Source organism: Myotis myotis, unplaced genomic scaffold (assembly GCF_014108235.1).
Source record: "Myotis myotis isolate mMyoMyo1 unplaced genomic scaffold, mMyoMyo1.p scaffold_m19_p_15, whole genome shotgun sequence".
Classification (NCBI taxonomy): domain Eukaryota; kingdom Metazoa; phylum Chordata; class Mammalia; order Chiroptera; family Vespertilionidae; genus Myotis; species Myotis myotis.
In genome coordinates this window covers 14,808,579-15,304,557 of record NW_023416319.1, presented here as the reverse complement: position 1 = coordinate 15,304,557, position 495,979 = coordinate 14,808,579, and the positions used below count along the sequence as shown (strand labels likewise).

The following is a 495,979-nucleotide window of genomic DNA, read 5'->3' as shown; positions in this document are numbered from 1 at the left end:
CAGGCTCTGCGTCTTGGAGCGGATTTTTGTCTTTTTGTCCCTACCTTTCCTTGCCCCTCTCACTCCTATCCCCCAGATCTCTTTAGTGAAAAGTAGTTTATGACCCTGCTGTTACTGCCCAGGCCCCCCAGGGAGAAACGGGAATGGGAAAGGGGCCGGCGTTAAATCCTTCAAGCCTGAGCCTCTTTTGATAAACCACCTGCCCCCCTGCGGATCACAAAAGATGAATTCTCCCCGGAAATGGGATCGATCCGCTGCCTAAGTCGCCCATCGATCTGGGCCTCTGTAACTAACCTGTGACATCATTTTCCAGGGTGGTTACAAGACTCTGCATAACACCACGGCCTGAAGCCCTGGGCTCCCCTGAGACCCTCCACCCGGCGGGGGAGGCGGGACGGGAGCACACAATGGTGGGAAATTTCACTGGGTTGGGGGCCACTCTTCATTGGCCCCAGGCTCTGGCTTTCTCACCACCTCTCCCTCTTGCACGGAAAACTGACTTTCCACGCCACTTGTCTGTCCCTGGACCTAGAGCGCCATTACTATTTAATTACCCTACCTCGAGTAGTTCAACATTTTTTTCCCATCCTAGTTTCAAATATATTTAAAGATGTCGTGTTTTCACAATGAAGCTTACTGCTTTACTATCACAAAAAGCTTTGTGACTATGGACCAAGGTGAAACATCTGAAATGGAGATGAAATGTTTTATGACTTTATTGTATTCATATTTTCTTCTTTGCCCTGTCAGAACCCATGTACCAATCTAAGACTTTACTCACACATGTGCCTGGGTCAGAGTACCCCACTATTCCTCCAATCTTCTTTGGGAAGGATGCTAGAACCCCGAGCGATGCCACTATCTAAATATTTGACCTAGAGTAAATATTAAAAGACATCTTAATGTTCTCATTTGTAAAATGTGGGCGCCGAACAAGATGGTCTTTTATTTTATTTTTATTTTTTAAATATTTTTTGTATTGATTTCAGAGGAAGGGAAAGGGAGAGGGAGAAATATCAATGATGAGAGAGAATCATTGATCAGCTGCCTCCTGCATGCCCCACACTGGGGATCAAGCCCACAACCTGGGTATATACCCTGACTGGGAATCGACTGTGACCTCCTGGTTCATAGGTCGTCACTCAACCACTGAGCCACATGGATCGGGTGTAGATGGTCTTTTAAAATTCCTTCCTACATACACTCCAAGTCCTTAGCAATAGTTAATTGTATGGAGATACTTTGAGTTCTTTGTTTTTCCTAATTAGCATGCATAGATTTTGACACTCTAAAAATAAGTTTTTTTAATTTATTCTCTAAAATTCTAGAATTTTAGGATTGATTGAGACACTTGTACTATGCTCCTTTACAAGGCGTATAGGGACAGAAGATCGTGAGAGAATTCAATTAATGTTTGTGGAACTGAAAACTGAATCCCATTGACAGATGCTTATCCCTTCCCTCAAAGGGAGTCCAATTGAGAAACCAGGACAGCAGAGGAGCAGGGTCCTCTCTCCTCCAGATCTTTTGTGCATAGGGTCATGTTCAGGTCCCCATCAGAAGCAGGAGGGTGAGTGGGAGACCACTGATGCGCTCTGGGGAGGGACAGGCAGTGCCCCTTATTAGACTCTATTTAATAAAATATGCCTCAGGACTCAGGGAAATGGAGGCCTGAAGGAATCCAGGAGAGCTGCATGGAGCATGCTGTCCCTGCGCTGGAGCCTGGGGGATGGGCAGAGTTTGGAGCACCTTGGAATACTCCGCCTCCTCTGAACGCTCCAGGCCAGCAGCACTTGCCTTGAGCTGCTTGGACATGTGCAGATTTGTCCGTGACACACTTCGTTTCCTCTGAAAGCACCTCATGCAGAAGGACTGGCTTTAAGTGATCTTACACTTCTTTGTACTCCTCATGTAGCCATGCACACTAACTCATACACAGTAATAGTCACTCTAGAATAATCTGTTAAATGAGTGATCAGTGGAAGAGGGAAAGCTGGAGCGAGGAGACATGACATGTGTAACCTGAAGCCTGAACCAGCTGGCGACAGGCAGAGGGCCAGGAGGACGGTGTCCACCGGGGGGAAAGGTCAGGGAAGAGGGTGAGGCACAGAGAAGGAAGCAAGGAGAAGGATGGGCATGGGGGTTCCAGACTATAAGGGATCTTGACATTAGATACAGCTTCTCTATCAGAGAAGATGATAAAAAATAACCATTGTAGCCCTACCCGGTTTGGCTCAGTGGACAGAGCGTCAGCCTGCGGACCAAAGGGTCCCGGGTTTGATTCCAGTCAAGGGCACATACCTTGGTTGCAGGCTCCTCCCTGGCCCGGGCCCTGGTCAGGTCTTGTGCAGGAGGCAACCAATCAATGTGTTTCTCTCGCATCGAATTTTCTCTCTGTCGTTCCCTCTCTCCTCCATTCTCCCTAAAAACCAGTGGAAAAAATATCCTCAGGTGAGGATTAACAAGAAAAAACAAACAAAAAAACCCATTGTAGATACTGGAGCAGGAGTCCTGGTAGAAGGTGATCAGGCAACGATGCTCAGTGATGACAAAAGAGAAGTCAAGGCATCAAGCCCACAGCAAGGCCTGTTTGCAGGTCCAGGCTAGACCCAGGATAGGCCCTCAGCACTGAGCTCCCCTTACAGGAAGGGCTTCTGAGGATGAATCAAGACAGCCTGTGGGTTCATGGTAAAGGGATTCATAATGGCACTCAGGGACTCTTGCTCTGTGGACCACAAAGCATCCTGAAAATGAGAATTAAGCCTGAGAAGCTCCTGATGAGGGGAGTTCGTGTTCAACTGTTAGAGGGAAGGAAGAGAGGAGGCTTGGCTTGGGAGTCAGAGCAGTCAGCTCACTGAATAGGCATCAGTGGTTTCCCACTCACCCTCTTGCTTCTGATGGGGACCTGAATGTGACCCTACACACAAGACATCTGGAGGAGAGAGGAAGTTCCATGCTACCCTGCTGTCCAGTGACTCGGTACTCGCCTACAAGGTGATGGCCTTCTTTCAGCCTAAGAAACCCCAGACTACCTGACATCTCCTAAATTCAGGGTCTTTTTATTTATTTTTTATTTTTTTAATATATTTTATTGATTTTTTACAGAGAGGAAGGGAGAGAGATAGAGAGTTAGAAACATCAATGAGAGAGAAACATCGATCAGCCGCCTCCTGCACATCTCCTACTGGGGATGTGCCTGCAACCCAGGTACATGCCCTTGACCGGAATCAAACCTGGGACCTTTCAGTCCGCAGGCCGACACTCTATCCACTGAGCCAAACCGGTTTCGGCCAGGGTCTTTTTAAAAAAAATATTTTTAAATTGATTTCAAAGGAGAAGGAAGAGAGATATAGAAACATCAGTGATGAAAATTATTGATCAGCTGCCTCCTGCATGCTTCCCACTGGGGATCAAGCCTGCAATGAGGGCATGTGCCCTGACAGGGAATTGAACTGTGACCTCCTGATTCTTAGGTCGATGCTCAACCACTGAGCCACACAAGACAGGCTAAATTCAGGGTCTTGAAGCACAACTGGAGTGCTTCCAACTCTCCCTGAGCTCCCAAATTACCTCAATTGCAAGGAGCAACTGAGTGCCAGCCCTCACCCTAACCCCATGGTGCCAAGGTCTCTGGGGATTCATTGGGCAGAAGTTATTTATACCTGTGGGAAGAAATCTCTTTTCCCTCCTGGAGCTGTATTCCCAAGAGGGTTTAAGCATAAAATGGTACAGGCTCTCCCTTCTTTCTGGTTACATTTCAACCTCTTTCCCCTCACCCCCACAGTGCCTTAAGCATTCCTTGCTGTTCTACACACATGTACTGAGTGCCTGCCTCACATGTGCCTGGTGTGCCCCAGAAATGATTGAGACCTGCTGAAGGCTCCTTGAAGAGCAGATTTTGTTTCATTCGTTCAATACACCAGCATGCCTGGCACATAATAGGTGGTCTGCGTTGAAAACATCTGCTCAAGGAGCTAGTGGTGCTGGAGAGGACTGGGTAAACCCCTATTTTGCTATCCCCAACTATGAACTGGGGATGATGCCCATCTAAGGACCATGTGTGAATTCAAGTGACAAAATGCTATTATAATCATAAAAATACCAACAAAACAAAACAAAAAAAAAAAGGAAAAAGGGAAAGAGGACTCAAAATAAAGATGCATATGGACTGATACATAAAAATCTAATTTTTTAAAAAACATAATTGTAAGATGCTTAAAACCAAAGAATTTTCCAACTTGAAGGAACCAAAGAAGTGATTTCTTCCCCTAATTTTACAGAGAAGCACACTGAGGCCAAGGGAAACTAAGCAAGTTGCCCTATGCCAGACAGAGCAGTATCCCAGACCAGTCATCCTTCCCCAACACCATACTTATGAGCCTAGTCACAGGCAAGAAGAGTTCATTTAAAGAGCACGCTTTGCACACTTACGAAAACCTGCAGACCCAGACATTGCTCTTCCTTGACCTCGGGGTCTCTCGTTCCAATTCTCCATTTACACAAGCATCACACACTCCCTGGATCTCCATCGAGGTTGAACAGTCCTCGAGGGCAGGGACTGTATGTGTCTCCAGGGAAGCCTGTGCACAAGCAAATCCTATCAGCTCCTCATATGCAGGGACCACCTGCCTCCTCTCCCATGTAGTTCCCATGACCGCCCCAAAGAAGATACACAGGAAAGCACTGAATGCTTAACAGAGGCACAGTATAATTCTTTCTTCCTCCTCAGAAAATGTATGGCAATTGCAATTCATTCATTTGGTAACTAACCGTACATTGCCTTAGCTCAGCCTCTAGTGTAGTAAACCCTTATTTACATCTTTTATTATTCTTTAACTTTGCTATGCTTAGGCTGTACCTTCTTAACTGGTAAGAAGCCAGTGAGGGTCTTGAGGACTGTGAATTGGACTCTGGCACCACCTTTTCCCTCCCCACCCCCACAACCAAAGCACCTTGGCCACCTACCACACACACCCCACTCAGCACACCCTTTACAAGACTTTATATATAAAAAGACTCAATAAATGGTTGTCTTTTTTAAATTTCTGGGATCTCAACAGACATTGGTAGATGCTGCTGATGAAAGTGATGTCTATGAAGATTTGAACAGAGTTTGGGAGAAGGACTTGCCCAGCCTAGGTTTCAGTCCTGCTCAACAATAACCCAGCCTTGTGACCTTAAAGCCACTTCTCATATCTGGGTCTCTGGTGATCTTTCTGGTCCCTTCCATGCCCTAGCATGGTGGATAACTATTATGTAAAGTGAAGTCTAACTGGACTATTTATTATCCAGTGATGTGCAAATTTGAGTGAAATTTGGGGCCCCCTCCTGGCCAAAGTGGTTTTAGGATCTTTAACTCCAGCAAGTGGCCCAGGCTATATCCCTGGCTGACCTCTGGCAGAGACAAGCAGGAGGGCCTGGCACAGATAACCTGCCAACCTACAGACTATAAGCAGTCCAGGGCCGCCTTCTTCTCCTCTTCCTCCTCCTCCTCCTCCTCCTCTTCCTCCTTCTCCTCCTCCTCCTTTTCTCTCTCTCTCTCTCTCTCTCTCTCTCTCTCTCTCTCTCTCTCTCTCTCTCTCTCTCTCTCTCCTCTCTCTCTCTCTCTCTCTCTCTCTCTCTCTCTCTCTCTCTCTCTCATCAGCCCCAATAGACATATGAATGGGAGGTGTTCTGAGGATGGTCCCTCCTGGATTTGGGGTAGACACTGAGGCCAACTTCCATTCCCTCCTGAAGGGAGTAAATTACTAGCCAGACTTCTCTCCTTGGTTGCTGGGGAATGGGATCAGAATGAGGCTCCAGAAATGCCTTGTCTGCTGAGCCCCACTATTCACTGACTGCAGCCATAATAACAGTCCCCTTCCACCACTTGCCAAACCATCTGGTGGTAGATACTACCTTTCTCTGACTCCCAAAATGGCAAGTTCATCAGCAAAATCTCAACACGTTTCTTTACATGGTACCATTGAGTCTGTCTCCTCTGTTAGCCTTGACTCTGGTGAGGGTCATTATACAACAGATTTTTTAAATAGAACCACTTGAAGTTTCAGCCTTAGCAAATGACTATGCCCTGGAATACCAGAGGAAAATCTGGTTAACATGCATGGCCAAAGGACACAATTATATTTACTGAGGAAAAAATATTATTACATAACTCTAGCCTGCATCCCTAACACTGACCAGACATCTAGTCCCCAAACTGTGTTTCAAGACCTTCAGGGATGAGAGTGAGAATGGTTTCATACCATCTTTCTCAACTACTTAACACACCTTCAAGTGAATTCCTACCTGGTAGGGGGTTACCAGCATCACCATACTATAAAAGATCAGTCTGCATAGTTCCATTGTAACCAAAAGCCACCCTAGATTTTCTTTTGCAAAATCCCCTAGATTTTCCCAACTGGCATAGCTCAGTGGTTGAGCGTCGACCTATGAACCAGGAAGTCATGGTTCGATTCCTGTTCAGGGCATCTGCCCACGTTGTGGGCTCAATCCCCAGTGTGGAGCATGCTGGAGGCTGCCGATCAATGATTCCCTCTAACCACTGATGTTTTTATCTCTCTCTTCCTCTCCCTTCTTCTCTGAAATCAATAAAATTATATATATATATATATATATATATATATATATATATATATATATATATATTTAAATCCCCTAGATTTTCCAGAAACCAGCAAACCCTGAGTTGGCCACTGAATAACAAAAACTACAGGGGAAAAAGTCCCTTGGGGAATTCAAAGGCAGTTCCTTTAAATAGCCTGAAGCCACAACCCAAAATATGAGTCTGGTTTTAGCTTGACCCCCTCTTTTTTTTTGTTTCTAGTTCCCTATTCAAAAATGTCATAGGAATTACTGTTCTTTGTCCTGTTTGAAGCTATATGTCTATTTCAGGTGAAAGATTCAAGACTCTCAAAGTCAAGTCTGGCCCCAGCTCACAGCCTGTTCTCTCTGTGTCAGGCAGAAGATATCCCCTCAGTTGGTTCATTTTCTACCCAATAGGCTAGAGAAAGCCTCAGTAGGATGGGTTTTCCCATCTAGGTGAACCTGGCTGGGATTTGGACTGTCATCAAAAAGGTGTTGCCCTAGGCAAATTACTATCATCACTTGGATGAATCTTACCAACTAATATATGAATAGCATGTCCTAGTTGAAACGCTTTGGTTTACACATGCTGGAAACTGAGCCGAGCCAGCTAAAGGAGTGGGCTTTATTTCCAATATACAGTGGTGTCTCATTACCCACAGATATCTGGACTTCTTGGAGTAGAACCAAGAAGAAGCACATCTTTGAGAGCATGATCATTTTCTCCATCTCTTATCTCTGCTTAGTATTGTGTGTCTGTTTTATTCTTCTCTATCTGTAGACTGACTTTCTCTCTTCTTCACCCGTGTAGAAGGAGTCCCCAACCACCCATGTGTCTACCAGTCCCTTAATTCCAACACAGCTGATACTCACTGGAGTCCAGATCCCAGTTCCCAGGAAAAACAATCTGATTGGCCCAGCTTGGGTCATGTGTGCGCCCAAACCCAATTAATTATCAGGGATAGAATCATGTTGTACAAATGTGACTATCATGAACCAACTCATTGGGTTGTAAAATTAATTCTAAGAAAGAAGGCTGGCCTGGCTGGCATGGCTCAATGGTTGAGCATCGACCTATAACCAGGAAGTCATAGTTTGATTCCCGTTCAGGGCACATGCCCAGGTTGTGGGCTAGATCCCCAATAGGGGGCATGCAGGAGACAGCCAGTCAATGATTTTCTCTCACGATTGATGTTTCTGTCTCTCTCCCTCTCCCTTCCTTTTTGAAATCAATAAAAATATTTTTTTTTAAAAAAGGAAATAAGGCTGGTGTGAGTGGCCCACACACCCCAAAATACATCTACTAAATTATTGCTTACTCCTTCTTTTTTTGTTTGTTTACTTTTTCAAGGACTTAACTTGTTTATTTATTTACTCGATGAATATTTTTTAAGTTGCCAACATGTGTTATCCACAATGCTAGAAACTTGGGGCTATACTTGGGGTAAACCAGCCAAGGTCCTTGTCCTCAGGGAGTTTTATCACGTTTGAGAAAGATACATACTGTTTTAAAAATTATACGAATAAATATAAAATTATAATTGTGACAATTAGAAGTTCTGCAGTGGAATGCAAGAGGTGACAACAGGTTGGACTAGCATGATGGTCTTGGGTGGAATGAAGGGAACTATAGAAGGTAGAGTGGCCTCTGTTTGGTAATGTTTGTCAGGGATAAGGGAAATGGAGGTGCAAAGAACAATTGTAGGTTCTTAGTCTGCATAACTGGGGGAGGGGGGATGCTACTCAGTTTTCCAACTTATTTTTTAGTCTGCAATATATAGGGGCAAATCTAGTTAGTATCAAAAGTTCCCTTTAGCTATAATAAAGACCATATAATGATAATAGTGACAATAGCTGTTATTGTTACTATTAGTACAACTCTATTACAACAAGCAATATCAACAATTTTTTATTAAGCCCCTTCTGTGTGCTGTGCCAGGAAGTGAGCTGAGTAAGCACTTGCTCATGTATCTATTCCACAAATGGGAAGTTACTCACAAACACAAATGTCCTCTCTTGTGGAGCTCAACAGTCTAGGTAGAGGAAACAAGAATTGGTCAAGGGAAAACCAAGACTTTTGGGCCCCTTCAAATCTCTATTTTAAAAATATTTGTTCAGCATTTATTTCATGAGGGCTGGAAGAAAAGAATTTTCTATTAAGTGTGCACTTCTTTCTCTACATTCAAAAGAAAGCCTTTACTACATGGACTGAAGGCAATGTGTTTTTTTCTAAATTGTCTTTTATTTCATGGTTTTTCATACCTGGATAATGTCACTCACATGCTTGCTATGTACCCACAGTAACTTACGTGGGTACAGCTTTAAGAGTTTAAAAGATATTTTATGAATTTTATTTGTTTTTTGCTTGTTTTTACTTTTATGGAAGTCAGATATTACCTATTTTTCTGGAGCTCTTGTTTTTTTTCTTTAATTTGGGGTGGGGCTGAAGAGGAATTTTTCTGAATGGTTAACTTATTGGGAAGCATATTAAAAGACCTGAACTTAAAACAAATCATTCATTCTAAGGAAATAGCACTAGGCCATGCACTGTTGCACAGCAACCTTGCAAGCTGGGGGTGACTACTGTGGACGTCAGGGCAGTCTGACGGCAGGGGTCAGAGCTGGCTCAGCCCAGTCTACAAATGCAAAGCGTTCTGCACAGGCACAGTGCAATAATACTCCACGGAGACGGACGGTGCTAGTGAGAAGGGATTCTGAATTTCTATTTGAGGATGCTATTTACTGTGGTAGGAGCTGGACTGTTTATGCCGGGAGATCCTTGGAAAATCCCACTGTTTCAGGCCAAAACTCTTAGCCATTTGTCTACCCTGCTTGCCACATGAGGGGTGGCTGCTGCTCAGACTTTTAAAATAACATAGAAAAATCTCACCAATAGATAGCCAAAACAATAGGTAGATAATGTCTGGTTATTAATTCATGACATTACTGCAACATTCGAATGAAGTTTTATAACTATTGGGGATGTTGGCCTGTTTTCTAACACACCCCAGCGCTGAGAACAAAGTCTGGCACATAAGTTTTCACTAAATGTTTGTTAAACCAATAATAGTAAATATTTTCAACTTTTTGGGCCATATGATCTCTGTTTTAATTATTCAACTCTGTCCATATACTATGACCCTCAATTTCATTCCTAGATATAGAGCCCAGAGAAATTAGTGCCTCTGTTCACCAAAAAAATTGTACAAAAATATTTCCAGCAGCATTATTCATAACTCAAAACTGAAAAGCACTCAAAAGTCCACTAATGCTGAGTGGATCAATCAATGATGTGACATTCCTACAATAGAATACTATAAACCAGCGGTTCTCAACCTGTGGGTCGAGACCCCTTTGGGGGTCAAATGACCCTTTCACAGGGGTCACCTAAGACCATCGAAAAACACATATATAATTACACATTGTTTTTGTGATTAATCACTATGCTTTAATTATGTTCAATTTGTAACAATGAAAATACATCCTGCATATCAGATATTTACATTACGATTCATAATAGTAGCAAAATTACAGTTATGAAGTAACAACGAAAATAATTTTATGGTTGGAGGGTCACCACAACATGAGGAACTGTATTAAAGGGTCGCAGCATTAGGAAGGTTGAGAACCACTGCTATAAACCAATGATCAAGAACCAACAACTGTTATGGACAACAAACCAGATGAAGCCCACAGACAATGTTGAATAAAAAAAAAAAGACAGACCATTAGGGCACTTAACGTGAGATTTCACTTACATGAAGTTCAAAACAGCCAAAAGTGCCCTGGCTGGTTTTGCTCAGTGGATAGAGCATCGGCCTGCAGACCAAAGAGTCCCAGGTTCAATTCTGGTCAAGGGCACAAACCTTGGTCGCAGGCTCCTCCCTGGCCCAGGATCTCTCTCCCTCCTCTCTGTCAAAAATCAATAAAATATAAAAAAAAAAAAAAAAAAGACTTGTATGCATGCTTAGAAGCATAACCAGTGGACATAAGACATTGGGGGATAGGGGAGGCTAGGGGACTGTCTAGGGTGGGGGGATAAAATGGACACATATGTAATACCCTTTGTAATACTTTAAGCAATAAAAAAAAAAAAATCAGTGGAAAAATATCCTCAGGTGAGGATTAATAAAAAACAACCAACCAAACAAACAAAAACCAGCCAAAAGTAATTTATGTGGTAGAGGTCATAATAGTAGTTGCCTCTGAGAAAGGTGCACTGGGAGAGGGCACAAAGAGCTGTGGGGTGCGGGCAATGGCCTCACCTTGATCTGGGTGGGGGTGTTAGGCTATGGACTAGAGTTGTGCACTTCAGTGTAGGTATGCTATACCTCGTTAGGGACTGAATGTTTGTGTCCCCCAAAAAGTTCATGTGTTGATAACCTAATCCTCAATATGAAGGTATTTGGAAATGGAGACTTTGGGTGGTAATTATGTCATGAAGGTGGAGCCCTCATGATGGCATGAGTGCCCATATAAGAAGAGACACAAGAGAGCCTGTTTCCTCTCCCACCCCCTACTATCCTCCCCGCCACCACCCCCCAGAAAAGAGGACCCTCGTCGGAACCCAACCATGCTGGCACCCTGGCCTCGAGACCGGTGAGAAGTAATGTCTGTTGTTTAAGCCACCCACTCTATGATATTCTTGTTATAGTGACCAGAATTGAGTAAGACATACGTAAAGAAAGAAAATGAATGAAATAAAACTAAACAAATCAGCCCAGAGAAAGCTCCATAAGAGTCTGATGAGTGAAAACAATGCAAGTGTGTAGGAACTCACTTTAGAGATTTAATATGACTCCAGCACTAAAGGCATCTGGGAAATGTTGGCTCTCTGTTTAACCTTCGGTGACTGTTTAACTCTCTGTAGCCTCAGGTTTGGCTGACTACCCAGAAAGATAAATGTCAGGCGCCAGGAAGGAGGTTAATGAATGTATAAAGTGTGGATAACTGCCTAATGTTATCTGCTAACTTAGGAATGCATTGTTCTTCCTGGGGGTCTACCTGACCACCCACCACATGGTTTTACTATTAACCCCTATAAAAAGGAGGCCCTGTCCTGGGAGGGAGGTGGGTTTATTCCCTGCCGGCCACCACAGAGAGCGGCACCTGCTTTGCCTGTGTATGTAAGTTTCTCCTAGTAAAGCTCTTATGAATTTGAATAAGGCTATGTGTCAGTTCTTTGGAACTGATACGGAATTTGGACTTTTGGGGTTTTCCCCCAACAACTATGTGCAGTATACCATTTCTGTAAATGTTAAAAATAAAAATAAAATTTGAGCCAGAACCGGTTTGGCTCAGTGGATAAAGCTTCGGCCTGCGGACTCAAGGGTCCCGGGTTCGATTCTGGTCAAGGGCATGTGCCTTGGTTGCAGGCGCATCCCCAGTGGGGGGCATGCAGGAGGCGGCTGATCAGTGTTTCTCTCTCATGGATGTTTCTGGCTCTCTATCCTTCTCCCTTCCTCTCTGTAAGAAATCAATAAAATATATTAAAAAAAAATAAAAATTTGAGAACCAGTGCTCTAGGTCCTTCTACACCCACAGTGTATTCCATAACAAGGCTTCCTTTTTAATAGTAAAACTATCCCTCATTGAAAAAAAAATCACAGAAAATAATACTATATATCTGGATAGATACATCTGTGATAAAAGTATTAAAATGATGGGCAGGAAGGATCAACTTTGGGATAGTGGTTACCTCTGGTAAGAGGGGAACCAAAAGATTCTATGAATTATAGTAATACTTTTTAAAAAGAATTGAATGTGGTAAAATGCTAATTTTGTTATAATTGGATGGTGACAACTTACTTTTCATATTGTTCTCGGTCACGTGAAGTATGTTTGAAATATTCATGACATTTAAATAATCTATTGTAAATAAAAATGTAATAAAGGAAAAAAACTAATATGTTCAAAAAATATATATAATATTCAGTGGGGACAATGAAAGTGCTTTGATAAGCACAGAACTCAGAAGTCGGTGGTGTGTATGTCAGTTCCAATTTTATATGAGTGTCAGTAACCAATTTCTATATTTTGTTATTATTGTGCAGCATCAAGTAATTCTTTTTTAAAAAATATATTTTATTGATTTTTTTTTTACAGAGAGGAAGGGAGAGGGATAGAGAGTTAGAAACATTGATGAGAGAGAAACATCGATCAGCTGCCTCCTGCCCACCCCCAACTGGGGATGTGCCTGCAACCAAGGTACATGCCCTTGATCGGAATCGAACCTGGGACCCTTCAGTCCGCAGGCTGATGCTCTATCCACTGAGCCAAACTGGTCAGGGTAAGTAATTCTTGATTCACAGGAAGACAGTCCTTGCAAATAATAACAGTCTTTAAGCAACTTGTCTTACAGTCTTCTGACACTCTGCAATGGAACTGATCCTGAAGCTTGGGAAGGGGGTAATGAGACTTTTCTGTTTCAAAGTTATATTACTAATATTAGTATTATTAATATCACTATTAATAATATATACAGTTATATTAATAATATCTAACAACTGCTCACATTCTTAAATTGATTCCATTTCAAGGGGGTCAATGAAGGATTCCTCTGCTAGTTTTAACCTTAATTACTGAGGAAAAAAATAAACTTTTTCAGATATAATTTGTAACATGTTTAATGGTGCCATTTTAAAAATCTGATACCTTGAAGTCTAAATGTGTCAGATATCTTGCAATTTTTCAAATCAGAATTACTTTTTAATATAGAGCCCCGTGACTCCGTTATTTTGTTGCTAACACTTTATCTTGCGTTATGAACACAACAGAATCTCAAGACTGAGATGCAACTTAAGCCCACTCAGGTAAAATACAAGCTAGAGCATTCAATTTTAAATTTAACTCATTTAAATAGGAGGGGTTAGCTAATAATAGGTTTCTTTAACCAAATGGAAAGTAATTTCTTTTCTCCCTTGAAATCATCAGACAAGCATCTTGCTTTGGCCTGAAAAGTAAAAAGTAAATCCTGGATCTCACTACCCTTGTTATTACAATAAACCAAAAAGGTCTTAAAAGTCTTCAAAGTGGAAACTGTACCTTGTCAGTAAAATGCTGTGTACAATGCATTTTAAGATGCTGTCTTCTTGATAAAGGCAAATGGTTATCGCATGATGATGGCTTAACCTGGCACAGGCACAGGTGAACTTCTTGTCTATAAAACGGAGATAATAATAATGCTTCTCTTATGGGGTCATTGTCAGATGAACATGAGATAATTCATATAAAATGTCCAGCACAGTGTGAGCACACAGTAAATCCTCAGTAAACAGTAGCCATCATTATTTACTAAAATAAGCATCATTTGTTCACAGGTCCTTGTGGTTGTAAAGATGTCCATAACTTTAATCTTCAAGAGTCCCTCAGACCTATGAAGTGCTTACTCTGTGAATATACTTGCCCTTGGGAAACTTGCATTTCTAGTGCGATTTGTTCATTTGCAAATTTGTCTCTGAGCAGAATGATTAGGCAAAGATTCCTGTTGCCTTTTCACAGCAGTCTGCTTTTTCAATGTTCTTGTAGCCCGAATGTTAATAAGCCTTATTTATAATAGCTTAAGGTTTCCTAAGCAGTTCCTTAACACTGTGTTCTCCTTCACATGCAATGTATTCTTCATCACCAGACTTCTTTGCATGTTTGTTTTTTTCAAAAACATTAAGCTGTTCATTTTCCATGGGATGAAATGGAAAGCCTTGTGTTCTGCTCCACTGTGTTTAGTCTCCAAATGACATTGCAACTTGGCAGGGTCTATACAACTAATTTGCAAAATTTACTACACAAAACATATTTAGGACTTGGGTCCATTTTTATTGCCATAAAAGGTGACTCCTCAAAACAACTAAGTACCATCATGCTCTCATGTCTTGAGAGGCTTTGCAGAAGCATTTTCGGCGTATTGTTTTCATAAACAGTGAGACTGATGCTTTGAAGAATTGGTCTAAGGTGGGATGTTTGCTATCTCGGTCCTGAACAAACTCATCACACCCATCATCAAGTTTTCTTCTTAAATATCCTGCTTTTCACCAGCGCAATCCATTGTTAGTTTTAAGGGGTAACTATAAATCCTCTTGAAGAAAATATGCATGAGCTAATCAGGCACTCTTATGGAATAGCTATAGTTGGGCAGTGTCTGAATGAGAAGTGTAACACATAAACCAGTTATTGCAGGGCTATTGGACTATAATGAGTGTTTTAACCTTGTGGTCACCAGTGTATTCCTATTTGGAATTACAACACATTTGGATGTGGATATTATTATTTGAGTTTTAAACATAGTTAAAACAGTTTTGAATAATTATTACAGAATGTGTAACAGGATCCCTTTTATGTAAAGAAATTTATAGGTTTATATCAGCCTCTGTCAGTGCCCTACCCGTTTCTCCTCAGGCCACCCCAGAGACCTTACACAACTGCAGCCCCTCCTTCAAGCACCTGTTTCTCTCTGTTTGGGGGTTTTCTCTGGCTGTTAGGTCCCTAGAAGCAGCCTACAACCAATGAGGGAGTGCAGTTGGTGAATAAATCCCCAACTTCCTTGTCCCTTGGACAATTCTGAGGTGTGTTCTACACTGTCTCTCAAGGTCACCTTGGAATTAAGCCCCAGCTGTCTGAAATGCTAACCTGTTCATTAACACACCATCACTGGCTTTCTTCCTTTCCTGTCTCACTTCCCCATTCACTCCCTTACCAAGCTTCTTTGGATCATGTCCCTCCAAAATTACTTGTATTCAGATTATTACATGGGTACTGCTTTTGAGGGGGGCCCACAGTGAGACACTATGTAATACACATTAAATGATATGAAAGGATTCACACCTAGCTGATAAGGATATAAATCAAAGTGGATCTCCAACTCACAATAGTCCTCCCACTTATCACATATATGCTACCTCTTTCCTTTTGAAGAACTGTTTCCCTCCCAAAAGGAACTGCCTTCCAGGCCGAAGTGATGGGTTGGGGTGGGACATCTGATCCAAGCCATTAATATTACCTCACACCCTGGCGATTGTGATTGGTCTATGGAGACAATGCAACTCACACTGGACTAATCAGGGGCCTTTCCTGGGATCTTTGTAACTGGTGCTATGGGAGGAGAACCTCTTCTTTCCTCTCAGATCTATGAGGCTATTAGGCCAGCACTGACCTCCGCCATCTCTCCTACCACACAGAGAAGCTGTTCACAGTGAGAGAGTATATAGTGAATCCTCAGAGAGAGGAGAGAGAGGAGTGACAGGAGCATCTTTATGGCATTTGAATGACTAAGGCCAGTTGATCCTAAACCAGCTCCACTCTGTCCATCCCCACAGTTTGGTTATATCGGCTTCCCTCTAGCTTACCACCTTGCCATAAGCTAGCTAGAGTCAAGGCTTTCAGCTCCAAACTCTGTCTCCCTGTGATGGGCAATTGCTGAGATCTCTGCTCAGTCTCTTTCATCCATCAGCTACACTACTCCCCCTTGGACTCCTTGGAGTCGCACCTGGAAATGTACAGTTCAAGGGTCAGCCAAGGATTCGAGAAGAATTTATACACATATTTGGGGGCTTCCCGCTCTGTGGCTCTTTTCCAGAATTTTCTCAATTTCCAGCCATTCCAGTTGTGAACTCCTTCTCAGAGTCATCAGGCTTTAGTCCCTCAATGACCTCTACCCTGTGCAAGCTGACTATGGCTTTCAAAGTGCAATCCTTGGACCAATAGCACTAGCATCACGTGGAAACTGGTCAGAAATGCAACATTTTGGGTTTCAACTTAGACCTAGTGAATCAGAAACTCTGGGGGTGGAGCCCAGCAATTTATATCTTAACAAGCTTTTGAGAGATTCTAATATACACTAAAGTTTGAGAATGGCTGCCTTAAGGTAAAAGCTTTACAAATGTGGAACTCACCCAGACTTGTTCTCTTCCTTTACTGTCTACCTTCCAGTGCCATCAAACAGGGTTTTATTGGGGGCATGGGAGAGGGTATCCAGAATTTATAATTATGAATTACTAGTGACCCAGTGCACGGATTTGTGCACATTGAAAGGAAATTAATTAGAAAGTGGCCGGGGGGCAGGACTGGGCGAGACAGGCCAGACACACCCTGGAGCGAACCTCCCATGATCCCTCCCCGGGGGTCCCTCCGGTAGGTGGGGTCCCTTGGCCTAGCCTGAAGGGATCCGGCCGAAACCGGCTCTCTGATATCCCCTGAGGGGTCCTGGAGCGCGAGAGGGCACTCTACAAAGTTGCTCTTGTACAGGGTGTGGAACACAAATGCAAGTGTGCAGTAAACCAGAATTGGGGCCGACAGTGCCCCAGCAACAACATAACCCACAGCCAAGGGTGGAATCACCCAGCCCCACAAGGAATCGGGCTCCCTCCTCCCTAGCTTTGGGGTGCATCACCTGAGAACCGCTGCTGTCAAGTCACTGCAACTTGGCAGCTCCTGCGTTGAGCGTCTGCCCCTTGGTGGTCAGTGAGCATCATAATGACCGGTCCTACACCTACAGTCGGACACTTAGCATATTAGCCTTTTATACCATATATATATATGAAGGATCAGCCTTGAACTACTCTGTCAGATGAGAATTTGGACATTCACTTTTGAGTATATATTCATATTACATTCTGTTTGACTTTACCCCCCAAGTGTATTTTTTGTAACTTCAAAAATTAAATATATAATATTTTTGAGATTTGAATATTTGTGAAACCCTCAAAGCACCTTATAGTTTTATGTAACACAGCTTGAAAATCTCTATTTTAAAGCATATGATTGACAGCATGGGTTGAGATTAGCTTCATCCATGCATAGGAGTTATCTCCATGGCAACTGTCACTATAACATCAGGCCTATGACAGAGGTGGTAAATGAGCTTGTGAACACTGGGGAGGAACACAATGTGTATCTTCCTGGCCCCCATTCTGGGGTGTTCAAGAGACATATCTTGCATCTTGATAAAGGAAGCCTGCAGGTAATGACCTGATGAAAATGACCTATTTGCTAAGAGCCACATTTCAAGCATTCCAACCTGTTTTTGCACTTCTTAACTCCTGTGGGTCAGACTCATATTAGTTTGGTTAATCAGGCCTCACATGGTCACCTCACCTGCTCATACTCCCCAAAGGGCAGAGGGTCCCTACTCCTTGACTCCCCCTCAAGAGGAAATTTACCTTAAGTTTAGAGTATTCCCACCTTAACAGGCTTATGGAAGGGAGCGAAAGTTCATCCAGGGGTCCTCAAACTTTTAAACGGGGCCAGTTCACTGTCCCTCAGACCATTGGAGGGCTGGACTATAGTTTAAAATAAAACTATGAACAAATTCCTATGCACACTGCACATATCTCATTTTGAAGTAAAAAAACAAAACAGGAACAAATACAATATTTGTATTTGCATGTGGCCCGCAGGCCGTAGTTTGAGGACCCCTGAACAATCACTCAGCCTTATTCCCCTTTCCCCTGCCCCATTCCCAGACAGATCCACCGGTGTTTTATCCCCTGGAAGCAGGCACTGCTTTAATGTGCACAAGAGTCCCCTGGGAATCTTGTTAAGATCCTGATTTAGTTGGTGTTATCAGCTGAACCGTCTCCCCTCAAAATTCATATGTTGAAGTCCAACCCTTGGCACCTTAGGAATGCGACTGTATATGGAGACAGGTCTTTAAAGAGGTAATTAAGGTTAAATGAGGTCACTGAGGTGGGTCCTAACCCAACCAGACTGGGTTCATTTTAAGAAGAGAACGCAGAGGAAAGACCCTGTGAAGACACAGGGAGAGAACTGCCATCTACGGACTAAGTGCAGAGGCTTCAGAAGAAACCCATCCTGCTGACACCTTGATCTTGGACTTTAAGCCTCGAGAACTGTGATATCTTGCTTACATCATGGATTAAGTCTGAGGCCACAGCATCACTAAATTGGTAGCTTCAAAGGGAAAATATTTTCAACTGTAGTTCAAGTAGCAAAAGTGATCAAATATTGTCATGGCTGCAGGAGCAGAGGCAGTTAACACTCAACTCTCCGCCTTCAAGGAACGATCTGTTTGTGTCCTGTGTGGAAGACCCCAAACTGCTAATCTCAAGGGCAAAGACGACAGAAGCTCCAGGCTGGCTCCTGCATGGCCTGCCTCAAACCTCAGGGGTAGGGCACAGCCCCTCCCTTTGGACGGTGGTGTTGCCAGGGCAGCCTGGCTTGTTGACACGCAGGGTTGGTGTTTGGGCTGGTGCTCAAGGTAATCCTCTCAGGAACAGCACCCTGCTGGCAGCTTTGCAACCCAAAAGGGGCTTTAGTGGTGACTAATGAAGCTGTAAAGGATACACACAGGTCCAAGAAAATCCATTCCCTAAAGGAAAGGATTCCAACTACGTTTCAGTTGGTGCACAAGCCTTAAGTTTCTGTATCCAATTCCAGTTCTCCCAGGAGACCACGTTCTCTGGTAAATCACTGAGACACTGGCGGCGCCTGGGATGGGGGAGAGGAGCTAATGCCCCCAGAGGGCCGTGCCCAGGTGGGCCTCTCCTTGATGCAGGAGATGCACTCAGAGCATTTCTGCTGTCTCCGAGCGCCCCTTCCCTTCCATTAGCCTAAAACTCCTGGGGCACTTCCCTGGGTCTGCCTGACAGAACCTGGGCATTTCCCTGGCCTTTCCGTTTACCTCAGCTACCCACCTCTCAGTTCTATTTCCTTTGTGTCTGACATCTGTCTCCCTGCCACGGACGCCCTGAGGGCCCTAACGGCCCTTGCCTGGATTCCTGCAGCAGTCTGCCTGCCCCTGACCTTGCCCTCAGGCCAGCTCCTCCACTTTGCCGCCCAGACAGTCTTTCCAAAAGGTAAAGCTGATGCCAGCTCTCAGCTTAACTTCCATTCACACCACCCCTCTTCCCAAGATGTTTCCAGATGACAAGTTCCCAGGACTGCCAGAATTCTGAGTTGTCAAGAAAAGCCAGAAATCTGGAGTTTTATGTGAATTCCCACATCCTTTTTTGTTTGTTTATTTTTAGAGTTTTTACAATAGACACATTTTAAAAATTATAAAACATTGCAATAAGTCTCCCACCCATTTCTGGCCCCAACTCCCGATCTGAAGAGGCCACCCCTGTTAGCAATCTCTTCTGGAGCCTTTCAGACACAGACATACTTTCACACACACATACACTGGCACCTTTTTCTTATACCGATGGTAGCCAATTTTTTTTTTTTATCTTGGTATAAAGTTTTAAAACTCTGAGGGTCAAACAAGACACATCTGCATCCGTGGGTCATAATTCATGTAAGCATGACAGGAAGTTCCCTGAAGACAGGGCTGGTACTGTCTCAGCATGCCCCTCTATACCTGGCATGAGGCTTTGCACACAGTTGGCACTCCGTAAGTGCACTGCTCTTCCACTGACACAGCTATTAAGCACCACTCTGCGTCTACTGCTGACACAGACTTCCAGGTGGACTGTGCTGTGAGCTACCTCTGAGGAAACGCCTGGGGACAGCGAAGTTCGGTCAAGTCTCCAGCCCTGTGGAATCATAATCAGAACTCAGCTCTATTTCATTCATGTCTGACATCTGTCTCCTGTCTATAGGTTCAGAACCTGCTCACCTCCCATCTTTCCTGGTTACCTGGGTCTACAACACATGGACAGAAATAGCAGATCACTCCCTGTTCCTGGCTCGTGCTGACAGCCCAGCGCCAGGCAGAGTGCTGACACCAGCATTCCCAAGCCAGCTGTCATTCCCAGAAGCGGGGTTTCCACGTCTTGCCCTCCACCAGGTCAAGGCAAGCCTGGACGGGACAGAAACCACAGGACAGGCAGCCTGCTGACTCTTCCCCAGGCGCTGGGCTGGGCCCGCTGTTAGCTGAGTAAGGCCTTTTCAAGCTTCTTCATGTTGGAAGAAGGCTCATTGCTCAGGTGGTTCGGGGCCCTCTCCTACATTGGATTCTATTCCCTCACTCGCCTGTGTTCACAGGTTGCCTCTGGCTGGTCAGCCTGCAAGAGGGTTGTGAGACAGGATGAACTATTTAGTTCATGATAAGGCGGTCCCCACGAGGAAACATAAACTCTTATCACATATTCTCTCCCTCACCCTTTGAGGTAATGATTTCCGATAAGTTTTTGCAGACGCGGTTGGTTTTCCTAGGCAGCATGCTCCCCTGGGAAGGGCATAAGCAATTTCCCTGGAACAGTGCGGTGACGTTGCCCCTTTCTCTCCCACTCAAGAGACTATTCTGGAATACAACGGGCCCTTGTTTTAAGATTCACCTTGAATTTATTCTAACTGTAGTGTGATACGAATCTTACTTCCAAAACTCAGGTGGGAAAGACTTGTCATATTCACTTTTTTTCTCTTTAAGTTACCTTGGGCTTGGAGACCTTGTCTTCTGTGCTGGTGGGACAATAATATTGGTGGTAGTGGGTAGGGCTTGGGAATCTGCTCTGAAGCTGGGAATCCTAGACAAAGGCTCTAAGCCACTCCTCACAAGTCCTGCCAACTCCATCTGTAATATCTGGAGTCCACTAAGCTCCATTCCCTCCCAGGCTCCAGGCTTCTAGAAAGTATAAGCCAGCTTGGCAGCACAAACAACACATGCATTCGGCCCCCAAGCCAAACCTTCCTGAGGCAAGGCTGACTTCCTGCTCGAAAACAAGAAATAAGGGAAAAACAAACTTCATGCTATAATAGCTCGATAGATATTGTCCTGCCACTAATTTATAATTGAGTAATTGTTCACAAATCAGTACATCACACAGTTTAGGACTTTTCACAGTTTAACTGTGCCACTCACACATCACAGCTTATGAGACAGACATCGCTGTTGCTTTGCTCTAAGATACATGGTAACTGGCCCTGGCCAAGTAGCTCAGTTGGTTAGAGCATTGTCCTGATACTCAAAGGTTGTGGGTTTGATCCCAGGTCAGGGCACATATAAGAATCAACCAATGACTGCCTAAGTAAGTGGAACAACAAATCAATGTTTCTCTCTCTCTAACATCAATAAATAAAATTTTTTAAAGTACGTGGTAGCTCTAAAATAGCTAAAAAATATCCTCACTCCTGCTTTATTTCCTCCATTCACTGATTATCTTCAGAAAACAAAGTAAAACAACAACAAAAAAACCCACCTTCTCCCAGAGGAAGCAATTTCTAGAAGATTATCAAAAGGGGTATTGCCCAGTGCCCCAATTAACGGTACCAAACCCAGTCAATGATGAGAATGCAAGCATAGCCTTATTATAATTAGGCTATGTTGATTAAAGTGGGAACAGAATTAAGACCATTTCTGTTACTGAAACTATCTTCTCCACTTACTCAGCACTTTCTTACACGCAACTTAGTTTTCCACATTAATGACTGGGGACAGAGTGAACTATCACTGAAAGGCATCTAGCTTATGAGAGGTCTGAGTGGACAATATGGGGATTGGCTTTTAGAAGATTGTTGCCTTGCCCTAGCCGGTTTGGCTCACTGGATAGAGCGTTGGCCTGCGGACTGAAGGATCCCAGGTTCGATTCCGGTCAAGGGCATGTACCTTAGTTGCGGGCACATCCCCAGTAGGGGGTGTGCAGGAGGCAGCTGGTTGATGTTTCTCTCCCATCGATGTTTTTAACTCTCTATCCCTCTCCTTTCCTCTCTGAAAAATCAATTATATTATATATATATATATATATATATATATATATATATATATATATATATATATATATATATATGATTGTTGCCTTCATGTATTGTTATAGATAGTATTTGGGCAGGCATGTAACCACTTGAAGTAGCAAATTGGGAACCTTCAGGTTCAAGTTCTTCAGGGTGTTTATTCCAGCTGTGTATTACCTAAGACCTCAGCGGCTGGCCAACAGGCTGATTCTGTAGCTGATACCACTGCTGGAACATATGACCCTGGCTGCCCTCAGCCTCCGCCGCCAGCAATGCTTAACGCCCAGGTGAGAACCGTGTCTGTCTAAAGGTTGCCCACAATGAACTAATGCTCAACCATTTATAGGAATAAAACTTCTGTGAACATTCATGCACAATTTTTTGCATAGACATATGTTTTCAAATTTCTGAAGGTTCAAGTACTTATAAATCACCTATTAATATTAAATGATACATAATAATTAAATGACACTGAATGATACATAATTAAGGTTTCTTATTCATTAAAGAGGTTCCCTAAGAGCAGCAAACCTGTTTCCTCATGGTAATTCAGGTGTGATACAGAACACTTGGTAGGCCTAAAGAAATAAAATGGCACTATTTTAAGCCCAGAATTTCTGCTAATTTACACAAACCTTTCACCAAATCAGTCTGAATGAATGATTTTATTAATTTTACTGTCTCTATCTAAAAATAACTAGGGCCATTATGTGGTCTTCAAAATTTCTCTCTTCCTGTTCCAAAAGAAAAACCTATCATTTAAGTTCACATACAGGGAGAGACTTGGAATGTAGAATTTGACTTATAATTCTTGTGAATATAGAACCTTGGACTGTGCTGTGACTTACCTGTTTGGGTTTACCTAATAAAAGTTTAATAAAGCCCAGCAGGTGTGGCTCAGTGGTTGAGCGTCGACCTTTGAACCAGATCTCAGTTCGATTCCTGGTTAGGGCACATACCTGGTTTGTGGGCTCAATCCCTAGTGTGGAGCATGTAGGAGGCAGCCAATTGATGATTCTCTCTCATCATTGCTGTTTCTCTCTCTCTCCTTCTCCCTTCCTCTCTGGAAGTCAATAAAAAATAAAATTATATATATAAATATATGCTGCATTTAAAAAATAAATTTTGGGTTATATAAAAACTCACGTATTAAAGGGAGTTTAATACGTGAGAGTTTGGGCTCACATTTAGAGCCTCCACCAGTAGACCATCATGCAAATAACTGTTACAAGGTTCTTCACCCACCGGCACCATTCCTTCAGAATGGTCTGCTTCTCTCCCAACGCCTGCAGCTGGCTTCTCCAGCAAGCCTCATCATGGCCTTTGAATTTGCTCGTATGCTTCACAGAAATTTAATATGGAAACAAGATGCTTCTTTGGGGCAGCTGCTGAGGCCACTTGTAGAGAAGAAACCACACTAATAAGAAGTATGGTTGTTTTCACCAACGGAAAATTACAACTTTGCTTGGTTTCGATCCTTGGCACCAAGTCTTGGGTTCCTCATCACTGAATAGACTCTTCCTACTTGGCTTTCTCTCAGCCAGTGTCCTGGCACACTATCAGAGGGGGGATAATTAGAAAGAAGTGTCTTATAGGGATGAGGAGCGCTGGTAGCTTACCACATGGGGATAATTGTGGATCTTCAAACGAATCCCGGACCAGACAGCAGCGTTGTCTTCTTGCTTACATAGACTCTATCAGTGTTCACACCTCCCGAAACATGTGCACACTGAGAGCTGGAATGCTTGCTCAGCTTCCCTCCTCCTCAAGGGAACCTTTTAGTGATTCTTGGGTATAAGAGCAGTGACCCAGCTGTCGTTAGCCCCAGAGAATTTTCCATGAGTGTCCGCATCCAATCAGAGTTATGTTGCTGTGGGATATAAGGTCCATCTTATTCTTAGTTCACTCATGATTCAGGTAATGTGAGTGTGTGGTGGGGAGTAAGAAACAGCTTTATTCTTTTTGGGACTCTTGCTAATTGTAAACATATCAAAATACATACACGTAAGCATCTTACATTTCACCTTTCTGAGGCAACAAGTGTACTATTTTGGCAAGCATTTCTATTAGTCTCTCTGTTTGATGTGTAGAATTATTCATATAGCCTTTCTCAAATATATTGGTGAGCATGGTGCTAATTTGTGCTCATCCAGAAGCTGACCCTGAAACAAGGACTGGAAAGGAAGCAATTCATTTGGGAGGTGTGGCAGACAGTAATGGGGAGTGGGGAGGAAATGGAGGCGAAGGCAGCCAATGAAGGGTGGCTATCGTTAGCTGGTAGTGTGGTGAATGGAGCTTCATCCCACAGAGAAACTCTTGGATGTGGTGTAGAACATGTGCCTCAGACACAGATCATTTGAAGGGCAAGGGCAAGGGAGCTGGAGTTTTTAAGCTCAGGTCCTACTGGCTGAGGCTGCTTCCAGTGGGTGTCCCTTCTGAGCACTTCTGGCCTAAACAGCCTTCCAAGACCTTGGAGAAAGCCCCACAGGAAAGACCAGAAGATATTAACTGGTGGAGGGCAGCCACACACATACACACAAAGGTGGTATTGCTGGAAAGATGTGCCAGGCACTGTTCTAGATGCTGAAGATACAGCAGGAAACAAAACAGAGAGAGTTTTGCCCTCATGGAGTAATCCTTCTGTTGGGGAAACAGATAACAAAACAAGGCAAATAAGAAACATAAGGGGTGTGTTACAGGGTGACAAGTACTGGGGAGAAAATTAAGTGCTGAGAAATCCTGGGGAGGAAGGAGAAGCAGTTGTTTGCAATTAGCAAAAGGGAGATCAGAGCAAGCCTCACTGAGAAGGTGACACTCAAGGAAAAGACCCAAAGGAGGGGAGGAGAAGCCCAGCACGAGGTTGTCTGTGTGAGGAAATAGCAATCACAAAGGCCCTACAGCAGGAATGTCCCTGGTGTGTGTGAGGAACTGCAAGGCTAAGATGCTGATGCTGAGTGGAGTGTGTGTGTGTGTGTGTGTGTGTGTGTGTGTGCGTGCGCGCGCGCGTGTGCGTTGTGGGGGCAGGAGGGGGTGGGCGGGCAGAAGAGGCTGCAGAGCAGAAGCTTGTTGACACTAGGATGCCTTAGGCTCCTTTCTAGAATGGGACTTTAAGATCCTGGGAGAGCTGGAGCAGATGACTGAGTCTGACTTCAGTTTTCACAGAATCACTGGCTGCTCTGCTGAGAATGAACTAAAGAGGGCTAAGGGCAGAGGCAGGGGGAACAGCAAGGAGGCAACAATCCTCCAGGGGGTGGCAGTGGAGGACGGAGAAGTGTTTGATTCTAGAAATATTTTAAAGGTAGAGCCAAGGTAATTTGTGGGCAGATGGGATGGGAGAGAAAGCAAGAAGTCAATGGGCTTGGCCTGAGCAACCTGGAGAATGAAGTTGCCTTTTCCTGAATCAGGGAAAACTTCAGGAGCGTGTGTGGGGTCAGGGGTGACTGGGAACCTGGCATTGAGCATGTTAAGTTTGTGTTGTCTGCTAGACATGGGCTGATGTCAGCAGGAAGTTGAATGCAGGGGTTTTGAGTTCAGAAGAGGTCCAAACTGGAGATAAGTTGTAGAATTTCTCAGCATATAGATGGTTGGAGCCACGAGACTGGTCGAGCTCTCCAAGGGAGAAAGCTAGAGAGAAAAGTGGTCTGGGACTGACCCTGAGCAAAGGAGACTGAGAAAGAGCACACACAGTGTGGTGTCTTGAAAGCCAAGTGCAGAAAGTACTCCTAGGATTGGGGAGTGGTCAGCTGTACATACATGTGTACATTGCTACATTTATACAGATGTACATACAGAAGCACTCTCTGTTATACAGATATACATATACACACGGGTAGTTTTAGATCAGTAGTATTATACTAAGTCTATTAGGAAGCGTGCTCCGTGGTAAAAAATATCTGTCTGCGGTATTTTAATGGCTGCATAGTATTTCATTGTGTACATGTACCATAATTATTCTTTCCCTATAAATACTCTTCCCACTTATAGAATTCTAAATTATATAGCAATGGACATCTTGTGCATTCAACCTTTCACACCCATGTGATCATCCCCTAGAAGTGGGGTTGCTGTATGCAAAGTATACATGGTCTCATTCAAGACTCCTTCCTGGCAGTTCCAATAATCTGAGATACATTCAATATGGAACAGCCACTGGCCTCAAGGAAGAACCACTGGGATGTCATTCCAGATAGACCCCATTCCACAGGTCGCGAGGACACAGGGCAGCCATCCGGGGAATCACTGTTAGAATTAGGGCAGAGGTTTAGGTCAAGTCAGAAAAGTCCATAACAGAAAGCGATCTGTCAGTACCAGCCCTCAGCCTAACTAAGGAGCTGCAGCCACTCCTCAATGGAAAAGCACTCCATCTGCACACAGAGCAGAGCAACGCTACAGGCCGACAGGCTCTCGGGCAGAGCCACTAGGAGCTTATTATGTCAAGAGCAAACGCAGCAGACACAGGCAGATGTGCCTTTTGTGAAATGACTGTAATTAACTCCCTAACTTTCTCCACACTTTATTTTTGCTGGCTGGTTTTGTCATCGTGCTGTTAGAACAAGCCTACTACATGCCGCAGATTTTTCTCCTTTACCTTGTCATCCTGAGCAGAAGTGTAACTCCATCACCTGTCTGGGCAAATACTGGGTCTTTGTCTGGATGGTGTCAGAACATCCTGCACTTCAACGATAGTCTTAAAAATAACATCAACCGCAGCCAGATAATTGTGTGAAAGCCTCCTGGAAGTTCAGGACTTTAAGGTACAATGTATTTAGTCCCGTATGTCCTCAATGCAGGCAAATGCTCTGAAATACCTTTCAACTCAGAAGGAAAAGGGACACAGAGCCATGCCTTGGACCCCTTAACTGCCATCTCTGAGTGTCTGTAAAAGCATTCAACCTGGACTTATGACCCAACGCTGGTGCTTAACCCTTGGAAATCATAGCTCAGCGACACACATCCAGGGAGAGCCACTTCCTGGCACTGGTTCTTAACCATTAAAGCAGACCACAAGAATGTTTCTGATAGTCTGAACTTTTAAAAAGCTTTAGATCTGTGTGATCTGGCCACATGCTCTTCAGTTCCTGCAGTCCCTGGGCTTTACCACGCGACACCCCTTTACCATGATAGAGCCCCTCCACACACACCGACTCAGCCACCAACACCGTCTCCTCCCTCTCTGCTTCACGAAGGATGCCCAGTCCAGCCAGCAGGTCAACAGAGAGGGCTTTTTTGTGTATCGTGGCCGAGATAAAAGTCATTTTATCCCAAGGATACAGCAGGTAAAAGGCAGCCTACAGAATTTATGCCAAATTCCATTCCTCCAATGACCTTATTTCATAGCTGATTTTAAGATAATTGCCTCCTGACCCATAAGCCTCTGTATGATGTTCAAAATCAGAGCCTGGGAGTGCACGCCACTTGGTCTTTCTCCTCGGCCCGGCTCCGCGCAGGCTGTCTGCGGCCTGCCCTCAGAAGGCTATGTAGTAGTGCTCCATGGTGCTGACGATGTCGCTCTGGTCCTCCAGGAGCTCCAGTACCTGCTGCAGCACAGGCTCACTCAGGCCCGGGTTCAGGCTCAGGCGAGCACAGGCCAAGATGTGCCGGAAGTGGCAGCCCTTCTCCATGTCTGTAGGAAAAAGGCAGTTGGCTAAGCTTGGACATACCTGTCAGACCTTCTTCCCTCTCCCCTCCCTCTAAACCAAAGCCCTTCTCCATGCCTCCTGAATCAGAACTTGCATCTTAATAAGATCCCCAGATGACTCTTATGCATGTTAAAGTCAGAGATGCACTGGTCTAGATTATCAGCAAAAACAAAACAAAAAACCCTGTTCTCAAGCCCATCTATAGACCCACTGCTCAGGACTCAGGCCTTCAACTTTCAAGGATTCCCAATCAAAAATTTTATATCCATAACCTAATGGATTTTTATTGCTTGGTGATATTTTTTCTCCAATGTCATTACATGTAGAAGTGCATGTATTCTGTGCTGAACCCCCAGCTTCCCAGTGGGACCCCGCTCGAGATTAACAGCAGAGTCAGTTTACAGCAGCCTCCATGCTTCCTCATGAGTCCTGGTTGACAGGACTGCCGCGGTGAAGAAGGGACTCCTAGTTTTGGTCTGTTTCATTCCTTTCTGCACAGGCTTCCAAGGTTTGTCTGAGACAGTTGTGCTATAGTAACCTCTTACCCTCTACCCCAAACCAAGACCATTTGGTGTACAGTGATAAAAGTTCAGTGTTAGCAACCTCTTTCCTAGTTGAAATCAGTGATTTCAACTCAAGTTCTGACCACTAGAGGATCATGAAATCCATTTAGTGGATTGTGATTACCATTCTTTTTCATACAACAAACTGAAGTAGAAGATTACAGAATGTACTGCATTGTAGGTAGGATAAATCTTATTTTGTGAAACAATTTCTAAATAAACATAATTTGTATCTACCTATCTATCTATTGCACTATAATTATATAATTTATTGGGTCATAATGTAAAATGCATTTATAACTCCTGAGTTAAAGTCAAACTGCATTAACCAAACCCTCCCCAGTTTTCACTTATAGCCCCATGGCAGGGCCAGGTTTGGCCTCTCATGCTCCACACAATCACTGAATGCTTCAGATGAAAAAAATGTTTTAGGTTCCAGGAAGGCATCTGAAGAGGTATTGTGGTGTTAGGCAGAGCATGGTTTGGAAGTCAGTGCACCTGATGACTTTGGGCAAGTCATAGTACCTTCAAGTTTCAGTTTTCTCACCTATGGAGAGGGAGGCTGGGGAGGGAGTGGGGGCACTTGTGAGGTCCTTTCCAGCTCAAAGGGTCAGAGACTATCGACGGCCTAGGCTAACAAAGACTTGCTAAATTCTGACCTCTAGTGGCTCTATCAACTCATTATTCCTCCCTGTTGGGGTTACTGTTAGAAAACTTGCCACCTTCACTTACCTCCTCCACATTTGCAGCCTGTTTCTTCAACATTCATTTGATAAAGATTTCTGAACACCTACTATGTGTGTGGTGTCAGAAAAAAAGCAGCAGATAAAAGAGTGCAGATGGAGAGCTGACCCTGGAGTCCAACAGACCCAAATTCAAGTCCAGGCTCTATAACTGGGACAAAGTAGTTCACATCTCAGTCAGTTTCTTCATCTGTAAAATGGCAATAAAATCACCTACTTCACAGGTGGTTGTGTGGATGGATGAAAGGAGATCCGTGGTACGGGCTTCTTACATGGGGAATAACTATGATTCTATTGTATTCATAACCTAAGAATATGCTCATAACCTAGCCTCTGCTCTAAAGAAGCTTCAACTCTTCCCAAAGCCTTAAACTATTTCTTCAGACAGGCCACTCTGCTGTTGAAGAGCTCTGGTAAGGCTGTTCACAAAGTGACCTTTCAGTTACACAGAGAGGATTGGTGTTAGTTCTACGGTAAACGTGTGATATAATCCACCAGTGACGCATCAGGTCCAGGGCTTTCCTTTGTTGGCAGATTTTTAATTACCAGACAGATGCAATAGTTGCCTAAGTAGAGAGACAGATTCCTGGTGCTTCCTACTCTGCCATCTTCAAAATAGCTTTATAAAATGCCAATGCGTTTAATCCTCCTAACTATCATGTAGGCAATAGTATCCCCATTTTACATATAAAGAAACTGAGGTACAGACTTATCCAAGGTCACACAGCTGCAAAGTGGGATTCAAACCCAGGCAAGGTGGTCCCAGAGCCCAGCTCTTTACAACCATGCTATGCTGCCCATCTTTAGATAAATCCAGTATCAGTGCTTTAGGGACCTAAAACAAGCCTTGTATTTACAGTTCTTTTATTATTGTAGGTTTAACCTTTGCTGAGATACTCATAATGACTAAAGATTTTAAGTTCTCCCCCAATCATCCTGACAAGGAAAAACTCAATGTTATACTTTGTATGAAAGGTTAGAAACAAACAAAAGGTCCAGAGGAATCTCTCTATATAAAAGGCTAATATGCAAAGTGTCCCCTCGGGAGTTTGACCGCGAGACAGGAGTTCGATCACTCGCTATGACATGCGCTGACCACCAGAAGGTGGCGCGGAATGAAGGAAGGCCCGCAGGTAGCAGGAAGGCCCCGATCGGCTCTAATCACTAGCCAGGCCTAGGGACCCTACCGTGCACGAATTTGTGCACCAGGCCTCTAGTGGTTAAATAAATGGTCAAATATCTCTTTATACATATAATGGAATGATGTATAGCTATTAAGAAGACTGAGATACTTCTATATGTACTATTGCTGAATGACCTCTAGAAGCCAATGTTATATTTAAAATACTAGTATAAGGTGTGGAACACTGAATATTGTATGGTAACCTTTACTTGTGCTTTTAAAAAAGAATAAACTATATAAATATGTTTATAAGTGCATATAACATCTCAGGAAGGATATTCAGGAACTTAGTAACAATTACTGCCTTTGGAAGGGGGAACACAAAGCTTAGGTCTCAGTGCTGGGAGGAAGCCTGACTTTTCTGTGTGTATTTTTGCACTGTTTGACTTTTTATCATGTGCATGCATTATTCAGAATAAAGTTTGTAATGTCATAGATATTTCCTGTGAAAAGAAGTGGCCACAGTAGACATTCAGACAGTCCCTACAAGGTATTTTTGTTGGCATTCTCAGTTATTCAAGCTCCAGAATTGAGTTCCTGGGAATTTACTAGTTCTGGGGAATGGGTTTATGGCTTTTAGAGGCTCCTACTTATAGAATGAGTGACAGAGACTGTCCACCTGATACACACACTCACCAAAGCCTGTGGATTCGAAGTGGATATAAAACCTGCCACTTTACAGACCCTCAGGTCACAGATGCTATTTGGTTCTCCTAAGAGATAAAGTGAATTTCTTTCATTTGCTTTATCGGGCCCTAGGATTATTTCAAACCATTCTGTTCCTAATACAGATCAAAACTGAGAATCTGGCCAGGTGGCCTGGGACTAGGTTGAGTGAAGGATGTTACATGGGATGCAGCCTCTTGTGCCTTCTTGGTTGAGAAATCCCACATTTCACTGCTCTTAAAAGCTCCTTAAATTGTGGATAGATTGGTGGTCTCCCCCACCCAACTAAAGGATACGTGTTCTTACTGCTTTGAATGACATCCAGAAATACTGCATTCAAATAGTTGGTTGCTTTAAGTTTATTTTAAGATCTGTCATCATGCCACTCTGGGCTCTGACTTCATCGGTTCTTAAAAGCTAAATAGGGCTGCATATCAAACACCAGGGCTAGAGACCTGGTCCAGCTCTACCCAGTGACTCAGTCTGGAACAGGTCCAGGCGCCAGGCATGTGTGGGCTGAAAGGATGGGAGGTGGACTTCTCTGGAGAGAAGGAAAGCAGGATGAGGAGACCTGTGGTCATTAACAAACCTTTTCACTTTCCTTCCAGTGTCATTTGTTGACATATTCCAACATTTGTCATTCAACATAGTTCAACAGATGTCCACAAAAGACAGACTTTGAAAAGTCACCTTCAAGACGGATCAGCTTACACAGGACTTAAAGATAGGATACTGCTTTCTTCTCTTTCTAACTAGTATGAAAATGGTAATGTCTGTTGTCAGACTACCTACAGTTTGAGTTTCTAACCACTAGGGGCTGACCTAGCTCCACTAAAACCAACTATTTTCTAAACCATTTCTTTTGCAAATTATTAGGTTTCAGGATGACTGAATTACACTGTTCATAAACTGTAATGTCTAGAACCATTCCTCCCAACACTGAAGGGCTTGATGTCAGAAGAGAAGAAAATTTGAGGTTTGGGTTCAAAGACAAGGGGCAAGAGTAAACAAGAAAAACATAAACCATAGAGAACATGAGAGCCAGGACATCAAAACAGCCTAGCCCAGGCCCTGGCCGGGTAGCTCAGTTGGTTAGAGCATTGTCCCAATACACCAAGGTTTCAGGTTTGATCCCCAGTCAGGGCACATACAACAATCAATCAGTGAATGCATAAAAAAGTGGAACAACAAACTGATGTTTATCTCTTTCTTTCTCCCTCCCGACTCTCTTGCTCTAAAATAAATTAAACAACAACAGCAACAAAAGTCCTAGCCCAGTGGCTTGCCTCACTGTAGCAGGACCCCCTGAGGAGCTCACCTGTCACGTCCACTCCATCCCCTTGTGAATCAGAATCCCCAAGAGTGGGATCTGAGTACTCATATGCTCAAAAAAGTTCCAAGGTTGAATTTTATGGGTAGCCAAGGTCAGGACGACTGTGCGAGCCTAACACTCACTTTAGAGAAGAGGGACCTGAGGCTCTGAGCGGGCAGGTATCTTGATCAGTCATACTTCCAGTCTCCTGACTCTCCAGCCCTTGCTCTCTGGGAGGAAACATTCCCTTCCAACGCATCAGGACACCTGTGCGTTACACCACTTACGGTTTGGTTTCTGGCAGTCTTCTTGAATGATACGGTGGATCTTTCTGTGTAGTTCTTTGTCTTCCTTGGTTACCTAAATAGGAAAAAAAGTTCGGAGAAAAAGTGTTGTTAAGTAACACAGAGGTTGTGTCATCCAGACTCCCAAATTAGTATTTAAGATAGTTTCTAAAGATTTCATAACAATCATCATCCCTACAGCAACAACATGGTTTTCAATACTTGGCCTATTGTCAAACCAGTTCAGTCGCTCAGCAGCTTGCTGCTCTGTAGCTGACCCAGAGGTACAGTCCTTGGGGGGTGGCTCACTGAGGCCATGATGTAAAGAGAAACTGGAATTCTCTTAACGAGCAACTTTCCTCTTAAATATTCATAACGTATTCATAGAATTTATCTCATTTATTATATTTCTGAGGGGGCACAAGGGACCAAAGTCTTTGATCTCAGCCCCAGGACTCTTTCCTCTGGGCTCTGACACCTGCCTTGCGTTTCATTCGTTTTATTCCTCCTCCCAACCCAAGGAAAAACAAAAGAAATAAAACTGTAAGGAGAAGCTAGCAAGAGAACAAATCTAGCCTATCCCTTGAGACCCTTTTTGTCTTCAAAGGTCAGACTTCATCCCAGCACTGAGACCTAAGCTCTGTGTTCCCCTTTCCAAAGCCAGTAGTTGTTACTAGATTCCTGCATATCCTCCTAGAGATGTTATATGCACTTATGAGCATATTTATATAGTTTATTCTTTTACAAAAGCATGAGTAAAGGTTAGCATACAATACTCAGTGTTCCACACCTTATATTTTAAATCTAACCTAGTTCCTTTCTCAACCAGCTCAGATAAGAGGAAACCAGACAAATGCGTCTCCCTTCATGTTCAGTAGTAAATCTAACAACAAAACAAAAAAAATAGAAGGGGAAAAAGAGGAAGGAAGGAAAAGAGGAAGAACAAAACAAAAGCATGCAAACAAATACATACAGGGTGGGGCAAAAGTAGGTCTCCAGTTGTTCGTATTTTTTATATGTACAAGAATAAACTCTGTTTTGCGTACTCACAACTGTAATCCTACTTTTGTCCCACCCTGTATATCAGGAGAGCTTGTTTGATGGAAATTACAGAGTGACCTGATTTAAGAATGGGGACATTGATATTACCTGCCTTTTCACAGGTTATTGTAAAGATTAAGTTGGGGGAGCGCTGCTGAAAGCTGGAAAGCACTATACAAATAGAAGTGTCTACATTACTGTAATAATTATTTCACTGAGGCCAGGCCCTCAGGAAAACACAAACCAACAAGGCCAGGCTGTTAAGTGGAAAGGGGAGGGGTGAAGTCAGGAAAGAAGAATGGTTCTATTGAGGAAGAGAGAGCAATTATTGCTTCATCATCCAGCACATACTGATTCATAGGAGGAAATGCCCTAGTGCTGCCACACCTCAGCTATGGACCACTGCCCAGTGGTTCTGCTGCTCCTGAGAAGAGCTACTTTCTATAGACTCAGTTGGCCAGCCCTGGAGTCTCCCAGTGGCAATGTGACTGACTGGGTGTGGGTAGGTGCAGTTGGGGGCGTTATTAAGGTGAGCTGCCCATCATGAGCTTCTGCAACCAACCAACTCCTGAAAGGCCATCCCATCCCGAGAGGGAGTGGCCTGCAGTCACCCTTATACAGATTGCAATACCCTTTTCAAAAGCTACTCAAATAGTATTTAAAACATCTTTTAATGTTTAAAATTGCTCAAAAATCAGAAATCACTAGAGTAAATCAATATCAAGAAAATGTCCTATTAAGGAAGCTTCCCCTTGGGAATCATGCCTGTAAATCATTCCGTTTGGGATGCCTCAGAATTTGGATCTGTCTCCAGGACAATCACTTGTAGCTGAAGCCACATCTATGCTCCCGATATCAATGGTCATGAGGAGGCCCGATTTCAGCCTGGCTCCTCCAATACTAAAGATAGGCAGTGAGAGGTGAACTTGTATGAGACAAGCAAGCATTTATATCCCTGGTGAGAATGTCAACTGGTGCAAGTTTTGGGTGACCAATCAGACTATGTTGACAAAAAAAAGCTTAGAGGTATATGCTTTTGCTCCAGCAATTCCTCTTCTAAGAGTCAACCTTACAGAAATATTTACACAAGTTCACAAAAGCAGTTATGCAAAAATAGCAATAGCAACACTATTTGTGAGAGCAAAAGTTGGAGATACCATAAATGTCCATCAGAGAGAAGGGGTTAAAACATTTATGGCAAGTTCTCATAACATGGAATACCATGCAGATGTCAAAAAGAATGAGGTAGATTTTTAAGTAGTAACATGGAAGGATGCTGTGTGCTATTTTGGTGTCAAAAACTTGCTGAGCATTATTTAGAGCAGTGGTTCTTAACTATCCCAGGGGACACTTAGCAATGTCTGGTGACAGTGGCTGCCACAACTTGGAGGGGGGGAGGGGAGGGGCTGCTACTGGCATCTAGTGGGTGAAGGCCAGGGATGCTGCTAAATATCCCACAATGCAAAGGACAGCCCCCCATGACAAAGAATCATTTGGCCCAAATAGTGTTGAGGATGAGAAATCCTGGCTTAGAGAATGATCACTTTTTTTGTAAAAGAAAGAAAGCCACAGGAACATCTATTTATATGTGTGTATGTGTAAATGCATAAATGTCTAGAAGGATATACTGTTAAACGTGGCACCTTGGGGTTCCTTACTTTATGTGCATCTTTAATGACTGATTTTTAAAAACAGTAAATAGGTATTCTTAAGTAATAAACATATTTGCAATTGAAGCTAAGAAGGAAAAATATTAAGATGCAAGTCTCTTACATAGAAGAGGTTATCAAAACCACAATCTTTCTGGTAAATGAATCCTTTTTCCTGCAGGAGCTTTATAGCATTCTTAAATATACTATGAATTGCCTTGGATGTGGTGTCATTCTTAAAATCTGCCTGTGGAAAGAAGAAAAAGGAAAAAAAAAAAGTAAGTCCCATATTATAGCACCTGAGAGCAACTCCCTAGACCAACTGGTTTATGAATTCACCCAACAGGCTTTTTATCTGCTGAGTCAAAAAGATCCAGGTATGCACCTGCCTAGCAGGATGGGATTTAAGGAAGTTTGTTCTGACAGGATCATAACTGATAACTGTTTCACACCTTAATTATGAATTTTTGGTTAATTCAATAATATAAAATGGAAAAGTCAAAGGGACAATCTTTATTTTTTTAATTCACAACTAAAACACTGTATACATATTAGTTCTTTCTTTTTCTTTTCATTAAAATCCTGGTTATAGCCTGGCCGGTGTGGCTCAGTGATTGAGCATCAATCTATGAACCAGGAGGTCACAGTTAAATTCCAGGTAAAGGCACATGCCTGAGGTTGTGGGCTCAGTCCCCAGTAGGGCATGTACACGAGGCAGCCAATCGATGAGTCTCATCATTGATGTTTCTATTTCTCTCTCCCTCTCCCTTCCTCTCTGAAATTAATCGAAATATATTTTAAAAAATCTTGGCTATATACAATCTCTTACTAAGGACTTCAGAGAATTTTACACATACTGAAATAAGCTGGGGATTCCAGCATGTAGAAAGTATTAAATAGTCTCTTTATTTTAAATGAAGAACAATGGCAGTAAATAGCTTTGCAGAGACCTCTCCGGGGGCTAAAGGTGGACAGGGGCCCTAGAGTGAAGCAAGACCACCCACCAAATGGAAGGAACTCAGCTGCTGTCCGTTTGCTGTCTCCTCAATTTCAATGTTTCTTCCTTTCTCTAGGAGACAGATTTGTCTAGAGAGGTAATCAGGTCATCCTATTTCTTATTGCCAAGGAAGCTAGGTTTTCAGCTATGTCCCAGAGTTAACTAGACTGTGTGGTTCTTGAATTGGGGACTTTGTATTTAATCTTTTTATTTTATTTTATATTTTTTTGATTTCAGAGAGAAAGGGAGAAAGAGAGAGAGATGAGAATCATTGATTGGCTGCCTCCTGCACGCTCCCTACTGAGGATTGAGCCCACAACCCGGCCATGTGCCCTTGACTGGAATCGAACCTAGGACACTTCAATCCGCAGGCCGACACTCTATCCACTGAGCCAAACTGGCTAGGGCTGCATTTCATCTTGACCACCTACCCCCTGGCACACAGAAGTTGATCAATAAAACATTTGTGGGATCAATGAAAATATTAGAGAGGCTGTATCCTTCTGTTTATTCCATTAGGAATTTTCAGTTCATTCCTACAACAAAGCAGTGAACAACAACAATTCTCCTTCAAGGAACAGATTTTTTAAAAATGTGTGTGTGTGTGTGTGTGTGTACACACACACACACACACACACACGAGGCCCAGCACGTGAAATCGTGTGAGACCCAGACCCGCCATGCTGCCGAGAGACCCATCAATGCACCACCTGGTGACCGGTCGTTTGGTCGTTCCGGCGTTATGGCCACTGGCCTTTTATAATATATATATATATATATATATATATATATATATATATCTCAAAGAGAAGAAGGGAGAGAGAGAGAGAGAGAGAGAGAGAGAGAGAGAAACATCAATGATGAGAGAGAATCATTGATTGGCTGCCTCCTGCATGCATTGTTTTAATCTAGTAGATCTTGCCAAATGTTTGTGCTTTCCTGGGCTGAAGAGGGGAGTCTGAGGCTCTTTTTAAAATATATTTTTACTAATTTCAAAGAGGAAGGGAGAGGGAATAGAAACATCAATGATGAGAGAGAATCATGGATTGGCTGTCTCCTGCACGCTCACTACTGGGAATCGAGCCCACAACCTGGGCATTGTCCTGACCAGGAACTGAACTGTGATCTCCTGATTTATAAGTCAACACTCAACCACTGAGCCACACCGACTGAGTTAAGACTCTTAAAGTGTACTCTAAGCTTTTCCTTAACAGAACAAGCTGCAGAACCTGGTCATTAGAACATTAGGGCCTAAAGCTGACAAACATTCCACGTTATGACAGCACCCACTCTCTGAAGGGAGAATAAAGCCCAGAAATATTTGACGACTCCCACGAGCAGAAAAGCTATCGGGATGTGCTTAGAATAAACACTTTACCAATCCTCAGCCACATATCTTTTTACTCAGGAGGGCTCCAGACAAAGCAATTTTTAATTACATACATGAGTCCTCTTACTTAGGGAAAACACAACCTAATATAGGCTCCCCCACAAAACTTTATAACTACTTAATCTTCATACTTCTAAGGAGATTCGTTTTATTGAGTCAATTTAATATAAGGATTCTTAAGGGTAGAGTTAATATTACATCTTTATCAAGACAGAACTAAATTGGAAACTAACTAGAAATGTTGTTATATAATTATTCCTGTCATTAAAAAAGACTCTTGGTTATCCCCAGATCATACATAAAGCCTGCTTCCTCCTCCCGACTTCAGTAAGACCAAGCAGCAGGAAGACAGGGTGCCAGGCCTGCGAGCTCAAAAGCAGTTTCAGCTGTGAATAAGGCGGACCCAACAGAAAAGGCTCTCTGTAAATATAAACAACATGTGAAGCTTCCTTTCCAAAAACATTTGCCTCAGCTGACCTCGGGACATATCTCCCTGCTGCTTGTAAAGACACAGTCTCCAGAGTAGAACCTCCAATCATCTCTTCTAGCCAGTAGCTCTTCCTGGCCTGAGATTTGTGTCTTTCTTGTCTTTTTCTAAAGAGCAAGAGCAGACTCATCCGATTCAGGAAACCGAAGCTGCTCAGAGGAAAAAAACTGACTGGCTGAACATGCTGATCCTTAGCAGGCCTCTCCTCATTGCAGGTCAGGAACTGGGTGGATCTCTGAAATATATATATAGTCTTCATTTCCAAACAAACTCAACATTTATCCAGCTGTCAAAGAAACAATGGATTTGCAAGGCCTGCTTATCAGGTTTCTGGACTTGCTAAGAAGAGCCACCATGAAAAACAAAGAAAGGGGAAAGCATTCAAACCCACTCTCCCTATCCCTATCAACTATAACACTATCACAATGATTTTTTTGTGTAGCTTTCATCTGTATGACAACACAAAGTACCAAAAGATCTAGGGTTTCACCATCGCTATAAAGCATCCCTAGTTTCTCATGCTCAATTAAACTGGATTCGATTGAATGACACTGACCTCCCCAAGCAGAGCCATGTGAGGGCACAATTCATAATTGATGGAAAAATAGTTTCCAAAGACAAAACAAATAAAATGCCATATGCATTTCTTTTTAAACATACAGCACTGGGCAGACAAAGTTTCTTCTCTAAGCATTTCAAAAAGATATCAGGGCAATACTTCTGCTTTGAATGGAGGGGCCTTTTAGTCCTCAAGGACCTCAAGTCTCTCTACCTAATGAGAGCCTTTGCAGAAGAGCTGGTTCACAGGAAGAATGTGGTCTTCGCTAAGCTTCAAAGTTTCCTTCCAAACAAGCCAGCAGAATGGTCAGAAGTCCTTGGAGGCCAACTTGGCATTGAGCCCCCTCTAAATGATTAAATGGAAGAAGGTCAATCTTGCTGTCAGGGCACAGCTGGAGAGCTGCAACTGTTTAGAAGTGATGATGGCACAGGACAAAGCGGCCAGTCATGACCCTCTCCGCCTTGGTGTTTCCTGAAACAATATCCCTCATCTCTGTGTACAAAATCATGGGTCATTGGACACACAGCCTGGTGTCAGGAAGAGATAATTAGGTTCATGAATGAAACTGAGAAGCAGTGGTTGTGCCTAGGAAGTTGGATGGGGACCTGATATCTGTTCTGCCAGAGACCGGAAGAATAACTTAAGTTACCTAACAAGGGAATTCAGAGCAGCCCTGTTGGTAATGGCAAAAGATCAGAAAACATCTAAACAATCCAGGAATGGTGATTATCTAAATTATGGGACATGTAACAGAAGATTATTCTATAGTGGCAAATCTATATACGGCTAGGAAAGGATCTATAAGACATACTGTTCAATGAAAAGCTAAGGATAGACTAGTGTTTAACATGATACCATTTGTGTAAAAAAAGGGGGATACAACTACTTCTAGTTTACATATGCAAACTATCTCCAGATGGATATTCGTGACACTAGTAACACTAGTGCTTGTCTCTGTAGAAAGGAGGAAGGATGGGAAAGAAACTTACTTTTAAGTAACTACTTTCAGGGACTATTTGAATTTTTAAAAACCATTTATTCTTCAATTAACTGATATTATTGAAAACCTACTTTCTGACAGACCTGTCCTAGGCCCTGGTTCTAGAGGACAGAGAATAAGTCCGATGAGACATCTGCTCATAGAGAACTTAAATTCTGGTGGAGGAACAGGCAGGTGAACAAATAAGGAGAGATATGAACACAGGTGAGAACCTAGTGAGGAAGTAGGTGGCCCTCAGAGCAGACGGCCAAGGAGGGCAAGAAGGTGACATTTAAGCAGAGATCATCCACTGGTGGAATCAATGAAATAATAAACACAAGTCATGTTACAACAACAACAAATCCAAGAGTTGAAATAAAAGGTAAAGCCTAACACCAAAGTCTCAAATAATTCTTAATTCCAAGCAAATATGGAAGCACCAAACAACTAAAGTTCACCTATAACACTAGGGATGAAAAAATGGGGACAGCTCTTACCAGGAGAAATAAAAATGACTTAAAGCATTTGCTGAAATTTCTACATAAAAACCAGGATGAATACAACTTGGCCTTCATTCAAACTTCTAAAATGCAACAGGTTAACCTTATTCTGAAGAAGAAACAGCAAGTCAGTAAAAGCCTTGGTTCAAGTTCAATAATCTTGGAAGGATAATTACCTCTTCTCATTTATTTCCCCAACATTTGACTCCTGCTGAAATTAAATACCCATCTCAGTACTAAGAACTAAGTGTTATGACGTTTAGACTATTTTTTTTTTCTACCCAATGATCAAGCTTAATGAGATTGAGAGGAAAAGAGCAGGTCCATTCTCATTCGAAATTCTTAAGAGGTCAGTAACCTTCCCAGAATAGAAAGGACATGTGATTGAACCATAGCCTCTATTCCCTGGTCCACCCTGTGAATCTTAATACCACAGTCATGTTCACTCACACCCTACAGCTGCCGATTTGGGGCAGTGGACTCGAATTCTCCCATGGGCAACCTGCACTTACTTGCTTGGAGCAGGCACTATGAATCACAGGCTGATTGGCAAGGGACAGCAGAGACTCCACCATTTCCAACTCCTGCTGGTAAAAGGTCTGCACTCTGTTCTTCATGAGGAATTCTTTGGCTTTTTCACTCAGCAAACATGTGAGATTGGTAAGGTCCAGGACACCTGGATTTTTGCTGGGGAAAGTTATAAAAAGCTATGTAGAAAATTATCAACTCTGTTCCTTTCTGGTGTGTTGAAAACAGAAACTTGGCTAGGAAAAGCAACACTATATTGATGCTTCTGTTGACATAAAGGACAACTCATACTATGGACAATGTGTGGTTTCTTAAAAGGATGAGGCAGGACTACAAGAATTAAGATATCAGAAAAAAAGTCAGGTTGCAGAATAGTATGTAAGATATAATCCCATTTTTGTAAAAAAGCAAATGACAACCCACAAAATATATGGGTAGGTATTCTTGCTTGTGTTTGCACAGAGAAAAATGTCTAAGGGTGCATACCAACCTAGGGACAGTAGTAACCTCTAGGGCATGGCTCTGAGGCAGGAGACAGGACAACGGAGGAATTTCACTTTTTACTTTATACAGGTCTATAGTTTGGGTTGTTTTTGAATATAATTTAAAAATATGTAATATGTACACATTAAAAACAAGTGTACCCTGGCAGGTGTGCCTCAGTTGGTTGAGTGTTGTCATGTGCACCAAGAGATCGCCAGTTTGATTTCCAGTCAGGTCACATGCCCGGGTTTAGGGGGCATGCAGGAGGCAGCCGATTACTGTTTCTCTCTCTCATCAATGTTTTTCTCTCTCCCTTCCTCTCACTCTCAAAACAATAAAATCATGTATTTTTTTAAAAAATAGAAGTGTACACAGTGAAAAGTCTCCTTTCTATCCTCCTCCCAATTTCCACCTCCTTGGCAACCACTATTACCGACTCTGTCTTTTCCCAGAGTTCTTTGATGCATACATATACTAAAAAATATTCTTACTCCTCCTGTTTTTCTGCCCCCCCCCCCCAACACACACACACACACACACACACACACACACACACACACACACACGAGTAAAACCAGCCCTGGTTGAGAACGACTCAACTCCTTCAAGGACCCTAGTTACATGTATATTTTCCTCACAACAACCTTGAAACATCTGCACTGCTTTCACTTTCCCTTTACAGACGAGGACACTGAGGCACATGTAGGCTGAGCAGACGTGCCCAGAGCCTCACATAAGTAAGATGATGGTTTCAGGATTTGAACCCAGGGCCACTCCAGCATCAGGGCTCCCCTGGCATGGCCTTCCCACTGAATTCACATCTTCTGCGGTGACTGGCCATAACTTACCTTAGTGCTTCTTTTTCTAGGACTGGGCTATGGAAAGGCTGGTCATAAACTTTCCTGTAGATACTGGGCAGCTCAAGCATCCTTGCAATTTGAATGTTGCATACTGGATCGTCTACTTTATCTAAGAAGCCGCGGGGGAAAATATATCACAGAAATCACATCAAGGTCAATTCTTTCCCTTGTCCAAATTGCTGCTAAGATGACAGTAAATGAGGCACACAGAAGGTCTCCTTCCTTGTCAGTGCCCCGGAGTCACAGTCTAGATCAGCCGTGGGCAAACTACGGCCCGCGGGCCGGATTCGGCCCATTTGAAATGAATAAAACTAAAAAAAAAAAAAAAAAAGACCATACCCTTTTATGTAATGATGTTTACTTTGAATTTATATTAGTTCACACAAACACTCCACCCATGCTTTTGTTCCGGCCCTCCGGTCCAGTTTAAGAACCCATTGTGGCCCTCGAGTCAAAAAGTTTGCCCACCCCTGGAGATGCACTAAATAGTTCCCAGTTATCATACAAAAGGGAAGGCAATGCCCTAAATGTCACATGCTCGGCCAGGAGTGGACTGGGACTAGGGCGAGCACATTAGGTTATTCGTTCATCTGTTACAATGGTGGACAATAAGGGGCCCTCCTAGCAATTCCCAAGCAAACACCAGCCAGAGCAGTGCAGAGGGCATCACGCAGATGATACTGGACTGTCATACATCTGATTAGCTGTTTTCTTTCAAAGTTAATGTGCTTAATGGTACTCAAGAAATTTCCATCATTTTGAAGAATATGAACACTCTGCCCTAAATAGATTCACACTTGGAACTTCAAAGCACATTAGAAACTACTGTGCTATCCAAATAAATTTCCAGCTATACATAATAAATCATTTGTTTTCTTTCCCAATTTGTTTATAGTTACCTCTCTTTAAAATAAATTTAAGCCCTAACCGGTTTGGCTCAGTGGATGGAGTGTCGGCCTGCGGACTGAAGGGCCCCAGGTTCGATTCCGGTCAAGGGCATGTACCTTGGTTGCGGGCACATCCCCGGTGGGGGGTGTGCAGGAGGCAGCTGATCGATGTTTCTAACTCTCTATCCCTCTCCCTTCCTCTTTGTAAAAAATCAATAAAATATATAATAAATAATCAATAAAATATTTTTAAAATATATTTTTTATTGATTTTTTACAGAGAGGAAGGGAGAGAGATAGAGAGTTAGAAACATCGATGAGAGAGAAACATCAATCAGCTGCCTCCTGCACACCGCCCACCGGGGATGTGCCCACAACCAAGGTACATGCCCTTGACCGGAATCGAACGTGGGGCCCTTCAGTCCGCAGGCCGACGCTCCATCCACTGAGCCAAACCGGCTAGGGCAATAAAATATGTTTAAAAAAATATATATTAAACAAATATAAATTTAAGAAATGCTGCTTTTCCAAAGAAAGCATATTATAAAATGTAATTTCCTCCATTAAATAGTTACTCTTCTTTATTGGTCTGCGGGATCGGGTCTGCAGGAACTATTTAGAAGTTTGACTTTTAGCTAAACAAGTTTACTACTGGACACCCCCCCAAAATAACAACCATTTTGGGAAAAATATCTTTTGCTTACAATGAACAGTGGCATGAATTTCTCGCTCTTCTCTGTACGTGCGGACATAGCCTCTGACCCGGATAATGTCCCCAATTTCTATCTTTGTTCTCTGCTCAATGGTCTCTTGCAGCTTCTTAAGCTGGGAGGTTAAGCTCAGTTCTCTTGCACTTGGAGCAGCTGTAGCTGTTAGGGCCAGAAGGAAAGAGAGAAATGTATAACATAACCACTCCACCACATTTGTGAGCTACTTTGGGGGTAACACCAACACAAGACATTTATTTATTCTACTTTAAATTAGTTGCTCTACATAGGAAATCTGCATAACTTTAAAAAATCCTCTACTGAATAAAAGGCATTAAGCTGCAATTATTCAAAAGTAGGGTGAAGGGAACAGAGTCTAGAAGCCCTACATCATCAGTGCAAATGGCTCTATGTGGTCCTGAGCTGAATCCTGTATGGATTCAATGGGTTACATGGCAACAGCTCTCAACAACCCTATAAAGTGTCCTTGCAGTGAGACCGAGGTCTGGAGGAAGAGGAAAGAGGGCCCAACAGTCTGGGTTTGTGGTTCTGTGTATGGGGGAAGCAAATTCACCGTAGGCAGATTTCCTAGGTGCTCAACAGTCTAATCGCTCACCTCTCATCTTTGTTGGGTAACTAGACTAATACCTCTCTCTCTCTCTATCTCTCTCTCTCTCTCTCTCTCTCTCTCTCTCTCTCTCTCTCTGACACACACACACACACACACAGACACACTCATTCTCATACCACTTAAAACTATAAACTTAAACAACAGAGTCCACCTTAAGCATAGAGTTGTTGTGCATGATCTAAGTTAACCCTTACATTATGAGCTTAGTAAAATGCCAGATTCATAGGAAGAATTCAATAAATGTCAAATATTTGTGAAAAAAAATTAAGCCCTCTGGACAAAATCATTTTCTTTTTTTTTTTTTTGAGGCTTTTCATTGGGAATTACTGGGTAGAAAAGTACAAATCAGTTTCTAGTTCATTACATATTGTCAGAATGTTTGCCAAAAATAAATAAATAAATAAATAAAAGTATTTTCTTTCTACAAGGTGTCACCAGCCATGCATGCATGCTTGTGGTTCCCACACTGGCTTCAGTCATTTAGATTTTTAATACTGTAGAAAATAGGTAATCTATATATAAAAGGCTAACATGCAATGTGTCCCCTAGGGAGTTTGACCTGGAGACCAGGATGATTGCTTGCTATGACATGTGCTGACCACCATGGGGCGGTGCAGAACAAAGGAAGGCCCTGGCCAGGAGCCAGAAGGCCCTGATCAGCCTTGATCACCAGCCAAGCCTAGGAACCCTACCTGTGCACGAATTTTGTGCACCAGGCCTCTAGTAATTCCATAACCTTTTATTTTGCTTTTAAGTTGCCAGATAGGCTGTATGTTTTTATATAAGACTAGAGGCCCAGTGCACGAATTCGTGCACCAGTAGGGTCCCTTGGCCTGGTCTGCGGGATCAAGCCAAAACTGGCTCTCCAACATCCCCCGAGGGGGTCTCGGATTGCGAGAGGGCGCAAGCCAGGCCAAGGGACCCCATTGGTGCACAATCAAGACAGGGAGGGACATGGGAGGTTGGCCAGCCAGGGAGGGATTGTGAGAGGGCTCCAGGGCATGCCCGGCCCATCTCGCTTAGTCCCAATTGGCTGGACCTCAGCAACAAGCTAACCTACCAGTTGGAGGGTCTGCCTGCTGGTGGTCAGTGCCCAACACAGCAAGTGGTTGAGCGGCCTTAGCATATCATTAGCATATTATCCTTTGATTGGTTGAACGGACAACCAGATGATCAGACACTTAGCATATTAGGCTTTTATTATATAGGATGATCTACTCTCTGTATTCTTTATGTATAAGCCCTTCATCTCTTTTGAATACTTCGTTAATTTCTGAAAGATTTTTAGGGAAGCTTTGTCAAGTTACACGTACTACTTCCACTTTCCCCATTCCATTGTATCCTTTCTCTTTCACTTCACTTTATTACATAAAAGTTTTGGGGGAAATCTTTTAGGCTCTCTCTCGTTTGTCACTGATGATAGCTTTCAGTGCTTTAAAAGGGACTCAGGAGAGCTTAACATATATACCCTGATCTTTATTGGAATAAATATACAAGTGCACCTTCTTTGGGTTACTTTATGGAAGTTGCAAGGGAGGGAGGTTACCTCTTCTTCAATATCATTATCTACCTAAACCAACAACATTTTTAAGTGCTGGTTTACTTCCTACTATTGTATTATTATTTCTTTTTTATCGTATTATTTTTGGTTTGTCATATACTAGGGTTCCTACAAAGAACTGAATCTCTCTTTGGGTCTATTAATCAAATACTATGCTCTTTACCCTAACACAACTTAGATGAACACATCTATTATACCAAGGGAAACTGCAACCTCAGGAGCACAGAGGACTTCATGTATCCAGTAACCAACAGCTAGGAATCTAGACACAATCAGCATTAATGTCACTCAGCTTACTGGGTTTCTTCAGAAAATACCCGAGTATTACTTTTTAAAAGGTTTTCCACCCCCAAGTCCTCTCCTACTTAGGCTGAATTGTAAATGCCTTTATAAGTCTCACTGCCATTATTCAGACAGTATAGGTGATAATAAATGCTTCATATCGTACTGTTGAAATGATCTGACTGATGGCTGGTCTGAGAAAAAGGTACTGAGTTGCTTTCATTTAAAGCAGTGGTTCTCAACCTTCTGGCCCTTTAAATACAGTTCCTCATGTTGTGACCCAACCATAAAATTATTTTCATTGCTACTTCATAACTATAATGTTGTTACTGTTATGAATCGTAATGTAAATATCTGATATGCAGGATGGTCTTAGGCGACCCCTGTGAAAGGGTCGTTCGACCGCCAAAGGGATCACGACCCACAGGTTGAGAACCGCTGATTTAAAGGGTGCATGAAACTACCAATAGGGGAAAAAAAAAAAAAAAAAGCTCAAGCTGTGTGAATTAATGAATATAATGAGATGGCTAGAGCCTGACAGAATTTCATTTTAAGTGGCCTATTCCATGCTGAAAGATAAGCCCTCTTTAAAATTCTAGTATTAAGGGCCCAGCTTTCCTAACTTTCCTCATAAGCTAAGTCCAAATTCTACATTCAATGTGACATTTATAGGAGTTAATATCATATTCTTATACCTCAACTGACTGGAACATGATTTTGACTCAGATTAAAATTTGGTTTAAAAAAAAATCAGTCTTCATTGGCCACTTTCCAGTGGAAAGATTTAAAACTGAGGGCAATTAAACTAAAAGGAGAAAATGGGCTAGTCAGGAACAATTTAAAGATACCACTCCATATATAACATGATGAGAATCATTTTCAGGCTTTTTCCCTGTTCTCTTACCCTTTTTATTTTTATTCTCAAAGCAATTTTCAATTAATTTTCAGTCTGTCCACCCCAATTATTCATCTATGCATTCATCTAGATAGAGATATTTTTAAAAACCACACTCTCAGTATTAACAGAAATTTTACCTAAAAATTACTAAGTATAAGAGCTATATAATATTCCTGATTATGCCATTTCTTTAAAAAAGAGCTGACTTTGAAGATTAAAACAATGGCTAAAACAGGTCTGCAAACCATGGCCTATGGGCCAATTCCATCCACAATTTGTTTCTATAAAGTTTTATTGGAACAGAGCCATGCTGTTTGTTTCTGTATGGTCTATGGCTGTTCTGTGTTATAATGGCAGCGCTGAATAGTTGAGGGGCAGACCATGTGGCCCACAAAGCAGAAAACATTTACCATCTGGCTCTATACAGAAAAAGTGCTGATCCTTGGCATGAAACAAGTATGCATATTCAAACTATACCTTCTGAAGAAAGCACACACACACACACAAAAAACCCTATACCTTCTAAATGAAGGCTGTGACAATACAACAACCATAAATCTTCAAATGATTTTAATACGCTAGACATTTGCAAATTCAGATATCTGATTATCTCATAGGTTTATTTCCTGCCTCTGAGATAGCTGCATAAAAAACCTGTTGTCTTTCTTATTTTTTTTTTTTAATCTACAAAGCTTCCTAAGCTAACTTCCTACAGTGACATTAATTTAGATTTTTCCAAATTAGGAAAGGGGAATACGAAAGTAATGTGAAAATGATGTTCAAATTCTAAATGTAAATGCCAACAAAAAATTAGGCAAAGTAGTATCCATTAGTCCGTATAGTCAATATAGTCAAAGCAGGGGGTTGAGATTCTGACAGGAAATGGCAGAAAGGAAAGAAGAAACCACTCCAAGGGTTACACATTACCATGTATAACACGAGCTAGACACTGGATGTTAGATATGACAGCAGGCAATATATACTGAATAACCCCACTGTGCACGGTACCATGCTGTCTATGTCATAAAACAGGACAAACAAGGTCCCGCTTTCTGTAGCTTCTCTAGAACCAAAATGATCCCCAACATCGCACCATATCTTTTTAATATTATGAACTTAAGCAACTCAAAAAACCACCTATTAAATTACACTCAAGAAATTTTAAATGCTGTTTCAGTTATAGTCTATGTGTTTACTACATAATTTTGAAGTTCTTTTTCCGTTTATATTACTTAACGGCTAGCTTCAAAGGAATCCTATCTTCTCATTCTCATCAATGTTAGAATTTCTGGTACAGTTGTTGAACGTGTAGAGATTTCAGAAAAATTAGGATCTGAAGGGCAGCATAGAAGTTAGTGGCAACCACATAAGAGGAAAAGTCTTCAAAATCTTCTTTGGCCAAGTGGCATGGCCGGAGCAAGGGAATTCTGACCTGACTGGCAATTAGGCTAAAACATCTTGATTTGGGTAATGACTGGGTTAGTAAAAAGTGAAATGCTGAAATTCCTAGTAACCTAGTCCCATTCCTTAGGTTAGGAGGAAGTGAGCACCAAAGTAATGGGAGAAAAAAAAAAAAAACCCAAGTGGCTCCACTTCAGAGAAGCCAAAGATCTCTGCAGTACAGTGCTTCAAGATAGTCAATGTAATTCATCAGTGGGTAAATGTGAAAATTTAGGCCCTACAGTTGTTCTGATGAGCTGCCTTGAGTAAAATCCACTGGTCAGCTGAAAAGCAAAGGAGTGTGGCAAATGAAATTACCTGAGGAAGACTCGGTATCAGCCAAGTTTTTCCAGCAGATGCAGTTTATAACTCCAGTGCTATCATCCACTGCAAGAGAAGTGTAAAAGAGTAGAACAGCAATTTGGGCATTGCCGGTGAATTAGCACATTGTGATTGATCAGGTTATACTAAAAGATGGCCTTTTCCAATTCTCCTTCCAGCTTTAGACATAATCTTCCACCCTGCATCAGTGGAAACTGCTTGTCCGCAATGTCAAAGTGATACATGGGCCTGGTGGAATGTAGTCAACATTTCACTTACCCTACACCTCAAGGGTACTAATGATTCTTATCTAAGCCTCTCCTAAAACTGGTGTCCTTGGGAAGTTAAGAGCAAGAAATCTCAATGACTGCTAACACAGAAAATCAGCCTTGCTCTTCTACCCTGAAACAAGAGAGCGTCACGTGGTCTGTGGTCAGAGGCACTTAGGGTGCAGCCTTTTATCACCATTTGTTCTTCCACTAGCTTGCTGACTCACCTAGACAAAACATCCCAAGTCTGTGGGCCTGAGCCCAAGAAAAGCCAAGTACATCACAGAAGGGCAAAGTTTTATTTTCATAATAGAAAATGATTATATCTTGGTCACACACACAATACAGGTCTGGCTTATTTTATCCCCAATGCAAAAAAAAACAACAAAAAACCAAATTGAAGAATTCCCATTGCACTTGGATTTATAAATGTAGAGGTAGTTGGAGATGTTTACTATGGGATGATAGGTGTTTTCTCTTTGCCCTAATTTCCTTTTTATATATATATATATATATATATATATATATATATATATATATATATATTTTATTGATTTCAGACAGGGAGAGGGAGAGAGAGTGAAACATCAATGGTGAGAGAGAATCATTGATTGGTTGGCTCCTACACACTCCCTACTGGGGATCAAGCCCACAACCCAGGCATGTGCCCTTGACTGGAATCGAACCTGGGACCCTTGAGTCCACAGGCCGAGGCTCTATCCACTGAGCCAAGCACACTAGGGCATCTTTGCCTAATTTTTGACAAACTCAGAGCAGAGATTGCTAAACATGGGGTCAGTAGGGTTAATGATTTTTTAAAAATCATCAGCTAGACTGTTGTAAAAGCACCTATAATATACTAGAGGCCCAGTGCATGAAAATTCATGCACTGGAGGTGGGGGGGGGGGGGTCCCTCAGCCCAGCCTGCCCCCTCTCACAGTCCAGGAGCCCTAAGGGGAGGGAGGCAACCTGGCGATCAGGGGAAGGTGATACCCCATCACACCTCTGCTGCTGCCACTGCTGGCAGCACAAGCCTCGGCCATCCCTGGTTACCTGAGCCTCAGCCGGCCCTGGGCAGCTGGGCAGCTGCCATCTGAGGCTTGCCTGTGCCTTGGGCCGGCCCTGGGTGGCTGGGGGGCTGAGGGGACTGGGGATCTCTGGAGGCAGGCACACGGAGCGGCAGGGCCTTCCTGGGGGCAGACCTGGCCTTGCCATGCACGCCTGCTGCCCTGGAGGGGCTGAGGGGACTGGGCATCACCATCTTGTGGCTGGGGGCGCCGCCATCTTTGAGGGCGGGGCAGTCAATTAGCATATTCCCTCTTTATTAGAAGGATGAGAAACAGGCAAAAAAAATTTTTTTTAAATATATTTTATTGCTTTTTCTACAGAGAGGAAGGGAGAGGGATAGAGAGTCAGAAACATGGATCAGCTGCCTCCTGCACACTCCCCACTGGGGATGTGCCCGCAACCAAGGTACATGCCCTTGACTGAAATCGAACTTGAGACCCTTCAGTCCTCAGGGCGACGCTCTATCCACTGAACCAAACCGGTCAGGGCACACAGGCAAAAATTTTTATTGCTGGTTTAAATGTGTGGAAATCTGAAACTGAGAAGAATATTTCTTACAACTAAAATACATTCTAGATCAGCCGTGGGCAAACTACGGCCTGTGGGCCGGATCCGGCCCGTTTTAAATGAATAAAACTAAAAAAGAAAAAGACCGTATCCTTTTATGTAATGATGTTTACTTTGAATTTATATTAGTTCACACAAACACTCCATCCATGCTTTTGTTCCGGCCCTCCGGTCCATTTTAAGAACCCATTGTGGCCCTCGAGTCAAAAAGTTTGCCCACCCCTGTTCTAGATGGATTTTATTTTATTAAGTGTAATATAGATAAATTTAAGAAGAAAATTTGGGCTTATAGCTGGTAGGGAGAGACTTCTTTAAGCAGACCTGAAAATCAGAACTCATTTTTAAAAGTATGATATAGCCCTAACTGGTTTGGCTCAATGGATAGAGCATCAACCTGCAGACTCAAGGGTCCCAGGTTCGATTCAGGTCAAGGGCATATACCTTGGTTGTGAGCACATACTCTGTAGGGAGTGTGCAAGAGGCAGCTGATCGATGTTTCTCTCTCATCAATGTTTCTAACTCTCTATCTCTCTCCCTTCCTCTCTGTAAAAAAATCAATAAAATATATATTAAAAAAATAAAAAGAATGGTATATTTGTACAACTAAAAACTAATACTGCATAGCAATGTTACAAATGATGGGGTTAGTGTCTTAATATATAAAGAGCTCATACAAATGAATGAGGAAAAGACCAAGACCACATGAGAAAAAGTGGCCAAGAAAAAATATGTCATTCATGAAAGATATAAAAATGGCCAATAAACATATGTCAGCACACTAAACTCACTAGTTACAAGAAAATAAAAGAAGCAAATTTAAATAATTTCCTCAACTACTAAAATGACAAATAGTATTAAAAACACTGATATCCTCATGTGTTTACTGTTAGTGAGACTGCAAATCTGTATCAGGTTTATAAAGAGCAAGCTTGGAAATATGTACCAAATTTTAAAATGCATACAGTGGAGTCTTTGACTTAGCATTTCCTTCCAGTAATTTATCCTCAGGAGGAAAACAGAACAAATACTACAGATATTGTTTACACTACTGAAAGTTGGAAATAAACTAAATGTTTATAAATATGGAATTGACTAAGTAAATTACAATGGCATAGCATATGAGAAGTTACAATGAAGATTGTTCATTGCTGTTGAAAGATGTTCATGCTTCATTGTAAAACAGAAATTGTATATATAATCTTACTAGAGGCCTAGTGCACGAATTCATGCATGGGTGGGGTCCCTAGGCCTGGCAGGCGATCAAGGCCTATGGGGGGGGGGGAGGGGGGCTGGCTGGCCAGGGGGAGGGACTGGGGAAGGTTGGCCTGCCGGGGGGAGGGGTCATGGGAGGTTGGCTGTGGAAGCGCACTGACCACCAGGGGGCAGCTCCTGCATTGACCATCTGCCCCTGGTGGTCATCATAGCAACTGGTTGACTGGTCGTTCGGTCATAACGGTTACTTAGGCTTTTATATATAGAGATATATATAACCTAATTTATAAAAAACATTAAATAGTTTGACAGAAATTATTTTAAAACATTAAAATGCTAATAGAAGTTTCTCTTGGAATATGGGGAAGGAGTCCCATATTCAATATATTCTTGGACTGTAAGCCTAATTTCAGGGCTATTAAGAGAAAGAAATATGAATAATAGTTATGAAGAAATAGGCATATTTCTTCAATATGAGGAACATGTTAGAAATATTAGGATGCTCACTCAAACACTGACATTGTTTTTGTCTCATTTACAGATGTCACATGAGTTTTCTGTACTATTAAAAATTTCTCTAGCTTTGAATTTTCTTTTCTTTTTTTTTTTTTAAATATATTTTATTGATTTTTTACAGAGAGAAGGGGTGAGGGACAGAGAGTTAGAAACATCGATGAGAGAGAAACATCAATCAACTGCCCCCTGCATGCCCCCTACTGGGAATGTGCCCACAACCAAGGCACATGCCCTTGACCAGAATCGAACCTGGGACCCCTGAGTCCGCAGGCTGATGCTCTATCCGCTGAGCCAAACCGGCCAGGGCTAAATTTTATTTTCTAATGAGTTAAGTATCATTTTAAGAAGCAAAAAAATTAATAAGGGCGTTTTGAGTTTTAAAAAATGTGTGACAGCTTTAGGCATGCCGCTTCTCTGGCCAGTTTAAAGTCTTGATTTATAACTGAAAGTCAAAAAACGTTAGCACATGAATATCTGTTCTAGAAAATGGGAGGTCATTCTGATCTTTTTATTTTGTATTATTTAGGTCATTCTGATCTTGACTGTAGCCTCTCAGGATTCTAGGCCTCAGCTGGAGTAGCTGCCAGGTGCTCTGTGTGCTCAGGGGAATGCCACCAAACCTTTGACTTCCTGGCCAACAGACCCTCTCCCGGCGCCCTGAGGTTTAGCTGTTGGAATGCCCCCTGGAAGGTCATTTCCAGCTGGGCAGTACCATCTGCGCTGCGGCCTTTTGTTTCAGAATGGGATGGGTCAGTAGGAGCAGGAAGCGTCCTCAGCATAGGTCTTCGGTGAGTCAGGCGGAGCAGGACCCAGGACAGCACGAGTGGCTGCCTATTTTGTTAAAATAGAGCCAAGCTGGGCCCTGAGGACAGCAGGGAGAGAGCAGCTCTTCCTTGAACAGGCTCACATGACTTAAAGTCACAAAAGCATTTCTACTCTCAATTATTTCAACCTTCAGCTACCTTTTGTTTTCCCATAGCTCACAGATGTGTCATCACATCCATCTAAGAGAAATGTTTATTGGGGAAGACACAGACATAATGCCTTCATCTTTTTACAATTGGAAAAGGGGTTAAGTGAAGCCCCTTTAGGTCACAGGAATAATACCTACCCTAGTCCTCGGGCCAGGACCGATGTCCTCAAACAACCTCATTTATTTGATTTAAAAAACAGAGAATAAAATCCAGATGCCACTGATTGGGGCGGAGGGGGATGGGCGAGAGAAAAATCCAATTGGGTTACATGCTAACTATACAGCAACTAGAGTTAGTGAATACACTGGACCCATAAGTGGAACCTGGAGCAAGTAACTGAGCCTTAGTTTTCTCATCTGTAAAATGGAACTATCTGTCCTTTCTATTTCAAAAGTTGAGAGAGAGAATAACATAAAATTATGCATGTAAAAATGCTTTGTAAATTGAAAGGTACTATTATTTCATCCTTGGTATTTGAGAGAAAGTACTGTCTACTACAGATGATGCATTTGCCCACAGCTGGGTATGCTGTAGGAACTTAGTGACTGCTTGTTGAATTGTCTGAAGAAAAATAAAACCAATATCTTTGTTAAAATAAAGCAGAGATGAGATCCAATGAGGGGATCTAGTTCAGAGTTTTAAAAACATATATGCAGAAACATATATGCAGAAAAAGCAGAGGACACGAGAAATCTCATCTTTGCATGATATTTTATAAGCACAAGACAATCATCCACAGGAAAATGAATATATGTTGAAGGAATGCAATGATACTGTATCTGTAAATTATCAACCATGCACAGACTAGCAATGACATGATCTTGGTCACCTAGTTCAACTGCCTCTGTCTTTCCCCAAGTAGAGCAAGAACACAGATCCAAGGCAACACAACAAAAAGTGACAATGTCAATTACAGCAAAGATTTGGAATTCAGAGTTAGGCTTCCCACAAAATGTCTAGCTTGGCTCCTTATCTATAAAGGATCTTAGAGCTGCATGAGGCAATGTGTTAAAATACTTACATTAAACTCAATAAAAAAAAAAAATCAAGACCCTTGACACTAAAATCATATTCCAATAATCGATAATATCCAAACTATAGAAACCCTTATGTTTCCATCATCATGAGGGAAGAGAAAATTTCTGATAATACATATTTAACTCTGTAAGTAGCAAAAGGCTTTTTAAAAAAATTTTTCTGACCCAGCTGGTGTGGCTCAGTGGTTGAACATTGACCTGTGAACCAGGAGGTCACAGTTCGATTCCTGGTCAGGGAACATGCCCAAGTTGTGGGCTCGATCCCCAGTAGAGGTGGTACAGAAGGCAACCCATCAGTGTTTCTCTCTCTCCCTCTCTCTCCCTCTCTCACGAAAATCAATACAAACATATTTAAAAAAACGTTTCTGGATATAAATCTTACAACTTAATTTTTCATACCTCCTTGCCTTCTTGAAGGTCTACTTTAGCATTAATCTAGCCTCTTCTTTTTAAAGATATCAATATAAACATATCTTACCATCCTTTGCTACTTATAGCTATGTCCTCAGGTATCAGGTACCTGTCTCTGATCAACCAGTGATCCTAGACTGCCGTATTTTAATTCTTCTGCCTCTGAACTCCCCACAGCTGTCACTTGACAGTATTTACTCTGACTTGTTGCCTCATTTTACACTTAGTCCATGTCAGGGGCTCCAAGGGGCTCCCAATAGAGCAGTGGTTCTCAACCTTGGCTGCACATTAGAATCATCTGGGAATCTTTTTAAAATCCTAGTTTCTGGGCCTCATCCTCTGGAAATTCTGTTTCTTTGTTACTAGTGTTGTGGCCTCATCCCATAACAAAGGGGAATAGAGGAAAGTGTATGGGGGTCTGTGAGAGTCCCCAGCTGCTCTGAAAGGCTGGGGTTATTTCAAATTCAGCATAAAAATAAGTGGGGGTCCTTCCACATAAACTCAATGTCAGACACAATTGTTCTTACCTCCGTAACTGTAGAAAGTATTTCTTTCTCTCACTCCAATTACAGTTCCCAAGATATCTACTTGTCTTATTGGATGCCCATTGTAAAAAAATACACCTGAAATGAAAAAAAAAAAAGGCAAAGTCCATATAATGTATGATTACATTTTCTGTTTCAATCACTGTTAACTGTGGGGATGAGGGTGGGGGTGGGTGGTTGTGTCAAAAATCTGTGGCATGCTGCTTGCTGAAATTCCAGACTTAAGAATCAGCCCTTGACAAACCACAAGCCCCAAGAAATCAGATGTCTTTTCCTCAAGGGTCATAAGGAGAAAGCCTGGCTCTAAAGAAGCGCGTGCTACCCTTGGCAGGTGTGGCTCCGTTGGCTGGGCATTGACCTGTGCATCAAGAGGTCACCGGTTCAATTCTGGGGCAGGGCATATGCCAGGTTGTGGGTTCGATCCCCAGTAGGGGGCATGAAGGAGGCAGCCGATTGATGTTTTGCTCTTACATCAATGTTTCTCCCTCTTCCTTCCCATCTCTCAAAAAAAAAAAAAAAAAAAAAAAGATCAATGAAAAAAATAAGGAAGCATGTACTAGTACAGAAAAAGGAAAACCAATGTTGCCCAACTGGATTTGGTTAATCTTCCTTCCACTTGTGAAATTAAATGTACCTCCCTGTAGAACTCTCATAAAGAGCCTGAAAACAGTCATTATATTACAGAACCAAACTTAGCAATGTATTATGAGGGACTGGAAAAGGAAAAAGAGGAAACCAGGAGAAAGGCTTGACTTTTTCACTGGTGCTTTTCAAGGAAACCAGTCATCATGTCCATGAATTAGCAGTAACTTTTGGTTTTTTTTTAAGAGAATATAATTAAGTTACCAAACACTATGCTTTGGGGCCAACACATTACAACTCAAAAACTTAAAAAAAAAATATATATATATATATATAAATATATATATATATATATTTTTTTTTTCTCTCTCTCTCTCTCTCCTTAATATATCTTATTGATTTTTATAGAGAGTTAGAAACATCATGAGAGAAAAACATCAGCTGCTTCCTGCACACCCCCTACTGGGGATCGAGCCTGACCAAGGTTCATGCCCTTGACCAGAATCAAACCCAGGACCCTTTAGTCCGTAGGGTCTAATGCTCTACTTATGGAGCCAAACCAGTTAGGGCTAAAATATATTTTTATTGATTTCAGAGAGAAAGGGAGAGGGAGAGATAGAAACATCAATGATGAGAGTCATTGATTGGTTGCCTCCTGAATGCTCCCCACTGGGGATGGAGCCTAGAACCTGGGCATGTGCCCTGACCGGGAATCAAACTATGAAATGCTGGTTCACAGATTGACGCTCAACCACTGAGCCACACTGGTTGGGCTCAAAAACTTTTTGAAACTCTATTTTCAAACCTAAATGAAAGATGCCAGTAGGCAAGTTCCCTGCTGGAGACACCTGAGAGGATGAGCCCTACCCACTAATACCCAGAGGCCTTTTCTGGAGTCAGGGACTGGACTCAGACAGAGGACTCCTGGCAGTGGTGAGTGCCTGCTTCCAACCCAGGTCCCAGTGCTGCCCTGGCTCCTGCAGAGCTGGCTTCCATTCTGTGGCCCCTCGATATCCTTGCCTGAATTTTCTGGCTTAAGCTATTTGCATTGCGTTCCTGTCACCTGCAGCTAAAGAGTCCTAACTAAAATCCTCTCTTTTCTCTCCTCTGTGGATGATTTCTTTACTTTCAGAAGGCTATAAACTTTTAAATGGTGACTTCCTTAAAAAAAAAAAAAGAAAGAAAAGAATTATAAGCAGAGAACCAGTTACCACTTTGTGTTGGGGTCCAGCATTTGACCACCTCCCTGCAACCCTCAAGCCTGGTCAGAACTTTTCTTCTCCACATCCATGAGGGACCCAAGGCCTGAACCCTGACATCTTTCAGAAACCCCGGACTGGCCTCCACGAACAAATCTCTTGTTTTCCATGTGGATAAAGGGGCTGGGGGGTGAGCTGCTCACAGCAGAGTTGCAGGGGATGGACAAGGAGATTCTGAGTCCCAGCTAGCCAGAAATTCTGGAAGAGTGAGATGTGGTTTGAAGAAAAGATGGCAAATTTAGCCAAAATTTACCCTAGAGTCAGACTTCAAAAGATACTTAGTAGATTGGAGATCTGCCCAGGGCAACCGTGGGGGCCATGAGCTGAAATGGCAGGGCCACACACGGGAAAGGGCCTGGGTCAGTGTGTCATTCCTAACCACAAACACTTGAATTGAACGAGGACAAACAGGCTCCACAGAAAAGCCATTACGTTTCCAGAGCACGGCAGTTCCAACTGACTTCTCCTGAGTTCTTACCATTAAAATCCAGGTCTTAGTTAGTACCTTTAGTGAGACACTCAATCCTCTGCCATGGCAGTGCCTGCACTGACCAAACACAAAGAAAAGAGCCTATCTTAAATGACCCCCTACTCTAAAGAAAAATAAAAGTGATTTCTTTAACTTTACACTTAAAATGCTTTGTTGCTCTAATTGCTATTTCTTTTTTTTTTAAATATATTTTATTGGTTTTTTACAGACAGGAAGGGAGAGGGATAGAGAGAGTCAGAAACATCGATGAGAAACATCAATCAGCCGCCTCCTGCACACTCCTTACTGGGTATGTGCCCACAACCCAGGTACATGCCCTTGACCGGAATCGAACCTGGGACCCTTCAGTCCGCAGGCCGACGCTCTATCCACTGAGCCAAACCGGTTAGGGCTAATTACTATTTCTTGAGGGCCCACTACGTGCCAGGCACTGTCCTAAGCACTGGGAGTATATACACTGAGTGGCCAGATTATTATGAGCACCTGACGTTTGTAGGCAAATTAGCTATAATTTTGCGCTGAAGTTGCTAGAGGGCCAGACCATTATAAATAGAGAAGCAGGTTGTTTACTACGACAGTAGAAGTGATTTTTTCTGAAGATATGGGTAAACAACATGATTTAACAGCCTTTGAACGTGGGATATATACACACACACTGAGTGGCCAGATTATTATGACCACTTTCGTTGGGCCACCTTTTGCCTTCAATACTGCGGCCACTCAGTGTATGTGAACAAGGCAGATGATGCCCTTCCTTTCAGGGAGTTTATATTATTTTGACATAAATTCAAAATTTGATGTGCATTCAAAACTAAACAAAATCCCACAAGAAATCAGGTTAATCCCCATTTTTACAAAGAAGCTTTACAGGTGAGTCACATCCAGGCCAGGTTAAGTGGCACAGTTAGGAAAGGGTGCAAGGCCTAGGGATGCCTGGTCCATTGAGCTTTTCCACCAAGAGAGGCCCAGGAAAAACAACTGGGCATTTTAAAATATGGAAGACGTCAAACCTGGGTAAAAACATTCATCATTACAAAGGTTACTCCTCCAAACACCTGTTTCAAAAAAATATTTAGACAGCTCTGGCTGGTTTGGCTCACTGGATAGAGCATCGGCCTGGGGACTGAAGGGTCCCAGGTTCGATTCCGGTCAAGGGCATGTACCTTGGTTGCAGGCACATCCCCAGTAGGAGGTGTGTAGGAGGCAGCTGATCGATGCTTCTCTCTCATTGATGTTTCTAACTCTCTATCCCTCTCCCTTCCTCGCTGTAAGAAATCAATAATATATATATATATATATATATTTAAAAAGATTTAGACAGTTTTTAAGTTGCACAGAAATGACCTCTTTTGAGGATCCAGGCCAGGCCATTTGCAAAGCCTGCTGGAGGGAAGGCTTTCCTGCAAGCCCCTAAGCCCCAGGTTTCTCCAGTTTCGGGGGGGGGCGAGAGGGGTGCAGATGCAGCACAGGGCATCCACCAGGCGACCAATCACATACCTGGCACCTGGCACGACTCCTTTAAGTCCAAGATATCCCTGATGTAGAGTTTTGCAAAGGCTAGAAACACAGGGTCCAAACCCCACAGGAGGGAAGGGGTCTCCTCTTCACACTGGCTGGATTCAGACTGCATCGGGAGGCTGGGCTGTGGCTTCCAGCCAATCCTGCAAGTCTCACATCAGTGAGGCGGGAATCTAGATTGGAGACACAAAATCAGGATGAAAGGCGGTTAAAGGGTGTGAAATTGGCATGGCCCCTACGCTGATCGCGGGCGGGCATCCAGAACTCTGCAAGGGCTAAGCCAGGGGTCCGGGGCCTGCCACACTGCACGCCACGGGCCTAGCCAAAAGGCGATTCCCGCGTGAGGACATGTGAGTTCCGTATGACCCTCCCCTTGGAATCTCTTCTGCGCCACGGGAGTGGAGTGTGTCTCCTTCCCCAAAAGGTAAACACCAACTTTTCACTTTGGGGAGATCGGTCCAGACAGGCGGAGGCAGAAGCCGCTTTAATGGGCGGGGCCCAGGGAGGAATTGGCGCCCTCGTGGCCATACACTGGTGGGGCGCAGTGGTGGGTCTGTCCGTCGGTCTGGTCCTGCCTGCACTTTCCGGTTTTCCGGATGTGACTGAGAAAAGAAGGCGAGCGGAAACCAAGAGTAGACTTGATCCGTAGCCCCAATGGCCGCGCCCGCGCTGCCGCCCTCAGATGTCCGGAGCGCGCAGGCGCGGCCCTTCCGGCACTCGGGACCAGTCGCCTCTAAAGTTCCGGCGGGGCCGACACCGCCCTCGGGGCGGGACCAAGCCACGTGTCTCCGCCCAGGCCTTTCCTCCCAGCTGCCGCGGCCCCGCCCCCGCTAGAGGCCACGCCCACCAGGCCGCGGCCACGCCTCATCCCAATCAGGCCGCGCCCCCCCCGCCCGCGGCCACGCCTCTTTCTGTGCCCCGCGGCGGCGCCGCCCCACGCTCTCTTCCAGGTGGCTGTGGTTTGCGCGGTACTTGTTCTCTCGTCCCTCCACCTGCTCGGAACCCGCGAGTCTTCGTAGGAATGCTGAGCCCATATCTCCAAGACCTTGGGCGCTGACCTGGAAATTTCTGCTGCCTAAACCCGGCGCTCAAAGTCACCCTTTCACTCCCATTCTCAACCCCCCCCACTCCCCCACCGCCAACACACACACACACACCACACATACACACAAGAGAGGTTGGAATTGGTTCGGACAATTTTTTTTTTTTTTTGAGAGGTGGTTTTCCTGATATATTAACTGAAAAAGTCAATAAAGCAATACCAAAAGCAGGATTGCATTCTGACATGTTTTAAATGTTAATTTACCCTTGATAAATGATCAAACACATGCTTTCGGACTCTACAGTCCCACTTGGAGATAATGTCAGTATCTAAATTTGAGCCCTTATATAAATGTGAGGTTCTCCTCTTACTCTGTCTACACTCTGGAATGTTATACATTTAAGAATTTTAAAAAGCTGGCATTTTGGTAAATTATGACCACCTTGATGGTGCTTTTTCCCAGTAGTCCTAATTTAAAATGAGAAAAGATAGCCATGTTCCACTCCCATGAACAAATAAGTACATCATGACATTACTCTTGATTGTAATTCTTCCTAATTTACAGGGACTATAAAATGTCAGGAGTATAGGTCACTCTGGCAGGCCATTCCTGGGGTGGTAGGTGGTAGCCAAAGAGATAATTACTAAACCATTAGCAGAGAAGGAACTTCAAGAAGCTGGAATGGAAAATGTGTGTCATTAGAACGATGGCATTTAATTACATCCCTAGCCACTGAAGAAGCTAAAAAACAGAGTCCTTGGTAAAGTACAGCATTGCCCAGATTCTCCTGCGATGAACAGTTGGGTCTGTGGAATTGAAGACACTCTTTCTAGTAAGGGGAGACTCTCTTGGAGCAACAACACCCAGGAGGACACCCTGTAAGACAGTGCCTCCAGCTGACCTTCTGGGTGAGAGACAGGTTGGGTGACATTTTCCTGACTGCACACCTCTGCTCCAGGGTGGAACCCAAGAAGAAAATCAGTATGGGTGTACTCAGAGCCTGAGAAGAGTTTGGAATGACTTTCATGGCTTTCAGGGGCAGAGTGCTAAGAGTGCTAGAAACAAGGGACCTTGTGGACTCCATGATTACTGCCAGCCTTGGGGAGGGCCACACCTGGGGGGAGGGGTGGTGGTGAGCAGACCAGGAAGGTAGGACTCCTTGGACTCCAGGGATGCTTCTTTTGATCTGAGCCTAAAACCTAAAGGAGTCTGTTGCAGCTGAAACCTAAGGTGAGATGTGTAACAGCCTAAGGTGAGAGATGGGACAGAATTTACAGACTGCAGAAGATCTAGAAGAGTTTGGAAGGATCTTCTTCCCTGACATCTTTATCAGGATAGATTCCACATTCCCCAAACCACTGCCTAGAGATAGGCAAAGGGACTCCTGAAACCATTAACACTGGAGGGCTCTTCAGCTTGAGATTTCAAAACCCTGCATCCCTGGCCAGATAGCTCAGTTAGTTAGAGCGTTGTCCTGATATGCCAAGGTTGTGGCTTTGATCTTCTGTCAGAATACATAGAAGAAAGAAGCAACCAATGAATGCATAAATAAGTGGAACAATGATCTCTCTCTCTCTCTCTCTCTCTCTCTCTCTCTCTCTCTCTCTCTCTCTCTCTCTCTCTCTCTCTCTCTCTCTCTCTCTGTAAAACTTTTTAAAAAGCCTCCAAAGCAGATACTTCAAAACCAATAGTCAACAGTTAATGCTGGGAACCTTTCTTATAGCTTCTCAATGTGAAATAATTTGGTTTTGAAAGCTTTTTGACAGACTGGACAATCTCTTCTAGAAAGTTAAGAGGCTTAACTGCTCTCTTCATCTTTGCAAAGGTCATCACCCTCATCTCTGGATCCCCTTTGGTCACATCAGACCATTTGGGCAAAAATGAGGTTGAACTATCTCCAACTTCAGAGCTCAAATAAGCGGTCTTAACCATTTCTGAGATTTTTACAGGTAGAATGGTGTTTGCCCATTTGCAATTGGATTAGATTTTGTGTTCAAAGTTTATAATAAAGACAGCTTATCAACATTCTTATTATGTTAAGGTTATAACCCTGGGGGGCCACCTTTAGCAACTCAGTGTACCTTGAGCACTTTCTGTGTGCTGTGGGGGAGCATTAAGAATTTTTATTTCACTGGAGCAAAAAGAGTGATGCATGTAGTAACAAAGCAAGAGCCTAAATTGTGATGAAATACAGAATGTGTGGCCTGGATAATAATTACTGTATGGGTTACAGGAGGTAAACTGATGGGGGGGGGGCTCATTAAGTAAGGTAACATGTACCCACTGGAACAAGGTAAACACTCAGTACACATAAACTGTTATTATTATTCACTATGGAGATGGGATTTAATACTAATTTAACTTTAGAAAAATATAAAACATTTCAATATACCTCTATTTCCTTCCCCATTCTTAGTGCTGTTATTACCATTTATATTACATCTATATATGCTACAAACCCAACAAGATAATGGTATAAGTATTTGTTTATACAGTCATATGTCTTTTAAAGAAGGTAAGAAATGAGAAAAAAGATAAACATAGTCTTTATAAAAATGTTTGTATTTATTGATTTTAGAAATAGAGGAAGGGAGAGAGAGAAAAACATCTATTTGTTGTTCCACTTATTTACACATTTATTGGTCGATTCTTGAGTGTGCCCTGACTGGGAATCAAACCTGCAACTTTGGCATATCCAAATGACACTCTAACCAACTGAGCTGCCTGGCCAGGGCCCTCATAATCTTGTATATTAGCCCATATAATTATCATCTCTGGTGCTATTCATTTCTCCCCGTAGGTATAGGTGCTCCAAATTGAATAAGCCCCTTGGACTGTGACTGGAGTACTGTTGGTGCTCATGGCCTGCCCTTCCCTGCCCAAACATCTTCGTTGATCAAGCTGGGACTGGGGGTGGGGGTGGGGCATGAGACCAACCCCAGGCCAGAATGCCCAGACTCCCATTGTTCTTACCTGAAGTTCAGCTATTTTTCAAACATAGATGCTCTTCAGATTTTCATGTGCCTTTGATCTATTCTCAGAGTACTAAAATGGCTGTTTTGGTCAAATTTGTCCTGTTTTGTGGTTGCGTTTTTGGGGAGACCAGTTGCTGATTTTCTCAATCAGCTATGGCTGGAAATCCCTGATGGTAGGGTTCGTAGTTAACAGTAGGTCCTTTGGGTCAAGCATAATGTGGTAGCTCAAGAAATAAGGGGTGAAGGACTGAATTGTAGAACAAGGTCAGAAATTACCTAGCTGGAGAAAGCTGTTACTTACAGCCCATCCTTCCTCATGGAGCTTTAAGTCGATTTCTAAGTCAGCAGGAGACATGTAATTCGCTGGAGCACTTCCTGGAATGAGAAGAACCAGAAATGATGCCAAAGGATGGCTGAGTGTGAGATACCTTCTAGGTCTTTACATTTAAACTAACTCTTCTTTTTTGCCCAAATGGTCTGATGTGACCAAAGGGGATCCAGAGATGAGGGTGATGACCTTTGCAAAGATGAAGAGAGCAGGAGGTAATGGGCTGGGGTTCATCTTGGAGAGCAGAGAATAACTTTTTCATTAGGAACACTTGTGACCCAAGGGCCGGGGTTGAGTGCATGAGAAAGAATTTTGCATTTCGTGTTTTAAAAGTCTGTATCCTGAAGAAAGTAGAATGGTGGTTGCCAGGGTCTGGGAGGAGGGGAAAATGGGCAGTTATTGTTTAATGGGTACAGAGTTTCAGTTTTGCAAGATGAAAAAGTATATGGAGATGGATGGTGATGATGGTTGTACAACAATTGAATGTACTTAATACTACTATACTGTGCACTTAAACATTATTAAGATGGTAAATTTATGTATATTTTATCACAATAAGGAATGAAAAAAAGAGTTGTATCTCAGGGTGATGCTAAGTATAGTGTGGTTTGTACTATGTAAACCTATATGACAGTCACCTGTGCACCACATTATACCTGGTCTTTTAAGACACAAATCCACCCAGTGTCTTGCCAAGGGTGGAGGTTCCTGTGTGTACTGGGTAGTTTATGAGATAGGTGGACTATTTTGAATTGGACTCATGCTCATAATGAGCTGAATGGAAACAAACATACCTTGTTCTTCACCTCAAGTCTTGTATACACATTCACTTTTCTGAGAAAATCCCAGAGTGTTGCTATGACAGATGTTCTTATAGGGGCTGAGCTGGTAACACAACTGCTTCCCTAGAAACCACCATCTACCAGTGAGCACACCAGGTAGAAAATAAACTATCTGTGTCTTACTCTTATTTTTCTATTTTTATTATAAAAATGCCACAAAGAGTATATGGCACCTGGAGCTGACTAAGGATCTAGTTTTGGAGAAATGGAATGAATAGTCCTAAAATAATAATTGGGGCAGAATGCTAATATCTGTCCAAGCAGGTAATTGTCTAAGCCAGAATAAAAGAATTACTAAAAATGTCAAAAAGAGATGAGAACCTTTCTTTTTAATGCGGGACTTTTATAAAAGTTTATAATCTTGAGCAAATAAATTGTGTACAGACATGCACACAATTTTGAAACTAATGAAAAATTATGGTGTATTTTCTAATTATTAAATGTTGAGTATGTGTTACTTATTTAATAACAAAAGTCATTTAAAATCAACATCCCTTGAATCTCACAAATGTAATGCTGAGTGAAAAGCCAGACATATAAGAGAGTATATACTGTATGATTCTATTTACATAAAGAATAAAACCAGGCAAAACTATTCTATGGTGTTAGAAGTCAGGATAGTGGTTACCCTTTAGTTGGGGGTGGTGACTGAGAATAGAAGAATGAAAGGACTCTTGAGTATATTTAATGTTTCTTGATCTGTAACTATATATTTCAAGAAAATATTTTTTCAAGTTTTCATCCTATTTGAATTAGTTGCATTTAAAGTTGAGAGAAATTAGAAAGTAAAAACTTATTAAATGTATAAAACCCCACATTTTGTGTTATTGTCACTTGCATAGAAAAATAGACCATTTTAAATGTTAATGTAATTTAAGAGATGAGCTATAGCATTATCCCGTATTTTTCTTAATTATTTGACATGTATCAATAGGCTCAAGTAGCCATGGCATTTCATAAGCATTAGCATAAAGCTGGCCAATGGAATAGAATTTTGTTTTTCTTATCAATTTATCATTCTCCCCAGGGCTACTTTCAATCGAGGAAAAATTGAACTCTCCAATGATGTCAAAGACAGAGTATTGCAGAGGTTAATTAATGAGTCACCCAGAGAAGATTGAACAGCCATTGTGCTGACATGTTTAAGAGCTAATAGGTCCCGATGATGTAATTTTCAGTAGTGCTCGATGTATATTAGCTGAATGGGTGACAGCTGCTGTGGGCCCTGTAGATGAAAGTGTGAAGCATGGGGAGGTGAGTGTGCTTTCAAATGGAGAGAGACTTTTATAGAACCTGGTGAATTCAACCTGGTCACGCTGGTTGCTCTGCTTGGGAAAGCCTGCTCAACTAATACAGATTTTACAGGGCCCAACACAATCTCAACTCCAAGATCACTTCATCAACTCCAGTAAGCACTGATGCTCCCTTCGTTGAACTCCAGCAGTACTTACAGTCAGTATTACACATTTTAGCACTTATTTCTTGAATGTTTATTATGTTGCCCCAACTTGATGATAAGTTACTTAAGGACTTAATTATTTCTGCATCTCTGCAAAATGTTGATAATTGTCCAAGCAGGGAGATGGTTACATGTGGGTTTATTCTATTCTTTCTATTTTTGTGTATTTAAAAATTCCCTTGAAAGCAGGATTGGCAGATTTAGCAAGTAAAAAATGCAGGATGCCCAGTTAAATTTGAATTTCAAGTAAACAATAAATAATTTATTGCTATTAATAATTTATACTTTTTATAGTACGACAATATTGCATATCTTTTAATTTAATCATATAATTTATAATGTTATTCATATATACTATTTTATCATAGCATTATATTGATGTTATATACTTATTTTATTACATGTTCCCATGACCCATATTTATACTAAAAAGTATTGTTTATATGAAATGAAAATTTAACTGAATGTCCTGTATTTTACCTGGCAACCTGACTTGCTAGAAACTTAAAAACATGATTGGCTAAGAGAAATGCATGGTAGAGACAGTACAATGTTTCTTAGATTGTGATCTGCTGTCACTTGCATCAGAAACCCTGAGGAACCCTGTTAAAAAGGCACCTCACCCTCTAGGTGCCAAATTAGTATTTCTGCTGGTGGGGTTCTGCTTTAGCAATAAAGTCCTCAGGCGATTCTGGTGCTGTTGCTAGCTGACCTGGAATCTATGCTGTTTCTAGTTTTTCTGATATGCTCTTTTTTTTCCTTATAGTGGCCAGACTTGAGCAACTTCTACTCTGTTTTTGTGTCAGGGACCTGCCTTAAGAAATGTTACTATTCCTGTTCCATGATTCACCCACTAAAGATTACAGGTCAAATACTATCCTAATGGCCTTTTGTAGTTAAGCTACTCCTTGAAAATTCATTCAATGGCCTAGCTTCTTAACTACTGATGTATATTCTATTAATACATATTCAATGTTATCGAGAAAATGATAGTTGACAAATTTACACCTCCCTTTAGTATTTTAAGGTCAGGGTTTCTAGGGCAACCAAATCTCCTTGTTTGCTTGGGACTGCTCCAGCTTTAGCACTGATATCCCCATGTCCTGGGCTACCCTCACTCCTGGTTGCCCCTGGTCATCCTATCTGTAGTAGATGTCATAGTATGCCACCCAGATCCCCACTTCCGGACCAAGGCACTGTTTTCACCAGAGCTGGTAGTATGAGCTCACAGTTGACACCCTACTCAGGAAATTGCCTCACTCAAAATCAGGCCTTGTCCTCAGGGTCAGTAACCAATTGATGCAGCCAGCCCCAATCTTCAATTCAAGACATTTCTGATTGTCCATTTCAGCGTCAGAGCTCCCTATAGGGTCAGCTGAGGCCTCTGTTACACCTGACCTACAATTCAGCTTCTCCCTCTACCTGATTCTGCTTCCTTCACCCCCTCACAGGAGCAGCTCCTGAAAGCTCTCCCTAATATACCCCTGCAGGCAATCCTAGAGTCTAAGAGTCTGAATGAACCTGAATGAACAATAATTGGAACAAGAGTAGGGTGGTCTTAGGAGGCAGATTCTAAAATAAGATTTTGGAGTTGGGTTACCTGCTGACTGGCTGGTAACAAGAACCCCTCACTAGAGGCCCTGAGGAGGGAGCAGTGCAAACTGTAAAACTTTCAGCAGTGACAAACTAGGATGGTTTGCCAGCAGAAGAGAATGAGCTGGAGGGTGCAGCACTCTGGGCATCCAGATGTTCAGGGAAAGTAGTAATTTAAGGCCAATGGACTGGGATAGCTCCTACTGGAGAAAGACAAGAAAGGCAGAGAGTGATTAATCACCAACTGAAGAGGCCAGACCTCCTGAGGTTGAGGCACAGAACTTAAATTATAAGGTAGCAGAGCTCCAGTGAAGGCAGAATTCTCAATCATAGCAAGTTGGCTATCTCAAAGTCCTGGCCTTAATTGGGAAGGATTGAGATCTCGTGATATGGGATGGGGACAAGTGGGTTGATATTCTTGTACATCTTGACTCCCCAGATTTCCTCTGAATCCTCTGGGTTGCCGAAGGGGCCCACTCTCCAGGTTAAAAGTTTGCACTCCCCACTCTCAAGAGTTGCCTTGCAAGAAAGATTATTGCCTTTACTCAAAGAATCTTACTCACTCCACCACTCCCACTTCCTACTGCAAACCAGTAATTAGAATTAAATCACAACATAAGTGATGGTCCTGCTAAGGAGAAAAGAGACTATTCCTTGAAGGAACTGTACTGGCAGAAGCTGGAAAAGTATAGATCCTGAGTATGCATGGTTAAGGGGAGTGGGAGTGAGGGGAATGAACAATTGGATAAGGAAGAATTCATTGATAAGAGAGCATTCTCCCATGATATAGTTCACCATGGCAAGGACCCAATGAGATGGTGCTATCACACTACTACGATGACTCTTGGAAGTTTGGAGAAAATAGTACATCAAATAGGTCTGCTATATCAATGATATCATATTAATCACACTAGGTGAGCCAGCAGTGTCAGTATGTTGAAGGTCTTGGTAATACACTTGTGCTTCAGAGGGAGGGAGTTAAATCTACAGAGATTCAAGGCTCTGCTACACAGTGAATTTGCAGTAGTGAATTTTGAAGGGTGGAGAGGCTGGGCTAACCTGGGCCATCCCTTCAAAATAAAGATTGAATTGTTGCATTTCATGTCCTCCATTACTAAGAAGGAAGCACAATGCCTGGTGGGCTCTTAGGGTTCTGCAAGCAGCATTTTCCACTCTCGTGAGCACTTCTTTGGCTCGTTGGCTGGTAACTGAGATGTGTAGCTGACTGGTGCTTTGAAGCAAGGCCAGGGTGCGGTGACAGCAGCCCTGACATTTGGGCTTTTTTAACCAGCACACCTGTTCATTTAAAGTCTTTGGCATTGCCATGTAAACCCTCTCCACCACTCCCCTAAAATCTTCAGCGAAGAGGTACCTTTCTCTCACTGTAGGCGCAACAGGAGATGGAATTTGTTATCCAAACTCCTGTGCTACAAAACAGACTCTAATATAGATGTGTAAAGCCCCAGACAGCAGAGAACCTAAGTACCCTGAAAATTTCATAAAGCCATGGAAATTGAGCCAACTATGGGATGGGAAGGAAGGCCCCAGGGGACAATTGGATGGCACATCTAATTCATCATTATACAAATTGGAAAAGTGATGAGGAGTTGTTAAAAATGAGCCTAATGAGTTATACAAGGCAATAAAATATCAATGCTTTTCACATTTGTTCTCAAACAATTTGCATAGAAAATATGAAAGTGCTGCTGAAGCTTTAACCCATGTTTCCTGGTTATCCCAGAAAGGAGATATAATTGGGATCTGATATAAAGTCCTGTTTCTCTGGCTCTTCCTCCTGATACCAGGTGGCATCGCCATTTCGCTCCTCTGGCTCTGCTCCAGCTCCCCAGGATTCTGTCTGTGGCTGAGGGAGCCAGCACCTGGGACCAAAGTGCCTAATTTATCCTGCAGATGCCCTGGCTGCCCCAAAGACAGGGAAGCCGCTGTGGAGGCTACCAGTCCCCAGACTGGTATTCCTTATTTCCCCTGTTCTAAATGGAAACCCTAGTGGCCTCTAGTCTCTTTTACAATGCCCTTTATTTTTCTTTGTAACTTTTATCCATATATGAAATATTAATGGGTGTACTTGTTTGATTAATGTCTACTTCACCAACTGGACTATAAGCTCCATGAGATCAGAAACCATGTCTGTTTTGCTAAGTACTACATCCCTAACTCAAAAATGAGTGAATGAACTAGATTATGGAACTCATGGAGAAACATAGTTGTATATACAACGGGAATATTTTTTAACTACTTTGTGGAGAATATAAAGAGATAAATTTTGGAAGCAATCATTGTGTCTGTGGTCATATGCTAGGTCTTTTTAGACTCCAACTTCCACAGGTGTGAGAGTCTAAATGTTCCAATGCCTGGATGTTTCAATGAGGCATAAGACTTTGATACTAGTAAGCTGAACAATTCTCCTTTCCATTGGGAACTTGTTTCTCTCTATTCTTCTTTTGTGTAGAAGATCAAAGAACTTCTTACTTGAAGACATGAGGTTGAACAAGACAATATATATTAGTTTAGCAGCACCTCCCTAACAAGTCTGTACGGACTGATCATGAATTGGGTGGAGTTCAAAGCAAAGTTTTACTTCAGGAATTTCCTGAAATAACTCTCCACAAAAGTTTGGCTCTCATAAATGAAGATTACATAGACCTTATGAACTGTGCATGCGCATTTTAAAACTTCCTGGGATCATAAAGAAGTTTCCAGTTATTATGTTACCAGTTTATAATGATCAGGAGCACTTTGAACATACCTTTCTTCATGTTCCATTGTGATAATTGTAATATATTAAAATAATTTGTTTATGCATCTGTCTCTTCTACCTCTGGACTGTGCCCTCCTCAAGGGCAGGAATACAATAGTTTCTTAGAGAGAGACAGTTCTAATCCAATTCACCACTTGTTATCTCTGTAACACTGGATAGGTCATTTGAATTACAGAGGGTCCTTGACTTATGAGTTTAATTCCTTCAGAGACCTCCTTAACGAGCTCGTTAACTCAAATTACTCTATCAACTCAATGCAAAAAAATCCGCGAGAGACAGCTGGTATCTCAGTCGGGACACTCGTAAGTCAAGGCCCCACTGTATCTTAATTTCCCTCATTTTAAAACAATTATGACAAATTTAAACATACAGGCAAATGTAAAGAGTAATAAAAATTAATGTCTACCTACCACCAATTTTATAAAATTTTAATATTTTATCAAATGTGACAAAGAGAATAACATGTGTTCACCAAATCCTATTTCATTTTCTTCCTTCTGGGCACACAAAAGGACTACATCTCTCACCCTACTTTGCAGTTAGATTGAGCCCTGGCCCGTTTGCCTCAGTGGATGGAGTCTTGGCCCGCAGACTGAAGGGTCCGGAGGTTCAATTCCAGTCAAGGGCATATGCCCGGTTGCAGGCTCTATCCCCAGTAGGGGGCATGCAGGAGGCAGCCCATTAATGATTCTCTCTCTTTCTCTCTGAAATCAATAAAAAAATATTTTTTAAAAAAGATTGGTAGCTGAGACTAGTTGTCCCAATGGGCTGTTAAGCAGATGTGTTGTGTATTCCTTCCAAGGTAAGCATAGAAGAATGACTGAATCTGTGCTGTCTTTCTCTTTGCAGAGACTGTGGAAGCCATGCTTTGAAATGGTAGTATCAGAAGACTCTAGGACCTCCATCAGCCATATCTCTAAATCAGCGGTTCTCAACCTGTGGGTCGCGACCCCTTTGGGGGTGAACGACCCTTTCACAGGGGTCGCCTAAGACCATCGGAAAACACATATATAATGACATATTGTTTTTGTGATTAATCACTATGCTTTAATTATGTTCAATTTGTAACAATGAAATTGGGGGTCACCACAAGGAGAGGAACTGTATGAAAGGGTCGCTGCATTAGGAAGGTTGAGAACCACTGCAATGGATCAGTGTCTGAGGATCTCCCCTGATCTATCTACATCTTCATCAACACTGAGGTTTGTCAGTTTGATGATCTGCAATCATTGTTTTAATTTGTATTTTGCTTAGGATTATGAGTGTTGTTGAGCATCTTTTCAAATGCTTGTCATTTAGTTTCTTCTTCTGTGAGTGCATATTCATCCATGGTGGTGGTGGGGTTCATTGTCCTAGTGTTTTGTAGGAATACTTTATATACAGGGGTTGGCAAAAGTAGGTTTTCAGCTATTCATATGGAAAATAATATAGTAATCTATATTATAAAAGGCCTGTGGCCATAGCGCTGTAGCACCATAATGACCAACAACCAGACGGGGAACCATGGGGAACCTGGTGGGTGGCGGTGGTGGCCAGAGCAAAGCAGCCCTGGTCCTGGGTGCCTGGTGGCAGTGGCTAGAGAGAAGCAGCCTGGCCCGGGTACCGGGTGTCTGGCGGGTGGGCGCAGCAAGGTGGGCGCAGCAAGGCGCACGCAGGTGTGCAGGGCTGCATGATTTCGCACGCTGGGCTTCTAGTTAATAAATAATAAACTGTGCGTTGCATACTCACAACTGTGAACCTACTTTCCCCACCCCTGTATTTTGGACACTAATGTTTTATCAGTTACATTCACTGCAAATACTTTCTCCAAATCTACAGCCTATATTTTTACTTTGTTTAAAGTATCTTTGATGTATGAAAGTTTAAATTTATTGGTCTTGTTCTTTTACTGTATGTGAGAATTCTTTCCTATCTCAAGATCATAAAGGTATTTTCTTATATTTATTTTTGAAAAAATCTTTTTATTGACTTCAGAGAGGGAGGAAGAGGAAGAGAGAGATAGAAACATCAATAATAAGAGAGAATCACTGATCGGCTGCCTCCTGCATGTCCCACACTGGGGAGTGAGCCTGAAACCACAACCAGGGCACGTGCCCTGACTGAGAATTGAACTGTGACCTCCTGGTTCATAGGTTGATGCTCAACCACTGACCCATGCCAGCCAGGCTTAACTATTTAAAACAAAAATAAGATGAAAACACTTCCATGTTTATTGCAGCATTATTCACCATAGCCAAGATGTGAAAACAACATAAGTATCTGTCAGTGGATGAATGGATAAAGATGTAATACATACACAAACACACACACACAATGGGATCTTATTCATCCATGAGAAAGAACGACATTCTGCCGTTTGTCACAACATGGGTGGGCCTTGAGGGCATCATGCTAAATAAAATACAAAGTCAGACAAAGACAATACTGTATGGTATTATTTACACAGTATTCCAAAAAAGCCAAACTCATAGAAACAGAGACTAAAATGGTGGTACCAGGGTGGGGGCGGGGATAAGGTTGGGGGAAAAGGGAAGATATTGGTCAAAAGGTATAAACTTCCAGTTATAAGATGAATAAATTCTGGGGATCAAATGTATAACATAGTAGTTATAGTTAATAATATTGTATTGTATACTTGAAAGTTGTTAAGAGAGTAGTTTTTTTTAGCCTCACCCAAGAATATTTTTTCTACTGATTTTTAGAGAGAGTGAAAGGAGAGGGACAAGACAGGGAAAAACACTGATGTGAGAGAGACACATCGATTGGTTGCCTCCTGCATGCTCATTAAACCTGGGGCCCTTCAGTCTGCAGGCCAACGCTCCATCCACTGAGCCAAACCGGCTAGGGCAAGAAAGTAGTTCTTAAATGTTCTCACCACAAAAAAGATATGGTAATTATGTGATGTGACAGAGTAGTTAGCTAACAGCTCTATGGTGATCATCATTTTGCAATATGTAAGTGTATCAACATGTTGTACACCTCAAACTTACCCAATGTTATATTTGTTAATTATATCTTTAAACAGCTGGGGTAGGGGGAGGAAAGGGGGAGGAGATTTTGGGGAAGGCAGCTCTGAGACTGAGCTAAAATGTCCCAAAAGTTTATCTCTTGGAGAACACGGTTGGGTCTAACACCTGTGGAAAGGAAGGAGAGGAAATAGGATTGGGCAGGGAGAAGGTGGACTGTGAAATAGACTCAGCAAAGGTCTCCACTAAGCCTGTTGGGATCTCTGGAGTTGAGATGGCCTTTCAGAGTTGTCTTGCATTGGGGTAAGAGAGCCAGGCCTTGATGTACACTGGCATCAACAAGTCAATGGATGAGGAAGATGTTACCTGGGGAGAGGGGACTCTTTGGCAGGTCATTTCTGGAGAGGACTGTCTCCTATCACCCGAGGGAATAAGCCCTTCAGTCTTGAAGTGGGTAGAGGGTGACACATTTAGCACCACTCCTGTAGCAAAGCCAGTTTTCTGTCATTCTGCCCAATGACACTTCAAGTTTGTCAATAAAACCCCAGTTAGCCCTTTCAATAACAACTGATACAGCTAAGAACAGCACTGGCTTTTGGCTCTTGCTCCTCAACTCTGGCTTCTTATATTAAAACTAGTAGCCCTGCGCACAAATCGGTGCGCGAGTAGCTTGCTACTGCTTGCTTCTGCTGGCCACCCCCCACCCCCCCACCACTCATAGCTCTCCGCCTCTGGTAGCTGGCTGCCCCGCCCTCCTTAGCTCTCCACCCACTGCCCCGACCTCCTGTACCTCTCTGCCAGTTGTAGATCAGTCGTGATGTTATGGCATCCTGGCTAATTTGCATATTCTTCTATTATTATATTAGACTAGAGGCCCGGTGCACAAAAATTTGTGCACTCAGGGGGGAGGAGGGGTCCCTCAGCCTGGCCTGTGCCCTCTCGCAGTCTGGGACCCCTTGGGAGATAACGACCTGCTGGCTTAGGCCTGCTCCTGGGTGGCAGAGGGCAGGCCCAATCCCTAGGTGCAGCCCCTGGTCGGGCTCAGAGCAGGGCTGATTGGGGAGTTGGGGCGCCACCCCCTGTCATGCACAGAGCAGGGCGGATTGGGAGGTTGCGATGCCACCCTCAGTCACGCTCAGGGTAGGGCCGATTGGGAGGTTGCGGCGCCACCCCCTGTCACGCACAGAGCAGGGCCCATCAGGGGGTTGGGGAGCTCCCCCCTGTCACACACAGAGCAGGGCGGATCAGGGGGTTGGGGCGCCGCCACTGTCACATTCAGGGCAGGGCTGATGGGGAGGTTATGGCTCTACCCCATCACACACAGAGCAGGGCCTGTGGGGTGGGGGTTGGGGCACCGCCTTCTATCACCCACAGAGCAGGGCCGATCAGGGGGTTGGGGCGCCACACCCTGTCACACACAGAGCTGCAGGGCGATCAGGGGGTTGGGGAGCTCCCCCTATCAGGCACAGAGCAGGGCTGATCAGGGGGTTGGGGTGCCTTCCCCTGTCACAAACAGAGCAGGGCGGATAAGGAGGTTGTGGCCCCGCCCCCTGTCACACACAGAGCCGCAGGGTGATCAGAGGTTTGGGCGCTGCCCCCTGTCACACTGATCCCAGTGCCGGGAGGCCTCTCGGCTCTGCTGATCCCAGTGCTGGGAGGCATATTACCCTTTTACTATATAGGATAGAGGCCTGGTGCATGGGTGGGGCTGGCTGGTTTGCCCTAAAGGGTGTCCTGGATCAGAGTGGGGGTCCCCACTGGGGTGCCTGGCCAGCCTGGGTGAGGGGAAGATGGCTGTTTGTAGCTGGTCACACACCCTTCAGGGTGGGGGTCCCCACTGGGGTGCCTGGCCAGTCTGGGTGAGGGGCTGAGGGCTGTTTTCAGGCTGGCGAGTGACTGAAGCTCCCAACCGCTCCTTTTTTTTCTTTTTCTTTTTTTATTCTGGGCCAGCTTTAGCTTTGAGGCTTGACTCCAGCTCTTAGGCCTCCGCTGCTGAAAGCAGGTTTCTGGCCTTTGTTTACCTTCTGTATTTGAAACAAAGTTGCAATCCTGCTGGCTGAAGCCCGACGGACTAAAGCAGGTTTCTGGGGGTTTGTTTAGCTTCTATATTTGTAACATAGTTGCTTAGAGTTGCAGCTCAGAGGCCTGCAGTGGCAGGCGGGGAACGTTGGAGTCCTCCGTCACTGAAGCAAGCAAGCTTCATGTTCATTTTAAGCTGCCTGGCTGCCAGCCACCATCTTGGCTGGCAGTTAATTTGCATATTGCCCTGATTAGCCAATGGGAAGGGTAGTGGTCGTACGCTAATTACCATGTTTCTCTTTTATTAGATAGGATATCGACCAACATCATTTGATTGCTGTCCCTCCTGAGTGCTTAACTTCTTGTGTTAAGCAAATTGTAAAAGGTAAAATGTCTCCTATGTCAGAGACATCACTGTTCATTTATTTTTATTTTCAATATTATTTTGTATTGGTTTCAGGTGTATAGCATAGTGGTTAGACAATCATATATTTTACAAAGCGTTCCCCTCCCCCGACCTCCCATATCTCCAGTACGCACCTGGCACCAAACATAGCTATCGCAATAGTCACTTTTCTTCTTCTTCTTCTTTTTTTAAAATCCTGCTTCCACCCTCTCATTGTTTAAGACTCACTGAAGTAGTTCTAAATCTCTGGTTAATTTTCCACCTGCTCTTGGGAATTAAAGAAATACTGATTTTTTTTCTTTCTGTGTAGCACATAAGTAAGAAATCCTTTGACTATACAAAAACCATTATTCTTTAATAAAAATGGTGTTTATTGAAGCTGAAGAAGCACATCACCTACTAGTGCTTTTACATTAATAATTGAGCTAGCTTGCTTTTCCAGCTCAATCGGATAATTTGAAAATAATTCAGTTGGCCTGGTTTACAGGAGCACACCACATTGTAAACGAGTTTATCTGGAGAATCTGGATGCTATCAAAACATAATGGAACATAACCTCCCTTTGGAAAAGTAAATCATGCAGCTTGAGGAGAAGATGAAGGAAAGCCCTCTGGGAGGGAATTGGTGCTTCTGAGTTTGTTGGTTTAGCAAGATTGGTTCTGGGATTGGATGGCAGTAATACTTGGCTTTAAAGCAGCCTTGATCCTTCAATAATTCTCTAATCCTTGTTGTTATGTGAGCCAGCAAACATTTGAAAGGCAAAGCTGTAGAATAGAATTAGGATGGTCTCCTAAGTGAGACAGAAAGTCTTAATGTTGAAAAGGACTTGCAGTGTTCCACTTGAAACCTGTGCTTTGAGGATTTTCGTGAATATTGATTAGAAGCAAAATGTCCTACATATCACAGTATAAAATTATTGGTGTTAACCACAAGTATAAAAACCACCTAAGTGCTTTCATATTATAGGAAGAGTCACAAAGATGGGGAGATCTCCCCCATTTAAAGGACATGCCTGAAATTCCATGGAATAGGACAGAACCTAAGGTAACAGAGAAGGTAGAAAGGGAACATCCCAGATGTTTAAATGACAACACTGAGGTCTAAGTCAGAGGCCAGTGCCATCACTGCTTTATAAATCATCTTTGTTTAAACAAGAAGAAGGTGTCCCTTGGGTAGACAGACTCACAGGCTCTCAACCTAGTTAATAAAATGTGGACTGAATTTCAGCCTCCCCTTACCCTTTCAGGGGTGTGCTTTTGTGTGATGCACACACAAACACAAAACAACTAGTCTTTCCACAAGCCAAAGAGAAATCTAGAAACCAGAATGCCCAACTTGGTTGATTTGCGAGTGAGGTGATTAGAGTCAGCACAGTTTGAACACAAAGGTTCAAACAGAACATAACTTTTCCAGCAGTCAGGCATGGATCAGGGTAGATAAGACTGGGCAGTGTGGTCATGGGACGGAAATCAGGAGGGCACTGTTGATTTCGGTGGGGTATATCCAGAGTGGGATAAAGAAGACTGCCTGGAGAACTCTATCTCCAGGGGTCAGGCTCTAAGAGAGGATCTGAATGAAGAATGATAACGAGGGGTTCCTGGGAAAGTGGTCAGTATCCTAGTCTGTATAATGCTGTACTTTGATGCTGACGTATTTTTATTATTTATTTTTATTGATTTCAGAGAGGAAGGGAGAGAGAGAGAGAGAAACATCAATGATGAGAATCATTGATCGGCTGCCTCCTGCACGCCCCACACTGGAGATTGAGCCTGCAACCCCGGGCATGTGCCCTGACTGGGAATTGAACCATGACCTCCTGGTTCATAGGTTGACACTCAATCACTGAGCCAAGCTGGCCAGGTGATGCTGAAGTTTTTGTTTGTTTGTTTTAATATGTTTTTATTGATTTCAGAGAGGAAGGGAAAGGGAGAGAGAGAGAGAAACATCAATGATGAGAGAGAATCATTGATCAGCTGCCTCCTGCACACCCACTACTGGGGATTGAGCCTGCAACCCAGGCATATGCCCTTGACCAGAATCAAACCCGCGACCCTTCAGTCCGCAGGCCGACGCTCTATCCACTGAGCCAAGTCGGCTAGGGTGATGCTAAAGTTTTTATTCCAAAATTCCCTCATGCTGAAGTGATACATCTGAGCTGAAACATGGGGGAAATGAATGTGTGGGGAGGGATAACTGGGCACTGGTCTTTGATAAGAAAACCGAAACAAAACCTCCACTTGATTTTGGATGATTACAATAAAGAATAAACTTGAATTTCACTAGATACAAGACAGGATATCAAATGTCAATTTATCCACTTCAGTCCAATGTTTTTAAGGCCTGGACAAATAAATAGGCAACAAAATAAATTTGTATCAATATATTAGAAGTATGTTGTGTAGTTCAATTTAAGATCAAGTGAGAATTTAAGGAAATACGGGAAGCATTCTATAACATTCAATATCTAACTATACACTGCTACTATAACCTTCCAAGTAAAAGCAGAGTTAAAATTTTAACATATGTAGCCATCGATCTCAGGGACTTTGAAATAACTGCTGAGATGCCATATAAGTTTTTCTTTTTAACTGCCATTAGAATATTTCATAATTTAAAATTTTTCATTAGGCAAATTTAAGATATTTCAGCTGATTATCAGGATTGACTATACTACATATGAAATTTCCAGTTCAAACTACCCTGATATTAACTCTGCAATTTTAAGAGTTAAAATTTCAGTTTACTGAATTATTGAAAGGTCAGTCTAGTTTTCTTTATATCTGGTCCATTTAACATCAATCTTGCAAGATGGCACTTTAAAATACAGATTCTGGGGTTAAAATGTTTGAGAAATACTGGATACTCATGTGAAGAAAAATAAAACACATTAGCCCATTAAAAGTTCTGTAGTGAGCTCTGGCCGGTGTGGCTCAGTTGGTTGGAGTGTCGTCCTGTACACAGAAAGGTTAAGGCTTCGATTCCCAGTCAGGGCACATACCTAGGTTGCAGGTTCAATCCCTGGCCCCATGTGGGAGGCAATCATTGATGTTTCCTCTCTCTCTCTCTCTCTCTCTCTCTCTCTCTCTCTCTCTCTCTCTTTCTCCTATTCCCTCTCTAAAAATCAATGGAAATGTCCTCAGGTGAGGATTAAAAAAAAGTTCTGCAGTAAGACAAGCTTTAAAACTTTATTTAACCAAGAATTTCCCCAAGTGATATGGCTATAGTACTCCTTGCTGTTTATTTTTTTTTAAATCTATTTTTATTGATTTCAGAGAGGAAGGGAGAGGGAGAGAGAGATAGAAATATCAATGATAAGAGAGAATCATTGAACAACTGCCTCCTGCATGCCCCCTACTGGGGATCAAGCCCACAACCCAGGCATGTGCCCTGGGCTGGAATCGAACCCGAACCCTTCAGTCCTCAGGCCAACGCTCTATCCACTGAGCCAAACCAGCTATGGCATATAGTACTCCTTTTTAAAGTAACATTTTGATTTACTTAATATTGTTTCAGTTACATATTGTTGCTTAACAAACGTCCCTAAAACTTAGTGCCTTAAATGAACAGCAATTGCTTATTTACTTCATGAATCTGCTGGGCAGGGCTCAGTGGGGAAGGCTTGGCTCTTCTCCACTTCCTGTCAGCTGGGGTCATTTGGCTAGAAGCTGGAAGATAACTTCAAGAGGTTTTATTCACATGGCTGGCAAGTTGATGCTTGCAGTTAGGTGGGAGCTCTACTAGGACTGAGGGCCTGGGACCCATGTTCCTTTCCTCCCAGGCCTCTCTACATGGGCCTCATCATGGGTTGTTTGGACTTTCTCAGAGCATGGTGACTAGTTTTCAAGACCGAGTGTCCAAGTGACAGGAAGTAGAAACTGCCAATTTCTTAAGGAATCGGTCTGGAAACTGGCAGTGTCACTTCTGCCATATTATATTGGTTAAGCAGTCATAGCTCTGAGATTCATAGACACCCCTCTTGACAGGAGGAGTTTAAAAAATATGTAGTGGCTATATGTTAAAATTACACATACAGAAAAACATACAAATTATAAGAGCAGAGTCTAGTGAATTTTTTCATAATAAACCCACCCATGTAGTCAGCATCCAGAGGTCTCCCCTTGTGACCTCTTCTAGTCACTAACTCCTCGAGGGTAACCAACATCATGATCTCCAATACTAAAGATTAGTACAGGGTTTCTCAACCTGAGCTGGATAACTCTTTTTTGGAGGCAGGGATGGGGAGCTGTCTTGGGCATTGTAAGATGTTGAGCAGCATTTCTGATCCCTACCTACCAGTGGCCAGTAGCACCTCCTCTCCCAGTTGTGACACCTAAAAAAAGTCTGCAGAAATTGCCAAATTGCATGTGTGTGAGGCGAAAAATTGCCCTGGGTTAGAAGATAATATCTTTTATTATTTGTCTACATTCCACTTAATCATTGAGAATTAAGTTCCACCCAACTGGTGTTGCTCAATGGTTGAGACTCAACCTATGAACCAGGAGGTCACAGTTCAATTCCTGGTCAGGGCACATGCCCTGGTTGGGCTGCTGGCTTCATCCCCATTGGGGGGCGTGCAGGAAACAGCCAACCAATGATTCTCTCTCATCACTGATGTTTCTATCTCTCCCTCTGCCTTCCTCTTTGAAATCAATACAAATATACATATATTTAAAAAAAGAAATCTATTTCTTAAAAAGAAAAAAGAGAGAGAGAATACAAGTTCCAAGAGGCTGCAGGGTTTTGTTTTGTTTTGTGTGGTTTTTTTTTTTTGGTCTGTTTTGATTCTGGCTGATTCTCTAGTCATCCCTACAGGAGTATATAGTAGGATACTGCCTAGCACATAGTAGAAAATTGAGACCATCTGATGAATGAAGGAATGGATGAAAGGTGGCAATTCTAAACAGTTATTTAAAGAGTCAATTCTGAAATACATTTTTTCTCCCCCAGTGGAACCCTCAGTCACAAATAATTGGTTCATTTTTGTTAGAAATGGCCATTTTATAAAGTTCAGATGAATAAAAACTTGAAAATAGATGTGGCTCTAATCGGAATCTATATTGGTTCATTTCCTCCTGCAGCAGCACGAAACCTGAGTCACAGAAATAGAAAATTTCGTGATTTCCCAGACAAATAGGCAGTGTCTTGTGACTCTAATAAGCCACAGTCTTATTTGGTCTCTAGCTGTTGTGGCGGCTTTGTGAAACAGGAATGTGCAGTAATAAGGTTTTCATTAAAAACGTGCTGCTCTGAAAGATTAGAAGAGTTAAGGAGGAAGATTATGAAACGATAGCAAGAACTTGTTATTTCCTTAAGGGGAAAACCTGAAAATGTCTTTTGGAAGATAGCCACTGACATTACTCTGAAAACATCCCACCCAATCCTCAAAGGCATGTGGCAGGCTTTCTTATCTTACTAGGTACATTTCTGAAGGGTTATCCAAAAATAGCTTTTGGTGGAAACAGGATTCTCAATGAGTTTTGACAGATAAGCCCTTCTTTCTGAAATTCCGGACTGCATTTATTTACTCCTCAGTCACAACTGTGTCAGAAAAATGGACATAATTACTAGTATATGTATAAGGCAGCTAAAGTTAGGGACACAATGAAAACAGAATTTTTACAGTTACAAGGGCTCTTAAAGTTCATATTGAAGAAGCTACCTACTATTCAAGTCATACCTTAGCAGTTATTCTATTTTCTGGGTCTTTCTGAATTGTTTCAACTCCCTGAAGCCACCGCTGTTAAAAATGAAACTCATGTGTAAGCCTCATAGTGTCGAGTAGTGACTTGCCCACAGAGATAGTTAATGATGTGACAAACAATTCTGAGCCAGTGCTAAAAAAAAAACAAAAAAACGATCACATCCAACTTGTTTGCCTTATGAAACAAAGAAGAACTGCAGGGCATAAAAGTATGGGCAACAGAATAGCACAGAGGCTTTTATAAATCACAAAGGATTGGCTGCATGAAGGCTGCAGCTAATGTCTGAATGAGAGGAATTCCATATTGACCACTTAAGTCCTTAAAGTTCAAAAGATGTGGTATCTAAATTTTAAAACTGGAATGTGAGTGCCACTTGTAAAACAAGTATGCCTGTAGAGTTTTTATTTTTTAATTCCCCCAGATTTGAATATGTTAAGACTTGCCATTACACTGCCAAATGTTTATGATTCATTTCAGCAGAGGCAGCTAGGGATGAGGAGAGGGTGGGAGTGTGAGTGCAACAGTTCTGTATGACGCAAGAAGGGACACTAATGTAGAAGGGAGGATATTTTTAGATTCCCCTTTTGAAACAAAAATAGCTTACCAGGTGATTTGTTTACTTTTAAAGTAGGAAAAGAAGAAGAAGAAAAAGACCAAAAATCCGTTTTGGAATTTTCTGAATGACACACAATCCTATTTCAGGAGAATAACTGTCATGATTGCAGGTTACTTTTAAAAAATACCTGAGAAAATATTTCTTTCTAAAAATGTAACTCCACAAGGATAGACAAATGTATTTATACCACAGTCCTTGTACACCAAAGGAATTTGCAACTTCCATGTAACCTACACAGTAGCACTTAAAGAACTTAGTAGTAAATTTGCTGCCTAAATTAGAAATAAGGAAGGGGAAGGAATTGATGTGAAATTTGCTTTCAATAGGTATAAAGTTCATTCATTTTCATTCATTATTCAACACAAATTTATGGAATAGGAAGATATTGGGCTACCTCCGTGAGGTAGCTATTACAGACCATCTTAGTTGTTCAAAGCTAGGGAGTTTGATTTACCAAGATCTGGATTCCAGTTCAATGTGCTATTATAATCTCTGAGTAACTATCTCAGTTTTTCTTACTTTTATGGGGGCTATTCATAGGGTTGATATGAGGTTTAACTGAGATAATGCATGTAAACCACTAAGCACAGTGCTGGTATAGTAAGCACTCAATACATATTTGATTTTTAATTAAAAAATTTAAATTGATTTTCAGAGAGAGAGGGAGGAAGGGAGGAAGGGAGGGAGGAAGGGAGGAAGAGGAAGAAGGAGAGGAGAGAGGATGGGAGGGGAGAGGAGGAGAGGGGAGGAGAGGGGAGGAGAAGAGAGAAACATCAACTTGCTGCTTCACTCACTCATGCACTCATTTGTTGATTCCCACAGGTACCCTGACGGTGATCAACTCTCGACCTTGGCCCATCAGGTATACTCCAACCAACTTAGCTACCCAGGCCAGGGTTCAATTTTAATTTTAAATGATATCCTTATTATTTTCAGTGAAGGTCAGTTACCTGGCAAATTGTGAAGATAGTTCTCCCCTCACCAAGCTATTAGTGAGAATGTCTTAAACTATTTTTAAGGTGAGTGGAGCCAAAAAATTGTGTATTAAATGAATACTTTACATGGCCACTGGTTAAACTTCACTTTCAAAGGTTTAAAAATTCCAGGAAGTCAAACTATGGTTTACAAATAACACAAACATCTAGCTATCAAGGTCATTACTGGGAAAATCTGAATCTGTCTAAAATGACATCTCACTGGTATTATTAAATAATTTCTGTGGCTATAACTTCATGGAAAAAATGTATAAACTCCTATTAACTCTCTCATCATTTCACCAAAGTATGTTATACTTGATCACCTCATTTACACAATATTAACAATGCCATTTGATATTATTATTTGACATGATGAGGCAATTCATAAAATAAGATAAAGTGGCCAATATACATATGAAAAAGTGTTACATCATTAATAATCAGAATTGTAAATGAGAGGTTATTTTGAACTATCAGCTTGACAATGATTAAAAAGATGAGATAAGACCTTGGTGCTATTGAGGTGTGGTGAGACTAGCACTCTCACATATTGCTAGTAGGAGTATAAATTAGTATAATTGTTCTACTGGCCAATTTGGCAATACAGGAAAAAAATTCTGAATATGATCTTTGACTCAGTAACTCCACTTCTTGTATTTTATCTTAAGAAAATACAATCAAATACACAAAGATGCTTGTATATGCATGCTCACTGCAGTGTTGTTTATGATAACAAAAAATTGGAAACTACCTAAATGCCTACCAATAGAGAAATGTTTAAATAAAACGTGGTTGAGCTGTACCCTGGGACTCCATGCACTTGTTAAAAACTAGAAGCTCAGTGCATGAAATTTGTGCACTCGTGGGGGTCCTTCAGCCCGGCCTCTGCCCTCTTGCAGTCCGGGAGCCCTCGGGGGATGTTCGACTGCTGACTTAGGCCTGCTCCCCCGAGGGGAGCTGTGGAGGTGGGAGAGGCTCCTGCCACCGCTGCTGTGCTCACCAGCCATGAGCCCAGCTCAGGGCTTCTGGTTGAGCGGCATTCCCCCTGTGGGAGTGCACTGATCACCAGGGGGCAGCTCCTGCATTGAGCATCTGCCCCCTGGTGGTCAGTGTGCATCATAGCGACTGTTTCCACCGTTTGGTCAATTTGCATATTAGCCTTTTATTATATAGGATGATTGGATAGATCTATTTGTACTGGTATGGAAAGATATCCATGATTCATATTTGACACCATTTTTATATTTAAAAAATATATATAGCCCAGCTGGTCTGCCTCAGTGAATTGAGTGTCGTCCCATGGACCAAGAGGTCCCTGGTTAAATTCTGGGCCAGGGCAAAACCCAGTAGGGGACATGCAGGAGGCAGCCATTCTATGTTTCTCTCTCTCTCTCCCTCTCCCTTCCTCTCTATCTAAAAATCAATAAAAAAAACCCAATAAAAATAAATAAAAACATATTTTTCTAAAAAGTAAGATATATATGTAGAGAGAGAGATTTAACCAAATTCTTTTCTATGCTTACATTTTTAGAAGTATTTTTTTAAATGTACACAGTTGTGTAATCATTACTACAATATAATTTTAGAACTTTTTTTTGTTGTTGTTAACTCCCCAAAAGTTCTCTCTTGCTCATAGGCTTAACTTACACAGTAGTTAGGTTGGGATTGAAGTTGGGTACGGGGGAGGCAGAATGGGAGAATTACAGACAGGTTCCTAATTTATCATTTCTATATTATTTCAGTTAATTTACAACAAGGATTTACTATCTTTTAATTTGAGAAAACAGTAAAGGTTTTTCTATTTTGAAAATAGCAAAAAAAGGAAACAGACTTAAACCCTTTGACCCAAATTTGCTTCTGGTAATTCCCTAAGAAAATAATCAAATATGTAGAAAAGGATTTGTAGAGATATTCATCAATATTTTATCTAATGCTGAGAATCTAAATATTTCATGTTTTAAGGAAACAGTTACTAATGGAATGGGAATATGAAATATGTAGGGTGCAAACCTTTATATTCAGTATAATTTAATCCATGTAAATAAAAGCCCATCCACAGCCAAAAAGTCCTGTTTGGAAATACAATATAATCTTACCAATGTTTATATCTGGATGGTAGAATTAAAGTATGTGTTTGCTTCTTATTTTATTCTTTGTGCATTTAAAAATTTTCCACAATGAGTATGTATTTATTACCTTTACATTTAGTGCCACCTGCATAAATAATAATAGTTAAAAATAGATTAGTTTTTATCGCCACAGGTGTATACATCTGTCAAAACATGAAATCGTATATTTTAAATATGTACAGTTTGTTGCATATCAATTCTACCTTAATAAACTATGAAAAAAAAAAGAGGGATCTTGAGAAACAAAATTATTTTAACCTTCTCACTGGAAGAAGAGTTTTGGGGCTGGAGGGAAAAATGGTTGGGCCTTATATAGATAGCAATTTGGCCTCTGCTCCAGATAACTTCCATTCATTCAAGGGATCTGCCTTCTCATTATATGCCAGGAATGTTGTCAGGTTCTTGGATACAATGATGAGTAACAAGCCACTGCCCTAAAAGTGCTCCTTTCTGGTGGAGAACAGGAAGGCAGGTCACTATCTGGTAGATTCCAGCCAACGCCCACATGGCCCAAGCCTTCTCTCACTCATGCTGCCCAAGGGGCCAGAGGCAGATCAGGAAGCCGAGGTAGTAAGTCGTTCAGATGGAGTCAGGAAGGGTGGCACAGGAATACGGCTGTTGAAGCGGCCAGCAGAAGGTAGATTACCCTCAAGGAGGGTCGTGGTCATCATTCGAGAAGTGGGTTTACATGCTTCATATTATCTATGTCTATCTACCTGCACACTTAAAAAAACATTTTTTAAAAATTGATTTCAGAGAGGAGGGAGAGGGATAGAGAGATAGAAACATCAAAGATGAGAATCATTGATCGGCTGCCACCTGCACACCCTCTATTGGGGATCGAACCTGCAACCTGGGCATGTGCCCTGATGGGGAATTCAATCGTGACCTCTTGGTTCCTAAGTCCACGCTCAACCACCCTAGTCACACTATCGGGCTTACCTGCACACTTGTAACAACAGCAAGAACTAAAATTGAGCAGGGACCGCGAAAACGGCTTATGTCCATTGCCTCATTCACTCCTCTCCGTAAGAAAGGAAAGGTTACTGCCCAAGGTCACAGAGCTGCCAATCTCTAGCTCCGAAGCTCCCAGCCATCACACGTGCTCCTCTCACTGTACTCCTGGACTCATTTGAAAGCGAAAAAATCCTTTCGGGCCCCCATCGGTACAGCTCAGCTTTCAGTGTTTACAACATTTCTCAGATCCAGAATGGAGGCAACATCCGCTAGCAACGTCGACAGGGTCGTGCCCGCGGGGGCAACTCCACCCAAATCCTGGACTGAGAGGATTTTTAGGGCTTACAGGGTAAATGGGGAACAATGCGTAAGGAGCGAGGAACGCCCGAGTCCACGTCGCACCGCAGGCGGGACGCCTCCGAGCCCCTCCAGGCCGCCAGCGAGCCGAGCTCAGCGCGCGTGCGCGGGGCCAGAGGGCACGCCCCCACGCGAGCGCGCGTTGAGCGGGGCGCGCGACCTGCGGAGCGCGCGGGCGCGCTGCGGCATTGGCGTCGGCGTCGGCGTCGGCGCGCGCTCCAGAACGAGGCAGTGTGGGCTGGGAAGGGAGCGAGGAGGCGGCGGCGGCGGAACCCGGGAGCCGAGGGGACGCGCGGGCCTCGCGCCGCGGGAGCGGACAGCTGCGGAGGGGACCCCGGGGATCGAGGCCGGAGGCGGGAGAGCGCGGCCTGTGGACTGCCGGCCCCAGAGGTCGCCGGCCGCGTCCCTTGCCCGGAGTGGCCGCCGCCCCTGGAGACTCGCCGTGACACGGGCCTAAGCCGCGGCGACCGCGGGCGTCTGGACCGCTCGGACCCATCGGGCTGGGCCGGTTTGGGACAGAGTCGGGCAGGTGCCGCCCCCCTAGGGCCGACAGGGGGCAAGGCGCCCACCGCGCGGCCCGCGGGCCGGGCTCGGCCGAGGGACCGCCCGCGCAGCCTCTACCCCCCACCCCCCCGCTCCCACCCCGTGGGTCGGAGCCCGAGTCGCGCCCCGCCTTCTCCGGGACGCCCAGCCGGAGCGGCGGGAGCCGGGAGAGCCCGCGCCCGCCGCCGCCGTCGCCTGCCGGGCTCGCGCGGGAGAAGAGGGAGGAGAAACTTTGCCTTTTATTGTTGTTTTAGTCCTTAAGTGCCAGGAACTCTGTTGGGAGGAAAAATGTCCTTCTTCAATTTCCGTAAGATCTTCAAGTTGGGGAGCGAGAAGAAGAAGAAGCAGTACGAACATGTGAAGAGGGACCTGAACCCTGAGGAGTTTTGGGAAATTATAGGAGAATTGGGCGACGGAGCCTTTGGGAAAGTGTACAAGGTAAGAGGGAGAAAACGGGAAGTTGCGCTTGTGAGAGAAAACAGCCACGGTCCTGGAGCGGCGAGAGGACCCCCCCCCCCCCCCCCCCCCCCCGCGCTCCCCCTCTCCCCGCCCCTTGTCCCTTTCCTGTCTCTTGCCCATCCTTTGACTTCGGAAACGTGCATCGGAACTTTATCCAGGCTGTCATCCAAGGAGCAGCCGAGACACTGGGGTTTAAGGTTGAACTTTAAAGAGTGATTGCTAAAGGGAGGTGGGGTTATTATTCTACGGGCTGCGCTGTCAAACTTTAAAGGAAGTGGGGGGGGGGGGGAGAAGCTCTAATTTAAAGCAGGGATCAGATTGTGGCCTTCAAAGCATTTTAAATCCATACTTATTATAGGAACTCATTATACTTTTCAGTGGCTTTATATTTGTCCACTAGCTGTTTGCAATCATGTGTATGATTGCGCTAAACCAGTCTCTTTTTTAGAGTCAGGGCATAAGCTTGGTTGTGTCTATAGGGAGTACATACATAACCCACGTATTGGGGCGAGAGCACAGTGATTGCTACTCGCACACTATTCCTGAATTGGTTGCTTCACAACGAACTATAAAATGGAGTGGAATTTCTGATAGAAAATTTCCAGAAGAAAACCTGCATTTAGTACTAGTTGCAGAGGAAGCATTGACTGGAAGTCAATACGAGTGCTTAAGAAATTAAAAACAGCACACTTTATTTATTTGTTTGTTTGTTTATTTATTTATGTTTCAGTAGAAAGAGTCTCGATGTTTCAACCTGAAGGCATTAGTGTGTTAGCAGTTTACTACCCCGTAAGGGTATATGAATGATGTCATTAGAATATTTTCATCCTGAAGGGTGAGGTTTTTATGAGACACAGGTTTGGGGGAAAGATCCACGTGAAAACAAAAGAACTAATGTTGATACAGGTTTTTTGCGGTTTTTAAAGCACTTTCACATAATTTGGCCCACGAAAGTCCGGTGAGGTAGACAGGTCGGTGGTATGTACATTTCACAGATGAGGACACCGGGAGTCAGAAATTGTTCAAAGTCACACAAGTCAGATTTAGTCCGTCTCACAGTTTAGATTTGAACTCAGGTTTTCTGACCCAGTATGTACTGTTGTTTTTTACTTGGATGTCCATTGGTAAAAATGATAGAATTTCGCCCTCCTTTCTAAGCACCAGCGCACCTCTGCCTTTGCTCTGCCTCAGATGCGTCTCACAGCCCCTTGCCTTGCTCATTCTTTACTTAGGCTGAAGCATACACTCTCTGTGTGCTTTCAGAACACATTCTTCACAAGGCGACTATGGCACTGTTACATGTTATAGTTAACATGTTTATGTTTTTATGATAAAACCGGAGGCCAAAATTATGATAAACATTTGGGTTCATCAATTGCCTTAGCACATGTGTATCTCTCTGTATTTGTTGAAATGAGAGAATGTATGTTACCTCATGTGAGTGCTATTGAAGCTATTGTATGCTGTGAAAGTTGGCAAAGTAAACTTCAGAGCTAGTGTGGAGGATAGAGAATGGGTTCCAAAGGGAGTTTACAGTTCAGATGTATGTAGGAAGAAGGGCTTTTAGTGTGGTGGGAAGATCACTCTGGGGAATTGTGCTTTAGTGTTGGCTGTCACAAACCAGCTCTGGGGTCTTGGACAGAACACTTAACTTCTCTGGACTTCCATTTTCTTAGCTGGAGAATCATAGATTTCCCCAAACGTTTGTTTTGATTTCTTCACATAGCAGAATTCTGAGTATGCAGTTATCTGGGCAAGGCAAAAATAAGTTACTCAAGGCACCTGGAATCCGGTGGTTAGAAGGTGGTAGGTGATTATAGGCAGTTTTCCTGGTATAAGTGTTTTATTGAATAGAACATTGCAGTATTAAAACACTGGCCCTGGAGTTGTACTATATCTTGGCTCCCTCAATAGCAGCCTGTGAGTTTGGACAAATTACTTAATCGTTTCATGTCTCACTTTTCCTGATCAGTAAGACCTGCTCTTAAATGTGTGAAAATTAAAGGAGATAGTAAATATAAGGCACATAAAAAGGGCTCATTAAATGGTAGAAATTACTGTTATTATATTTAGAATTCAGAAGCAAACTAGGATGGGACAGGAAAAGGGACCTATGAAAATAGTGAACCATTTTCTTATTTTCCCATGGCACAGAATGATTGTGTGGACATGTTAATAATGCTCTGGGATTTAATTATTTAATGACTCTTTCTGCAAAGTGTAACATATTTTTCTGTAGTGAGATATCAATTGAAAAATTTCTGAAAAATAAGAGACTCCATATAGTTGAAACACTATAAAATTGTCAAGGATAATTTTTATGGGCTTCATGACTATTTCAGTATGATATTTGAAGAGCTTGAATCCTTTGTATCTTTTCATTTTACTGGTCTATGCTTCCAAGGCTCTGAGTTTTTTTTCTTTTAAATTTTTTATTGAAAGTATTATATATGTCCCCCTTCTCCCCCATTGTCCTCTCCCAGCCAAATACTTCTTTAAAAGAAAATTTAAACTTATCTGACCCGTTTTTTCTCTTTTTCCTGAAAGTTTCTGTTTTCCAAGATATGCTAGAAATTTTAAATTTATAAACTTCCTCCTGTGTGGGGGAAAAAGCTATTAAACCTTAGTATTGTATGAAGTAGAAAACTATTTCTAAAATTGATTGTAACCATCATTTACTTATGGAAATTAGTAACTGTTATAAAGATTAAATTATAAACAGGCAATCATCTTGAGTACTTAGTTTATTTGAAACATTTTTCCATCATATACTTGTATTCTTTCTACTCAGTTCACTACACAAATCTGTCTTTCCTATTTTTAATCTATTTTCTATTTTTTAAGTCTTTGACTTATCTATTTTCAATGTTCTCTTTTCAATGTATTATTTGACATATAAATGAAAACATATATATCTCTTAAACTTTTTACTTTATTTATTTATTATTTTTAATCCTTACCCGAGGATATTTTTCCATTGATTTTTAGAGAGAGTGGAAGAGAGAGGGAAAGACTGAGAAATATCTATGTGAGAGAAAACACATTGATTGGTTGCCTCCTGCATGAGCCCTAACCAGGACCCTGGTTGGGGAGGAGCCTGCAACCGAGGTATATGCCCTTGACCGGAATTGGACCCAAGACCCTTTGGTCCGCAGGCCCATGCTCTATCCACTGAGCCAAACAGGCTAAGGCTTATTTTTTATTATTTATTTACTAGAGGCCCGGTGCACGAAATTCGTGCACTTGGGGCGGGAGTAGAGGTCCCTCACCCCAGCCTGTGCCCTCTCGCAGTCTGGGAGCCCATGGGGGATGTCTGACTGCTGGCTTAGGAGCGGTCCTAAGCCGGCAGTTGGACATTCTTAGTACTGCCACAAGAGCAGGAGAGGCTTACGCCACCGCCACTGCGCTCACCAGCAGTGAGCCTGGCTTAGGGCTTCTGGCTGAGCGGCGCTCCCCCTGAGGGTCAGTGCACGTCATAGTGACCGGTCGTTCAGCCATTTGGTTGATTTGCATATTAGCCTTTTATTATATAGGATTTTTTTTAAAAAATATATTTTATTGATTTTTTACAGAGATGAAGGGAGAGAGATAGAGAGAGTTAGAAACATCGATGAGAGAGAAACATCGATCAGCTGCCTCTTGCACATCCTCCACTGGGGATGTGCCTGCAACCCAGGTATATGCCCTTGACCGGAATCGAACCCGGGACCTCTCAGTCCGCGGGCTGACGCTCTATCCACTGAGCCAAACTGGTTTCGGCAGGATTATTTTTTAAAATTTAAATTCCATTGTGTAGATGTACCACAGTTTTTTAATCCACTCATCTGCTGATGGGCACTTAGGCTGTTTCCAAATCTTAGCTATGGTAAATTGTGCTTCTATGAACTTAGGGGTGCATATATCTTTCTGATAGGTGTTTCTGATTTCTTGGGATATATTCCTAGAAGTGGGATTACTGGGTCAAATGGGAGTTCCATTTTTAATTTTTTGAAGAAACTCCATACTGTTTTCCACAGTGGCTGCACCAGCCTGCATTCCTACCAGCAGTGCAAGAGGGTTCCTTTTTATCCACATCCTTGCTGGCACTTGTCATTTGTTGATTTGTTGATGATAGCCATTCTGACAGATGTGAGATGGTACCTTATTGTTTTGATTTGCATGTCTTGGATTATTAGTGACTTTGAGCATGTTTTCATATGTCTCTCAGCCTTCTATATGTCCTCTTTCGAAAAGTGTCTATTTAGGTTCTTTGCCCATTTTTTGATTGATTATCTTCCTTTTGTTAAGTTGTATGAATTCCCTATAAATGTTGGAGATTAAACCCTAATCGGATATAACATTGGCAAATATGTTCTCCCATGCAGTGGGCTCTCTTGTTGTTTTGTTGGTGGTTTCTTTTGCTGTGCAGAAGCTTTTTATTTTGATGTAGTCCCATTTGTTTATTTTCTCCTTAGTTTCCATTGTCTAGGGCTTATTTTTTTAAATGTTTGGATTTCTGTTGTTGTTAATGGGAAAAAAAGGAGTAACATAAAATGATGTGTTGAATTGAAACTGACCTCCTGACTGTATACTAGATGAAAGTGATTATTTTTATGACACTGATGGGTGTACACCTTTAAAAATATAGGTAATTTGGCGTACAATTACCTAGAGCTGTAATTGTATTGAAAAGTATAAAAACACATGTACATTTATTAAATAATTATAATATGACAATATTAATCATCAGAGTCAAGGAATTCTGCCAGCACCCCAGAATTCCTCCCACCTTTCTTCTGAGTTGACCTCTCTCCCTAAAGGAAAGCACTACCCTGCTTTTAAGTTATTCATTTCTTTGCTTTTCTTTATAGCTTACTAACTAGGTATGTAACCCTAAATATTATAATTTAGTTTTTTAAAGAATATATATTTTTATTGATTTTAGAGTGGAAGGGAGGGAGGGAGGGAAATAGAAACATCAATGATGAGAGAGAATCATTGATTGGCTGCCTCCTGCACGCCCCCTACTGGGGATGGAGCCTGACTGGGAATTGAACCTTGACCTCCTGGTTCATAGGTGGACACTCAACCATTGAGCCATGCCAGCTGGGCTATAATTTGAACTTTATATGAATGGAATCATATTGAGTGTCTTGCCTCTTTCAAAATCAGCATTATATTTGTGAGGTACACCTTTGTTATCACCTAGAGCTGTAATTACTTCATTATTGCATAGAATTCCATTATATGGTTACTCTTAATGGTAAAGAATGGGTGTATCAGTTGTTTCCAGTTTTTGGCTTTTATACACAATACTGATGCATCTATGCATGAGTTTCACTAAGACAACTCAGGAGTAGTATTGCTGGGTTATAGGGTAGTGTATCTTTAATTTTACTAGATGATGCCAACGTGTATCAAGTTACACTCTTACCAGCAGCATATGAGAATTTCCTTGCTCTGCATCCTTGACAACATTTGATATTGTCAAAATTTTTCAGTTTTGACAATCTAATGATATATATATACACACACATATATATGTATATATATATAATTTTTTTTGGTGGTTTTAATTCATCTTTCTCCGCCTACTAATTACTAATAAGTAATTCTTTTCATAGCTTTATTGGCAGATTGAATTTCTTCTTTTAGGTTCAGTTCTCTTCATGTTCTTATTAGATGTCTTTCTCTTGTTTATTTGTGTATTGTGGATTTTAACCATTTTGTAAATCACTTTTATACCTTGCCAGCTACTCACTTGTAGTTTTAACGATAATGGAGCACTAGAGGAAGGCTGTAAGGAGGTGGATGAAGAAAGGACTTTCACCTTTTTCTTTTTCTGTGGGCTTCCTGTCTGTTTTGCTGTTTCTATAACCATCATCCTAGTGGAAATTCCTCACCCAGCGACAGGAGTGGAATCCAGTTTGTAGTTTTTGCAACACTCACAGAGCTAGCCTCATCATAACCTTTCATAACACCAGCTCCAGTTGGCTGGCCCCCTCTTCCTTAAAAATTCCATAAGACCCTCCTTCCAAGTTCAGAGAGGCCAGCAGCATTCTTGTTTTTATTAACATTTGTTTAGTTATTTTATTGTCTTTATGTGAAGATGAGATTGTTTCTTTTTTTTTCCCTCAGATATTTTATTGATGTTTTACAGAGAGGAAGGGAGAGGGATAGAGAGTTAGAAACATCGATCAGCTGCCTCCTGCATATCCCCTACTGGGAATGTGCCCGGAACCAAGTTACTGAGCAGTACTCTCTCTCCAGGGATCTGAGTTTCAGCGCTGCAGAACCTTTCCTCCAAGCTTCTGAGTTTTAATAATCCCAATCCCTTGGCTCCGCTGGTCCTAGGGTAATAGTCTTTTCCTGCAGTTGTTACTTCCACCTCCCAGACTCTCTTAATCTTCTTTATTTTTTAATTACTAGTTAACAACAGAATCAATAATTATTTATATCAAATTCTCTCTTTTAAAATGATCAATATGATTTCTTTCTCCTGGCTGGACCCTGATTGGTTAAATAAACTAATAAATAAGCCACAGTTGAAACAAGAGTAATGTAAAATGATGTAATTTTTACACTACTTCATTTAGATTTATAACATGAAAACAGTACAGGAAACTGAAAAATCATTATGTTTCCCTGTAGCTCCTAGTTGTTTATGTAAAGTGGCTAAGCTCTATTCATGATTTATAAAAATTAAAGCAGTGAATTTTATGTGATCATTGATCTCTGGAAACATTTTATCAATTTCAAGTACTATCTTGGTGTGTGTATCCCATTCTTGTTTTTATTAACATTTGTTTAGTTATTTTAGTAAGTCTTTATGTGAAGATGAGATTGTTTCTTTTTTTTTTCTCATATATTTTATTGATGTTTTACAGAGAGGAAGGGAGCGGGATAGAGAGTTAGAAACATCGATGAGAAACATCAGAAACATCGATCAGCTGCCTCCTGCATACCCCCTACTGGGAATGTGCCCGGAACCAAGTTGCTAGTACATGCCCTTGACTGGAATCGAACCCGGGACCCTTCAGTCCTCAGGCCAACACTCTATCCACTGAGCCAAACCGGTCAGGGCGAGATTGTTTCTTTTTAACACTAATATCCATTATATAATTTAAAATGTAGAATTACATGCTTATCAAATGTTTATTTCAGTTTTGAGTTTCAGAGTTCTTTAGAACCAGACTCTCATGAATAATAGTTATTTTAAAGCAATAAGTAGGAGGCACTATACTTTCTAATGTAACTTTTATTTATTATATTAAACCAAAAGGTTCCATTGTTGGTTTAATCAGTATCTCCAGGGGAATGGTATAATTAAATTTGTTACTATAAAGAACTTTAGAGATTATCTAGTATTATTTCCTCCCTCTTGATGCTATTCCATTCATAAGTAAAAGACATCTTTAAAATCTCTCAGGACATTAGTAGAAGCATGAAGAAGTAGAATGACTTTTAACTCCACTCACAATATCCTTAGTCTACTACCAGGGTTTATATTTTATAGTGTGCCTCTTCAAAGACAGTTCCTCTGGTCTCTTTCTTCCCAGAGTATTATCTATAATAATGAAAGGGTAATATGCTAATTAGACCAGACATCTTCTGGACGTCCTTCTGAACAAAGCCACGGTGGTGGGGGCCGAGGCAGAGGCGGTTAAGGGTGATCAGGCTGGCAGGGGAGGGCAGTTAGGGGTGATCAGGCCGGCAGGGGAGTGCAGGTAGGGGGCGATCAGGCCGGCAGGGGAGTGCAGTTAGGGGGCGATCAGGCCGGCAGGCAGAGGCAGTTAGGGGCGATCAGGCAGGCAGGCAGACGAGCAGTTAGGAGCCAGTGGTCCCGGATTGCAATAAAAATATTTTTATTGATTTCAGAGAGGAAGAGAGAGGGGAGAGAGAGATAGCATCATTTAGGATGGGGCCTAAACTGGCAGTCGGACATCCCCTGGGGGTTCCTGGATTGGAGAGGGTGCAGGCTGGGCTGAGGGATCACCCCCCTCCCCCTCCTGTGCATGAATTTTGTGCACTTGGCCTCTAGTATTAAAATGATGAGAGAAGGGCTTATGTTTCACTGGCATATTTCTTCTGACTTAGGGAGGTGGTGAGTTCTAATTATTATTGGCTCAACTGTAGTATCTTTCTTAGAGATACAACATAATGTTGTATTTGCACCAGTTATGACAGATTTCTTGATTTTTAACATCTCTGAAATTGGAATATGTCCTTTATTGATTGATGCCTTGATATTATTGTTGGCCTGGTAGGGGTCATGTTATATCTGTCATTGAACTTAGTTGTATCACTGGTGTTAGTTGCAATCCCTTGATGTTCAATTAATAAACTATTTAAGGACCTTTTGAAGAAAAAATCCTGGTTGTTACCTAAAAATCTTTTAGCACCTGTGGTAAGATAAACAAAGTAGTATCATTATAGTTGCAAAATGGGAGACAGTGACTTCAAATAAAATTTTGGAGATAGTAGTTAATTTAATGGCCAGAGAATGATATTGTGAGGACATTAGATAACTCAGTGAATAAGTGATTCAAAGAGTAAAACTTCAATATATGAAGTATTTAATTATATGTGAACCAGAATAATAGATATACAATAACAATTTTTGTCTAAATATGTCCAAAAGTTCTTTAAAAAGGCATAATATAAAAATTCTAAATGAAAAAGTGTTGATATAGTTTAATTGGAAGTTTTTCTTCCTTAGTGAAATATAAGATAAGATATCTTAAAAGACATTGGAGATTTGTTAAAATATGATAGCTGAGAATATTCTTCTAGATTGTAAATCAGTATGAAGTCTTTTTTAAAAAGAAATATTTTTATTGATTTCAGAGAGGAAGGGAGAGGGGAGAGAGAGATAGCAACATCAATGATGAAAGAGAATCATTGATTGTCTGCTTTCTGCACACCCCCACTGGGGATCGAGCTTGCAATCCCAGCATGTGCCCTTGACCGGAATCGAACCCAGGCCCCTTTAGTCCACAAGCCAGCTCTCTATCCACTGAGCCAATCCAGCTATGGCTGAGTCAAACCAGCTAGGGCTGAAGTCTTTTTTTAAAAAATATTTCCTTATTGATTTCAGAGAGAAAGGGAGAAGGAGAGAGAGAGAGAGAGAGAGACATCAATGATGAGAGAGAATCATTGATCGGCTGCCTCCTGCACCTCCCTACTGGGGATCGAGCCCGCAATCAAGGTACATGCCCTTGGCTGGAATCGAACCTGGGACCCTTCAGTCCGCAGGCTGACACTTTATCCATTGAGCCAAGCCGACTAGGGCTAGGGCTGAAGTCTTTTGTACAAAACGTATTATTTGAATCCTAAACATTAGGGTTACTTAATTAGTAATTAGTATTTTTGCCCCTATTTTTTTCTAAGGAAGTAAAACGTAGCAATAATGTACTTAGAAAATGTTAAACAAAAGAGTTCACAGCTAAAAGTTTCTTGAAAGAAAGGTTTTAATGAGCCAAGTGCTAGCCTGGAAAGGACCAGGCTTTGAGGCATGAAGTCTAAACCACCAGTAATGTGGCTAGATGGAAAAGTTAGCATGTTAGTACTGGCATTGATGGGCGCTTGTGTACATTCTGTTTTGGGGAAGAAAGATGTAAGTTGTTTTGAAAGAATATACATTGGCTACAGGTAAGGGAGGGTGGGAAAAGGTGAACTGGGGGCAATTTTGTGATAGTTACACAATCTATAAGGAAGAAATATTTACTAGTGTTGTTTAGTTACTGGCAGCAGTCCTGAAGTTCATGCATACTTGCTAGTGGTTGGCTAGTAGACTCTGGAGATTGATTTAGAGCTCCAACACATATTCAGGAGTGAGAGCACTCTTTAGTTAGTTGGCCCACAACTATTAACTGGTTAATTGTTCCAGTTTCTTTCTCTGACTCTCCTGTCTACTGTAATTTAATTTAGGACATACAGAATTTTTCTTTTGACAAAAAATTCCCATATACAGGCTGATACCTGTTTTGCTTATTCTTTTCTCCATTATTGCCAAGATTAGATAATAGATCACTAAGAAATCTCCCACATACTGATTTTAAAATGCTTTATGGCTTCTGTAAAAATAATACATGTTCATTTTTAAAAGTTCAAACAATATGGTATGAAATACAGAAAAAGTCAAAAGCACCTGAAATTCCACCATCCTCACTAATGAAGTCTTTCTAGATATTTATGAAGCTATCCATATGTGAAAATAGATGTATAGTTTCTGTAAAATTACATATCTTTCATGTTTAATAAGTTGTGTTTTTTTCCCAGTCACTGATGTCTTATGGCTACTATTCCATCTTAAGAAATATTAATTGGTTAGTCAATTCATTTTGGCTGTGTAATGTCTCATTGTAGAGTTATATTGAATAATTTAAGCAGGTTCTTGTGAATGGACATTTAGGTTGATTCATTTTTCTTATTGTAAATAGTACTTTGATGAATATTTATACACATGCATATTTTTTATTTTATAAAATTACCTCCTTATGATCAATTCTTAAAAGTGGGATTTGGACTTTTATTTATAATTTGAAACACTTATTAGTAGCTTTTAAAAGTTTGGTATTTTTTTCTGTTTTTTTTTTAAGTAATATATTTAGTTTTGCTGAAATGATAACATAATATTGAAATGTTTTTTAAAAAACCTAATTAGTATTTTAAGATCTGATTAAGATATGCACTTAGCATGGTGCATAGCATGCATTAATTAATATTTATGTTTAGGCTATCTTTCCAAAATAAGCATCCTATATAATAAAAGGCTAATATGCAAATTGACCAAACAATGGAATGACTGGTTGCTATTATGAGCACTGACCACTAGGGAGCAGATACTCAACGCAGGAGCTGCCTCTGGGTGGTCAGTGCGTTCCCACAGGGGGAGCGCCACTCAGCCAGAAGCTGGGCTCACGGCTGGCGAGCGCAGCAGTGGTGGTGGGAGCCTCTCCTACCTCTGTGGCACCTGCCCAGTGGAGAGGAGACAGGAGCTGCTGGGGCTCCTCACAGTAGGAGTCTGTCCTCTCTCCTCACGCAGAGGCAGCCCCTGCAGATGCGTGTTTCTCTATGTGCCTCCTCGCTGATTTCACCTCTACTTTTTGAATCACAGTGGATCCAGGGAAGCTCTCACCCATAGTTTGGGTTCCTTGTTCTTTTGCAAGAGTTTTTTTTATTCTAAACCTCAGAGTGAGGGCTCTCAGACTGTGAGAGGGCGCAGGCTGGGCTGAGGGACCCCCTCCACCCCCAAGAGCCTGAATTTCATGCACTGGGCCTCTAGGGTACAAATAGAGACAAGCCACTAATGGGAGAAAATATTTACAAAATACATCTGATAACCTACTATTCAAATATATAAAGAACTCTTAAAACTTAACTAGTAGAAAACCAACAATCTGATTAAAAATGGGCAAAAGATCTGGGCAGACATCTCACCAAAGATTTACAGATGGTCAGTGAATACATTAAAAGATGCTCAATACCATATGTCATTAAAACAAGTAGATACCACTATACACCCATGTTAGAATGGTGAAAATCCAAAACATTGACAACACCAAATGCTGTCAAGAATGTGGCACAGTAGGAACTCTCATTCATTGCTGGTGGGAGTGAAAAATGTGAGACAGTTTGACAGTTTCTTACACAACTAAACATATTTTTACCATATGATCCAGTAATTGTGCTCCTTGGTATTTACCCAAAGGGGTTGAAAACTTATGTCCACACAAAAACCAGCACATGTATGTTTGTAGCAGCTTTATTCATACTTGCTGAAACTTGGAAACAACCAAGATGCTTTCAGTAGGTGAATGGATAAATAAATTCGCACATCTATGTAATGAACTATTATTTAGTGCTAAAAAGAAATGAGTTGTCAGACCATGAAAAGACATGGAGGAATCTTAAACGTATGTTACTAAGTGAAAGAAGCCAATCTGAAAGGCTATATACTATGTGATTCCAACAAGATGACATTCTGGAAAAGCAAAACTATGGAGTGAAAGATCAGTGGCTGCCAGGGGTTATGAAGAAGGGAGGGATGAATAGGTAATGTATAGAGGATTTTTAAGGCAGTGAAACTATTTTGTATAATATAGTGGTGGACACATGTCATAACATTTGTCAAAATCAATTGAATGTGCACCAAATGTAAACAGTGGTCCGTGAGTGATAATGATGTGTCAAGCGGCCATTAATTGTAACAGATGTACCATTCTGGTGCAGAATCTTGATAGTGCCGGAGGCTCTGCATGTGTAGAAGCAGGGAGTATATGGAAACTTTGTACTTTCTGCTCAACTTTGTGGTGAACCTAAAACTATTCTAAAAAATGAAGTTTATTAAAAATAAACAAGTATGCATTGGGATATTTTTGATCTTACATTTTTAGGCCCAGAATAAAGAGACCAACGTTTTAGCTGCTGCAAAGGTGATTGACACCAAATCTGAAGAAGAACTTGAAGATTACATGGTTGAAATTGATATTTTAGCGTCATGTGATCACCCAAATATAGTCAAACTTCTAGATGCCTTCTATTATGAGAACAATCTTTGGGTAAGTATTTTCTGTTGATCTGTAGGAGTAGTCAAAATGAATTAATTGTCCTAAAGAGGTTTATAAGTTTTGAAAGCCTATTTTGTATATAACCTCTTTTGTTTAGTCACTTGTGTTGAGAGTTATCTGCGGATGAGAGGGTCATTGACAACACAATTACCCTTCAACAGATACAGGGGTGGGCAAAAGCAGGTTTACATTTACTCATATGGAAAAAGACATGAAAGTTATGATTATTACAATAGCTTTATTAACTCTGTGTTTTGCTACTCACAACTGTAAACCTACTTTGCCCACCCGTGTATTCAGATGTGTATTTCAGATTGTACCATATTTCATGATTGTTTGACATTGGACCCAAATGGAGAAACTTGGTTAGAATATTAAATTTCCTAAACTATGAAATTAGATAGCCTTCTCTCATTTTTTTAAATCTTAGCATTTACTTAAAAATTTTAAAAACTTCTTTTGTTTATAATTTTATTACCCTAAATTTTTTCTAAATCATGTAATAAATTATAAAATGCTTACTAGAAATGTTAAATATTTATCTTATAAAATCAGGCCCAGCTTTAGTACATGATATAAGTGGTTCAGGCTATATGTATAAATTATGTTCATTTTTAGAAAATATTACACAAATAGATGTAAAAATTAATGTTTATTATAGTAACCAGTCTCTTGCTCTGCACCAACACTAATTTAATCAAGAGGGGTTTTTGAAATGGAGTTTTTCTCCTTGAAGGAAGAAGCAAAGTGTTATGACAGAAGAGTAGGTAGTACAAGTAATACCTGACTAGGAATCAAAGGCCTATATTTTTCGATCCTGGTGTTTCTAGGAGCTTAAATAAATCAATTAACTTTTATGAGTCTGTGTACTCATTATAGGATGAGTTAATGACCTACCTCCCAAATTATTTTTTAATGATATAATGCATTTAAAAACAATTTGTAATTGGCAAGCATCTGTGAAAAATAAATTGTTATTGTTGTTATATAGAGGGAAAACAAAACAGGTATGTAATTTGTTAATATTTGTAATTTTAAAAAGTTATATTTATTATTACTGTGATATCTTTTAATGTAGCTGATCAGGTCTCTTAAAAAATGTTTCCAGAGTTTATAATAAAAATGAACTCCTAGACAATTTAATAAAGAGATAAGATATTTATTCAACACTATTATAAAATAAAAAGTTGGACGACTGTGAAGGGATAGGTTAGTGGGAGAGGTAGACATTAATTAACCAAAGCAACATAGTCAAAATTACAACTGTGATAAGGGTTAAGAAGGAAGGTATGTGTTGGTATGTACCAGGGAGGTCTGGGAAGGCATCCATCAGGAAGTGATAATTGAGCTAGGATCTGAAGGTTCTGTGTATATCGTGTGTTTTTTTTTTAACTTATTCCTATTAGTAAAGCTACAAATACTACATTTGATCACTTAAATCACAATAGTTATCTTAAAAATGAAAATAATAAAACCATTCAGTAGTGATGAAATGGATATATAATACTACCTGGCCCTGGCTGGGTTGCTCAGTTAGAGTGTTGTCCCTATACATTAAGATAGCGGGTTTGATCCCCAGTCAAGGCACACACAAAAGACAACCAATGAATGCATAAATGAGTGGGAAAGTGGGTCCATGTTTCTCTCTCTCACTCTCTCTCTCTGTCTCTGTCTCTCAAATCAATAAATTAAAAAAATACTATCCTGAAGAAAAATTCTATGCCTGGCTATTTTAGAGAAGCAGACACGCTAAAAATGGTGATTAACAAAAAAGCACATACTTCCAGAATGTGTTTTCTGTGTGCTTTCTCACCTGGTTATCATTAAGACTCAACACTTTTAACACTTTTATGGTTAGCATAATATTATTTCCATAGTCCAGTTAATTTGACAGTTATTTTTTTTATCCCTTTTGCTAAATTGAAGAAAAAATACTCAAACTCAATGCTGTATTAAACACATGCTTTTTTATTTGCCTGCAGATCCTCATTGAATTTTGTGCAGGTGGAGCAGTGGATGCTGTGATGCTTGGTAAATACCTTTTTTCCTTTACGTTCATATCTTAAATTACACTTAATAAAAATTGATGGATTTCAAACATTTATACATATATCTTATTGTTAGGTGAAGTTCAATCAGTTAAGAAATCAGCTTAATTATATTTTTATATTCTTAGACAATTGTAATAAAATTCTAAAATTAAATGATGAGTATAATATGTGAGGAAAGTAATCTTGTAGATATTCAGTTCTTCTAAAATAAATTCACTGTATAAGATCCTTGCCAATGATGGTAAAAGTAAGAGCCTGCTGACATGTTTTCACTGTGTAAAAATGCAGATTTGTTTACTTTTTCCTTACAGAACTTGAGCGACCATTAACTGAGTCCCAAATACAAGTAGTTTGTAAACAGACCTTAGAGGCATTGAACTACTTACATGATAATAAAATCATCCACAGAGATCTAAAGGCTGGCAACATTCTTTTTACCCTAGATGGAGATATTAAGTTGGGTAAGTTTATTTCCTTAAATAAGACATTTGAATTTGTGCTTTTTATCTTTTTTCATTTTTTTATTATGGTGAAATATACTTAACAAAATTTACCATTTATCCATTTTTAAGTGTACAATTCTGTACCATTAAGTTCATTCACATTGTTGTATAACTATCAGCACTATCCAAAACTTTTCATCTTCTCCAACTGAAACTCTTTAAACATTAGCTCCTCATTGCTCTCTCCCCAACAACCTCTGGCAACCACTGTTAACTTTTTCTTTCTATGAATTTGACAACTCTAGGTACCTCATATAAATGGAATCAGACAATATTTGTCCTTTCGTGTCTGGCTTATTTTACTTAGCATGTCTTCAAGGTTCATCTATTTTGTAGCGTGTGTCAATTTCCTTCCTTTAAAATCTAAATAGTATTTTCTTATATGTACTAGTATATACCACATTTGGTTTATCCTTTCATCCATTGATGGACACTTTGGTTGCTTCTACCTTTTGGCTCTTGTGAATAATGCTACTATGGACATGGGTGTACAAATACCTGTTTGAGTCCTTGATTTCAATTCTTTTGGGTATTCCCAAAGTGGAATTGCTGGATTATATGGTGATTCTGTGCTAATTTTTTTGAGGAACTACCATATAATTTTCTATAGTAGTTGCACCATTTTACGTTCATATCAGCAATGCACAAGGATTCCAATTTCTCCATGTCCTTGCTAATATTTGTTACGGGTGTGGAGTGGTAATGGGTATGAATTTGTTTATCTGCTATTGCATTCCTCTTAATTTAGTCTTTTTTTCTTTTTTTAAAATATATTTTATTGATTTTTTACAGAGAGGAAGGGAGAGAGATAGTCAGAAACATCGATGAGAGAGAAACATCGATCAGCTGCCTCCTGCACATCTACTGGGGATGTGCCCGCAACCCAGGTACATGCCCTTGACCGGAATCGAACCTGGGACCCTTCAGTCCGCAGGCCGACGCTCTATCCACTGAGCCAAACCGGTTTCGGCAGTCTTTTTTTCTAAATGATTTTTCTAATTTTCTCAAGTTTTGCCACCTCATTTCTGAGTTTTTGTAATTCTGACTTAATGTTATTCTTTTATGTTTTACCTCACTTAAGGATATATTTTATTGATTTAAAAAATATATATTTTTATTGATTTCAGAGAGGAAGGAAGAGGGAGAGAGAGAGAGATAGAAACATCCATGATGAGAGAGAATCATTGATCGGCTGCCTCCCACAAGTCCCCCACTGGAGATCAAGCCCACAACCCGGGCATGTCCCCTTGACCAGAATTGAACCTGGGACCTTTCAGTTCTCAGGCCAACGCTCTACCCACAGAGCCAAACCGTCTAGGGCAGTGATGGCAAACCTATGACACGTGTGTCAGAGGTGACACGTGAACTCATTTTTTTGGTTGATTTTTCTTTGTTAAATGGCATTTAAATATATAAAATAAATATCAAAAATATAAATCTTTGTTTACTATGGTTGCAAATATCAAAAAATTTCTATATGTGACACGGCACCAGAGTTAAGTTAGGGTTTTTCAAAATGCTGACACGCTGAGCTCAAAAGGTTTGCCATCACTGATCTAGCGCTTGATTTTTTTTTTTTTTTTAATAGAAAGGAATTGGGAGGGAAGAGAGAGAGAGAGAGAGAGAGAGAGAGAGAAAGAGAGAGAGAGAGAGAGAGAGAGAGAGAGAGAGAGAGAGAGAGAAACGTTGATGTGAAAAACATTGATTGGTTGCCTCCCACATGCTCCCCAACTAGGGACCAAATCTGTTCCCTGACTGGGAATTGAACCCACAACCTTTTGGTGTACAGGACAACGCTCCAACCAATTGAGCCACCCAGCTAGGATTGCCTTACATCCTTTTTTGAAGTCTCGTAGCTCATTTTGAACTAGTTATGTTATAATTTTGATTCATTTTTGGTGATTGTTTTTCTGTAAATATATTAAAACCTTATTTGAATATAAGAATATACTGTTGTGTAAAATAATGTATACTTTAAAAAATAAGTATGTTTTTGAAGATTTAGGAATGCCAAATAGTTTTGAGTTGGTTGACATTAAAAATAGTTTCAATTTCTGTTTAATTAATTTGAAAATATAGAGAACCTTCCATTTCTTTTATACCCTGTTCAATATATGAAGAAGTATAGAATTATACTATCCTCAAGAACTATATTACAATACCCCAATTTTTATGATCTTACTGGGTACACATAATTGCAAATGAAAATAAGTATGTAAAATGCTATTTTAACAGACTAGTGTGTATATGCCGCATCATTATAAGTAGAAATATGAAGCACATAGCAAACTTAATTTTTCCCTTTGCACAGAAAAAACAAAGATGTCTTTGGTACCTCCTGTTCATTAGAGTGCTTGGAGGGTATGAATGTTGACAGTAAACAGTTGTTGTTTAGGCCTGTTTCTGGACCCCCTTCCTCAGTTATGTTCATAGGGGAGAGAGTTAAAAAGAATAGTGTTAATAGGTTCTAGGAAAACAATGGAATAATTACTGAGCTGACTTTACCTGAGTCCAGAACCTCTTCTGGCAGAATTTCATATTGTGATCTCAACTCCTTCCTCCAGGAATATAAGAGAAGCTTATAAGTAGAGGAGGTGGGGGGTGGTAATAGGGGTGAGGAGTTCTGAATAATTCTATATTGTATCTTCTGTAAATAATATATTCCAAGTATAATATGTTCTGTTTGCTTACTCATTTATTAATTTAATTATAAAACATTAATTAAATATCTAATGTAATGAAAGATTTTGTACACTACATTAGGAAGCTTGAACTTCATTCCACAGGCAATAGGTAGCTGCTTATTTATGTCTAAGCAGGAGAACTACATGGTCAAAAAAAAAAAAAAAAAAAGAGAGAGAGAACCATATAATAAACACAAATAATTAGATTACAAAGCAGGACTTAATGAGTTTTAAGTTCTATCAACAAAATATCACAAAAATTAGAATTATAGATATCCTATATAATAAATAGGTAATATACAAATTGATCATCATGCCCTCACAAGATGGCTGCCTATGACCAGGCTGGCAGGGGGATTACTGAGAGAAGACCAAACGACTGAACAAGCAGGCTGCTTGGGGCGACCAGGCAGGCAGGCAGGTGAGCCATTAGGAGCCAGCGGTCTAGGATTGTGAGAGGGATGTCCGACTGCTGGTTTAGGCCTGATCCTGGGATTGGGCCTAAACCGGCAGTTGGACATCCCCTGAGGGGTCTGAGATTGGAGAGGGTGCAAGCTGGCTGAGGGGACCCCCCCCACCCCTGGGCATGAATTTCGTGCACTGGGCCTCTAGTGGTTAATAATAGTAGCTACCATTTACTGTGCCAGGCCTTGGGGTATAAGTACTAAATGCTGGATTTTGATATTTAATTTTGAGAATTGTGGCATGTCAAACATGAAACCTTGAAAGATAGATATATGTATGGAATGAGGTAATTTAGGCAGCAATAGCAGTTTTATGTTACTATTAATGGTTGTCTGAGCTGTAAACTTAAAAGATGGTGTTTAACAATGGCTTTATATTGTTGCTGTTCTCTAAAAATTTTTATTATTTATTTATTTATTTATTTTATTGCTTAAAGTATTACAAAGGGTATTACATATGTGTCCTTTTTTTCCCCCCCCGCCCTTGACAATCCCCTGGCCTCCCTTACCCCCCAGTATCTTATGTCCATTGGTTATGCTTATATGCATGCATACACGTCCTTTGGTTGATCTCTTACCCTCCTCCCTCCTGCCCCCCAACCCTCCCCGGCCTTCCCGCTGCAGTTTGACAATCTGTTTGAGGCAGCTCTGCCTCTGTATCTATATTTTTTATTTTTGAGTGGCTTAAAACAATATAGATTTATTCTCTTACAGTTCTGAAGGTCAGAAGTCCTAATGTTAAGGTGTTGGCAGGGCTGCATTCCTTTTAGAGACTCCAAGGGATAATCCATTTCTTTAGCAAAAGCTTCTGGAGGCCGCCTGCATTCTTTGACTCATGGTCCATCCTCTATCTTCAAACATAGCATCTTCTCTTTCTCTGATTCAGAACCTCCTTTCCTTCTTATAAGGAACCTTGGGATCTCAGTGACACACCTGGATAATTCAGGATAATTTCCCTGTCTTGATTAATCACATCTGCAAAATCCCTTATGTGAAGTGCTGTGATGTACTCAGTTTAGAGGATAAGGATTTGGACATCTTTGGGGACCATTATTTTGCCTACCACAAGGGAAGGGGCAAGCAATTTGGCAATATCTGCCAAAATTATAGATACAGCTCTGGCTGGTGTGGCTCAGTTGGTTGTGCATGTCCTGAAAGGTTGCTGGTTGGATTCCTGGTCAGGGCACATGCCTGGGTTGTTGGCTCAATACCTGTAGGGAGCGTGCAGGAGGCAGCTGATTGATGTTACACTCCCATTTCGATGTTTTTTTTTTCTTCTCTATCCCTTCCTCTCTCTCAGTCTCTATGCAGTCTCCACTTTCCATCCTTGGTTATTAGGGTTCTCTCCAGCTAGTCTTCAGTTGATTATTCAGGGGTTTTTTGTTTGTTTGTTTGTTTTTTGTATTTTAGTTGTAATTCTAGTTTGGTTCTCGGAACATGTCTGTGTAGTAGCATCCACTATTCCACCGCCATTTTTAATCTCCTCTGTGCTCTATAATTTAAATCAGAAAACATGGTTCCTAATTTTTTTCTTTGTAATATAATTTTCTGAGGAAGTTAGCAAACCATATGCTGTCATAAAGGCTGCTTTGGTATAATTTCTGTTTTTTACACTATAGAAAAATGTTTATATCTGTTGATTCAATTATAATATAGCACAAGTTGACATTTGTTTTGAAGTGGATAGACTGGTCTGTTTTAAAGTTACAATCTTGTTCTTCAATCTGGAGAATTTGTGATCTGAAGATGTATAAAGATGGCAGTATTAAGTGTGTTAATGATGGAATCTTTTCTGCATCATTTTTGGTGAGTAGGTGTGATAGGAAGAGGGTGGTCAAAATTAGGATGGTAGAGAAGTTATTTTTCTTACCCTTTAATAAGAATGGCCTTATGAAGGACTTGATTTGCTTTCCCAAACTTCATAGACTACAGGGAACTTTGCTTAAACAACTATCATTAACACTTCTGTATAATTATTTATTTCAAGCGGATTTTGGAGTATCAGCTAAAAACACAAGGACAATTCAAAGAAGAGATTCCTTTATTGGCACACCATATTGGTATGTATTCATTTTTATGGATTTACAGATTAGTTATGTCAGCAGTTATTATACTCACTAATTTGTTCACATAATTAGTGATCCTGTCTCTCTTTTATGAGGGTTGCAATCACTATTCTTAAGTTAAACATCTTAACTTTCAATTTTCTGTTTTCATAGGATGGCTCCTGAGGTAGTCATGTGTGAAACATCGAAGGACAGACCCTATGACTACAAAGCTGATGTTTGGTCCCTGGGTATCACTTTAATAGAAATGGCTGAGATAGAACCACCACATCATGAATTAAACCCAATGCGAGTGCTGCTAAAAATAGCAAAATCTGAGCCTCCTACATTAGCACAACCATCAAAATGGTAAAATATTCTAAACAAAATTTTTTAAGAAGCAAAACTTGACGCTTTATTCTTCCAACTTTCTAAGAATATTTAAATTTATGGTACAAAGACTATATGAAGTAGAAAACTGATTTTTGGTATAGTTTCAAGACTTAAGGACCATTTAAACTCTTATAACTGACTTTTCCCATAACTTTTTTTTTTAATCCTTACCTGAGGATATTTTTCCATTGATTTATTAGAGAGAGTGAAAGAGAGAGGGAAGGACAGAGAGAAATGTCATTGTCAGAGAAACACATCTATTGGTTGCCTGCACATGCCCTGAACGGGCCGGGTGGGGCGGGTGCCTGCAACAGATATGAACCCTTGACTGGAATTGAACTTGGGACCCTTTGGCTCTATCCACTGAGCAAAACTGGCTAGGGTCCCATAACTTTAAAAAAAATCAATTTTAGAGAGGGAAGGAAGATGAGAGAGAGGGAGAGAGAAAGAAAGAAACATCGATGTGAGAGAGACACATTGACAGTGGATCAAACCCACAACTTAGGTATGTGCCATGACCTAAGTTAGGAATCAAACTTATGACCTTCAGTTGCCAGGACTACTCTTCAACCAGCTGAACCACACTGGCCAGGGCTTTTCCTATAAATTGGAAGATACCAGTGACTTGAGTTCTACATGAAAATAGTATTTTCTGTACTATGTGAAAGTGAGGCATATATCTGTTTGATCTATATTTGTGGAATTTAATATAGAAGAATTTTTGTGACTTGGCATACTTGTGAATATATGGTTATATCTCATTGGTTAAAACTTTGAATCTACTTACTTACATGTCTAAATTGTATTTAAAAATAAACTAGAGGCCCAGTGCATGAAAATCATTCACGGGGTGAGGGGGTGTGTGGTTTTCCTCAGCCTGGCCTGCACCCTCTCCATTCTGGGACCCCTTGGGGGATGTCTGATCCTGTGGGCCTAAACTGGCAGTCGGACATCGCTCTCACAATCTGGGACTGCTGGCTCCTAACCGCTCGCCTGCCTGATCGCCCCTAACCACTCTGCCTGCCTCCCCGAGAGCCCCTAACCACTTGCCTGCCAGCCTGATTGTCCCTAACTGCTTTCCTGCCTGCCTGATCACCCCTAACTGCCTCGGCCTCATCCCCTGCTGATGTGGCTTCATCTGGAATGACGTCCAGAAGGTCGTTCAGCTGTCTGGTCTAATTAGCATATTATGCTTTTATTATAGATAACTAATAAAATCTTAATATTCTCATTAACTAGTTTTTTATGTTGAATACTATTGCATACATAATGAAACTTAATTTATTAGAGTTTTGTTTGATTTTAATAACACGAAAGTAAAATAGAATGCCATTAAAATTTTATTTTGAAGGTCTTCGAATTTTAAGGACTTTCTAAAGAAATGCTTGGAAAAAAATGTGGATTCCAGGTGGACAACATCTCAGCTACTACAGGTAAGATAAGATTCATTCATTGTGCTCTTTTTCCACTTGAGTTTCTTTGTGGAAACTCAAAATACATTATAGTAGTTAACATTTATTTTACCAACATATAGATGCTGCCATTGCTAAAAGGTATTTAACTTATAAGTCATTCCTTCTGTGCTTTTTTGATTGAGTTTGTGTTCTTTCATTTTGTTAGTTATTTCCGCTTTGTTAGTTGCTTCCATTTTGTTTCTCATCTCTCTTGAGGGTAAATGTTAAAATAGTGTTAAAGTGATTGGATAATTTTGATTTATAGCAGGACCTATTTATAATATTGAAATAAAACTTAGTGAAATAATTAATATTACAGGTGAACAAAAAGAATGGCAAATATTGAGGCACTTACTGTTAGGTTGAGTTATAGGAAAAGTTAGTTATAAGTATTTATGTGGTGCGAGGGGGGAAGCAATAAGAATTCCCTGGGACACACTTACTTTTATTATTTTACTACCTCCACATTTGAAAGCCTTAGTCGGTGACAGACACTGTTAAGTGCCAAGTACACAGAGATAATAAAGTGTCTTCTTACTCTTAAGAATATTAGAACCATGAGCATAACCAATAGACACAGACAGTATTGGGGTGAGGGCATGTGCTGGGGAGTGGGAGCGGCTGGGGAGAGGTCAATGGGGGAAAAAGGGGACTTTTGTAATACTTTAAACAATAAAGAATTTAAATAAATAAAAAAGAATATTAGAACCATGTAAAAAAAGCAGGTGTTTGTAGACACTTTTAACTTTAAAATTTTTGTTATTTTATTGAAGCTTATACTGGATTTATATGTATTGCTACTTTTTAAGAACTGGTATTGTACAATTAACTTGAACATACTTTAAATTTTAATTTAATTTTTATATTACAAGATTTTCAAACATACACAAAAGTATGTGTACTTACAGATATAATGTCATTATTTTTGACATATTTCCTTCAGATTCTTTAAAAAGGTACAAGTAGGGGTTGCAGGCCCCTGTTCAATCCCCTTTGCCTTCTTCTTTCCTAAATGTAATATTACTTGGTAGTGTTTGTATTTTTCCTACCTATATGTTTATATTTTTACCATATAATAATGTGTTTTATGTTTTGAAACTTATTTTATGAGCAAGCATTTCAGATGTTATTGAGCATGCTCTTTTTAATGATTTAACAGCATCCTTTTGTTACTGTGGATTCCAACAAACCAGTCCGAGAATTGATTGCAGAGGCAAAGGCTGAAGTAACAGAAGAAGTTGAAGATGGTAAAGAGGAGGAGGAGGATGAAGAAACAGAAAATTCTCTGGTCAGTATAATAGAAAGGAAATTTTATTTAGGTAATTTTTAGAGTTGGGTTTTGAGGTATGATTATACCTGTATTTAAGGATTAATTGATGAGTAGCAGTACAAACCTTTAATTTTAGAGGTGAAGATTAATAGCAAGTTTACTCTTGCTATCCATCTTTGTCATATGTGTTATGTGAAGATTAGTGAGTTCTTTAAACTACTTTTATAACTTCATCAGTTTTACTGGATAAATATACTAAATCATTATATATGAAGTAAATAACTTTAAAATATAAATACATAAAAAAAGTAAAATGTTGTTTTGGTTACCATCTTGTTTTAACACTAAAAATATATAAAATCTTTTTCAGCCAATACCTGCAAGTAAGCGTGCCTCCTCTGACCTCAGCATTGCCAGCTCTGAAGAAGATAAACTTTCACAAAATGCTTGTATTTTGGAATCTGTTTCAGAAAAAACAGAACGTAATACTCCTGAAGATAAATTTAACAGCAGAGTTCTTAATGAAAAACCCACTACTGAAGAGCCTGGAAAAGCTGTGGAGGGTATTGATGAACATTTAGGAGCTATGGATGAACTCCGTACTAGAACAATAATAATCAAGGAAAATGGGAGAGAGGAGAAGAGACCCAAGCTTGAAAATCTGCCTGACACAGAAGACCAAGAAAGAGTAGACATGAAGTCAATCAACGAAGGAAAAGAGAATAGTATGATAACTGTAGAAACAAATATTGAACAGAGTCTGAAACCTGAGGAAGAAAGGGATGAGGAAAAGCAACAGATGTTTGAAAATAAGGTTATAAAATCTGAAGAAGAAATTAAAGATACTACTATTCAAACAATGGATTTAGTTTCTCAAGAGACTGGAGAAAAAGAGGCAGATATTCAAACAATTGACAGTGAAGTTGAGCTTACCAAAGAAGACACCCAAGAGAATTTGGGAAAAGATGAGAAAATGAAAAAAGATGTGATCAGTGATACAAGTAATGCAATAGGAACAAGTGAGGTCGTAGATGTTGCTCAGAAGGCAGTTGAAAACAAAGCTAAGGACGCTCAGAGTAATGATGGGAAAGAAATGGTTGAAGCAGGTCAGGAATTAGCAAGTAGACCCATGGAGGGTCCTGAGGTTGGTGGTACTGAGGAAGTTTCTCTTAGAGAAATAGTTGAAACTAATGAGATAGATAAAAAATCTATAGAAGGCAAAGGCGAGAAACAGTTAATCAGCAGTTCCGAGAACATAGTGGAGACCACTGAGGAACCCAGGACAAATGAAGTTGAAATTACTGAGTCAAGTAGCACTGAAGAAATAGAAGTCAGAAGTGCAGTGATTCATACTGACGAAAAGGCTTCAGGAAGTGAAACACAGGATGCTCATGAAGCCACTACTCTGACAGAATCAGAGCAAAAAGAGATTCCACGTGAAGTGCCAATTAAAACAGAACCTGACTTTACTGCCACTTCACAGCCCAGTGAACCTCAGCCTGTTCCAATACCTAGTATTAATATCAACTCTGATGGTGCAGAAAATAAAGGGGAAATAGGTGCTTTATCAAAAATTGAAACCATGTTGCTACCAGAATCTGAGATTCAAAAGGAAAATGATACTGATTCAGGCACTGGTTCTGCTGATAATAGCAGCATTGACTTGAATTTATCTATTTCTAGCTTCCTAAGCAAAACTAAAGACAGTGGATCAATATCTTTACAAGTAAGTGTACATGGGTCCTTGTTTGGGTTTTTCTTTGTCATTTTGGCAGTTTTAGAGTTTATGTGAAACTGATGTCTTGAAAATAAGGCAGCACTAAATCAGTGTAGTATTTATTTCTCCTATAAAATACTTAAGGCCTACAAAGGCAATCAATTAACAGAACCAAGGAGAGAAGTTGTGGATGTGACCTTTAAGTTTTTTGGTAGTACCTACTTATTTTTGCCAACTTGATATAAGCAGTATATATTATTGCTTAGTGTGATTTGGGTTCTCTTATTGTACATAGGTAGATACTATTTTAGCAAGAATCAATAGTATATGAGAGAATTGAGAAAGAATGATCTTTTTTAAAGCACGTTTAGGGTGTAAACAGTCCTTGATTTACCACTGGCCCACACAGATGACCACTGTTGCTTCTTCCTCAGTCATAGCCATCACTACTGCCATGAAAACCATTGTGGGAAAACAAACAAAACTAAAACCCAGAACACTTGCAGCTCCTAAATATTAGTGTGCTTAAGACTTAGCAGAGGGGAGCTATGCAGGAGTATGGAGTGGGGCCCAAGAATCAGTATTTGTAACAAAAGACCCCATGGAATTTTGATGCAGGTGAACTGTGGACAAAGAGTTTGGGTTGACAGGTAGCAGAAGACAAAACTGTGAAAAGCAGAAACAACTTAGAAAAACCGACCTTAGGGACAAGACTAGGGCATGACTAGTCAGCCTGCCTATCTGCCCCAGATTATTACGCCTTGCCTAGATTGTCTTCAGTTTATTTTGTTTCACTGACTGAAATTCTATTAATCAGAAGTCCATTCACTGACTTACTGAGTAATGTAACTATGTATGGTAACTTTTTAAGTTACACTATAAAAATATACTAATTTTTTTAAAATGCAAATATTTTGAGAATTAAGGTCATGTTAATTATGGATATTTTAGGATCTGAAGAAATGGAAAGTTTGGAGGTTATGGGGATGTAGATCTGTTTTGGGGGGGCAAGCCCACTTTAGATTTTAGAGGAAGCCTGGTTAGGGTGCTTATGCGGAGGAGAGGAAACTGGAAGCCTGGAGAATAGAACAATAAAGGGATTGCAAAAAGGTGACTGGAAAGTGACAAAGACAGTTTAAAATTCTAATGCATTTTGAGTTTAGTATTTTCACATTCTACTTTTGCTCCCTCTGCTTTCTAAGCTTTCCCCCATATCAAAACCTAGTAATTATCTGCTCTCAATATTTGTATTTTTACCATGTTTATGTATTTGTAGGAGTGTTATACTTCTATTATTTGTTTACATTTAAAAAACATTTGGATATCAGTTGAGGAATCAAGAATTTGGTCTTTTTTTTTTTTAAGAGTTTGGTCTTAATAAAGAGTGGTAGGCAGTTCTCCCTCTCGGGTTTCCCTCCAGGCATGTTACCTTTCTCTGTCCCTCTCCTAAGCTCCAAGGACCCTCTGCCTCTGTAACTTGTTTCCTGAGCTTAGCAGTCCACTGGCTCACTTCTACTACCTTTGTATCTTTGTAAATAAACTTTCTCTTTTAGTTTGGAAAAAAAAAAAAGAATGCTAGGCAATAGCTAGTGGGCAAATATGGTTCTTTTGAGGTGCAGTAGAGGGTGCTATCTTGCTAGTAACTCTAAAATCACACATTCATTTCCAGCCCTGAAATGGAGAGCAGAGCTGTTGATATTGTTGCTGATGAAATAGCTTTTGATTCCTAGTCCTGGCAGGGTTTAAAAATTACCTGGGAGCCTTTTCAAAATACAAATTCCCAGCTATCCTTAACCCTATTGATTTAGAGTCTTTAAGGGCTGAGCCCCAGAAATTCAATTTTGTTTTGTCAGTGGTTCTAGAACTGAAAGCAGAGGTATCTGAGCACCTACGAGGTGAAAAGAGGAAGAAAAAATAATGGTTAACATGTAAAAGTTACACTAATTAGTCACTTAGGTAAATTGATCCTTACCACTGTAAGAATCCTTATCTGATTATGATGTGGTATCATAAAAATTATACATGCACATCATGAAGTCATACTTCCACTTGAAAAAATTTAGATTTCATCTGTAAAGTCATGTGAAAGCCAAATGAGGTATAAGATGATGTAACTGGTTCTACATGTGAGTCTTACTGCTTTATATTCTTTATATGTGTAGTCTTAATGGCTGTTCAGTTTTTTTTTTTTTAAAGAAGAAAAATGCTTTCTATCTCGTATTGCTCATATAAAGCCTAACTAAAATAAAATCTCACTCAGGAAACAAGAAGACAAAAGAAAACATTGAAGAAAACACGCAAATTTATTGTTGATGGTGTAGAAGTGAGTGTAACAACATCAAAGATAGTTACAGATAGTGATTCCAAAACTGAAGAATTGAGGTTTCTTAGGTGAGTAGAGAACAACATAATTAAAACTGGTTTTATGACTTCTTTTTAGTCTCTGCAAAGGCTGAAGACTAGAGAAGGGAATAAAGACTTGGCTAATTTTGGACCATTCTTTTATTACTTTTATGTTTGAAAAAAATTACTTTTAAAGTTTTTTTTTCTAAAAGCATTATTTCAAAGGTGTAACTTTTGCTTTCTGTCTCTATCATCACTATGACATTTTATTCAGACGCCAGGAACTTCGGGAATTAAGATTTCTTCAAAAAGAAGAGCAAAGAGCCCAACAACAGCTCAATAGCAAACTGCAGCAGCAGCGAGAGCAAATCTTCCGGCGCTTTGAGCAAGAAATGATGGTAAAGTCTTAAATACTTGTACCATTTTGTTAATTATGAAATTCGATGCTTTAAGAAAAAACCCACTAGTGGTTTTAGATCTTGTTCTCTGATGACTAGATTTTTCTGACTTTATGATGTATTTTTGCCCCAAAGGGTCCATTCTAGTCTTCCTATCACTGACTTAGAGTGTAATCGGTGTCCTCATTTTTCCTTGATTAAAATCCGTCGTGAAAACCTGGAATCATGAAGATGGTTTACAAAGTTCTTTGGTGTGCCTATTGCTGGATCATTTTTCATTGTTACAGTTTGACCTCAGATTTGGAATCCAAGATTTTAAGCCAGTCTAGAACAGTTATCTTTAAACCTTGCTGAGTATTAGAACTTCTTGGGGGCTTTTTCAAAACAAACTTACTTCTCTGGCAATTCACAGCTGCTAGATAAATTAGTGCTGATTAGTCAAGGGTAATTGTAACTGACTCTTGGTTTAACCTTGTGCCCAAAGTTACAAAAGGAATTAGTAATGTGGTAAAACATTTTGATAACTTATGTTGAACATCTAGCTTAATGTAGGTTAGAAAAAGGATAATTTGAAATGTTACAGTGTTTATGCTTTAAACATAGTTCTTTTGCTGTTTTTGTAAGTGCTAAGAATTGTTTTGTGTGAAGTGCAGTATTATTGATTACATTTGTTGGATCATAACAGAATTCCTAAGAAAATAATGAACTTTTTTTCTTACTGAGTATTTTTATAGTACTTATATTCTATTTTCCAGAACCTTATAAAAGCTGTGTTTCTTTTTCCCCCCAGATATTTTTCAGAATGTTTTGCTTTTTAATATGTTAAAGAAAACACCCTTTACAAATATTTAACTCTCTTATCCAAAATTGCAATGTTACTCAAGTTTTATATAAGCAGCAATCTTTTGTTGAAAACGTAGATTTATAATTCCAAAAGATTTGTTTCAATGATATAAGATGATTATTTTAAGAAATTAATGAAGGAGGGTAAATCTGAAAATGACAATGGTACATAATTAAAATAGACTTCAGATAAGACCTTTGATTTATCAAACATCTACACTAATGAAAGACAAACATGCAAATTGACCGTACCTTCGCTACGCCTTAGCCTCACCCACCAGCCAATCAGAGTGACTATATGCAAATTAACCCAACCAAGATGGCGGCTGGCAGCCATGGAGCTGGAGCAAGCAGGAGGCTTGGTTGCCCCAATGATGGAGGAAGCCAAGCTTTCCGGCCACGGCTGGCTCTGAGCTCCACTCAAAGCAACAAAGTTTCAATTATAGAAGATAAATAAACCCCAGTTACCTGCTTTCAGCTGGCTGTGGCCACGGAGCTGGAGCCTTGGGTTGCCCCTGGTGATGGAGGAAGCCAAGCCCTGGCCAGGCTCTGAGCTCCACTCCAGGCTACAAAGTTTCAATTATAGAAGGTAAATAAATCCCAGAAAAAAAAAAAAAGAGAGAGAGGCTGGGAGCTTCCATTGCCGGGGAGGCTTGGCCAGCCTGAAAATGGCCCTCAGCCCCTCACTCAGACTGGCCAGGCACCCCAGTGGGGACCTCCCACCCTAAAGGGGGTGTGGCCAGCCTGCAAACAGCCATTGGCCCCTCATCCAGGCTGGCCAAACCTCCATGGGGTAAGGGTCCCCACTGGGTTGGGGGCTTGACCAGCCTGTAAACAGCCATCAGCCCCTCGCCCAGGCTGGCCAGGCACCCCAGTGGGGACCCCCACGCTGAAGGGGTGTGACCAGCTGCAAACAGCCATCAGCTTTTCACCCAGGCTGGCCAGGCACCCCAGTGGCACCCTAGTGGGGACCCTCACCCTGAAGGGCAAACCAGCCGGCTCCCACCCATGCACCAGGCCTCTATCCTATATAATAAAAGGGTAAATAGCAAACTGACCCTAACAGCAGAAAGACTGGGAATAGTCACTATGACACACACTGACCACCAGGGGGCAGATGCTCAATGCAGGAGCTGCCCCTGGTGGTCAGTGTGCTCCCACGGTGGAGCTCTGCTCAGCCACAGGCCAGGCTGACGGCTGCCAGTACAGCGGTGGTGGTGGGAGCCTCTCCCGCCTCCTCAGCAGCACTAAGGATGTCCAACTGCAGCTAGGCCTGCTCCCCACTGGCAAGTGGACATCCCCCGAGGGCTCCCGGGCTGCCAGAGGGATGCCTGACTGCCAGCGTAGGCCCAGTCCCCCGGAGAGCGGGCTTAAGCCAGCAGGTGGTCATCCCCTGAGGATTCCCAGAGACTGCAAGAGGGCACAGGCCGGGCTGAGGGACCCTCCTGAGTGCACAAATTTTTGTGCACTGGGCCTCTAGTTATACTAATAAAAGGGTATTATGCTAATTAGACTGGGTCGACTGGACAGCTTCTGGACAAAGCCACAGTGGCGGAGCCAAGGCAGAGGTGGTTAGGAGTGATCAGGCTGGCAGGGGAGCATTTAGGGGGCGATCAGGCTGGCAAGCAGAGGCAGTTAAGGGTGATCAGGCAGGCAGGTAGAATGGTTAGGGGCGATCAGGCAGGCAGGCAGGCAGGTGAGCGGTTAGGAGCCAGTGGTCCCAGATTGCAAGAGGGATGTTCGACTGCCGGGATGGGGCCTAAACTGGCAGTCGGACATCCCCCAAGGGGTCCCACAATGGAGAGGTTGCAGGCCGGGCTGAGGAACACCCCCTCCTCCCCCCCCCCCCCCCGCACAAATTTCATGCACCGGGCCTCTAGTATTGTATAAATATATATTTTTTACTTTAGTACTTCATAGCAATTGGATATTCTCCTGGATTCTCTAAAAATTTGCAACATTCTACTGCTTGTATAATAGAAAAATGTACAGTTGACCCTTGAACAGTGCAGGGTTTTAGGGGCATGAACCTGCAGCCCTGCCCCTTCCCTTGTGCAGTAGAAAATCCATGTTTAACTTGTAACTTCTTAAAAACCTAACTGCAGTTGTCCCTGGGTATCTGTGGAGGATTGGTTTCAGGACCGCCCCCCCCCCCCCCCCCCATGGATACCAAAATCTGAAGATATAGAACAATGCATACAATAGGCCTTTGCATCCATGGATTCCCAACCATGGGTTGAAAATACTGTTTTCAATTTGTGATTGGTTGAATGTGCAGATGTGAAACCCAGGGATACAGAGGGCCAACTGTATATTTATTGAAAAAAAAGAATCTGTATATGAGTGGACCTGTACAATTCAAACCTACTTAGGGGTCAACTGTATTTATTTTCCATGTTAGAAGAAAAGAAATGCATGACTTTTTGAAAAATTATATATTTTAGTTCATTTGACTTGTTCAGTACTACAAAGGTTATATTCATTACATATAAATTAAAATGCTAGTTATGTCCTCTTAGTAAACATCTTCATTATAATAGTTAATATGAGTGATAGAAAAATAAAATGGTGGCCCTTATTGAAGCTGCAGCTGCTTCCACGTAGCTGCTGCGGTCAAAAAGGAGCCCAGAGTGACAGTTTTCCTTGACGGTCGCCGTTCTGTTTGCTGTAACCGATCTGCAACATTTCAGGAAAAGACAGTTCTCATGGAAAGAAAAAAAAAGAAAGAAAAATAAAATGATCTTGAGCTACATTGTTTTACAGAGCAAAAAGCGACAATATGACCAAGAAATTGAGAATCTAGAAAAACAGCAGAAACAGACTATTGAACGTCTAGAACAAGAACACACAAATCGCTTGCGAGATGAAGCCAAACGCATTAAAGGAGAACAAGAGAGAGAATTGTCCAAATTTCAGAATATATTGAAGAACCGAAAAAAGGAGGTAAGTGTAACTACTGTTTTTAATTATTCAAGCTACTTTTATTAGTTAAATAGGACTCTTTTTTTTTTGTTATCTTCCCAACAGTCATGTAGGTTAGTAGTAAGGTCAGGTGTTAACCCATTTTACTGCTCAGGAGGCTGGAGTAGAAGAGGTTTTAATGGCCTATTCAAGTTCACAATCTGCCAGTAAGTATCCAGCTACACGTTGAACCAAGTCTTCATTTTTCTTCCAAATTATCATTTCTCTTTTATTAATACAACATTTAAGGCCTATTACAGAAGTATTTTTTCAAGAAAACTTAGTGTTATGTTTGTAGGAGGCAATAATATATTTAATTCATACTTAAAATATTCTTTTTATTAAGTTAATTGCCTCTCTTTGACATTGTACCGAAACAAAAGCTAAATAATCTGAAATTCAAATTCATCAAATTGTGAGATACTTTGAAGAATCAAAGGTAGAAAACATCTGTAAAATCATTTGAATAGGATGAATTTTTTCATTTTTCCTGAAACTATTCCATATTGCGGTAGAATCTTGTTTGTGGTGTGTAAGATTGTCATTGATTGAGAAAGAAGACTTATATATTGGATTAGTATGTCTTTTTCTCCCCAGACTAAGAGAGCTTTATATATTAGCAGCTTTAAGAGATAATTTTATGATTTATTCTGTACCTTCAGTGTAGGAGGAGAAGTACCTTTTCATGATTATAAAGGACCCAGGAACAATAATTATGATATATCTATTAGGATGGAACCAAAACATCTCAACCAAACTAGTGAATGCATTTTCACTTTTGTATGTTTCAAATACCCAGCTCCATTGACTTTAACATTTAAATTATGCAGAAAATTGAACATTATATTGCTGAACTTGAGGATCTACTTTAAAAAGGAAAGAATCAAACATTAATAAATATAGTGTCTTCAATGATTTCTTTAGGTAAAGGTGAATGAAATGGTATATAATTTTATTTGATGTGGCTATCATTTCTAAAAATTACTGTTTTGTCACATATTTTACATAAAATGGCTTTGTATATCATGGTGTATGACTTTTACTGAGGCTACATGTTAATTCTCTTGAAACCGTGGGTAGTTTTCATTGAGAGGTTATTTAAAAATATATATATTTTTTCATTTCAGAGTGGAAGGGAGAGGGAGATAGAAACATCAATGATGAGAGAGAATCATTGATCAGCTGCCTCTTGCCTACTGGGGATCAAGCCCACAACCTGGGCATGTATCCTGACTAGGAATCAAACCGTGACCTCCTGGTTCATAGGTAGATGCTCAACCTCTGAGCCATACCAGCTGGGTGAGAGTTTATTTTTACTAGCAAATTAAATAAATAAAATTTTACAGGTAAATAATGTGATTTAATCCTAAATACATGAGTCTCTAGTTATTGTTACTGTTTTGGGTAAGGGAATTTTAGCCAGTGAATATGTTTGAGATCATGATAATGCATATTTTAAATAATTATATTATGTATTTTTTTTCCTTATCACTAAACTTCTTGCATTTGGGGAGTCTCTTCCTTTAATGGTGATTTGGTTTCATGAGGAATTACTGATGGGAAATTTTAAATACCCTGTTAAATCAAAATCAGTCTCTTTCACAAACCATCAACAGCATGTGGTGATTTGGAATCTGGTTGCTTTTGGTGCTTTTACTTGTGTAAATACATGATCATTTTTCATAGTTGGATTATAGGTCTGTTTTTAGGTGGAATACATAGCTAGAATTTTGAAATGATTTAAAAGAAAGAACTCTAAATTATACTTCATTTTATGATATGTTTTATTGGGTATAATAAATCATAGCAAATTAAACTTATTTTATGAGGGCTTATATTACTGATTTTAAACTTGACAATTAAGTTTGGCTTAAATTGTCAGCAAAGGAGAATGTTATTTTAATCCAACTCAAAAGTGTCAGATATATTTATTTTTATCACACCGTGTATAAAATGGTGTGTTTTATAAAAAAAAGAAAATGTAGTATCCATTTATTTCTCCTTTGTGTGTCCTAAGGCTTACTTACCCTGTTGTTCTTTTGATCTCATTTAGTGGATTTTATTTAAAATTATCAAGCTAATTATGAAATGTTTCACTTTTATAAGGGGCATTAGCTTTCCTTATGCCCAATATTTCAAACAGTGTCAATAGATATAATTTTATGATCTTTCAAGAAGGTCAGTTGAGTTAATTATCTTAGTTCAGCATCAGTACTGTAAGTAATCCTTTATTGATTGTCTTTGGGTCTTTAGAGGGAATGATACGTAGGGATAATTAAGCAACTAATTACCTTCTACATGGCATAATGTCCCTTTTCTGCACTGAGATTAAGCATGTTCTGTCCTTTTTCTTTTTCACCAAACTAATACCTATGCTAATGCATGTTCAACTTTTTAACAGCTTTAATATTTGACTTGTAGTTTGCTCACATAAATGCTTGCTGTGGAGAAAGTATTTCCCCACCTCCTGCATGCTTATACACTGTAGGTTATAAATGAAGTGGAGAGTGCACCCAAAGAGCTGAGAAAAGAGCTCATGAAACGCAGGAAAGAGGAGCTTGCACAAACCCAGCATGCTCAGGTAACAGCAGCAGCTTAATGCTACTAAAAACAGAAAGCAGCATTATTCTAACAGCTCAGTAAACCATGGTTGAAAGGGTAATTTCTAAATGTAATTATTATGTTATTGACTTTGTATGTCATACAAAGGTTCCCAGGGCATTCTTATGTAGTACTAAAGGCACACTAATGGTGACATTTAAGTTGCTAATATGCTCCATGCTGGGGATCGAGCTCGCAACCCGGGCATGTGCCCTGACCAGGAATCAAACCGTGACCTCCTGGTTCATAGGTCTGTATTCAACTACTGAGCCATATCGGCTGAGCCTAATTTTAAATATAAGTCTGTTGTTTTTCTTTTTGACTCAGAATCTAGCAGTTAAAAAAATAGACTATTTTTACCCATATAAATTTGATTCTAGGATATAAGGCTGAGCCAATTAAGATGAGTGAATTCTTTATTAAATTAGATAAATTAGTATTTTCAATATATTCTTATATAGAATTTCATGTGACTCTACAAGGAATCATTTTTCTTTTAATTAAGTTTGCACTCAGCTTGGAGGCAAAGAAAAGTGAGTTCAATTTATAGTTAATATGTCAATGAAAGGAAGAAGAGACATGGATTATATATTAACTGTTGCTTTATATTATCTTTTAAATGTGGTTTTATGTAATTTCAAAAGTGGTTCCCAGACTTTTAAACTTTATAGACCCATGAAAAGGAACACAAAATATAACCAAAAAACACTGGGGACCATGACAAATGGATTGCCATTAAAATTTTATTTTTGCCAAGTAAGGATATTTTAAAACTGTCATTTACTTGTCACCATCATTTCAAAGGAGAGACTATTTTAATACCATAAAAAAGAATAAATATCTCAGATTAAAAATTTTAATAGTAAAAAGTTTTCTTTTGACTGGTTTGGAGATCACTAAATAGCAAACATAGCATTTACTATGTATCAAGCACTGTTCTAAATGCTTTACCTGTATAAACTCATTTCTCCTCACAATATATGAAGTAGTTTCTCTTATTATCTCCATCCTACAGTGAGGAAACTAAAAGCACAGGAAAGTTGAGTGACTTTTCTAAGATCACACATCTGGTTAATGGTAGAACCAGAATACTTGTCTAGCCAAGTTTAGTTCCACATTGAACCACCATAACATACTTACTGCCTCTCATATTTAAGCTACCCTTTTTGTGCCAAATATAAAATCTTAGCAGCTTAGCTTAGTGGTTGTTGGCCATTTCTTGTTATTAGGTGGAAGGGAAGTCCTTGCTGGTTGTACGTTTTTGAGTAATTTGGATTTTAAATCAGATAATAATAATAATACAGTTTTTGCCTTGTAAAGGAATGTAAACTTTTTAAATTCCAAAGGATAATATATCAGATTATAGAGTTGAAATTGAGAATTTAGCATTGAATGAATTAGGTCATCCTATACTTTAGTAAAACTTTGTTGGTGATTATTCATATAATTTTGTGTGTTAGACTATATTTTCCGATGAAAGCTGAAAGTAATTATTTTTGTAAATTTAATGAAGAATTTAGTAAAACAAATTTCAAAAGTATTTCTCTTTAGCTACTGCTTTTAATGAAGGTGCTAAGACTTGATTACAGAGTCTATTTTAAACTTTTTTTGAGTGTTTATAAATAATAGCCATATATTCATGGAGCTAGAATGTATTTGATCATCTGGTTCAGTGGTTTTCAGACTGAGCCTCCAGTAGCTCTTGAGTTTAGAAGAAGTACCTTGAGAATCCTTCAAAAAGTGAGGACTTTGGGGCTCTCGGCCCCTGCTTCCACTTCAACTCATGCAGCACCACTTTATCTGTTTTATAAATTTTATGTATTTTTGGTGAGTTTTTTAAAAGAGGGCTTGACTGATTTTAAAAAAATGCCAGCAAGAGTTTGGAAACCATTGATCTAGTTCAAATCCTTCATTTTACAGAGGAGAAAGAGGCCCCTCTGTTTCACGCCTCAAGAAACTCAACATTTGTATAATTATTTTTTTCCATTTATAAATAGTCATTCAGCTATATTCTCACCTGGGAGGTGCATTGTATTCTGATCCACAGGGTCTTGCTCAGGCCATGATTCAGTCTTTTCAGTTGTCATCTTGTGCAGTCTTCAACGCCCAAATGCAGGACGTAAGTCCCGCGTGCCTGTAGGAGGATGCCTTCTCCTGTTTTACCTGCTTTTTCTTTGGCTCACATGTGCCTTTTCATTGTTAGCTTTATTTGTTAAAACCTTAGAAGACTGATAGATGATAATGTCAGTAATGACAATAACTAATAACTTGACATGACTTTTAGTACAGTATTCTTCAGAGTTTTCACATTTTATTCTCACTGCCACCACCCTAATGTAGGGATGGAGTGTATTCATTTTACAGATGAAGAAATCAAGGTTCAGAAGTCTAAGTGATCTGCCTAAAGTCACTAAGAGATTAGAACTAGAACACTTCTAATACAGTGTTCTTTTTCTATCTACCCCACCACAATTTTTAATTTGAGATTTTCATATTTTTAAGAAATATCTTCCCAATAGTATTTTATGAACTTTGCACATGTGAGAAGTTGAATGCTGTGGTTAGATTTTTATCTTTGTGTGAAGTGACATTTTGATTGCATATATATTTATGTAGCTGTTTTAATTATGGATATGGTCAGAAAAGACATAATTAAAAGTGGTGATTGTAGTTCCATTTAACTCTAGTTTTCACTATTCAATTTTCCATAATGAATAGTGAATTGCTATTCTTCTTGTAGTTTTAAATTAAGTCTGGAATTCTAGGCTGTATTCTTTCTCACAGTTTCTATAGGGAGTGACTAGCTCATTTAACACTCTAATTTTTGTTTGTTACGTTTGATATATACAACTGGAGTAGATAGAATACAGCTTGATTTCAACCCCCTCTTTCCCCTCTCCTGAAATTAGACTAATTTATTTTTATTGGTAGCTGTTGGACTCTATAGTTTTCTAAAAGAGTAAAAAAAACATTAATTTTTTTAACGAGAGGGAGAAATTATGAATTACGATCACTTTTCTGATCATTACCATTTTTAGCTTTTCTTTTGCGTTAAAATGATCAAATTCTGTACAAATAGCCCAATATATTATAACCCTTTCTTACAGTTTTCTAAAACACAGAGTTGTATTTTTCATGTTCATAGATATCTGATGAATATGATAAAATTAAAATTACTTACCAAATTCAAACTTGTACATTTAATGGGCACTCATTTTACAATTTATGTGTCCTTTTAAAAAGTATTTACTTCCAGTGATCAGATTGATCTCAATTTTTTTATTGGATGAATGTAATTTGTACAGTCTTTTTGGAATATAACATCAGTTTTCATTTAGAGCCTAAGAGTAATTTCTAACTAAAAAATTCCATTGTGAACATATTGTACTTGGCTTATGGAGTAAGGAAATTTAATGAAAGCTCAATAATATTAAAATTTCATTTCTTTTGAGGTAATAAAATATATTAATTAGTATGTAAAAGACCTTTCAGGTAATTTTTAGCTTTAATGTAAACAATTATCCAAGCATTATTCTTGACTGTGTAATCATTCAGACTCTGCTTAATTATTCAGGTTCATAGCTCTGTAAGGCAGCTGGTGTTTTTGCTAACTAGTTATTAGGAAGCACTGCCATATATTGCCTACCTTGACTCTTTCCTATTGGTCCTGTATTTTACCTTCTGGAGCAGAGCAATGCTAGTTCTGCCTGCTTTTTGTTGTTGTTGTTAATCCTCACCTGAGGATATTTTTCCATTGATTTTTAGCGTGAAAGGGAGGGGGAGAGACACACAGAGAGAAATATTGATGTGAGAGAGACACATCAATTGGTTGCCCCCGCATGTTTCCTGATTGGGGCCAGGGATCGAGTCTGCAACCCAGGTACATGCCCTTGACTGGAATTGAACCCGAGACCCTTCAGTTTGAGGGCTAACACTCTATCCACTGAGCCAAACTGGCTAAGGCTACTGTTGAACTTTTGAACGTGTAATACTAAGAGAAGGGGCTCACTGCTTACTTAAAGGTTTTCTTTTAATAGAATTCATATATTGTTTATCTAGACATAAATATATAATAGTAATGTGACCAAAATTGGCATTGACAAAAAATTGCGTTTGAGTGGCACTGATTTGTATATACCTTTTTAATTTTCAATATAAATGCGTATAAATAAATACGTATTTGCCCCATCTTGTATTTTTGCACTTGATATTTTTGAGCCTAAATGTAATATTTATATTTATGCTAGTTAATTTGGACCCATCACACATAAATATTTTTTTTTTGTCCTCACCTGAGGATATGTCTTTTTGTTGATTTTTAGAGAGGAAGAGAGAGAGAGAGAGAGAGAGAGAGAGAGAGAGAGAGAGAGAGAGAGAGAAGAGAGGAGAGAGAGAGAAAGAGAGACACAGAGACATTGATTGGTTGCCTCCTGGTACGGGACGTCGCTCCAACCAACTGAGCTACCTGGCCAGGATCACACACATTTTTTTAAAGTTTTTTATGCAAACCAATGACAAATAATGTTGAACAAAAGAAAACCCTTTGATATGTCTGCCAGCTAATGTAGGTTTATTTAATAAGTTTGCATATAGAAATTTTATAATGAAATTAGAGAAACAATTTAATTTTTATTACAAGTGATATTTACTGTAGGACAAAGAGAAGCTTGAACAACTTTCTTTGTTGTAACTGTTTAAAAGATAGGCTTGGAAATTTTGCATCTCTTTAAATAAAACTCAAAAGACCTTATTCTATATAGTTGAATTTAAATATTTAGTTTTATTTATTTTTTGCTGTGATAAAGTTATATAAGTATCTGTAGTCAAGTTGACAATTTTATTTATAGAGGCAATTCATTAGTCTTTTTGCTACTGTATATTTGTATTTTTGCTAAAATACAAATTATGATGCAGATGAGATAGTAGCTTTTGTGACTCCGAATTACAGGATGTCATGAATGGTAAGACCTGATCCTCACCTCCAGGGACAGTAGTAAGGCAAGGACTTGAGGAGCACTGCTAGACTTGTTCTTTGTGCATTGAAGCCAGGCTGGTTGTGATTTAGATCTATGAGACTCTGTTTGAGGCCCAAAAATTAGGGTTAGGGTTTTATCTTCTCTAGGATGTGCAAGAGGAGGAATTATAGGTGAAATGGTGCTTCAACACTAAATTTTTAAATCTACACTCATATTGATCAGAATATCCCTTGAGCTAATCACAAACTGCTCTAACTGCCAAGAGAGGGGTAGAAATCCAAACATTTCCTGGGCAAAATTTACATTCCTTCAATTTGGATATTGTTCCTTTTCTTATGTAAATGTATGTTCTAGCATAAAGATCATAATTCACTTTATCCTTTCTTACACAGTAACCAAAGGGTATTTTTAAAGCATAAATTTGGTATTTACATACATAGTATGTACTCAGTAAATATTTTTTGGATGAGTGAGTGAATCCCAAACATGTTAGAAGAGTTCTCTGATTATAAGGAATTTTGTTTATAGATTTATAAATGTAGCTTCACTTTCCTATTCCTAGTTCACATTTCTCTAGCAATGCACTTATTTCTTATTAAGTCCTCAAACTATTGTTCTTTTTAAGCACAGGCTGTTGACACAGAAACTGTCTTTCTCTGTTAGTATAGACATGGTATTTCTTCCTAACTCTTTGTTTGTCAGAAAAATCGTGTTTAAAATTCTGACATCTGTTTTATTTATCTGCTGTTCATGGCCTTTCTTTCCAAAAGGCATTTCTTGTTTGTTCTTGTTTTATCTACACCATACTGGAATGGATAGTCAGTTTTAGAAGATGTAAATTTATTATTTTCCCAAAGTTGCCAGTGTAACAGGGCATTTTAATTATGAGTGGATAATAGACTTCTTTTGTATGTGTTAGTCTTAATGATGAGTTTAGAATATTATGTATTCTAGTACTTTTTTCATAGGCTTGAATTGGGTGACTAATACATTTATACTCTATGTAATCTTGGTATTTAAAAAATTTCACTAACTTTAGAAACTTGGTTTAGAAATCTTGATAACCACTAATATATACAGTCATACAGATAAATGGATGTTTTGCTCAGTAAATACGTCTTAACTGATGGTTAACTATGTCTAATAGGAACAAGAGTTTGTTCAGAAGCAACAACAAGAATTAGATGGCTCTCTGAAAAAGATCATCCAGCAGCAGAAGGCAGAGTTAGCCAATATTGAGAGGGAGTGCCTGAATAACAAGCAGCAACTCATGAGAGGTATATGAAATTATGCAGCATATGTGTACCTATAAAATGATATCTCAAAAACATTGCGGAGCTATACCTTGAAAATTATTTGAATGCTTTCCTTTGCTAGAGTGGTATAGGGATAGATAAAGTTGAGGTAAATAAGAGGAAAAAATTTATAAAATACTGTGAGTTATAGAATTCCGTTATGACAGTTCAAGTGAAAATAAATATATTCCTTAAAACATCTTTTTGTCCAGATGATGCTAGAAATGTACCTGAATAATTTTACATACTCATTATGTCTTATAATTGTTGGTATACTTAATGGCTACATGATAGAACGGGATTTTAACCACTTATTTCCCCTAAGTAATAGCTTAGATTTTTTTTTTTTAATTTCTCATGAAGATGATTAAATAGAATTTTGGTTTTGGGGGTGTGGCATTCTCTGTTATAGGACATTAGAACAGAACTGAAAGTAGTAATAGATGTTATCTTTACATTGGTAATATTTTATTTATAGCTCAGAATGTCAGCTTGTATGTAAGTGTATATAGATAACTTTTATGTAAATTTATGTAAAAAAATGAAATCCAAAGTACATTAGTAAAAAGATCAAAATGACATTTTGAAAATTGCTTTCTTCTTTCTAGCTCGAGAAGCTGCAATTTGGGAGCTTGAAGAACGACACTTACAAGAAAAACACCAGCTGCTCAAACAGCAACTTAAAGATCAGTATTTCATGCAAAGACATCAGTTACTGAAGCGCCATGAGAAGGTTAATGAAAGGAAAATTTATTTACTTTTTTGTTCATTTTAAAGTTTGCAGAATGAGGATTTCATTTTTGAAACTTATACGTCTTAGAGAATGCGTTTCAGATTTCTTTATTTTATCCTAAAATGTCTTTGATGAAGTTTGGAGTAATTAATTGTATGTCGATCATGATTGCAAACTTCTTTTCTACAAATTCCATGGAAGGTAACTAATTATAATGCCTAATGGCCTTGATAATCTTCATCTTGTTCTCTCAAAAGTAGCTATTGTGGCTCTATTTGTGGTTCATGTATCTTAAAAGTGTGGACTCCCTATACTTAGTAAAAGAGAGCTTCAACATAAGACTCTTATTACTAATAGCTTCATTTTTCCTAGAAGTTATTTTTTGGCTAATATTTTGCTGATTTTTATGCAATAAGGGAGAGAGTAATTTTGGGAAACAACAACAAAATGGCATGTTTGAACATATGCGTGGGCACTGAGTGTTAAATTATATCTACGTCAACTGGATTCTGTTTAAAACTTTCTTAGGAAACAGAACAAATGCAGCGTTACAATCAACGGCTTATTGAGGAATTGAAAAACAGACAGACTCAAGAAAGAGCAAGACTGCCTAAGATTCAACGTAGTGAAGCCAAGACTCGAATGGCCATGTTTAAGAAAAGTTTGAGAATTAACTCAACGGCTACACCAGATCAGGACCGTGAAAAAATTAAACAGGTAAATAAGCAAATTACTGTCTTCTCTTTTAGGTTAAGAATATTTGCATGACTTTTAGAAGGGTCACATGATTGTGTTGTAAACATTTATTGCACTTATTGATGTTCACTTTGGCTCTGTGGGTTGGGGGTAGATATATGGCATGTACCAACTTAGTTTTTCTAGGGTGATGGCCACAGAGGGCAGAGCCTTCTCTCCTATGCCCCACACCAGGTCCTGGATTATAGTGGTCCTAAAATTAGCCTTGGGAATGAGATGACTTGGACAACTTTTAAAGTAAAAACATAAGGCTTCACTATATTTCAGAAGTCACACACACAAATTAACTGAGGTCAGTCACTAAGCTGATGGGAGGAACAAGGTTGTAATCAGAAGTCCTCCCCTCCCCATAAAATAGACTCCAGCTTGAGTCACAATATATTATTACAAGCATCTTTAATTTATTGTACTTTAAGCTTTAGTAAATTTCTTAATTATACCTTTGGAAGATAAAGAAATTGCATTGCTTGTTAACCATATTTGCTTTTATTTTTCTTATTTACAGTTTGCTGCTCAAGAAGAAAAGAGGCAGAAAAATGAGAGGATGGCTCAGCATCAAAAACATGAAAATCAAATGCGGGATCTTCAGTTGCAGTGTGAAGCCAATGTCCGAGAGCTGCATCAGCTGCAGGTTAGATATGGAAGCTCTAAGACAAAGCTGGTAATAGATGAGCATCACCGGGTTTGGGAAAATAATAGCTAACCAAAGTAAGCTTCACTTTACTCATGAAAATGCTGGAATCTGTTTCCTATTACAGACCGAAAGTAAGATCACTTTAGTATCATAGGCACTTGTTTGTATTATATGTAACTATAATATAGCATGAAGCTAAATTATAAATAACCTAAGAAGTTGAGTCTTTCAAAAGTAGTATTGAGTATTTTTAGTATATTTTGCAAAGAAGATGAACAAAGTTTTCAGAATGATCTAAGCAGTTTCATTACCAGATTCTGAATTTGAAATTTCATTTAGGGAGAAATAGCTTATTTTCTTCTAGGTTCATGAAAAAGGTGATAAACTAAATATATGAGAATTTTTCCCTAAGAAATTTAAAGATTACTTTAGAGAGGACTGTTTTTGAACCTTACCTGGAATACGCAACCCAATCTAGTAGATAGCCTAAAATGTTTAGAATTTCAGAGTAGTGTATGCATTTTGGATACGCTACATATTTGCTTAATTTACCAGAATGGAAGATTTCTGAATCCTATATTTTGGTAACAACGGGTAAAATGTATACAAGCTGCCTTCTGAAGTGTCAGTTTTATGAGTAAACCTTAGAAAGGAAAAGCAGGATCAAACTAATCTACCTAGTTAAGTTCTTTTCATATGGTAATAGACCTAGCTTCTAAACTTGCAAAGATGAAGCTATGACTCATTTCCTAATTCTTGGCTCTTGGTTTTTAGAGGAGAATTTGAACCTCAGTAGTAGCCTAGTGTTTGATGAATAATTTATTATTTTGGAAGATAATGTATTTGTGAAAAGTTACTTTGTTGATCTGAAGTTTTTTAACCCAAACTTTATTTCCAGAATGAAAAATGCCATCTATTGGTTGAGCATGAGACTCAGAAACTAAAGGAGTTAGATGAGGAGCACAGCCAGGAATTAAAGGAATGGAGAGAGAAATTGAGGCCTAGGAAAAAGGTAATTTTAAAAGTTTTAATTAAAATGTTTGCATCCGTCTGTCCGTCCATCCATCCATCCACTCATCCTCCCAGCTATTGGCTCTTTACCTAATGAGTGTCAGATGCAGGAGATACAGGGGAGAGGAGACAAAATCTCTGTTCCCCAAAGGTTCAGAATCTGGTGACAAGCAATTACAGATTAGTAGGATCATTGCTGTAGTGAAGGAGTTAAGTTCAAAATACAGGGGAGAGGAGCACAGTGTGCAAGCCAAGGAGGAGGAGTGCTTAGGTTTTCGTGGGGGACTCAGGGAAGCTTCTGAGAGGAGATGCCTTGTAAGCCAAGAGGGGCTTGAAGGATGAGTAAGAGCTTACTGGGTGAACAGACAGATTGGGGTGGGACGAGGCAATTTAGGCACAGAGAAGAAAATGACTGAAGGTAATGTGTACAGAAATTATAAGTAGCTCCCCATAAGGGGAGTGTGTTCATATGTGTAGGCATTAGAGAAGGGGAGAAGGAAGTAATGACAGCTTGGTCTAGACAGATTGACAGGGAGCCAGATTGCAAGGCCATGGGGTGTTATGTAAATTGACAATTTAATAAAATAGGAATGGCTTCCCTGCCTTTATCTAACCACCTACCCATTTTCCTTATTTGCACTTGGCTGTCTGATAGTCTGGTCCAGTTGGTCAACCATTCAGTTCTTGTTATCACTATGTGATCCTCTCCCTTTGTTAACTCTAAACTTAAAGCTTTATTTTCTCTTGGGCTTCTTGCCTGCTGTACATTTCAACCATTCCTTTCTTCTATTCATCCAATCACTGAATTACAGTAATATGAATTTAGCACCTATTATGTGTTAACATTTCTAGAGGAAGTGAAATGACCAAGTCAGTTGATAGTGTGGCTTTTTAACTTAAATTTTATTTTTAAATTCTTGAATAGGTTATACAGTCATATGGTTCAGAATTCAAAAGACATGGAAGGGTAAACAGTGAGAATTCTCTTTCTCTAGTTTCTTTTAACTCTTTGCAGTCTAGCTTTCACTTCAAACTCCCAAATTGAACTTTAACTGGTCACAAGTGAGTTGGTAATAACCAGGTCCTATGACATTATCTAATTGTTCTGATTATAAATCTTGTTTCTTAAAATTCTCTTCTTGCCTGACTTTTGTGATACACTCTCTTCTTTGTGCTCTTTATCACCTTTTCTTTGTCATCCAGGCACCTGAAGTGTAAACATTTCCCAGTTTTACATCCTTAGTTCTGTCCTCATAGCTAGTCATGGCTTCAACTGTTGCATATTTAAGGACAATCCCAAAACTTGTATAGTAGGGGTTGTATAGAGCACAAATTCTAAAGTCATGCAGATCTGGATTACAATATCATTGTTGACACTGATTAATTTTGTTATTTAACATTTCTAACTCTAGTTCTCCTTATTTGTAAAATTTATCTTAGTGGGGTTAAGACAGTTAAAGTAAGTGCTGCATGCACAGCAGTGGTCCCAGTACTTGAGCGTGGTCAGGGTTCAATGAATGGTTATTATTGCTATTACCAGAGGCCCGGTGCACAAAAATTTGTGCACTCGGGAGGGTCCCTCAGCCCGGCCTGTGCCCTCTCACAGTCTGGGACCCCTCGGGGGATGACCACCTGCTGGCTTCGGCCTGCTCCCTAGGGGATTGGGCCTAAGCTGGCAGTCAGACATCCCTCTGGCAGCCCGGGAGCCCTCGGGGGATGTCCACTTGCCATTGGGGAGCAGGCCTAGCTGCAGTTGGACATCCTTAGTGCTGCTGAGGAGGCGGGAGAGGCTCCCACCACCACCGCTGTACTGGCAGCCGTCAGCCTGGCTTGTGGCTGAGCAGAGCTCCCCCATGGGAGCACACTGACCACCAGTGTGCCCCCTGGTGGTCAGTGTGTGTCATAGTGAACAGTGATTCCAAGTCCCTCTGCTGTTAGGGTCAATTTGCATGTTACCCTTTTATTATACAGGATAGAGGCCTGGTGCATGGGTGGGGGCCAGCTGGTTTGCCCTGAATGGTGTCCCGGATCAGGGTGGGGATCCCGCTGGGGTGCCTGGCCAGCCTGGGTGAGGGGCTGAGGGCCGTTTTCAGACTGGCCACACCCTCTTCAGGGTGGGGGTCCCCGCTGAGGTGCCTGGTCAGCCTGGGTGAGGGGCTGAGGGCCGTTTTCAGGCTGGGTGCCTGGCCAGCCTGGGTGAGTGGCTGATGGCTGTTTGCAGGCTGGCCACAGCCCTTTCAGGGTGGGGGTCCCCGCTGGGGTGCCTGGCCAGTCTAGGTGAGGGGCTGAGGGCTGTTTGCAGGTTGGTCACAGCCCCTTCAGGGTGGGGGGGGGGGGGTCCTGCTGGGGTGCCTGGCCAGCCTGGGTGAGTGGCTGATGGCTCTTTGCAGGCTGGCTACAGCTCCTTCAGGGTGGAGGTCCCCACTGGGGTGCCTGGCCAGCCTGGGTGAGGGGCAGAGGGCCGTTTTCAGTCTGGCCACACCCCCTTCAGGGTGGGGGGGTCCTGCTGGGGTGCCTGGCCAGTCTGGGTGAGGGGCTGATGGCTGTTTGCAGACTGGCCACAGCCCCCAGCCACCCAAGCTCCCAGTGGAGGCTGGCTAGAAGCAGGTATCTGGGATTTATTTAGCTTCTATAATTGAAACTTTGTTGCCTTTTGCGGAGGCCACAGCCGCAGGCAGTAAGCTTGGCTTCCTCCATCGCTGGGGCAACCAAGCCTCCTACATGCTTCAGCTCTGTGGCTGCCGGCTGCCATCTTGGTTGGGTTAATTTGCATATATTTGCTCTGATTGGCTGGTGGGCGTGGCTTGGGCATAGCAAAGGTACAGTCAATTAGCATCTTTGTCTTTTATTAGTGTAGATTGTTTATTGTTTTATCGGTTCATTCTCAGAGCTCCCATTTTCCACCTGAATGTTCCATTCCTCATTTCATTCAGGCCTCTGTTCCAATATCATTTCATCAAAGGTTCTTTTTTTGGATCGCTATATATAAAATAGACTCCATACCCACCTCAAACACTCTCTATACCCTCACCTTTCTTTGTTTTTCCTCATAGCATTCATCACCACAAGATACATTTGTTTATTGTTTGTCTTCTCTCACAAGAATGTAGGCTCCTTGAAAGCAGGGACATTATCGCTTGGTCACCGGTACATCCCTAACTTTTAGAATAGTTCCTGCACATTATAATGGTCATTATACACCTGTTGAATGTTGACTAAAGATTTTAAACTCAGGGGAGATAAAACTAAACTTAACATCCTTTTTTCTTCATCTATGTCTCACCTTTTCCCTCTCTCCATAGTCCCTTCACCAACAGATGTTCTTCCCACATTCCTGTTCTCTTGACATCTAGGCTAGAAACCTGAATTATTTTTTATTTCCATGATACCCCACATTCAATCATAATATTTCTTTTTTTCATATTATCATCTTACTACTTGCTTAACATTGTTCAATAATGTCCTAATGGCCTTCCGGTCTCTAGCTTCTTTTCTTTTTTCCTACTTGCCTACCATCACCAGAATATTTACCCTCAAGAACATTTCTGATACTGTCATAGTGGTACTGATAAATCTTTAGTTCTTTCAGAAAAAAATGTAAATACCTCAATCTGACTTTTTTAAAAAAAATCCTCACCTGAGGATATTTCTTCCATTGATTTTTCAATGTAAGGGAGGGTGAAGGGGAGAAGAGAGAGAGAGACAAATATCCACGTGAGAGAGAAACATCAATGTGAGAGAGAAACATCAACGTGAGAGAGACCCATCAATTGGTTGCCTTCCTCACGTTCCCGAACCTGGGGTCAGGGATCAAACCTGTGACCCTTTGATCCACAGACAGATGCTCTAACCATTGAGAAAACTGGCCAGGGCTCAGTCTGACTTTTAAGCCTTCATAGTGCCATACATTGGCCACAGTCAACCTTTCTAGCTTCATCTTCCTCTAACCACTTTGATCCCAGGTTACGTTTCAGTATCCTCCTTCCTATATAATAAAAGCCTAATATGCTAAGTGTCCAGTCATCTGGTCATCCGTTCAACCAATCAAAGCGTAATATGCTAATGATATGCTAAGGCTGCTCAACAGCTCGCTATGACATGCACTGACCACCGGGGGCAGATAGTCCACTGGTCAGCCAGTCACTATGATGTGCACTGACCACCAGATGCTCCGACCGGTAGGTTAGCTTGCTGCTGGACTGATCTTGACTGAGGGAGATAGGCTGGACATGCCCTGGAGCCTTCCTGCGGTCCCTCCCTGTCTGGCCAACCTCTTGCGTCCTTCCCTGGCCCTGATCGTGCACTGGTGGGGTCCCTCGGCCTGGCCTGTGCCCTCTCACAATCCGGTACATCTTGGGGGATTGCGGTTGGAGAGCTGGTTTTGGCCCGATCCCGCAGGCCAGGCCAAGGGACCCCACTGGTGCACGAATTTGTGCACTAGGCCTCTAATAGGGTATAATCACTGTTATTCAAACCAGTTTTGCAGTTTCCTGCCTCTGCATTGTTTCAGCTCTTTGTCTGGCATGCCTTCCCCATCCCGTCTATTAATTTCTTATCTTGACTTCAAGACTAAATTCATGTTTCATTTCTTCTGAGAAACCTTCTTGTATCCTTCCATCTTCTTCTATACTTTGTACCTCTGTAGCAGCACTTTATCCCTGAATCACTTTTCTGCAAAGTCATTGATACCTCAGATATTTAGCAAGCACTTCAATTTGCTCTGTATTATGGGGATATAATGTTGAATCTGATTTAGGTTTTAACTTTAAACAATTTATAGTCCAGTGTGGTAGAAAAAACATGCACATCAATAATCAAAATAAAAAATAGACAATAGTAAGTCACATGGGAGTGACAGATAATAGTAGGTGCCATCTACTGAGTACCAAGTATGTGTTAAGTACATCATCATCACATTTAATCCTCACACAGCAGCCCAGTGAGGTGGGTGGTGTTTTCCCTATTTATAGCAGAAGAATGAAATGATTCTGTAAGATAGAGAAGTTAAGTAATTGACCCAAGTTAGCCATTAGTATGGCTGAGCCAAGACTTGAATTGAACCTAGGGCTGTACACAGCCTTTGATCCTAACTATTGCGCAGTCTGGTCTTCCGTAGGATAACATACAGAGAATGGGTTTGGGGCAAATAGTTTTATCTTGGCCACCAAAGTAAATTCTGTTTGAAATACCAGTGCCTAATTTCCTTTTCCCTTCCTTTTTAAGACACTGGAAGAAGAATTTGCCAGGAAACTGCAGGAACAGGAAGTGTTCTTTAAAATGACTGGGGAGTCTGAATGCCTTAACCCATCAACACAGAGCCGAATTTCCAAATTCTATCCTATCCCTAGCTTGCATTCCACTGGATCGTAACAATGGGAAGTATTCTGTGGTCTAGTTTGGCTTTTGAAATATGTAATTTTGTTCTCTTCATCTTCTGCCACAGTCTACATTAGAGAGTGCATGAAGACAATCATCTGCCTCACCTTCTAGGAGTTTTTTTGTTTGTTTTGTTTATTTAGCAAAGATGAAGGGAAAGGAACTAAGACAGATGCTGGGCCATGTTGGCATAGAAGCATTTTGCAGTAATTCCCTAAGGTGATTTTGTATATTAATCTTAAAGATTGTGTTCTTTAGACGCTGTTACCTAAAAAACTCTTAGAAATATAATGTTTAAAGTTATTTTAAAAAACCTGTTATTTCACTGAGTATTAGTAAATATCGTTTTCTCATTGATGCCTGAATTCTGTAGTTGGAACTCTGCTGTAGAGAGTTGGAATAATTTTCTTTTGGTGAATCAGCTCTCATGAAAAACCTATGAATTGCTCAAAATATAATACTGATTCATTAAATAAATCAATTTTATCTTTAAATATCAACAAACCCTTTTACAAGAGAAAAAATATTTCAGTAATCTAATATAATTACCTGTTTAGGCCTGAGCTAGTATTCAAGGGTGCTAGTTTTATTAAAATAGTGCCTAAAACACTAAATTTCAATTGAGTCTAAAATGGGATTTCCTTTTTTGATTCAACAGGGACAAAACATCCTTAGCATTAAGCATTATAATTTTTAAAATCTTGGTTCTTTTACCATTTGATAAAAATTTTCATCCTAAACGTGGTGTACAAGGTTGAAAACATGAAAAAAAGAGAGAATTTTTAGATGTCCAAATTGGAAATGTATTATTCACCAAATTAAAAAAATAAAAAAGATTTAGCTCTCCCAGCTTATTTTTTAAAATAATACATGAGCTAGTTAAATGACTTTTCCCATCTCAGCAAATTCTGTTCATTGAAAACTGTCAGAGGCCTTCTGGCTGAGTTATATTTATAAATGTATTTTCTGAAATTGATTTTAAAAGAGGCATTTATTCAGAATACTTTTTAAAAAAATTAAGTAAAATATTTAGGCAAATGTTGGAAATGACTTAGTTGTTTTGAAATAGTCATTTATATTTTGGTTTTATTTTGTTCCATGCTTAAATTATTTGAGTGGGAAAGCCTGAAACCTTTATCCATGTGGTTGCTGATATGTGTAATTATTAATGAAATGATCACTCCTAGTCCCTCTAGAGGCTTAAAATTTCAAGCATGTGTCAGGTCAAACAGTATTATGAACTGTACTGTGCTGTGTGAGACAGTAAGTGATGCTGCCTGCCATTTGCAACCTTTTCTCTTTTAAAAGTACCAGGTACCAAATTGTACAAGTTTCAGTTTTTGTTACATTACATTTGATGCTGATGAAAATTTAAATGTAACTGTGGGAACACTTATTAAGGAAATGTAAATATCTGTAGCACTTTCTTGCAGTTAATTTGAAAACTTTGAATGCTGAACCTTATTTTGTTAGTGGTTTAGAGGATTTAAATGCATGTATGATTTTCATTTTGTAATTATTTTGACAAGCATAATTTACTTTGACAACTTTGTAGGTAGCCTTAACTTCTGGCCAAGTTTGTTTTTATATATATATATAAAATATACATATATATACATATATATTATGTATGGTTGTAAATTCATACACTTATCACATGAATGTGTTACTGTATACAAAACTCCTTTAATGCTTTATTCTCAAATGCTGGGTTGAAAAATGTTTTGAAAGCCTTTTAAAATATATATCTTTATAAAGTAATATTCAGGATGATGGAAATTGTTTATATTATGATAAAAATGACAGTATAAAGTTACTCAGTGTATTTAATGATTTATTTTAAGAGGGAAAGAGGAAGAATGCTCTCCTTTGAAATTTTCAGTGGACATTTTTTCAGTATCATTTAAATTATATTCTGTATGCTAAATAGTTTATGGCACATAATTCATTTTGGTCTGAATATTTGATTCTTTTTATTCCTTTCAACTTGACATTCAGGGTATTGAGTAAAGGAAAGAGGTTCAGAGTAGAACGGTTGACACTCTGGTAAGTTTATTTGCAACTGTTGGTATCTCCCTTAAAACTGCCCTTTGGATTCAGTATTTATGCTTGAGTCTTCTTTCAAATATGACCATATTCATGTGTCCGAAGGACTACAGAGTGATACATATATAGAGCTGAAACATTCATTTTAATACTTAAAGTTACATAAATCTTTTCAAAAAGTGTTTTGTTACAGAATATGCTGTTTGTACCCATCCATGCCCATTTCTTCTTAGGCCCTGTATTCAAATAAATAATAGTGATCTTTCTTTCTTGCATGTAGTATAGATGGGCAGTGGGGGAGGGGCACAGACTTCTTTGAAATCAAAGAATACAGTCAAATCCATTCCTGATTTGGTTGTTGTTGCTGTGGCAGAATGTGCTGTGAAATGCATAAAAGAAATTGTTCATATGTGTACCCTAATTGCTCACCCTTCCCTCTTCTCCCTGTGTGCTGTAGACACACCAGACTGTCACACTTCTGCAGGTCTAGCTCTTAGAGCTCGTTGCACCAGGTTGCCTTTCCTAGTCCTGTCAATCCATAGTTGAGTGAATTGCTGAATTAGCTGCTATATTATGTGGAGTCACAATTAAGCTTTTTCTTACCCTTTTCTATGGGGAAGCTATAGGGTGGGTCAGGAGGAAATTGAGTGCTTATACTTTGCTGAAAATATTAGAACTTTCCTCTAACAGGATACAGCAAACTGTAATTAAATATAAACCAGAACCAGAGCTACCTCTAAGTAGTGTTTCCTCAAGCACAAAGCTCTCAGGCATATGAGACCCACTTTAATGGAGGGTCTCTGATTTCTCAAGCATCAGCGAGTTTCAGAAGCAACTGTCTTTTGTACTCCTCTAAGTTCCCTTGTAACTACACACTTTTCCCATTCCACACTGCGCTTAAATGACAGTCTCTTCTGAGAAGCCAAATTCTGTCAAATGATTAGCTAGAGATAGTATTAAAGGAAACCTAGAACTGAGGTGAAAGGGGAGAGTTAGTTCTAGTGCTAATAGCCTTCTGATTAAATAAATCAGTTCTTTTCTGGGAAATGTTCTTTTATGGGAAATGGGATATTTTAAATGCTTAAGTTTAAGGCACAACAGTTAATGCCTCTGTTGCTTTTCTGTGGCTGACATGGTTTTGATATAGCTTTACACTTTCTGCTACTAAGCTTTGGGTAGAATGTTATACCAGTTTTAAATGTTGGCTGCAGCTTTTTGTGATCCTTTGATTTGCAGTGTAATAACTTCACAAACTAAATTTTCAAAATTTTGTTCCAGATTATGCCTCTTGTCTACTTGGGAGCAATGTGTCTTTTCAATCATGGGGTTGACAAATGAAAAATAAAGTTGTTTCTTAATCTATGTTGAGAAAGCAGTCTTTTATTGAGAACCATTGAAACAGGATTGTCATACGTGAGAACAGTATGCAGCTTCTTTTGGGCCTACATTTTTAACACTTGCAGTCCTCTAGGTCTTCTGGCCTTTCAGACTTATTAGAGGTGCTTACAATATTTCCATCAACATATGTATATATATATATATATATATATTTTTTATTTCCCTTTTCCCCCTTGGGATGGATTCTTTTTCTCACCAAATATTTCACAAGCCATATGACCTCACTTTTGCTAAAAATAACCTCTTTTTGTCATTGATATGTTCATGCAAGATTCAGTAGACACTAGGCAGCATCATTTGGTAAGTGTTCAGCTTGGCTGGAGGGAGGCAAAGCATGTCATTTTCTAATCCAGGAGTATCGTACACTATTGAGTTCATTCTTAACTTTTGTGTGTGTTTTTAAATAGAAACAAAAAGGCTCAGAGTTGTAGGCATCCAGCTGAGGACATATCTGCCTGTTTTTTTCTGGGTCCTGTCCAGAGAAGGTAAGCACGTTTAGACTTTCACCTAATTCACATGGTCTTAGGATTCTGTGAAGACCTTGGATATCTTAGAAAGGTAAATCTATTAAGTAGGGGAAAAACTCATATGTCTGAGTAATCAAGATAAGAATCATTAAAGGGGATATAATACCCTTAAAACTGCTATTACAAAACTAAATGGACTAAGACTTTAGGTAAGACTTTTTAGGTAAAACTAAAATATTAAAAAGGTACAATGTAGTCATTTATTATACACAATAAGTTTTCATTAGGAAGTAAAAAGTTTGAAATTCTGAAGGCCTCATGAACTCATTATTTTAGAATTCCTATATTGATTCACATCAGGTAACTATCAGGATATGAAAAAGGAGGCAAACAAGACCATATAAAATGTTTGGTGCTTGAATAGTGGTTGCTGCTAGCAGTTGTTTGATATAGTGGAATTAAGTGTCATGTTTTCCCCCAGGATAATATAGGAGATACTCAGTAGAGGCCACATAAAAAATAAATGGTTCAGTCTTTTAGAAGAATAGAGGTGTAGAAGTAGATTTCACTTAACCCCACTTTAAATTATCCAGTAATTGAGCATCACAGTTTGCAACAAATTTAAAAGTGGGCCAATGGTAGCCTCTTCTGAATTTGCATGTCTGAGTTTACTATGCATTTCTGTGGGGCATTTGATGTTTGTGTATTTTTCCTTAATAGGTGTTTTGATATTCCATACTACTTGCTCTGCCATTATAATTCCTTTGCCCCAGGATAAATCACTACATTAGCTGAAAGTAATCTTGTTGCTCATCTGTTGCATGTGTTTAATTCAAGTAATTTATGCATAGAGAAACTCTTCAAATGCTTTCTAATTGCCCAAATTGAGTTATTAATTCCAGATGAAGGTCTGCCTTTAATGATCTCAATGATTAGATACCAGAAACTGTGTCCCAGAATATTGCATTTGCAATAGTGTTAGAGTCAAACCCAAACCCAAAATATTTTTTTTTCTTAACTTTGGTTAGATGGATCACATTATTAAAAAAGGAAAAAAATCCTTTAATTGGAAATTTTACTTTTGAAATGACTTTTCATCTAATAGACCACATTAACATTTTTAGACATTGAAAAGTGCTTAAAACCAACTGCACCCAGTACCCAATGCCATTTGCTAAGTGCAGAACAGGTGACATCCTGCCCTAGCAGTAGATAGTCTATTTTCCCTCCCTCTTTCTCTTCTTGCCCCTTGCCCTTCTTTTTCTATTTCCTGCAGTCCAGTTCAGTACAACGAATCTATAAACTCTAGCACGGACCTATGGATATAGATTATAGCTACCATCAAACTTTCTAAGCAAGTAGGACTATATGTAGCGAGAAATAACTATTAGAAACCCCGTAGCCACCTTCAGGAGAAGTGAATTTCTTAACTTTTTCAGTTGCAAGAGTGGCTCCTTAGCCAACTGTGTTCTGTGACTAGAGAATGCGGAGTGAACAGGGGAGGAAGGATCTGACAGCACAGCTTTATAGCATTAATCAGAATGCACCCCCATTAAGTGTGGCCCACAGGAAGATGCCCCCTACCATCCCCATCTTCCATTTTCTGGGCTCATTTACAGGCAGAGCTCAAGGACTCCTGAGCCAACTTGTATGAAATTGGCTTCCTAGGTTAGGGCTTGAACTAGTGTTAATGAGGCCAAGAAGCTCACATCTAGATAGTAGAGCAGTGTGTCTGCTGCCATAGCACTGCAGCTACTCAAGTCTACCCAATGAAGCTGTTGCAGATGGTGTGTCTTTGAATTATTTATATATGTATATATTTTTTCAGACTAAAATAAGTGTGTAGTTGACTGGCTGTGCTGTATCAGTAGGCATTGAGACTCCAGCTTTCATCCTTTGGAGAGATTTTGATCTAAGCACCATAAGCCATTGCAAGAACTGGTCTGGGGGCTGTTCCACCAAAGGTAGCTCATGGCTTGGTGGCGATGCTTCTCCTTCTCCGCCCAACATAGACTTGGTCACCTGAAAGTTAGAAGATGAAAGTTAGAAGATGAGTAGGAAGTTAAAAAATATCTTGTGGCCTGTGGGGGCTTTAACTTGGGCAATTATGGCAACTGTGACTACTTGCAAAACTGGCTTGGAAGATAAACTCTTTCGGAAGACTATCAATTTATTTAGATTGTTTACCCTCTTTCATTACCAGATTGGTTCTCCTTTTCCTCCCTGCATTGGCACTCTCTTTCCTTTCTCCCCTGCTGGCTGTTTGATTGTTGTGCAGATTACATTGTTGGTAGGGTCTGCCTTTAGTAATTCACATTTGCCTTAATTTTCCAGGCATGCTGTGGAACAAATCTCTGTGGCAGTGGAGGCTTACCTTTGTCTCCTTTTTCTCCCTTGGGCCCTCGAGTGCCAGGTGGCCCAGGCCGGCCAGGTGGCCCAGCAGGGCCCCTCTCGCCTAGGAGGAGAGAGAGATGCTAAGTAAAGCAGTAGTGTGAGGCCTGGAGGAGCGGCAGAGCCCAGCATAGCGTTGGCAAGGGAGCTGCTTTACAGCATGAGGTTGTTACACAGGATCCTGGTGGCCATTTCCTGCCACCACTTACCTCTGGGTCCTGAGCTGCCCACTTCTCCCTTTTGCCCAGGGGGTCCTGGAATGGCTCCATGAGCTGCAAGGAGAAAAACAGGCCTTAGACTAGCAGTCACCATGAAGCTGAGGAGCTAAAGGAATTTGTTCACACATAGGTAGTGGCACAGTTTGAGCTTGTAAGAGGAAAACAAAGTTTAGAATTTGTCAGATTTTTAGCATCTCATGGTTAATAATGGGGTTTTCCAGGAGACTGGTTTCTGTGGAGCAGACTCCATGTGAGACTGTGCAGCAAGGTGTGTGTTGGGAAAACCATCGGGGAGGCCCTTACTTCGGAAGAAGTCCATGAGGTCCTCAGTCACATTGCTGTAGGCAGAGAAGACCTTGCTGATGCCCGGGGGGCCCTGGGGCCCAGGCCGGCCTGGTGGGCCTTGAACAGTGTGGGCCAGCCCTCGCAGCAGGCCCTGACCTGTAAAGCATGAAAGTGTGGGCACACTCTTCACCGTGGGAGCACAGCACCCCTGACTGTCCAGCTCCCAACACAATTAGAGGAGGTTAAGTGACAGGAGGGAAAAGTGCTGCGGCTTCCTTGTCTTCTCTGTGCTGTGGCTTTTCATCAGAAGCCTTTTAGCCAACAACCTCCCCTCAGCCCCAGCAGAAACCATCATAGTCGTAAAGACTTCTGAGACCCACACAAGTTAGTGGGAAAGCGAAGCACAAAGACCCCAATATTCTCCCTTCCCTGCAGCAGAGGTTCTGGTCTTGTCTGGGGCCCCTTGAACTAAGCAGTCCCTGTCCTTCTGACTCCAGAATTGCTGGCCTCACAACCTGGGTGCTCCAAAATGAGAGGGTGAGTTTCTGCAGCCTAGATGGGGAACGGCTCACACGCTCCCGCTCCCTCCACAGCACAGAGGCCTAAGTGCCCCAACTTACGCTGCAAGCTCTCGGACACCCGGACAGCCAGCTCGTTGTAATCCAGACCTCCAGCAAAGCCAGCCCCGAACAGTCCGCTGTCACTGCCATACACGCCCCCTTCCGAGCCAAAGGCTCCCCCTTCACCCAGGGAGCCTCCACTGGTTCCTCCTATGCCCATGGAAGAGCTGTAGGAGGTGCTCCTGCTGGCCGATGAGCTGCCGCCCTGACTGTAGGAGCCCTCCATGGACCCCAGGCGGCCGTCTCCAGGTGGTCCCTGGGGCCCCGGAGGGCCTGGGGGACCCACGATGAAGCTGCGCACATCAGGACCTGTGGGGAGGAAGCTGCATGAGTGGGAGCTCAGGTCTGGGTGGAGAGAAAGAGCGGGAGTTAAGGGGGGTCTCTCAGAGTCTCAACACTCCTGAGCAGGATATGAACTTCAAGGCACTGGGCTTTCTCTGACTAGTGCCTGTCATGTATTTGGCCTCCCAGGGTCCTTTGCCTTCTGCTCCGCTGACAGGGAGAAGCAAGGTCTGGGAAGGGGGCATAGAGGACAGCAGCATTAGGGGCACGCACTTGTCAGGTAGCTAATCAGTTCACTCCGGAAGCTGTCGCTGTTTTCAGTTGCGTAGGTTGCCAGTGCTCCTGAGACACCCGGAGGGCCTCGAGGGCCTGGGGGACCCGGAGGGCCTGGTGGGCCTGGGATGGAGGACAAGCCAGCAGCTGAGCAGGAGGCAAGAGAAAAAAAGGTCAGGCGTTGCTCTGTGAGAATGCTGAATTCCCAGCTCAGGGGCCCCTCTTGGGAAGGAGAGGGCAAGGAGGGAACAACTCACACCCAGGGCACCACCAGGGAATGACCTCCCCTGACTGGCCCTCCCTCTCCCAATCCTAAGTTGCATTCAACCCACCCCTTAGCCCTCCTGCCCCTAAGGGTTGAACTCTGTCTGGCTCCTGATCATGGATGACACACTGGCTCGTGAGCTGCCCTGAGGGCAGTGCTGCGCCTGGGAGCAATGTCCCTCCCCAATTTGCCTGCTGATGGGACGGACTGAGCACCTCAAAGCTCATACGTCCCTCTGTAGGCCCCCAGGGCCCAGCCCTGTACGTGCTGCAGGAGGACTTGGTAACTGTAGGTGGATTTAACTCCACAGCTGCCCTTATAAAAACAATGCAGCCCTCTGCCCTCCTCACCCCTGCTCCCCACGCCTTACTGTGCAAGTAAGATGAGAGGTCCTCCATGCTGATGCTGGACCACGCATTGCCTGGGAGCCCTGGTGGCCCAGGGGGACCTGGTGGCCCAACAATGCCTCTGAATTCAGATCCTGAGATAACAAGGAAAAGCAAGGAGTTGGTCATGGCTGGGGCCAGGCAGCTCTGCCTTCCATCCCAAACCACTTGGACAGATGTCCCCTGCTCAGCCTTACCTTGCAACAAGGAGAGGAGCTCCTCATAGGATGTTCCCGGCAAGCCAGGGGGTCCCGGGGGGCCAGGAAGTCCAATGCTAATTCCAGAACCTGAGGAACAAAATCTCAAGTTGTGATGGATTCACATCAGATAGGGAAGGCAGATAGAAACACCTGTGAGAGGAAGCCAGACAAGCAATGTAACCAGAAGTGGGGGCAAGACAGGGAAGAGGCAGTAGGAAGGGACAGGCAGAAAGAGGAACGCAGAGATACAACCCAGGATAATGATGCCAAGGAGGGGGCCCCAGTCCTGGGAACAGCATAGGTTACAAAGGGCTCATATCCATCCTACCAGTGTGTGTATAGAGAGATGTGTGTATGGAGGTGTATGTGTATGTATGCAGGAGTGTGTGTGATTATATGTATAGATGTGTGTCTGTAAATGTACATGTGAGTTGTGTTTGTATAGAGAATGTGTACTGAGAAGTTTGTGTGTGTGTGTGTGGAGAAGTGTGTATATAGAGAACTGTGTGTCTATAGAGAAGTGTGGGAGTCATGTGCAAATTCCATGCAGGACGGTGCCCAACACTCATTTTGGCTTCCCTCACCAGGCTCTTTGACCTGTTCTGAGGCCTCGGGTTTGAATAGCTCTGAATGCCGCTCCCTCTGGGTCTATGCAGGAGAGGGTCATGGGACAGTTTAAGGAAGGTCAGCCTGAACTGACCACCCTGGCCTGCAAAGGACAGATACTCACTCGACATGTAGCTGAGAATGCGGCTGCTCAGCTCTGCATAGTCCAAAGACTGGAGAGACCAATCTCCACCGGCTCCTGGTGGCCCTGGAGGGCCCCGAGGGCCCATCAGGTACTGACGTAGATACTGACGCACGTCATCCCCTGAGAGGAAAGGATGTGGTAGCATCACCTGGGCCACTGGACAGTCTGGTCTCCCCGCACAGACTGGCTGCTAAGTGACATGTGAGCTCTGGTTCTCAGGCCCGGGGGCGGGGGGGAGAAGGGGGGATGGAGGGGGGATCTGCAAGCTTCCAGGTATCTGAGGGGCAGCTGCCCGTTGCCTGGCTCTGGAAGCAAGGAGATTTGCTGCCTCCTTTCCATCAGCGGTTGGGAGCAGTGAGGGAGTGGCTCCTTGTCCTGAAGGACCACCTCCCCTATCCCTATGCAGCCCTCACAAGGCTCAGAGGGACAAGATGTGCCTGACAAGGGAGGTCAGGAGAAGGCAAAGGGGCTCCCACATCTAGCCCCTGCAAGAGACTCACGCTGCAGTGCAGCCAGGATGTCTTCAGAAGTGATGGAGGCAGCCGACAATGAGCTGATGCTGTACCCGGAAGCTGTCGGGAAGGGAAGCTGGGGTTACCTGCGTATCTGCACTGAAGCAATACCCCCATTACTCCAGAATCAGACTGGTCAACGGGCTGTTTCCACTTGGGGGAGATGAACCAAGAGGGGGGCATTAGGAGGTTGTTTTTAAAGCATGGAAAGGTGGAAGGTTATTCTTTTGATTTTGTTGGGTAAATGCAGTTTGTTATCTAGGTACTTTAGCCTAAGGCCTACCAGATCCCGCCAGCCCGTAGGATCCCATTTCACATATTTAGGACACAGCCCTCAGCCGCAAGAAGGCTCACAGAACATGGCTATGCAGCATTTCTTCATCTGACAAAGTCTTTTTGAAGCCAGCTCCAGGGGGGCCTGATTACCATGGGTTCAGATTTGAATGTCATGTTCAGAAGAAAGGCAAAGCCAACAGCAAATTAAGAGACAGTGAGCCCTCAGGGAAGGGCCATTTCAGGGGTGGGAGAGGCTTACTCCGTAAGTAGCTCACGACGAGGCTTGCCAGCTCTGAGTAGTCGAACGTCTCACCAGTGATGGTGGTGACAGGCCCGGGGGGACCAGGTGGGCCTGGGGGACCCTGAACTCCAGACAGGTAAGACCTAACACTGTCACCTGCCAACAAACAAAGCAAAGTCAAGGCTGTGCCCAGGTGGGCATGTGCTTCCCATGGAGGTGACCTGAAGCACTGGATGAAATGCCTACCACACCCCACACTCGGGCCCAAGGCAGAGCAAGCAGGGAGCCTAGATGTCTCCTTACAGATAAAGAAACTTGAGGCAGTGGCCTCGGCTGGTCAGGGGGTGCTCGGGGGCTGTGGACCAACAAGACTACTCAGCCGCCCATTTTTTAGCAAAGCTCTGTTGCCCACATTTGTGGAAATCACATCCATGGGGAGTACAGGGATGTGGTCGGGAATAAACGCATGTGAAAGTGAGTGTGTAGCTATGTATGCATGTGGACAAGTGTGTAGGTATGCGAGTGTCTGCTGGGGTGAGGCTGAGGTCGTGTGTGTGGGCAGCTAGCAGGCAGGAGCTCATGGCTCCGCTGTCTCGGATGCAGGGGTGGAAGACCTGGGCCTGGCCATACAGACTGCTGACCAACACAAATGTGCATGCAGTTGTGCTTGCGCGCGCGCGCGCGCACACACACACACACACACACACACACACACACACACCCCGACTGGCCCGGCACTCACTCTGCATGTACTCAGAGAGGTACTGCTGAATCTCTAGGCCAGAGCTGCTGATGGAGCCCGGAGGCCCAGGCGGTCCCGGGGGGCCTGGAGGGCCCTGCATAAACATGGTGCCAGATGATGATCCCCCTGGAAGAAAGAAAGCCTGAGCTGATTTCTCCACCTTAGGGGCAAAGGGGCCCAGGCACTGCTCCCACCCTCTGGAGAGAGGGTCTTTCTCAGTAGAAGAAAGGACAGTGGCAAAGAGAAGGCTCCCCAAAAGGAGAGGATAGGAGTGCCTGCAGCAGCCACTGTCTGCAAGGGGCACAGAGACGGGAGCTCTCCAGGCCAAACCCTCACTCCTCTCTGGGCAGCTTGCTCACCACCCCACAGTCTCCCTCATCTCTGAACACCCCCAGCTCCCAGGGCCTGTTCTATCTCCATCTCGTATCATTGGCATTGTTAGTCACCTTTACACACAGAGGTTCTTCCCTTCTGCCCCACTAACATGTAACCTTAAGGCAGCTCAGAGATCCTAGCATATGGAGAAAGTGCCTAATCAACACTGAGTCATAGCTGAATAAATGAATGAATCCATGTCCTCATTGGCAATGATCAGCCTTGAAGAAGGGGAAAGGAACTTCGGTCACCTTTGGTTCTTACCTTGAGAGGAAACACCAGGAACTCCAGGATCACCTGGAATCCAAAATGAGAAGCCCTTTTTACATCACCTCCTCCAGGAAGCCTTCCTTGGTTAAGCCCAACCACACCTATCAGCATGTGGCTCAACAGTTGTCTCATATCTCTGTTTCCTCAATGATACCACAAACTCCCTTTGGGCAGAGACTGTGTGTGTCCCCACATCCTCATCCCTTCCTCCCTTCAGCCTCTCCTTTCTTCCCCTCAAGGCTTTAGCACCAATACATATATGCTGGTCACTCTCTGTGCTCTGGGAGCCAGCCTTACTCCTGCTCCTCGCTGCCTTCTTGGCTGCTCCCTTACTGACCTTTGTCACCTTTGGGTCCTGGTGGGCCTGGTGGTCCCTGCAGGTTGAATCCCAGAGAACTGGAACCTGGAAGCCAACACCATACACAGTGCAGTCAGCCAGGGCTGGGAGTGGCTTTAGCCAGAGCCTGCATTGTGGGTGGGGGTGGGGGTGGCGATGGGGTGGGGGTGAAGGCTGAGCACTTACCTGAGGTTGAGGCCCCTGGGATGCCTTGCTCGCCCGAGGAAGACAGAATAGACAGTCAGTACCGGGAGTAGTACACACATGCACACACACACACACACCCATACCCACGAGCACAGTACCTAGAGTAGTACCCCCCCCCCCCCCCCAACACACACCCACGAGCCCGTAAGTTCTCAGTCACTCATGGAGACACACTCTGATCTCTGGCCAAAGGCTCTTGGACCACCAGCTTTTGCCACCCCCACCCCAGGTTTTGTTTGGTGCCAGCTCTGCTCTACCTTGGTGTCCTCAGGAGCCTGGGGGGCCCGAGGGAAGGAGGCTCAGAGTTGTGAGATACACATGAGCCAGACATTGTGAATTCAAGGGGCCCATGGGGAGGGGATGGGGCTCCAGGGCTGGGACAGACATGGCTTGGGGGGGCTCCTGCCTCTCCTCCCACCCGGCCAATGCAGAGGCAGGAATCCTGTGTACAGCTTCTGACATCACGCCTCCCCCACCCCATGCTCCAGGGATATGGCAAGAGAATGAAGAAATGCTCCAGCTCATCAAGCCTCATCCAAACTCTCCTGGCCACCAGCTGGGCATGCTGGGCACATGCAGGCTCCTGTACTCCCTACGACACGGCTCTCACCTCGGTCTCCTTTGGGGCCTCGGGGGCCTGGAATAGAAGGTCTTGCAGGAGAGAGTGAGGAAAAGGCAACGCTGAACTTACAGAGCTGATCCTGCACCTGGGAGCAGGGCCTGCTTCCTCACTAAGTGCCTATATTCCCCGGTGCCCCATGATTCCCCACCTTCCAAAGATCCCTGAGATGCTCACCTGGAGGCCCAGGTGGTCCAGGTGGGCCTGGGGGACCTCGTAAATCAAGACCCTCTGTAGGGAGAAGAAAACGGAAATGAGCAAAAGCTGACAAGGGTGCTTCCCACCAGCTTCTCCCCTTACCAGGATCATCAGTGCCAGACCCTGGGCTCCATGCATACCCACACATCAGACCCCCTCTGCTGTGGTGCCCTTGCTCAGAGGCAGGGCAGGGCTACAACCAAACTCCCTGATAGCTCATATGAGTGCAGCAAGTGCTAGGCAGGAACATGGCTTCAATGTCGGAGAGCCTGAGTTCAAATCTCTGCTCCGAACTTCTAGTTGGTGACTTGGGGCATGTTCTCAACATTTTCCAGCAACAGCTTCCTCCTCTGTAAGCCAGAGGCACATGGCCTATAGCACGGGGCCCCGTGAGGACAGATGCCACGGCACAGGGGCCCTGGGAGGACTCGGTGGATGTCATGGCACAATGTCTGGTACACGTGACTGCTGGACCAGGGTCGGCTGTGTAGACGCTCAGGTGCTGAGGTGGAGGCCCAGCAGCATCTCCACCTGGGCTCCTTAGCGGACTTTGGGACCAGGAGGACCAGGAGTCCACCCTCCCAGGCCAGGCCTGAGGCTGAGAACCCTGGTCACTGGTCCCCGTGAGAGGAGCTGCAGTACTGCTGCCAGCGACACTGGCCAGTGTCTGGCTCACTCGGAGGCCCTGTGTGACCCTGAAATCTGAGACCCTTTCTGACAGCTGCCCCATCCCGTGAATCACCCCCCACGCTGACAAAGCCCCTGCTGCCGGGCACTGCATTCCAGAGGACTGTCATCCTCACCGAATCTGGGGCCCCGAGGACTCACTGGTGCAGCTGCCACAGGCCCATGTCCTGACCTCGCTGCCACTGCCCCCCGCCCCCCGCACCTGCCCAGGGCACTCACGGGCAGAGAGGACTTCAGAGATGGAGCTGCTGCTGCTAATGAATGATTCACCAGCAAGTCCTTGCTCCCCTCGCGGGCCTGTGGGAGAGACAGAGTCAGGGTGGATGCCTCCCGCAGAAATCCCTCCGGTGACTGCTGCAGCCAGGTGCCTGGGGCACGGCAGGCCAGAGCGTTGACTGCAAACAGGAGGAAGTGGACTGGCTTTCCCCGAGCCCTACTGTGTGTGTTTTGGTATTTGGAGAAGTCTCTGGACACCATAATCAGGGTCTGGTCACAAGAGGCCCGAGGCCAGTGAAAACAGCTGAGCTTGACCAGGTGGCCACAGAGCCTCAACGCCCTGTCCGGCAGATCCCTGCCTTGCAGCGGAGGCTTTGCAAGACCTTGGTGAAGAACCATGTCACCCTCCACCCCCTTTCTCCAATTGCATGTCTCGCTTTATTTACAGACCGGGGTTCACGTCCAGCCTGGGAAGGAAGCCCTCCCGACTGAGACCACCAGGTGTGTGCTCTCTCAGGTGTGGCATACCTTGCTGTCCTGGGAGACCAGCTGGGCCAGCAGGGCCTGGAAATGAGGAAGAAAAGGGGAAGAAAAGGCTTTGTCACATCTCTAGGGTCCCAGTTCTAGAAAGAACTGAAGACAAGGTGGTTCCTGGGTACACACCTAGCTTCCTCACAAGGCATGGGACAGTCACCCAAAGAGGTCAGCTTGCACTGGGCCCCTGGGATGGGCAGGACCACCCTCTCAGACACTGTTCTTCAACAACGAGGGACTTCCACGTGCCCCAGTGCCCCCTCCCTCACTGGAGCTTATCAGGAGGGAAGGCTGGTCCATACCTGCATTGGTCATGTTAAATCATGTACTTCATTTACATGTGAACATTTTTAGATAATGAAAAAATAGAGTTGACCCTTGAACAACATGGGGGTTAGGGGTGCTGACTCTGTGCAGTTGAAAATTCGCATATAACTTTTGATTTTACAAAAACTGTGACTACTAATAGCACACTGTTGACTGGAAGCCTTACCAATAAGTCAATTAACACTATTTTATATGTTATATATATTATATACTATATTCTTACAATAAAGTAAGCCAGAGACAAGAAAATGTTATTAAGAAAGTCATAAAGTTTGTTTGCAAGTTTTTTTCAAGTTGTCACAAATCTCCAAAAAAAAAAAAAGTTTGTGTATAAGCGAACCTGCACAGTTCAAACCCATCTATATATCAAAATAACAGGCTTTTTGGAAAAAATAGAAAATATCACCTATACTTTTTTTTTTTTTGCATCTTGTAAAAATATTGTTGCAATCACAGAGCACACTTTATCGAGCATTCTGCTGTTTTCAATAATACTTTTATCCCCTAGCAACTTTCTTTTAAGTCCTCGTATTTTTGTAGCAATTTCATTATGGTTGAACAATTTGGGGAAATTTTCTCCAAATAGATTCCTAGCATTTTTGTTGCCCTTGATGCATATTATCAAATTGTTTTCTAAGAGGAAACTTCTTAGCTGCGCGACCTTGGGAAAGCGGTTGACGCGTGCTGTAGGGTCTGGTGAAGCAAGGCCTGTGCAGGGCGTGGGATACTTTCGGGTGTGTGACGAGGCCTCGCTAGGCTGCCTGAGGGGCTTCCTCAGCTCCTCCTCACACTCCTCCCTCGGTTCCTTTCCTGGATTTCAGGTACTGAAACGCGGGTACTGCCAAACGCTACCTAGGCCTGCTGCTGATTTGGGAGCAAAGCAAGAAAACAGACTGACCTGGAGCACCTGGTGGTCCTGGGGGTCCCATGGCTCCAGGAGGGCCTGGTGGGCCTGGGACAGTGAGAGTCGATGACCCCTCTGAAAACAGAAGACACAGGCAACACTGAGCCCACTGTCCTGGCTCCGAGGTGCTGGACCCAGGCCAGGCTGTGAGCGGGCTGGGCCCTCCTCTCTTGTTCTCATTACGTCGAAGCTCCGCCCACGGCCTCGCTGCTGACCCGAAGAGCCCAGCCCTGCATCCTGCCCAAGCACTGTGTCCTCAGACCGGTGCTTCTCGGGGGGCATTAGGGCAGAGCCCGGGCAGATGCTGGCACATGGGAATGCGCAGTCCAGGGCCTGCCTACCTGCTGTCACGATACTGCCCGGAGCTCCTGGTTCACCTGGGAGGGGAAGAAGAGGAGAGCGTTGTTTCCAGGATCAATTAGTGACCCAGTCACTCATTTGCAAGGCCTCTGGTTGCATTTGAGACCCACTCCTGGGCCTCTAACCTGCAGGCTAATGGCATTTTAATGAACTAAGGGGAGTGTGCAGGATGCATTAAGCACCAGTCTCTGCACGGACACCCTGGAGGCCGGAGCATTGATCGCTTTTGGAAGAAGCTGGGACTCCCTGAAGGGGCAGAGTTTGTCTTTCAGTGACGCCGAAATGAGGCTGACTTGAGAGTCACTCCCACTCCCTCGTCTCCCACAGTGGTGTCGCAGGATCTCACTGGGAATGGGCTTGGGTAGGAAAAGTACTGAGAGGTCGAAGGACAGAGGCTTCAGGATTCAGGGCCTCACTGAGCAGAGCAGATCCCTGGCTCCCAGCCTCATAGCCACTAGATGCCACTGTTGATCCGGGCTCAGCCCAGACAGGGCTTCACTCCTGCCAACACCTCCCCTCCCACAAACATGATGAGTGAAAAGAAAGAAAATCTAGTTTGGAAAGTCACTTGCCTCTAGCGCCTGGTCGGCCAGCGGTTCCAGGAAGTCCTGATGTGATTGAAAACAAGTCAGTCAGGATAATGAAGGCCCAGCAATTTCCCACACCCTCTGGTTGGCCAGCGCCCTGTCACTCAGCATGGCCACAATCGCTGACCGCTACCTGCAGACCTCCCTGGCTTTGCCTTGTGCTCCTGCCTCGCGTCTCCTGAACTCCACGAGGGAGCAGGGAGCGTCTGCAGGGCGTCCCTGTGTGCTCAGCTTTTGGGGGACCTGCTGCTTGACTTCTTTTTGCATCTTTGCTCAGTTCCCTTTAGGTTGGGCCTGGTGTGGTGCCAGCGCACATGGCCCGACTATAGGATGGGCTTGGACGCCGAGGCTGCCTCAGAGAAACTGGGCCCCGCGCACGGTGAGCTCCCACTCCTCCACGCCAGGGGACGTGGGCTGCCGCAGGGTCAGCCAACTCCTGGGCCTGAGCCGGAGGGGAGCAGGGCACAGGCAGGCAGAACGGGCACACGAGCTAACTCCATTTCTACCAGGATGCCGTTCTAGATTGCTCGGTGCATGTTTTTCCTTCCTAAGGTGCTTCTCAAGATGCACACCAAAGGGATCCACGCCCATTTTCGCTGGGAGAGTGAGGGCAGGAGAGGAGACTCAAGGGCACTGAGGAGAGGCATTGCTGGACGCTGGAAGGCTGGAATGGGAGTGACCCAGTGACTCACCCTGAGGTCCCTGGGGTCCTGTGAGACCTACGGAAAAGAAACACATGAGGGAGAGTTGAAGGGCTGAGGAGCCACACCCTCGAATGCAGGAGCCGGTGGGGTTGGTGGGGCAGGAGGACAAGCCCTGGGTTTGGGGCAGCCAGACTCGGGGGTCCTCCCAGCACTGGACTTGGCAGCGGTTCTCAGTCTGTTTGGGGTCAGAGACCTCTGGCATCTGAGAGCCACGAACCCAGAAAGCACACCCTCATTGACCCCCTCATGCTGCCCCCAGGCTCTCTCCTTGGTGTTCCCAACAGAGGAGCCAGGAGGCCTCCTGCTTGTCCCACCACTGGTGCATGTCTGGCCCCCACAGCTTTCTCGGTGCGTTTTGGTTCGTTTCTCCTGCAGCCCCGAGCATCTTGCTTCTGGGGGCCTCCGTGGAGATGGCCTCTCTCCTCAGACGGGTGGGCATTAGTGAGGGTCCAGGTATGGCCCGAGGGGAGGGGGGCCAGAGGGAAGGCTCCGAGGAGCAAGGTGCTGAGGTGGCGGGAAACTCTGCCCCTTGTTTTCAACCGTTCCACTTTCTCTTCCCAGTTGCCAGACTTGGTGACTCAGAGGGTCAGGACACACAGCCGCCGCACAAAGCCAAGCCCGCAGTTGTGTCAGTTACCTGCTGAGCTGCTGGAGGAAAATTGGACGAGACAGGCGCGCGCATACACACACACACACACACTCAGCAGGTGTGGCTCCCTCTTCCCGGTTACCTGGCTTTCCTGGGTCTCCAGAAGGTCCTGGCGGGCCTCGCAACCCAGGCATCCCGGTGAGACCTTGTTCACCTGGAGAGAGTATGACCAACGCACCAACGTCTTCCTCTGGGAGCGCTGGACTGGCCAGCAGACCCGAGCTGATGCTTTCTTAGGGTTTTACCGAGTGGCTTGCAGGCAGGGGGGGAGGAGAAAGCAATAAACCCGGCTTTGTCTGTCTCTACGTGGCGCGTGCCTCGTAGCTATGATTAGAAGGCGTGGGCAGGGCAGGGAGTGGGGGCGGGGGAGGCGGTGACAGCGAGGGGAGCCGATCAGTGACCTACCTCTTGGGCCTTGGTGTCCGTCGGGGCCAGCAGGTCCTGGGAAAGCAGAACCACAGCGCATCAGGGACTCTGGGAGCTGCTTCTGGGACCCCCTCCCTATGCTGCCCATCAAGCTCAGGCCAAGTTGGCCCCTTCCATGGCCGCCAAAGGTGGAACAGCCCAGCCTCTGTCACGGCTTTCTCCCTGTCCTCTTCCCCACACCAGTAACTCCTCTCTTCCCGTTAAAACTGCTCGGTGACTCCCATTGCATCGCCAGTGCCCTGGGCAGGACTCGGCCCACACCAGATGCTCAGTAAAGGAGATGCCGGCCTCGTTTCCTCCAGGTCCTGGAAGTCGAGCTCTTCCGAGCTCTTGTCTCCTCCGCTCCAGTGAGGCCAACCTCCCTGAGGTCCTTCTGGGACCACGTCTGGCTTTTCCCATCTCTGTCTTTCCTGACTATGTTATCGTTCCTGCATGGAATTTTCCAAGTTGACCATGATCAAAATCTTCTTGTACTTTTTAGGACAATCTGAAATGCTGCCTCCTCCACCTTTCTGGGTGCAAGCTTTCCTCCTCACACTCTGTACCTCTCACAGCACTTGTCACCTCGTACAGGCTTTATCTCCCCTCGAGGGAGGGGAAGCATCTTATTTGCCCAGCAAAGGGTCCTGCATAGAATTGCACTTCCTAACAATTTCATTACATATATTTCAGAAGGGAAGTGAGAGATAGAAACATCAATGATGAGAGAGAATCATTGATCTGCTGCCTCCTGCATGCCCCCTACTAGGGATCAAGCCCACAACCCAGGCATGTGCCCTGACTGGGAATCGAACTGTGACCTCCTGGTTCATAGGTCAATGCTCAACCACAACACTTTCTTAAATGATTGAGAAGGTAAATCACATCCCCCATTGATGGGGTTTAATCCTTCCTGGGACTTGGTGCTAAACACGTGGCCCTTGGTCAGCTCCATGCCCCTGGATCTGGTTGTGAGACGAGCCCTGGGATGTCAAGGTGATGTCTGGAATATAGAGGGTTCCAGAGGACCCTGGCATTGCCTATCCTCTCCAGGGGCCCGAGTGGCTTGGGGACAGGGTGGTGGCCATGTCTTGCCCAGCCCCCCCCCCCCCCCCCCCCACGCCAGAGCAGTGAGAAACCCACGGAGACTGCTCTGCTCTGAGCCCCAGGAGGGATGTGCAGGCCCAGAAACGGCCTGGAAACAGATCCTCTACCAGGCGGTGGGCGGGTCAGAGGACAGGAGAGATGGTTCTAGAAGGAGCTCAACTCCAGAGCCATGATGACGACCGGCAGGGGACAGACTTGCTGCATTCACTCCTCTGGACACTCACCTATTGCTCCTTTAGCTCCAGGCTCCCCAGCAGCACCAGGCAGACCTCTGGAGCCTGGCTCGCCTGCAAAGGGAAGGGCCTAGCTGGTTAGAGGCTTTCAAGCTTGGCATCCTTGACCAGGGTAGAATGCTGTTCCCTCCCTGCCCACCTCCAAGCCTGTCACTTCCCCAACCAGATGAGCTTCGGGTACCAGAGAGGTTGGGGACACAGTGTCCACTTGGATTCTATGGTCAGGGCCACCCAGGCAGCAGGCATGAGCCTGGTCTGCAGCTGAGTGTGTCTGAATCTTATTTCCTTGGCAAAAGAGAGCAGCCGCTGGTCGCTGAAGTATCATTATTATTAACTAGAGGCCCGGTGCATGAAATTCGTGCACGGGTAGGGTCCCTAGTCCTGGCTGGCGATCAGGGCCAATCAGGGCCTTCTGGCTGCCGGCTGGGGCCTTCCTTTGTTTCGCACCGCCCCCTGGTGGTCAGCGCATGTCATAGAGAGTGATCAGTCTCTCGGCAAACTCCCATGGGGACAATTTGCATAGTAGGCTTTTATATATATATATAAATTTCTTTTTTAATCATGCGAGTTGGCAGTAGGTAAGTGGATGGGGAGGACAAGTGGTACTTTGGGAAGAGCTTAATTTTCTCAACTGGATTTCCCAAAAGAACCAGTGATAATCCCAATTCCCTTTTCTGCCCCAGATGTTTACTGTCTGGCAAGCCTGATGCTGGCTTGTCTCCAGCCAGCGCTTCATGCCATTCGTCTGTGTTTTGTAGATTGCAAGTTCCCTGAAGTAGACAGAGATTCTGTCTCATCCTCTGTATTCTTTCCCACCTCCCGTGCCCAGTAGATTTATAAAATGTCTTTCAATGATCAAAGTGGATTCCCATGTAGGACTGACCTGTGAGGCCTCGGGGTCCTTTCTCACCCTGGTCACCTAAAACAAACATGGGGCGGGGTCAGGAAGCGTCAGTCAGGAGCAAGGAAAGCATTCTCACCCCGTTAGAGGGACCCTGCTGCAGAACAGTTCTCACTGTGCCTGCAAGTGCCGCCAGCAGAATCTGGGCGAGAGCTCGTCATTTATGAACTCAAAGGGGCACATTTGATTCCACCCACAAGCTGCCCCCGGCCCTGTCATACAGTGGGTGCTGTGGGCACGGGACGGCCAGAGCAGGAGGACCTCAATACTGCATCCTCGCCACCCCAAGGATTACCCACCCACAGTGCTGCAATGTGGGTGCTTTGTGACTCCTCTTTGTGCCTCAGTTTCCCTATAGGAGAGGCACGTCCCTCCCAGCCCCAGGGTCCGGGAGCCAGAGTCATCTGTGTTCTTGGATGCCGGGGCACAAGTCACATTTGGGTTCCCAGGAGTCAGGCAGGCTCTAGTGATGTCTGAGCAGCAGGGGGAGCAACATACCTTTAGGTCCTGGTGGTCCCATAGAACCTCTGTCACCTGAAAAGGTAATGGCCAACCTGACATAAAGAGCCTTGGCAAGGAAGGCAGGAAGGGCAGTGTCTGTGTCTGAAGACGGGCATCCTGCCCACCATCCTGACTTCCCCTCTCCTTGTGTGCCTGTCAGCCTGCACAGGCTGTTGGTTATGTCCATCTGACCCCCTCTGTCCCCCCAAGACCTCTTCTTGAGTGACTGGCACCTACAGGGTGACATCTCCCCCTACCCAGCTCCTTCCCACCAGCTTACCTTTGATGCCAGGGAGTCCCACTTCACCTCGGGGCCCTTGGAGACCTATAGGGCCTGTGAGCAGAGGAAACCATGCAGGTGGGTGAATGCCCCAGCTTTGGAACGGACGGACATGGACACAGACACATGCATGCAGGCAGACGGGACATAACCATGTGCACACGCATGTGTGCACACACCCAGGCACTTGCACACATACTTTGGAGTGAAAATCATGAGCTCCTCTCTGCGGATACCTCCCCACCTCCCTCCACGAAGTCCTGGTCCAGGTTCTCTGCCCCTGTGACTACCAGGCCCTGGTCACAGGGCACCTCGTGGGACACTGACAGAGACACTGGCCTGCACTACATTGTGGGCTGTGGCTGGAGATTCCCAGGACAGCAGGACGAGGTCTGGCCAGGAGACATGAGGTAGAGGCAGCACTTGCTCAGAGGTGAGGCAGGATGGGAGCTGCCTGCTGCTGAAGCCGCCAGAGGGCCCAGGCCCCAAGCCATCTCACAGGGCTCCCTGGCACCTGACCTCAGCCGCAGGGGGCAGTGTGGACCTGAATTCTGTACCTCCAGGTGCTCTTTAAATTCGCTTCTTTTGCTTAAATAATGTTTGCTTTCCCTTTGGCAGCCCTTTCTTTGCCCCAGAAATAACATCTGTTATAAGCAGCGTACTGACCTGGGGGACCCTGTGGGCCTGGAGAACCACTGGCACCTGGAAGGACGACAGAACAACAGTGATCAGAGGGTCAGACACGGGCCGGGCAGCTGACCCCACGGTGAAGGCCAGGGGGAGGGGTGGGGCTCACTTCCCAGCGAGGGCTGTGTGTGCTTGCCACCCACACGGTCTGGGTTCTTGCCAGGACCCCAGAGCCAGTGGGTCTAAGACAGTGGTTCTCAACCTTCTGGCCCTTTAAATACAGTTCCTCATGTTGTGACCCAACCATAAAATTATTTTCGTTGCTACTTCATAACTGTCATGTTGCTACTGTTATGACTCGTAATGTAAATATCTGATATGCAGGATGGTCTTACACGACCCCTGTGAAAGGGTCGTTCGACCACCAAAGGGGTCGCGACCCACAGGTTGAGAACCGCTGGTCTAAGATGACCCAAGTCCAGTGCAAAGTCATCCTCAGGGAGGGAGCTGAAGCTGGTGGGATCAAGAGAGCCCTGCTCCTTCCCAGTCAGAGTAAAATGTTTGGGCTGGGGCAGAGGAGGGAGGAGCGATGAGCAGTGGGCATCAAATCAAGAAGGCCCACTCTCCCGGGTGGTTCAGACACGTTGCATTTTGAATGTGTGTACCTGGGCCCAGACAGGTGAGGAGATTGTCTGACTTCTGATTTCCTGACCCATCCACCCACTTAGGGGCCACATAATGGGGCCATTGAAAACAGATGGAAATACGGCCTCAAATCCTCCATGCAGCCCAAACCAGCCCCAACCCTGACCCCCACTCCTTTGTAGGGGACCCTCTGTGGGCCCATCGCCCCTGCACAGGCCTGGAGCAGAGGGTTAAGGCTGTCTGGGATCCTAGCACCTGTTACCTATCCAGGACATGGCGAACTTGGGTACCATCCTGGGCACCTGACTTACCTTTGGGACCCATAGAACCCGGGACGCCAGGTAGGCCAGGAACACCCGGTTCACCAGATCCTGGGGAGAAATGAGCACTCTGAGAGAGTCCCCCCAGCCTGGGGGTGTCAGAGGGGGGTGGTCCCCACGCTGCCAGTGGCCTCTGAGCCATTGAGTACCTCCCCAAGGCCATGAATCAGCAAAACACCTTCAGTGTCTACCCTCAGAGCCTTTATGCTCCATGAAGTCTGGCACCCTAGATACTCGATACACGTTTGTTGCCTTATTGAGCAATATTTTTAAGAGAAAGGGAAGTTAAAAATTATGCTTCTTGGCATTGAGAGGATTTCTGGGGCCTATGCTTGGTTTTTCTTGAAAACACACACACACACAAACAGACTCATGGTTAGGAATCTAATTGCAAAATCTTCCCGGACCTCTCCAGGGCTGGGCCTGTGTCTGGGGCTTTCCATGCCTCCTTCCTGGCTAGTTCCAGCCAAGAGAGGCCTGAGGATCTGAACCGCACTCCGCCTTCCGCCAGGCCTGCTCCGAGCTCATCAGCTCAGCCCTGACTCCTCGCCACCCGACATGGGAAGGCCCTTTCTCCCCGTGACCATGTTCTCCTTGCATTCTGAGCTCTGCAAGGTTCTCGGCCTGAGGCCGGGACCTATGGCCTTGCCCACACCCTCCACCAGGCCTGGCCAAGACCTGGCTCACGATGCCCCGCAAATGCTCGTGAGAAAAATGGATGTAACTAACCCTCCTGGTGAAGGAATCGCCTCTTACCTCTTTCCCCTTTCTCTCCAAACCCAGGTGGTCCCGGTTCACCACGAGGACCCATGGGGCCTTCACGCCCTCTCTGGCCCACAGGTCCCTCCATGCCAGGCTCTCCTAAAAATAGAAATGGCCATATGAGAGTTAGGACCCTGAGGGCTCCGTGAGCAGCATCTCGCTGGTAGGACGCCTGCCTGGAGTCTCTGCACTGGTCCCCTGGGCCTCCCCTGGCCCCCTGAAGTCCAGGCTCAACCCAGAATCCAGAGCGACCCTTGAAAATGCATGAGAATCATGTCCCACCTCTGCCCCAAACCTGCAAGTGGCTTTTCTCCTCGCTGGAAAAGTCTTCACGAGGCCCCCCGAGCCCCACGTGGTCAGCCTCGCTCACTACCCTCTCTCTGGACTCTCTGGCTCCCTTCTGGGTTCTAGCTGAGGCCCCTACGATCTCCTCTATCTCCTCCTCCTCCTCCTCCTCCTCCTCCTCATCATCATCATCACTCCTTGACCAGCGGGTACACCTGTGCCGAGGCCTGTGGCTGCTCCCTCTGCCTGGAATGTTGCTCCAAGTTCTCCACATGCCCGGCTCCCTCATCCCCTCAAATTTTGGCTCACATGGCACCTTCTCAGGGAGGCCTTTCCTGAGGGCTCCCTCAGGACTCCCCATGTCCCACCAGCCTCTGCCTTTCCCATTCCCAACCACCTCTTACCCTGCTATGAACTTCACATATTTATCTATTATCTTTCTTCCCCACCCCAACGTAAGCAGGAGTTTCTGTTTTACTCACTGATGTCTCCCCAACACCTAAAATGTCCTGGCACACAGTGGGCACTTTAATAAATGTCTACTGAGAGAGGGAGGGAGGGAGGAAGGAGTGGGTAGAGAAGCAGTTCTTACCAATGCTGCCCTTTTGTCCCTTTGGTCCTTCTGGACCTGGTTGTCCCAAGAGCCCAGGGATACCTGTAGATACAAGAAAATACCTCCTAGAACCTGGGATCCAGGGCCCAGCAGCCCACTACCAGCCGCACCATCGGAGACTACGCACCTGGAGTCCCAGGGAGGCCCCGATCTCCTGCGGGACAGAGATAAGAAAGAGAAGTCAGCTCCAAGACTTGGGCCATTACCTAAAGGAGCCACCAGGTGGATTCAGCCATGATTGCCAAATACAGCAAATACAAATACAGGGTGCCTAGGAAGTCTGAATTGCAGATAAACATTGAATAAACTTTTAGTATAAGTATGTTTCATGTAATATTTGGGACATCCTTATAGTGAAAGATTATCTGTACTTCGAATTTAACTGGACAGCCCACATTTCCTGGCAACTGCAGGCTCAGGGACTCCAGGACCTTCAGTCCCCATGCCCAGCAAGATCAGGAGGTGTGACCTCCACACTGGAGTCCTGGGGAAGGGGAGCTGGGGCGGTGACCCAGGCGTGTGCATGGAGACAGGCAACCCTGAAGAGAAGAAGAGGACCACCAAGTGCAGGAACCCCAACTCTGGCATAGGGATCTCTTGGGGAGAAAGATGGAGCCCAGAGAGGTGACCCTGTCACCTTCAACAGTGATTCTCAGAATAAACTGGGGTGATCAGGATTGCAGACTCCTGTCCCACCCACCTGTACCACCAGGACTGCTGACTCAGAGGCTCTGGAAGTGGGACCCAGAATCTCCTGCCCATGCTCACGCACACTGAAGTGTGTGAACCCCACTCGGCTGGATCAAGGGGCGCTGCTGTGGTCCCGGGATTGGAAACCGCTTCCTCCCACCCATGGGCCCAACCCATTGACCGTCAAACCACTTCTCGGAGGAAATACATCAGTTTCTTACAGCACATACGTGTGTGCCACACACGGTAGCACGTGGTTGTCCCCAACTGACTAGCACTGTGGGCACCTGCTCCTGTGACTACATCCTGCAAACCCCTGGGGGCAGGTGCTGGTGCTCCTGCTGGGCCCCCACAGGAGGCTCAGTTCCCAACGGCTGGGTTTTATCCCCGGTTTCCCTTGGCTAAGACCCCTGAGAGCAGGTGGCACACTTGGAATGGTGGTTCCTGACTTGATTCATCAGAATTAAAACCCGGGTAGAGGGTAGGTCTAGCCCCAGAGCATTTGCTCCAGGAACACCTGATTCTCAGCAGGGCCCAGGAATCTGTATTTATAGAAACCGCCAGGGGGTTGGGGAAGCTGAGAAGTAGCAGGCCTTCTGACTGCCCTGTGGAGCTGGGGGTAGATGTAGGCCCTCGACACAGGCTGCCCGAGGGCTTGGGAGTCCCTGGTGCCCGGAGAAGGGGCGAAGGCCAGTGATGCAGAGCCCTGCTCTGTCACGAAGCCCCTGCCCCACCAAAGCCCAAGGGTCTGCAGGCTGCTCTGCAATTCACGGTCCCACCACAGAGGGCGATGGCCAAGAGCATGTGAGGGCGTTCTCTGAGCTCGCTGATTGCTTTAAACCGTCAACCCTCACTAATAATTAAGGTAAAAGTTACCTTTGAGGCCTGGACTTCCCATGTCACCTAAAATAAGAAAGATAAAGCAATTGTGAATGGGGTGAGAACCCAAGGGCCTGTCTCATAGTCTGTAAGACCAGCTGACAGCAGGTGAACTGCATTTCAGGAGGAGCTGGCGTGGGGCGTGGCTTCCTCTCAGTCTCCATCTGTGTCACTTGGCACATCACCGGCCTCTCAGAGGATGCCCTAGGTCCCTTCCCGTCCTGAGATATTCTGACCGGACAGCCAATTCTCAACCCTCCCAACCGATGCTGAAAGATTTGTCTACTGCTCATCCTTCAATTTGGAAAACAGCTTTCTAATCCCAGAAAACAGGGCTCCAAGTTCAGGAAACGAGAGGGTAAGGGCTCAACCCACCACAGTACCTTTAGGGCCAGGGTTTCCTCGGAGATTGCCTACAAGAGAAAGTAAACCACGAGTTATCAGAGGTTACACATCTGCGTGACACACAGACACGAAAGGGATCTCTGTGGTGAAGTGGGGAGAAACTGAGGGTAGGACTAGCATTCAGATTCTAAAATGTGCTACTTGTGTGATATTGGGCAATTCTTTCCAGGCCTCAGTTTTCCCAACAGTAAAATGGGTTCACAGTACTGGTCCTGAGAGTGAAGGAAGTGTGAGAGTCCCCTGAGCAGGTACCACTCCACACACAGGCTGGCCCTTTGCCCTGTGATGCGCTCACCGTTTTCTTGCTCCATCATCAGCTTGTCCCTCATAAACAGCCAGAGCGCCTCCTGACTGGAAGCATCCAGCCCGGACTTGCCCATGCCTGTGCCCACATCGGGCGCCAGCCCCTGCAGCCGTTCCTTGTTGCTTCTCTCTATCTGCTCCTGCAGCAGCACACCGCTCCGCATCCGCTCCAGCTCGTCCACACGCGCTTTCAGCTTCCGCACCTCCTCCGCTGAAATGGCAGAGGGGCAGCTCAGCCGAGGGGCAGCCCGGTGCCTTCCCAGCACACACTCACTCCCCCGGAAGCCTGAACTGGGGACTCTAGGGGCTGGGGAACTTCTCCTTGCCATTGGGGACATATTAAATATACATATATATTTACTGATTTCAGAGAGGACGGGAAAGGGTGAGAGAGATAGAAACATCAATGATGAGAGAGAATTAATTGGCCACTTCCTGTCTGTCCCCACTGGTTATCTAGCCCTCAACCTGGGCCTGTGCCCTGACCAGGAATCAAACTGTAGCTTCCTGCTTCATAAGTCAATGCTCAACCACTGAGCCACACAGGCCAGGCTGTTGGGGACAATTTGATAGAATGCTTATGGCTAGCAGCCAGATGATGGCTAGCTACTCAAAACTGTCATTGACCTTTAAAGAAACCTGGTCAGGGTGGGTGGGCTCAGTCTTCTCATTTGAGAGAGTGATAGTGCTGGCCCTCACCCTCCCTGGGAGCTGTGTGAGGCCAACAGAGCTGTGGCGGGCAAAACTGCTATGAGAAGGGCTGGCCTGACTACCCTACCCAGGCAGCTGGGAGCCTAGAGCAGTGCTGCAGGGATGGGGGCCTGGGCAACGGAGCTGCACCAGAATCCCATCTCCGACATTAGGCGGCGTCCTCCCAGTGCCTGTTTCCCCACCTACAGCACAGAGCTCTGCACTGATGCCTGACACTTGGGACACAGCCAATTCCTACCCTTTGAATGGGCAGCTGGGCAGTGGGACCGGCTGCCCTGCCATCGTCACCACGTACCCAGAGCAATGAGGCCGAAGAGCAGCCCCAGGAGCAGCAGCCAGGTGAGCAGCAGGCCCAGCAGCCACTTCCACCAGCTGCAGCAGGAGCCGCAGGGGCACCAGGCGGGCGCTGCTCCCCATGGGCCTGCGCCAACACCGCCGCCAGCACCACCACCGCCGCCGCCACCTTTACCGCCACCGACACCGTTATGGTGATCGTAGCTGTAGCCGTGGATATCTGTGGGGGAGAGAGGAAGGGGAAGGTGAAGGCAGGTGGCTTTGGCTCTCTTCCCTCTAAATCCTCTGGCTGTGGGGACTTTGTGGGCCTGAGTGAATGTAAGTAAGTCTTTCAGGTTCGTGTGCGACTGTGAAGGATGAGGCTGGTGAAGAGCAGAAGTCTGACAACCCTGGGCTTGAGCTGTGTGACCCTGAGATGGTCATGTAACTACTGTTTCCCTTTTTCCCCTTTTCTTTTCTTTTAACTACAATGAGCTTAAAGGATGACTTACTTCATAGGACAGCTGCTGAGTGAGACGAGAGGCATGGAAGGCAGTTAGCCGGGGATGTAGCACAGAGGGCTCGGTTTAAAACTCTTTTTTTATTTTATTTTTTTAAAATATATTTTTATTGATTTCATAGAGAAAGGGAGAAGGGAGAGATAGAAACATCAATGATGAGAGGAAATCATTGACTGGCTGCCTCCTGCACACCCCCTACTGGGGATCGGGCCGCAACTCAAGCACGTGCCCTGACTGGAATCGAACCCGGGACCCTTTAGTCGGCAGGCTGATGCTCTAGCCACTGAGCCAAACCAGCTAGGGCTCGGTTTAAAACTCTTGATGAAGAACTTTGACCTGCCACAACCTACATTTTATTAGGCCCAAACCAAAGGTGTTCCCATCTCCATGGTGCAGTGTTCACACTCTGTGTGTAACCCCCAAGTGCCTAGAATGACGCTCAGCATTTAAGGCATGCCCCAATTTTTGTAAAAGGCTTTGCTAGTTTTTAAAATGGGGTGCTAGCCCTTGCTCTGCCTCTCTTACAAGGCAGAGGAGGAAGAGAGGAAAGTGTAAAGGGTTGGAGATGTACATGAATTACTGCCACCTTAAAGCCTCTGTGTGTATGTCTGGGGGGTGGACAACAGCAGCCCTGCTGTGCTGCTCCTGCCATAGGGGGAGCCCCTGGACCTGAGGGCAGGTAGCAGAGTGAGTGTGTGAGTGTGTGTGTGTGTGTGTGTGTGTGTGTGTGTGTGTGTGTAGGGAGGGGGGAGCTGTGAGCAAATTGCCCCTGAACTAAGCTTCTTCTGCAAACCACTCTAGCCCCGGCCTGTCCCCTCCACCCCGCTCCCTTGAGCCTTCAGAGACACTCTTTAGAGTTGGGTGGCTCAGGTGTGCACTGGCTCCAGGCTAGGGGGCCTTATCTGTTCCTCACCATCACCAGTCCCATGGGCTGCTGTCACTGCAGGACTCGCCGGGCTCACCTACCTGTGGAGGCCGCTTTGCCCTTTGTGGACACGGTCTTCACGTCTCCTGAAAGACAAGCACCGAGAAGAGGTTTTGACCTGAGCTTTTATGTATTTTTATTTTTAAAAATATATCTTTATTGATTTCAGAGAGGAAGGGAGTGGGAGAGATAGAAACATTAATGATGAGAGAGAATCATTGATTGGCTGCCTCCTGCACACCCCTCATTGGGGATCGGGCCTGCAACCGAGCCATGTGCCCTTGATTAGAATCAAACTCAGGACCCTTCAGTCCACAGGCCAACGCTCTATCCACTGAGCCAACCTGTCTAGGGCTTGACTTGAGCTTTTAAATGTGAGGAGCCCACAGACAGCCTCTGTGCAGATTTTGGGCAGGGCGTTAGGTAGATGTACCCCATGTACCCCCAGGCACCTTGAGTAATTGCATCAATGCAGACATGACTTAACAAACAATTAATGGTGGGGAAAAGCAGTGTCATAACCCTCTTGTGACCTGAAACCTGTAAAGCCCTAGACATTTTCAGAGGACCACTGAGGAGTGACCTTTGCTCTCAAACAATAAATATGCTTGAGAGAAATGACTTGATTTTTTTTGGTGAAGGGACTTTTATTTTTAATTTATCTATATTGTTGAAAGTATTACAGATGTCCTTTTTTTCCCCATTGACTCCCCATCCCCAGGTCTCCTTGGCGAAGGGACTTTGAATGCAAGTTCCTGACCTGGGGTGGAGGGACTCGGACAGCAAGGATGGGCTGGGAGGAGGGCTGTTCATGAGTTCCTGATGCTATCTGACCATGGAGTGTTTGTGGGCAGGTGTGAGATTTTCTGGGAAAGTTGTTCACAGCTTTCATCAGATTCTGAAAGGGTCTTTTGGCTTCACTGCCCCGTTTCCACCCCTACAATGTAAGGAACTGCTAACTTAGGCATTGTCAGGGCTGGGACTGATTTCATTTGCATTTATCTAAAAATGTTCTATGATGTACTTTTCCCTTCCTTTACTGACCCCGCCCTTCCCTCCCCCCTGAAACCAGTGATTTGGAGAGATGTTTCGGGACTCACAGCAGTGGAGCGATGTGTGTATCTACAAGAGGATCCAGGTATTTGAGAAGAAAAAATAAAGCTAGCAAGTGCTTTGCAAAGCATTTTTCTATTAGTTCTGAAAATTAAGGGAGGATGAGTAAGGTGAGAAAAAAAAATATTGTAGGCTTTACACATGTCATAGGAAAGCTTTTGTTTCAATATTGTACGCGCACGAATCAATTGGAATCCTGTTAAAACGCAGCCTCTGGGCTAGGGCCTGGGCGTCTGTAACAGGCTCCCAGGTGCTGCCACTGCTGCTGGTCCAGGGACCACCTGTGGAGTCGTGAGGTCTCAGGAGACAAATGCGTAAATGAAACGTGGATGGGCTGAAGGCAAGGTGGACAGAGATCGGATGTAGTCTTACCATTAGTATCCAAGATCAGCTTAGTGTCAGTGGTGTAGGCAGCTTGCTTTTCCTTTTTTAGTGTGTCCTCTGAAAAAGAAGCTGTGCACACAACTCATGACAATCTAGGCTATTCCCTACCCCCTCTCCAACCCCACTCCACATCCTGTCCACATGGGGAGGTAGAGGTAGCCGGGTAGGAAGAGGACCCCGCCTTCCTGGGGTTAATCCCCCCATCTGTGTTTGTGTTTGGGGGTCTTGCTGAGGTTGCTCTTTTCCAGAATTTTCCAGGCTTGTCTGCATTCTAGGCAGACCCCAGGAGCACCCTGTTTAGGCAGGCAGTTTTTCATTTGAATGGATGACTGTGCTCTCACTATTAAAACATCTCAAACCACCTTGCTAGGACATTGGGTCTCCTACACTGTCTGCCTTTCTTCTGACACCTGAGTCCCTTGGGCTCCCACGTACTTGCAGCGATGCTGGCGGGGGAGGCAGTAAAGACCTTCCCGCTGTCCTTGTTCATGATCAGCAGCTCCATCTCCTTCTTGGCAGGCACGTTATCTTTCTCCAGGATCAGGAACTTACAGTCCTTGTGTAAGATCTCATCATTCTGGACACTCGTGGTACAGGCTAGAGAGGAAGAGGTGGGTGAGGAGTAAGGAAAAGGTGCCAGGAGGAGGTGGAGGGAAGAAATGACCAGAAGAGGAAGGAGAGGGAAAAGGGGAGGGGGGAGGAAAAGAGAGATTAGTGGGTGTGTCCAAGGGTCTCTGGTCTCCCTGACAGTGGCTGCTAAGAAGCATCTTGGGGACCAAAGACAGCCTCCCCTGCTTCACTGGGCCTGGTCGTGAGGAGGTTGGGTCCATGTCAGAAGTACTGGGGGGCTGGCTGATGAGCCACCCACCTGGACGCTACAGGATCTCTATTGAATGGACAAAAGTCCCCTTCTCAGGCCCTTCTTTAACCTGCTGGGTTCATTTCTATCCTTCAGGTCTCAGGTGTTAGCGTCCTGGGGGTTTTCCTGGCCACCCCGTCTAATATACACACATTCCTTTTTCTACTCTTTCACCTATTTCTTTCCTTCAAATTATCTTGCCAACTTGTTTATCTGCATCCACTGCAATTGTCAGGCTGGTGGGCAGGAACCTAGCATGCCTTGTTCATTCTGTGGTCCAGGCGCTTAGAACAGCGTCCGGGAGGAAACACCCAGGATCAGAGCCATGGCGGAAGCGGCCGACCCTGTGCGGTGAGCCCAAATTGATAAAGGGTCTGCAGAAGGTAGGGAGGGTGTGGCAGCTTTGACCGGCTCCTTGGTTCTTGCCATGGGTGACAGGTAACAGGAGCAGGCCAGGGGCTTCCAGACAAAGATGGGAGCTGGGGTGTAAGTGTCTGACCCTAGGCCGGTGCGGAGGGTGAAGCTTCCTGCCTCCCTTGGACAGAAAGGTCAAGGTGAGGTCAGGGAGATGCTCATCTCTGCTCCTTTCTAGAAGTTACCGAGAGGCCTATTTGGGACCTTAGACCACCAATGGGTTATATCCACTCTTCCATATGCTAAGTGTCACCAAGGAGCAATTCTTCTGGCGCTGCAGCCTGCCCCTGGCAGCTGGGGACAGCACTCACCGGCAGAGGTGGACACGCCAGTGCTCACAACAGCAGGGCTCTGGGGTACGTTTTTCTTCATCCCGTAGGCTGCAAGAGAGGAACCACTGAGTGAGTGGGACCAGAGTGGGAGGGCAGCTCCACGCAACTTAGCAGCAGCCTGACCAGCCCTGGCAGACAGGCAGCCTCCCCACGTGAGAGGAAGATAATAATAATGAATAATAATTATGAATGAATGATGAACATGAAGAATAAGGAATAATGCAATCAACTCTCCAGCCATGGGGGCAGCAATGAGAGCTTAGATGGAACTTTCTTTGGTATAATTCTCATCCTTCTAGAACAGTTCTAAAGGTCACCTCCTCCATGAAGTCCTCTTAGATTCTCCCACATTGCCTTCCCTTCTGAACTCCTACAACCCTACCACCTGCTCTGCACAGTTTGATTCATGTTATCTTATAGAACCCCCCCAATAGTTTCATGTTTATTACACTTTTTACTCCAACTAAACAGTAAGCAAATTGAGGGCCAGGACGGAGGCTCATGCCTCTCCTGTCCACCTTCCCCCAGGTGTGCACAAGGGGCAAACCATAAAATCAGCCAGATGATTGATTTTCAATGGCAGTGGGCAGTCAGGGCCAGCAGTGAATCACAGGGCTACACAGGTGACACCCCACAGTAATATTCCCCCAGGTATTCACGTGTCTGATCCAGCAAATGATCGAGGTTGGCATCTCTAGGTTGGGGGTGGGGGCTGTTTCTTTGGTGGGAAAGGTTGATTGATTTTTAGGGACATCCTGGTCCCTCTGATTCAGTGGTTGAAAGGAATATTGTAAGTTATAGCTGCAAAGAAGCACTACTTCCCAGCCCCTAAGCTCCAAGCCTCAGCTACTGACCTGTGGAGGTGGTGGCCATGCCATGGGACAGGGCGGATGAGCTGGGGGCCAGATTGTTCTGCATGCCAAACACTGAAAGGAATTGAAGACAGGTGAGCACAGGTGCAGAGAGGAGGGTCCTCAGCTTAAGGCAGCTCCACCCCCGGCACCCCAACACCTTTCATGATAAATAAATGCCTTTGCATATGACAGAGATTCCCAAACTTTCTCAGTTCTCACATTCTAAGTGACAGCATTTTTTTTATGCCCACCTCCCCATCTTGGGCTCGAAGTTACGAAGAGTTCCATTTATTGAATACTTATGTCTACACAGCTTACAGTGGTAGTTCACACAGGGTCTGACATTTCACTGTATTCAAAAATACCCTTGGAATGTAAAAACACCCCAGAGTTCCCTGTTCCCGACAGCACCCTAGGGTGCCTTGGTGCACAGTGTGGGTACTGTGGGCATAGGATACAGACACAAGGGGGCCAGAGGCATAGACTTGGCAGAGACCTCGTTTTCCCTTGAACTCTTCCTTCTGACTCAAACACATCAAGCTCCCCTCAACCCTAGTCTGACTTCAAAGCCGAAGCTCACTCCTCCCGTTAACGCTTTCTCTTATTCCATCCTGTGTAGTGTTTGGGGTACAAGATTGTGGATTTAATATCTTCGGTCAGGACTTGGCTAAACAGAATAGCAAAGGCAGAAGAAATGAAGCCTGAACCAGGTGTCTTCTGGGTTTGGTGGGATGCTAGTCAATTGGAGGTGTTGAAATTAGAGGTATGCCGGTCAAGTAAATAAGCAGGCCCACATCATCATGTTAAATAGTCATATGCCACAAGGAGAAGGCATATTCCTTTAAAAAAAGAGGTGGCTGGTGACTTACATTCAGGCTGTTGCAATGTGTGTGGAAATAGAGTGAATACATTTGAGCTCCCAATGACCTACAGTATTTATAAAAAGACCTGAAGAAAGAGCTTTCTAACTTTATAATGTTGTGGTTTTCTTTTTTTGTTTGTTTTACCTGAAATGTCCTAAGCCAGGCCTCACCTAGCTTCCTTCCTCCCATTTCTCCACCTCTCAGAGAAAACATGTAAGTGAGGTCTCTGGCCCTCCACTCTTAGACCTCTCCCTTGGGGGTTGGGCTGTCTCTGACTCGGGCAGCCCTGGGCCACTGCCTGTGTTGGTGTATATGCAGGAGTGTCCTCATGCTCCCGGGCAGAAAGGACCTCTTCTCTGGAAACCATAGATTTTCCTCACCAGGAAGGAGCATGTATATATTAAAGCAAACCACCTGGAAAGGGCGATGGACACTGGCGAGCACTGACCTGAGGAGCAGGTGCTGATCCCGGGGTGCAGAGTAGGGGAGCAGGAAGCCATGTTGTTTGGAACTCCAAAGACTGCAGGGGAGAAGGGGGGCTGTGAGAGGGACATCCCACCCAGAACAGGGGGTGCCCCAAAAGCTCCAGAATTAACAGGTTGCATTTTTATATTTTGTTAAATTTGTTTTTAGGAAAATCGTAGGCACTTGCCTTGCCGCAGAGAACCATACATTCGTCTCTGGTTTGCACCTTAGATCACAGCCAAGGGCTGGTCAGGCCTCAAGTGGACATTAGCTCTGGCCAAAGCCCACTTGTTAGTGACCATTTTACAGAAAAGGAACTTGGCCTGGCCAGTTTTGCTCAGTGGTTGAGGATTGACCCAGGAACCAAGAGGTCACGGGTTTGATTCCCTGGTCAGGGCACATGCCTGGTTTTGGGCTCAATCCCCATTAGGGGGTGTGCAGGAGGCAACTGATCGATGTTTCTCTCTCATCCATATTTCTATCTCTCTATCCCTCTCCCTTCCTCTCTCTCTAAAAAATAAATAAAAAGAGATTAAAAAAGAAAAGAAAAGGAACTTGAAACCCAGAGACGGTAAATAACTAGCTCAGGGTCACAGTTAATGCACATGAAGTCAAACCAGGTTCCTTGCACCTGCTTTCATGTTTTTCCCACTGCGTTTTTTCTGATGCATGTGGAATATAGATCTTTTTATAGAGGACCCACCCAAAGAAACACTTTGGAGACTGAAAGGAAATGAAGTTCCAGTGGAAAAACCTTGGGATGTTTGGCCACAGAAAGCCCCTCTAGCAAGCCTTGGGGACGCTGGACACCAGCAGGGTCTCTCAGCTCCAGGTAAAGGGGAGGAGAGCTCAGGGGTGGGAGGGGACGTGCACTGCGCATCACATACCTGATCCTGAGGAATAGGCATTGGTGTTGAGGAGGGACGAGCTGTGGGTTGTCATGTTGTTGTGATAGGTCCCCATGGAGGACCCTGCCGGCAAGGTGGAGGACCACATGTGGGAGGGAAGGTTGGCATCCAGGATGGTTGCATCATAGGTGCCGGACACTGGAAACAGACAGACAGACTCCCCAGTGAGAGACAAACCAGAACTCTGTGCTGGGGTGACCCAGTTGGCCCTGTTTGCTGGGACTTTCCTGGTTTAGCCCTGAAGGTCCCACATCCCAGCAACCTCTTGGCCCAGGGCAAACTGGGGCCGTTGGTCATCCCAGTTCTGCCTGAAGCCTCGGAGCTGGTGCAACCTTATCCCTTGGGTTAGACGCTCTTGCTGGCTCTTGATGAAATTTGAAGTAGGTCTCCCGTTTCTCCTTCTAAGCCCCTCTCCCCACCTCCTCTGAGCGGTCCCCACCAATGTTCTCATTCTCTCTTTATTCCTGTCTCCACCTTCAAAGATAGCAGGGAGCAGCGAGTGAGGCCCCACAGCGAATGCCCACAGGATTCCAGGCGCACAGCCAGCACAGGCAGGGAGCCCACACTTCCAAGGCCACTCCACACGGACGACAGCCTTTTCTGGTTAAACTCGCCTTGCCACGGAGACCCAAAGGCACTCTGCCCCCAAGAAGGGGTTCTGGTGCTTCTTCAAATCTGAAGCCAATTCTGCCTATTCCTCCTACGAGAGGGAGCTAGCCCCGCAGGTCATAAAGTGCTCTGAGGTTTCGGTTGTATTAAAAAGTAAAAGGAAGATCACAATCTCAAGGTTTCTCCGCCCACCCCAGTAGCAAATGACAGGAAAGTTTCATTCAAATCCTAGCAGAACTGGCTTTTTTCCTCATCTCCCTCCAAGGGTCTCCTCATTCCTCTTTCTGCCTCCCAAAGACCCCACCTTACACGTGGTAGGCATGTGATATATGAGTTTTGAACAACCCTCATCCCATCTGACCATGATCTCTTGGTTATCTGACTGCCCCAGAGGCCCTCACCTCCACGAGGGCAATGGCTATGGCTGTCTTGTTCATTGCCTTTCCTCAGTGCCTGGTGCTTGGCATGGAGGAGGCACATAATAAACATTCACTGAATGAATAAATGAATGAATCAATAAAAGAAAACATGACAACTTCCCAGTATTCTTCATTTGGGGAACCTGGCCAACACATTCCCAGGAGATGTCGAGAAACTCCTGGAGGAAATCTCTAGGATGTAGAGCCTGACTCAGCAGGCCCCTGGGATGGCTGACCAGCCCACATTTTCATGCTGCATAAAGGGCAGTGCTTTGCCGTAGTCTGGAGGGCCTGCCAGGGTATGACTGAATTCCTGGACCAGGACTAACATACCACCTTGTTCCCTTCCCTCCGCGCAGCCCCGGGCTGTAGGGCTCACCTGACTGGGAGCTCACGGTTTTGGTCTCCACGGTGCCTTTCTTAGGGATGGGGAGCGTGTGGGAGGAATTCCGGGTGGGGCTCACGCTTGCTGATCGGCTTCCCTTGACCAGACGTTTAACTTCATCCAATTCCGTCCCTGTAGAAGAATCCCCACATTTTCCATTAGGCCCAGGATGATTTCCCAAGTCCGGCTGCAGTGAGAGTTACATTTATGGCATTCTGAACACGAGGGAGGATGGCATCTACTTTGCATGCTGGGACATTTCTGGTTAGCCTGATAATTTTTGCATTTTGTCAATTTATAGCACTTATTAACCTGGCACTTTGTAATATTAATGGCCTCATAAATATAGTGCCTCTACAAGGAGGTCAAAATCATTGGTAGATATTTCCTAATTATACCTCATCAGACACCACAGGGATGACTCTGTGGCTGAAAGACAATGTCATCCTGGGTCAAGGGAAATTTATACCCAGGGCAGTTAGAGAACCAGGCCCCTTGAGACAAATGGTTCAGTAGTGATTTCAACCCCAGGGCAGGACCCCTCAGGTGTCGGGTCCCTGACCTTGTATGCTCTGCAGTGTCAGAGGGATTTGTGGCCCACAACTCCTAAACATTATGCTGCTTTTGTGTGAGTTAGTTTTAAGCCCGTCTGGCTGGTATTATTTGCAGCAAGGCGATCTAGTGGAGCAGGCTCCCTGTGCTCCCCACATGGCAAATAGCAGAGGAGGGAGAAGGGGGAGGCATGGTGCAAGGGCAATGCATAAAAGGAGACAGATTTGGAGACAACACTTGCTGGAGGACCACCCAGGACCCCCTCCCCTGATATCCTCCTCCTATGGACTCAGCACCCTTAAGCCTAGAAGGGCACAGGTGGGACAGCATCAGGCCTAGAGTCAGATTCCTGGACCTCAGGCACTGAGCTCTTTGGGCAAGTGCCCATCTCTGATTCCCGAGCCACCCACTCAGCTCCTGTCCTAATAGTTGGGCTCATTTCAAAATGTCAAATAACCTCTAACAAGAACAAAAGAAGTCTAACACAGTCAGCAGACAGAGAGAGGGAATCCCTAACATTTGAGATTGCTGCTTTTCCTTCAGCCACACTGAAGCTTTCTCCAAAGTCTCATCATATGGTCCTCAAATGTCTGCCAACTCATCCCATGGAGCCTAATTGACCCACCCTTCAGTCTTTCTTCAAGTGACACTAACCCAGGAAGGCTTCCCAGGACTCCTGCTCCCTCCTCTCCCTGAGCTGTCATAGTTGGTTGTTGACTGCCTCCCTATTAGTCTGTGAACAATGGAACAGCAGGGACTGTGACTTACTCAGCTCCTTTCCCCCTCCCTGCTGCCCCTAGCACAGGATCTCTCTCACAGAAGGCCTTCAGAGACATTTAATGATTGAGTGACTGCACACACACACACACACACACACACAGCCCTGGATTCTTGGGCTCTTTCTTTTCAGCAAGACAGTGACCACTTACATCGAGTAGATGGGGATGCACTCTGCAGTCGCACTCGGATTTCACTCTCTGCAGGAGGAAAGGGAAGGAGACGGCTGTGAGTGAAGGAACTTGGGTCACAGAGTCTGACACTGAGCTCTGAGCAGTGGATAAATCTTTGGGCTGTTTTGAGATCTGTGTCCTGGGAACAGGACACCCAGGTATACTCAGGACGAGTGCTGCTCAAAAAGAAATGTCCTCTCCCTACACCCCAGCCTGCCCACTGCACACCTCCAGCCGCCTGGAGACGTTCTGATGAAACCCCAGGCTGAAGAGGCGGCTCCATCACAGTCACCAATGACCCGCCTCTTTCCAGTCACTCGTTTCCCAGTTGCCAGGACCACGCTGCTCTCCCGCCTCCAGGGTCTCTCAGGCAGTAGCGAGAGGATTCTAAAACCTGTAATGTTTACTTAGCCATTTTGGCTTCTTCAGAAATGCAGAGGGCAGAAAGTGGGTAGTTTAACATTATTAGTTTCAGGTGGAAGACTGCCATCTTTCCACTATCAGCCTAAAGCTGTGGTTGGTTGGTATGTTCCTAACTTTTCAAGTCTAGGCTGGCCATCAAGAACTCCCAAAGCCTACGAAGAATTCTGCCTTCTGCGTGGCCCTGACAACTGCTCCTCACCAGGTTCAATAAGGGCAGCTTGCCCGGGACCATGTTTTCCGACTATAGCCTTATCCATGGGCAGATGTGGAGAGTGCCAAACTGTCACAGAGCCCTTTGTCCCCAGGGATAATTGGAAAAAGAAGGGCTTTTGCTTAGTTTTGATGCATAAAGGCATTCACAGCACCGCTTGTTAAAGTCAACCAGGAGATTAGAAGTGAAACAAGATGTAGCGCCAGCATCTTCAGACAATCCACAGCAGAACCAACTGCTGCCCAGGTGGTTACCGTGCGTTTTTATTCCTGTCTCCACGTGCTTATTAGTTTACAGTCATATCTACCCTTCCCATCCTGGTGGAGCCAGCAGAAGATTCCCAGGATGCTGTAGGCCCCTTGAGGGTAGAACCAGGCCTCATTTATTCTTCTGCACTCCTCCCATTTCCCGGCTCAAGGCTGGACACGTTAAATGCTCAGAAAATACTTCTTGATTGAACTGAATTGAACCCAGAGATAGAGCTCACCTCGTGTTTGGCTACGTCCTCTGGTTGTAGAAGATGCTGAGAAACAAACAAACAAAAAAGTTATCTTAAGCATAGATAAGAGGTGGTGTGCTAAATATTTTTGATGTGGGGGTAGAACTATTTGGGTTGGGGGAGGAGCTGGTTTTCACAGTATGTGTTTTCCAGATAGGTGTCCTTATGGATAGTGGATGTTCAATAAATGATGACCATGTAGCCAAAAGGCAGAGAAAGTTTTGCAAGGCCCCCAGTGCATTTAAGGTGTTAAGGTAGCTAAATGAATGTTAAGTTAGCTCACACTTAGAGTGTTAAATTAGCTGAGGTAATCCGCTTAGGAGCATGATCCATTTGGACTAGCTCCCTACCCACTGATCAAATGTTATCAAAAGGCTGCCAGATCTTTTCTTTAGTTTTTTTGTTGAAAGCAAACAAATAAAATTATAACCACTATATAATCAATGATCATATCAATTCATATGCACAGTGAGAATCCAAGAATGTGGATGAAAGACTTAAGGCCAGAAGATACTTGGGTTTCACTTGTCCCACCATGTGCCTCTTAGAAGCCTGCTACGGTGGAAGTGCTGGGCTGTTTGGCATGTGTGTGTTCTGACCAGCACTCCTCTTTGCTGGAGGTCTCTATGGAAGGAAATAAATCCTACAATTGTTGCTTGGCCTTAGGGCTTATCTGTCCACGCCTTTGTATGAATAGTTTGCTATTTTGGTAGCCTCACGAGCAAAGGCTGCAACGATCCCCATAAATGTTTCAGGATGAAAAGCAAGAGAAAAACAGGTCAGCAGAGGTTAAACTCTTTTAGGAGAATCCATTTAACTCACGACGTTCCTCCCCCTACCCCCCCCCCCCCCCCCCCCCCCCAGCCCCCGGCCCTTTTCCAGTGCCTCATTTGACCATTTCTTCAGGAAATAAGCAGGGGACATACCAAATTCCTTCCGAGGGTACTCTGGAGAAGAGTTGCCACTGGAGCTCCCTGGAGAGAGGACAAAACACTCAGTACAGGCACACCTCGCTTTATTGCTCTTCACAGGTGTTGGTGTTTTCTACAAATTGAAGGCAAGATCCTCCACCAGCAAAAAGACTACGACTTGCTTCACTGCAATACTTGTTTCATTGAGGTGGCCTGGCCTGGCACCAAACTCGCAATATCTCTGAGGTCTGCCTGTACCAATGAGCACTTGAACCCAAACCGCTCCCGAGAGGGTGCTGCCGGGTACCCCTTTATGAACCTTGCGGCCTGCGTGTTCAGGAGGACAACAGGTGCTCTTCAGCGAGCTCCTGACTTACACCCGCTTTGCCTATCGGACATGGTTGCGGCCCTTAAGTCTGGTTCCTGGGCTACTTCAGTTGGGCAAAGATTGAACAAAGGAAGGTAAGAGCCTTTTTTGTTTTCACTTCCTCAACTGTTTGCCCCATGCCAGTGCTGGCGAAGGTGGCCTGGCCTGTAGATGTGCTGTTATCTAGGGTGTCTCTGACCTTGTGAAGGTCATCCTGAGTGTGGACCCTGTAAAAATGAAGGTACTAGCCCCTGTGTAGGCCCAACACCAGAAAGCACTGTGGTGACACCATGCTCTTAGCCTGGATTTGTGGCTCCCCAAGACTCCCTGGCAGTTCTGGTCTTAAGTCAGTTACTGGGGGTACCCATCCCTAATCCTGCTTCTCCAGTCACTATTAGACCCATTTGCTGCCTGGCTTGTCTGTTTTCCACTAAACCTGCTTCTGCAGATCACCAGACCTCCAAGTAACCTCCTCCTGCCTTCTCCTTCTTGACCCTGAGCACTCTCTTGTACTGACTTCAATGACGCCGCCTGTACCTAGTCTCCTGCTCCCCTCAAAGTATCTTCTTCCTCTGCATCCCCAGCTCTTTTTCTCTTACTTCCCCAAACTTTACCTTTCTTTGCTCTCTTCTGCTTTTTATACTCTCTTCCTCAGCCACCTCCTTCAGTTTTCCACCTTCTACTAACATCTCTTGGTGAATGACTCCAAATGGGGCGTTTGGCCTTGACTTCTTCCATGAGCTGAAGTCCTATGAGTCCCTCTCCCTGCTTGGTAACCCCACCTGAGAGCCCTGCCAGTAGTTCTATTTAAGGACCCAATAACTGAACTCATCTGTGTGAACTCCCTGCTGTAATTGTTGGCACCAACATGAACCCAACCACCCGTGTTCCTAATTTCAGTAGAATCACTAACTCCTTCTTCTTCCGTTAAAATAAAAAACAAAGGGAGACCAGCCTTAAAAATCCCCTGAACAGACAAAACTAGATGAATCATTCAAGCAAAGCGTAATTTAGCTAATTTTAAAAGCTGAACTAAGTCACCTCTTGCTTATGCCTCTGAAAATCATAAGCAAAACTGAAACTGCTTCCCAAGGTTAATATGAGGTAACCACTGACCAATTCCCTACCACTTAAGGAAATTCTAACAGTATAATCAGTCACCATGGAAAATAAACTACATAAAGCTGCTTTGTAACAGCACAACCTGGAGCCTCATTCCAGGTTTGGTTTGAGTGCTCTCAGCCTGCAAACTGTCTTTTTGGTGTGCACACAATACACTGTTACTAACTAGTATTTTAGTGATTCATTGGTTTTACTTCCGTAATTTCTGAACTTTTGACACTCCCCTTTTCCCAACATTTAATCAACTGTCAAACTGGCCAATTCCCCTTCTGCAATACCTCTCCCCTCCAGCTCCTCCTCTCCTCTCCTCTCCCACGGCTACCACCCTGGTCTCAGCCAAGTTTTCCCTTCCCTGGACTATTGAGCACAGTCTAACATGTCACCATGTTCAGCCCCTTTGCTCCCTATTTTTCCTGCACGTGGCTTTCAGAGTGCTAGTCCTGGACCTCAAATATGATCAACTCTTTTGCTCAAAAAATCTCTGTGGCTTCTCACTATATACAGAATAAAGTACAAACATCTTAGCCTGGCACTGATGCTGAGTCCCTCAAGCCCGCCCTCTTACCTAAGCACAAGGTCCTGACTCTACTGCCTGTCTCTGCTGTGCTGCTGCTCCCACAGCCTGGAGCACCCATCTCTCCACCTCTGGGTATCAAACTCTTCCACATCATGAAGGCCCAGCTCACAGGCACCTTCCCTAGAGACACTTTCCTGGAGACTCAGCTTGAAATGATAATTGCCTTGTACTTTGTATTATGGCTTTTATCTGTCATCTTAACTTGTCTATTGACTACAGATTCCTTGAAGACAAGATCCATTTAAGCCTCTGGTTCATTGAAGCTTCCCTCAAAGCATTCTGCATGGTGTCAAACACATGGTAGATATGTGATAAAATACCACATGAGAAAGTGACTAAATGAATGAATGAACGAAGGGGTAATGTCAGTCCTTAAAAGACATGAAGGAAGGGTGGAGAGAAAGGTGAGGGGGCAGGCCCAGGTGAATACAGGTGCCAATTCGTCAAAGGATGAGTGAGGTTACTGGGTAGAGAGTGGTTCTCTCTCTCATACCTTCGTATGTTCCATGGCGGGTGATGTGAGTTTTCCTTTCAAAGGTTGAGCCTGGTGAGTTGGGCAGAGTGGAGGCAGGTGAATGAGCCCTCCTGTAACTGGAGGTGGAGGCATTGCCTCGGGTGCTTCCACCTACAAACCAGAGAGAGTGTCAGTCCTCATAGCACTTCCGCAGATTGGCAGCCAGTGGCCTTAACCACGTACACCAGGCTGCTCCGAATGAAAGGGCCCCACGGAGCGGCCAGAGGACATCAGCACTGAAAGGCTCCACCCCACATTCCCTTGGGTGCTCAGAAATGGGGTAGCGTCATTGTCCCTACCCTTCCTCCCCAAGCTGGGGGTCCCTGATGCACATAGCTGCAGTGTATGGAAATGGAGGGGCTTTGGCAGGGTTGTTCTTGAGGACCTGGCACTAATCTGAGCTCACTGCTGGAGAGACTACATAATCCCATGTGGGAGGTTCCTCAACAGATGAGGGCAGGCGCTTCTCTTGGTCAGCCTGACCATTTGCCTGTCTTGGGTCTTTTTTTAAAAAATAATATATTTTTTATTGATTTCAGAGAAGAAGGGAGAGGGAGATAGAAACATCAATGATGAGAATCATTGATCAGCTGCCTCCTGCATGCCCCCTGCTGGGGATTGAGCACCCCAGGCATGTGCCCTGACTGGGAATCGAACTGCGACCTCCTGGTTCATAGGTTGATGCCCAATCACTGAGCTATACTGGCCAGGCTTGGGTCTTCTTCTTTAGTGTCACTCCAAGATTTTTAAAATGAATTGGTGCCCTAACCGGTTTGGCTCAGTGGATAGAGCGTCGGCCTGTGGACTGAAGGGTCCCAGGTTCGATTCCGGTCAAGGGCATGTACCTTGGTTGCGGGCACATTCCCAGTGGGGGGTGTGCAGGAGGCAGCTGATCTATGTTTCTAACTGTACCGCTCTTCCTTCCTCTCTGTGAAAAATCAGTAAAACGTATTTTAAAAACAAAATAAAATGAATTGGTGGGCTATGTGTGTGCTTGCTTTGACCCTATGCCCTGTTTTGTTTTGCTTAGTTTGAAAGCTACCATGAAAGAGTGGTTCATGGGGAACAATGGGCCGATGTTGGGTGCTTGCCCAGTGGAAACTCTCAGGGTGTGGGATCAGATTCCCTGCGCACAGTGACCCAGTCCTTCAGTTTCTTTAGTGCAGGGGTCCTCAAACTTTTTAAACAGGGCGCCAGTTCACTGACCCTCAGACCATTGGAGGGCCGGACTATAGTTTAAAAAAAAACATTCCACACATGCGCACTGCGGGCCCCGGACGAGTCGGCTGCTAAGCAACAGGCAGCGGCAGCAAAAACACCCGGCAGGCCCGATAAATGCTTTCGGTGGCCCGCATGTGGCCCGCGGGCCATAGTTTGAGGACCCCTGCTTTAGTGGTTGTTGTGAATTCAAATTGTAAACCCTCAGATGTGCACACTCTTCTCTAAAGGAGATGGCTTAAAGAGTGATTCAGGGGGGAAGGAGCCACCTCCCCGCAAAGCCTCCTTAATTAATTATTGTTATTTATATTAGGGAAATAATGAAAGTTGGCCCCATTGTAGGTCGGCATCAAATGCAGATGATGTGAAAGTCTCACTTTTTCTGGGTTCGGTGTTATTTACATGCTCTTTGGGTCATTTGGATGGATGGCAGTTTGGCCCCTCTCCTTGCAGGACTCAATCTGTCCTAGGCTGCTCTTCCCCCACCCTCAACCCCCACCAGCAGGCACTTACTTGAGTTTATGTAGCCGCTGCTGCCATGGGTCAGGCTCTGTTTCTCCAGCCGGCTTCCTCCACTGAGGGAGCCAGTTTTAGCGTAGCCATTGGTGGTCCCCCCTTCTGCAGAGACAAGGAGCAGGTGATCATTTCTGGGTGGAGTCAGCCCAGAGGGTCCTTTATCCCTTGACCCTTGGAAGCCTTCCCTCGCTTTCCAACCATGACCTTCATGGTTTGAGCTCCCTTTCCCATCTACAGTGCAAGCTGCCAGGCTCTCATTTCATTTGTTTCTGATACAAATGTGAAAAGGAAATATTCCACCCGATTTAAAAAGAATGTCTTCTGGGTGGAGCATTGCAAGTCATTTATTAGGGAAATTTAAATATTAGAAAAGGTAGCAAATGATGAAAAAGCTCCTTGAGGCCAGGGTCTGGGCTGGGCTTGCTTTTTACAAATGCCTGGTCAGTGCCCCATGCACGCAGCCCCTAGAATTGTTGGAGGGACTGGGAACAGCTCTGTGTTGCCAGTTTCCCATCCGGCAGCCCATCATACTCCAACCTCCCATGTTGATGGGCGGGATTTCCACACTCCTCCGCCTCTGGGTGCCAGCCTTCCTGGGAGGGGCAGGCGTAGCTTTAGGGCTCAGACCTCCATTACAACATCCACTACACATAAAGACCTCCCGAGGAGAATGGAGGCTCAAACAGAAACCTCACTGGTGGTTCCCTGCTCCCACCCCTGCTCAGGGGGGATAATATCTTCGATATTTCAGTTTCCAGATCAGGCGATTCTATAGAGACTGAAAGTAGATTAGTGGTTTTAGGAACTGGAGAGAGAATGGGGAGTGGCTACAAATTGCCATGAGGTTTCTTGTTGGCAGGATGAAAATGTTTTAAAATTTGTTGCAACGGCTGCAGAACTCTAAATATACTAACAACCATTGAATTATACACCCCAAACTGTGAATGTTTTGGTATAGGAATTGATGTCAATATAACTGTAAAGAAAAGAGAGATTTCAGGTATTTTGGATTTGCTCTACTGGAGCATGAGTGCCGCTGGGAAAGGTTAGGTGCAGAGTCCTTCACACATGACTCACTGAGAAGCTCTTGAGATAGTCACTTACTTGGCGGTAAGGATGTGAGTCTCGTAGTTACTGTTTCGGTGATAACTAGGAAAAGACAAGGGAAAGATCAGATCTTATGTAAGGCACTGAAATCCCTGTAGTTTGGCAAGATCTCATCTGTCATAGGCTCATTAAATTCGGTTCCACAGAGATTTTTGTATATTATGCGATAAGGTATATGATCTTTCTCACTATACATGAAAATATGTACAATAACAATGAAGTTTAGTGTACCTGGAAAATACGTTTATATCCCTTTGGAACCAAAAGGAGGTAGCTATCCATTGATTTGAAAAATGAGGTGTCATGGCATCAATATCACTCGTTTAACTATTACATCCAGCCCAGGCTTGGATTTGCCTTTGAAAGAGGACCAGGACTTCAAGTCACTCTCAAGTGTCTCAAGTCACACTCTTTCACTGCACTGCCCTTCCAAATGGTCACCCAATCCAGCTGGGGCACATGCAGCATCCTCGCTGAGTTCACTGTGAAGTGGATAATTACCTTGCCTTTTTAAAAATAAATTTGAGGGTGTCTCAAGGACATCATAATTCATTCTAAAATCTGCAGGACCATTCCTGGGGAGGTGTAGCCCTGCCTTATCCCATCCACACTCCAGGACTATATCCCTAAATAAGGAAATGATTAAACACACGATAGCAAATTCATTCAACAGAATATTATGAAATCATTAAAAATACTGATTATAAAATTATTCATCAAAATGGCAGTTTTCATTTTTGAAGAAAAAGCAGAACACGTTTTGATTACAAGTATGTTAAAATAAAAGTAAACAAAAGGAATCTCATGGGAAGGAGTAGTTTTTTTGTTTGTTTTTTTTTAGAAATACCTTTAAAATGAAGTTTCTTTAAAAAGCCAAAAAGAAAAAAAACACACACCCTAAATACAAAAACAAAACGAAAAAGAAAAAATAGAAAAAAATGATACAGTAGTTAATGGTGGAACTAGGGATGAATTATTTACTCTTTCCAAATTTTAATCACTTTGGTAATTATCATGCTCTTACTTCTTTCAGTGACTTCGGTGCCATCTCGCTTGCTTTTCTTGGTCACATCCATACCATAGCCACCTGTGGAAAAGCCAAAAACCATAAACAACAATGCCTCTTACTATCACTTTTTTTAAAAAAGTGTATTTTTATTGACTTCAAAGAGGAAGGAAGAGAGAGAGATAGAAACATCAATGATGAGAGGGAATAATTGATCGGCTGCCTCCTGCACACCCCCTACTAGGGATTGGGCCCGCAACCCAGGCAAGTGTCCTGTCTGGATTTCGAACTGTGACCTCCTGGTTCATAGGTCAGTGCTCAGCCATGGAGCCATGCCAGTCAGGCGTATTATCACTTTTTCTAATCACAGGTCCCTACTCTTCAAGCTGAGAACCTAAAACTTGATTCCTGGAATTCAAAGCATAATTCTTTCATGTCCACATTTTTTATGAGTCATCTCTTGTTATTCTTGTATCATTTATAATAGCAAGTAATTTAATAGTTTCAATTTTGATTCTATTCCTTGTACTGAGATCTTATTTTTCAGAATCTAAATGAACAGGCTGCCTGCCCCTTGCTGGGCATTAATACATAGATGATGTGCTGCCCTGACAGACCTCTGACTATAATACTGCCATTCTTTGTCAAAGTAACAAATGACTGAAGGATATCTATCTGTCAAAGCACTTCGTGCTTTCAGCTAACTCATTTTGATGTATCCCATAATGTTCAATCTTCTATATGGAGCTCTATGAATGTAAGACATCTATGCTTTATTATTTAGAGTTTGGGTGTGAGAATGATGTTTGATGGATTGAAATCAGGATAATAATCATGCTAATGGTCATACTTGTATGGAACTTCACACTTTTAACAATTTGAAACTTTCTCTTTATAACAAACTAGCCCTAGTGTGCTTTTTTGCAGACATAACTAGATAAATAATACGAAGAAAACATGTGTAAAATCTATTGAAAGATGTAAGAATATAAAATATTCGTACATGCTAGCTATGCTCCCCCTTTGTGATTACTCTGCTTCTGGAAAGGAAAATCATTGAGATCTAGTCCATTGTGTCCTGGAGTGTAGGTGGGATAAGGTAGGGCTGACATCAAGGGGTGGGCTGGGCTGGGGCTCAGGCCTCAACATGCATGATTATATAGCCCACCTGAGCTCTTGTGGCTGAAGATCCCAGTTTCAGGTTCTGGAAGAACTTGAAATCTGGCTTTCCCTTTGGTCTTCTTCCCCCCCAACTCCCAACCTGTCTTTCCTTCCAGATTATTTTTTGGATAAAGTTTAAATTTGATTCTAGAATTCTGGGGCAAGCCACTTCTGCCCAGGACACCCCTGGCTCAAAGATCTCTGCTTTCAAGCTTTTTTTCTTGCATGGTGACTTTAGTGCCTAATACCATCATACTTTTACATACCCCAAAAAACTATTTTAATTTATTTTCAAAATCAGAAGGAAAAATGGACACACTCCAACCTGGATTACCTTAGTCCAATGCAGTTATAAAATAAATACAATTTTTAAAGTTTGGTTGTTGTTTTTTTAACGGAGGAAGAGGTCCCAAAGGCAAAAGTGTCTAGGACAGTGGTCGACAAACTCATTAGTCAACAGAGCCAAATATCAACAGTACAACGATTGAAATTTCTTTTGAGAGCCAAATTTTTTAAACTTAAACTATATAGGTAGGTACATTGTTATTAACTTAACTAGGGTACTCCTAAGGCTTAGGAAGAGCCACACTCAAGGGGCCAAAGAGCCGCATGTGGCTCGCGAGCCGCAGTTTGCCGACCACGGGTCTAGGACCCATGAAAGTCATAATTAATCCTGAGTAACTTCCCACCTTGAAAAGCAAGACCACATACAACCACCTGGTAGAGTTAACCAAGATCGGCACAGCTAGCTTCAGGGCTGGGTTGAATGTGCCAACTTCTTGCTCATCGAAGCTTTTTAAACGCAGCTCTAGGCAAGGAATGAAGCATCATGGAAAAACTCCTAGGTGGATCTGAGAAGCCACAGAAGGCCTTTTCGTAGGTATGTGCCCCAAAGCCTAGAGGAGGAGCCCATAAACAGTTTAACAAGAGAGTCCAGCCACTCTGGAAGGCCAGACTTGGCCTGTGACTCAGTCTGCATTCCAGCAATAACCTGTATGATTTTGTCATGCAAACCTACATATAACTGAATATCCTCTTTGAAATCCTTTGTTTAAGCATTAATTGCTTTGGTACCTCTGAAGCCTCCCTCCACTTAAAAAAAAAAAAGTTAGTCATTAGCTGTGAACCATTTTGAAGATTAAACATTCAAATGCACCTGACTGCCGATGGGTGCACCTAGAATGGCACCTGAATCCATAGGAAACATTATCCTGAAAGGAACAGTTTACAACAATCCATGGAAACTTTTACTTCCCACAAATGATTGCTTATTTTGATTCTTTAATGAAAGTTGCTGCCAGCAACATTAAATTTGGGGTGGGATGGGTTTATTCCACTTGTGGCCATCAAGGCAGGCTGATGACCTTTTGGTAAGAGTTGAAGTGTCTAAGTAGCAAAGCAGGCAAGTGTTTTCTTGTTGTTTCTATACCCAGAAAAATAACAGACTTTCCTCGCCCTCTCCCTCCACCCCCATCTTTTTCTTAAATCCTAATTACGGAGCCCTGAGATCTGCAGCAAAAAGCCAAGGGTTTCCCAACTTCCAGGGGGCACAGAGAGACATCGTGCTAAGAAATCAGATGCCCTTCTTCAGAGTCTGGGGTGGGAGGGCACATGCCTACAAAAAGACCTTCTGTGGCTTCTCAGATCCACCTGGGAGTTTTCCCATGAGGCTTCATTCCTTGCCTAGAGCTGGGATAGAATGTGGCCTAGGTGGGTGCAGGATAGCCCCTTGCCTCTTTCTCAGCCTGAAGCCCTTCAAATGTGTGTCCCATGGCCAAACGGAATGATTTCTCGGGCCTGACATGTACAAGATGGAACTCTGTTGACTTTGCCAAAATTCTCCCAGACGGATAGTCTGAAGTGGCAGGAATGTGTTGGGAGATGGATTCCTTTAAACCAAATGCGAGAGGAAACTTTCTGTAAGTGGGTTATCAAATAGAAAACGAGGGGTTGAGGCACAAACCTAGACTGGGATCATCCTGTGGGATCTACAGTATTTCCACAAGACTTCCTTTTTAAACAGTTTAAGTGCCGATGGATTTAAAAAGCATAACTAACAGTAGGGAAAGGAAATTACATGCCCAAGCACAAGCCCAATCCTGTCTTTCTGAGCAGTGCACTCTCCTCCAAAAACACTACTTAATGGAAGCACAGTCGAGTAGAATAATTTTTAACTTCTTGGATGTTTGGGCCACTTCACCAGAATAAGGATGAGCAGTTCACTCAAGTTCTTAATTTCAGAAGTATGCTAATTTCCCTCCACAGTTCTAAGGGGCTGCTTCATGGTTATTTCATAGTTAATGCTCTGTTGAACTGATCCCATGCCATTTTCTGATGCAAAAAAAAAAAAAGGCAATTTCAAAATCATTTTTCTACTTCTTTGAGTTTTTTCTTTTCACTTCATTTAAATGATGCCACATCCACCTAAAACTAGTCCAATGATGATGCGGTGTAACACATACACACACAAGCAAGGACAGCAATAGAAAACCATGGCATAGACCTCATCTTATTCTAACGGCTCATTAAACACCTTGGTCTTTGATACAAAGAAAGGAATAGAGAAGCTAAATGTTTTTCTCTCTATTTTAATAATAAATGTCCCTATACTCTGCTAAGGTATCATAAGTTTTTTTTTTTGTTTGTTTTTTTTTTACAGCTCTTATTACTCCAATCTCTGTACACTTTAATACAAAACAACAACAAAATAGTCAAAGTATAAGAAAACCACCCACTAGCTATTGATTGGTAAACACAGAGGGGCCAAGCAGTTTGACAGCAAAGAAAACCAATGCCCTGGGGTTGATTGCCTCCAAGCTTTTGTCTCTACCCCAGCAATGGGTTGGCCCACTTACAATATTTGGCATCTTAGGATTTTCAGAGCTTGGGAGTGGGGAAGATTGGGCATAAGCTTTGTAATTATGCTTCTTGTTTACAGCCATGCTTGGGTAAACCCTACTGCTGTTAATAACAACAAATGAGCCAAACCAGGCAAACACAGATTTCTTTGCGTCAGGCATCATCTAAGAATGTGGTCAGTTCTCAGGTCGGATTGGTTTCACCAAAATAAGGAGTTTCTATCTAAGCTTAAATCAGAACTGTTCACTTTAGCTTTCCCCATGTAAACTCTGCCCAGATTTTTGGGGTGTTTTGAAGGTGCTGAGAGTAAAGCAGGCCCCTCTGATTCTCTGAAGGGGCTGGCCTCCTGATTTAGTTTAGTTTTGACTTAGCTCTGTGCCTTAGCTCTAAGAGGTGGGAAGGAACTATTCTGCTTTGCAAATGAAACTCTTTATAAAATCTCACTACATTTTATGGACAGAACAAATCCAACCAGTAGATTACTGATGAACTGCTTCTCAAAAGAAGTGGCGTGCCAGAGGCTTTGCTTATACTTCAGAAAGTAAAGTAGTAATTTGTCAGTTAGTAGTTAATGTGGTCCAGTGGGACTCCTAAGCTGGTAATTCTCACCCCAAAATGATTTTGGGGGCCCAAATTGGCCAGTTAAAGTATGAACACACACGATTTTTTTGTGTCTTTTTTTTTTTTTCTACATTTGACTCCAGGAAATTCCTGGATTAATTATATCATTGCAGATATTTCACGTTACTTTAGATTAGGCAAGTAGTAATTTTAGAGTGTGATAAACAACAATGTTCGCCCAGCGCCTTTAGCTTAACCAGAACCTGGCAGCACAGAGGGCTGGGCAGCACATCAGCTCTGAGTGCTCAGGGGCTGCTTCCTGAAGGCTCCCCTTACCTACACTTCACCTCTGCTGTCAGGGGAGAGGGGGAAAGAGAGGGAGTGGGGAGAACGAGAGAGAGGTTGAGAGAGAAGAAATCATGAACTCTTATCATATTTTAAATAAAACTTAACACAAGCCATTTTATAACACTGAAAATAATAAAAAAAATTCTGGCACTAGAGCCCAGTGTATCTTAATTAGCCTTTTTCTTCTCTTTACCATTGATGAATCTTTCTTATTGATCCTTTAAAAGACTTATCCTAAGCAGAATGCATAAACCGAAGTCATCACTTATGATCAATTAATCACTTCGACGAGAACACTTGAAATTCAACAACTTTATCTTATTTTCTCCAAAAAAACATTTAAGTTCTAAATGGCAAATCCCAAATCAAAGTCTCAGGCAAAGGGAGAAAAGTCAAAGTCTTTCTGTTACTTACCTCGTTTGAGATTCTGAAGGAATGGGAAACAACTTTGAATAAATCCCCCCTCTCTCTTCCCCTGATGTTTTCTTCTAGACGTTTGCAGTTCCCACTTTTTTTATCCAGACCCAGCCAAGGTGTGTTAAAGCTGAGTGATCTTTCAGAAATGTTCACTTCTTCTCCCCCCCTTGTTTCTTTCAGTCCTTTGCTCCCAGACAAGTCCTGGCAAAGGTGTGTCGTGGTTTACAGCGTTACTCCACCCTCCCAATTATCTGACACTTGCGGGATTAAAAAAAAAAAAATCTGCCTCCAGGAATCAAACTTTATAGGAGGCAGGAATTTTTTCCTACCTGTTTAGGAGGATTAACCATTTCTGGGCCCATGAGGAAATGGAACTAAGGTCAGTGTAAAGGAAATTCCCTTGTATTACTTCTTACCTTCTTTAGCCAGAGAACTGCCACAACTTGGTATTCCCCTTCCTCACTGCCATGAAATACTCAAAATCCCAATATGCATGATCCGTGGTATAGCTGGGCATGTAGTGGCCTGTGGTCAAGTCATCTGAGCCCCAGAAGAACTGTGACGTTGGCATGATTAATGTTCGAGACCTTTGACCTCTTTCCCCCATTCTGATCCAAGCTAGGTCAAGTCCACCTGGAAGAAATAGTAGGCGAACTAATTTAGAATAAGATGTTACTGATGGAAAATGTGGAGCAATTGGAATGGGCATTCATTTTTTTAAATATAAGGCAACCTGATATAGTGATGCTGACTCCAAAGAGTGACATGTTAGTCACAGGATTTCAGGCATGTAGCCACCTAAATAATGGAGAGAGATACTGTTGGGGAGGGTTAAGGATCTTCTTGTTCCTCAAATCAGCAACTGCATAATTTCCATACACCTGGGACTCCCAGAGGCTCTGCCACTTCAGGTGCATTCCTTGGAACCCTTGGACTTCCTTCGAGGGCCAATTTGTACCAATCTAGATAATTTTTATGATTACCTGAAGAGCCTCTGGCTTTCCAGGACCCTTAAAGACAAGCTGAGACTCTTGGTGTAGATAATATGGGAAGTCTGAACTTAGAACTCACTCAGGAGCTTCTTTGGGGCCATAGCATCTTCTTGGGACACAATGTCAGTTTCGGATTCCCAATTCTGAGGCCTCATTCTCAGATCTTGGAGGGGAGCCATGGAATTCCTTTAGCAAAACACCAATGCATGTTTGCACCCTGCTATGTGCAGACATACATTGAAGGGTCTGAGCACCAATTGTGGGGTTCTCACTCCAAAGCTCCCAATATTCTGCTTGGAGTCACACATTTCAGAACCCTTCCAGTGTCTCAGAATGTGACACTATTGGGTTCTTGCTTTCTGGGATGTTCCTGCTTTCCCCAAATAAATACTTACTCAACATGTCTGCTGTCAGTCTCAGAGGAGAAGAGCACTGAAAGATCTGGAAGACAGACAGAATGAAATTGACACAACCCTGCAGCATTCATTCACTTATTAATTCATAAGTTAAACAAAAATATATTCGCTCCTGCTTGGAACTAGAGGTTGAACTATATGCTGAGAGTTCAGTGGTGAAACACAGACATGTCCTTTGTCATTAGGTCGTTCACAGCCTAGTGGAGTAAGATAGTCTTTAAACAACAGAATACCCTACTAGGACTGCCATAACGAAAATTCTGGTGGCTTAAACAACAGAAATTATTTTTCTCCCTGTTCTGGAGGTGGGAAGTCCAAGATCAAAATGTCAGCAGGTCTGGTTTCTCCTGAGGCCTCTCTCCTTGGCTTGCCGATGGCTATCTTCTTGCTGGGTCCTCACACGGCCTTTTCTCTCTCTCTCTGTGTGTGTGTGTGTGCACCCCTGGTGTCTCTCTTTATATATCCTAATCTCCTCTTCTTATAAGGTCACCAGTCTGATTGGTTAAGGCCCATCTTAACAGCCTCATTTTAACTTAATTACTTCTTTAAGGGCCATGTCCCCAAATACTATCACATTCTAAGGTACTGGCGGTTGAGCTTTAATATTTGAATCTGGGGGGAAATAATTTACAACAAATTATGTACACAACAAATAATTATGGACCAATATACATTAAGAATGTGGTAGCTATTATGAAGAGAGAATTATGAGTACAATGAGAGAGCAAAAGAGGAGACATAATCTTGAGGAGGGATGTTAAGAAAAAGCCCTGCTAAGAAAGTGACATTTAAACGGATAGATGGTCGAATAGAGATTACACAGGTAAAGGAGGAATTCTAGAACCTAGATAGGGAAAAGAGTACTTGAGAAGGTTCTGAAGTGGAAGAAGCCTGGTGAGTTTGAGGAACAGTGATGACAATACATTTAAGTGCACTAAGTGAAGGGGGAATGCTATTGGAAGAGAAACTGGACAGAGTCAGGAGCTAGATCACACACAGTCTCAAAGGCCATGGTAGGAAGGTGGTTTTGGTATTTGGCAAATGTTCTTAAATTGGCATTTGGGAACTCTATATAGGCATTGTATGAATATTTGGATGATTAAGAAAGAAGAGAGCCTGACCAGTGTGGCTCAGTGGTTGAGCATCAACCTATGAACCAGGAGGTCATGGTTCCATTCCCTGTCAGGGCACATGCTCTGGTTGCAGGCTTGATCCCCAGTGTGGGGCATGCAGGAGGCAGCCAATCAAAGATTCTCATCATTGATGTTTCTACCTCTCTCCCTTCCTCTCTTAAATCAATAAAAACATATTTAAAAAAAAAAAAAGAAAGAAGAGAGGTTGGAACTAATGTTTTCTAAAGTCTATTATGTGTCAGACATTTTACATACACTATCTTATTTAATCCCTACAGCAACCCTACAGCAATACATACCCTAAGAGGTATGTATTATCTCTATGTTATAGGTGAAAAAAGTGGAATTCAGAGAAACTGAGTAACCAAGCCAAAGATCTTGCATCTAATAAGTGGCTCCAGAGAGGGAAGAGGGACTGGAAAAGGAGTTAAATGATTGATTATGCCTACATGATGAAGCCTCCATAAAAACCCCAAAAGTGTGGGGTTCAGAGAGCTCCCAGGTTGGTGAACATGTCCACGGACTGGGAGGGTGACACACCCCAACTCCATGAGGCTTGAAGCTCCTGTGCTCAGCACACTCCCAGATCTCACCCTCTGTACCTCTTCATCTGGCTGTTCATCTGTATCTTTTATTTTATCCTCTAATAAACTGGCAAATGTAAGTAAGAGTTCTCCTGAGTTCTGTGAACTGTTTGAGCAAATAACTGAATCCAAGGGAGAGCGGGTTATAGGAACCTCCAATGTATAGCCCAATAGGACAGAAGTTGTGGGTAACCTGAGGCCCTACCACTTGTGATTTGCATTTAAAGTCTCATGGGACTGAGCCTTTAACCGGAGGGATCTGACACTATCACCAGGTAGATAGTGTCTGAAAAGTTAACTGTAGTACACCTAGCTAGTGTCATGGAGAATTGCTTGGTGTCACATTGTGGGAACCCCCACCCCATCATGTCTGGTGTCAGAAGTATTGTGAGTATGGTAATAGTGTGAGAGTAAAGACAGACACAGGAGGAGGAGATGTTTTTCTATACAGTGTAGAGCCTATAGTCCACTTAACCTCTGAACCCTCATTTCCCACTGCCTGTGTATTATTAAGATTTAAGTTTGCCCCTAGCTTGAACTGAAACGAGATAGGCAATATCAAAACAGAACAGGCTGAGGGTAAATGATAACTTAAATAAGAACTAAAACCATCTGAACAATGGAGATATTTTCAATCAACAGCATTATGGTGTTGGTATACTTTATTGATGATTTTAGATAAAAATCTGTATTAGATGCTGGCAACCATAAACCAATCAATTATTCAATTCATATAACTACTACACAAAATCAACCATTGGAATCAGCATGGCTGTTTTTTTCCTCCTGTTTATTATTCCTGTAATAACTAGTATTCTAGTATATTCTATATGTTCTGATTATATTCTATACATATTATATTCTAGTTGCTCAAGTTTCATATTTTATTGTGCTTGGCAAAATTATTTCCAATAAGACATATCTTGGTGCATGAGGTGAAAGAAACCTTATGTTCATTCGACATTCATATGTTAAGTTTCTACCATATCCTGGTACTAGGTAATTGTCTTTTAAATGTTTCAAATTATCCAGAAAGCAACAAAATTCTTACTAAAATTAAGGAACAGAGTCAGATTTAGGAGAAAGCAATGACTAAGACACCGGAAAGGTGTTTCTTGTTTCTTGCTCCATTTAGACCTATGTTTAATGAGTCACATTTAATCAATTTTTGATGGAGCAGAAAGAAAATTTCCTTAAGAGGCAACCAGAAAAATATTCATCCTCCCAAAATTATCTACTGACTTTTAACTAAGTTGGGGAGAAAAGATATCTGTTTACGTGTAGCTGAGACTGACACCTGGTACCAGACTCTCATTGCTTGTTGAGCACTGTGAGTACAGATATACCCCATTTTCTGTGGCTGATGAGTTTCTGAAAAACTGGATGTGTAAATCTGGTTTTTGGTGACTAGGGTGATGTTTTTGTCAAATGACTATTCATTACCTCATTAATCTTTGTGAACACAGATTTTTCTGTATTTGTTTGGTTTAAAGGAATGTACCCTGTAGATGGATTTCTCCCTATTCCGTGACCCTCTACAATAAGATTATTATATGATAGTAATATGTTTTTATCAAACGTTCATCAGGGGATCCTAAAACTTTGAGACATATTTGCTTTGCATTCCTAAGAGACAATAAGAAGTGAAGTTCACTAAAGGAGAAAATAGTGCTTGCTTTGGCAGCACATACACTAAAATTGGAATAATACAGAAAAGATAAGCATGGCCCCTGTGCAAGTACATTCAAATTCATAAGCATTTCATTAAAAAAGGAGAAAATGATTTTATAATTAGTGAGATAATTCCACTATCTACAATAGTTGATTCAGCTTTTGTTGGACAAAAAAAAAAAAAAATTCACTGATTTAAAAAAAAACACTGAATTCCTGTATATTAAAATAAAGAGACTATGATTATTTGTTGCAGGTTGCTACAACATTTCCAAGACTAGAAGGCCATATTTCCTCCTAGCTTTCTCTTTGGTTAGCATGTGCTCGTGGATAATAAGCAATTATCACAACAATATATGTCACAATTATGAAGCGTTTGGCTTTTGGGAGGCTGCAGCTGAGAAATAGCACCAAGTCCTGCCCTTCATACATGGGTGTAAGGTCTTCATCAGCTTTTCCTGTTTATAATGGATCTTGAATTGTTTCTGCTGCCTTTATGATAATAACAATGCACTCTGGTTTCCTTTCTTCCATTTCCAAGTTCAAATCTATTCATTTATTTATCCATTCAAAACTCATACATATTTGTTGAATGAGTAAACAAATACCCATTGATGGTCTACCATGAACATGGCACTGCGTGTATATATACAATTGAGGATGAAATGCAAAACGTGCCTTCAAGGAATTACAATGTAAAAAAAAAGATAGATGGGTGTATTTACCACATATACAAAAAATTACAATATAAGGAAGAATGTAATCCGTTAGAGATTTAGGAACCATGTAAATCCACTTCCAGCTGTGGATGTCAGCCAATGCTTCATGAAAGAGGTGTCATCTGAGTTGGGCTTTAAAAGATGGGTAGTAGTAAGAAGCTGAAGATGGAGCTGGAATTTCAAGCAAGAAGTCCAGCATGAAGGCACAGGTACAGGAAAAAGTAAGGCTCAGGTGGAGAATGGTGAAAGATAGTCAAAAAAGAGGAAATGGGAGAGGCTGGAAGTATAGAACGTGCCAGTGGATGTGGGAAATCTGAAATGCCAGCCCAAGAGTGTCTATATCAGTGATGGCGAACCTATGACACGCGTGTCAGAGGTGACACGCAAACTCATTTTTTTGGTTGATTTTTCTTTGTTAAATGGCATTTAAATATGTAAAATAAATATCAAAAATATAAGTCTTTGTTTTACTATGGTTGCAAATATCAAAAAATTTCTATATGTGACAAGGCACCAGAGTTAAGTTAGGGTTTTTCAAAATGCTGACACGCCGAGCTCAAAAGGTTCGCCATCACTGGCCTAGGATGATGCTGAAATTTTCCAAGCTAACCACTGACCACACTTCCCTCTTCTTCCCTGCCAAGTTACCTTCCTCAAAAGTCCACCTGTTAAAGCTTACATTTCAGTGGAGGATTAAAAAAAATCCCTGCCCGGCTGGTATGCTCAGTGGTTGGGTGTCAACCCATGACCAAGATTCCCAGTCCAGGCACATGCTCGAGTTGCTGGCTCGATCCCCAGTGGGGTGCATGCAGGAGTCAGCCTATTGATGTTCCTCTCTCATCAATGTATCTAGCTCTCTATTCCTCTCTCTTTCTAAAAATCAATAAAAATGTATTTTAAAAATTCCCCTTGGTTTGGTCTTTTCCCTCTAGTAGGCAGTTAGACAGGCATGAACAAAGCAGGACAATAGGTCAGGTACCAATGCCACCAGAGAAGAAAATCCCAGGTACCTAGCAATGGGTAGCCAGGGAGAGCAAATACTGAAAATATATTTGGTAAGTTAGGACCTCATCCCTGAAGTATGCTTTCTTTCCCTAGCTTGTCATGCAGGTCAGACACTCCCCTGACCTTTTCTCGACTGGCATGTAGGTAGTCATGTAGGTAGAGCGCCTTAGAGAAGAAACAAGGGGCTGAAGAAAAGCCCCACATGATTTCCATACATGGACAGGAGACAGTGGGACAAGCCCCATGGGTCAACTTAAAGAAGGAAGCAGTTAGGCTTCTGCGCCCCCCCCCCCCCCCCCCCGGCCAAGGAGCCCTTGCCAATACCCCGGGGCCGCTCTTTGGCCAAAATCTTCTTTCAAGTGTACTTTTGCTTTGCTTGCTGAATAAACTTTCTTTTATAGTTTGAGTCTTAGATCTGAATTCTTTCTTAGCCAGAACTCAAGCACCAAGGTTGCTGAACCAAGATGCAGTCTGACTCCACCAGTCTAACTCCTGCTGCTGTTTCTCCGCCAACATTCCCCACTCCCATTTTGTCCTGTGTTCATTACCTAACGTATTATAAATGGGAGGTTTAAGAAATGGTTTATTATATGTCTTGAAGAATTTGGATATGAAAACAATAGGATATTAGAATATGTCATCTGTAGGTGATACATTTATTAGTTTAAAACCGCTGTGTGTTTTTTAACATGCCTTACTAAATTATCTATAATTTGTTTCTAGCAATTTAACATTTATAGTTTAGTTCTGTCATAAGACAGCAAAGAGCCAAAGAAAAATATGTGGAGTGTTAGTCTTACTAGTTGTTACTCTTTTCGTAATCAGAGAAAAGAAATAATAGTTCTGAGGTAAATCACCCTACCTTGCATGTGCATCTTTCCTAGAGGACAAATCTCAAATATTGCAACAAGTAAAACATGTAATGATTTCTTAATATTCAGTAAAGATGCTGCTGAAGAAAAACAGATCTGTATACTGAACTAGTTTCAAATGAGTTCACAGAGATTATTACTAATATCATCACCATCAATCATTTCTGCCACAGGGGTGGTAATAAAAAGGAGTCAGAATAGTTTTAAAAAAAACAACGGTCACGTGAGGGCATGCAAAACCCACTGCACCTGCTGTCAATCAAAAAGTGGGTATTCCAGCCCAGCTGGTGTGGCTCAGTGGTTGAACATCAACCCATGAACCAGGAACTCACGGTTCTATTTCTAATCAGGGCACATGCCCGGTGCCGGGGTCCAACCCCAGCAGGTCCAGGGGTTCCCCATAGGTGAGGACGGAGTCGGCGAAGAAGGAACGACACGGAGACAGCGTTCAGCTGATCAGCAGCCCATCCAGGATCTCCAGACAAGTTCTGGTCTGGATCTCCAGCGAAGTTCTGCTTAGGATCTCCAGGCAGGTTCTGTATCCATGTTGTCTTGCTAGGTTCTCCAGCCAGGTTCTCCAGGTTCTCCAGCCAGGTTCAGTCACCAGGTTCTAGTCAGGTTCTCTTGCCCATTTCTGTAGTCAGGTTCAGTCCAGGATCTTTTGCCATGTTCTCTCCAGCGAAGTTCTTCTGTCTCTAGTTCTGTGTAGGTTCTGTCTTCCTTGGTTCTGTATTCTAAGCTCTGTATTCTAAGTTCTGAGTCTTGCTGTCTTGTTACATCTGTATTTATACCAGTTGATTCAATCCTATCAATCTCTATTACAAAGGTTAGGGCGTTTCTTATCTCCATTCCAGGGAGTAAAGATTATGTAGCTTAAGCATGATTGTTTGTAGTTAAAGTGATTAACTACCCACCTGGCACTTAGTTAAGGAGTTTTATCCCCTCCCTGACTTCAGGGAAAAAATCCCTACCTGGGGAAACAACCTTTCTCAGAGAGGAGACCTTGGTTAAAACACATAGTGCCAAGAAGGTGAGCAAACATTTTAAGAACAGTATGCCATATATGCCAGGTCCTTTGAAACAGCAAGGATGGACTGGGTCCCGGCAGCCCGGGTTGCGGGTTTGACCGCCAATGAAGGGTGTGCAGGAGGCAGCTGATCCATGATTCTCTCTCATCATTGATGTTCCTATCTCTCTCTCCCTCTTCCTTCCTCTCTGAAATTAATAAAAACATATTAAAAATCTTTTAAAAGTGGGTATTCCAGAATAGCAAGGTCAATAAAGAAGAAATATATCTAGCAGAGGAATGAAACACATATGAGGCAACCCCCCGCCCCCCAAAGAATACAAATCATTACTAATGTGGTGAGTGATAATGGACCTTGGTCTTATAGAAAGAAATTGACCAAGGATTTCCAGAAGTGGGCAGTACACGTTGTTATTGCTGTGGCTCTGTGCACAGCATTCTGTGTAGACTGAGAATGTATTTTGTGCTATAGTGGTCATGGTGGTTGCCTTCCAATTCTTCCTTTGGATTCCAAAAGATTCTCCATTGATAGAAGAAATGAAAATCCTTCTGTCTAGCTGGGAAGTCATTTCTAGCCTTATGTTTGGCAATGTTTACCCGCCCACCCAGGCAGTGATAAGCCTCTCTAAGAACTGGGGCAAACCAAGCTATTTGCCCTTTATTTGCTCAGAAATGACATGGGAAGGATGTCAGAAGCATCAAGAGATGAAAAGTTCTATACTGCTCATAGAAAAAGATGTGCTCTCAAAAGTGAACTATTTAATATAAATAGACCAGTTGCTTAAAATATGTGTAAAGCTTGATCCCTACTCAGGAGCAAGAAAAAACTATTCAACTAAACAGCAGGAAACCACATGACAGATGGGATTATTACTGGATTTTAATGGTATTTAGCCTGAAGATCTGAAAAATCTGTCAGGTGATGAGCATTCTCTTGTACTATAGGCCATGATTCAGAAGACAGGTCTGATTCTCACAAAACATGTCAACACAAGGACTATCTTTATTAAGATAAAGACCACACCCTATTATCTGGTTTATGGTTACCACTATTTTCCTCATGGGTATATCGCTAATACATAGACTCACGCTGAAAATCCGGTCTTGTGGCCTGACACACTCATTGAGTCAATGTTCCACTAATGATAACTCATCCAAGCATTTCTGAACTATGCTATTCCAGTGATTCCCAGCTTATGTTTTGGAGACCCTGGTGTTTTAGCCATTTGCCAGAATCACATGTAAATTAAATAACTTAAATTCAGTAAAATTTGCCCTTTTTAGTATCCTGAGTTTTGACAAATTCATTTAGTTAAGTCACCACCACCACTTTCAAGATCTAGAACAATTTCATCACATCCCCAGATTTCTTTGTCTACCCCATCTCCAGCCCCTGGCTGTTTTTTATCCCTGTAGTTTTGCCTTTTTCTGAATGACATATAATGGAATTATACAGTAGATAGTCTTTTGGATTTGACTTCTTTGACTTAGCATTTGAGATTCATCCATGCCATTGAGGAATTACCAAAAATTTGCAGAAAAATCTATGCCACTAAAATTCTGTGCACATTTTAGCCATTTTCAATGAAACATGATGGTGATGATGAACTTAAACAGAATAACTCTACTCTTGATGATTTCTACCATCCACTCATTTCTCTTGGAAATAAGTAAGCTCGGCCATTCTACGTATTTACAAGGTGATTGAAAGGACAGAATAGTTAGTGTGGCATAATATCAAATGTTTTATAAAGTAATTTTTTGCCACATATATATATCTTATATTTATCAGATTGGGCTCATTTCATATATATTGAATAGAATAGTAATAGCAGGAAGAGTACCTAAAATGAGATACTGAAATTTAAAAGAAAATATTATCATTTCCAATGACCTCAAATCCTCCACCTCTTTGGCCTATAGCTAGAAACTTAATTAAATTTTTAATGGACAAAAAAAAATAAAATAGAGTCAATAGGCAGTCCTTCCCTTTTCCCAAAACGAACAAGAAGAAGTTTTATCTTCAATGTAAGTACTTCATAATAACCCCTTGTAACTTGCAAGAGTATCATAAATAAGGTTCAAGGTGTGATTAATTAATAATATTATCATAATCTAAATAACACTTTAATAGGTAATTTTGGAAGAAAGTCAACAATTTGAATTGAAACAAACCCAGACATCGCTGAGAAAAAATATCCAAGTTGATGGCAGCCATATTGATTTACTATATATAGAAGCCCACACCAATGTTCAAGGCTTTCTGTTTTCTTAGCGATAACTTGTGGCTAGACAGCAATGTTCTTGGTCCAGGGAAAGCACAAAGGGAGACTTTTCCTTTAAAGGGATTAAAAATGTAGCCGGTATGTGATCTTTGGGTTTCCATTTTTGGTTTCTCTGGGTTAACTCAGGTATCTGCGAAAAGATGGGGAGAGTTAAGTTGTGTATGTAAACCTTATTTATTTAATCAGCCTATGAAGATTTTTTTAGGTTAGGAGAGATAGACACTATGGGTGACTGATGGAAGAGTAGAGAGTTTTCTCTGTTGGTCTAATTAATGGGGTAGGGGAATGGGTAGGGGTAGAGTGGGAGGGAACAGCCATTGATTCTAAGATCTGATAAGTTGATAGTCAAAGAGGATTTCATCACAAAAGCTGGGAAGGGTTTCTGAAATAGAAAGCCAATTTAGTCAGATCTCACACGACAGAGATTTACCTGTGTTGCCAGGAAGTTTTTTGCAGCCCATCAGGCTGGCAGCTTTATTAAAGCCTGCACATTCATCGCAGAATACCCTTGGGCTTGTTCTAGGGCCCAGGAAGTGCATGGGAAGGAATGTGAGAGATCACTGGCGATATTTTGCAAATTCACCATTGTGTTAAGCCTGACAATCAAGCTAAAAAGTTCATTCTTCTTGTAACAACTTGGGAAGGAGCCCTGGATTTCCCCTCTCTATATAGAGATGAAGACTGTTCTGGTTCTGGGAAATCAGCATCCAGTTAGAGAAAGAAGGATACAAATCAGAAAAGCTTACATCCTATGGGTGAGACTGGCTGAAACAATTTGGTATCAATAGAGCTTCAAGAGCTAACCCCAAATTTAATGCCTACGGAGATCACCTTGGCTGACACACTTTAATGAAACTGAGGTGCTCACTTCACCCCATTGCCCTATCTGGGGTACATCTGACCACTTGTTCTTTGTATCTCTTCAGCACATGCCCCTTCTTTTACCTCTGCACCTCTAACACTTGAGTACACTTGTTTGTTTACTTAAAGCCCTTGGAGAAATGGGCTGGGTTTTTATCTTTTCATCATATGCCCAACACCAAACATAGTGCCTATAGTACAGCAGGCATTCAGTGAAACTTCCTCTCTCCCAAGCTCCCGATTCATATTCCCAACTATTACTGTTTACCTCCATCGGCATCCCACTTGCACTTTAAACTCAACATGTTCAAAACCAGACTTGTTTCTTTCCCCTGTCCCCTCCCCTCAGCCATGCCTCTGGTGCTGTGTTTATCTGTGTGTCTGCAGGGCCTGGGCTGTATCAGGCTCACTGTAAGTATTCAGAAAATATTCAAAGTGGGATGAGAAGAGAAATGAGGAAAAAGAGAACAGAAAAGAAGCAGGAGAAAAAATAGTAAAATGAAGAAGGGAATTATGTAGGCAGCAAAGAGAAAAGGGAAGAGGAGAGGAGGAGGGTGAGAAAGATATTTTAGGTTGTCGTCCCCTCCCACCCTGCTCAAAATCGGGAGGCATGGAATGCACCTAGAGCCCTTGAAAGAAGAGCTCGATCACTTTCCCATCTTCTCCACTTCCCTTCAGTGTTGTCTTCACTGCTTCCAGTTTGGGTTGGACTTTCAATGTTTACGAGTGTGATGAGAGAAGGGACTTGGAGACATGTCTCCACCTTTGCAGTCATTCCCACACACGCAGGTTATCAGTAGCTGGGCTATTTTCCACTATGAAGCATGTTTCTATATGACAGTTGGCAAAAATTAGGATTAGACTCCTAATTTTTAAACCTTATAATTCTGAAGATGAGGTTCCGAAATGCAGATGTAGGGTTGAGGTTCATTCGTTTTTCCCATGGGGAATGATTCCCAATTTTGCCTTAGGTAGGTAAGGGGACAAGATCTTGCTTGCTCTCCTGGTCCTGGAGTTTTTACAGTCTTGTAAGGTATTGTATGTTTTCTTTTTGGGTTCTGTTGCTAGATTATTTTAAGTCAGATGCTCTAAGCTCTTTGAGTGATGACATGTCATAACTGTAACCCCAAGACATTTTCAAGTAAAGACAAGATACAGGCACACCTTGATTTTATTTGTGGGAGGTACATCATAGCCCACAGGGAAATGTGTAATGGATATTCCGTCATTTTAAGGGACTTGCTAAAATCATGCTGCCATCTGGTCGTTTTCAAGGGTGCTTAGATCTATGAAAAGAGTCTTTTCCAGAGAAGTTATTTTTTTCAACACTTGTTCTAAAAAAGAGGCTTAAAGGACTCCTGTGATTTAAAAAAAAAAAAAATCAGTGAAAGTACCTGCTATTCCTAAGGTAGCTGTCCTCACATGCTGAGTATATAAATCTATGCATCCCAGATGTCTGGCATCCCTGGGAGAGGGTTTTCTATTGGAATGGAAAATTTTACTGAAATATAAATAGGAAAGAGTTTGTGAACTAACTCCTTTAGTCAGCACAGGAGGCAGGTAGTGAAGACTAACAGGAGGTCCCTTCCTGCTGAAACCCCTGGCCTAGAGACTTGAAGCATATTCTTTTTTGCAGTCTTTTAAACAAAACAGTACAAGTTCTCATAGAAATAAACTATTATTAAGAGTTTCCTATAGGTTTCTAATATAAATGAATATTGAAAACATAAGGCAGCTTGTCTTCAGGCATGGTACTCACAAAGAAATTAGGCAACAGGATAGATTAGGACTCAGTACAACCCCCATACAACTCAAAGGATTGTCCTAAAAAATTGGAGTTCACAGGCAAGAGTAATTTTCATGAAAGAAGAACACATTTGTTCCTAATAAAGCAAATGACACCCACCACACAGCAAATGAAATGAGCACAAAGCTCATTTTCAGATGAGTCCCGATTTTCCACAAATTACTAACACCGTGGATGAACTCTACACTCTACTACCTGTGTTTATATTTATGCAGCTATATTTACCTAAACACATCTGAGAACCTTGCATTTCAAAAAGCAGTTAATGGCATTTGTCAGAGGACAGACTTGGCCTCAGAATGGGGCAGCCTATTGGTGTCTTAGAGACATAAACCCACAGGTCACGATGTTTCAGTGGTAAGAATGTTATCAGAAAAAAAGACTGTCTATATATTTGCTAATTTTAAACAAGATTTAGGATCTGGTGGATGAAAATCTCTAAATAAGAATAAAGATGGTGCTAGGGAAAGAAAATATAATTCAGGCTACTTTGAGAACTCCCAAGATCTGAGGAGAAAGCATGAATTAATGAATGTAATGAATTCACTTCTCAGGTTGTAATAACTCAAAGTCAGGTAACATACTACTTTGTTGTAGCTGTTGAAGGCACTGTTTCATTGTAAGTAATTATTGTCATGATTATGGGTGTTAAAGTTTTAATAATAGTTTTATTTTCTTAGAGCTCTAAATAATTCCCCTCAATATTATTAATATTTTTCTTCCCTGGCCAGTTTGGCTCAGTGGATAGAGCATCGGCCTGTGGACTGAGGGGTCCCAGGTTCGATTCCAGTCAAGGGCATGTACCTTGGTTGCGGGCACATCCCCAGTGGGGGGTGTGCAGGAGGCAGCTGGTCGATGTTTCTCTCTCCTCGATGTTTCTAACTTTCTATCCCTCTCCCTTCCTCTCTGTAAAGAAATAAATGGCATATTTAAAAAAGAAAAAAAAAAGAAAAAAAATATTATTAATATTTTTCCATGAAGAGAAAGTTCATTAAGCCTAGGGTCATTAGATGTCAATTTAATCCTTCTGTTTTGATTTAGTAAAATTAGTATTATAATGAGGATATTTTCCCATTGATTTTTAGAGAGAGTGGAAGGTGGAGGAATAAAGAGTGAGAGAGAAACATCGATTAGGGAGACACATCACACATCAATTGGTTGGCTCCCATGTGCGCCTTAATTGGGGCTGGGGATCAAACCTGCAACCCAGGTACATGCCCTTGACCAGGAATTGAACCCATGACTCTTCAGTGCTCTGGTCGATGCTGTAACCACTTAGCAACACCAGCCAGAGCTTTGATGTTATTCTTGACTATGGATTTCATTAGTTCTATATATGGGTTGTATTTATGTGATGCGTTTTTTGGTTGTTTCTAAACACATTTGAGTATATCTGCTTTCTCTTCTTCTAATATATAATCAACACTCCCAGTATGTTGTTCTTACCAATGACTAAAAGGTGGATTTATCTTTAATCCAGTGCTCATAATTACAAATCCAACAAAGTTCATTCTAAGGCTAAAATGCAGTCATTGTATTTCCCCTGTTAGTCCTGAGTGCTTACTAGAAGCCACCACTACCTGCTTCTTCTTTGTGAACTAAGGCAGGTGAGAACAGTTATCTTCCTACCCAGTCATAATGGTAGCCATATCTGAGGGGCTGGCCTGAGGAATGCAGAGGGAGGAGCAGAGAAGAATTCTGCTGTCCAGACCCTCTCCAGGTTGAGTGTGGTCCATATTCACATTTTAAAGTATACTGGGCCTTTTAAGGGTGACTGTGCCAAGAGGAAGAACTTTCGTATCCTGTCCTGAATCTTGTGTTGATTCAGAGTGTGACTCAGTGATCCCCAGTGTGGGGATGAGGGCGAATGGCCCATGGCAAGTTCTTTCTGAAACACTATAATAGAGTCTTTTACCAGAATGTTGACACACCTTACCACCAAAGACAAGTGAAAGACAGGCTAACTCTGAAATTTTAGGCCTGGGAAGCCAATTATTTTGCCCAAACACTTGGCCCCTAAATCATTACTTGATATTTAACTTAAACCATTGGCTAATGGCACAAAAAGAAATTTACATCCTCTCTGGGAAATATCTGCAGTTATAAAGAAGACAAAATCAATCAGCAATGGGAAATAATAATCTTTATGGAAACTTTATGAATTTAAACTAAAAATGAATTTTAAGTTCATTTTTCAACCTTAATGTTCAACCTTAATGGTATATACATGTCTTTATGCATTTGTCAAAACTCATAGAATATACATTACAAAGAATGAACCCTAAAATAAACTATAGACTTTGGTTAATAATAATGTATCAATATTGGCTCACCGATTTTAACACATGAACCACACTAATGATGCAAAATGCTAGAAATATAGGAAACTATGGTATGTGGGGAGAAGATGAGAGGGTATATGGGAACTCTTTGTACTTTCTGCTTAATTTTTCTGTAAACCTAAAAGTCTATTAATAAAATATTTTAAAAAATTCAATAATGTAGCTAATCTACATTGCTGCCTCAAAACTCATGAATTAAAAAATGAAGCATGCCCAGCTGTGTGGCTCAGTGGTTTACAGTGACCTAGCATCAGCCTGTAAACCAAGAGGTCACTGGTTAGGTTCCATGACCTAGTTGTGGGCTCAATCCCCAGTGGGACATGCAGGAGGCAGCCAATTGATCTTTCTATGCTTCTATCCCTCCCTTCCTCTCTCAAAAAGCAATAAAATCATATGTTTTTAAAAAATGGAGCAAAACTTAAAGTATGAAGAGAAAGTTCTTCATTCATTGGCTGCTCATTTTTTGTTTTTATTGCTTTATTAGTTAAAAAATACACATACAGAAAGGTATACAGATCATAAATATACAGCTTAATAAATAATCACAAAGTGACTATGTCCACATAACCAACATCCAGGGCAAGAAATAGAACATCACCAGCCCCTGAGAAACAGCACTCTGCAGGAACTTTTAGTAGTATAAATTAATTTTTTCTGTTTTTGAAATTTAAAAAAAAGGAATTATAAAGTAATCTTTTGTGTCTGGCTTCTTTTGCTCAACATTATTTTCATGACATTCATCCTTACTGTTGTGTGTAATTCATTTTAATTGCTGTACAGTTTTCCATTGTGTGAATATGTTATGTTTTTTATATATTGTCCGTTGATGACATTTCAATGTTTTTAGACTTTGACTATTATGAAAAATGCTACTATAAACATTCTTGCTCATGTCTTTTGTTGAACATGTGCACAAAATTCCTGTTGGATCTATACCTAGGAATGCACTTTCTGGATAACAGGTATATACATGTTTAGTAACTAATGCCAGATATTCCACAGGAGTTACACCAATTTACATTCCCATTAGCAGTGTATAGAATTTCAGTTGCCCTATATCCACATGAAAATTTGGTATGGTCAGTCTTTTTCACTTTTACCAATTTGGTGGGGCTGTATTGGTATCTCATTGCAGCTTTAATTTGAATCTCCCTTGTCTAATGAAGTTTCCTACCATTTCATATATTAACTAGAGGCCCAGTGCACAAAATTGTGCATGGGTAGGGTCCCTAGGCCTACCCTGCTATCAGGGCCATCTTCTGCCCATTCACCAGTCTCCAGTCCCACCCTGCCACCACCCACCCCGGTTCCCTGTTGGCCATCCAGAGATCAGAGCCTGTGAGCTGGGGGGAGGGACTGAGAGGTGATCAATGCACCTCATAGTGACAGGTCGATTGGTTGTTCTGGTCATTATGCCATTATGATCGCTGGCCTTTTATTTTATAGTATGGCCATTTGGATATACCCTTTTGTAAAGTATTTGTTCAAGTTTCGTGACCATATTAAAAATTAGGATTGTTTGTCTTTTTCTTATTCATTTCCTTTGTCAGTTGTATATGTTGTAAATCCCGTCTCTCAGTCTGTGGCACCCATTTCAATGCTCTCAAATGTTTTTTGTGTTGTTGTGTTTTTTTAATAAACAGAACATTTCATTCTTTCCTCAATGGTCAGTGTGTTTTATGTCTCAGCTAAAAAACCTTTCCATTTCTCAAGGTCATGAAGACATTCTCTCCTATAAGTCTCCTAAAGTGTCATTTTTTAACCTTTCACATTTGGATCTTCACCTTTTTCAAACCGATTTTATATATATATATATTCAGAGAGGAAGGAAGACAGAGAGATAGAAACATCACTGATGAGAGAGAATTATTGATTGGCTGCCTCCTGCACACCCCACACGGGGGATCGAACTGGTAACCTGGGCATGTGTCCTGACCAGGAATTAAACGGTTACCTCCTGGTTCATAGGTTGTTGCTCAACAACTGAACCATGCCTGCTGGGCTCAAACTGATTTTGGTGGATGGTGTGAGTTAGGGGTAGTTTCATTTTCCCCCATTTGGCTACCCAATTGATCCAGCACCATTTATTAAAAAGATAATTCTTTCCACCGTTTCTCTGTATTGACATCGTATCATAAATCAAGTCTCTACCTCTGCATGGGTATATTTTTTAACTCTGTTCCACTGCATTCATCTATCCTTTTTCCAATTCCATATTAGCTAGATATCAAGTTATTTAGTAGAGAACATTGTTCCTTTTTGTTCCTCTTTTTCCACATCTTGGCTGTTCTTGGGCCTTTACATTTCCAGTTAAACTTCAGAATTAGCCTGTCACACACACACACGCACACACACTCAAACAACTACTAAGAAAATTTAAAATTGAAATTGCACAAAATCCACATATCAATTTGAGGGAAAGCAACATCTTTAAAATGTAATTTTCCAATTCATGAGCCCTGTCTACGCCTCCATTTATTTAGATCTATGCTTTCTTGAAGTGTTTTATACTTGTATGTATTTTATAGTTTATATGCTTTACAAACATACAATTTTTATGTTTTAATGTTTATGCTTTATATGCTTTTATGTTTTATGAACACATCATTTATATGGTCCATATTTTTATAGTTTATACATTTCACAAGTTTCTGTGTAGAGGTTTTATGCCTCTCATAGGTATTTGATGTTTTTTATTCTATTTAAAATGTATTTTAAAATTTCATTTTCTATTGGAAGTTTAATAAATTATTTATATATTGACCTTATATGTAGTTATCTTGCTATATTCACATATTATTTTGAGTAATTTATTTGTAGATTCTTTTGGATAATCTGTATGCTCAATTATGTCATCTGCAGATAGTGAGTTTTATTTTTTCTTTCCAATTCTTATACATTTTCTCTTTTTTGCCTTATTACATTTTGTAATATGAATTACATCATCATTCAGTACAATAATGATTAGAAGTGTTAATAGCAAGCATACATTTTAAAAATAAAGTTTTCAGCATATCACCATTGTCTTTATCATGGTTTTTAAAATTAAATTCTCTATTAGGTAAAGCAGTTCCTTTTAATACCTAATTTGCTTTTTTAGCATAAATTAATGTTGAACTTTATCAAATGCTTTTATCAGTATAGAGAAGAGTTTATAGATGCAAGGATTTGTTTATGGTATATTTAGCAATATCAGGGCTCACGTAGTTATAATAAGAACGAGTTTCCCAGGAAATTTGCCCCGGAGGGTTCTGAATTCTCCTTTTTTAAAACAAAAGCTAACCATCAAGCTTTCCTTTTAAAGCCAACTGTGGTTGGATACAGAATCCTTAGGAAGAAAGAGTGCTACTCCTAATTTTTAAAAATTTATCTTTTATTCTTCACCCAAAGATATTTCTCCATTGATTTTTAGAGAGAGTGGAAGAGAGAGGGAAAGACAGAGAGAAACATCAACGTAAGAGGAACACATTGATTGGTTGCCTCCTGCATGCACCCTGACCAGAGCCGGGGCTGAGGAGGAGCCTGCAACCAAGGTATGTGCCCTTGACCGGAATCAAACCCTGAACCCTTCGTTCCACAGGATGACACTCTATTCACTGAGCCTAACTGGTTAGGGCACTACTCCTAATTTTTGTTAGCATGTCAGATTCACTTCACAGCAATAAAGTCAACACTTGAGATAAGCAATTAACAAAAATACAAATAATTACATTTATGATTATGACAGGTCTTTGAATGTGAAACTATATTTGCAAAAATCACACTTGACACAGAAGTGTTCATCCAGCCCCCAGCAATAGGGACTACCTGGAAAAAGCTAGACTTGAATCTTCACATTCATGCTATGTTCTTTGAACCAGTTTATTTGTGTTTGGATAATGAGATTTCCAGATCCTTTTCTCCCATGCCTCTGACTAAACATAAAAGACTTACTAGAATAAACATGGATGAAGTATCTTTGAGCCACACCATGAGAGAAAGGCTGTCTAAGGCTATTCAGCAAGTTGGCTTCTTGCAGTCCTCAGGATTCAGTCATGCCAGTCAACACCTAGAAATGTGCTAGACTCAGCTACTTATCAAGAACAAGCAATAGACAAGTTGTTCTGAGCCTCTGAGGATTTCTGAGAAGATGAATCATGATTTGATCATTTGTGTTTTCCAAAACTGAGCAGCTGCCTTGTTCAATTCTTAGCTGTGAACAGCATAGTTCTCTCTTCTTGAAGATGACTGGTATTGAGCACAGGCTAAAGCAGGACATATTTCCCCTACATTTTCTAGTTATTCTAACTCCCACTCTTTGGGATATTCCGTAACTCTAGTAGGTATAGATGCACTCACTTATTCAGAGTATATAACATATATAACAAGTGTGCAGCAAACAAGGGTTGTTGTTTTTTATTTTGTATTTGTAAGGTAGTCCTCCTCTACTATAAAAGTAGATTAGGAGATGAACGGTTGGGCATTTTAGTAAAGCCTTAAGGGTGCCCTAATAACTAGGACTCTGATGCTTCAGACAATGAGATGCTGACAAAAACAGAACATGTGCTTCTGCAAGTAGTTGAGCATGGGTACGACCTGGTGCTTTTTTCAGAACAGCATGAAATAAAGCCATTTTAATTCTGCCATATGAACTAGGAACAATAATATTAGCAAGAAGAGACCAAGCTACATGCTTACAAGTCTTTATAAAAGAAAATCCCTTTTAATAAAACTTTTGTTGAGTATTGAATATTTAAAATAAATCAGTTTACTAATGTTTCCTCTTAATATTCATTTGCTACCTATTCATTATGTCATCCATTTGCAGACACTAAACTTTTAAGAAGAGTATATAGAAAAAAATTATAATAGAAAGAATTCTACTTCTTATTTTTCTCTATGAATTTAAAAATTGATGACTGACATGTTATCTCTGATTGGACCCCCTGAAAAACCTTTTGTGCAATTGCTGGGAATACAAAGATCAAAGACACAGTCCCTGCTCTCAAATAGCTCCTGGTGATACCTACAGGGTGCTGTGAAAAAGGACAGGCATCTAACTCCAGCTGGAAGACCTGGGAGAAAGAGAGAAAAAAGGAGTATAAGGGCCACTAGGTGAGGGAGTGGGAATTTCGATTCTTGATCCTAGTCTGAAGATGGGAGTAGGAATTAGGCAGATGGAGAAGGAGTGTATGTGTTGTACATGCACTTGTGCATGTGTATTCTAGGCAGAAGAAAAGGGCAAGATGATAAGAAGGAGAGGGACCTGAATTATGGGAACTCCAAGTACATAATTTGAGAAGGCTTGTATGCGGGGTGTGGGCTGGGAAATGGCAGAAGATGAAGTTGGAAAGGTATGTAGGAGTGATTTAATAAAGAATTTGGATTTTATCCTGAAAGTATTGGGTGTCACTGAACAATCTTAAGATCTTTAGAAAAATCATCTTGGCAGCCATGGAGAGAACGGATGGGCGGGGAAACGAGATGGCATAGGGAAAGTGGTGTGCAAGTCTAGAAGCCAGGAGACGAGTCAGGGGGCTCTTGCAGGCAGGCATCCAGCGAGACCTGAGTTCAGGCAGTAGCAGTGATGTTGAATTGAGAGTCAAGACTTATTTAGACAAATAAAATGAATAAATTGGGCAAAATAAAACACTAACCTTAGCTTTTCAGATAAATAAAACTTTACTTACATTTTTACATTCCCTGAAATGATTCAGGTTTCTCTACCTTTTCCAGAGGTTGTACTAATGGTTTATAGCACAGTTAGCAGAATTAATAGAGTTAGTGTTCTTTGCATGAAGCCCAACATATATTTACGTCTTGATGTACCCATCTGACTTGTTTTCCTGAAGCTGAAGTTAGAGATTGGTTTCCATAAACCTGCCTTATTTTTACTCCATTCCCTGGCTACACAGACTACAAATTATGCTGTCTCTCACAAGAGGATTGGGTAAGGGGTAGAAAAGATAAACCTGTTAAAACCCATCCCATTGTACACAAAGCAACTCAAAAGACACTGCTTCCAAGAGAGCTGGTCTTTAGTGAATATTTCTATGATTCTTTGATCCAATGACAGAAGCATCAATAAGATAAGACATGCAGCTCAAAGGTTTAGATTAGATTTAAGGAACAGCTTCTCCCTCAGAGGAGCTGTTCAGTATTGATATCAGTTATGCCAAAGAATATTCTTCACTAGAGATTTTTTTGGGGAATGGTGGTGAAATATATAAAAAATTGACCATTTTAACCATTTTAAGTACAATTCTGTAGTATTAAGTACATTTACACTGTTGTACAACAATCACCACACCACTATTCAACTCCAAAACCTTTTTATCATCCCAAACTGACACTCTGTACCCATTAAGCAAAAACTCTCTTGTCTCCTCTCCCTCCAGTACCTGATAACCGCTATTCTACTTTCTATTTTTATGAATTTAACTACTCTAAGTACCTCATATAAGTGGATTCAGACAATATTTGTCCTTTTGTGCCTAGCTTATTTCACTAACTATGATGTTGTCAAGGTTCATCCATATTGTAAGATGTATCAGAATTTATACCTTTTTAAGGCTGAATAACATTCCATTTTATTTGTACTAGTGACCCAGTGCATGGATTTGTGCACATTGAAAGGAAATTAATTAGAAGGTGGTTGTCGGGGTGCGACTGGGTGAGACACACCATGGAGCCAACCTCCCGCAGTCTCTCCCTGGCTGGCCACACCTGGGGTGGCGCTGTGGCTCGAAGGGCATCTGCAGAGTGAGCGGGGTCCCTCTGGTAGGTGGGGTCCCTTGGCCTGGCCTGCAGGGATTGGGCCGAAACTGGCTCTTCGACATCCCCTGAGGGGTCCCGAAGTGCTAGAGGGCACTCTGCAAAGTTGCTGTTGTACAGGGTGTGGAACGCAAACACAAGTTTGCAGTAAGCCAGATTCAGGGCCAACAGTGCCCCAGCAATAACATTATCCATGGCCAAAGGTGGAATCATGTGGCCCCACAAGGAATCAGGCTTCCTCCTCTCTGGTTTCGTGGTGCATCACCCGAGAACCGCCGCTGTCAAGTCACTGCAGCTCAGCCGCTCCTGCGTTGAGCGCCTGCCCCCTGGTGGTCAGTGAGCATCATAGCTACCGGTCGGACAGACACTTAGCATAGTAGCCTTTTATATATATAGACTAGGGGCCCGGTGCAGGAAATTTGTGCACTGTAGGGGGGTGTCCCTCAGCCCAGCCTGCCCCTTCTCACATACGGGAGCCCTCAGGGGATGTCCTAGTGACGGCTTAGGCCCGCTCCCTGCTCCCCTTGGGGATAGGGCCTAAGCTGCAGTCTGGCCTCCCTTTGTGGGAGGTGCCCGGGCTGATCAGGGGAAGGCACCAGCCCCATCACCCTGCTGCTGCAGCCACTGCCAGTCACCACAGCCAGCAAGGTTTTTTCATCAACACGGACTCCAGTCCCTTCACCATGAAAAAATGACAACTTTCTTTAGGCATTTTCAAGATGTGTCTTTCATATAATAATAATTTCTTTATTATTTTTTTTATCCTCACCTGAGGATATGTTTCCATTGATTTTTAGAGAATGTGGAAGAGAAAGGGAAAGAAGGAGAGAAACATCAAAGTGAGAGGAACACTTTGATTGGTTGCCTCCTGCATGAGCCCTGACCTGGGCCCTAGCCAGGGAGGAGCCTGCAACCTAGGTACATGGCCTTGGTCAGAATTGAACTCAGACCCTGCCATCGGCAGGCCAAGGAATTATCCACTAAGCCAAACCGGCTAGGGCAGGATATGACATTTCTTAGCCCTCCAGCAGCAGACCTTCATTTTTTTTTGCCAGGAATGTGGTAAAAAACCCTAGATCACCTTTTTGGATTCTTATTACCCAAGTTAATAAGAATATTACCAGTGGCATACAGGGAGTTTAACAAATGAGCGGTCAGAAAAGGTATTTCCTCTGTAGTTCACACTAATCGCTGGCTTAGGCGTCCCGTCCCTACCCCCCACCCCCGTCCCAGGCCTGACGCCTCTGGCCCAGGCGTCAGGCCTGGGCAGGGGACCTCCATCTCCCCCCGATCACCGGCTCCGCCCTCGCCCAGGCCAGAGGTGTCGACCCCCATCACCCTTCGATCACTAGATCAGCCCCTCGCCCAGGCCTGACGCCTCTGGCCCAGGCTTTAGGCCTGGGCAGGGGACTCCCATCTCCCTCCGATCGCCAGATCGGCCCCTCGCCTAGGCCTGACGCCTTGGCCAGAGGCATCAGGCCTAGGCAGGGGACCCCCAGACCCCTTCGATTGCTGGCTCCGCCCCCCGCCCAGGCCTGACGCCTCGGCCAGAGGCGTTGACCTCCATCACCCTCTGATTGCCGGATCGGCCCCTTGCCCAGGCATGACGCCTCCGGCAGAGGTGTCAGGCCTGGGCAGGGGACTCCCATCTTCCCCCGATCACCAGCTTCTGGGCTTCTGAGGCTGGCCTGCGGCCCGGGATGGTGGCTTGCGCTGGCGGCTGTGCTGTCCTGCCCTGTCTGCAGTATGCAAATTAGCCGCCATCTTTGTTGGCAGCTAATTTTCATATCATGCTGATTAGCCCATGGGAGGTGTAGCGAAGGTACGGTCAATTACCATGTTTGTCTATCATTAGATAGGATTATATATACAGATACTACATTTTGTTTATCCATGAATCTTTTGATGGATAGTTGGGGTTGTTTCCACATTTTGGTTATTGTGAATAATTTTTCTATGAGCATTGGTGTACAAATATCTGTTTGAGTCTGTTTCAATTCTTTTGGGTATATATTAAAAAGTGGAATTACTGGCTAGTGTGTATTATGAAAATACCCAGTTTTTTTTCCTGTGTGTCTTTCCTTTACTTTCACACTACTTCTGACACTTCTGGTCACCAAATGTGTTGGTTGGTTCCTCCCCGTCCCCCCCCCTCCCCCCCCCGCCCCACACCAAGAAATTCTTTGTGACATCAGCTGGGTGGCCTATAATTTAACTCAATTCTGATACTATCTACCTAGGGTAGCATCAGGTCCCACAGGTCAAGGACTCAGTCCCATTAGACTGCCCCCCTATTTTAGATACCAATCACAAGTAGTAGGCCCCCATGTTATCCACAACTTTTATCCAATTTGGCTACAAACTGGAGGTTCCCATGACCAGTTTCCCCCTTGCATTTCATTATTTGCTAGGACAGCTCACAAAACTCAACATGTTTACCAGTTGATCAAAGGATATGATAAGGGATAAAGATGAACAGCCAGATGAGGGGATATAGAGGGCGAGGTCTGGGAGGTTCGTGAGGGCAGGAGCTTCTGTCTCCATGGAGTTGAGGTGAATCACCCTCCTAGTATGTGCATGTGTTCACCAACCTGGAAGCTGTCCAATTCCCAGGCTATTGGGATTTTATGGAGGTTTCCTCAGGTAGGCATGATTAATTATTGACTGTATTTTCAGCCCCTCTCCAGAAAAGTGGTAGGAGAGGGATTCAACATTCCAAGCTTCCAATCATGGCTTGGTCTTCCTGCTGACCAGCTACCATCCAGGAGCCAGAGTCACCTCATTAGAAGCAAAGACACTCTTATCACCCAGAAAATTCCAAGGGATTTAGGAGCTGTGTCAGAAACCGAAGTCAAAGACCAAAATTTGAAATAAGGATGGTCCTAGTGCTCTTATCACCTAGGAATTTACAAGGATTTCAGGAGCACCGTACCAGGAACTGCCCTGGGGCAGCAGGGGTCGGGGGGAGGCAGAGAGGGGATATCCTTTATAATAAAAGCCTAATATGCTAAGTGTCCGACTGTTCAACCGTTCAACCAGTCGCTATGACACACACTGACCACCAGGAGGCAGATGCTCTGACCGGTAGGTTAGCTTGCTGCTGGGGTCTGGCCGATTGGGACTGGGCCAGATGGGCCAGACACTCCCTAGAGCCCTCCCATAGTCCCTCCCCAACTCCAATCGTGCAACGGTGGGGTCCCTTGGCCTGGTCTGCGCCCTCTGGCAATGTGGGACCCCTCGGGGGATGTCAGAGAGCCGGTTTCAGCCCAATCCTCGCAGGCCAGGCTGAGGGACCCCACCAGTGCATGAAACTGTGCACTGGGCCTCTAGTATATATATATCAATGCAGGAGCTGGCCCCTGGTGGAGCACCGCTCAGCCAGAAGTCGGGCTCATAGCTGGCCAGCGCAGTGGCAGTGGCGGAAGCCTCTCTCGCCTCCATGGCAGTGCTAAGGAGCAGCGAGCGGAGTGGTAAGGAGTAGTGAGCAGTTGGGTGGTAAGGAGCGAGGGGTTGTGCACTTGGGTGGGGAGGTGTCCCTCAGCCTGGCCTGGCCCTCTCACAGTCCAGGAGCCCTCGGGGAGTGGGCCTAAGCCGGCCGTCAGACATCCCTCTCGTAATCTGGGTCCCCTCACTCCTTACTGCCCGCCTGCTCACTGCTCCTTACTGCTCGGCTCGCTACTCCTTAGCATCAAATGTCAATAAAGGCCAGGGCGTGGGTCCCAGAAGATGACAGTCAACGTAACCAGATAACCAGGAGCATTTTCTGCAATGACAAGTGGTGGGAAATGGGACTTAGTCTGAAGTCCTGGGCTTGGGAGACTGGGACTCAGATGATGTGGGAGGGCTGCTGCCAGTAAGAAGAAGGGAAAGGTCTCTGAAGAAAAAAGTCCTCTATGTAAAAATCCCCCACCCCCCAGGGCTGGTGCTGATTGGATCTATGTTACAACTACCAAAGTATCCAATTTGTCTTTGTAAATTCTAAAAAATGAACTTTTATATGCTTTTTCCATTTTCAGCACCTAGCATGTCTTCCATGGTATCATCATAATGGTTATTTCTATAGGGACTTTTATCTGTAACTCCAACTAAGTAATTAATGTTGGAAACTGGTAATTTCAGGTGTACCAAAATGTACCAAAACTAAAATCAGAGAAACTCAGAGCTGGAAAAGATTATCTTTCTCTCTACAATTCATAGGTGAGAAAACTGGGACCACAGAACTTAACTGAATCTGCCAAAGTCACATAGCTAGTTAGCTGTTAGTGGCAGGATCAGTAAAGAACTCAGTTGCTCTGATTCAGTCCTAACCCCTGATGCAGCCACAGTTCCATCAGAATGAATGAATCAGAGAAAAAGACTTGTAAACATCAATTGTGTCATTTGTATTCACCTAAACTTGTATTCAAACAAAAATCCCAAATAACTTCCCCTATTTAAACTGACAACCCATGATTATATCATATTTAGTACAGATTTAAGTAACCTCACCTTCACAGTTTGTGACCACAGCCCATTTCATGCCCAATTCACTGCATAGAGCAACAAAAATCAACAAAGAAAATGTTTGGACTGCTAAAGAAAATGTAAGTAAGTAAGGTCTGTGGCTTTACAGCCTTACTCATTTAAAATTTCACCTACTGTAAATTGTGGCTTATCTAATTTACAAGATATAATCTGGCTTAACCTGACTATTATAATATTCTGTCAGTCCTATGAAAGTACACATGTATCTATAATGCATATTTACATCTTTTTTAATCATAATTTTTGCACTTCCATAATCATTTTTATTCAATTGTATCAAAAGACCTTGATAACATAAAGTATGCATTTTTCATTAAGGAAGAAATTATTTTTTTTTTCAGAATTTGGCCCAATTAAATATGCTCAGGTTTTGTGGTGTTTGATTTACTATTTGGATATTAAAACCCAGATTAAATCTATAAATAACTTATAGTATGAAATAAACAAGCCTAATAATCAATAGTCTGTTTTAACAAATAGTGTATTAAAACACAAGGGTTTTTGTTCTGGTTAAGGGCAAGAAATCCTATATAATAGAAGAGTAATATGCAAACTGACCCTAATGATGGAATGACCAGAATGACTGCTCAACCAGTCACTATGAGGGGCACTGACCACCTCTCAATCCCTATCCCCAGCCTGCAGGCTCCCATTGCCCGATGGTGAGTGGGTAACCGGGAATGGGTGGCGGGGGATGCTGCTGGCGTCAGGCCAAGGTCCCCCGCCCCACCGGTTATCCCACACACAGAGGGCGACCCGCAGCAGGGGTGGGGCTGGCAAGTGGGCAGGAATGGCCGACCTCTTGGTTCCTCCCCTTGGCTGGCAGACTCCGATCACCCAATGGCAATCGGGGAACTGGGGGTAGGTGGTGGCAGGGGGCGGGGCCGGCTGCAGGCAGCCTGGGAAGATGGCCCTGATTGCAGGCCAGGTCTAGGAACCGTACCCCGGTACAAATTTCATGTGCCGGGCCTCTAGTATTAATAAAGATGTTGCCTTCCCCTTCCTCCCCCTCCTCTCTTTCCCTTTCCACCCCACTTCCCTCTCCTCCCCTTCCTTCTCTGCCCCTCTTTTCCCTTCCTCCCTCTCCCCCAACAACATTCTTGGCATTGAATTTCAACTCTTGAGGACAGCTTCAGTTATGAATGTGATGGTCCAGGAAAGCTTCCTGTAGTCTGAGCTTAAGCAGTTATTGATTGGAAGGTGATAGGCTTACTAATTAGTACTCAAATGTTCAATTTCTGCCTCCTAAGTACTCTCATTAGTCCACATAATTCTTATCTGTGGTCTTTCAAACCTGTGATAACATGCTATTTTCACTGTTCAAAATCAAGTCACTTCAGATAGTGACTCATTGCATCTGTTTGATATCCATGAATTTCTTTTTCTGAAATGAATTTTCTTCCTAGAGCTTATTTTGGGGACTTAACCCATTCTGAGCATGGAAGAATTCTACACTGAAGGAAGCAGTAAGTATGATTCTGTCAAACTATAAAAATAGAAAGTGTTCATAGCAGACAGGGTTGTATTGGTGGGTAGAAGTGGTTGATTGATTCATCTTGAAAACTAGTGGCTGAAAATAAATCGCTATCTCCGTAGACAATTATTGGAATTAAACAAAGTCAACTTTAAATACCTTCCAAACGTGAGGAAAACAGCTCTGAGTGAAAATAATATGTACTGACAAAACTGCTTTTTAAAAAAGAGGAACATCTTGCCAAAGATCCAAGCTCATTCCTTTCAGGGCAGTTCAATTGCACAAGCTTCATGATAATTATTGTTATATTTAAGATTTGGCAGCTTCACAAAAATCTTAAACTTGTACAAACAGGTTCAAAACACCCTATTTCAGTGGCTCAGAATTAGGCTAGGAAAGCATTTCAGATAATGCAAACCTATAGTAATGCTTTTGTTGTTTCTTTTTAAAAAAACCATCTTATAATGTATAGTTTCACAAGAATTTGCTTAATAAATGTAGTTGTGATTAGTTACCTGCCCTCCAAAACCCAAACCTGTGTATGTACTTTAGTATCATGGGATATTATCTGCCAAATGACAGGCTTTTAAAAGTCTGAGGAGACCATCTTTGAAGGTGAGTGTTATTCCTGCATTTGGTATGAATTCCACTGACAGCAGATCTTCAGCAACATAAAAGCTGAGTTTTCAATATCCAGCATTCATAGAAAGGCATAGATTCACAACTTATACCAGAGTGTAAGGAAAAGAGTAAACAGTTCAATGGAGATAGACTAAGCCATCATTCTCATGTACTGAAAGTATTGGAAAACAATTAACCTTTTCTTGACTAAAAGATAATAAGAGTAAGGTTTGTAAGTGGCTGTAAGAAAAGGATAATTTGACTCAGAGCCACTTACATCAAATGAAAAATAACTGAGATGATACAGGTACTTGACATCTGCTATACTAATAATCTGAGTGGCATACAGGGGAAATTTGGGGAGGTGGGAGGGTTGGGAAGTGTTTGAGATAAAGGTGTACACTGTTGAAAGAATAGTATTATGTCTTAATCTTGTGTTAACAAAGTCTAAATAGCTGAGTAATCCTGGAAAACTGTCAGGGTGAATGTAGCTGTATCATATGCTTCTTTCTAAGAACCTATTTATGGGAAAGATATATTTTCACTATAAAAAACAGTGATATCATTTGCCATTATTAAACTTCTCTTTCTTCCTTTCTTTCTTCCTTTCTTTCTTTCTTTCTTTCTTTCTTTCTTTCTTTCTTTCTTTCTTTCTTTCTTTCTTTCTTTCTTCTTCTTCTTCCTTCCTTCCTTCCTTCCTTCCTTCCTTCCTTCCTTCCTTCCTTCCTTCCTTCCTTCCTTCCTTCCTTCCTCTCTCTCTCTCTCTCTCTCTCTCTCTCTCTCTCTCTCTCTCTCTCTCTCTTTCTTTCTTTATTTTGGTTGCTACAAAGGTGGAGAGCTGGGTAATGTTGATCTCACTGACAAGTTGTATGATTTAAACATGACATGGGGGACATGGGCACTAGGCACAATCTTGAAGGTGGAAGGGAGAGGATCAAGGAAGAGATGCCTTTGCCCAAGCCACTTCCCCCATCTTTGATCATGCCTCTCCATGGATACTACCTGGTGATTCAGATCTGGTGGTCAGGGGCTCTGTATTCAGTGGGTTTGGTGTAACTCATAAAGGTCCATTATGAAAATCTAAGACATTTTATGTTGCCTTTGGGAGTGGTGGGAAAGGGATTAAGCTTCTATCTAACTCTCAGATCTTGAACAGGGCCATGAAATTCCTGGTTCTAAATAATTCAGGTTTTCTCTACTACTACCTTTCTCTATCATCAACGTTTGCTAAGTGATAGAAGAGCAGAAACAAAAAGATCAAAAGGGTCCTAGCTCATGGTAGAATGGTCTCTTAACTCCTTATTTCCTGGTACCATTGATACCCTTGCTCCCCATCTAAAAAACATCACTGAGAATAAACCTTTTATACTCTTAAGTCTGAAACCAAAGGGAGAGCCCAGGGTAGAAAACTGAGTTGATTTTTTTTTCCTGGCACTTCAAACAGATTTAAATACTGTGAAAATATCTTGGGAGTTATCTCTCAAACTTCAGGTAGTTAAAAGTGATTATAAGACATGTTCTGTTGCTTAAGGATTTGCTGACATCTAATGCCTTTTTTTCTCCAAATAAATGCACTGATGACATTTCTGAGTTCATAAAGGATCTGAGAAAGACATGGCCCTGAGCAATACTTTTATTACCATTACTTTCCCACAATCTAACTCATCTGCCACGACCCTCCCACCCACATACACCCTTACCCCCTTCCTCACTGTTATTAATCTAACCTGAATCACTCTATTCTTCTCCAAGAGAACACACCCCAGTAATAGCAGTGAGTCAGAGACACTCTACTTCTCTGGTCTCTAATGGACTTGAAAAAATGCCAGATCTGAAAGAATAAAAGGAAAGGAACTTTTGGTGAAAAGAGCTCTTTAGGATCTTGTTCAGTATATTACCCTCAATATTAGTTACCAGATGAATTTTCTAGTTGCCTGGGGGTGGACAGGTTTTTATCATACTAATACTATTGACCATTTCCATATTTCCATACTCTCAGTAGACATCCTACTACTCAGTGAGGCAACCTCTTAGGCATGCCTATAGCTAAGTCAAGGGCTCTTTCATCTTGAGGTTAAAAATAAAACTTTTTCCTTAACTTAGCTAAAGCATATTAAACAGTTCACCCCTTTGATAACAATGTCTTCAATAGACTCTACAAGTGAATCATTACACATTATAAATGTTTATATGAGGTCTTTAGGTACTAGAGAAAAGAAATAGAAATAGTTTGTCAATTATTCTCAAAGGGAAACTTATGAGAAGACAGAGGACTAAATAAAATGCATCTTCTTTACCAATGGATAGGTCTTTAAGATGATATTTGAATTCATGGCAAGAGAAACCTAGAGGAAAGTTTTTAAAGGCAATTATATACAAATGTCATAAGAAATATTGCAAGTTGATTAAGAGAATTTAGATTTTCTTTTGAGTGTTATAAATCTGTATTAGTTTGTCTTAATAAACACTATAAATCAACTTAATCATGTGCATTCTGCATAATTCCTCACCTAAGTGGATTTAAATCTGGTCTTAAAAATGTATATTTACATTTTCAATTGTTTTAAAAAATACTTATACTAGCTATGTCTATATACTAGTAATATAATTTGTTTTTTGTTTTTTGTCAAACCCAGAAAAGTTAATGAAACGGAACTTAGGTCACCCTGAGATTACTGTTAAAATTTTTAAAATAAAGCTAAAGCCAATAATTAAAAAACTAAATACATCTTCTGAAACATAATTTTGAATTGTGGCTTAAAAGTGTGTGTGTGTTTGTATGGAGAAAGAGAAAGGGAGAGGGAAACAGCATTCACTATGCTCTTCTTGTTGTTAAAAAAAAAAAGCCTCATAAAATTTTTTTAGGTCTATGTCATCATCCTACAAACAATAATCACAGAGAAGAATGGAAGGTACATTTTACCACTCCTTAATGAATAACAAAGTGACTAATGGTAGCCCTGGGTATTGAAGAAATTTAAAAACACAATGAGAAAACCTGTCTTAGGTTGATATTAATTACTATTATCATTGAATTCCATTGCTCAAATTGTTCTCCATGGTAGGGTAAGGAGTCATTGCCTTCTGGCATATTTTTCCCTGCCTGAAAAGCTTCATAGGAAAATACAATGTCCTGTGTCAGAAACACCAAACTCCTTAAAGGTCAAAAGATTTTGGGCTTCTAAGGACATGAAAATGTTTGCTAGGCTTTATCTAAAGGTACAGTGAAAACTATAGAGGCTATATCCCAGATCCCTTACACTAGAGTGGAATGTATGTTTCCATTTTGGTATGTGATGGGAATAGGTACAACACAAACATATATGGAAGATCAGGGTTTTTTTTGTTATTTTTTAAAATATATTTTTATTGGTTTCAGAGAGGAAGGGAGAGATAGAAATATCAATGATGAGAGAACCACTGATTGACTGCCTCCTACACCCCCCTCCCCCACTGGGAATGGAGCCCACAACCCAACATGTGCCCCCGACCAGAATCGAGCCTGGGACCCTTCAGTCTGCAGGCCAATGCTCTATCCATTGAGCAAAGCCGGTTAGGGCTGAAACTAGGTTTTTCTGAGTACTTATTCTGAAAATCTTTAAAAATCTGGCCAAAACAATCTCATTTTAATATACCAGTTCACATAATAAGCAAGTCAGAACATTTCCAAGGCAAGATGTTTTCCTTTATGCAGCCAGCAAAAACAGCTCTGAGCTTAGGTTGTAATGATAAAAGGATTTTGGAGCAGCTGTCTTGAGGGAATCATAAACAGGACCCAACCTTATGCCCCAAGGTATAAAGAATATGCAGAGTCTGCATTGTGCTTCTAGTGTCAGGACAAATCATTCTGCTTTTTTCAGTGTGAGTAAACTGATGCCAATGGATGAGTAAAGGGAGAAATAAAAGTACAGACTGAGACCTGTGGCTTGGTTAGGTGAATAACACCCCTATCACAAAATCATGAGTGCTCACTCACGTTCATTTTCTAAATTCCTTGAGATTAATTTATAGCATTTTTGAAAATTTTAGGAGTGGAATACATATTAATTACTGTGGAGGCTCCAAATTTTCTGCTATTTGTGGTTTAAATTGTGAGAGAGATCACAGAGCACAACCCCCATTAAAAAAAATGTGGCCTTTTTTTGAAAGGTAAGTGCAGGGTTGAAAAAATTATGTGATGCATTCCTTTAAGTCAATTAGGGAATGATGAATATAGTTGCTATCTTCTATAATAAAAGCCTAATATGCAAGTTGTCTCCTTAGGTGGTTGTTCCACTGGGAGTTTGACTGCTTGCTATGACATGTGCTGACCACCAGGGGGCGGCCTAGACCATGGCGGGCGTCAGCAAGAAATGGTGCTGGCAACAGTGGAGGCCTGCCAGGCCCATGGGCTCCCACATGAGCAGGACTGCGGTGGGATGGTGGAGCAGATGAGTGGGCAGCGCCAGGTCAAGAGGCCCACACTGTGCCCCGGCCCGCGGCCGCGCTCACCATATGGAGCGCCACTGACTCCGGTGGAGGGGTCCGCGGGGGCCTGGGGGCCCAGGTGCTGCCCAGGGCCCAGAGGTCAGCTGGGACCTGCCCTTCCACGCCAGATGCTAGTGCTTCGATGGCCTGCCAGGCCTAGGGACTGCACCCGTTCCCGAATTTCGTGCACTGGGCCTCTAGTATAAAATAACAACTACAGACTGCTTCGGAGATACTAGCACTGTTCTCATCCGCATTGAATTCTCATTTAATCCTCTCATCCCTAGGAGGTCGAGATTATAATCCCATTTTACCCGAGAGGAAACCAAGGCAGAGACACGCCGTTACCAAGCACATACAATAATGGTGCCGGGATTCGAACCCCGGCCATCTGACGCCCACATTTGTCTTGAACCACTGCATTAGGCTCTGTGTTTCTATCCGACCGCCCAGGACTCAGGTAAATCCTCCGGGTCCTGACCACCCCAGGCCAGTCAGAAAGGTGTCAGCACAGAGACTGGGTCAGGTTTAAAAGGGCCATTCATCCCCCAGGACCGAGAACCCCGGCCCCGTAACATTCCCACCTTCCTGGTGACTCGGCAATTACTCAGCTGTCTTTGCCTAAAGCAGCACTCCACCCACCCAGTGAACTTGGTTGTTGCCCAGCCGCAGCCCATGGCCACACAGGAAACCGAGGGCGTGTGTTAGACTAAGGACGCGCTGCCCAGGATTCACAAGGGCCCGGTCTGCTCCAAACATCTGCATCCGGCAACAACATCATCTTGTTTCGGGATTCGTTCTGCTTCCTCTGTTGTACCACAACAAACGTCCTTGGACGACATTTTCTCTCAGATTTGAAGCCAAACTGAGGAAATCTAAATGTTGAGGTAGCTACAGCAAAACCTCGGGGACTGGACCGCACGGGCTAGAAACGAGCTCGACTGGATTCTCCACAGGCCATTAACCGGCGCGGCTCTTTTGTGGCCTCGGCCTCTGGAGAGTTTACGAGCTGTAAATTCAACATACGGACCTCCCTGAGGCTCTCGGTCCTGTCAAGTCCGAGGAAAGGTCTTTGCTGTGGTGAGCAAGGAGCCCAAACACAAACACAACGAAGCAGGAAGGAAAGTGTTGCACGGAGAGAAGAGGGAGGGAAAGCCGCGAAGAAAAGCACACTCCCTGGGAATCCGGTCGTGAGTTGCGACGCCCAGCCCAGCCTACCTGACGCCGGCAGCTGCGCGCGCAGTCCCGCCGCTCCAGGGCGCTGGGCGGAGCAGAGCCGCGCGCGTCTCTCAATTTGGCCAATCACGCGTCTCTGCCGCCTCTCCCGTGGCCTCGCCCCGCCCCTCCCCGCCCCGCCCTGTCCCCCTGGTGGAGACTCCTGGCCGCGCGCGCGCAGTGCCGCCGCTCTCGCGAGCTGGGTGAAGCTGAGCTGCGCGCGTCAGTCAATCCGGCCAATCGCGCGCTGTTTCCGCCTCCCGCGAGGCTCTGCCCCTGGAACCGGAGCGCCCCCGGCCGGGGCTGGGCGGGTTCCCGTCGCTGTGGGGATGGCGGAGGGAGGTAGCGTCCGGGCTCGCGAGTATCTGTGTGAAGGCTGAACGGCCTTGGGGTCCGCTGTGCAGTCAAACAGCGCTGCCTTTCCGCGGTCAGGGGACCTCTCAACTGCACTCGGGTCTGGGGCCTCCAGGGCTAGTGTGGTTTTCTGCAATGGTGGGAGGGAAGGGACGACTCCTCTGTTCCCCGCGACCCCCCGCTCTCCCTCTCCTCCCCCCACACCTCCCCCAGTAAAGTTGATGCCTTTGTTTCGGGGAAACAAACCTCAGTGGACTCTCCTTTGCAGGGTCTTTTCGCTACTTAAACGGAAATGATGCAGACAGGCGTACATTTATTTGCGGTTGTGTTCCTTATCCCTAGGTCCTGGAGAGTCATTGGTTCCAATCGCACAGCCTTTAAGGTTCAGGGTGGTGGGACAGGTCTGATCATGTTCTTTGGGGGCAAGATTTCAGTTCTATTTCCTCTCATTATGAAGCTGGCAGAACGAAATTAAGGAATTCATAACTATCCAACGTTCTTCTTCCCATATGGCAGGTTTTGAATATGAAAACAAATGGAGAGTCTTGTTTATATGAGACGCTAGCTAGTTAATTTGTCATGAAAAAACTAGTAGTCACCATGTGAACCAACACAACCTTGTTTAGGAGGGTAAATGGAAAACAACAGCAAAAAGCAGTGATGAATCACAGCTAAGTGAAAGAGGAAGATGCTGGCTTACTTGCTGATGTTACCTATAATAAAAAAATACTTTGATAAAGACGGGAGTCTATAGAAGATGGGGGTTAATTTGATTTCCGTTTTGTGATTATTTTTGTCTTTTAGAAGTAAACCACGATAACATTTTCAAGATGGAAAGTCCTTCGGACTCAGCTGTGATTTTACCTCGCACTCCACAGGGCTGTGCCAGTCTACCATCTCCCCATACAAGTAGTTCAAGAAAGCAAGTATGAAAATGTCGTTCTTCCAGTGGGCCAGTTCTATGTTTCTAGTGATTCTGGCAGTGGTGGTTTTCAGTCTACTGAAGATTGTTAATTAACATCATGTGTAGCATGAATAAGTGTATTAAATGATTTTTGATCTTCTAAGATAATGTATTTGACTTCTCCCCACCCCCAAAATTTCATTTTGAGTCAATTATTTAGTTTCAGATCAGGTTATTACAAATTGAAGAAGTTTGAATTTGCAGTGCCATGAAGGTCGTTGGTGGCAGGATCTAGGTCTGTTCCAAAATTTGTAACTGACGCACCTAGAGCAGGGTCAGGCATGTGCTAAGTTGCTGAACAGATGTTTGTGATTACTGGAATAAGTGTCTCAGCACCGTTGTAGAAGAGTGATGACTTTGCTAAAATAAAACTAATGGAGCTTCCAGGAATTAAAGACATTTTGTGATGGTTACTTAAGATCTATGGAGACAGAAAGTCATCTAGATAGTGGTGTGTGCCATAGAAATGTAAGGTCTTTAGTTCTAGTAGATTTGTTTACATCAAGAATATTTTTTATTAACATTAATGTTTTTCTGCCTTTTACAGCCTATGAGTGCAACACTTAGAGAACGGTTGAGGAAAACTAGATTTTCATTCAATTCCTGTTACAATGTGGTAAAACGTCTTAAAGTAGAGAATGAAGAAAACGATCAGACCTTTCCAGAGAAAGCATCATGTTCAACAGAAGAAAATTGTTTGGAATTTCAAGATAATTTTAAGCACATAGACAGTGAATTTGAAGAAAGTTCATATTTGAAAAATACCATCAAGAATATCAATGCATGTGAATCTAAATCACTTGATACTGGCTCTTGCAGTGATCTCCAGAATGACTTTGATGAGACTCTTCCCCAAAAAGGATTAAATGAAGAAAAGGCAAAATTGGTGAAACAGATTCACGAGAAAGAAGACCTTCTTAGGAGGCTAAAACTAGTCAAAATGTATAGATCAAAGGTGAGGATAATTTCAGAGTCATTGCATAATTACTTTTTAAATTGTTAGATTTATTTTTAGGTAAATAATAGGAAAGTCATTTCAAAAAGAGAAAATTATTTTTAGCATAACAAGCAATAAGCCAAGTATTCAGAAACCTGGTTTCTAACAACTTTTAACTCAAATATGTCAGATTTAAAGCAGAAGAGGCCTCTAAACACCAGGTTCAACTTTTTAAAAGTCCCACCCTCTATTTAATATGCAGTTGAAGTTTTTTAGCATGTGGCAATATTAGAAATATCAAATGTTAGATGCAAGTACAATGAGAACAGAAGTGACAGCTGATAGTGGATGATTTAAAAAGTTAAATATGGGCCACAGAGTATAATAAAAAGTATTTTTAGTAGTGATCTTTTATTCCTCCAAATTATTAAAAGTTACAGGCATTTTGTTTGAAAAAAACAACAAATATACTTTAGATTTCATCCCAGATAGATTGAATTAAGTAGAACTTGGGCCCTTGGAAGAAGATAACCTTTATTTACCTGGATCATTCAAATATCTGCATTTTCTCCTTCCCTAGCAATGTGGAATAAATGATGGAATAGTATATCTTATTTGCTATCTTGAATTTTTAGGATTTTTCTAAGTATAGCTACTTGAGTTTTATGAGATAGTGAATGCTGAAAAATAATTTGAATATTTCATTTTTAAAAGTACAGCTGTAATAGAAAACTATTGTTGCTTTTCTACATAGTTTTGCCCTACTTAATGCTTTGATTTTTCCCTGAGTGTTGAGGGAGGCCCAGAGCTCTCACTAAACAAAATACCCTAGAACTCAATTGGAGTGTCATTGTAACAATCACCCTATTTTTCCCTGGGTATAAGGCTCATTCATGATCAAATATCTTGGTACCCTTTAAACCTACTCCACTGATTTAACAACTTAAGTTAAAATATGATGCCTGTCTAGTTATTGCCATACATTTATATGTTTTTTTTTCCTGTTTCAGAATGACCTGTCTCAGTTACAGTTGTTAATAAAGAAGTGGAGAAGCTGTAGCCAACTGTTGCTTCATGAGTTGCAGTCAGCTATGTCTGAGGAGAACAAGAAACTTAGCCTTACTCAGTTGATAGACTACTATGGGTTAGATGATAAATTATTACACTACAACAGAAATGAAGAAGAATTTATAGGTGTTTAATTACTAATTTTTTCTCCAGAATATCTTTGAGGATGACAACTTAAAAAATACACATTTTAAAGGGAAGATATAAACCATTGGGGCTTAAAAGAAGGTATCTTGATGAACATCAACTTAGGGTACTCTGTTAGATAAATATGTAAGTTCTAAAATGAAAATTTAGTATTTTGGATAATCTGTCAAAAAATTTGACATTTAAAGATATGTGAAAAAAATTTAAATCATGTTTTAAAACATAATTTGGGCAGTTTTGGAAGTCAGTTATAATACATTGTCTTGTTTATTATAAAAAGATGTTTTATTTTAAATGTTAAAAAGTAGTTCAGTCTGGTGAATGACTAAACCTAAACTGGTCTAAAATGCCTGCCTGTCTCCTTAGTTGATGAACCTTGTTTCCATCAATTTACCACGTATTTCCATCTGTATGGCCTATTAGGTAGTTACTAGTAAACTCTTATGTCCAAAATTATATTCTTCCGATTTCTGCAAATTTGTTTCTTGTATTCCTCATCTCATTTAGTGACATGACCATCTCTCGCTAACAAAACCACATATCGTCTTCTCCTACTTTAAGACATTATGGCCTACAAGGTCTTTTGGATTCATCTCCCTTTCTAGCTTCATCTGTGAAATAGATGGGAGTGTCTAGTTCACAGTTACTTCTCAGCCAGAAACCCATCTTCATAGGATTGTGTTTCTGGCTGCCCTGTCGTACAATGTCATCCTGGCCATGTACAATAACCCAAGCTGGCCCAGTCTCTGAGAATTTAGAATTGTGCTTGGGAGAAGAAAGCTCATTTCTTTGTGGCTGAAGCTATTGTATGTAAACTTGGAAGCTGGTGCACTTTCAGTCCTTCCTGAGAACTTGCTGAATTTCTACTTTTGGGTCCTTTTAAGGGCGAAAACAGCTTTACTTACTTTTAAAAAACCTAACAAACCTAAAAAGAAAGTACTTCCCTACTTGTAGACCCCCTTCTTCTAGGTGCACCCCATTTTCAGTCCAGTTCCTCCCAATGGCCTAACAAACTGTTAATATTTGGCATAGCAGGAGACTCAAGGACTGTGCTCTTGCATCCATTCTAATTGTTAGTGCCCATGACAGTAAGCTCAGTCACCTCCCTCCTACCTATTTCCTCCCCCAATATATAAATTCCTCCCTTCTTGAAATTGCCATTGTCATTGGCTTCTGAACCAAGAGGACAGGCCTAGGCCTCACATGTGCCTCCCCTGGCCCTGGGGAGCTGTGTTCTTTTGTGCCAACCAGCCTCCATCAACTGCTGATCAGCCAGAGGGCCTAAATGTGGCAGGAGAAGCGGTTTAGCTGCTGATGGTGCTGGCATTTGACTGCAGTTGCACTGCTAACTTATCGCATTCCCTGGAGTCACTCTTACATGTTCACTTGGGAGATCTACAGCATCAGTGGAAGTCTGCTTCTAGGAGAGTTGGAGAGAGTAGGCAGCACAGTAATGGGCATTTCCGAGGCACTGGCTGGAGGCTGAGGGCTCCAGCAGCATAGTGGGTTCTCTAGTAACAGGAGGTTATGGAATATGGATCAGGCTTATGGGAGAGTTTGGGGCATAGGGATGCCCATGAGGTGGTCTCTTTTTACAAAATCTTTTCTGTTGAATTTCACCTCCATTTGATGGTATACATTACTGGCATACCTCAGAAGTATTATAAACGGCTCATTTCCAGACCACCGCAATAAAGTGAGTCATGAAGTTTTTGGTTTCCCAGTGCAACTTGGCTAACTGGTACAAAAGGTCTAATTTTTGGCCCATCTCAGCTTTCAATATGTCTTCCTTACTAAGCTTATTCATTTCTAGCTTTATTAGGGTTATTAGTTGGCCTAATTTAAATGTTGTGTCTCAGGGAGTAGGGAGGCCCAAGGAAAGGAACAGCCAGTCAGTGGAGCAGTTAGAACACACACATTTACCCATTAAATTCACCATCTTATATGGGCATGGTTTGTGGTGCCCCAAAATAATTACAATAGTAATATCAAAGTTCACTGATCACAGATCATAATACACTAGAGGCCCAGTGCATGAAAATTCATGCACTGGAGGGGGGGTCCCCTCAGCCCGGCCTGCCCCCTCTCACAGTCTGGGAGCCCTCAGGGGCAGGAGGTGACGCCACCATCACACCTCTGCTGCTGCCACTGCCGGCAGCGCAAGCCTTGGCTGGCCCTGGTTACCTGAGCCTCAGGTGGCCCTGGGCAGCTGGGCAGCTGCCATCCGAGGCTTGCCTGTGCCTCGGGCCGGCCCTGGGGGACTGGGGAACTCTGGAGGCAGGAGCACCTGCTGCCCCAGCGGTCCTGAGGGGACTGGGCGCCGCCATCTTTAAAGGTGTGGCAGTCAATTAGCATATTCCCTCCTTATTGGCTGTGGGTGCTGCCATCTTTTGAGGGTGTGACAGTCAATTAGCATATTCCCTCTTTATTAGATAGGATAATAATGAAAAAAATTTAAAATGTGATACAGAGACATGAAGTGAGCAAATGCTGTTGGAAACATGGCACCAACAGATTTGCTTGAAGCAGTGTTGCCATAAACCTTCATTTTGTTAATACTCACCCGAGGATATTTTTTCCATTGATTTTTAGACAGCGGAAGGGAGTGGGAGAGATAGAGAAGAGAGAAACATTGACATGAGAGAGACACATCAATTGGTTGCCTCCGGCACATGCCTCAACCAGGGCGGGACCAGGGATGGAGCTTGCAACTGTGCCCTTGACTGGAATCAAACCCAGAACCCTTCATTCCCCGGGCTGATGCTCTATCCACTGAGCTAAACCAGCAAGGGCCTGAATAACATTTTTATTCGGAAAAATGAAAGCTAACAGCACTTGTTTTGTGTCAGTTTAAAAAGTATGTTAACTCATTCGACATCCCAATTTTTAAGATAAGGAAATTTAAGATCAAGTAGTTATTTAAAAACCAGTTATTTAAAATTAGTGCCTGAGCCAGGATCTATAACCAGGCAACTCAGTACCAGAGCCCTATTCTTAAGTGCTATGCTTAAAGCCATGCTATGTTTGACCCAGTTCATTACACTGCTTTTAAATAATATAGATAATATTTTAAAGGGCTATAAAATATGAATATAATTGCTTAGTTCAGCAGAAGCTGAGAAGAATCAGTACCATGGACAGTATCAAAAGTAGGTTGGGGTGCATGACCCACGTGCCCTTCCACAAACAATCCTCCAAACCGGAGGATACCTCCTGTTGAAAAGTCCCGCTATTAGGCTATAGTCTGGTGCGGGGGGGGGGGGGGGGGGGGGGGGGGGGGGGGGGGAGGAGGGAGCAAGAGGTTCCTGTTAACCTCCACTCTATACATGTTTCAAAGCTGTGGCATTCAAGCAAAAAGCATTGCCAGTCACCCAGGACGGCTACTAAGAAACAGAAATCACACAGACTGGTTTGTTAGGAGCTTGGAATTCACAGAGCATTATCCAGTGAAATTTATGGCATTGACTATTAGCAAATAGAGCCTGCAGGCAGTTAATTTAGTTGACATGGAATTTGTATCACCAGTCGGGGGAGGGGGAAGACTAGTATATTCATGGTTGATTCCAACTGACAGGACAGAGAACTGTCAATCCTATTTTATGTACAAGGTATTTGTATTCTTCACACACTTATCCACACTTGGATCCATGTTCCCATGCCCCACCCCCAGAACCCCCTCGTCAGATAATTTTGAAGGACTTTATATATAGAAAATGTTACCAATGGCACTTCCCTGCTGAATCAGAAAAAACTGACTACTTCAGGAGTAATTCTATTACTAAGGAGGGAAGTCATCAAAAATGTTGGTCATATTATTTCTCTTACCATTCCCATCTAATATTGATCAGTGTATGGGTGATCAATTATGGTATTATCCTGGCAATTTCTAAATGAATGTTTAAATCTCCTAAATATTTTTTTCTAAATAGGTTTTATAGTAGCTCTCTTGCTTTACCTACACCAGTGTACATTGGACATGGCAGATTAAAATTCACAATTCACAAATTGCAGAACAATGAGACATTGACATCGCTTGAAGATTGTGGTCAGTGTTTCATATGGTAGCATCTTGGAATGTAGCAGTCCACGGGCTATGGAACAGCAAAGCAGTTTCTGACCAGTTAATCTCATTATTTCATTCTCATCTGCATGAACATAGCAATAAACTTTTCATGAAAATAAAAAAACATTTTTTTTTCTGTTTGCTAAACAATTGGGTAGGACACAAACTTGAATTCTGTTACAATGAACATAACATGCAGAAGATTATGTTATGTACAAAAAATGTCAAAATTTATGAATGATTTAGGGCTTGATAAAAGTAAATAGTTTACCATGTTCTCATTTCAAGAAGAAGGAATAATCTTAAATGTTCTGGCAATATTTTTTCTGACTATAGAATAAATGCTTATTGAGGAAAACTTACAAAATATAGGAAAGTATAAAAATCATCCATAATTTCATCATAACATCAGGTAATTTATAAAATTAGAAATGTCACTTGTGGCTAAAAATAATTTCCTGTTGTCTTTAAGACGTTCTATATGATCACTGTGAAAGTAATTTTTTGATAAAACTAAGTAAAATACCTCTTGAATACTGAGTAAAAATCTTGCTCATTCTTGAAAACAATAACTCATATTTTATACATTTATTTATGCATGACAAACATTTTTATAATTATTAAGGCTAAAATTAAATAATTTGCTACCAAACTATGCAACTGAGAAGAGGCTCTACTTAAATTTCCTGATATGAAAGAACAAAAAATCATTTTAATCAAATTAAATTATTTTAAAATGATTGATTTGGTCTTGTGTTTCCCACCAGTGTTTTTACATTGGAATAAGAGCAGGATATGTTTTCATCCTTAGTCTTTCAACTTCAGCTTGCAGTACTAAAATCTGTTCAGCTTGTTCTTTTGAAATATTTGTTAACTTTTGTTGTTCCATCATGTTTTCATATTGTACTTTGGCAATTTTTTCAAAAGTCAGTTGAGACCCTATCCCAAAAATGAAGAAGAAAAAAATTAGTTGTATTATTTTATATACTTTCAAATATAATAATAGCATACAGAATCAATTAAAAACATAGAAGAAATGCTGGTAACTTTATAACAACTGTACAGATTTCAGATATACTGGTTACTTTTAAAGAAACCAATATTGAGTAAAGAAATAAAAAAGCTTACCCATGGCATTAGAGATGTCTTTCCTCTCTGAGACAGCCACCAATTCTTCTTGCAAATTGCAGCTTAGACTGTAATTTGTTACATCTTTTTGATTGCTGAACTTTCCCAGTTTTTTCAGTAGTTTTCTACAGTTTTCCACATTCTTTTTGTGGGTCTGAAATTTTTGTTCCCATGAAGATCCACAAAAATAATTTTGAAAAAATGTATTTTATAAAGACATTATTCTTAAAATTTATTATCATCATTAAGATATCATCTGATCACCATATATTGAGTGCCTACCATAATGCCTGCACATAGTAGGTACTTAAATTATTTGTTGAAAGAAGGAATTGTACACTACCACATTTTAGAAATAGATTTAGAGATAAGATTAAAACACATAGACTTGAGATTACTTTGTTTTCATTTTCTGTGTGCTACACAATCAAAACAACATTTGAGAAGCAGTTATTTTAAAAAAGCCTTTACAATGCCAAGAAAAGTCTATCAACATTTCTATTACACAAATCATAACCTGATGTGAAATAGGAAATTCATGTACACTCAGATATGTCCCAAGGGGTTAATTCTAATATTAAAAGAAGTGCTTCGTCTACCAGACTTGTTATGGTTGCAAAGACACTATTCAGGGATCTCTAATAACATCCTGAATATCAGTAAAGGACCTCAATTTTGTTAGGTTCTGTTTGAATTCATAATTTGGAACACTATTACTTTGTTCAAATGATCACAACTATTGGCATTATAATGATTAATATCTTTGAGAGTTACCTTATCTATAACAGCAATGGTTTGCTCCATTATTCCAATCTGAATGGCAACCAAAGTCTCATAGTTTGGTTCACTTAGGTACTTTGAGAGAAGAAAAAAAACTCACAATAAATGTAAGAACATTTTTCTCTATTTTTTTCAATAGATAACTTCATGAAGATGATCTTAGTTTTCAAAGTTATTATTTTCACAAACACTATACGTCTAAGTCAAGTCATTTGACTTGTGTGCTATAATATTTACTTGTATTTAGCCACTAAAATGGTTACCTATATGCTAATGATTACAAATGCCTTGAGTTTTTTTCTCATTCATTTGTTCATTCATTCAAGTCACTAAATATTTATTATCTCATTTGAGTCCCACATTAACAGTGTTCTCATTAAAAACACTGAGGGAAATACAAAGATAAGTAACATGATCTACCATCAAGAAAGAGAGAACATGTAGAATTGATTAGTTGCCAAGAAATATATAAAATGACTGCAAACTCAAAGACTGAGTTGGGATGTGGTTTCTCTGGACTTGGGGAAATCAAAAGGCTTTATGGAAGAAGTTGCACATAAGCAAGACTTTGAAAAATAGACTTGGAATGTGAAAATAATGAGGAAAGATATTGTAGAGAGAAGAACTGGTAATAAGCAAAGGCACAGAGATTGAATCCTAGATAACAATAATCAGTTTGGTTTGAGAATACTGATGTATGATAGGATCTTGGAATGCATTGGAAAAGTAAGGTTGAATGATACCGAACACCCATCAAAGGATTTCATAATTCATTTGCCAGGTAAGAAGTGGCAGTTGAAATATGTTTGAGCAGAGTAGTAATGTTATTAAAGCTGAATATGAATATCAACCTGACAGTAGTATATGGTATAGATTAGATAAGAGAAAGAGCCAAGATAAGAGACCAGTTAGAAGATTATAGAACTAGAGGCCCAATACACAAAAATTTGTGCACTTGGGGGGGAGGGAAGGAGGTGGTCCCTCAGCCTGGCCTATGCCCTCTTGCAGTCTGGGACCCCTCAGAAGATGTCCACCTGCTGGCTTAGGCCCGCTCCCTGGGGGATTGGGCCCAAACTGGCAGTCAGACATCCCTCTGGCAGCCTGGCAGCCCTTGGGGGATGTCCACTTACCAGCAGGGAGCAGACCTAAGCTGCAGTCGGACATCCTTAGTGCTGCTGAGGAGGCGGGAGAGGCTTCCGCCACCACCGCTGTGCTGGCAGCCATCAGCCTGGCTTGTGGCTGAGCAGAGATCCCCCTGTGGGAGTGCACTGGCCACCAGGGGACAGCTCCTACATTGAGCATCTGCCCCTTGGTGGTCAGTGTGTATCATAGTGACCAGTCATTCCCAGTCGTTCTGCTGTTAGGGTCAATTTGCATATTACCCTTTTATTATATAGGATAGAGGCCTGGTGCACGGGTGGGGGCCAGCTGGTTTGCCCTGAAGCGTGTCCCAGATCAGGGTGGGGGTCCCGTTGGGGTGCCTGGCCAGCCTGGGTGAGGGGCTGATGGTTGTTTGTAGCTGGTCACACCCCCTGCAGGGTGGGGGTCCCCACTGGGGTGCCTGGCCAGTCTGGGTGAGGGGCTGAGGGCCGTTTTCAGGCTGGCCAAGCCCCCAGCGACAGAAACTCCCAGCCTCTCCTTTTTTTCTTTTTTTTTTATTCTGGGATTTATTTACCTTCTATAATTGAAACTTTGTTGCCTTTTGCGGAGGCTACAGCCAGATGCAGGAAGCTTGGCTTCCTCAATCACTAGAGCAACGAAGTCTCCTGCTCGCTCCAGCTCCGTGGCCACAGCCAGCTGAAAGCAGGTATCTGGGATTTATTTAGCTTCTATAATTGAAACTTTGTTGCCTTTTTCAGAAGCTACAGCCGGCCGCAGGAAGCTTGGCTTCCTCCATCACTGGAGCAACCAAGCCTCCTGCTCGCTCCAGCTCTGTGGCTGCCAGCCACCATCTTGGTTGGGTTAATTTGCATATAGTCGCTCTGATTGGCTGGTGGGCATGGATTAAGGCGTAGCGAAGGTATGGTCAATTTGCATGTTTGTCTTTTATTAGTGTAGAGGCCCAGGGCGCAAAGTCACATGAGACCCCAGACCTGCCGCGCCATGAGACAAGACCTGCCGCGCTGAGACCCATCAATGCACCTCCTGGTGACCGGTCATTTGGTCGTTACGGCGTTATGGTCTCCGGCCTTTTATAATATAGATTGTCTAAATCATTGAAAAGGAAGTTGTGAGCTAGGGTAAAGGCAGTGGGGATAGAGAATGAAGGAATACATAAATAAACTAGGCAAGACATGGAAGGAAAGGCAAAGCAAAGAGGGTAATCAAAGATGACTACAACTTTAAGCCTGAGTGAGTGACTGAAAAAACACTACAGAAGCAATTTAAGAAGAGATGCTATTGGGAGGTATGAAATATAGAAATAGAGCTTGAGGGAGGTCAGGGCCAGAGAGCTTGGATTGGAGTTGAACTGGAAACCAGAGAACTTGAATTAGTCTCTTAAAAGTAATCAATTAAGTTAGAACACAAGCAGAGCTAAGGGCAGAGTCTTAAAAAATAGGTATATTCAAGAGTTAGAAGCAAAAGAGAAATCAGTAAAAGGGGCAAAGTGGTTTGTCATGTTGGAAGCAAAAAAGGAGAAAATGGGGATGATAAAAGCTACAGGAATGGGCAATCAAGAGAATCAAATGCTATAGAAAGTTGAAGGATGTTGATGACTGGGAAAGTGACCACTGGATTTGACAAGTAGGAAATCCTCGGTGAACTGCAAGATAGAGCTATACAACAGAATGGATCACAAAGAACCCAAGGCAGTAAATATAAATTACTAGAAAGAAAAGACAGATTTTGTAGACAAACTATGAAATACTTCTGGCTTCGAATATGCTTGATATCACTGAGGCTTCTAATTAAGTACTAGTTGAATGAAATTAAAATTATATAGTGGGGCAGGGAGAACTTACCTTCTGACGTTCTTTTGAAAAAAACAGCATCTGAATATCCCAAGCCCTCTGATTTAGATCTTCCATTTCCATCTCCATTTTCTTATGTTCCCACTCAATCTGAAATATTCCTTTGTGGATATCTTTACTTTCCATCATGCTAGCAACTTTCTTATGCCCTTGAGTCTTAAAAAAAAAAGGTATGTTCTGATGTTCATATAATATGATTTTGCATAAAGAATAGAGAATATTTGAAGCAGTATTCTATAATTGGAAAACATGGATCACAGAAATAATTGTGTCTGTTTAAAAATATAGCAAATACTAAAAAATTACTTCTTGGGAAAAATCTGACGACTATAAAGCATGGTTATTAAACAGAGGGAATTATAGGATAAATTTGAATGGTATAGCCAATTTATATGTCAATGCTTAGACAGACCAATCACCAATCCTCCAATCTGTATGCATTTGTAGCCTGGCTCTCTGCCCTGCTTCCTGATGCAATAAACTGTTAAAAATAAAGATTAAGAGAAAGTCTCAAAGGCAGACGCATTACATTGAGCAGAACAAAGATTTTTTAAAAAAATGTAGTATGTATCATGTCAAAAACTCTGTAAGCTAGAGAAAATAAACACAGTTGTCATAAAAATGGAGGAATAAGAAATATTTAATACAGTAGGTAATATGTTGTTGTTTTCTCTTTTTTAAAAAAATATATTTTATTAATATTTTACAGAGAGGAAGGGAGGGAGAGAGTTAGAAACATCGATGAGAGAGAAACATCGATCAGCTGCCTCCTGCACACCTCCCACTGGGGATGTGCCCGCAACCAAGGTACATGCCCTTGACCGGAATCGAACCTGGGACCTTTCAGTCTGCAGGCCGACACTCTATCCACTGAGCCAAACCAGTTTCAGCTGTTTTCTCTTTAAAAAATAATAATTACCCTAATCACGGCATTCAGGTCTTCAATTATGGTCTTGTTGATGAGAATGGCATCAGGATACTCCAGCAATAACTGGAAATTCTCCAGTTCTACTTGTCCTTGTTTAAGGAGAATTTGGATGGTCAAATTCAACTGGAATTTCACTTTCTCTTCCTGTAATCTAAGTTTAAAAAGATTTCAAAGTAAGTAGTTATAATGGATTTATATTTCAAATTTCACCTATTATCGGGCAATATCCAAATTTAAATGTCCTTCAGCTGAAGGAAAACATGCTGGAAATTAATGTGGAAAATATGTTCCCAATAATGAGCTTTCCCAGAGGTCTCCAGGATACCTCTTCTTATTGATATAAACCACTCTTGGGAGGCTCAAAAAATGGTAGGGACAGAAATATATTCATAAAGTTTCAGTTTATGATTATAAAACATTAATATAATTGTGATCATAAGTTGACAAAAATAGAGATGCTACCAAATAATAAATCTATTGATGTTTTGATTATGTATTGACTTCTGATGATATATTAAGAATGTTTAATTTATCTGCTACTTATCAAATCTATTTCTAGGTAACTCATATTTCTCTTTATAACCTAGATCTTAAAATGACATGTCAATATGGCTGTAAATATAGCCAAAAGTAAAGTAGCCCCATCACTCAGCAAAATACAACAAGTTCCCCTAAAGAAAAAGATATTAGCTGGTTAGGTGACTAGATGGAAAATTCTTAAATAACTAATTAATTTTCCACACAGTTGTTTGTGTGGCTTGAGCCCAAAATTACTGATCAGCAAAAACAAATTCTTTGTGTTTTTTTGTAGAAGGAGATGAAAAAATACTAAATTTTTTCCAAAAGTTACCTATCCTGTATAATAAAAGGGTAATATGCAAATTGACCCAATGGGCGGAACAACCAGGAGTGACCGGTTGCTATGACATGCACTGACCACCAGGGGGAAGATGCTCAATGCAGGAGCTGCCCCCTGGTGGTCAGTGTGCTCCCACAGGAGGAGCTCTGCTCAGCCACAAGCTGGGCTGAGGGCTGTGAGCACAGCGGTGGCGGTGGAGTCTCTCCTGCCTCCTCAGCTGCCGGGAGCCGGTCCATGCTTGCTGTTTCAAGGGACCTGGCATATATGGCATACTGTTCTTAATATGTTTGCTCACCTTCTTGGCACTATGTGTTTTAACTGAGGTCTCTGAGAAAGGTTGTTTCCCCAGGTAGGGATTTTCCCCTGAAGTTAGGGAGGGAATAAAACCTCTTAACTAAGTGCCAGGTGGGTAATTAATCACTTTAACTACGAACAATCATGCTTAAGCTACATAATCTTTACTCCCTGGAATGGAGATAAGAAACGCCCTAACCTTTGAAATAGAGATTGATAGGATTGGAATCAACTGGTATAAATACAGATGTAAGAAGACAGAACGAGAAGACAGAACCAGGAGGCACAGAACCTACACAGAACGTTCTCTAGAGACAGAAGAACTTCGCTGGAGAGAACATGGCAAAAGATCCTGGACTAAACCTGACTACAGAAATTGGCAAGAGAACCTGACTAGAACCTGGTGACTGAACCTGGCTGGAGAACCTGGACAGAGCCTGGCTGGAGAACTTAGTGAGGGAACATGGCTACAGAACCTGGCTGGAGAACCTGGAGAACCTAGCAAGAGAACATGCACACAGACCCTGGCAGGAGATCCAAAGCAGAACTTCGCTGGAGATCCAGACCAGAACTTGGCTGGAGATCCTGGCTAGAGATCCTGGCTAGGCTGCTGATCAACTGAACACCGTCTCCGTGTCATTCCTTCTTCGCCGACTCCGTCCACACCTTTGGGGACCCCTGGACCCGCTGGGGTTGGACCCCAGCACTCAGCAGCTCTAAGCCTGTCAGTTGGACATCCCCTGAGGGCTCCCGGGCTGCCAGAGGGATGTCTGACTGCCAACTTAGGCTCGATCTCCCCGGAGTGGGCCTAAGCTGGCATGTGGACATCCGCCGAGGGGTCCCAAACTGTGAGAGGGTGCAGGCCAGGCTGAGGGACACCCTCCCCCCACCCCCCAATGCACGAATTTTTGTGTACCGGGCCTCTAGTTTGTTATAATAATAATGGAACATGTAGGCAACTTCCATTCTGAAGTAAGGTGTTATGTAACAAAATGCACTTTTTCAAAGAGAAATTCTGAAGCTCAAGGAGATATATAAGTCTCTGCCAGCTGTAAGCCAGTGAGTAGGCATTCTTCCCCCAGGATAACAGAAGCTAATTTAGCCCTAGGTTAGACTTTGAATAAATGAACATGAATGAAAGGTTGGATTTACAGAATGAGTTCATGGGACACTTTTTCAATTTCCTCTTGCACCTTCTCATCCTCATCAACTCTCTTCCGGAGGAAAGCCATCATTTCCACTAAACCAGCTGCTTTCTGCTTTACCTGAAGAAACCAAGCCACAAACATCTCAGAACATATGGAGCTTTAGAAATAAAAGCAAACAAAAATTTAAAGAATTTTAGAAAACATACATCTGTTAACTTTGTTACAAAACCTTAACAAATCCATCTTTCTAAGAGATTAATAAAAATTTAAATCCCTGCCATAAATAATACAAGATTTCTAGAACTTATATGGTATATCCCATGAATAATTTGAAAATATTACTCTTGCTGAAAATCAAATACGCAAGCAATAAAATGTTTCTATATCTTATTTTAACATTTGTTCTCATCACCTTAGGTAAAATGATAAAATCATAGATACTTTATAAAAATAGGCCAATCTGTGGCACTGAATTTATGGAATTTGGGGGAGGGGAGGAAGGAGGTGGTCAAGAAGCAACAAGAGGAAGGATTCTCTTTCCAATTAAACACATTCTCAACTTTTTACTCTTTGCTAAATTTTATATTTTATTGACTTCAGAGAGGAAGGGAGAGGGAGAGAGAGAAACATCAATGATGAGAGATCATCATTGATAGGCTGCCTCCTGCATGCTCCAAACTGGGGATCGAGCCCGCAACACAGGCATATGCCCTGACTGGGAATGGAACCGTGACCTCCTGGTTAATATCAGAGCTCAATCACTGAGCCACACTGGCTGGGTTACATTTAAAAAAATATTCTAGCAAAACTATAAAGTTGTTTCTGGTGAAATATAATTCTAATCTTTGCAAAAAAGAGGTAAGGACTACTCAAGATCAAGGCAGAGAGGAGAAGGGAAGTTATGTCTATAACTGTGGTATCCAAGAGAGATATAATATGAGCCATAAATGCAAGCCACATATGTAATTTTAAATTTTGTAGTAGCCACATTATAAAAAGTGCAATTAAACAGGTAAAAATTAATTTTACTAATATATTTTATTTAACACAATATATCCAAAATATTAACATTTCAACCTATAATAAATATAAAAATATTGAGACATTTACCATTATTTTTTTCATTATTTTAAGTTTTCTAAATCTGTGTGTATTTTCTACGTACAGCATGTCTCAATTAGGACTAGCCATATTTATTTCAGGTAAACAATAACTACATGGAGTGAGTGACCACCATTTTGGACAGTGTGGGTCTACACAGGTGTAGGCCTATACTTAGCCCTCAGTAACACTATGGTGAATATTTTATTTCATTATTATTCTTATTAATATTACTACTACTACCCTAGCAAGAAAACCTAAACAATTAGATTTTCTGGGAGTACTGACCACCATAAACTATGTATCTTATATTAGTGCACTAAATGAAAGGAAATTGAAAAGTTATATACTTTTTGTTCATTTTCCACTTTCATTCGTCTGGTCACACAGAAATGATTCCAGACCGAGGGGTCCAAGCCTTCTGGCATGTTATTAGTATTGTCCAAGTCATCCATGGCTTTCATTAACTGAGCAAAGGCATCTTTATTCAATTTCCCAGATCCTGGTCGTTCTCCAAAAGGCACAAGACTGGCCATCTCTGAGTGTGTTTTCGGTTTGTGAATCCTGGTATTATCAATAAAAGCCCATCAACCTTCCACATTCTCACACATCCAAAAAAAACCAAAACAATGTTAAATAATATGATCCTTAGCATAGGTACGACATTGCATGACACTTGCCTTTGACACTTGTAGTCAGATTATTCCAAAGAGAAAAGCACCCTCTTTGATCTGTTTCCATATTCTCTGGATCCCAGACATGACCTTGGCTAAACTATAGATGCTCCCTAACTGTTGTCAGCACTGGCAAATTACCTGGATTACAAAAGGTCTCCCTTCCTTTTTTTTTTTTTTTTTAAATATGTTTTCTTGATTTTATTTATTTATTTTTTTAAAATATATTTTATTGATTTTTTACAGAGAGGAAGGGAGAGAGAGAGAGAGTCAGAAACAACGATGAGAGAGAAACATCGATTAGCTGCCTCCTGCACATCTCCTACTGGGGATGTGCCCGAAACCCATGTACATGCCCTTGACCGGAATCGAACCTGGGACCTTTCAGTCCGCAGGCCGACGCTCCATCCACTGAGCCAAACCGGTTTTGGCAGGTCTCCCTTCTTGAAGGCGAGATCAAGAGTGGCTGGGACAAGCAAAATCCACAGGAGTTAGTTATCAGTGAACCAACTTTGTAAGAAATGTTAAATGATCTTCTTTAAGCACTAAAGGAAAGTTCATAACCAGAAATATGAAAATATAAGAATTGAAAAAATACATCCTTCTTGGTATTTTAAGCTGGCAGGTGAAGGCCCAAGAGAAGAGTGGGTGTTCCCTTGTTCTGTGCCACATCCTCTGCAGGTATCCTTTTGCAGGTGAGTAGCTTAGACTATGTTCCGATATGTACACAACTCGAGAAGAGCCTCTTTCATCTACACTAAAAGATTAGTTTTGTTTCCCTGGGCTGTGGCTGGGAAGGGAGTTCACTATCAAATGCTTTACAATACACCATGATGTGAATATTGTTATTCTGTTTCTCTAGATGAGGAACAGAATACTTTCTTCACAAGGCTTATTATAACTCATTACTTGAAAAATAGGGAAATCAAGATATGAAGCATGTTCTAAATTGAGTTCTTCAGGTTGCATGTAACCCATCAAAGATGAGAGAATGAGTTTGTATCTCATACACAAATGAGCCTATATCTTTGTGACAAACTCCTGATTTCTAGATTACATTTGAAAATTATGGAAATATGAATTTATAAAAAATTGGAAATATGAAGGACTGTAATTCTAATGATACTCTCAGTATAAAAAATATTTTAAAACTCTTTTGATAATGGTTATATTCAAGAATTTGTACTGGCATTTTTTGAACTTTGTCTTAAACACAATCCCATGAGATGCTCTGAGAAAAAGTGATTTGTGGTAAAATAAGTTTGGAACACACTGCTTACTCCATTTTTTTGTATTTGGAGACCCAAAGGCCAAAAACAAGTTCTGAGAAGTTCTTGTAAAGAAAACTGTTTAACTTTTCTGTTTTTTTAACCCAAGGTTTCCCCCAAACTTATTTTGTCCTGGAAGCCTTTTACATGTAGTTCCAATTCATACCACAAGGGACTCTTTGCTTACCTAGGTAACTATTTTTACATAATGAAAAGAAATGATTATTCTTCATTACTAACCTTAAGATATAAGAATAATCTTTTAAAAAACTGAATTATATCAAGACACTTGAACATTTTCACATAAAAGATGTTAGGCTGAGTATTTCCATCTAATTGTGAGAAAAGCTGAAATCTGATAACATTCCTATTTATTTAGAGACTTTTCCTCAGATACATGATAGCAAAGGAGATACAGACCTTGGTCGCCGTTTAAAGAGTTTGTAGAGCATATCCACCTGATAACTGGGGATTTCAGAAAATTCCTTTTTAAAGCTGCGATCCATAACCTAAGCACAAACAGATCATTGCAGGATTGCAATTGTTTCAGAAACATTTCATTTGTTGCCCATAGAGGGTTATTATCACTTTGATTTTTAAAAGCCATGAAAACTTGGTTTATAAAGAAGGCTTGTTAGGGAGTGACCACTCACTGTATAAGGATTTCTCAAAGATTTTTAATAGGAAGCACATTAGTGAATTAAAAATATTATTTCATATAAGAGGTCTTAGAACTGAAGTTTTACAACATATTTACCCATAAAACATGCAAAATCTATTCCATTCCATTTCATTCCATTCCTATTCCATTCTTCTTCTTTTTTCTTTAATTGACTCATTGCCTCCCACATGTGCCCCGACTGGGGCCAGGCAGCGAACCCACTACCCTTCGGTCCTTGGGCCTACCATTAAAGAACACTAGAAAGGGCTACTCCATCCTTCTTTATTTACTTTTCTATTCCATTATTTTCCATTAAAAACTGCTGATCATAGTCTACCAAATTGATATCATAACCAGCTAATGGGGCCTGCAACCTGAAATTTGAAAAGCTCCAACGTCTAGATGATCTCTCTCATTTTTGTGCAAGAGAAAGCGTAAACAGAGATGTTTACACACATTTATTTTACACAGTGATTTTCAGAAATATACAAAGGTATAGAATGGAATTAACTCATAATTGAGAATTTTAGTAGGAGAAGAATCTATGAGGAAATTAAATTGTAATTCTTTTAATCTTCCCTTAAGTCCAGGCAGCAGCAACTCTACTGCATTGGTAAGTGGGTAAGACTATGGCTCTCACCTTGTCTTCTGCCAGTAAGTTGTCATAGTGCTCCTTGTACAAATCAAGGTCATCTTTAGCTTTCTGGATGGCCTCTACAGTCTGGCTCTATAATAACATTGGGAATAGCCAGTTGTAACTGAATATTTTTCAGAATAAACACAAATATTTGAGGCACTAAAAAGAACAAGGAATTTCTAGTACAAGATAAATGTGTCAGTGATGTATCCATTGCAGATAACATTTTTAAAAAATATATGTTTTTATTGATTTCAGAGAGAGGAAGGGAGAGGGAGAGAGAGATAGAAACATCAATGATAAGACAAAATAATTGATTGGCTGCCTCCTATTGGGGATCGAGCCTGCAACCCAGGCATGTGTCCTGACTGGGAATCTAACCTCGACCTCCTGGTTCATAGGTCAATGCTCAACCGCTGAGCCACACCAGTTGGGCTGCAGATAACATTTATAGAAAAACTAACCAACGGGAGACTTTAAAGAAACAAACATCTAATCACCTGTTTCTGAGTATGCCAGCTCTGTATGCGAGTGTGGAAGGGACTACAGAGCATGCTACCTTCTCGGCAGGGCAACGTGGATGATAAAATCTCACAGGCTCGGGAGTCTCCTGGAGCTGGGTTCTGAGAGACTGAATATATAAGAGGACAATGGCCAGATCAAATATAAAAATAGAACTCTTATTCCTAACCTCTACAGCAACTGGCCCCAAACTGTCAAGACTTGAAACATAACTTTCATCTTTTAAAATATTTGCCACCATCTCTAACTTAGGACCAACCAGAGAAAGCCAATATTCTCCCCAAACCAATCACATAGGTTGCTGAATTTCTAAATAACTTCCTCTCTCCCACCCCCCCACCCCGCTTCCTCATGCCAATAACATCAGAATAGAGGGCATCTGAAGCCCTCTCTTTTTTTCATTATAAAGTTTTCCCATCCCTCTGCCTGCCTTTGAATGTCTGCCAAACACAAATGATGATGGCTGGTTCCCTTACTATACCAAGCTCTGAATGAACAGTCTGCTTATTCTCATTTAGATGGTCTTCATTTATTTCCACAGTTCCAGTTTCTGCCATATTACATCCTAGTTGGCGACTTAGGCATGTTACCAGTCTCTCTGAGATGGTCTACACATCTGTGAGGAATGCCAGTACCCTGCAGGGTTGCTATGAGTAGGGTTGTATGTAGAAGGTGCTTTGCATATACTGCTTAACAGACTCTTAGCAAAGAATAAGTACATATGTCATATATGGTACTTTAAATCAACCATGCTCATAACTTAACTTTTATTAATATTACCAATAAAGGCTGACATACTTAGAAAATTATGTGACAAGCATTTTTCTTTCATTGTCTCTTTAATGAAACTCATCTATCCATGCTCCTATTTATTAGATAAGGTTTTACAGAATATGACAGCTTTTTATTCTATAAGCTAACCCACTGCTTACATTAGTAAAACTTAGGGTGCCAAATGGTCCAGAGAGAACAACATTCCCTAGTGAAGAGCTTGCAAATAGCTTAAAAGGCTACTAGTATATGTCTTGTCCAAGGCCCCATAGCCAGTCAGTGATTAAAATCAGGTGTTTTTTTTTTTAACCATGAAGCTATATGGCCTCATTTTATAAACCATACTAGAGGCCCGATGCACGAAATTCATGCAAGAATAGGCCTTCCTTCCCCTGGCTGCCGGCACTGGCTTCCCTCTGGCACCCGGGACTCAGGCTTCCCTTATAGCCCTTCCTTTGTCTGGAAGGTTGTCTGGAAGGACGTTCAGTCTAATTAGCATATTATGTTTTTATTATTATAGATGTCACATGAAAGATATATAGTTCTTTTGACTAAAAGATTGCAAATGAAGAATCATAACTTTCACCTCACCCTGGAGCAAAGTTCCAGACAGGGAGCCATGGAATGCACATAGCTGAGTAGGAATATGGAAGGAAGGAAGGGTCTAGGCATGTGTGCTCTTGTTAAAAAAGGAGCATGTCTTATCAAAAAATGCTGCACTCATGTATCAGATACTATACTTACTTTCTCCTCCTGCTTCTTTTTAAGATAGTTGTTTAGAAATGTTTCTCTGGTGCTTAATTCTTCATCCAACAGTAAAGAAAAGAGAAGGTTATTTATTTTCAATTCCTCCTGTGGGAATATTTAAAAAGGGGGAATGATCAATAGTCCTACTTAAGAAAGAATTTTTCATCTGTAATACTCTCAACAATAAAGATTTAAAAAATAATAATAATAAAGGATTATTCTACTTAGGGCCAAAGACTTGGCACTCATCAAGCAAGTTTATGACATATAAGAAAGATGAATCTTTTTTTAAGAAAATGGGGATATAAACTGTTACAATAACTACTCAGTTGTTTTATACTTTTCATCTTTTCATTGTAAGGTAAAACCTATATACAGAAAAAATGTAACAAACAAATGTGGAGTTTAATGAATTATTATAAAGGCAGACACCCTTGTAGTCACTGTCCAGTTCATGAAACAGAACTTTGCCACTACCCAAAGCCCTTCCATGTGTCCCATCATAGCCTCCACCCCAATCATAACCACTGTCCTGACTCAGAGTAATCACTTTCTTGTGTTTCCTTATAGTTTTATTACCCAAGTATCTTTGTCCAAGTACAATAGTATAACTTTTCCATTAAAAAAATATAATGTTTGTTAAGTTTCTTATACTCCACAGATTCCTTTCCATCCCTTTCTTTTCCTTACGTTTGTCTGCAGTTATCAACTAGTCTGCATTTTACTAGTTGTATATTTATGGTGAATTTATCAGGGTCCTTCATCCCATGTATTTCCTGAGAATTGGCAGCTGAATCAGAGGTCTGTTTGGTCCCTTTAGCAAGACTGTAGGAGATACTGTGTTCTTTGAAAAGCAGACGTATGTATAATATCAGGTTGTCTTTTCTTTTTGTGATGTTAGCAGCTATCAATGCTCAATGCCCAGGTCCATTAATCCATTGAGAGTTGCAAAATGGTAATACTCTATTTCTATTATACCCTTTTTTAACTTACTAATTGAAATCTATAATAATAAAAGGGTAATATGCTAATTAGACCAGACATCCTTCCAGACATTATTCTGGATGTCCTTCCTGATGAAGCCAGGGCTGGAGGGAGGAAGCCAGGTGCTGGCAGCCAGGGGAAGGAAGGCCTACTCTTTCATGTATTTTCGTGCATCAGGACTCTAGTTATTTTATAAAGAGAGGTTTCTCTTTATCTGCCTTTTGATTATCCTATATAATAAAAGGGTAATATGCAAATTGACCCTAACAGCAGAACAACTGGGAATGACTGGTCGTTATGACACACACTGACCACTAGGGGGCAGATGCTCAATGCAGTAGCTGCCCCCTGGTGGTCAGTGCGCTCCCACAGGGGGAGCTCTGCTCAGCCACAAGCCAGGCTGATGGCTGCCAGCACAGCAGTGGTGGTGGGAGCCTCTCTTACCACCTCAGCAGCACTAAGGATGTCCAACTGCAGCTTAGGCCTGCTCTCTGCTGGCAAGTGGGCATCCCCCGAGGGCTCCCAGGCTGCCAGAGGGATGTCTGACTGCCAGCTTAGACCCGGTTCCCCGGGGGAGCGAGCCTAAGCCAGCAGGTGGACATCCCCCAAGGGGTCCCAGACTGCAAGAGGGCACAGGCAGGGCTGAGGGGACACCCCCCCCCCCCGAGTGCACAAATTTTTGTGTACCAGGCCTCTAGTAATACATATAGAAAGGTAGAATAAATACTTGATGCTTTCTCTTTATCAGTTTATTTAGATAATGAATTGGTTGTTATCTTCTGAAAGTGAACCATTAGCACTTTTTACTTTTTAAAATTATCACAAATTCATAAATTTAAACAAATTTGATGGGTTTCTGTTTGTTGTAATTATTTACCATTGTTGAATCTTAAATTGTTCCATTTAGGGGAGCTTTTAAAGTTGGTTCCTGAGTCCTTTTGATATTACTTAGTAGTCTGTGATAGTTTTCTCATTCTCTTGTATGAAAGATGTTATAAGTGTATCTTTTTAAAATAATAGCTTTATAAGATGTGTTTCCCAGTCCATACACTTATTTAAGTATATAACCCATTTTGATTTTTACTATATTCACAGAGTTGTACAACCATCACCACAATCAATTTTAGAATATTTCTCACTCTAAAAATAAATCCTTTAGCAGTCATTTCCCATTTCTCTCCGCCCCACCCTGCTCACCCTCCAGAGACCTCCCTGCCTCAGCCCCAAGGCAACCACTAATTAACTTTCTGTCTCTATGGATTTGCCTATTCTGGACATTTCATATACATGGAATTATTCAATATGTGACCTTGGTATATGGCTTCTTTCACTTAGCATGTTTTCAAGGTTCATCCATGTCGTAGCATGCACTACCTTTTTTTGCTGAATAACATTCTATTATATGGATAAACCATATTTTATGTACCCATTTACAATTGTTGGACATTTGGATTATTTTTACTCTTTGGCCATTATGACTAATGCTGCTCTTATGACTAATGCTGGGATACTCATTTCCAGTCTTTCCCCACCCAACTGCCATATGCACACACTCCCTTCCTACCAGCCAGTCGTTATGTTCTATCTATGGCTATGTCTGCTGAGGAGTGGCACCTCTCCCATGGCTACAGGTCTTGCTGGGCCCTGGTGACAGCTCCCTCTCCTTGCCTCTTTAGCTCTAGAGATGATACTGGTTTCCCATTGTTTCCAGTCTCGGTGTGTTTTGCCATTCCTTGCTGCTTCCCTTGTAAAGAGTCCATGCATTAAACTCTCTTAAATAAAACCTTTTGGGGATAGCATTCCTGTTGGGCTGCCTAGGATACAGATTGCTTCCTCAAGGTCCCTTTAACTGCCCTCATCTTTTTTGGTTGGTCCCCTTGCTTTGGTGAGACACATTTTCCAGCAGCTCCCTGAAAGTGGGTGCATGTAAATTTTTGAGACTTTGCATTTCTCAAAATATTCTTCTTCTCTTACACTCAGTTGATAGCTTGGTAAGGTATAAAATCCAATGTCAGGCATAATTTTCCCTCAGAATTTAAGGGCTCCACTTCTTGATTTCTTGCTTCTCTAGTCAATGCATGCTTCATTTATATTCTTACTGCTGAATGAAATTAAGCCAGGTTTTTCACTTGATCTTTTGTGCATGTGGATTATTCATTTATTTAACATAAAGATGAACCCAGCCCTTCGCTAGTCATCGGAGATACAGGGATGAACCAGACAGACTCATGAAGATAGTGCTGGGAGCATTAAAAAGTAACCACACACAAATTAAAATTTAGTTGTAAATACATGATTCAAAGCAAAAGAACAAAGTATATGATAGGAAGATCTAATGTAGCTTGAGGAGTTGGCTTTTAAGCTGGAATCTGACAGATAAATAGATACAGGCCAGGATGCAAAGTTGTTGGCAGAGAATATTACTAGTAGAGTTGGGAGGAAGGTCAAAAGGCATCAGAGGAGGGAGTGTGGCAAGCGAGGAGGCGGGTGGCACAGATGAGGCTAGAGTGGGAGCCAGGGCCAGAGCCCCTAGGACCCTGGTGCCAGAAAGGACGTTGGTCAATATCCCAAGAACACTGAGAGGACCTGGAAACTCGTTTTTAAAGGAGTTATGTAAGGAATCTTTTATTTACCTGGTTGATAACCATTTCTGCCTTCACTCTCCTTTCAAAGAGTCTTTTCAAATATTCATCAAAATTCTGTGTGCTTTCTTGAATTGAGTTTTGAAGTTTCCTCAATTCTGCTTCTAAGGACTAAAAGAAAGGAAGTCAACAGCAAAGTTAACGTTTAGGGACATCAAATGTCCTAGGAAGTGATGTTCACATTTTGCCACAAGGGAGGGGCAGGTGGCAGGCAAGTCTTGAGTGGTGTTCTGGGCTCTTCGGCCCCCTTCAATCAGAGATGTTGTACCTGGATTTAATAGATTGTGAGTCTGAGATTTTTGCTGAAAAATATTTTACTGAAAAAAAGAAAGTTAAAAATCACTGATCATTACTAATGATGCAGGTGGCGGTAAGCCTAGTGAAACAAATCACAGCAAATCTTTCCAGAAAATTCTGACTCTATATAGGACAGAAATTTCCAGGCACACATTCAGCCTGGAAAAAGAAATCTTGATTTTTTGTAAAGGCCATGAATATATTTTCATAGAATTGTTTAGATTTTAAGGAAATAAGAAGGGAATATATATTCTTTCTTGTTTTTTGGTATGTTTTATTTTTCTAAGCAGTTCTACATCAGGTAAAAAAAAAAAGTCCCACCTCCTTTTATGTTTTTTAAAATATGTTTTTACTGATTTTTAGAGAGAGAGAAAGAGAGAGGGAGAGAGATAGAAACATCGATGAGAAACATCAATCAACTGCCTCTTTTTTTTTTTTAAGTTTTATCTTATTGTTTAAAGTATTACATAGAGCATTGTATATGACTCCTTTTGGGGTTTGGCCCGGGGAGAGGTCAATGGAGGGATCAACTGCCTCTTGCACGTCCCCTTCTGGGGATCAAGCCCACAACCTAGGTATGTGCCCTGACCAGGAATTGTACCAGTGACCTCTTGGTGCAAGGGTCAAAGATTGGGGCTCAACTGCTGAGCCATACCGGCTGGTTCCCACCCCTTTTTAAAAAAATTCCACCAGGACATAGAGCTAAGCAAACACTAGGTAAGTGAAAAACTATAAGTTTACATTTTTAAAGAAAACATCTGCAGATCAATTCTAGACATGTTGCTACAATTTTTATCTTTAAATTTTTTGGTATCTTTTAAGTTTTGATATGACTTCAAATTTACAGAAAAGTTACAGTAGTACAAAGAATTCCCATATACTTTTAACTAATTTAATCAGCTGTTAATATTCTGCCCCATTTGCTTTATCACTTGCTCAATATCTGTCCCCCTCCCCTCCACCTTCCTTATTTATTTATTTATTTATTTATTTATTTATTTATTTATTTTTTAAAGATTGAGAAGGGAGAAATAGGAATGATTATAGTTTGTTTCTGGAGGTTTTTTTGAGGAGACACTGAGTAGTGGATTGACAGGAAAGTGGGATCAAAGGAATTCTTTTCTTTTAACTTTTTATTTTTAAGTAACAAGAATAGTAGAAAGAACTCCAGAGTCTCCTTCAAAAAAGTCTTTTTCCTTTTCCTTTTGTATACAATGTAAAAGATTACAGCATGTGTATGTTGGTAGGAAAACTCCAGCAGAGAGGGGAAAATTGATGACGCAGGGGAAAGGCAAAGTGCTGGAGTAGCCATGCTGCAGGGTGAGACCGGATGGTGCTAGTGCACAAGGGGAGGACCCGGCCTGGGTGGACGCAAGGCCATTTCTTCCATAAGAAACAGCAAAGCAGGGAGATTCTAGGGATTTACTTTAGGGGCTGGAAGACATAGTGGCAGAAGAGTAAGGGAAATCTTTTATTGCTTCTCTTCTCCAAGTGCAACAGAACATAAGGTGACAGGGGAATGGAGGTTGGAAGTTCGAGGCTAGAGACCGCGTGAAGTGTAGGACCCGGGTGCTTAAAGTGTGGTTGGCTCACTGCCTGGCTGCTTGTTAGGATTCTGAAGATGCTCCCATTTCCTGAGAATGATGGGATCCGAATCTGCATTTTTAACAAGCTCCCCAGGTGATGTGGACTAAGTTAGCAGGGAAATGGACTAGCTTTGCTGAGCAGGTGTCAGGACCTAATAAAGATTAAGGCCATTAGAGTGAAACCAGTCAGTATTTTTATTTTCTTTACCTACTGCAGGTGCAAGTGCAGACAAGGCCAAGTGCTGGGCTTTGCTAAGGCTGGGTTTTACCAAGTGAGCATGACCAGGAAGCAGGGAGGTAAGGGTGTGGGCAGTGCAGTATCATACTGTGCAGGACCACGGAGTAAATAACCACACTTTATTCCTATCCCCCAACTCCTTGCAATCTTTACTGCATTCAAAACTACTCATTTTGGCTTTCAGGTAAGTACTATCTTAAGACAAAATGCCAGGGCACTCTTAGAGGACTGCAGTGAATAAAAACGTGACAGGTTAACAATAGGTTCAAAGAAATTGTTCATGAGATACAGCCACTGTAAAGCTGACAAACTGTCCTGCCTCAAATGATGGTATGATTTTATTTTCTTCACAGAGGAATAAATATTATTTATTTGGTTGTATACCATCAGCTTTTATATCTCCATTATAATTGTAAGCAATTTTGATGTGGGAATGTTTCTTCACAGTGGAAGGAGATAAAAGTGGAACTGCATTGCAAAAATCTCAAATTAGAACTGTAAAGTGTGTGCTGGGCTGATGGTGTCCTTCCCTCAAGTCCTTTCCTTGAGATTGAGAGTAAATCAAGCAAGAGTATTACTGAACTCAAATAGCTGCAGACAATACAGAGCAGTGCCTTGAATATACTGTAATAGGTGTGCATGAAACATCTGAAGAATGATTGGAGAACCAAATGAATTGTAATAACATGGGAAATGTTGAAATCAGGAAGCACTTAAAAAATTTAAAATACATTCTTCTTGTTTTAAATTGTTCTAACTCTTTAACTTTGTATCCATCTAGTTCCCTAAATTCTCTTCAAAATTTCAGTTGAAACACTATCCTTCAACTACTGACGACAATGAGAAAATCAAGAACACTTAATTTGAAAATATACTGAAACAATCCTGGATATGGTAGGATATATGAATTATTTGCACTTCTGACCTTTCTATACTTATCTCTTTCTTCATTTAACTCCCTGACTTTTTTCTCATACTCTTTGAATTGTTTTCTTTCCTCTTCAGTCCATATAGCATCAGGTTTTGCCATGAAAGCAGGCTGAGGAATCACCTGAAGATAGAAAGGAAAGCATGTAGTGGAGCACAAACCTATATGAAACAGTACAATACAAGTTCAGGGTTATCATTACAGTTCAAAGCAAGGGCCCTTTAACACGGGATAGTTCTTCACAGTGGCAAGATAATAACCTGACACTTGGACCAAAATATAAGAAAAAAAATGTTACAACTGTTTTTCTGTAACTTAAAGAGGTTGGACAGTTTGGGATATCCAGACTCTTAGGTGACAGGTTTGGAGGTATGTGTTGATATCCTCATAGCTAGAACTATACCTGAGCTCCAGGGGCACCTATGTCAGGTGTCAAAGGGAATGGTTCTCTGGAGAATAACAGGTGCAGCATTATCCCTGCTTTCAGTGAGACCAAAACACTATGGTTGCTTGTTTTTGTTTGTTTGCCCTATTTGTCAGATTGAAAGGCAAGTCTGTGATTCCCAGTATCTTATTTGTCTGATGTGGTATGTTTATAAGGTACTGGAGGTTGTTTACTTGTTTTTACTGTAGAATTTTAAAGCTCAGGTTCATATAGACAAAAATGGTCAAATGTAAAAAGTTCTCATCACCCAAATTCCATTTTGATAAGGATGTCGGAAATCTCACCATTCTCAGAATATCTTCCTTCTTGACTTCCAGGACTCCTCCCATCATGTCCATCAGGGCTCGATGTCTGGTGTCATTGGCCTGGGAAAGAGCCAGGGTCAACAAGGGCAGGTAGCTGACCCAGAGATTGGACACTCTAGTGCAGTGATGGCGAACCTATGACACGCGTGTCAGAGGTGACGCGCAAACTCATTTTTTTGGTTGATTTTTCTTTGTTAAATGGCATTTAAAAATATAAAATAAATGTCAAAAACATAAGTCTTAGTTTTACTATGGTTGCAAATATCAAGAAATTTCTATATGTGACACAGCACCAGAGTTAAGTTAGAGTTTTTCAAAATGCCGGCACGCCGAGCTCAAAAGGTTCGCCATCACTGCTCTAGTGGCACCCCAGGCAGCCTCCCACTCAATGTTAGAATGACTGCATTTAGGAAGGGAAGGGTGAGCAGTGGCATGGAGGGGAGAGAGGAAGGGGGCCACTGAGATTCCAGTGACTCTGACCATGACAAGTATGTTGGTATGTTTCTATAGTAGAGTTCAAGAACAACACTATGAAACCAAATTAGGAGCAGGGACCCATAAAGGAATGAGGGTTTTAGGTACTGTGCAAAACTGCATACCTGTGACTGAAGCCATTGCTCCATTTTTTGGGCTGCTAACAATTCTTTTTTGGCTTTTTGCCAAGGAGGAACATGTTTTTGAATTGTAATCTGAAAGAAAAAAAATGTGTTTTTCTGCTGTTCTTAGAAAATTCAACTAAACTTTCCTTCCACATACTAAGAAGAGTTTAGAAGATATCAAGGGGATAAAGGGTATATCCAGATTTTATAACCAATTTCCTATATTTGGAATGAAGATAAGGTCTAAAATGAGAAGGTTGAAAAAAATAGTTATTTCTCTATTAGCTCTCTAAATCCATCTCTGTCACTAAAGAAATTAAACAGGGGACCTGGTTTAGATGGGAAGGGAAGGGGTCCAAAGAAGTGCCATCTAAGCCAAATCCTTCAGGATAGAGGTTCTGAGAGGTCAAAGCTTGGGACATTCAAGGAATTGTGAGAATGCAAGTGTGGCCAGAACAGAGCGAGGCAGGGAGAGCAGCTGGAGTGAAGGAGGCCCAGGGTTGTGCCATCAGAAAGAGACTTGTGGGTCTCAGAGCAGCTACCGCAGGGATTAAGCAGGGAAGGACAAAATGGTTTATAAGATCACTCTCCTAAATGCAGAAGGGATTAGCATATGAGAGGAAGCAGTGGGCAGGGTTAATTATGTGCATACAACGTGAGACCAGAGCAGGGCCTAGGTGAGAGAAGCAGGTTGGGGTCCTTGTGTCTTAAGTCTTGTAGCTAGAGTCTGGCTCTGGAAGAACCGACTTCCTTAAACAAGTACCGTGGAGTGCAGAGGTTAAGAGGAAGTACTCGGAAGTATAATGATTGAGTTCAAACCCTAACTCTGTTACTTACTACTACCTTTGTAAGTGTGGTCAAGCTACTTCACCTCTCTGTGCCTGTTTCCTTTTCTGTAAAATGGAGGTAATATTGGTACCTATTTTATAAGGTTTTATAATGATAACTTAGTCTCAATCTATTCAGGGTACTTCGAACAGTGACCGTATAAATGTTTGCCATTACTTCTAAGCGACACTGTTACCTTTTGTCCCAAAGCAATTTAGATCATTTCATGTGAACGAGGGGTTTTCTTGGAGCATTCTCTAGCATTTTGTACTTTTTAGAAATGAGATGTGGTTGTACTTTGTTTTCTTCAAGCATTTCTTGTTCATTACCTCTGTGCCACACACCTTTTAAGAAGGCTGTCCAGGAAGCCCCCTTTCTTTGGGACCCGTGCTGCCCTAATGGCCTAAATGATTACTGGAGTGCTGTCAGCCTCCCTCCCACAATGGAACCCAAACTCCTGCGGCACAGGCACTGGGCACAGCTGCGCCAAGGAGCCCCCTCCCAGGTAAATCTGGAATTGGGAATTAGAGATTCAGGTTCAGATCAGCTACTCTCTTCAGTGAGGGAGATACAAAGCAGAAACTGCTAGACTAGGAAGCTGAAATGCAGAGAGAAGAGGGCCAAGAGATGAAGACAGACTCCCAGACTCCCCACAAGTCTCCAGTCTGAGGTTCCCACTTCTTTCTAGACTTGGTGTCCAAATCTCCTCTGAGGAACGTGGGAAAGAAATCTTCATTATTGCAGAGGCTATGTCAACTCTTTTTGTTACTTATAACTGGGAATGCTGTCACTCCCAGTAGTACAAACAAAATGAGTAAATAAGAGTGTAAGAAACTGTCATGGAAAACAAAAGAAGGGATAATGCAGCTTGCCAGTACCTCACTATTTTCCACAACAAGGGTTCTCTCTGGCTTCTCACTGTCATCAAGTTCTGGTAGCCAGACTAATTCTTCCAATTCCAGATCTAAAATAATTTCTTGAATTCTTACATTTCTTTCCTTCACACGTGCAATTTCAAACTCTTTTTGTTTATATGCAGCATCAAACTCATTATTGAAAATAGTTTTTACCTTGTAAGTGATATCCTGAAATATCAATATGTTATATCAATATGTTACTGAAAACACATCACATTATATCTTTACTGGTAACATAATCCTACAACTTTACTTTTCCCACAAAATCATTTTAAGTTTCAGTAAATTAATCTTTCTAAAACACTGTTTATATTAAATCATTTCTTGGTTCAGTAACCTACAGTGGAATCCCATACATAGGATTAAGGCAACAACTTATACCACAACCTTCTTCCCAAAATGTAAGTTATAACTCAAAATGCTGAAGTGGGTGATGTATAGTTGGAAGCTCTTTTGTATATATTCTTAAAAAATGATCATAAAACATGCAAAAAGCAATGTGTACGTGCTTAAATTGGGAAATGTCTTTTCTTTGGAACTGTGTTTGGGGGAGATGTAGTAAGGAAGAGACGGCCTACAGAGGTTGTTTGGAGAATCTACTAGACAAGCACAAGCACAAGCACACACAATATTGATCCCATATACAGTCAGGTTATTCTCAGGTAAGAAGGGGATGCAAGTTGGCGAGGTGGATCAGCCAATTACTAAGGTGGCAGGTGGGTTCAAATGAATTATTCCCATCTCTGCTAGGAACAATGGATCAATTCAAAGTAGCCTTTATTTTACCATCAGAGTTCAGTCTCTATATCTATCCTATTGAAGATGAAACCATTAAAGCAGGGTGGGAAAATGATCTTAGCAGCTGGCACCGGAATTTATCTTAGGCTCAAAGGACCTTTTTGTAGGAAAATGGTTTAATAAAGCAGCAGAAACGTGAGACCTTAAATGCATAGTTCAACAGAAACTGGGCAAGAAAAGAGGTAACTAAACAGTTCTTATTATAAATGCACAGGAATTTCAGGGGTTGAAGGAGAAGAGAAATAGATAGGAAGAGAGAGCAGAGTACCATGGCAGGAGGCTAGAACTCAAAGTGTAGACATGGCTGAAGGACTTCCAGGATCAGGAATGGCCAACATTAAATTTCAGACTATTTGTATTGGTGTAATCTTCATCACTGAATCCTCAAAAACCTTCCGTAGGCATGTACAGATGTATTCTGAGACTGATTTTTGTTTGGTGGAAAGCAAGCAGTAGGAGCTTAGAGCCTGAGGCATGCTGCACCTTATTTCCGAGCCCCAGAAGTTATGCAAATCTTAGGGAGGAAATTATATTTCCAAGGTTAAGGGAATAGACAAACAATCACATCTTGATCATACAAGGAGGTCCTAATTGACGTCTGGGTTTCCGTGAAGATGGCATTCAAGGATTTCTTCTATCTTTGAGCTTACTGAAGATCTAAGTAGAAGAATGGTTTGTTTGTGGTGTCAGCCAGTGTAGGTGCTTTTTAGGAAATCTGTTATCACAGAACCCAATCCAAATGGATGAAAGAAACTCTTGTACACAGCTTTGCTTAACGAACGTGGATATTTAAAGAACATCTGTGTATATAAAGACATCACTTGATTGGCATGAGATTTCAATTTTTGAGCCTTTGTAAGACACCTCATGAGAATGATTAGAGATTTTCAGGGATAAAGAAAAAATTCACCCACTTTTAGTAATATAATTTGGTTGATTTTCTCCTCTCTGGAGTGAAGTTCCAATTGGCTTGACAACAAAGAGGCATGTATCCCAAAATCAGTACACAGACTGCCAAGCAGGTAATTGGGCAACTTGGTATCTTTTACTGTCACGTCTTCTTCCTCCTCTTCATCCTCCTCTTCATGACGAGGCTTTTTAACCATGGTCATAGCAGACTGAACCTCTATAATTTCCTTCCGTAGCTAAATATAGAAAAAGGTGACATGGAAGTTAATAAGAATTCTCTAAAGGGCAATTTTGTGACAACTTAATTGCTTCAACAATCACATTAAGATGTTAAATTGTCCCGGCTGGTAGAGCTTGGTGATTAAGCATTGACCTATGAACCAAGTGATCACAGTTTAATTTTTAGTCAGAGCACATGTCTAGGTTGTGGGCTGGATCTCTAGAAGGGGATGTGCAGGAGTCTGCTGATCAGTGGTTCTCTCTCATTTTTTGTTTCTATTTCTCTCTCCCTCTCCCTACCTCTCTGAAATCAATAAAAATATGTTTGTTTGTTTTTTAAAAAGAAGTTAAATTGTCCTGTCAACAACTGAATTCAAAGTGATGGATAGACTTAAAACTGCTGAAGAGATGAAAGCTTTGGAAACTGATAAACTATGGGTAAGTCAAAAGAGTAGAAATTGTCCTTGCTAGTATGTAATATTTATATTTTGATGTCAGGATGATAGCTGTTTGTAAATATTTTGAGTCTTTGTTAGAACTTAAGCATTAAAAAAATACACCTTTTCATGTTTTATAAAGGAACTTGTTCACATAGGACTGGTGGGTAGGTTAAGAAGAATTAAATACACCTTCATTTTATGCAGGAGGCCGCCCATTGTCTTCACTAGCAGAGAAGTGCAAACAAGGATCCCAGAATGCTGGTGACCCTTGAACCCACGGCAAGGGCCTGAGTTATGCACCGATTGTCTAGTTCAGACAATGGGGGCTTAAGCTATTTCTTGATCAAATAGTCTCAGAGTAAATCCTCCTAATATTTACTGACCTTTAAGATAGCCTGTCTGTCACTGCAATTACCTGCCTGATTAAGGGTTTTATGTTTAACCAAAGATGAATAAAAGGCTGGTGAGGCCTGGGCACCGGTAGAAGTCCTTCCCCTTTAGTTGGACTTGCCCGCCTGGCATCCCAGTATTTCCAAATTATCTCTTGTCTCCTCTCTTGCATTTGCGTGCGGCTCCTCTTCCAGATCCTGAACCCTGAACCACGCAGGATGGGGGGGGAACACACATACACAATTTTATGTTTCAGAAAAATAATGGATGCAAGGTTCTTGCCAAAAAAAAACTACACTAGTGGGTCAAGTGTTTTTGTAGTGGTTTGATAGAGATTGCTGCTTTGTAAAAAGCTGGAATTGCTTTAGGAAAAAGCATATCAAAACAGACACTACTTCATCTTTGATCAATTATCTTAATTCAATCCCTAGAGAGATGAGAAGATAAAAAGAGTAGGACATTTCATTCCCAAATCTCTTTTTTTAAAGTATAGCCTCACATTTATTTTTTTTATTTTTAAAATATACTTTGATTGATTTCAGAGAGGAAGGGAAAGGGAGAGAGAGAGAGAAACATCAATGATGAGAGAGAATCATTCAGGGCTGTCTCCTGCACGCCCCACACAGGGGATCCAGCCTGTAACCCGGGCATGTGCCCTGACAGGGAATAGAACTGTGACCTCTTGATGCTCAACCACTAAGCCACACTGGCTGGGCAGTATCCTCACATTTAAAGGCTAGCCAGTGTTGTGCAGGATACAGGCTTCTTGATTCTGTGGATTTGATTCCTATATTCATTGGGATATGTTCTACAAATTAATACGAAATGAAAATATAAGTACAGACAATATCTAAATTTATTCTAAATTGTATCCCAACTCAAATCTGTGTGAAGGTTTTGAAGTAAAACATATCACTTATAAAAACACACATATATTTAAAATTGTACTTTCAAACACTCTGTTTCAATCTTCCTTTGCTGCAAAACCCTCTTCACTTCTTTCAGCTCTTCTGCCGTGCGTTCTTTCATTGGGAAGTTCTCAACCACGTACGGGATATGAAAGCACTTGTTGGAAAAACACACAAAAGAAATCCATTGTTAGTGCAAGTGTGTGTATCTAGAATGGAGTGGGGGATGTTTCCCCTGATGAAAATTAATTCACAGGTTATCATGTATGAGTGAAATGGAAAGTTTCTTGAAAATAAAACAATATATTCCATTAGTACAGGCCTAAACTTTGGTTAAAACTGCTGTGTTTTGGAAACCAAGATGGCAGCATAGATTAACGCTGGAGTTTGCTGCCTCGAACAACCACTTCAAAAATACAACTAAAAGATGGAACGGCCGAAACTGGTTTGGCTCGGTGGATAGAGCGTCGGCCTGCGGACTGAAAGGTCCCAGGTTCGATTCCGGTCAAGGGCATGTACCTGGGTTGCGGACATATCCCCAGTGGGAGATGTGCAGGAGGCAGCTGATCGATGTTTCTCTCTCACTGATGTTTCTAACTCTCTATCTCTCTCCCTTCCTCTCTGTAAAAAATCAATAAAATATATTAAAAAAAAAAAAAAAAAGACGGAACGGACATCATCCAGAACCACAGGAAGGCTGGCTAAGTGGAAGTTCTACAACTCGGAGGAAAGAGAATAGCATACCGAGACTCAGAGGAGGCGCAGTGCTGAAGTCAAATACTAAGGTGAGGAGTGCATGCGGAGCGGGCTGGCGGCTGAGGGTGCGGTTGTCTGTTTCAATCGGGAGGGAGTCTCAGACTCTGAGCTCCAGATCTGGGCGAGTCTCTAGGGACCCAGACTCAAATGGGAGAAGCGGGACTGTCTGGCTTCGGTCGAAACTAGAAGGCAGCTTTCTCTCCGAGGTTTGCAGCAGTTGCTGGGACTCTGAGAGGCAGAGCCTCTGGGGATGGGACTGAGAGCAGCCATAACTGCTCGCTCTGCCCGCCCTGTAGATCCCCTGGGACCCGCCCTGCCCAAGCCCTGCACAGAGGCATTTGCCGGATAGCCTCAGGCAAAGGCTAGATTAGCACCTCCCTAGAGTACAGAAGTTCTCTCACTGCAGACACAGCTGATTCTCACAGCCACTTGGCCTGGAAGTCAAATCCCCCCTAGTATTACCTACAACAATCAAGGCTTAACTACAAGACTGTGCACAAAGACCACTAGGGGGTGCACCAAGAAAACATAAAAAAATGCGGAGACAAAGAAACAGGATGCAAATGTCAGAAATGGAAGATATAGAGCTCAAAACCACACTTTTAAGGTCTCTCAAATTTCTAGAAACTGCCGATAAATGTAGTGAGATCCTCAAGAAATCTAATGAGACCCTCAATATTATGATAAAGAACCAACTAGAAATTAAGCATACACTGACTGAAATAAAGAATATTATACAGACTCCCAACAGCAGACCAGAGGAGTGCAAGAATCAAGTCAAAGATTTGAAATGCGAAGAAGCAAAAAACACCCAACCAGAAAAGCAAAGTGAAAAAAGGATCCGAAAATATGAAGATAGTGTAAGGAGCCTCTGGGATAGCTTCAAGCATACCAACATCAGAATTATAGGGGTGCCAGAAGATGAGAGAGAGCAAGATGTTGAAAACCTATTTGAAAAAATAATGACAGAAAACTTCCCCCACCTGGTGAAAGAAATAGACTTACAGGTCTAAGAAGTGCAGAGAACCCCAAATAAAAGGAATCCAAAGAGAACCACACCAAGACACATCATAATTAAAATGCCAAGAGCAAAAGACAAAGAGAGAATCTTAAAAGCAGCAAGAGAAAGAAACTCAGTTACCTACAAGGGAATACCCATACGACTGTCAGCTGATTTCTCAACAGAAACTTTGCAGGCCAGAAGGGAGTGGCAAGAAATATTCAAAGTGATGAATACCCAGAACCTACAACAAAGATTACTTTATCCAGCAAAGCTATCATTCAGAATTGAAGGTCAGATAAAGAGCTTCACAGATAAGGAAAAGCTAAAGGAGTTCATCACCACCAAACCAGGATTATATGAAATGCTGAAAGGTATCCTTTAAGAAGAGGAGGAAGAAGAGAAAGGTAAAGATACAAATTATGAACAACAAATATTTATCTATCAACAAGTGAATCTAAGAATCAAGTGAATAAATAATCTGATGAACAGAATGAACTGATGATTATAATAGAATCAGGAACATAGAAAGGGAATGGACTGACTATTCTTGGGGGGGAAAGGGGTGTGGGAGATTCGGGAAGAGACTGGAAAAAAATCATGCACCTAAGAATGAGGACAGTGGGTAGGGAGTGAGGGCGGAGGGTGGGGCGGGAACTGGGAGGAGGGGAGTTATGGGGGAAAAAAAGAGGAACAAATGTAATAATCTGAACAATAAAGATTTCATTTAAAAAAATGCTGTGTTTTGTGAAGGATTTACATCTGGAGCAGTGGTTCTCAACTAGGAGTGATGTTGCTTGCCCTTCCCCCACCTCTCCAGCCCCTCAAGGACATCTGGCAATATCTCGAGGCATTTTTGATTTTTACTAATGGGAGTATTGGGGTCTAGCAGAGAGGCCAGGGATGTTGCAAAACATCCTACATTCAATCCACAATAAAGAATTATCTAGTCCAAAACTCTGTTTTTGAGGAATATGCAATCACATAAATGTAGTCTGACCATAACCAAATGGGGTATGGGGCATAATTAAAAGTGAAAAGGGTGCTGTTAATAGTTACTCTAGGATCACAGGTATAAACTGGGACTTTGGGTCACCCTACACAAAGAGGGAAATGGGAATCTCAATGAAAAAGCGTGAAAAACAGTCCTTTAGAAAATGTGAAGGCAGGCACAGGTAGAAAGGTGAAAAATAGTATTTTTAATTTTCAATCTGTGTGGATGGTGAGTGACATTTTGAAGCAGACAGATATGAAGATTTGGATGCAGGTAGTGTCATAGAGAAAAGAGATGCTAAGACAAATCTTAAAAGATGCTAGGTTGGAAGTACACAGAGACTGGGCAGAGAGAGAAGAATGAGATGAGAAAAAGTGACACATCTAGGTAAAATTCAGTACAGAAAGGGGCAAGGTATGCTTTGAATGCTTTTTTAATGTATAGATTTTCTTAAAGTTCTTTTTAAAAATTTTTTCTGCCATGAGACTTTCAATGAAATTTCTCACTGGCTAAGTTAAGGTGTGTACCTTATATTTGCAGTTATATCTGTTACCTTCAGAGCCCGACCTTTCACAGCCATTGAATTCCAGCATTCCTCTTTAATAATTTCAGCCAAATATCTCTTGGCTAGGTTATGCATCTCCACATCTTTTCTCATCTTGAAGAACATAGATGAAGGGAAAGATAAAAATGAAAATGTGGCCTCTTAAAAATAAAATCTCATTTGTAAATTCACTAACTGTCATGGCTGCATACTTAGTAATGATGGAGTTTGGTCTTCTTTCCCCAATACAGTGCTGCTCTGCCCCCAGATGCACTGGGTAGTCAGCGTGAGTTTGGAGACAGAAGCAACGTTAGAGTGAGAATGGGAACAGGCACCTAACCCACACTCACTGCAGAGCAGTCCAGCTGAATGGGCTGGGAGAACCCAGTACCAGAATAGGAAGGGACATTCCAGGCCTGAGTGAAGGCAGGGCCAAGGAGGAAGAGCCTGAAGCCTAGTGGGCAGACTGGCACTTCCTTACTCAGATCCTAGTTGTGGGATCTTAGCCAAGTGACTCTAGCCCTGAAGTTTCTGCAAGTGGGGAAAACAAAAACCTATCTTTTTGGATTGTTGCCAAACCAAATAACATTCAAAAAGACCCTAAATTGGTGCTTATTTTGTTATGATAAAAATGGCATCATTTTCAACAGCTTCCTATTGCACTTTTAATTTAAAAAGTGAAATTCTTTACCATAATATACAAGGATTTGAGAGCTGGCCTCTGCCTACTTCTCCCACATCCAATGAGGCTCTCTCGCCCACTGTGCTACAGCCTGCCTGCCTTTCTCTTCCTGGAATACTCTAAACCACTTTTGCCTCAGGGCCTTTGTTCTTGCTGCTACCATTGCCCGATATTCTCTCCCCAGAACTTTGCATAGCTAGCTCCCTCTCTTGTTTTAGTTCCCAACTGAAATGTCACCCCTTTAAAGTGATATTCTTTGACTACAGAAGTGGATCTCCCACATACATCACAGCATCCAGTTTGTTTTAATCACACAATATAGAGAGGTTTGTTTATTATTGTCTGTCTTCTCCACTAGATTAGCCCTATGTAGGTGGGACCTATCTGTTTTATTTACTGTTCTAGAGGCCTGGTGGGGTCCATTGGCCTGGCCTGCGGGGGATCGGGCCAAAACTGGCTCTCCGACATCCCCTGAGGGGTCCTGGATAGCGAGAGGGCGGTTCTCGGGTGACGCACCCTGGAATCGGGCTCCCTCCTCTCTGGTTCTGGGTGTGTCACCCGAGAATCGCAGCTTCCAAGTCACTGCAGCTCAGTAGCTCCTGCGTTGTCTGCCCCCTCGTGGTCAGTGTGCATCATAGCTACCGGCCAGTTGGCGGATTGCTTAGGCTTTTATATAAATAGACTAGAGGCCCAGCGTACAAAATTCTTGCACTTGGAGGGATCCCTCAGCCTGGCCTGCGCCTTCTTGCAATCCAAGACCCCTTGTTCCTTACCACACACCTGCTCGCTGCTCCTTACCACTCAGCTCACTGCTCTTTAATGCTGCCACAGAGGTGGGAAAGGCTCCTGCCACTGTTGCTGCACTCTGGCTTCTGGCTAAGCAGCACTCCCTCTGTGGGAGCTCACTGACCACCAGGGAACAGCTCCTGCATTGAGCGTCTGCCCCTGCTGGTCAGTGTGCGTCATAGCAACCGGTTGTTCTGCCGTTTGGTTGATTTGCATATTGGGCTTTTATTATATAAGACTAGAGGCCTGGTGCACGAAATTCGTGCATGGGGGAGGGGTCCCTTAGTCCGGCTTGCACCTCTACAATCCGGGATGCCTCAGGGGATGTTTGACTGCTTCTCGCAATCTGGGACCACTGGCTCCTAACCACTTGCCTGCCTGTCTGCCTGATTGCCCCTAACCACCTCTGCCTGCCTGCCTGATTGCCCCTAACTGCTCTCCTACCAGCTTGATCGCCCCTCACTGCTCCCCTGCTGGCCTGATCACCTCTAACTGCCTCTGCCTCACCCTGCACCCGGGACCCAGGATTCCCTCCTCTGGCTGGCCACAGGCACCCAGAACCCGGACTGGCTTCGCCCGGGCCGGCCACAGCCGCAGGGGACCATTGGTGCGCAGCTTTGCCTGGGCTGCAGCTGCAGGCACTCAGGACCACAGGGCAGGTAGCTTGTCTCTCTCCCAGGTCGCAGGCACAGGTGAAGCCGCTGGCGCCCAGGACCGCTGGGCTGGCAGCTTGTCCCTCTCCCAGGCTGCAGCCCCAGCCGCTGGCACCCAGGACCGTGGGGCATGCGGCTTGTTCCTCTCCCGGGCTGCAGGCACAGAAGCAGCTGCTGGCACCCGGGATCACGGGTGGGCAGCTTGTCCCTCTCCCGGGCCACAGCCTGTCTGGTCCCCATTCCTCTCTTGTGAGCTCATTTGTGCCTGGCTGGTCCCAATTCCTCTCTCCCTAGTGTTGAATGTCTGAGCTGTGATGGCATGAGGGCATGACGACCATTTGAATATTAGCTCTTTATTATATAGGATTCCCAGCACCTACAATAGTGTTTGGCACAAAATAGGTATTCAATATAAGCTTTGTGGAATGAATTGATGGATAGATAAATGATTATTCAGGTACATTTTATCTCCTCAAGTCAGTCTGTTGAGGTCCTTTTGATCTTGATTCTGTTATCCAAATAAATTTTCACTTATTCTCAGCACCATTATCCTCAATTTGACAAATCTGCCTCATTTCTACATATTCACCCCAATCATTAATAAACATGTTTAACAGGACAGAGTCCTGATGCATATCATTGGAAACCTCTCTCCTAGAGACATCAGTCTCTGTGTAATTGTTTAACCAACTATGTAATTCACTTAAATGTCCTTGAATCCAGCTATATTTCATTCTCTTGTTTAGAGGGGGAAATGTGTTTACACATGTACACTCAAAAACTCAAATATACCATGCATGTTGAGAAAGGGGTAACTTAAGAACATCCTATATAAAACACAATTAGGGATTTTACCTAAAATAAAATAAATATGAGTAAACAATGTGATGTGACTGCCACAAAAAGATGCAAAGGCTGAATTAATAGAAGTACAGAATTTTGTAATGTAGAGGTTTCAGTTTATGCTTTTCTCTAAACTGGACAGATAATAATTGGAATTCTTTTGTGGGTGCCAGCTTTAAAAATAATGAAATCAGAGAAAAACTGTGTGATGATGATGAAGCTATTCAAACTACATTATATTATGGTCATAGGAGCTGGGATAATTAGCTGAGACAATAGAAAATACCATGGTAATTACTAATCTTCTCTAACCATTTTCAGAGTGGCCATCGAGTTGATGGTGCCCAAGGAATAGAAGAATCAGTGAGTATAGAGAGAAAGATTTCGACTCTAATTAAGGTTGACATGAAGTGGCTAAGGGGATGTCTAAAAATGTTCAAACACATGGTGGAAGATGTTTGGTATGAATATCATGGAAGAGAGACAGACATCAGATGTCTGGCTGGCCTGGATGGTCTTCTTTCCCCTAACCCCCAAATTCAATAATTCTCTGACTCGTTCCACCATATACACTAGGTTTGCTTTATTCATATTGTGTGCTGGGCAAGTTTTTGTTTTATTTGCATAATTCTAGAAAAGTTTTCCTATTTTCTCTCCGCTTCCTTTTCTGTAGTGCTTAAGTCAGATTTTCCCATACCTCTGCCACTTCTCTCTCACTTTCTTTCTGAAGCCGGTCCAGTTCGTCCAGATCCAGGCCAAATTCCCGTTGCTCTAATTTTGCAATATGATCTTCTGCTTCATTTTCTTCCATCATCTTCAGAACCTGAATTTTAAAATAGGAAAGGATGGTGACAAGTGAAGAATTATATTTTAAAGACACAGTTTTCCAACCCTTAGATAAAAAAATAAAGGTTCTGTTTATTTAAATGTAACCACTGAATAAAGAAGTAGGTTATGTGCTTATTGTGATAATTTAAGTTTTAAAGTTTAATCCTTAAAAGCTCATTCATCTATTAATAACCAACAAAATTTAAGAAGTCATTACTTCATTAAATTATATTAAGGAATTACTGATATTTAGGTGTGCCAATGCTATTATAGCTATGTGTTTTAAGAGTTTTTATCTTTTGGAGGTTCACATTTAAATAATTAAAGATGAAATGATATGATATCTAGGATTTACTTCAAAATAACCAGGGAAGGGGCTTGTGGGTAGAGGTCTATATGAAATAATATTGGCAATGGGATTTATTATATTATTATTTTCTTGCCTTTTAAAAATATGTTTTTATTGATATTAGAAAGAAAGGAAGGGAGAGGGAGGGAGAAACATCAGTGAGAGACAAAAGAAGTATAAGAAAATTAGATCAATATTACTTATGAATAGAAATAACAAAGATCCTAAATAAAATATTAGCAAATGGAATCTGGTGTATTACTTAAAATGACCAAAGTCTATCTGAGGAATACAAGGCATTTGATCAATTTCATAATAAAATTCACAATAAAAACTCTTAGGTAATAAGGGACAGAAGCTACAGCAAGCATCACACTTAAAAGCTAGTAGCATTCCTGTTAAGTTTAGAAAGAAGACATGCATGTTTCTGGTCGTGACCACTATTATATTAGAAGCCCTTGCCATATGACAAGAAAAAGAAATGAAGTATAAAGATTAGTAAGGAAGAGACATGTGATTTTCAGAAGATCTGATAGTATACCTACACAATCCAAGAAAATCAACTGATAAAATAGTAGAACTAAAAAGAGAATTTAGTCCTAACTGGTTTGGCTCAGTAGATAGAGCGCTGGCCTGCCGACTGAACTGACCCAGGTTCAATTCTGACCAAAGGGCACATGCCTAGGTTGCGAGCTCAGTCCCCGTGGGGGCGTGTGGGAGGCAGCCAATCAATGATTCTCTCTCACCACTGATGTTTCTATTTCTCCCTCTCTCTCCCTTCCTCTCTGAAATCAATAAAAATATTATTTTAAAGAAGAGAGAATTCAGCAAGGTTATCAGATGTAAAATCATAGCATTCATATATAGCAGTAATAACCAATTAGAAATTGTAATAGAAAAATATTCCATTCACAAAAGCAAAACACTATAAGATACTTAAAATATAACCTTGCCAAAACCGGTTTGGCTCAGTGGATGGAGCGTCGGCCTGCGGACTCAAGGGTCCCAGGTTCGATTCCGGTCAAGGGCATGTACCTGGGTTGTGGGCACATCCCCAGTGGGGGATGTGCAGGAGGCAGCTGATCGATGTTTCTCTCTCATCGATGTTTCTAACTCTCTATCTCTCTCCCTTCCTCTCTGTAAAAAATCAATAAAATATATTTTAAAAAAATATATAACCTAATAAGAAAATTATAGTCACTTTTAGACTATAAAACCTCACTAAAGAATATTTTTAAAAATTAAATAGATATATGCTTATATATTACATTTATATAATGCATATTACATATAAGATTTATATTATAAATGTATATATCATATATATAATTTTACATAACAAATAAATTCCTCCGCAAATCATACTATGAGCAATATATTCTTGATCAAAATCATGGAACTTGACAAGCTGACTTTAAAATTCAAATGAAAAAGTGTGCATAGAAGGGAACTCCAAGGACATGTCCTCTACATACAGAGCAAATAAGTTGCAAAAAAAAAAAAAGTGTGCATAAAGAGGTCAACATTTTTTTTTTTTTTGGTAAAAGAAGAGCAAAGGGAGAATTACTTTCAAGATATAAAAATACTTTATAAAGTTATAACAATCAGAATAGTTTGGAATTAGCTCAGGAAAAGATCAATACTCAATTTCAGAATGGAGGGTCCAGAAACAATCTCATATACCTGGGACTCCAGGGATTAATAGAGGAGGAGTTGCAAATCAGTGGAGAAAGGATCGTCTACTCAATAAAAAGCACTGATGAAACGGGCTATTTACTTGAAAAATACAAAGTTAGCTCCACACCTTATACCATTTATGAAAATAAATTACAGGTGAAATGAAGGGTATTAGAAGAAAATATGTGAAACTTTGGAAGCCCTCTTAAAATCAGACACCAAAAACAAAAGCTATAAATAAAATGATCAATACACTTGGGTCATAATTTTTAAATTCTGCATTTAAAAAGGCACATTATAAAAGTTGAGAAGACAAAATACTTGTAGTATATTAGGCTGAACCATATAAAACAGCAATTTCATGTGGTTCAATCAAATGATAAGGGCCACCTCTAGATTTTCCCCATGCACACCTCATGCTCTTTTCCTCTACCTGGGATGAGATCAAGCAGAAAAGCCCGAAGAATTGAAAACAGCCTCCAGAGTATAGGAGTCATAGTGAAAAAAAGTAGGGCAGGCGCTGCTTTAAAACCTTATTTTTAATTATGTGACTCATTACTTACTTTGTAAAATTGTAAACACACAACTTTCATTAAAATAATTATTAGAAAATAAGATAAAGTATTTGGAAAAGACATAGAGAAGAAAACCACTGTTTATATATAGTACAGTATGGTAAGATTTCTACCCTGTTGAAGAATTCCAGAAAACTGAGCTTACTGCATACAGGCAGAAAAGAAAATGGATATAGCTTCTCATGCTGTATTGAACAAAATAAACTTCAAAAAGTGATTTTAGAAGGAGGGTCAAATGTATTAGCACATGAAATCACAACACTTACAATTTTGGCAAGTTCTTTGATTCCTCTTTTTATCTCTTTCCTTTTGTTGGAAAACAGTTTAACCTCTTTTTCAATGGCCTGAAATGAAATAAGTTTATCACTTAAACAGGCAAGAAAAATTATAGAGAGGCAAATGATATATGTATATATATATACACAGATATAGACACAGGTACATAGACAGATACATAATAGATAGCACTTCTCTAGAAACAAAATTTTTAAAGACTAATAATATAAAAGTGTACCCGCAGTAACACTACGGCAATACCTTGCTTAGGTCAACTTCTATTATGTTGGCTGAGGCAACATAGCAGTTTCCAGTCAATTATAAGGCCAATGGAAAGAAAATAATTAAGTAGTAAAAAATTAGAGAATAGTTGACAAAGGAAAATCAGTGCAGGCTAAATCCAGACATGAGCTACTACTACCTTTGTCACCATCCTGCACATCTGAAGCCAGGCTGTCCCTTTTCCTGTTCTTGGCCCACTCTTTTCTTTCATCACCTGTGCAGCTCCCCTAAACTTCCCTCCAGCATAAGGTATCACACTTCATTCTTTGCTTTGGGTTACCTGGACAGCTTTGTTAGGTTTCAAATCAGCTTAAGTATAGTTCTTAAAGCTCACATATTATCTAAAATATCGGGCTGTTTGGGGGGGGGGTGTTTGTTTGCTTTCAGGAAGGTTACACTTGTATGATGGTATGCTCTGCCAAGTAGTATCTCATTCTACTTTCCAGCAGGTTCTCATAGGAAACTAATCTATTGGGCATACCTACAAAGCATTATTTCAAACTCTCCCATATTTTATACATACTTCTTGGCTTTTTCGTTCTAACCAGGAAATTTCCTTCTTATTAACAAATAGGGGTAATTCCTCTTGTGATGACGAGTGAATGCTTGACTTTACTTCCTCAAATTCCTTAGAAAAAGACAGACATTTCTTAAGTTTAAAATCCATTAAGTTCTCTTCCTCCCACCCTACTTCATATGCTTATTTTGAATTCCTTTGCATTTGTTGCATTTAAAAAAAATAATGCCAAAATTGTTGCCTACCCAACATGCAATGTTTTATTAATTTAATTCCACCAGTCTGTCCTCACATCAGCTACACTTTGCACCGAGAAAGAAGAAAGGATCACATGTTCACCAAAACACTCTCTGCTTCTTCGTGTTACCGTAGGCCAAATGCTCCTGCTAGTCAAGGCCTGCTCCACAATTTGGATTTAGGGCTTAATCTTTTCCTCCTTCTCAAGGCCTTTATACTTAAAAAAAAAAAAAAAATCCCATTGCCCTTCTGCATCATCCATTTCTCTCTCCTACAGAACCTTTCCCAAATGTGCGCTGCTATCTCCTGTCCTAGGAAAGCCACTCTCCATTGACCATCACATCCCCACTTCAGGTACCACCTTTCTAGTCTCTTTTTGCAGCAAAATGTCTTGGGAGAGTTTGGGATGTCCACTCTCCTGACCCTCCTGTAACCTCACTGTCTGCCCCTTCTCATTCTCCTTTGCCTCCCTAAATTCTTTTCCTGGATATCTAGAAGATGCTCGGTCCTGGTCCCTTCTGTTTCTTATAATTTGCTCTTCCATGATGACTTTACTGGTTTTTTTTTTTTTTGGCTTTAAATTCCATCCAAAATGCCCTTGACTCTCAAATCAACATCTCCAGTCCTGGCCTATTCTCAGAACTCAAGGCTTATCTATCCAATGGCCTACTTTGTATCTCTGCGTGGCTTCTCAAGATTGGCATTAGTAACTGATTTCAGATTCCCTTCTTTCTCCCCAAAGAAGCTCCCCGCCCCACAGTCGTCCCCATGTTCACAAATAATATCACCACCTGCATAGTTTTTCAAGTAAAAACTACTTCTCTCCACAATACTCTTCCACATCCATCCTTGTTACTTGGATCTCTGGCATAGCCTCCTAACTAATCTACTAATTCCACCCTTGTCCCCTACAGGAAACATTCTCCACACAGTGGAAGTAATTATTTCAAAAATGTAAATAAGAACTTGTAAATCCTCTCCTCAGAACACTTTAATAGGTTCTTATTAAATTTCAAATTAAATCTAAACTCTATCTGGTTTACAAAGCCTTTTGTTACCAGGCCTTTTCCCAGCTTGAGGACCTCATTTCCTACCTTTCTCTCTCTTGTTCCCTTTAACTGCACAGGCCTATTTTAGGTCCTCAGACATGTCCAACTCTTTTTCCCCTCTGTACTGAGGACTTCTGCCCCATCCATGTTGCATGTGGGCACCCTCTTTTTAATTCAGGTCTCAACTTAAATGTCTTCATGGAGAGGCTATTCCAACCAAACACTATCACACCAAGCCATTTTTGTTCACCAAATAGATCTTGTTACTATCTACTTTTCTTATTTATGTGCTTATTTACCCTCTCTGCTCACTCCCAACCCTCAATTAGAATGTAAGCTTCATGAAAGCAGAAACTTTTTTATGTTGTTCATGCCTATACTCCCCACAGCCTAGCATATTGTGCTCAATAAATATTTGTTAAATGATTGAATGAATGAATGAATGAATGAATGAATGAATGAATGTTGTTCTCTGGCCAGATACTTCCTAAATACTGAATGTGACATAAAAGTATAGAAGTGAGACCACTTTGAATAAGCACCAGAATTGGTAGTAAGAATTTTTTTTTTTCCAGGCAAGTCTGATCTTATACTATGGTTTGAATAAGTTCTGAGGTATAATGTTTGCCATTGCTTTGAGAAAGGCTGAATATTTTCTCTTCAGTCACATTTAGCTCACGCTCTTTTTGAGAATTATGGTGTACCTGGATAAAAAGAAAAATTACTGAATCTCTGCTTAAAGAAAACTATAGCTGCAAACTGATAGCTGATTTAAAAAGAAAGGAAGTGTGGTTGAAAAGGGATTCTATGGAAAGTAAACTCATAGAGTGCTCTGATCATAAATCCCTAACTGGGCAGATCATGATGGGCAGTTTCCAAAGTCCCCAGGCATATAACTTCTTCAGTAAAAGGTTTATCTTTGCCTTAAGCAAGCCTTGTCCATTGTTTTTGTTATGTCCCAACAGAGGACATAGTCTTTCTTGACTTGTTAACTATCCTATAATCCAATCCCTGCCTTGCTTTTTTTGCTGTCATATAATCTTCCTTAGTTCCCTCCCTAATTTGTGATGCATAAAAGAAACTGTGAAACTGTGTATCTGTGGAGCATTTGAGATCTTGCTTCCTGGCAATTGCCAATTTGGCTCAAATAAACGCCTACAAAAATTCTTTACAGGTTTGGCCATTTCTTATGTTGACAGAAAGAGAGAAAAAAAACAACACTATATTGTAACTCAACTGTTTGTTCAGGTTCCACATCCAAGGACTCCCTTAGTTTCATACTTAAATAAACATTCTCATCATCAATGGTGCTGCTCAGAGAAGCTAAAAGATGCTGGCAATGTTGAAGAATGTCACAGGCTAAGCTTCCTCCAAACCGCCTATATTAATAAAAAAAGAGAACACACAAGCTATAAAATCACAAACGTCACATTTAGCAGTGTTATTTCCAGGTACACTACCATTTCCACACAAAGAAATATGTGGACAATTCTCTGAAGTGCCCTGTAGATGTTAGGACTCTACTTCTTAGAGCCCATTCATAGGCTCCAGGATATGACAAGCCCCTGGACTTATTTGGGTGACCTCTTCACATGCTGTCTGCATAGCCTTGCCCTACACGTACTCGGTACTTGCCTTGGTCATGACAAAGAAGAGCCACTCCTCTGGTTGAACCCTTGGGATGTACGAGGTGCTGTACTGCTTCACATACATCACCACATTCAGTCCTCAGAGTCCCCATCCCCACTGAGGGAAATCTTACTTCCACTCAGTCCACCAGCACATTTCATGACTTTGGAAACATCAGCATCACCTGGATGATTTATTAAAACAAATTTTTGGACCTCTCCCACAAAGATTCTGATGCTGAAACTTTGGGTGGGGCCCAAGAATATCTATATGTAAAAGACAAAGCGACCGTTATGACCAGAACAACCGGAATGACTGGTCGACCAGTCACTATGACGCACATTGAACACCAGGGGGTAAACGCTCAATGCAGGAACTGCCGCCTGCTGGTCAGTGCACTCCCACGGTGGGAGTGCTGCTCAGCCAGAAGCAGGGCTCATGGCTGGTGAGCGCAGCTGCAGGGGTGGGAGCCTCTCCTGCCTCCGCAGCGCCACCGAGTGGCAGGGATCGGGCCAAAACTGGCAGTCCAACATCCCCTGAGGGGTCGCAGATTGTGAGAGGGCACAGGCCAGGCTGAGGGACCCCACCCATGCATGAATCCATGCACTGGGCCTCTAGTGCATTTATAAAAAGCTCACAGGTGCTACAAGCCCCACCTTGAATAACATCGTTATAGAAGGGCCGTCATCTGTTTGAGGTTACAAGCTAATAAGTCCTGGACTAAGATTTCAAAGTCAATTTCATTTTGAGTCAAAAGTAATTAACTGAGGAAACCAAGATGGCGGCATAGGTAAACACCAGAGATTGCTGCCTCGCACAACCACTTCAAAAATACAACTAAAAGACGGAACGGACATCACCCAGAACCACAGGAAGGCTGGCTGAGTGGAAATTCCACAACTAAAAGGAAAGAGAAAAGCATACCAAGACTCAGAGGAGGCGCAGTGCGGAAGTGAAATACTAAGGTGCGGGGGTGCGCGCGGAGCAGGCTGGCAGCTGAGGGCGCGGTTGTCTGTTTCAATCAGGAGGGAGTCTCAGGCTCTGAGCTCCAGTTCCGGGCGAGTCTCTAGGGACCCAGACTCAAACGGGAGAAGCGAGACTGTCTGGCATCGGTTGGAACTCGAGGGCAGCTTTCTCTCCGAGGTTTGCAGTGGTTGCTGGGACACTGAGAGGCAGAGCCTCTGGGGATGGGACTGAGAGCAGCCATAACTGCTCACTCTGCCCGCCCTGTAGATCCCCTGGGACCCGCCTTGCCCAAGCCTTGCACAGAGGCATTTTCGGGATAGCCTCAGGCAGAGGCTAAATTAGCGCCGCCCTAGAGATCCAGGACAGGAGTTCTCCCACTGCAGACACAGCTGATTCTCACAGCCAGTTGGCCTGGAGGTCAAATCCCTCCCAGTGTTACCTACAACAATCAAGGCTTAGCTACAACAAGACTGGGCACAAAGACCACAAGGGGGTGCACCAACAGTGTCTACCTCAGGTAATTGGGACACTTAGCACAGAAAGCCACTCTATCAACACAGCGAAGCATAAAAAATGCCGAGACAAAGAAACAGGACACAAATGACAGAACTGGAGGAAAGCAGGCTGCTGGATATAGAATTCAAAACCAAGACTTTTGAGGTCTTTCAAGAGTCTTCTAGAGACTGCCGATAAACTTAATGAGCTGTACAAGAAATCTAATGAGACCCTCAATGTTGTGATAAAGGACCAACTAGAAATTAAGCATACACTGACTGAAATAAAGAATATTATACAGACTCCCAACAGCAGACCAGAGGAGTGCAAGAATCAAGTCAAAGATTTGAAATGCGAAGAAGCAAAAAACACCCAACCGGAAAAGCAAAATGAAAAAAGAATCCGAAAATACGAAGATAGTGTAAGAAGCCTCTGGGACAGCTTCAAGTGTACCAACATCAGAATTATAGGGGTGCCAGAAGATGAGAGAGAGCAAGATATTGAAAACCTATTTGAAAAAATAATGACAGAAAACTTCCCCTACCTGGTGAAAGAAATAGACTTACAAGTCCAGGAAGCACAGAGAACCCCAAACAAAAGGAATCCAAAGAGGACCACACCAAGACACATCATAATTAAAATGCCAAGAGCAAAAGACAAAGAGAGAATCTTAAAAGCAGCAAGAGAAAGAAACTCAGTTACCTACAAGGGAATACCCATATGACTGCCAGCTGATTTCTCAACAGAAACTTTGCAGGTCAGAAGGGAGTGGCAAGAAATATTCAAAGTGATGAATACCCAGAATCTACAACCAAGATTACTTTATCCAGCAAAGCTATCATTCAGAATTGAAGGTCAGATAAAGAGCTTCACAGACAAGGAAAAGCTAAAGGAGTTCATCACCACCAAACCAGTATTATATGAAATGCTGAAAGGTATCCTTTAAGAAGAGGAAGAAGAAGAAAAAGGCAAAGATACAAATTATGAACAACAAATATGCATCTATCAACAAGTGAATCTAAGAATCAAGTGAATAAATAATCTGATGAACAGAATGAACTGGTGATTATAATAGAATCAGGGACATAGAAAGGGAATGGACTGACTATTCTTGGGGGTGAAAGGGGTGTGGGAGATGCGGGAAGAGACTGGACAAAAATCGTGCACCTATGGATGAGGACAGTGGGTGGGGAGTGAGGGCAGAGGGTGGGGTGGAAACTGGGAGGAGGGGAGTTATGGGGGGAAAAAAGAGGAACAAATGTAATAATCTGAACAATAAAGATTTAATTTAAAAAAATAAATAATAAAAAAGTAATTAACTATGATAGGTGGAAATGTCTTTACTTCCATAAATAGGGCTTAAAGAAAACTATATTGTTTGCTGTTACCTGAGATGCTATTTGTTCACTGACTATAAAGGATATGTTAGGACATATATAAAATACAAATTAATTAAGAGTCTAAGAATAAAATGAGCATGATGCTGCAGTATTCAAATCAGTCCTTGAACTAAGTGGCTAACAAAATTATTATGATATAAAATCTCCAAAATATCTAACATTTTCAAATGTGAAAGGCCATGTTTAATTATTGCTTTGACCACATGAGGCACTATGAGATATCATTTCTAAGAAAATGAACTGCACACTGACTAGTGATGTCCACTGGCAGATCAAACAAGGCAACATTTAAAGTCCAGGCTATCACCTTCATGCTCTCTGCCCCTGGTCATCATCTGCACGCTTCAGTAGTATTTGTTTATTTAGAATTCTAAGACATCAAAGAAATGGTGGCATGAGAGATCCCCTTGGCCTCTCCCTCTGAAATTACAAGTTAACCAACTATAATTCAACGAAGAATCCCCTGCTCAATATAGAGGCAGGCCTGAGATACCTGTGCATGGAAACATGTAAAGGTGGGCAACTGGGAATAAATAGGGAGAAGAGGAGGGAGGAAAGCGCAGACAGCCTGCAGAAGTAGCCATGGCTTAGCTTGGGGAGGGGAGGAAGCCAGTGGTAGCAGGTGCTCCCTTTGGCCTGGAAGAACAAAATGCCATGGGGGGCAGCCCAGCAGGGTGAAGAGCGCGTGAGTCAGCAGATGCTTGATAGGGCCCGGGTTTCTGCCATGGAGCTCTCCACTGTGGGGCCAGTGATGGTGTTTCAGACAAACAAATGGAACCACAGAGTCCTACCCCCTGGGCTCCCAAAACTCGCCTCCAATTGCCCTCGAGTCCAGTTGAGGAGCATATTATCTGTAAACCAAGAACTATTGCAGTAGGACCCCTATTTCCCTCTGTGAGTGAACCTCAGGTTGGGTATTTGGAGCAGGACCCCACAGAGGTCAGGGGTCACCATTACAGTGAGGGCAAAACAAACCCTACCTGCAAGCAGCATGCCTATACTATCCTAAGGACGCTGTGGAAGTCCACTAGATCACAGAGCTAAAAAATCTTGTGAATCAGCGCCATCTACTGGAAAATAGTAGAGGAAGCTGTTATGGGTCATTAAAATAGATATAAATGACTAGACAAAGAACAGCAAATGCCATGAATAACCACGGTAACAAGGATGACCAGAAAGAAAATGAAAAATCCCCAGAAAGCAAGATGAAACACATGGAAATACATGATATAAATAACAGAGATTTCAAGATTGCAGTACTAGAATTTTAATTTTAGTCTAATCAAAGTCTACTAGTAAATAAATTATATTGTTTAAGCAAAGTATAATTTGGAAAGTTAGTCTCTTTGTGTATACACTTACATACATATCCATGTAAGTATTTTTAGGGATAAACAGAAGTTTTTAAAGTATGTATTCTTCAAAATTGTCCTCAATTCTTGTACTCTTCCAACAGGTGTCATGAAAGAGAGGACTGATAATCTCATACATATTAACCATGGTTTTTCTTGTCTTATCTTTTGATGCTTTGACATTTTGGGTCATGCTGACCCTGAAGGGACTACCCTCCCAGGGCTAGCCAATTCCTGGAGATAGTCAACAACTCACACAGCAGCCCACCTTTCAAATCCAAACCAACAAATCCAGAACCCCACACCCCAACCATCACCTCCACTGGGATTCCATACACAGGGCCTGATCCTAATAATCTCAGGGCCAAGTATCAGACAACTAGGAGTCCCTATGCCCCAGAAGCCACTGAAATTATCCAAACTAGTCAATCCTAAATCTGTCTGCTCCTTCCCATGGAAACCATAATAAAGGCTCTTGCCCATGGTTTTCATGCTTCCTCTGCCTCCTTACCTACCTTGGTGGTACCCCATGTGGGCCCCCAAAAGCATGGCATTCCCCCTACCCTTGGGATCTGTGAGTATAACAATCTTTTCAATGGCAGTTGTCTCCTGTTATGTTGGCTTTGCTGTACCTAAATAAAAACAAAGTCTTTATTTTAAAACATACCATGTGAGGTTGCTTACTGTTTACTGTACGTACCTCCATCTTAGGCAAACAAGGGTGCCATCATCTCTCCCATTCACCAGAATGGTTTGTCCATCCAATGAAATTCTCACTGACTGAATTCCATGCCCCTGGTGAGAATGACTCCGACACCGAACAAGTGTTTCCTTAATAGTTTTAGGAACAAAGTGCAAAAATTACTAACAATTCAATCGCATGGTTTTTCTAAGGGGGTTACGTGTACTTTGCTTGCTGATAAATCTTTTTCTATTTGTTAACAGCGTTTCAGTTGGTATGGAAGTAGCCTCCGGGTGATACAGAGCACTGCAAATCCCTAGTCCAAACATGTTCACCAATACTGAGTCATTCTCCCATTTGTGGTAGTATGGAAGGAGAGGGATTATCATCATCAATGTATAATAGGAAAATCAGACACAGAGAAGCAAATGACTTGCTGAAAGCTATGAAGGGAGGGGCCTTGAGCAAGCAGAGGGGCAAATTTATATGACTTCAATAATCAGGCAGGTTCCATTTATGTGCAAAGAGGCTGAGTGCAATAAGAGAGGGTGATGGGCACAGTGAAAAAAAAAAAAAAAAAGGTTAACATGCTCGCCCAGCTGGTGTGGTTTAGTGGTTGAGCATCAACCCAGGAACCAAGAAGTCACCAGTTTGATTCCCAGTCAGGGCACAGGCGCCGGTTGCAGGCTCGATCCCCAGTGGGAGGTATGCAGGAGGCAGCCGATCAATGAGTCCTTCTTATCATCATGATGTTTCTATCTCTCCCTCTCCCTGCCTCTCCGAAATCAATAAAAATATTTTTTTTGAGAAAAGGATAACATGCCCCACATGGAGGACGTTAATCATACCAGTTTAATTAGAACCCAAACACATCACTAATTTGGTACACAGGATAACAGTTTAAGCCCCTGGGCTAAAAACTGGGATTTCTGCCCAAACCGGTTTGGCTCAGTGGATAGAGCGTCGGCCTGCAGACTCAAGGGTCCCAGGTTCGATTCCTGTCAAGGGCATGTACCTTGGTTGCAGGCACATCCCCAGTAGGGAGTGTGCAGGAGGCAGCTGATCGATGTTTCTCTCTCATTGATGTTTCTAACTCTCTATCCCACTCCCTTCCTCTCTGTAAAAAATCAATACAATATATTAAAAAATAAAAACAAATAAAAACTGGGATTTTTGTGTCATATTGGTTTTCTCAAAACTTAATACCTTAAATTTTTTTTAAAAACTTTTTGAATAGGTAATACATTTAAATGGCTCAAAATTTAAAAGACTATAAAATTGCATGCAGTGAACTTTTCGTGTCAGCATTCCCCAACCACCTCCCAAAGGCAATACCTTCAACCATTCAGATATTTTTATGCAAATAAGTGTTTATACACTTTTTAAAACATAAATTATAGTATAATACCTATATTATGCACCTTGCTTTTCTTCCCTAACAGTGTTCTTGGGGTTCTTTCCATATTGTTGCACAAAGATTGTCTCATTCTGTATTACAGTTGTGTAATATTCCACAATTTACTTATGTATTGTTTATGTACCATCATTTACTCATCCAGCCCTCTGTTGATGGACATTAGATTGTTTCACAAACAATGCTGCCACGGATGATAACCTCATATAGTAGGTACTTTACATAAAATAACCCCCAAATCTTTGACATCATATCATGCCACTATCACTTGTCTTGTACATTTGAGTAAGACACAGTGTAACAGAGTTTGCAAATTGTTCACTCAAAAGTATTCTCTAAGGGATTTAAGGTTTTTCCTGTATAATAATAATAACACTTTTGCCCAGCTGTGTTCCAAATACGCTTTCTTGCACATGTGAGCAAGAATAACTGGATGGGTACAACCAGGGCCCAGTTGATCTGGACAAGCAGGCATGTGTCATGTGGGTCTCTGAGAAGCTTCAGATGTGTGGGTTGAACCCTGGATAAGAATCACTGACTGAGAGAAACCAAGATGGCGGCATAGGTTAATGCCAGAGTTTGCTGCCTCGAACAAACACTTCAAAAATACAACTAAAAGACGGAACGGACATCATCCAGAACCACAGGAAGGCTGGCTGAGTGGAAGTTCTACAACTAGGAGGAAAGAGAATAGCATACCAAGACTCAGAGGAGGCGCAGTGCTGAAGTCAAATACTAAGGTGCGGAGTGCATGTGGAGTGGGCTGGCGGCGGAGGGCGCGGTTGTCTGTTTCAATCGGGAGGGAGTCTCAGGCTCTGAGCTCCAGATCCGGGAGAGTCTCTAGGGACCCAGAGTCAAACGGGACTGTCTGGCTTCGGTCGAAACTAGAAGGCAGCTTTCTCTCCGAGGTTTGCAGCAGTTGCTGGGACTCTGAGAGGCAGAGCCCCTGGGGACGGGACTAAGAGCAGCCATAACTGCTCGCCCCACCCACCCTATAGATCCCCCGGGACCCACCCCGCCCAAGCCCTGCACAGAGGCATTTGTGGGATAGCCTTAGGCAAAGGCTAGATTAGCACCTCCCTAGAGGACAGAAGTTCGCCCACTGCAGACACAGCTGATTCTCATAGCCAGTTGGCCTGGAGGGCAAATCACCCACAGTATTACCGACAACAATCAAGGCTTAACTACAACAAGACTGCGCACAAAGACCACAAGGGGGTGCACCAAGAAAGCATAAAAAATGCGGAGACAAAGAAACAGGACAGAAATGGAGGATATAGAGCTCAAAACCACAATTTTAAGGTCTCTCAAGAACTGTCTAGAAGCCACTGATAAACTTAATGAGATTCTCAAGAAATCTAATGAGACCCTCAATATTATGATAAAGAACCAACTAGAAATTAAGCATACACTGACTGAAATAAAGAATATTATACAGACTCCCAACAGCAGACCAGAGGAGCGCAAGAATCAAGTCAAAGATTTGAAATACGAAGAAGCAAAAAGCACCCAACCGGAAAAGCAAAATGAAAAAAGAATCTGAAAATATGAAGATAGTGTAAGAAGCCTCTGGGACAGCTTCAAGTGTACCAACATCAGAATTATAGGGGTGCCAGAAGATGAGAGAGAGCAAGATAATGAAAACCTATTTGAAGAAATAATGACAGAAAACTTCCCCTACCTGGTGAAAGAAATAGACTTACAAGTCCAGGAAGCACAGAGAACCCCAAACAAAAGGAATCCAAAGAGGACCACACCAAGACACATCATAATTAAAATGCCAAGAGCAAAAGACAAAGAGAGAATCTTAAAAGCAGCAAGAGAAAGAAACTCAGTTACCTACAAGGGAATACCCATATGACTGTCAGCTGATTTCTCAACAGAAACTTTGCAGGCCAGAAGGGAGTGGCAAGAAATATTCAAAGTCATGAATACCCAGAATCTACAACCAAGATTACTTTATCCAGCAAAGCTATCATTCAGAATTGAAGGTCAGATAAAGAGCTTCACAGACAAGGAAAAGCTAAAGGAGTTCATCACCACCAAACCAGTATTATATGAAATGCTGAAAGGTATCCTTTAAGAAGAGGAAGAAGAAGAAAAGGGTAAAGATACAAATTATGAACAACAAATATGCATCTATCAACAAGTGAATCTAAGAATCAAGTGAATAAATAATCATGTACAGAATGAACTGGTGATTATAATAGAATCAAGGACATAGAAAGGGAATGGACTGACTATTCTTGGGGCGGGGGAAGGGGTGTGGGAGATGCGGGAAGAGACTGGACAAAAATCGTGCACCTATGGATGAGGACAGTGGGTGGGGAGTGAGGGCAGAGGGTGGGGTGGAAACTGGGAGGAGGGGAATTATGGGGGGAAAAAAGAGGAACAAATGTAATAATCTGAACAATAAAGATTTAATTAAAAAAATAAATACAGTTAATGTTTTAATATTCAGCTCTTAAGTACAAAATGTTGCATAATTGTGATAAGACTCATTACTCATGGCCAAAACATGTTTTCTACCTAACTAACAGATAATATGAGATAAATTTTAAATTAATGGATGTAGTTTTACTTCATATTTTTTACTTTCTTTTATGCATATGGAAATAATAATAAAATATTCTAGAAATTATTGTAAAAAAAAAAAAAAAGAATCACTGACTGCATTACATTATACCGATGACCAGTACAACTCAGTTCCAGCATCACATAAGAGTCAGGTGGGGGCAGCAGCAACCAGCCCAGAGGCCCTTCAGGACAGGCAGATAGCAACAATAATCCCTAGGTTTGCACAGCAATTCACTGTGGCCAAAACAGTTTTGCCTACACCTTTCCACTGGCTCTTGCCAGAATCCCGCTGGTGAGAGCAAGCAAGGCTTCCCTAATGTTATAGAGGAGCATCTGAAGCGCCGTGAGTTTCCAAGACACACAACCACGTGGCGGAGGAGCCGGGCTGGCAGTCCTGCCCTCGGCTTTTTCTGTGCAGTTCTTAGTCCCTGGTTGATGTTTCCTCCCTCAGAAACTTAAACCTCAGCACATAAAACACCTAATGTTAAAGTCAATACCTTCAGTGGTAGTAAGTGATGCCTCAGTTTAAGAAAGAATTCCAATTCCTTTCCTAAGGGGTTTTGCTCCTTATATGAGATCAAGACATACATCCCATAATTTTTTAAAAAAGATTACCAAAGTGCTAACGTCTCGGATATACAGAGTTCCACATTTAGCTCTTGTTATGAGCCACGATCCATGCCCAGACAGAGAAAGCATTCCAGGTCCATATTGTTTGCTCTGCACTTTTTGGTATGGCTTGAGAATGAAAATGCCACTATGTTCCTGCCAATCAAAAAAATGATTGCATTACAGGAGAGACCAGGGGAGCAGGTTCTTAGGGTTTGCAGTTGTGCATACACAGTCAGATTCAAATGTGCAAACTCAGTCACTGGAAATAAACTGATACAAAGTAGGCATCTGTATTTGTACCACATTTTTCATCTTTGTTTGCAAATAAAAGTTCATTTTGACCAACTAAGAAAAGTCTTTATATGTTAGTTACCAATAAAGATCCCACACTATACTGACAATATTTCTCACGAATCATTTTCATATAACCCCATGCTCAAGTCAAAATAAATTGCTCAATAAACCCCCTATGTGTTTCACATACTCCCATCTCCAAGCCTCTGCACACACTGTGACTTTTATCTGGAATGCCCTGCCCCTCCCGTCCTCACCAATCCTACTCCCTCCCAACCTCAGCAATCCCATTCCCTCAACCCCCAGAAAGATGGTCCACAATATTTCCCCATGTCTCTATTTTGTACAATTTTGCTTAGGATTTAAGTATAAATTTCCACTGAAAATCATCAATTCTGTAGCCCCGGACACCTGTGGGGCATATTTTCTAATATTAGACTGTTTTTTCAAGGCACTAAACTAATATTATATCATCTGTATATTTATCTGACAAGTATGATATATGTAACACAAGTGTGAGGTTGCTGCAACATATTTTGATGGATTAACAAGTCGTGTTCAAGGAAATGATGTACTATAATAAAGCCATTTGTTAACTGGACTATAATGTTAAAGCATGGATCAAGTCTAAGTAATACCATGTGTCAATCTTGATTGCTGACATAAATGATGGCAAGCTTAAGTTTTGGCCTACTTTTTCAGGAAGACAATAGCAGCAGATGTACGGCACGTCTTTACAGAAACCGTATACTATGCGACTTTGGAAGTCCAACACTGCAGAGGACAGAGAGTGATCTATCTCATACAGGAACTTATGAATGAGTTCATCTCTCATCCTCCCTCTTTCATCAGCAAAGTTTGCAAAAACTGTAAGATTTAAGGAAGAAGAGAGATCAAATTGTACCATATACTTATTTTATTTTTTGTTATAAAAAAACTATAAAAAGTAAAATAAAAAATTTAAATGCTCAATTAATAATACAGAGGCTAGTAGGTGATAAAAATGATTTAAAAACAACTTGGCTCCATTAGAAGTACTTGAGTATTAAATAATTAATAGTGAATATAATATCTTTTACAAGGCCTTAGTTAGTTTCATCAATTAAACAGAGCTATATCATTCAAAGAAACTCATGATAATCTTTAATTAAAACATGGCTAATTAAAATATAAACACACTTTGAGGTTTTTAGCTCTCTTATGTTCTACAGTTATATATTTGCAAAATAGCTACCTAGATATTTGTTACCTAAAACAGAAAGAGTGTCTATTTTATCAGACCTCTGGCCAGAAAGCTTTCTTTAGAATTTCATCAGTGAAAGTAGCTCCACAGCACCCTAGATGAATTTGACTATATATATTTAAAATTACAAAAAGAGACACCACAAAATGGCACATCAACTTGACCAAAGTGCCAGTTGATCCTGTTTCTTTTCCCTGGTAATTTGATAGATTCATATGAATGACAAGGCCTAGAAGAAGTCCACATTTCATATTGTTCAGTAGCCTCATTAGTTTCACTTTGTAAGATACGCAAAAGATGGCCATTTTACCTCTTCATGTGTTAAGGGGGAGGGGCGATGCTATCAGAAGAGGAAGAAAAACAAAGCTATAGCAACTACTTGTCTGGGTCCAGGACAGACTTGGTTGCTTGGTTTTTCTTTACCTAGTGGTAGTATTTTAGGCAGAGTAAATATTTCCAGCCTGCTCCGTCCTGTCGCTGGAAGTGGAGAAAGCACCATCACTTCCACTATGTCTGTTTCCAAAACAGATACCGTGGATATCTGTAAAATGCCTTTGATCACCTCTGAAAGAAAACAGAGATCAACACCACAAGTGCTCATCGATAAGCTTAAGGAATCTTTATCTTCCCAAGTAAGATATCACATTATACAATTGCCTTCACTAAATCTTTAGATCCAAATTTACTAGATATTTAAACTGATCGTGATGAACAGATAAGGGGGTCTCCTGATAAGATGTCTGGGTTGGACAATTCAACCCAGCTTGATGGACTCAGCGTCTTTCCCAGGCAGGGAGGACTCCAGGGAATCCTCCAGGCCTACCAAACTCAGAACACCTGCATGCTCTGGCCCCTGGAATGCCCACTCTAGCTGGTTTGCCCACTCCCAATATTGGACAAATGTAACCTTTAGTGTTCTTTGCATCTTAGTCAAGGTATTGAGGGTGCGTGCGGTGGAAATACACAGGACTAGTTTGTCCTCCAGAAACCTAGATAATTGGATCTCTGCATTTTATATCTAGTAGGTGAATAGATTTTAAAAATATATTCAGGTGAAATAGATATATGTATTTAGTACTTAAAACCAGAGAGAATATATTAGTTCTTACTGTTTATCATATAAGTGCTATCTTGCCTCTACAAATGTGGTTTACTTGGGTATTTAAATAAACATTATTGAAAAAAGCTGGATATCATTTTGTTTAAAGAAGTACAGTAACATTAAAGACTCATGTCATAAAACTTTCTTTAAATATCTTTATTAAATAGAGGTCAAATATTATTTTAAAAAAATATTTCAGGGATAAACAATCAAACGTCTCTTTGTAATAACATTAGAGATATTTAGCCATTTCATTAATTAATTCATTGATTGATACAAGAAAATTTATTTAGTATCAACTATGTACCAAGCAGATACACCAAACACCTCTCAATATGATATAGGAGTTCTCCTAAGTAACTTTTAACAGTTATTTAAATGTTTCTCTTTTAGAAAATAAGCCACAAATAATTATCTATAATTATCTATAATAACTATAGCCCCATTTTCACCACCTTAAGTTCTTTGGAATAAAGTGACCAATATTTTAAATTAATAAGCATTTTATGTAGTACCTATGTATCCAAAAATCTGAAATGAGCTTGAGGGTTTGGCATTGATAACAAAGATGTATCCTTGTAATGTCCCAGCTAATAGAAACAGTCCTCGCTGGTCATAACTGGAAAAGAAGAAATCTGATTTTACTTGTTTCACTAATAAGATGGTAAGTATTTATTGAACAACAGCACAGAGATCCATTCAAAACCAGTCATTCTTATGGTCTGTGATTTTTCAATATTATCTGACCTTATAAAAGCCAAGCGAGTATGTATAAATGTAATCATTACATTCTAGGTTAATGCTATTTCCAAATTTCAACACAGTCAAGAAGATTCACTTAAAGATGGGCAATTATTTCATCACTAGAGGCCCGGTGCGTGACATTCATGCATTGGGGTGGGGGGTACCCTCAGCCCAGCCTGCGCCCTCTCGCAGTCCAGGACCCCTCGGGGGATGTCCGGCTGCCATCTTAGGTAAGCCCAGCTTCTGGCTGAGCGGCACTCCCCCTATGGGCGTGCACTGACCACTAGGGGGCAGCTCTTGCATTGAGCGTCTGCCCCCTGGTGATCAGTGTGCATCAGAGTGATGGGTCATTCTGCCATTCGGTTGATTTGCATATTAGGGTTTTATTATATAGGATAAGTGAATGAAATACAACAACAGAGCTTTCTAGATATTTCAAGTGGAAATAAGCAATTCTGAAATAAGTGATGAGTACATGTCAGTACCCTTCAGGACTAGTACCTGGCAGGAGGAAGGATGTAGTGAAATGGTTCTCCACCTTCATCCAATTAGAAAAAGTGGAGAAATACAAATTAGTATATGAGAGAAGGTATCTGAGAAAGAAGATGCAACAAAAACATGGCACTGAGGAGAGGTGTAACTGGAGGGTGGTTATTGAACCTAAATTCCCTCATTTGTGGAATAGGCACAAGCATAATACCTTCCTGAATGGTGGGACGAGGATCACATTCAATAAGCTACAATGTGTGACAGGACACAAATGTCAGTTCTTATTAAAACTACCATTATGATAAACTAACAAAATAAATAAATAAATAATAATAATAATACATGAGTCCAAACCCAATGTCTCTATGCTATCTTCTTAAGTCTTGCTTCAAAAGATTTAAAATCATCTAAATGCCCACCAATATGCTGTCTTTTAAAAATGATAGTACATTTGTATAATGAAATACTATATATCTGTAAAAAAAGAACCAGGAGGGTCTTTATGTGTGGGTAGAAAACACTCTACAAGATACACTAATAAGTGGAAGAAGAAGAAGAAGAAGAAGAAGAAGAAGAAGAAGAAGAAGAAGAAGAAGAAGAAGAAGAAGAAGAAGAGGAGGAGGAGGAGGAGGAGGAGGAGGAGGAGGAGGAGGAGGAGGAGGAGGAGGAGGAGGAGGAGGAGGAGGAGGAGGAGGAGGAAGAGGAGGAGGAGGAGGAGGAAAGAGGAGGAGGAGGAGGAGGAGAAGAAGAAGAGGAGGAGGAGATGGAGGACACTGTATATGGTTTCCTCCCATTTAGAGAAAGGCAACAATGGGACCCCCCCACTGCCTGGGCTCTGATCCCCACATCTGCCATGTACACCTGTGTAATATTAAGCAAGTTATTTAAGCTCTTTGTGCTCATCTTCCTCATCTGTAAAGTGGAGACAATATGGGTATCTCATAAAGTTAATACAATAGAAGTGCCTGGCACACTCTAAGTGCTTGATAATTATTTGTGTAAAAAAGAAAGTGTGCATCTTTTTTTTTTTTTTTTTTGCTTGCTTATGGATAAAATATCTCTGGAAAGAAGACACGAGAAATTGGGAACAGGCTGCCTCCAGAGAGAACTGGGGTTCAGGGACAAGGGTAGGACACCTTTCACTACACATCCCTCTGTACTTTTTTTTTTTTTTTTAACACTGAACAGGGTCAATATATTAATTTCCAAAAAATACACATAAAATTTAAAATGTAAAGGAATTATGGCTTCACTGGAATTCTCAACAGACAGGTCTAACAACATTGCTGCCAGAAGCAGGCAGTACTTACAGGAGGTGCTGAATTTCGCTGTCAGAGAGATGGACCATGTGAATTTCCTCAGGGGATGCGGTCTCCAGGGTATCAATGAAGTGGACAGAGCCATTCACAGTCCCCACTGCCGCAGTGAAGGAGGAGGGAGAGCAAGCCAGAACTGTCGTCTGTTTAAATAAGCCCCAGATGCTTAACTTCATGGTGCCAAAAACCCCCACAAACAAGCACATACACACACACACACACACACACACACACACACACACACACACACACAAAACAAAAAAACGAAGCCAGATCTACACATCAGAATTCTACGGTTTATTGGAAAAGAATTAGAGAAGAGTGGCTCATGTTGTGAGGTATGACAAATTATCTATTCAACATTTCTGAACTAACCAATTGTATAATAAGTCTCAAGAATCTGTACATCTTATTCTTTTATCCTAAACTTAGAATGATAAAAATATAAGTAAATTTCTTGAACTTTAAGCAATGGCTTCATTTTCATCCCTAAATGGTTATAAGATTACATCAATAAAAATTAAAAATTAAAATTAAAAATAAAAATTAAAAATAAAATAAGAAATTTAAAATAAATTCCCAGCACCTTTTTGACATCTTTATAGAATGTTAAAGATTTTTTAAAAATATGTTTTTATGGATTATTTAGAGAGCGAGGGAGACAGAGATAGAAACGTCAATGAGAGAGAAACATAGATTGGCTGCCTCCTGTACATCCTGTACATCAGGGATCGAGCCCACTACCTGAACATGCACCCTGACTGGGAACTGAACAGTGACCTCTTAGTTCATAGGTTGATGTTCAACCACTGATCCACACCAGCCAGGCTAATTTTATTTTATTAGTTTACAGTCAACATTATTTTGTATTAGTTTCAGATATATAGCAGAGTGATTGGACAATCATATACTTTACAAAGTTGTCCCCCCAATATTTCAAGTATCCACCTGGTACCACACATAGTTACATATATGATTGAATATATTCACTATGCTGTACTTTGTTTCCAAGTAACTACTAGACAATTTTGTGAGTATCCACTGAGAAACCCTCTCCTATTTTCAGGGTTGAGTGGAATAGATCTGACTCATTTCAGGGCTGAGTTTAAGCCAATGAGCATTTCTCATCCCCTTGTACACAGTGATTAGTGCAGGGATGTATTAAGATATTAGAAGACATTTACTGAGCCTTCTAAAAAGGAGAAACTTTAAAAATAAATAAAAAGGAGAAACTTCCTTTTTCTTCCTCCTCCCACTGTAGCAGGCTCCCTTTCCTGATAGTCTGATGTGGGCGTGGCACCTGTGGCATTTGGGCACCACTAAATGAAGCCTAAGATGAAACTAAACACATGGTACTCAGACAGAAAAACAAGGTTCTTGGTAATACCATTTGAGTTGCTGGATTGAGCCTCAACTGAGGCCAGACAATTTCTATATTTTATAACCTTTTGATCCAAAACCCCTACTTTTTAATTTTTGGTTCAAGCTGCTTACAATGGCAATTTCCTTTCATTTCTAACTAATCCCCTTGAGGTTAGATGGGACCATTTAGCTAGTTATGGCCAAGAGAATATTTTATTTCTGAGTAAAAGCACTTAACTGCGAATTCAAGACCCTCTAGCACTCTCTTCCCATGCCATGAACCAAGGAGCTATTCTGTTGGAGGAGCCTCCATCGGCCTATCTCCCTGAGAGTCTATGTGGAGCAGAGACCCTGTCAATCCACAATGAAATTATACCATGAATGAGAGAGAAACCATTAGAATTTCATAAATAACTGCAACCACAGAAAAACTTTTCCTTTCCTACATACCAATGTAGTGCTCAAGTTCCATCCTCTGGGCTATAAAATATACTATATACACAAGAATTATTCTAAATATATAAGGTAAAAATGCAATAAGGCATCTGAAACTGTATTGCTACAGACTATTGACAGGTGAATATGCAAAAGTAGATTGGGTTAGAATGCAATATATTTTTAGAAGTCCATTTATAAGGCATACTTACAGGTGTATTTAGAGAAAGCCTGCTGATACAAGTACCATCCTCTATCCTCCAAATACAAACATCCCCTGAATATGTGGCTGTCTGAAAAAAATTAAAAATAAAACTCTAAGTGGAAAACAAGACTGTTTTGGAAGCATGTTCTAAATGCTTCTCTAGTATGTCTATCACTCTGATTATTTAGTATAAAATTTTATTTTACTTATGTGGATTATAATTACTTCACAATCTCAACATCAATACTTCTGATTTTAGGAGAACCAAGATGGCGGCATAAGCTATAAATTTGAACGTGCTGCCCCCCACAACTACAACTATAAGACAAAACAGCTATCATCCAGAACCACAGGAAAGCTGGCCAAGTGGAAGTTCTACAACTAGAAGGAAAGAAAAAAGCACATTGAGACCGGGTAGGAGGTGCAGAGGTGCCAAGAACAGAGGTACAAAGGTGCTCGTGAGGCGGCTGCACCTGGGTGCGTGGTTTTTTTCAATCAGAAGGGGATACAAGCTCTTGAATGCACTGAACTCATTTACGGTGAGACTCTGGGGTCCCGGACTCCTACAGGGAGAAACTGGATTGTCTTGCAGCAAGTTGTAAAGCAAGGGTGGCTTTCTTGTAGAGCTGCTCGCAGGGATCATAGCTTCAGTGGGGGCGCGGGACTGGGGACGCAGAGGACTCTGGACGCAGAGATGCAGAGTAGTGGAGACATGCGGAATCGCGGAGAGGCTGACGACAGCCATTGCTGTTTTCTCCGCCCTGGTGATTCTCTGAGACCCCCACCCCACTCAATTTACATCCCCAACCTAGCTGTGCACAGCTGCGCAAAGGAATCACCTGCACTTTTGCAGTCTAACCTAACAAGCTGCAGCTGGATCGGAGAGCTCCAAAACTTCCAAACCCCAAACAAATAGGAGAAATCTGCTGATCCACTGTAGCTCCTGCTGGGTGGACTCACACAGTGGTTGACTTGGAGATCCAGGAGCCAGGGTACCCCTGGCCAATTATTAGATTTCAACTACTCACATCCATAAGGGACACACTCAAGAAGCAGACTCAGTGAGCACCAAAGCCCCACTGAAACAAGTCCTACCCCATAAGGGTGTCTCCAGCACAGCAGTTCTTCCACTGTAGACACAGTGGGTCATCACAGTCAGCCAAAAATGTGGAGACAAAGAAACATGTCACAAATGAAAGAAATGGAGGAAAGCAAACTAATGGAGGACATAGAGTTCAAAACCATAGTTATAAGGCTACTCAAGAATCTTCTACGAACCTCCAAGGAACTTAGTGAGACCTTTAAGGATCTTAATGAGAATGCCAAAAAAATGGAAAAGGACCAGTCAGAAATTAAACATACACTGACTGAAATTAAAAATAATATACAGAGATCCAACAGCAGACTAGAGGATCCCAAGAATCAAGTCAAAAATTTGAAATATGAAGAAGCAAAATACACCCATCCAGAAAAGCAAAACGAAAAAAGAATCCAAAACTATGAAGATAGTGTAAGGAGCCTCTGGGACAACTTCAAACATACCAATATCCGAATTATCGGGGTGCCAGAAGAAGAGAGAGAGCAAGATACTAAAAGCCTATTAGAAGAAATCATGACAGAAAACTTCCCCTACCTGGTGAAAGAAATAGACTTACAAGTCCAGGAAGCGAAGAGAACCCCAAATAAGAGGAATCCAAAGAGGACCACACCAAGACACGTCATAATTAAAATGCCAAGGGCTAAAGACAAAGAGAGAATCTTAAAAGCAGTAAGAGAAAAACAGTTAGTTACCTACAAGGGTGTACCCATATGACTGTCAGCTGATTTCTCAACAGAAACCATGCAGGCCAGAAGGGAGTGGCAAGAAATATTCAAAGTGATGAATACCAAAAACCTACAACCAAGATTACTCTACCCAGCAAAGCTATCATGTAGAATTGAAGGTCAGATAAAGAGCTTCACAGACAAGAAAAAGCTAAAGGAGTTCATCACCACCAAACCAGTATTATATGAAATGCTGAAAGGTATCCTTTAAGAAGAGGAAAAAGAAGAAAAAGGTAAAGATAAAAATTATGAACAACAAAGTGACAACAAATAAATATCTATCAACAAATGAACCTAAAAATTAAGTCAGAATAAACTGGTGAATATAATAGAAGCAGGGGCATAGAAAGGGAGTGGACTGACAATTCTTGGGGGGAAGGAGGTGTGGGGGGTGTGGGAAGAGACTGGACAAAAATCTTACACCTATGGATGAGGACAGTGGTGGGGGGGCTAAGGGCATGGGGTGGGGTGGGAACCAGGTGGAGGGGAGCTATGGGGGGAAAAAAGAGGAACTTCTGTAATAATCTTAACAATAAAGATTTATTAATTTAAAAAAATACTTCTGATTTTAACAAATATTAACTACTATTTTTAATATAACTTAACTAACATAATTACTAATTAGGATTAGAAAAGTAAAATAAATACTTTTTCTGTATAACATAATTGAGATAAAATTACTTAAAATTCAGTGGGATTATTGTCTAATGAATAAACCTAGAAATAGAAAATTTTACATTATTGATTTAACTAATAGACTTTGTTTTTAAGAGCAATTTTAGGATGACACAAAATTTGAGCAGAAAGCACAGAGACTTTCCTCCTCCCCCATATACACAATTCCCCTATTATTGACATCTTGTATTAATGTGGTACATTTGTTACAATTGATGAACCAATATTGATACATTCTTATTGACTAAAGCCCACAGTTTACATTATGGTTCACTATTTGTGTTACACATTCTATGGGTTTTGACAAATGTATAATGACATGTATCCACCATCACAGGATCGTACAGAATAGTTTCACTGCCCTAAAAGTCCTCTGCTTCACCTCTTCATCCTTTCTTCCCTCCCTCCCTCCCCACTGGACCCCTGGAAACCACTGATCCTTTTCTCTCCATAGTTTTGCTGCTTCCAGAATGTCATATAGAGGGAATCATACAGCCTTATCAAATTGGCTTCTTTCACTTAGCAATATGCATTTACACTTCCTCTACGTCTTTTCATAGCTTAAAAGCTCATTTCTTTTGAGTGATGAATAATATTCTATTGTACAAATGTACCACAATTTGTATATCCATTCTCCTATTGAAAGACATCTTGGTCGCTCCCTTTGGTATTCTTATTTTTGTTTTCCCCTGTTGTTTTTAGATTTCCCACGAGATTTCTTAAATAAGGTCTGAGATGTGCATACTTTTCCATTGCAGTCCCCCTGGCACTGGCTCCAGTGTGGTTTCTACTTCTGGGCATCAGCTCCACACGATGTGATTCTCTGTACCTGTCTGTCTGTCTCTGTAATTTTGGGGGCAGTGATCTTCCCCATGGCCTCAACCTGATGGATCTAAGAAGAATTACTGATTTTAAATTCATTCAGATTTTTTCTTCTTGTGAGGCTCCTTACATGCTGGGCTGGAATCCTGAAGTTCATATTGTCCATTTTAGCAAATAATTTTTACTCTTTCACAAGATCAAGACTGAAAGCAGCTTTAAATAACTGCAATGTGGTATGATTTCTGTTTTTTTACTACTATGGAGTAGGTAACATGAAAATGTGGATCAAGTATCTTAACCCTAAATGTGGAAACCTTGTATGGAATTTTTAATTGAGTTGAAACGAACATATGAATATAAATAATGCTTATCAGAGAACACCTGGAGGGAAAAAATCATATGATCAGAACCTCAAGATTGGAAGAAAATTTAAATGTTAACTATTCCATAATCTATGTATTTTTTACTTGTTAGAGCTCCCCAAATCTTAATGGATTTGCTGATAAATCATATGAAAAGTAAAATATGTTTCTTGAGATAAGCAATAGGTAAATAGTTAAACACCTAGAAAAAAAGTTTCTTTTCTAAATATAGAGGTTTCTTTTCTAAATCTAGAGGGTGGGCTTTTTCCTAAGTAGATGGGATTTATGCTTTGTGCACGGCAGCTCTTTCATTCTCACCTTCAGATGGGACTGCATCACTTTGAAAGAGGGTAAAGACTAATAATTTAACCAGTGTTGGTGACTCATTAGTGATGAATGTGTTTCAAGGTCTGGCTTGGAAAGTTTGTATGGTGAATGCAAACAGAATGGCCCCTAAAATTTCTGTTGCTTTGGCAATAGAAGTTAATATTATGGAGTACCAAGATGATGATGTCATTTAACTTGGGAATACATTTGATGATGAAAGTGGCTGGCATTTCTACCACATCTTCAAGAATAATCTCTACCTCCTACTTGCATCAGTTTGCACACAAACTTCTAAAATCTCATCTTTAAATCCTATTGTAACACAATCAAATATTCCTTACCATGCAATATTCATTTCCAGGTGTGATTAAGTCAATTGCTTGAAATTTCCCATCACAAGCCTCTAGGATTTTATCCAAGGTTGGCTCCTCACCAAATGTGTAAATATAAACAGATCCCTTTAAATATACCAAAAGAAAAACAAGAACGAAAATTAATGCAATTGTTATGCGAGCAGTTCAACAAATATATATTAAATGCCTCCTGTGAGTAAAGCACTAAATGGGACTAGGTGATGGAATATTAGAAATCAACTCCTTAAGGCACTGACCTTGAAAATCTTGAAATCTAGATATATAATGTGTTTATTGATTCACTCATCATAATCAATAAGTGGGTCTTTATTCTTTTCTCCAATTCCAGGCATTTGTTTTTTAAGTTAGAAAACATAACAAAAAAAACTTTTTTCTGACTTTAAAAATAATGCCTGTTGTGCACAGGGAGACCTGTACAAAGCCATTTATGTAAATAATATATTTATCTTAAGGATATACATTTTTAATAAAAGTATACTTAGTAAAGGTATATGTAATGAAGTACATAATAATGGTAAAAAAAAATAAAAATAATGTCTGTTGATGTAGAAAATTTGAGAAATGTGGAAAACTAGAAAAATTGTTAAGATGAACTAAATCCTATCACATACTAGATCATGTTGGACACTAATGAAAGCTTTTAATAAGTCTTTGTGGAAATTGTGAAGATGCGGTCGAAGCTGTCACTTTATGACTTGTTTACCATTTTCAGCTCCCAAATTCACTTCTCAAAAAAAAAAAATCTAGCCTGTAAGTTATGCATCTCTGCCAAGTAACTGTAATATGGTATGGTTACTTACCTAGCAATAAGAAGTCTGTTTTCTACTAATCACAAGTTCTTCAAGTTAGAGTTAAACATGAATTTTTCTGTTCTTGTTTATGTAAAAACAACTCTGTAGAGTCTAAAATCTGGTAGATATTTACTGATTTTATGTGTCATTAATATTTCAACAGATATTAAATGGGTACACTGTGTCAGACACTGCTCTGGATGCCCAGTCCTACATCAAAGGACCAAATCGACAAAAAGCCCCTGTCCTCATGCAGCTTACATCCCACTGGGGGATCTGGCCACGTGGAATAAAAGTATACTTAGTAATATGCTGATCATCACATGGAAGATATAGTCACTATTTCTTACTTATATTATTGCCACATAGATGTCAGAAGTTATTCTAATTGAAATTCCTTTGAAATAACCTGCTTTTCTCTGACTTCTTTTAAGATTTTTCTCTTTGCCCTGGTTTTCAACAATTTCACTTTGTTAAGTCTAAGGTGGATATCTTTTTATGTCTCCTGCTTAGGATTCACTGGGCCTCTTGAATCTGTAAATTCATGTCTTTAATCAGTTCTGGAAAATATCTCTTTAAGTATTGCCTCTGTCCCATTCTCTCCTCTCTGAGATTTTAATCAAACATATGTTAGGTCTTTTCACTGTATCATTCATGTCTCATACCCTCCCTTCCATATTTCCTGCCCTTTTGTGGCTCTGGACTATATTCTGAATAATTTATAATCTATTTTCCAGTTTATTAATTCTCTCTTTGGCGGTGTCCAATTTCTATCAGACATATTCATTTAATTTTTACTTTGTCAGTATATTTTTCTTTTTTTAGAAGTTCTATTTGGGTCTTTCTCCCTTCTGTTATGTTACTTTTTTTTTTTTAAGAAAATAATTTCATGTTCTAAATATTTTAAGTTTGTCATTTAATTGTTATTTATTAAAACATTAGTGTCCTGGTGCACGGATTCGTGCACATTGAAAGGAAATTAATTAGAAGAAATATTTTAATATCACTATTTGCATCTTGCTAATGAAAAGAAAATAGGATTCTACAGCGTCTCCCATCTACCTACTCCAGGACTTCTGTGAGGATCAAATGAGATGAGGCACAGGAAAATGCTTCACAAACATTTGGTAAAACTGTAAAATGTTTGCACCTGGCTATAAAGCAAGTCGGGTTCCTGGGCTGAAGAAAGGAAGCTAGTTGCCAGGGAGAGGAAACTGGGCACTGCTACATATTGTCATTCCCTGGTGCCCACAGTGACTGTTTCTGGACTGGGCTGGGCTGTGGGCCACATTTTGTGTCATGGGGTCTTGGCAGCATTGGCTGCTATTTGGTGGGCTGTCACTCTGGGATGGTGGCAGGGCCTGTATCCCACTTGGGGGAAGCCAAGTGTTGTTTTGTAGGTGCCAGGACCATGGTGATATAATAATATCTGATATCTGAAAACTGCATACTAAAAACTGGCCATCTAGCATACCTTCCCTGCTTGAATCAGCAACATTTTGTAACTGGGAGAAAACATCATATGTCCCACGTGCTCTTCAACCTGAAGAAAATCTTCTACTTTGTAACTTGACTCTTTAATAATTAAAGAGTACACAAAGCCATCCTAGAGACCAAAAACGAGATAAATGCAGAAAAATCATTTTCAGTCATTACACAGAATACTTTTGTTATCAGACAAGCTAATACTTAGTGTATTACCAACTAATGTTTATTTTTGGAATAATCTGTGTTTACATTATCTAGAATGCCCTGTCTTCTTACCTTTATTTAAGTAACTTTTTTTAAAGTAACATATTTTGCTCAACAGCTTTTATTTTATTTATTTACTAGTGGCCCGGTCATGAATTCATGCACATTGATAGGAAATTAATTAGAATATTTTAATATTGCCAGTCGCCCTTTCTCTATAATAGAACTGTCCACCAAATTCACAATCGACAATGACAGATCGAAACACACTCGTGTGATTGGCACCAGTGAGAGCTTTATATGTATTGCACATGCACAAGTCAACTTAGCCTTTTATAGATATAGATATAGATATAGATATAGATATAGATATAGATATGGATATGGATATGGATATGGATATGGATATAGATATAGATATAGATATAGATATAGATATAGATATAGATATAGATATAGATATAGATACAGAATAGACCTGCTTTCTGATAAGCTAAACTTTTTCCAGCCCAGTGAAGCACCCCAACTTCTCTTTCAGGTAATTGTCAGCAACACAGCAGTAAATATCAACACGAAGCACATTATTATTGTAGATCACGCAGGGAGAACAAAGGGTAAAATATTTAACTGCAGCAGTGTTTAACTATATTCTGTGCAATGAGAAAACCTGAAGTCATTTTCAAGGTCCACCATTTCTTACTTCTTTTCAGTTGGGTCAAGTTTCTAAACTTTCTAAATCTCCGTTTTCTGTCTAATGAAAAGAAAATAGGCTTCCACCCAGTCTCCTATCTACCTACTCCAGGACTTCTGTGAGGATCAAATGAGATGAGGCACAGGAAAACGCTTCACAGACATTTGGTTACAGTGTATAATGTTTGCGCCCCGACTTGTTCCTGGGCTGAAGAAACTGCAAGGAGGCTAGTTATCACTAGGGAGAGGAAGCTGGGCGTTGCTACCTGATGTCATTACCCGGATGGACAGTTAGCATAATAGCCTTTCTATATATATATATATATATATATATAGGTTATTATATATTTTTATTGATTTCAGAGAGGAAGGGAGAGGGAGAGATAGAAAAATCAATAATGAGAGAGAATCATTGATTGGCTGCCTCCTGCATGCCCCTTACTGAGGATGGAGCCTGCAACCTAGTTAAATATTCCCGTTTAAAAGCAGACATATTGACCAATGGAACAGAACAGAGAACCCAGAAATCAACCCAAGCCCTTATGCTTAATTAATATTTGACAAAGAAGGCAAGAGCATACAATGGAGTCAAGATAGAACCCAGGACCCTTCAGTCCGCAGGCCAATGCTCTATCCACTGAGCCAAACCAGCGAGGGCTATCAAGACAACTTTTAACCATGGTTCCTGATCAAGTTTTAATTTTATCTCTTTTGCAATAAATTTTTCAATTACCTAAAATTTTACTGACCTCTCCTTTCTTTGAACTTTAGATAGATGCTATCTTCTTATCATCTCCTTTATTATACAGAAGGCAGGGCAAATGAGGCAGAGTTTAGTGTGTGGACTGTATATATAACAATCTCCTTACCTCACAGGACTAGTCTTAGTGTTATTTAATCATTGTTATGTGCAATTACTCATCCCCCTAAATGGCCCAAGGGTAGGGAGTGTGCTGTTTGTTTCCTTTATATTCTTCCAGTATGCAATAAAAATGAGCTAGTTGCTTGGTTGATCCAGAACAGATTTAGGTAAATTTTACAACTCAAGAGGAATTTGAGTTAATTCTACAATATTGAAGAGGCTTTAGGCAAATTCATCCATAATTTCTAGATTAGACCCCATTATAATTAAGAGTAAGCATTTGCGAGATGACTGGGTTCATATACTGGGGGGAGAGGGAGGAATACACCAGGTGCTTTCATCATTCTCTACCCCTCACCAGAGCAGATGCTCAAATCCTTCCTTTAAATTAGTTCTAAGAAAACACTCAATGCAGACTAAATGTAGAAGTGGGGGTAGTCCATTGCAAGGTTGGGGAAGGGTATTATGAACTGAGTGTAGGTTTATGAGCTCCAGATTGTTTCTCATTGCTAGAGCTACATCTCTTACCTTGACAACATTGACTAGCTGCCCTTGGGGTCCTAGAGATGTAATTTGTGCCAAAGCGACAAAGCTAACAGTAGTAGTCTCAGGACCAATAGACCTGAGATTTTAGTGTAGGTCAGCTCCAAACCTTAGCACTGATTACCACAGCATGGAAAAGTAACATGGTCTGACCCTTTTCATATGTACTAAGGCTGAGTGAACTCAGTAAGACATGGCTCCTTCATTAATAGTTTGTACTTGATGGGGTTGTTGTGAGGAACAATAAGCTAATACAAGCAAGCACTTAGCATGGTGCCTGGCATCAAATAAGCACTAAATAAATGGTAGCTATTAATACTAATTCTACCATGGCCAATAACAATATGATACAGTTAAATGAAATGGACACACACAGGAGGCTATGCTGAAGCTTTCACAAAAGGTTCCAGTTGTATCTGAAAACATAATACTTTAAGTGCACAAACAGGAATGGAATTGGGTGAAGGATATTAAGTGTTTGGGGGAGCCATGGTTTTTAAAAAATTTTATTTTTGCCTATTTGCAATGAGATAGATATGTGGTAGTTCATTATACTGTGATCACTAGTTTTATATATATTCGAAATTCTTCATAATAAAAAGTTTTATAATAGCATCCAAAAAGGAAAGAACTTTCTTACCTAATAATAGACAAACATGTAAATTGACCATACATTCACTACGCTCACCAGCCAATCAGGAGAATATGCAAATTAGCCTAACAAAGATGGCGGTTAATTTGCATACACAGACTGAAGGCGGCTCCTGCCGGAGCAGCAAAGACTTGAAGGCAGCTCTGGCCAGAGGGAAGGCCTGGGTCCTGGGTGCCGGAGGAAAACCGGTGCTGGCAGCCAGGGGAAGGGAAGGCCTATTGCACGAATCTCTTCATGCCTCTAGTAATTAATAATCACACAGAACCTGCCATCCCAAATTATGGCTCATAATAGTAAATGGCAACAAATGGAAATTATATATTTTCTTGAAAGCAATTAATTTTTTAGAAAAAATACATTACAATTCCAGAAGCAAGCACACCTCCCTTCTGATATGCTATGGTGACTGGACTGAAAAGTTTTCTTCCACCTTTTAGAAAAGAAAAACAAGGAAAACAGGTGACACAAATAGAAGTACAATACAGAGTAATTCATCTCATTTGATTTCTTAGGACTATTCATTTCTTTGTCATCCTTTATTTCTGAAAATCAACTTCACATTAGAATATGTATTATGATGTCTCCCAAACAATGAATAATAAAAGCTGCTTAGCAATGATTACTGATATAAGTCACACAAGTTTTTATTAAGGTCAGTATCATCAGATCTATGTAACTAACATTCTAGAATTATTATTATTATGATATTATTATCACCAAGATGTATACTTAAGATTTATACATTTTATGGTATATAAACTTAGGTACCTCAGTAAATAAAACACAGTGGAAAAAGAAGGTAAAATGTTCTATAAGAGCATTTGTTATTAATAACAAATTGTCCTTGGATGTTGTATACCTGAAATTAATATAATAGTATATATTAAAAAGATATATTGTCCTTGAGGGGAAATAGCAAAAGCATATCACTTGTTATTTAGGTAAAACATGAGAACCACAAGATCAAACATGCAGATGGCATGCATGAAATTATTTGTTTACTGCATACTAGGTGCGTGGCCTTATGCCAGATGCTAAAAGGACAATGTTCTTCCAGCACTAGTCACCTCCCAGCAATCTCTTTTTTCCCAGTCCAACTGCCACTAGAGTCCTGCTTCTTATGACTCCTTCCCTAGTCTAGGTGCCTGCTTCTTATAGCCACCTGCTACTAGGATTATCCTTTCTTGAATGATGGTTAAGTTAATCTCCCCAACCACAATTACAGTTGGGGTACTTCCCCCTTCAGGAATTTTTGATGTCTGTCTGTCAGCTGAATTAAGTATAAACATCTTATGCCTTATGTTCAAGGTCAGATATAGTACATCAGATGACCCACTACCTCTGTGTAAAACTTGATGCCCCAGATGAACTGGACCACTTCTTGTGTCTCTAATACCCCAGGTTTTTGTCTACATAGATACCATTGCCAAAAAGTCCACCTACTCTTTTCTCTGCCTGTGAACCCATCCTTCAAGGGCCATTTCAAGTTCTGCCTTCAAAATAACTTATCTTGGCCTATTTCCCTGCTCTGAATCCCCACAGCACTTTGTGAAGTTCTCCCTTAGTGAAATCTTCCTAATCTACCAGACTGTAATTAACTGACTACTTGTCGTATTCTCTTTACTAAAAGAGAAGTCACTTGAAAGTAGAGATTACGAGATTATATTTTTTCCATCTCTGTCAATTCTGAAGCACCTTGCATAGTATCTTACACATTGTAGAGGTTAGATAAATATCTATTTTGAAAGCCTTATATTATTCCATGGAAAGTATTAGAAATAGTGTACAGAAAGAAAGTATACAACATATGACTATCATGATTAAGTTCTAAATTGGGTATAACATATTACAAGTGTTTTAGGAGTTTGGAAATGAAAAACCTTTTTTATAATTGAATTTACAAACACATACAGGTCTAATTTACTCTGTAGAAATCTCTGGGATTAACTTTTGGAGCCAAAGGATGATTAAAACACAGTTCCTAACTTCAAAGAGTTGATGACTAATGGGAAAGACACGCACATGGAACATTGTAATAGCTCAAGATGAGGCTCTAAGAAAGCAGTGAATCTGAAGGAACACCCGACAAGGGCACCTAATTATACCTGAAGGTTGGGGTGAGGACAGGGAGGGCTCCACAGAGGACAATCTCACCAGCTAGACAAGGAAGAGAAAGACATACTAGACAAGGGTAACGGCAAATAGCAGAAGGCAGAATTTGGGGAGAGCAGAGGAATCATGAGAACTTCTAAAAGTGTCAAGTGGGAATAGGTGATATTGGAAATGTAGGCCACAAAAGAGGTTTACTTTTCAGAGAGCTGTGGGATGGCATTGTGGATGCGAGATTAGAGAGCCAGCCAAGCCCAGAGGCTACAGGTGAGAGTAAAAGGAAGAAAGAGGGTCTAGGGTAGGAAAGTCCAATCTAATGGTCCCAGTTTTATCAGTGACGTGTGAGGGAATGGGAGAGGGCATAGTTGAGGGACATTGCAGTTGGGGGAAACTTGCTGTAGGGGGTGATGTTTGAGCTGGGAATTGGAGGGTTCAGAGAGTAAAGTGGGAAGGGAATGAGCTAGGAGGCGTGTCTGTGAAATGATGGGAAGAACTGACTGTTTAGACCAGTGGTTCTCAACCTTCTGGCCCTTTAAATACAGTTCCTCATGTTGTGACCCAACCATAAAATTATTTTCATTGCTAGTTCATAACTGTAATGTTGCTACTGTTATGAATCGTAATGTAAATATCTGATATGCAGGATGGTCTTAGGCGACCCCTGTGAAAGGGTCGTTGGACCGTCAAAGGGGTCGCGACCCACAGGTTGAGAACCATTGGGTTAGACAGAAGACTTGTACAGGGGAGTAGTGGGAACTAATACTAACGGGGCAGGTAGGATCAGATTAGAGAGAGTTTGAAAGCAAGGTGGAGCAATCCATGCAGTACATGTTAAGAAGAGCAGTTTGGCAGGGATGAGCTGCCTGGTTTGAGTCAGTTGTTGATTAAAGTCGATTAAGTCAGTCCTAAGGTTGTTGCAAAAATCAAGGTGTGAAATAATAAGAGCGAAAGGAATGGAGAGTGCAATGGGCACGTTTGAGAAGCTGGCCCTGGAAAGGTTCCCTTTTCAAAGGGTCTATACCTAGCTGCTTCTGTGACCCAGGCCCAACTCTGGACTGAGCTGACAGGACAGGGAATGGACACCAGATCTAAAAAGAGTAGATCAGGTTCTCTTAGAAATTCCAACCACTTAACATAAAGGTAATTTTCAAGATGGCAGTTGAACTAAGAAGACTATTATGGAGAAAGAGTTGAGAGGGTAAAGGTCAGAAAAGAACACATTAGCTTTTTAAGCAGAACAGGCATATTATGGAAAAGGATATAGCATAGAAGCTAAGAACCTGGACTCTGAAGTCTTACAGCCTGGGTTTAGGTTTCAGCTCTACAGTTTACTAGTTATGTAAATTCAGGCATGTTTTGCTAACCTCTCAATGCCTCCATTTCCTCATCTATACCATGGAGATAAAAATGTATCTCCCTTGTAAAACTGTTCTGAGGATTACATGAAATCTGCATTGTAGAGTGATAGTAGAATGACTAGAACATGTAACATTTAAGAAACATTAGCTAGCTAGAAGGTATAGGACCTGGTAACTAACTCCAGGAAAAAAGAGGATAAGGAGTCAAAGATGTCTCCAAGAAAGAGAAAAATAGGAAAAAACACATATTCATCTTCAAGTGCAAAACCATCACCAATGGCTACACTTCCGGGAATATAAAACAAAGCAGTTTCTCACCCATTGGTGATATGTCTTCTATCTTCTCAAGCACAGTCACCTTCAGGTTTTCTCCATTAATCATTAAAAGATGACCCTCTTCACAGCCAACGTACAGCTCACTTTGTGGAGTCCAGCAGTGCATAGTTGGGTGAAGCAAAGGATATAGATCATCTTTGGGCTTTGAAGAAAGATTAAAAGCCTTGTGTTAAAACAACAATTATGGCCTAACAGCCAGAGAAATACCCATCAAATCAATTTCCAAGAAGGAAAAAATGAATATGTACACACACACCTCCACTGGCCCCACCACTTGCCAAGAGTTAACAGAACTTCCCTTTCTTTCTCTACTTCTCTACATTTTAATTCACGAGGGAAACATAAGGCATTCTTGTCACCTTCATTGTTCTAGTGCAGGGGTGGGCAAACATTTTGACTCGAAGGCCACAATGGGTTCTTAAACTGGACCGGAGGGCCGGAGCAAAAGCATGGATGGAGTGTTTGTGTGAACTAATATAAATTCAAAGTAAACATCATTACATAAAAGGGTACGGTCTTTTTTTTTTTTTAGTTTTATTCATTTCAAACGGGCCGTATCCGGCCTGCAGGCCGTAGTTTGCCCACGGCTGTAGTGGCACTCAGAGTTCTAGTGTCACAGATTTTTGTGAGTTTTGAGTAATAACTTATACACTGTTTCTTGGTAGACGTTTTTGTATCTTGAATCTAAGAGAGTCATGGTCTAACTACAATCACCATTTTGGAGGAAGACTTTCGTTAACATTTCTCCCTCCTGATTCTGCAGGGGACATAGGTCTGCTTTACCTGGAGTGGCTACAGAGAGGTCTCCCTAGATCAGTGATGGCGAACCTATGACACGTGTGTCAGAGGTGACACGCGAACTCATTCTTTTGGTTGACTTTTCTTTGTTAAATGGCATTTAAATATATAAAATAAATGTCAAAGATATGTCTTTGTTTTACTATGGCTGCAAATATCAAAAAATTTCTATATGTGACATGGCACCAGAGTTAAGTTAGGGTTTTTCAAAATGTTGACACGCTGAGCTCAAAAGGTTCTCCATCACTGCCCTAGATCCTCTGCTTAGTTAGCTTTCATGAGGAATGAAAAGAGTACTCCTTGTCTGATTCTGGTGGCCTCTCAAATGCGGTTCATGAGACATCCTATGTGACTTTGTATGGAAAACTCAAAGAAAAATGCACAAAATCTATGAGATGTACCTAGAAAAAAAGCTGGCTTTGGAGACTAAAATTAATATGAGCCAAGGATCTAAGGCAAATTTTTCCTATAAAGGACTATGTAGCAAATATTTTAAGCTTTGTGAACCACATAGTTCTCTGTCACATACACCCCCACTCTTTTTTTTTTTTAACAACCCTTAAAGAAAGTGTAAAAGACCTTCTTAGCTTGGGGCCATACAAAAGCACATTATAGTCTGTTGGTTGCTGTCTTAAATAGTAATACCTCAGTATTATGCCTCCTGCAGTGTTAAACGCTTGTGTCCAGCAGAGCAGAGGCTACTCCCCCTTTCTGGAAGGACAGAGTAGGTCTCATTGTAAGCCTGGGACCACCTGCTCTCTTCCTGGAGGTCAAGGTAGTTGTAACAGCTATTTGGGGCATGTCTTTCCCTCCGCCCCAGACTGATTAAGATTGTGAACTCAGGACAAAATAATATGGCACTCCCTTCTTCCTATTTAAACCAGTCAAATATATGGAGCTTACATTTGTTTGTTTGTTTATTTAATTTGTATTGAGAACATAATGTTAAGTACTATCTGAGCTTTTTGTTATGCTATACTATTTTTAGAATTGCATTAGCTACAATATAATGTCTTTGTTTTCTTGAGGCGTCCATACAACCATTGGAACAGAAAACATTAATATGCCATTAGACAAATTATCAGAACTGCTAAATTTCTTGGAAGTTACATGCTTATTTAATTCACTTATTCATTCATCTAACAAATATTTATTGGATACTTATTGCATTCCAGGCTCTATTCTAGGCACAGGAATGTAGCAGTGAACAAAACACACAATAATCCCCGCCTCCTCATTCATCCTGGTGAGGGGAAATAGAGTGAAAATAAGTCAAGGAGTTAAATATATAGAAGGTTATATATAGTGCTGAAAAGTACTGTAGAGAAAAATAAAGCAGGGTAAATTGGAATTGGTTCTACAGTTGGGGAATACTTCAAACCATATAGGTCAGTGGTTCTCAACCTTCCTAATGCTGCGACCCTTTAATACAGTTCCTCATGTTGTGGTGACCCCCAATTTCATTGTTACAAATTGAACATAATTAAAGCATAGTGATTAATCACAAAAACAATATGTAATTATATATGTGTTTTTCGATGGTCTTAGGCGACCCCTGTGAAAGGGTCGTTCGACTCCCAAAGGGGTCGCGACCCACAGGTTGAGAACCACTGATACAGACAGTGATTTTTCTACTCAATATTTTCCAATGTATGCAAGTCACCTTTCTAATAAATACTCAGTTAATTTAATAAAATATTATATACCACTCTTGATTTAGTAAAGATTTGTTGTTTCAAGGTAAAGTACATGTGACACTATCAAAGTAACTATATCTACTAGATTCTCAACTTACATAAGTTTGTTGCATAATTGGACGAAGGCATTGTGCCAAGTCCTAAGGAATTCTTCTTCTCAAAAGGATAATCAACTATTAAAAGAACTAGTATCAACACATATCATAATTAGAAAACTGGGCAGAGTATGGTAGAGGGGTGTGTTTAAATATCACAGGTGTATCCATGAGAAAGCAATTGGTTCTTCTTGGTGGTCTGAGAGAAGTGTAGAGAGAGAGAGAATTATCATTTGGGATGGACCTTGAAACATGACTAAGGTAGAAACCACATATAGGAACAATCATCATAATAATTTTGAAAAGGACAGACTGACATTGATTATATAATTGGTCTTTTTCATGTCCTCATACCCTGAGATTGTTAGAAAATAAAACTTGAATAACAATTTGGCCATCCAGTAGGCCAAACAAAGGGACAAAACCGCCCTGGATTAAACTGCTACAAATTAATGACATTTTTGTGGTGTCTGAGATTTGATTCATTGAATTATTCGTCATTATGTAATCACCATTATTTAAAACAGGGGTCCTCAAACTACAGCCCGCGGGCCACATGCAAATACAAATATTGTATTTGTTCCCATTTTGTTTTTTTACTTCAAAATAAGATATGTGCAGTGTGCATAGGAATTTGTTCATAGTTTTTTTTTAAACTATAGTCCGGCCCTCCAACGGTCTGAGGGACAGTGAACTGGCCCCCTGTTTAAAAAGTTTGAGGACCCCTGACTTAAAAGTTTATTGGGTTGACTTAATGGCATATAACCTTAGATTATAAATAACAGAAGACAGACTCTTCCTGGTATTGCAATGGGCCTAAAATCTTAAGAACACATATATCTGGTTCTCACACCACCAGTGAGTCTGTGCATATGCAACAAAAGGTGAGGATTGAAACTTTGAATTTTCTGGCCTTGGCATGTTAAACTAATATTATATGTGGCTTTTCTTACTTGAAGATAATCCTGGGCTTGTCTTCCTAATACTTCCTTTCATCAATAAATATGTTCTGTGCCATATAAGAATAAATGTGATATTATATGGATTATGTGAGTAGAAACAATAATTTTTAATTCTGAAAATTTTGAGAATCGTAAAAGAAAAGGTGCTGATAGTATTTTAAAATATTTGTTGATAACACCAACTCCTTGTGTATTTTCTGGAATTATAACTCAAACATTTTGGTCACTTGAAGATCAAACTTCAAAATTTTGAGTCCTTAATGTTGTTTCAGAAAACATAGCATCTGAATATGTTTCAGAAAACTTGAGTTTATAAAGGAGATTCCTATTTAGCACCTTTTTTTAAAAAGGTGGATGGAGAAAGTAAACTGGATACTTGAGATTAAATTGATTATATTGGATCCAATTTCTAGCCAGATAACATCAGCTTTTGATTTCCACCATGCTACTACTAGGCACCTTTCTCATGCCCTCAATAAGTTGTGTAATGTGACACAGGCCTATTTAAGGGCCTATAATGTGCTTAAGACTCTTATGTAGATCAAGTCATCACTGTATCTTTGCCATTGGTACCTAGGTCACAAGAAATGCCATTCAAAGGGAGGAATAGAATCAAGACCTTTGAGATCTATTTTATGCTTTTACTCATTGATTAGAAATTAATGAATGTTTTAGCCATTGTTCTTACCTTATATATAAAATGGAGAAATATTGAAAAAGTTAATTTCTTATTTAAGTACAAAGTATATGGCTTTATTAATATTCCCTGTATGGTTTAGAGATGTCAAACTTAAACATTAAATTTCTGTCTTCGGAAAAAGGTTAAAATGCGCTGAGTACAAAAATCCTAGGAAATAAAGATGTCTGTTTACTTTTTTAAAATGGTAACTCTACTTTTAAATATTTAAGGAAGGCATTCCCATAGCATTTTTCAAATGACAAGGACAATGGCCTGAATTTTAAATGTTGTATGTAGTGTTAATCATGTTGGTGCAAAATGTGAAAGATTGAGGGCTCCTACAGAAAGACAAAAAAGAAAATATTTGAGATAGTTGAATATTTGGAATCCTAGGTATCAAATACTAAACATATAAACATTTTTTTTTTAAGTTGTAAACCCTGATGGCTGATTTATTTGTGTTTACTTTGCTGCCCCACTGTGGCTGAGTGTGGTTGTATTTCCAAGGCTAAGATCCATGCTATTAAAAGGAATTAGTCACTCTCAGTAATTTAAATGAGTGCATAATTGTCCTTCTTTAACCGTGGTTCTCAACCTTCTGGCCCTTTAAATACAGTTCCTCATGTTGTGACCCAACCACAAAATTATTTTCGTTGCTACTTCATAACTGTAATGTTGCTACTGTTATGAATCGTAATGTAAATATCTGATATGCAGGATGGTCTGAGGCGACCCCCGTGAAAGGGGCGTTGGACCGCCAAAGGGGTCGCGACCCACAGGTTGAGAACTGCTGCTTTAGAAGAAACACAAAGAGCATACAACCCTTTCTCTTGCTTGTCAGAAATTTTTAAATAAACTACCACATTGAATTATTTGTTAACATCTATAGCTTAATTCTCTGCAGTGGTAAAATGTTTGGGAACTTCTCTTTTTATCCTTGACCCGGAGCTTTAACACATTAAGCATTAGCATAATGTAGGCCAGAGAGGCTTAGTTCCAAGCTCTTTACCTCACCTCAAAGACCCTGCCTCCCTCCTGAACATCACCCGCACCTCACCCCCCTCATTTACCATGCTCCAGCTACATGGTCTTTTCTCTGCTCCCCAGACATACTCAATTCTTTTCTTCCCCTAGGACCTTTGTCCATGCAGTTCCCTCTTCCTAAACACTCTACCGAACTTGTAGCATGAGTAATGCCTCCTGGTCCCTAAAGTCTCAGTGTAACTGTCATCTCCCCAAAGGCCTTCCTTGACCAGCATATGTTAATCTTGTCCTCACCTCCATTCTCCATTTTTCCTAAAATAATTATCAGGTTTCAATGATTTAATGTCTCTCTTTACTTTCGGTGTTGTTACTCTGTCTTCCTGGTAAAAATGTAAGCTCCAAGAGGCAGGGATTAATATGCCTGGTTGGTCATCATGTGACCCCATTGCCTAAAATAGTTCCTGCTGCATAGGAGGAGCTTGATAAATTTGTTGAATGAATGAATGAATGAATGAATGAATGAATATGCAACTGCTGACAAACTCCCTTTTGAAACTTCCTTCCACTGTTTTCCAGTCTTGCTCTTTCCTGGATTTGCTCCTATTCTGTGGCTGTTCCTTCTTGGACTCATCTTCCCCCTTTCAACCTTTGGCAGCCAGATTCCTTTTTATCACACCCCGCCCCTCAGTGCTTCCACTCTGTGGGAATGACTCTGACATCTTGTGTCTGCAGCCCTGACTTCTCCCTAACAGTAAGTCACTTTGCTGACTTCTGCCTGGCATCTCCAGTTGGAGGCATTCCCAGCACCCCAAATTTGGTATGTCCAAAACTGAAACACATCTGGGCTCCTAATGTCAGTTGGCAGTGCCATTATCTTCACCCCCTCTTCATGCCTCATGGTGTCCAGGCCAATCTGTATGTCTCATAAGATGATCATCCTATACTAGTATAATAAAAGGCTAAAAGGCAAATCAATCAAACGGTGGAATGGAATGACCGGTTGCTATGAGGCTCACTGATCACCAGGGGGCAGACGCTCAATGCAGGAGCTGCCCCCTGGTGGTCAGTGCATTCCCACAGAGGGAGCGCCACTTTGCCAGAAGCCAGGCTCATGGCTGGCGAGCCCAGCAGCGGTGACAGGAGCTTCTCCGGCCTCCATGGCAGTGCTAAGGACTCTCAGGGGATGTCCAAATGCTGGCTTAGGCCCAGGGGGAGCGGGCTTAAGCCAGCAGTCAGATATCCCCTGAGGGGTCTTGGACAGTGAGAGGTTGCAGGCTGGGCTGAGGCCCCCCCGTCCCCAGTGCACGAATGTTGTGCATTGGACCTCTAGTGTGAAGATAAATAGGTCATTACCCTGAAAGTTTCGGCCTCTTCACCTACTAGCCCAGCAACGGCTGACAGTGGGAGGATAGGTCCATAGATAAGATCCTTGGGCAACGATTCAGGAAAAATTATGTCTTTTTCATTAAAATATGACCCGTCTTCCAGAGGTAATTTTACCGACCTAGGGAAAAAAGGAGCATCAGAATAACTTTATTTACTATATTTACATTTCTCTTAAGAAGGCAGTTTTCAAAAATTGCAGTTTTAAGGATGTACATGGCCAATATCTCCTTAGTCTTTATTTGGGGGAGTATGGTCAGCTCAGGGCATCTTGAATCTTTGAACTCTTTTCAACAAAGAAACAAAGACACCATTATCATCAAGTATCACCAGGACATTGGTCACAGAATTTCTCTATTTTTTGAAATCCTCACCTGAGGATATGTTGTTTTTTAAAAATTGATTTTAGGTACAGAGGGAGAGTGAGAGAAACATTGATGAGAGAGAGAAATATGATTAGTTACCTCCCATATGCATCCCAAACTATGGATAAAGACATTTAATTCATCAAATTGATCCAATCAACATTACATGAATACAAAGTCCACCACTGTATCTAATCTAATAAAAGAGAAACATGCAAATTGACCACACCTCTGCTATGCCCCCAAGCCACGCCCACCAGCCAATCAGAGCACTACTATATGCAAATTAATCCAACCAAGATGGCGGCTGGTAGCCATGGAGCTGGAGCAAGCAGGAGGCTTGGTTGCCCTAGTGATGGAGGAAGCCAAGCTTCCTGCCTGCCCTGGGCCTCTGCTCAAGGCAACAATGTTTCAATTATAGAAGCTAAATAAATCCCAGATACCTGCTCCCAGCCAGCCTCCACTGGGAGCTTGGGTGGCTGGGGGCCGTGGCCAGCCTGCAAAAAAGCACCAGCCCCTCACCCAGGATGGCCATACCCTCATGGGGTGAGGGTTCACACTGGGGGGGTTGGCCAGCCTGCAAACAGCCATCAGCCACTCACCCAGGCTGGCCACACCCTCATGGGGTGAGGGTCCCCGCTGGGGGGCTTGGCCAGCCTGCAAACAGCCATCAGTCCCTCACCCAGGCTGGCCAGGGACCCCAGCCGGGATCCCCACCCTGATCCGAGATACCCTTCAGGGCAAAACAGCTGGCACCCACCCATGCACCAGGCCTCTATCCTATATAATAAAAGGGTAATATGCAAATTGACCCTAACAGCAGAACCACTGGGAATGACTGGTCACTATGACACACACTGACCACCAAGGGCAGACGCTCAATGCAGGAGCTTCCCCCTGGTGGTCAGTGCACTCCCACAGGGGGAGCTCTGCTCAGCCACAAGCCAGGCTGATGGCTGCCAGCACAGCGGTGGTGGTGGGAGCCTCTCCTGCCTCCTCAGCAGTGCTAAGGATGTCCAACTGCAGCTTAGGCCTGCTCCCTGCTGGCAAGTGGACATCCCCCAAGGGCTCCCAGGCTGCCAGAGGGATGTCTGACCGCTAGCTTAGGCCCAATCCCTTGGGGAGCAGGCCTAAGCCAGCAGGTGGTCATCCCCTGAGGTGTCCCAGACTGTGAGAGGGCACAGGCAGGGCTGAGGTACCTCCCTGAGTGCACAAATTTATGTGCACCGGGCCTCTAGTCTATATAACAAAAGCCCAGCGACCTTTATGGCGGAATGACCACCAGGAGGCAGATGCTCAATGCAGTAGCTGCCCCTGGTGGTCAGTGCACTCCCATAGTGGGAGCACCACCCAGCCAGGAGCCGGGCTCTTGTCTGCCTCCATGGCAGCGCTAAGGAGCTGCAAGCCAAGTGCTAAGGAGCGAGCAGGCGGGCAGTTAGGAGTGAGCAGATGGGTGTTTAGGAGCGAGGGGTCCTGGATTGAGAGAGGGTGCAGGCTGGGCTGAGGGACATCCCTCTCACCCCCGCACAAATTTCATGCATCAGGCCTCTACTTGTATTATAACGAAGTCTCTCACTTTGCTTTGAGATGATGGTCCTGGTTAGTTCTTTCAATGGTCCACACAGTCACTAAACTTGGACTTGACAAGCACAGCTGGCGCCAGTTCATGGGGTTAAAAGTCATCTGGCTCACATCTACACCAGGTTGCGACTTCTTGCACAAAATGACACCCAATTCCCAGTTCCTTGGAGAAAAATTGCGTTTGGTAAAAAAGTAATTAATTTGAATTTCATATATTGAGAATATTTATCTAATATGAAAACAACTACATAAATTGTGACTTAATTTATTGAATAATTTATAAAATCTATAGCATTAATATCACATTCATAAAATAATTATGATTATCATTATACTGTACCTGTTAAAGAAAGCAAAATAACTATTTTTAAAAAATATTACTCATATGCTACCAAGTCTATTTTATCTTATTTAATTTGTATTTAACTCATCCAAATCTAGGAAATGGAATATAAATGTAGGTATCTAAATAAATGTAGGTATCTAAATCTCTATACTATATACAAATATACTATGATTCTGGGTATACTATATACATTGATGCCAATTGAACATTTACTGAGTTTTTGCAACCACAGTACCAGTACTTTAAAATTTATTAGTTTATTTATTCACTTGAGAGAATGTCATGAATGCCCACTGTAAGCAAGGTCCTTTGCTTGATGAAATAAACAGAAAAAAAATTAATGTAAGCTATCCCCCCTCATACAGGCAGCCAGCACTCCATTCAGAGTTGTGACTGTGAAACTGGAACTAATATTTATTAAGCTCACTTGGTTTTTGGCTTCCTCTGCTTTCACCTTCTTCCATCCTCATCCCAAATGCCCTGTCCATAATGTCAACCACTCTATTGCTAGTATTGCTGCTTCCTTGATCTTTGGACTTTCTACCTCAGCTGCCTGGCAAAAACTGTCAAGCCTGGTGGATACAACTGAAAGCCTCGGGTAGGCAGACATAGAAAGATCAAAGCACTATGTGTGTCAGTGATATTATCAATTCCTGGTTACTGCATTCACTGAAGCCTCAGTACAACCTTTGATCCTACTATTTCTCTGGCCAGTGCTCTCTCCTATTCTCTAAAGTGGTCATTTTTAATATTCTCCATTTTCCTCACAGCCCTCACACCTTGATCTCAGACTTCTAGTGTCCAGAATCATGAGACAATAAATTCTGCTGTTTAAGTCGCTCAGTTTGTGGTACTTGGTTAATGGCAGCCCTAGAAAACTAATACATCCATCGACAGGTAAGTAGATAAACAAACTGTGGTATACCTATACCATGAAATAGGAAGGAATAAACTATTGATACACATAGCATAAGAGAGTTTAAAAATAAGACAATTTAAAATAATTATGTTGCATAGAAGATGCCAGACCCCCCGGAAAAGGATATAGAATGTATGACTTTCTGTATATGAAATTCTAGAAAACACAAACAAATCCAGAGTGACAGAAAGCATATCAGTGGGGGACTGGGAGCAGGGGGCAGGGGGTAGGGGGCAGGGGATAGGGCAGTGATGGGGTAAGAGTATGTGTGGCAAGGGCCAATAAGGAAGAATCTGAGGGGCACAAAGAAACTTTTGGGGGTGATGGATATACTTATTATCTTGATTATGGTGACGGTTTCATGGGTTTATTCATAAATAAAAACATCAAATTGTACATCTGTATATACACTTTATTATAAGTCAATTGTACCTCAATAAAGCTTTTTTTTAAAAAAAAAACACTCTGCATAAACTAAATGTGGCTCACTGAACCTAGATTATTACATCTATATTATAAAAGGCCAGTGGCCGTAACACAGTAACGCCATAATGACCAAACGACAGGTCACCAGGAGGTGCATTGATGGGTTCCACGGCGCAGCGGGTCTGGGGTCCCACGGTGGCGCGGTGGGTCTGAGTCTAGTGCAATTTCATGCACTGGGCCTCTAGTTTTTATATAAGAAATACTAATATGTAAGGAGCATCCTTAATCATTCCTGGACACATTTTGCCCTTCCCCTTAATAAGACTCCCCTGAAGGAGTTTGTATTAAGGATGGAAGAGTGCCTGCAGTTTTTAATCTGGCCACATGGAACGACCCAGCAAAGACCACAGATATATCTTATCCACAGGTAGTCCTGTACAGCAAAACAACTACTTCAAACTGAGCTCTACTACACAGACCATCTTAGTAAGTTCAACGTTAGTGGGAAGCAGGCTATTTATCTGTAGAAAAGATGAAAGTTTATGTATTTATAAATGTATTCTTTATTTGACAAAGGCAGTATTTTAACACATTAATAAAAAGAGAGCTAGGATAATTAATTTAACTCTCATTTAGCTTTTTTAAATATATATTTTATTGATTTTTTACAGAGAAGAAGAGAGAGGGATAGAGAGTCAGAAACATCGATGAGAGAGAAACATCGATCAGCTGCCTCTTGCACACCCACTCCTGGGGATGTGCCTGCAACCAAGGTATATACCCTTGACCGGAATCGAACCCGGGACCCTTCAGTCCACAAGTTGACGCTCTATCCACTGAGCCAAACCGGTTAGGGCTCTCATTTAGCTTTTGCCCTACCAAATTTCATGCCTAAAAGTAGTAACTAAAATTAAACATCATGATTAGGACTTTTACTTCTTCTGTTTATCGTTGTTTCAGATTTTTCATGTATCTGTCCTTTGATAAAATCCAGAAAGATTTTTATAAGTAACCTAATGTAAAAGCATTCTGTAAATTCCTTTAACTAGTCAAATGTAACTCAAATGAAAGAAATTTGGCAGGATGCTGGAACTTACCACAGAGCCAATTCAAATTCTGGGAGAGAGGAGTAACTAGCCAGGTAGGTGCCACAATAACTGAATGAAAGTAGAGTGTAGTCCAGAAGAACATTGCCTAAAATATAAAAACATTATAGGGACTTAATTATCATATTCTGAGATTAACTATAGTCTATAGTTTATTTCCCTTTTCTAATAAATTTCACATATTTCAAACACATTTAGCTTTTGGAATAAGAGATCTCTTGGCTGATTTGTAACATAATGAACAGAAAGTTAAGAGTCAAGTTAAGATCCATTTTTTAAAAAGCATTAGCATAAATTAAGACTATTAGTTCACTATCTCTAGACTTTAGTGCACAACTGAGTATCCTGCACCATGTATGACCCAGTGTGATTTGAAGTGATTTAAGAACCATAAAATATTCCATAAATATATCAAACATTATCATTAGAAGTTATTCAAGCAACTTTAAATACTTCAGGGAGGTGTAATAATTCTAGCTTACTTTTATATCTCCATACCTTGGGCCATATCCTTAGCTTAATATTGTCCAGTTCTTAGAACTACTATATAGACATTTCCTCATATAACTAAAATTAATTTTATATTTTCTTTACATTTATTTTAAACTTTTAAAGATGCATGTGTTTTGGTTTTTTTTAAGAAATACCACTCTCCCCACCCCCCAGAAAAGCATGAACAAATATCCTTTGTAATTCTACTACCAAATTTGGTTTATTTCTTTTTGGTATTTTCTTCTGTGTTTACTTGTAAAAATCCAGATTTTTCTTTAAATATAACTTTCCTTCTTATAGCTATAATAATGGGCTAAATATTATACATAATAATTCATTTTTAAAATTATGGTATATAATGTCACTCCTATTGGCTTATTGTTGTTTACCTTACATTGAGCTTTTTATAATTAGTAATTCTTTAAACATGTGAATTTTAATGTTCCCATTAACCAGCCTTTTGCTACGACAGTACTCTTAACTCCTTTGCCCACAAATTTTTGACCATATTTCTGATTATTTCCTTAATAGTGAATTCTACTTCTTGAAGTGGGTTTAACTGAATCAGATATATTTTTATTTCCCAGATTATATCCATTTATATTCCTACCTTCAACTAAAAGAGTGCTATCAATTTCACTACACTCTGCCTAGCAGTTATCAGATTTTTTTTTAAAAAGTGACCTTGATAAGCAGAAAAATCTCAACTTGAGATCGACATTTTTTAATGTTTTTGTTCATTTATAGTTTTGTGGTGTAGGCAAATTCCTTTTCCATTATTCTAATGAAATATTTGTCTTTTTTTCTTATTGTTTCCTAATGCTCTGAAAATATTTGATCATATTTATTCCTAATATTTCCCTCTGTTTATTATTTGCCTTTTGACTTTTCATGGTATTTTATATGTTCCTAAGTTTTAAATTTGCATGTAATATGTCAATCTTTCTATTTTTCCTTTGTGTGAAATGTTGTTTCTCACCCTGAAATCATTTCAATTTTCTACCATATTTTCTTTTACTTTTCAATGGGTTTGTTGTTTTTATTGAACTCTTATTTTCATCTGATATATATTTTGATGTACAATATAATGAGTACCTAACTTGATACTTCTGTTTAAATAGTTCTTAAAAAATAACTACTTCCTTAATTCTATTGTTGGATAATCCATACCATTTATTTTTTGTGTATGTGGGAGTGTCTTTCATCATATGCTTAGCTTTATATATTCTAGAATCTGTGCCCAGACTTCAACTCTTTCACTGATCTAGTGATCTCTGCACCAATATCACATCCTTAATTACTGTAGCGCCATAATGATTAAGAGCCCTCTGCCTTCCCATTGTTCTCTTTTAAATTATTTCCATTCTGTACTTTTTATTCTTCCAGATGAACTTAGGAATCATTTCATTTAAGTATTCCTGTCTCTTGAAAACAAAGAATTAACCTATGAATTACTTTCTGTGAAAATACCAGAAATATCTGTATAATAACCAGGCTTTCCACCCAGAAATGTCTCCATATACTTAAATATTTTAAGTCAGTGATTTTTGTAGCTTTCTGTGCTGAGGTCAATCACATTTCTTCTTTGAGTTATTCCTAAGTATTTACATCTTCTAATTGCATGGATGTTTATTTTGAAACCAGCATCTTGTTGAGCACTCCTTTATTGCTCTCATTATCTCCTTTCCCATCGCTATAATTTTTCTGTTTTGTGTTTTGTTGCATTGGCTAGAGATTCCAGGGTGTTTTAGGCCCTGGCCGGGTAGTCAGTTGGTTAGAGCATCACGCGGATATGTGAAGGTTGTGAGTTTGATCTCCAGTCAGGACATATACAAGAAGCAACCAATGAATAAGTGGAACAACAAATCGATGTCTCAGAGTGTGTGTGTGTGTGTGTGTGTGTGTGTGTGTGTGTGTGTCTCCCTCTCTCTCTCAAATAAAAAAAGTCGTTTTAATCTGTGGGAACACAAATAAAATGTTAAATTATAATGAAGTTCCCTGGTTTGACTCAACACTTATTTGACCCAAAAGGCTGCAGATATAAGGTCAGCCTTAAGCTCTCCTGCGATTTCTGTCCATGATGTGCTAAATGAAGGAGATGTGCAGCAGTCTGGTCTGGTCTGGGTCAGCTATTTCTATGAATGAGTGAATAATAATTTAAATGGTCCTAGCTGATGTGCTAAGTGGTCAGAGCACACCAAAGGGTGGCGGGTTCAATTCCTGGTCAAGGGCACATACCTGGGTACCTGGGTTGTAGGGTTGATTCCTGGCCTGGAGGCAACCAATAGATGTGACTCTCACATTGATGTTTCTCTCTCTCTCCCCTTCCCTTCCACTCTCTCTAAAATTCAATGTAAAACATATCCTCAGGTGATGATTAACAACAAGTAATAATGATGATGATGATAATAATTTAAATGGTAGATAACATTGGTTGATATATATATATGACACATGTCATATATTATATAATGACATATTATATACATACTAGAGGCCTGGTGCACGAAATTCATGCACGGGTAGAGTCCCTAGGCGTGGCCGTTGATCAGGGCCCATCGGGGATTTCCTTCCCCAGGCTGCTGGCTGCTGGCCAGGGCCTTCCTTTCCCAGGCTGCCGGATGGGACCTTCCTTCATTCCACGCTGCCCCCTGGTGGTCAGCACACGTCATAGCGAGCGTACAAACTCCCAAGGGGACAATTTGCATATTAGCCTTTTATTATATAGGATATATGTAATTTCATTTATTATCACCACAGTCTTAATAATACTACCCTTATCCCCATTTCACAGAAAAGAAAATTGAGGCTCAGAGACTTATCTTTAATACATCAATTCACCTGGATTTTCAATAAACTACCAGAAAAGAAAAAAACTGTTCTGAAAAAGGTTTTTTCAAAATGCATTTAGTGGTGTAAATGAGTCCTTTAGCTCAGTGCTTCTCAAGCATAATGTGCATATGAATCACCTGGGGAATGTTGTTAAAATGCAGATTCTAATTCAGTAAGTCTGGGATGGGAGCAGTTTCTGCATTTATGACAAGTACCCTAGGTGATGACAATGTTGAAGGTAAGCAGACCACACTGTGAGTAGCAAGGCTCTAGCTCAGTGGTTCTCAACCTTCCTAATGCCGCGACCCTTAATACAGTTCCTCATGTTGTGGTGACCCCCAACCATAAAATTATTTTCGTTGCTACTTCATAACTGTAATTTTGCTACTGTTATGAATCGTAATGTAAATATCTGATATGCAGGATGTATTTTCATTGTTACAAACTGAACATAATTAAAGCATAGTGATTAATCACAAAAACAATATGTAATTATATATGTGTTTTCTGGTGGTCTTAGGCGACCCCTGTGAAAGGGTCGTTCGACCCCCAAAGGGGTCGCGACCCACAGGTTGAGAACCGCTGCTCTAGTCCAATTAATTAAATCCTTTGTGATCAAGCCTCATTCCTTCTTTAAAAATGTGTATTACAAAAAAAAACACCTTCCAAAACAGTTTTCATTTATCAGAACTAGGTTTGGTTACATCTTATGACAAAATCCTTCAGTTATGGCAGAGGGAGGGTTTTGTGGGATACCTTTTAATTTGGTCCTTCTGGTCAATCCAGGAAAGTTGTATATGTAGATGAGAGGTTTTAGCTTCCGGTCAGAAAAAGCCACAACTTCATAAGGAATGTTAGTTGCCACGACGCCCACAATTCCATTCATACACTGGAGTACAGTTTTTTTCTTGGTTTCGATATTAATAAATATTACGAAATTGCCACTGGAGTAGCAAATGGTGCTGTCGTTGACAAAATGAATATTCTGCTTAGGGAATCCTTGCACCCATCTTTAGGGAAAAGATATATCACCATCAATATAACACATTCCAAACACTTTCTGTTTTTGACAAAGCAAACAAAAGGTCATCAAAATCTCTGAAACACATCTATACTATTTTCACCCCCTTTCTGCCTAAAACAATATCTAATATGAAAGAACACTTAGACCGTCTGTGAGGCCAGTTTGAGTCCAAGTGGGAGAGAAATTTAAATGTAGACTAAAAGTTCCACGGGTTTCAAGAGCCTTCTTCAGAGAACTTTTTCAGTGAAGCAAATCCTTTGACCAAACCTGAGGAAGTCTCAGAAGGATTTCTGGGGCCTTGTATACTTGGAAAAAAAAAAAAAGTGAAAACAGCGAGAAAGAGAAAAAAACACACACACCCTTGATTCTAATAGAAAACAGGTTGTATCCTGGGCCTTTTATAAATAGCTTTGATTTAAAAGATAATCTTTAAAAAACAACTTTGAATAGGGCAGTCTGCTTTGTGATTGTGAGTGGAGTAGGAAACGTTTTTCTTTACAAAAGTGAAGCATGTGTAGCCATATCATAGGTCTAAAAATACAGATATAGAAAATAAAGGAATTAAGCCAACATGAATGAAAGGTTAGAACACAAAAGGAACATACTTTTAAAGGAAGGAATGTGTGGTGGGTATATGCTAGAAAGTAAGGAGAGTCTGAGATGAGGGGAGATTCCAGTATTATTTAAATATTAAGGAGATGCTTAAAGATAGGTGGTGGAGGAGGTAAGAGAAGGACACTAGGTTGGTAAGAAACTTCAAGAGATTGGAGAGAAGAGCCAGGACCAGGGGAGTATGCTGTGTGGAACAGACTGCAAGTAACACTTCAGAATAGTAATTTTCAACTATTGTGCCACAGTGGAAACATGCAATACCTTGGTGAATACACAATACAGTGTATAGATGATGCGATGTGAATTCACCTAAAACCTGCTGAATTTTAACCATTGTCACCCCAATAAATTCGAGAAAACAAAAACCATGCGATCAATACCTGATTGTTTAATCAGGGCACTAACCTCTTTTCCCTTAGATTGCCAAATTAAAAAAACAACAACATGACAACAGCCAACACAATAGCTGTCCGGTCTGAGTGAATCAAAACGAAACCTTTGTTTTTTGTCAAATCAGCAAAAGATATATTTTTTTGGTGTGTTACAGAATTTTAGTAATTAGTTTATATCCCACGAGATGATAAAGGTTGAAAATCGCTGCTCTAGAATGCGGAAGGAAAGAAATACCACTTTCATCTTTATGCTTTTCAAACAGTGGTTCTCAACCTTCTGGCCCTTTAAATACAGTTCCTCATGTGACCCAACCATAAAATTATTTTCGATGCTACTTCATAACTGTCATGTTGCTACTGTTATGAATCGTCATGTAAATATCTGATATGCAGGATGGTCTTAGGCGACCCCTGTGAAAGGGTCGTTGGACCGCCACAGGGGTCGCGACCCACAGGTTGAGAACCGCTGGTAGGAGTTCGGAGGAAGGGATGAACGGCCCTAAATTTGGGGGGAAATCACCAAAGACTACAAGGATAAATGGGTGTTGTCATTGGGATGGGGAGGTATTTGCGAAAAGTCTGGAGAAAAAGGACCACTGAAGGCCATACTGAGCCGGGAAAAGGTCAACCAGCGAGGGGTGGGGAAAATGGAAGGGGGTGGGGCGGGGAAAGATAGATGGAGGTGTGGCCATTGAATTAGGGTTGGAGAGAAGAGCTCACCCTGGGAGGGGGTCTGCTGGAAGGTGTTGGGGTTTCAAGAGAAGAGGTCAAAGTTTCCGGGACAGCGGGTCTAAAAGAATGGGGAGGAAGAAGAGCGCAGGGAAGGGATGTAAGTCAGAGCAAGAGTTTCCGCGAGACCGAAGTCAGTCGCCTGACGGCGGTGCCGCACCTCACGGACAGGGTCGCGCCGCCGGCGGCGGAGATGGAGCCCTCCTCTCGGTGTTGCGCCATGGACCGTGTTTCTCAAAGCCAGGCTCGGGGCAGCAAACGCTGGACCCCGGCTCTGGTCTGCAACGGTGGCCCCGCGGCTCCTGGCTGCCCCGCCGGCGCAGCCTCCACTGTTTGCATCGTCGCCAGGAGACCGTAACCCCTGCGCCCATTGGCTCTGCCCCTTCGGCCTTCTCCTTCTAGAGCCGATCGCATTGGTGAAAGCTCTGCAGTGTATCAGCCAGTAGGCGGACGGCAAGCTAAGCGAGGGGCGGGACTCTCGGAGTGAGTGCTGGAGTGTGGCCCCACCCAGCCAGGACAAATAATTACAATATTAATAAATATCAATAGCAGAAATGAATATTGAGTGCTGGCCGAGCCAGACGGTCCGAGCTCCATGCAGGCATTATTGCATTTAATCCTCAAGTCCCCCATCATCCCCATTTTACAGATAAGGAAAGTGAGGATAAGAAAAGTAACTTGCCTGAGGCTACAAAACGGAGTGGGTTTTAAAGCAAGGTCTAGTCTAAATCTAGAGCCCCAAGCCTTTCATTGCTATGTTACACCTTCAGATGTACCCTCCGCTACTTAAAATTGGCAGAGAGCTTCTGAAAACAATCTGATCAAAAGGTCTACAGCTTGTCCTTACTTCTTCCCTTCCCTTTCAGAGCCCTCCAAGCCAGCGGTTCTCAACCTGTGGGTCGCGACCCCTTTGGGGGTCGAACGACCCTTTCACAGGGGTCGCCTAAGACCATCGGAAAACACATATATAATTACATATTGTTTTTTGTGATTAATCACTATGCTTTATTTATGTTCAATTTGTAACAATGAAATTGGGGGTCACCACAACATGAGGAACTGTACTAAAGGGTCGGGGCATTAGGAAGGTTGAGAACCACTGCTCCAAGCCGTCTTTCCGGTTCTTTCTCCTTCCCTCCCCTCCAGTCTTCTCCTTTACTCTACCCCCTCCTTCTTTAAGTCCCTCCTTCCTGTCTTGCCACCTTCTCTTCAACATTTCATTCATATAGTTGCTTAGCAGATGTGCAATTTGCATTCACCAGTGAAATTACCTCCTCTATGCTGTTTTACCACATTTTCATATCTTGAACATGTTTCTGCATCAGTATATATAGATCTACTTCATCCCTTTTAACAGTAGTTAGGGTTTTTGTTGTTCTTGTAGAAATCTGTTCCATAAGTCACCCCCCTCCCCCTTCATATAGTATATAGTAAAAACTTAGATTCTATAGGAAGGTTTTCAAATGACATTTTTTCTCACCTCATTCTTTCCTACCTGAATACCATTGTCTTGAGGCCCTTGCAGCTTAAGAAATGTAATGGAATTAATATCAGGGAAACACTCCCCCCATGCCATGCCCCCTCCTACCTTTTTCTTTCTCTTTCTTCCCCCAGAGGTAAGAACTTTTCTGAATTCTGTTTATTGCTTCTTGCTTTTTAACTCTACCACATACCATATGTATGTGCCATAACCAATATGCTGTTTCATTTTGCATTTTTTTAAAGTTAATATATGTAGTCATATATATTGTTTTTATTACTCAATCTTATGTTTTGGAGATACATTTATTTTGATAGCTGTAGCTACAGTTTATTAGTTTTCATTGCTGGATAGTTGTTCATTATATGAATACACCACAATTTATTTATCCGTTCTACTCTCAATGCACTTTTAATATTCACCTATATATTTTTTGCTATTCAAGTTCCTTTCTTTATGGACTATTTATTCCTGTATAGCTTCTTATTGTGAGGATTATAATAGTTTTTCTTTTTCATTTGATCTCACTCTGGGCCCATAATACTTTCACTCAATCATTCAGCCAGATTCCCATGGAATCTCTTTTATGAAAGCTATTTCTCCGTACTATGGACTGTCATGGAATGTTAATTTTTAAAGTAACGTTCGTATTCACAAGATAAGTGCCCCTAATTTTTAAAAAGATATTTTAAATATAATATAATTAATTAAAATAGTAACAGTGAAACACTTCATGTGACTTTCAATATTCCTAACTTACTCTATAAAATACTTTATACATATAAATTTATTATATACTAGAGGCCCGATACACGAAATTCGTGCAAGAGGCTTGGCCCTCGCAGCCGCAGCTTCATCTGGAAGGTCTTCTGGAAGGTCATCTGGAAGGTCGTCTGGACAGCCGTCTTACTGTTCGGCTGTTTGGTCGATTTGTATATTATGCTTTTATTATTATAGATTAAAGAGTATAAAATTATTCAAGTAACATTCCTGAAAAGTCAAAGAATGTTGTATTAAGTGGGTGTATATTGTCAGGAAAGACAGATAGTACTTAGAAGGTAGAAAACTATTTCTTATCACTAGGACCTCTAACTCTTTTTAAAAAAATATATTGAATTACAAACTCACAAATTCTTATGCTGAAGCTCTAATTCCCAGGACCTCAGAATGTGATCTTATTTGGAAATAGGTTCATTGTGGTTGTAATTAGTTCAATTAAGATGAGGTCACACTGGAGTGGAATGGACCCCTAACCCAATATTAAGAGGGGGAATTGGGATACAGGTGTGCACATAAGGAGGGTGCCATGTGAAGATGAAGGCGTTGATGGGGTAATGCTTCTACATTCCGAGAAATGCCAAAGATTGCCAGCAAACCACCAGAAACGAGGGGAGGGGCATGGAACACACTCTCTCTCACAAGCTTCAGAAGGAACCCACCCTGCCTTCACCTTGATACTTCTAGCTCCCACAACTGTGAGAATAAATTTCCGTTGTTTAAGCCACTCAGAGTGTGGTACTTTGTTACCCTAACCATAGCAAACTAATTAATACAGGTCTAGCGTGAGGATCAAATCCAGGCAGGAAGGCTCTGAGGTAGGTGTGCTATCACCTACTCTCTGTTTCTCCCATAATAGAGCTAATCAAAATAAAAGCAGACACCACCTCCACCCCTTTCTGCTTTGCAAATAAATAGCACAGGAGTCACCAGCTCTCAAATCTAGGCAGACAAGTCAGACATTGACTACCCTTTTCCATGTGTCCTCTACTGGAATCCCTTTTTTCTAAACCCTAAACTAGAGGGGCTGTTTGAGCAGACCAGTGGGACTAAATTTACTCCGCCCACCTGCATGACTCGGAGCCCTACTCGAGCTTCAAAATTCAAATATTTAATAGATTTTTTGAAAACAGCACCATTGGAGGTAAGATCTAGATTTGGGCTGTTTCTTTGGGTTAAAATTAAAAGGATGTGTCCTGCCCTAACTGGTTTGGCTCAGTGGATAGAGCCTGTGGACTGAAGGGTCCCAGTTTTGATTCCGGTCAAGGGCATGTACCTTGGTTGCGGGCACATCCCCAGCAGGAGTGTGCAGGAGGCAGCTAAATTGATGTTTCTTTCTCATCAATGTTTCTAACTCTCTATCCCTCTCCCTTTCTCTCTGTAAAAAAATCAATAAAATATATTTTTAAAATAATAAAAGGATGTGTCCTGTAGTTACAGGCGGGATAAGGGCCATCCCAGGAGTCGTAGGAAGCTGGTGCTGACAGGAAAAGGCAAAGGCTGTCCAGGTGGCTGGGCGACCTGTCACTGTGCCATGGACGGGGACCTTTGGTGAGTAAGTGCTGGGCCCGGGCCACAGGCCCTGAAGCTGGGGAAGCCTTGGGGCAGAGGGGGAGCTATGACCAGGTCCGTGCCATGGAGGAGGTGGGCTTGCCAGCAGGGGCGAGGAATATGGGAGGCCGGGTCAGGTGTGGACCCGGGTGGAGGGCAGACCACAGACCACCTTCGTCCAGGGTCAAGGAATGACTCTGAGGTGTGTGTGTGTGTGTGTGTGTGTGTGTGTGTGTGTGTGTGTGTGCGCGCGCGCGCGCGCGCAACTCAACATGGGCGCATCCCTTCCCTAGGCCAACACAGTACAGTTAGGCACAGCCTCGGGGTGCAGGGTTTTAAGCACGATCCCCACAAAACCCGGAAGGCCGGCCCTGGGTGGGGCGCCGGGGGTGGGCGTGCGGGCGGCGCGTCCCCTGCAGAGGGTGGGAAAGAGCCCAGCGCGCTCCCTGCGCCCGGCTTCGCTCCAGGCGCCCCGGAAACGCCGCGCCGGCCGAGCTGGCAGCCCGCCCCCAGTTCGCACTTCGCCGAGAGGGGCAGGGAGAAAAGGAGGAGGGAGCGGCCTCTACTTCCTGAATCGCCTGCAAATCCAAGTTGCGAGCTCAGCCTACGCTGCGCCACGATGTCCGGAGGGTCAGACAAGAGCCTGGAGAAGGGTGAGGCCTGGCCGCCGCGAGAGGCGGTGATCTTGGCGACCCCCGATGCGGGTCCCGGTGCGGCTGATCCGGAGCCGAACCCTCCGGGAGGGTCTCCTCCAGGAGGGGATGGGTCGGGCCCCAGGGGCGGCGGGGGGCTGGGGGGTCCCGGCGGGTCTCCGGGCCGTAACTGCGTCCGCTTGTCCCCGGCAGGAAGCGCGCCCCCAGGGCCGGTCCCCGAGGGCCTGATCCGCGTCTATAGCATGAGGTTCTGCCCGTTCGCCCAGAGGACGCGCCTCGTCCTGAAGGCCAAGGGAATCAGGTGAGAACCCGGCGGAGGCCGCTCCCGAGCGGTGCGGGAGGGGCTGCGGGCTGGGGGCGGGAAGGGGGTGGGGAATCTCGGACGGGGCCCCTGGGGCGTCCTTTACTGCAAATTAAATTAGAATTCTCAGCCTTTTGGGGAGGGCATGGCAAGTTATGGGCCCTCTCCCGGGGGGGCGGCGGAAATGCCATAGATCCCGCTGTCTAGGACACTTCATAGATGAACCTAACCGCTTTATGGACTAGAAAGGTGGGCTCCTGTTAAGGAGGTGACAGGCAGCGGCTCTTCTAGCTCTGGTAGATCCCTGGTTCCTGGTCAGTTGCCCTTGTTGCACTTTCACCGACTTCTCCATTCATGTCCAGCTTATCTGATATTGTTGGCTGTTATTCTGAGTGTATCGTTCCTTACTAAATAGCCGATAATGAGCCCCAGCACAGAGTTCAGACCTTCACTCTCCTGGCAGGGTGCACAGTTAACTGTGCTGTACCTATTCCTGTAGGCTGGGTCTTTTGCAAAGCCTCATTGGAACTGGCCTGGTTCCGGCATAGGAGTTAGCCTCAGGAATCATGCAGTGTCATTTGACTTCTCTCTGGCAACACCAAAGATCCATTGGAACTACCCTCTTCCAATGACCTTTGGAATCTGTGGAACAGACATTAGGTACCTATGATGTGGAAGTTTAAAATGTAGCCCCCATTCTTAAGAAATTTTCCATGTATGTGCTTAAGATTTATTAATGAATTTTAGTCTTCTAGGAGGGAGGATTAGGCAGCAATTCCTTTCCCTAAAAGAAATTTAAGATGCATTCTACAGAAAAAAAAAACCACACCAAATTATTTATGGATTAGCCCTCACTTCACTAAGATTGGCATCTTATTTGGATGAAACTGATTCTGAACACATAGCCAAATATTCAACATTTAGTAACATTTATTCAAAACACTGTATTTTTATCAAAATATTATACTATTTTCTGTATTAGTCAGAATTCTTTTATTGCAAGTAAGAGAACTCTGATCCAAATTGGACTGAAAAAAGGCATATATCATACTCACATAATTGAAAAGTCCAAGAGCAAGATGCAGCTGAATTCGGGGCACCAAATCCTGGGTTATGTGCCCTTCTGTAAATCCAGGTTGAAAACAACCCTACCTTACTTACTGGGCATTTTCCAAAGGAAAATTGAAATGATTTTAGCATAATAGTGTGTGGGGGAGGGGCGGGGGGTGTTAAGAGTGGTGACAGCTGCCAGATACTGCAAACAACAGAGGTCAGCTACATTCATGGGTCAGTTTTGAGACCCAGGAGATTCATCAGAGAGGTACTAGATTTTTACCACATGGTATAACCTAACAAAACATGGTTTTCTTTAAAAGGTGCATCTTTCAACTTGTGACTTGTTGACTCATGATGCCAAGTTACCACCTAATCCGTGTGTTCTGAGAACCTTCTTTATTACAAAAGCCTAGGATCTACCTTTTGTTTTTATACTATACAATTTCAGAAGTGTTGATAATTCCTTGGCAAAGGGCCTTATTTTTCTTGCAGTAGCTCATATCTGAGTGTCCAACGTTATTTCAGCACATGGACCTTTTAATACACACTGACGTGTTTCATCTGAATAGTCCGTTGTTTCCATGGGTGATTACATATTTAAACCCTTAAACTAAATGCTGTTCTACAAAGGTGTTGGTGTGGCCCTAGTTGGGTTGGCTCAGAGGATAGAGCATCAGCCCAAGGACTGAAGGGTTCCAGGTTCAATGCTCATCAAGGGTACATACCTCAGTTGCAGGCTTGACCCAGGCCCTGATTGGGGCATGTGCAGCGGACAACCAATCGATGTGTCTCTCTCACACTGATCTTTCTCTCTGTGTCTCTCCACCTCCCTTCAACTCTCTCTAAAAAAAAAAAATCAATGGAAAAATATCCTCGGATGAGGATTAACAACAACAAAAAGATGTTGGTGTATATATATATATATTAATATGAACAAGATATATAAGATCCTTGCTTTCATGGAGCTTACATTCTAGATAATTGACATAATGGGTAAATAAGTGACCAAAGTAATTTCAGATACATATCAGTTTAATAAAGAAAGTAAAACAAGATGATCATGGAATGGAGGCTCTCAGCAGCTTCAGAATGGGTGGTCAGGGAGGGCTCTCTGCACATTTGGTGTTTGACCTGGGAAGACAGGCAGAGAAGGCAGAGGACCAGTAAGTGCAAATGCTCTAAGATGGGAACATGTTTGGCAAATTCAAGGAATATAAAAAGAAAGGCCGATGGGGCCAGATCGAAATGACCAAAGAAAGTCGTAGGAAACAGGTGTGACAAGTAAGCAGGGACCAGATCAAATGTGCCCTACATGTCATAGAAAGTATTTAGGGTTTGTCCTCTTTGTAATGAGTAGCAGTTGGAAGGTTGTAAGCAGGAGAGTGACCTGATCTAATTTTGTCAAAGCTCCACCTGGCCATGTGTGCAGATGGAGTGTAGTGAGGCCACATGGAAGCTTAGAGGCTGGTGGGGGACTGTTGTAGAGGTCCAGGTGGCAGATGGTGTTTTGGACGACGTAGCCATGATAAAGCTGAGAAGTGAATAAAGTCAATATGATTTGATTTGGAGGTCTAGCTGAGCATTTGATTTGAGGAAGGGGGGCAAGGGGAAAGGAATCAAGGCTGAGTGGACTCCTAAATTTGGGGTCTGATCAGCTAAGAGGATGGTAGGGCCAGTGAGGGCCAGTGATCAGAAGTACAAAAATGTTTCATTCTCTTCATTGTCTTTTATGTGTCTTTCAGGCACGAAGTCGTCAACATCAACCTGAAAAATAAACCTGAGTGGTTCTTTAAGAAGAATCCAGCTGGTCTGGTGCCAGTTCTGGAAAACAGCCAGGGTCATCTGATCTGCGAATCTGCCATCACTTGTGAGTACCTGGATGAAGCATATCCAGAGAAGAAGCTGTTGCCAGCTGACCCCTATGAGAAAGCGTGCCAAAAGATGGTCTTTGAGTTATTTTCTAAGGTGTGTAAGTAAGAAATCTCAGTTCCTATTTGAAAAACCTTTGTTTTTTTAAGCTACATCAGTGGTCATGTATGGTTCAGTAATTTTGGAAAGGAAAACAAAACAGGACTATACTCTTTGCAAGCCCTTTCTTGATCGGTTCCTGTTTACCTCTACAAAGTTATCCCTCTGCTGACACACTACATTCCGGCCATACTGAATGTTTCAGTTTCCCAAACTCACCACCTTATCAACTCCTGCTGGAAGACCCTTCTCCCTTCTCACTTTGCCTAGTTTTCTCCAAATCCTCTTTCATGTATCTGCTCAGATACCGCTACCTTCCAGAAGCTTGTCCAGACCGTGTGAGTGCCCAGCTCTGTGTTCCCACAAGTACTAACATTGCCCTGTTGGTGACTGTCTGCCTTAAGCCTGTGAGTTGTACCAGGGTGTGAGCTCCTTGAGGGTGAGGGCAGTGTTCCCATTACTGTTGACTCACTGCCTAGGTTTGTGACCAGCTCTGCCCCTTCCAAGTTGTTTAACTTGCTAAGTTACTTATTGCTTTACCTCTGTGTCTCAGGTCATTATTTGTTCAATGAGTGTAATTATGTCTTCCTTATAGATAAAATCAGTTAATCTAAAACATGAGGAGCAGAGTCCGACACATGGTAAATCTCAGTGTTAGTTCTTGTTCTAGCCAGTGTCTAGCAGTGAGCTTGTATTCTGTGCTGGCAATAACTCTCAGCTGACTGAGTAAATGGCATTCCTGTAGAAGAACTGTAACTTATCAGTGTTGTAGATTAGTTCAAGCAGTTAGTATTCACAAAGACATGACCAATAGTAGACAACAAGAATAGCAACGTCAGGTTATGTCTCTATAATACAAGAATAGCAACATCAGGTTTATGTCTCTATAATTCTGTTACCGTGTCAATGTATATCAGCATGCACAGAAATATCTTCTCTAGAGAATGAAATGGTTAAAGAAATACTGCAAAAATGGGACTTATAGGGAAGACATATTGTTTAAGGAGACAGTGCAAAGGGCAGCCGATGGGGATGGGAGAGGGAAATTGCCGGGAGCCGGTCCATCTTTGCTGTTTCAAGGGACCTGGCATATATGGCATACTGTTCTTAAAATGTTTGCTAACCTTCTTGGCACTATGTGTTTTAACCAAGGTCTCCTCTCTGAGAAAGGTTGTTTCCCCAGGTAGGGATTTTTCCCTGAAGTCAGGGAGGGGATAAAACTCCTTAACTAAGTGCCAGGCGGGTAGTTAATCACTTTAACTATAAACAATCACGCTTAAGCTACATAATCTTTACTCCCTGGAATGGAGATAAGAAACGCCTTAACCTTTGTAATAGAGATTGATAGGATTGAATCAACTGGTATAAATACAGATGTAATAAGACAGCAAGACACAGAACTAGGAGAGACAGAACCTAGGCACAGAACCTACACAGAACGTTCTCTAGAGACAGAAGAACTTCACTGGAGAGAACATGGCAAAAGTTCCTGGACAGAAACTGGCCTCAGAACCTAGAGACAGAACTTAGCAAGAGAACATGGCAAAAGATCCTGGACTGAACCTGACTACAGAAACTGGCAAGAGAACCTGACTAGAACCTGGTAACTGAACCTGGCTGGAGAACCTGGACAGAACCTGGCTGGAGAACCTAGCGAGGGAACATGACTACAGAACCTGGCTGGAGAACCTGGAGAACCTAGCAAGAGAACATGGACACAGAACCTGGCTGGAGATCCTAAGCAGAACCTCTCTGGAGATCCAGACCAGAACTTGGCTGGAGATCCTGGCTGGAGATCCTGGCTAGGCTGCTGATCAACTGAACACTGTCTCCGTGTCATTCCTTCTTCGCCGACTCCGTCTACGCCTTTGGGAACCCCTGGACCTGCTGGGGTTGGACCCCGGCATCTGGCGCCCGAACAGGGACCCCTAAGTAAGCCCCACTCTCGGGATGGATAGGACTCCACCGTAGGAAGAGGGTGGATAGTCTTTGCCGACTCCGTCCACACCTTTGGGAACCCCTGGAACAGGATTCCCCTAGGTAAGCCCCCCCACCCCCCCATTGAGAACCCCACACTCGGGACGGATAGGACTCCACCAGGGTACTGCAGACCCCCCTATAGAGGATAAATAGGGTAAGAAGGTGGATAGTACAGAACTTAGATTGAGAAGATGTGCCATACTGAGTCCAAAGAAAAAAGACTCTGTATTGATCTTTTAACACATATGCTTGCTAGCAGAGGAATTAAGGTTACTCCCAGTCAGATGGAACATTTTATACAAGAAATACGTCCATGCTTTTCTGAGGAAGGAAAGGTGCCCGAAAGGTAAATGTAGAGGCATGGGAGAAGGTAGGACCAAGGAGCCTTATCCTTAACCCCACTGCAGCCTTTCCACCCCGGGAAAGTGCAGGATTGGCAAGTTCTCCCTGGGGTGATAGATCAGGACTCAGGTAATAGCGGAAAGCGCCAATCCTACTCTTAAAATGGATACAAGAGAGCATTTCAGGTTTTTCTTTTTAGTGCCTGCATTTAAAAAATAAAAAAGGGGGAATTTGCCGGGAGCCGGTCCATCTTTGCTGTTTCAAGGGACCTGGCATATATGGCATACTGTTCTTAAAATGTTTGCTAACCTTCTTGGCACTATGTGTTTTAACCAAGGTCTCCTCTCTGAGAAAGGTTGTTTCCCCAGGTAGGGATTTTTCCCTGAAGTCAGGGAGGGGATAAAACTCCTTAACTAAGTGCCAGGCGGGTAGTTAATCACTTTAACTATAAACAATCACGCTTAAGCTACATAATCTTTACTCCCTGGAATGGAGATAAGAAACGCCTTAACCTTTGTAATAGAGATTGATAGGATTGAATCAACTGGTATAAATACAAATGTAATAAGACAGCAAGACACAGAACTAGGAGAGACAGAACCTAGGCACAGAACCTACACAGAACGTTCTCTAGAGACAGAAGAACTTCACTGGAGAGAACATGGCAAAAGTTCCTGGACAGAAACTGGCCTCAGAACCTAGAGACAGAACTTAGCAAGAGAACATGGCAAAAGATCCTGGACTGAACCTGACTACAGAAACTGGCAAGAGAACCTGACTAGAACCTGGTAACTGAACCTGGCTGGAGAACCTGGACAGAACCTGGCTGGAGAACCTAGCGAGGGAACATGACTACAGAACCTGGCTGGAGAACCTGGAGAACCTAGCAAGAGAACATGGACACAGAACCTGGCTGGAGATCCTAAGCAGAACCTCTCTGGAGATCCAGACCAGAACTTGGCTGGAGATCCTGGCTGGAGATCCTGGCTAGGCTGCTGATCAACTGAACACTGTCTCCGTGTCATTCCTTCTTCGCCGACTCCGTCTACGCCTTTGGGAACCCCTGGACCTGCTGGGGTTGGACCCCGGCATCTGGCGCCCGAACAGGGACCCCTAAGTAAGCCCCACTCTCGGGATGGATAGGACTCCACCGTAGGAAGAGGGTGGATAGTCTTTGCCGACTCCGTCCACACCTTTGGGAACCCCTGGAACAGGATTCCCCTAGGTAAGCCCCCCCACCCCCCCATTGAGAACCCCACACTCGGGACGGATAGGACTCCACCAGGGTACTGCAGACCCCCCTATAGAGGATAAATAGGGTAAGAAGGTGGATAGTACAGAACTTAGATTGAGAAGATGTGCCATACTGAGTCCAAAGAAAAAAGACTCTGTATTGATCTTTTAACACATATGCTTGCTAGCAGAGGAATTAAGGTTACTCCCAGTCAGATGGAACATTTTATACAAGAAATACGTCCATGCTTTTCTGAGGAAGGAAAGGTGCCCGAAAGGTAAATGTAGAGGCATGGGAGAAGGTAGGACCAAGGAGCCTTATCCTTAACCCCACTGCAGCCTTTCCACCCCGGGAAAGTGCAGGATTGGCAAGTTCTCCCTGGGGTGATAGATCAGGACTCAGGTAATAGCGGAAAGCGCCAATCCTACTCTTAAAATGGATACAAGAGAGCATTTCAGGTTTTTCTTTTTAGTGCCTGCATTTAAAAAATAAAAAAGGGGGAATTTGCCGGGAGCCGGTCCATCTTTGCTGTTTCAAGGGACCTGGCATATATGGCATACTGTTCTTAAAATGTTTGCTAACCTTCTTGGCACTATGTGTTTTAACCAAGGTCTCCTCTCTGAGAAAGGTTGTTTCCCCAGGTAGGGATTTTTCCCTGAAGTCAGGGAGGGGATAAAACTCCTTAACTAAGTGCCAGGCGGGTAGTTAATCACTTTAACTATAAACAATCACGCTTAAGCTACATAATCTTTACTCCCTGGAATGGAGATAAGAAACGCCTTAACCTTTGTAATAGAGATTGATAGGATTGAATCAACTGGTATAAATACAGATGTAATAAGACAGCAAGACACAGAACTAGGAGAGACAGAACCTAGGCACAGAACCTACACAGAACGTTCTCTAGAGACAGAAGAACTTCGCTGGAGAGAACATGGCAAAAGTTCCTGGACAGAAACTGGCCTCAGAACCTAGAGACAGAACTTAGCAAGAGAACATGGCAAAAGATCCTGGACTGAACCTGACTACAGAAACTGGCAAGAGAACCTGACTAGAACCTGGTAACTGAACCTGGCTGGAGAACCTGGACAGAACCTGGCTGGAGAACCTAGCGAGGGAACATGACTACAGAACCTGGCTGGAGAACCTGGAGAACCTAGCAAGAGAACATGGACACAGAACCTGGCTGGAGATCCTAAGCAGAACCTCTCTGGAGATCCAGACCAGAACTTGGCTGGAGATCCTGGCTGGAGATCCTGGCTAGGCTGCTGATCAACTGAACACTGTCTCCGTGTCATTCCTTCTTCGCCGACTCCGTCTACGCCTTTGGGAACCCCTGGACCTGCTGGGGTTGGACCCCGGCAGGAAATGTCTGGCTTAGCAGGATGAGGGGGAAAGAATAGTAGAGATGGCTGCTGTCAAAGATGATGGACAGGGCATAGGACCTTTGCAAGGAAGATGTTGCAGAATTTAAAAAAGAAAAACAGTGACAAGAGAATCATCGTACTGTTTAGAAAGAAAATGAGCTAACAGCTGGAGATGCCCACTATTACTTTTCTACTCATATTCTGGAAAGAGGTGATCCAAGGTGCCATATGACCCCACCATCCTGTCCACAGCTCAGCAGACCAGAAATGGCCCCACCTGCACCCCCAGCTCAGTCATTTTCTCTCCTAGAAACTTGGAACTGAGACAGACTAAGACAGTCAAAATGGGGAAGCTTAGGATGGAGATATATATATATATATATATATATATATATATATATATATATATATATATATATATGAGAGAGAGAGACTTGACAAACCAAAGCCACATAAAAAATACATTTTTGGGGAGGTGGAAATTAAAAACACTGCAAAGGGAACTGTATGTGGAAAATAATGTGGAGCAGACATTTAAGGGTAAGCAAAGAGGAAAGACCAGGCAGGAATTATGGATGGAAGGGCTGCCTGCAAACCTTCAGCTCCAATGAGGGCAAGTTGTACTGACATGGATGGGATTTCAGTGGCGTCTCCTGGATTTTCACGAGTTCCTGTTTACTTAAACTGGGATGGGTAGGCTTCTGTCTTTTGCAATGGGATGATACCAAAGGCTGAAGGATTAAAACACACAAACACCTCCACCACGAGCCTTAAAGCGTGTGACACTACCCCAGTCAGGCCTCAGGGAGTCCGTCCCCTTTGAATAGTTTTCTCATGTCCTCCCCAAGCTAGAAAGCAGAAAGATTCTCTTTCCCAAGCTCCCTTTGCAGCTGGGGACAAGGCCTGGGCCCAAGGCTCTCCCTGTCAAATACACACATGGTAGAGTTCAATTCAGAAATGATCAGTGTGAGGAAACGGGTTGGGCTGAGGCACTGGTGCTGCTGGTGAGAGTGGCTGGCAGCAGAGCTTCTGGATTCCAGGAGCTGTACTGGTTGTGAGACATTCCAGAGCGGAAACGGCTTTGGTGCTAGTGGCCTTGGTTATCTCAGAGTCATTGCTGGCAGTGGCACACACTGTAACCTCTGTAGTTTCAGTTCACAGGTCACAGTGGATGCTTCCCACAGGCCAGTTTGGGCATGATTTTGGAATGTTCCAGCTTAGTTTTGAGCCTGTTTGTTCAGCCTCCCAACAATTCAATGAGACAATCAGTGTCCTTTACAGATGTTTTTTGGCTCAAACTTGTCAAAGTGGGTTCTGTTATTTGCAACTTACAAAATCCTGTTTCGTATAGCATTTCTGGCCACAAAACTATTTTTAAGATCAGTATATGACCTCTCTGAACACAGGAATGGGTACACCCTTGAAGTTTCTAGAACACTCTGACACTGCGACAATAAGGGTTCTATCGTGTTTTATGTGAGGCTGGTATACTTAGTCTCCCACCAATAAACTAAGCAATTATTCTCTGTCTAGGTGCCACCTTTGGTAGGAAGGTTTACGAGAAGTAAAAATAAGGAAGACTGCTCTGACCTGAAAGAAGAATTTCGCCAAGAATTCAGCAAGCTTGAGGAGGTAATCAATCGCGCCTTTTGGCTTTTATCAGAGTAAATGATACACTACACCTACCCACTTGTTTCAACTCTCTTTTCTTCATATCCTCATTCCCCACATCACTTTATAGCAATTAGTAATAATACCAAATAAGAAATTTTAGTTTATAACAGATTGACATAAGCTGTGTGTTTTAAGATATAAACCAAAACACCTAAAAATATTTTGTCATGGGCTTTTAAAATGTTTTGTTGCATCGATGTTAAAATAACATGGAAAAAAGGAAGTTCACCAATATTTCTATAATGTGTCACCTGTTTTCTTTTTTTCCCATGCTGCTTCCAGGCCCTGTCCATAAATTAAAAAAAAAAGATTAACATAAATGTAATCAGAGCATAGATACCATCCTGTGTTATTTTACTGAGTATTATATAATAAACATTTCCCACCACAAGAGTTTGCCATGAATCCTACAGACACTTGGCCAAGCCAGATGTGTTTTACCTCCTTTGGGGGAGAGCTGCCATTTTGGGCCTTCAGACATTCCAAATACTTCAGGTAGATTTAAACAATCAGTTTACAATGCAGACTGTTATACAGGCCCTGAAAAAAACTGTAGAAGTTTTATAAAGGGTTAAGTTGATTTGATGTTGATTAATCAAATAATATTCTGAATTCCCCCCCTTTGACAAAACCATAATACCAATTCACCTTCTTGAATTTCGAATGCATAGTTTATGCTTGGTTTTCAAATAATTTTATGTAACAGTTAATTGTTAAACTAGCTCTTCCCAGTATATTTTAAGTAAATTGTTTTATTGAAGAATTATAGAGAAGTAACCAAAACATAAGAGTCCAGCTTGATGAATTTTTACATAGGGAACATCGCCATAGAATCAGCACCCATTGCAAAACACAGAATATTTGTTTTGGCTATTTTTTTGTTTTGTTATATAAATGGACTAAAATAATATGCACTTTTTTGGATCTGGCTTATTTCATACAGTATTAGGTTTGTGAAGTTCATCTATGTTGGGTGTAGGTCATTCCTATTTTTTGTAGTTCCAGCATATGGGTGTATCACAGTTTTTAAAAAGATCCTTTTTACCCCTTGGGAGCAGAAAACATTTCCGCTTTGGGGCTATTACAGTTAGTGCTGCAGTGAACATTCTTTGGTGAATATATGTTCACATTTCCAAGTAGAATGACCGGGTTAAAAGTATGCGTGCACTCAGCTTTAGTAGGTACTATTAAAACATGGTTGTACCAATTTACATTCCTATCACCAGTGGTTCCACACCTTCGCTAACTTTGTCTTGTTCATTTTAGCCATTCTGATGGATGTATAGTGGTATTACATTTTGGTTCTAATTCTCATTTCCCTGATAACTAATGTAGTTGACTACCTTTTCAAATGGTTATTGGCCATTTGGACATCCTTTAATTGTGAAGTGTAAGTCTTGCCCAATTTTTTAAATAGGTGGTTTGCCTTTTTTCTTGATTCCCAGGAGTTCTTTCTATATTCTGAATACCAGTCCTATGTTATATTCCGAAGATCTTGCACTCTGTTGCTTATTTTATTTTTCTCCACTTTTCAGTTTATTTTGTTTATTGTTTTGTTTCATCCCAAACTAACAAATAGTAAAGCTTAAACTGATCAAATAGACAAAAAGTGAACTTGGATATGTTAGGGTAAAGCTGCAGGTCTCACCACTCTACATAACTCACCTGCATCATCTCTGATGATGAATCTTACTAGATATCCAAATAAGAAGTACTCTTATGCTGTTTAATGTTCAGGTTCTGACCAATAAGAAGACAACCTTCTTTGGTGGCAATTCACTTTCTATGATTGATTACCTCATCTGGCCCTGGTTTGAACGACTGGAAGCACTGGAGTTAAATGAGTAAGACATTTTAATATTTTGTGCATAATTTAGGATAATGATAATTTGAATAGTATATGTTGACCTTTTTCTGAACAAAAATATTTTATACAACTTTTATGAATGGGAAAAGGCAGACAGGAGGAAGACTTGTGCATGTCATATACCTATACTCATCACTGCTTCCCATCAGGGGGAGTAGGCAGGGGTTCTGTGACATGTGGTAAAATGTTTTAAAAGTAATTTACTCCTTCCCTCCTTAATAAAAATCCATAAGGAAGGTTTGGGGAGGAGGAGCTGAGTGAGAAAGGTGAAGGTATTAAGAAATACAATTGGCAGTTACAAAATAGTCACAGGGATGTAAAATACAGCATAGGGAATATAGACAGTAATGTTGTAATACCTAGGTATGGCGTAAGATGGGTACTAGACTTATTGTGGGATCACTTTGTATGTTATATAAATGTCTAACCATTATGTTGTACATCTGAAATGAATATAATATTGAATGTCAACTGTAATTGAAACTTTTTAAAAAATCCATAAGGATGTACACTTTTATAAGGCTGTCATGCAGGATTATATGACCAATGCTACCTCCCAGTTACCAGTAAGATTCCATACTGGTTTGCAAGCTCCATATTTTGAAGTTTTGCAGCCACTTTAGCTTACCCCCTCTTAGAGCTTAGAGCTATTCAGAGTTATTCTTTATATATGTATATAGTGGGGGGTCTTGCCCTAGTAACACCGAAGATCAGTGATCACAGATCTCCACAACAAATATAAAAATAATGGCAAAAGTTTGAAATATTCTAAGAATTACTAAAATGTGGCATAGAGACACAAAGTCAAACAAATGCTCTTGGGAGAATTGTGCCAATAGACTTGCTCAATGCAGGTTTGTTGCCACAAACCTTCAGTTTGTAAAAAAAGCAACGTCTGAGAAGCTCAACAAAAGGAGGCATGCCTTATTCTATGATTATGTACATTTTAAAGAACTACTTTAAAAGGTTAGAGGAGAACAAAGTGAAACTGCAGAGTGCTGATGATGATATATCGACTTTGCAATGCCTTCTTCTTTCGTCCAGCTCACACCTTCATTCTTTCCGTCTCCCACAGGTGTATAGACCACACTCCAAAACTTAAGCTCTGGATGGCAGCCATGAGGAAAGATCCCACAGTATCAGCTCTCCTCACTGACGTGAAAACCTTTCAAGGTTTCTTAAATCTCTACTTGCAGAACAGCTTGGAGGCCTGTGACTACGGGCTCTGATGGGGGCAGAAGTCAACAATGAAAATATATCTGATACTTTCCTTCACCAATAGGAATAAAAGCATGCTTTTACCTTAACAAGTGCTCTCATGTTTCTTTGGATCACCTTCTTTGAGTTGACATCATGGCCCAGCGCTGGGGTTTCCTTAAGGCCTTCCTGCAGAAATGTAAACACGTTTCCTGCTCCAGATGCTCAAATGACACTAAGGTTTCTATCAGTCTCTGCTGAAAACCTCTAAGTCATCCTCTCTACTGAGATCTAGACTTCAATCTAGATTTCTAACTTCCACTTGGATACCCCATTGTCATTTCAAGAGATGCCCTTTCAAGTTTGTCTTCAAGGTTCTGAATTGAGAATTTTCAATCCTCATTTTTTCCATCATCAACTGAATTTCACTTGCCATTGTCACCCATGAAGACCAGACCTGCATCACCTCAAAGTCAGGTGACTAGGTGGCCTCCTATTTGATCTCCAATATCTAATCTGTATCCTCTTCAACTCCTTCCTACCAAAATCCCATTTCAGGTCTACAACATAGAGATTATGTTGTACAACCCATTCAATATGTAATTACTGTGGATACCACATCCCTTAATGCGGTATGTAAGGCCGAATGAGTAATAGGTAGCATCCCCCTTCAGAAATAGTAATGCCATTTTCCAAACACTTCCATAGCCCATTGGTCTTCTCACTAATGTTTATCATCACATCACCTCCAGGAGAAGAAGGTAGGTCAGAGAGCATCACTTCACTCTATAGATCATTCAACTAAGGTCCCGAGGTTAAATGAGACCTTAAGATGCTGGCAGAAATATCTGGAGGACACACCCAGCACCCTGTTCTTACTGTCAGAATTAAGGGGCTGTTGACCGGCCAGCCCCAATACAGTCTGGTTTCCTGTACTTCAACGGAAGAGCACCTAGCAATCACCTTGGGCTCACTGCTGGGGGTGGGCCGGGTGGGCCACATTTGAAAAGAGCGCCCCCCTCCCACCCCATTGTGATGCAAGCGATCTGGGGGCCGCACCCTGAGAGGCAGCTGCCAAAGGATGACTTCACAAAGGGCCTTCGGCCGCCAACGCCCAAGCTCCGGGCGACCCATCTCTGCCCCGATCGGCCTGCCCCACGCTCTGGGCCCAGGTCGGCTGCGGGCGGACTTCAGTCGGAGGCAGACACGGGCACTGAAGTGCCACAGAGAGCCACTACCCGGTCACAGACACCCGTGGGGAATCGAGACTCCGGTTCTCAGCAGCCTCCCAGTGGCTCCGCTCGCACGGACTGGCCGGAGCGCTTCCGAAGGCCTCTAGGGTTTGGCTGGAGCTCTGGGCTCCGCGGCCAGTAGGCGGGTAGGATCTCACTCCAGGGGCGGGCTCCACCCTCGTCTTACAGCCTTTCCCTTTCCCACGGGCGGGGAGGTGTCTGGCGGCGTCTCTCCTGTCCCCTCCACCGGGTGGGTGCGTGGGTCTGGCCAAGGTTGCATTTGAAGGGAAAAGGGGTGTGTGGTCAATTTTGGAAACAAGTCCTGATTCTATTTCAAACAAGTCTATTTGAAAATAGAGCTGCTTTTTCTCACTTATTGTTCAAACTCGGTGAACAATATCTGAACACCCAGTCATCTTTCATGGAAATTAGGCTTCTGAAGTATTCAGAGGGATGTCCTCCAGGTTTTGCCACTCTCCGAGATAGGTATGAGAAAAAACGTTTTTTGAAAACCCGAAAAATGCAAACTCCATTTCTATTCTCAAAACAGAGATTCAGTTAAGTAGAGTAAATTATTTCTGTGGTGGCATTATTTTCCTCGAAGGCTTAAGTTACTATTACCCATGACTGAAAATCCCACATTTGCAGGTAGATCCGATTATATTTCAGACAGCTGGAAACCAATTTGGAGTAGGTTTAATATGGCCTTGTTACCATTTGTTTCTTGCTTGAATGAGTCAGTATAATAGAGGTGTAAACATGATATAATTACATAGAAGGACAATCTGCAAAGAGGATTTCAAAGAAGTACCTATTGGGTCTTTAAAGGGAAGTAGGGATAAACTCAAAGGTCATAATTAAACTCTTTCCAGGGAAACCATAGTGTTCAGCGGTAGGATTAAAATCCACATTACTGAAAGGTAGCCTGCAGCATTCAACCCATTTGACTGCCGTTTAACTGGTAACTGGTGAAAGAAATATTCAGTGTTGAATTCTAATTCTAATATGCTTGGCAAAGCTGGATTGCAGTGCATTTCATCTTTATGGGTACAAAATTGGAATGCACTATGCTCTTAAAAATGTGTTCTTATTCACTACTGTTAGTCATTAACTTTGAGCTCTTACTGAGGGTCACCTGTATGATTTCATTCACTATTCAAAACCCATCACGAAGGTGCTGTTTCTTTCTCATTTCACAGATGAGAAGGATGAAGGTCAAAGAGAGAGAGCTTGTCTAAGTGCCAAAGCCAGGGTTTGAGTATAAGTGCCAACAGAGAACCTTGACATTATTTTCCTTCCCTTCAGGGGAAGAATTGTTTTCATTACTTTGTCTATCCCCCCTAACTACACCAAATAGGCTTGCATTTTAGAATGTGACTTCCCATACACGGATATACTTTAAAGAAACTGCATTTACCAACTCTCAGAGTTGGTTTCCTTTAAAGGTGGCAATAAGGGGCGGGGGGAATCTTGGAAATAGGTTCTCTCTAGCATCGTGGAAAAGTGGAACCTTTTACTTTGCAAATGGAATTCCCAGTTTGGCCCTTAAGAATTCATTCATTGTCAGCTTCCTCCAGGATGGGCAAACTCAGGCCAGAGAGCCAAATCCAGCCCATTGCTGGGTTTTGTACAGCATAAGAACTAAGGATGGTTTTTACATTTTTAAATGGTTGAAAAAAACCAAGAGAAGAATCATAATTTATGACACATGAAAATTATATGAAATTCACCAAGAGTAAACCCTAATGGAAACTCTTCACCACTCAGTTCGTCTTCATTGATTAAAATTAGTTTCAGAATAGTAGTTATCCTATTACTTTATCTTCCAAAATGCAAAATCGTCAGCATGGCAAGTGAAGAACCAATGTCTTTTCCAATACCAGACTTCCTGCTGACACATATGCAATTTCTTTTGAGAGAAAATGTATTAGAACATTTTTGCCATTCCCCAAACTTATAAATCCACAGCAACCTGTCATGTCCCACATGAAATCACTCTGAATGGCCTAACAATGTTGTTGAGTCACTATTCCAAAGACTTTCAAAGATTCCTATTTAGTAGGGGGAAAAAATGTTAACACTATTAACCAAGAATTTCTGGATAGACTGGAATTCCAAACGACAAAATGTGTCCAATCATGGGCTACATAATTAGGTTCTGTCATTTTAATGAAGGATATTTAGATTCAGCTAACAATTGCTGAGCAGCAATTATGTGTTAGGTCTTTTCCAGGACTTAGATCCTTTCCTCTCCACACTGCTAGCTGCTTTAGAGGCCAAGACAATGAGACAGGCTTTGGACTTTTAAAGTTCTTCAACCCTACTAGCGGGTCACTTTGGACAAATAATTTCATTTTCCTGAGGATATTTTCTATTTTGTAAAATAGGAATATTAGTTGCCTAACTGAGTAGTTGTGGGAATCAAATAAGATAATCCATGGAAACCATTTAATCAGAATGAGTGAGGCATAGAATGCTTTTCTTTCCTCCTTTACTTGTCAACCCTCTGAAATGCATGGATGAGTAATTCCTGTTTCAGCTCAATCCTGTAAAGATCAAATAAGTTCTCTTTCCATCTGCTGAATTTCAGGATCACCAAGCTGCTTAGGGTCGGAGTAAAGGCCAGCTACCGCCTTGATTTCATGTAGCTGGAAGAGCGATCCAAGTGACCCCTGTATTGCTGGGCTTTGACAATGTGCCCTTAGCCATTATAAAGGGTCTTCTCTAAGATTCATGCTGGGGGATGGGGAGAGCTCACACATTTTTCTTTGCCTCTAGATGATCTTGTTTCGAATTCATTACCAGTTTTTTTCATAGCTTGGGTACAATCTCACGAATAGGGCTGGAACTAGAGTGAGGCCAGCGAGGGCACACAATTTAAGGAGACACTCAATACTAAGAAGTGTTTCTTCTCATCTGCTATATTATGAAAAAGCTTGCCTTTATTTTTTGGGCTCATACAGAGAATGAGGCCTATTGTCTTAGAGATGCAGGAGGGAGGGCTTAGAATGGGAAGGCTTAGAATGGGAAGGAAAACCTTAGTGCTACCCAGGTTAATGTTTGTTCAACTCCTTTGAAGTACATGCTGGCGTTTCAATGCTCCATCTCCACAGATTCTCAGTGCCGAGAAGGGACCCCACCGAAGGCTGTGCCCACGTGTGCAAGGCAGGGGGTACTTCTCAGGGTTTTTATTTGTTGTGTTTCGCCCACACTCCTACTTGGACTTCCAAGTCTGGGGCGAAGTCTCTCCGCGTTGTCATCCTACCTCGCTCGCTCCCCGGATCACGTCCCCGCTGCCCCACCGGATCCCAGTCCCTTAAACCTTGAATTTGGGCTGCAGGGGCGGCGCGCCGGCGCCTGCGGCTGCGGCCGCGGCGAGCTCCAAAGGCGAGGCTTGGAGCCCTGGGCGCTGTGCAGACGCACGATCACCATGGGTGAGGATGAGTGCAGGAGCCTGGGGAAAGGTGAGTCCTCTGGGTCCGCGGGATGGAGAGGCTGGGCCTTGGCCCCAAGAGCAGCTGGGGGGGGGGGGGGGGTGCGGCGGGGGGGGGGGGGGCTGGAAGGATTCCTCTGCACAAAAGCCACGTGCAAAAGTGTCCAGTCTGGGGACTCCGGAGGAGGAGGAGGAGGAGGAGGAGGAGGAGGAGGAGGAGGAGGAGGAGGAGGAGGAGGAGGAGGAGTGCACAGCCCTCTTGAGGTCACAGGGAGGAGAGTGAGCCCCTCTCCCCAGTGGCCTAATCCACCGCTTGGTACCCCTCACCCGCCCCGCAGGAAGTGTCGCCCCAGGGCCGGTCCCAGAGGGCCTGATCCGAATCTACAGCATGAGGTTCTGTCCCTTTGCGCACAGAACGCGCTTGGTCCTCCTGGCCAAAGGCATCAGGTGAGAGATGGGAGGTCAGCGCCCACAGGCACCGGGGGATGTTGCAAATCGGGAGCGCCCCGGCTTCTCTTCTGCTCTGGACATGAGCGTCTGTCCGGGTCAGCCTCTCATGCTGGTTGTCTTGTTTTCCCTTTGCCTTTTAAGCTATGAAGTTATCAACATTAACCTGAGAAACAAGCCTGACTGGTACTATACAAAGCACCCCTTTGGCCAAATCCCTGTCCTGGAAAACAGCAGATGTCAGCTGATCTACGAATCTGTGATCGCTTGTGAGTACCTGGATGATGCTTATCCGGGAAGGAAGCTGTATCCATATGACCCTTATGAGCGAGCTCGCCAAAAGATGTTATTGGAGCTATTCTATAAGGTATGTTGATTTTTTTTTTTTTAAAGCCACCTACGCGCTCTCTTTTACTTTGTATGTCTTTCCCAAACTTCAATTCATTTTAAAGCCCAATCATCGGTGAAACTGTTTTGTTTTGATACTGCGTGTGCCTTAGGAGCATAACTGGTATGCAATTATAGTAGAGCCATCGCCTCTGATATTAAAGGTTAAAGGCTTCACTGAGAGGTGTTTTTGATGTGAACTAGCAGTCTCCAGAGGTATGATTATGGCAAAGTTTTGACTGTGTGACTTAAGATAGGAATATCGAAAGAGCTGGTGATGCTTTACAGGGAATATAATTAAGAGAATAAAGACACTAACGCACGGGAGGGAACTGCTCTTTTTTCAGAGCAAGAGTTCCAACTGTCCAAGAAATGTGGAGACAAAAGGGGGTACCTGCTGATAACGGGAGAAAAAAGTGGAGAAACTTTAAGATGGTTCTCTTTGAAATGCAATAAAAACTGACATATACTGAGCATGTATGATGTGCCAAGCACTATTTTAACTCCCTTTATAACGGTTAACTCATGCAGCCCTTACAACTGCCCTTGCACCAGGTGGGTACTATTACTGTATCCATTTTTTAGGTGGGAACACTGGGGTTAGAGAGGTTAAGTGCCTGCCTAAGATTGTACAGCATGGAAATAGCTGATCAAGTAAGAAGCACTTGAGAACACTTTTTAAAAGCACCTTGTTTTACCAGGGAGCTAAGACAAATGGATTGCTGGAACCCCTCAGGATACTCCTATTGAGGAGCCGGGATGTGGCCGTTGGCCTGTTAAGCTGGGGGGACAAAGCTTTGGCTGTATTTGTAGGCAGAGCAGAAGCGTGGAGTTCCCTCAGATTCTCCACTAAGAAACCTGTGTCCTCCGATTAGGTCCCACATTTGACCAAGGAGTGTCTGGTAGCATTGAGATGCGGGAAAGAATGCTGTGATCTGAAGCTAGCCCTTCGTGAGGAATTCTGCAACCTTGAAGAGGTACAAAAAGGGGCCCCTCTACTGGTTAGATCCGATGTAGGGTCGTTAACCTGGTCACCCTGACACCTTCTGCTTGCACAGACTTCGTCTTTCTGCCTGACTTTGATAAGTTCAGCTACTTGTCATCTTAACTCGTGCTTTCTCTATTTTAGAATATGTGCTTGGGTCTGATTTCCAGGAATGGCATTACCAGATCAAAGGGCATGTACACTGTACAGGCTGGAGCTCTATGATGCTACATCCTCCCCAAAGAGCAGTATATGAAAATGCCCTTTGTTCTACCTCCTTTTCATTCTTGGGGAACTAAAGATATGTGCCGCCCTAACCGGTTTGGCTCAGTGGATAGAGCGTTGGCCTGCAGACTCAAGGGTCCTAGGTTCGATTCCGGTCAAGGGCATGTACCTTGGTTGCAGGCACATCCCTAGTGGGGAGTGTGCAGGAGGCAGCTGATCAATGTTTCTCTCTCATCGATGTTCCTAACTCTCTATCACTCTCCCTTCCTCTCTGTAAAAAAATCAATAATATATATATATTTTTTTTAAAAAAGATATGTGCCTGTTTTGAAGAGAGAGAGCAATTTCTCATTGTTGATATAATGAGTATTTCTTTGATTGCTAGTGAAGTGGGATATTTTCCCCAAAGTATGCCATCTCTTAGTGTTCTTGTTTTTTTGTGTGAAAATGGTCTGTTAGCTGGCTTGTCTATCAAGGTCTTACTGGTTTTCTTTGCTGATTTGTGAGAGTTCCTTTTAAAGAGTTTCTTACAGGTACAAGATATTTGCTTGTTTTTAAGACATTTTTGTTTTCTTTTGTTATAGCTTTTAACTTGGCTTATCTTTTTCTGCCTGCATAGAAATATAACATTAAAAATTCTGTGCCATAATCTTTTCTGTTGTGATTTCTTCCATTGTTTTTATACACAGGAGGTTCCTCCCCACCCCCGGCTTCAGAGATTCGATCAATATTCATTTATCTTTTCATCCACCATCCATCACTTTAAAGAGGTTTGACTTGTCAAGCATTGCTTTGCTAGCTTCAACCCCCTTACTATCTTACAAATAAATTTTGGCAAAAGAATTAAGCCCATTAAAAGGATGCCAGGATAGAATTTTCAGGGTGGTCCTTTAATCCCCAAATGTTGGCAAGATGCCTTCTGAATCTTCATAGTGATGAACAGCAAGATGGGGCATGTTCTACCAGAAACTACTTCTAAGGTTTCTTTGTAGAGGACAAATGATTTTATACTCTGTTATACACACTTGGTTTGTTTTACAGGTGTCCTTGGTTCATTGTCATTAGCTCAACTTCAGCTGTATATCAGTGTAGCAGGGCCCTGAAATTTGAAATCTTGAGAATCTCCCCTTATCTTTTATGAACTCAAGACTTCTGCCCTGGAGTTGAGTACTTTACTGTTGCTTTTGGATAAGGGCCCGAATTGCTGGTTTATTGGCAAGCAGCTTTGTGTCTTTTGGGTGTGTGTTTAGGGAGAAGGGAAGGAGAGGAGGTTCTGCTTCTTAAGAACTATTTCCATCAAGAAAAACCACCTCCTTCCTCCTCCAGCAAGGACATGAGCACCCCCACTGTGAGCCACCATGCTGTCTGTCCTCCTTAGAGGCTGGGGGTGCAGGGCAGCAATTACTGAAGCTGAATCCAAGAGTCTAGGACTGTAGACTGAAGCTTTTTAGAATGCCTGGTTTGAGGAAGTCTCGGATTCTCTTCTCTTCGTGACCTTGTTTGTACACAAAACCCTTACAGATAAGATTTCTTCCTCCCTGTGAACCTCCTGGAGGTGCCACAGTCAGTGCGCCTCACCAGCAATGGCCACAAGGGGGAGCCCGCGCGCTTCTTCCTTCCACTTGTGCTCCAGCTGCTAACCTCCTTTTCATCCCCCTGGGGGAGCCCGAGAGATCCTCACAGAAGATGAGGGGACCTTCCTACCAGGCTTTTCACCTTCAGGGGGTGGAAATAGTGTTCCCTCGTCAAACCAAATGGTCCTTTGCTCTTCATTTGCATGCCCACTCTTCATCTCTTACCACATCCTTTAAAAGCAAGGGGACCACCCTCTGTAGTCATTTTTCAGTGAATTGGAGAACAGAACGTTTAAAAAATAGATTTTCTATTATTTCAGAACATCAAATGGCTATCCCTCAAATATCTCAATTTCTTAAGCCTGAATTAAAGATGTGTTAGAAGGGCTAGAAGGCAGAGCCTCAGTTCCCTCCCCACGTGTGACCTCGTGAGGGATGCCTGGGCCTTGGATGAACAATGTCTCCTCTAAGCAGGCCATTTTGCCTTGCTTGGTGATGCCAAGGACAATAGCGCTGAAAGTGAGGGATTCCACTGTGAGGGAAGCTATTCGATATTAAGAATGGCCAACATCATTCGATGTGGCAGGTGGGAAACAGAAAGAACTCAAAATAGAGTTTTAAAAAATGACGTTGGATATTAACATGACCACGGCTAAGTGCGTCCAGGTATAGCAGCAGCAGCTTCCTAGTCTGTTTCTGATGACAAAACACTTGGGAAAGATAAGACACTGGGAATTAAGACTGCCGGTTTAGTTTGCCTCTAACTATCCTAAACATTGTCAGAGCAGCTCATTGGCTGTAAGCAAGACACACTAGTTTAAACTGAGAACACAGAAGAACTATTTGAGTGAAGTTGCCTGGAAGGAGAGAATTCTGGTAAGCTCTGCAACCACGAGTATGTTGGTGTGTGTCCCCTCCCTGCAGAGCCCCTGACTGAGAGCGGGGAGAAAGAGCAGGTTTGAGGGGGCAGTTCTCCTGGGAAGCTGAGCTGGGCCAATCTGTGGATGCAGAGCAGGAGAAGCTTTCAGAATATGCCAATTCTAAGCTTTTTGCTGATTCTTAAAGAACAAGCAAAGAGTTCACAAAAGACTGGAAGCTTCTGTGAGTAGAGTCCTCCTACATTTGAAGTAGAATGACACAGGGATCAACTCTAGTCTGGGAATTAGGAGAATGGTGTTTCTGTCTTAGCTCTGGCACCAACCAGAGGGTCCCCTTACCTCCCTGGGTCTGTTTCCTATCCTGACAGTGAGACTCTCTTGTGCTTCCATGTGAGAGACAAGACTCAGCTTGCCAGGATGTTTTCCTCTCCATTTCTGCTGCCAGGAAACCCAAGTCCAATTCAAAGCTTTAAGGATCTCTGCAGGACTCCTGGCTTGATACCTTGATACCATTTTCCTTCCTTTTTGACCTTCTGTTCTTTTATTTTCCCAGAGCTTAGCATTTTATTATTTTTCATATTTAATATTTTATTGTGCACTTACTTTACCCTGCAGCTCTAATCTTCTGTGTAATGAGCCTGATCTAAAAAAATGGCAAAATGATGGTGGGGGCAGGGGAGTCACACTAGATGACTTCCAGTGGCCCTTCCGGTGCTGATGTTCTGTGATTCTAAGGGGAAAAGTTATTTCACATGTTTGGAAGTTATCAGGTTTGCACAGAAGGGAGCTCTCCTATTGAGGGTCCTAAGACTTCACTAAATCTCTGAGGAGGGCTGGCCAGTATGTTCTCTACATCACTGGGATGTGTCTGTAAAGGAGCTGGCATGTTGTGCTAGTTTACAGGAAGCCAGATATTCTGTTGGGATTTTTAAATTTGCCCTGGGAGAAATCTGGTGGAGAAATGTCTGTCTGAGGCAGCTGAGGCAAGAACTCTAAGGATCTTGATGTGAGTGGTCCCAAGTCACTCTTGGATTTAAGAAAAGTGCAAAGGAATGTGCATATGTATTTTGGGAATGGGGTAGAAGCTGCCAGAAAATAGTTGATGCCTCACCCATTTCATCTATATGCTCATCTTGACTTTTTACTATACAAAGTACCTTGTTATGACTTGAATTACTTTGTGAGAGCTGATGTACAGGTTGATCATAGCTATAAGATCATATATATTTAATGGCATACACTCCTACTTTGAGTAAATGAAAAGCTTCAGAAACATATACTAAATAAATGTCAATTCCTAAGCAACTATTCATTTTCAAAATACCTTGTTACTTTACCAAAGGACCCATCATGGGTTCCATTAAATGTCTGCATATGATTTCTTTTGACAAGGACTTCCCAAAAGCACCTCTGCTCTGTAAAGCACAGGAGTTACACAGAAATTCCAGAGTTGATCCACTTAGATTGGGTTCTGATTTGTGCCATGAAAGCTAGTAATAAGCTGAAAGTATATGTTTCAAAATCAGTGATACAAATTTGGTAACTATTTTTATTCCCGACCATAAGAAGTCTTGTGCCTTTCTGGAATCCATGAAAATGGAACAATTTGTCCCTCTACTCTGTACGTCAGAGCTTATTTATACATGACTGAAAATAGTCTCTGTTTTGAATTTTTATTGGCCAGATTCTGTTGTTTTAGTACGATCCTGTTAGTAGTTTCTTTGAACAAAGTGACACCATCTCACATTTTTTTCAGATTTTCAGGACACCAGGAAGGGGGCTTCTCTATGCCATACTGGGAGAGAATGAAGACTTAGACTTAGGGCCACAAGATTTGCTTTCTGCTCTGAGAAGGATGTGGGGACCCCATTGATCCTTTCTGTGTGAGGGGTGGATTTGCTTTATGTGGATGTAATCTTCTGAGGTCACTGTGCTTTGTCATCACAAGAACTCACTTTACTCATGCATGGTGGGCACTAACATTGCCACCATTTTACAGATGAGAAAACTGAGGCTTGGAAGAAGAGGTACATAAGTTGCCCTGGTTTCATGTTGAATGAGAGGTGAAGCCCAGCACAGGACCAGGAAGGAGGAGGAAGAAGGGCGGGGGGGGGGGGGGGGAGAGAGAGAGAGAGAGAGAGAGAGAGAGAGAGAGAGAGAGAGAGAGAGACATCAATGTGAGAGAGACACATTGATTAGCTGCCTCCCACAAGGGTCCTTATGGGGCTGGGGAACCTGCAACCGAGGTACATTCCTTTGACCGGGAATTGAACCTGTGACCCTTCGGTCCACAGGCCAACACTCTAACCACTGAGCAAAACCAGCCAGAGCAGAACTTACCTTCTTAACTATAACCTACACTACCTCATAGAGTCAACATCTGTTTTAGAGTATAAAAAATCAAGCCTGATTGATAAAGATAAGAGTATGGAAATCTAGATAAAGGGCACAGGAATCTAGATCTGTAACTACAGGGAAAAATTTAGTTTACTATGAGTTAAATGGGTCAAAGTCATCTGATTAACTAGGTAATTGACACCATACCTTTCTCTTTGGGAAAACCTGGCCTAAAAATAATCTCTGCTAAGTACTTTTGCTTTTTAAATTTTCAAGTGCTTTTATTTGTTTATTTATTTTGACTTTGGCTGTCTGTTAAGAGTTTATCTGCTTTCTATCTGGATTAATTTGTCCCATTTGGGAAAGAGAAATTTTATTTTAATGTAAAAAATTGATAATGTTGAGTGGCCAACAAGTGTGAAGTTCAAAGAATTGAAATAAAAAAGAAAATATGATAAAAAGACAATGGTGAGATTAGATTCTAATTAGACTCAGTGGTTCTCAACCTTCTGGCCCTTTAAATACAATTCCTCATGTTGTGACCCAACCATAAAATTTTCATTGCTACTTCATAACTGTAATGTTGCTACTGTTATGAATCGTAATGTAAATATCTGATATGCAGGATGGTCTTAGGCGACCCCTGTGAAAGGGTCGTTCTACCGCCAAAGGGGTCGCGACCCACAGGTTGAGAACCGCTGGATTAGCGGGAGTCCATTAAGTAGCACTGCTCTTTCTTGCCCAGCTCCGTGGTTGAGTGTCGACCTATGAACCAGGAGGTCATGATTCAATTCCTGGTCAGGGCACATGCTCAGGTTTCAGGCTTGATCCCCAGTAGGGGGCGTGCAGGAGGCAGCTGATCAATGATTTTTCTCTCATCATTGATGTTTCTATTTCTCCCTCTCCCTTCCTCTCTGAAATCAATAAAAATATTTTTTTTAAAGAAAGAAAGCAAAAGAGGAAGGCACATGGTGACACAGTATCCCCTTTGTTACAGATACAGTGAATCCTGGAAAGTGGAGGGTCACAACTGGAACAAGTGGGGTTCCTCCTGTGGCCCTCCTCCATCCCAGTATTAAGCTGCACTGGCCTGACACAGGGCCTCCCCTTTCTGGGGGCTGAGCTGCTCCACGGACAGCATAGCACTGGGAGGAGCCTGCTCCAGGCTGAGAGAGGGGCTGGGCTCCCGCTGCCTGGGTGGTCCTTCCAAATTCTCCCATCAGAGGAGCCACCCTTTCCCTCCAGGGTTCAAAGGAGGGAAGGGACTGAGTGTGGCCAGGAGTATTACCCTAAATAGGGTGGAGGAAACCTCAGAAAAAGGGAGGAAGCACTTACCTAACAAATCAGAAGGAGAATCAAAGCCGAAGTTCTCCCTCTGTGGGAACTAATTTGATATTTGTAGTTAGTGTCTATAACTATGCCAGCAGATCAGCAAATTAACTTGCTTTTGTTCTGTTTAAACTTTTAGATTCTTAGCTATCAGAACACCGTCTTCTTTGGTGGAGACTGTATATCCATGATTGATTACCTCTTTTGGCCCTGGTTTGAGCGGCTGGATGTATATGGAATAGCTGAGTAAGACATTTGACCACGTGGTCATGAATCCCTGGGGTCGGACTGGGCAACAGTGGTTGAAATGGTGTGTGTGCCATTCATCCTCCTCTGGACGTGTTTCACGATGCGTGTGAAATGAAATCAGGTTTTAAACTGTTTCCTTGTTTAAAATGCATCTGTGTTCTTCTGCCACTCTCTGTGGACCCACACTCTCCCCATATTTCTGCTGGTAAGACCTGTGGTGCCTCAGAGCTACCGTCCTCACCAGCCCATCCAAACTCAGGCCAGTGGTGCAAGCAGGTGGTGAGTCTTAGTCATCGGGTTTTGGTGACTTGTCTGCAGCTCCCTCAGTGGCCCTGCTCCTGGACCTGCTGAGATAATCCTCCTAAGGATTGTCTAGAAATCCAGTGCCCACCACACACTTTACTCACAGTTAGTTCTCTGAGGAATCTTCCCCAGATAGGAATATTTTAAAAAAAACACACACACACACACACACACACACACACTGATTTTAAAAGCAATAGATGCTCGATGCTAAAACAAATGAAATGGCCACCATGGAAGTGTAGGGATGTTCAAAGTAGAAGAAATTGCGTGGAGGTGGCGGGGGGAGGACTATGTAGGGGCCCTGGGCAGAACATGTGCTTTGTTGTCAGAATGCTCAGAGGAGAAGTGCTGGCTCTAATCCCAGCCAGTCACATGGTGGGTGCTGGATGCATGGTGGGTGCTGGATGACTCTGGCATTTGGGAATCCAGTCCTGCCCAGCCAGAGCTGTGAGGGTGCCCTTGTAATGGGTAGGCTTGACTCTACCCAGGAGCCATCTGCACATCCCCCTTTGGCTGTCTCTGAGCAAAGATCAGACAGAACATATTCAGATATTTTAAACTCTGTCTCAACACAAACATCATGTAAAACCTGTCTCCTCTGGGGACAGAGTATTGAACCACAGATTTCCCACTAACAGGTTGTATGATCTTGAAAAAGTCACTGGGCATAGTCTAGATCTAAACTTCTGATCTTTGAAATAATGGAGCCCAATCAGCTCCATTATTTCAAAGTTTGATGATTGTTTCCACTCATTATTTTTTTAAAGTGTTTTGGAAACGACTTGTTTTTATTTTTTCCAAACCCACTAACGTAGGATCTGAGAATGACAGAAGAATGTCTCTTTCAGAGGGTTGTCTTCCTGTTGGTAACCAGCCAGGCATAGGCACCTTATTTCCCCAGAGCAATCAGCCCACTAGTATTTAACTGTATTGTTAAAATCAGTAGCAACTTACACAATTCAAAAGCACACACAGGTATTCCAAAAACAAGGTTTTCTTTCAATAAGTGATCATGCTCAGTTGCTCATAGCTAACTAAGATGACTCTATTGCCCAAAGAAACCCATTTTTTTGGTATCTAAAGAGCGACGCGTGCCATTTTCCCTGATGCCTTCCTCTTCCGGTGAGCTAACACTTCTTTCCTGTCCTGCAGCTGTGTGAACCACACCCCCGCTCTTCGGCTCTGGATAGAGGCCATGAAGCAGGACCCCACGGTGTGTGCTCTTCTCATAGATAAGAATATTTTCCTGGGCTTCTTGAATCTCTATTTTCAGAACCACCCCGATGCCTTTGACTATGGGCTGAGTTGCTGAGCCCCATGGTCCACCCCTTCACTACCCAGAATTCCCAAGCATGTCGTGACACTGTTCCAGGAGTTGTTTGGGTGGGTCAATCAATCTCTGTTCCTTTTCTTTGAGGTTCCTAATAAACATGGAGACAGAAAAGGTATTCTTTCTGGTCGTCACTGTCTGACTCCTCGAGCCCATAGCTTCTAAGGATTGTCTAGAAAGCCAGTGCCCAGTGCACGTTTTAGGAGCCTATGTGCTTCCCTGGCTCCTTGGCCTTGGGCCCCAGTTTGACCTCCAGATTATTGATGCTGATGTTGATGTTTAAGGCCTACCGATCATTGACATTTGTCACTATAAGCTGGCATCCTCCACAACCTCCCTGGTGGGAGCAAAGGCAGAGAGGAAAAGGAAGAAGAAAACACTCCAAATCCAAATATTCTCCACTTGGCAAACGAAAGCTGCAGCCCACGTGGGTGAGCATGAGTATCATTGTCATTCACATTTTGGCTATGGGCCTGGGAGACACCGGGGGTCCCATGACTGAAAGAATTCCAAAGCAGGAAATGAAACACCCGTTATCACCCTGGACTAAAGACGTCAGAATTTTACCAGTGCTGTCGGGGCTCAGGATAGCTCACAAAATGTTCTATAGCCAACATCCTGTCTTAAAAAAATACACACACCCCAAACCCAGTCCCAGGCAAAGGTCACCCTGTTGGATTTGCGTCACACACTCTTTCAATTCATTGCATCGAACACCTCCAGTTGCCTGTTGTGTACCAAACCCTGGGACATCTGCGTGATAAGATAACAAAGGTGACAAAGACATGGGAGCCCCGGGTCCCTCCACTCATTTTGGTTGGGGTGTTAGACCTAGTGCTTTGAAGCTGCTTGTCTTGCTGTGGGAATGCTTGTCTCAGCCTGATATGCTGGCTCGGACCCCTGAAGGTGACAAAGAGCCCAGAAGAGTGGCCTGGTGTGCTGGCAGGTGTCTTAGGCGTGGGACGGGTCTGTCCAATGCCATCTTGTCTCAGGATCTAGCGATCAGCCTGTGATCCTTTTAAGCCTAACTTTTTCCCAGCCTCCAGCCAGGCTGAGACCAGGCAGCAACAGGAGTGATGTTGTGAGCTGTCTGCTGCCCTTGCCTCTGACTCAGCCCAAACCAGCCTCATTTCTCCCCATGTCTCAGCCTGGCCTGGCCATCTGCTGCCTCTGGGTGTATTTTGACGCATGTAAATAGTTACCAGTGTGACTCCGTGCCAGTTGGACAGAAGCAATCCTGCTCCGTGAGGTGGCCTGGTCTGCCATCGCAGGCGCCACATGACAGGGGCCATCTGCTGCACCGTCTTCTCAGGATGGGATGCCCTGTTGCCATGGCACCCAGGCCAATGCAGAGTGACGTCTGTGAGTCACATTTCCCTGGGATCTTTGCTGGGCTTCTGTGGCCTCTCCAAGGACGTGGGGACTGATCAGCCCTTGCAGGTGTAAATCCCATGTGCTGGTGAGTGTTTAGCATGGGACCAAAATTACTGTCAGCACAACAGTTAACGGCATGTCTCTGATGGCCAAAACCAAAGATGTTCTCTGTTGGGCTCCACATACTAATTTAGGAAGCTTGAAGCACCAAGAACTAAAGCATGGAGGAGAGTGCTTGTGGGGCAGGCTGCAGGCTGGCAGCCCACAGCCCAGTTTGGGATTTGAATGCCTTTCCGCCAGCTGTGCTCTCTGCATTTTGCAAAGGTCACCTGCACTGCCTTCCACCTTCCACTTTTTCTCCCCCCACCCATCTGACCCACAAAAGAATCTGAGTTGTTAACCTCTGGATGAAACTAGGATTTAGCCCAGAGGAAAGAGGAAATTAATGTTCCATGAGAAGCTTTTAAAAATATTTTTTATTGATTTCTGAGAAGTGAGGAGAGAGACACACACACACACACATCAATAATGGGGGAGAATCATTGATCGGCTGCCTCCTGCATGCCCCTCATGGGGGATCGAGCCCACAACCTGGGCATGTGCCCTGACAGGGAATTGAACTGTGACCACTTGGTTCATAGGTCAACACTCAACCACTGAGCTACACTGGCAGGGCATGAGGAGCTTTTTAAAATACCACTTATATTATTGGGAGAGGGGCAGAAATGCATCAGGATAATAAAAATACAATGAAAAAGAATAGGAGGTGTTGCTTCTCCTATCTCAGAGATAACCACTTTTTAAATATATATATACTAGGGGCCCGATGCACGAAATTCGTGCACTGGGTGGGGGGGCGGGGAGTGTCCCTCAGCCCAGCCTGCCCCTCTCACATACTGGGAGCCCTCAGGCGTTGACCCCCATCACCCTCCAATCGCAGGATCGGCCCCTTGCCCAGGCCTGACGCCTCTGCCAGAGGTGTCAGGACTGGGCAGGGGACCCTCATTTCCCCCCATCACTGGTTCTGCCCCCAGCCCAGGCCTGATGCCTCTGGCCCAGGCGTCAGGCCTGGGCAGGGGACCCCCAGACCCCTCCGATTGCTGGCTCTGCCCCTTGCCCAGGCCTGATGCCTCGGCCAGAGGCGTAGACCCCCATCACCCTCCGATTCGCCTGATCGGCCCCTTGCCCAGGCCTGACGCCTCTGCCAGAGGTGTCAGGCTTGGACAGGGGACCCCCATCTCCCCCCTGATCACTGGCTCTGACCCCCGCCCAGGCCTGAGGCCTCTGCCAGAGGTCTCAGGCTTGGACAGGGGACCCCCATCTCCCCCCCGATCACTGGCTCTGACCCCCGCCCAGGCCTGAGGCCTCTGGCCCAGGAATCATGCCTGGGCAGGGGACCCCCATCTCCCTCTGATCGCTTGCTCCGCCCCCCACCCAGGCCTGATGCCTCGGCCAGAGGAGTTGACCCTCATCACCCTCCGATCACCAATCACCGGATCGGCCCCTTGACCAGGCCTGAGGCCTCTGGCAGAGGTGTCAGGCCTGGGCAGGGGATCCCCAGCTCCCCGCGGTTGCAGGCTCCGCCCCTGCCCAGGCCTAAAGCCTCTGGCCTAGGCGTCCGGCCCGGGCAGCGGGAACCCGCAGCTGCAGCGGCCCCGCGATCGTGGGCTCCGCTTTAGGCCCAGGCAAGGGACTCCTAGCTCCCGGTACTGCCAGCTTTGACCGTGCCCAGCTCCCATCGCTGGCTCCACCCCTACTTCCTGCTATCACTGGCCAGGGCAGCAAAGGCGCCTGATTCTCCGATCATGGGCTGGGGGGCAGGGCAAAGGCAGCCCCAGGGCCACCTTTGCCCTGCCCCCCACCTCTTAGCTCCCCCATGGGTTTCCGATCACTGTCAGTGGCAGGGGGCTTCTTCCTGCTTTCCCTTTCGCCTCCCTGCATTGTGCCTACATATGCAAATTAGCCGCCATCTTTGTTGGCAGTTAACTGCCATCTTAGTTGGCAGTTAATTTGCATATAGCCCTGATTAGCCAATGAAAAGGGTAGCGCCGTACGCCAATTACCATTTTTCTCTTTTATTAGTGTAGATATTTTGTTGATTTTTTACAGAGAGGAAGGGAGAGAGATAGAAACATCGATGAGAGAGAAACGTCGATCAGCTGCCTCCTGCACATCTCCCACCGGGGATGTGCCCGCAACCCAGGTACATGCCCCTGACCGGAATCGAACCTGGGACCCTTCAGTCTGCAGGCCGACGCTCTATCCACTGAGCCAAACTGGTTTCAGCGAGATGACCACTTTTAATAATTGGTATATATCTTATAAAAGCATGTTAAATTTAAGGAATGAAGGCGAAAGCTGTTTTCTATATCTTGTAGATTGGAAAAAGAGAAAATAGTTTCAACCACAGACAGCATTTGAAAGAGCCTCATTGTCATCTGATCCAAGACCAGAGGAGACTGGTAGAGCTCCCTTAGAGTTCTGCACTGGAGCCATCTGGACCAAGTCCAGTTACAACCTGACATGGTGGGTGTGGGGCGGAGGTGGCAGTGGTGGTAGGAGAGTGGGGAGGAGATGGTACTAAATGTTACTTGAAATTCCCTCTGGCTCTAAATTTCTCTAATCTCAGACAACAAAGTGTTAGAGTGGATTAACTGAATTATCAGGTATAAACCATGAATATCAAGGGGAATGACCACCACCAACCTCCATGGCCCTGAATCTGGCTCTACTTAAGCCTTCTGCTGTTGTCTCTCTGGGGTTGGGGGAATATATGGACTGCCTCATATTCTTCACTGGGAGACCTTGGGGCTGATCTGCAGGTTCAAATCCTAGGGAGCTGGTTCAGCACTAACCATAACTTTTGGGAGAGACCCAAGGTCACTGTCAGCCTTTTGGGGTCCAACCACTGTCCCAAGAGACCTTTGGTCTAACATAGCTTAGTCCACTCTCCAGGAATAGGTGAGCAATGAGGTGGGGGCAGGGGGCTGGGTGAGTCATCTCTGGCCAGCTGGGAAGAGAAGCCCAGGGTTGGCTTGTGATAAGTGGCAGGAAGTGGGTCTTTGCTTTCTATTTATAGTTTAAATAGTTTCCCTAAAAGAAACCTAAAATATCACTGATTGGTAGGGTTTAAAGAAACAGATGGGATCAAATTTTCCCCATCCTCCTACCCCACCCTTGCCCTGCCAATCTCACCTTGCACTCTGAAGACCAAGCTTTTCCCGTCAAGAAAAGTAGAAATACCTCTGAACATTTTTGGGTGTTATGTGGTTGCATTTTGTTGGGAGATAATTTGTTGTTGACAGTTTTATTTCCTGGTTTCTTTGTGGGGCTTAGAGGAACACCAAAGCAATGGAAAAATGCATTTCTCCTGTAGAGCAGGGGCCCTCATTGTGCAGGAGGCAATAAGCCAGCCCTGGGCTCAGATGAATGGAACACAAGCATTTGGGGACAGAATGACAATTGTGCTGGATTTTCTTTTCGGGGTTTCTTCACATTTCCCCGTGTATAAGGGAGCAAAAACGATTACAACTCCCTCATGCCATGCGGGGCTCAGAGCCACATTCTTTCACCTTCGGTTACCCTTCACCCTTTCACCCTTCATTGTTCTCTGACTTATTTTGTGACCATTGGTCTTGTCTTCCCAATAGACCCAGTTTCTTAGGAACACAGCCCTTGTCTTAAATTTCTGTTCCCCTCTGTGGAACACGAGCCGTAGTTGGTTAAAAATGCCTTTTCTTCACTCTGGCATCATGATGATTGAATAAATCCCAGGCAATTGTTTATTTTTATGGTCAAATGCTTGGTGGTGAATCCATACACAGTATGTAGTTGAGTACAGAATACGTATAGAAATTACCAGGAGAGGAAGAATCCCTTAAAGCCAGCTTTCTGCGCAGTGTTCACTGCAGTGTTGTTTACAATAGAAAAAAAAAAAAAGGCAGAGAGCACTTCAGTGTTCCTCAGTAGAGGAAGTTGGGTAAATCAGGGAACACCCACACATACAGGGAGATATAAGCAGCTATTTTAAGAATATGGTAGAGTCAAATGTTCATAAAAGATATCCAAGAAAAGTTAGATGGTATGATGCAATTTAAGTAAACAAGAACAAAAGGGATGTATCCACACACGATACACACATAGAAAAAAAATTGGAAGTATATACAAGAAGCCTCATCCTGGTTATTGCTGAGGAATGGACTGGAGTCAGGAGTGGGAGCTTTTATGTGTTACATTTTCTGTCAGTGGTTGAAATTTTTTATCATGATTGCATTATTTTTATTTTTAAACAAGTTAGAAAAACAAGCTATCTTTGGATGGCAATGAGAAAAGTTAACTCTAGACAGTGCCCCTCCAGGGTGGTAGAGTGGGTCCAGGCAGAGGAGGGTGACGTGGGTGGGGAGGAGGCGAGCTGAAGGAGTCGAAGGCACACATTTCCTTCACTGTGTGGTTCTTGGCTCTCTCTGCTTGTGGTCTGCTGGCCAAACCAAACAACCTTCCAGCTCTATCCCAGGAGCTAGAGAAGGGACAGAGCATGAGAATGTTCTGAACCACAGCCTTCAGTGACTGAAGTGAGGACCTCTGGGACTTTCAGCGACTGCTGCCACAGCTACCACCAACCCCACTCTGGAAGCCAGCCACGAACCCCCACGGCACTGAACAGCGAGGATCACATAGTTCAGGGCTTCGCAGTTTGGGGTGAATCAAGTTGCTGTCTCATTCAAAGATCCCCAATAGCTCGCCACTGTATTAAGTCCAAATCTTATTATGAAATGACTTTGTGTATCAAGTTCAAATTTACCTTAGCTTAGCGTTCAGGGCTTTCTATGGTCAACCCTACACAACATTTTTAAACGTATTTGCTTTGATTTCTCAGGACATATCAGCACAGATTCCAGCATTGCCTGGGTTCCCGTCCTAACTTTGCTTACCACTGTGTGACTTGGGACAAGTCACTTACCAGTAACCCTTCTGTGCCTGTTTCCTCATCTGGAAAATGACAGCATTCACATCATAGAGTTGACACAGGAATTAATGACTACATAAAAGCACATAGAAGTGTGCCTGGCACACAGTAACTGCTACTTAAATGTTGCCTAAATCTATTTTGCTTTCCCACCCTCACTCATGCTTCTGGCTGGTTAGAATGCTTTTCTTGGCCAGTGCTGTCCTCTTTCAGAAGCTGTATCAGGCAGCACTCTACTATGAGATCTGTCCTAATCCCTCCAGGTTATCAATGGTTCTTGAACTTTCAGAATCACCTGGGAACTTGGCAAATGCAGATTCCTGAGCCCGACTCCTAGAGATTCCACTGAAGTCTGTGGCATGGCCCAGACACCTGCACAGAAGTGATCACCAGGTGGTTAGGGCGGGACCACCTGGGGGAGGCAGGCCCTACCTGGGCTTCCCCTTCGACTCCACCAGCAGCACACTGCCGTCTTTCTTATGGCACTTTTCACAGGTGAGGATCGGAGAGGCCACCTTACTGTGCTTCCCAGGGCACAGGCTTGGCCCTATTTCTTTTTCTCATTCACAATGCCTCGTATATCAGGCTCCCAATAAATGCTTGTAGACTATTAATGACCTGCTAGAAAGAAGTGCTCACCAGCTTTTCCCTCCCCCACCGTCTCTCTTCTGCTCTTATTACTGGTGTGAGTGTGGGGCGCTCACGGGAAGCTGTGGTGTAGCTGATCCCAAGCAGGCCTGTTGGCTTCTTCCAACAGCTCTGTAGGGCAAGCAGGCCATGAGTTTTAACTTTCCATCTGGAAAGGATGTAAAAAGCCATCCTCAACCCAGGATGTCATCAGTCATTAGACTCTAATGCCGCGACCCTTTAATACAGTTCATGTTGTGGTGACCCCCAACCATAAAATTATTTTCGTTGCTACTTCATAACTGTAATTTTGCTACTGGTATGAATTGTAATGTAAATATCTGATATGCAGGATGTATTTTCAGGGGTCACGACCCACAGGCTGAGAACCGCTGCATTAGAGGGAGCTTTAGAGATAAAGCCTTACATGGGTACCATGTAGGTTCAAGGTGGGGTGTGGGCATTTGACCAAGCTCTCCAGGTGTTTCTGGTGACCTTGACTATGAACCAAAGTGCTGGTTCTAGGTTCTCAACCTGGGCTGTGCCTCAGCATGGCAGAAGCCGGGGCTGAGGATTTTGAGGATGTAGGGCCCTCCCCAACCTAACTAACCTCTGGGCCTTGGGCTGACCCTACTCACTTCAGCCTTGTCAAGAGGCTCAGCAAAATGCAGCCCTGGAGTGTTCTGGCCAGCAAGCGAGCAGGTGCTGGGTAAAGCCACGCATCCTGGGGAAGGAAAAGGATTCCTCGGCAAAAGAGAGTGGAGCTGTCCTCAGTGGGAAGGCCTAGGTGTCCTAAAGGCTCAAACTCGTCCATCTAAGACAATCTGTCCTTGAAAACCAAAAGCTTCCCGTTCCCACATTTTTTTGTACATGTCAAACTTTGTCAAATAAGGTCTTGGGCGCCACTCCGCCCTGCAGCCGGCTTCCAAGGCCCTTTCGGCAACTCTGCAGGCTGCCTCAAAGATGGGCTACACATGTCCTATTTTGCTATTTTTTTTCTTTATATGTTTTTATTGATTTCAAAAAGGAAGGGAGAGGGATAGAGATTAATGATAAGAATCATTAATCAGCTGCCTCCTGTACTCCTGGGGATTGAGCTTGCAATGGGGCCCTGACCAGGAATCAAAATGTGACCTTCTGGTTCATAGGTGGATGCTCGATCACTAAGCACATGGGCTGGGCTACTTGCTATTTTTTAAAAGTTTCCTGAAAGCATAAGAATTAAAAAAAGAGTGAAAGCTTCTGTCCGTCAATAGGAAACCCACCAAATTACCCCCTTTTCCAACTCTGCCCTGGGAACCTCACAGATTTCCAGAAGAAGTAAAAAACAAACACTGTGACCAGTTTCTACTCCTTGCAAGAATTTAATTCTTCCATTAATATAAATAAGGCAGCAAGAAACACCAAGAGCTTTGCTGCTTTCTGCTTCAGAAGCTGCTTTGGTGGATAAAAGATCCCCATTTCCCCGCTGAGTTCTGTCTTCTTTGTATAAACAAGGTATTTTTTTTTTTTTCAGTGAATTTTCTCTTGGAAGCAAAGGGGAAGTCGAGGGAGTATCTGGCTTGGTCTTGGCCTCTGGTTCTTGGTTGGTGGGGTCTCTTCCAAGCACAACAAGATAAAGATGAAGGGGGCGGGGGGAGGCACAGGGTATAATAAATAAGGAAATTCACCCTGATTCTGGAAATGAATCCCAGGAGAATGAGGGGTGTGGGCTATTGTTGGAGACCACGTGGGTAGGTTTGGTCCCAGCCATGGTGGGCCTAGGGAGGGCAGATGCAAGCCCTGCTCTGTCTAACTCCAGCTCACATGGAAGGCTTCCCACAGTCTTCAATGCTCCACTGTGGCTGAGCCTCCCCCGCCTCACTTAACCCTGTCAAGGAAACTGTCCATCATGAGCACTCTGAGGCCAGGTGAGAGCGCTCCTGGGGTAGGGACAATATCCTTTCTTCAGCTCGTGGTGAGCCTGACACCCTGTGGAACTGGGTATGCTTTCTGGGAGGCATAGCCAGCTTTCACCCTGGAGGGAGAACCAGGTGCTGGTGAAGGCACACACATTCTTGCCTCCTCCTTGGCTCCCTGCAAGGGTTAATGAGGCGATGCCAAGAGAGGAAATCCCAAAGGACCAGTGAAGCCACAAGTGGAGAAGGAACGGCTTCCCAACCCTCCTGAACTAGGCCTGCAGACAGAGGCCAGCTCCAACCGCAGGCTCTGAGGCCCGCCAATGACCGCAGCCCCCAGCAGTGCCGAGGTGGCCTCTCTGAGGACTGGGGCTGTGCCCGCAATGCTGTCTGTGTGTTTCCAGTCAGCAGAGCCCCTGTTGGATTCTTAGGGTGTCAGTCATCTGTGCAGCCAGCGAGGGCCACCCAGAAAGGATATTGAGGGGGTCTTGGGCCTGGGAGCTGGGTTTCCACAGTAGCTCCTGCCCCCAGAAGGACTCAGGGCTACGGTATCCTCACCTCTCAGCTCTGCAATTTCCCCTGGACTGGGCATCAGAGGTCAGACTGCAAGCCAGATCCCAGCACCCCAGGTACCAGGCTGGCCTTCACCCGTCATCCTGTGCCCCTCTACCTTTAGCGCCTGCCCTCTTCCACCAGCTGTGGGAGATTAAAGAGGGGCGAGGGATCACTGAACTGGTACCTAGCATGGTATGCAGTGCCCATGGTGCTTGGGGCACAGCATGCTGGGGAAAGGGGCAGGGAGAAGGGTGTGTACCCTGGATAAGACATGCAGCTGAAAAGTAGCAAACTGAACTTCTTTCTGCCCCCAAGTACCCACTTATGTGCAACAGAGACATTAGCCACTCAGGGCCTTGAATCTCTACTTGGTCTTTTCACCAAATAATATAAATGGCAGCCACAGGCCATGCAGGCCGTGGATGGAAGGTGGTGAATTCCCATAGCTGTCCCTACTAGATGCCTGGGGCCAAGGGTTCCTGGAAATAGGGGTGCACGGTCTTAACACAAACCCCGTCAGCATTCCTTCCATCCTCTGTTGATACTTAAGTAAAGGCTGGACCTGGGATGTAAAAAGAATTACACCCGAAGTGATGCTGCATTATCTCTAACTCCATGTCCATAGAGTGTTCCGTCATCATCTTGGCCATTCTCGATGACCCAAAAGTAAGCTGCAAAGGCTCAGTCCCCAAACCCAGACACCAGCTTCACCAGCAGCCCTGGTGGCATGAAAGCAAACTGGCTTCCAGCTTGGAATTCTATTTCTTCCGCAGCACAGGGCCTCTGTCAGGCTGAGCCTTGGCTCCCAAAGAAGCCCGCCGTTTCCCCAGGACGGGGCCTGCAGGTGCCCCTGGGAGTGTGGACAAGTGGGATGCCCTGCATCTTGGTCCTCGAGGTTCCGGCTGCTCTACAAGACGACAGCTTTTGGGGGCAGGTTAGCGTGGTCTGAGGGGATGTGTAGGGAGTACTCGCTAATGAGCGCCGGGGCGTTCTTGAGCATCTCATAGAAGGAGTCCACTGTCTCCCGGTAGAGGCTTCGCTGCAGGACGAAGGGCCGGAAGAGGTTGAGGGGGTCGGCCTTGCGCACGGCCTCAGGGAGTCCCAGGGTCTCAGGCACCTTGCGGTTGCCGATGAAGAAGTGATGGAGCTTCTTCTCGAGCAGGCTCTTCTCCAGGAAGCAGAGCAGCTCGCGTAGACGAGCGTCGAGCTGCCCGGCCTTCCAGTCGGTGGACCGCCGGGACAGCAGGAGGTGCAGCAGGGCCGTCTTCAGGTGGTAGTTGCCCAGCCCGCTGGGGCCGGTCAGGCGGCGCTGCTTGGAGAGCAGGAAGGAGGCGATCTGCAAGCAGGTGAGGTGGCAGGCACCCTCGGGCAGTGCCTTCGATGTCATCCGGAGGAAGTGCCGCTCATAGACAGCAAAGGACAGGAGCCAGTCAGTGCTGGATGCCGGGGTCTCCCCAGAGGGCTCCCTGGGAAGGTGGGAGACAAAGTACAGGTCCGAGTCATCACACTGGATCACAGGAATCAGGTTGAAGGGCATGGACTTCCCTGAGCGGAACCTGATCTTGAGGGACCCCGGGGTGTCCAGCTGGCCAAAGGCCAGGTCGAACTCATACTTGTGGGCGATGCGGTGCCAGGCTTTGGTGAGGGCCACCTGGAACCACCTCATGACCTGCATCGTGTCCAGGTATGGGGAACCTCTGGCACACAGTGGGTCTTCCACCTCGCTGACGGGCTGCGCCAAGTTGTTCTTGCCATGGAGGAGACACAGCAGGTCTTCCCCAAGCTTCGTCTTGCCACAGATACAGCCCAACGTATCCTCGTCAGCCCGGACCACCTTGATCTGGCCATAGCCCTGGCGATTTAAGGGCACCGAGCGGCTGGAGCACCAGAGCTCTGGGCGGAAGTGGTAGGGCTCAGGGGGTATGAAGGGCACAAAGAGTTGGCACAGCAGCGGCTTGTCCACCTGCCAGTTCTCGTACATGCTGTCCACGCCAATGAAGTCCTCCACCTCCATGTCCCTGTCCCGGTTGCATAGGCTCCTCAGGGCTTCCAGCAAGTCATCCACAAAGCCTTCCACAAACTCCCGGGTGCGGGCTGCGTCCGCCGTGGCCCCCCGGATGCAGCGCTCATGAAAGTGGTCCAGTGTGGCCTTGTTGGGCAGGATGATGCCTCGGAGGGGGGCGCCATCCTGGCCGGGCAGCTCGTCCTCGTCCCCGCCCAGGCACTCGGGCGAGGGCCCATCCTGGTGGTCCTGCCGCCACACCTCGATCACTAGGAAGAGGATCATGCAGAGGGTGCTCCACAGGTCCCAGGCCGTGCGGCTCTCATTCTGCTGCTGGGCCTCCTCGGCCACCCGCTCCAGGGCCTCCTTCTCTGCTGCCAGCTGCGCCACCTCCTCCTCCAGGCGCAGCTGCTCTAGATGTAGCTTCTCCTCAAGCACCTGCATCTTGCGGATGATCTCCTCCTCGTTCTCGGGGACCGTGGCGTTCTCCCGCGGGAACAGCAGGGGGTGGTTGATGATGGCGGTGACCACCACTAGACACACCCGGAAGAGCCCCAGCGCCATGGTTGTAGCTTTCCTGGAAACAGAAAGAGACCGACAATCACACCAAGCTTCCTTTCACACTTCTTCTTCCCTGGACCCTCCCACCAACTCCTGCCCTGTTGATCTGGGAATGTCCTACGGTTCTCCCCACACCCCACCCACCATCTTCTCCTCACTGTTTCAGTACAACCTGGAGAACAACAACCCCACTGTCCCACACCAGCAATCCTGACTGAATGACCCACTGTGATGGACCTCTGCTGTTTTCCCAGACATTCCTCTTTCTGGTAGCAGCACCCCACTTTCCCTGGGAACCAATTCTTTACAACTCAGTCCTTATGACTTGGGTGGGGATAAACACCCCCAGCTCCAGGGCAGCATATGATCCAGGCCCAAGACTAGTCCCCACCCCCACCACGTGATTAGTTCAGGACTGAACATGACTCCATCCGGGTCAATGGGAGATGGAGGTAGGGGAACAGGATCATGAATGCTGTTGGCTCCTAGCTACCTCAAAGCAGGGTCTGCCTAAGATGCCAACACAGAGGAAAGTGGGCCCCTGGATCCAGCTATGCCTGAAGCCATTGCCTCTGGCTTATAAATCATATAAATCCATAAACTCTCCTTTATGATGAAGTTGGTTTGAGTTGTTTTCCTATCACTTGAAACCCATATAGTCTTGAATAAGATATCCCCGTCTTCCCCAAATGAATGCTGTATGGCAATGCATCTTTCCTCAGTGCAGTAAAGCCCAATGGACAAGAGGGCTGGGTTCCAAAGCCTGCCCTGTCACTGATTAGGTGTGTGGTGTTGGGCATGTTAAGCCACATCTCTGAGCCCGTTTCCTTATTGTACACCAGGGAAGCATAGCACCCAGAGTTGCTGCATTGATGGATGTCGTGATCCATGCAAATGGCACACACAGCACAGTGAATGGTGCACACCATGTTTTCATTGAACAGCTATGCTTCTGAAGCAGTTTTGAGCCCTTATCTTTCCCTACTGCAAACCCCTCTGATCTGGAAGACCCCACCCCAAATTCGGGTCTTTCCCAGGACAATCTTGGAGACACACCAGTCATTGGTTTTCCTACCATAAGTCATCTGAACATGAAATGGGACATCTTACTTGAGAAATGGGATACTCCGTTCCTCCAGGATAAATGAATATTTAGGTATCAAGGGACTTTTGGGGAAGGACTAACCCCTTACCATCATTGCCATTCACACTCTGCAGCTGCAATATCTCCTGGGAGTTGGTGACAAGTGCAGAATCTCAGCCACACCCCAGACCTATTGAACCACAATCTGCATTTTAATTCCCATCCACATTAACGTCTGAGAAGCATTGTCTTACAGTGTAGGCCGTACATAAGGCCTTCTTTTATCTCAGCAGAAACCTTGGGAAATGACAATGGGCCTTTTCCACACTTGCCCTGCCTCTTTCCTGCCTGAGACCTCAGCTAGGAGAGCAAATGGCCAAATGAGATCCTTGTTGAACAACAAAGAGAATGCAGAGAGCTCCTCCCACCACACCCCTGGTGCATGCCAACACATGCTGATAGAAGCTTCTTTGCGTTGCCTGAGTCCATTCTCTGATCTTGAATTTGCACCCTGAAAACCACCTGTTTTGGTTCTTACCCTAATGGTGCCAAGCAGCAGGTATCTGTCACCAAGTTAAGATCCCTCTGCAATTTCTACTGGCAGCGCCAGGATGTAAATGGCCTGAGTTGCTGCCCAGATGTGACTCCACGCTGTACACAGCTGGATGTGTCAGCAGGAAGCAAACGGGTTGTTTCCACTTGAGGAGGAAGTAGAGGACCGGAGAAAGTGGAGGAAGTCACACTGGAAAGGGATAAGGTGACAAAAAAGTAGGGGGGCAGATAGCCAGCTTTTCTTAACCCAGACAAGGAGCAGCTTGTTAGGTAATTGAGATCAGCCCTGGTTTCTACATTAGAGAAACATCAATGGAAAGTTTTGCCAGGTGGCCCAAGGCAAAGCCATGAGACTGTCGGATGAATGTGAATCGAGTTTTAAGATAAAGGAGTATTAATACTAGAATACCAGGCAGCAGCCAGTTAGGAGATAATTTGAATTCCCCTTTAGTCATACACCTTTGGGCTCAGCAGGTCCTGACAAGTCATAGTAATAGCCCTTGGCAACTCCCAACCCAGGAGGTTGGTTTCCGTGTCAACTCAGGGTAGGATGCCACAACTGGGGAGTGGTGCCATCGCCAAGCCCTGACTAGGAAGTCCTCTCTGCCTGAAGCTTCCACAGGGCTCCCTGTGTTGGTGTCTGCAGGAGGATAAAGGGCCATAAGGGTCACCTTGTCCTGGGGCAGCAAGATTCAAAACTCCAAACCCACTGGAGCAACTGACTCCGTGAATGAGGGGGAACAGGAAGGACTCTGGAGGAGACAGACTAGGTTAGCACCCAGCACGTGCACCTACTACGTATGTGACCTGGACAAATCATTCAACTTCCCAGAAACTCAGTCTCTTCATCTGTAAAATGGGGTATTACCTCTATGGTAAAGCCTGATTGAGAGAGTTCAAATAAAGCACTTAGCAAAATGCTTGCCCCTGAGCAAGTTTTCTTGTAAAAGGGGAGTTGCGATGGGATGGGAAGAGCAGATGAACCTTCCTGCGGGGCTCACGATGGAATGGGCCATACAGATGCCCCTCCAAGGAGCTCTGGCAGGATGCAGGCAGCCCACAATAACACTGTTAAGAGTAGGGTTACAAACAAGACCTGGACAGGAGCCTGAGGGAAACAGTGGAAGGAGCCTGGGCGGTAGAAGCAGACAGGCCTGGGCTTGAACCTTGACTCTGCTCCTTGCTGAGTGGTCTTGGGCAGTCACTTGGCTTCTCTGGAGCACCACTGCAGCAGTCCCTCCTTCAGAGGAAGACTGAGTTAATAAGCGAGATAATGCATCTCAAGGGCTTGCAGATGCCTGGCCAAGGGGAGGCACCTGACAGCATGGGCTCCTCCCCATCTCGGCCTCCATAGGCCCATTTTCTCACTTGTTAAGCACACCAGCCCTGCCTGAGCCCCAGGGCGTGGAGGAACACACGCTCAAAAGTGCTCTGAAAGCACAAACACTGCCTGGGGGTTGCTGTCCCTTGGCACACCCGTTCGGTCCACCCTGCCCCCCAGCAAAGGGGAGAAGCCTTTTGAGCCCTGGATCCTCCTGGAGGTAGAGTTCCCGCTGACTCACTTCTTACTTAAAACATCAACGCCCTCCCAGGGATCAGAGGGGATCCCAGCAGTCATTCTGTTCCTAGTTAACCTCTGCACAGGCTGGCTCTGTCTGCTCAGTGCCTACTAGATGGGGCTGAGTTTGAAGCCTCCGCTACTTCCCCTCCCCAAACCAAGTCACAGGGAACACTGCCTGGAGGCCACAGGGACAAAAATATGAGCGGAGGGAATCTAGGCAGTTAGAATTTTGGAGATTTTGGGGACAGGACAAGTAGCTCAGAGCCTCTCACAAAACCACACACACACACACACACACACACACACACACACACACTCTCTCTCTCTCTCTCTTCTTCCCAAAGGAAGAACCTAACCTCTATGAGGCTGCCCCACACATGTGATCTGAGATATCCACTTGGTGGGTTTGGCTTTGAAAATAAACCTGGGTCACTCAGAGGGCTGGGCCTATCTGCTTGCCAGGAAGCCGGCAGGAAGCCTGCTGAGTTCCTCTCCACCCCGGCCCCTGCCCACAGAGCGTGGCAGCCCATGCAGGTCACAGCTAAACTTAGCTTGGCAAAGGGCCAGGGGCACGGGGCAGCAGGGGCTGGGGCAGAGGTTTGCAGGTGGTTGGCCAGAACCAGTGATTTACTCTGACTGTTACTCTGAGCCTGGCCAGACCCTAGGGGAGAAATCCAAGGTGGCCTCTCCCTTCCCTGGGGTCCCTCACTCTTGTGCCCCCCCCCCCCCAAGACCCCTACAGCACCTCCACCATAGTTTAATCCAGTGGACGCCACTACGAGTTGTCATGCTTCCGTTCATCAAGCCCTTGCTAGGATATGCTGGGCGCTGTACACAGTGGCCCCCATAGCTTTCTAAGCAGTGGGTTACCCCTATTCACAGATGAGTTAACCAAAGCCTGAGACGAGGTGCTTTTCCAGCTAGAAAAGGCACAGCTGGCCAAGGTCCAGCTATTCTGTCTGCCTCTACCTGCACAGCCCAAGCTCTTTCCATGGTGCTAGGTTTACAGAGCACCTACTGTGAGCAAGGAACACACTGTGTGCTGAGGCTGCAGCATGATCCTCGCCAGTAAAAACACCACAGCCCACATGGGGAAGCAGACAGCCACCAAATGAGTCACAAGACAGAATGAGCTGTGGGGCATAAGTGGTGTGTGAGCAACAGGCTACGAAAAGGCAGAAGGAGACAGTTTTATTCCTGTTCATCCGGGACCCTTCCTTGTCTGTAGATCTTCCCTGTGCCCACCTCCTGGGGAGATGTGGGCATGAAACCCCTCAGCTCCACATCCACTTCCCTGCCTTCTTCCAGACACAATTCCTACGACAAACCCAGAACAGTGGGAGCCTGTGCCCAACCCCACGATGTGTTCAATATGCCTTCTACCCCAAAACGCACACCTACCCCGACCCAGGGCTGACTGACTCCAGCTTCAACAGTAGTGGTGCTCAGGACCCCTTTCTCAGCTTCCCAGCAGTCCCGCTGGACCAGTAGCTTTCAAAATGTGGTTCCCAGCATCACCTGGTACTTGTTAGAAATGCAAATTGTCCCGTGCAATCCTAGACCTGCTGATCAGAAATGACAGGGCTGGGCCCAGCACCTGTGTTTGCAAGCCCTCCACATGGTTTTAATGCCCACACAGGTCTTAGTTCACCCCTGCCCAAGCAGGGAAGGCCTGGGGGGGGGGGGGAGGGGGGGGCGTGGGGGCGGGGGAGAGGAGCTGGGTGGGGCTCCGGAGTGTCACTGAAGCCCAGGTTTTGGAGCTCTCCGAGGCTCTGCCCTAGGCCCAGCCTGTCAGATGCAATTAGCTCTGCTAATTACAACAGCAAAGGCAGCCCTGGCCCTGGCCTCATCCTCTGAGCCCAGAGGAGCAGCTGATGTGCTCTCTTACAAAATGGAAAAAGGAGGTGGGTTGAGGGCAGGAGACAGCACTTTTCACCCCAGGGGGTGACTTGGATCCCTTTCTCACTGCTTAGGTTCTGGGCCCTCGGAGAAAGAAGGGGCCAAGGACAACCCAAACTTGATAAGTTTGGGCTGAAGCCCTACTGTGCGCCTGGCCTTGTGCGGGAGTTTTGCAGTTTGGGGGTAATAAAGCCACAAATTCAACTGTCAGAATGTAGTTATACTAACCTAAGCCCTATTTCACAAACCAGAAAGCCGAGGCCTAAAGAGGAGATGCATTTGACTCTGAGGACAGGTGGGTGGAGGGAGAGGTGGTCCAGGCAGGCTGCATATCCTATCTGTCAACCTCACAGGGATTCCCACAGACAGAAGTTGTGAAAGTGATGATGTTTTTCATTAACAGCCCACATTTAGGAAGCTAAGTACTTTGCATGTTTTGTCATTCAATTTTCAGAATATCAGATAGTTGCAACATCCTTATCTCATGAAGAGACTGATGGTCAGGGAGGTCCACTGGGTGGCTTCTAAGATTCCCTGTCTGTAGTTTGTCCCCCATCTCTCTGTTCCCCAAGGGCATGAGTGAGCCCTACCACCCCTACCCCTCTGCCCGAAGACACTGCCCAGTGGCAACCACACAGATCACCCAAGCCAGCTGTCCTCCAAACTCCCCAGGACTTGGAGACATCGGACTGTGAGAAAGGACAGGTTGAATGCACAGCCCCAGTTTGACCCCGAGTCCGGGTTTGGAGTTTGGGTCCTAGCAGCAGTCCCTCTGAAGCCCTGGTGAGGCTCTTCTGTGGTCTGGCCTATCGGCTTCATCCTCATTCTAAGCTTCTAACAGAGCCCAGGCCCCATGCTGGGGTAAGGCCAACTTCCCCGCTGAGTCCAAGGGCACCATCGTTTGTCACCTTCCTGCTCTTTCCTTGTGTCAGTTCACCCACCAGTAGGTCTCTGCCTTCCCACGTACAGCTCTAGGAGGCCCAGAAGCTGCTGTGCCCCTGTCTCCCCCAGGGCAGCAGGCTCAGGGCTGGGCACAATGCAGGTGCCCAATAAATATGTCAGTGGGAGTTGACTTATCACGAATTTGGGAAGAGACGGTCAGATGGAGGAGTGAGATGTCTCCACAAACTCCTTTCTCTTCGCCTAACTCAGGGCCAGTGGGCAGATAGACTCTGCACAGACAATTTGACAAGAGTAGCTCTGAATACACTGCTGCTCACCATGACTGGCTCCCACCCCTCTAGAGCGGGGGTCCCTGTGTGAGGAGAAAGGCCTCGCAGACTGGCCCACGCCCCAGCAAGGACAAGGCCATAGAGCCACCATCGGGGCATCTCTGGCTGAGGTCTCTTTTCACCTGCACCCCAAATAGGGATGGAGGAGAGAGTTTGGGGCAGCAGAGAGGGGCTGAGCAGCATTGGGAGTGGAGGTGGGATCCTGGCAGGCCATAGGCCCTGATAGGAGAGGGAGGGGCAGGCAAAAAAAGGAAGTGGGGAAATAGGAAGGAAGAGGCCCAGCACAAAATAATTGAGAAAGTGGGTAGAAAGGGTGCAGTCCTGGGCCCCTAGCACCTCCCCTTCTCAGCATCTTTGTAACCCTCCCTGCATCCCTGCAGTCACCTTCCACCTCTCCCACTAGGCAGGACCTTAGGCTTGGCCTCCAGCCAGGTTCAACTTCCTCTGACCCGCCATCCTCCTGGCCAGTGCCTCCCAGCTGGCCCCAGTAGCCACCCTCAGAATAATCATAACTAGCATTTATGAGGGCTGACTATGTGCCAAACCTATGCACGGGGCTTACAGAACTGTCTTCCCCATGGTCTTCCCAGGGACTAGAAACAAAGAGAAAGACACCCCGCCTTAGGGAGCACTTGATATTACAGACTATGGTCAGTGGTCCCCAGGACCCGAGAACCAGAGCCCCACTCCCCTCCCTAACCCAGGGGAGATCCCAGGCAGACTGAGCAGAAACCTGGGCTCAGGAGGCCCCAGGGGTCACGACTGGGCCTTGGTGACGGTGGGGGAAGAGAATAAGAGAGCAGAGAGGAGAGATCCCCACCCCCATGCCCAGTCGAGGTGGACCTACCGGTGAGGCCATGGGAAGGTATACACTGTAAGGGGAGTGGCCTTCTCACTAAGGTGAGCTCTGCTGGCATGGCCGCACCTGGCCACACTGGCCAGACTCGCAGAGGGTGCCTGGTCACACCCACCAAAGCACTGAGTTTCCTCAAAGCCCGCTCTCAGAAGAGGAAAGGGTTTCCAAAGAGTCACCAGGATGCCAATCCCATCCTCTGGACTGGGGTCATGCAGCTGGCCAGTCCAGGCACAGGAAGGTCAGCAGCCTGGACTTCCCCGACGTGGGTGGGAGAGCCCACATCCTTCCTGTCCCAGAAGAGGTAGAAGGCAGGGAAGCCATCAATCACCCAGGAAGGACGTGGTGTCCTCCTGTGCAGCCACGCTGACTCCCCACAGACAGCAGGGGCCCTGACCCACGGGACATCACGGAAAATCACAGCGTCTTGGAGCAGAAAGACAGACTGACTGACTAGGCTGGGCTGTGGAAGGGGAAGAGGCTAAGGGATGACAGGGAGGTCTGCCGGCCAAGAGACAAGGAAGGGGCTCCGTGGAGCCCAGGCCCACATCCCCCTTCTCCTTATCCAGCAGTCACTGCAGTAGGTGGCATGGTGGGCCTCAAAAGATCAATCTAAATGCTGATACCCAGGCCCTGTGAATTCGACTTCACTTGGAGGAAGGGTCTTTACAGATGCAATTAAATTGAGGATCTTGAGCTGAACTCAGCCTGGATGACCCGGGTGGACCCTAAGTCCAATGACAAGTGTCCTTATAAAGAGACTGAGGAAAAAGACAGGGAGGAAAAGGCAATGGAAGACGGAGGCAGAGGCTGGCGAGGCAAGGAAGGCTTCTTCCTTGGAGCATTTGCAAGGAGTGTGGCGTAGCAGGTGGCTTGACCTCAGACATCTGGCCTCCAGAACTGCGAGAGGACACATTTCCGTTGTTTAAAGCCACCCAGTTTGTGGTATTTTGTCACAGCAGACCCAGGAGACTAACTCGGTTTCAGAGCTCCATGCACCCCGCTCTCCCCACCTCCAGTATCCACCCTGGGGATGTCACACGAACGGGGCTCCCGGGCCTGGCTAGCATGGACCTGTGGAACCAGCTTCTCGAGCTGCCCCTTATCCCAGTCACCACAGACAGACTCCCCAGCTCTGGGGGGCTTCCTTCCCCACGTCAGAGGGTCCCTATTTCATCCCAACAGGACTGAGCTTTGAGCCTGATGTTCACAGCCTGGCTCCAACCAGCTTCAGGGGACCCCTTGGCTCCTTTCAGTCTGCTCCGGCCACTTCAGATTATCAACTGTCCCCAGACACCTCCTATACTTCCCCACCATTCCCTGTACCACGTCCACACCTCACATCTCTGAGCTCAAAACCCTACCCAACGTCCTCACAGCGAGCCTATCTCAGAAACCGTTTCCAGGCGCCTTCTCCCCTCCCCCAACCCCCACTCCCCCACCCACACACTCTCCTGAGACAAATCCTTTCTTGAAAGGGACGGAAGTGGTGGAGGGAGAGGAAGTATTTGTGAAGCCCCTCGGAGTGCAGGCAGTGCCCGGCCACTTGTGTAGGTGGATCTCATCCTTAGCAGCTCTCTCACCTGAGCTGCGTGTCTCAGGCAGGAGCCCAAGGCACTGAGAGGCTGAGCAACGCCTCAAGGCCACACAAGCAGGCACAGTGCAGAGGAGCTGGAGGCCAGGCCAGGCCTGAGGCTCCAGACGCAGGGCAGTCTCCTCTTCCGTGACCCCGACCTGCCCTTTCATCAGATGAGCTCCTGAGTTCTGGTCTCGTACCACTGCTGCCTTCCCCGGGCAGGGCCAGGCAGGGCTTGTTTGTCTTGCCATTCCCCAGAGTGCCTGGCAGAGACCAAATGCAGGGCTGCCTGCTCACAGCACGCGGGGCACTTGCAATCCTGGGGCCCACCAGATGCTGGGAACGCACCAGTATGCTCACACCCTGCATGCTGGACACACTCACTTTCGAAAGAAATCTTCAAGGCTCCGTTCTCAGAAGGAGGGTTTCCTACAGCAAGTGTGCACCGAAGGGCCTCCCTGGACCCCCGATTCCCATCTGAGACTTTTAGACGTGAAATCATAGGGGCGTGCTAACAACTCAACACGGTGCTACGTGGTGAAGCAGCCCTCAGACGGGTCTGGCTTCAGCTTGCATTTCTCAGTTTCCCTGTCTGTGGGCCCCATCTCACCCACAAGAGCACCTGCACATTGGAGGAGGGAACATTAACACCCACCTCAGGGCAGGCATGCCAAGGCACCCCAAACTTGCCCTCTTTCTCCACCCCCACCCACGCCCCCAAGCAGAGCAGCGAATGCTCAGGACCAGCCACACTTTGGCTGCTGGGCAGGGAGGTCAGGGACAGAAACAGGTTCCAGACAACAGCAAACACACTGGCTAGATGGGGAGGAGACCTGAGGGGGTGGAGCAGGAACCAGAGAGTAATACAAAGGACAACAAAGGGGACACAAAGTTCTCCCCTGCGCACCCGCTGCCCGCTCTCAGGAAGGGCTGGGGTGGATGGAATTAAACAGACTGCTGGTACCCACCAGCCACCTTCCTTATTGGTGGGAACAAGGAGAGCCCAGCTCAGAAAGACAGCCTGGCCTCTCAGCATGGGGAATGGGCCCCCAGGGGTTTTTCACGGCCACAGAAAACACAGTTCCCCTGCCCACCCTCTCCACCCCAACACCTCTTACTCACGTCCTGGCTGAGGGGGATTCTGGCCCCGACACGGAGAAATCCTGGGCTGTTTTTCCCTGTGGCTTGGGTGGTACCTGACACAATGCCTGGGCCCCAGCTGGGCTGGAGAGAGAGGGAGATGGGTGAGGAGAAAGGGAAGTGCTGTGGGCCTCCCATGTAGGAGCACACACATGCTTACCCACTCACACACGCACACACACACACACACACTCATGCTCGGTGCTTGCAGAGATCTAAAACCCCTTTCATCTTAATAAAGGGAAACAGCAAGAGACACAAAGGCAAGGGGGAGGCCAAGCCCGTTGTAAAAAACTTAAGAGCTTGTGGTTGGCTTCCTGGCTTGTGTTCCCTGCTGCAGGGACCTGGGCCTGAGCAACAGGGCCAGGCATCTGCCTGCCCTCCCAAAGCAGGGCCGCGCCAGTCACAGCAACCCAGTTCTTGTCCTTCAAGGAAAGCAGGGGCCTTGACCGGAAGGCCAGGTACAGGCAGCAAGACTACCCCCAGAATCATCTATGAGCACAGAGAGACACCCTCCCTGAGAATGACACAAAACAACACTGACCTACAACCACGTCGTTTTCCAGCCACAGGGATAACGTGATGGTGAGTGATGCCCACGCTCTGCCCTGGCTGCTGCCGGAGGCGGCACCTGACCCATAGCAGGTGTCCTTAAACCAACGACAGGTCCACAGTGGGGTGGGCGGTGAGCAGCCACTGACACTGCCAAGTTCACCGGGACATACTCTTGCCCCGAGGCCACCCAGAAAGAAACAGCCCAAAGCTCTTTAGCTCAGAGGAGCTTACCATGTTGTAGAGGCTTCCCTATGGTAGCCAAGGGGCCAACTCTGGGATCAGAAGGCTGATGTTTTAATCCCCTAATTCAAGATAGAAGAATAGTTCCTACTTATGGCGTGGAAGTCCCATGGTAGTGCCCTGGAAAGGCCATGGTGTTGCCTATGGTACTGGTGATAAGGCCAGGTCTCCTTTCTATTTGTTTGTCCTGCAGGGTGATTCTCAGGTACTCCTTTGAAAAGAGGAGGGTCACCGACATCCCTGCAGCAACTCCAGGAGACGGGATATGGCTAAGATGTCTCCCCCACCTCCATGTTCTCTTTTAAAGGCCTCAGGGGCTGCCACACAGCTGGAGCAGGGCGCCTGGGACCTGGGAAACTCATAGCTCCCCACTCCAGTCTGGCAGCATCCACTAAAAGTTCCTCCTCTCCCTCTGAGCTCCTAGAACAGCGGTTCTCAACCTGTGGGTAGCGACCCCTTTGGGGGTCGAACGACCCTTTCACAGGGGTCGCCTAAGACCATTGGAAAACACATATATAATTACATATTGTTTTTGTGATTAATCACTATGCTTTAATTATGTTCAATTTGTAACAATGAAAATACATCCTGCATATCAGATATTTACATTACGATTCATAACAGTAGCAAAATTAGTTATGAAGTAGCAACGAAAATAATTTTATGATTGGGGGTCACCACAGCATGAGGAACTGTAATAAAGGGTCGCGGCATTAGGAAGGTTGAGAACCACTGTCCTAGAAGGACAAACCAGTGTTGGTGTCTGATGCCCGGCATTAAAGGTGCAGGCACACCATGCATGCTTGCTGAATGAATGCATGAATGAATGGAGTCAGGACTAAGAAAGAACCTTGCCGCCTTTACTCCCAGGAGTAAGAATCCGAAACAGGAGTACAGTGGGAAGTCCTGGATGAAGTAACTTCTAATGTTTTTCTCCTGGGAGGCACCCTGTGATCAGAAAAGCAAAGTGCCAACAGCGGTAAGTGCCTTGGGAAATGTGAGCAACAACCCTTCCAGACGCAGCCCTGGAGACCGACCAGAGCCTGGCTGGCCTCCACGTAACTGCAGACTGACTCACCACCACCATTTACCAAGAAAATAGCCCAGGAATGAACCCCAATGTCAGTTTATCTGACCCCCAGCCGCCTCTCTCCCTGACACCCACTTCCTTGAAATGAAAAGTGAATGGAGGATTGCAGAGTTTGATGAGATTTAGGTAAACGAAGGAGCAGAGAAGCAATCCTAGGCACAGTGATGAGCAAGTCTCCCCTTCCAGAGAAAACCCAACAAGCTGCAAGGCCCTATCACCCGCAGGAGGGTTTAGCAGTAGCATATAGCAACCAACACACCAGATGTAAGCACTGTGCAAAATGCTTCATGTCTGTAGGAGGTATTGTCCCCATTTCACAGATAAGGAAACGAAGGCACAGAGAGGTGAGGCCACTCATTCAATATCTCAGAGCCAGAATTCGAACCCAGGACTAACTTTCTAGTTTTCAGTCTCCCCATGTTGCTGCTCAGTGACCTGGCTTGTGTGTGAAATATCAGACACGCCTACGGGCTTTCCTCCCCTATACTGCTTAGGGAAAGGCAGGTGACAATTTAGGTGGCATTTAGGCAGGAAGCAGGGAATGAGACTTAATGAAGAGATAACGGGAGTGTGACCTGGGACATGAAATGGCTTTTCAGCCCAAAGGATGGGGAAGCCCTCTCCGCAGTGGATTAGGAAAAGGGAGCGAGGGCTCTTCGGGCACTGGGCAGTGGTTTTCGGGGTGGGCCATCAGGAAAGTGGCATGGATGCCCCAGGGGGGTTCTGGAGCAGCATACAGGGGTGTCAGGCATCCCCTGCTCTCCGTCCACACCCTCCATCCCAGGCACACTGTGGTCCTGTCTCCTCAGCGACTCAGGAACAAAGTCTCAGCAAACAAAGGACCTTTTCATGAACTGCAGGCTGGTCCCCTGTCTGCTACTAAGAAGGCTATTGAAACAGGCTCCCAGGAGAACAGTTTGTTATGAGCACGTGGTCTTGCACTAACATGTAGGGCCAGAATTATGGCAACGCCCTCTCTTTGGCTTGATCCAGGCTGATAGGAGACTCTGGCGAATCCACCGCAGGGAAGGCCTGGAGGGAGGAAGGAGTAGCCAGGATGGCTTCAAGGTGAGCCCTCCTCCCAAGCAGTGAGTGTCCCACTGTGTTATCCACCTGGAAGTGAGTCATTTGAAAATTGTGGGCTTTGTATTTTTTCTAGGGATTGCCATCTGAGGATCTCAAGTGCTCTGAATATTATCTGATGCTGGCTGCTACTGTCCCCATTAAACAGATGGGGAAAATGTGCTCCATCAGCGAATATCACAGAGCATGTCACAGCAAGAGGGAACCTGGAGTTGGTGATCTGCCTGTTGCCTTCTCACCTTTGACACTTAGATTTTGTGAGTTTCTGTATGCTACCTTTACGGTCACTGGGCTAGGGTGTCAGCAGAGGCCTGAGGTGGCAGAAAGAGTCAAAGGTTATGGGAGGCACAGATCTGGGTTTGAAGCTCTGTGACTCTGGGTAAGTAGCTTGGCCTCTCTGAGCCTGTGTCTTCACCTATAAAACTGGAATAAGACCTACCTCAAAGGGCTGTTGTGAGGAAGAGAAATAAATATATACGATGGGGCTTGGCTCAGACAGGGTAGGTACTTGATGGATGAAGGCTCCCCCCCCTCCCCCCTGTTTTTTAAAGGCTATTCTACTTTAATGAACAAAAGATCATGACAACTCATTTGAGGACCAGATTCCTAAGCATAATCTGAAAATAATATTCTCTGCTAATGATAAACAATTTTTATTTATAACCCTGAAAAGGCTACATTCATAAAAAATTAGGATCATTTCTTTAGCCACTGATATGCCAGAAGTCAGGGAAGCTATGTTAGAACACCTGAAATTATGGGCAGTTGTGTAAAGCAAAAACTTTAATTGAATACCTTCAAGTTGAAAGACAAGGAAATTCCTGTTCTGAAACCTCTTTAGAGGGAAAACTACCACATCGTCTAGGTTTTTACCTTTCTTTAAGGCAAGGGGTTCTTCCTTTTTTGCAATTTTCATTTGTTGTGCTGGCATTTAACAGTCATTGCTTAGGAATTTTTATCTTAAGGAGAACAGGAGGCATCACCTTAAGAGACATGGTGGAAACCACAAACCACCAAGCATCAGAACTGCCAAGTGAGTTTACTAGTACACACAACGCTGTCTGTCCCCAGGCTTTCCTTTTGGCAGGACACAGAAGACACCTATGGCCGTCCTCTTTAACAGAGGTGTATCTCAGATACCTCCGCATCCCTTCATGAACTACTGGGCAGGAAGGGATTCCAAAGGTTTAACTGAACCATCAGGAATTCCAAGGGGCGTGCTAGAGCTGGGTAAGAGGTGACCGGTGAGACCTTGCTTCTATTTCCAACCTCTGGGGCAGTGGATTCCGGACATTCCTCCTCTCTGTGTGTATTTGACCACACAGCTACATGTGGCCACTGAATCCCTAGCATAGTGCCTTGCCTATCGTAGGTTCACAATACATACTCGCCCAATCAGTGAATGAAGGTTTTCCCTCAGTCAGGCCCCAAAACCCCCCATAGTAAGGACCTAAGTATCCTTGTTTCTCACTTTCTTTGGGGGTGAGGGTGAAGAAGAGGGAAGCCACAGTTCTGATGTCCCCATCCCTGTGTAGAAGGGAGGCCCAGAAGCCCCTGTATGGAGTCATGCTCTTTGCTCCCTGTCACAGCTCAGAGAAGAAAACAAGACTGCAGCTGTCAGCACTGTGCTCTATTCCCTTGGGCCAAACCCAAGGCCGGAAGACCAGCCCCCAGTTGGCTCACAGCCCAGATCTGGGACCTGCAGCCCCTCCCTCTTCTTGCCCGTCCTCTGAGAAACACACCTGTGATGTTAGGCCTTCTGTGCTCCTCTGTCTTACAATTGGGGTGGTTGTTTGTTCCTCCTGGTCTACCTTAAGGTGGAGGTGCTGTTGCCTTGGGCAACAGTGATGTCACCTGCAAAGTGCTTCCATTCTGCTGATGTCATGGGGTGGGCCAACCGATTTGAGGGGGGTTTGCTTTCTGCCAGAAAACACCACAGGTCTCAAACTGCTGAGGAGGATCCTGTAGACCTCTTGGGCACTCCCAAATGACCTTCTTTCTCTCCCAGAAACCTTTCTGACCCTTCTCTCCCATCTGGCTGCCTGTGGCAGGCCAAGCCTCAAACCTGACCTTCCCTCTCCCAGAGCTGACTGAAAGGTCAGGACAAGCAGCTTTGCCCTCAGTTCTGAACAAAGGACACACAAGGGCACTGATGATCTCCTTCTCACCATCTAGGACAGTCTGGGTCCCTGTGACCTTGTCCTTTGCTCAGATCTCAGAGGAGGGAGCAGTGGTACTAATGGGGAAGCTAGGGTCCCAATTTGGCAGAGAATGTAGAATCTCCATTGACCTCTACTATCTTTAAGAGCTCATATGAGCCAGAGTGTCAGTCTGTGCCAGGCACTGTGCTTAGCTCTTTCCATGCATTTTACTGATGATGAAACCAAGGCTTGGAAAAGTCAAGGCAGTTACCTCAATACAGAGAACACCCAACCACTGAGTGGTGGAGCCAGGATGCAACCCAAGTTTGCCCTCCTCCTGGGTCACACCTCCATGTCTCTGGGGCAACTGGAGATGGCAGCTTACTAAAGATGGGCCACGAGGGGGCCTGGACGGAGATAAGGGAGAGCCCTTTAAATTCAAAGAAGCCAACCAGGATGCCCAGGTGGCTGGGGAGCTAAAGTAATCACCTGCCTTAGGACTGCCTGACTCCATGCTGACGCAGGGGCTGCAGTTTGGTGGCCAATCTTGGCCCTTCCACTTCCCCCTGCAGCAGTGCATATTAGGGACCAGGTTCCTCTTTTTGTGGTTGGCTACCTATTGACTCATCCAGGCCACCTGACTGTCCTCTTGATTTGCATATAGCATTTACCCCTGTGGCCTGAAACTCCAACCCTAAATCTGCCTAGTAGTTAAACTTATGCAAATGCAATTTGAGTGGCTGGGAGCTAAAACTTATAATGCACTAAGCAAAATAAATAAAAATTGCTCAATTACAAAAAAGAAAATGGGGAAATCCTACCAGGTAAACACTGACTTTGGGGAACTAACCAAGGAAATGCACATAGCCAGGATTCTGGAGTACTGGTCTACCTGGCAGGTGTTTCTCCACTGGTGAGAGGCCTACAGAGGCAAACAAAGCCCCATGCTTTTGGACATCACTCCTCAACTCCCCTCCGCCCCCAACCTTGACTCCAGCTTTGTTAAACACAAGTTGCCTTCTAATCTTTGGTTTCCCACGTGGCTTGCCCAGGATGCAGGGAACAGATAGCTTGCCCAGGATGCAGGGAACAGATAGCATCCAGTCTGCACCACAAGGTCTCCTTGAAAAATAAAAATAAACTAGCATTCTGACTTGTATACCCACTTCTGGGAGCTTTCTCAAGGTAACTCAATAGCCAAAGTCCAAACCACTCTGGAAATTGTGGAGATAGGGTTTCTGAGTGGGTACAACTAAGAGCCAGACCCTGGGACGGGTCTCATGATCCAGGTAAACACTACCGTTATGGGAATTTGCTGGGCCAGCCCTTCCCAAGAGACATTAAGACATTGAGAGCCCGGCCTGTGTGGCTCCATGGTTGAGTGTTGAACTATGAATCAGGAGATCGCAGTTCGATTCCCCGTCAGGGCACATGCCTGAGTTGTGGGCTCGATCCCCAATGTGGGGCATGCAGGAGGCAGCCAATCGATGATTCTCTCTCATCATTGATGTTTCTCTCTCTCTCCCTCCCCCCGCCCCCGTCCCTTCCTCTCTGAAATTAATAAAAATATATTTTTTTAAAAGTCATTGAGAATTCCTTATTGGCTGAGAAGCCTGGTTTGTTTAACATGCTGTCTGTCTCTCTGTCCGTCTGTATGGAGAAAAATGCGCCACTCCAGCTAATTAAGTGCTGAGATGTATAGCGCGGAAAATAAGTGATCATAAAGATGGAGCTGTGAGGTACAAGTTTTGGGAAAGGTTTCCTGAATGAGCTTGGGAAGGGTGCTTGCAGGTGAACAGGATCTGGAAGGGGATGGGGCTGGGGGGAGGGGCAGATGTAGGAAGTGTCAGGACAGCATGTTTAGACACTTCCCACTTTGTTCCATTCCTGGGGGAGTTCTCTGCCTAGGTGAGGGCTCCTGTGTAGCTGTGGCCTTTTCCCTCTGTGCCACACCCAAGTGGCACTTACTCATCACCCTCATGCCAGGCCCCAAACTGGATTTGCCACCTCACACCGCCCAGTTATTGAGAAGTCGTCTGATGCTTGGGCCAGGCCTGCCATCAGTCATCAAGGCTGGGCCTGCCTTCTTCTTTCTGTGCCTTTCTTCTGCCAGAAGAATTTCCCATCATTTCCTCTGTCTGAGCTGAGAGTGGATGTTTCTTCCCTTGATAAAGAAAGAAAAAGGCAACTGCTCTTCCCTCTTTCCCCCCATAAGAGACCTCAAGCAAACGGTTTTTAAGCTTAACCTGCTTCTTGTGCTGGGAATGCTGCTCAGTGGTTGGGACTCAGCTTCCAGGCTCCTGAACACTTTACTGTGCTGTGCCTTAGTTTCCTCATCTATAAAATGGGGATAACAATACCTAATGTCATAGGGCTATGGTGAAGTTTAAACGAGTTTAATACAGGCCACGTGGGTTTTTTTGGGGGGGGAAAAAAGCCCAGAAAATGTTAAGTCCTTAATGACTGTTGGTTATCAAGGCTGCTGTGTGTGGCTGGAGAGGTGGAGTACTGCTCAAGAACACCCGGCGGGGTGGCGAGGATAGGTCCAACTCACGTGCAATTGCCCAGCTGAGTGCCCAGGCCGTGTCAAGATGAGACTCCTTTTTCTAAATGGCACCAGGGAAACACCTTCTTGCCTTTAGAGGGAGCACCTTTTTTCTAATTCTCATAAAGGATGGAACCAGCAGCCCTGGGGGTTATTTTTACCCTCTCTCAGCATCCTCCTGGCGATATCCTCCTCCCCAGCAAGACTGGATTAGAGGGGAGCCCAAGATGGACTGGTCTCAGCCGTACATAAGGACCTGCTCCTCAGCTCCCCAGCACACCGGGTGCACTTGCCCCCACCTAGGACATTTCTGGGTTAAAGCCTCCCCCCCAAAGCCCCACAGGCTGCCCTACTCCCTCATCCCCACTGAGGGGACTCTCAGCCCCAAACATGGAGTCACAGAGGCTTAACCTCTGAAAGGACTCTCCTCGGTCACTGTTGATGGCCACCGTCTCTGCTGAATGATGGGCAGCGCATACCTACCGAGGAGCTCGAGTTGTTGGCAGGTTCCTTCTGACTTCTCAGTAAGCTCCATTTCCCTGCTTCTCCTAGCCAGCGAGTCTCTGAGGCCAGGCAGAGCAAGTCTTTTCTCAAGTGAGAATACTTGAGATTCCTAAAGGTCACAGCCCTGAGCCGCCAGGCCTCTGATCCTTAGGGGAACTATTGCCTGTTCATTCCTTTCTCCCTCACAAGCATACCTTTCAGAACCTGCTCACCATTCCACCTCCCCCCACCGTGGACATGTACCCATCTGGCAGTGGTGGTATCCTTCGAAAGAAGAGACATTAAGAAGGGAGTTTCTGTACTCCAGTGGACGAACTCTACTCTTCCTGGGCTCTGTGCCCAGGATGCTTGTCACTGCCTCCACCAATATGTGTACCCCCTCCATCAGACAGAACCTCCCCCGCACACTTTCTTTCTCTTTATTGACCCGAGGAGCTCAAGAGGGAAAAATACAAAACTAGGTTCCTCCCAGACAGTGCCTTCTCAGATGGACAAGTTTGCCATAAGTCTCTATCCAGCAGTTCCTCCCTGAACTTGCCCTTGGATAAAAAGTCCACCCACATACCCTCCTCTTTGTTCTCCTCATGGGCACTGCAGAAGCTGAGAGCCTGTTCCTGGAAAGGTGACAAGTTCTGGGATGAAGGCATCCGGTTAAATTTCAGATCCTTGTCCCCTGCTGGCTCGAGCTTGAAACTGCTGCATCCTTGACAGTTCTGGAGCCGGAGGATGGCACTGGAGCAAAAGCCTTTCCATCCACCCGGGAGCGAAAGCAGAGTCAGTACAACCACTTCACGGTTACCCACAAGTGGAAACCATAGGTTCAGAATGGCCTGGAGTAGCAGCAGCAGACGCAGGGAATTAGCAAACAATGAAAGCCACTTAGGCTGGAAGGAGGACTCAAAAGCACAGCCTATTATGTTATCAGTCAGGAGGTGAAGGGCAGCAGTTCTACAGTGTGCCGTGCCATTTACTGGTGTAACCTGGACCTGGGCCTTGCACAGGGCACCAATTAGCTTTACCTGGCAGCCTCTCCAAGGCAGAGCTGGTTTTTGAAAGGGAAGGGCCCTTGGTCAAATCCAAAAGAGGAACAAGAAAATGGAATACAACTCCGAAACTGATTGAGATCCCAAAGCCCGGCGCCAGGCTCTGCCAAGTACCTGGTGCTCTTCTAGTTTTGAAAGGAGGCTCCTTCTCACACTAGACAGAGGGGGGAAAGCAAAGTGCTATCACAGAGAGTAAAATATTTTCCCTTCCTGGGGCAGCATTTTTTTTTTTTTTTTTTTTTTTTTTTTTTTTTTTTTTTTAGAGAAGGACCTTCTCCAATCGGAAGCCCTGCCCCAGAGCTTTCAGATGGCACAGAAAGGTGGAGACACTGGGAAAGGTTGGGGTGAAGTTATGGGTCAGATGGCAGAGACCTTGCAACCCCAAGAGAAAGTTCTGCGCAGCGTGGGATCTCCTTCACTAAGAGTCTCAAAGAGGAAGCGGCGGGGGCTTGGTCCGGCCCCAGCAACCTCACAGTTTCACTACCCTAAACGGAGAAAGAATAGCAAGCTCCACTCCTGCTCCCTCCTTCCAGGAGGGGGAAGAAAGCGGGAAGAGAGCTGGCCGGTCTTTGAGCCCCAGTACTCAGCTCAGACGGTGAAAAGTAACGGATCGTCGGGCAGGAGGAACAAAGACGTGGTCCCGCTTCGGGCGCTTGGAAGAGGAGCCGCCCGCCCGCGATGGGGGCTGGAGCCCAGAGTGGAACGCGGGACCCCGCGCAGCGCGAGGAGGAATCGTGAACCGCAGGGGACAATGCGCCCGGTTTGGCACCGGCGCTGCACAGGGTCTCCAGAGTCAGCCCCTGACATAGGGACCTTAGGAGACCCCCTCGTCCCGCATGCAGCCCCGGCACCCCCGCCCCAAGACGCCATCTCGGCGCAGCTCCGCCTCGGCCCCCGTGGCCATCGCCTCCTTCCACCTCCCACCCACGAGGAGGACGCAGAGCCTCGCGGCCGCCGGCAGAAACTTACCTTTAGCCTCCGTCCAGCTCGCCGTCGCGGGAGGACCGCGCGGGCCGGCTGCACTCGGGGTCCCCAGGGCCTGGGCGCCGCTGTTTGCTGCGTTTGCAGCGGAGGTCCGGGTGGGCGACTAGACGATCGGGGGCGGAGACACCCCGGCCTGCTCCCGCCTTCTGGCCTCCATCTGCCGCGCTCTAAAGGGCTTCGCAGTTACTCATTTCCTGGATGTCACAGAAACTTTTCCTCCTTATAAGAACGAAACACCCGCCTCTCCTCTCAGCCACAGCCGCTCCTTAAGGAGGAGCGCGCGAGTTAGGGACGCCGGGCCCAGGTCCGCCGCGGAGGTCTGTCCCTTGACCGCCCCCCGGGAACTCCAGAGGGGGCAGCAGAACTGGAGGGTGACCAGGAGGGACGGGGTCTGGCCATCAGAGTAAACGGGGGGAGGGGACAGGGAGTCGGGGAGGACTCCCTTAAAAGTCGGTCCCAGTGGATGCTCACCTAACCGTGCGTTTTCCGCCCGCGCATTGTTTGGGAGTTGGATTCCAGGGGACACCTCTTTTGTCCTCTGGAGGGAAATATAAATACAGAAACAGTGCCGGCCCTTTTCTCCTCTTCGGCTGGAAAAGCTTAAAATAACTCACCAAATTTCATGATAAACGAAGGCATCTTGCCTCTCTCCCCTAGTAACTAAGCACAAAGGAAAGCGAGGATTTTAGATGCTTTTATCTGCAGAGGGCGCTTTAGTTTCCAAAGTCTGGTAACAGTTGTGAAGTTGGCTAGACTTCTGTTTTAGACACCAGGGAACTGAGGCCAGGAGGGCAGCACCGCCCTGGTGGGACTTAGCGGGTTGAAATCCATAACCTATGACCTTTGTGACCTGCCCAGATTCCACAGCCAGCAGAGGTGACCAGGAAGGGCTGAATTAATCCTACATAAAGTTGCTTTGGGGGAGTCAAACACCAGTGAGGGCAGGTTGGGGATGTTAGGAGAACACCCAAGTGATTATCACCATTGCTACTCCCCCCAGAGCCCAGTCCTCCCTCGGGGGCCTGAACCTCCCTCCCAGGACCCATACCTCCATCCGGGCCTCAGTCCTACATCCGGGTACCAGACCTTCATGCCAGGGCCCAGAATGCCATCCTGGGGACTAGTCCTCAAACCCAGTATCCAGTCTTTTATCGGGGTCCTACCTCCATAGTAGTCTAGACCACCATTCTATGCCCCAATGCCCCAACTTCTGACCCAGACCTTCCTTAGGGGCCCGAACCTCCCTCCCAGGGCCCATACCTCCATCCAGGGCTCGGACCTACATCTGGGTCCCACACCTTCATGCCAGGGCCCAGAAGGCCACCCCAGGGCCCAGACGTTGAACAAAGCATCCAGTCTAGTAGTGGGGACCCAGAACTCCATCCCTAGTCCAGACCAGCATTTTTTGATCCAGAGGTCGAGCCAGAATCCCTCCCAGGTTCTAGACCTCCCTCCGGGGCCTGTACCTCCCTCTCAGGGCCCATACCTCCATCTGGGGCTCAGACCTACATCCGGGTCTCAGACTTTCATGCCAGGGCCCAGAAGGCCTGCCCGGGGCCCAGACTTCGAACAAAGCATCCAGTCCAGTAGTGGGGGCCCAGACCTCCATCCATAGTCCAGACCACCATTCCTTGACACAGGGTTCGAGCCACACCTTCCTCCGGGACCCGTACCTCCTTCTCAGGACCAATCCCTCCATCTGGGGTTAGACCTACATCCGGGTCCCAGACCTTAGTGTCAGTTCCTAGTATGCCATTCTGCGGCCCAGACCTCAAACCAAGAATACAGTCCAGTATTGGCGGCCCAGGCCTACATCCTTAGTTCAGACCACCATTCCATGACCCAGAGGTCCGGCCCCTTTCCCAGACCTCTACCCGTGGCCCAGACTGCCCTCCAGTGGCCAGACCTCCTTCCCAGGACCCAGACTTTCAGCCAGTCTTCAGACCTACATCCAGGTCCCAGACCTTCATGCCAGGGCCCTGAAGGCCATCCTGGGGCCCAGTCCTGGATGCATTATCCAGTCCTTTATCAGGGTCCAGACTTCCACAGTAGTCCAGACTACCGTTCCATGACATAGAGGTCCAGCCCCTGTCCCAGGTCTCCACCCAGGGCCCAGACCACCCTCCAGTGCCCAGACCTCCCTCCCAGGACCCATACCTCCATCTGGGGCTCAGACCTATATCCAGGTCTCAGACCACCATGCCAGGGCCCTGAAGGCCATTCTGGGGCCCAGTCCTCAAACCCAGTATCCAGTCCTTTATCGGGGTCCAGACCTCCACAGTATCCCTGATCACCATTCCATGACCCAGAGGTCCAGCCCCTGACCCAGACAGGGGGAGAAGGAAAAATTCTAAATATAGACCCCCTGGTGCTTGCCCTGGGTTACTCTTGTTTTCCAGCTTCTGCTGCTACTTACATCAGGCGCAGTGATGGCAGTTTGGGGACCTGGTTTTGGAGGTTGGCGGGGGGAGGCGGGAGTAGAGAGAATCTGGGGAAATAGTCTTGAAAGACGTGTTTTTCTGCAAGCTGAATGAATGGGAGATGGGGACACTACACCGCGCGTCACTATACTAACTTGTAATCCTTGGGGTAAGAGTGGAGGGTTATGGATGCTGGAATGCCAAAGCGAGTGCTGGGATGCCCCTTGGACTGTCATCAGCAATTTCTAACTGGCTGTGCATATTTATTTATATAAGGAACATTGATTAGATTTGTTTTTCTTTTTAACCTGATGATATCCCTCCATGTGGTCTCCTTCATTGGCTTCCCTCTGCTCTCAGCATAAGGACCACTGTTCTAACCTGGCACATGAGCCATTCATGAACTGGCATCTATTTAGCTCCCCAACCTCATATCTCAGTTCATGTTCCACACCAAACTCCTGGCAGTTCTTGGAACATGTGCTTCTCAGAATGTGATGCTTGGTTTGTCCCCACCCACCTTGGGTATACACATGTGCTTTATCTTTTGCCGGCAACCTTCACCCCACCTCTTCCTTCATCCTGTCCCCCTCAATGCACATTACCCCTGCCCCAGCATATGTACTCAGTTTCAAGTCTTCAGGTGTCAGATTGGACAATTTCTTTTTTAGGGAGTCTTCCTTGAACACCCACACCTGGATTAGATACCCCCTCCACCCCCCAATGTAGTTTCCATAGCACTTTGTGATTGCTCTAGAAAGGGTTTTTTAAAAGACAGGAAAGTACAAAGGATTCAGTTTCTGGGAACATGAGAAGCCAAGAAGTCAGGTAACCTCTGCTTCAAACACCGAAGTGCTGAAAAAAAATCAACAGTTGGAAGAAAGAGGGGGCAAATCTCTAGTTATGAGATAGGAGGAGGGATAAGGGTATTTGACAGGAATATAAGCCCAAATGGCTAAGGACTAGGAGGTGAATAACCACTCAGGCCTTGTGTTCTAGAAAGGCAGAGATCTGGACTTGAGAACCCCACTTAAATCGGGGACACTGGAAAGACTCTTAGTGACTGCAGAACGGAAAAATACCAAGAATCCTCCCACTGGTCCAAGGCCACAGTGAGGAAGTTTGTGGTTTGTCTGGGGCTCTGGATGAATTTTAAAAAACGACTGCTAGCGAAACTGAAACCAGAGTTTGCCTATGCCATTCATTGGTGTGAAGTTCCAGCTTATAGTACCCACGTGCTGAGGGAATTCTGAAGTCAACACAGACTTCAAAGTGACCCCCCTGGCCCTGTCAGAAGCAAATGCAAAGTCAGTTGTTTATTCTGATCTTTCCCAGAATGAAGAACTCCCATGGATGATGAGTTTATAATAAGAAATTATAAACCAAAGTAGGAAATGAACTACGTGAGGGATGGATCAATAAAGAGGAGAATTAGCCCCTTAAGAACTTGAGACAATGGAACAATTTGCAAGGGACAATAGAATAGTTATGTTCAAAATAATTATAGAGTCAAAATGATAGAACATAACACTATGAAAAAAGAATAAGCAAATTTTAAAAAACACACAAAACATATAGAAATAAGTATTTAGTCATTTTGATTTTAAAACCTCAATGGTTGGAGTGTTTGGTTGCAAGTAATAGAATATCTGACTATAATTTTGTGTGTTTAGGACTATAAGAGATTTAAACAATCAGGGCTTAATTTTTAGGTCTGTAGATAGGTAGCTGCATTGGCTCAATGCTTCGATAGTTTGGGGACTGGTCAAAGTTATGTACACTTACTGTTTTGCTATATTGCAAAATTGTCCTCTAAAGGTGTGTCACTGATTTGGACTCACCAATTAAATATGAGAATGCCTGTTTCTCTAAATCTTTTTCAGCATTGGCTATTTCCTAACTTTAATTAGTTTGCTTCTTTTATAGGTGAAAAAAAAAATGATATCCCAATGTCTTGATCTGCATTTCTTTAATTATAAGTGAGGCAAAATGGAACATTTTATTTAATGAAACTTTTCTATTTGTAAATAGTCATAAATTCACCTATTTTTCTGTTGGCTTGTTTTTCATGTGTGTTTTTCATGATCTTAGGTGCTAGTTATGACTTCAAATTCTACAGTGAGAGGTGAGTTGTGATAAACACTGGACCAACCATGGGCAGCTACACACTGTACTTCACCATCAGGAACATTGGTGATAAAAACAAAAGAACAAACATGGGGACAGATTTCCTGTTCACCCCCAGCTGTGGTTATCCCAGTAAATGGAATAAAATACATGACAATGGGAGAGACAGGAAGCCAGTGTTAGTTATGAAGGGTCTGATGGATGGAAAAAAAGAACATTTTCCTTGATTTGGCCAATTTCTCACCATCATGAATTCACCTTTGCATGCAATTTTGAGAGATGATAACAAGTTGGTTTACAGGATGTATCATTGGAACAGACTGCTTGGCTGAGACCTCAAAGGTGTCAGTTGAACAGGATGAATGATTTGCCATTGGCTATTTCTTTACTCAGAGTCTGTCCTGGGAACTCCTCCACCTCCTCTAGGCATGTTGGAGCCAGCAGGGCCTATTTACCAACATAAATGAAGCCCAGAGAAGTTAGGTCACATATAAAGGTCACCCTTTTGCTTAGAGACAACATAAAAATAGCTAAAACTTACACTAGGTACTAGGCATTACTCTAAGCCCTTTACAAATAACAACTCATTTAATTATCATAACCCTATACAGTAGGTATCATTAGCATTCCCATTTAACAGAGGAAGAAATGAGGCCTAAAGAGGTTTAGTAACTTACCCAAGGACACACAGCTTATAAGTGGCAGAGTTAGGATTTAAACCGGAAACTTAGCTCCAGAATCTTGTCCTTAACTATGATTCTGTATCATGTTCATAGTAAATCTTCCTTCAAATGTACAACACTGAATTTCCCCCAAATGAGATTACAATAGTTAGAATATTTTTCAAACTGTTTTGAAAGTACATTTTACCTTAGAACCCAATATACTTACACACAAGTGTGTTATAATAGAAAGTTTCTTTAAAAAATAATCCTTAGGTTTACTATTTGTGATATACCCTGGAATATTCCCTCTTTTTCTGTTCCATCTCTTACCCTTTTTTGAGAAAAATTACAGGTTACAATGTACTGAGTCATGATCTACAGTTTGAAAAAATTGCTCCTTTAAATCAACCTTGTTGCTCACAGCTCTGTTATGACATGACAGCTCTTCGTGGTTTATACATGTTAAGTTTCCATCCATACATTGCTTGGCGTAGGAAAGACACTCAGATAAATTCTATCGAGCTTATTTCTGGTCAGTAGGTATTTATTGCTCTCCCAGTAGTTAATGTCTAAAAATGATGCACAGGGGTTTTAAAACAAATCACCATGCTGTAATTTTAGGAAAACCTTCATCCAGGTATCTAGTCATTCAATAAATATTTAAGCACCTACTATATGGCAGGCATTGTGGCAAACTATGGCCAGTGGGCCAACTCCAGAGCAACACCTGTTTCTGTAAATAAAGTTTTACTGGATCACCACCACGCCCATTCATTTAAGCATTGTCTGTGGCTGCTTTTGTGCTATGATGGCAGAGTGGAGTAGCTGCTACAGAGACCATGTGCCCCATGAAGCCCAAAATGTCTCTTAATCTGGTCCTATACAAAAAGAGTTAGCAGAATCTGGTATTAGATTCTAAAATATAATGGCATTTTAGACAGGTCTCTGCCATCCTGTAGATTTGCAGTATCCTGCTTAGCTTAAATTGGGTTTCAAGCCCCTTGGGGAGGTGGGGGTTGGGATTTGTCTAGGCTTTTTGCTTCCCTCGAATTGCCTCTTGCCTCGGAGAACACCTGTTCACAGTAGGTGCTCAGCAGGCATTCCCTGCTGCTGAAATTATTCAGTAGATCTGGCGGCAGATAGCGGAAAGAAAGCAACCTATTCCTTTAACATAGCAAAGAGTTTCATTTTATAGATGTCTATCTTTGTTGCAATGAGAAGCAGGGCATCAACTTGAGTATCTACTGTGCATTTGGCCCCCCATGAGTTTAAAAAAAAATAAACTTGGTTGGTTGCCATTTGCATCAGGATGGGAAGAGAAACGAGATAAATGCATTAAATTGTCATTCTTAGTACGTCTGCTTGGGGACCTAGTGTGCACTTGGAGGTGATTCTGTTCAGCTAAGTTAGAATCTTAAATATTTGTGTTCCAATAGCTTTTAACTTCTCTCAATCACTACTGATTCCCAGGAGTAGTTGCTGCATGTCTGAGTATATAAGCTAATTTCATCCTTTTTTCTTCTTTTCTTCCTTCTTTTCCTTCCTCCCTTCTTTTCTCCAGCAAACTTTCTATTTTAAGTGTCTCTTATGTATCAGCACCATAGATATATTACAGAAAACACTGGTCCTTCCAGTATTATGGGAAAGACATAGAAATAAACACATGATTAAAATACAGTCTATTGACAGAAGGAGAATTAGGTTTTCTAGCAACACAGAGAGGAATGCCTAACCGGAGAAGACTTCCTGGAGGAAGCGACACTGAGCTGGGTCTTGAAAAACTCACTGGATACAGTAGGACATTTCAGACAAGGGACCTGCATAGGTAAAGTCTAGAGGTATGTGAAAATGTGTTGTGTGTGTGTGTGTGTGTGTGTGTGTGTGTGTGTGTTTCAGGAGATAGTAGAAATAAAAACATTGACCTGTATTCCAAGGGATGGGTGCTCTGATTTTTAAAAAATCTATCTATTTATTAATTTACTTACTTATCCACTTACTTATTCAGTTTATTTGTAGTGGGAACAGGTTATGTGGAGCCATTCAGTCTTTTTAACCAATCTGGTTAGCAAGTTACCACTAGTTCTAGGCAGGACATCAAACTGTGACTTTGGCCTCTTGGGCAAGAAGCACCAACTGAAAGAGCTCGCCTAGTCACACTCAAATGTAATCTGACTGGGAGAAGTGCAGTGGCTGTTAAGCCAATAAAATTCCAGGCAGGTAAGATGACTGGGTGATTGTGACACTGTCCTCTCCTTCTCCTGGTAAAATTGACCTCCTGTGGTGGCAGATTGCCTGCTGCTTCCTCCTCATGCCTGACCTTTCAGTCTTCCTAATAAATCTGCCCGAGCTTTGCTTCCTCTTGTGGTATCAAGAGGGGCGTTTGTATGAAGATCTTTTGGGAACTCATGTCAAACGCTCCACAAATGTTCTGTTAAGTTACCTCTGCAGCAGGCTGGAAATGGCTCAGATTAAAGAAATAAAATATGGTCCGAACAGTTTTGAAAGCATGAGCCAGCTGGGACTCTACTCTGTCATCTCAGGTGAGCATGGGGTCAGCTGATAAATGATAACAATTTTCTGCAACACGTGAGCTTTTAATCTTCCCAATAGACTGGAGGAGAAATGTTAGGGTGTTGGGGGCTGACGATGCAGGTTTTAGATTTCATGGATTCTAAATCCAGAGATTTCACAAGAACGACTGTAGAAATAAGACCTATGTTGGTCAAGACGTTTCGGCTTTATTTTGGAGTGGGGGCAAGTATGAGCAATGGAAACTCACTTCATCTAGATGAAACAAATAAGGTGACTTTGTTAGGAAGATGCAAATGATCTAGCAGAACCCAAGAAAGCAGGTGTGGCTGGGCCTCCTCAGGCTCTATAACGAGAAGTGGAAGGGGCACCAACAGCCAAGGAAGCCCCTGGCCCTCAACTATCCTTTTCTCTCTTGGGCCTGTGGGTTCCCTCTCCCTGTTCACTTGCTTTATTCTTCCCTCTACGCTGCCTACCTTTCGCTGCCTCTCCTGGGTTTCACATATACTCAGTTCCAGGCCCCAGCACTGAATGGCTTGCAAGGCTTGGTCCCAACTATAAATCCCCAGGAAAAATAATAGAATAGGCCTTATGTGGGTTAGATTTCCACTTCTGACTCTGCTAGTTATGACCCTGTGGGGCAGTGGCAGGGGTGGGGGGTTGGGGTGGGCATCCAGAACATTTTGGCTTTAGGGAGAAACATATTTCTGGGTGGGAGTTACTAGTGTCACTAATAACATTATCCTTACCAGTTTCACTAGAGCAGTGGTTCTCAACCTTCCTAATGCCACGACCCTTTAATACAGTTCCTCATGTCGTGGTGACCCCCAATTTCATTGTTACAAATTGAACATAATGAAAGCATAGTGATTAATCACAAAAAAATATGTAATTATATGTATGTTTTCTGATGGTCTTAGGCGAACCCTGTGAAAGGGTCGTTCGACCACCAAAGGGGTAGTGACCCACAGATTGAGAACCGCTGCACTAGAGGATTGTGGGCTGTGTAGGATCCCCCACCATTGCTTCTAGGACCTCTGCGATCCATTAGAGGAGTAGCTTCTTTTTAAGGCCCAGTTGCTTTGCATTGCAGGCTGGGGATTTCCATGTAGGTCTGCATATTAGTGTTTCACTTTATGTCCTCCCTGGGTGCTGTTGAAGAGGCGAGTGCTGTGTACATAACACTGTTCTTATTAGACGCCCTAGGAGGGTGCTATAGGAGGCACTTAAACCAGGTTTAAAAAAGGGGGTTTGCAGAGGTATTAAAGCTTGAATTATAACTTGAATATTATCTGGCAGAGTGAGTGAATATGCTCATTGCTGTCCCTGGTCTCTGAGTTTGCAGCTGCTTCTCTGCTATTCTTCCAAAGCTCCACTATTCACCTACCACCTTTTATCAACATTCGTGTCCACTAGCCCCTGATAGGGACCTCTGCCCCCTCCCCATTGCAGGATTTTTGCATGCTTGCCTTGGTATCTACCCAATGCTATTTCCCATACTTGGAATTTCTTCTATGTTCTTCCATGTTTATAATTCAAATGTAGCATTTAAGGTCAAGTGCTATGTCTACCATGTACCTTTCCCTAATAATGCCATCCTTCACTGACTATTCCTTATACCTTATTCAATGGTCATTCACTTAATAGTTACACACTGGAAGGTGTGATGGTCATTTACATTAGTTTGCTGGGGCTGCCATAATAAAGAACTACAGACTGGGTGGCTTAAACAACAGAAATTTATTTGTTCACAGTTCTGGAGTCTGTCAGTCGAAGATCAAGGTGTTTGGTTTCTCCTGTGGCCTCTCTGCCTGGCTTGTAGATGGCCTCTTTCTCGTTGTGTCATTCCTCTGTGTGTGTGCTTACCTGGTGTCTCTTTGTGTGTCCAAATGTCCTCTTCTTACAACAGTCAGATCGGATTAGGACCCACCCAAATGACCTCCTTTTACTTAATCACCTCTTTAAGGGCCCTATCTCCAAACAGTCACATTCTGATGTGGGGGGGGGGGGGAGGTAAGGCGGGGGGGATGGGGGAGGTGGTGAGGGGCTGGGGTAGGGGGTGAGGGGCGGGTTAGGGCTTCAACATATGAATTTTAGGGGAATGCCATTCAGCCCATAACACCAGTGGAGACAGGGCTGAACAAGACACATGTGATATTTGTCTTCTTGTTGTTTGACAGCCTGGTAGAGAAGACAGATATTAAACAACCATTTCCATGAATACACAATTAATTACCATTGTGGGATGGTCTAATGAAACACATGGTACTTGAAAAGATAGTCTGGTGTTGGGGGGTTGGCCAGGGAAGCTCTCCCTGAGGAAGTGAGATTTGTAGGACGGATGCATGGGCATCAGCCAGGTGAAGAGGGAGGGTTGAGCATTCTAGACAGAGAGCTCAGCGTTTGTGAATTTCAAGTAGTGGGAAAGAACAGGACATATGAGGAATTGGGGAGTTCAGCATGACAAGGAGAGGTAGGAGGGCACCAGGAGGTCAAAGGGGTCAGCTTACCTTGGATAGTATGTCTGGACATCTTCATTTCAGTGCTTTTTGCATCCTGCCTTGGACTGTTTTCAAGTCTTTTTGTGTGTGGGAAGGGTGGTGGCATGCAGGTTTGGCTTCTCCTCATGCTCCTTTAGGGAAGAGATCCTTTCAACTCCTTCATAGCCTGCGCAGTGTGCAGCATAGGGCTGGGAACATAGTAGGTGCGCAATAAATAAGTTTGGTGAGTGTAATGAGAAATGAAATTGATAGAAGCACTTTTTATTTGTCTGAATTAGGGGCTAACGCAATCTCGGTGGGTGTGCTTTTCCTAGAGGCTCTAAAAGGTGAGGACTTTTGGTACTATGATGCCACCTAGTGTTCCTTTGTATTACAACAAGAAAGGGGAGCAGGTTGGAGAGTTTTCCAGTAATCTGAAAAATTAGAAGCGAAGCATTTTCTTTCGTCAGTGTATATTAATTTGTCCAACCATCCTTGTTCTCATCCATCCATTCATCCATGTTTATGTCCACATACACATCTCTCCTGTGAGTGGAACATGTCACATTCCTTTCCACCTCCTGTAGTTCCCTGATCTCCCACGCCCAGGTCTTTCTTTCCCGGCCTTATAAGTAATGCTCTCCAGTATCAGTGTCTCGATTTTCTGAGCACCTGTGTGCTCTCTGCTGAATGGCATGTTCTAAACCAGCGGTTCTCAACCTGTGGGGTCGAACGACCCCTTTGGTGGTCGAACGACCCTTTCACAGGGGTCGCCTAAGACCATCCTGCATATCAGATACTTACATTACGATTCATAACAGTAGCAACATTACAGTTATGGAGTAGCAACGAAAATAATTTTATGGTTGGGTCACAACATGAGGAACTGTATTTAAAGGGCCAGAAGGTTGAGAACCACTGTTCTGAACGATACCATCACATTGTGTTAGAATTCCAGACTCTGCTTTCTTCCTTTCCCCCAGTGGAAAGGGAAGTGACTCTGCCTTATTCACCTTTGTGGTTTTTGTGCCTGCCTGTGCCTGCTATGTAACAGGTACTTAAAAAGAGTGTTTTCTGGATTGAATTACTGTTGCCTTGGCAGGCCACCTGCTTGTGCAATGGCCCTTTAAGAAATAACTAGGAAACCAGAAGACACAGATCCCCACAATAGGATAAGAAGTGGATGGCTAGGTCACTCTCTGATGTTATGGCCCTTTAGGAATGTTATGGAGTCTCTCTAGATCAGTGATGGCGAACCTATGACACGCGTGTCAGAGGTGACACGCAAACTCATTTGTTTGGTTGATTTTTCTTTGTTAAATGGCATTTAAATATATAAAATAAATATCAAAAATATAAGTTTGTTTTACTATGGTTGCAAATATCAAAAAATTCCTATATGTGACACAGCACCAGAGTTAAGTTAGGGTTTTTCAAAATGCTGATACACAGAGCTCAAAAGGTTCGCCATCACTGCTCTAGATCATGGTGGTCCCACAGCTGGTGGTCCCAATGTGTTGTCAGGTTTCCTGTAAACATACAAGTAACCTGAGACCTGATGCCTGCCCAGCTCCACCTCATTTCTATTAGCTTGGCTTTCAGTTTGGTTCAGCCTGCTTCTTCAGCTTCATTTGACACCTTTCCCACCACCTCCATGCACACGAAGCCTCAGCCATATTTTGTTCTGTTTGTCCACGAGATAAGCAGTTGCAGTTCATGAATAAGATATCATTGTATAAATGTTAACTTTTCCAACATTAATTCATAAATTCAATGATGTTCCAATTAAAATTTCTAATGAGAAACTTGAACAACATAAAAAAAATTATATGGGATGGTAAAAGTTCATGGATAGCTAATGTAATTTTGACCAAAGTAGTAAGGATGAGGGCCTTGCCCTTTAACCATGACAACTAGCTACAAAACCCTGGTACTGACAGAGGAACAACCAGAGATCTCAGGACAGACCCATGTATATTTAGGAACCAAGATGTTGAAAAATTGGCTCACTCCATCAAGAAAAATCAAATCAAATCCTTGTCTCACACATATACAAAGATGAACCGCAGATGGATTAGAGAACTGAATATGAAAAAGCAAAACTATGAAGCTAATAGAAGAAAATGACAGAGAATATCTTGATGACCTTGAAGGTATTTTTAAATCACACTGAAAAAGCGTATCCTATGTAATAAAAGCCTAATATGCAAATTGTCCCCTCCACCAGGAGTTCGACCATGGGGCAGGGCTGCTGGCCAACTGCCCGCAGTCCCTCCCCCCAGCCTGGGGCTGGTGGCAGCAGGCAGCCGAAGGAAGGGAGGCCCTGGCTGGCAACTGGCAGCTGCTAGGGACCCTACCTGTGCATGAATTTTGTGCATTGGGCCTCTAGTAAAAAATAAAAAATATTTAAAAAGGGTTACAAAATTAAGGATCATTGTTCTACAAAGAACATCACAGACAAACTGTCCAGTCTTTGAAAGCAGATTAATGTCCAGACTTTACAAAGCCCTCTGGCAAATCAAAAAGAAAAAGACCAATAGAAAAACAGGCAAAGCCAATAAATAGACAGTTCACAAAAAGGGAACCCCAAGTGGCTTATGTATATACCAGTATATAGAGAAACTAGAGGCCTGGTGCATGAGATTCATGCACTTAGGGGGGTCCCTCAGCCCGGCATGCGTCCTCTCACAGTCCGGGAGCCCTCGGGGGAGCAGGGGGGAGTGGGCCTAAGCCATCAGTTGGACATCCTTAGCACTGCCGTGGAGGCGGGAGAGGCTCCTGCCACCACCACTGCACTCGCCAGCCATGAGCCGTGAGTCTGGCTTCTGGCTGAGCGGTGCTCCCCCTGTGGGAGCGCACTGACCACCAGGGGGCAGCTCCTGTGCGCGTCATAGCGACCAGTTGTTCTGAGGTTCGGTTGATTTGCATAATACCCTTTTATGATATAGGATGTTCAATATCACTAGTAGTTAGAGAAATGCTAATTAAAAAGGTGTTGATGCTATTCAATATTGACAGAAAAATTTAAAAATTGTCTAATTAGATGAGTCAGTATTTATAAGGCACTTAGAATAGTATCTGGCACTTAGTAAACACTATATGAATTTATAAATAAGTAACTACCACATGCTGGCAAGGATGGGCGCGGGGGACAGAAACCCTTACCCTAGAGTGGAAGGCAGCAATTGTGGTGTGCAATCCAGCAGTATTTGGTGAAGGTAAGTACTCAGGCCTCCATCAGGCTGCTAGACAGCTCTGGCATTGGAAAATGGAGTTCTCCACTGTGCAGGTGAACTTGAAACAGGCATAACTTCTGGGTAGTCAGCCTTCTAGGTTCATGACTTGACTAGGGAACAGAGCTTTTGTGGGAAGAAAAGGAGACATCTTCCTCCAGCAGGCACATTACAGGGGAGAGAGTAGGGACTGCTTTTCAGCCCCCACTGGCCTCCTGGCTGGGTGTCTCTATGCAGGACAAATTGCATATGTGAATGCTATGACCCTGTGCATTCCCTATGACTTTAACAATCTCACTCCTAAGTATATGTTTCAGAGGAATTTGCACACAGATCTAGAAAGGACCACAGACAATCATCGCTGCATTGTTTGTTGGTGGTATTAGGGATGTGGAGGCAGCCTTGGTACCCATCACTTGGGAGGTAGAAGTGAAATGTGTGGGGGTCCAATACAGGGTCCTATGCAGCAATCAGAAGCAAGGAACTGGGATGACAACACCAACTGCCAACAGGGATAGATCCTGAAAAAGAATGTCGAGTGAAAAAAGTAGAAAATAAGATGACCCCTAAAGTCTGATACCATTACCAAACATTTACAAACACACGAATAAAAATGGTATACATATTTCAAATTACATATCCCAAGCACAGTAGCATGAATGTCAAGGGGCTGAGGATGAGGATAGGATGGGGATAAAGGGGGAAAAGTAGAACGAGAGGGCTCTTGCATGATTCATGAAGAGAGAGGGGAGGAAGAGAGAGGTAGGGTGAGAGGTCTTGAGAGAAGAGCAGATTTTCACGATGTGGTTCCAGATACGTTTTCCCAGGGTGTCTTGAACTCTGCACCCTACTTTTCTCACACTAGTGACCAAAATCTGTAAAGGCGGAGCCCGTAGTTTCTCTATCTTCGTTTTTCCTGCCTGTGTTTTGCACACAGTAACTGCTTCCTAAGGGGTGGAATTGGCTCGAATTGAGATGATTTCTTGTTCCCCTGACGGTCTCTGTCACAGAGGGTGGCTGCGGGCCCTTCCCCATCCAGAACCGTCTGGTCCACATTTCCTCATTAGCGTTGGTCTTTGGGCTCTCCTTTGCCGGCTCCCTGTCCCTTCCACAGGCCTCTTTCTCGGTTGCCTCCAGCCATTCGCTCTCTCCAGCCTCTTCGCTAGTTCTAACTTCTGTGCGCCCCTTGGGACTCCTCCTAGCTTCGCAGAGGCACCGCCCCCTTATTTCCTTGGTCTCGCCCCATTTAGGAGATTTGCATATTTCCAGAGGACGCGGCCCCGGTGGGAGCCTCCAGGGCGCCTCCCGCTTCGAAACGCCGCAGCGCCCTGAGAGAGCGTGGCGGTTGCCAGGCGACGGGAGGACGCCTTAGCGTCTGCTTGCGCCGCCCGCCCCCGCCACCCCCCCCCGCCGGAAATAGAAATAACGTGGCGCGGTTTTAGACGCCCGGGCCAGTGCACAGCCCTTTCCTCAGAGTCCCGCCCGGTTTCTGCGACCTCCACAGCAGCCTCTGAGGCCGCCCGCAGAGAGCGTCAGGATGGCCGAGGTCAGGAGTCAGCGCCCCTCTCTGTCGCCTCTCGCTCGACCCCTTCCCCTGTGCCTCTCCTACTGTCGACTTATCCTCTGTCATACCCACGGATTCCAGTATTTTCCCCATTAATATCCTAACCTCACCCTACCCCCCTGTCCCAGTTGGCTCTGGCCCCATCACCTCCTGCCCCTCCTTCAATTGGGTGGGTACCCCTCCTCTCTGCCCCCCCCCCCCCAACTATTACATTGGCGCTGTGCTAAGCGCGGTAGGAAACACACGACCAGCACCCACTCCTACATTTTGAGCCACAAGAGAGAGACACATAGACATATTGATGGCTCAGGGACTGATGGGACCTACAAGAAGGCTTAGGAGATATCTACTGTCACCCCTACTCACTGACCCTTGTATACCTGTCACACCATGATTCCCTATCAACGGATCACCTTCTGTAACACATCCTCATTAAGTTCTTCAGCCCATCACCATTGCCCCGTGTTATCATTGGCCATTGTGTTATGATCTTGTAGCCTTTACTCACTCCCCACCATTGTAGCACACCCCATCTTCAGCCTCACCGATGAGGGGTAATCTCTGCAACCCTTTAAAGACAGCTGCCTGTCCATTAGCACCCTCATTTATAACTTCGATGGCATCACTTGCCATTCATAGCCTCCGTCCACCAAGGCCCTACCAGAATCCTTCATGGCCCTATCAGAGCTCTCCCCCATTTCACCCATCACATGGTCAGTCCCATTCAGGATCAGCTACAGAATTTGTGGGGCTCAATGAAAAATGAACATTCAGAGCCCCTTGTAAAAAATTATTAAGAATTTCAGGATGAGCCCTAACTGGTTTGGCTCAGCAGAGAGCGTTGGCCTGCGGACTGAAAGGTCCCAGGTTCGATTCCGGTCAAGGGCATGTACCTTGGTTGCGGGCACATCCCTAGTAGTGGGTGTGCAGGAGGCAGCTGATGTTTCTAACTATCCCATTAGAGAGTAGAGTAGTAAACTGACTGGGGAATGGGGCCAGTCTGAGCAAGGGGCCCTATGCAATGTCTCCCACCCATGAGGCCAGCCCTGGTCCCAGCTCCTGTCACCACCATCATACCACCCCTGTTGGTTCTCATGTCTCCTCTACACCATTCACATCCCCTCAGCATTCCATCTCCTCCATGTCTAATCTCCCCTTCTAAATTCCATCTTCCCTGGTCAATAGTTCCCTCTCCTTATCATACAATCTCTTTCATACCCTCTATCTTCCTCACTGCCTGAGCTCCATCACCTCTTGTCTCTCTTGTATCCATGCTGCCGGGGCCACATTTCTTTCCCCCACTGCTCACACTTATTTATATTTTCTTCCCATCTTCTCCTCCCGTTCCTTCTAATTCTCCCTTTCCCCCCTATTATTTGCTTTTGAGTATTTCCTCCTCCCCCTGCCACTAGTCACTGGTTTATTTCATTCTTCTTCATTTTCCGTACATTAGCTCCAGATACCAATACTATGAAATGATTATTTCTCAGTCCCTTTCCTATCATTATCTCCCCTTATTTCTTCTTTCTGTTTTTCTTCCCACTTGATCTCAGCCAACTTTTTCTCACCTCTGCTTTCATAAGTGTTAATTCCAACTCTGGCCTCATTTTTCATTTTGGCTCTCTTTCCCTTTTCCTTCTCCCCACTACTTGGTATTCCCAGCACCTAGAACAGTGCCTGGCAGATAAAAGTAAACACTCAATAGGTGTTGAATGAAGGAGCAACACAGTTCCTCTCTGATTAGTTCCTATTGAAACCATGCTTCCAAAATAGTGCCATAACAGTGTTGATACCAACTGGTTGTTGGTCACAGCATTTTTGCTTTTCTTTTTATAGCATATTTTAAAAATAGAAATATGAACACATTTCTTTTGTTCATCAAAGTTTCTTTAAAACTTTTCTTTCTCCGATATTTTCCTACTCCTGTGCTAAGGGCCAGGTGTACAGGGAAAACCTGGTCTGCCAACAAATCATTAGGCTGGTGATCAAGTGTTGACATTAATACCATTTACAGGGATGGAGCTGAGAACATTGCCATGATGAATTTTTGTGTGTGCTCATGTTTAGCATCAACAAGGGGAAAGCATAGAGCAGCAGCGGCTCCATATTTCCTTAATATGTTTTCTTCCTCCTTTGTGGGATTGCTGAATTGTGATCTTTGCAATAATCTGCTTTTAGTCAGGAAGAAAACTTCTGTTGAATTTAACATTAGTACTAACATTGTTACATGAAATGTTATAGATATGCTCCTAACTCAGACATCTATTTTAAGATGTGGGCTCAGTTTTGCTTGCATGCCATCTTTAGAAATTTAATCAAGGGTACAAATGTTTTTGAAAACCAAAAGTATGTAGAATTGGAGCTGCATTAGTCTAATCTATGCCTCTGTCTTCACATGGCATTTTCCTGTGTGTCTGTGTCCAAATCCACGCCCCTCCACTGGTTTTTATTGAGAGATAATTGACAGACAACATTATATTTGTTTTAGGTATACAATATAATGATTTGCTATATGTATATACTGCAAAATGATTACCACAGTAAGTTTGGTTAACATCCATTACCCCACAAAGTTATAATCTGCTCACCCTCCTTTTACTAGTATAAGGACTCCTGGGTTAGGACACTCCCTCCTCCAGTATAATCTCAGCCTAACTAATTATATATGCAATGACCTATTTCCAGGTAAGGTTATATTAATAAGTACTGGGATTAGAGCTTCAACATAACTTTGTGGGGGAGCGGGGACACAATTCAACCCATACACTAGGGCAGTGGTTGGCAAACTGCGGCTCGCAAGCCACATGCAGCTCTTTGGCCCCTGGAGTGTGGCTCTTCCACAAAAGACCATGTGCAGGCACGCGCGTGCAGTGTGATTGAAACTTCGTGGCTCATGTTTAGAAGTCGGTATTTTGTGGAAGAGCCACACTCAAGGGGCCAAAGAGCCGCATGTGGCTCGCGAGCCACAGTTTGCTGACCATTGCACTAAGGAAATAAGAAATCCTATATAACTAACTCCTGGGTTCTCACCTAAGTCATAGCCAGACTTGCTTGAATTACATTTGTGTATCTGGGCTGATAGTTTTAAGAACTTGTTGTCCAGATAATCATGGAAAGCAAATGTGGAAAAGGCACCTGAGCTTTGCACAGGGAGCATTTCAGTATACTTGTGGAGATGACCTAATTTTCTTAAGGGATAAAAATGATGGAATATCTTGTAGGAGACTATTGCATATTTCTGATGGGTTTCACTGTGAGTATGTGTGATTTCATGGTATTTATACCAAAATCTCCCTATGTCTGACCCCAACATGCTGCGGACTCCCTCTGCAGTCCTGGGTGCAGTAAGAAGTAGGGTAAAATGAAAACAGATCAGAGTTTGGACAAGCTATAAAAATTCATTGTAACAGCTATAAAAATTTGTTGCTTGCCTACTGTTGGCTAAGTGTTGAACATGAATTATCCTATTTAATCCAATCCATAACAACACCATAGAGTAGGAAATATTATATACAGGGGGGTTGGGCAAAAGTAGGTTTACAATTGTTATACAAATAAATACTACAATAATCAATAAGTAATAATACAGGAATAAACCTCTGTGTTTTGTGTACGTACAAATGTAAACCTTCTTTTGCCCACCCCTGTATATTTTGGAGCATCAGGGGATGAACATCATATAGTTTTTCCCTTCCCGACATATAGTCTTAATGTTCTAATTATCAGTGGCTTTTGATTGGCTTGTCTGAAGGCCTTTTGTTCATGGATATTCACAGCAATTTCTGAATCGTCATGGTGTAAATGTTGCAATGCTCATTCCCATCCCTGCTCTTCTGTACAGGAAAAGAGTGAAAAAGCAGTGCTGGAAGAAACGGCATTTGAAGAAATCGAAAGGGATTTTCAGGAGGTTCTCAATGAACTTTTAGGCGACAAAAGTCTGGAGAAATTTAGGCTTGAATATGAGAAGCTTCATGCTATCATGAAAAAGTCTTATGAAAATGAAAAGCGTCTGATGGCCAAGTGCAGAGAACTGAACGCGGAGATTGTGGTGAATTCCGCGAAGGTCGCCACTGCCCTGAAGCTCTCTCAGGATGACCAGACCACCATTGCATCCTTGAAAAAGGTCAGTGGTCGTCTAGAAACGAAATCAGTGGAGAGCAGTGTCCTGTATGTAAATGCATTCTTTATTTAAAACATCATCTTTTCATCATATTGACAGCTCTGGGCTGGTAGTAAATGAGTTATTAAGGTAAAATTTACATGATTTATGTTCATTTGGCTTAGGGGATAATGTTCATTTTCAAAGAAAATAATTAGGCTGGATGAGTTTTACTATTCAGAAAATAATGTAAAACTTCACTGGCTGGGTTTCGAAGGAATAATGGTCTAGCCCAAAGAATCTATATAATAAAAGCCTAAGTGACCATTATGGTGGAATGACCAGGTCGACCAGTTGATAGGATGCGCACTGACCACTGGGGTGCAGACGTGCAATGCAGGAGCTGCCCCCTGGTTAGTGCACTACCACAGGGGGAGCGTCGCTCAGCCAGAAGCCAGGCTCATGGCTGGCAAGCACAGCGGTGGTGGCGGGAGCCTCTCCCACCTCCACGGCAGCGCTAAGGAGCAGCAAGCTGAGCAGTAAGGAGCAGTGAGCAGGCGAGCAGTAAGGAGTGAGCAGTCCCAGACTGCAAGAGGGTGCAGGCTGGGTTGAGGGACGCTCCTCCTCCCCCAGTAAACGAATTTTGTGCACCTGGCCTCTAGTTAGAGATAAGTAAGAGCAATATTAGGAATCTTAGCATGTCTATGTCTTGTTTGATACAAGATGAGTAGTAAGTAAATATCTCATGATGATGGCTTGTTAAAGATATTTTCATATTCCTACTTTTTTTGTTTCTTACTGTTTTAGGAAATATTAGCTTGAAAATACCCAAATAGTAATATTTGTATTTTTTCGTAGCATCTCTTTGCTTCTGCCTTGATCCTCCCAGTTCCTCATAATGGGAGAACAGGGATTTGGTCTGGCTTAGTCTTACACTTTCTTTTCTATCCTGAAGCATGTTGCATTATTTTGAAGGTAAAACATAAATGTTCCATGTTGATTTCAGGGTGATAAGAGGTTAAGACATCTTAATTTATAATTAAAACCCTAGTGATGAGAAAAAATTCACAGACTTTTAAGAAATTCCTTTGATGTAATGCAGTTAAATGTCAGCCACTTCAAATAAATTTCCAAGACTAGTGCAAAATATGACATGTTTTCTTAGAAACAACTTTTTTTGAAGTGTTATTTTCTCCCTATTGTCAATTCCTTCTCTTTCCTGAAAAATCAACATAAAGAAGGCTCCAATTCATTTTATAATGAAAACACACATACTTTTTATTGTAAATTTAAAAACTGGAAATGGAAGTCATGAATTGCTTAAAATCTAATTAGTGAAGTTGATTTGGACAAATCTTCATATATAATCATGTTTTCATTTGAATATTCTTCATTTGTTTTGCTAAAAATAGTACATACGGTTGCTATAGAAAAAATGTCTCAATAAACTGACACTTAGTTTTAAATCACTGAATTGTAACCCTAGGGCCATCTCTTTCTGTTGTAATAGCATGAATTTATTTAATTAAATAAAATACTCTCTACCACTCATTTTATTCCTTGTCAACATGAAAGTGGAATATTTTTTACCTAAGCCAATAGGTTCTTAGCTATATAAAGGACTCACATGCCACTGGATGAAATTTTGTAAGAAAATTAAGTGGCAGGGTAAAAATCAAGACTGTTGCCATATTTACTGTGCTTTTTTATTTATTTGAAGGCTGTAATTCACTTTTAAGTATTTATGTTAATATTCAACCATGCATTTCATAATAGTAAGGAAGCCAAAGCTACATGAGTCATTGTTCCCATTCCCTGCTGTGGGTTTTGTTCTTTCTCTATAAGCATTTGATGAAAAGGCCTGGGCTTGAGTTCCTGGAAATGGGAATTACCAAGACTGTGTGTACAATTAGATCACAGCTAAGACCACTTTGCTATGACTTGTTCTAAAGCTCACATGGCCATTAGGAGTTCACTTGGGACCTAAGGACAAAATATATTTTTTTAATTCAGAATCTATCAAGAGCTTCAAATTTAGGGCTTAGATCCAAGATCATTCCTTATGTGATAAAGCTTATTTAAAAAAATCTGGGCTTGGAAAGCCCATTAGCTTTCGTATCTTAACATTTTTATTAGAAACATCCTCCTATTATAGCCACCCTTGCAGTATGTGAGTTTTGTATCCACACTCACCAACACAAGAAAAAAATACCCTTTTCCAATACCCCCTTAAAAACCGGTGTTCAGCATGGATTAGCTCATGTTGAATAATTCAGTAACTCAATGCAAATTTAAAGCACAATATATACTATATAATCTTCTTTCCCCATAAATGACTACTGGATTGTAGTGGTTTTATTATTCTGTTTACCCAGCTCACCTTGCATCTGGGACCTAGTTTGATTTTTCTCACTGATGTCCTGTGGCCCATCTAGGAAATTGAAAAGGCCTGGAAGATGGTGGACGCAGCCTACGATAAAGAGCAGAAGGCGAAGGAGACGATTCTTGCCCTGAAAGAGGAGATCGTGAACTTAACCAAACTAGTCGAGCAAGGGTCTGGACTGACAATGGACCAGGATAGCAAGTAGGTCATAGCCTTCTGATTTATGTTGGATTTGCTTTTGTAGAGGACTCCTTCAACAGACAGCCTGGGGTTTCCCAGTGTCACTTTGAACATGATATAAGTCTCTCTCTCTCTCTCTCTCTCTCTCTCTCTCTCTCTCTCTCTCTCTCTCTCTCTCTCTCTCTCTCTCTCTCTCTCTCTCTCTCTCTCTCTCTCTCTCTTTCTCTCTCTTTCTGGTTTCCTAGAGATTGTTTTCTGTCTATTGCTATTTTTTCTTTTTAATGCTCCCTTTCTCCCTATACAAAACTCCTAATTTATGGTTATATTAAACTTTTGGGTCTATAAGAATCAGTACTACAGTTTCAAAATGAATAAAGATTTTAGGTTTATTTCTTTCAAACATGTGTGGAATGGAACTGGATGCTTTTTGGCTCTAATTTCCAGCTGCTCCCATGTAAACCGCCACCCCCCCCCCCCCACACACACCATCCTTCCAGCTTCTCAGGTTCTTGGCCAGAAAACAGAGTTGCTCTTCACCCTTGCCACTCCTTCTTCCCTTAAAACTTTGTCTTGTTGATTCAGTCTTTCCCTCCCCCCTATCTCCAGTGCTACTGCCTTGGTTTGGACCTCCCTTGCCCTGCTGGACTTGGCAGTAGACTCCTAGCTGGTTTCCCTGCCTTCAAGGAGACATCTCTCTTCTTTACCATCTGCCACATACCAGGTTTATGATGCTGAAACATGTACCCACATGCTTCCATCTCCAGCATAAACACCTTTGAAAATCTATCCATTCCTAAAGGATAAAGTCCAAAATCTTGAACATGTTTTTCTGGGCTATTCATAGATGTGCCCTCGTTAGGCTGGCTCCACTCATGTCCAGCAACACCGTCCTTACTTGCCTCCATGCCTTTGAACATGTTGTTTTCTATGCCAGGAATGCTTTTTCTTCCCTTCTCCACGTAGTACACAACTCTGCATCCTTTCAGACCCATCTCAAACACTATCTTAACTTCCTGGCCATGAGCTTCTCTGTTCCAATTCCCCTCCCACCCCCAGACTCAATGACCAAGCAGAAGAGTCACTGTTTCCATAGGATCTTCATCTACCTCAAGTCTGGCACTGATCACATTGAATTGAAATTAGTTGTTGATGTGCTTCTGTACCCATTAGGCTGTGAACCCCTTGACCTAAGACATCTTTCCCTTCCCTTCAGGAGTCTTAGCACTGTGCAGGCCATGCAAAACCTTGCATTAATCAGGAATGAACATGCACTTTCTTAGGCATCTTAACCATATCTAACTGCAATCTAGATTTCTTATGCTTTCTAGATGCATTTATCCAATGTTGATAGATAATAGTTCTAATGTAGGTATTGGGGGAGGGACTAGAAAAACAGAAGATATGGTATCCATCATACTTAATATTTAATATTTAATCATATAAACTATTTAATATTTTTTAATTAGAGAAGTCAAGCATAATCAGAGCAGCTACTGAAGAGCAAAGTGAGGGCTCTAATTCAGTTAGGAGGCATTGTAATGAGAAGTGGCACATGATTGAGGAGGGACATTGAAGAAACTAGCCCAGATTTTGTCTTCAGTAGTGCCCTCAGGTGTAGTTTCTCTCTTCATAGTAAACTTAGGATTTGAGGTTCTGTTTCTGGAGAAGAGTTTCAATGTGGTTTTATGTTATATCAAAGCTGTTGTTAAAAAAAAACACACACATCATCAAATTATTGTGTTTGGAATAGTCCTTTGATGACTGTCAGCTGCAAGGGCCTCTGCTTTCTCAGCTCTAAAGTGGCTGCTTTGCTTTAGTCTAATTCTGTTGCACAAGTCATATCTGACATAGTTTTTCTACTTTCGAAATGCTAATTCTGCAGAAAGTCATGACAAATTATATGTAATGATTTTTGAAATGTGGAAGTAACTGGTTTACAATTCAAATAAACAAATATTATCACATACTCTCTAAATACTGGCATTATGAATGATTTTTCAAATTTTGTTGTTGGAAACATTTGATATGTGTTGCATTTCTTTGGGAGAAACTATACTCTGTGGCTAGTGGATAGAAAAATGGCAATGTGTGTTGTTTGTTTGTTTTTGCTTAACTTTAGACTTTATAGCTATAATCATAGACCTCCAAGGAATATATTAAATCAGTAGTTTCCTAAATTCGTAACTCCTTAGGGTTAATTACAAGAGTTGACAATAGCAATTATAGTCTTATTGTAACAAATTCAAAATAATACAGAGATATGGATGATCTTTACTTCATCCCCCCAAGTCTTCCACCCTAAATTCCACTTTTCAGAGGTAAGCTACTAGTTGGTGTCTAAATCCCTATAAAACACACACACACACACACACACACACACACACACACACACTTTTTAAATTTTTTTCATTCTTTCTAATAAATTTAATCATAAAAATTTTAATCTCTATCATATTGAGTACTTATTCATCAGTTCTTTTTTCTTATTTTTTAATTTAATTTTTATTTAAAAATTTTAAAATTTATCTTTATTGTTGGAAGTATTATAGGTGTCCCTCTTTTTACCCCACTGACCCCTTCTAGCCTGCCCCATCTCCCATCCTAGGCCTTCACACTATTGTCTGTGTCCATGGGTTATGCATATATGAATAAAAATTATATGATTAATCTCTTCCCACCTACCCAATCTCCCCTGCCTTCCCTGGACACTGTAATTTCTTAAATATAAGAAAAGGGATTACATTATGCATGGTATTATTGGCACTTTTTCAGTTAAAAACTCACAAACAACTCCCATGTCAGGGCGTGAAGATCTTTCTCTTTCACACCTGAATAGTGTTCATCCTTGATCTAGAGCAGTGGTTCTCAACCTTGGCTGCACATTAGAACCACCTGGGAATCTTTTTAAAATCCCGATTTCTGGGCCTCATCCTCCGGAAATTCTGTTTCCTTGTTACTAATGTTGTGGCCCCACCCCATAACAAAGAAACAGAATTTCCGGAGGATGAGGCGCAGAAATCGGGAATTTAAAAAGATTCCCAGGTGATTCTAATGTGCAGCCAAGGTTGAGAACCACTGATCTAGAATCTTTCCCGTGAAAATGAGCTCAGAGGATGATAAGGAGGCCTCATGAGCAGATGGCTGTTTAGTCTGACTCCTGTGTTCTTCTCTTTTAGTATCCGAGATTTACTGAAGTTCAAAGAAGAAGTGACAAAGGAACGAGACCAACTCTTGTCAGAAGTGGTGAAATTACGGGAGTCCTTAGCTCAGACCACTGACCAGCAGCAGAATGCGGAGCGAAGCCGAGAAGAGGCAGAGCACGCCATCATTCAGGTCAGCTCTGCCAAGTAGGGCTTGATGAAGGACCGTTTCCTTCCAGAAGGAGGTTTGTCCTTCCCCAGCCTCCCTCCCCACCACCACCTCCCCCCTCCCTGCTGTCCAACGGTGGCATCCACTGTTCTGCTTGTTTCTTTGGTTTGTTCTTGCAGGAGCGGTTCTCCTGGAGCCACTCTTCTCAGCATTGTCTGAGAAGCCACTAAGGCAGGGCACTGCTTACAGTTCTGTCTGGCCCAAGAAACTGTCCCTGGTGAAGGTCAGGGTGCCCTGCATCTGGAGATGCTGAAAGTAGTTCCCTTGATCCTTTTCCATTGAAAGGAAGCCATCTGGCTGAACCCTTCTGAACACTTTTACATTAAGCCAGAAGTCAAATAGATAACACACAAATCCCAACTCTAGGAGAAAAACAGGAGACTTTTGATCATGAGATAAGAGAAAGGCCTTTCATAGAATTCAGACACCATGATAAAGCTCTAGTGCTTTCTTTAGCAATATCCAGTACTCATGTACAAAATGATTTCACATTTGGGGTAGTTGGCTACATTTAATTTAGTTCCCATTGATGGAGACTTGGATGAGTTCCTTCCATGTTTAACTTTTCTAGATTCTGGGTTTCCATATTTAATCGGATTTTATACCTTCTTTGTGGATTTGTGTCCACCATCAGGGTGGATATTTAGTGGGAAGGCTCTGAAAAACAAAACAGATTTTTTTAAAAAATATGTTTTTTATTGTTGATAGTATTACATATATTTCCCATTTCCCCATCTTTCCCCCCTTCTTCTAAGCTCCCAGCCCCTACCCACCCCACTTCTTTATTTTTAGCATGTTTTTATTTATTTATTTTTAAAATATATTTTATTGATTTTTTTTACAGAGAGGAAGGGAGAGGAATAGAGAGCCAGAAACATTGATGAGTGAGAAACATCAATCAGCTGCCTCCTGCACACTCCCCACTGGGTATGCGCCCGCAACCAATGCACATGCCCCTGGCCAAAATCGAACCTGGGACCCCTGAGTCCGCAGGCCGACGCTCTATCCACTGAGCCAAACCGGTTAGGGCTAAACATGTTTTTATTGATTTTAGAGAGGAAGGGAGAGGGAGAGAGTGATAGAAACATCTATGATGAGAGAAAAATCATTGATTGGCTGCTCCTGCATGCTCCCTGCTGGGGGATCGAGCCTGCAACCTGGGCATGTGCCCTGACCAGGAATTGAACCGTGACCTCCTGGTTCATACGTTAACGCTCAACCACCAAGCCATGCTGGCCGGGCAAAGCAGAATATTCTTGAGATGTTTTTACATTAGGGCTCAAAGATGACTGACCTACGGGGGAAATGCTGCTACAAAGTGACGGCCCTGGGAGAGGGAGAAGCTTGGCTGGTTGGGACCTGTCCTGGGGAGGGGTTCATGTCTTTCCTCCCTGTCCTTTCTGTGCCTGTAGTTCCAGCAAGAAATCCAGCAACGTCAGAATGAAGCTTTGAGGGAGACTCGGAAGAAGGAAAAACTGGAGAAAGAGCTCAAGCAGATTCAGACGGACATGGACACCAGGCAGACGGAGATCAAGGCCCTGCAGCAGTATGTGCAGAAGAGCAAGGAGGAGCTGCAGAGGCTGGAGCAGCAGCTGAAGGAGCAGAAGGTGTGTGGGGTGCGGGCTGCATGGGTGTCCTCGCAAAAACAAGACCAGCACCTTGGTTCAGGGTCTGTTGGGGCCTTTTGTATTTTCTTTGGAAAGCATCAAATTCCCTTCTCTGTAGTTGCTGGTAATAAGACACTGAGCCCTTCGAATAGCTCTTATAGGTAGATATGTGCCCTCCTTTCTTTCCCCCCAGCTCCAACAGGTTAATTTCTTTTTAACTTTTAATTTAAAAAAATATATTTTAATTTATTTTTTAGAGAGAGAGGAAGGGAGGGTGCAGAGAGAGAGAGAAAAAAAACACACACATAGATGTGAGAGAAAAATATTGATTGGCTGCCTCCTGTTCCCACCCTGACCCGGGATCAAACCCGTAACCTGAGTATGTGCCCTGACCAGGAATTAACTGGCAACCTTTCAGTGTATAGAACAACACTCAACCAACTGAACCACACTGACCATTTTCTGAACCACACATACATTTTCTTAATGTATAATAACCATAGAAAAGTGTGTAAGTCACAAGTTATACAGCTTGATCAGTTTTCTCCACTTGGTCACCTGCACTCAGCCCAGGAAACAGTACTCCAGGTATCTCCCTAATGCCCCCTCCTAGTCATGTTCTCCCCCCAGAGGTCACCTCTATTCCGAATTCTAAGCAGAGATCAGAATTTGCCTTTGTGTACTATGAAATGAAATCTACAGGATGTACTTTTTTTTATGTCTATCTTCCTTTTCTCCATATTTGTCTGTGAGATTCATTCATGTCATTGCCACAGTTATAGACTTGTGTTCTCCAGTATGGTAGCCATTAGCAACATGTGGCTATTTAAATTTGTTTTAAAATTAAATACAATAAAAAATTCAGTTCCTGGGGTTTCACTAGCACCATTTCAGGTGCTCAAGATCCACATGTGACTAGTAGATACCATACTGGAGAGCACAGGTAGAGAATATTTACATCAGGGCAGAAAGTCCTATTGGACAGAGCTCATAGAGCATTCCCTCTCATAGCTTTATAGTATTCCATTGTGCAAATATAAGATGGTTTATTTTTAACAGGTTTATTTTAAAGGTTCAAGTTTAGGGAACCATACTCAGTCTTTACACACTTTAAATTAGGTACTATTTTTTGGTAACATTTCCCCTGTAATAGTGGTTTAAGGTAACTTAGTAATAATTCTAGTCTGTCATTTCTCATTTCTTAAAGAAGCAGTTCATGTAATTGAAAAAAAGTCATTTCTGGAAAATATTTTCTCTGAGGAAGTTTCCAAAGAATTGTCAAGCCATATAGCATTTTTCTATTTAAAAAATAGATATTAGAACACATTTCTTTGTCAGTTGCTTTATTTATTTTATATAGAGCCAGAAATAAAATAGATAATAAACAATATATAGTATCCTCAAGTAAAATATGAGACTACTTTGAGCGTGAAATCCGAGAGAATTTTGGACATCATGATAAAACTATAGTGCTTTGTTTAGCAATATCCAGGACTCCTGTAAAACAGTTTTATTTTTAGCATAGCCAGCCACATCTTATTTAGTCCCTGTTGATGGGAAATTGGATGGATTCTTTTCATGTTTAACTCTTGCTTACACGAAAGCTTTACTGACCCTTGAACTACACGGGTTTGAACTGCACGGGTCCATTTAGATGCAGATGTTTTTCAATAAATATACAGTTGGCCCTCCTTACCTCTGGGTTTCCCATACGCAGATTCCACAAACCATGGATCAAAAATACTGTTTCTGATCCGCAGTGAGGAAACTGCAGTTGGGAATCCTCAGCTGGGGAAGGCTAACTGTATGCATTGCTTGGTGCCATTTTATATGAGGGACTTGAGCATCCATGATGTTGGTGTTCTAGGGGGTCCTGAAACCAATCCCTAGTGGATACTGAGGGACAACTGTAGTTAAGCTTTTGGGGAGTCAAATTGTGTGGGGAGGGTGCCTCTAACCCTCACGCTGTTTAAGGTCAGCTAAATACGTGTCTTTCTCTTTTTGTCCTTCAGGCGATTTGATATCCTTCCCATCTCCCCAATTTTCTCCCAACAGAAATGGCACCCTAAAATCTAACCCTCTCTTTTTATAAAACCTACCGTCAAGGAGTGTAAGAGGAAAAGCCAGCTGACACTGAGGTCAGGCTGTTAGAAACCATCCCGCTGCTGTTCCACGGTTTTGACTTAAGTTGGATTAAAGGGGAATTGTGTTGGTGTTAGTGAATGGTTCTGTTCCAGAAAAGGTAGTAGGCATGGATTTGCTTCTGAAGAGGTAGCTTCGGAGCCTCACAGCAGATAAAACTCGGTCGAATCCCTAGCTCATTTGCAATGACTATAGCAATTGTTGTGTATGCGAAGCCTGCCGAATGGTATTAAAATATTTATCCACCACCTGTGAACAAGGCTTCCCAAGGCTCTCAGAAAAAAAAAGGTCCTCTCTGTGTTATTCATTCTAAGGTGTCATTTTTCTCATCCATTTACCAGTAACATTCATCATTTTTGAGTGGGTTAGAGCTTTCACGGGGATAAAGAACCATTTCTACAAAGACAAAAGTAGTGGGGCTTCCTGTGTGGAGACACAGATATTGTAATCAGATAAAAAAAAAAATTAACCAGCTCATTCTACCTCTTTCAGATATTGAACGAGAGAGCTGCAAAGGAACTGGAGCAGTTTCAGATGAGAAATGCTAAACTTCAGCAAGAGAACGAACAACACGCTTTGGTTTGCGAGCAGCTATCCCAGGAAAACCAGCAGAAGGCATTGGAGCTCAAAGTAACCATCAAGTGACACATCAGTTGCCTAGCACTCCCTCCTTCGTTCCCTATAGGTTTGCTGTGCGGTCGGAGCTCTCGGTTCCATAACCTGAATTAGCCTTGATGCATCAGACAGGTGCAAGCCTGCCGTGATTGCTTTGTGCCTGGAAGCAGACAGTGTGATAAGTCCCATTCTTACTTATAAAATTGCAAACCTGATTATTGATCATATGATTATGCAAATGCTTTCCAAAGCGAGCTCAGATGTTCATCTTTGTAACTGAGCCCAGCAAGTCACCAGTTGCTGAGAGCTAGAAACCATTTACACGAGCGAATAGCAAAGTAGTCAGATTGCATTTTATTACTTGTATGGAGAACGTAGAATGAGCAGGGTGGGGGATGGACTGGTTCTATTAGGTATTTACTTCTAGGATTGTAGAAGCATGATATTCACTTTGTCCAATGCAAACTTTAAGACAGGCCTCCTGTTCTTCCTCCCCTTCTTCTGCTTGCAAGTTGAGTTTGGACAACAACTTTATGCTGGGTACATATGTCATGCCTACATGCTTAATAGAACAAAATTCTGAAAACTCTGTAAACCCTATTATGTTAGAATATTGGTTATAAATATTATGAGTGACCGATCAAAAGTAATACTTAGATTCAAGTAATGAATTATACAGTTTCTGCATCACAGGCCCTTCTGAGAACCTAACAGAAATATATGAACAGACACACACACACACACACACACACACACACACACACATTGCACATCTTGTATCTTGTTTTGTATGCAGTCTTAGAGGTCTCCAGGATTTTTCTGAAATCTGACTATGGGGTCTGGATGCATAATTATTGAATTAGAACACCTTATTATTGCAATTGAAAAGGGATTTAGGTCCGTTAATTTGGACCCTGTAGGACCCGAGGCTGAGGAACATTTAAAACAGTCTAGAATGGTTTGACTCGAAAGCATTCCCTATGAGAATGTTGTAAGTTAAAGCAGAAATGAAACGACTACTTAAGGCAAAATAATATATTAGCCCCTAAGGTGAACTTAAAGTAAAAGTACTTATGCCATTACTTCTCTCTTTTGATAACACGACTGGGGCACCTTGAAAGATGATAGATTTTTGTTAAGTGATCCTGAACCGAGGGCATTCAACTTCTCCCAATAATCTGAGGATAACATGCCCAGCTAAGTTCAGTCTCTTCAGTGGCAAGACCTGGGGATAATTCCCAAGTTTATTTGTAGAAGTGTCACTGGTTGCTTTCCCAGTAATTTCTAAAAATGACAAAATTTTGAAAAGTGAATTTAATTTGAATGTAAAAAAAATTCATAAAACTTGAAGCCCATAGACAAAAATTTGGTGTTTTCCTTTGCTAGACTTTATTGTTCTGGTACCTTTGGGCATTATGTAGATTTACCTTTTAATGTTGCCCTGTCCATCTGTCTGAATATACACCCATTGGCTACCATCCTCTGAGGACGGAGGCCCCCTCCTCTCGTGGATGTAATTGTACTGCTGTGGCCATGTGGGTACAAATGTATTTGAATACTTTATGGCATGTTAATAACCTTCTGAAAGAGATCACTTTGTGAGTCTGTGAAAACTGCTAATTGAATATAGCGTCTGTACACAAAATCCACACATTTATGATACACACAGCTCAGCATTCAGTGGTGCCTTGGGACATCAGGTTTAATCTGTCTTTTTATTATTTTTAGCTTATACAGCCACATATTTTATTCAGAGAATAGAGTTTTTCAATTTCCCTCAAAACCAAACAGTGTGTGTTTTGATTTAGTCCAATAGAGTAACTTCACACTGACATAGGAAGAATTTCCTCTTTCTGGTTCTGAGTTTACCATCATCCAGTCACCCTTTATTTACCAACTGTCCCCCTGCTTAATTCTCTCTCACTAATTACAGGCCAAAGAGGAAGAAGTTCATCAGATGCGCACTGACATCGGGAAGCTCAACAAAATCAGGGAGCAAATCCATAAGAAATTACACCAGATTGAAGACCAAAAGGCGGAAGTAGAACAGCACAAGGAAACTCTAAAAAGTCAGATCTTGGGATTAGAGAGAGGTAAACCAAGGATTATTTTGTGCCTTTATAAAATGCATTTATAGACATTTCCTTGGTGACTAATGTCATCTGGCAACTCGGGGCTCTGTATGTACAAACCACAAACCATGCAAATGAAATCAGCGAAACAACGTTCAAACTGGTGGGTGGACAATATGGAGGGGACATCATTAGGAATTCCTTAAAAATTCTTCAACAGACTATCTTGGCACACTGTAAATCCAGCCCAAAGTATTGCTCAGTACTTGTCATGGAGTAAGTGACATCTATACTGTTAGGTTTGGGTTCTACATGACCTTTAGCATTAGTCCGTTTTCTCACCAAAGATAGGGATAAAGGAAAATGAATGCCCCCCGTCAGCAGTATTTGAGGCAATACTGTACCAAGGCTTAGTGGGACGAAAGTAAATGGCTTTTAATTCCTTTTCTCTGTTAGTACTTTATCATCTGGCAAACACTTGTTCTACCAGCTCTCTCATTGGCCTGTGGAGGCAAAATTTAAGTGCCAGGGGAGGCCATCTAGTACAGAAAAATCACTGTGGATACAAACTCTGGAGTCACGTCTGCCTGGGTTCAGATCCCACTTCCACCATATTTAGGTCTTGGGGGATGAAATAAACTAATACACATAAAACATGTGGGGCCAAGTGCCTAGCACTGTGGTCGGCAAACTGCGGCTCGCGAGCCACATGCGGCTCTTTGGCCCCTTGAGGGTGGCTCTTCCACAAAATACCCACTTCTGCGCATGGGCCACGAAGTTTCAATCGCACTGTATGTGCGTGCCCGCATGTGGTATTTTGTGGAAGAGCCACACTCAAGGGGTCAAAGAGCCGCATGTGGCTCGCCAGCTGCAGTTTGCCGACCACTGGCCTAGCACATAGTAAGTGCTTACTCAATGTCATCTATTATTATACAGATATATTACTATGTATATAGTAATAGGACAGACTATGATCCCATTCTGAAAAGAATATAATTGAGCTGAACCGGTTTGGCTCAGTGGATAGAGCCAAACCTGCGGACTGAAGGGTCCCGGGTTCGATTCCAGTCAAGGGCATGTACCTTGGTTGCAGGCACATCCCCCGTGGGGGGCATGCAGGAGGCAGCTGATCAATTTCTCTCATTGATGTTTCTAATTCTCTATCCCTCTCCCTTCTTCTCTGTAAAAAATCAAAAAAATATATTTTTTAAAAAAGAAAAAGAATATAATTGAAAATAGGGGAAACTAGTCAAATTTGGGGTGTCTGAAAAAGCCCTGGACTTGGAGGCAGAGGATCGGGTCTGAATTCCAACTATATCAGAATATGTGAGGCAGGAACACTGTATTCACTCCCAGCGGGCTGCTGTGAGTCGTAAATCACCAAAAAACATACATCTAGGTAAAATCTGAATCTCCAGGTAAGATTTTATTGGAAACATATGTCATGTGAGCCTTTGGGAAGTGCAGCTATTTTTCCTTCTAAGACATCAGGAAAAAAATCTTTTACCTTGACAGTTTCTCCATTCACTTATTCTTTCATTCGATAAATTGGATGCCTACTATGTGCAGGTACTATGCTAGCCATTGGGTGCATGGAGGTCCCTGCCCTCAGCATGCTTACTGTCTAGCACAGTTTAACGATCTAATGTGACAGATGGGAAGGAGAATGGATCCCGAGAGCTTGTTTTGTAACGGGCTTAGTGACTTTAAAAAACACTCCTCTATTTAAATTCCTGTGCTTTTGCTTGCAATAGTTCTAAGCTTTGAAAAGAAATTACATATTCAGTGTTGAACCCAACTCTTCATACTGAAATCATGTTTATAGAGGTCTTCACACTCTCTCTTCTTATTAGTTTATAGATATCGTTAACCATTATTTCTTAGGGGCCTCTTCCTTTAATCTGCCTGATCAAAGAGTGGCATTAGACATAATGGTTAGGAGGATAAATCCTCCATTTATTTATTTATTTATTTTTCTATAACAAAACCCAAGAAATGAACTGAAGAACTGCCAGAACTAATGGGAGTTCAATAGGGTGGCAGGTTATAAAATAAATATATAGATATCTATAGCTTTCTTTCATACAAAGAGTCAGTTAGAAAATATGATGGAAAAACCCCCTCCCATAATAACAAGTAAAGTAATAAAATATCTATGAATGAAGTTACCAAGATATCTGCAAGACCTATATATAAAAAGTGCTACAGAATTCTATTGAGAGGTGTAAAGGAAGACTTGAAAAATGGAGAGATATACCAAGTTCCTGGATGAGAAAACTTAATGTAATAATGATAAAAATCTGTCTAAATTAATCTGCATACTTAACATGATCCATAAAAATTCCAGTGAATTATATTGCTGGGACTTGAAAATGGATTCTAGTGTTCTCCAGAAGAATAAACATGTAACAATAGCCTAGCAATTCTGGAGAAGAGTGATAAGGGAGCATTTGCCTTCCCAGGTATTTAAGTGTATTATATAGCTCCAATAATTAAATGGTATAGTGAAGATGTCTAACAGATCAATGGAAAAGATTGGAAAGGCCACAGGAAGATCCAAAATTTTCATTTAAGATAAAGATGTTGTTTCATACAACTGTACAATATGGGCTGGTTATTAAAAAATGGTAGTATGATAATAAGTTACTTTTTTGGGGGAAAAGTTGACACCAAATGTAGAAACTATAAAGCCAAGATTGAGAAGTTTAGTGAAATAATAGCTATTTTTTAATGTACTAAAGACTATATATGAAGGCAAATGACCAAAATATTGTCAGTCAGAGTTAGTATCCTTATTATACATAAAGAGTTCTTAAAAATCCACAAAAAGGATAAACAATTTATGAGAAAAACTGGCAAAGGTTAAAGTGTGGACAATTTGAAAAACAAATACAAATAAGTGATCATTAAACATGAAAAAGTAGTCAACTTCACTACCAGACAAAGAAATATAAATTAAACACAGGCATACTGGTTTTAATAATCCATCACATTGTCAAAGATCAAAGAGAATGATAATAACTAGTGGTGGTTTGTGTGAGGAATTAAATTGCTATTAATTTTGGGGGGAGAAATTTGGCAGGAGGAGAAAAATGTCTTTTAAAAAAATTCCTTTTGTTTCAGGACTTCTGCTTCTAGAGTAACCAATTAAAAATAACTTACAGGATCGTTGCTAAAAATTACAAATAAGTAAATAAAGTGGAAGCAATTTAAATGTTAAGAAGGGGAATTGGCTCAATAAATAACACATTTTCATATAGAGAAATATGCAGTAATTAAAACTTCTGATGTTGATGCACATTTATAATATAGAGAGACATTTATTTTGTTTGTTAATTGTAGAAGCAAGTTACAAAACAATATGTGTATCATGATTACTTTGGCATGCATATACATATTTATAATGATACACACATATAATTTGCACAGGAAAAAAATCTGCAGACATCAAAATCCTAAACAGATTGCGGTTGATTTGAATTTTTTTCTTTTTACTTGTTTTTATTTCTAGTTTCTCTCTGTGTTTCTAATTACTTGTATAATAAGAAGGATTTAAAAAGAGCAAGGACTTTTTGAGTCAGTGAATCTGTGCTCCCAATCTCAGCCCTGTTACCTCCTAGCTGCAGATCCTTGGCATGTGGCTTAATCTCTCTATGCCTCAGTTTCCATCTGTCTAGTGCAGTGGTTCTCAACCTTCCTAATGCCGCGGCCCTTTAAAACAGTTCCTCATGTTGTGGTGACCCCCAATTTCATTGTTACAAATTGAACATAATTAAAGCATAGTGATTAATAACAAAAACAATATGTAATTATATATGTGTTTTCCAATGGGCTTAGGCGACTCCCCAAAGGGTCGCGACCCACAGGTTGAGAACCGCTGGTCTAGTGAGACAGGAAGGTCTTCCTCAGTTACAATGAAGAGTGTGTCACAGTTAATAAACAGTCGTTTTATAGCTATAGATAAATATGTAAAGCAAGTTTTGTATGGGGGCAGATTCTTTTTATTTTAAAACATGTTTTTATTGCTTTTTAGAGAGAGCGAGGAAGGGAGAGGGAGAGAGAGATAGAAACATGGTTGAGAGAGAAACATTGACCAGCTGCCTCTTTCACACAACCTGGGCATGTGCCTCGAGTGGGAATCGAACGTCTTGGTTCATGGATTGATGCTCAACCACTGAACCACATTGGCCGTCTGGGCAGATTTCTTTTTAGGTTGACTCCATATTTATTATTATTTTTCTCCCTGGTGATTTAGAGGTGGAGGCTTCAAAGAAACTAGCAGAACTTGATAAGAAAGCAATGGATGAGCTTCTGCGAGAAAGGGACATGTTAAATAAGGTGAGCTGTTGTGGTAACACTGGTAAATAAATGCCTTTTCTTTAGCCATAATATCTGCCTATAACACGATATTCAGAGGCAAACAAAAGTAGATTAGAATAAATAATAGTGCTCAATTTTCCTCTAAGCAGCTATCTGCAGTCCAGCGTTTACTGGCTGTGAATTGAAACTGCATTATCACCTGTGAGCACAAAGGAATTTTGGAGCATTATTATGTAAACTAGCAGGGGATTTCAGAGTGTTTTGTGGATTCTCTTTTTATTGGCGGTGTGTTATTTGGCATCCCAGACTGCCCTAGTCATTCAAAATATCTGAGTTTAATATCTACGATCTGTGTCTTTTGCTAATCTAGAAAGCAGAGATGACTGCTAATAAAATTTTAACTTGGGTGATTTTAAGGGATGGTGATATAAAAAGTCTCTAACTTTGCCTCCATCTTTTCAGGATTGTTGTAGGGTTGGGGTTTTGGGTTTTCCGCCCTTCTTTCTCCTAGTCTTTGAGCTCAATATGGTCTCAGTAATATGGGGAGTTTGAGGCCTGGAGAGCCTTCACTCCAGGTGAGACCCTGCACCCCTACCCTTTTCCTCCTCTTGCCCCTTCCAAAGGATTCCTCCCATTGACAGTCACTCTTAGGACATTAACTATTTTCAAGGTTATAGGATAAGCTTGCCTGCTCAAGGATTTCCTTCGGGGAGGAAAAGTGATTGGCCAGGTGCAGAGTGGGGAGGCTGCTTCCTAACAACAGCCCGATGACTTTTGGCCAAGACAACTTCATCTCATCAAAGTAGACACAGCCTGTATTTGTTCATTCTGACTTGTCATGATTTCCTTTAGTTTCCCAGGATTGAACAAGTGTTAATAAAATAGATTACCCTTTGACTTAAAGTAGACTAGTTAGGGAATCTCAGGAAGTAATAGATTAGATATTATTACATGCATAGCACTCCTTAGGAAAATCATTGAATCTTTTTTTTTTTTTTGCATAATCCTGGAAACTGTTCCTTTATTCTGTAAATTTGTACATGCAAACAATATTATTCGATTTAATTTTTAAATGTACTTTTAACACATGTAATATTTAGTCCATTTATATTTTATATACAGTGATATTCTCTAGAGGAGTGGTTCTCAACCTTCCTAATGCCGCGACCCTTTAATACAGTTCCTCATGTTGTGGTGACCCCCAATTTCATTGTTACAAATTGAACATAATTAAAGCATAATGATTAATCACAAAAACAATATGTAATTATATATGTGTTTTCCGATGGTCTTAGGCGACCCCTGTGAAAGGGTCATTCAACCCCCAAAGGGGTCTCGACCCACAGGTTGAGAACTGCTGCTCTAGAGCTCTTAATAAGCTCTAGAGAATATGATTGTCTTCACTCATCTCTAAAACAATGGAGCTAACCCCAAATATCCAAACACTTTGAGTAATAGGGATGCTCTGTTGTCCTTATTTTTAGAATATGCTCAAGGCAATCCACGCGACCCAGAAACAGGTAGACCTGGTGAAGCTCCATGAACAAGCCAAGAGGAACTTGGAGGAGGAAATCCAGAACTACAAAGACGAGGCTCAGAAGCAGAGAAAGATCATCTTTCAACTGGAAAAGGACAGAGATCGATACATCAATGAAGCCAGTGACCTCACTCAAAAGGTAAGCCGTTCCTTGATGGTGTGGGTGGAGGGAACACGGCACATTCTTTCTGATCGTCACAGTTCTTTCTTTTTTAAATTTTTTATTTTTCTTAATTGTATTTATTTGTGCTTAATCCTCACCCAAAGATATTTTTTCCTATTGATTTTTAGAGACAGTGGAAGGGAGGGAGGGAGAGAGGGAGAAAGAGAAAGAGAGAAACATCAAAGTGAGAGAGACATATCAATTGGTTGTCTCCCGTATGTGGCTGGCCCTGGCACGTTCCCTTGACGAGGAATTGAACCCGTGACTCTTGAGTGTGTGGGCTAACTCTCTAACCATTGAGAAACACCGGCCAGGGCTCTAATGGTCACCTTTCTGATCGGCACGCTGTTGTAAAGGCGATTTATTCAGATTTCAGCTTGTGGTTTACATGAAGATTTAAGAGGAATGGTGTTGACTGTATAAAAGCTGTCCCAGAGCTGATCCTAGGCCAGTGACATGGGCAAGCCTTATGTTTGGTGCTCTCGCTTCCCCTTTCTGGGCCCCTGTCCTAATTTCCGGGTTCTCCATCTTCCCTGGTGCCCTACTGAGAAAAGCATCTTTCTAATTAAATGACCTCAGATTAAGAGGCGAGTAAATACTGGCATCAGCTCAGTGTGTCACACATTCAAAGAGTTTTATTTTAATACTGTTGCAAACCTACAACTTCACTAGTGATGGAAATCCTCCCATTGTGTACCTGAGTTTCAGTTTCTACTTCTCCTAAACTGCTTATGAGGGAGAAGGCTCAGGCAGTATCCTTAGGCTTGACTTCAGGGATTTGGATGTTACTTTTAACCAGTCATCCTAGCACATTGCGTGCATTAAGCAAGAGTGGTTAAACAAGTATTGTTTTGGTGCATTCACAGATGGCAATGAGCAGTGGTTTCAGGATGGGGGGCGGTGGGTATTGGGGAATGAAGAAAAGTTTTAGCTATGAGGCTGAGAAGAGAGTTCTGGAGAAAAGACTGATTTAATGAGCTTGTCCCTCTAGCAAAGTACTGTCTGCTATGCTATTGCATAGCCCTCTCTTCCATCTCAATGAAATCTGCAGTAAATTCTACAGTGTTTACTGATGCTTTTGCATGTTTAAATTTTGCTTTTTTTTTTTTTTGAGTAGAATCTCCAAAATGACAAGGAGGACAGCCAACTTTTGAGTCATAAACATAAAGAAATTGGGAAACAAGCTTTATAACTTCTTCCCATTTAGGCCAAATAAATGCTGAGCAGATATTTGCAGAATATAAGTTTAGAGAAGCACAAATGCATATGATCCGTCCAGCCTCCTACCCCTGATTGGGAGCCTTTGGCATTCAGCACATTTCTTTGCTGACTTAATCATCTTAGAAGCTCCCTGGATTGATTTACTGACTCTGAGAGGACTAGCTGTCAGTTCAGGCATTCATATTCTCTGGCTTGGGCTGGCGCATTGGCCTCGGTATCAGTCAGCGTTAGCTGAATGGGTTACAGCAACAAAGGTTTATTTTTGCTCACATTAGTGGCCTTTGAGGGTCAGCTGCAGCCCTGCTTCTTGTCCTCCTCACTCCAGGATGGCTCTGTTGGCATGTGCTGGCCTCTTCAGAGGGAAAAGAGTGTAACAGTGGATACTTCAGGGTGCTCTCAGAGCTTCTGCTGCCAAAGGAAGAGCACAGGGCCTGTCCACCCATATTCCATTGGCCAGAGCAAAGCACATGGCGAAGCCTGATCCTACTCCCTGGGCAGGAGTATGATCCCCCTAAAGGAGGGACCTATATGGTGAGACACTGAATGTATCTGAACCTATAATCCGTTGCAGCATTTTACGTCTCCTTTCTGGTAATCAGTCTCTCTCCATTCCTGGCTGCTATCATACTATCAGAGCTAACTGTTAAAAATTCCAATGTAGCCGAAACCGGTTTGGCTCAGTGGATAGAGCGTCGGCCTGCGGACTGAAGGGTCCCAGGTTCGATTCTGGTCGGGGGCATGTACCTGGGTTGCGGGCACATCCCCAGTGGGAGATGTGCAGGAGGCAGCTGATCAGTGTTTCTCTCTCATCGATGTTTCTAGCTCTCTATCTCTCTCCCTTCCTCTCTGTAAAAAATCAATAAAATATATATATAAAAAAAATTCCAATGTAGTCTTATAATTATTCCTGGCCCTACCAACCTTCGTTACCTCTGAGCCACCTTGGGCAGTGCTTCCTAACATTTTTTTGCATCACAACACTCATAGAAAACAGAGCCGATGGCATGTGGAAATAAGGAGGATGAGACAGGGCTGGAGGAGATTCACCCAAGGGTGATAGCTGCCCAGGTCCCGGTAGGTAGAGCGAATCAGTATTTTTGTATATACCTGTCACCCATGCAACACAGCAATTGGTATGCTCTGACTTAAAAGACAGAGTCCCAGCTCTTTGTTCTCCCTAGAAAGTTCTCCTTCCCCTTCTCTGCATGGAAAACTCCTATTCATCCTTCAGTACCCAGCTCAAATGTTCATCTCTGGGGTCAAGCCTGCTCTGACTGCCTAGGCAGAGCTAGTCATTTCCTACTTGGTGGATTTGTTTATATCTCTGGGTGGCAGTTATCATCCTCCAGTATTGTTATTTCCGTGCATATTTGTTTTTCCTACTTTACAGTGAGCTCTTGGGAGCAAGGATTTTATCTCATTCACTGTTTCATTCCAGCATGCTGGTAAATAGTAGGCACCAAAACAGTGTTTGTTAAACAAATGGATAGATGATGTGTGATAAAAATAATGCTGCCACTGATTTTCATATAGGATTATATATTTTTCTGTTTTCTTGCAAAGGAGAGATACTAGTGCCAAGTTTTGCTGGTAACTTTATCAAGTTTTCTGATGTTTAACTGCACAAGATTATACAGTGTCTCACCTAAATAATTTAAACACAAGTCCTTAAAATATATTATCAACTATAATTTTTCTATCTGTTACATAATCTCTGATAGCATATATCAGTTGCTATAGCAACTTGTGTCCTCTCTGGGCTTCTTATCAAGGACATATATGTCTTTTTTGCTCTTCCTCATATTTTTGTCTCTCTTTCCTCCCCCCCCCACTCTCTCTCTCTCTCTCTCTCTCTCTCTCTCTCTCTCTCTCTCTCTCACACACATACACACACACACACACACACACACACACACACACACACACCTACTCCTTATTTCCTTATTTGAACAAACAGAAAGTTGCCTTTCGTGCATTCTATTTATTGGGAGTTGAGGGATAATGTCAGGTGCTGGGGATGATGTCATGAAGCTAATATTTTCATCTACTTCTAGAGTATACACTGTCCAAGTTTATTCTTTTGATCCAGCAGTTTCTTTAAAAACTGAGTCCGTGGAACCATAAGAAATGCAAAGATTTCTATAAAAGAATATTCTTCAAAATAAATTGTGCTATATGTATTTGATACAGTATTATGTACCATTAAAACCATGTACATTTAATGTTAGAAAATCATTAAAAAATGGGAAACAATGTTTACAATATGAATCTGATAAAAACACAATGCAAAATTGTGCAAATGGGGCAAAAGTAGGTTTACAATGGTTTGTATGGAAAATAAAAACTTTTAACAGCATCAAACACTAAGGCTGACATAGAGCCTGATGCTGAAGTAGAAGAAAGGAGAATGGATGAGAATTTTAAAGCCAACAGAGGTGAACTGAGAAAATCTATCTGGACCTCAACTCACAGTTCCTTGAATTGGCTTCATAGAAGAGACAACCCGAGAAGAGCTAGAAAGATGCTTCAGAAATCTCCTACCATCTCTTCCCCTACTCAGTGTCTACACTGACCAGTTCATTCCACCTTCCTGCTAGTCAAGTGCTTGTGCCCAGCCAGTCGGACAATTATGGCCAATCCAAAGAATGGGGAAGGCAGGGTGGAGCTGGTGGTTGCCCAGTGCATTCTGGGATGGCGGCTTAGGGATGTGGCAGGGCAGAGAGAATCACCCCTGAAAGTGGGACCTACTGGGAGTTACAATTGTCCATAGACCACATCAGCTCAGAGTGATAAGAAATAGGCATTTGGGCCTGGGGCTCCTACAACATCCTAAATGAAAGAATACTAAAGATTGGGAAGTGGACAGAGCTCTGCACATCTCTGTATTCCCACCTGTAGTTTTGAAAAGTGGATTCTAGCACCATCCTGTGATTCTAAGAGTTGAACCCACCTTAATAGAGCTGCTCCTCGGGTGCAATAAATCCTCCCTTGTCCAAGGATGAATAAGGAAAAAGGCAGCTTAATGGGGTCTATGGAAAAAATATGCCTTCGAACTAGAGAAAGAATGGCCTCTGGAAGCCCCAGGGTAAAAGCCAGGCTCCGAAAATTCCTTTATGGGAAGATATTTAAGTTGAACCTCTAACGTAGCTATTTTTGTAAGTGAAAAACAGTGGATGCTCAGAGATTTCTTAAGGTTCAACCTAATAGAAGAAAATTAGTGTCAGGTTTCTTCTAAGGTAAAGAATAGTGTTTGTTTAGCAAAATACCTTGATCCTTGCATTGTTTTAGGCAAGGACCTAATGAACTAGAGTGAGACAAAGAAAAGTAACAGAAATTGGGGAAGGGAGGGGGTGGTGGTGAGCAGGAAATGTGGAGGAGATTTGAAAGGATGAGACCACACCAACATCCAGGAAGTAGGTTGGGCTCTTTTGGAAGAGACTCCTTCCATGGAGGGGGTGGGGATAGGGAGAGGGAGTGAATATTTGCAGAACCAGAAAGTAAGCTACTGCAGTGCTTCAGCACTTTTTATCCTCCTGGCTTTTCTTCTGCTACACTCTTAGATTTTACTACTCAGATAAATTGAGAGGCGCCAGGTGTGACATTGTAGATTGTGGTCCACCATACGTACTCTTTTTCTCAACTGTTAACCAATTCTAGGTAAAACCGCTTCTAGTTAATTATTAAATCTGAGAAGAATTTTGCACATCATGCATTTGGCTTACATTAGGGCCCCTCCCTTTTCATTCTAAACGTTAAACTTCTGGCCTTTGCCTCCCAGACATTTTACATGCCCAAAAGCAGTCTTTTACAACGAATCCCTCCTTACAACTGTCTTAGCTCGCTGCTTGTTTGCCTATAAGAGTGTCAGGCAAAGCTCTTCTAGACACAGGTTCCAAGAAATGAATAATAATGTGCTCTCAAGGGCTTAGAAATAAGCGAGGAAAGCAAAAGATCAAAGAAATATTGTTCCCTGAATAGGTACTTCATAACAAAAAGAAGCTCCTGTTTCTTTGATATTTATTCAGTTTTAGACAAGAGCACCTTTAATAGGCTAGAACCCTGGAGAGGAACCTCAATGGGACATCCACAAATTATAAGCTTTTGGTGTTATAATGAAAGAAGTGTATTATGGGTCACTATTTTTCTGCAGAACAGAATTTGATCCACAGAAAAACAAACCTGATTTGTTAAGTATACTGCTAATACAATATGATATAATCTTAGCCTACCATGGTAATCTATTAGCATTTATTAAATGACTAGATTATGCTATGCTAGGTACCTATATAGTGACACAAATACACATTTTCTTTATTGTTGAAAGTATTACAGATGTTTCCTTTGTTTGTTTGTTTTCCCTCCTTGACCCTCTCCACCTGGCACCTGCCCCTCCCAGGCCTTCGCCACTCTATTGTCTGTGTCCATATATGCATACTAGAGGCCCAGTGCACAAAATTCGTGCATGGGAGGTGTCTCCCTCAGCCCAGCCTGCGCTCTCTCACAGTCCGGGATCCCTCGCTCCTTACCACCCACCTGCTCATGCCTTACTGCTTGGCTCGCTGCTCCTTAGCTGCAGGCTCCTTACCACTCAACTCACTGCTCCTTAGCGCTGCCGTGGAGGCGGGAGAGGCTCCTGCCACTGCGCTTGCCAGCTGTGAGTCCAGCTTCTGGATGACTGGTGCTCCCCCTGTGGGAGCGCACTGATCACCAGGGGGCAGCTCCTGCATTGAGTGTCTGCCCCTGGTGGTCAGTGCGTATCATAGTGACTGGTCATTTGGTTGTAACAGTCGCTTAGGCTTTTATTATATAGATAAGTTCCCCAGTTAATCACTATCCCCCATGTCCCACCCATGCCTTCCCTCTGGAATTCTCAGTCTGTTCCATGACAAATGCACATTTTCTCACTCAAATCCTCATAATGGTCCTCTGAGGTAGGTATCATTATATCCCTCATTATATAATATAATGTAATGTTATTAAAAAACCAGAAACATAGGTATGCCACTATACATTTAAGATAGAGGATGAAACAAGGAAGTGAGTAAATTTAACATTTCACCTGCCTGGGCACCCAGGTTCTTCCTTTCTAAGTGAGTTTTTCAGTGTTCTTATGAAAGTAAAGGCATTGTCAGCATTCAGACCATTGACATCGAGTCAGGAAAAACTCATTTCAAAAGATTATTGCACTATTTCATCAAATGCAAGTTAAAGAGTTCCACATTCAGTGACCTACTTCCTTACCCTGCCTTCGTCTATATGATGTTTTGACTACGCTGCAGCTTTCCAGCCTGTGTTATTGATTTTTATCTCAGTCTTATTTCTATTGGCAGGTTGTTCTAAGAGAAAAAGAAAAGGCAGGAGTAGGTTATAAACTGGGACTGCACCCCGATAGTGCACCGTAAGCAGTTTCTGGGCACCTCTGAAGTGGGCCTGCAAATGCTGGGAGCTCCAACTCTCTGGCTGTGATAACACCTTCTATATTTGGGTGTGATTTATCTCATGTGTTGGGTTGAGATATCTAAAGTGTAATCAACTAATTTAACTCCAGCCCCACAGCTGGCACCCCACATCTCTGATAAACCGTTTTTAATGGGGGGACGTTTCGCTGACAAAAGGTTTTGCTCCTACTCCACACCCCGCACGTTTTATGAATTTTCAGGACTGGAACTTCTGTATGACATTGCTTTGAATGATTTCCTTAAAAAAAAAAAAGTTTGGTTCTCAACACACAGAACTAGATGGCTTTGTGAACTGTCTTTTCCCTTAGTTTCAGTACTTATTTTTTCATTGTCATTTAACGGAAATGCCTTTGATCTTCTTGGTATCAGGATGGGTTCTCATTCCTCCCAGCTTCAAGGATGCAGAAGTGAGATTGTGCACGGTTGTTGCAGAGAGGTGGACCCTGCTACTGGGTGCCCCCAAAGAAATGGGAACCTTTTATCTGGAGCATTATTCTGCCTGTGCGGAGGATGATTATAACATCTCCCAGAGTGATTGAAGATTTTTTTCTCTCTGATGTGCCTCTTGATATTCCAAATGCTGATCATGCTGTTTAAAGTATCTTTAATCTATTCATTTCACTGACCCCAGAGAGAGTGATCATGTTCAGAGAAAGGTGCATTTCTTAAAAAAATATCAAGCAAATAACAGACCCAGTCATGGATACCTTACTCAGGTTTCACATTTACTCGTGGTGGGATCTTGAAAGGCCATCTGCTGCTCATTTTTAAGGAACCTGAAGATATGGATCAAAGACATTGAAAAAGGAAGGGGATTTCTTTTCATTTCACATCTATTCACTTGCCTCTTCCACAGACCTCCTTGTCGCAGGTCTTCTAATTTTTTTAAAAAAATATATATCTTTATTGATTTCAGAGAGGAAGGGAGAGGGAAAGAGAGATAGAAGTATCAATGAAGCCGAAACCGGTTTGGCTCAGTGGGTAGAGCGTCGGCCTGCAGACTGAAAGGTCCCAGGTTCGATTCCGGTCAAGGGCATGTACCTGGGTTGCGGGCATATCCCCAGTAGGAGATGTGCAGGAGGCAGCTGATCGATGTTTCTCTCTCATCGATATTTCTAACTCTCTATCTCTCTCCCTTCCTCTCTGTAAAAAATCAATAAAATATATTTAAAAAAAAAAAAAAGAAGTATCAATGATGAGAGAGAATCATTGATTGGCTGCCTCCTGCATGCCCCCTACTGGGGATCAAGCCCACAATCCAGGAATGTGCCCTTGACCGGAATTGAACCTGGGACTCTTCAGTCCACAGGCTGACATTTTATCCACTGAACCAAATCAGCGAGGGCTAATTTTGTTCTTTCTGGGCCCCCAACCAAGACATCTACTGCTGAGTCTGTATATATTCTTACCTTGGGCCATTTTCCCCCACACAAAGTGTTGATAGCAAATAATAATAGTAAAATAGTAAAAACATAAAATTGTATTGTACAACTCTAGACACATACATTTTAAAAAAGTTTGAAATAGTTCTCTCAAAAATGTGTATGTATATCATGGTTTGATCCAAGAAGAAGTAGAAAATGTGGAAAGATTAATAACTATGGATGCTACCAAAAAAGTTGAGAGAAAATTAGTTCCAAAATTGCCACCGAGGGCCTAATGATTATAGAGTTGAGTTTCTTCAAACTTTTAAGAATCAGATAATTCCCAGGCTAACACACACACACACACACACACACACACACACACACACACACATACACACACATTTTGCAAATAAATTTAGAAAAGTGCTGTTCATGCACTTAGTATTCTTTTGGGTAATATTGATTGGCATTGGTGTGCTGATATTACCCATGCCTTCTGCAGTGATAATGAAAAAAGATTCCAGGACCAGGAGAGAGCTTGGGGTCCGAGGTTGGAATGATTGAGGAATACGAAGGCAGAGGCAGTTCCCACAAATTCTGTAAATGCCCAATATTAACTGCTTAGATAAGATGGGTAGGACCACCCTCAGACCCTCATAACATTCTGTGCATATCTCAGTTTACTGGTTGTATCCATTCCCTGATTATCCATTTTATGGTTAAGTCACTCACCAGAGGTGATCTTGAGGGTAGGCAATGAGTCTTATTCTTCTTTACATCGCTAGTGCTTTTACAGTGCTTGCCCTAGATAAGTCCTCAGTTACATGTTTATGAATAAATGGGTAAGTGAATTAATAAGTGAACAGAAAGGGATTCCTTTCATTTTCTGAAACCAGCAGAAACATTGATTTTAAAATAGAACCAAAAAGAAGGGGATTGAGTTAAATCATTTATGAATATGTATGCAGAATCCCAAATGAAATTCTAGCTAACCAAATTCAACAGTACATTAAAAGAATCATCCACTATGACCAAAGAGAGTTTATCCCAAAACCACAAGGAGGGTTTTCTATTAAGGAAACTATTGCTGGCAGTATGGGTATGTGCAGTGTTACAACCATTTTGGAAAGCAATCTAGCAATATCTATTAAAGTTTAAAAAGATGTATTTCTTTTGAGTCAGGTATGCCACTCCTGGGGGTCCATCCCAGCAGAACTAAAAGCACAAGTGAAATAAGTAAAAGGACATATGTACAACACTGTTCATTGCTGTGTGGTTCATCGTGGCAAAACAGTGGCAACTAAGTTAATGGCCCACCGAGGGGAAGAGCTGAGTATAGGATGGTACACTCCCACTGTAGGGTTTTATGCCAACTTTCAAGAGAATGAATTAGAGCTAGTTCATGTGATTTCCACAAAGTACTATTGGATGATAGAAAGCAAGGTGCATTAAAGTATATATTAGAAGATCCCATTTTGCCAAAACATAAAAACCAAACCCCAAAAAGCAAAATGAAAACCAACAAATTCCTGTATCTGTATATGTCCTAGTAGAAGAGTTGTGAATGATATTACTTCTTTTGACTTTGGTTTCCTTCTTTGAACAGCGGGGTGATGATAATGTCTATTTTATAGGATTTTTTGGGAAGATTAAATGAGTTACATAGAAAGTACCTGAGAAATATTAAGCTATGATGATGATGATGATGTTCCTGGACTTGAATAGAATATGCAGAATTCAAAGAAAATATATGGAAGAACACATACTAGATTGTTAACCCGGTTACTTTATGAACCAGTGAGGGGCTGATGTGGGTTCAAGAGAGAAGGAAGTTCCAATAAATAAGGAAAATAAAATAAATGTATGTTTCACATTTATGCATTTAATTAAAATTACGGCACACAGAATTGTGTATAAAGAAATAAAATTAAAATACTTGTAAGAGGAATACAACTATATCAAATCAATAAACCTAATAAGAAAAAATGCTATAAAATAATGTATGCTGAAAAGGCACTTGCTAAAATTTAATACCATCTCTTCTTAATTTTAAGTCCAAGAAAACTTTGAAAGGTGTTTATGTAAAGATATAAACACCAGCCATCATTGACCCTGAAGGAAAAATGTAACAGCAGGGTTTCTCCAAGTGTATTTTCCAGAATGCTAATTCCACCAGTGGAATAAAAGAATTCTGTAGTGCAATGATTTGGGGACAGGCTGCTCACAGGTAGCCCACACCTGAATCAATGAATATCAGCATGGCAAAGATCTAAGTACTTTTTGACCTTTAGATTCTAGGTAAAATGCCTCTTTTTCAGAGGAACCTCCCCAGCTGTGTTACTTCAGGTACACCCTGTCCTTTTATTCTCTAGCACACTGCGCTGTTTATTTCCTTCCATTCTAGCCAATAATTAGGAGAACTTCACTGAAATGCAGTGACATCGTAAGAAATTTCTCCTTATGTGTCTTAGTTCTACGTATTGTTTAGACCAGAGTTCCAGTGAGCGAATCACTAACATTTTTCTACTTAAGGAATTTCTGAAGAAGTTTGCTCATAAATATCAATTTCTGTGGACATTGGGCCGAGAGTCATGATTATGTAACTCTCATTGTATGGATTGCTTGTTTGAGAGGTACTGGCTCTCTGTGGAATTTCGTGCCTCAGTTTTCCGTACTTGCAAGAAGGAGGCAATTATTCTCGAAGCTTATCTTTCCCAGAAGTGTTTTGTGCGCGATAGAACACAGTTTTATGAAGCCCTTGGAGTTTCCCTGATGGAGTGACACTGACATTGGCATGACAGTGTTGTGATTGCTATCAGTGTTCAAAGGCCACTTTTCTTTCTTGTGTTTAACTACAAAGACTCAAGTGTAGCCAAACAGCTAACTTATCTCTTATCTTTCTGAGCCCTCTGTGTTAAGATCTGTTTAAACCCGAGACTTTATTTCCTTTCTCTTTTTGGTAGTTGAGGTCGTCAGGAGAGGTTTTCAAAATTGAAAGGATTTCTTTATTTCCCGCCCCTCCCCTCTTGTGATCACAAAATTACTGTGCTTAGCTCATGCTCGAGCAGAACTCCAGAGGAGATAAAATGTATGTTTGCCCCTAATCAGCTGGGCTGACTTTCTGTGTTGTGCCTCAGTGATTAGAGGCACAGTCCAATTTTTTGATGGCTGGCATTTCTACTAGCTTCCCTGGGAGAAAAATCTCTGTGTACTGAAGTGGTAACTACAGATGGGCTGTTTAACCATCTCAGTATTCTTTCTCCTCCAGGTCCTCATGAACATGGAAGACATAAAAGTCCGCGAAATGCAGATTTTTGACTACAAAAAGAAAATCGCTGAATCAGAGACTAAATTAAAACAGCAACAGAACCTGTACGAAGCTGTGAGGTCAGACAGGAATCTGTACAGCAAAAACCTGGTGGAAGCTCAGGTATAGAATGTATTTATGTCTTTATACTTTGATTCCTCCCCATCCTGGGTTCAAAGCAATTTCTATCATCCTAATAGCAGAATTTAGAATAGATCAAGAAAATAATCTTGTGGAATTCAACTGAAAAAAAAAAAAGATGAATTATATGCAGAACTCTCAGATTGTTTGAAATGGAAATGACTCAACTTGATAGGATGTGAATATCTCAGTCTGGCTTTTAATTATTATGTAGTATTCCATTCTCCTGTTTCTAATTTTTAAAGCTGCTAATAGCTGCCGTGACTCAGAGGGGAGCAGTGTACTCTTGTCATTTAATTGCAGAGCTTTGCTTTGTAATCTTTTAGTTATAATGTTTGCAGTGATTCCAATTCTTCTCTAGCAAAATGAGGAGTAAGTGTGTGTGTGTGTGTGTGTGTGTGTGTGTGTGTGTCTGGCATAGTCATTATACAGACTTTGTATATATCTCATGAGAATATTTTGAGAGTTCCTGCTATAAAGTACAGTGAGGTTGATGGCACAGCATACGAAGGAATAGCCCAGTCATAAGTAGTCAGGAGACCACTGTTTTGAAAGGGCCTCCCTTAAAAGTGCTTGAATGTGCATTTGAACTTCCATAGGGACTGTGGTGTCAATTTACTTCACTTCCAAACACTTCTCCTTTCATTTTGTTAGGATGAAATAACAGAAATGAAGAAAAAATTAAAGATTATGACTCATCAGGTAGATCAGCTGAAGGAAGAAATCTCTGCCAAAGAGGCAGCGCTCGTGAAGCTACATCTGGAACAGCAGCGCATAGAGAAGGAGAAGGAAACATTGAAGGTACAGCTCTTACAATGAAAGTGATGGACTAATAGTCCCTCTAGTCAAGGCAGGCTATGCGCTCGCCTAAGGCAACAAGGGGCAGGGAGGACAGCCAAGGTGCCAGGAGGATGAGTTCTGCCACCTCTAGGTCAGGCTACCTTACAGGTAAACAAGGACGAGGCCAGTGGAAATGCACAAACACCTGGTTCAGCTGTGTTGGCTATCATCATCACATCAGCAGAAGAGAACCTAGCAGGTCAGCAGTGCCTAAGAAGTCCTGGAGCTTGCAGGCTTCCCACAATCCCTTTGCATTGACAACCCAGGCCCAGCCCTCCTACTCTCCTCCCTGGGCCTTCTGTAAGGCAATGTTGGCAAGACCCTTTGTCCCTCCGCTCCTAATTGCTGTCTACTTCACGTGTGCGTGACTTTCTGCCTGCAGTATCGTTAGCTATTGGGTTCTCACTTGATTTGCCCTCAACTCAGGTTCACAGTTCACCTTACCTCTTTGGATCTAAAAATTTTGCAGCAACTCCTCCAGGGAATCACCTCTGATTTTATATATATATAATTTAAATCTACTAATTTAGGACATTTTATGTCTGCTAACATAAAGATTATCTTTAAGAATACATACCAAATGATTATACCATTTCAGATTCTTGAACCAAATACGTTTTACTATACACATTTACTAAACCTAATATATTTTCCTTTTTTATTCAATCCAGATTTCCCTTCTAATCAATTTGACCAAAGAATTAAAAAAGGAACTTTTGAGAAGATGATGGCACTTTTATTTTGAAAATATACATGCAGAATACCCATGGATGCTTATGAGCCACTTGCAGGAACTATCTATAACAAACAAGAGAACTGAATACCTTGTTTTTCTGTGCATATTAGCCTGCAGAGTGTATCAGATTATCTTGAAAATGTGTAATCAGATTTAATACACATATCCTTGTATTGGATAGATTTAATGCCATACAACCTTGATTCCAAGATGCCATCAACTGAAATATGCACTCTCAAAATGGGTTTTGTAAACTAATGATAGGTCTTCATGGAACTAGAACTACTACATTACGTTAAATCAAGGCACATTTGGTTTGAGAAAGATTAACATGTAAGAAAGGCATCTTTACAAAAAATATGTAATTTATACATTTGCCTGTCTGAGACTTTCATCTCCCAACTCAAGTTTATGATAAAAAATAATAGAAGATTCTGCATTAAAATTGATATTTATATAAAAAAACATGAATACATTTTCTAAAATTTGAAACTTTCCTGCATCTTTGCTCTTACTGTCCTTGTTCTAAGACTTAGTTTTATAGAAGTTATCTCGTTCCACTCTGAAGCCTGTAGTGGAAATGGGTTTATTTATCATTAAATTATTTAGAAGAATCTTATTATAAACATTGCTTTACCTGTGGGCCTCATGGACCCATGTTAGCCAGGCATCAGTATAACTTGATCTAGTACACTACCTCTTTCCTTTTCCAGGATGGCATTAATCCTCATCTCTTCCTTTCCCAAGTAATGCTCTACTAGTATTCAAAAGATTAATTATTAACCCATGCTTATGTCCAAGGTGGAACTAACTGCCTTCTACAAATCCTGTTTTAGAATAAGCAATGTCCTATGCAAAAGAGCAATTTTTCCTAATTCTTTAGTGTTTGACTTCGGTTAACATTGGCTTCACTTATGCATTCCATCACCAGGCATCCACACATATAGCTCCAAAGAAGCATCATAATAAAATAAAACAAAGGTCAATAGGGCCCTGTTTTTTGGTCCTGGTCCAGCAGAGCTGGTGAATATGAAATGAAAGGTGATTAAAGAGCTTCTGCTCCAGAGAGTCTGCTCTAAATGGGGAATCCTGGGTCTGCATAGCTCTGGGTCATCAGTTATAGTAAGATGATTGCTTTGGACGTACTGTGAAACTATGATACCTTTCCCCCCCAGCATTTCCCATTAAGGCAGAGAAATGAGTAACAGAAAAAGATGCCAGCTTGATTTATGATTTGAGGTTATCCAAGGGTGACTTGCAGTGTGCTTCGACTGGGTACTTCTGGCCTATCATTAAGCCCATTTGACATTCTGTAGAAAAATATGACAGCTCAAATGTTGAGTCTGAGCCTCTTGACTTTTTAGCCTCAAATTTGAATCATGTTCCACACAGGTCTCTGGATTTCATGCATCTGTAGTTCAAAAACCAAAACCCCGAGGGAAAGGACAGATTTTCTAGTAACTTTGCTCCAAGAGACATTTAGCTTATTATTGTGAGTTCTACAAAGCTATGTGGGTACATAATCCTCCTGGAAGGCCGGCCCTCTTACCCGTTTGGTAGACTAGGAGATGCCTTTTGACAGGATAATACAATTTATTACTTCTCCAAGCCAACAGATAAACAGTTGCCTATAATAGGTCATCCCCATTCTCATTTAACCCCCTCAAAAGAAAAAATCTTGCTCCTTTCATGTTTCTTTTCCCTTTTAAGTTGCTACCAGGCTCTACTGACTCCTCAGGACACTAGCCATTGTCAGCACATTAGGGTTATGACAGAATGTCAATAGTTCTCGGTGAACGTGGCTGCATCCAGTCTGTCCCAGTCTTGTTTCATCAGCACTGAAGGAGCCAGCTCATCTGGAGTGTCTGCTCTCTAGTCCTAACAAGCCCCCGATTCTGTCTCGTCACCTCCCAATCATCCCACATCAATCTGACAGCACTTTGATTCCTGGCGAAAAATTCAGTGGCAAATTCTCTATGTCCAGAGCTGAGCATCACATTAGTGACTGACTTCAGGGCACCACATCCCTTTTACTTAGTGGACTCTAGAATGACATAGACGGGGACTATCAGAAAGAGAGGGAGAGTGAGAGGAGAGAGAGAGAGAGAGAGAGAGAGAGAGAGAGAGAGAGAGAGAGAGAGAGAGAGAGAGACAGACACTAATTATTCTCATGGCTGGACAGCTTCATGTGCCCCTATTTGTTTGGTTAGATGTAAATGCATGACTTCTGTGAAGCCCAGTGAATATCAGGATCATGTATGAATGGGTGAAACTTTCACAGTTGTGGTTCTGGAGATATGATTTATGCCTTCAACCAAGTTAGATGGTGAATATTCCATAATCACCTATTACAAAATGGTATAATTACAGAGGCAGTGACTAAAAAATGTGTCCAGCCACCATATTACAACTTGGCACCACTTTGAGAAATGCTGATACCTTGGGCTCCACCTACAACATTGCTTGATGGGTGTTTGGGTGCAGAGCAGTTGTTACCAACTTTTCTGGGTGAGACAGCTCAGATTGATAGCTGCTAAATGCATTAGACCAAAGGTATTGTGTTGATGTTAACATTTGCTGCCAACACCTAATGGCACATCTTGTTTACAGCCCATAAATTTGTGACATAAGGAGACCATTTAGAATTTTGATATATTATGAAAAAACACACCCAGCAATGCCAAACGCACTAGTGGTTTTATATTCCAGACAAATACTTTTACACACCACTGATTGCATTTTAATAGAACAGGGATTTCATTTTGTTCTGCTGATGGATTCTGATCAGCTCTTGGCACTTAAGAACAGGGAAGTGAATGTTACACATCTGGGAAAATAAAAGTTTTATTAAAGAAAGCATGAGCCAAGCAGGTATTTTATTGCTGTCTTCGCTGTCACCTTAAATGATTATAGAAATCGAAAGGCCGGTTCTTCAAACGCTTTCCTAACAGGCAATCCCCCAAAGTGGTAAATACTAAACCAGATATTTTCTCAGTACGTATTTCCTTTTGCTTATCCCTGGACCAGAACGTATTTCATGAGTGAACAAACAGAGTGTCATCAGAGAAGCCCTTGGTTTCATAGTAGCTGACTGCATTTAGTTTGTGACATTACACATTACACATTTGCGGCATCGCACAGGATCTTCTACTGCTTGGATAAGTTTGAAGTAAGGAGTTAATGACTCTTGCTCTTCATGGATTAGAGACAGACCTTAGGAAGAGTTGGGGTGGCTCACGGGCACTTACAAATATGGGGTTTTCTAGCATCCCAGTGAGATTTATGAGTAGGGAGGGTGGGGCTGCCAATATTTCCTTGAAAGAAAATCTTACTGCTTTTTCACTGTCATTTGCTGATCTGCAAGCCATTGAAGAGTTGGAACCTTAATATGGTCTTGCGATCTCCCTTGTGATTCTCAGTATGGGTAAAACAGAGCTCTCCTCCCATGTGTTTCTTCTTGTGCTCACCTGGTCTGTGACATCACCTGTCTTCCCAATGTGGGCCTGGATACCTCTATGGCTCCCCATTGCCGACACTGTACGGTGTGTGGCCTACAAGGCCCTTCCAGGCTGGCTCAGCTGTTTGACCAGCCTCACCCCCTGCTGTTCTTTACCTAACACTCTAATCCAGCCACATGGGATGTTTTGCTGACTGGTGAGTGCACCGGGCACTTTAGAGTTTGCATGTGCCTTTGTTCACACAAGCCTGACTGCAAGCTACTCTCCCCATAAAATAGAGTCGTCCCCTTTGGGAATATCTGTTACCTGCCAAGGCCCTGACTGGTTATTTCATCTAAACGCCAGGCAGAAATAGGAACTTACTCCTGTGTACCCCCATGTCCTTTTTCATACTGTTCATAACATTTTGACACTGTAGTGTGGTTGGTTATATTTATCATCTCCAATGGATGGAGCAACCCTCAGGTCTTACTCTCCTGTGTTTGACTTGGATGTGTTGTGTGATGATAGCTTTGGGGCCAAAAGATCCAGGTTGGGCCGAAACCGGTTTGGCTCAGTGGATAGAGCGTCGGCCTGCGGACTGAAAGGTCCCAGGTTCGATTCCGGTCAAGGGCATGTACCTGGGTTGCGGGCATATCCCCAGTAGGAGATGTGCAGGAGGCAGCTGATCGATGTTTCTCTCTCATCGATGTTTCTAACTCTCTATCTCTCTCTCTTCCTCTCTGTAAAAAATCAATAAAATGTATTAAAAAAAAAAAAAAAGATCCAGGTTGGAATCTCAACTCTGCTATGTACTAGCTGTGTGACCTTGGGTGAGTTGATTTGCTTTTCTTTGTCTCTGTAATTGCATTTGTAAAATGGGAATACAAGTAGCTATGCAAAATACCCAATATCATGCCTAGGATATTGTAGGCTTCTGTAGGTCACAAATATACTTGTGGAAATGAAGTGAATGTATTCTTTGAAGAGAGGAATTTTCCTTCTGAAACTTAGCAGACCATAACACCCTTTCTCCATCATTCTTATGAGTTCCGTGTAACCTAAAGAGCTGCAAGATCTGCATTTAGTTCCAGGAAGTTTTCCTGACAATCCCAGTCCTCTGACCTCTGGTAACATCAAATCACTGTGTTTGTGACAATAATGATATGGAAACATTATTGCCTGGACTTGTTAATATTTGCATAAGACTTGTATATCTTATTTTTCATCTAGGTTGGAAGCATCTTAGGAGTAGGATGTATATTTCTTTTAATGCATGGTATCTCTTCTGTTCCATCAAGATATTTTATAAGATAGACAATGGGCTGCTATCTTTATTCATTTAATTTTTGCTTAAAATGGTCTTTATTTCTGTAGTTGATGTGCTAGTAGTATTAGGACCATTAGAGGAGCTGGCACATACAAAGATTCCTCCCCATGCTTACCCCCACATCTTCTCCTGCACTATTCTTTGCGAATTCTCCTCATTTTTAGTTGGTGAGAGAAGTGCTGCTGAATACCAATGAAGACCCTGCTACACACATATAGAAAAATGATGGAAATCCCCCAAGGGCACAACTCATGGAATAAACATGATCCCTGTAGTGTGCATTGCTGTTTCTTTACAGGCTGTGTGTGTGTGCGTGTGTGTGTGTGTGTGTGTGTGGATTGTTTTGATTGTGAGAGTGATCAAACCATGTTAAAACATCAGAGGAGCGTGTGAGAAGTGCACGGTACATCTAATTCTGGACCCTGCCGTCCTGGTTTGTGCTGTTACAGAGTGAAATTTGCCCATAGCTTTCGCTCTTTCTCAGGCCGAGCTGCAGAAGCTGAGACAACAAGCCCTGGAGACCAAACACTTCATTGAAAAACAGGAAGCCGAAGAGAGAAAACTCTTGCGCATTATTGCCGAGGCTGATGGGGAGAGGCTGAGACAGAAGAAGGAATTAGACCAGGTAGGAACATCTCCTCACCAGACCCACAGGCGTCATCAGCAGACACTACTGTTTGATTCAACTCTTCACAAGTGCGAATTCTTCTCTAAGCTCTTCCACTCAGTTTATTGGAAGAACAGTAGCAGAGGCTCATCTTCTCTTGATTAATTATGAAATATTTATTTATTCAAGTCATATCTACAAGTACTTACTGTGTGGCAGTCACTCCTCTAGGACCTGAGGATCCATTGACCAATAAGAACGTAAGATCCTTGTCTTCAGGGAGCTTAACATTCTAGTGTAATATAATTGCTTGCATATAACTGTAATTAATAATTACATAGTATGGGGATTACAAACATATGCTTTCAGAGAACAGGCAGGTTAAAAATAAAAAAATGGCCTGTGTAAGACAGTGAGGAGTGGTACAGTGTGGCAAGGGCTAGCCCACGCTAAGTCACTCAAATGGAAGCATTTATAAAACAATGGGTTGGAAAAAAACGACCCAACACCTATGGGCCAAGGATTATTGAATTATTATTACGATGAATTATATGTTGTACTCTTTCTAACAAGACTGCAGGTCCTCATGGGAAGAGTGCAGTGTTGATTGACTAGCAAACCATTTCCAGTGCCCCACTCACTGGGTGCGGAGCACATGTGGCCATTGGCTGGGTATTCATCGACTGAGTGAATGCTGCTGCCATAATGAAAAGTGAGACTTTTTGTCCCTTGGTGGCCATGTCCTCCCCTACCTCTCTAGGTCATCGGCGAGAGAGATATCCTCGGGTCGCAGCTCGTTCGTCGCAACGATGAGTTGGCTTTGCTTTATGAGAAGATCAAGATCCAACAGTCTGTGCTGAATAAAGGCGAGATCCAGTACAACCAGAGGCTGGAGGACATGAGGATCCTCAAGCTTGAGATCAAGAAGCTTCGTCGGGAAAAGGGGATTCTTGCCAGGAGTGTGGCTAATGTCGAGGAACTCAGGTAACAGGAGACCTCTCTGTGGGGAGTTCCTGAAATGACCTTTTTTTTGGAAATGTTTTTATTGTTTTTAGAGAGAGAGAGAAAGGGGGAAGGATAGAGAGATAGAAACATTGAGAAAGAAACATTGATCAGCTGCCTCCTGCACACCCCCCATTAGGGATTGAGCCCACAACCAGTGACCATGGAATTCATCCGGTGACCTCTTGGTTCATGGGTCCATGCTCAACCACTGAGCCACACCAGCCAGGTGACCTTGTGTTCCTTTTGTTCATCATTGAGGTCTTTATCAAGTTGTGTACAGTTCTTTATATGTTGAAATTACTGGCAAATAATAACAACAACTTTTCCATAATTCAGAATCTACATTGTGCCCCTTCTATGTCACAAAAAAATGAATTTGTTTCCTTTCAGGGGAATATAAGTGAGTACAAAAAGTTTTTTTTTTAAACTTTATTTTGGATTTAAAAGAAGAAATCTCAAGTCAAATCACAAATACGAACTAGTTACAATTCAGAAAAAAAATTTCCCCCAGTGAGCTCTTTAGACTTTCTTTAATAAGGCAGTTCCCAAGAGATGGAACATCAATATTTAAATTTAATCCTGGTAACATTTGCACATTTTTTCTCTTGGAATTATATTCAGAATGAAAAGGGGGGGTAAATTTAATTTTATCACTATTTGAAAACTCTGTTTCCTTAGAAGGTGGCCAAATTTTATTTCTCACTCTTGATTTATCTTCTGCAGCTTTCACTTTAGCTTAGTGCGCCTTCTTCTTGCTTTAAATCTTACACTATGTAAGATGTACTTTCCCTTTGGGAAAACATCACCATGTTTTATATAGGCAATTGCAGGAACCAAATAAGAGGTTTGGTGTTTTCTCAGTAACTATCTTTAGTCCCCACAGACTTATAGATGAACAGTATCCTTGACAACCTTGGAACAAGGACACCGTTTGGGTTGCCTTCTTAAATTAATCAAATTAGAAAATAGTTTTGATGTTTAGATGCAGTGAATATGTTCAGGAATAGCAAAGGAAGATGCCACTACCAAGGATATATCAATACTCTTTTTTCCCCCCTAAGGTTTGCTAGTATTTGAGATGATAAGAGTAATACAGATTCATTGTAGAAAATGTGGGAAGTGCAGAAACAATACAAAGAAGGAATTAGAAAAATTACTCATAAGTTTACTACCCAGAGATACATACCATCATTGGCATTTTGGAGACAAATGGATTCATTCTAAGTAGCTATTGAATGATCTCTGAGACCATTGCTAAACTTGCCAGCCATGAGTTATTTTTATTACATATACAGAGGACCAAATTCTACCCATTCCTAGTCAGGATTGCTGGCTTGTTGATAATAGATTTTATTTTTATTTTCAATGGGAAGACAACTTAATAAAGATATTGGAGGCAAGCAGGCATGAATTCTAATCTCAAGCTGTGTGACCTTGGGAAAGTCACTTAACGTCTCTGAGCTTTAATCTTGTAGTTAAAATTAAACATGAAAACAAACAATGTGCCTCCCACAGAGTCTAGTAGCTCATGCTCTTGCCCTTCTCTTCTGATGGCACTTTAGAAAATAGAAGTTTTAAAAATATGCTTTTAATTCCAAGCAGCTTGTTCTGAGCTCCCTGCTGAGTGAGGCTTATGCAGTTAATTCTAATGGTTTGCCTTGCTAATGAGGGGAAGTTGTATTATTGGTTTAAATGAAGCAATTAAGTAAAAGAGATGGCTTAGTATTGGTAATCTGCACACCCACAGCAGAGGACAGATAATAATTCCGTGTTGTCCATCCTTCCTGCCCGTTTCAATGCCAGCGCTTGTTTCTTCTCCACCACCGCCCCCCCGCCCCCCCCCCCCCGCAACAAAGTGACTCGTTCAATAGGGTGGTAGCCAACTCATGGGGTACTGGGGATGCCTGAAGCACATTGCCTACTAACCAGAGATCCCACAGATTTTAGTTTGAGTCAGAGCGAGTCTTTCAGCCACCTGTGTACTAGTAGTTATGGAATACCATATAATAGCAAACATCACTCCTAACTCAGTGTTTCTCAATCCTGGCTGCGTATTAGAAATTACCACTAGAATTATAAAACTTACAAAATCCAAGCCACATGCAAGACCAAGTAAAGCAGAATCTCTCTGGGGATAAGGGCCAGGCAAAGCATGTTTTCAGACCTCCCAAGGTGATTCTAATGGGCAATTAGGGTGGCAATGCCCTGGCCTACCTGGTGTCAGGCTATCATCTGAGCCTCAATATCTTGCAGTCAGGTGCCATACCTTGTGGTGGAAGGTAGCTTGTTCTCTTGTTGCTACTTGTAAAGACATTTAGAAACATTAAAAAGTATATTGAGCCCTGGCTGGTTTGGCTCAGTGGATAGAGCATCAGCCTGCAGACTGAAGTGTTCCCGGTTCGATTTCAGTCAAGGTCACATATCCAAGTTGTGGGCTCGATCCCCAGTTGCGGGGTGGGGGGGTGGGAGGGGGCGCGCGGGGGGGGGGGCGGGGGGGGGCAGTGCACGCAGGTAGGGAGGGAGCGTGCAGGAGGCAGCCGATCAATGATTCTCTCTCATCATTGATATTTCTCTCTCTCTCCCTCTCCCTTCCTCTCTGAAATCAATAAAAAATATTTTTTTAAAAAGTATATTGAAATCCTTGTAATTCACCTCCTCCCTGTTCTTTCCAGATACTTCTAAATTCCTTGGGTGTCCAGAATCATGATTCTGAAGTTTTGGCACTTTTTTTTTAAAGCTAAGCCTGAAGTTTGAGCTCTGCAAGAATCGGTATCCTCTGTGTCTGGCTCCGGTTAGGAGTCTGGTCTCAGTGTTCATAGAAGTCTCCTTACTTCCAACTTTTTTAAAAATATATTTTATTGATTTTTTACAGAGAGGAAGGGAGAGAGAGAGTTAGAAACATCGATGAGAGAGAAACATCGATCAGCTGCCTCCTGCACATCTCCTACTGGGGATGTGCCTGCAACCCAGGTACATGCCCCCGACCGGAATCAAACCTGGGACCCTTCAGTCCGCAGGCCGACGCTCTATCCACTGAGCCAAACGGTTTTGGCTACTTCCAACTTTTTATATAAGATGTAGCATATATGTAGAACCACATAAAGATATGATTTTCAAATGGGTAGAGAATTCCTTTGCAAATGAAGTGTGCCTTGTTCAGGCAGGAGCTTTTCCACATGCAGAGAGAGTTCATAAAGGAGCGGACCCGCTGCCGAGCGCTGGAGGAGGAGCTGGAGAACCCCATGAACGTGCACAGGTGGAGGAAGCTCGAGGTAACCCCTGGCGGAGCCTTCCTCCCGCGCCCAGATCCCTTCTGCTACCCCACAGGGCTTCACAGCTGAAGCACAGCAAGTGGTTTTATTGAATGTTATGCAAATTGTTCCCTAAAATGTCAGACTGGATCGAATGTAAATTGAGTTCCCAGAAGAAGAACAGGAGTTCCCAGAAGCAGATGGTTCACTTGGGGATTGTCTAACCCAGTGGTTCTCAACCTTCCTCATGCCGCGACCCTTTCATACAGTTCCTCATGTTGTGGTGACCCCCAACCATAAAATTATTTTCGTTGCTACTTCATCACTGTGATTTTGCTACTGTTATGAATCGTCATGTAAATATCTGATATGCAGGATGTATTTTCATTGTTATAGATTGAACAAAATGAAAGCATAGTGATTAATCACAAAAACAATATGTAATTATATATGTGTTTTCCGATGGTCTTAGGCGACCCCTGTGAAAGGGTCGTTCGACCCCCAAAGGGGTTGCGACCCACAGGTTGAGAACCGCTGGTCTAAACAGTCTTGGACACAATTCTTTCTGCCTAAAGAAGACTTAGTGGAAGTCGTGAACTGGCTTCACCAATGGACATTCGTTTTTCTCTTTTTGCCATTTTTTGCTCACATAGCTATCCCGTGGCTGCCTGTTAGTCTCAGGTAGTTCATTGCCTCTAGTTACATTGGCCATCAGTGTCTTCAACCATGTTTCAATTGGTCTTTGCATCTTTTTATTTCATGCAGGAAATAAGGCTCTTGTGAAATTGCCTTCTTTTTGAGGGACTAGCATTGTGTTAGCCAAACCTTTTCCCTTAGGATCTTGGGAGCACAAAGTCCATTGGTAGGTGTTGGATAATAGAGGCATACCTCACTTTATTGCTCTTCACCAGTGTTGATTTTTTTTTTTAAAAAAACACACTGAAGGCAAACCTGTCCACCAGCAAAAAGATCATGACTTGCTTGCTTTATTTGTGATACACGCTTTATTCTGGAACTGAACCCGCAGTATCTCCGAGGTATGCCTGTAAACCTCCTATTTTATTTTATGGCTTTCTGATAGACATTACCACCAGCACCGCAGGTAACAGTTGAAACCAGTCTCTGCTTATTCAAGAAAAGGTGGCCATAGCCTCTTGTTGTGCCCAGCAATGTGGGCACCAGTAGGGGCTTCGACTAATTGAACAATTAGGATATTGGGAGAGTATGTGTTTTCAGAAAAAGCAGGGCAAGGGTAAAAAAACAGCCAAGGTGTTTTTTGGTTTTTCATTTTTAGTTTTCCTTCTTAATGAAGAAAGGCATTAAGGATAATGCATTATAAATTGTTATATAAACATGGGGCCTGGATTTGAACAACATCCAGTCTTGCCAAGTGAAAGTGTGTGCCAAATGCAGTCCCAGCGTATGGGTATCACTCGGCACTGCTTAGTATTTTGTAAGCAAAGCCAGAGTTAATGGACTCTCCCCCCCCCCACTCTTTTGGACCCTCATTTATTCCTCTTCAACTGCCAAGAGTGGTGTAGTTTACCGAACTAACCGTAATATGGATGTGTAGGGAAGTGGAGCTGAAGATTTAAAATCCATTTACTGTCACATTAGTTTACTCCATGTGTTTGCAAGCAGAGCTTTAAAGTTTCCAATTCCATGTCAATTTCTATTTTAAAAATTAGAAAACAGAGATTGTGGGAGGCAGTTGAAAAGATTTAGCTGTTAGATTAATTCCAAATGTCAATACAGTTGAAAGGGAAGCTTTGGCTCAAAGTCTAGAGGACAGAATATCAATTTATAAGTGTAGATCTTGTTTGAATTGTACACAGATAGTTACTGAAGGTGCATCAAACCTTTATGGATTGGTAACACTGTTTGAGAGCGAAATGCCATGGACGTGTTCTGTTGTCAGTTATTAGCAGAAGTCCACATCCTAGAAAGCTTCCCCATCATAGGCTGTAAGGCATCTCCTTGTTGACAGTATCAAAGGAGAACCCTGAGGCTGAATGAATTAGGGAACCCTGTCTCATTCCCATGGAAACAGAGGTGATGGGAGGGGAAACCTCAGAGCATAAGTAATTAGAGCCTGGCATATCTGGGCTTGAATCCAGCTCTGACCCTTACCTGTGTGGGTGAATAACTTAATGCTTTGAGTTTCATGTCTCATCTGTAAAAGGGGAAGACTCATGCTACCTCTTAGGGCTGTTGTGTGGCTAAAATTGGATAATGGAGGAAAAGCACTTAGCATGGTGTCTGGTTGGTGACAAAGAATCAGGGATCATGCACAGTAGTTATCATTATTGCTGTTGTTATCAGTAGTAGTAGTTTCCTTGGTGGAGCAAACGTATTCACTTTCCATCTCTTGGCCAAGCAGAGTCAGTAGATAAGACATTAGCCAAACATCAGTCTGTTTTGATGACCATCTCATCTGTTACATACCCATCTCTCTGTACTGGGTCTGCAGGTGTGCAGTAGATTTCAATAAAACAGTAATTCTTTTTGCAAAGGGACCTCAAATGATGGTGTCTCAATGTCTTTTATTTTGTTCCCTTGAACAGGCCAGTGACCCCACTACCTATGAGCTGATAGAGAAAATTCACACCCTGCAGAAGCGTCTCATCAGCAAGACAGAAGAGGTGGTGGAGAAAGAGCTGCTCCTCCAGGTAGCGTTTTTCCCTTTCTGTTCTCATTGAACGAGCACGTTTTCTGAACACCGCCCCCTCCAGGACTGTGTTTTTTTTAGGATTCTTTGGCAGGGTTGCACGTCCCATTTTTAACTGTAGATGGCAACAGCGACTCACACACAGAGAACAAACAACCTGATTAATTGGTCGTTTATTCTGCCATCACTGATATTTCAAGAATTCTGGAAAACAAGTTCAAGGCCAGAGTTATTGCATTGGGCAATGCGCGCTCCCTCCCCCACTCCAACTTCTCTACCGTTCTCTTTGTTAGATTCATTTAAATACTTCTCCTCATATCCCCACGTAATGTGCAATGCCATGATTTTGATTTTGAAAATGAGCTTTCACATAAAGCACAGTATGTCCTCTTGAAGATTTGTGGGAGTGAAATGGAAAGAAAGATTTCTTTTTGAGGGTTTTAGGCAGTTAGTTATTCTGGAGCAATCAGGAATGGCACCATCCTTTTAGGCTTAGATCTTTGCAAGTACCTGCTGTCATCACCGTCAGCACCATTATCATCATCCTGCCAGATACTGTGCTGGTGGCTTTACCTACCTTGTCTCAGTTCCTCCTCGGAGGTCATGAGGGTGGGTGCTGTCATCTCCAATCAATGGGATGAGGAAATTGGGTCCCAGGAGTTTCGTGTGGAGAAGACTGTAAGCTCTGGTGTGAGATGGCCTGGGATGGAATCCTGCCTCTGCCAATTGGTAGCCCTGTGAGGTTTACTTCTCTGCACCTGAGGTACTTAGTATTACGGGATAATAATTGATGTGAAAAGGGATGTGGTGAAGATTGAAAGAGCTTAGCATTATGCTTGGCATACAGTAAGTGTCTAATAAGTATTAGCAATTATCCTTAATATTTCTAATTCCAAAGCACATAATCTTAACCACTGGGTTTATCATAAGAAAGAGTAGAAAATTCTGTATACAAACAAGGGGCATTTGCCCCTTCCCTTTACATTCTACCTTAAAAAAGACATCTTCCCTGAAGTTGGATTTACAGCAAGTAGCTTTCCAGGGTATTGCTGTGCTGAGTGGTCAACAGAGATGTTCCTATTGTCTTATAGATGAACATGATAGTTAAGAGGACCAACTTCAGGGACGATCTCGTCTTGAGTCCGCTCCAATTCTTTATCTCATGACTTGGGGAGAATTACCTAAATCCTTCAAACCTCAGTTACTCCATCTGTTAAATTGGGATAATAAGCCTCAGTTTCCTTATGGGAGGAAGGCACTCTCATCAGAGTCCACTACTTAGAAATCCTGTCATAAGAATAACCAATCAGTGCCTGGGCACTGGGGTCCAGCAGCCCAGGGTTTGAGCTGTGATTCCACCATTGCCGGGCACGAGTCACATGCCCAAGGCCGTGCGGCTAGTAAGTGGCAGAGTGGGGACTCAAACCAGGCAGTCAGCTCCAGAGCCCATGTTTTCTACCACTTCACCACCTGCCTCTCCAGCTATTATCACTTTGTTAGATTTAAAAAGAACCAGATTTTGTGTTTTGCCAAACCTCTCTATTATAAGTCCGTTTCATATTTCCTTGACTGCTCTAACTTTATTACTTTCTTCCTTCTGTGTACTTTGGGTTTATTCTGTTCCGTTTCTACTTAATATTGATGCTCAGCTCATTAATGTTCAATCTACCTTTCTAATATAAGCATTTACAGCTATAAAATGTCCTTTAATTTCTTTAACTCCTTCCCATATGTTTTGAAACGTGGTATTTTCTCTTTGTTCTAAATAAGACTTGAGTAACTCTTAAAAAATATTTACTATTTTTCCCATGGTAACCAAAAAAACCTCACAACTTTTAATTTCTAAATATACTAGTATATGTATTTAAGTTTTTCTTCTTTTTTTCTTTTTAAATCTTTATTGTTAAGATTATTACAGATGTCCCTCTCCCCCCCCCCCCCATTACCCCCCTCTATCTGGTTCCGGTCCCACCCCAAGCCTTTGCCACCCTATGTCTGTGTCCATAGGTAATGCATATATGCATATAAGATCTTTGTTTAACCTCTCTACCTACCCTGCCATCTTCAAATCTCTCTATTTAAGTTGTTTTTTATTATTGATTTCTCACTTTTATGCATTGTGGTCTCTAATTTGTTGAGACTTGCTGTGTGATCAACTAAGTGGACAGGTTTTATAACTGATGCCTGTGAGCTTGAAAAGGATGTGTACTCTCTAAATGTTCAAGAGTCAGGAATCGATATGATGTTCATCAGATCAACCTTGCTCTTTCCTAATTTTTTTGTCTCCTTAATCACTGAAAAAATGTTTGGAGATTTGTCTGTTTCTCCTTGTAGTTCTGTCATTTTATTTTGTTTTAAGTACATTTTAGATTATGTTTATAAGGTGAGTAAAAGGTGTGCATGGTTTTTATCTCTTCCTGATGAATTGTTTCTTTAATATTATGCAAGAATCCTCCTTAATTCTTAATGCTTTTACTTACAAAACTGCCTTATATTAATATAGCCCAGGTTTTTTAAACATTCTTTTTCTATAATTTTATTTTTATTTAAAATCTTTTAAAAATATTTTTATTGATTTCAGAGAGGAAGGGAGAGGGAGAGAGATAGAAACATCAATGATGAGAAAGAATCATCAATTGGCTACCTCCTGTACACCCTAAACTGGGGATCAAACCTGCGACCCAGGCATATTCCCTGACCGGGAATCGAACCTCTTGGTTCATAGGTTGACGCTCAACCACTGTGCCACACTGGCTGGGCCAAGATTTTATTTTCAGTAATTTTCTTTTTATTTTCTAGAGATTCTTTTTCACAAATCTTTGTTGATAGTGTCTTGATCTTATGCTTTATTAATTCATTTATGTTTTCAATTGATTTAAATATTTTATAGTTTTTATTAGATTATTCTATTACTTGGAGGTCTTCCTATTGTTTATTGTGATTGCTGATTTTTATTTGTGATGGACCTTTTCCCTATTATGTTATGATTTTGGATTGTAGACTAGTTTTCAGAAAGGCTTTATTTGTGGGACTTGGAATGGTCCAGGTTAAAGGTATATCTTCTCATTTGGTTCTACGAGGGACCTGGGATATATCTCTTGCTTAGGATAATTTTTTTAGGTTAAGTTCTCATTTTTGGGCTTCCTGGACCACTCCGTAAATGAATATTAGAACCCCAAACTCTTGTGATGGAAGATCCATGGATACAAATCCTCTGAGTAGCCATTGCCCCCCACCCCACCCAGAGCCTAGGAGAGAGAGGTTTCTTTATGGTCTTTCTGTCCCAGTGGGTGGATTTCTGTCTATTGTCTCTTTTTGTACTGAGGCTGTAACTCTTTTAAGTTCCCAACTTTATGTAGAGGAGTCTCAGTACTGATTACCCACTCCACACAGGCCCACCACCTCATCTTTTATCCTCCTGTGGCCATCAAAATCCAAGCTCTTTGCTCAGTGAGTACAGCCACTGTCCCAATCAGCCCCCAAGGGATAGCTGCAATATCTATTGATGGCTCCAATATACAGCTCACTCTTTGATTTTGATACTTTGAGGATCAAATTACTTGCTATTTCCATTTTGTGATGAAACAGATGTGTCATTCTATTTAGCATGTCTAATGCTTTGTAGACTTTAGTTTTCAGGTTACTTAGTCTGCCACACTGCCATAAACAGAAATTTCTTGTTTACTGTAATCGCTAGTTTCCTCATCCACAAAATGGGAAAAATAGTCGCCCCCACCTGCAAAATTAAATATGTTAATTAAGTACATATAAGGTTTGTCACAGTGTTTAGATATCATTAACATTATTATGATGACTAGAGACCCAGTGCATGAAATTCATGCACTGGGGGCAAGGTTCCTCAGCCCAGCCTGTGCACTCTTGCAGTCTGGGAGCCCTACGATGAATCGCCCCACAGAGGGAGACCCCACCCACCCACCACAGTGCCGCCGGCCAGGTATCCTGGCCCTCCCACTGCGGGACGACCGATCACCCCAAAGAGGTAGGCCCTGCTCACCCAGCCAGGGCTCCACTATGGATTGCCCCCACAGAGGGAGGTCCTGCCCACCCACCCTAGCACCACCGTGGGGTAGCCTGGACCTCCCTGTTTGGGGTGATCGTGGAGCCCCCGAATGATTGCTCTGCTGGCCTGTGGCCTGGGCCTTCCTTTGCGGGGCAATCATGAGGCAATGGCGGGGCCCCTGACCAATTGCATCGCACCTGCCTTGGTTGGCCTGGTGCCAGTGGGTGTCATAGCGTGATTGTCTGGATGGTCGTTCCACTGTTTGGCTGTTTGGTCAATTTGCATATTACACTTCTATTATTATAGATGATTATTAATATTACTACTCACCATGCAGTTGTTTACAGGCCTCCAAAGTTTAATATCTTCCTCACTTCCTTTATTCAAGTCCTCGTTTAACCTTTCTCTTGGATGGTTGGGTGGCTTGTACATCCCCAGACAACAAGCCTTGTTATCTTGGTGAAGCCTCAGGTGTTCCACGGGATTTGACAGTTTCTCATTTTCATCTGTTTTATCAAATTATTAGAGAAATTCTCTGCACTCACAATAGAACATTTTGTAATTAGGAAGATTTTTGGTTGAATTCTTCTGAGTATCAGAACAATTTAAAAACGATCCCATCATTTCCCAGCAGGAGATATGATGGAAACCTATTTACCTCCAGTAAACTGAGTTTTTTGAGGAAAAGCTGTTGATAATTTCTCTCTCTAACCCCAATGCCCGGTGCAGTACCAGGCACATAGTAATTGCTCAATAAAGATGGACAGGCTCTGTGCCTGGGCAATTTCGACTCACCCTTTAGGTCTTAGCTTAAATGCTTTTTCCTAGGGGTAGAGGGGTGGGCGAGGGCTCTTTGTAAATGTTCCCATATATTGTCTTTTCTTTTATGCCACTCATCACACTTGTAATGAATGAAATAATTATAATTGTGTGTTTAATTATTCTTTCCCGATAGACCACTCACAAAGGCAGTTCCTGTGTCTGCCTTGATGATCACTTCACCCCTAGGTCCTTGCACACAGGTAAATATTGGTTTAGTGACTAGTTAAATATTGGAAGAATATCGGCCCTTCAGTAAGTGATATGTCTCACAGTCGTTTACATTCTGTCTTTGAGCTCTGAGAGGTCACGGAAAGATTCTTCCTGTTGCCTTTGCATTTTTTGTCATTAACATCTAGCTCTGCAGGAGTCTGGAATTTACTGTGGGTTGGTTTATAGATCTGTAAACGTGATTCAAACGGTCAGAGTCCTTTTTGCATGCTGAGGCAGGCTGACTCGCATGGTGCTCCCAAAGTCCTTCCCTTGCTCGGGGTTAACGTGACATGGTTCTTGAACTTGACTTGGTAGCTTCAGAGGTAAGATGAAGAAGTCTGTACTCTTGCCAGAATTAGAATCTAAGGTGTGGATGGGAAGAGTTTCTTTTCTTTTGCTCACCATTCTCCTCGCCCTTTGAAGGAAGCAAGGGCAATGCAAGCATAGCTGAGATGTGCCTCCTGCTGGCCTCTCCTTTCTGTTTTTGCCCCATTTATTCCTCATCCCTTCTGAATCCCTCGGCATTAATGATTTTATGGAAAAAAAAAAGCACCTGTAGAATTAAGCAGACATATGTGCAAGAGTAACTGCTGTCCGCTACCCATCATCATCATCATCACCATCATCATCAAGATCTGGTTCCAAAAAATGACATAAGGCTGATAGCATTAGAGTAGGAAGCTCTAACCTTTTGCCAGAGGCGCTTAAAACACACGGAACAATCATAGCAGCCGGGACTTGGTTTTTTCCAAGTGTTTAAATATGCCGTAGCCAGCTCAGATATACCCCCCCCCCCCCCCGAGTCAGGACTGCAGCACACAGGGGGCTGCCGTTAACCCCACCCCAGTGAGGGCCCATGTTACCAAATCTTTAATTTTTCAAGAGTAGCTAGGAATGTGGAGTTTTAAATATTGGCAACTTTAGGAACATTGCATGGGCTTCTCAGAAACATATCTACCAACCACCCTTGAGCCCCAGGAGGCTAATTTGCAACCTCTAGCTTTAAGCCTGGGGGAGAGAGAGATTTAAAGGAACAGCAGTAGCACAATCAGCTTTACTTGTTCGAATTACTTTTCTTTGATCTAGTCCTTTGCTATGATTTCTTGATAGAATACAGAGCACCAGAACAAAAAGGGGAAGAGGAGATGGGGAAGGAGAAGGAGGAGGAGGCTGTAGATGATGTGCGGGGATGGGCAGTCAGAGGTAGATGAGGCTGAGTTCCTCCCAGGAGGCAAGCATAGAGCAGAAAAGCCTGGGGTATGTTTGGTGGTACAGTGGTGGGTGAGCTTAAGGGAAGATGGACCTTATTTAGATGTCTTTTCCCCTGCTGCTAATGACTCCGTCTTAATTTATTTACAAGCCTTTCTAAAACAGAAAAGGACTTCTCTGAATTGTTGAAAAGGCCAGGGGTTGCCTCCTGACCCCCTGATGCCCAGGCAGCAGATGTATTGCTGGCACCCGCTGTACTAACAGTTACAGAGTGCTTCCTATGTGCCAGGGCACCTGGGGCTCCAGAGCGAATGAGATGGACTTGATCCTGGCCTTGGTGGACCTCCTAGTTCTGCAATCACAGTGCGTTGTGACAAGGGCTGTGATTCCGTACCGATGCTATGGGACTCTGAACAAGACTTTGCAGTGGTCAGGGGTCTCAGTTTGGGTTCCCAAATTGGGGACTGAGACAAGGGCTTGGGTCCTGGTAGTTTGAGAGGTAATCTCAGGAGTGAGGCAGGTGAGGAAAAGCCAGTAAAGAGATAGAGGGAGGGAGGGAAGGAGGGAGGGAGGGAGGGAGGGAGGGAGTGGGGAGGGGCGGGGGGGGGGGGCTGGTCACAACTGTGAACATATGAATCCCAATGTCACTAGAGTTCCTCTGAGGAACCACATTGAAACTATTGCAGAATTGTCCTTTAAAAGGAAGGGAGGCTGGGACACTTCATTGATTCCCATTCCCTACTGGTTGAAAGTTGCATTGGGGCCATTCGGCTGCTTCTAAAAGCAGAGGGGACTTGACTTGTTTTCTGAGGAAGCCCTGGCCTGCGGCAGAAAAGCTGACTCTGCACACCCTTGAGGTGGGAGCTGCCAGAGTGTTCCAGGAACTGATGGCCATCCCGTGTGCCAGGAATTTCAGCTATAGCTGAAATGTCAAGAGATGAGGTTTCCGATAGGTCCTGAAGACCTCCAACCAGTAGATCCCTTCTTTCAGTCTCTTTCTCACGGAGCTTCTCACCTGCATGGTAAATTGCCAGTCCAACTTTAGAAAGAACAAGGACCACTTTCTCAACCAAGTTCCCATTTGGACTTGCCCATTCCACCCACCTACTGCCATTCCAGTTGATGTCCAGTAACTAGATGAATGATCAGGTCACACTGTGGTTCACTTAAAAGATGGTGCCCTGGCCCTGGCTGGAGTGGCTCCGTGGGTTGGAATGTGATCCGTGCTCCAAAGGGTCTCAGGTTCGATTCCTGGTCCAGGCACATACCTGAGTTTCAGGTTCAGTCCCTGGCTGGGTCACATAGGCAATGTTTCTCTCTCTCCTCCCTTTCTCTGAAGTCAGTGAAAACACATCCTTGAGCAAGGATTAAAATGCAAAAGATGGAGCCCTGATTTTGTTCTAATCACAGCCATCCTTTATTGAGTACTTCCCGTGTGCCTGGCACTGTGCTTTATCACCCATAGACCTCAAGGGGTATTGGTTGACACTCAGTGAACAATAGCTCATCAGATGGGTGAGCGGGGGCATGGAATGACCAGCGTTTTACTTGAGGAGGTGGTGCAATTTGGGTAAAAGGACACAAACTTAACTTCATAGAATGTTAGCACTGGATTATCTTGTCCAGAATGTTCATTTTACAGATGAGACCACTGAGGCATTTCCCTTACTATAAACAGTAGTGACATTTTACTAGAGGGTTAATTACTTTTGAGGGTTATGGTGCCTGGGAGCACTCTGCCTAATGATGAATGACACTCTGACATGACCTAAGTGAGTAGCTGCTTTGGTGGAGTTCAGATTTGTGTCCCTTTAGGAAGTTGTTGCATGCATTCCCCATTGTTTCTTGTGCCCAGAGATCCAGGGAATGGAAATGTCCCTCAGATAAATAAATAATAAATAAGATGGAAAGTGTTGCTTCTTTGTTGGCCTCGGGGTCCTGGCCTTTCAAGGCGAACTTTCTCTGTAATTTAATTTTACGACTGACTGGATGCAAGTCTGGTTTACTTAACTGTAAAATGGCTTGAATGATAAGCAGATTTGGATGGATCTGCTCAAGCTATTAGCTGTGCAGGGGGGAACAAACCTTATAGAGCACATTTTTAGATACTTCTTTGACAAGGATCTTCATTTTTCCTGATCTTCTGATTATCTTCCATTTCTTGATCATTTACAGGGTGTGAGACATTGCTCTAAATGATATATATATATATATATATATATATATATATATATATATATATGATTTATATATATATGATTTCATATATATATATATTCAGTACGATATATAATCCTATTGAGTCATTGTCTCAGCCCTATGTGATTAAGAGTTATTACCTTTCTCCTTTATAGGCAGGACACATGATGCACAGAAAGGTTGAGAGATTGCCCCCAAGGCCACACATCTGGCACCTGGTAGAGTCATACGTATAACTTCTGCAGTCTGGCTCCAAAGACTCTGCACCATAAGAAACCCATAGCCATTGCTTCATTTTGTATGGACCACCTTGGTCATTAGTGGGGAAAATTCTAATTTCTCACTTCCTCTAGAGTAGAGGTGGGGAACATCTGACCATGGGCCATGTAAGGCCCTCAAAATAATTTGATCTGGCCCTGCCAAGGCATTAGGGGTGAGTTAATTAAATATTTGACCAAAAGTAGTGGGCTAATTTTTAAGTTGATAATTTTTTTCTTTTTCTTTCTTTATTGATTAAGGTATTACATATGTGTCCTTATCCCCCCATTGCCTTCCCCCCCCCCCCCAACTCCCACTCCCGTTCATGCCCTCATCCCCCTGGTGTCTGCGTCCATCGTTTATGCGTATATGCATGCATACAAGTCCTTTGGTTGATGTCTCCCCCTTACCCTCACCCTCCCCTACCTTCCCTCTGAGGTTTGAGCATCTGATCGATGCTTTTCTGTCTCTGGATCTGTATTTGTTCGTTAGTTTATGTTGTTCATTATATTCCACAAATGAGTGAGATCATGTGATATTTATCTTTCTCTTACTGACTTATTTTGCTTAGCATAATGCTCTCAAGTTCCATCCATGCTGTTGCAAATGGCAGGAAGTCCTTTTTTTACTACAGCATAATATTCCATTGTGTAGATGTACCACAGTTTTTAATCCACTCATCTGCTGATGGGCACTTAGGCTGTTTCCAGATCTTAGCTATGGTAAATTGTGCTGCTATGAACATAGGGGTGCATATATCCTTTCTGATTGGTGTTTCTAGTTTCTTGGAATATATTCCAAGGAGTGGGATTACTGGGTCAAATGGGAGTTCCATTTTTAGTTTTTTGAGGAAACTCCATACTCTTCTCCACAGTGGCTGCACCAGTCTGCATTCCCCCCAGCAGTGCACGAGGGTTCCTTTTTCTCTGCATCCTCTCCAGCACTTGTCATTTGTTGATTTGTTAATGATAGCCATTCTGGCAGGTGTGAGATGGTACCTCATTGTCATTTTGATTTGCATCTCTTGGATGATTAGTGACTTGGAGCATCTTTTCATATGTCTCTTGGCCTTCCTTATGTCCTCTTTTGAAAAGTATCTATTTAGGTCCGTTGCCCATTTTTTTGATTGGGTTGTTTATCTTCCTTTTGTTAAGTTGTATGAGTTCCCTGTAAATGTTGGAGATCAAACCCTTATTGGAGATTACTTTGGCAAATATGTTCTCCCATGCAGTGGGCTTTCTTGTTGTTTTGTTGATGGTTTCTTTTGCTGTGCAGAAGCTTTTTATTTTGATGTAGTCCCATTTGTTTATTTTCTCTTTAGTTTCCATTGCCCTAGGACAGTGATGGCGAACCTTTTGAGCTCGGCATGTCAGCATTTTGAAAAACCCTAACTTAACTCTGGTGCCATGTCACATATAGAAATTTGTTGATATTTGCAACCATAGTAAAACAAAGACTTACATTTTTGATATTTATATATTTAAATGCCATTTAACAAAGAAAAATCAACCAAAAAAAATGAGTTCACGTGTCACCTCTGACACGCGTGTCCTAGGTTCGCCATCACTGCCCTAGGAGATGTAACAGTGAAGATATTGCTTTGGCATATTAAGTTGATAATTTTATTTGGCCCATGGATGATGTTAAAAATTTCCAAATGGCCCTTGGCAGAAATAAGGTTCCCCATCCCTGATCTAGAGCTTTGCTACTCAAAGCGTGGTCCTAGGACCAGTGGCATTGGCATCACCTGAGAGCTTTGTAGAAATGCAGAACCTCAGGACTCTCCCAGGCCTAATAACTCAGAACCTGCATTTTAACAAGATCCTCAGGGGTTCAGATACAGATTCAGTCAGAGAAGCATGGGGGCCCTAAAAGATGGTCATCCCTTTCTTTGCTGCAAAGCAAGAGCTGTGGTTCAGGAAGGAACCCCATGATTTCTAGTTACCTGGTATGTGGGCTTGCCTCGTTACCCAACCCCCCTACAGTTTAGTTTCCTTTTCTGAAACCCGGAGCTCATCATCTCATCAGCACCTTCAGTTGTTGTGAAGATGAAGAGAAAGAACTGCAGAGTATACTTAGCAGGATGTCAGTGGTCATGAGAATTGGCCGGGGCTCAAAAATATCATTATTTCTGGGAAGAAAAAAAAACACATTATGTCTGGTTTGGAGCATGATAACTTCACATTCTGGTCCTCAACTCTTGAACTTCAGTGACAGATCCTGGAGGAAATTGAAAATTGAGAGCATCCAGGGTTGAGGTGTGTTTTAGGGCCCCATAAACTCTCTGAGGGTTCTGATGTTAGTATGACATGTCTAGAATGGCTCTTTGTTAATAGAGACATGAAAATCCTTGATCCTGTTTGACAATAGCCTGGACGGGTTTGGCAGAAGCTGCTGAGTGTTTTGATGAGAGAAGGTAATGCAGTTCACATTTATTTATGCTGAGTATATGCAGCCGCCCTGTGCTAAAATATTTTGCTTTTACTGTCTCCCCTAGGAAACCCAGATGAGGTTGATGCTATTATTGTGTCCATTTTACAGACAAGGGAACGGAGGCTTCAAAACAAGGCTTGCCCCAGAGTTTACAGCTAAGAAATGCCAGAGCTCTAGATATAAACCAGGGTTTGGCCCACTCTGGCCCACTGTTTGTATTTGGCCCACACCAAGGATGGTATTGATACATATAAATGGTTAGAAAAAAGTCAAAAGAGGAATGGTATCTCGTGACATGTAAAAATGACATGAAATTCAAATGTCAGTGTCCACAAATCAAGATTTATTGGCACACAGCCACACTCATTCATTCATGTAGTGCCTATGGCTCTTTTCATGCTATAACAGCAGAGTTGTGACAGCAACTATATGGCCCAAAAAATCTATAGTAGTTACTATCTGGTCCATTACAGAACAGATTTACTGGGCTGTCTTATAAACCTTAGTCATTGGAATCTGGCACGGAGCCACTCACCCCTATTCTATGGTGCCTCCCAATAAAGCCACTAAACATTCCACTTCCTCGACTACCCCTCTCCCCAAATTCCAAAGGAATTATTCAATTACTAAAAAGCTGCTTTAAGATATGGAAGGCAGAATTCTAATATCATGTCTGATCTGCTGGTGGGGTAGCCTACACTAAACGTAATTCTTGCCCACTCTATTGGCGGGTAACTAAGTGTCATCCTCCTCAAAGCTGAGCTGAAATTGTTGAAGATGCTCCATCAATAGGGAGCCCGATGGACCGAAAGGCACAGCGTATCCTGAAGCTGTTGACTAGAAGCCCATCCACAGATTTATGTTCTGTTCTAAAATCAAGGGGAAGAAGAATGAGAGGAGGAAATACTTTCTGCAGAGTCTTGCTGTTGTCACCAAAGAATATCACAAGTGTGAGGAATGGTGGAGGAGGCTCCTTCCCCAGCATGCTGCTCCTTGCAGGCTGCTCCTCTGTTCTTCACATGTCAAAGAGGATGGAAGGAGCAATTGGAGATGGGTTGTTCAGAAAACAGAAAGCGGATGCTGACTATCAGCCAAGATGTGCAGACATCCATGTGGCTGGCCCATGGGGGACAATATACCTCTATCCACTTGGTCTGGCTAACACAGCCTTAGTGAGCCCTCCAAGAGGGTGGGCTATGGGGCACCTTGCTCGTCATCTTTTAGCTCCATACCAATCATTAATGTCTGATGGGCTTTCCATACATTGTATCTCAGTGGTTCCCAAAGGCTGATCTGGGGACTGGGAGAATCTATATGTTCCCAGACATAAACATTCATTGGTCTGTAGTAAAATGAACACAATGACTGAGTAGCATAAAACCAATCTTTACTTTTCAGTTTTGGGGACTACTATTTTTTCTGTCCCTTCTTTCTTTTGGAGATGTAAAATATTTTTGGAAATGGCATTCTCTTATTTTAGTGTGTGCATTCCTTTTCTTTCTGTAACAATTGGGAAGAGCTCCAGACAATCTCCTATTTGTTGAGAGCATGGATCCTGGAGCTAGATTACTGGAGCTTGAATCTTGGCTCTGCCATGCTGAGCAGGTTACTTAACCGATTAATGGTAAGTCAGTTTCCTCATTTGTTAAATGGGAGTAACCATACCTATCTCAAAAATTGCTGGGGAGATTCTGTTAATATTTGGAAAACATTTAGAATAGTCCCTGTCACAGAGCACTACATTACATACATTAATATCTACTATAAGCCCGGTGCATGAAATCCATGCATGGGTAGGGTCCCTGGGCCTGGCCAATGATCAGGGCTGATCGGGGCCTCCCTTCCCTGGCTGCTGTCTGCTGGCTGGGGCCTTCCTTTGTTCCACGCCATCCCCTTGTAGTCAGCACATGTCATAGCGAGCAATCAAACTCTGTCTCCCGGTCAAACTCCCGAGGGGACAATTTGCATATTAGGCTTTTATCCTATATAATAAAAGGGTAATATGCAAATCGACCAAATGGCGGAACAACCGGTTGCTATGATACGCACTGACCACTGGGGCCAGATGCTCAACGCAGGAGCTTCCCCCTGGTGGTCAGTGCGCTCCCACAGAGGAAGCACCGCTCAGTCAGAAGCCGGGCTCATGGCTGGTGAACACAGTGGGGAATGGGCCTAAGCTGTCAGTTGGACATCCCCCTAGGGCTCCCAGACTGCGAGAGGGTGCATGCTGGGCTGAGGGATCCCTCCTCCCCGAGTGCACGAATTTCGTGCACCAGGCTTCTCTAGTATATATAGAAGATTGGTCTTTTTCTTTTTCATGTTAAAAACTTAGCAAAAGAAGAAATTAGCAAGACTATGCTGGTGCCTCCGAGATTTTTGGGGAGAATTATTCAGGTCCAAGAAATATAAAATCCAGGAACTATTACTCTATCTCTTAATCTTTGCAACACTCCCAATTAACAGATCAGGAAAGGAAAGGTTGGAGAGATTTATGGGCCCCCAGGAAATGCCTCTGTCATTGCTGGCAGCCCTAAGAAAAAGGGCGATTGTGCAGGGCTGTCTAGGACCTGCAAGTCTCTTTTACGGGAGCAGGCTTTTAATATGCAGATGTTTGGGGCTTAAAATCATGTTCAGCTTCATTTAAGGCAAATAAGTTTCCCAACCCGTGTCTCTTCACACTTGCCTAGGTATACTTAATGTGTTCAATTATCTCATGCCTTCTCATATTCCCTCTCACCAGTTCTCTATAAATGTGCCAGGAATAACTTCCCATAGTGTTAGAGTCCTACAAGCATTAAGAATTTGTTAAAAACAGATTGGCTTTGGTAGGCTCGATTAGGCAGATAGAGGTTAAAAACCAGTTTATACCTTCAACCATACCCTAAACACTTGAATTTCAGCCAACACAAGGAGCTACACAGCTAACTGGTGGGTTCGATTTTGGGTTTGATTAGGAAGGGTTTTGTTCCTGTTATGTATCTTGAATCAAGTAGTTTTTAAAAGGGGCTGTCTTGACTGACTTCCTTCTCCTCACCCTTGTTTTCATCTCAATATTAAGAGTTAGGGTTGAGGCATTTTAAACTGTCAGAAATCCAGGAAATAACAGGTTCAATTCCAATGGGTTCATTAACAAGGAACGAGAGATAATAAGTGTGTAGTAGATATCGAACCTCTTCCCTTTCCTCATGGAAACACCTTCCACACCTAGAAGAAGAAAGGAACCTCTGTCCAACTTTCCACCTATTTTTTCAGCCCCCTCCAAGACTCCTTTTTCCTTCCCACCCCCTTCCCCCAAGACTGAAAGGAAGGCATTGCTAATCTGATTAGCACACAATCACAAGAGACTTCAAATGCACCTTGCTGGTAGCACAGGCCTTTTTTATGTATTAAATAGCTCCTGCCTATTCACTGATGCTCACTTGCTCTGGATCAGGTCAGCAGGCCAGAGCAAGACCCGCCAAGTCCACTGTTGCCTCTGTACTTTAACTAGGTGGGTAAGCACCATTGGGTCTGCTCTGTCTGGCCATCTGAGATTCAAGAAGAGAGAGTAGATCTCTTGGTCCAGACTTCCCCAGCTCAACGGACTAGAGAAGCCTTTCATGGGGTGAGGAAGGTATCAGGTAGAAAAAAAAACAACATAGTGATTAAGAACGCTGACTCCTGAGCCAATCAGCTTTGAGTTCAAGCTCACTCATAGTATCGCGTGACCCTGAGCACGTTACTTAGCTTTCTGAAGCCTCAGTTCTTAAGCTGTAAAATACAGATGAGGTTATTGTATAGATTAAATGAGATTGTCTTTATCAAGCACAGAGCCCAAAGCTTGCACTTAGTAAGTGTTAGTTGCTACTATCATGGTATTGCATTTTGGATATAGATTTTAGAAGGATCTCCCAAATAGTAGCTTATGAAGGGTTTAGTATAACAACTCAGTATTTCATTGCAAACTCACTCTCAGGATTAATTGCTAGACCCATCCATCATTAGACAGCTCTCTCTTTCCCCCTATGGCAGTGGTTCTCAACCTTCTGGCCCTTTAAATACAGTTCCTCATGTTGTGACCCAACCATAAAATTATTTTCATTGCTACTTCATAAGTGTAATGTTGCTACTGTTATGAATCGTAATGTAAATATCTGATATGCAGGATGGTCTTAGGTGATCCCTATGAAAGGGTCGTTTGACTGCCAAAGGGGTCGCGACCCACAGGTTGAGAACCGCTGCTCTATGGTGCCTGGTCCATTAATTTGTGTTCTCATGAAATAGGTTCTGTGATGACCTCAGTATCAGTTAGCTTTTGCTGTATAACAAACCAGTCCAAAACTTGGTGTCTTAAATCTAATCATTTATTAGATATTGGTTCTATTAGTTGGCAATTTAGGCAGGTTTCAGCCATCCAGTTCTTCTGTTGCGCTTGCCTGGACTCGTGTTTCTGCAGGCAGCTGGCAGGTTGCTAGGAGCTGGTTTTTCTAGGTGGCGTCTTTCACATGTTCAGTGGCTGGTGCTGGCAGTTGGCTGGGGCGAGGGGAGTGACTGAACTACATGTCTCCACTAAGCTAGCCCAGGTTTATTCTTACAACAGTCTTAGGATTTCCCAGGAAGAAAGGATAAGCCCCAATGTGCAAACAGTTTTTGAGCCTCCGTTTGTGTCATGCTTGCTAACATCCATTGGCCAAAACAGGTCATGTGGCCAAGCCTGGAGTAAATGTGGGAGAGGATTGTCCAAGATCATGGATACATGTGACATTATTGCAACAATCTCCTTTCTTTGGTGAGTTTGGGTAGAAATACTTTTGCATTTAAGGATTCAAGTGGTATAAGATTTCCTTTTTTAATCCTTTGTCGGATATGGTATTTTAATATGCCTGGCATCTGGTCCCTATCCTTGGATTTTATTGCTGACATGTTTTTCTTTTCTTTAATCTTTTATTCCCTTTATTTGGGAAATTATAGTTTGCTGCAGGACATAGTTCTTTTTATAAGAGAAACAGCTGTGATGTCATAATTGAGCACATTTCCTTAGGGATATGCATTTATCCCTATGCATTTGGAGACATGATCCACAATCCATTTGTTCATTTCTATTTTGGTCTCTGACTTCATATTGAATCAGAGCAAATAAGTGAACCAAAAATATATTAGTTGATAACTTAATCTTTAAAAATGTTATTTATTATTTTCTTTTGATTTCTATTGAACTCTAATAGGTGAGGGAATGTTAAAAAAGAATTAATTTTGTTTCTTTTATAAGGGTGAGTTTGAATCGCTTCACAAAACCAAGTGAGAAGAATACTATGAATTTCCAATATCACAAACTATTCCATTTAAAAAAAAATAAAAGCAGTGTTTAAGCACATTTTTTAAAGTAAAAACAAATTGAATTATATGACTAGTAACTGAGGATGGAAATAAATAGATTACTTAGAGTCCGAACAAAACATTTTCAATAAAGAATTTCTCAGTGGAACATTTAGGTTCTTATTGAATCTGTACACAATTGCATGTTACTCCCCAAACAAAACAGATTTTCAGTGATAAATGTTTTTGGACAGCAGCAGGATTCAATTCAGCTCATTTCAAGATGCAGATTTATTTGTGAAATTAGAAGAAAATAGTTGCCAACAAGAACCTGAGGGAGTCCTATCTATCTTTAGCTGCTCTGTTGGTGTTGCACCCAGAAATATCTCAGAGATGGAGGTGTTTCTTACAAGGATGAGAAAAATTGCAGCTGGAACAGAAATTAATTTGTATTTATAGCCCAAACACCTACATGAATCCTTAATCTGCTTTTTTATGATTTTAGGGGAATTTATAGAATCGTTTAGATTGGAAGAAATCTCCAGTGGGTCATCAAGTTCCCTCTCCTTATAATGGCAGAGCTGATTTTATTACCCTTAAAGCAGTGCTGATAGATGGGTGTCAAGTCTGGCTCATGTTCCATGCATTTAAAAATGTATATTCCCTACTCCGAGTGTATTTAATGTGTGGAGACAGACTGAAAGCTGCCTATATGCCTGGGAGACCTTTTCTGAGTTTCTGACATGCAGCCTCCTCTGGAACAGATGCCAAATATGCAGCATATTAAGCATTATATTGATGCCATCAAATCCAGTTTGCTTTTGGCTTTTGACAATTGGAACATCCTTCCCAATGTGTATAATGGACCTAGTGTGCTCTCTGTTCTGAAAGAATAGAAGATCATTCCCATTTATATCCTTTTGTCCTTCATATCTCTGGGGACGCACTATCCCCCCAGTTAAGAAAGCCTGCTTGGAAGGCCAATTATGAACCAAAAGGTATTTGGGGGTATCTCTAATGTCTGCAGAAGTTTGTGAGACACAATCGAATCAACGATGTGGTCCTTACCAGCAAGAGATTTATATTCTATTTGAGAAGATTCCTGCTGTGTATCTGGGAAGAAATGAGACTGGTCTCTATGAGCAGTGTATGAAAATCCAGATCATTACTTTATGGTTCCACTTACTGAACAATACCCAATTATGCATAATCACATTATATTGCATGCAGACAATAGTGAGTGCCCAATTATGCAGCAGAGATACTGTCTAGGACATATATAAATAATATGCTATTTGTTTAAAACAGCTGGAAGAGCCAAAGGGGTAAGAGCAGGGGAGGTGAATGGGAACTGGTTTCTCGAGGACAAAGAAGACGTGATTGGGCTGGACTTAGACGTGTTAAAATGACTCATCCAGCCATCGCCTAAAAATATGTGTTGAAGGATGGGATAGCAGTAGAGAGTTCAGACCTAGTTTTGAGTCCTTGGGCAACTTTGTGACGTTTGGCAAGTAACTCACCCTCTCAGAGCCCCAATGACTTCAGTTGAAAGTGGCAGCAAGAGTAGAAGTACCTGGTTCATAGGGTTCTTGTGGATTAAGTGAGATAACTCATGTAAACTGTCCAGGACAGACAGAGCTAGGGAGGCAGGGTTGTCAGAGCTAACTGCATATGAAGGTGGTGGTATTGGTATAGGAAAGGCACCGTGGAGGCACACGGGTGAATTAATGGAAAGTTCTCTTGAAGGAGGTACATTTGGAAACAAGGGAAAAGGGTATTTGAAGCTGAGGGAAGATGAGTCAAAGTTCTGAGATGGGGTGCGTGCATTCGGGAAGTGGAGAAGAAGTTGAGTGGCTATTTTATATTGAGGAGTACTTTTGGATATGTCAGGTGGGGACCAATTATATAGTCTTAGAGACCAAGCATAGCATCAAACTTGCTCCAGACAACTATGATCTTTATTTATGATAAAGACCTCACTCCAATGGCAGCAGTCAGGGTCTTTGAATACCTATTGTATTATTATGTGTCTAATCCTGTGTTGGGTCCTTATTTTATGTATTATTTTAGGCCTCACAATAATTTTAATAATTTATGTAGTAAGCCAATTTTACAAATGAAGAAACTGAGGCTCAGAGTAGTTAAGTAATATGGTCAAGTTCACAGAGCTAACTAGTGGCAGATTTGGGGCTCAAACCCATGCATTCTGTGGTAAGAGGTGACTCCCATATTCTAGCCCAGGTTGGTTGACCTTTCAGGCCTACATTCTGCAAAATATTAACTAGTCAGGAATGTGACACAGTAAAATTGCCGAGGAGGGAAGACTGAAAGGGACACAGAGGTGGGGTCACAGTCTTGGGATGAAGAGACAGCTATAATTTGGGCCCAAGTTACTGAGGATATTGGTAAGGGACAGTACGGGGGATGAGGAGAAAGGAGTAAATATATGAGAGCTTTAAAAAACCGACTTGTAGGACTTGGCAATTGAATATATGAAGGTCAAGGGAGAAAAGTCAAAGGTGGCTTTCAGTTTTTCATCCAGGTCAGTGATAACTCCTAGGTTGATGCAGCTGATCCATTGCCTCCAGGCCCACTGACCACATCACAGCCCTCCTCCCATTCCTCCTCACCCGATATCTCCCCACCTGCTCCCTCTTCCCCACAACTGTCCAGGCTGAGATTTGGACCATGAGACTCTTTAAACCTTGAACAGAAGGCAAAAAGAAAACAAAACAGGAAAGAAAACCCATGGCACATAAAGGCTGTTACTATCACAGAGAAGCGAGAGATTCTAGTAATCTTTCTGTTACACACTCTCTCTTGTGCCTCTGCTGGGGATTGGCAGTTAGGGTCAAAGACAATTTCCCCCCATTATGTGTTCCAGTTGGTTACTGCTGGCATATTGGAAAGCTGTTAATTCTTACATGCTTATTTGTGCCCAGCCCATCATGACTTCTCAGTTGATTTTCTGGGGTTTCTAGGTATACAATCACATCTTCTCAAAGAAGTGGTTTCCTTCTTCCTTTCCAATAATTATTCCATTTATTTTTATTTCCTGACTCATCACTTTGTTTATAAAATCAGTTGTTTTAAAAAATTAGTTGGAATCATGAAAGTGATGTTGGGTTTCTTTTTTCAGCACCTGGAGGAAGGATAGATGGGAATTCAGAGAGGCTAAAGATAGAGTGAATGTCCAGGGAGCTGCTGCAGTAGAAGCATGATGTTATGACGCTGAGGGAAATTGAAATAGTCACAAAAGAAAAAGGACTGGCCTCGTTATTGTGGGACTGGCACACAAGATGACTTTCAGGCCTTAAATCCAAAGTCCAATAGTCTAGTTCAGGGGTGGGCAAACTTTTTGACTCGAGGGCCACAATGTGTTCTTAAACTGGACCTGAGGGCCGGAACAAAAGCATGGATGGAGTGTTTGTGTGAACTAATATAAATTCAAAGTAAACATCATTACATAAAAGGGTACGGTCTTTTTTTTCAATAGTTTTATTCATTTCAAACGGGCCGGATTCGGCCCGCGGGCCGTAGTTTGCCCACGGCTGGTCTAGTTGATAGTTACCAGGAGCTTGACTCTATTGTTAATAGATTTTGAAGTTTATTGCAATCAGTTCACCTGAAAAGAGGTCAGAAAAAAGATTAATTAGAATTCTCTGTCTATAAACAGTCCCAGGAATGTGGATTTAAAAGAATTTAGCAGGTATCTTAATTTTCTTCATTATTGCCATAGTCTGACTCTTAATCTAGATAGAAGCAAAATATCACATAATAATTAAAATTTATAAATACTCTATCCATTTGACAAAGCAATTTTACATATATTATCTGCATTCTGCAACTCCTCTCACTTCCTTTAATTTTGGGAGAAGAAAAAGGAAAGCTCATTTGGCTTTTTTCAGGGCACTTCAGTGAAAGGTGTTCAGTTTTACAGTGGAACTCAGAGGGAAGTCTCACAGGGGCCAAGGGAGGGGAGACTTTCAGGAGGGAAGTAGGTCATCACTGTTGGCATCTACCAAGGTTAAAATAACCAACAATACCCTGACAACACTAAGGATGTAGTTAAATTGAAATTGAAAAGGTCTCCCAATGGAAGTGACTTTGAGTAAGGTCTTGATGGATGAAAAGGTTTGACAAGGGATGGGTGTGGTAGTGGGAGAAGGGAATTCTGGAGAAATAAGTGGCCAGGGAGTGACAGTGACTTATTGTGATGGACAAATAGGGAATGTGACAGGGAGCAGAGAGAGGACGGAGCTCTGCTCTGAGCCCATCCTGTGATGTCATGGTCCTGTTATTGCTTGGAAGCTTCTTAGGATTTAATCACAATTTCTACATCACTTGGAGTTATTTCAACTTGAGTATGTAATTCCATCAGAGTATTACTTGTTTTAAAATTTAATTTGGCTTACTCAGAACTATGCTCTATTCCAAAAAATTTTCCAAGTTAGCAAGATTTCCCTTGGGCTGCCTTTCATTGGCCCCATTGCATGTTTTCATAACTTGGTTGTGTAAGGTCCTTTCTTTATGCAGCTATCATTGTCAATATATAGTTACAGAGCTGCTCTGTTCTCTCCTTACCCCTCACTCCCTCTGGTTTGGCTGGTGGAGTGGAAGAGAGAAGTTGTTGGGCAATGGACTGAAAGGAGCCAAGGGTGTGCTGGTCCTGGCTTAGAGTTACACTGACCTGGGTTAGAATTCTGAGTGTAATTTATAGGTGTATGATCTTGGGCAAATTACTTAGCCTTGCTGAGCCTCAGTTTCCTCATCTGTGAAATGGAGCTGATATATGAGGGTTACGTGGATAATGTCTAAAAGTGGTGTTCAGAGCTTGTGGTATGTGCTCAATAAATGTTAGCTATTATTATTATTTTATGAATAATTGGAATCATTATGCCTTTTCCTCTTAGGCCCCAAGAGATCATTCATATTATAGGCCCAATTAATTATTTATGGTTCTAAAATTTTAAATTACAAGATAAATAAACTTCTTTTTATAAGTATTAGATCAGTTTTCCAAGGAAAAAAATCTTACTCAAGCTTTTTCTTTATCACATCTTATGGAAATTGGTCACATGTTAAGTGTATTGACTTTAACTATTAAATTTGCCTTTTGACCGTATTAATTCAAATGTTATTGTTTCTGTTATTCTCACCAAAATCCATCTAAACTATTTCCCTTCCTATGGTCCACCAAATGGATATCATCTCTACCTTTGAATCTACCCATACACCACACACTGTTTCTGGCACCTCTTTGGGGGCCTGCCATTACTCTTGTCTTCTTTTATGACTTATTTGTTTTTCCTCAAGTGAATAGTAAGCTCCTTGAACTCTTAGGCCTTACTTATTTTCCTGTGAAATAGCACCATAATATGCATAGTACTGGTACTAAATAGAAACTTAGTTGACTTGAATTTTCTAGACCTGTTTTATTATAGGCTTTAAAAGAATCTACACTATCACTATTTAACATGTGTAAATTCTTCACATATATTAAATTGTCAGGTAAGATGCAAAGATGAAATAAGTCAACTATTTTGGTAATGAAGTTCTGGCTAATCTAGATGATTAGATACTTTCTATAGGACTTTACAAACATATATTTGCATTTGAAAATAAAATCCCTTGAAAAATGATCTCTCAGGAAAGTTGTGCTGCTTCTATCAGAATGTACCAGAAGCATTTTTCCTATTGTTGCAAAAATGGTGAAGGTTAGTGCATGCAAATTTCTCATATGCCTCATAAAATACTTAATCATCTACATCCGAAGCCAAGAACCGCTGTGTAACCAAGTAGTTCCCTGCTCATAAGGAACTCAGCTGTGTAATTCTGTTTCATCCCCAAATTCAGCATCTCTTCTCCTCTCCAGGGGGCTCTACCACTTCATGACACCATAAACAAAATAGGTTCAGAGTTCAGTTTAGCTGACATTTTTGTTATAAAGCTAATAAACAATAAAGTCCCAAAGTATCAGCCATTATTTTTTTCCTTTTCTTAAGTTAGATAGACATGTAATATGTTTACAGAGTTTCTAATTTATTTCCCTACTAATGAAAACAGGCATTTCTAGATAAATTAGGCAGTGTCCTGGAGTTGCCTTTATATAGAGAGGAAAGCAATTTTGCTTAAGATTTGAAATCTGGCTTTAGTCTTTTGCAAAGAATTATGGATAGGAATGGGGCAATGAAAAAAGGACTAAAACCAAGCAAAGAAGCAAAAATGTTTTGTATTTTTTTAGGTGTGGCAAGGAATTATGTGTGCAATTATTTTTCAACATAAATATATCTTATCCCTGTTGATGTGTACTACTGAAATACAATGAATGGGCATAGTTTGCTGACAATATAATTGCAAGCAACAGAATAACCGAGCTCCTAGAATGAGCAGAGCATAATAGTAGGTACGAGAGATATATAGAAAGATCCACTGCGGTTCTGAACTTAAAGGCTCATAATGCAATTGGAGAGGAGTGGATTCATCAAGATCATAAAAGGCATCTGTTGACATTCTGGAAAAGAGATTTTTCTGTGCATTCTGTGAAGTATCCTTTTTTTCAGAAGCATTGGTTCTGGGATTTAAAAAAAAAATAATAACTTCATCTTGAACCCCTTGGGTGAGCTAGAGTGAAGACAAGACAGAGTCCCTTTCCTTAGAGTACATGGTATCCAAGCATCTGAGTGGGCGGCATTCACCCTGGTGGCTGTAGATAAGCTTGTGTCGGACTCCGAAGGAAAGCTGCCTGTTTCACATGGGTTAGCTAGGGCACAGTGATTATTCCCAGAGCTCACCCAAGCAAATTGATGAGTCCAAGGTGAGCAGAACCAATGCACTGGCATTTGCCAAACACAGATTCAGATTAAAGCAGGATTAATTAGTTCCTCTTAGTCAGTTACTGCCTCGAGTAGGCGAGCTGAGGAAGAAATGTTAGGTGCACACTGAATGCGAACTACCTTCTGTTTTCAGCTGAAGGTGCAAAGCAAAGAGCAGGGAATATAAACAGACAGTGAATATAAAATTGTAGTTCGGTGGGGAAAGGAGTTCTGTGAGCAATTCAGCTTCTTCCTCTGAATCGTACCCAGAATAGCACTGACTCTTATTTGTGTAGATTGTTCAGAATGTAGACTTTTATTGTAAGATAAAATACAAATACCTGCAGTCTGAGGCATTCTGTGAGTTTCCAGGATGGGGTTTGAGACTATCACCATAGTTTCAAAGCTAATACTGTAATTACTTTTTACCACTCTACTAGCTAATATTGACAATGAACCATACTGTTATCTAGCATAACTTGGTCGAGACCCTTGTAAAAAAAGAATCCATAACCACGTGTGGCAGTCTGTCCAAATGAGAGGCTGGGACCTAGGAAGAGAACATCATTTTAAGGACGGACACGGTACAGTTAATGTGCACAAGACATACCCAGCCAAAGAGAAGCCAGTCTCTTGGTGTTAATAGTCTAGCTTTTTTTCTAGTATAGCTGTTCACAAAGTAATTTAAAGATGAGGCATGCTACAAAATAATATTGATGTGTGTTAGGAATAAACTCTGAATAAATAAATGCCGACCTGGAGCTACAATCTTTTGTTGGTGGGGAAATAATAAACTATTTATGATTTTCCTTATGATGCTTCATTGACATATGGCGCTTCTAAACCAGTGACAAATTAATTGACTTGGTTTAAAAAGAAACGGAGGTGGCTTAATGAAGAAGGACAGGGCATGTATTAGGAGGCAGCTGGTTCTGCCACTGCCGGCTTATGGAGACAATATACATCGGACAGCAAATGAGTCTCTGTTGCATAAGATAAATTCTCCTTATAATAGAATTGCATGCTTTGTCTCTAAATGGGGTTATTATACACACCATTGCACAATGTTTGAAGAGCTTCGTTGGCCCTTATAGAGGGTTAGGAGAGAAATAAATTGGAAAACAATCGTACTTAAGACCTTCAATCCATCAAACACTCCACATTTATCTAAATTACTAGCACATTCTTCCAAAATACAAATCTGGATGATACACACAGCTAGAATGTTAATGCTGACCAGCCTCCACGTCTGTTTTATCAGGTTTTCCATCGTAAGCACAGACTAAAACGATGCACGTTGGAGCCTGGCAGTGTATCTCAACCACTACCCTCCCCTTCCCTTTCCCTCCGCTCTTCATACATCCACTGTCTTAGTCCCTGAAGTTTCACTCGGTATTCTTTGCACCCACTGTGAACGCACAGGCATCACTTGTCCTGGGTTATTTAACTCTCAGAACTTTTTTGACTTGAACACTCAGGCAGGCTTAATGCTAATTTACTTGGTCTCTTTGCTTTTCTGCACACTTGTGGGTCCTTACTGTTCAGTCTCTTAGTTATCCTTTAGAATAAATCCATTTCATTCCCTTACAGCCTCTAAAAAACCCCAGGAAGTAATAGAAGCTGACAGGATAAGTGGTACCATTGTTCACTCCATCTATGAAGATTGCACGTCCTAGGAGAGGACACGGGCAAGACTCATTCGGATGGTGTAGGTCAGGGGAGGTGGGAGCTGAGTCATTCTCTTCCTGCTAAAGCCCTCTGACCTGGCTTTGAAGCTGGCTCTCTCCTTCTAGGATATTATCATGTAGCGTTTAGGAATTTTGTAGCTCATAATAATGATGTAGATTGATCTAGATTGCTTTAGGATTAGAACATGTTTTCAAGCCCCAGGGGTGGTGTTACTTGGGAAAAGGGACCCTCGAGTATCTCATGATGAGGTTTTGACTTGTCAAGGGACTTTGAACACACCGTTCATTCCTGTCAAGCTTGGGATTTTCACCTGTGAGGTGAGGTTACAGTATTTGCTCCTTCCAGCTTTTCTTCTGTATTTCTTTCCTTCCTCCCTCCAAGAACAATAGAAAAGAATTGCTCTTGTGAAACATTTGAAGGTTCTTGAGTAAGAAGGTCTTTTTACGATATTATTCTATCCCAAACCAGATTACTTCCTCCTCCTCCTCATTGTGGGGTTCTTTGCTTTTCAAATACACCTGTATTCTGGTCTAGAGAAAGGTGAGCTGAAAGAAATGGACAAAATAGTCTCCTGGGCTTCTCCACATATCTATTACCCTTTCCAGATGGAACCTTGAAGCTGTGGCAAAAGTGTTATTTTCCCGACAGAGCAGGCATGAAGTGGCTAAGATTATACTGAAAGGTGTGACGGGGTGCTGTACAACAAAGGGAAGTCACCACTTTGTAATTCAATCTGTTGATGTTTTCTTCTTCTGTGTGGGTTTTTGGATTTCCTTGTCATTTCTGGAATTCTTTCCTTCTTTTTAAAATCCTCACCCGACGATATGCTTCTCATTGATTCGAGAGAGTGAGGGAGAGGGCGATAGAGAAACATCGATCTGTTGCTTCCCATACACGTCCTCACTAGGGATCAAACCCACAACCTGGGTATGTGCCCTGACTGGGAATCAGTGCACAGAATGACGTTCTAACCAACTGAGTCACACTGGCCAGGGCTGGAATTATTTCTTAAATGGTGGGTATTGTGTTGCTAAGTGTGTTTCTCCAGAAGCTTATTCCATCCAGCTAATTTTTTGGTTGCATACATTCTTTTGAAAATAGAGCCACATTATTTATGATAAAGTTTCTATAATTTAGTCAGGGAAAAGAAAAAAATGAAGACAAATGGTTACTGTGACTAGTTAATGAATTTTCTTTTGCCTGTTTTTTAAAAAGACTTTTATGTTCTTCGGCAAAAACAGATTATTTGATGACAATGCTAAGAATACTTAACTCTAGGTAAAAAATCGTTTCCATTTGACTGCATATTTCATTTAATGAGAGGGCTTTTATTTATATTTTGTTCTTTCAACATAATTATCTTAAGAAAATAATATGTACAGAGACAAATGAGTAGAGATTAGACACTGGTCTTTATAAATGTTTGTTCAAGTTAGTGCAGTGTAGAGAAAGGAAATCAAGAATCAAAATGCCTTAGAATTAAATCTTTGCTTGTATGTAATATCTTTAGTTCAAGGATCTGAAAACACATTATAAGCAATTAAACTTTAGGATACAAATGGGATTTCTATATTGTTTATTGCTTAAATTAAGATATCAAATTGGGATTTGTGTTGGGTTCCTAGGAAGTCCTTTCTTTTAAGTCTACAAATTTGCATATCCTAGTTTTCCTGGAATTTTTTTTTAATCTTATTTTCTCAAACCATTTCCAGATCTTTTTCTACCCATGTCATATTTCTTAAAAGACTCATTTCTTTACTTTCTATTTTTGATTTGTTCTTCAGCCTCTGTGACTTTTGCTCCAAAAATGCTGAATAAGGTCAGTGGTGCTGTCCTAATAGCTCACCCCAAGGCCATTTTAGTCCCTCTTCCTGTTTCTTCTCTTTACCCCATTTGATGTCATTGACCACTCATCATGCCTCCCTTTTTAAACATCTGGGGACAATTACTCTCCTTTATTTTCTTGCTCTGCATCTGTCTTACTTTCCTACTGCGTATATGCTGGCTCTACCCCAAATCTGGTTGTCCTGGCTCATCCTGTGAGCCATTCTGGCTGAGGAATCCACTCTCGTGGCTCTGGCCTGGACCCACCTCTAGCTCCAGCTTGCTCCTCAGTTCTCAACTCTGGAACCACATTTTCAACTCCTCTTCTAAATATCTTACAGAGCTCCAAGCTCAACATATCCCAAACCCCACTGATTATCATGAGAGGATAGAGTAACAGTTCCCTTGTCCTTCCCCCAATACTGTCTCCTCTCTAGCCTCTCTGTCTCCAGTACCATCACTCTCCAGCCCCCACATGTCCCTGTTAGAGACTTTGGTGCTGTCTGGTTCTTTCCTTCCTCACTTGTCTATAACAAACCCCATTGATTCTACCTCAGAAATGTCGTCACATCTACCTACCTTCCACCCTAACTGGTTGCCTTGGGTCCAGCTTTTCTTTATCCAGCTTGTACTGGTGCCCTGAGCAGTCTCCTCATTTTGTTCTCTGCTTTGCTGCTGGAGTTATTCCCCTGAAGACAAACCCAGGCATGGCCCATCCTTGGCTTCCACTTGTGTAAAGGATGTGGTCCCAAACTATATCCTGTGTGACACACAGAGTCCAATCCCAGCCAGTGAGCCCAGCCTGTTCTCTCTGCTTCTCCCTCCTCCTGCCCTGTGCACCTGCTCATCTGGATTTACCACTCCTCTGTCCTCTTATTAAACCTTGGCCTTCAGAGCTTTTCTTTTCTTTCTCTCTGCTTGGGGGACACTCCTATTCATTCTTCAAGGGACAATTTAAGTGCCATTTATGTGAAATCTCCCCCAGCTACTGCAACCGGAAGTAGATACTCCCGGCCTTTACATAACACTTTGTCCAGCTCTTCCATCACTGCCCTTGTCTCAGTCCTGTGATCATAAGTTTAGGTAGAAAGGGACTCTCTTTTCCTTAGCTGCCATATTATTTGTAGCCAAATGCTGGGCACATCCTAGCCCTTTGATCAGGGTTGGCTCAGTGCATGATTGAATGAATTTGTGGGTGCATGTAATCAGCATGGAGCTGTGGCGTAGCTTAGGATGGTCCCGAACCATCCTGACCGTGCTGCAGAGGCACTTTCTTTGTCTTGCTGGGGCTGTTAATCTCCACTGTGGTTATGCTTTCCATCAGGAAAAGGAGAAACTGTATGTGGAACTAAAGCACATCCTGGCCCGGCAGCCTGGGCCCGAGGCTGCAGAGCAGCTGCAGATCTACCGCCAGACTCTGCAACAGAAGACCAAGCAGCTTAAAGTGAGTAGCCTCTGCTCGTTCCTAGCCAAACTCTGGGGAACACACCTGAGCAAGTCTGCTGCCTCAGCTTCAGGAGCTGGTTTCCCAAATGCCCTACTCCACCGAGGTCAGCCCTTTTAGCACCTTACTTCCAGGAGGAGCAGGGCAAGCCTCAGAGCTACCCCTCTGCTCTTAGACTGATAGACCCCACAATTCTCCATCTCCCAAAAGAGGGGAGTGAGCAAGTGGGGAGAGAGTCAGGGAGAAGATGATGGCAATGGGATGGAAATTGGGGGTTAGAGTTTGTATGGATGATCTCAAGATGGTTTAGGGGATTTGGATGGTGGGGAAGAACAAAGGAAACATTAACACCATTGCCCATTGAAGGACATCGCTGTGACAATGCAGATTTTTGCTCTTCCATTCCACCTGAAATAAACACACACGAAGTACCAGCTCCTCCCCAGCCCTTGGGGCCTTGCTTCATGACCTTCTATCAAACAAATTGCCATGAACGGGAAATAAAACCCTGAGGAATCCTCTTAATATAAATTCCTTTCTAAATGACATAAGAACTCAATTGAAGAGATAATAATGTTTTACCATTACACATGCCTTTTTTAAAGTTTTCTAGAAAATGATGCTTTCCCATTATATTTTGAGCTTTTTCTTCTAAGTGAGTACTTTGATATTCTGGGCATGTCAGGGGAGTCTGATACATACACATGCACAGAGGGTAGCACACGCCAGCTGGGTTCTGGCACTTACCTGGGCACTGAGGGTGATAATTATTGCCTTCCTGCCTGGGGTAAAATAGATGTCATGCTACTAATATAGTACTGATCCTTTCACAAATAGGACAAAATTGCATCCTTTTGGTTAAAAAAGGAAGATGAAACAGAAGTCTAATTAGAACATTAATTTTCAACTTATCACTCTAAGTATTCATTTCACATGATCATCCTGAGACATAATTTGAGTTTTGCATGAGGCATAATCTTTTGGTTGTTTTCATCCCTTTAAATAGTTGAATATTTCAAACAAAATAGAAGCTTGTTTTCCAGGGATGAGTATAGAATAGAAAAGCACATGTCTGTCTTTGCACTACTGTCAGAAAGCCACACCAAGCACTGGATTGCACTTGATGGCTCATAGGAGCCTTTTGTCACTTTAACCCTTTATTTAAGAAAATCTGGGTTTTTTCCATTGAATGAAATATGACCAATGGTGGAAGCAGCTCAGAGGCAGATGCACTGAGTCTCTTGGCAAGTTTGTCCTCATGATCTGGACTCTTTTTTTATTTATTTAGGAAATTCCACATTCACAAGGTCTTGGTTTCTAAGACTTTAACTGTTAAGACAGGTTTCATTCCAACATGAAAATCATATCCTTTAGCTCATGATAACAGAGTCAGAATCATTTCCCCAGCAATTAAGAGGAGAGGGTTCAGAAGCAGATGCACACTCAAAAGACAAAATTTTAAAATTGAGTGAGAAGAAAAATAAATCCGAGTCGAGTGCATGTCCCTTAGAACAACAGCCTTTCTTTCCCCCCCTTGGTTTTTGCGGGGAGCACCCCTAGCTTTGGCATGCTTTCCACATGCTGTTCCGGTGAGTAAATTTCCACTCTTCTTGCCCAGCCTGACATCAGTAGCATCTATTGAACACACAATGGGAAAGGCGGGCAATGGGACTTCCTATTACAGCCCTCACGTGCATTAGACTCCCCCATGCACATGTCATAGCTCCCCAGTTCATAGAGGAAAGCGTCCCAGTGCTGGGATAAAGCAAGAACCTGTGACTAGTCCCAAAGAATACAATAAAGAGGTGATGGGCGTTTAGCAGAAACCACATAAATTGAATTCCTGCTTAGTGGGGGTGGTGGCAGGGTGACTTCAGATCTTTTATTTTGTATTTTTTTTTTTTACCATAATCCTCAGATGAGTCACACTCCCTAGTGATATCTTTCTTGAATGTTTTCTAAAAAAGGTTTTTAAAGGCAATTTGATACTGTGTGTCTGGGAGTTTTTCTGTCTGTCCTCACAGTATTCCTCGAAACACATCACATCATTCATGTGTGAGCCTGTTGAATGTTGCCTGATAGTTCTCCTTGTTAAGTAGGCGAATGAGGTTTCATTTAGATTTGTGCCTGGATTATGAGTCTTCAGCCCTCAGCCAGATTTTTGCCCAGACACAGGCCTTGCCCTGGTAGAAGCGTGCAGGCTAACTGTTAAACTGGTTTTGTACCTCTAGCCCCACTGAGGGAAATGGCAGCAGGTTAAAAAGATTTTTCAGAAAAAGCATATGTCTAACTGCATGTCTTCTGTTCATGCTGTTTTACTTGCCATGCTAGGTTTTGTCTTCAGAATTGAATATGTATGAATCACAGAGCGAAGAGTATAAGTATGAGCTGGGAAAACTTAGCAATGAACTAATGAATTTAAAGAAGAAATACCTCGCTCAGAAACGTAAAGAGCACCTTCAGAAGTAAGAATCAGACTAGTGTTCTAATTTTGGTGTGCCTATTACCGGCGGATGGGAAGATATTTGGTGTACAGTCACAGAGGTGCATATTCCATGGGGTAACCTAAGTCACAGGGTGAACAATTGACACTGTACAGGTCACTCACTGGGTATGTATCAGAGCAAGATCAGTATTTCGGCTGATACTAAGGCCTCTCCATTGGACCCTAACAGGGACCCATTAATACCTGCTCACTGGTAGATCTAATGTGGACCATGGGAAAGTGTGATTTTTTTTTCCCCCCTTCACACGGTTTTCACAATTTGGAAATGATCATGACATAACTGCATTTGCAAATGATGTTCACAGTCAGCCATGTACAGCTTATTCACATTGAAAACCACAGCTAATTTTGCCAGTGGGTCCGGCGTCTGGGCTTGGTAAAGCTGTTCTTTCTATAGTACAGCTGTACCACTGTACTTACGAGCAGTTTGTGAATAATTTTCACCTATGATTTAGATAAACTATCTCTGTGTCTAGAGACTGACTTCAGTACCTGCACTGGGGTATCGATGTGAGCTCTCATTCCTCTGGGAGACTAGAATGCAGGTGCCAGGTTAGCATTTTGCATTTCAGGATGCCTGCATGTCAAGGAGCAAGTCTTCTTTCCTTAGTTATCCTTATTTGCCTGGTCTAAGGTGAGAGAGTGAGCCCACAGCAGTAGGTTTGAACCTTGGCTTGGCTGTGTGGCATTACCCAACTCCTCTAGTTCACTGCACTGTGGCTCACATGGTGGGTTGAAAGTCAAGTTTGCGATTTCTTCCATGCAGGCATTTCAGGGACATGGTGAAAGAGGGTTTGAATGCATCTGCCTAGGATTCATTAGTGGCAAACAGCTATTTAAAGAAACTGGATGCAAATTCACTTGCTAGTAAAAATTCTACCCTTATAAATGAGAATGGTTCCTATTCTACATTTCAGTGTCAGTTCCTTGTTAGAATAAAATATGTGAAGAATTATAGCTAATTTAGGCGAGTCTGCCTTAATGTGTGGGTCTAGCAACTCTCTGATTCAGAATCACTGGCGAGACATATTAAGTAGCAGCCCCCAGTCCCCATTTCCAGATATTAGGATTCAGCAGGCTCTGGACGCGCCTCAGAAATCTGCAGTTTGATCACTCCACAGGCAGTTTCCGTGCATACTGAAGTTTGAGAACCACGGACATTACTGATATGAATTAGATGAGTGGAGTGGAAACACTGCAGTTTTCTTTTAGGAAACTAAAAGGCATACTTATAAACTGTCCATGTGGCTAGTTTCTACAGGAGGCAGGTGGCTAGATCAGTGACCTTCAAACTTTTGTATTGCGCAGCCTTTTCAGTAAAACATTTTTGAACTTGCAGCTTCCCAATATATATGTATGTAGTTTTTAGAATAAATATTTTTTATTTTAGAATATTTTTTTACCTCCAATGTATTTTAATTTACAAATTACATACAAATAGTATTATCACACTGTGAGTAATTATTAGCAAAGCGAGATTTTTAAATTTTTTTTAAAATATATTTTATTGATTTTTTACAGAGAGGAAGGGAGAGAGATAGTTAGAAACATCAATGAAAGAGAAACATCGATCAGCTGCCTCCTGCACATCCCCTACTGAGGATGTGCCTGCAACCAAGGTACATGCCCTTGGCCGGAATCGAACCTGGGACCTTTCAGTCCACAGGCCGACGCTCTATCCACTGAGCCAAACCGGTTTTGGCAAGATTTTTAATTTTTAAGGAATATATATATTCCATTATCTTCTTTTCAGTCCCCAGTGGGTCATGTCACTCACCTTCTGGATTTCATTTTGGAGGCCAGTGGTATGAATTACCCACCAACAAACTGCTAGCTTGGCTAAACTGTTGATTATCTTTCTAGAGCTGATTACCTACCTCCTCTGGGTTGGCCCTGGGTTTGGCCTAGTCTCCCTTAACCTTATTGATCCCCCGCTTCCAGAGTATTTTGGACACAAAGAGCATGCTGAGTCCATAGAGGGCGTCCCTCTGTGAACTCAGCCCTTCCCAACTGCCCATCTGCCAGAACTTCAGGGCTCCAGCCATATGCCACCTGTAGCTATTTAAATGGAAACGAATGACAATGAAATAAAATTAAACGTTTAGTTCCTCAGTTGCATTAGTTATATTTCCACTGCTCAGTCGCCACATGGGTCTAGTGGGCACTGCCTAGGTACAGAGGTTCTCTGTCAGCATGAAAGTCTTATCAGCGCTGCTCTAGCAGAATCTTTGCCTTTACCTGTCCTCCTCTTCCCCTGACATGCTCGTTACTGGCAGCCACTTGGACCTGGTTGGAGTGTCACTGGTGGTTCCATAGAGCTGGGGACCCGTAAACTGGAGGTAGACAGAGAGATGAGTTCCGAGGAGAACTGCAAAAAGCTATGAAAGGGGCTGAAGGAAAATAAGCCGAGGCAAAAACAAAAGTGCTGACGTGGTTTAGATCGGAAGGAGAACGGCTGGAGAGAATTACAAATACATGAAAAGGGGAATATAAAAAAGACATTATTCCCATTAGTCAGCTTAGGCCAAGTCAGAAGCCTTAAGCATAAGTTCCTTCAAAGAGGAAAAATGGGTTATTTAAGGCCAGAGTGGGCGGGGTAGGGGAGAGGGAGAGAGGAGAGCTGCCTGCATGTAGCTACGGTCAGGAGGAAGGCACTTGCCAGAGTGCTGGAAGGAATCCGCTTTGCTGGGTCCACTCCATTTTGTTCTATTTAGGGAGAAATTTTTTTTTTTATAATAATGAAATCAACTCTAAGAGATGGCTGGATTAATGAACCAATCCTCTACAGGTTCTTTCCAAATGGAATAATTTAGAATAATTTCTGTAGATGTTCTCCCCACACCTGCACTTTGTAAAATAACTCATATCATTTTTACCTTCTTTTATTTTTTCCCTCCAAACACCCTCTTTATCATGCTTCGGTCCCAACCTATACTCCTACCCATCTGCCCCCGACTCTCCTACTCTGGACCCCTCAGGCTGGTCTAAAGTCTGAAGTACTAGTCAGATCTTTTTATGCAAAATGTGGGTTTATTCCCCTCAGGTGAGTCATTCCTAGTTGTCAAATCTAATTGGTTTTGGCCTTAGTAGTTTGCTTAATTTTTATTTTAAAAAGAGATTCCGGAGTTAATTTTCATAAGACCCCTAATTACACAATAGGTAATTTGTGTAAATTTAAGGTACCTCTGTAGGAAACCTGAATATGTGTGCGTGTATGTGTGGTATATGTATGTGTGCTATGGGTGTGTGTATTTAAAGGAGCTTTATATAGAAGATACATTGTAGACTTTATGGTAGAACTCCCTTTATGTACTATCTTATTTATCTTTCCCGGCTTTTCTTGCATCTTAAACTCTTTAATAATAATTGCTGCGTGTGTAAAGTTACAGGATAACTTGCTTTTATAAATGTCCAAGTTTGATGAAGATACCTTTGTGCGGTAAATATTTATGTTTGTACTGGTACTTTGAATATAAAAGTTGATAAATGATGAATTAATCATTATCATTGAGCCAAGAGAAAGATTCTTCTGATCTGTGGAACTAAACCCGTGTTTTATAAAACAGGAAGGTGATTACAAATGAGAGGAGCCTTAAGTTCATAGTGCTTGAGTTATAATGAGGTCGTCTACCCATTAGGATGGAAGATTTAATTGTGTCTTTCCCTAAGTCTATGTGTTACCAGCAAACACCTAATTAGATCTTAAACAACTACCTTGTCTAAAACTGGAGCTTTAATAAAGCAGTTTTCACCCTGTGAACTTAGAGAACGCCAGACTTAAAAGAGAAAAACCATGTCCAGGAGGTTAACTCTCACCTCCTCTCTTACAGACACAAGGACAAAACATCCATGGATGTCGCCATCCCACTGGGCAAACCAACTGGCCCTCGTTTTACTGGGGGTGGATTTCCCCTCAGCAAGTCACCCCAAGTGCAATCCTAACTTGAAGCTGCTGGCCGGCTCCAGTTGAACAGCTCATGACATTTGCTCTGGAACCTTTTGGAGAAGTCTCTTTCAAACTCCCTAGGAATTTACAGAAATCAGTGCTTAGATTACAGGATGGAAAGAACATGCAGAACTGTCGTAGTCATGTACAAATAAGAGTGACGACATTCTACTCGGTCCACATGGATAGGAACAGCTTGGAATTATATCTATTCAGTTAGGCTGACCCATGGCATGAAGCAGGTCATCTGTTACAACCACGTTCGTTGGTTGATTTGAAATGCATCACATCTAGCCACTCCGTATGCACGAAGTTGTGGGCCTTTATTTCTCTGTTATGAGACATGGGTGCATTTGAAGACGTTTTTATATTTTAAAAAACATTTTTGAAATGCAGTGCATTCTTATTAGTAAGAATCTATTTTAATTATTCATACTTACAAGTAAATAATGTTAATCATTTTCAGAATGATTTCTATGTGGAATTCCTTTTTAGGGCTGGGGTATGAAAATCTATCACAAAGAGACATAATAAATATTCATAAAAAATAAAAAAGGAATATTTGTAGAGATTTTGATCTTTGGCAAAGTAAGGTTTAGAGGTTCTATGAGAAATGTTTAACGTAAGGATTTAGTTCATTTTCAGGACTGTAAAAGGAGGGATTTGGGCTGGTATTCTTCACAAGGCTCTCCTTTCTACCTCACTGTTGCAGAATGGAATTACGTAGAACAGGGATCTGGCTTCACAAGCTGCCGTGAGCGTTTTTGAGCTATTGAATCCATTGTATTTTCTTTTTGTTGAAGCCACAGTTAGATGGAAAACGTTCAACGTTCCCTCAATAATATTATGCGAGGACACTCTGGCCATCTCTCTCACAATAACTTGAGTTCTGTAATTTTTAATAGTTATTGAGGAGTAAGCTCAGGAATGAACAAGGACTGTGCAGTGGATCATCCATTTGTTTTACAGGAACAAGGTTTCCACTGAGAGGAGCAGATGAATAATGACCCAAGATGCTGGTTCAGATTATACAGAGTTGGGACTGCAGAGGTATCTTCTGCATGTTCTGCTGTCCCTCTCAGTTGACACCAGAAGCAGACCCCAGGCTCTGATGGCCATGAAAGTGATTTATTATGAAGTGATTTTAGAAATCCCAGTAAGAGTGGGGAAGTAGAACTGGGAAGGGAAGGAGAACCCAGTGAGGGTGCAATGTCAAGTCCAGTGCAATGCTGGGGACTTTGGCAGGATCTTGCAGGGAACTCTGAAGGCAATGTAATCACATCTCGGAGTTGTCCCCATCAGGGGTGAGGGAGCTGGGGTGCTTATATGCCTCATGTTGTTAGTCATTGACCAAGGACTGCTCTGAAGGGATCCTTCTGGTTCTTCCAGTTTGTGGGCAAAGCAGGGTCTGGCAGCCTGGGGGTGGCCTCAGACGGACAAAGGGACCACAGGTGCTGACTGTTTGGAAGTGAAAGTAGTTAAGGGCTTGGGGAAATGGGTCTTCCATTTCTTCCAAATGGTTCCAGAGGGAGAATTATAGAGAGAAATCAACCTCCATGTAGCTGACCTCTCAGTGGTGAGGTGTGACCATCAGCTGTGGTGAATGGGTATGTTCCCTAGAGAATTTGCTGAGAGCACTTTAACCCTACAGAATCACAGTGGGGCCATTTCTATGTTTGAAAATCACTGGTGCTATCTTCCCACAGAGCCGACCGTATTCTGTTGAGACAAAAGCTTTTGCAGGTAAGGCAAGGCAGTTATGATAATACGCACAACACTGGAGATTTTCCCATCTGCTTAGAGACATTTTGAAGGATAGCCATTCCATCTGAGTCCTTGGTAACTATAAAAAGGTCACTTCTCTAGGGAAATGGGGCCTATGATTCTTGATCTATCCCAGTATGGCAAAGACTCCAGAGATGGATGCTGGGTTCATATTCTGACTTCAGAAAAATGAGTTCTTTTGAGAATTAAATGAGTTAATGCATGTAAGCATACAACAATGTTAGGCACGTAGTTGTTGAATACAAAACTGTCATTGTTATGACGTAAGAGATACCTAATGTTTTAAAACTAGATAAGAAACATCATTACATAATGCTTTATTATATCAATGATAGAGGTGATTCTAATGCTTATTTAGAGGGTGAATGACACTAACATGTCTGGGTGAAGCAGAATTTGTTCATGAAATTTATAGTTGAATATCTCACAAAAATGCCATATTGGGTGTCTCATGAAAACTTCTGTATACTTATTTTTATTTTTTGTTAATATACAGAACTTCCAGAGGGAAAGACACGAGTGGCCTTGAGTTACCATCTTCTTGTTTCTCTCCATGTAATGGAGCAGGGTGGTCAGCCTCTGCTGGTGACAGCTGTTCCATGAGCTAAAGTGGCATGGGCTCTGGGAGCTGACATGGCTGCTCTATGGGCTCAATATGCTTATTTCAAATGCAGAAATAAATTAAGGTTAGAAAAAGTAGAAGATACTGCTGCTGCCTCTCATTTACTGCACATCCTGAGAGCCCAGGGTATTATAAGCAATAACTGTTTAGGTGCAGGTGTTACCACTGTGGCCACAGTACAAAAATGAGCTGTTAAAAACACTGAGATTTGCAAATCATTAAGGATAACTGTGATCTCACAGTGGGATGAGGTGCTTTTAAAATTACAAATTTGAGCTGCACTGTAGAGCAACATTAAGAGATTGTACAGTAGCATCATTTACCCTGGGGTTTTCAAAGTCTCCGAAAGAACTCATGTTGCTAAACCAGACGTTGACTCTCTACTGGGCTACTGGGGAGCTGGTATAGTTTCTCTGTTGATAGAGAGAGACACGATAAAGGGAACTGCCTGGTCATTATTTGCTGATCATAGCATCTCAGCGATGGCTCTTACAGCGAGGCTTTTATGGTGCTTACCTCTGAAGAAGCTGCTCAGAGCAAAGGTTTGTTGCTGTGATAAGCCAGAGAGATGGTGGTAGTCATGCTAGGAGGAGATGGCAGCAACTTTCTTTGTCAAGAGCTGTAATTTTGCTATAAAAATTTATCCAGGGTTGATAATTATCATTTGATTTCTTGGTTTGCTCAGCAAGATTCTGAAGTTTGACCTAGCCTCTGATACCCTTTGGAAAATACTATGTAATGAATTTTGAGCAGTATGGTATTTCAGAGGCTGGACAATTTAAGGAAAGATATTATCTCTCTCTTAAACATAATCAATTACATGGAGATCTAGTTGGAACAGGAGCTGAGGGAGGGCATTTTAAAATATTAAAATGGTAAAATAGTTTAAAAATACGTCTCACTATTTTCTTTATAGTAGATGGGAAATATTTTTATGGCATCATCCATTTTTAACTTCCAATTCAATGCTGTTTTAGTATACCATTTCTCATATCTATTATTTAAAAGTTCCATTAGGGTTTTGAGACCCATTAAAATTTTATAACAGTATAAGATGTGATATCAACAGGGCACCATTTTTCTTTTTTATAATTAAAAATAGGTTCCCTCCCCTTTATCTTAAAGTACCTGATTAAAACTATGGATAGACAATTAGAAAATACAGATAAGCAAAGAGAAGAAAGAGGACATCAATAATCCCACCACCTATTGGTAACTATGGTTTTTCTGAGTTAATAGTTGTCTCATTCACATGAATTAGCTATACCAATTGCTCATACCTATAATTTGTTTTAATTACTTGGTGCTTATAATCCCCAATTGTTAAATATTTGGAATATCACCTATGCAAAGCTACTGTTTTATAATTTTGAGGGTATCTTTTTTTTTTTTTTTATTATTAGTTAAGGTATTACAAATGTGTCCTCATCCCCCCCATTAACCCCCAACCTCCCCCCCACACACACTCATGCTCCCATCCCCCTGTTGTCCATGTCCATTGGTATGGCTTATATACATGTATACAAGTCCTTTGGTTGATCTCTTCCCCTTACCCCCGCCCTCCCCTACTTTCCTTCTGGGGATTGATAGCCTGATTGCTGTTTCTCAGTCTTTGAGTCTGTCCCTTTTCATCAGTCTATGTTGTTCTCTATAATCCACAAATGAGTGAGATCATGTGGTATTTATCTTTCTCTGACTGGCTTATTTCACTAAGCATAATGCTCTCCAGTTCCATCCATGCTGTTGCAAAAGGCAAGAGTTCCTTTTTTTTTTACCGCAGCATAGTATTCCATTGTGTATATGGACCACAGTTTTCTAATCCACTCATCTGCTGATGGGCACTTAGGCTGTTTCCAAATCTTAGCTATGGTGAATTGTGCTGCTATGAACATAGGGGTGCATATATCCTTTCTGATTGGCGTTTCTGGTTTCTTGGGATATATTCCTAGTAGTGGGATCACTGGGTCAAATGGGAGTTCCATTTTTAGTCTTCTGAGGTAGCTCCATACTGTTCTCCACAGTGGCTGCACCAGTCTGCATTCCCACCAGCAGTGCAGAAGGGTTCCTTTTTCTCCACATCCTCTCCAACACTTGTTGTTTGTTGATTTGTTGATGATAGCCATTCTGACAGGTGTGAGATGATAACGCATTGTCGTTTTGATTTGCATCTCTCGTATAATTAGTGACTTTGAGCAGGTTTTCATATGTCTTTCGGCCTTCTGTATGTCCTCTTTCGAAAAGTGTCTATCTAGGTCCGTTGCCCATTTTTTTATTGGATTGTTTATCTTCCTTTTGTTAAGTTTCATGAGATCCCTGTAAATGTTGGAAATTAAACCCTTATCGGTGGTATCATTGGCAAATATGTTCTCCCATGTAGTGGGTCTTCTTGTTGTTTTGTTGATGGTTTCCTTTGCTGTGCAAAAGCTTTTTATTTTGATGTAGTCCCATTTGTTTATTTTCTCTTTAGTTTCCATTGCCCTAGGAGCATTATCAGAGAAGAAATTTCTTCGGCATATGTTTGCGATTTCGCTGCCTGTGGATTCCTCTAGTATTTTTATGGTTTCCCGTCTTATGTTTAAGTCTTTTATCCATTTTGAGTTTATTTTTGTGTATGGTGTGAGTTGGTGATCTAGTTTCATCCTTTTGCATGTATCTGTCCAATTTTCCCAACACCATTTATTGAAAAGACTGTCTTGACTCCATTGTATGTTCTTGCCTCCTTTGTCGAATATTAATTGGGCATAGTGGTTTGGGTTGATTTCTGGGGTCTCTATTCTATTCCATTGATCTATATGTCTGTTCTTGTGCCAGTACCAAGCTGTTTTAAGAACAGTGGCTTTGTAATACAGTTTGATATCTGGTATTGAGATCCCACCTACTTTGTTCTTTCTGAGGATTGTTGCAGCTATTCGGGGTCTTTTTTTATTCCAGATGAATTTTTGGAATTTTTGAGGGTATCTTAATGGACATTTAAAATGAGTATATATAGATATATTTTATTTTTAAAAATTAAAGATATAATTTACATATAAAGTATTTTAAGTGTACATTTTGGTAAGTTTTGACAAATGCATATGCCCAAGTACCCACTATTATCACCACCACCACAATGCCCTCATGCCTCTTGGCAGTCAATATTCCCAGTCCCCACCCAGTTTAAGCAACCATGGATCTGTTTTTTGTCATTATATATTTTTGTCTTAGAACTTCAGATAAATGGAATCATACCTTATGTACTCTTTTGTGCCTAGCTTTTATTTTCATGTAGCTATAAATTTTTTGAAATATACCCATGCTGTTGCATATATATTCATTCATTTTTATTGCTGAATAATAGTCTGTTATATTGACATAATACAATTTGTTCATTGACTTACCTGTTGATGGGAAGTCAGGTTTTTTCTAACGTTTAGCTATTAAGAATCAAGTTGTTATGAACGTTTGTATAGAAGTCATTATGTGGACAGGTATTATCATTTCTCTTGAGTAAATACTGAGCTTATGAAATTGCTGAATCAAAGGGTAAGTGTATTTACTTGATAAGAAACTGCCAGTGTTTTCCTAACCGATTGGACCATTTTACTTTCCTACCAACAATGTGTTTGAGCTCCACTTACTCCAATCTTTGTTAATATTAGGTATTGTCAGTATTTTTAAAGCCATTTTATTTGGATATACAGTGATATTTCATTGTGATTTAAATTTATATTTCCTGATAACTAACAATGTTAAGCTTTTTTTTCATACATTTTGGACATTTATATGTCTTATTTTGTGAAGTGTCTAAATCTTTTGCCCATTTTTTTAATATATTTTTTATTGATTAAGATATTACATATGTGTCCTTGTCCCCACGTTACCCTCTACCCCCCCCGCCCCCCCCCGCTCATGCCCTCACCCCCCCGTTGTCCGTGTCCATTGGTTAGGCCTATATGCTTGCATATAAGTCCTTTGGTTGATCTTTCCCCCTTACCCCTACCCTCCCCTACCTTCCCTCCAAGGCCCGACAGTCCAATCAATGCCTCTCTGTCTCTGGATCAGTCCTTGTTCATCAGTTTATGTTGTTCATTATATTCCACAAATGAGTGAGATCCTGTGGTATTTATCCGCTCTCCAGTTCCATCCATGCTGTGGCAAATGGTAAGAGTTCCTTTTTCTTCTTCCTCTTCTTAAAGAATACCTTTCAGCATTTCATATAATGCTGGTTTGGTGGTGATGAACTCCTTTAGCTTTTTCTTATCCGTGAAGCTCTTTATCTGACCTTCTATTCTGAATGATAGCTTTGCTGGATAAAGTAATCTTGGTTGCAGGTTCTTGCTATTCATCACTTTGAATATTTCTTGCCAGTCTCTTCTGGCCTGCATGGTTTCTGTTGAGAAATCAGCTGACAGTCGTATGGGTACTCCCTTGTAGGTAACTGACTGTCTTTCTCTTGCTGCTTTTAAGATTCTCTCTTTATCTTTTGCTCTTGGCATTTTAATTATGATGTGTCTTGGTGTGGTCCTCCTTGGATTCCTTTTGTTTGGGGTTCTCTGCGCTTCGTGGACTTGTAAGTCCATTTCCTTCACCAGGTAGGGGAAGTTTTCTGTCATTATTTCTTCAAAAAGGTTTTCAATATCTTGCCCTCTCTCTCCTTCTGGTACCCCTATAATTCTGATGTTGGTACGCTTGAAGTTGTCCCAGAGGTTCCTTACACTATCTTCATATTTTTGGAATCTCTTTTTTCTTTTTCGGTTGGGTATTTTTTGTTTCTTTGTATTTCAAATCTTTGACTTGATTCTTGTGATCCTCTTGTCTGCTGTTGGATCTCTGTAAATTATTCTTTATTTCAGTCAGTGTATGCTTAATTTCTAGTTGGTCCTTTTTCGTGTCCTCCATGGTCTCACTATACTTATTGAGGGATTCATTAAATTTATCGGCGGTTTCCATAAAATTCTTGAAAAACCTTATAAACGTGGCCTTGAACTCTATATCCAGTTGTTTGCTTTCCTCCATTTCTGCCATTTGTGACCTGTTTCTTTGTCTCCGCATTTTGGCTGCTTCCCTGTGTTGATAGAGTGGCCCTGCGTTCCAGGTGTCCTGTAGGGCCCAGTGGCTCAGCCTCCCCAGTTACCTGAGGTGGACACTCTTGGTGCACTCTTGGTGCCTTGGTTGTTGTAGTATCACTGGGAGGAATTGACCTCCAGGCCAATTGGCTGTGAGAATCAGCTGTGTCTGAAGTGGGAGAACTTCTGTGCTGAAGACACCCTTCTGGGGCAAGACTTGCTTCAGTGGGGCTTTGGTGCTCGCTGAGTCTGCTCCCTGAGTGTGTCCCTTATGGATCTGAGGAGTTGCAATCTGGATGGTCCCCCTCTGACCACTGGGTACAGTGGCTCCTGGATCTAAGGAGGTGCTAATTCAGCCTCTGCCTGAGGCCACACAGCAGGAGCCACGAAGAGGCTCAGCTGTGAAGCAATGCAAGCCGCTGCGGGGCCTTGGGCCTTCTCTTGGAAGTTCCGGGTCTGCCTGGCTCGGCTGCAGTTAGGTACATTCACATGCAAAAGCCTCTGCCGCAGCCTGGGTGGGGCGGGGTCTCAGGGAGTCAAAGGGCGGAGAAAGCAGCTATGGCTGATTCTCCTAAGGAGTCGCGTGTCTCAGTGACCCGATAATTGCTGCAAGCACCTCTGAGGGAAAGCCGCCCTCAAGTTCGCCCGCTGCCCAACAATCCAGCTTCTCCCCGTATGAGTCCTGGGTCCCCAGAGACTTCCCAGAACCGGAGTTGAGAGCAGTCGGGAGCTTGTGATTCAAAAAGACAGCCGCGTCCTCAGGCGCCACCCCCTTTCCACGCGCGCACGAGCCGCCGTACCTCTGCACTTCACCTCCGCAGCTCCTCTGGCTCTCAGTGTGCTTTTCTTTCCTTCTAGTTGTAGAATTTACACTCAGCCAGGCTTCCTGTTGTTCTGGATGATGTCTGCTCTGTCCTTTGCGGTATTTTTCAATTGTTGTGGGAGGCAGCAATTTCCCGGTGTTTATCTATGCCGCCATCTTAGTTTCTCCCTTTTGCCCATTTTTAATCTTCTTATTAGATTATAAAAGTTCTTTGTATATTCTGGGTATAGAACCTTTGTCAGATATATTTCTTACAAATATTTTCACTGAGTCTGTGGCTGACTTTTTTATTTTCTTAGCAGTATATTTTGAAGATCCAGGCATTTTAAATTTTAATAAGGTCCCATTTATCTTTATTTTTCTTGTGTTGTTTGTACTTTTCTTGTCGTAAGTAATTTTTGCCTACTCCAAGACAGTAGTAATTTTAATGTGTTTTTCTCTAGAAGTTTTAATATAGTCTTAGTTTTTATGTTTAGATTTATGATCCATTTAGAGTTAATTTTACGTGAGGTATGAGATTAGTGTACAGGTTCAATTTTGTTCCATATGGATAACCAGTAGTTCAGCCTCATTTGCTGAAAAGAGTCGTTTTCCTATTGAATTACCTTGGCAGATTTGTAGAAAATCAGTTGAATGTATTTGAGTAGTCTCTGTAGTTTTATATCTATCTATCATGATAACAATAACTATATAATAAGTTGGATGGCATAAAACGCTCAACTTTTTTCTCCTTGTTAGAATTATTTTTGTTATTCTAGGTCTTCTGAATATCTGTATACAGCTTAAAATCAGCTTGTCAATATCTACAGAAAAGCCTTCTGGGAGTTTAGTTAGAATCACATTGAATCTATAGATCCCTTTGGGGGTACATTGTCATTTTAATAATATTGAGACTTTTAATCCATGAACATGGTATGCATGTCCCCACTTACTTAGACCTTTTTAAAATTTCTCTCAGCTCCTTCTTGTGATTTTCAGTGTATAGACATTGCACATATTTTGTTAAATTTATGCCTATTTTGCATTTTCTGATGTTATTGTAAATGGTATTTTAAGTATCATTTTTATTAGTATATGGAGATACAATTAATTTTTGTATCTCATGACATTGCTAAATTCATTTGTTTTTCAATTTGTTTTGGAATTACTTAGGATTTTCTGTGATCATAATCATGTTTTCTACAAATAAAGGCAGTTTTTCTTTGTTTCTAATCAGTATGCTTTCTATTATTGGTTTCTATGTTCATAATCTCCAAACTTGCACTGGCCAGGACTTCTAGTACAATGTTAGATTGAAATGCTGAGAGCAACATCTCTGCCTTCTTCCTGATCTTTGGGGGTAGGGGTAGGAGTCAGGGGAGTTTGAGTGTCTCATCATGAAGTATGAGGTTAGTTATAGAATTTTCATAGATGCCTTTAGTTAGGTTGAGGAAGCCTGCTTCTCCATTATTTGCTAGAGATTTTAATCATGTACAGATAGGGAATTTTGCCAATGCTTTTTCTGCATAGGTTGAAAGAATCATATGTTTTTCCTCTTATTGACATGGTGAATTACTTTGATATTTATTTATTTATTGTCTAAAGTTTTACATATTTTTCCTGCTTGACCCTCTCCCCCCAGCCATTCCCACCCTGGGCAAGCCCCCACCTCCCCAGTGTCTGTGTCCATTGGTTATGCTAATATGCATGCATGCAAGTTCTTTGGTTGCTCTCTAGCCCCCCAACCCCCTGCCATTTGTCTCTGGATCTATACTTGTTTATCAAATTATGTTGATCATTATATCCCACATATGAATTACTTTGATTTTTAAATATGAAACTAATTTTGCAGTCTTTGGGTAAACCCCACTTGGTCACAACATACAATTTTTATGTATTGTTGAGTTAGATTTGACCATATTTTGTTAAGGACCTTTATAACTATGTTCATGGGGTTTATTGGTCTGTACTTTTCTAGTAATGCCTTTGTCTAGTTTTGGTATCAAGTTTCTGCTGGCCTCAAAACTAAGTTGGGAAATGCTCCTCTACTATTTCCTAAAATGCTTTGAGTATAATTGGGATTATTTCTTCCTTAAATATTTGATATAATTTAGCAGTCAACTCATCTGAAATTAAATTTTTTCTTATGGGATGGTTTAAATAGATATAGTGTTATTCAGATATTCTGTTTCATCTTGTGCTGCTTTTGATAATTTGGGTCTGTCAAGGAATTTGTGTATTACGTATGTGTTGAGTTTAATGACATAAAGTTGTTGAAAATATCCTATTCCTACCGTTAGCATTGCTAGGATATGGACAGATGTTTCTTATTTCATTCTGGATATTAGTAATCTGAATCATCTCTCCTTTTTTTCTTTTGAAAATCTAGCTAAGAGTTTGTCAGTAAAATTTTATTGATCTTTCCAAAGAACCAGCTTTTTGTTTCATTAATTTTTCTCTACTGCCAGGTTTTTGTTTTTCATTGATTTCTGCTACTTACTTTGGATTAAATTTTCTTTTATTTTCTCTTCTACTTATAGCTTCTTAGGTAGTCAGTTGATTTTAGTCTTTTCCTTTATTTTTAATGTAGCCTTTAAAGCTATATATTTCCCTCTAAGCTCTGCTTTAAATGCCTCCCACACATTTTAATATGTGGTTTCTCATTATGGCTCAGTTTAACTTGTTTCTACTTGTCTTTTATTACCGTTTCTTTGACTCATGAGCTACTTAGAATCATGTCTTTAAATTTTCAAATATTTAGGTGCTTTTCCAGATATCTTTTTGTTACTGATTTTTAATTCAATTCTGCTGTCATCAGAAAACATGTCCCTGTATTCCAAGTATGAGGCCTGCGGCCCGCGAGCCGCAAGTTTGACATGCTTGCTGTATACGTTGAATCCTTCCACATTTATTGAGGCTTGTTATATAAGCCACAATATGGATTATCTTGGTGGTACTTGTTCTATGTGCACTTAAAAGAAGGTGTATTTTTCTTTTGTTGGGTGGAGTGTTGTATAAATGTCCATTGGGTCAAGGTAGTTGCTAGTGTTACTCAAGTCTTCTAAATTTTTACTGATTTTCTGTCTACTTGTCCTATTAATTATTAAACATGAAGTATTAAATCTACAAATATGTTTGTAGCTTTATCTATTTATCCTTTTACTGTTATCAGTTTTTGCTACATGTATTTTGAAGCTTAGAAATTAGTGCATAGACATTAAGATTATGTCTTCTTGATACATTGACCCTTTTATTATTATGAAATATCTTGATTCCTGATAATATTGCTTGTTTTAAAGTTGACTTTGTCTTATATTAATATAGTCACTCCAGCTTTAATGTTCTTTGTGTTTTCATATTATATCTTTTCCCATCCTTTTACTTTTAAGATACTGGTATTTTTATATTAAAATTCATCCATTGTAGATATAGTTGGATATTGCTTTTTTTAGAAGTTCAGTATTATAATCTTGCCCTTTTAATTGAAGGGATTAGATCAATTACCTTTCAACTGTAATTATCAATATTATTTCATTTCGGTCTACCATCTTGCTGTTTGTTTTCTATTTGTCCCATTCATTCATTGTAATTCTTTTATAGTCTGTTTCTATACTGAGCTTTTAAAGCTTTATTGAGATACTAGAGGCCCAATGTACGAAATTCGTGCAAGGGGCTCAGCCCTTGCAGCCCCGGCTTTGTCTGGAAGGTCATCCAGACGGTCATTCTGCTGTTTGGTCTAGTTAGCATATTAGCTCTTTATTATATAGGATAATTGACAAAATTTTATGATATATAGGTATACAATGGGATGATTTGATATATGTATACATTGTAAAAGGATTGCCCCCATTGAGTTAACACTTTTTGTGTCAGGTGAGTAGAACTTAAATTCTATTCCCAGCAACTTTCAATTATACAATATATTGTTATCAACTATAGTCACCATGTAATACATTACATCCTTAGACCTTTTCCACCTTACAACTGAAAGTTTGTCTTCTTTTACCAACCTCTCCTTTGTTATGATTGTTCTGATTTGTATTATTTCTGATTATAAGGCTGCAGTATTCTTATCTTTGTTCCCCTGAATGTTTTTTGCTTTATAAAATTTGTCCTTTAAAACAGATTTTTAGGATTTGATTATGATGTGCTTCGGTATGTTTTTTTTTAAATGTTTATCCTGCTTGGGATTCACTGAGATTCTAGACTTATAATTGTTATAAAATTTGGGAAAAAAATTAGCCATTATTTCTTCAAAAAATTTTTGTGTGCACACTCTCTTTCTGGGATTCCTTTTACTTTTATGTTAGGCAGTTTGATAATATTTTATAGCCATTGATTCCTCTATTTATTTTTAATCTTTTTGTTGTTATTGTTTCCTAATTCACTTTGAAGAGTTTCTGTTGCTATGTCTTAGTGTTTTCCTAATATTTCCTTGTGCATTGTTTACTCTGTGATTAAACCTCATTCAGTACATTTTAAAATTTCACATGTAATATTTTTCAGCTTTAGAAGCTTCATTTGCTTACTTTTTATATATTTCATCTCTCTCCTCTCTATGTTCATGCTTTTCTTTACATCCATGAGCACATTTAGTTGTTTTGAAAACCTATTAATTACAACATCTCTGTAATTTATGGTTATCTCTATTGACTGAATATTTCTCCTGGTTTGGGTCACCTTGTTCTACATCTTTGTATATCTGATAATTTTCTATTGGATGCTCGATACTGTAAATATTACACTGCTGAGTGTCTAGATTTTGTTGTCTTTCTTTAAAGAGTAAGCAAGTTTGTTTTGGTTGGTAGTTAAGTTGCTTGTGGATTACCTTACAGGCTTATTAAATTTTTTAAACTTATTTTTAGACTTACAGAAAAGTTTCAAGAAGAGTACAAGGAATTTATTTATACTTTTCACCCAGATTAAATAAAGCACCCATTTGCTTTATTCATTCATCTATTTTTTTAAAAAATATATTTTATTGATTTTTTACAGAGAGGAAGGGAGAGGGACAGAGAGTTAGAAACATCGATGAGAGAGAAACATCGACCAGCTGCCTCTTGCACACCCCACACTGGGGATGTGCCCACAACCAAGGTACATGCCCTTGACTGGAATCGAACCTGGGACCTTTCAGTCCTCAGGCCAACGCTCTATCCACTGAGCCAAACCAGTCAGGGCAATTCATCTATTTTTTGAGCCCATTTAAGAGGAAGCTGTAGAGATGATGCCTCTGTAGGCCTAAATACCTCAGAGCATATTTTCTAAAAACAAGGAACTCTGTCACATAATTTCGATAAAATCAACTTCAGAAAATTAACTTGGACATAATAGTGTTTTCTAATCTATAGACTTTATTGATATTTTACAAGTTGTCCTAGTTATGTTCTTTATAGCAAATGTAAAAATGTAACAGCTTGTTATATTCCATTGTCTTA

The 495,979-nt window shown here is 42.5% G+C and overlaps 9 protein-coding genes, 1 long non-coding RNA gene and 2 other non-coding genes across 27 annotated transcripts; 8 read left to right on the top strand and 4 right to left on the bottom strand.

Moving 5' to 3' along the window:
• Positions 1-24,140: 24,140 nt before the first annotated feature.
• STN1 (STN1 subunit of CST complex) lies at positions 24,141-59,979 on the bottom strand. 4 transcript variants are annotated; one of them, XM_036336079.1, is made up of 10 exons: positions 59,681-59,978; positions 59,224-59,417; positions 55,378-55,473; positions 48,794-48,862; positions 43,661-43,825; positions 42,058-42,178; positions 40,711-40,885; positions 35,411-35,533; positions 32,600-32,672; positions 24,141-27,829 (listed from the first exon to the last, which is right to left on the bottom strand). In XM_036336079.1, exons 2-10 carry the CDS (start codon positions 59,354-59,356, stop codon positions 27,672-27,674), a joined length of 1,113 nt encoding a protein of 370 aa, XP_036191972.1. In that variant the 5' UTR covers positions 59,357-59,417; positions 59,681-59,978; the 3' UTR covers positions 24,141-27,671. The 4 variants fall into 4 exon arrangements, with proteins under 4 accessions (XP_036191972.1, XP_036191973.1, XP_036191975.1 ...); XM_036336080.1 differs by having other exon boundaries at positions 59,775-59,978; XM_036336082.1 differs by lacking the exon at positions 35,411-35,533 and having other exon boundaries at positions 59,681-59,979.
• Positions 59,980-65,489: 5,510 nt separating this feature from the next.
• Positions 65,490-83,873, top strand: LOC118670242. Its single transcript, XR_004972261.1, has 4 exons — positions 65,490-65,884; positions 71,113-71,465; positions 75,557-75,633; positions 82,795-83,873. It is a non-coding gene; the product is annotated as an uncharacterized LOC118670242 (long non-coding RNA).
• Positions 83,874-86,603: 2,730 nt separating this feature from the next.
• On the top strand, positions 86,604-139,861 carry SLK (STE20 like kinase). Of its 3 annotated transcripts, XM_036336069.1 has the most exons (19): positions 86,604-87,373; positions 99,772-99,936; positions 101,928-101,976; positions 102,308-102,457; positions 107,635-107,707; positions 107,867-108,061; positions 109,437-109,518; positions 110,699-110,827; positions 111,180-112,535; positions 114,787-114,917; positions 115,144-115,267; positions 118,874-119,053; positions 121,560-121,652; positions 127,796-127,925; positions 128,552-128,676; positions 129,205-129,393; positions 129,938-130,063; positions 130,965-131,078; positions 136,301-139,861. In XM_036336069.1, the coding sequence occupies exons 1-19, from the start codon at positions 87,224-87,226 to the stop codon at positions 136,445-136,447; spliced, it is 3,708 nt and encodes a 1,235-aa protein (XP_036191962.1). In that variant the 5' UTR covers positions 86,604-87,223; the 3' UTR covers positions 136,448-139,861. The 3 variants fall into 3 exon arrangements, with proteins under 3 accessions (XP_036191962.1, XP_036191964.1, XP_036191963.1); XM_036336070.1 differs by lacking the exon at positions 121,560-121,652 and having other exon boundaries at positions 86,605-87,373; XM_036336071.1 differs by lacking the exons at positions 118,874-119,053; positions 121,560-121,652.
• Positions 118,678-118,812, top strand: LOC118670427. The gene has a single exon (XR_004972322.1). It is a non-coding gene; the product is annotated as a small nucleolar RNA SNORA16B/SNORA16A family (small nucleolar RNA).
• A 187-nt stretch (positions 139,862-140,048) lies between the features above and the next one.
• On the bottom strand, positions 140,049-189,257 carry COL17A1 (collagen type XVII alpha 1 chain). Its single transcript, XM_036336068.1, has 53 exons — positions 189,088-189,257; positions 183,763-183,825; positions 182,736-182,780; positions 181,629-181,733; positions 179,877-180,008; positions 177,333-177,380; positions 176,395-176,430; positions 175,253-175,300; positions 173,766-173,903; positions 172,338-172,496; positions 171,434-171,505; positions 170,123-170,194; positions 169,248-169,316; positions 168,099-168,260; positions 167,652-167,732; positions 166,208-166,252; positions 164,743-164,961; positions 163,729-163,947; positions 163,412-163,441; positions 163,026-163,052; positions 161,587-161,613; positions 161,439-161,501; positions 160,556-160,660; positions 159,791-159,850; positions 158,874-158,909; positions 158,208-158,261; positions 157,925-157,960; positions 157,409-157,444; positions 156,517-156,579; positions 155,186-155,221; positions 154,863-154,934; positions 154,120-154,146; positions 153,413-153,448; positions 152,822-152,857; positions 152,475-152,555; positions 151,244-151,279; positions 150,719-150,796; positions 149,792-149,845; positions 148,975-148,998; positions 148,789-148,854; positions 148,446-148,478; positions 147,807-147,932; positions 147,083-147,220; positions 146,536-146,607; positions 146,015-146,155; positions 145,282-145,371; positions 145,069-145,179; positions 144,434-144,580; positions 143,879-144,187; positions 143,277-143,414; positions 142,965-143,027; positions 142,739-142,819; positions 140,049-142,386 (listed from the first exon to the last, which is right to left on the bottom strand). Exons 2-53 carry the CDS (start codon positions 183,812-183,814, stop codon positions 142,334-142,336), a joined length of 4,287 nt encoding a protein of 1,428 aa, XP_036191961.1. The 5' UTR covers positions 183,815-183,825; positions 189,088-189,257; the 3' UTR covers positions 140,049-142,333.
• A 4,626-nt stretch (positions 189,258-193,883) lies between these two features.
• LOC118670419 lies at positions 193,884-193,987 on the top strand. Its single transcript, XR_004972317.1, has one exon. It is a non-coding gene; the product is annotated as a U6 spliceosomal RNA (small nuclear RNA).
• Positions 193,988-216,121: 22,134 nt separating this feature from the next.
• Positions 216,122-227,805, top strand: SFR1 (SWI5 dependent homologous recombination repair protein 1). 7 transcript variants are annotated; one of them, XM_036336072.1, is made up of 5 exons: positions 216,122-216,140; positions 217,488-217,547; positions 225,017-225,138; positions 225,724-226,131; positions 227,124-227,805. In XM_036336072.1, the coding sequence occupies exons 2-5, from the start codon at positions 217,520-217,522 to the stop codon at positions 227,313-227,315; spliced, it is 750 nt and encodes a 249-aa protein (XP_036191965.1). In that variant the 5' UTR covers positions 216,122-216,140; positions 217,488-217,519; the 3' UTR covers positions 227,316-227,805. The 7 variants fall into 7 exon arrangements, with proteins under 7 accessions (XP_036191965.1, XP_036191969.1, XP_036191968.1 ...); XM_036336076.1 differs by lacking the exon at positions 216,122-216,140 and adding an exon at positions 222,931-223,103 and having other exon boundaries at positions 217,533-217,547; XM_036336075.1 differs by lacking the exons at positions 216,122-216,140; positions 217,488-217,547 and adding an exon at positions 222,919-223,103.
• Positions 227,806-231,823: 4,018 nt separating this feature from the next.
• On the bottom strand, positions 231,824-320,860 carry CFAP43 (cilia and flagella associated protein 43). The gene is made up of 38 exons (XM_036336067.1): positions 320,679-320,860; positions 318,518-318,771; positions 314,429-314,525; positions 311,636-311,803; positions 309,665-309,815; positions 303,079-303,238; positions 299,656-299,723; positions 296,329-296,460; positions 294,031-294,147; positions 289,687-289,767; positions 287,672-287,820; positions 285,644-285,747; positions 284,450-284,590; positions 283,478-283,650; positions 282,493-282,642; positions 277,905-278,035; positions 272,600-272,741; positions 270,083-270,187; positions 269,268-269,345; positions 266,270-266,395; positions 262,618-262,722; positions 259,355-259,471; positions 257,363-257,593; positions 255,612-255,818; positions 253,906-253,995; positions 253,286-253,366; positions 252,554-252,679; positions 249,499-249,618; positions 245,879-245,986; positions 243,845-243,931; positions 242,964-243,052; positions 240,952-241,165; positions 239,505-239,617; positions 237,191-237,350; positions 236,263-236,427; positions 233,294-233,374; positions 232,520-232,673; positions 231,824-232,330 (listed from the first exon to the last, which is right to left on the bottom strand). The coding sequence occupies exons 1-38, from the start codon at positions 320,738-320,740 to the stop codon at positions 232,164-232,166; spliced, it is 5,004 nt and encodes a 1,667-aa protein (XP_036191960.1). The 5' UTR covers positions 320,741-320,860; the 3' UTR covers positions 231,824-232,163.
• Positions 320,861-324,734: 3,874 nt separating this feature from the next.
• Positions 324,735-338,075, top strand: GSTO1 (glutathione S-transferase omega 1). Its single transcript, XM_036336065.1, has 6 exons — positions 324,735-324,979; positions 325,172-325,280; positions 328,079-328,301; positions 334,761-334,859; positions 336,639-336,745; positions 337,844-338,075. Exons 1-6 carry the CDS (start codon positions 324,946-324,948, stop codon positions 337,995-337,997), a joined length of 726 nt encoding a protein of 241 aa, XP_036191958.1. The 5' UTR covers positions 324,735-324,945; the 3' UTR covers positions 337,998-338,075.
• A 119-nt stretch (positions 338,076-338,194) lies between these two features.
• GSTO2 (glutathione S-transferase omega 2) lies at positions 338,195-352,786 on the top strand. Its single transcript, XM_036336066.1, has 6 exons — positions 338,195-342,661; positions 342,969-343,077; positions 343,222-343,444; positions 344,340-344,441; positions 350,932-351,038; positions 352,500-352,786. Exons 1-6 carry the CDS (start codon positions 342,280-342,282, stop codon positions 352,657-352,659), a joined length of 1,083 nt encoding a protein of 360 aa, XP_036191959.1. The 5' UTR covers positions 338,195-342,279; the 3' UTR covers positions 352,660-352,786.
• Positions 352,787-360,988: 8,202 nt separating this feature from the next.
• Positions 360,989-384,865, bottom strand: LOC118669764 (inositol 1,4,5-trisphosphate receptor interacting protein). Of its 5 annotated transcripts, XM_036336062.1 has the most exons (4): positions 384,728-384,865; positions 374,540-374,641; positions 366,283-366,486; positions 360,989-364,676 (listed from the first exon to the last, which is right to left on the bottom strand). In XM_036336062.1, exon 4 carries the CDS (start codon positions 364,661-364,663, stop codon positions 363,005-363,007), a length of 1,659 nt encoding a protein of 552 aa, XP_036191955.1. In that variant the 5' UTR covers positions 364,664-364,676; positions 366,283-366,486; positions 374,540-374,641; positions 384,728-384,865; the 3' UTR covers positions 360,989-363,004. The 5 variants fall into 5 exon arrangements, with proteins under 5 accessions (XP_036191955.1, XP_036191956.1, XP_036191954.1 ...); XM_036336063.1 differs by lacking the exon at positions 366,283-366,486; XM_036336061.1 differs by lacking the exon at positions 374,540-374,641.
• CFAP58 (cilia and flagella associated protein 58) lies at positions 378,519-482,283 on the top strand. Its single transcript, XM_036337372.1, has 19 exons — positions 378,519-378,558; positions 384,022-384,818; positions 403,602-403,883; positions 406,295-406,443; positions 409,599-409,755; positions 411,204-411,398; positions 414,033-414,170; positions 416,089-416,248; positions 420,483-420,565; positions 422,032-422,223; positions 433,563-433,724; positions 434,397-434,543; positions 440,570-440,710; positions 441,453-441,676; positions 444,858-444,969; positions 447,513-447,617; positions 475,716-475,835; positions 478,167-478,300; positions 482,172-482,283. The coding sequence occupies exons 1-19, from the start codon at positions 378,519-378,521 to the stop codon at positions 482,281-482,283; spliced, it is 3,450 nt and encodes a 1,149-aa protein (XP_036193265.1).
• The last annotated feature ends 13,696 nt before the right edge of the window (positions 482,284-495,979 follow it).

What these genes read in the sequence shown, in the direction of transcription:
- STN1 (XM_036336079.1), bottom strand. Translation starts at nt 59,356, where the DNA reads ATGCAGTCTGAATCCAGCCAGTGTGAAGAGGAGACCCCTTCCCTCCTG. An exon ending in GTTTTGATAACCTCTTCTAT is followed by an intron (nt 32,673 to 35,410) that starts GTAAGAGACTTG and finishes TTTCCTATTTAG; the next exon opens with GTAACCAAGGAAGACAAAGA. An exon ending in AGACTGCCAGAAACCAAACC is followed by an intron (nt 27,830 to 32,599) that starts GTAAGTGGTGTA and finishes TTTTTCCTACAG; the next exon opens with ACATGGAGAAGGGCTGCCAC.
- SLK (XM_036336069.1), top strand. Translation starts at nt 87,224, where the DNA reads ATGTCCTTCTTCAATTTCCGTAAGATCTTCAAGTTGGGGAGCGAGAAG. An exon ending in AGATGGAGATATTAAGTTGG is followed by an intron (nt 102,458 to 107,634) that starts GTAAGTTTATTT and finishes ATTTATTTCAAG; the next exon opens with CGGATTTTGGAGTATCAGCT. An exon ending in GCTTTGAGCAAGAAATGATG is followed by an intron (nt 115,268 to 118,873) that starts GTAAAGTCTTAA and finishes ATTGTTTTACAG; the next exon opens with AGCAAAAAGCGACAATATGA.
- COL17A1 (XM_036336068.1), bottom strand. Translation starts at nt 183,814, where the DNA reads ATGGATGTGACCAAGAAAAGCAAGCGAGATGGCACCGAAGTCACTGAA. An exon ending in GCTGATCTTGGATACTAATG is followed by an intron (nt 166,253 to 167,651) that starts GTAAGACTACAT and finishes CTTGTCTTTCAG; the next exon opens with GAGACGTGAAGACCGTGTCC. An exon ending in CCTCTCATCTTACTTGCACA is followed by an intron (nt 144,581 to 145,068) that starts GTAAGGCGTGGG and finishes CCTCCTGCTCAG; the next exon opens with CTGCTGGCTTGTCCTCCATC.
- SFR1 (XM_036336072.1), top strand. Translation starts at nt 217,520, where the DNA reads ATGGAAGAATTCTACACTGAAGGAAGCA. An exon ending in CAAGTAGTTCAAGAAAGCAA is followed by an intron (nt 225,139 to 225,723) that starts GTATGAAAATGT and finishes TGCCTTTTACAG; the next exon opens with CCTATGAGTGCAACACTTAG. An exon ending in TCAAAATGTATAGATCAAAG is followed by an intron (nt 226,132 to 227,123) that starts GTGAGGATAATT and finishes TTCCTGTTTCAG; the next exon opens with AATGACCTGTCTCAGTTACA.
- CFAP43 (XM_036336067.1), bottom strand. Translation starts at nt 320,740, where the DNA reads ATGGCGCAACACCGAGAGGAGGGCTCCATCTCCGCCGCCGGCGGCGCG. An exon ending in GGCTTTCTCTAAATACACCT is followed by an intron (nt 287,821 to 289,686) that starts GTAAGTATGCCT and finishes TTATTTAAACAG; the next exon opens with ACGACAGTTCTGGCTTGCTC. An exon ending in ACCAAATTATATTACTAAAA is followed by an intron (nt 255,819 to 257,362) that starts GTGGGTGAATTT and finishes TTGATATTTCAG; the next exon opens with GATATCACTTACAAGGTAAA.
- GSTO1 (XM_036336065.1), top strand. Translation starts at nt 324,946, where the DNA reads ATGTCCGGAGGGTCAGACAAGAGCCTGGAGAAGG. An exon ending in AGACAAGAGCCTGGAGAAGG is followed by an intron (nt 324,980 to 325,171) that starts GTGAGGCCTGGC and finishes TGTCCCCGGCAG; the next exon opens with GAAGCGCGCCCCCAGGGCCG. An exon ending in CTGAAGGCCAAGGGAATCAG is followed by an intron (nt 325,281 to 328,078) that starts GTGAGAACCCGG and finishes TGTGTCTTTCAG; the next exon opens with GCACGAAGTCGTCAACATCA.
- GSTO2 (XM_036336066.1), top strand. Translation starts at nt 342,280, where the DNA reads ATGCTGGCGTTTCAATGCTCCATCTCCACAGATTCTCAGTGCCGAGAA. An exon ending in GTGCAGGAGCCTGGGGAAAG is followed by an intron (nt 342,662 to 342,968) that starts GTGAGTCCTCTG and finishes CCCGCCCCGCAG; the next exon opens with GAAGTGTCGCCCCAGGGCCG. An exon ending in GATGTATATGGAATAGCTGA is followed by an intron (nt 351,039 to 352,499) that starts GTAAGACATTTG and finishes CCTGTCCTGCAG; the next exon opens with CTGTGTGAACCACACCCCCG.
- LOC118669764 (XM_036336062.1), bottom strand. Translation starts at nt 364,663, where the DNA reads ATGGCGCTGGGGCTCTTCCGGGTGTGTCTAGTGGTGGTCACCGCCATC.
- CFAP58 (XM_036337372.1), top strand. Translation starts at nt 378,519, where the DNA reads ATGGTGGAAACCACAAACCACCAAGCATCAGAACTGCCAA. An exon ending in AAAACCTGGTGGAAGCTCAG is followed by an intron (nt 433,725 to 434,396) that starts GTATAGAATGTA and finishes TCATTTTGTTAG; the next exon opens with GATGAAATAACAGAAATGAA. An exon ending in AGAAAGAGCTGCTCCTCCAG is followed by an intron (nt 447,618 to 475,715) that starts GTAGCGTTTTTC and finishes GCTTTCCATCAG; the next exon opens with GAAAAGGAGAAACTGTATGT.